We start from the raw sequence: 525721 nt of genomic DNA, 5'->3' as shown, positions 1-525721 counted from the left end.
ACCAGAATTACTAAACAAAGCATAGATAAGGCTGGCTCCCCTCAGATCCAACGTAAGTCTCTTACACAAATTAAAGAAGGATTGGAACTGACTAGCCAACACAAATCATACTAGGGCCCATAGTCAACATGGTTTCTGTAAAGGGAAATCGTGTCTTACTAATCTATTAGAGTGCTTTGAAGGGATCAACAAACATGTGGACAAGGGGAATCCAGTGGACATAGTGTACTTAGATTTCCAGAAAGCCTTGGACACGGTCCCTCACCAAAGGCTCTTACGTAAATTAAGCTGTCATGGGATAAAAGGGAAGGTCCTTTCATGGATTAAGAACTGGTTAAAAGACAGGGAACAAAGGATAGGAATTAATGGTAAATTCTCAGAATGGAGAGGGGTAACTAGTGGTGTTCCCCAAGGGTCAGTCCTCGGACCAATCCTATTCAACTTATTCATAAATGATCTGGAGAAAGGGGTAAACAGCGAGGTGGCAAAGTTTGCAGATGATACGAAACTGCTCAAGATAGTTAAGACCAAAGCAGACTGAGATGAACTTCAAAAAGATCTCACAAAACTAAGTGATTGGGCAACAAAATGGCAAATGAAATTTAATGTGGATAAATGTAAAGTAATGCACATTGGAAAAAATAACCCCAACTATACATACAATATGATGGGGGCTAATTTAGCTACAAGTCAGGAAAAAGACCTTGGAGTCATCGTGGATAGTTCTCTGAAGATGTCCACGCAGTGTGCAGAGGCGGTCAAAAAAGCAAACAGGATGTTAGGAATCATTAAAAAGGGAACAGAGAATAAGACTGAGAATATATTATTGCCCTTATATAAATCGATGGTACGCCCACATCTCGAATACTGCGTACAGATGTGGTCTCATCTCAAAAAAGATATACTGGCACTAGAAAAGGTTCAGAAAAGGGCAACTAAAATGATTAGGGGTTTGGAATGGGTCCCATATGAGGAGAGATTAAAGAGGCTAGGACTCTTCAGCTTGGAAAAGAGGAGACTAAGGGGGGATATGATAGAGGTATATAAAATCATGAGTGATGTGGAAAAAGTGGATAAGGAAAAGTTATTTACTTATTCCCATAATACAAGAACTAGGGTCACCAAATGAAATTAACAGGCAGCAGGTTTAAAACAAATACAAGGAAGAAGTTCTTCATGCAGCGCACAGTCAACTTGTGGAACTCCTTGCCTGAGGAGGTTGTGAAGGCTAGGACTATAACAGCATTTAAAAGAGAACTGGATAAATTCATGGTGGTTAAGTCCATTAATGGCTATTAGCCAGGATGGGTAAGGAATGGTGTCCCTAGCCTCTGTTTGTCAGAGGATGGAGAGAGAGAGAGATCACTTGATCATTGCCTGTTAGGTCCACTCCCTCTGGGGCACCTGGCATTGGGGGGGGGGGGGAGAAGGGGTGTGTGTGTGTGTGTACACGTACACGCATATGCTAATTGTTGTATCTCCAATAAACGCAGTGTATTGCCTTTTCCCCTGAAAAAGATCCCGGGTGCTTCTTATAAGCATAACATTTGGAACAAGTGACTGATTACAGAAGCAACATCAAAACTTGTAAATTGTTAATAAATATTAAAATATTTGGTTTAATAACAGTGGGTAGCATTATTCCTTTCATGTAAATGAACACTATGCTATGGAATATGCCAACATAGCAGTGGTGGTAGAGCTGCCAGGGTACGATTATAAGAGCCCCTCTTAGACCTGAATTATACAGCACCGTCTCCCTCTGACTGCTACAATTACTACACTTTCCCCTAACATTCAGTATATTTTACATTGTAGAAGACCTAGAAAATTTAAGGCAATCAATCAGTGAAATGTATTACAGAACTTGCCAAGTAAAAACTAGAGACTAATAGCTAGAATTTTTGGCCCATAGGAGGAGGTTGCAAGCCCAAGGTAGTTGATGTTTGGTACATGGAAGCACTGCATCTTTTTTTTTGGGGGGGGGGGGCAGGTTTGGAGTGGGGCATGTTGATTCCAAAGTAGCTGCTTCACTCAGTATCTGCCACTGCCTCCAATAATAGTACAGTTAGCTTGATGATTCTACTCTAGAGACTAGCAAATAAAAGTTAGTGGTGCCAACTATGTTCAGTAGACTCTAGCATGAATAGGAGCAATTCACACATTTTAGAGCTATTGTCTAAAGCTATACATAGAAATAATTACATTGGGTAACATTTTGAAGGTTATCTTTTAAACTATAAGATAGTGTTTTCAAATTGCAGCATGAAGGCCACAATCAGGTGGGACATCACTTGGTTTAAAGTAGCTGTGTCCAGTCCATTGTCCACTGAGGGTGACAGTTTAAGAAGAAAATACGTATTTAAGGATGAATTTAAAGAGTGTTCCTTGAGCAGTACACTATTATTTTTAAACTCTTGTATTTAAATCAGGTGTGTTACTAGGGGGAGGAACAGCGGACATCTCTCCTCACTTCCATTGCTTACCAGCCTATAGCAGCCTCAAGGAGAACAGCTTGACTGGCTCTGCCCGAGCTTAAGGGAGCTTCTAGCAAAGGATGGCTTCCTTCTGTATGGAACTGCCCAGGAAAGGGGAGAGGTTGAGAACCAACAACCAGTTATAGATGACTCCCACATTATCCACCCCTGCCTTTCCTCTCCTTTGATCTTTCAATTTGTCTCCTTTGTTTAGGCCTTAGGGGTGATTAGCACTAATTTCAGCAATATAGGAACATAGTATAACAATATAGTTGTCAGACTAGCGGTCCACCTCATCCAGTCACTTTAAAGGCTAGTCCCAGATGCTTCAGAGACACCCTGCAGCAGGCAGCTATAGGATAACCAGCTTCCTGGAAAACTCATTCTCCCCCTGAGAAGCCTAAAGCGTGAGGGTTTAATATCCTTGATAAAACAGTTGCATTTACTGTAACTACTCTGCATATTCCTGTGAGCCACATAAATCCTGATCCTGTGTCCAACAAGCCGTGTTGCATCAATGCAAAACCCTATTGTGGATAAAGGCCAAGATTAAAAAATAATGGGAGCCTAAACATAGGCTTCTAAACAACACACATGATTTTCCTCCCCTGCCCATCAATTAAAAGCCAACAACATACCTGGCCAAGGAAAGCTTGAAATGTGGGGTATACTCTGCCAGTGAAGATCATGGGTTTGTTCTGAGCTGAGGGGTGAAAACAAGAAGTAGCAGCAGCACAGCTACACCAGTTATTGAAATTAGGCTAGATAAGACCTTACTTCTGTTTAGTGAACTGAATCTTTAGTGAATACTTTTTGTTTGTAGGCAAACACCAAGAATTCACCAGTTTGAAACTCTACTCTTGCCTCCCTGCCTTTCATTAAGTCTGGTTTGAGCAGGCTAGGCTGGGAACATGAACATTTCCCTTGGAGTAAGGAGGGCCACAGATCCATGATGTTGGGGGGTCTCTGCTTTATGCAGCTTTGGAGGAATATCTGACCGTTCAGTCAGTGGCAGGGCAAAACCTGCCAGCTGAGATGTTTCCACAGCCTAGACAATATCTAACCACTCTATATTGGGTCATGTCTGCACTACAAACTTTGGTTGATACAAGTTACAGTGGTGTACAGCTGCCAAAGTTAGTCTAGAGCTTGTTGGCGTGCATGCTTGGCTGGTTGCATCGCCACAAGCACTCCTGGTAAGTACATGCCGTGCTGAGCCAAAGTGTGATGCACCATGGGTAGGTAGCCTAGTGTGTGTCATGCCACCATTTGGCACAATGCATGGCAATTGCACTCTGGAAGCTTTGAATGCTGGCTTGCTTTACTGAGATATAGTCCAAAATGACTAAAGCTTTGCTTTGCTTCATTAACTAGACCTACTGAAAATACAAAGAGGGCAAGTTTAATGCTGTTAATTCCAGCGAAGTAAATGGAGTTGGTGAATTCAGCTAACATGTCCAAAACCTTCAAGTTACAGATAATAGTGATATGACAATGTAAGAGACATTTTAGTGTTGCTACAAATTGACCTAGATTACTTAATATGCTAGCATTTGAGTATATGCAACTTGTTTGTAAATTAAACAAATATTTGAAGCATTTAAGTCAACTCCTACAAAAAGTAAACTTGAGGTAGAAGTTTGAAGTAGTCACATACACTTTGAAAGTAGCAGAAAATGAGCCTCAATATTGCTTAAACCAGATTATAAACATCTTCAATATAAAATCAGTAGCGACATTTCCAGTGGACTTCCTGGGAGACAAGCCCTACTCCCTTTGAGGTATGGTGTTTTTTTGTTTTTAAATGAGTTGATGTTTCAGGTGGGTGTGTTTTTGGGGTAGAAGTGTGGGTAAATATGTGAATTTCATACTTATGGGGGAAGACTGTTTTGAAAATGAAAGTTTTAGTGTTTCCTGAAGACAACCAATCAGGGAGCCAGACATGGCTCAGATGTAACTGAGAATGTTTTGTCACCACTTTGACTGTGGGCTGAACATTTTCAGTGAAAGCCCTTGTCTACTTCAAAGTGTTTCCCTTTTTCGACCAACATTGCTTTAAGGTTGATACTATTACAATACTAAAATACTATTCATCATTTTTATACCAATACTGTTTGATTTTGATTGAGATAGGACACTATCTGGAGTGGTTTTTGTATGCATTGTTTTATCCACCTTCATTTAAACAAAACACCCCCCCCCCCCCCCATTTCACACTTCTCTTTATAATTGCATAGGATGAAAAATTAACTCAGCTTGGGGGCAATTCACTTTTAATTATACTTTTGGAGCCTCCCTCTGCTTCTGGGGTGGGCAAACTTTTTGGCCCGAGGGCCACATTGGCGTTGCAAAACTGTATGGAGGGCCGGGTAAGGAAGGCTGTGCCTCCTCAAGCAGCCTGGCCCCCCAACCCCTCCCACTTTTTGGCCCTACTCCTGCATCGCTCACCTCTCCAAACAAACATGGCTTTAGTCACATTACTGGAAGAGATTCTGCCACATGCATGCTTGAAGTAATCACTAGTAACAATTATTCTCTAGAAAAATCTTGTAATGGCATTCTAGGATCACCGTTCAGACTGTGACCATGTGAAGTACCAGTGTCAAAGACCATTTACACAAATAAAGGCAAAAAAAATCAAGTATTAAAACACCAAACTTAACATGTTCTTTTACAAAGACTAAAGTATATTGACACCGTTGTACAAATAAAAGCAATTTCAGTGCTATATTTTAACAAATTCTAATACAAAAAATTGCCTACTCAATAGAATGATTCTTAATCACAAGCCTCTACAGAAACATATAGCTTTACTGTTAAGATGTCAGTCCACTGAGTAATGCTTGCTCAAAAACATTATAAAGTTAAATATGCCCATATTATAAATTTTACAGTTTATCCTCAAACTATACATTTGGAGCAAAATGAACATTAGAAATAAACAAAATCTACTTAATTTATTACAAGAACTAACTGTACAACCCAAAAATGGAAAGCATGCCACCAGCGAAGTTCACTGTAGGCTAACATTTTCTTTGATCAAAACAATTTATAAGTTGTACTTTTGTGAAATTGTACATCTAATTTCTGCATATTGCTCTATTTCACACAGGTATGATGCTGAGTTTTAAATATGAAATGATCTGAAACTAGTTGAAATAAAGGAATACAAAAAATGGATAGCTATCAAACATTCACTTCATATATGAACATTTCTGAAGCTAGATTGACAGAATAGCAATTTATATAGTTTAGGCAATTTAGTTACAAAGCCATTTTTCTCTTAAATTTGCAAGCAGTTAATGGGTCTTCCATGATGTTTTTTTTGGTCAAATGGCTCCTTAGACTCCTTTTAAAATGTTCAGTGTTCACTCCGCTCTATTTTCTTTACTTAAACAGCCATTATTACATTCAACATTTCTCTGCACGTTTTTAGCTTCCTCTTATCTAGAAATATATGCAGTACTCCAGCTAATCAAATGCTGTAAGACTGGTTTTAACTTTTGAGAAAAGCCCGTCAATTCCAACCAGTGTCAAAATATAGTATATCTACAATTTCTTCCAGAATGCTTCAGCTTTGAGCTATAATTAATATTTTAAAACCACTTTAGAAATGGCTCTGAAGACCCTAGAAATGTCAAGTTTACAGTAGAAAAATGAATAGAGAAAAAAAGCTTTTGGTAACCCTCATCTATAAAATACACTGTGTGCAAATTACTAATCAGAAATTAAACAAGTAGCTAATTTAATATTTTTAAAGTGTCTAAACAATACTTCTGTTGTCTTGCCTCTTAATTTACTACTATGTAATGTATGAGTTTCATAGCCTACTAAATGCTCCATGTAATCTTAAAATTCTGTAGTTCAGGCAGTTCATGTCATTTAAACACTAGGTAACTGCTATAGTCTGCAGTAAAAGCATTCAATCTTACCTCCCTTTGTAAGTCAATACAAATCAGTCTGTTCACTATTAATATCTATATCAAAGTAACAGAGATAAAATATTGTAATTCGGAGCTAATATTTTGCAACCACAACTTTTAAATGTCAAGGTTTTCAAATTTTATTATTTACATAAATTTAGGGTCATTGTCAATGGCAAAGTGAGAAAACCTAAAACAGACTAATTTTATTAGAATGAAAGTGGTTTCTGGAATATCCAGATTTAAGCATAGAAAATGTGGATTTCAGAAATTAGTGCTAAACATGGCATCAATTTTCTAATCAAAGCAGTGACATTACAATAAAAATTATAATATTAAATAAGCTTGTGATAAGTTGCAATATGGTATTCTCAAATGTAAGGTGCTATTTCACATGCCCTGAAGTCTTTAAGGACTTTACCATGTGGGCATCATGTCTGGGAACCAGACTCTACCAAGATGCTTTGACACTTCCCAATGAATCTGCTCCAAGCTGTACTTCTGATCAGGAATCAAGACTTCTTCCATTATAGACAGCTGAGAGAGGCGGCCACCACACATCTTCACAAACTCAACAAAGGCACTGCACGAGACTTCACACTCCCCTAGGCCAATAGCTGACAGATTCTTACAGCGTTCTGCAATACGAATAAGTTCTTCATCTAGTGGCCGTAATCCATTGGCGCACACAACCAGTTCAACTAATCGAGGACATGACATTCCAACACGACCAAGTACATCTTTGCTTACTGACCTCCCAAAGTAAAGGTGGGTGACAGGGGTTTCATAACGGAAGAATGGGTCAAACTCCTCTTCGTATAAGAAAAAGTACATGACTAAGTTTACTTTGGGAGAATGCTTGATGAAAGCATCCCAGCTGCTCTTCTGAATTGTGTGGAAGTGAGTCTGTCCAGGATTCTCACTGACTACATCAATGCGCAAATGTTCTAATCTGACATGTTTCTCAGAAGACAAAGCAAGCAGAAGCTCATCACTCAAGAGATGGTAGTTCAGTGCCAACTCACGTAAACCATGACAATGGTCAGCCACACAAAGGATACCTTGAAAAGAACATCAAAGTGTTAATTTGTATTCATGGAAAATGTCTTATAAATCAAAGCGAGTTTTCTTGAATTTAACCTCAAACAAAAATTAGCTTTTGCATGTCTAACAGAAGCAGGAGTTCTGAAGTGCAAAATCCAGAGTAACCTAGAATATCTATATTGTGAGTTACAGACACTGAAATAAAATTATCTTAGATAGGATGCTGATAAGCATCCTTGTGTGTAATTCATTAATCTCAAACTCCAGCCATAAAACCTTTTCATGATTGTACTATAATGTATTCTCTGTACATATACAGTAAGGCATATATGCACTAATGACTGAACATTTGTTTTTACACTTGCAAATCATTCTTTACTACACCAAATTGTATGTTTTGTTGTAGCATGCAATTTCAGTGTGTCTAATGCATTCATATTATGCACTGATGTTTGCTCTATGCAGTGTCAAAAGTTCAAGAAAAAAGGTACAGTAAGTCTGAACAGATGGATTATCAAGAATAAAATGATGTCCACAGCTGCATAACATGTGCTCTGAAATGACTACTGCACTTCTCCCTGGCCTCTGACATCTCAAGTAGTAATACATTTCTACATGGAATTTGACTTTGTCCTGCCAAATTGCTGTATGTTGTGGGAAGGAGGGTGGAGGAAGCACTGAGGTCAATGTACTCACCCCTAACGCCCTCAGTGGAGGTGGGGGGAAAAAGAAAGTTCTTAAGTAAAATAAATTAAGTCATAGTTAATTTCCTGTACAAATAATGCAAATGTGAACATTGTCTTTTTTCTCAAAATCAATTTTAAGATTAAACTTGAGTGCAATTCTTCAGCTTCCTAAAGACTGGAGTACAAAGTAAAGAAACCCAAAAGCTTAATTACTGAATTCCAGAATATTATGCAATTTACACACTGAAATAGAGGTGTCAGATGTCCTCTTCCCCAGTAACCCTGTGGAAAAACTGAAGTGATACTTACAGAGATACTGCAAGACTTGGGAGTAAGAATTGTTCATGGTAACATTACAAGTGTTCATATTTTTGTTAAAAAGGAAAATGTTTCCTAAAACAGCACTCAGTGAAATGTAATCCTTTCTGAAGTATTATTTTTGAAAGGAAAATATGAAAATCATAATAAAAACTCTAGGTGACTGGTAACTATGATGGTCAGGTGACTCTCTGTAATTCAAACAATATAAACTGCAGAACTCAACCGAACAGCTGTGACTGGTGCCTCCATAATAAATCAGAGAGGAAGGAATGTCCAAGGGCTAGAGCACTAGCCTGCAACGTAGGAGATCCCTACTCCGCCACAAACATCCTGTGTGACTCTAGGCAAGTCACTTAGGATTGAATGCTCAAAAGGAATTAGGCACTGTGAATTCAAGTTTTTTCAAGTTTATAGCAATCTGGTAAATGGAACACTTCCATGCAAAAACAAAACAAATAATAAGCCTGAGTACTCAAAGTTTTCTTATTTTCTTCCACATATTCTTGCTTCTATTGTAGTTTCCCTGCTTTGGAGCTCAAACATAACATGAAGCCAACTGTCTACATGCTAGCTCATTTCCAGTCTGTTCCACTCTTTGTTTTCTCTAGCCAGCCACACCAGACCTCAGCTATGGCTCTCAGCTGAGTTCTTTTCCCACTTGCTTAGCACAGTCCATTGTTTTGTCACTATTTCATTTTGCTCCATTCTACCAGCTCACAAAAAGGGCAACAGTAGTTTTCTCTATTTCTTAAAAAGGAAATGCCATTTTCCACCTAAAATCTTTAAATTTAAACCAGGCCATTATAATATAAATTGACACAAGATGATTTTCTATGTTCATGAAAGCAAAGTATTGTCAAATACCAACTATTACAAACTTAAGCAGTGCTTAACCAGTAAACCAGGGGGAGGGAAGGGAAGAAAAACTGAGTTATTTTAGTTCTATGATAGTGTACAAGTCAATGTCTTGTTGAAAGTAATTGTGATTAAATGTTTTTAAAGATACCAGCACTCCTCTTAGCATTCCACAGATTTCTCCATGTTAAAACAATATATACCCTTATCTGTGAAAAGCTACACATCCAAATACCACCAAGTAAATTTATTAGAGTGTGAGTTCTCATCATTCTTACATCTTTATTCAGCATTGTGCTGCTAAATTTTATATGTAATTATTAAAATTACTGTTTCATTCAGGTTTTTACATTATATGCATCACCCTGGTGTTCAACTATCTTCCAAAGATAAATTAAAGAAAATGAATAGCATCTCATGTTTGGTTCCTGCGATTTTCTTTTCCTCTGGGAAAATGTATGCGTCATTTTTAAGCTGATGTGCTGTTATTTGTGAAAGCAAGCTCAAATCATGCATTGCTTTTGGAACAGAAAATAGTGAAATGTAAGGTAGTTCTTAAGTTCTACGGTCTTGAACCAGCTTGAGAATGCTCTGTCTACTGCACAAACTAGCTTCACCCTTGCCACAGACCCTTTCATTGTGTTAGAGAAGTAGAACTGTCAGTGACAGAAGATGTGTTGTACAGCTCAGGTCCTTCACCCCTTTGATGTTGTGTTGTCTATTTTCTTGTTTTCAATTCAAGTAAAGGATAAAATTGCTCTTTCAGAACAAGGAAAATCAGCCACTCCATTATCCATGGCACTCCATAATTCAAGTCATAGTCATAATGAACTGCTCTGGAGAAACTTACATTCTGAAATACCTGAGAATGTATTCTACTTCCAGTGAAGCACAAGAGAGTTGTCAACCCATTTTAAAAGTCATCAAATTGGATTCAGCCTTTTAAAAGGATTCCTCCACCCCCACCCCACCCATCCTCCTCCAGGGTGGACTGATTTAAATCAACAAGTAGAAAACTGATTTAAAAATCACTGGGTGTTAATTTTGTTGTGTATTTATACTTGTTATTTTCCTAAAGAAAAGTTTATTCTCATTAGTTGGTAGCCATTAAAACATGTTGATTTGCAACTATATAAAACTTTACAATGAATTTGGTTCTTTTGATTATCAGGAGGATCACTATAGCTATGCACATTTATTTCAGCAATTATATAGCATATATAGATTCTTAATTTTTACTTTATGTTAGAAAATGGTGAATGATGCTCTTATTTACTAGATGATTAACTTTTTATTTGTATCATGCTCTATTTGGATGGAAATTGGAATTTATTTAAAAAATACTTTAGAACAGCATTTTAAATTTGTATTGGTTAAATGAAACTGCCTTTATGTGATGGAAACACAAATAAAGTTAAATGCAAAATATTTTTGATAAAAACTGATTTATTAAACAAAGGATGCATCATCTGTAGTTAATGAACTAAACTGATTGTTTCTGGTCACCATGTCTTTTAAGATTTTAGAATTAGTCAATCTCATTCGCTCACACCTTGTTTTTATTCTTAGACTGGAAAAGGAAAACAATTCTGGTTTTTTCAACTCCGAATAGGGTTTTTAAACTTTGAATGAACTAATCATTGAACGGAACAAACAAAATATTTATTCTGCACTTGCAGAAGAGGATACCGCTGTCAAAAGCTGGTTTAGCACTTCAACACACTCTGGTTTTAGGTGCTTAGCCAGTTTAACTTTCTTTAAAGCTGTAGCAGCAAACAGATACTGCTTATGTTTAAAAAAATTTAAAATAAATTTTCATCTGTCCTCCCCCCCAAAAAAATTTTTTTGTCCATGATGGTCAAATACTATGTTTCAGTACTAGTCAAAATAATTCTAGGCATACAGTTTTAATATTCTTATGAAACAAAAAGACAGTGGAACAAGTATTAAAATGTCAGAGACTGTAAATACTAGCCAAACCCCCCAATTTTTCAGAAGCTTGCTGGAAAGTTCACACTGTGTAACCAAAAAAATCCCAAAACAAACCCACAACAAACACACCCACCACACATTTTTAAACACACACAGGGTAGCTCACCTGCAGGAGAAACATGAGGACAACTGCTCATTTTTAACAGCTTGAGTGTATCACTGTTGTTAGCCACTAGTACTTTGAGGGATGGATCATCTACTGGCGTATCATCTATTTTAAGTGAAGAGAGGGATTTGGAGTTTACAAACACCACTGTCAGTGCAGAGATAAAATGCGACTGCAGAAAGGAGAAAAACAGTAACAGTGAAACAGGGATGTGAAATATTCCAAATAGATTTTCAAAACCAATGTTTCCTTACATCTTCACATATAGATAGTCTACACCAGGGATCGGCAACCTTTGGCATGTGGCTCGCCAGGGTAAGTCCCCTGGCAGGCCGGGCTGGTTTGTTTACCTGCTGCGTCCGCAGGTTCGGCCGATCGCGGCTCCCACTGGCCGCGGTTCGCCGCTCCAGGCCAATGGGGGCGGCGGGAAGCGGCGGCCAGCACATTCCTCAGCCCGCGCCGCTTCCCGCAGCCCCCATTGGCTTGGAGCGGCGAACCACGGCCAGTGGGAGCCGCGATCGGCCGAACCTGCGGACGCAGCAGGTAAACAAACTGGCCCGGACCGCCAAGGTGCTTACCCTGGCGAGCCGCATGCTGGAAGGTCTACACCTTCCTTTAGTCTAACACCTACTGCAATAGTTAACATTACTGCATCCATTTTATCTCAACTAGACAGTAAAACATTTGACCAATTGTGCTTTATTTATTTATTTTAAAAAGATCAAGTATTTAGTTTTTGTTATAAATCCTTGTCTATGAATGGTCATTGATAATATTCAGCATTAACAGAAACTCAGGAACTGGGACAAAAAATGCAGTGCTCTAAAATTCAAAATATCCTATACAAGTGCACAAATTGACTAGTGAACCTAAAAGTAAGCGCTGAAGATTACTTGCAAAGTGCACTTCCAAGGCAACATCCTCCAGACTCAGACATGAGGGTAAACTGCAATATATAAAATCTGTTCTATCCACTTTATCTACATACAAAGACTAAGTTTAGCAAAAATGCAAGTCTGAAATTTAATCAAAATTATTAAAATAAGAAGATACCTAAGAGGAGGAGGCCTTCCAGCTTTTAAAGATCAGTGGTCATCTAATTTCTTATAGGCACCAGTGAATGGGAACTGTGTCTCCCTCTCAGAAATTCTTCTAGGAGAAGAGATGGCATGGTCTGCAGGAGCACTCATAGATGGGGTTGATCCACCCAGTGAGTGTATCAATGGCTGGGCTCAGAGGGAGGATGCAAGACAGCCTCCATTATGATGCGGTGAAGGCTTACCTCTGTCCTTTTTAGTATGGGGCTTGAAATCTCTACAAACTTGGCACCGGTCAGAAAGGGGCCCTCACTCAGACACTTCAGGCACAGAGAATAAGTATCACTAACCAACTTTGGACTTCCTGCTTTCAGCACAGGGCTTAAAACCTGGGGACTGAGGCATACCCCACAGTACCAAGTGTTTGCGCCTTATTTCATAAGAAGAGATCTGACACCAAGTCTAAAGACAGGAAACAAAAACTATACAACGAAACTACGAGTACCACTATGCGAACAAATATAAATTAGCTGTTCACAAAGGAGAAACTTGTGCACAGGCAGTCCAATTAATGATCAAGGGCAGTTAAAAGGAACAGAGAGGTTGGGGTGGCCACACCCCATTATACTGCAGCTGGTAGCACAACAGGTACAGCTATGTGAAAAACATCTCCAGCTCCGGTGTACTATATGCACACAGACCTGAAGTGTAATGGACATGTGCAATCACTTGAAGAACCAGGTATAATCCAAAGAGTGCTGTATTCCTAAATCTGCAGACAGCTCCAGTACCTTTGCTTATCAAGCAACAGAATGAAAACTGACTAGTCTTCTCAGTTTTCACTGCTGTTATTGAGAACCCTGTGAGCAGCCATCGAAATAAAACAAGATTCAGATTACTTTTAGTATGCTGCTGCAACACCACAACCAGATAGTAATGCTGTTCACTGAAGAGGAAGACCTACCTGACACTGAGGAAGGATAGATTAGCTAACACCCCATACAAAGAAACTGCCAGGAAAAAAAAAAAATTAACTTTAGCAAAACTATGTATTTTTCCTTAACCTTCTCAGGACAGTTTTTTGTTGACTCTTTCAAAAAGAGATTCAGTTGAAGAGCAAGCATGGGTATTTTCAGCCCAAACAATTAGTTTGGCAAAAGTTATAAGTAAATAAACATAGGTTTCAGAGTAGCAGCCGTGTTAGTCTGTATCCACAAAAAGAACAGGAGTACTTGTGGCACCTTAGAGACTAACAAATTTATTAGAGCATAAGATTTCGTGGGCTACAGCCCACTTCTTCAGGTGCATATGGAATGGAACATATATTGAGAAGACATATATACACACATACATTTTGAAGTGATAATCAAGATAGCCCAGTACAGACAGTTTGATGAGAAGTGTGAGAATACTTACAAGGGGAGATAGATTCAATGTTTGTAATGGCTCAGCCATTCCCAGTCCTTATTCAATCCACCTGTTCATGCTCTCTGTATGTATGTGTGTATATATCTCCTCAATACATGTTCCATTCTATATGCATCCGAAGAAGTGGGCTGCAGCCCACGAAAGCTTATGCTCTAATAAATTTGTTAGTCTCTAAGGTGCCACAAGTACTCCTGTTCTTTTTAAATAAACATAGTAGATCAAAATAGAAGTGTTAGGCAACTTTATCTGTAGGAATCATTACCAGCTCCATTTAGCTACTGAACACCTCTGCCTTTTATGCATATACATACGCATATATATATTTGTTCTTTTTTTGGGGGGGGGGGGTAGGAGGAGAAGGATGATGTAGACACATCTACCAGTCAGAAAGTAGTAAGTAAGTAGGAAGGAACTACCAAAGTTAAACATTTAACATCTAAGAACAGATAACTTTGACACAAGAGTTTTAAAAGATTTGGCTGAGGAGCTCCAACTCATTGATGCCGATATTTAACAAATCTTGAAACACTTGCAAAATTCCAGAGGAACTGAGACAAGCTAGTCTAGTGCCAGTATTTTATAAAATGTGCACAGGATGGATGGCTCAGGTAAAAAAAATAGGCCAGTTAGTCCTGGGCAAAGTCAGAGAATGCCTGATGAAGTACATAATCAGAGAATTAAAGGATGGTTGCATAATAAATGCCAAAAAAAAATTTTTAATAAAAAAGTTACTGTGACGTTGCAGTCTATATGGTTTTATAAAAATATGATAAGTGAATATAATGTAACTGGGATATGCTTCATGCAAAAGGTCTCTTGTAAGGTATCATTATAAAGATTATAATCTACTGAGTGTGATCATCCTATTTGTATAAATGTACCACTCTTGTATCTAAAACTAGAAATATAAAATATAACTCTGAGGGCCTATTGTAATTATGCAAAGTGTGGGCCATTAATGGTGGTTTGGAATCTTGATGACTCCCATTAAGCAGGACCATTGTCTGCAGATGGCTGTTTTACACCTGTGAGTCCTCCTGTATGTGTGTGTGCTGGCAAGTGGGTAATGAAGTCTTGCAGTGACATGTGATCATGTCACCTGAACTGGAATCCATCTTTAATCTGGTGCTTTTCCAGTGAGGGGGGTGGAAACCCAGAGGGACAAAGGGTTCCCACCTTATGCAAAAGATATATAAAGGGTGGAACAGAACAAAGGGAGAGAGGAGCCATCATGAAGAATCCCCTAGCTACCACCTGAGCTGGAACAAGAACTGTACCAGGAGAAAGAATTGTGCCCAGGCCTGGAAGGTGTCCAGTCTGAGGGGAAAAAAAGAAAAAGAAAAAAAAAAAAAACCATACTGAAGCATCTCTAAGGGTGAGATTATCTGTATTCAGTTTGATTAGACATAGATTTGCGCATTTTATTTTATTTTGCTTGGTGACTTACTTTGTTCTGTCTGTTACTACTTGGAACCACTTAAATCCTACTTTCTGTATTTAATAAAATCACTTTTTACTTATTAATTAACTCAAAGTATGTATTACTACCTGGGGGAGCAAACAACTGTGCATCTCTCTCTATCAGTGTTATAGAGGGCGAACAATTTATGAGTTTACCCTGCATAAGCTTTATACAGGGTAAAACTGACTTATCTGGGTTTAGACCCCACTGGGAGTTGGGCATCTGAGTGCTAAAGACAAGCACACTTCTGTGAGCTGTTTTCAGGTAAACCTGCAGCTTTGGGGCAAGTAATTCAGACCCTGGGTCTGTGTTGGAGCAGACGGGAGTGTCTGGCTCAGCAAGACAGGGTGCTGGAGTCCTGAGCTGGCAGGGAAAACAGGGATAGAAGTAGTCTTGGCACATCGGGTGGCAGCTCCCAAGGGGGTTTCTGTGATCCAACCCGTCACAGTTACTTTTGTTAAACTTAATACCACTTGATATTAGAAATTTGGTTGATAAAGTTGGCACAACATATTTAGACTTCTGTAAAGTCACACACAACATTCTAATAAAAAAAGTTAGTACTACTACAACAACCCATATATATTGGATTAAAAAATGGCTGATAGATCAAGTAGTAACTGTATACGGAGAATCATCCGCCAATGGGGCGGTTTCTCGTGATGTCCCACAAGGATCTGTAGTTGGCCCATGCTATTCAATAGCAATCAACAGTTTGGAAAATTTATAAAACCATTGCTGGTGAAGTTTGCAAGCAACAAAAATTAGGGTGGGAGGGTAAATAACGATAAGGACAGTTTGGTTCTATATAACTATCTGGACTGAGTGGTAAACTGGGCTCATCTGAATAACACACGTTTTAATACAGCCAAATGTAAGGTCATATATCTAGGAATAAAGATTGTAGGTCCCAAAGATGGGGGACTGTATCTAGGTAATGAATGAGACTGAATGGTGCCAACACAAGCTCCCGGTAAAAATAGGTGATCTGTGAATGTATAAGCAGGAGAATACAGAGTAGATGAAAGGACAAATTATTATCACTATATATGGCATTAATAAGGCTGTGAGTCTGCGATGGAGGTCACGGATGCCGTGACTTCCATGGCTGCAGCAGCCGGTACAGCTGACCCCAGGACCAGTCCAGCACCAGCTACTGTTCAGGCCCCACAGGGGCAGCGGCACCTTAGTCGGGGTATTTATAGTGAAAGTCATGGACAGGTCATGGGCCGTGAATTTTCATTTATTGCCTGTAACCTGTCCATAAGTTTTACTAAAAATACCCATGCCTAAATCTTAGCCTTAAGCATTAGTGACACGGTTACTGCAGTACAATGTCCACTTCTTCTGGTGTTCACCCTTCAAAAAGGGTGCTGAAAATCTGGAAAGAGGTCAGAAAAGAGCCATAAAAATGATTCAAGGTCTGGAAAATCCACTTTATAGTGACATACTAAAGAGTTTGATCTAAGAAAAGGCCAAGATGTGACTCTGATCACTGTCTATAACAGGAGTGGGCAAAGTTTGTGGCCCAAGGGCCACATCTGGGTGGGGAAATTGTATGCAGGGCCATGAATGTAGGGCTGGGGCAGGGGGTTGGGGTGCAGGAGGGACTGCAGGGTGTGGGAGGGGGTGCGGTGTGCAGGAAGAGGCTCAGCGCAAGGGGTTGGGGTGCAGGAGGGGTGTGGGTGGGCAGGGGCTCAGGGTTCCCTATTCCCAGCCAATGGGAGCTGCGGGGGGTGGTGCCTGCAGGCGAGGGCAGTGCACAGAGCCCTCTGCCCACCCCTACCCCGGGCCACAGGGATATGGTGCTGGCTGCTTCCGGGAGCGGCGCAGGGCCAGGGAGCTTGCCTTAGCCCCGCTGCACCATTAGGCTGACAATACTGCGGGCTGGATCGAAAGCCCTGATGGGCCGTATCCGGCCCACGGGCTGTAGTTTGCCCTCCCTGGTCTATAAGCATCCCTAAGGATGGGGAGATTTCCGGTAATGGAAGCTCTTTAATCTAGCAGAGACACAACAAAATCTAATAGCTGGAAACTGAAGCTAGACCAAGTCACACTAGAAATAAGGTGCAAAGTTTTAACAGTGATGGCCATTAATCATTGGAACAACTTACTTAGGGACGCAATGGACTCTCCATTGCTTCAAGTTATGACATCAAAATCAGATATATTTCTACAAAATATGTTCTAGCTCAACGAGAAGTTATTGGCTTGATGCAGGAATTACTGGGTGAAATTCTATGTCCTGTATTATGCAGGTGGTCAAACTAGATGATCAGAATGCTCCTTGCTGGTCTTAGATCTATTTTATATACAGACTGCGCACGTGCGCACACACACCACACATACAAATATTTCACAGATTTTTACACTGAAGCCAATGTATGTTGGGAAAAGATTTGGGAAGTTAAGCAAGTACTGTAACACCCACAAGTTCTAGTCAAATTTAAGTACTGAGTCTCAGTGTCTGCATGTTAAGAGCTCCCAGGAGCAGATGAAGCCACAGAGAACCTACTGCTTTAAATCTATATACTTTCTAAATTATATCAGTATCATGCTTACCACTACAATCATTCAATAAATAAATTAAAACATGCACAAGCTACCTTAGGTAAATCCATGAAGCTTGGTCGAGCGGTTGAAATCAGTCCAAGAGTTTTTAAAGAGCAATTCACAAGTTGTGATAAAATATCACAAGCTGCTTCTGCTGATTCCTTGCTGCTGTCCACCTTAAATGGAAACAAACCATTTATTAGTCCAGGAAAATACCACATCAAGCCAACAAACTTTGCAATAAAGGGGTCATACAGAACAGCTTTCCTTTAATTGCAGTTCTACTCTGAAAAGTGTAAAAATCTGTGTAGGGTCCCATGTGTGTCTTACTAATTCTACACTGAACATTCTCAATGTCTTATCAAAAGTTCAGTCATAGAATCGTAAGACTGGAAGGGACCTTGAGAGGTCATCTAGTCCAGTCCCCTGCACTCATGGCAGGGCTAAGTATTACCTAGACCAGTGGTCCCCAACCTTTTTCATCTGGTGGGCGCCAGACGACGAGCCACAAAGGACCGTGGCGGCGGACAAGCATCCGCCGAAATGCCGCCGACAAGCAGCGCCATCCAGAGGCGTCGCTGCCGAAAATCGGCAGCATTTTGGTGGCAACACCTCTGGATGACGCTGCTTGTCAGCGGCATTTCGGCGGATGCTCGTCCGCCGGCCAGTACGCGGGCACTGCGTTGGGGACCCCGGATCTAGACCATCCCTGACAGGTGTTTGTCTAACCTACTCTTAAAAATTTCCAATGATGGAGATTTCACAACCTCCCTAGGCAATTTATCCCAGTGCTTAACCACCCTGACAGTTAGGAAGTTTTTCCGAATGCCCAACCTAAACCTCCCTTGCTGCAAGTTAAGCCCATTGTTTCTTGTCCTATCCTCAGAGATTAAGAGGAATAATTTTTCTACCTTTTATGTACTTGAAAACTATTATGTCCCCTCTCAGCCTTCTCTTTTCCAGACTCAACAAGCCCAATTTTTTCAGTCTTCCCTCATAGATCGTGTTTTCTAGAGCTTTAAATCATTTTTGTTGCTCTTCTCTGGACTTTCTCCAATTTGTCCACATCTTTCCTGAAATGTGGCGCCCAGAACTGGACACAATATTCCAGTTGAGACTTAATCAGCGTGGAGTATAGCAGAAGAATTACTTCTCGTGTCTTGATTACAACACTCCTGCTAATACATCCCAGAATGATGTTCGCTTTTTTTGGAACAGCGTTACACTGTTGACTCCTATTTAGCTTGTGGTCCACTATGACTCCCAGACCCCTTTCCACAGTAGTACTTCCTAGGTAGTCATTTCCCATTTTGTATGTGTGCAACTGATTGTTCCACCGTAACTGGAGTACTTTGCATTTGTCCTTATTGAATTTCATCCTATTTACTTCAGATAATTTGTCCATATCATTTTGAATTATTATCCTACGCTCCAAAGCACTTGCAACCCCTCCCAGCTTGGTATCATCTGCAAACTTTATAAAAGTGTACTCTCTATGCCATTATCTAAATCATTGATGAAGATATTGAACAGAACAGGACCCAGAACTGATCCCTGTGGGACCCCACTCGTTATGCCCTTCCAGCATGACTGTGAACCACTGATCATCACTTGCCATTACATGCAAAGTTAGTCAATACAATAAAGCACCCCAGCCAGTCTACTCTCTTACAAAATCCAACTTGCATCAAGTAATAAACAAGCCAATTCCCATACAGTCTCAAATCCTATCCCATTTCCTTTATATTCTCCTCCTCATGGAAATTCCTAGAAAACATACGCACCTGACAGCATGCCACAAAGTCCAACAGATGTGGGCTATTTCAGATCCAGGGATTAGCGCCACAAGAAAGGGAAAAGAATTCCAAATCTGAAGGTGTGCCTCATTGTGAATGTCCTACTGGTAGATCTCTCCCATGATTACAAAAGGAGTCAGTCAGTCTGAGCACCTCTGCTGATCTCATCTGTGGGAGCACTGCTTTGGGAAAAGGCTTCATTTCAATTGGGCAGATATCAGGGTCAGTTAGGACCTTGCAGGATGAAATCCAACACCTAAATTGTACTTGAAAGTCAGCTAGCAAGTAGTGTGGATAATACTGGGGTCAAATCCTCCTGCCAACACCACCATTCAGTAAGTGGGTAGTTGTATTCTGTGACAGTTTCATCTTCCAAAAGAGACTTATATTGCAGTGGTTTTCAAACTTTTTTTCCTGGAGAAAACTATTGATACCCGTGACCCAACAGAGCTGGGGATGAGGGGTTTGGGGTGTGGGAGGGGGCTCTGGGCTGAGGCAGGGGGTTGGGGTGCAGGAGGGGGTGAGGGCTGCGGGGTGAGGGTGCAGGCTCTAGGATGGGGGTGGGGATGAGGAGTTTGGGGTGCAGGACGGGCTCTGGGTTGGGGGGGGGAACTCAGGGCTGGGGCAGGGGATTGAGGTACAGACTTACCTCCGGCAGCTCCCGGTCAGTGGCGCAGAGGCAGGCTTCCTGCCTGTCCTGACAGCTCAGACCGTGCTGCGCCTGAAGCAGCCAGCAGCAGGTCTGGCGCCTAGGCGGAGGCGCACAAGCGGCTCCGCGCGTCTCTCGCTTGCAGGCACTGCCCCCCAGCTCCCATGGGCTGGGAACTGGTCAATGGGAGTGTGGAGCTGGTGTTCGGGGTGGGGGCAGCGTGTGGAACCCCGTGGCCCCCCCTGCCTAGAAAGAAGCTGGACCTGCTGCTGGCTGCTTCCGGGGCACAGCATGGTGTCGGAACAGGTAGGCACTAGCCTGGCTTAGCTGGGCAGCACCACCAACGGGACTTTTAACGTCCTGGTCGGCAATGCTGACCAGAGTGACCCAGTGCCTTACATGCCACGACCCAATACTGGGTCGTGACCCAAACTTTGAAAAATGCTGTTATATCGTAAGACCAATCTAGAGAACACTACAGTAATCTTACTTCCAAGTGACAGACATAATATCAAGAACTGCATGTGAAAGAAGAGTGGATCCTCTGGTCAAGTGTAGATAGGAAAAAGAACAGGAGTACTTGTGGAACCTTAGAGACTAACAAATTTATTAGAGCATAAGCTTTCGTGGGCATTCATATGCATCCGAAGAAGTGGGTTGTAGCCCACGAAAGCTTATGCTCTAATAAATTTGTTAGTCTCTAAGGTGCCACAAGTACTCCTGTTCTTTTTGCGGATACAGACTAACACGGCTGCTACTCTGAAACCTGTAGATAGGAAAAAGCTTTCCTGGCCACAACTGCTATTTGATCATCTAAATGCAGCTGCTGTTCTCAAATTCTTAAATTAAGAATTTGAAAAACAATGGGCGCACATCCTCAAATTAACCAAGTTGATAAGACTATAGCTATAGCTTTCATCCCCCCTCCCCCAACCTATCCACATCAGTATCTTATCTGAATTAGTCACATTTTGTTCTTATGCATGCCATCAGACACTGGGTAAGAGACTCAGTCCCCTTTGTCTGAGATCAAGTAAGATGGAGACAAAGTGGAGTATAAACACTAACCCATACCTCAGCCTCTCAACAGCCCTATACACACACACACCACTCTTTTTAGTATGTGTGTGTAACAAGATAAAAAACTGTGGCACCTCTGGTGAGAGGACCCTCATACATTTACCCAATACAACCACCTGAAGGAACCAAGCCAAACAAGTGCTGACCTATCCATCCCTGCATGTTGCCTGAGCTAAGGCAGCTCCACCCATCAAGCAATAGTATCAAAGAAGTAATTACATCAGACACATGTTCATTATCCATAGCTAGGAGAATATAGAATCAGGGAAATGTACAGCTGGAAAGGACAATTCATTTAGTCTACCCGCCTCAGCTAAGGCAGGATCAAGTATACCTAGATCGTTCCAGACAGATGTTTGTCTAAACTGTTCTTAAAAACCTCCAAAGACAGAGATTTCACCCCATGTAACCTGTTGCAATGCTTAACTATTCTTATAGTTGGAAAGCTTTTCCTAACATCCAGCCTAAATCTCCCTTACTGCACCCTAGACCCGGGGTGGGCAAACTTTTTGGCCCGAGGGCCACATCGGGGTTGCGCAACTGTATGTAGGGCCAGGTAGGGAAGGCTGTGCCTCCCCAAACAGCCTGGCCCCCTCCCACTTCTCGCCCCTGACTGCCTCCCTCAGAACCTCCAACCCATCCAACCCCCCCTGCTCCTTGTCCCCTGGCCACCCCCTCCCGGGACTCCTGCCCCCTATCCAACCCCTGTCCCCTGACTGCCCCGACCCCTATCCACACCCCTGCCTTAAAATGCCTAGTGCTCTCTCAACTTTTCCTCAGATGTTTTCTTAACTTCTTATTTTTGGACTTTCAGTTTGTTAACTTTTCTTACAGTGTGGTGTCGAAAACTGGACATAGTACTCCATCTGAATCCTCACTAGTGCCAAGCAGAGTGGCAACAATTGCCTCCTGTGTCTTACATACAACACTCCTGTTAATACATCTCAGAATTAAACTAGGTTTTTTGGAATTATTTGTTCTTGACAAATCCATGTTGGCTATTCCCTATCACTTTATTATGCTCTAGTTTTGAACAGAGATGGTCAACAAATGTAACAAGTAGGTATGTATATCTTTATTTGCATACCAGGCCATCAACCTACATGGCAGTTTACAAAGCACATTAAACAAGTTAAAAGACACAGTCCTTACCCCAAAGACCTTGCAATTTAAACTGACTAGAAAAACATACAGAAACACAGAAAGAAGAGGAGCGTTCCCACTCATTAAGCCTCTCCCCCAGTACAAAGAGAAGAGATGCATAACCATTAATCCTCTCCCTTAATAAACAAAGATTTCAGATACAGGTTATGTCTACAGTTCAGTCGACTTAATTAACTCGACGATCATCCACCACTGTAATTAAACTGCTTTTGTATGTCCACACAATGCTCCTTGTGATGGCAGAGCACATCCACCGTTGGTGCTCTTGCATCGAGAGAGCAGCGCACCATTGGTAGCTATCCCATTGTGCAATTCACCACCATCTGCTGCTGGATGCTCTGGGAAGGGATCACAGTGCCTCATGGGGGCAGGCTTACCATCCCATGATGCAGTTTTCGCCATCCCATCATTCTATGGGCTTCTGTCTATGTTTTGCGCTGTTCAACAGCCCCAGTAAATTGTGTGCCCGTTATCTGTCTGAAAGCATGGATCCCGCACAGCTCTCCTATCTTGTGATGAGCGTCAACACAACGCAGCTGATCCTGCATTATTTCATGAGCTGCAAATCTGATGATGACGACACAGTGGTGTCTGCCTTGCTGCATGCAATGGAAAGAAACAATTCAAGATTGCTGTTGGCATTCAAGAAGCAGATGCACATGGTGGACCATTGGTACGGGGCTTGGGAAATAAGCTCCAAGTGGTGGGATTGCATCGTAATGCAGGTATGGGATGATCAGCAGTGGCTGCAGAACTTTCAGATGTGCAAAACTACCTTCCGGGAACTGTATACTGAGCTCACTCCTGCCCTCTGGCCCAAGGACACCAAAATGAGAGCTGCCCTCACTGTGGAGAAGCGAGTGGTGATCACTGTGTGGAAGCTGGCAACTCCTGACTGTTACTGATCACTCGCGAAGTCCATCATGAGGGTTCCAGTGATGCAAGTGTGCAGCACCATTAATCGCCTCCTGCTATGAAGGACTGTGACTCTGAGCAATGTACGGGAAATAGTGCATGGCTTTGTGGCAATGGGATTCCCTAACTGCAGCAGTGCAATAGATGGCACACAGATCCCCATTTTGGCCCCAGACCGGCTTGCTACACAAAAAGGGCTACTTTTCTATGATATTGCAAGAGCTGGTGGATGACCATGGTTGTTTTGCCGACATCAATGCGGGATGGTCAGGGAAGATGCACGACACACACATCTTCAGGAACACTGGCCCGTATAGAAAGCTGCAAGCAGGAACTTTCCAGACCAGAAGATTCCAATTGTGATGCTGGGAGACCCAGTCTACCTCTTGCTGCCATGGCTCATGAAGCCTTACATCAGAAACCTTGACTGCAACAAGCAGCGCTTCAACAACAGGCTCAGCAGGTACAGAATGACCGTTGAATAGGCCTTCGGCAGATTAAAGGGTCACTGGTGCTGCCTTTTTGACAGGTTAGACCTCAATGAGGAATATATTCCCATGGTCACAGCAGCCTGTTACATAAATTACATAACATTTGTGAAGCTAAGGGGGGGAAAAGTTTCACGGGGTGGAGTGTCAATGTGGATTGGTTAGCGGCTGCTTTTGAGCAGATAGATACCATGACTATTAGTGGGCCTCAACAGAGGGCTATTCGAATCAGGGAGGCTTTGAAGGAGCATTCTGACAATGTGTCTTTCTGTAATGCTTTAATCCAGGCATTGCTTTCTTGCACTGTAGTATGACCCTTGTAATGACTGCTGTATGTGTGTTAATTTTACTCTGCAAATGCACCGATTGCTACTGAAATTCATATACAGTAGCAACCACCATGTGTAAGAGACAAAGATTCATTTTCTTTTTATAAGTTAATAAAAATGTAACAGCTATACAAATATTTCTATTTTCTACAAGGGACATGAAAATGAAGAGCACTTTTTGAAATGAGGGTCTCACAGCTGGGTATATGTCCAGTTGTAATTCTGAAACGTGTCCCTAAGGGTGGAGTGCATGGGGTACTGCAACAGCCCTGAAACATGTAAGGAATGTGTGTGGGGATTTGGGAAGGGCATGGAAAGCAGTTCCGCATGGGCTGCAGGGGGAGGTGCGAGCAAAGAGGTGTTCCACCTGCAGCACAATCAGGGAACACTCGTCCAGGTGGTGGTTTTTTTTTGTTTTGTTTTTTTTAAAATGTCGGCATAGCAGGAGAGTTAAATGGGCAGGAGAAGCATTGCAGTACACCTTCACTGTTTTGTTGACAAAACTGTGTAGTGTACACACTGCCATAGACCATTCTATAGCTGATCTCTCAGTCCTCATTCTCAAAGGAAAGACAAGCCTGGGAGCTTAAATTCATAACTTTGTCTCTATTCAGTCCATGATTTTTAGTGTCTAGCATTGTTGTAGTAAGCCATAAATCCCATCTATAAACTCCTACTAACCCCCAACCTGTCTTCTCTCCCCTCCCTATGACTGGAGGAGTGTTACCTTTATTTTTGCCGATTGTTAACTGCACTTCCTGCCAGGATGCTAATACATACTCTCAAAAGAACTCCTGTATATGGTCTGGGAAAGACCATATAAGAAGTGTTTACCAGTAACTGTAAAACTGATATTTAACAGATAGCACAGCAGCATGTAAACAGAGGGAAGGGGGAAGAAGAGGGAGGCCTGAATATTTTTTGGTAGTGTTATTCAGTTCAATACAATAACCTTGTAAAAAAAATAGCTAGGGAAGCAAAAAAAAAAGCTAGCAAGAGCTTTTTATAAGAATATTTTAATAAAATGAGCATGTACTATTTAAAGGTTGTCTATCACATACAGTACTTTTTAAAAATTGGCTCAAATTTTTTGAAATTGACTAATGTCCCTTTAACTCAGCATGACTGCTTAGCAACCTCTAAATCGGAGAAGCCTAGCATAGATATAGCCAGGGGTTGCCAGACAAGATTGATACACAACGGAAAACTAAGCAAGAATTGCCTACTCCCCCCCCCCTCCCCCCCCCTTTTTTTTTTAAATTAACAGTGTTGAAAATGCAACTATTCTAATCACCAGTTGTCTAGTTTTCCCAACTAATCTCACATTTTTGTTTTTTGGAATATAATAAATAATAATAATTAATGGAGATATCCCATCTCGTAGAACTGGAAGGGACCTTGAAAGGTCATCGAGTCCAGCCCCCTGCCTTCACTAGCAGGACCAAGTACTGATTTTGCCCCAGATCCCCAAGTGGCCCCCTCAAGGATTGAACTCACAACCCTGGGTTTAGCAGGCCAATGCTCAAACCACTGAGCTATCCCTCCCCCCCCTAATATCACTTAGATGACCCTTCTGCATTCACTATTTGACTATTAGTGGTCTTTACCTAAGCTACACCCACAGCTTCAAACACAGTCCAACAGGTACAGTGCATGTGGCTAACTAGTCTTCCTTAATTCTCCTTAGCCTTATTTAGAAGGAATGCAGGCAGGCAAGAAAAACAGCATCTCCCATGGATTCAGAGCTTAGGCTCTCAAAAGGTAAAATCATCATCATCTGGGAATACATTAGTGGCACAAATTAAAACACTGGCCTTTGCTTTTGCCCATTTACATTAAACTCAAATAAGAGTGGCTGTTAATTGTCATTTTGGTGACCAACTACAGAGCAAATATGCAGTGATAAATGTATTATACAGGCTAGAGCAGGGATACATAGCCAAAGTTTGAGCAAGTTTCCTCCTGGTACTCTGCCAATACATCACAATTTTGACTTGGAACCGTGCTATGTTCCAATTCATATACACCTCTACCCCCGATATAACGCGACCCGATATAAACACGAATTCGGATATAATGCGGTAAAGCAGTGCTCCGGGGAGGGCGGGGGGGCTGCGCACTCCGGCGGATCAAAGCAAGTTCGATATAACACGGTTTCACCTATAACGCGGTAAGATTTTTTGGCTCCCGTGGACAGCATTATATCGGGGTAGAGGTGTACCACAGCAGAAACTGCAAATACTGAACTGAGCCGAGTTGGGTGTTTTGGTTACTACCCCAATCTAGGTCAAAATTTACTCAGTGCCAAGTTTTTAAATTTTATTTGTATGGAAAAGAAGGAGAGGCAAACTACACACAAACACATCCACATGCCATTTTGAATGGGATTGGGGAAGAGAAATATGCCAAAATTTTAGGCAAAAGATTTGAGTTTCTTGTGGCTACCAATCCAGTTAGTCTTCTGTAGATAGTCTTAGGATGGAGATACTATGGTTACTAAAGGAAAACTAAGGCTGCACTCTTAGACTATATCTACACTAGCAAGCTTACAGCGGCACAGCTGTACTGCTGCAGCTGTGCCGCTGTAAGATTTCTTGTTTAGCTGCTCTATGCCGACAGGAGAGAGCTCTCCCATCGACATAATAAAAATACCTCCCTGAGCAGCGGTAGCTATGTTGGCAGGAGAAGCTCTCCCGTCGACACAGCCCTGTCCACACCAGCACTTCTGTTAGTGTAACTTATGGTGCTCAGCAGAGTGTTTTTTCACACCCTGGGCAACATAAGTTACACCAACAAAAGTCGTAGTGTAGACATGACCTACAGTGGCATTGCTGTAATGCTGCTGTGTAGACACTCACTACAGCAACAGTAGGGGGTTCTCCCATAGCTGTAGTTAATCCACCTCCCAGAGAGCGGTAGCTAGGTTGATGGAAGAATTCTTCCATTGACCTAGTGCGGTCTACAGTGGGGGTTTGGTCAGCATTGCTATGTTTCAGGGAGGTGGATTTTGCACACCTCTCACACCTAGCCATGATAATATAAGGTTTCAGTGTCGACTAGCCCTAAGTAATTCCTCTGTTTTTGATACACCTCTCCAATTTCTAGGTCTTCCCCTTTCTTTTATATTTCATTCCTGACACCTTTTCTGCCAGTCTCTCACTCATTTTTGCATTTTACTGCCACATCCCCTATTTCACTCTGTTCCTTTTTCCATTCTCATTTTCCCGTCTGTATGCATTTTTCTGTTTCAGCCACCCTCCTTTTCACGCTCTGTCATATGCTTCTTCCTTTCCCTGTTCATCTATTCATCCACCTCAATAGGTCAATATCTCTGCTACTGTCCAAGCACTTCCTGCTTGGGCTAGGTCCCAGAAGAAACATTATATGCAGGAACCCAAGTGTGATTTTCTGTGGCCGCAGGCCAGAAAATAAGGGGGGGGGGGAAAGGGGATAAATACATATTCTGATAAATCCACCAATCACTCCTTGCCAATTCTCCACACCAAATAATCTCCTCCCTGTAATACCACTACAGAAACTACACCTTTCATTTGACAAGTCAGTATATACTTTATGTTATTAATCCTTTTCCACTCATTATGTTCTTTTCTTCAAAATGTTTTCCGTGTAGAACAGACACATAAAAATCACAACTACTCATATCACTTTATACTGACAATATTCTGATTAGGATGGTCTTTTAACTTTGCACTTACAGGCATTTAAAATAGAAGTTGCTCTTTTAAGTGAATTAGGAAACGTCATTATGCTAAAATGCTTTGTTCACAACTATGGATAGTCATTGTTCACTTAATCAATAATGCTAAGTTTTTTCAATTATTGCTCCTTGGATAAATGAAATCTCTTACAACTCATACTATAAAAATTTACCTGGATAACTATGAAAGCTATCAAGAATGTGAAAGCTATCTTGGAGTATTAAAGAAATACTATTTTGTTATCTTCAGCCATGTCATAAAAATAAAAAGGAGTTTTAAGAATTCTTTAAATTAAATAGAACTGCAGTAAACTTGTTCAATTTCAAACCTTATGTGAAATGCAAATCATTTTTTTTTTAAATTACTCATTTTCAAAGATAAGAATGTAAAAGATGTTACCTTGAAGCTAACATACTGTAGATGATTGGAATGCCTTTTAATAATCTGATTGATAAGCTCAGGATGCGTAGCCCTCAAATAAGATGTAGCTGGTTGATTCAGTTCAAACTCAAAACATCTCCAGAGATCAGGCATATGAAACACCTGATTCCATCTTCGGCAGACTTGTGATGCATGAGCACGATCAAGAAGAGGCAAGTACTGAAACACCTGCAGGATAATGTCTGGAAGGAGGTTACCCCAATCAGGACTCAGAGAGATTTCAGTGGATTCTTCATCTGCAGTCTTCTGTTTCTTAGATTCTCCTCCAATCTCTTCCTCTGATGAACTATTGTTAGCCTCACTATTTTTTCTTCCTCGTTTCATTCTATCAAAATAAGAAAAATGTATTACTCTACATACATCCACAGAATATAAAGACATTAAGTACTTACAGCACATTGGGGTCCTGGTCCCAGGCACCATGAAAATACAAATCACGGGATATAATTTTCACCAGATAATAGTTTCCTCCTACATCAATGCAAAGACAAAACTAAAAAATGTGGAAAATGCTAAGGTGAAACTGAATTTTTTTTCAAAATAGGAGCTATCAATCCTGTGACAGCTTATTTCTATGCTACCTAATGGGGTTTCTTTTCTTTTGTAAGTCTGAAAGAGAAGTCATCTTGGATATTATCTTACCATATGAAAGCATTGTACCTTCTACTGTTATAAGTAACATTTAAGAGTAACAAAAAGGTTAGAGAAAAAACTCTTTTCAAAGTGTTTAATTCTGGGTTTGATAGCCAATTTCCCCATTTTGTGAAAGGTCAGTTGCGCTTTATGTCTCACTACTAGCATGAAGACATTATGTGTGTACTCTTCCTCAGACCCTACAAGAGACACTTTATCAGCAAGAGCTGTTGCTCTTGCAGATCCCCTCCCACATCAACGAGTCTCAATCCTGACTTCACCACCACATTTTAGGGTGAAAAAAAATTGTTCTGGTTCCAGGTCCATTCAATTGGCACCTTCTTTACTGAGACTAAGAAGGGTGATAATTAGTGCTAACTTCTAAACTGCTAAATAGCTACATTTCATGAATACTAGTGAAGTTTAATTCTTGGGCTAAACATCTGGATAAGCATCACAGTTTATATTCCAATTAGTTCTTCAAAATGTTATTCTATTAAGTTGAATAAATGTGATATGGCAAACAGGTACCCAATTCTCAACTGTATGCATTTCTTCTAAAACATGGTGTTATGCAAGTTCTACCTTGCTTTGCCTATTATAGGGGAAAATAATAAATTAAGAAAATAAAGTTGTTATGGACAGGGATAAAATTTAGGGTCAGATTTTGTAAACCCATTTAAAAATAACAACATTTAGGATGTTTTTATGAGTTAGAAATGTCAAGTTCAAAACCAAAATTAAAACCGTTTGTGCCCATAAATCCTTTACTTTTACTTTAGTGCTTTGATGTATTAAGGTAGCATAATGAAGTTAAAAGAAAAAACAAAAAAACACAACAAGCATTTGTCACAAACATCAAGTCCTGACTTCAGCAGTCTGTCAAAGACTTGGAACATGAGATCACAGTAAACTTACACAGCCTTGTATAATATCCCATTCCCAGTCCTCCATATACAGGGGCAGTCCTACAGGAAGAACTTGGTATTTATAACCTAAAAACCCCCAACCCCAAAACGTTCTGTGGTTTGAGCATTGGCCTGCTAAACCAAGGGTTGTGAGCTCAATCCTTGAGGGGGCCACTTAGGGATCTGGGGCAAAATCTGTAAAAAGACAGACAACTTCATTCAGAAAATGAATATTCAGGTAGTATGGCTAAGGTCAATAATATATTGTCAGTTTGAAGCTTGGAAAGTTACTTGTGCAGTTCCCAACACACTTTCATTTGCTAAATGTTTCACCAAACTGCATTATAGAAGAGCATTATAGCTGACAAAAAAAGTGAAACATTTATCACAGTTGCTAGATGCCATATTTTACTTTATTAATCCTTTTGTGCTAAGGAATATTCATCGCTCCCTTAACTACATTTCCTAGCTAATCTCCTCTTCCCATCACAACCCTATTATTCATATAGTTATTTTTGAGCATAAGTCAAAGTAACAGAGAGAAAGTATGGTCAGACACTCTGTTTGTAATATGAAATAATCAAATTTGAACACATACTGACAAGTAGCATTTCCATGTCCTTATCCTTTCAATGTCCCTGTTCTATCCCAGATCTGGCAGCATTCACAGCACAAGCTTATTTTGATAAAGCATCACTGCATGAGAATGTGTGTGTACTTATTTAATTTATCCCTAATGATCCATAAACTCATGAACATAAGCGTGCAGAAAGTCATTACTATTATGCTGCAATAGGCTATTCACCTGAAATTTCTGACCAAGCTGCAGATGGCTTTTTATTTGTACAGAAGGAAGCAAAGGGATCAGCATAGTAATGAATAATGTATTGGCATCCAATCCATAGGGGAGCAAAAACTTGCATTCTGCAACTGTATAGGCAGGTTAATTAAAATTCAGGTCCAATCAAGGTTAGATTAACTGCCACAGAAGCATCACATAGTCAACAGGGCACTTCTACTAGATTGCCTGAAGTGTCTCTATATAGAGAATGTGGTTGAGTGCCAATCTACTCACTGGAGGGGCTGATGGTGCTCTGATTCTCTATTTTCCAGCCACAAGTGTACCCTTGAATCTATATGCCACAGACAGGAGTGGCAGAAGGAAACAAAATTAAATTCTGAAAACTCTCAATTACTGAAATCTATGGTGCACACAGAACTGAACATAGACAGTAATCATGATTTTGCACTTGAGCACACAGTTCATTAAAAGAATATTTTTTGAAACAACAGAACGTAGGAACAGATATAATTTTCATTTTATACATGATTAAGGTATCAGGACTTTTTTAAGTAAGTGTAGGCTGCAATATGGAGACCAGTTCCAACAATAAATTAATTAAAAAAAAAAAAAAAAAAAAGTAATTTGTCCACAAAAAAGATCCAAAGCCAAAGAGGATGCCATTAAGAAACACAAGGCCATTCTTCCTGCAGACTAAATTTAAGAAAAAAAAATTAAATAGTCAGGTAATTAACCGAACTTGGCCTTGTGTTTCTGAAATACCAAGTACTCCACCATATTGAATACCGAAACAATTACAGACAACAGCAAACAGTGAAAGGCAACAGTGGACACAGCGGACAACATTTTCACGATTAAAAAAAAAAAAGTCGCAACATGGGTGTCACCATTTGAGTAAACATTAATAGATGAACATTTTCCATATGCTTAAAGTACCAAACCTTACTAATAATACTCTCCAGCTTGCCTAGGACACAATATGTCACTGACAAGTTCTTTCCAAATCACAGCCTGTAATGAACTTGGCTGAAAAAGATACACCTCTACCCCCATATAATGCTGTCCTCGGGAGCCAAAAAATCTTACTGCGTTATAGGTTAAACCGCGTTCTATCGAACTTGCTTTGATCCACCGGAGTGCGCAGCCCCGCCTCCCCGGAGCGCTGCTTTACCGCGTTATATCCGAATTCATGTTATATCGGGTTGCTTTAAATTGGGGTAGAGGTGTATATAGTATAAAACCAGCCATAACAAAGTGCAGCTATAGAATAAATTTAGCTTCATTTAATACTTTTCTGCTTATCTGATTCATCAAGAGATTTTCTCAAGAGATTTCTCAATACAGACTAGCTTATTTGGCACCCGCGATTTTCCCAAACGTCAAGTTTGGGCATATCCTTGCTTGCAATGCAATCATACTCCAAAACAATTATGCAGTTCAGTCATTAATTCAGATGAGAAATAAGTAGATGTTTAACTTTCACGTTTTGAATGTTGGGAAAGGTACAGACACAGTACAAGCCTACCAATGATAGTTAACGTTTTAATGCAAGACTACTTCTTTCATATGAACAAACCGAACAGATTTGTTCATATGAAACAAACAAAAAGCTGGCTGTTTTGCCTGCATTTGGGATGAAGCATTAAGAGTGCGTGGAAGAGAAACAGAACAAGGGCTGGTGTGCTAACGTCTGGGTCCGCGACAGTCAGGGCTTCATCTCTTGGAACACCTACAACTACAGCTAGGAAAGTTTATTGTTGTTCTTCAATAGGAAGCAACATCAGTGTACGGGATGCTTTGCAAATAAACAGAAAAGGGGCCCTGCCTCAGCTCGCTTATAACAGCTTCTAGCCGGGCTGGCGGCCCACAGGTGTCCGTGTGCATCACCGGGATGCGCATGTTAGGTACGGCCAAGCGCCCCCCGGAGTCCCTCTGGCTGAAGGCAGGACGGACGGACTGACAGCGAGCCCGGGGGGGCGGGCAGACCAAGCTACGCCGCGCCAAGCACTGCATCTCCGCTATGTGCGGACTCACACTCCGCGGGGCCGGGCAGAAGAGGGACCTGCCAGCACCGAGGTCTGGCTCGCTCTACCCCCTTCACTGCCCTGGGCAGCTGGGAGAAAAAGACAGCTCCATCACCCCACCCCCCATCGCCTGCCTGCCAGCCAGCCCCTCCCCTCAGGGCCCCAGCCCCTCACCTGGCGGCGGCTCCCTGCTGCGTTTCACGCTAACCCGGACCCGGGCCACACTGGCGCCTCCGCTCCCACCACATCAGCGGCTCTGGCAAGCAGCGTCCCCCCGCCGAACAGGCTTCCCGCGGCGGCTCCGACTCTGTCCTTTCGCTCCCTCCGCCCCCTTGTTTATTTCACGGCAGCGGAAGCTGCTCCGCACGGAACCCAAAATGGCGGCGACTTGCCCTAGTTGCCTTGCGCGGCCTCGCGAGCGCGCCTGGCAACAAGCCCCGCCCCCTGGGGGGCTGTGGCGGAGCGAGCAAGAGAGAAACCCCGCGGCTGTCGGTCGGTGGGCGCGTCACTCCCTCCCAACGGCCGCCGACGAGCCGTTGCCCGGGTAGCGGTCTGACTTCGCTATCGCTGCCAGTCCCTTGGCCGAGGAGGGCGGCTTGGCCAGGGGCTGAGCTGTGGCCTCCCCTATAATGACCCCTTGGGGTTTATAACCAAACGCCCCTGCAGGCCGCCAGAAGCCATGAGCTTGGCCTGGAAGCCGGGGGGGATTGGATTGTGCTACAGTTTTGCTCTCGCCCTTATCATCTGAACCACTTCTCCTGGGTGTTGACAACGGCGTCACCCACAGAATGTACGGGACGTGACCAGACAGTGCCAGAGCGGCAAGGGTGCACCACCGCTGGGGTGGTGCGTGCGAGGCTATTTAGGGCGCCATTTTGAAGAGTGCGCTGCCCTGCACCTGCCAGAGTGGTGGTGGTGGTGGTCTCTGCGTGTGATCGCAGACACATTTCGTCTCACTGCGGGGCAGGAGACAAACCATAAAAAGACAGGATGGTCCAGCTTAAAACTAAACCAATGGTCTGCTGCCAGTGCCTGCACCTGTGGAGTGAGGTGGTTTTGACTCTTGCTGCAGGAGTTTTCCTACCTGTCCCACACAGCTTACGGCCCAGCAATTGATTCTGCCTTAAAACCCCAAATTAAGCACTATTATCAGTATTCTAGTAGTGCCGCTGAGGAGGCCCAGTCATAGATGAAGTCCCCATTGTGCTAGGTGCTGTACAAACAGAACAAAGTCACAAGCCCTGCCTCAAAGAGCTTCCAGTCCAAGATGAGAAAACAGATGCATGCAGGCAGATAGGTGAGCATAAGAAAACAGTAAAATAATGGTGAGAGGGCATGGTTACAGCAGCCAATCCTTCCCCCACCATTCCCCTCTTGGGGCTTTCACCCTACCTGTACCAGGCTGGGGGGAAGGGTTTAAGAGCCATCCTGTTGATTGTGAGTGGGGGAGAAGGGAACAGAGTTACCCTGAGCTGCTGGGCTCTTCCTGCTTGATTTAGAAAACGGGTAAACTGAGAAGGCAAAGTTTGCTGATGATACAAAATTAAGATAGTTAAGTCTAAAGCACACTATGAAGAGTTACAAAGGGATCTCACAAACTGGATGAGTGGGCAAAAAATGGCAGATGAAGTTCAATGTTGATAAATGCAAAATAATACACATTGGAAAATATAATCCCAACTATATATAAAAAATGATGGGGTCTAAATTAGCTGTTACCACTCAAGAAAGTGATCTTGGAGGCATTGTGGATAGTTCTCTGAAAACATCCGCTCACTGTGCAGCAGCAGTCAAAAAGCTAACAATATTCGGAACCATTGGGAAAGGGATAGATAAACATAATGCCACTACATAAATCCATGGTATGGCCACACTTGAATACTGCATGCAGTTCTGGTCACCCCATCTAAAAAAAAATGGAAATGGAAAAGGTACAGAGAATGGTAACAAAAATTATTAAGGGTATAGAATAGCTTGTATAAGAGGAGAGATTAAAAAGATTGGGACTATTCAGATTGGAAAAGAGACAGCAAAGGGGGGATATGATAGCAGTCTATAAACTCATGAATGGTGTGGAGAAAGTGAATAAAGAAGTGTTATTTACCCCTTCACATAGTACAAGAAACAAGGGTCACCCAAAATTGAAATTAATAGGCAGCAGGTTTAAAGCAGACAAAAGGAAGTACTTCTTCACACAATGCACAGTCAATCTGCGGAACTTGTTGCCAGCAGATGTTGTGAAGGCCAAAATTATAACTCGATTAAAAAAAGAATTAGATAAGTTCATGGTGGATAGGTTCATTAGTGGCTATTAGCCAAGATGGTCAGTGATGCAACTCCATGCTCTAGGTGTCTTTTCTTTTTATTCAGCGATTAGCATGCACTTGCCACTGTTGCACTGCACAAATATGGAGGTCTGCAGTGGGTGGCAGACTGCAAGAGGAAAGGGGCACGTATGGGGATGGAAGTATTCAGGAGGGAAAGGGATTACCACAGGGGTGGAAGTAAACTGGGAGTAGATTTGCCCTGTCCAGCTGCTGCTAAGTTGCAGTTGCATGAGCCACCCAACTATGGAATTGTCCAACGTGTTCCTGTTATGCGGTGCATGTTACTGTGGAGGGGAATCAGGCTATGTTGCAGACGCAGCAGAAGCCTGCACTAATGGCCATTAGCAAAAGCAACCATTCAAACAAGTCTTTCTGCTGTGCTCTGTCCTCTTCTGTATACTGATGTTCCTGTTCCAAGAACTACAATGTAAGTGTCTGATATAATGCTGCAATTCTGTCCTGGAGCTCTGCAGCCTGCTTGTGCCTTTCTGCTTGTCTCTCCACTTGCTGTGAATCCTCTCGATATTGTATGCACTTGTTGGCTTTGTCCAGTGTTTCAACCATAAGTTCATGGACCAGTCAGTTATGATACTGAGACCCAACCTTCAGCTGGAACGTGTGCAAACTGCCAAGGTACAATAGCCTGTGGAGTTGCCTGCAAGCTGACATGAAACAGAACATTATTGTCTCAGTACTTCTCAAATGATTCAGTGCATGAGCACAAAAAAAAAAAATCTTTGTGGAATTTCAAGGACAAAAAAATTATACTTTGTAAAATTGAACTTCGGTATATTGTGAGACGAACGCTTCAGCTCCTAGAAGCTCTAGGGACACAGTTGGATTAATTGCAGTGAAAAGAATATATGGAGAATGGTAAATTAAAAAGACAATTTTGTTTAAAAGTTACAGACTGCTTTCGGGAAAGGGGGGTGACTACAGCATACTACATAAGCCTTCTCTATCCTTTCAGACGTTCCACTTTTTAGAGAACATAATAATTCTTGTGGTTCTTGCATGGCAAAGAGATTTTATTCCAAGCGTCCAGGGGCAAGTCAGCTGTGCATGCCACTGAAGTATTCAAATTTATGATGACTGAACAGCTCATGTATGAGTGGAGTGGGCTGGTCAGTTACTGAGGTGGCACTGGAAAATATGCTGTTCCCTGAAATATGTTCAGGGCCGGCTCTAGCGTTTTTGCCGCCCCAAGCCATGGAAGGAAAAAAAAAAAAAAAAAGCAATCGGCGGCACTTCGGCAGCAGGTCCTTCACTCCGAGAGGGACTGAGGGACCCCCCGCTGAATTGCCGCCGAAGAGCCAGACGTGCTGCCCCTTTCCGTTGGCTGCCCCAAGCACCTGCTTGCTGCGCTGGTGCCTGGAGCCGGCCCTGAATATGATACCTATCTGGGAAAAGTTTATGGCTATCAACATCCAGGATTGGGTTTTAATTCATGGGGAAATCAACAGGATGCTCTGTTAACATCTGCGTGGATTACTGCCTTCCCATGGCTTGTGATACAGCCTTTTATTGACTGCATGCAAACACACATGCTAATATGGACTTGCAAAGAACTGCACAGCCAGCCTCCACCCCAGCACATTTCTGGACTGCATACAACCCCCCAGCCATATTTCAGGGAAATGATTTTGTCACCCATGTATTACCCGGACTACATTTAGCTTAAATAGACCACACTTTTAAATGGACTACATGTCAACTTTCCCCCCAGACAGGTCACTGTTTATAGAGCAGCGTGCTAACAGGAAAGGCAATATAAGGTTCTTATTTTTAACACCCTGGCACATCTTAGGAAGAATATGGGAGTTTCTAGTAAAACTTAATTTTTAAATGCTTGTTTCACTGTTTGCACTTCCTGGTCTCCATTTTGAATTCCATGTGATTGGGTGGGGGGAGGGCAGGGGAGAGTGTCACCAAGGTGCTGCCATGCAATCCACCATTAGCGGATACCTTCTGCTGCCTGTGACTAGTAATAACTTTTGCACTGGTTCATAATCTGGAAATCCTTCCGTTCCTACATTAATAAAAACAAACATGGAGCCAGAATCTTACCAGGCTCCGGGGGGAGTTCTGTCACTTCCATTTCCGCTCCTGGTTCTGTGGCAGGCTGCTCCTCAGGGAGTAAAGGGGAGCATCAAAAAGTTCCTCTAAGTAGGGATCCAGGCTGTCCTGGAGCTGTTTCAGTGGCAAAACCTCCTTGGGACTGGGACCAGTCCCAGTACCAGAGTCACTTCACTACCCTGATCCAGCATTTTCTGGCTCCCCTCTGGTCCTATACTGGATTCAGGGGTCAGAAGGCTGCCATCCCAGTTGATCAGGCCATTGTAAAGTATGTGGCTCCATGCTCAGTACAGTACCCAGCAACTGGTCAAATTCCTCATAAAAGGAGAAGTGTGACTGCGAGATCCTAGGGGCGTGGTTCTCATCCCTGGCTTTTTGGTTGTTGATCATGAGCCACTTAGTCTTCTCTCTGCACTGGTCATGGGTCCAGAGAATCCCCAGTGCTGCCAGCTTCTTCAGTATTTCCTGGTACACTTAGTCATTCCTGGTACTCTTACTAAAAATCAAACTTTTTGCTCGTCTCACCCCAGAGATTCACCAAAATTTGGCTGTGATGCTGTGACCAGGAAGCAGCGCATTTGGCAAAGGATTTCTTCTGGTCATTAGCATTGCAAACGCAGGAGAAGATTCACTGTGTTTGCAGCTCAGCGGTCAGAATAAAATGGAAGGGTTAAATGCTAATCTGCTGTACTTGAACAAGGGGAGCTGTTTCTATTTCCTGGGAGTCGATGGACTACTCTTGGGATAGAGTGGACAGAGAACACCAGGCCATGAGATTGTGGGATAGCATTGGTAGATTGTCAGAGCCCAAGTCCAGGGGCCCAGGCCTGAGCTGTGTCCCCAGTGCAAAATGAAGGAGTTTGGGCCAAGTTCCAATGGGACCTGGGGTCAAATTCACCCACTCTGTTGGCTCCTGGGGCCAAGGCCAAGTCAGACAGAATTGTGTGTAGATGGAAGGGGAGTTTGGGCTAAAGCCTGAATCTGAGCCCGGGTTTACACTGCAGTGTAGCTATAACGTGACAGATCAGATAATGTCAATTGACTGCCTATTTGCCTACAGTCAAATATTGTCAAATATTCCAGCACAAATGCCCTGATGTAGGTGGTGGCCTACCTTTTTGATCGCATTGTGGTGCCATCTGTTAGGAATCCTGCTTAAATGTCTTCATCACTCACTTTATTATTTTGTGATCCTAAGAACACCCCAGTACAAGACGACAAGGGGCTCCTGGTATGTAACCATGAGCCTCAGTTGCCCTGATCAACACAAGTACCCCAATTCACTGTTGTCATCATCTGTATCTTCAAAGGTACCACATGTGAACTGGCAACATGCTGGTCATTAATATTAATGCATGATGTATGTATAGGTGACATGAAAAAATGTGCTGAAAACATGTTCTTAAAAGGTGTTTGGCAGGCAGGGTTTAAGTCGTCCCATCCTAGACAAAGGAATGTGATTCTGCCTGCTTGAACGTGTCTCCAATATAAATTAAGCAAGAAGAGACAATGAAATTACATTTACATGCAAGGTAGACAACGCCATCTGGCAAATCTGTGTGGGGGAGGGCCACTTAACACTCTCTACATGGGATGGAAGCAGCAGCTTCAGGAAACCTTCCTATCTCCTGAAGCAAGGTTATTGAACTTTGGTAGATATAAGCAGAGAGAGAGAGAGAGAGACATTTTGACATTCTTCAAGTGAGGAGACAGAAACCAACTGTTTTGGGTTCTGCGTGTTGGATCCTGGCTAAGGACTGGCCAGCCATGCTGGAAGAAGGACCGTGGTGAGAAGACTACTTTGAACAAAAGACTCTACTTTGCTAAGTGAGGTTTTACTATTAGAAACACATTTTTACTTTTGTTTATTTGTAACCATTAGTATCCCAATTACTTCTACAGTAGAACTTCAGAGTTATGGACACCTTGGGAATGGAGGTTGTTTGTAACTCTGAAATGTTCCATAATTCTGAACAAGACGTTACGGACTTCAGCCGGGGAGGGTGTGGGGGAGTGTTGGGGCTGCTGCCCTGGGGGGTCAAGGCTCTGGGCAGGGGGCAGGGTTTCTGCCCACAGGAGCACCAGGGCTCAGGGCTTTAGATCTGGAGGCAGGGCTGGGCTTCTGACCTTCGGGAGCACCAGGGTTCAGGACTTTAGACCTGGGGGTGCGTAGGCAGTGAAAAAGACAACCAATAAGAGGGGGCTTTACCCTCAGGCTGGATGGAAATTTGGAAATGGGCTGGATCTTCTGGTGCCATTGCAGACTGGCTACAGCTCCAGCTGAAAGCTGGTGATCCAAGAAAAAATCACTAGAGTTGGTAATAGTGATTCCCCCTTGCAGTAGATCCTATAGGCAGTGGATACAGAGTCAGCCCTCAGAGGCCTTTATCAGCCATTATGTTGATAACTGCATAGCAATTTACATACATGCAATTATCAGGCTGCAGAATCAACAATCATTGACCTGAATTACAGCAATTCATTCCTCAACTCTCGTGGCCATTGTAGATGTCATTGTATCACTTTTCAGCTGAGTCCCACTTTACATACACTGAAGAACACAGGAACACCTTGTTGCCCCCCCCCCCTTTTTTTTTAATGAAAGTTCCAATTCTTGAGCACAAGATGCAGTGGGGTCAGGGGAAGGACCGACCAGCTCTCAGAGCACCGCGTGCCTGCCCAATTTGAAGCCAGCACATTCACCCACCACCGTCTCCTCATTCACGTCCCTGGGGGGGAAAAAATCACTTCTTCCACAGTGACCATAAGAAAAGAGTTTATTAGAATTAGGGGTGAGGGGAGGGAATAAGGGAAAATAGCCTGTTTTCCGCTAATGAGTTTCCTTGGGCAATCCTCTTATTTACACAATAAGCTGTTTTAGACAGGAAGGTATTTTTGTGTCTATATTGTACAGAGCACTCTTAGTACTAATAAAATATACTATATTTTAATACTAGGAACTAGACTTCAGTTAAAGCCACAAAAGCAAGAAAAAGCTAAAAACTAAAACGTACACATTTAAAAAGAAAAATAAAAGCCTGAGATATTTTTAAAGGCTCATGAATTGTCTAGATGGTATTTCTTTTCTTTGGGTACAATAATTGTTGCCATATTAATAGCTAAGATGATGAAGATAAAGTCTTTATATGAAAGGAACCATATAAAACTAAGTACCATATTATTATTCAGCTTATGTTTTGTGAGACTGTAGTAGCTCATAGGAATAATTGCCATTTACTGTAGCATCCCAGTTTTTAAAATGAAGGTTACTTATTTGTAACTAAGATTCTTCGAGTGTCCTCTGCGTATTCCCACTCCTGGGATATGTCCAAATGGTGGCACTGAATGGTGGAACTTTCTGTAAGCAGTGCCTCTTAGAATGTTAGCACCGGTGCATGCACGCACCCCCTCCTACCCTCTCCCATAGTGCTGGAACGTGTTCTGAAAGCATGAAAGGAGGTGTAGCAGCGTCTGCTGCCTCAGTTCCTTCCATCACTAATGCAGAGTATTGAATAATTAGGTCTCCACAGAAGAGGGGAAGGGGGGCAGGGTATATGAATATGCAGAGTCTCTCGCAAAGAACCCTCATTACGCTCATGAAGTAACCTTCATTTCTTTTTGAGTGTCCTCTGCATATTCCCACTGTTGGGGTAGTTTGGTCAGCAGTACCTTGTAAATGGATAGTGAGACAAGGTGCCCTAATTAAAAAGGGATTGAAGAACAGCACTGCCAAATTGCACATCAGACCTACCAGCTACATGCATAATGTTTAGTAAAAGTATGAATTGAGCTCCATGTGGTTGCATTACATATTTCAATTGATGGAACACGTCTGAAGCATGCTGCTGAAGTAGCAATTGCACTGGTAGAATGTGCTTTAATAGTACTAGTAGGAGAATGTGAAACATTCTTGTAACTCACTTCTGTGCATTGTCTGACCCCCATCTAGATAAAGTTTGAGCAGGAACAGCTTTTCCTTTACAGTTATCTGCCTAGGAAATGAATCATTTATGAGGCCGTGAACTCTTCAGTTGTATCTAAGCTCTTTTAGCATCCAAACAATGTAACTTTGATTCATTCTTATGAGTGTGAGGTTTTGGAATGAATGCTGGCAGGTTAATACACTGAAAAATCAGAAATTATTTTAGGTAAACATTTTGGTACAGCCACACTACTTTAGCTTTATAAAAAACTGTAAATGGAGGTTCTTCAATCAAGGCATAAAATACAATAATTCTTATAGGTGATGTAACTGCTATAATACAGGCTGTTGTAATGGAAATATGAAATAAAGAACAAGCTGATAAATGTTCAAATGGTGGACACATGAGTTACATAACACAAAACCTAAGTCCCATGGAGAAATAGGGGCTCTTAGTGGACTTCTTACTCTTAATAGACCTTTAAAAAACTTTTTGACAATATAATGAGAAAATATTGATTTTCCATCCACAGGATTGTGAAAAGCTGCTATTGCAGCTAAATGCAGTCTAAAGGTATATCTACACTTACAGCAGTGTGTAGAGTACAGACACTGCATGCCCTGTAGCAAGGGTATAAATAGCAGTGTAGATGCTGGTGAGGCACAGGTTAGGTGAGTAGAGTGCCCTACATGTCTGAAGCCCCCAAGGGTATAAACCCTACATGGGCTCTCTACATATCTACATTGCTATTTTTAGAAGTGTACTGTTCCAGTGCCTCCCTGCTGCAGAGGGAACTGCTGGGGGCCTTCACTTGTGCCTCCCTGCTGCCGGAGCCTTTCGCTCTCAGACGTAACCTGGGGGATGGAATGGATATTCCCTTATTCTTTAGGAAAAGCAAATACTCTAAAATACACTGAATAGGTGCCAATACTGGAACAAAATCCTTATCTGGTACCCATAGTAGAAATCCCCACTGAAACCGGGAGTGGAGCCATGGGGAGCCCCAAGCCCTGGTGCCCCCCACGGGGCAGAAGTTATCGCCACCAGGAATGACACCTTCCTGGAGAACAGAAGAAGGGAGCAAGATGCCAAGGGTTCGAAGGGGGCTTTCATGAGTTGTGCAAGCACCAGATTTGGGTCCCATAAAGGGACTGGGTCTCGTATTTGGGGGTAAAGCCACTCCAGTCCTTTTAAGAACTGGACCGTCATGTTAGGAGTGAAGACCGACCTGCCCTGGAATGGAGGATGGAAGGCTGATATAGTGGCCAAATGGACTCTAATTGATGAAAGGGGCAAACGCTGGAGCTTGAGATGCATAAGGTAGTCGAGGATCAACTGCAGCAAGGCCTGCTCAGGCCTAACCCCTTGGGCCGAGGCCCAGCATATGAATAGTTTTCATTTGGCCAGGTAGGTCGCTCTAGTGGAGGGCTTTCTACTATCCAGTAGGACCTGCTGGACTTGGTCCGAGCACTCCTGCTCTTTGGCAGTTAACCTCAAGCTGTGAGGTGCTGCGCTGCCAGATTTGGGTGTAGGAGTCTGCTGTGATTCTGTGACAGGAGATCCGGCCAGAGGGGCCACTGCAGTGGGGTTGTCACCGACAGGTCCATCAGTGTGCCAAACCAGTATTGGTGAGGCCAAGCCGGGACTATCAGGATAACCTGGCATTGTCCTGCTTGATCTTTCATGAGGACTCTGTGAATCAACAGCACTGGTGGGAAAGCGTACGGTGCCCAACAAGGAGCCCCTGTCAATCCCCCCACCCACAAGATGATCAGAACCGGTGACACTTCCTTTTTCTGACAAGTCGTGAATAAGTCCATCTAGGGAGACCCCCCGCTTTTGGAAAATCTGGTCAACCACATCAAGGTGGAGGGACCACTCATGGCAAGACGAGAAGGTTCTGCTGAGGCAATCTGCCAACACATTCCTAGTTCCAGGCAGGTGCGCTGCCACGATATGAATGGTATGCTGCACACAAAAGTCCCAGAGTTGGAGGACTTCCTGGCTGAGGGCTGATGACCTGGCTCTGCCTTGCTTGTTGATATAAAATATTGTGGCGGTGTTGTCCGTCAGGACTTGAACCACTTTGCCTTGTAACTGGGACCGAAAAGCCTGGCAGGCCAGGTGAACCACCCTGAGTTCCCTGACATTTATGTGGAGGGAGTGGTCGCCTCCCGACCAGCGGTCCTGTGTACTGAGCTCACCCAGGTGGGCTCCCCAGCCCAGGTCCGATGCGTTGGACACCAGAGTTAGTGACAGGGCTGGGGCCGCGAAGGGAACTCCCTGCAACACTGATGCGGAATCCAACCACCACGCCAGCAATGACCGGATGTAGTCCGGCACCTTGATTACCAGGTCCAGGTCATGCCTGTTGGGGATGTAGACCGATGCCAACCACACCTACAGTGGCCAGAAGTGAAGCTGGGCATGACAGACCATGTAAGTACAGGCAGCTATGTGGCCTAGCAGTCTTAGGCAAGTGCAGGCGGCGGTGGTGAGCGAGTGGCCCCTCACGGGAGATTACGTCCCAACATGGCTCAGAAACAGGTCTCTGGAAGGAATGCCTTGGCCCGTGTGGAATTGAGGAAAGCCCTGATGAACTCTATCCCTCTTTCCACTGCACTGGTATGAGGGTTTTTTTTTACGTTCATTAACAGGTCCAGGTTGCAGCATGTGCACCAGATCGAAGCTGCTCTGCACTTGATCCCGTGATCTGTCCTTGATGAGCCAATGGTCGAGATAAGGATAGACCTGGACCCCACAACACCTGAGGTAAGTGGCTACTGGGGCCAGACATTTTGTAAAGACCCACGGGGCCAAGGAGAGGCCAAAGGGAAGCACCGTGAACTAGAAATGGCACTGGCCCACCATAAAACAGAGGAACTGTCTGTGTCATTGGAAGATAGAGATATGGAAATAAGCGTCTTTCAAGTCGAGAGTGGCGTACCTTTCTCCCGGATCCAGGGAGGGGATAATGGAGGCCAGGGATACCATGCAAAACTTTAACTTCTTGAGGTACTTATTGAGCCAGAATGGATTGTAGGCGCTCTTTTGCTTTTGGAATCAGGAAATAGCAGAAGTAGAAACCTTTCCCCCTCATTTCCTGAGGGACCTACTCCACCCCCTCCAGTTGTAGGAGGTCATCCACCTCCTGAATGAGGAGTTGCCCCTGAGAAGGGTCCCTGAAGAGGGACAGGGAAGGGGGGCGGTGAGAGGGTGGAATGGCTGAAAACTGAAGGGTGTAGCCCAGTGACACAATCTCTAGCATCCAACGGTCTGAGGTGACTCTTGATCAGGCTGAAGGGGTAGAGATGGAGACAGTTGAGGAAAAGATGGGGTAGATCCGGGGAGGTGACTGGGACATCGCTTTCGAGCACACCCTCAAAACACCCCCTTCTGACTCCCGGGGTGTTTTGCTGGGACAGGTTGCACAGGTGAATGGGAGGAGGAAGGGTAGGGGCAATTGACTGTGCAGCCTCACGTCCGTCTGTTCAGGGCCAGCCTTTGGAGTGGGCTGTAGGGGCCCCCGCTGAGGGGGGCCTGCCCAAGGGCGCTGTGCACAGGGTTTGGATTGCCACCTGACCTGCTGCTGAGAGGCCAGCTGGGCTGATGGAGGCAGCACAGCAGGCAGGTGAGCAGCAGCATGGGGGAGGAGGAGAGAGCTGAGCTGCAGGGGGCAGTTGGACAACCAGCCATTGGAGCCAGGTGACTCCTCCGTAGCAGGGGTTCCCCTCCTCCGCCCTGCTCCATCTGTGCAGCCGCTGCTGTTCCTGTCCCCCCCTTCCTCCCTGGAGTCGCCCCTGGCCACTTCAGACTGGGAGCGTCCTCCTGTCTGCTCTGCGGGGGGACGGGGGAGGAAGGGGCTGATGGTAGGGTGTCCCTCCCCACCCATGTACCCGATTTCCACTAAGCAAGGTTTAGGGGCAAAGGGGGCACAGTGCAGAGATTAGGGGTTCAGGAGGGAGGTGCAAGGAGGTAGGAGTGAAGGGGGCAGAGTGTAGGGATTGGGGCAAAGGGGGTATGCACAATGCAGGGATTGGGGCGCAGGAGGGGAGTGCAGGGATTGAGGTGAAGGGGACATGCACAGTTCAGGGGTTAGAGGCTCAGGAGGGTCAGGGATTGGGATGAAGGGGACATAGTGCAGGGGTTAGGGTGAAGGGGTCACAGTGCAGGGGTTAGGGGCACAGGAGGGGGCAGGTGTTGGGGTGAGGAGGCATGCACAGTTCATGGGTTAGGGACTCAGGAGGGAGGTGCAGGGGGTAGGAGAGAAGGGGTGCAGGGATTGTGGCACAGGAGGGGGAGTGCAGGGATTGGGGTGAAGGCACAGTGCAGGGGTTAGGATCACAGAAGGGGCAGGTGTTGGGGTACAGAAGGGAGGCAGAAGTTGGGAGTGAAGGGGGTGTAGAGATTGGGGTGCAGGAGGGGGAGCAGGCATTAGGAGTAAAGGGGGAACAGTGCAGGTGTTGGGGGGAAGGGAGGGTGGGGAGCTTATGGGAGCAGGGGCAATGGGGGTGCCACTCCCACAGGGGCCATGGGGGTGCCACTCCCACAGGGGCCAGGGGCACCAAAATGCAATTTCGTCCAGGGTGCCAGTTTCCCTAAGACCGAAAACAGCCCGACTCCATCAAACGGGAGACCTTGTATGGAGGACTGAATCTCCTGGGATAGGCCGGTGGTCTGAAGCCAGGAGCTGTGCCTCATTACCACCGCTGAGGGACTACCTTGGCCGCCGAATTGGCCTCATCCCAGGCCATCTGGAGGGAGCACTGAGCCACTGCGGTACCCTCCTCCATAACGGTCCCGAACTCTTGGGCCATCTCCTGGGGCATGGAGTCCTTGACGTTCCCCTCTGGTGTTATCTGGACTGGTGGTCTGCTAGGTCACTCCAATCCTTGACTCTGGGAGCCAGCCTTACTCTGCTCTGTGGTGAGAACCCTCACTCCTGGGCTGTTCATGCACAGCCTCTGGCATGTAAGCTGCTCCTTGGATTGTGCAACCGAATGACACTAGCCAACATCTCTGGTCCCAGACACAATCCTAGGAACCTCTGACTTGCGGTGTCCAGTTATGCTCGCTGGATGCTGCAAGCTTATAAGAGTTCATCAATTTAACAAAGAAATTTATATGTACCAGGCTTGTTATCCCAAGGTGAGTCTCTGACACACTTCAAACCAAATACACTGCGTCAGGTAGAATAAACAAACACATTTATTAACTACAAAAATAAATGTTAAGTGATTATAAGTCAAAGCAAAACAAGTCAGATTTGGTCAAATGAAATAAAAGCAAAATGCATTCTAAGCTGATCTTAACACTTTCAATGCCCTTACAAACTTAGATGCTTCTCACCAGAGGCTGGCTGGTTGCCCTTCAGCCAGGCTCTCCCCTTTGATCAGCGCTTCAGTCGCTTGGTGTGGTGTCTGTAGATGTAGGTGGAAGAGAGGGAGGAAGAGCATGGCAAACGTCTCTCCCTTTTATCACGTCCTTTCTTCCCTCTTGGCTTTGCCTCCCCGCTCCATGGTCAGGTGAGCATTACCTCATCGGAGTCCCAAACTGACCAAAGGAAGTGGGGTGATTCACTCGAGAGTCCAACAGATCCTTTGTTGTTGCCTAGGCCAGTGTCCTTTGTTTCTGTGAGGCTGGGCTGGGTTTGTCCCATACATGTCCTGATGAGGTGCGAACTGCCTCTCTGCTCTTGGAGAGTTTTTTCCTGGGCTTGCTTTAAGCCACGAGGACACATTTTCAGCCTCATAACTATATACATGAAATTACAACCTATAACATTACTATAGCATTACTGTAACAACGATTACTATAACATTACTATAACAATAATGCTCAGTGCATCATGAGCCTTCCGAAGATCCTCGACATGACAAAATTTGCATTGGATACCACACAATCATTTTACAAGGATGAACATGGGGTGCTGGATGTTCCCCCGCGGTACATAATGTTACAGAGTCCCACAGGTTAAAATTATAATGCCCCAAAAGAGCCTGGTGGTTCATGACCTGGAATTGGAGACTGGCCGTGGAATACATTTTCCTCCCCAAAAGGTCCAGTCTCTTGGCCTCCTTATTTTTGGGGGTGGCACTAGCATGCCCCTGCTTGTCCTTTTCGTTGGCCACCAATACAACCAATGACCCTGGAGGAAGGTGGGTGTATAAGTATTCAAATCCCTTGTTCGGGACAAAATACTTTATCGACCCTCTTGGAAGTGGACGGGATGGAGGACAGGGTTTGCCAGAGGACTTTTGCAATGTTCAGGATCTCTTAGTGCACCGGGAGCACGACACGTGCAAGGGTGGACGCAGAGAGCACATTGAACAAAGTATCTGATTTCTCTGCCATATCTTCTGCCTCTAGGCCTAAATTAGTGGACACCCATTGGAGTAGGACTTAGAGCTCCTTTAAGTCGTCCAGTGGGCTAGCACGGGAGGGCCCCGCCACCGCCTCGCCTGGAGGGGACGACGACTGAACCACTGGGGAGAGCCAGGGGCATATATCCCCTGCAGGGGAAATGGGTCTTGGGGTGGGCACCTGTCACTCCACCTCAGCGCCCGCCAGCGCTTCATGCACTGAGCCTGGTGCCGCTGGTGCCATCGGTGCTGACTGGAGTTTGTCCGACGCAGCAACTGACGACTGCTGAGACAGAGGCATCAGCATAATAGACATGCCCCAGGCATTCCAGTAAGACCATTGCGCAGGCCACTGGCCCTGCTGCCAGGTCAGCATCACTGGGGCGGATGCAACCTCCGGAGCCCAGTCACGAGGGTGCTGTCTCAGCGAGGGGCTGAACTCCCTCTCTGTGCTGGAGAAATCCTCCTCCAGTGATCAGTGAGGCCGTCAATGCCTGAGTCTGGCAGCTAACCATCGCCGTGGGTGACTGGTGCCTCAAATAGTCCGACCAGTGCCAGGAACAGGGGGGAGCGGCACCATGTTGGGGAGCATCCAGGTCTCGGTGACGGTGACCATCAGCACGAAGATGACCATTGCTGGCTGTACGGCAATTGGCGCTTCCCTCTGGATGAGGCCCGGTGTGAGGGCGGAGACTGGGAGGGCGGTGTTGGCGATCTGTAGCAGCGAACCAGTGACCTGGACTGATGCAGAAACCAAGGTCGCAGCGACAAAGGGCTTTGTCTTGGCTCTGGAGATTGGCAGTGCTCACTCACCTTCTGGGAGGCCTTCACGGCTGGCTTGCCCTCATAGGGAGTCCTTTGCTCTCTGGGTGCTGGGAGCTGAGAAGGCGTTGAAAGCGCCATTAGTCTGGGTCCCCTACTGCTTCCCAGAGTCGGTGGTGGATCCCTTAGGGGGCTAGGAGGTCCCCTCTGGGACTTGCCCCCTTGTGGCTCCGGTGTGGGCGGGCAGACCAAGCAGGGTCCTTTGCCCAATGTCCCTTGGTCTGACTTGCTTGGTGCCTGGTCCCTCTTTTTGGTCGTCTTCTTGGGCACCGGTGCTGGGAGTGCGCTATGCACTGAGGCCGAAATGCTGGGTGTTGCGTCCATTTGGGCCGGCTTCGAGGCTGGGCGAAGAGTGGCCTCCATGAGTTTTTTCTGTGTCCTGGGATGAAAGTTCTTACAGATGTGACACTTTTCTTTAATGTGGGATTCCCCCAGGCACTTCAGACAGCTACTATGCTGATCGATAACAGGCATAGGCCTGTTGCAGTTAGAGCAGGGCTTAAAACCTGGAGACTGGTGTATGCCCCGCCTGGGGCAAAGTCCCTGCCAGGACCCTAACTGACTACAGTACTCAACAGCTACTTACTAACTAATCTACAGTAAAAACAAACTATTTACAGATGGAACACAAGGTTGGAAGAGTAGGAAAACTGCTGAACACTTGTGAAGCAAGGGAGAGAGGCACTCTGACCAACCACCACAGGCAGTAAGGAGAAATTGAGAGGGTGTAGGGCCAGAGGCGCCTGATATACCGACGCATGAGCGCAGCACTCAAGGGGGCAACACAGCTGACCCTATGAATACTGCTAAGGCAAATGTCTTCAACAACCGTGCATGTAGGCGTGCACGCACCTAGAATGGAATCGACATGAGCAAGCAGTCGAAGAAGAATCCGGCTTTTCCCCCATAGTCTGCACTGCTAACAGGAGTTAAGATTATAAGAATTTATTTTAGTAAAGCATTGTTTAGAGTTGTAGCTGTGTTGGTCCCAAGCAAAGAGAGAGACAAGGTGGGTGAGGTAATATCTTGTATTGGACCAACTTCTGTTGGTGAGAGAGACAAGCATTTGAGCTACACAGACCTGAAGAAGAGCTCTGTATGGATCTAAAGCTCATTTCTTTCACCAACAGAAGTTTGGCCAATACAAGATATTACCTCACCCACCTTCTCTCTTTAGTAAAACAAGCATATATCACATGATAATGAATACACAGATTGAGCAGATCTGTTGATTACTAGGTATGTAAAACTTTCTCCAGTGGAAAGAACTTTGTATATTTTTTCCATGGTCTATTTTGATCATTATAAAACAAATAAAAGTTGATAAATATGGAGCTGTGGTTTATAAACACTCACACTACATCACATTACCTCAAGAAGCTCACAGCACCATGGTACTATTTGATGAGTGCTGGTAATCTTGCTGAGGGATAGAACACACTACAACCCATTCAGTGTTTCCTAACCTGTGCCCACTTGGAGGGCATCAGGCTAGTCTTAGCGGGTGGGGGGAATATATGGCAGGAGAGAGCAGCAATGAGGATGGGGAAAGACTGTTAGGAGAGGAAGATGGCTGGATTGGTTGGGGGAGGCGGGGAGGCAGGAAGGGCAGGAGGAGGAAGAAAGAGAAAATAGGAGGCGGCAACAACATAGCCATAGGATGGATTTTTGAGTCCTGTGTGAAAGGCCTCATTACTGATGGATATGGAGAACTTCTTCCACTTATAGTAGATGGGTCAGGGAGTATATCAGTGTGGGGCAGGGTTTAGCAGCTTGATATTTGTTGCCATGAGTCCACATCCATCCATTTTACTGAGTGGCATGCCATAGGCCGCAAAATACTGTAGAGTGTGTATTTTGTATCAAATATACACAGGCCTATTTTGTCCTGTGCTCTTGTGCATATAATTAAATCCTGATCTATGGCAGACCATATCATGGAGTCTTCTGGACTTCTGTGAGCTGCCTAGGTTCCCTGGCCTCGGAAAGGTCTATTATTTATATAAGAAAGTTTTGTTCTCCACACGGAGAAGATCCTGTCTGAAGTTAACTTACATAAATCCTAAATCAACATTAGGAAATGAGACATTTTGGTGTGTGCGCGTGTGTGTGTATTGGATTGACTTAAGAAGAAAAGATGTATCGAAGAAAAACTAATATGGATTTTCATAGTACTCTAATGAATGGACACCTTGTGATTATGATACTGACGTATCAAAAACTAAAGGAACTATAAACTGATCTGGTTTCTAGGTATACCTTGCAGTCTTAGAAGAGATCTCGCTCCCAGAGACAACCTTGACAGATAACAAAGAAAACCAGTTTTGGCTGTTAGAAGGACAAGAGTTCGCTACCATGTGAGGCGCAAGGTACATTATACAATTCTGTAACTTAAGTGTAGATTTACCTTGAATAAACCTGTCATATCAGTTTTAGCCAACTGACATAACATTTTATTTCTGTTTTTCATTATTTACAGTTGTCAATAAATGCTTGGTTTATTTTATATGTATTTTATATCCCTGTTATATGTAGGGAAATTACTCATACCTGCTTTCTGAGGAGAGTCTGAGAAAGGGGATGTAGTCAGCCACAGAAGTGTGTGGTCTTTGCCTTAGGCCAGGTCTACACTAACCCCCCAATTCGAACTAAGGTACGCAACTTCAGCTACGTGAATAACGTAGCTGAAGTTCGAAGTACCTTAGTTCGAACTTACCTCGGTCCACACGCGGCAGGCAGGCAGGCTCCCCCGTCGACTCCGCGGTACTCCTCTCGCCAAGCAGGAGTACCGCAGTCGACGGCGAGCACTTCCGGGTTCGACTTATCGCGTCCAGACAAGACGCGATAAGTCGAACCCAGAAGTTCGATCGCCAGCCGCCGAACTACCGGGTAAGTGTAGACCTACCCTAAGAGTAGTGCTACATAGGGAGTAACTTTGAGACCTTCCTGGCCTGGTAATGGCCACTAAAATGAGACCTTCAGCAAGATGTGTATAGAATAAGGTTCCCATTGACTCAAAGGCCCTACCACGCATTTGATTAACATCAAAGCTTCTGATGTGTACCGTATATACAGTACCATTTTTAGTCTAAGTAGGGGTGTTAAGGCCATCATCCTGGCCCCATTTTAATGCAGGTAATTATAGTCCTACTTAAATTCCCCTGAGGTTTCATTTGGATATGGCCTATCTCACTTCAATTTCTAATTTAATGTTGCTCTGAGCTGTTAAACAGCTGCTGTGTTCACTCAGAAATAGTGACATTTCTGTGGTGTGTGTGTGTGTGTGTGTGTGTGTGTGTGTGTGTGAAATTTACATACTTCACTGGGGTGTGAGAAGCCTCTGTTGATTTTGTAAGGTGCTTTAAGGTACTTTGGTGAAGTGTATTCTAGAAGTGCAAAGTGTTACTGGTATTGTAATCAAATGGCTAGTGTGCACGTGTAGCACTGTCCAAGACTATGGAATGAACTTCTCCAAGGAATAAAAACCGTCACAATACTCAGCATCTTCTGCTCCAAGTGGAAGATGCATTTCTTTTTCTTCACCTTCTCTAGCATACATAGCAACATGACTATTTAAAAAAAACCCAAACCCTACAAAACAAGACACTCCACTGCATGTGCTTCTCTTCCTGGGGAGATGAGAACACACACGTGACAGCTGTGTGGTCACATTGCTTAATGCACTACCTGAAGGTCTTAAATATGATGGTGATGAGCATGGTAGAAGAACCTATACAGAATAGAATACAGCTTTGCTGCTGCCCCAATCTATGACCTGCTCCTTGAAGAAATATAGGAATCCGTTGCTATCTTTTGAACGTATTTACAGAAGTAGGGGATAAGGAGCTTGTGCAGAGGGAGGCGGGGGCAGGAGAGGGAAGAGCATTGTTGGCCATGAGCATTCATGCTTGAAGCCCTTGCTCTGTGAGCTTTAAAGCCTTGCTGAAGTGGTTGTAGGATGTAATGATGCAGTGAATTTTTCTCCCTTAATTTTGACATTTTAGTGCAGGATCACAACCTTTCAGCTTGTCCACTGAAATATGCATGCTGATGGTGTCAGCAGCTAGATACTCTAAACCAGTGGTCTCCAAACTTTTTTGATCGCACACCCCATCAGTAAAAAATTTTTGAGCACACACTCCCGGCCGAACTGTCCAAGCAAAAAAAAAAAAAAAAAAAGCCGCTCGGACTCCCGGCCGAACTGCCAAGGGGGGGGGGGGGGGGGGAAGCGGCGCTGCTCCGGTGGCGCTCCGCCTGCAGTGCACCCCGAAGGATCCTCTTGCGCACCCCACTTTGGAGACCACTGCTCTAAACAATGTCACTTGGATGAAAGCTGCCAGGTTCCATAAAATGTCCTGTGAGGTTGATCTGCCAAGAGACACTGGAAGGAGAAAAGCTTAATTGCTGCAGATTCCAGCTATTTTGATGGCACATGAAGGCTGGCAGTATGGACAAAGTAGGTTGCTTTGCTACACTGAAAAGAAAAGCAACCAGCAGGTTGACAAATGTAGACCACAATGACCTAGGGTAGGCTAAAAAGAAAACAGGACTACTGGCACCAGGGACTAGATTCCTCTGTTGTATCCTACAATAAAGTAAAAACACAGAAAGCAGTGGTATAATGAAGGACTGGATTAGGCCACACTTAAGGGAGCCAAGAGAACAGAAGGGTTAATTGGCATCAGCAGGTTGGTAGTATAGGCCAGACCACTGTGTTGATTCACTGAGAGAAAGCTAGTAGAAGGAACGAGAAAAGGGTGGGAAAGTGTGGGCAGCCAGGCCCATGGTAGCCTGGGGAATGGAACAACCTACCAGGCCAGCAGAGAGAGAGGCCAGCAGCCTAAGAAGCAGGATAACTCAGCAGCCACCTGCAGAGAGGGAGGCAGGTAGCCCAGGGAGCATATTTGATTCTGGAACCAGCAAAGGGTTCCTACTGCCTAGGCTACCCAGGCACCAGGAACATTTTGGTATTTCCAAAATGAAATATTACAGATGTTCATTTCCACAATAATTTTTGAGTTTTTGATTTTTGTCTTGCTACAGCATGGGCCAAATTTTGAAAACTCAGTTTTTCATGGGACAGAATTTCCATTTCCTGGCCAGCTTTATTAATAACACTTGTTACTAGATGACAAATTAGAGGATTGGGCCAAAAGAAATCTGATGAGGTTCAACAAGGACAAGTGCAGAGTCCTGCACTTAGGACGGAAGAATCCCATGCACTGCTACAGACTAGGGACTGAATGGCTAGGCAGCAGTTCTGCAGAAAAGGACCTAGGGGTTACAGTGGACGAGAAGCTGGATATGAGCCGACAGTGTGCCCTTGTTGCTTATATGAAGGCTAACGGTATTTTGGGCTGTATAAGTAGGGGCATTGCCAGCAGATCGAGGGACATGATCATTCCCCTATATTTGACATTGGTGAGGCCTCATCTGGAGTAGTGTGGGCAGTTTTGGGCCTCACACTACAAGAAGGATGTGGAAAAATTGGAAAGAGTCCAGCGGAGGGCAACAAAAATGATTAGGGGGCTGGAGCACATGACTTATGAGGAGAGGCTGTGGGAACTGGGATTGTTTAGTCTGCAGAAGAGAAGAATGAGGGGGGATTTGATAGCTGCTTTCAGCTATCTGAAAGGGGGGAAGGGGGTTCCAAAGAGGATGGATCTAGACTGTTCTCAGTGGTAGCAGATGATAGAACAAGGAGTAATGGTCTCAAGTTGCAGTGGGAGAGGTTTAGGTTGGATATTAGGAAAAACTTTTTCACTAGGAGGGTGGTGAAGCACTGGAATGGTTTACCTAGGGAGGTGATGGAATCTCCTTCCTTAGAGGTTTTTAAGGTCAGGCTTGACAAAGCCCTGGCTGGGATGATTTAGTTGGGGATTGGTCCTGCTTTGAGCAAGGGGTTGGACTAGATGACCTCCTGAGGTCCCTTCCAACCCTGATATTCTATACCACAGTTAACTGTGTTTTACCCTTGCTAGCAGACTAGGATGACATTTCTTCCTTTAGCCAGTTTGGCAGGTTGTTTTTTTGCAGCGTAAGCAGCCTCCCCACCATACCCCACTAACAATGACTGTTATCAGTTTGTTCCATTGGGCCATGTCACAGATCTGTGTGTGGAGTGCATCACTTTACATGCTGCTGCTGTACCTCTGTTCATACCCTGGCAAGCACTCTATATTCACTGCTGTTACACTTGTTTTATAAGTAGGATTGAGAGGAAAAAAATCCTCCCACAACAGATTTTCAATCACTTACATTGGCGGGAGCAAGGCTGTAGTGTGTACACTGACATAATTATGTCAACGTAATCTGCCTTACGTTGACTTAACTCTGTAGTGTAGACCAAGCCTTAGTTGCAAAGACTCTGCACTGTTTATTGGCCTTATATTTTGTTGCCACTTTTGCTAGCAAATCCCCTGCAGAAGAGGAGGATTCTAGTGGAGCTTTCTAAATACATAAATGATCATGATGAAATGAAGTAGCGGTTCAGCGAAAAAAGCACATAAAATACTATACACTGTATTTTGTATGTCTCTACTCATTTTAGGCTGGGCACCACACATTATGCCAAGCAGCAAGCATAAATAGCAGGGTCAAAAAAGTAAACAACAATGATTAGAGTGCACATAACTCGCCTGCTTTATTGTCTGGCAGTTTGATGGGATCCAATGATAACTGAAGTAGTTACATGCTTTTTGACAGTGAATTCTTATCCATTGATCTATTGACCATTCTCTTCCGTCAGCAAACAGAACTAAACCTACGTCTATTTCTAATGCTCATTATTGGAAGAAACATACACCAGTCTAATCTTGCTTAATACTGTATGTTGAAGTAAAGAAATTTGTAGAGGGCTTTGCAGAATGTTGCTGCTTATTTTTTCGTCTTAGTGCATCCATGATTTTTTATCTAAGATTGAATGTTAAAAGTTATATACAAATAAATTGCTGTTCATTGCCAGTCATCCATTCCTTCTTCTCTTCCTTTTCTCAGTTCTCCCATGTTGTCTAATTTCTTCAAGGATCTCTGCCTTCTCTCCCATTTCCTTTTGCACTGGGTCTGTGCTGCTTGATTCTTGATGCTGTGATCACAGTTTCAACACCAGGGCCATTGCTCAACTTCCTCCAAACTGTTGTTTCTACTGTATCTGTGCCTTAAGAGTGATGCTCTCTGTTGATCTGCTCAAGGGCTTCAGGCACATCAGGGAGCGGTGTCTCCCTACTTTATGTTGCATCTTTTCAGTCTTCCCCCAGATTTCAGAACTGGAATACTGCTTGTTTTTGATTCAGCCACAAGACCAATTGCTCTCAGCCTTCCCACTTCAGATTGTGATTTTGTCAGAACTCAAACTAAACAAGGTAGTTTGATAAGAACCAGGATGTGCGATCTCTAGGGTACTGTTGTTTAGAGCACAATGGGGTCTTTTTGCACATGGTAAAGAACAGGACTGAGAGTCAGAAGACCTAGGTTCTCTTCCTATCTCTGTCACAGACTTCGGGCAACTCACTTAGGCTTTTTGGCACTCAGTTTCCTCATCTATGAGGAAAAGTAAAACTCGTGTACCTCAGGATAGAAGTAGTGTGAAATTTAATTCATTAATATTTGTAAAGTGTTTTGGAGATCCTCAGGTGGAAAGCACTTGACAAATACAAGTGCATCATTTAGTAAGTGACACTCTTACCTGAGTCATTACTGAACCAATACTTTCGCATAGTGTTTTCTAGATGGGACTAGCAAATGAGCATTGAAGTGACTCCATCTGTTATTTGTCCATCAGTTTGTCTAGTACCTGAAGAGTGTTGGATTTAAGGGGCTTTTATGATCTGAATGCATTTAGCAAGCAATGCTAAAAAGACATTTAAAATGCGTAGTATCACCCTACAAAATGATTAATAATTTCTAGATTTTTAGCTTTACCTGCAATTATTTTGCTTTCTGTGTTCAGTAAAATCTACATTATGTACTAGAAAATGCAACATGTAGCAAGTATTCATCCATGTAGATTAGGTGACAGTTAGAAACAGCCATAATAAAGCGACCTCAATTTACAGATGAAATTTCCTCTTTTTATTGGGAGTGATATTAAAACAATCTATTTCCAAAGGACTTACTTGTTTCTCTCATTAATTATGCCTGTGCTTTGCCAGTCAAGATCTACAATAAAGCTGTGCTGCTTCTTTAAAATGTTGATAACCACCATATTGTGGGCCTAAATCTATCATTACACGTTGTTTCTCCCACACGTGTGGTCTTTCACATCGCTGTTCACTCTCATCACAGACAGTAGTGTGTTTTAACAAGTATGTCAGTAAAACAGGTGTGTGAGATTTGCAGTCTAAATTTTGAAAAGATCCAATTATTTTTTAAAACAATTTTTCTATTTATTGTTTGTAATACATTTCTGAAAGCTTGAGAGCATGAGGAGGTCAAAAAGGGGTGCAGACTTCCCTGGCACCTAGGGGACTTTAGCCAATGCTAGCAATGTGGGATAGTCTGATGTGGCGGGGCATCATGCTGAGAAAGGTGGATCAGCAGTTGACTCTTGGTGCTGTTCCCAACTTTGGTGCTTGAAACACCTGGGAAGGCGGTCCCAACTGCTTTTCCTCATCTCCCTGTGTTGAAGTTGAAACCAAACAGATTTCACTGGCCCATTAGAGCAGAGGCCAACTGCACTGAGATGGTAGGCACTTCTGCAGTATAGGTCAGTACTCCGCATTTGGACCAGGTTCTGGATCACAAGGGAGGGTCCTCTTGCTCAAAGCCTGAAGCCAAATTCATGCATTGTTCAGCAGGTGAAAATAGTCAGGTGGCTGTCTGTATCACATCAAGTCTGGCTGAAGAAGGATCAGCAGGTTGGGAACATGCTGGAGATATGGCCTTTCCCAAGGCAGAAAAGATTACTTTGTGTGACCCTCCACACTGCGCCTCAGTCTGTCACATGGGCAGAGTTTTAACCCTAAAGATTTTACCTCAGCCATTCGGTGGGGAAGTGGTCTTTGTGTTGATCAGTCGACTGACAGGTCAAAATCTATCTAAAAGCTGCCAAAAGGACAACAACCCCCCGGCCCCCAAACCCTAACTACTATGAGAATTATTAATTTTCTGAGATCTAACATTTTTAAAATAAGTCGCTGTGGACACTGCTGAATTGTGACCCACTTCCACAGGCACTAAGGAAGAACAGGCGCAGTTGGTGCTGCATTCCCTTATCTGCCCACAGGTAGGGAAGGTGTGAGGACACTGAGGATGCATGTACAGCCCCAATGGACAGCACTGACCAAACTTTTTTGGACACATGGCATGAGTCCATACATACTAGAAGAGGGTATCTGCAAAGCTTTAATTAAAAGTAAATACAAACCAATTAAAAATTAGTCTTCCAGGATATTACTGTGAAGCCTTCAGGAACTGCTTATCAACCTGTACATCAATTCAAATATACCGTATATACTCAATCATAAGCCAGTTCATTTGTAAGCTGACCCCTCCAAGATGGATAAGTAAAAATGGAAAAATTTTATGACCCGTTCATAAGCCGACCCTATAATTCAGGGGTCAGGAAACTTTGGCTCCCGGGCCATCAGGATAAGCCGCTGGTGGGCCGAGATGGTTTGTTTACCTCGAGCATCCGCAGGCACGGAGGTAAACCTAAGTAAACAAAGTGTTCCGGGGGCAAGCCAGCTACTTACCCTGACGGGCTGGGACAGTAACTGGTGGGGAAATTTTTTTGGGGAGGAGAAGCTGGAAGTCAGGGGAGTAACCCCTGTGACCACCCCCCACATGACCCTACCCCTAGCCCGGGACCCCCACACTCTCCCCATCCCATCCCTTCCCACCTTATCTGGGGAGGGCCAGGGGAGGATGTCTGTGGCCTGGCTGGAGCTGCTCCGGCAGACCAGGCAGTGTAGCCGCAGCCTGCTCCAGCGGGCCAGACCGGGCAGCACGGTCACAGCACGTTCCAGTGGGCTGGGCCGGGTGGCACGGCCGCAGCATGCTCCAGCGGGCCGGGCGGCGCGGCCGCAGCCTCCTCTGGGGGGTGGGGCTGAGTGGCATGGCTGCAGCCTGCCAGCCCCGGAGTTGCAGCTGCTTTGGAGGCTGGGGGGAGAGCAGCGTGGCCAGAAGTGGAGAGACTCTGGCCCCGCCTCTTCCCTTCTGGCTGTGCTGCCTCTCCTTGCTTCCTCTGTTGGGGAGAGGGGCTGTGTCCCACCTCTCCCTCTCCATACCCATTCATAAGCCGACCCCCTTCTCTGGTGCTTCCCTTTTTTACTAAAAAATTCAGCTTATGAACGAGTATATACAGTAATACTTTATGTGAAGTCTAGTAAGATTACCCAACTTTTCTTAAAGGATGTTCAAGCAAACTTTTTCTATCTAATGAATAGTACCATAAGCAACTTTACCATACCAAATAGTACCATAAAGCAGTTTACCAGCTGGTTTTGAATTTGGTTCTTTAAAAACGAATACATTTTATTTGTGAAATGAAATGATTTGGTTTTGAGCCATTCTAAAGTAAAGTCTTACACATTCATTAGACTTTCACTGTATAAAAATGTACAGTGGTTTTATTGACATATACATTCCATTATGTTTACAGCTGCAAGATATGAGGCACACTCAGTATTGCACTTCATTAAAATTTCAGACTCAAACATAACCCAGAAGTTTAAATGAAACTGCTGTTGTAATTTAGTAATTCTTATACAGGACAAACATTGATATTCTTTATATACAGCGTGATACTTGTTACATTTATGTCTTCCTAACACAATTTTTTTGTAACAGTCTAGGAAATAAACGAGAATACTCCTCTTTCCCACCCCCACCCATGATGCAGTTACAATTGTACAGGATTACAAAAAGTCAGTATACAATAATCCGTTTTTTCTTTCTTCGTCTGAAAACCAGCATCATTCATAGTCCACAGACACAGAGATCCTTTAATAGCAATTATTTATTTGTAAATGTCCAATGCTTCATAGCCGATGACTGTAATGGCCACATGCAAACATCTCACAATTTTTGATGTCTTAGTTCAAAAAATGTCAATTTCTCACAGCATGGTACATGGTATTTGGCATCCTTCTTGCACTGTAAATTGTTCCTTTTACCTGGGTTATGAAATGGTCCCATCCTCATCCTGACTGGACTTTATATTCTGTTTAGGACACTTGTGGGATGAGGACAACTGTTTTGCTCTGGTAAAAAAATTACTAGTCTAAAAAGTGTGTGCATTTCTGCAAACCCCACATCCCAGAGCAAATTCCTCACCAGTGGGTGGATGGACAACATGAAGTGGACACTCTGTTCCTTCAAGTTGTTTGCCTTTCGGACCTGCAATCAGTGTAAAGGGAAAAAGACATTTTCAAAACTTCCAAATCTTATGTAAATAAAACTGTACAAGTATTGAAAAACACAGTATTAAATAGAGAAATCTGTCAGAATTTATAGGACACTGATAAAAAAAGATTTGGGAAAAATGCAGTTAGTATAGGAAAAAGTAGTTACGGGCCACTTTCACATGACCAGCTTCTATCAGGCATTTAAAAATTAGAACTTTTACAGGATGAAAAGTGAATAATTGTGAGCAGTTTGACTAAGCCTAACAAAAAGGGCCAGGACTGTTGGCTTCTACAAGATTTACAACTTCAGGTCAAGGATTAAACACAAATTTGAAGAAAAACCCCAGACTATTCGACTGCTATCTAGTCATAGTAAATCAAATTCATTATGGAAAATTTACAGTCAAAATTTTATTGAAAGAAAATTAAAATGTCTTTAAATGGATCTTCAATACAGTGAAAAAAGTTTCAGCCCAATGTGAAACAAGAACCTTTACATCTGAATAACATATACTTGTTAAATGAAATTTCACCTGAAGAACAATTTAGGAGTTAGGCCAACAATTACTTCCCTGGTGTATAAGTGAAACATTAAGCAATGTAGTAGAAGTATGTATTGCCCTTTCCCTTCAAATTATCTAACACTATGTGAAAAGCTATAGGTAGCACATGAAACATAGTATTAAAATTCACTATTCTGGTGAGACCATCAGATGCAGTGGCACACGATGATGCCAGGAACTAGGGGATCAGCACAGTTCAAAGTGCTTTCCTTTATAATTTCAGGATAAGTACTCAGCTCTGGCTACACCATTTCATGTTAGGAAGTTTGTTTATTATCTCTCTTTGGTCCATGTGGTAGCATGCAACTCCAGTAGTGCGTGGAGGCAATTTGCTGAAGAAAGGAAGTTTCAAAGTATCTAATGATGTGTTGATTTTACTGTGATAATAGCATTGCTCATTTTGGAAACCAATATTTCCAGAAAGAAATGAATCACAGAACAAAATAATCCATACTATGAAGATTATCTAAAATGCTGAATTTAAGACATCACATGATTAATTTTGCTATATTTCTAAAAATTAGCAAGATCAATTGTAATAGAATAACTGGCTGACTAAATAATTTTCTGGTCATTTAGACTGTTAAAACTGTTCTGTAAAAAACATTACCTGCAGGACAATGTGGAAGTTCTTCTTTAGTGATGCTTGTCATTCTTTGGAAATCATCATGGCAAGCATTGCAGAAATGTGTTGTCCCAAAGCAGAAAAACACAGCTACTGAGCAGCAGTACCGACATTTGTACTCCAAGAAATCTGTACCATGTTTGGGACACATCTGCATAGAAAGAAAACAAAAAAGTGCTGTTAACATTAGAAACCGAACTGTAACATGTAAGCAACATATTTACATATTTGAAACATCTGTCAAAAATTAAACAAATATGTATATTTTACTACAAATAAACCTAATTGCTGTACAGCTCAGATAACTATTTAAAAATCTTTAAAAGAAAACAAAACTAGTCTGCTTACCTGTGCCCTTGAAACATCAGAGCATGCACCACAAATAAGCTCTCTTGGATCATAATCATCTCCTTGTCCAGCCTCAGCATCACAACGAGCTTCACCACCAAAATATGCCTAAATGTGACACACAAATAATGACTGAAGATTAAAACTGAAGCGATTGGGGACAAACAGTTTATATTCCTGTTACCAAATTCATATGCATGGAGAAGATGATAAAGGCTCTTAGTACAATCTCTTTATTAGGTTCTATAAGGTTAAACCTTTTAAAAAAAATAATCCTTTTTCCGCCATAACCCTCAAAATGGCCAAAAATTATCCAGCAATCCAACATATCCCACATACATGTCTTTAGTATGTGCAAAAGATTGCAGGGTTTGGATCACGGGATGATTTTTGGGCCATTCTATGAGTGCATATCAAGAAGGTGGGGGCAGGGTGGTGCTGCTGAGGTGATGCTAGAGTTGAAGGGAAGCTTCTCCCTCCCTTCTACTTTCCCACCTGCCAGCACAGTACTCAGATCCAGGGGAGGGGAAAATCCTGCCCCAACGGGCTATGAAGCTAGCTTGAAGTGCCACTCCCTCTGCCTTGGCCCTTAGAACCAAGTCCTAAATGGGCAAGGTAGCAGAGAAACTGCTCTACAATTGGGTGGAGAGCAACAGGGTGGGCAAAGACAGCAGAAGTGAGGAGTAGGAAATGAGCTGCACCTTCCTTCCCATGCTCAGGCTCCTGCTGGCCAAGGCATTTTGCTGCTCTCTGTTTTTGGTTTTATGGCACAAAGGCACACCAGGCAGCCATAAAACACACACTAAGCAGGGCTGCCTACTCTGTGGAATTTCCTTATATACTTAAGTGTTTTCAGACACTGCTATTGATTGGTGGGTGGGAACCCCCATCTTATTAGCTGCCCTTTCCCAACCTCCAGGGGAAAGACAGCTAATCAGAGCTACTGGATATACTAAATTATAGGACTCTTAAGTAAAACGGCAGCTGCTTTCTGCTATCTCTGCACTGCCTGAAAAGCACCCTCTTTCTGCCTAGGGGTGTGTGGGTGGACTGTCAGTGATATTTTCTCCTCCTCCCCCTGAAAAAAAAGTCTGGAAAGGAGTCTCCAGGCCACTATCCAGGAAGGAAAACCCTTTTGGAACCCCAACCCTGCAGACCAGAGAGAGGAGACTTCTAAACTGTGTGCTCAGGTGTTAAACATTAGGCGTGAGTGAGGGTTCAGGAATTAAATAAAATCACAGGGGTCAGTAGCCTGAGGATAACTAAATGACAGATTGGGGGTGAATACTAACATACTGGAGTGGAGTCAATACAGAGGGGATGCATGTGTGGGAGAGAGTACAGAATGAAATACGAGGGTGTACAGCATGCTGGAAAGAAAACATGATATGTAATGAGAGCAGAAGGTGTGACAGAGGGAGAGGCAGAAGAAGAAAATACCTTTATTGGGAGGGGAGCCAAAAACTCAATTGGTTGAGAGTTGCAATAGGGGAGTGAGCATTGATTAATTGTGGGAGGTGGGAACAGAACTGAACAGGGTGGATGGCAAGGGGAGTTTTCTAACAAAATAGGATGCCCTCATTCTTTTGAGATGGCACCATCCTCTGTTCAGCTAAGGTATCTGATTTCTGAACCATTCTCTCTCTCTACTGTAGGTTTCACAGGGCTAGGGCTGTGTCTTTTTCTATGTTCTTTTTTAGTGCTTTTTGGATTTTACAATGCAGCTTTTCTAGTTTTCATACTCTATAAACAAATAAGTGATGTTTTGGCAACATTACATCAATTTAATCTGAGAAAGTGCTAGCAGTCATACCTTTTTGCATTTGTAGCAAACATAATAAGCATATCTGTTCATGGCATAGCTAGCTGGGTCATTATAAAATCTAACGCCAGGTGTTGTGATGGCCTCACTCTTGTGCAATCCTTCATACTCCAACCTCATTAGAGCTTTCCTCCTCACGTCTTCATAGAGTTCTTTAATTGGATCAAGCAAGTCCTTTAATACCGTATGATTAATTTTGTTCTAAAATAAAGAACAACTGATAAGAAACTTGGAATATTGTAATACTTTCATTATAACAATATTAGTATTTATTTGCATCATGGTAGTGCCAAAAGGCTCCATTGTGCTGGATGCTGAACAATCATAGAAAAGAATACAGAATATGTATTTCAAGGAGGGGTAGCTACACTATATGCTTATTCTTTTCAGCTACTGGACTCATGGCAAACAGGAATACCCTTTTACCTCAAATTTTTGAAACTCAGATCCATAAGCTTGAGGGCTGGTCTAGCTTACATTGGGCTGTAGCAGCCACGAGGGGGCTAAAAAACACAGCAGAGGATCAGTGTAGCATAGGAGTACCCCAGTCACACCATTTCTCTGTCCATGCTCCCTTTTCCCTTCTTCATCAGCAACAAGGAGGGTATGTGACATAAGAGCCCCTATATTGGATCCATGCCACTGGAAGATCGCCCCCTACACAAGCTCCTATCATGACTGCAAATATAGAAGTCCAGCGCAGTGGAGTTGCTAAAGGCCAATAAATTCAATGTACTTATATTCTAATATGCCCTCTTTTCTGGCAGCTTCATAGAGGTGACTGAGTCTTATGCACACGTGCTATTCATTACCACCCTTCTGTGGTATTGAAAGACAGGTTAAAAAGGCATCTTGCTAATGTTGGAGCTACCCCAGTCCTGCTGCTTGAGATAATTTAGGCTAAACTGAGGGAAGCGTGGAGTGTAGAGACTTAAAGTCTTCACTTATTTTGTAATGGCTACATTGCATCCAACTCTTGGATTATTACAAATTGATAGATCTAAGTATATAAAAATAATTAAAAAAGGACTTCTGCATTATTTTCATTTTTTATGAGAAACCATGTTTCTAGGCACAGTGGGCAAGAAAGTTTAAAAAAAAAAAAAAAAAAAAAAAAAAGGACCCTCCCATACCCACAATTTACGGTTCTTTCCTTTCAGCTATGTTGGAAAGGATGGGTTATTCATCTTGTAGTAACTTGAGTTCCTTGAGATGTGTAGCGCAGGGGATCTCCAGTTGTGCACGTGCTCCAGGCAGAGCAGAGATTTTTCCCTAGCAATGTTTGTCTGGTCTACGCATGTACCCCTGCTCTCCTCGTTCTCATACTCTGCAGAGTAGATAAAGGGACTGCTGGACCACCACCATTTTAGTTTCTTCTCTACTGCCAATTCCCAGTAGGGGGAAATCAGGCAGAGGGTAAGGAGGGTGAATAGTGCACTACACACAGGGACAACGCACCGCGAAGAACTCAAGTTACTAGAAAGTGACAATTCGAGTCATTGTCCCTATGTGTAATGCACTTCAGATGATTCAGAAGCAATATCTCTATTGAGGAGGTGGGTGTCTGGAGTCCTACGACTCAATGATTGCAGAAATGCTCTGCCCAAAGAGGCATCGGAGGCAGCTGCTTGCACCCGTTCCGTGTCTAGCCAAAGTGTGTACAGAGCTCCAAGTTGCTGCTTTGCAGATGTCAGAAGCGGGACATCTGTAAGGAAAGCTACCGATGCTGTCAGAGTTCTCGTCATGTGTGATCTTACACTTCCTTCAAGAGGAATAATGTTCAGTTCATAGCAGAGTAGGATGCAACCAGAGATCCATTTGGACAGCCTCGGGGGGAGGGATGGGGGGAGAGAAGAGGAGGGGGGAGAGAGAATGGCCTCTTGTTTCATTTGTTCTGCAAATGATATAAAGAGTCTTGGAGACTTTTTAAACGATTTTGTCCTCTGTAGGTAAAAAGCAAGAACCCTACATACATCCATTGAGTGCCACATTTCTTCCATGCTAGAGTGAGGATTAGGGTAGAACACAGATAAGGGGATACTTTGGTTGATAAGAAAGTCAGACACCAACTTCAGGACAAGTTTTGGATGTAGTCTCATGCATCCCTTTTTCTTGTGGAAAACCATATAAGGATGATCAGCCATGAGTGTCCCTAGCTCTCTAACTCTTTTGGCCAACATGACAGCAGTCAAGAACACTAGTTTCATAGACACGTAGGAGAGAGCAGCCTGCCATAGGCTCAAACAGTGAGTTTATCAGCATTGATAAAACCAGGTTCAAGTCTCAGGCTCATACAGGTTTTGCCACTGGAGGGAACACTGTAATCAGACCCTTTAGGAAACAGGATGTGACTGGGTAAGAAAATACAGAGTAGGTATCTGGCAGATGAAATATGTTGGTGACAGTCAGGCGAATCCTGAGAGAAATAAGAGACAGTTGTGTGGATTTTAAGGATAAGAGCTACGTCCAGCACACCTGGAATCTTTGCCTATAAAGGGGAAATTCCTTGTTCTTTGCATCAAAACATAAACCTGTTCCACTTAGCCTCATACCATTTCCCAGTAGAATCCTTTCTACAGCTGTTCAGGATGGCCTGGACATCAGCTGAGCAGACCTATTCTAATTCTGACATCCATCTAAACAGCAAGCCCTATTGTAAAGTATGGCTGGGCTGGAGTGTTAAGTCCTTCCCTCAGCCAGCATTAAGAGGTGTCACATCAGAGTGATAGATACAGACAATTGCAATAGAATGGGGTACCAGACCTGGCAGGCTCAACCTGGTGCTATAAGAATGGTTTGTGCCATGTCCTGTCTGATTTTCCTTAATACCCATGGTAATAAGCAAACGGGGGGTGGGGGGTGGGGGGAGGTAAAACTCAGGACTCCTGGCCACTGTATGAGAGGAGGACACCCCTCACAGCATAGTGTGGAGGTCATCATCCTCAGGAATTGGTGCCATTCCTACTCACGTTGTGTGGAGAAATGTCTGCTTAGAGAGTGCACCAGGGTGTTTTGGATTCTTGGCAAATGGACTGCAGTCAGGGTAATTTGCATGGAAATGCACCAGTTCCGGAGGGTGACGGCCTCCACGCAAAGCTGTGAGGAGTGTGCTCCTGCCTGCTTGCTGATGGAACAGACCACCATCATGTTGTCTGATAACACCTGGATCGACTGGAATTGCTCAAAGGACAGCCTGCCTGCTCTCAGTTCAAACACACTGATGAGAGCATAGATTCCTGAGGAAACTGTCCTTTGAGCAACCTATCAAGCCATGTGTGCTCCCCAACCTAAAATGGGTGTGTCTGTGGTTATAGTAATTGTTGGAAGTGAGGAATTGAGTAGTGCCCCCACACATACCTTTCTCCATCCTCCCAACAAAGAAAGGAAGCTAAAACCCTTCAACGAACCACAACTAAAAAGTCTAGACTGCTTTACTGGGGCACACAGTCTGTAAACAGGCATGCTGACATCTGAGATGAAGCCTTTCAACCAGGTTCACACAGGTACTTGCAGCCATATAACCCAATAGTGCCATAAGGCAGGAACATAAGGAGGTCCTGGGGCTCATCTGGATGCACTGTACTAGTCTGATGATGGAGAGAGGAAGTGATTGTCTGGTAAGTATGCCCTGGACATCACAGTGCCCAGCCTTGCCCTGATAAACTCTGTTGACTGAGTGGTTTCCAGGGTGAACTTCTCCAGGTTCACACTGAGATCTAGCCTCTCAAACAGGTCTAGATGGATGACAGTTGCTTCTTGTGACTGTCCCTTTAAGAGCAAATTGTCTAAGTATGGGTATACCATCACCCTTGACAGTGAAAGTGAGCATGTGCTGACTGGACATGAACCTCAAATCTCCTTTGTGCCAAATACATATCCATATGAAATAGTTGTCTTTGAGATTGAGGGCCAGGAACCCATTTCCTGGATTGAGAGAGGGAATAATTGGATCAACATTCTGAACTTTAGGCAGTGGATGAACTTGTTTCCTAAAATCCAGAATGGGTCTCCATATGAGAGTCGCTCCTCAAACTACAGGTGATAGAATTAGTACCTCTAACAGCAAGGGGAAAAGGGGTTCAACTCGAGGTACTTCCTCATCCTGCAGAAGAATGCTCTCATGATAGGGGTCCCTGAATGAGGACTGGAGGGGCAATTGGGGAAGAAAACTGGATGATGTACCCCGAAGAGATGACCTCTAGTACTCATCTATTGGTCATAATTTCTGCCCAGGTAAACAGGCAGTGGGAAAGTCGGTCTCCAAAGGGAGGGGAAAGACCAGAGATCTGGTCTAGATCCAGTTAGTGGGTGTGCGGCTCTCAAAGGTCCCATCAAAACATTGGTTTTAAAGATGGCAATGGTTGGGAGGTGGACGGTTGTCCCTGGGCACCCTTTCTATGAGTCCTTTGATACTTGCATGGTGATCCTTGTTAATGGTGATCGAAAGCAGGTGGGGCTGGTCTCTGTCTAAATGGGCGTAGTGGATTTTCTTTTAATTTGTAAGTGTAAATATCCAGTGACGATGTATGGTTTGGGAGTCTTTCAATGAGTGGAGAGACAACTGTTTTTGTGCTAAATCGTTTGTTGCACTTGAATGGCAGGTCTTCCACAGTTTATACCTCCTTGGGAATCCCTGAGGAGGAGAGTCACGATGAATGCCTCATTATCACTGCTGTCACCACAGACCTTGCCACAGTATGAAACACGTCTAAGGCTGTCTGGAGTCCAGTCTAGTCACCAGCTTTCCCCGTCAATCAGGGCCTGGAACTGGGCTCTGTTGTCATGAGGTATCTTATTGGTGAAGTCTGCTAATTTGTTATACATGGAGAAATCATATGTTTGGCTATCAACGCTTGGCAGTGTGAGACTCAAAACTTTGTCTATTATACTCAGTGGCCACTGATACTACCAACAAGTGGGTGAGAGAATAGATAATCTGTCCCTTTTGCAGGTATGAAAAACCTCTTTTTTTAGCCTGTTTCAATGCTGGTGGAACTTGTGGCAGGCATCTGCCAAAGTGTCCTGGTGGGTTTGAGGATGGCTTTGTTAATTAGAAGCCCAACTCTACTCAGTTCTGAACTGTGTGGGATGTCTAGCACTCTGTGCAGGGCTTCCTGGACCTCTTCCGGGGGATCTGTAGTGACTCTTTCACACTCTTAAGTAAATCCTGGAAGGCTTCAGGATTATCAGAGTGTGATGGGGAAACTGGAACCACTGCCTCATCTGGAGAAGAGGACAAGGTCACTGATGTGGTACCCTCCTGTTCCCCATGCTGCTGCTGTTGCACATCTTGATGAGGCAGAATATGATCTTTGTCTTCTCCAAGAACCCTAGATCTCCTTGAGTCTCCTATCTGACAACATTGGTATGTTGGGTGGTAGTCTTCTGGACCATCTGGGCCTCAATACTGCCACTCATACCCCTTCAGTGTAGAGCTCTATGGTGCTGGGTAAGTACAGGGAGGATATTCTCTCAAATGGGAGTAGTGTGATACCCTGGAGACTCCTGACATTCTATCTGGGCTCAACCTCTCAAGGAATCCCTTGGGGCATAGTCCAGGGTTGGGTGTCTCCCACAGTCCTCTTCCAACTCTGAGGATTTGGATCCCAGATCCATAGGGGGTGCCCTCAATACAGGAGATGATGGTGACCTGCCTCTACTTGTTGCTGGTACTGCCAACAGTCTGGCTTAACCCCTACTTGAAGACTGGGATGGAGGAGTACCAGTGGGAGATCGGTACAACCTGATGAAGTCCTGGTACTGGATCTGGAAAGTAATGGTGACTCCAGTTCTGGGAGCACCATACGAGCATTCGGTGCCAAGAATCAAGACAGAGCAGACAGTGTCATTTCTGTAACTCAAGCCATTAAAGCAGAGGGTGCCAGATCTGGCAATACAAATGTGGTAGATTTTGGTGCCGAGGGACCAGTCTTGGTACCAAATGGTGGTGCAGTCTTGCCCTTTGAAGAAGTCCCAGTCCAGTCCTTCCTGATACCGGATGGTCCCACTACAGAACACAAAGCCTTTGATGGTTGGTATAGGATGGGGGAACTTCTGCCTCTTTTTAAAGGACTTGGACAGGGATCCTTCCCACTTGTCCTTAGGAGATGACTTAAGTCTCCCTTCCCCCGTCTGCTCTGGCTCTGCTCTACTGAGTCTCTTATAGCTGAAGGGTTGCCAGAGGTCTTGGAACTGGCTGGGACAGAAGAAGAGGGGCTAGCTAGTTTTATCTTCTTCAGGCTGATGTACAGCAGAGTCTCGCCAGTCTCAGGTTGTTCCAGCCTTTATGGACTCCTCCATGAGGGAATTTTGGGGTTGGAACTCCCTCAACTGCTTGATCCTATTTGGGAACAATCTGCAAATACTGCACCTGGAAGGATGCAAGTTTCCCCCAGGCAGTACAGACAGAGGTTGTGGTACTCTTTGCCCTAGAAGGGTTTGTGGCACTTGATGCAACTTTTAAAGGCTAGGGATCCTTGGCACACTCCCCAAACTGTTGGAGAACTGGGATTGGGAGGGGGAAAGAGGGGAGAGTTGAGAAATCTCTGCCCATCCCAGATGGAGGGTTCCAAGAATTAAGGAATCAACCCCCTAAAAACTATACTATATTTCAACTTTTTACAGAGAGAAGCCGAAGAAGTTAGAATACTGAAACTCTGTCCCAGACCATGAACAGTAAGAGTGAACTAAACTGGTGGTGATCCAATATGCCCTATTTATTCCTTTGATGTGGAGCATAAGGAGATGTGGGGTGCATACCTGAGGGACACTGCTCGGGAAAAAATCTCTGCTCCTGGGTGCATGTGCAACCTGAAGGGCAGTATATAGAGGGACAAGCACTCGAAGAAGAACGGAGGGCTTGTCTACACAGGCGCTTAGTGCATGGCTAGCTAGGATGTGAGCATACAACTCCCTAGCCTGCTGTGCACTAAAACCGGCCATGTGGACCCTGCTGCTGCGAACTAAAAATTCCATAATGTGTTTTGACATACAGCTGTTTGAAATGGAAGTATGTCAAAGCACAGTACAGAACTTCTAGTGTACAGCTGTAGGATCTACACAGTCACTTAGCGTGTGACAAGCTAGTGCATTGTAGATTTACAGCCTGGCTTGCTGCATACTAGGTCTCTGCATAGACAAGCTCTGGGAATGAAAATGAGCAATATCTAATGTCCATCATAAGTAACATTAAAGTAAGCACTTGTAGATACTCTGTGCTACATATAGTAAACACATCATCCTTACCTTGCAAATAGGACAAGACATAAACCCAAAAGTTATCCTGGGCCCAAGCCATCTGTTTTCTAGTACTCGACGACAGCACTGCAAGTGGAATACATGACTGCAGTCCAACTTTAAGAAAAAAGGAAGATGTATGAGTAACTACTGTACTGTAAATTCACAAGTTGCAATAGCTACTGTAATGAGACACCATTATATTTGAGTTTTTGATTTTAACTAACACTAGGTGTCAAATTGCAAATTCACTTAAAATCTTATCAGAAAAGCCTTTCCAACCATGAAAAGAAAGAATATTAATGGCCTTTAAAATCAGTTACAAAACTGAAACTTTTGCATAACACTAATCACTGGACATATGAAATCATCAAAAGTGACCAAGTTAGCATACTAACTACAGTAAAATCTTCAGACATACAACCTACACCCCCCCTCTACAAGGTCTATGCATATGCCCTTTTTTGGAATATGTAACAAATTGCTTGTATAAGAAATGGGCACAATTTTAATATGATCTGTCCCTTGCATACAAAGAGTGGTACATAAGGAAGAAAAGGGTGGTGATTTAAAACACTTAAAAAAAATACTTCTAAGTGAGGTGGATTTTCAGTTACAAACACAATGTTCAAAATAGAGGAAATGTACACACCAAAATGATCCTATTTGCATTCTCAACCAATTGAGAGAGCAGTAGTGTTAGACACACAATGTGATTCTCTGCACACTGACATTACGTACTCTTTGAAGCTTTTAAAAATGCATCCCTTCAAAGGAAATTGTAAACTCTTAAAAATTTAACAATGTTGTATAGAGTTCATTTATTAAATAACAAAGGCAAACCTGGATAGCTGGTGCTGCTGAAAGTGCTTCAGTAAAACAAATCATGCACATGTCATCAGCATCTTGTTTAAGAGCTGTTGCGTTCTTATCACAACCATGCAGGCACGGCAAACAGTGCTCTTCATTCTTAACACCTCCACATGGGTGACCACAAGGATGAGTCTTGCTACAAGCTATCTTAGCATACTCCTATTAAAAAGGAATTCTTAAATTAACATTTTTTCTAATCAAAGAATCATTTTGTACACTGCAATATATTTATTCTGTTGCTTCTTGAAGTAGTCTTTCTACCTGCAATGAAAACTCAGGTTAGGGAGCAGTGACAATAATTGTCTAAGTATAATACAGACATCAGTATAGTTAGGAATACATTGAGTTCTAGGACTTTGAAGCAAAACAGATGTTTTAATTTGCTTTTGCTATGTGACACCTGAACAGCAGAACCCTAATGAAACTTTATTTAAAGAAAAATTACTTTTGATCACACACTTTACAGAACCTTAAACTATTTTTCTCTGTTCTTCCTGTGTACATATTTTGTGCATTTGTTAGCAGTTTTTATATGGTTAGATTCACGGCTTACCCTGTGTAATCAGTCACTTTCCAGTTCACAGTAACAGAGGTGAGAAGAAACATTTAAAAAATAAGAAAAATGAGAACAGAAGGCCATACAAATTGGCAGGGAGAGTAAGTAAGTATTATTCACAATTCAAAATTATTTGGATGACAGGGCCTTTAGCTTTTATCTTGTACTGCTGGTTGTAGACTCAACTATATACTAATATTTCATCTTCATGAGATAAAGTGAGGTTTGTATACATACCTGGCAATCTGCATCAGAACAGACACTGCCTACTGCTGATAACTCTGTTCCACTCCTACAACCACAGAAACGACATGCTTCAGAGCTGCTGGTGGTTGGTTTGCCTAAGCCCACAAAACAAACAAACCAAAAATCAGAATTTACCAAAATGAAGTGATTATCAACCAACATACTAATAGTAGCCTTAACTATCCCATGAAATGAGCAGGAAAAATGTAATTACTAAGGAAATTCAATGAATCTAGACTAAACTGCCTCATGCATGAGCTAGAAGAACTCTGTGCTCATGGGATTTTCGCAAGTAACCATAGAATCGCACATCTCTAAAGACCACTAAACACAACACAAGGATATGAAAAATACTGCAAATTTTTGGCAGAAATACATTATTATTAATGTGATAACACCTAAAAAAAGTGTGCCAGCCACCTTATGTACATGTAAAAAAGATGGTTTCTTGTCTTGAAGACCTTACAATTTAAGACAAATTACAGCCAAAGTGGAGAGAGAAAGGCTTTGTTTTTTTTTTTTTTAATTACCTCACGCTGAACACTTTATTTACTTGATCTCATACCTAGCTAGAACTGCCTTGATTACAAAAATTATTAATCCTAGCTTGATTCACCCTTATTTGGAATTTCAACTCATTTATTTTCTCTCTTACATTACTAGGTGTTTTGTATTCTTACGAAATGATATTTCCCCTTCAAAAGGGGAGTTTGTCAAGTATTTGTCATGTCAGTTACATGAGAAAGAAAGCAGGAAATCTTCCAAGTCCTGCTTAATTTATAAATGTTTGCATTCCCAAAGCTTAAACTAGCGTATGGGGAACTACATTTTACAAGCAATATCAGTTTCATCTTTAAAGACCACTAAACACAATGAAAGGAACAACATCCCTTGAGGAGGGAAGGGAGAAATGGAACAGCATGAATATATATTTTTCTTTGTTTTACTAAATCTAATGAAAGATAAAGTACTTCTGATTCTTGGGACCCCCCCTCCAACCCCATGCTATCAAAGTTAAAATTCAGCTGTTCAGCGCATCACTCAAGGGTAAGATAATGGAGCATCTTTCCTATTAATTTGTGACCATAAAAGGAGTATATGGAAGCAGGCAGGTACACAGCTGGCTTTTCTTATTATTATAGATGCTGCACAGAGGCCAACGTATCTGAACATTCTGATCACTGTGAAAAGGGTTGTAATTAAGGGCTATGGGATGGCTGTATTTTTACCACCCAAATGCGCTGTAAATGTAACACAATACTTGGAATGTAATGACTATCCAAATGCCAAGCTGGACACTGACCACAGCTCAGCATTGTTGTGGTCTTTTCTTTCTAGTAGTAGTCATCACAATACTAAGTCTATGGGTAATTTAGAAGTGTTTATATTTTAGGGCAGTGGAAAAAGTTTGTTTTTGGAGAAATTAGCATTAACATTGTTCAAGGGTACTGAAACTATTATTTATATATTTTTCTAATTACCCAACTCAATTTTGTTAATGATAGATTAGGTTCTTTTCTATATGGTGTGCCCACCTTCCTCAAAAGAAAATAAAAGCATTTTATAAATCATTCAAATGTAAGTACAAGTGACAATTATTTATGGGGTACTACTCTCAATTTGTAGTACTCCCTTTGATGAAAGTGGGAGTTGCATGAGTGGATAAAGAGTGGTAATATCAACTCAAGAATCCCCCATTTAAAAAATTCTAGCATTTCAAAGAGCTAAATATCCAATTATTATTGTTGTTGTTTACTTTACTGTAGCACCTAGGAGTCCTAATCTTGATCCCATTGTGTCAGGCTCTGTACATAAACAGAGTACCTGCCCCAGAGCTTACAATGTTTCTAAACTCAAGCATCCACTTGGTGTTGCAAAGCACCACCAACATGCTACCACCAAGGCAATATATAATTTGCCAGGATTCAGTCCTTTGTTTTAAATAATAGAACTAATAAAGCATTAATGTAAAGATTCAGAGAGTAACATTTCCAGAAACTGATCTTTTGGAGAAGCTTAAGAAAAAGTAATCAGGATGAGTAAGGAACAAGAAATATCTGATTTTTACCTGTTTGTTCTCTAAACTCCACCATAGCCTTCATAGTTTTAGAGTCTGCTAGTGCCATGAGCCAGAAAAGTTTGGTCCTACCACAGCCTTCATGAAGATCAACTTTGATAGCTTCTTCCTCTTCTTTAAATACCTATCAGTTTAACCATATGGGTATTAAATAGTACTCTTACAAAAAGCTGAGTCAGTAAGCAATAATAAAAAACTTTAGTTTTGGTATCACCTGTAAGTTTACATTTTTTGTCGCAATTCTCATGGGTGTTATGGAGTCTGTATTGCAAGTTTTAAAAATATGACTTTTATACATTCTGTAATTTGTGTGCATGCAAGGAGTGGGATGATATGATGATTTGGAACACACTCTGAAGGGTAAAAGCTACAAATTAAAACCTGGATTGGCCAAAGAGTCAACAAAGAAAACAAGAACACTGAAAAGCAACACAGCTATGCTAAGAACCAGAATGATGTGAAGACTCCCAGTGAAAGCTTTACACTTCAGGAGGCCTTAAATTACCCTACAACCTCTTGTGTAAAGTAAAATTGTTTACATCTAAAAAATCAGCGTAGGTTTATAAAAGGTAGGCTCTGGTATGGCAACAAATATGTTGAAAACTGTTCTGTCTTAAGGTTTCTTATAATGCCCATCACTGTAGTAACTAAACACTTCCCAGGTACATTACAATTAGATAGCGAGACCCCAAAAGGACTTCATGCAGTTTTCTGGTTTTCTGCCTTTCTTGGTTAGGAAGGCTCTGCTTGAATTGATTTTACATATACTATCGTAATGAAAGTGAGAGAACCTTCCTGTGTGTATATATAAGATCTCTCACTATCACAGAATACATACTGTTCTTGTTTGCAACAGAAGTAGAAAAATGTTATTTTTGAGTACAGATATTTTTTTAACTTTTGCCTTTTTGTTAAATAAAAGTATTCCCATGATGTTTGCCCTGTTCACCATGATCATCTGTGACCTGCTAAAAATTGGCCATGACAAATTATTTGTTAAAACCGACTATGACAGTGATGTAAAGTAAATATTTCAAAATAATTCCTGCCTTAAGAGTCTCCAGTCTAGAACAAAAGTAAACCGTAGGCAATGATTTAAAAATATTTTGTTTTCCAGTTGTGGGGGCTCATGGAAGAAAAAGCTAAATTTCCAAATCCAGGTGGTCCAAAGTTAGGTTCTTAAATCCATAGTTATGTAAATAAATTAAAGTGAGAAACTCTACTTCCATTTGACTTCAGTGGGACTCTAAAGATCAGGACACTTTTACTGGTGCCAAAACAAGAGTTTAGGAACCAAATTCTAGGTCTGAAAATGCTGGAATATGTCTTGGAGAGGGATATTCAGGAGGAGAGGGTGATGATGACTGGGAGGTTGTTCCTTTCATGGTAGAAGGCACAAAAGACAGGAGTGGGTGAATGAAAAATGAGGTGTTGAGGCTGCCATCATAAGTAGAGAGAAGGGGGAGAGGTGGAACATGAAAGATCTTATATCCACAATATAGAGGCCAGAGTGTAGTTCTGCAGGGTTTGAAGATGAGAATTAGAAATTTAAACATGAATGTAGATGTAACATGGTCTGATTGGCAGGCATTTTGGACAAATTGGAAGAGAAGCAATATGGCACCAAGGAGGCCAGAGAGGTGGTGATTACAATCGCCATGGAAGGAGCTGACATGGGTATATTGGTATAGAAAGTAGGATTAATTTTTGAAATGAAGAAAGATATGGCATGATTTATTGACATCATAGGCATCATAGGTGTATGGAGAGAAGGAAAAGGAATCAAAGGTGACACCAAGATTGCAAACATGAAAAACAGGAAGAAGGTGATGTCAACAGCAGTGGAGAAAGGAGAACAAAGGGAGGGCACAGAAAGAAAAAGAAGGAGCTATATTTTGGCTAAGTGAAATGTGAACTGGCTAGGCAAGATAAGTCAGACAGATATACAAAAGATCAGGGGATACAATGAGAACAATTTATTTTTTTAAGGTTGTCGGTGGTGCAGTATGAATATTACAGCACACTTGTATCTGAAGAAAAGGCGCTTGAAAGAAGGGGATGAGGGCAGGGGAAATGGTGCTCACAAATCAGGATGGGATGGAGAGATTTGTGGTGAAGAATAGGTGAGTAGCCTTTCAGTGAGTGATTGGCGTAAAGGAAAAAAAAGGAAATAGGGCAAGGGGCATGGAAGTGAGGAATGGGGGGAGGTGGGGCGAAGGGAGCTATAACAAAGTCATGAAAAGTATGCAAGGCCCTAAACTGAGAGGGAACGGACTGAGGAGCAGAAAGGGTGTCAAAGAGGGCAAACAATTAATTTTGTTCATAGGCATGGACTCCATGCAAAAGGCAGGGCCGGCTCTAGCTTTTTTGCCGCCCCAAGCGGTGAAGAAAAAAAAAAAAAAAACAACCCCGATTGAGCTGCCGCCGAAAAGGACGAGAGGGAGCGAAGGTCCCGCTGCCGAATTGCCGCCCCAACAACAGACGGAGTGCCGCCCCTTTCTATTGGCCACCCCAGGCACCTGCTTTGCTAGTGCCTGGAGCTAGCCCTGGTGAAAGGAGAAGTAAACATAACATTTCTGAGGGAGTAATGGATGGATTTTTAGTTAAGGAAGTCTGAATGATTCTTGGATTTTTCCAGAGAAATTCAATGAAGTTAGAATAGGAAAGAAGGAAACAGATGGGGATTATGAGCCAGGGTTGTGGGATTAGGAGCTGACCATAATAAGCCCATAATAACATTCTTTAAGGACAAGAAAATCAAGTAGAATCAAATGCAAAATTAAATGCAAAGTTATCCATCCCTTTTAGAAAGCACAGAGAACAGTTTGTAGATCTATTACTCACTACCACTAACTCTTTTCTAATCTGATTTATCAATAGAACAGCAACAAAAAAAAGCTATTGAAATGCACACTACTTGGTGTCAGAGTAGCAGCCGTGTTAGTCTGTATCCGCAAAAAGAACAGGAGTACTACTTGGTGTGTTTGTTTACTCTACCTGTCTCTGATGAGTTTTCGTTCGTCGATGGAGATGAAGGAATCTGTCGCAGTCTGTACACAAATTCCCACAGGCATTACATAAAATGATTGCAGCGGTTTCACCATCATCATGGTTATCGCACATTGGCTGAATAAAGAAGAAAAATAGTGGAATAATTCCCTATACATTAAACCTGCTTCCCTCAACTCCCCTCTCCCTGTGGGCGTCCCATAAAGGAAAGTAGGAAATTAAAACAGGACAATTTGAACTTGTTTTAGACTATAAATTGTCAACTTTGAAATGATCAATATCTAAACACAGTTATGCCTGTCAGAAATGTAAGAAACAAAAGTGCAGTAATGCATCCAATCCCAGATTTGCTTTGTTTAATGAAAATTAGCTCATATTCATCACTAAAATGTCTAGGAATCTATTTTCAAAAAGAGTGAGACAAAGGTCTTGCTGTGCTAACTGACGTGTTACTCAAATTTTGGGAGCATGCTACACTTGATAGAAAAAAATTATGGAAACTGATGATGGGGAACCCTCAAAGGTGCATCAAAATGGCACAATATCTACCTTTAACTCCCCTGATAGGTTGCCTTTTCGGTCAAGATAAATAATCAAGGCGTAGGTTATTCCACAGTACAATGTGAACAAATTCCATGGTAACAAACCCTAAATTCCACTGTAACATTAATTTATTCTACTGCTATAAAACACTCTCCATTTCCATCTCTACTGCAACACAAACACATCCTCCTTCCAGCTAGGTATGCAAGGGAGTGGGGAACTGGAAGCAGACTTCAGCAGCTCTTCTCCCTGACTGCTGGATTAGTTCTTCATCTGCCTAGCTCACAAGCCTACTCTTCTGACTTCCCCTACTTCCTAGCTGCAAGATAGATTCCAGCTCTGACTCCCCACGCCCTGTTGTCTGTCTCCATTGAACAGTGCAAAGAGCCTGCACTGTAATCCAATTAACTTTCCCGTGGGGAAAAACAGGGGAGAAGAGACAACTGCTGTCAGGTTCTGGAAAGGCAGAAAGCAATCCTTTTTTGTGTCCTTTAACAAATGTTTGTGCGGTGTCCACATTAACAAATATGTAACCGCCTTGCATTAAGTGACGACCAGTTAATCTCTCCTGCTGAAGCTGTTCCATTTTATATAATATACTTAGGCTAGGTCTACACTACAGCGGGGGTCCGACCTAAGATACGCAACTTCAGCTACGTGAATACCGTAGCTGAAGTTGCGTATTTTAGGTCGGCTTACCTAGCGGTGAGGACGCGGGAAAGTCGACCGCTGCCGCGCTGCCGCCGACTCCGCTGCCGCCTCCTGCCGAGGTGGATTTCCGGAGTCGACGGCAGAGCGATCAGGGATCGATTTTACCGCGTCTTCACTAGACGCGGTAAGCCGATCCCCGATAAACCGATTGCTACCCGCCGGATCGGCGGGTAGTGAAGACAAAGCCTTTGTCATTAGAACAAGGACTTGAACTTGGGTCTCCCACCTCCCGTGTGAGTGCCCTAATTACCAGGCAATAGGGTCATTCTCACACTCACTCTGACTCCCAATGACTATTCAGGTATTTTATACAAAGTGGAACAGCTTTAACAGGATAGAAAGAAACCCACCTTAGATTACCCTATAGCCCAGTGGTTAGGGCACTAATTTGGGAGTGGGGAGAGCCAAATTCAATTCCTGCTCCATTATCTATTTAATTATTTATACAAAGTGGAACAGCTTCAACAGAAGATACTAAGAGAGACCCCACAGAATACACTGGGCTAAAAGTTATAAGGGGGAACACCAGCACTTCTTCCTCCTTCTCTTTTGTGACTCTGGCCCTTTAAAATGCACAGAAATAAAAACATTTCAGGTTGAACAAAACATTCTGTTCAACCTGAAATGGACTTTTTGCCCACTTTTTTGATTGGCCAAACATTCTGAAAAAGTTCAGATGTGGCTCAAACCAGCAAACTGAAATATCATTCACTCAGCTCTAACAATACCTCATTATTACTACCAGAAAAGAGTAGGTCCAGGGTAGGTGTCTCCACCAACATCTTCTCCAGTGAAGACTGGTGCAAAAAAAAATCATTTAAAGTCTTCGCAATGTCCTTATCCTCCTTAATTGCTCCCTTTAATCATTGGTGGGCCAATCGAACCACCAGTTCTCTTGAAGGCTTTTCTATTTCTGATGTATTTAAAGAATGTATTTGTTTTTCACCTTTTGCTATTTGATCTTACATATTGGCTGTCATATTATATGTTCCTTTTTCCTGGATATTCCCTTGGGTTCCACTTTCTGAACATCGTCTGGCTAGTATAACCTCGTGAGGAAATCTGAGAATGTTTATTCTACATATCATGTGCTATTGTAATCTTTGTCATTGTTACTGCTTGTTTGAAAAGTAAATCCAATACAATCCAAGTTTAAAAGAGAAAAAAATATCTTGAATTTGAAGTCTTACCATCTGTTTTTGCTGTCCATCCTTTCCCATCCATCTTCCAGAAGACAGTCTATCTACATGGTCCTGATCAAGCACACACAGGGATGCTAGGGCTAACCAGAGCTGTTGAAAGAGAGGGTTGAATTATAGAAATATTCCAAGTAGACACAAAAGACTAAAATAAAGGTAATTCTCATGGTTAGGAATAAACACAATTTTCAACTGCCTTCTTTTCAGGTCAATCCACTTAGTATGGATTCTTCTACCACATCACATAGAGAGAGTCAGGCACATGAATAAAAGTTACTGACTTTTGGGTGCAAATCTTGGGACTAACCCATCTCTCCCACCTTAAAATTATATTAACATATTAGTTAACTATACAACAGAGAGGCAGAGAAGGCAAATCAATCATAGTACGCTGTAGAGAAACATGGTAGATAAAGCACAACCACTGCCAAACTGAACAAGCTTTGTCAATACACTTACGGAATAATACAGAAATAAATAGAGAATGTCAGTATACACTGCTGATAAAGAATACCAATAGAAAAAACAAGCTAAAGTTACAGCAGGAATTCACAGAACAGCTGGGTGGTATAAAATACTTTTGCCACATGAATTACAATGATGAAGTTACCTCAGCCTTGAAAGGTTGGGCTGGAAGTTTTAAAAGATGTCACTTAGCGGTACTTACTGCTTAATCTAACTTTTTTATTTTTAAGTTAGAGGAGCAATCCTGGAAGCCACATCATGGGGCCAGGTTTCAACAAAAGATTTTAATTTTATTTATTTATTTTTAAAATGAAAGAGGACTATGGGAAGAAGAAAAGGCTCAGAAACATAGTATGTCCCTGGGTGAAGTTAAACACAAAGTTTGGTTTAGCTCTTCCAGAGGCTTTTTGCTGCTGAGTAGTGCTCTTCACAGCCTAAAAATATGGAGATTCGTGGTCTATGAATATTAGGAACCTGAGACGAGCATAAAATAATAGTTTGGAGTGTTGAAAGCCCAAGGGACAGAGTAAATGAATTTCCTCTATCCATGGATGATTTAGTTGGGGATTGGTCCTGCTCTGAGCAGGGGGTTGGACTAGATGACCTCCTGAGGTCCTTTCCAACCCTGATATTCTATGATTCTAAGAGTAGCATTTTTTCTGCTGAAAGTCTCTCAAACCAAGCTTCAGAGATTAGTTTAACTGAAGGCAAACATTTCCAGAAAGGAAAAATGAAAGGAAGAAGGTAACTCTTGTTCATTCTGTGGAGGATGCTTAGAGTTGCTCCAAAAAAATTCTTCAATTTGACTAATGTGTTATATTTCTTTCATACAGAAGAAAATTGAAATATGTGGACTATCTTGAATCAGAATAAACAAGGATTACCTAAGAAGATATATGGAAAATCCTTTGAGGACTAAAATGTTGAATATTTTTACTACCAACAGTTTCACAAAATATTATTTTATGTAAATTATTTTAACATATCTGGTGTTGATAATAAAAGAAAATTATCTTTTTATTCTATATAAATATTTGGCATGCATTAAACACTTTCTAAGAAGTGTATTAAATACACCTATGTTCATTTACAGTTTTCAAAACAACAAAAAATAGTAACACTAAATTGAAAATGTCAGCATATGAGACCACCACCATCCTTTAGCCCTCCCTCCTCCGAAAAAAGACATACTTTCCTCTTACAGATAAAAAGCCTGAATTAACAGAGGCCTTGCAATGTGCCTTGAAATAAACAAATGTAGGTGCTCTCAGACCAGTGAGTTTGTTAGGGCTCTCTGAATCCAGTTCCAGACATACAGTTCTAGATACTGTCAAATGAGAGGGCCTTGACTAGATATCACAGTATGGCTTTGAAGATTTAGCTTGTAAAAAATTCCTTCCTTCCCTCTGTGAAGTCTCTTGGTGCCTTCCTGGTTCAGCAATATCTCAGTGTGCATCATTCTGTGACATCAAATATCATGGATTACCATGAGACTCAGGTATCTATAATGTTGCAATGTTCAGTGAACCGGAATATTTCAGAATTGGAAAAAAAAAAGATTTAAAAAGGGTTTTGCACATCTGTTTAACTTTACTACATATCTAACTTCTTGGGCTTACAAATCTCAGTGGCAAATGCATTCCTATTAAATAAGTTTTAAATATTAGGCATTTTCAACATCATCTAAAATTTACAAAGTTCTCTTCCAACCAATACACATCGATGCTAATTTTTAGTAGAGTTCAGTGTGACAGGAATTTTCAAATTATTATTTGCCCTGAACAATGGGAAATATTTCTAATTAGCAAATACACCTTTGTGTGTTTATTTTTCACTGCATGAATGCCAAGTGGAATAGTATTATTCCTCCACACCATAGGAACACACACACAACTTAAAAATTAAATGCTCTGTGATTTCATACAATGATAAGGCTTTTGCTCTGCTATTATCGGGTTTTTGAGGTATTCTATCCATGTTGCAGAGAAAATACAGAATCTTCAACTTTGTTCATGGCAGATAAATAAATGAAGGAGAAACTCATTTAAAACTGTATTTAAAATTTAAGTTTAAATGTTCATTATATTACTGATCTTTTAAAAAAGTTTTGCTGTTTACCTTTATTAAAAACTGTACATACATTAGTGTTACATAAACCATATTGCTTGTACATAATTAGTTATAAATTAGAGCTTCAGAATGGAGGTACACAGTACCCTGAAACTGTTACATACAAAATAATACATATTTATTGGCTCTGCCAACCACCACCCTGCACAGAGTACGCAGGATACACCTCACATACAGAGCAGGACTTAGCAATTGTAATTTCTGTTCCCTGTATACAAAGTTTACTACTGTGAGGACATATGGAACCAAACATTATGCTAACCAGTGGGAGTGCCATTAGTAGGATGTTGCTGTTATCAAATGTGTGCAACAAACTGATGTAAATCTGACAAAGTCCTTACCCTGGTTGTTGCAATGCATCGCACTGGTGATCTGTATTCATCTTCCATTTTGGTCAGAGCAATGATGGTTTCAGCAATAGCATTTTTTGTCACACGGGACCAAGCTTCAGACAGGTGACCCTGTTAAAGAGGGAATTGTAGATAATTTTTCTAAAACTCATTAACATATTACCACTTTCCTCATTAAAATATCAAGTAGAAATGAAACTGCAATTAAAGGAACTCAACGGGAAGCTAGAAATAAGGGAATTTAAAGTACAGTGGTCACAGTTAAAAAGTCAGCATTCTCCAGCAAATGCTATTCAGTTACCAGTTATTTCTTTTTCTAAGCATACAGAAAAATGGTTAGTCTCAGATATCGATGTGGTAATTATTGGCAACTTTGGCCTTGTCTACACTTGTGACGGCACGTAGGGTACATGTAGCTCCATGCTGCAGTGAAAGGCATCCAAACTCACATGGCAGTGAAAGGTTCCAGCAGGGGGCGGCAGAGGGAAAAGGCTTCAGCAGTGGCAAGGCTGCTGGAGCCTTTCCCTGCTGCCGAAGTGTTTCATTATGGTGGGGAAAGGCCCCGGCAGTCGGAGACTACGTGGCCAAGAACAGCAGTGTAGACATGGGAAGTACTGCTTGGGCTTGTAGAAAGCTGTGTATATGTACCCTAGGGTTCAGAATGTAAGGTACTCTACCCACCTAAAGAGTGGCTCACTGTCTACACCAATATTTATACCTGAGCTAGCTGGGCGTGCAGTGTCTGTATTCTACACATTGCCACAAGTGTAGACCTACTCTTTGTGTAGTGCCTCAGCAGATTAAGTTCCCAAGGGTATCAGTGACATGAACTAAGAATCATCTAAAAAGCATGACAACTGGGGGAAGGGTGGATAACCCTCACTGATCTAAGAACTTGCTTTGGGAGCATAGAAGGAACTGCGATAACATTCCATCTTAGCAATAAGAGAAAGGGAAAATATAACAGGAATACTTACTAGAGGGAAGGGAGGAAAATGTAGAATGCAGCAGCCAGTGTCAAATAATCACCTTAGGGTTGACTGCTGCATTACTTGTCACTCATCCCTAACATTAACAAGGGCTACTAGGATGATCCGAGGAATGGAAAACCTGTCATATGAAAGGAGACTCAAAGAGCTTGGCTTATTTAGCCTAACCAAAAGAAGGCTGAGGGGAGATATGATTGCTCTCTATAAACACATCAGAGGGATAAATACCAGGGAGGGAGAGGAATTATTTAAGCTTAGTACCAATGTGGACACAAGAACAAATGGATATAAACTGGCCATCAGGAAAATTAGACGAAGGTTTCTAACCATTAGAGGAGTGAAGTTCTGGAACAGCCTTCCAAGGGGAGTAGTGGGGGCAAAAGAAATATCTGGCTTCAAGACTAAGCTTAATAAGTTTATGGAGGGGATGGTATTATGTGATAGCCTAATTTTGGCAATTAATTGATCTTCGATTATTAGCAGGTAAATATACCCAATGGTCTGTGATGGGATGTTAGATGGGGTGGGATCTGAGTTACTACAGATAATTCTTTCCTGGGTGCTGGCTGGTGAGTTTTGCCCACATGCTCAGGGTTTAACTGATTGCCATATTTGGGGTCGGGAAGGAATTTTCCTCCAGGGCAGATTGGCAGAGGCCCTGGAGGTTTTTCGCCTTCCTCTGCAGCGTGGCGCATGGGTCACTTGCTGGAGGATTCTCTGCACCTTGAGGTCTTTAAACCACGATTTGAGTACTTCAATAACTCAGGCATAGGAGTGGATGGGTGAGATTCTGTGGCCTGCGTTGTGCAGGAAGTCAGACTAGATGATCATAACGGTCCCTTCTGACCTTAAAGTCTATGAGTCTATTTTCACTGACCGATTCCTCCTCTCGATCAAGAAAAGTGCTGCCACCTCCCAGACAGAAACATATAATGCCACAAAACATTCCTGTAACTCACACTGTACTGCACTCTTTTAACTCTGATCTCATACTTTCATTAGAAATGGAACAACATGAATTTAAAGAGTAAACCATGTGAATAGCACAAACACACATGCATTTTGCAGAGATTGGAGTTCAATGTTTGCATTACAGTGCAAGTTCAGTTTTAGGAACAACCCTCCAAGCCTGACCCTTGAGGGCTGGGCAAAGGGCAATTTGTTTCAAGAGTCCAGGAAAGAGCAGGCCCCTCACACACAGCTCCCTCTCTGTCCAGCACAGCTGAAGGTCACAGACAGAGGAAGTGTATATATGAAACTAATACATAAAACCACAATTATAAATACTCTTCAAAACTGTCTGTGTCCCATGTACAGGTGAAAGTAAAACAGTGGTGTTCTGTTATTAACATTTTAAAAATTGAAAATAATACTGATGTATAAAATTATTTCATCAATGTTGTCATATGTAATGTAGACATTTACAAGCCAGTGGCTTAAAACTGATGTACTTACTTTTCATTAACAGGGAAATCATGAATTTTTGTAAAAATATAGTAACTGACACACATTCTTCCCATCCTTAGGTACCCATTAACTAATAAAACAAATCCCATGCATTTCTATATTATAATTTATGTGCTGGAGGGGTCTGAAAAAAGGTGAAAATCTGACTTGAAAGAAATAAATAGATTTTTGAGCTATCCTTAGGAAATAAAAAAGTAATTCCACTAACCTCCTAAACTCCATTCTCAATACACCAGAAATGTGAATACACCAAACTTCCCCATCTGTAATTTAAATTTCTTATCTCTCTCTAAACACCACAGACCGACCAGGTAATTTTAACTATTTGTACTGTCAAAATGAAATCTGTAATGCTGAGGGTTTGTTTGAAACAATGGGTTTCCCTCCACATGGCAGAAGCTATAAAAGGCACTGGAAACACCTCCATTTTGCCTCTTTCTTGCTCAAACCTCTGGACCATGGACTTATACTAATTGGAGCATTCTAACCAAGGGGACTGAGGTCCTTCCAATGATTTGGAAGCAACCAGAGACTTGACTTAAGCCAGCGGTTTATTCCATCATTGATACAAGCCTGAACCAACAACTTTGCAATTATTGTATGTATTTGATTCCTTTAACCAATTTTTAACTCTCACGTTTCTTTCTTTTTATAAATAAACCTTTAGATTTTAGATACTAAAGGGATTAGCAACAGCGTGATTTCTGGGTAAGATCTGAGTTGTGTGGCTGGTCCTTTGGGATCAGAAGAATCTTTATTTGATTAAATTGGTTTTAAAAAACCACTCATCTCTAAGTCTAGTGTTTTTGGTGATGATACAAGGACTGGAATGCCTAAGGAAACTGCTGTTCTGACATCTTGTTAGCAAGTGTGGTGAAACAGACGTTTACTTTTGTTGCTGGTTTGGTATATCTCATGGGAGAATTACCTCCTGTTTTGGGGTGTATCTGCCCTATTTCTCAGCAGTTTGTCCTGAATTTGGTATTCTCAGTTGTGACCCATGGAGGCACGGTTACACTACTATATCCAAAAGACTCCCAACAATAACTTCATTTATAGACAAGATGATACCTGAATATCAACACAAAGTTGACCAAGCTCTCACAAGAGCCAAAGACACTTTTGGTATTCCATTATAAGTCACTGAAAACAGTTATTGGCAGGCAGCATTTAAACTATTAGGACCACCGTACCAGTCACCCAGCAGACGTTCTTTGAGCAAGACTCTTCTATGGTCAGAAGTATACATGTAATACATAGTTTGCCAAAGTAATAAGGAACTGGAAATAGGGTCTTACAGTGGGAAGTGTTTGGCAACCTTAGCAATAGGTGGCTCTACTACCTTTGCCTAAAATAATTACATACAAATATATAAAAATAACATTATATTTGCAAAGTCAAACATTCAAAAATTAAAAATTCAATAATTAAACTTGCCAGTGACAGTTCAGAAGTGCTGTGCAACTAACAACTTCCTTTGAGTTCAAATGGAGTTTTGAATGCTCAGCCCTCCTGAAAAATCAGATTCTAGGTGTCTCACATTGGCCATCTAACAAATGAGGAACAAAGTGAGCCGCTACTTCCGAAATGACTTATTCAACAATATACAGAAAATGTGGGCAAAGCCAGAGATAGAACCCAATTCTTACTGGCCCCAGTTCAATGCCTTAACCTAAAGACTGTCCTTTCTCTTCCTGAGATCTCTACCTCATTCACAGTGCACTGAATGAAGCAGGGTTCCTCAGGAAAAACACAGTACATGAACTGTTCAGTGATCGGAAGTGTTTCAACATCAAAGTAACACTCAGAGCATGTAAACTTACTGCTGCCATGTCCTTAATCAGCTTAATAATGATTTCTGAAATTTGTGTAGGAGTTGAGCCCTTCATCCACCAATGGCTTTCACCTCGGCGAATATAGCTGCAAAAGATAATAAATAAGATAAATTAAATTAATAAAGGTAATGCCTTAGTATATTTCACAAGTAATTAAAGGAACATTACACTTATTCAGTATCCTGCTTTTTACATCAACATAGTAACACTTTATGTCAAATTAAATAGTTCTAATAGTAAGGCACAAATATTTATTTTCAGATTATAAAAGGGAGAGATAAAGAGTGTATTTTACTTTAAAATCTCTGGCTTTTGTTTGTCTTTAGCTTGACAAAATATAGCTTTTACTAACCTGGAATTGAAAATCATTGGAAGTGTAACTGTAGTAACTCCTTTGCCTGCAGCAGTGCCAGCAGTTCCAGTTATAGTGGTTCCTTTGGCTTTTAGCTGTACAGTGAGTGCTTTGGCAATGCACCCCAGGAACATGTCCAAGATACCCAGTTTATTCCAATCTCCTTTTTCCGTTGAGTGAATAATATCACTTATGTCTGCTGGTGGCAGAGACTTTACCCCTATGATACTAGCCAAGCGACTAGGGGTCACCTCTGGCAAAACACGTCTTAATAATGATGTGACCTAAGCAGAAGAACCAAAGCAACACAAATTTAAAGGAGATAGCTGAATTTTCAAAGCTATATTCAAAAGCACTTTTCACTTATTTATAAGCTATTTTGGTATGTCATTTTCATAAGAAGAGTTAATCTACTTTTTAACTTCTAAATCATCTTTCTCAGGAATTTTGTAATGTTTGTATCATACTTTGTAAATTGTAATGTGCTATATAAATTTCAAGCATAATTATTATTAATGCAGTTACTTATAGGAAAACTGCAATAAAAAGAAGTATCCAAGCACCTTATGCAAATACAACTAAAAGCTGCTATACTGAAAATCTGATTACTTACACTGGAATACAGAATGCAACATAGCATATAAATTCATAATTAAGGCTTGAGACTTTCAAAAGCACTATGTGGTATACTAAGAATACTTACTAACAAGAAGGTAGGGAAATGTAAGAAGCAATAGCCAGGCACTAAATGGTCATCTTAGGGCTGACTGATGCTTGTCTGTGCAAAATGTGAAAAGCTAGCTATCAGAAATGTTTGCTGAGAAATACTCTTATTAGAGTTGGTCTAAATTTTCTCCATTTAAGTATTGAGCAGACACAAAACTGCTATTACAGGAACTCAAAGGAAAGAAACCTAATCAGCAATTTTTGGTTCCAATTAAAGTCAACATTTTCCAGTAGAGGTCATTCAGTCGCCACAATTAGCTATTATACTAAACGAGATTTCCCCCCCCCCCCAATATCTTACCTTTCATTAATTTTGTAAGTCTCTTGCCTTTGGAAAACATTCAAACCTAGACAAACTTTTACTATAAATAGTACAATAAATTTCCCTATTCTAATACAATACAGGTTTGCCTGGTTAAAATAAAAACCACAATGAAATTAAAAAAACAAAACAAAACACCAGGTTAAAACTGTAATGTTAACTTGGTCACACTGCATACAGGAAATATTTCTCTGTTTCTATTTTAATATACTTCTTTTATGTTGTTAAATGTAAAAAACCCCAAAGGTAATAACAAAATGTTTTTTAAGTACATCAGAAGCAGGAAGCCTGCTAAACAACCAGTGGGGCCCCTTGACGATGAAAATACAAAAGGAGCGCTTAAAGATGATAAAGTCATTGCGGAGAAACTAAATGGATTCTTTGCTTCAGTCTTCACGGCTGAGGATGTTAGGGAGATTCCCAAACCTGAGCTGGCTTTTGTAGGTGACAAATCTGAGGAACTGTCACAGATTGAAGTATCACTAGAGGAGGTTTTGGAATTAATTGATAAACTCAACATTAACAAGTCACCGGGACCAGATGGCATTCACCCAAGAGTTCTGAAAGAACTCAAATGTGAAGTTGCGGAACTATTAACTAAGGTTTGTAACCTGTCCTTTAAATCGGCTTCGGTACCCAATGACTGGAAGTTAGCTAATGTAACGCCAATATTTAAAAAGGGCTCTAGGGGTGATCCCGGCAATTACAGACCGGTAAGTCTAACGTCGGTACCGGGCAAATTAGTTGAAACAATAGTAAAGAATAAAATTGTCAGACACATAGAAAAACATAAACTCTTGAGCAATAGTCAACATGGTTTCTGTAAAGGGAAATAGTGTCTTACTAATCTATTAGAGTTCTTTGAAGGGGTCAACAAACATGTGGACAAGGGGGATCCGGTGGACATAGTGTACTTAGATTTCCAGAAAGCCTTTGACAAGGTCCCTCACCAAAGGCTCTTACGTAAATTAAGCTGTCATGGGATAAAAGGGAAGGTCCTTTCATGGATTGAGAACTGGTTAAAGGACAGGGAACAAAGGGTAGGAATTAATGGTAAATTCTCAGAATGGAGAGGGGTAACTAGTGGTGTTCCCCAAGGGTCAGTCCTAGGACCAATCCTATTCAATTTATTCATAAATGATCTGGAGAAAGGGGTAAACAGTGAGGTGGCAAAGTTTGCAGATGATACTAAACTACTCAAGATAGTTAAGACCAAAGCAGATAAAGATCTCACAAAACTAAGTGATTGGGCAGCAAAATGGCAAATGAAATTTAATGTGGATAAATGTAAAGTAATGCACATTGGAAAAAATAACCCCAACTATACATACAACATGATGGGGGCTAATTTAGCTACAACGAGTCAGGAAAAAGATCTTGGCGTCATCATGGATAGTTCTCTAAAGATGTCCACGCAGTGTGCAGAGGCAGTCAAAAAAGCAAACAGGATGTTAGGAATCATTAAAAAGGGGATAGAGAATAAGACTGAGAATATATTATTGCCCTTATATAAATCCATGGTACGCCCACATCTCGAATACTGTGTACAGATGTGGTCTCCTCACCTCAAAAAAGATATTCTAGCACTAGAAAAGGTTCAGAAAAGAGCAACTAAAATGATTAAGGGTTTAGAGAGGGTCCCATATGAGGAAAGATTAAAGAGGCTAGGACTCTTCAGTTTGGAAAAGAGAAGACTAAGGGGGGACATGATAGAGGTATATAAAATCATGAGTGATGTTGAGAAAGTGGATAAGGAAAAGTTATTTACTTATTCCCATAATACAAGAACTAGGGGTCACCAAATGAAATTAATAGGCAGCAGGTTTAAAACAAATAAAAGGAAGTTCTTCTTCACGCAGCGCACAGTCAACTTGTGGAACTCCTTACCTGAGGAGGTTGTGAAGGCTAGGACTATAACAATGTTTAAAAGGGGACTGGATAAATTTATAGTGGCTAAGTCCATAAATGGCTATTAGCCAGGATGGGTAAGGAATGCTGTCCCTAGCCTCTGTTCGTCAGAGGATGGAGATGGATGGCAGGAGAGAGATCACTTGATCATTGCCTGTTAGGTTCACTCCCTCTGGGGCACCTGGCATTGGCCACTGTCGGTAGACAGATACTGGGCTAGATGGACCTTTGGTCTGACCCAGTACGGCCTTTCTTATGTTCTTATGTAAAGATAAAGTACAAAGGATTTGCAATGTGACCAGGTTAAAATCGCTTCTGGAAACTTAACTCCTCCAATTCCTGATTTTTAAATTTTAAGCTAAAAACTATACAGCCTTAACATTGCACTGACCTAGTTTTCTGTTTTTAATTTATTTTTAAACAGAAAAATTAAAATATTGTGTTAATATTAGATGCTAAATTGTGCTTAATATTAGATGCCAATTAATTTTTAAATCTCAGAAGTCAATGGAAGTACTATTTCTGGCTGAAGATAGTTTCTGAAAGGGTGGGTTAAGTGGGCAACACACATTTGTTTACACATGAGGGTATCATCTTCGCAGAAACAGATGATTTTATTTTAAATAAAAGCTTGTAATATGCAGTATGATGTATTACAGAGTGTAGCAAAAACAGAGAAAAGACTCCAAAAATACCAGTATCCACGTTTTCTCCTATTGCTTATAACCAGGTAACTTTTTTTTGCTTGTATTTCAGTGACACAATAAAATAAAATTAACATTAAATCACAAATTGTTCCAGCAGAAGCCACATTACTTGTGGATTTTGGCAGAAAGAAAGGGTAGTGATGATGTAAAGGGAGCAGCAATTCAGTAGGCTTTCCTAAAATTGTACAAATACTCAGAAGCAACCAGCCAATCTCTTATTCCCCTCCAAACCTAGCAAAGACTATGAAGGGGTGTACCAACCCTGCACTGGAAAGGTGAGGGTTAACAAATTGCTCTGGACCCAAGAGGCCATGCCCACTCACCCCTGCTGGGCACGCTCCCACTGGAGGGAGCATTCAAAAGGGAGCAGCGCAACTCAGTTTGGGCTGACTAAGGCCTGGTCTACACTACCCGCCGGAATCGGCGGGTAGAAATCGACCTCTCGGGGATCGATTTATCGCGTCCCGTCAGGACGCGACAATCGATCCCTGAATCGACGCTCTTACTCCACCAGTGAAGGTGGGAGTAAGAGCCGTCGACGGGAAGCCGTGGAGGTCGATTTTGCCGCCGTCCTCACAGTGGGGTAAGTCGGCTGCGATACGTCGAATTCAGCTACGCTATTCGCGTAGCTGAATTTGCGTATCTTAAATCGACCCCCCCCTGTAGTGTAGATGTAGCCCAAGGAGGAGAGCGGTTGCAGCAACCTCCTGCCGGGAAGCTGCCAGGGCTCCAAGCTGCCAGGGTCGAGCCTCTTAGCTGTGCCATGGGAAGCCAGTTGTCCATGGGAACTGAAGGGGACGACTTGCTGTTGTCAGTGGAGGAAACTCTAGAGACGAATCAGAGGGAAGACAAGAACCACCGTCCAACCCGAAGACGACATTAGAGGGACTGGAATAAGGGTAGGAAGGGACCCAGAGAACACGCTTGGGGGTATCAGGACTTGAACCCTGTATCAAGGTACACTGTTTCAAAGGGCCCTGGGTCGGAACCTGGTAGAGTAGGGTGGGCCCAGGTTCCCCTACCCCACCCCATGCTTGCTAGTGGGCCCTGTGATATTGCCACCAGGCAGAGCGGCCTTTGGACTCTTTCCAGTGGGTGACATTACTGTGCAATATTGCCACTAGTACAAGTGGCCCTGGGACTCTCTCCAGTAAGCGATTCTACCCTGAAATAATGCCACTAGGGAAAGCAACCTTTGGACTCTGGTATATCCTGGAGTGTCTCCATTAGGCAGTGCTGTTGGCCTGGAGCACTCAACCAGTCCCCAACTATGATACTGTTCTTCATTAAGAGCTGCTTGCATAGAGGATTTCAGTTTTCAAACTACAATAATTTTTGCTGTAGCTATGTCTAAAGTAGTATGGCTAGATTTTAAAATATGAAAAGTAATGGCTCTCAGATTTTAAAGAAAAATTTTTGCTTCCTGTATTTGAATAATTTTGTAATAGTGCCATGTGATAGCATTCTTTGTAAGTAACAACAAGCAACTGAAACAGCTATTTTTTAAATGGATTTCACTTGTTTTATGTTCACTAACAGGATCAGATAAAGGTATAAGCACTAAGAAACTACCATCTTGTAATAATTTCAGAATCAAAGCTTTCATGTTTTCTTTTTAATTAACCTTCTAGCACTCATGATTTTGGAGAAAAGCTTGAAAAAGTGACAAGTGCAACTTACGTCTGCCTGAATCTGCAAACAATCTGAAAGAATTGGCTCAGAGTGGTATGAATTCCTCTATGAATATCATGGGGTGTTAATTCCAACACTCACTGCTTCTTGCCAACACCATCCAAACAGAGTTGTGTGTGTGGCAGGAAAAGTGCCACTATCTCAGCCAGCCCTCCACCCACCTGAGCAGGTACACTCAGACACCTGGGGGGTTCCCCTGCTGCACCTCTGCCAATCTAGGAGAAAGAGGTGAAGTCTGCTGCCACTCATGTTATCCATGAGGGGAAGAGGGACCCCATTATAACTTCTGTAGCAGAAAAAAGGAGCCCCATTCTGCTGCCTCAGCCTCTCTAGAAGAGGGCAGCGTGCTGTCTGTCAATAGCACTCCAAGTTGGGGGAGGAGGTTGATGCCACAGGATCACTTCATGAGGGCAGAGCAAAGGGGCGGCTGAGGGCGCTCCCTCTAATGGCAGGTGTAGGGCCCCAGATTGTCTTAATCCAATCTTGCTCCCAGTTTAAAGGTTGTGTTGAACTGATGATTGTTAGAACTGCCTATTAGTTTGGGGACTTTCTTTACATAACACTGCACTTTTCTTCATGTTATTTGCACATATTTCCTGTGTGTTAGAAATATCTATGTAATATATCTGGAAAAAAAATGACAAACGGAGAAAATAATTCTCTTCATATTAAGAGGGCTATTGCGCTGTATTAATCTGTAGTGCACACATTTTTGTATTTAAAACAAGTGATTCTCCCCCTCCTCTATGGGCCTGTCACATAACAATGCAAAAAGACTATTAGATCCCTGTGCTAATCCGGGGAGAATTTCCATTGGTGTAGATTTTGTATAAGGCAGTTCACATTGCCAAAAAAGGCTCGCATCGCAAACCTTTTGGGATGAGATGGGTGGGGATGCAGAGTGAGAACCTGAGCTATTAAGGCTAACTGTCTTCCATATATAGTCACACTACAAAAGTCTGCTTTTATTTTATTTGAGAATATTTCATATCTCATATTTGAGGACATTTTGAATTTGACAGTGAAAATTATACACACATTTTGTTTAATGAAAATCAGAAATGAGGCAAACTACTAAATTGAATCAAAAATCAGTTCACATACATTCTGTACTGTGAAGCACATTATGATCTAATTTTTAGCACTGGATTATTTTGCTGGAAGCACTGCAAGAGATAAGGAGTAGTTAGCACACTCACCTGTCTCTGTACCCTGGGAGAGGCAGTATGCAGTAGTGAGAAGAGATCCTGGAGTAGAGTCAGCTGCTGAGCCAGGTACTGACGACCTACATTGGAACCACTCAGTGCCAGAACCATGGACAGCAGCTCAAAGCAATAAGCATCAGAAGAGGCATCTTCATCATTAGGCTGCGAGTTGGCATTCTCCTTGCTAGAGATTGCATGCTCCCATTCCTCACGTACGCGGGTTGCTTCCATTCGGATGGCCTGGACTATATGAGCACATACCTAACCAAACAAATGCCACACACACAGTAGCTTAGTAAGAACTAAAAAAAAAAAAAATTGCAAAAACACCTTCAAGACTGCAATGTAAACCAAAAAAGCCCATAAAATTTTGATTTTTTCTATTACTCCCCCTTATAAATGCAATTAAGGATAAAGATGTACCTATAATACTGAATTTGCTGGACTCAGTTTGTGACAATATCACATAACTGTGTTTTTATTTAAAATCCAGGAAAACACACTAGAAGTCAAAAGATACATATACCATCCCAAAAGAGAGTACCTCCTTAAAACCACTTTATAATCTCTTTTCTAACCACATATTTAAGAAATCTTAGAGACAATAAAAAACCCTTATTGTTATGTATACATACACATTATTAAATGCATATAATTTACCCAATAACGTGTTAAAAAAAAGTAAACATATTTAAAAGATTTTAAAGCTTGTAAGGCTTGGCTTTTCAATGGTGGAAAAGGGAAACAGGCACCTAAATCTTGTTGAAATTAAATGGGAGATGGGCACTTAGTTCCTCTCAGGCTCCTTTGAAAATCTCTGCTATAATGTTTATCCCACAGAAAATGGCTAATCTTACTATGTGAAAGGAGAATTTAGTTAAATAAAAAATCTTAAGAAATTTCTTAAAGTTACCTCAGATGCACAATAGCCACTTTTCTATGTTTGAGTAAAAAAATAAATTAAAAACAGATGAAGCTAAACAAAACCACAGATCCAAACATCGGAAGACATTGTGGGTGGGGTAGTTTCAGAATCCAAATCCTGATCTCCTTGCTGGTCCCTGTCCATAATCTAAGAAATCTAAACTTATTTTTTGGTGCGAGAAGGGGAAAAAGCATTTTAAATAAGTACCTAAAATTGGCAGCTGAGACTCATCTGAAATATTGAACGAGGTATGCCAACATTACCTATTAGTAGTAAACATTAGGACAACTTGTATTCCACTTAACTATAATTTTAAAAGAAGGTTCATAGGATAAGATTTTATTTTTAGTTACAGTTCACTGCTAAATTTTAAAGCCAAATTATAAATCTTTAAATATGTAATTTATAATGGAAACAGAGCCTTAAGTATGGAAAATACTATTAAGGATGAAAAATACTCAAGTAAAAAAATGTTAAACAACAAAAGATTTATAATTATGCTCTTTTCCGGTAGTTACAATTGAAGGTAAACATTTAACACCTCAAGAACTGTATTACACAAACCTGTTTTTGTAAATTTGTCAGTTTGCTCCTGCTGAATATGATTCCAACCATGTGCTCTTTCAGATCTGCATCTGAAGTTGCCTTTATAAAAAGCAGAAATAACTGTTAGGATATAGATATTCAAGCCTGTATGTAAAGGCCTATACTTTAAGAATTTAGGTATATGTTTATCATTTAGCTAGTTATAGAGGTATAGAAGAAAGAATCTGTGTAAGGGCCTTCTCTCCCTGTGACAGTCTGAGGCCCTGTTCTTAGGCCAAAGCCTTTGGTTAAGAGGCAGCCATAAGCTGAGAAGCGTGCGGTCACATCCTCACATTCCAAACTAGCCATATTGAAATAAGGCAATCTGGGGCTGTTAGGAAGGTGATCCAATCTATCACCTCCAGAGAAAGGGAAGAGCCTGGAAGATGTAAAAGGAAATTTAGTTTGATAGTTTTCTGTCTGCTAAGAACTCACTTATCAATAGACACAGTTGGGAAACCCTTATGTCTGTATAGATGTAGTTGTGAAATCCTCACTTCTGTATTGTTTTGTATGTTTATTTGCATGGTCTCTGTCTGGTTCTGTGATTGTTTCTGTCTGCTGTATAATTAATTTTGCTGGGTGTAAACTAATTAAGGTGGTGGGATATAATTGGTTAGCTAATCATATTACAATATGTTAGGATTGGTTAGGTAAATTTTAGTAGAATGATTGGTTAAGGTATAGCTAAGAATATTACTATATAAATTAGGGGCAAACAGGAAGTAAGTTGGGATTCGAAAATAAGGAAAAAGGAACTTGGATTAAAGCTTGCTGGAAGTTCACCCCTATAAACATCGAATTGTTTGCACCTTTGGACTTCGGGTATTGTTGCTCCCTGTTCATGCGAGAAGGACCGGGGAAGTGGGAGAGTGAAGGAATAAGCTCTCTAACAATAACATTAGATTAAGACTTTCTAAAGTATTTCTGAACTGTCGCACCAATGAATGTGGAATGCCAATCTATTGTATGCTAAAAGTGAGCAGATTTTTGTAACATACAGATGTGTAGCAAAATGTTATGTAGCCAAGATAAAGCAATTAGGAAAACTGACACAGGTCGGCTGTGCTTATTTCCTTCCTGTTATGTATGTAAAATATAAAAGGTCAGAGTACAGATACCTCTCCAGCAAGCTCAGACAAATGAAATTCAGTGTTCTAAGACCCACCCTTATGAATTCAACTTAATACTGATCACCAATGATCAAGTCTTTAGAAACTAATGTAACATGGGCCAATTTTACAGTCTTTAATGTATTTTAAATTAAATGTCTCCAGAAGGAGAAACTCAACAATAAAAATAAAAAAAAATTCCATGATTTATAACACGCATCGGCAACCTTTGGCATGCGGCCCGCCAGGGTAAACACCCTGGCAGTCCGGGCCGGTTTGTTTACCTACTGCGTCCGCAGGTTCAGCTGATTGCGGCTCCCACTGGCCGCGGTTCGCCATCCCAGGCCAATGGGGGCTGCGGGAAGTGGCGTGGGCCGAGGGATGTGCTGGCTGTCGCTTCCCACAGCCCCCATTGGCCTGGAGCGGCAAACCGCGGCCAGTGGGAGCCGCAATCGGCCGAACCTGTGGACGCAGCAGTTAAACAAACCGGCCCGGCCCACCAGGGTGCTTACCCAGGCGTGCCGCGTGCCAAAGGTTGCCGATCTCTGATTTATAATATGTAACTTGTTATGACAAAGGGAACAAAAATCAGGCAATGTACTTTTCAGGATCTACCATAAATCATCTGCAGTTAATTTAGCACTTGTAAAATGTGATGAACTGACAACACTGGAAACAGAAGTCCTGCCTTGTCACTGGGCCTTAACTGCATTGCCACTGGGTCTTAACCCCGTTCTGGGTGAACTACTTTAAGCAGTCATAAAAAATAACTTGCTCACTGGACTAAGAGAAAATCTTTTCAAGTGGGCCTGGGCCACTTAAGAAGCATCCAATGAAAACTATACTTGTAAGTTACTAGGACCTGGGACAGCTTTGAACCAGCAATATGGTAATGAAAGATTCCAAATGCTATTATTACCAGTCACATGAGCCCATCATTTTCTATTAGTTTTAAATTCTAATAGGATTTAAGTTTGCCATGATCAATAATACATAATTCCACAATTTTCATGATTTTTAAAATCATTTCCATTTTAAACAGATTTTATTGTGACAATGGAAGGATGGATGAGTGAGCAGGGGTCTTGTAGAATAAATAACAAGTGATCATGCAATTAAAGACTATGTAATAATGCATATGCACAAGGGGACAAAATTATGGTTGTACAGGTGACCTTAACTCTGGCATTTTTCTCTTTGGAATTTCCTAGACTTTTTCAAAAAGAAATAAAGACAGAACCAAATTCTCTCATATGCAACTGTAATATACCTCCTGTCATTTATCTTCAGCAGTGTTTGAACCCTGGACCTTCTACACTTCATCACAAAACTCTACCACTTCAGCAAAAGGACTAACTATAACATCTGGCAGCATGAATAAGCCGTTACCATCTGCACACCAACCATTAGGAAGAGGATGCATAGTACCCTGCAACAGATGGTTACACGTGCATGGAGTAGTCTTTTTTAAAAAGCAACAGAGAGTCCTGTGGCACCTTTAAGACTAACAGATGTATTGGAGCATAAGCTTTCGTGGGTGAATGCCCACTTCGTTGGATGCATGCATCCAACGAAGTGGGCATTCACCCACGAAAGCTTATGCTCCAATACATCTGTTAGTCTTAAAGGTGCCACAGGACTCTCTGTTGCTTTTTACAGATCCAGACTAACACAGCTACCCCTCTGAGTCTTTTTTAAGAAAGCACAGAATTTGGCAGAATCTTAACAGATTTTTCTTAATCATTCTGAGAGACTGTGTGGCACAGTGGATGAGACTTGGTGTGATGGAGTGTCTACCCCACCCAAGGCCTAAGTAGGGGGAAAAGAGCCAATTAACCCTTTGATAGGCTGCACCTAAAGTAGAGCCAGGGCTGATAAGGCCTTATTACTGATGAAGCCCAGCTGCGTGAGGAGCTGGGACAGGCACAGAAAGAGGAAGTTGGTGATAAGAGGGGGCTGTAGGAAAGACCTTGCAGGCACTCCCTAGAGAGGAGGGGGGATGGCAACAAGGGGGGAGTTCTGCAGGAAGTAAGCTCTGAGATCCTTGGAATACAGACTCTTGCAAGAACCTGAGAGGGGTGAAACAGCCATAGTGAACAGAGGAAGCTCCACTGATAACCCAGAGTGGGGGCAGAGCTACAGAAGCAAGGTAGGACGGAGCCTAGGGAAACAGCAACAGTGTCTGGGATTGTGAAGACCATGTGTGCTAAACATAGGGTCCAGATTCCCCTACCAGCCCTGGGGAAAGTGGCACAGTGAGGACAGTAGACAAGATGACTGCCTGAGACAGTTTGTCCATTAGGACTTTGATACCCCAGAAAGGAAGAGCTATAATGACCTAGACAGAGGGTCAAACCATGAAGGGGGATCACCATGAGTCATGAAGAGGAAGAGAGAGAGATCACACGGTGAGCAAGTGAAGGAGGGGGCATTAGACTGATTGAGAACTAATCCCCAAATGACCCACAAGGAGGTGCCGCAGCAGTGAGCAGGGAATCCAGTGACTCTTGGGTATGCCATATTGGAGAGCAGGGGAGAAATTCTTACCCTGTAGCCAATGAAATTTTTGTGTTGAATTCAGTAAGGTGAGAATTTCATTCCTCTGTTCTATTCCCAGCGTGTATAGACTCTCAATGGAGCATGAGACCTCGTTCAATAATTAGGGCACAAAATTATTAACACCAGTTCATAGAAGGGAATGGATCTAAAACTCTTACTTCTCCAAATTCCCAGCCCAGTACACCTGCTCATAAACGTAAGGCTATTTTGTTTGAGGAGAAGGGGGAGGCAGCAGTCATGTGGTGGGTCCTATCAGGAGATTCAGCTTTGTATAGCATTCTCAAGTGAGACACTGGGAAAGGTAGTATGGATTGACTGTTGAGCAATTTTATAAGCAAGACTCAAGACAGCTCTATTGTACACAATGCAGACAGCAAATTGTGATTTTTGACAGCTGATCTTAGCCAAATTATTTTCATGGGGCAACAAATACTTCCTCAACTCCAGAATGATCCCCATTCCAAATTCCTGTTGCAAACCAATGTGATTTAGTGTTTAAATAAAACCAGAAAAAAATGTATAACAGCAACCCTTTTAGGGGGAGCGCCAGCAACTCCTACAATAAATAAGTAAATAGCTTTGAGTAGTTACAGTAAAAATTCAGAGACTTGATTCTTCTGCTTACTGTGATATGTGTCTGACTTCCATAATTGTTAGTATGATTTGTACCAGTGATACTCAGACCGCACTGGTTCAGGAGCCAAATTAGCAATCAACATTACCCAAAAGAACCACAGTAGCGTGAATTCATTTCATTTACACACTCTCTCTCTATATATAGTATATTATATTATTCTCACAGCAAAATGACTGACAGAGTATTCTACAACTGGTTAATAACATAGTAAAAGCATCCTGATTGATTAATAATTAAATCACACCGTTTTTATCCGTAATATCATATGCTGCAAAGAGCCATAGGAGACACATTAAAGAGCCACTTGCGGCTCCTGAGCCTGTCTGAGTATCACCGATCTGTACCATTATTACTATGACTCTTTAATGAAACCTATAGCCCCAATTATGATATATTCATCAAAAATATTAATTACACAAAAATCCATCTAATTATGGTTTTTTTAAAATAGGCAATGGCAGCAGTATAATATTGCTGGGATGTGAAGAATACCTGGAGTAAGAGGATCAAAATAGACTGAAAAACATCTGGGACAACTTATTTCAGTAAAATAATAATTGTAGAACATAAATAATACATTGTGTACTTTTTCTTCTCCTTCCGGGGAAGACAGCAGTGTTTTTTCTTCTTGTTCTGGGGTTGGCTCAGCATCTCCGGAGATGAGTTTTCCAAATACCTATGAGAAGTTACAACAAAGGTTAAACAAAAGTTCAAAACTAGGCTCATATGGACATAAAACTTCTCGAGCTGACAAAATAAGGAGGGTTATACCGTCATTCTTTGTAGTTTAAAACAGATTAACATTGCTTAGTTTTGTGTGCCATGTATCAGATTTTCTGATTGCTGGCAACAATATAGTAAAGAGAGGAGTCTGCACTGGCAGTCAGCATCAGAGAAATTTCAGCCGCTAACAACATTTGATTAAAATATGTCACTGTTTTAAAAAGCCTGTCATTCTACATTTAAAATGTCTAGCTTGCTCTCCAATTTCTGTGATATCTATCACCAACACACACGATAGTGATTCAAAATGTCTGAATTTATATTATTTATATTCCATTAGCACCAAAAGGCCCTGATCAGGATCTTTATGCTATGTACTGTACAAACACAAATAAAGACAATCTCTCCCCTGAAAAGTTTACAGTCTAAAATGACAAGACAAACAAGAAAGAGATACAGCATACTTTTTAAATGGAGGGTACTAATGACGTAGCAGGTGTGGACAAAAGGAAGGAATGGGGAAAAACACGGGATATAAAGTAGTATGCTGTTGGTAGTGTAAAGAAATGAGGTTCTGCAGGACAGTGGACTGGTTAAATCAAAGAAAGGCAAAAGAAACAAATCAACTGTAAATCAGTACAATGGAAAAGCTCCAGAAGGAAATTTACTTCATCAACATGTTTAATCACTGTATGAAGTAGTAATTCTTCAAGTTCTTTTCTATCATAGCTAACTACCACTCTATCACCACCCACACACACAGAAAAAAGACAATAGCCTTCTTTTTAAAAGGAGTAAGTAATTAAATCTCAGCAGCTTTCATGTTCTCCAGTGTTTCACCATATGAGATAGTTGCAATGTCCTACCTGGGATGTAATAAGGCGGAATACTCGCAGTGTCTCAGCTTCACAGTTTCTTTGCTGAGCTACACTTGCTGAGATCTGGCCTGCAATTTTAATGCTTTCACCATCTTTCCATCCCAATACTTTCACTTGGCGAACTCTTAGCGTGTTCTCTGGGCCCTTCAATTCAATTTTGATGATGTGATTATCTCCACCAGGAAGTTCACTTGTTACCCAGCCAATGTGTCTTGAATCCAAATCAACCTGATGAACAGGAATATGAAGATGTGAATTTGAAACACAGTATCAGGCTAACTGAGTCACCTACTCCTGGTGAGTTATTGGTACAAATTATCCAGCACACACTGTAGAAACCAATTATAGCTTACGTGACACACAAATGTCTGTTCTGAATAACAAGATTACAAATCTTTTTTATTATAAAACTATCAATCTTCACAGGTTAAGATTTCAAAGTCTCAAATTATAAATAAAAAAAGACATGTAACTATTCATTTTCTTCTCACTTTTAAAGCCCAGTTTAAAAAAATCAGTAAAAAGTCATTTTTGTTGGTTATCCAATTGCACCACAGAGTCTATTTCATGCTCTCAGCAGCAATTTATAAATGTGTAAATCACTTTGATGTAAATAAAGTTCTTTCACCTCCTGTAAGAAAAGTAGTTGTCTAAAATATAAAACATGGTTAAAAGCACTTCATTTTTCAAATTCTGTGTCAGACCAAAAAAAATATAGAAACACAGGTTGAAATCCTGACCCTATTGAAGTCAGTGGCTAATCTCCCATTTACTTTAATGGAGCCAAGATTTCATCTCAAGTGTTTTGTTTTGTTTTTTAAAATCATAGAAAACAGTATTTAGATTCAATTTAAAACAAGATTCAATGTTTTCTAGAGAAAAAAGTTAATGAAAAACAATAATTATTATACTGTTCGGATAAGTCATCCCACAAAAAGAAACTAACCTGACAGTAATTATAGTTCTTTGAGATGCATACAGTGAATAACTGTTTCTTCTTCTGAGTGCTTATCCATATATGTATTCACTATGTCTATCAAGCAGTGATCTACATTGTAGGAGGTAAGTGCTAGGAGTCTATCTACATAGTGATTGTTGCACGTCCCTGTAAAAATTAGCATCTGATTTGGATGTCTCCACAATAGAGTAGTGCTGGGAAAGTGTATGTACAGTATTGAGGACCAGGTAACTGCCCAACACATGTTCTAAATGGGGGCACGTCTCAAGAAAGCAACTTTTTTTGCCTGTGCTCCAGTCGAGTGCGCTGTTGCCTGGGCTCTAGTCGAGTGAGCTGTGACCACTATAGGTGAGGTAACTGTCCCACTTTACTCAGCACTGATGAGACCTCAGCTGGAATACAGTGTCCAACTCTGGGTGCCACACTTTAGGAAAGATGTGGACAAACTGGAGAGAGTCCAGAGAGCAACAAAAATAATAAAAGGGTTAGAAAATCTAACCTGTGATGAAATGCTAAAAAACTGGGCATGTTTAGTTTTGAGAAAAAGACTGAGAGGGGACCCCAAAGAAAGGACAAGAAGTAATGGGCTTAATCTGCAGCAACGGAGATTTAGGTTAGATATAAGGAAAACCTAACTACAAGGGTAGTTAAGCTCTGGAATAGACTTCCAGGGAGGCTGTGGAATCCCCATCAATATAGGTTTTTAAGTACAAGTTGTACAAATACCTGTCAGGGATGGTCTAGGTTTACTGGGTCTTCCCTCAAATACAGGGAAGCTGGACTTGATTACTTCTCAAGGTTCCTTTCAGCCCTACATTTCTGTGGTTCTATGATTCATTATGGCCAATAACGGTCATACTAAAAACACATTTAGCAAGAAAGGGTTTTAGATGTTGTTTACAAATGGGAGGGATGAACTAACAGTGATGCCAATAAAGAGTGAGTACCACATCCTGGCACACAGCACATCAAGGACACTATTGCCCATTAGCTAAAAAAACAAAAAGTAGGAGCCTTAAAAAGATAGGTGTCTGATCTTCCACTTAGTTCAAGACTCAAAAAGAAGTTGCTTACCCATGTAGCCAGTGCTTAAACAACTAGTAATATTAAAGTAACAATGCCAATTTACCTTTTTTTCTTGGAAGCTACAGTAAAGAATATAAGGCAGACATAATATGATCATGACTGCTCAAAAACAGTGTGGAAACACATTGTGGTATTCTGAAGAAACTACAAGCGACAGAGAATTCCTGCTAGGAGTTTGTTTCCATAGGAGGGAATTGCAGTAATCAAGATTCATGGTCCTGACAGCTGTTGCAAAATCACCATAGATTAATAGAGGAGCAGATTGTGCAAATTTAAAAAAACCCACGTCTGCACAATGTCTAAACACAAGGCTTTCTATGGAAAGGGCATTGGTCAAAAGTGATGACAATATCTTAACAAGAAAGGATGGTCTTATGGTATGAAGTTTAAAACACGCTGGCTCGCAACAGACTTCCTATGTGACTCTGACAAGCCATGAAATCTCACTATGGTTCAATTTCCCCGTATGTAAAACAGTAATAGTATTAACTTCCCAGGGTGTTATGAGGCTTAATTTGTTAAATATTGTAAAGCATTTTGAGATTTATGGTAACACGTGTAAACTACTTCCTCAGGTGGGCTGTGTGGTATACATACAAAGGATTATTATTTTTATCATTAACAAGACGTTATTTTTACATGCAGCAATATTTGTAATTAGTTACCTGCTTTATTCTGCAAAGATCTTCTACTGCCTTACCAGTCAAGAAAGTAATTGAAGTCACTTTATTCTGCGAAAGACAAGCAAAATCAAAAAGACAAATAAAAACCTCCACAATTAATTCTGAAAGTGAGTACCATTATGGTAATTTCTTCCATATTAACATTACCGAGTGCCTTTTTAGAGACACAGGGTACGTCTATACTTACCCGCTGGTTCGGCGGCAAGCAATCGATCCCGGAAGTGCTCGCCGTCGACGCCGGTAATCCTGCTCCGCGAGAGGAGTAGGCGGAGTCGACGGGGGAGCCTGCCTGCCGCGTGTGGACCCGCGGTAAGTACCTTTAAGTTCGAACTGAAGTTGCGTATCTTAGTTCGAACTGGGGGCTTAGTGTGGACCAGCCCACAGAATTAATGGAGTTGCACATTTAATTTCTTAAAACACAAGATATCTGTATGTCTACGGCAATCTAAAGTTTTCATTACATACAAAAGTAGAAACAAGAAAGTGTATAAATAAAAAACATGAAAGTGATTTTATATTGAAAACTTAGGACAATGAAAAATTACGGAAACGTTCCAATTAAATCTGCAAACTGTTCTGTTTGCATCACTATGTGCACTTGAAATGAGGACATATACGAAACACTGCAGACTTACAGATCTAGCACTATGTTACATACTACATGCAAACACCCTGTGTACTCCAGGGCAATGCTGCTGGATTCTGGGGTACTCCATACACCATACCAGAGCTACCGTAGCAGCTTCAGATATATACCTCTACCCCGATATAACGCGACCCGATATAACATGAATTTGGATATAACGCGGTAAAGCAGCGCTCCGGGGAGGTGGGGTTGCGCACTCCGGCGGATCAAAGCAAGTTCCATATAACGTGGTTTCACCTTTAACGCAGTAAGATTTTTTGGCTCCTGAGGACAGCATTATATCGGGGTAGAGATGTATTAAAAAGTTGAGATTTTAAATTAATTAAATCAGAGTAGTATTCCTTGTGTCATTTAATTTTATATTAAGTTCAATGTATTTTACACAGCCCCTACATTTAAACATTCTGTGTGTTACAAATAATGTGTCAGTTTTCAGGAGAAAAAGTAGAAATTGTGGCAATAGGCCAGGAGACCGTCATGATCTTCTGGTATTTGGGGAGGCAAAGGATGCCATTTGGGATTGTCGGAACAAACTCTCCAAGTGGATGTTTTTGCAAAAAACGATCAGCAGGAAAACAGTTAATAATGTGGATAGTTAAATTCTAATAATTAGGTTTCAAAGTTAACAACCCACTGAGAATGAGGCTTACTGAATCACTTTATATTCCGTTTATGTTTGGAAGCTTTTCTTCATAAACAAAAGAGTTAGAAACTTAATTTCTCAAAATGAGATTTAGATTCTGGAGTAAAATTCTGAACCAAACAGGATGGCAAAAGTGGTGGGAAGGAGGAGACTCTGTAATAAAATCTGTGACTGAATAATACACAAGGCCCTGGCTATGCACTTTTAATAAAGACAGACAATTTTTCTCTCACCCCAAGATCTCGGGAGTTGTCTACATGAACAGACACATAGCGAGCATTGATTCCTTTTACACAATTAATTGTGATGTTCTTAGTTTTATTTTTATCTTCATCTCCTGACTCCCAGAAGGTTTCTGTGGATCCATCTGTCAAACTGCCAATCATGGCAGGTCGGCTTGAAGTTTTGATGTCAACAATGCTGGTTAGGTCTTTTAGGCAAATTACTATACACAATTCCTGTAACAAAAAGATGATTTAAAACCTCAGAAATGAAGCCCAAGTAAAAAAATGTCTAACACACTTTTTAAAGGAATACTTATTAAGATGAATACACTCTCTAAATTAAAAGAAGAAACCTGTGCACAACGAGTAAGTTACATGATCAAAGCTCCTGGTTTATTGAGCTCCAGCCACCAGAGGAAATATGATGGAAAACAGTTTCAGTTGCTAAAAAGTGTATTAAGAATTGGAAACAATGCTCAGCTTATTTTCTCCTACTCAATTCCCATATCCTCTCTTTACTGTACTTTTCTTTGTAGATGCTTATTAAAAAGCAGCAATGTGTGCCTTCAAAAGAACAAAAGGAGAAAGAAGAAATGTGAGGAAGAAGTGGAGATAGAAAAAGAACATGAGATTTAAAAGGAATTTTTGAATTAATTTAAATTCAAACATAAAAGGCCCTCCCACTCCTGACCCTAGCAACCAGTAACAGAAAGTAGGGATGGTCACTACTCAAAAATACCGATTTGAATAAGGTTCAGGTTGAGGGGTAATATTTGAATCTTTAAATCTAAATATAACAATCTGAATACCATCTACAAAGGCCCTGATCGTGATAGATATTCGTTACTGACATAAAATATTTAAATAAACTACAAATTTATTAATAAAAATTGCATGTAATAAAGTATGATTGCTAAAAACTAGAAAACTGAAATAGCTTGATTATAGTGCTGGAGGTTATCTACTAATTCATTTTGATCTACAACTTGTGATATTTACTGATATAAAACTTGCCTGACTCATGGCTTCAAAGCCAGACTGTATACTGATACTAAAGCTCTCCTCACTATCTCCATCATCAGATTTGGACAAAATGTTGTTAATATGGTGAAAGACATTGCTCTGATGCAGGAACTGGTGGTCAGACTGTTTGAATTTGAGGCTCCAACATCTGAAAACACATTAAAAATAAGTTCATTAAAAGGTTTTTTCAATATCAGTGCACTTTTGCAAGCACCATTAGTATTTACATTATTTTAATTACTGCATAATTTTTAAAATTTAAGCTTATATAAACATTTTGAAAGGAAACATCTGGATCAGAAACATTGTGCATCATTTTGAAGAAGGCAAGAAGAAATATTCGTTAGCGCTGCAAAAAGTCTAAAGCAGGAATATTTGTTATAGTCACACGCAGGGCCACCCAGAGGATTCAGGGGGCCTGGGGACTTCAGCAGCGGGTCCCGGGGGCGGAAGGACCCCCCACCGCGGGTCTTCGGGGCACTTGGGCGGCGGGTCCCAGACCGGAAGGACCCCCTGCCGCCGAATTGCTGCCGAAGACCCGGAGCGGAAGAAGCTCCGGGGGCCCGGGCCCCGCAAGAGTTTTCCGGGGCCCCCGGAGCGAGTGAAGGACCCCGCTCCAAGGGCCCCGAAAAACTCTCGTGGGGGACCCTGTGGGGCCCGGGGCAAATTGCCCCACTTGCCCCCCCCTCTGGGCGGCCCTGGTCACACGAGAGTTGAGTTCAATAATAATTATTCCATATATTCCTTTATAGTAGCTATAATAGCAAAATGAAGGATACAGAAAATTTTGTGGAATAGCTAAATGACAGATTTTTCAAACAAAACGTATTTAAGCTATATGTGGCTTATGCATGTACATTAAAGTACACAGTAATGTAATTATTTTTACAATAAAAGTAATGGATATGGTACAAAATTTAATATCAAATACATTTTTCTCTACAAACCCTTTGTTTATGCAAGGGTTAAAGAAATATCTTTTTTCTCCATTTTAAAATAGCATATCCAGGCACTTCAGACTTCTAAAATACATTGCAAAATCTTCTAAGGAGTTAGTTTACAATGCTTGGATGTCTTGGGCCTGTCATAGTTTTCCCCTATTTTGTACCTACCTTAGGGCCATTTGTTGCAATGAACTACCACTGGGGAGAGACATCATAAGATCAGAGATGGTCTGAAGCAAACGATGGAAAGTGTGGGGCAATGGATGAGCTGCTTCACCAGCAATCACTATATCTGACAGTGGATGTTCACATACTCTTGTATCTTTCTCCTAAGATTCAAAGGAAATATGTTACACCGGTTCTGTTAATAAGAGGCTTTCATAAAATAAATATATATATTTAGACAAACAATGTTAAAACTGAGTTCAGGTTAAGAGTTCATATAAATAATTTAGAATAAAATATATCCCAGGGATGTTGGAATTATCCCCAAATGAACTGTTATAAACTGCCGGAAAGACAGAGGTAAAGTTAACATTAAAAGAAATCTAAAGAGGTTAAAATACAGAAATGCACAATTAGGATTGACACCATGCAATAATCATATGATTAAGCACTTTAGAGTTTGTGGTCCCCCATTAGTTTAAACTGATATTTTAAAGTCCCATTAGATTTTTTCTTTCCATCCCCCCAGTGTCCCTACCAAGCAGAGTTAAGGTTGTTTGGGTGCCCTAAATCTGCAATGCTATACCTTCATTTCTTTTTTAAAACTTAACTCTGAATTTCCTAGGTTTATTAAAAAAAACCCTTGATTTTGAGATAATTACAACATTCTTAAAATGTATTTTATCCTAAAATTACTGAAACATTCTTAACCTTCATACCAATTTAATGTAGTTTTTGTCTGGAAATTTCTAGGCTTTTTTTAAATCAAAAATTTCATACATGAACACTGAACAAGAAACTGAAAAGAGAATGTTACCACGTGATATCTCTAATTATTTTAAAATATGAAATATTAACCTTAATTTTTTTTTTGAAAAATTAAACAGGTTATGGCCCAATTCATCAGTATGTACCAGCTGTTCTATGCCACTCTGGAGCAGTAAAAAAGCAGCAGCCCACTGGCCTATTAAGCTGTGTTTACAGCTGCTTTTTTTTTTTTTTCCTTCTTCTTCTTCTTCTCATCAGTGTAGCACAAACCAGCTGGAGTCTACACCCGTGTTTCTTCCATCCCTGTCTTCCAAACTACCCCTGCCTCTTGTACCTCTTTACAATCCCTTCAACACATTATCCTTTCGGCCTTCATAACATCCCCCAGCAATGAGTTCCACAGGTTGACTGTGCATTTGGTGAAGAGTACTTCCTTATGTTTGTTTTAAACCTGCAACTTATTAATTTCATTGAGTGACTTCTGGTTCTTATGTTATGTTCTTATGTTTTTGTTACACAACTGCACTCAAAAACGAAACAATGTAAAACTTTAGAGCCTACAAGTCCACTCAGTCCTACTTCTTGTTAAGCCAACCGCTAAGACAAACAAATTTGTTTACATTTACGGGAGATAATGCTGCCGCCCGCTTCTTATTTACAATGTCACCTGAAAGTGAGAACAGGCGTTTGCATGGCACTTTTGTAGTCAGCATTGCAAGATATTTATGTGCCAGATATGCTAAACATTCGAATGCCCCTTCATGCTTTGGCCACCATTCCAGAGGACATGCTTTCATGCTGATAACTCTCATTAAAAAAATAATGTGTTAATTAAATTTGTGACTGAACTCCTTGGGGGGAGAACTGTATGTCCCCTGCTCTGTTTTACCCACATTCTGTCATGTATTTCATGTATATGATGATGTGCCAGCATATGTTGTTCATTTTCAAAACACTTTTCACTGCAGATTTGACAAAATGCAAAGAAAGTACCAATGTAAGATTTCTAAGGATAGATACAGCACTTGCCCCAAGGTTTATGAATTGGAAGTGCCTTCCAAAATCTGAGAGGGACGAGGTGTGGAGCATACTTTCAGAAGTCTTAAAAGAGCAAAACTCTGATGCAGAAATACAGACCGAACCACCAAAAAAGAAAATCAATCTTCTGCTGGTGGCATCTGACTCAGATAATGAAAATGAACATGTGTTGGTCCACACTGCTTTGGATCGTTATCAAGCAGAATCCATCATCAGCACGGACGCATGTCCTCTGGAATGGTGGTTGAAGCATGAAGGGACATTGAATCTTTAGCACATCTGGCACATAAATATCTTGTGACGCCGGCTACGACAGTGCCATGTAAACACCTGTTCTCACTTTCAGGTGACACTGTAAACAAGAAGCAGGCAGCATTATCGCCTGCAAATATACACAAACTTGTCTGTCTGAGTGATTGGCTGAACAATAAGTAGGACTGAGTGGATTTATAGGGCTCTAAAGTTTTACATTGTTTTATTTTTGAATGCAGTTATTTTTTGTACATAACTCTTCATCTGTAAGTTCAACTTTCATGATAAAGAGATTGTATTACAGTACTTGTAATGGGAGAATTGAAAAATACTATTTCTTTTGCTTTTTTACAGTGCAAATATTTGTAATAAAAATAAATATAAAGTGAGCACTGTACATTTTGTATTGTGTGTTGTAACTGAAATTAATGTATTTGAAAATGTAGAAAAGATCCAAAAATATTTAAATAAATGTTATTCTATTATTGTTTAACAGTGCAGTTAAATCAGTTAATTTTTTAATTGCGCAATCACAATAAATATTTTTAATCGCTTGACAGCCCTAAACAATATACAAGACCACAACAAACACTAAGATAAAGATACAGTACCATCTACTGTATTAATCATTACAATTCTCCCCTAGATAAATAAGAACTTAAAACAATAACTTCTAGGAAGCCAGGTAGTCTGACAATCATGCAGGTTTCTGTGTTGGTCTGCCCACTGGAGTCCTATATTCAGTCATGGAGACAACACTCATATTTTAATCTAGATTATCAGCGACTGCAGGCTTCATGTGCTCTAAATTAGGCCTATCCTTTGTGGACTGTCTGTTGAAGACTGCAGTATGGCGAGGTCCCAACAACAACCTGGCAATTCCTCCTCCATTATTAGACACCCGTCCCTCCAAATCCTCCTCTGCCTCTCTACGGGATGGTTGCTGAGCATCCTCAGTGCTTGTATCAGCAAGGATAAGGATGGGTTACTCCCCTTTTGGCAACTTGAGTTCTTCAAGATGTGTTGTCCCTACGTATAGCGTACTTTAGGGTGTACATGCACTCAGGACAGGAGATTTATCCTATCAGCATCCTTCTGGTTTGAGCGTATGCCCCCACTCTCCTCATGCTCCAAACCAAGGGATACAGGGGGCTGCCAAACTGCTGCCTTCTTAGTTCCTTCACTATGGCCAATTCCCAGTAGGGGGAAACCAGGCAGTGGGCAAGGAGGGTGGGTAGTGCACTACACATAGGGACAACATCTCAAAGAACTCAAGTAACTACAAGGTGGGTGACCATTCATCTTCGAGTGATCGTCCCTATATGTAGTGCACTTCAGGTGATTCACAAGCAGGGTCTCTACTGAGGTGGTGGTGCCTGAAGTCCTAAGACACAACAGATTACAGAACTGGCCTGCCTAGAGAAGCATCAGAAGCAGCTGTTTGCACCAGTGCACAGTGTGTAGTAAAGGTGTATATAGAACTCCAAGTTGCTCCTTTGCAGATGTCAGCAACGTCTCTAACGTAGATAATCAGTACTGCCTGAGCTCTAGTCAAGTATGCTCTCAGACTGTCCTCAAGCAAGACATTGTTCATCTCATAGCAGAGTAGGGTGTACCTGAAAACCATTTAGACAGTCTCTGGGAGAAAATGACCTCTCCTTTCATACGTTCTGCCAAATGAATGATGATGAAAAAAATCTAGGTGACTTTCTAAATGATTTTGTCCTATGCAGGTAAAAGGCAAGAGTCCTACACATGTTCAGTGAATGCCACATCACTTCCTCTCTGCTAGAGTGAGGTTTAGGTTAGAGCACAGGTAAACAGATATCCTGATTGATGTGGAAAGTCTGATACCACATTAGGGACAAAACATCAGATATAGTTTTATGGACACCTTTTCCTTGTGAAAAACCGTAGTGGGTTTGTCAGCCATGGAGACAAGGAAGTACCTCAAGTAGAATCTCTTTCCCCTTGCTGCTAGAGATACTAGTTATATCACTCCTAGTTTGTGTTCTGAGGCCTTCCAGGACTTGCTTAAGAGGGTGGCAGAGTCACTTCAAACCCCCCTGGAAGAGGACCAGGAAACCATAGGGTCACCATTCTGAACTTTAGGTGGCAGATGAAACTTTTCACCTCTGTGAGGTCCAGAATTTGGATGGAGTTAGAAAAAGCCTGTCCGGCTGTTGTCCAGGCCCTCCTGAGCAGTAATAGAAAGGACTCTACCAGGAAATGTTACAAAGCAAAGTGGAAAAGATGTTAATTTGAGTGTAACCAACAAGGAATTTTTCCCTTATAGGGAAAGATTTCGGATATGCTGAACTCCCACTTATCCTTACAATCCTCAGAGCGGTCTGTTAACTTCCTCAGGATACACCTGGCAGCCATCAGCATGTTTCACTACTCTGTATTTTCCTACCCAGTCTCTGCCCACTTACTGAAGGGTCTGACTAGAATCTTCCCTTCTGGCAAAACCTGTACCAGTCTGATAAAACTGTGAACCTTGTTTTAGCAACACTTACGAAGTCACTGTTTGAGCCCTTGGCATCGTGCCAGCTACTACATCTCTCTGTGAAGGTAGCATTTTTGTCACTATCACATCAGCCATAGGATTTGGGGAGCCAGTTTGGGATTTTTTCCAGGTTGCTTTTTCCAGTTGCATAGCCACACCTTTTCCCCTTCCTGGTTGAGCACATAATTCCCCTATTTCCTGGCGTTTGAGCCTGGCATGCTCGCTTCCGGCTCATCTGTTTCTCCATCTTCTGGAATGCCGTCCCTAGGTCACTCATATACAACTCTGCCATGTCACCCACCTATGTAGATGCAGGGGGACCTTGCTAGTTGATTCTTGCTGCCTGAACATCAAGTCACAGGGAAGGATGAGTTTGCAGAGTCCAAAAATAATCTTATCAGGAGAGTAATGGATAGTTGAGTGCTGGCCAGCATTATATGTAAAGATCTTTTTGTATTCCAGCCTTGTTGGTCTTCACTGACAGATGCTAAGCATGGAACCAGTGGTGTGGTTTACTGTCTCCATTTCTACAGCACCCACAGAGTAGGTGATATTGGGCCTCACATTGGTTTTCTGGAGTTGTCAGCAAACCTTATGCGACAACCAGGGTTCAAACTTCTTCCTCGATCACTACAGATACAGCGTGGTGGTCTGATCTGCAATACTACATGTTTCATCAATGGAGGTCAACCCTTTATGCTTCAGTAGTTGTGCCACCACATACTTTGAGAGGTTGTCAGACACTACCAGCAAATACTGGTGTTTCTGGTAGTGAGCCTTTCAAGTCAATACATGTGAACTGAAAACATGGGAGGAGCATCTGGTAGAAGAGGAAAGGATTCTAAAACTCTTCCACTGCTATCTAATATACCAGGGGAATCGGATATGGGAGTGCCTCACAGGAACGCTCCCTCACTTAAGAACAATCTGAGGCAGTACCTGATCACATCTCTCAAGATCTTCATTATTCTTGGAGAACACACTAGCATACCATAAGAGCAGCTGTTCTAATCACTTTTTTGTCACCTTCTCTGGCAGCATCTCTCAAGTCAACACTTAGCTCTTTTACATCTTTTAATCTGTGCCCCATGAAAGGTTTTTAGATATCGGCTACATTGTATACTGTCTCCATGGTCTGATTTTTCACTAGCTGCACTTCCTGGTCAGTGACATTAACTGCTCTTACTCAGAACTCACCCTTTGCTCCAGCTCAAAACAGGGATCTGCTAAACAGCAATCCTGACTGGATATTTGTAGCTTCACACCCTCCTTCAGGTTCACTGCAGAAGTCCTTTATCTTTATGGGCATTAATGCATGATGACCTGGCTTCACCACAACTTTATTCCAAGCCATCACAGGGAGCAGTTTTTCTCTGTCACTCTGTAGGCCTGGTAGAGGCATCTCTAAGCCTCTAAGAGTTGCCCCCCAGGGTCCACACTTCCTCTTACTCCCAGATTAGATACAAAAACATAATATACAAGACTACAACTTAACAGTAAGATAGAGATACAGTACCATTTATCGGTAGAGGCTATCTGCACTGATCATTACACTACCTGAAATCTGTTACTTTAAGAGTATATATTACAATAGGGTTTTTCATCACATGATCACACCATTAAAGAGAAGAAATATAATTCAAAAACAAGTCAAGGCCACATACATTAGCTTAATTTAAAATAATTTCATCATCAAGCTTTGCAAAAAGCCCTGGAACACACTTAGCTACAAAGTTGAAAAACGGTTGCCAATTACTCGCCTGCCAGAAAATTACTCATCCCAGTCAAGTGGGTGAGGAGAGTTTTGCAAGACTACTTCATTATAACAAAAAGAATAGTTGCCTCTATAGGAGAAAAACATAACTGTTCAACATAAATTATGCCAGCATAACCTGTGATTTACACAAGCCCTAAGAATAATAGCGTTTCTTAGAGAAAACTTCCCTCAGTTTTCGGGTATGCAATCTAAGCATAGTTTTCAGTTACTGTACTTGTCAAAAAAACAGCATTTTCTATTATAGAGAATGTTTTAAACAGTTTAAGAGCAAAAATAATGTACTAAAACAAATTGCAATGGATCAGCAGAACATCATTAATTCAGCAGTCATGAAATGTGAATTAAATGTAAGGGTGATCAACAAAAACAAATACTGTATAGATATGTTCTTGAAAAAAGTGAACTAAAATTTCCCATTCCATAGTTAAGATTTTGTTTTTCACTAAAAGCTACACAAATACAAGATTAACGTTTGTTTTCACTTTTAAAAATATTTTCTGAATGTGTAAACTAGCTGTACAGTCATACCCACAATTTCTGTAAGATACTTTATGAGTAGCATGCTAAAATCTCACATACTTGCTCTGCATTTTCTTTATTCGCTTTGTTCTCCTCATCCTCATCTTCCTCCGGTTCCATAGGGGCAGGAGTCAGTGAAGCCACAAAATGCCATAAAATATCATGAAGAGAAGTTGTTTGAATGACATTACAGAGAAGCCAATTAAAAGCCTAAAACAAATGTAGATACAAAGTTATAGTTTAGGTTAGGAAAGTTGGAGGTATGCATGTAGAGTTCAACAAAAAGATTCATTTTAAACATTTCACAGAAGGAGAGGCACCAGTATTTTGAAAAGTTATCAAAAACACTGCTGCACAAGCCCTTTTATTAAACTATAAACTATTTCTTACAATTATGTAAATATATTATAGGGAATACACCACACTGACGGCTTGTACACAAGACAATGTGCAGCAAGCTGGGGGGTAACTCTACAGTGCTCTAGCCTGTCACCCCCTAACTGATCATGTGGACTCTGTTACAGCACAGTACTTTAAAACAAAGCTTGAAAAAACTAAGTCCCTTAGATACATTTAAAGATTAGAGACACACTGCTGACCATCCAAACTAGCACATTTACAGTTAACATTTCTATTTTTATATTTCTGATTTTGCAGACATTGTTATGGCTACTTAGACTTGTTTAAAAACTTGCTGGAAGTCTCAATTTGGGATTAGTAAAAGACTTTTATCTTTAGTAAAAGACTATTAGTAAAAGACATTATCTTTTTTGTATTAGTATTTAATTTAATATAAAAATTTGTTTCAAAACTTCTCTGGAATTAGGACAAGTAACTGATGTGTCATTTTTATTACAGTTAGATCCATTAATGCATTAATACCTCCATAGCAAAGACTCGGCAAGCAGATTTCCGTAAGGCTTGTTTCATTGCTATTTCAAGTCCTTCCAGATCATGGTGCTGGATTACAAATGCCAGAACTGGCCACTGGAAATTTCTCTCTCCTTTAGAAAGAGAGCTGTGGGCGGAGATTAACCGAGAAAGTTCAGGAGATGGATGTCTCAGGAGAGATGATCCCACTTCTATTTAAAGTATAAAAATATATACATATTAGATTCGTTGTGTAATTGTTTTTACTGCAGCTAGTTTGCTAGTATTTATAAAATAGCAACTTTAGTAAGGATGTTCTATTTTTTCCTTGTAGAACAATACACTGCTACCTCAATATAACGCCACCCGATATAACACGGTAAAGCAGTGCTCCGGGGGGGCGGGGCTGCGCACTCCGGTGGATCAAAGCAAGTTCAATATAACACAGTTTCACCTATAACGCGGTAAGATTTTTTTGGCTCCCAAGGACAGCGTTATATCGAGGTAGAGGTGTATAATACAATCCTTGAAGTGAAAAAAATTGTGCTTCACTTCAGGGTAAGCAGACACTAAAAATCTGCAAGAATTCTTCCTGAATTTTAAAACCGAGCAGAGAACTCCCAGGAATTCATTTCAGACCTGAATTAATTCCTGAGCCACTCTTAACGCTCTGCATATTTCTCATAACTTACATGTGGTTAATATTTGACAAGCTATTAGTATTTGGAACTGGGTGAATAATGGAATTTTTGGTTCACGGTCAATTCCAAAATATCAAAAATTGTTTAATTTCAGATTGAAACGAAAACAACATTTTGAAAGCTTTTCAGTGAATCGAAAAAGTTTTGAACTGGGTCAAACCAAAACGTTTCATTTTGGGGCATTTGACAAAAGCAAAGGAGGACTAGATTCACAAAGTGACCAGAGACTGAGAAGGAGGAGGTTTCTTTAGCCCAGCAGTTAGGGTACTCACCAGGGAAGTGGGAGACCCAGGTTCAATCCCCCCCTTTGCCTGATGTGGAAAAGGGACTTGAATAAACTATTCACTGAAAAAAGTCTGCCCAGCTCTATTAATTACATATATTTATATCAAATGGTACTTTTTTTCCTACAGTCTTTCACTAAGAAACTGTAATCCTATGATCTATCCTTAAACTCCATTTACTTTTTCTAAAACTAAAAATAGACATTTTAGAAAAGTGTAAATACTTTTTCTGCTTTAAGAGGTCTATTTTTACCTGCGTCGCCACTGTTGACTCTTCTTCTGGGAATGGCCTTAACCCGTGCAGGTAAAATCGAGTGCTGTTTGTCATATTCTGATGCAACAACTGAGTATGATCTTTGAAAAACTGTGCGCTTTGCCAGGTCTGAATCTGTTATTGGACTGGTCTCCAAACTGCAAAGAAAAGAGATCAGTGAGGTCATAAAAACACTTTTTAAAGTTTCAGTGATGACATAACTCAGACAAAATTCAGAACTACAGTATTACCATTAAAAACCTAAGCTTTAAAGACTGGAAATGAAGCAGACGAGAAAGCAGCATACATTTGGATAATGGCAATACTACCAATGAAAATTTACCTTATGCAACATAATAGTAATAACTATATGAACTCATATAGTTGTTCATATAGTATGGACCAAGAAATTCTTGCAAATTCTTTCAACATAAACATTGCTAATATGTGTATCTTGTATTTCTTAAAATATATAATTGTGATGTAGCAAGGTAAACCCTGACAATCCAAATATCTCATGGGGGGAGGGGGAAGAAGAGGCATCCAAAGTATTCAGATGACTGAGTTTCAGATAAACAAACGTATGATGTAGACAGATTTATAAACTCCATGGGCCTCCTACATGAAATTTAGAAGTTTGTTTAGTGGGGGAAATAACGTTTCCCAACCAGTTCTGATCTGCTGTTGCCAATCCACTGGAATGTTTCACTCCCTCCTACTTTGTGTGAACTTCTTATGGTCTACAGAAGAGATCCCACTTCCCACTCTTCCTAAAGGGTGTGGGAGAGCCCCATTGCCCCAAGTCTTAAAAGGGGCAAGGTGGCTACACCAAGGTGATCCTGAGGATCCCTGTTAGAGCAGAGATTTGAGATCAGTTGACCAGACACCTCGTTCTCTTTCCAGAAGGTGGTCATGGTTAAATGTTGGCATTCAAATTTGTTTTTATATGTCAAGCTCCATGACAGAGAAATAAATATATAAAAATGTTGTGGCTGATTATGTCCTCCTGATATATGAAATATCCCAGATTTTGTTTCCATTTTGTTTGCTTCAGTATCAAAGTTCAGACTTGTGGCAATTCTGTGTTAAATCAAATAATATAAATTAGTTTAAAGTTTTGAACAGAATTGGAGCTCGTGTTTGAAAATATATGAGAGACTGTTGTCTTTCTGTAAACAAATACAATTTCAGGTAGCCTATAAGCCAAACATATATACAAGTTATGGCTAGAATTCAAGGGCTGAGCTGACTTGGTATTTTGGCTACCTATTGCAGCAACAATTCCCATTACCCTTGTGTTCACTTCAGTGCTGTGCTAGTATGTTAGCTAACAGTTATCAAGAAGTACACTGGCATACCTTGGTGGCATAGATTTCATGTTACTCTCTGGTTCCTCAAAGACATTAGGACATGCATCAGGAGTGACTGATATGTATGGTGCAGGTACTGAAGTTGAACGCAGATATCTCATCTCATCTTGGAAGAGGTTGTCATCCTGATAGCTAACAAAGTTTTCATGATGATGCCTGCATTAAAGCAGATATTTAAACTGATGATGATGATGATTTGTATTATCATAGTGCTCAAGAATCCTATTGGACCGGAACCCCATTGTGCTGGGCATTGTACAAACCCAGAACCAAAAGACAGTTTTCAAAACCAACCAACCGACCCTTTCCAGTCCAATTAGCTAGCAATTACTGTCACTTGTACACCTACTGCATTTGAGCCTAACCTGGTTGTGGCCTTTAGGAACTGAAGCAATGTAAATGCTAATATGATGCTGAAGTAGTGAGCTAAAGAATAGCCTATCTGGATGTGTTTATCATTTGCTAATGTTTCGCAAACAGCAGGGCTTCTCAAGATGATGTTACTTATTGTAGAACCAAATTTCCCCCTTCATCCTGAATCATTTTAGGACTCATGAATATTATATACCAAATTGAAATATACTGGGAAATACAAAGGGGCACATGCTTAAATGCTCTGAATTGAGAGGAGATTGTAGGAGGGGACTATGTATACTAGGCTCAGGAGTTCTGCTACCAAGTTCTTAAATCACTGAAATTTAAGTTTTAAGAATTATTCATCAAGCATCCAAAAGCGTGTTAGGGCACCTCCCAAATTCAGTAGCTCTGATCCCTGGAGCAACTGCAATCTAAACAGACGTGACAAAACCATGGAAGATGGAGAGAAAGTCAGGGGGCAAGATAATAAAGAAGCATGAGAATGCTTCCAGAGAGCAGCACGCTTTTATATATACATTTTAGTTTAGTACATAAAATACACATTTTATTTTTATTCAAACATTATGCATAAATGGATTTATGAACTCATGAGTAGCTTTCATTACCTTGCTAAAGTTTGCAGATAGAGGCATGGCATTTTAATGGGAAAGTCCTCAGAAATTCCTTCTTTAACACTGGGAAGCTGAGACTGGAATGGTTTTGCAGGATGATAGCACAAAATACTGGGCTCAGCAGCACTGCTCAGGGACAGCAAGAACAGAGCATTGGCTTTAATCACTTGATGAGCTTCCATAGTTGGCAAGGCACGAGGAGTCTTAACTTGCATTGGCTTTCTCCTGTATTGTTTAACCTAGAATACAAAAATGTTACATGTTTACATATTATTTTATTATAAGTAAGGTTAAGACTTAGTCATGGGTATTTTTAGTAAAAGTCATGAATAGGTCACGGGCAATAAACAAAAATTCACGGCCCATGACCTGTCCATGACTTTTACTATAAATACCCATGATGACTAAATCTCTGCTCCTAGGGCCCCGGTGCTCTGGGGGGTAGGGGGGGGCCCTGCTCAAGTGGTGGGGGCTGACTGCCCACAGTAGCATGCTGCTCTAAGGCCCCCAGGGACCGCTCTCCCCAAGGACTGCTGTTAGGTGTTGATTATTCAGTAGCTGGGGACAGAGCTGTCTTGCTGGATCCTCTCTTCATTTGGGTCAGTTTCAATCAGTTCATTAATGACAGTCATTCCACCCAGACTGCCATGTGACACACATGCACACACTTCTTGTCTCCCGCATTGTTTTGGGAGCAGCATTAACCATTTTGCACCCACTTAGTAGCAATGCAACACATAGAGGGAAACTGACACATGCTTAGGATTCATAAAGATGTTACAGAAAATTCCCACTTTGACACACATGTTCACATACAATTTTTTCCCACAGGGCTCCTGCCTTGTTCAGTGGATAGCATAGACCATGCTTTGGGAATGAATAAGGGTTGTGTAGTGAAGGACAAGGTTGTGACTGTAAGACCCCTTGCCTCATTCGTTCAAGAAATTGGAAGGTGTGTAATGAATAAAGCAGGGGATGCAGGAAGAAAAAAGGTCTCATGGTTAAGGCAGTTAAATGCCCTGGAGAACTGAATTCTATCCCTGCCTCTGTAACAGAGTTCCTGTGTGATGCTAGGCAAGTCACTTAAACCAAACTTTTCACAGGTGGCCACTTAGCATGCTCATTTTCTGGGTTCCCAATGTGAGGCCTGTGGTCTGATTTGCAGAGTGCACTCTCAGCTGCAACTGAAGTCAATGTGAGCTATGCTTTGAAGATATTAAGACTATATAATTTGAAGTAGTCTGAAAAATTAGACTTTATGCATACCAAACTGGGCATCCCAAATTAGTGATAACTTTTGATTATAAAATCTCTGTGCCTCAATTCCAAACCACTCACATCAGTAAACTTAATTCTGGCATTTCCTAACTTGTGAGTGCTTGACTTTGAAACCTTAACATTCTTTTAATGTAATTTTTTGTTTGCAATTTTATTCACATAGCACAAATGACAAAACACAGAGGAGGATTACAAAGGAAACAAAAATGATACATCAGACAAGGCTAGGGAAAAAGTTTCCTTACCTATTAATATTCTTTCTTCAAGATTTTCTATATCAGGCCATATACTTGGATTATAGTCCCTCCCAAACACCAGATGGAGAACAAGAATTTAGGTAATGCCATATCTTCCCTTATAAGGGTCTAGCTATCTCAGCTTTCAGTTGAATATTTCAGAAGCAGTACCAAGTAACAACTTAACCAATTCATAAATAACCATTAAAAAATGTTAAACAATTTCAGTTTGTCAGTGACTCTATCAAAGTTCTTAATGAGTTAGGCACTCAAATCTTACAAGGTGGTGGATGGGACTGGTATAAAAAGGCTTTAATGAAGGAAAATTAACAGATAAAGATAATTTCCCCCCTCTCTTAGATCTTCTATAACAGAGAAAAAAGGGACACTATTAAGGGCCCAAAAGCAAGCTATTCCGCTGGTTAGGAAAGATAGAAAATGTGGCAAAAGACCACCTTGGCTTAACCACGAGATCTTGCATGATCTAAAAAATAAAAAGGAGTCATACAAAAAATGGAAACTAGGACAGATTACAAAGGATGAATATAGGCAAACAACACAGGAATGCAGGGGCAAGATTAGAAAGGCAAAGGCACAAAATGAGCTCAAACTAGCTACGGGAATAAAGGGGAACAAGAAGACTTTTTATCAATACATTAGAAGCAAGAGGAAGACCAAAGACAGGGTAGGCCCACTGCTTAGTGAAGAGGGAGAAACAGTAACAGGAAACTTGGAAATGGCAGAGATGCTTAATGACTTCTTTGTTTCGGTCTTCACCGAGAAGTCTGAAGGAATGCCTAACATAGTGAATGCTAATGGGAAGGGGGTAGGTTTAGCAGATAAAATAAAAAAAGAACAAGTTAAAAATCACTTAGAAAAGTTAGATGCCTGCAAGTCACCAGGGCCTGATGAAATGCATCCTAGAATACTCAAGGAGCTAATAGAGGAGGTATCTGAGCCTCTAGCTATTATCTTTGGAAAATCATGGGAGACGGGAGAGATTCCAGAAGACTGGAAAAGGACAAATATAGTGCCCATCTATAAAAAGGGAAATAAAAACAACCCAGGAAACTACAGACCAGTTAGTTTAACTTCTGTGCCAGGGAAGATAATGGAGCAAGTAATTAAGGAAATCATCTGCAAACACTTGGAAGGTGGTAAGGTGATAGGGAACAGCCAGCATGGATTTGTAAAGAACAAATCATGTCAAACCAATCTGATAGCTTTCTTCGATAGGATAACGAGTCTTGTGGATAAGGGAGAAGCTGTCGATGTGGTATACCTAGACTTTAGTAAGGCATTTGATACGGTCTTGCATGATATTCTTATCGACAAACTAGGCAAATACAATTTAGATGGGGCTACTATAAGGTGGGTGCATAACTGGCTGGATAACCGTACTCAGAGAGTTGTTATTAATGGTTCCCAATCCTGCTGGAAAGGCATAACGAGTGGGGTTCCGCAGGGGTCTGTTTTGGGACCGGCTCTGTTCAATATCTTCATTAACGACTTAGATATTGGCATAGAAAGTACGCTTATTAAGTTTGCGGATGATACCAAACTGGGAGGGATTGCAACTGCTTTGGAGGACAGGGTCATAATTCAAAATGATCTGGACAAATTGGAGAAATGGTCTGAGTTAAACAGGATGAAGTTTAACAAAGACAAATGCAAAGTGCTCCACTTAGGAAGAAAAAATCAGTTTCACACATACAGAATGGGAAGAGACTGTCTAGGAAGGAGTACGGCAGAAAGGGATCTAGGGGTTATAGTGGACCACAAGCTAAATATGAGTCAACAGTGTGATGCTGTTGCAAAAAAAGCAAACATGATTCTGGGATGTATTAACAGGTGTGTTGTGAGCAAGACACGAGAAGTCATTCTTCCGCTCTACTCTGCTCTGGTTAGGCCTCAGCTGGAGTATTGTGTCCAGTTCTGGGCACCGCATTTCAAGAAAGATGTGGAGAAATTGGAAAGGGTCCAGAGAAGAGCAACAAGAATGATTAAAGGTCTTGAGAACATGACCTATGAAGGAAGGCTGAAAGAATTGGGTTTGTTTAGTTTGGAAAAGAGAAGACTGAGAGGGGACATGATAGCAGTTTTCAGGTATCTAAAAGGGTGTCATAAGGAGGAGGGAGAAAACTTGTTCACCTTAGCCTCTGAGGATAGAACAAGAAGCAATGGGCTTAAACTGCAGCAAGGGAGGTCTAGGTTGGACATTAGGAAAAAGTTCCTAACTGTCAGGGTGGTTAAACACTGGAATAAATTGCCTAGGGAGGTTGTGGAATCTCCATCTCTGGAGATATTTAAGAGTAGGTTAGATAAATGTCTGTCAGGGATGGTCTAGACAGTATTTGGTCCTGCCCTGCGGGCAGGGGACTGGACTCGATGACCTCTCGAGGTCCCTTCCAGTCCTAGAATCTATGAATCTATGAAAGATGATATGCATGCGATCTTCCAAAGCATCAGATAAGCCAGTCGTCTTTGGTCTTGTACACTCAATAGCAAAGTCATGACTACCAACTGTACTGGGTGTCCACATGAATTAAGGACCTTGCATACACAGGTTCAGACTAAACAGGAGCCTGAATGGGGATGGACATGGACATGTTCACCAGTTCCAGGGTACCATGGTCTTCTCAGTCAGCCTGGAGTTATAAGAAAAAAAGCTCCTCTTGATTTGGCAAACCTTCTACATGATCTATGCTGATCATGGGCTGGGGTAGGAGGGGAACGTACATTTGGCTGAGGTCTATTGACATTCAAGGTAATTTGTTCTGCTTGCTTCTGCTTTCTTGAATCTGAAGTATTTTTTTCCTGGGTATAATGAGATTTCATTCTCCTGATTCAGCTGCATTCTACTCATCCAGTCAGGTGTGCCAGTTCTCATCCTCAGACTCTGATGGCCAACTGACTGGTAGGGTTCTTTTTGGCTTAAGCCATCAACAGGTCTGTTTCCCTGAACATATCTTGACTTCTTGTGCCTCTCTGGTGACAGATGTATATTACAGATCGTGGCAATGTCCAACTGAATTTTTATGGATGAATATATTAGCTTTCCCTGGAAGTGTAACACAGTGATCCTCACAACCTTGGACTCTAACTTGTTTATGGAAGACTTCCTTTGAACCAGTGATGAACATTGCAGCAATGTTGGGGAAAAAATTTCCACCCCAGTGGATGGTTTATTGAAATTGTCCTCAGTTAGCTATTAACTTCATGAGTCTTGAAGATATTTGCAGGATCTTTGAGGTTATCTCTTTACTCCACTTCCAACAGGAAGACACACTAAAGAGAGTGCATATTCAGGGCATACACTTACGCTCACAGCCATTGACCCTAGCACCTGCTGACAGTTCTATACTGTGCTCTTTGAGTAGTGAATTAAAAGTTTTGACTTGGATCTGCAGCTTATTCATAGAGTCCTACACAATAAATGCCCATTTAGTATCGTGAATTCTTCAGATACATAAGGTTTCATGTGGGACTGAAGGAGCTCTTCTTGTTTATCACCAACCCCTGCCTTCCCAAATAAGCCCTACTGTCTTCCACTGATGAACTGGCTGAAGCTTCTGAACCAGCTCAGAGCAGCCAGTTGTCCAGATATAGGCTATACAGTACAGTTTGGTCCAGGATAGCAAATCACAGTTATTTCCAGTGAGACTGCAACACTGGCATATGCAGGGACATATCCTAGAGATCCAATGAGCATAAGAATTTACCTTAGTCTCCTCCTTGAATAATTGTTTTAAGTGATTCCATCTGCTTAAATTAGCATTGACCCAACTGTGCAATGACAGCATGTTATTTGCCAAATAATGACTTATTCAAAGAGATTTACCTACATTGCTTGCAAGATATTAGCTTCTATATTAAAATATGTTAGCATAAAACTAAAAACTAATTTACAAATTTGAATCTGAAAATAAGTAAATACACTGTAAAATAATTTGGATTAACAACAACTAATCAGTTATGACTTCTCCCCCTTCCCCCAAAAGGAATAAATTGGATCTTAAGTACAAAACCAGAAGTGTTCAAATTTTTTTTATCACAGTATATTAAAACTACTTTTAATATAAATGAACATTTCATGACATTGAAATATCTTGAAATTCTAAAATTACCAAGATAACCTGAACTATTAATACTAACACTGGAGAAACAAATAAATATACCTTCTCTCTTGCTGCTGCTTGCTTTTCACGGAGGTATTTTTCTCTGCATCGATCACAAACCAGATACCAAGTGCTTCCTCCTATACCACCATCACCACAATTACCAGCCCATCCTCCGCAGAAGTGTCCAATGCTATTATAACCTTGACCACCTGCATACCGGCCACAACCTTGAAATAATGAAGACAAGATCCATAAACAATAACTTTACTTTTAGGAATAACAATTAATGCTTCTTTTCCTATCTGTAAAATAGGAAGGAGGAGACTCATTTTCTTTCCCTTAGCCTGGTTTTATTCTCTCTAAATTCCTTGAAAGCTATATTCTGAAAGCAAATGGTGGTGTCCAATACTTGGAAAGTTTTTGCTTTTTAAAATCTGTTGATCAGAACAGCTTTTTAAAAGCTTGAGAATTACATTCATTACTTATTAATATCACAGTAGTGCCCCAGAGTCAAGAGACTGTGCAGACACACTGGAAGACAGTCCCTGATCCAAAAGGCTCATAAATCTGAAAATGGGAAATGTCGTGCAACCTTCATGATAGGTGGTGCTACCACCCTGCCGATAATTTTATCCCTCTTCATTTGCCAAATACATTTTTAAGCTTATTTTTGATGAAGGTGGAAACTAAGTAGCTTTGTTTCTTTTTGTGTTCAAAGGGTATCAGTCAAATGCCTGGAATGTATGCTAATTGCTCCACAGCTAAAAGAGGGAGCACAAATTTCAACTGGATTCTATATTTTTGCTTCCCGCAGCTCCCATTGGCTGGGAACGGCGAACCACGGCCACTGGGAGCTGCGGGGGGCCATGCCTGCGGACGATTAACATAAACAAAATGTCTCACGGCCCACCAGTGGATTACCCTGACGGGCCGCGTGCCGAAGGTTGCCGACCCCTGCTTTAAAATAAAAATCTAAGGAATTCTAAAAAATAAAAATCCAACCCTAGATGTAATAAAACTTTAAGGTTGAAAAATTAAGCTCTTAAAAGTTAGGAAATTTCAGAAAATAAAGGGACATTTTCAACTTTAAAAAAATTACTTTTCTGTGCGAAAATTATGTACATACTATAGCGACTAGAGAACCTAAGATTACTGTAACTGAAGTAAGTTAGCAAACCAGTATTTTCAGTTTGACGACTTTGTGTAGTTGATGTTTCTTTGTGTATGGCCAGTTTCTCCCTTGGTGAGAAGGCCCTTATAAAAACATCAACAATGAAGCAAAAATGTTTATTTTCAAGAAGAGGATTTCTTTTAAAGTTCAGAATGTATTATTTAAAGGGTGTTCTATCAGAAACTAATTTTTTTTTTAAATGCCCACGCTGCTTTTTGTAGAGTCCTAGTCTGAAATAGCATGCACATGTAAAGATGTGTAGGTGATAACATGCACTGAATGCTTCAGGATTCCCTTGGTGATCTTAGTGAATGAAACAGGACTTCTATGGAGCCCTGTCTCCTTCATACACGTCTTAGGATAGAAGCATGTTTACTATGAAGTAAAGTAAGCCAGGCATGCATGTATGATATAGCCTTCCTTCACTTAGAAAATTATTTAAAAAGTGCTAAAAATTAGACAAGAAGTATTATGAATGCACAATGTGCAGTTTTCAAACCCCTGTAACCTGTTCCAATGAAAAGTTTCATCGGAGCACTCCAGGATACTTCACACAGAGGACTATTTCTCTGTCAAATTTCAACTTTCTACCCGGCCCCTTCCCCCAACCCCATATTAGAACAAGTGCTGCTTGACAAACAACAACAAAAATAGTGGCAAAAGTAAACATTTCTCCCCCACTCTTCTCCCATTTGCAAGAGGCTGAACAGTTTTTGCTCAAAGTTGTCAAAAATCTTCACTCTTGTCCAGAGAACAGGTCTGGAAAATTTTAGTCTAAAGTTTCAGAAAGTTATCAATGACTGAAAATATGGGGTTATAATGGAAATGTTTGGCAACCTAGAGCTCCTACTAAAGTTAGGCTTTTATTTTTTAATTTTGATCTCCTCTTATTTTCCCCACAGAGTCAGAAACTAAGATTTTAGATTAAAATTGCGTTGCCAAATAGGTACTGTAAATTCAGTTTTTTAACTGCTTTTAGGTCCTGATTCAGCAAGGCACTTAAATAGGCCTGTAACTTTAAACATGAGTGCTTAAAACTACTCACATGCTTAATCCCTTGCTGAATCAAGGTCTTCCATTTCTTTATTGTTTTAATGAACACAATTCCCAATATGGGTAAGGAGGCCTAATTTATTTTCATAACAATAATGACTGTCAAAATACAAACTATGTAAAAATAAACTTTGAGTGAGGACTGGGTTATGGAAAAAAAATAGCCTTACCCGGATGAGCTTGTCTCATGTGGTAAGTCACTGGATATGGATGGGATTCTCCACATAGCTCACAGATGGTATCTTTCTCAGGTCCTCCCACTGCAAGTTGGGCCATCTCACCAAAAAGATTTCCCCTTGGCCTAGCCTCAGCCTTTTCTTTTTTCTTTTTTTCCTTTTTGGTTTTCTTGTTATCTTTGTCGCTTTCTTTCTTCTTTAATACTGCACAGGAACCAGGGCTTGGGAAAATCATATTCTGGGACGCTGCTTTGATAGTTGCTAAAGAAATATCTTCCCAGAAAGCTACCAAATGCTGCAGTGTTAAGGGAAGAGGAGATTTAGATTTCATAGTATAATGACTGGTTGTTTCAAAAGAGGTAATTTCAGTTTTTCCATCCTCGCATTTCTCATGCAGAGGTGGTTCTTTAAGCATAGACAGGACCTTGTTTTTGTTGATGCTGCCCATTTTAGATATGTCTGGACCATGAGGTGCAATGTTAAACATATTAAGAGCAGATGATATTTCCAATGAGTGTCTATTTTTCAACTTGATTTCTTTTTCCTCTGTAGGTTGATGATTAAGACTGTTTCTTATTGGTGCATGCTCTTTGGTAAGCTCTGGATTAAACTTCAAAAAAGATGAACAAGCCATAGCATCATGGACTATTCCTTCATGCCACAGGAAAGAAGCAAAGACAGCTCTGGCACATTCTGCAACAGATGGTGACATTGCTTGCTTGGCTGGCTCTACAGATTTGGATCCATCTCCTTTGAAAAGTAAGCCAGATTTTTCCTTTTTGGGTCTTGTGTGCCTACTGGCACACTTACGGCTCACTTTTGGAGAAGCTCTCATATCTTGCTCATCTTTCAGTGGTGCTTTTCCTATGCTAAAATGAATTTTATTAGAACTATCATCCACAATTTTGAATTCTGTGTTATCGTCACATGTGCTATCTGTAATGCTATTAGTCTTTAAAGTACTTGAAGTGCAAACTTCAACAACTTCACTGTGAAGGTTTTCTTGTACAACGTGAGGGGAAGGAGCTCTATTTTCAGTTTCAGTCACAGGTTTTGCATCTTTTGATAGAATTTTTGGTTTGGGTGAAGTGGACCGTCCCCTTAATGGCTCTGTTAGCGGTACTTTCTTTTTGCGAAGTGTGTCTGGATCTAGTGTGTAAGAATCTGATTTGGATCGTTCCCGAGGAGGATCAAGCTTTGTTTTTACAGGGATTGAGGCTTTTTGAGGTAGAGTCTTATCATGCGGAGATGATGATCGTGGTGAACTAGCACCAGAAGTGCTGGATCTTCCTGCTGTGAGTGGCTTTGGCTTTGGTGAGGAAGACCGTGTTCCTGGTCCCGGAGATTCAGCTCTTAGACCAGAAGTTGTCCTCCCATCAGATTTTAGTGTCTGCAAAGTGTTATGGTTTGGAGATAATGATCTGCTATGAGAATCTGACCTCAACTTTGCAGCATCTGATTTCAACATAAGAGACTCACTGGCAGATAAGCCTTCTGTGTTCCTTGGTTTTTTCTGGTCAGCAACAGTTCTGATCACACGTCCATCAGGTTTGGGTGACTTGCTCTCAGCCCTGTGTTTTGATATGTCTGATTTTCCTGCTGGAGAAACTGGTCTAGCAGCTGCTGAGAAATTCACTCTGTCACCTGTATGGTACATTTTATAGTGAAATTATTACTACATTTTGTAACTGATACCCATTACAATACAAATTAAAAGACACAGAATTGAACACAAAGATAGAATTCAACCAGGTGCTTCTGTTAACATCCCAAAGTGCCAACAGAGCTGGAAAAAAGGATTTTTTTAAAACAATTATAATGCAACCACCGATTACTTAAAACTACTTTGCAAAGGGTGCAAAAATATATACATGAGTATGCATTTAAAACATGTACAAGAAAATATTTACTAGAAAATGCACTACTTGTGAAATTACCTAGAGATCAAAAGCACTACTATACCAAATGGAGAATTTGAGTTCACAACCTCCACTGACCACCAATAAGGGAAAGTAATTTGTTTACTTGGAAGCTAGAATACAAAGCATTATTAGTTAAGTTTACCATAGCTAAGCTTACCAAAGTCACAACAGAATTATTATTTATTAGCTTTACATATGTTAGACTGACTACAACTATGGAACTTGCTGGATGGTCTCTTGGCTACTTGTTTATTTTTCTTCCATGCTTAAAAGACAAAAAGTACATATAGAAAGTAATTGAAACTACACAAATAAATTAGGATAAGAGGCATGTTCCTCACATGTTGCAAAAAAGTCAGGCTCAAGTTGGAGGTTGCCATATTATTAAGGTGAGTTGAGAATAAATACATGTGACAACTCTTGTCTACTAATTCATCTTTTTTGTTTTGGTGCAGACACAATAATTGGTTGTATTTACACCAATTCATTACCAATCCATTATCTGATAGAACTATGTAATTGCTTTTTATAAATGTATGTAAAATACACGTGTACAAGGCTGAATAGTGTAGCTCACAAGAAGAAAGTAATTTGTGTCCATATTGTTTTCTATGAATGGATGCAGTTAGTCTATTCTGCAGGATGGCATTTATAAACAGTGCTGGCAAGCTACTGAGTAATCATGAATAAATAAATCTAGAATACCGCCTCTTTCCTTGGCCTTATACAGCAATTTCCTTGCTCATGTGATTAATCCCATTGATTTCAATGATTGTAACACTTGTGATATACAGCATAATACAATCAGCCCCATAAATAATGTCTCAGCATTTTGAACTCAACCAGCACAAAAATTGACTATTTAATACTGTATTAAATATTAATTTTTCATTAGTTTATTTATAGACTAAGTAACATGAAAATGAATCTCTACCCGTTCTCCCAAATTTCACTAGTTTGTTGTCTAAATATTCACACATGTATGACAGTAGTCTGGTTTATAGTATCTTAACTGGTTGTAAACTAACATTCCATCTTCAACATACAAGTCATGAAACCATTACAGTTAAATAAGCAACACTGAGTTGTTATATTATATGAACACTCACGCATATCAAACTTTAACATTAATTTTGTTTTATCAAGTGAATGGAATGAAAATGAACGGAAGAAGAAAAACCATTTTTCCAATGTAAAATTTGAATAACCTGTCTGTGTTTGCATGCATACCCACCCTTTAGTTTGTGAGAGAGAGATGAAATAGCAGAGGCAGGCCCAGCTACATCACTACTTTTGTAAATGCGCTCACGAGAAGCAAGGCAGCGGGATGGAGTTTCTATAGTGGAAAACAGTGGCACAGAAGCAGCATAGATTCAATGGAAAAGATTAGCAAAGATAAAAACAAGCAAAACAAGCATTTCAAATGATGTGTATCTACTCTGCTAAATATATTGTATTTCATTGCTAAAATACATTATCCTAAACATGTTTTATATGAGAATGTTATTTAATTTTGAAACATTTTTTTTCTAAAGGTTTACATTAATTTTTTAGAGAGTAAAAATGAAGTGTTTTATGTTTTAAATATGTATTATGAAAAACTGATAACCAAGTATTTGTGGGACAGACAGCAGGGCTTATAGTTTATTATAACAAAGAATGATATAATAATGACTATCTTAATTATGTTTCAATTTGAGATCTTTTTATAATCTATAAATTTACATGCATGCATGATTTAGAATTGTAATATGGCATTTTTGTGTAGCAATAATCAAACTGTTCTTAAATGAAACTAAAAAGAATATGTGGGAAATTCACCTTTGAAAATCCCAATTACAAAAATAAAATAAGTTACATTTTTAAAGGCAGTTTTAGTGCTTTTATTGGAATTATTTTCCCTTTTATCTACGCAAAAAAAAAAATTATAACTCAATTCAGTAATGGTGTTTATTTTGTATAACCTAACATGCATAGTATGAACGTAACTGATCAGTATTACAGAATGACATGACTAGGATTACAGAAGTTTCTAATAAACAATTAATTATGGATTGAAAATTGTATCCATATATAGTCTTTATTTATAAAAACAGAAGAGGAGTTTGGCATGTCAACTCTCACACTTCTATAAGAAAAGTCCTTTATTAATAACGCTGTCAAAATTGTGAAGGGCAAGAATTATGCCTTTAAAAACACTGGGCCAGACGCATTCATGGTATAACTCCATGCTTAACTTCACTGAAGTTGCATCAAGGATGAATTTGCTCCACTGAGTCAAAGTAGCCTGAACTATCTAACATAAATCCACAAAACCAAGGAAATATTTCCATACACACTAAGTGTGCCATAATTTAAAAAAGTATCATAACAAAGCTCTAGACTTGTGAAATGTAAGTAACATGGAAACGTTAGCATGGAATTTTAGCCTTAACTCTACTACTGTCTTGTAGTAAAATTCAATTTTTAACCTTAACTCTTAGCTCGTTCCTTCAGTAAAATTAAATCAAATAGTTATTGTAATAATAGTCTTTAGAGATTTAATTTGCATATGCAGCAGAAAATAGCATGTTTTAGAAAAGCTTTTTCGCAGAAGCTCAAGAGGCAAGTGCATCCGAGGAACTGTGGTTCCAACCCATGTATTTCATAAAAGATTTGTTGCCTGTGTCTCTGGTGTTCTAGTTACTAAAGCATACAAAAAGGTTAAGTATAAGTATCTCCCAACCTAAGTTTTAAGGGTAGTTGTTGTAGTGAGTAAGAATGATTGAGTTTACATATACTTTGAACACTTGAAATAACAATCCCATTCTTCAAGACAGAAAAAAAAACTAGAAATGATTACATTCACCTTCCCAATCAAACATTAGCATAAACTTGAGATCAGTGAATGGAAGCCCCCATGATAAAGCTTATTATTTCTTATTTGAAAACTATTTTTCCAGGCTATAACAGAGATGCCAGACCTTGGGTACACAGATAAAATAAACACTAATTAAAAAAAAACCAAACTAGGAAAAAAACATACGTGTATGCTTAGAAACAAACTTTTTACAGTAATGGATATCAAAATAAAGAAGGATTAACAAAGATTAGAGGAACAGTATGGTCAATAAAAATTAAAAAATTTAATTTGATATGTAAGCATTATGCTTTTCTTACTATAACATGATTTGTTGTTCCTAATATTTGTGTCTGTACTGGTAACTTTCCCAAGATCGTTTCATCCTATATATTTGCAAGTACTGTATTCACTTTTCATAGATTGTCAGTTTGTGATTATGCTGTGCTGCCCCTGGATCAGTGCAGGAAGGAAATTACAGCTCGAATAGTCAATCTCCATCCCAGTCTCCCTGTTGCCTTCGGGAAGGGAAATAAAGTGCAACTGATCTATACCTGTCATAGCATATACTCCAAGACACACTGGCATAACTACACATCCAGGTATATTGGGGGGCAAAGTCAAGCATGATGGTGGGAGGTAGTGGCTCTGAACAAGCAGCCTAGGTATGGTTCTCCTGCACATGGGTGTCTTATGCCCCTTTTACTCCCTTACACCAGCGTGGAGAACAGGCCACAATATGACTGCATATTCTGAAATATTATAATATATTTATATTTATATAGATCCCAAAAGAACAGAATGCAGTGGTAGTAGAACAATGAGCCTCTTTCTTCACTAATTTATGATTAAGAAGAATATACTGAATTTTACAAATACCTGAATATTCAAATATTAAAAAAGGAGAGAATTAGTTTCCGACAGTCGTCGTAATGGGATTAATCTCAACACAGGAAAGTTGAGGTGTAGTACCAGTGGGAAATATATCTTATTACCCAAAGGTAATAGTGGGAGCTATATCACTCAAGCTATTTAAATCTGGACAAAGAACTTGAATATATTCAAGAAGGCTGCACAAAATTACCTAACAGTTCTTAGCCAATTGTAACATTTTAGTAAATTATTGTTCAAACTGTTAAGATATATCCAAAATCAAGCTTAATGCAATTTATGCCCTTCTTCCAAACTTTATACCACGGTTCATGTTTTGGAATTTACAAAATTTGCCACAGAGAAAATAAGCTTCACATCCAGATATTCTAGAATAAAGCTGTAAAAGCCCAATGCCACATTTACTGTTCCCCACAAAAATATTTGATGCGTCAAAAATATTTGATGGCTAATACACGCCACAGTTCCAGATCTTGGAAAATAGTTTGTGAATTTCCCTCACTGGGGCATACTCAACCCTCTTAAAATATTTTAAGTTTTCTAGGAAAGGGACCATTTCTTATTTGTACTGTGAGCTACCTAGCACTAAGGGTGTATGTGAAAAATATTAATAATGCAGCTGCCTCTGATGCAGAAAAGAGTCAAAGTTTCTGATTTGTAGTCACCCCATATCTATTTCTAGTATACCCACTTCTAATTCCTCTTCAAATTTCCTTTATGAAGTAGTATTTTTGATAAAAAAATACTCCAGCATAGATGTTAATTTTTTTCTGTGATGAGAGAATATGCTTGGATATTCCAGTTTACAAAATATCCTTTTCCCCCCCTTTAAATACCTAAATCTAGCTGGGTCCATTACATTAGTGAGCTCATTTCTTCCAACCAAAGACTCTATGGTCTCGTCTGACTGGCTGCTTCCTCCAAACCCCATCACCCATCTCTTCATTTCGGTGTCATTCTGCCTGTCCTCTCCATATGTCACACTCTCTTAATATCTTCTCTGCACTCTTCCTTCCATATCCCATCTCCATTCATTAATCCCCTTATGCCTTCCTTCTTTCACCACCTATTTAGTTTGGGATTTTCAAAGGAGCCTAAGTTTTATTATTAAATACTTATTATTATACTAGCACGCAAAGGTCCCAATTGGGATTAGGACTGGGATTACAGTGTGCTGTACAGTCAAAGAAAAGATGATCCCTGTGCTGAAGGGCTTACAGCCTATAGATACAAACAGACAAAAGATGAGGATACAATATACAAGCAAATGAAACTGGTGAAGAATTAACACAGCTTTCTTAGTTACATGTACTGTATTTTTTTAACAGGGTGTACAGGTAAGATGGAATGGAGAAGAAAAGGAAAAGAAGAGTAGTCACAGCTTGTCACCTGTCTAGCCATGATCACCAGGCTGGGTTTTGTAGGCATTATGACAGAGGTGAGTCTTAAGGAGGGATTTGAAGGAGGATAGGGTAGTGTTTGTTTGGATTTTATAAGGGAGTTTTTCCTATGCTTAGGAGCAGCATGGGGGGAAAGCATGGAGTGTGTTTATGGGAGAAGTTGACTGATGGGCAGTAAAGGTTGGAAATACTGGTGAAGCAAAGGTGGGGATCAATGTTATGGTACGGTACTAGATCAGGTAGCAGAGGCTTTGACTAAGTAATGAAAAGATAATGACAAGAAGTTTGCCTTTGATGTAGAGCTGAAGAGGAAGCCAGTGGAGGCACTCAAAAAGAGCATCCACATAATCAGAACAATGAGCCAAGATGATTTTAGCAGTAACAATCTGAAAAGTCTAGAAGGGACTAAGGCTGCAGTAGTAAAGGCCAAAAATGAAGAGGCTGTTGTAGTAAAGATGTGAATGACGAATACTTGGATAAGAATTTTGGCTATGTAACCAAAGAGGAATGGCTGAATTGTAGCAACTCCAGCTGGTAGGTGCAGAAGCATCCAAAGCAGGGACTGCTGCACTGGGAAGGGAGAAGGTAAAAGGGGGCACAGCCATGGCCACCCCTTCCCCGCCAGCAACTCTTTAGACCCAAAACCGTGCAGGGGAGATCACCCCCCACTCTGGGGACACTAGGACTTGGGCTGTGCCTCCCTCCCCCTTTGTGGGCTTGGGAGATAACTGCAAGGAAGAGCCATCCAGTAGCAACAGGAGCAGCCAAACCAGGAACCTTTGGTCCTTTAAACAGTCAGACAACTGTCTACAGTTTTGACTGGACTTTCTCTGCCCTGTGCTGATTGGCTGTTTGCTCCAACCCACGCAGCTTCTGTTCCCCCTAACAGTCTCGTCACCTCAGCTGCACCCCACACCTGCCCCTCATCTTCATCAGGGCTGACAAATGTTCTGCTACAAAAAAGTCCACTGAGAACTGCACTCTTTCAAATTGGCTATCATCTCCCATGTTCTTAGGCCACAGGCAGCTATTATAAATGACTGCTGGCTTCACTCACAATGGAAACGATGGGAGGTAGTGGCCATTTTGAAAAAAAAAAAGGCACATTAACTGAAAGCTGCTATGGCCTCAGTTCCCTTGGGAACAACAGAAGATGGCGACCATTTGGAAAAAGAGCAATTCTCCATGAATTTCTCTGAAGGAGGCCATTTTAATGTACCAGCCTCTATTGAGAGGAACTTTTGGCTATGAAAATTAATAGCAAAAATGGCCATTAATCCTAAATGATTATTTTCAAAAGCTACCCATCTGACCCTACCGAAAGGTGTGTATGTGAAGGAGGTGGAGTGCAAAAGGGAGGAAAAATTTGAGGACTGATAGGGAAATTCAAATATACACTCCAGCTTCTTCATGCTCCTCTGGCAATGCAAAGGAACTGCCAAAAAAAAAAAAAAAAAAAAAAAAAAAAAAAAAAAAAAAAAAAAGCTTAACTGGACAGTATGCTCTGGTTTCTTTGTGCTACTCCAAAGTAATACCATGCAATAATCATATGATTAAGGCACTTCATCATTTGTGGTCCCAGATTAGGTTGGAATGATTTCTGAAGGCATTACATTTCCCCCTGTTCATTGTATCCCTATAGGACAGAGTTATGGTTGTTTGGGTGTCATAACCATGAACTGTCCACAGCAATTAGTCCTTCGTGTCCCTCTCCACAGTTTAAAGAAATGTTGATTAAGTCTATGGTGGTAAAGCATGTGGACTCCAACACACTGTAATTCAATACTCTTATTTGTTTATGGTAGTGCTTACAATGTTCTAGATTTAAGGCAGAGGTGGGCAAACTTTTTGGGCCGAGAGCCAGATCTGGGGGGAAATTGTATGCAGGGCCGGGGCAGGGGGTTGGGGTGCAGGAGGGGGTGCGGTGTGCAGGAAGGGGCTCAAGGCAAGGGATTGGGGCAGAGGAGGGGTGCGGGGTATATGAGGGGGCTCAGGGAAGGGGGTTGGGGTGCAGGAGGGGTGTGGAGTGCAGGAGGGAGCTGAGGGCAGGGGTGCGGACTGCAGGAGGGGTGTGGGGTGTGGCAGGAGTGCACAGTGCAGCAGGGAGCTGGGGAGAAGGAGGAGTGCGGGGTGTATGAGGGGGCTCAGGGCATGCCTGCCCTGGCCCCGGCCCCGTGCCACTCCAGGAAGCGCTGTGGCCCCTGGGGCAGAGGGCTGTGCATGCTCAGCCCTTGCCACGCCTCCAGGTACCTCCCCCGAAGCTCCCATTGGCCAGGGTTTCCCATTCCCGGCCAATGGGAGCTGCGGGGGGTGGTGCCCGGAGGCAAGGGCAACGCACATGGAGCCTTCCGCCCCCCCGCCCGAGGGTCGCTTCTGAGGGGCCAGATCCGGCCCACGGTCTGTAGTTTGCCCACCCCTGATTTAAGGTGTACCTGATTTAAGGTTCTAGATTTAAGGTGAGCTTAAAAGTGCCTCGGGAGTGAGTACACTGATGCAGGTTGTGTGCTGGTGTGATTGCTGGGTTGCTGTTTGTGTGGTTAGGAGACAAGTGTTGTGTGAGGTGTGGCAGGGAAAATGTTTGCCATGATTCCAAGTTCAGCTATTTCTAAACTCCATCAGGGACCATGTAGAGTTTATATTATCCATTAGACTGTTTCTAGAGTTCAAGCTACATAAGAGTCCCTGTACAAACTAAAACATTATCAAGAGAGTGTGCCTTAACTCATAGTGTGTGCAGGTGTGACAGAAAAGACTGTTCTTGTGCAAGGGAGAAGAAAGAATGTTGGAGTGCATGGAAGGAAATCAGTTTGGGAACACCGACAGTCCCCTAGTAGTGCCAGAACACTGAGCTCTTAGTAAATCAGTAATGAATAACATGAAAAATAAACATATACAGAATTAAAAATTGAGGAAGAAGAGCAAGTATAAGTAGATGTGTGGAAGCCCCAAAACACTTATACATAATATTAAATTAAAAAACCATCCAAGATTAATGCAATGTTTAGGGCCATGAAAATCTAAAAGTTTAACATGGTAGCAACTTTACCTGTCACACCACAAGTTTTTATAGCATCTGTTAACATATATAAAGCTTTACAGTTTAATAGGGAAAAGACTACAAAGTACTACATAACATGCAGTGTTACCAATGAGAACAAAACAACCTTGGCATTTGGAATGTACTGATTTTTCTATGCTTGACTTCTCAACATCAACACTGTCAACTATAGTTTGGGGCAGAATTTATGCATGAACATTTATCAAGAGGAAAAACCACACCACCACAAAAACACATCTTTTCAACCTGTACCTATACTAGAGTACAGTTCTGGGTTAATTCTAATGGTTCTTTCTCCTCACCCCCCCAAAGACTGGATCTCATAAATTGCATAGGCTATCATATACCTACCCGTAACTCAGCATGCAAGTACTCTGAATCTAAGATATTCTGCACGTGGAATTTACAAGCTTTGCCACTGCAGTAAAGCACCCTTAAAAAGAGTGAATGAACACATTCTAATCCATATGGACAAAACTCAAGATTTTAAACTAAGTTTAAAACCATGGAAGCTTGCATTTAAATGTCACTGATATCTACAGAAATATAATTCAGAAGATTCTAGCAGCTTCAGCTGTTTTTAAATGATCAAGCCACTGATTCCTTTTGATGCCTAACTCTCCCTGAATATAATTATTGATTTCAATTTTGCGATGCATTGCTGAAGGAAGTGCTTACTGGCTAGAGCACAAGACTTAGAAGCAGAACTCCTGGATTCACTGTTCCTAGATCTGCAAATGGCATGGCTGTGAAAGTCTAGGAAGCATCTCTTAACCAATCTTATCTGTAAAATGGGTTTGATACTTAACTACATCACAGAGGAGTTGTGAGGCTTAATTATCTGTAAGGACTTTTGGATCCTTGGATGAAAACACACACACCCCGTTATTACTCATTCTGAATACATGGATTTTGGAGGTTTCAAATAGAAAGAGGTGGAAGGAGAGAGATAGTTTCCATGAGAATAATGAAAGGCATAGAGCTGGTGAATACCATGTTTCATAATGAAATTAGATGATGAAATATTTATTGCATTGTATACTACAATATCTTGATGAGAGTGAGAGTCATTTTAGCCTTTACATATGTTGGCTAGAAAATATCCTATATTGGAGTTGTAGACTGGGATTTTTTAAAGACTAAGCAAGTTAGATTTAGACAAAGAAATCCTTTTAAAATCTGTCAGGATTCTAAAAATCTCAACTGTGTTATTTAATTCTGGGTATTAAAACTGAAAACCCAGCTCTCTGAAAAACATGACAATTTGATATTTTAATGGACACAGTTGCTCTAACAAAAATAAGTTAATTAAATAATTGTTGACAGAAGTAATGCTTAATTTCAAAAGCTTTGCATTTCTTGTAAAATAAATGAGATATTTTCCTTCACTCTTGAATGAATGACAATACGAATGTAGCTTTAAAAGCCTCCAGACAGTATACAGAGACAGACCTTTAGGTGAACTGAGTGCTAACAAATCAACACACACTTCCAAAACCTGAGAAAGTTCTCAAGTGAGAGAAAATTACTTGCATACAATTCTTAATTTCTGAAAGTAACTTTTATAATATATCAAGTCTTTTCTGTTTCACTCACCACTGCTGCATCTTGTCTTAAATTAGACTGTACACTCCTCTTTGGGGGAGGGGCCATGTTTTCCTACATATCTGTACAGTATCTTGCAGAATAGGGCTCCAAACCCAACTGTGGACTCCACTGGATTAAATAATATAAAATCAGGGCAACTGAGCAAAATGGTTTGAAGGGTTGCACTAAACTGGGACTCCAGATCAGGCACTAAAACTTTAGGGAAATTTTATCTTCGCTGCTGCTTTGGGAAATTGTGGTACATGTGGGTGGTCTACCAGTGGCCACTCCACCTGACAGGAATGGATTAATCGTAGAATCAAAGTGTAAACCCATAAGGTGCTAAAGGAACTGAAAGATCAACTGTATAGATTACCATTTAGTCCACTCCACTTATTTATATCAGTTGGTTATGTAGATCTTTTAAAAAGGATCCAGTTGGGCAGCAAGTAAGGAACTGATGACTTTTTTTTGGAATAGTCACCTCTCTTCTTACTCTGTTCAACAATCACAGTGCTAGATTCAAGTTTCATTTGATTTCTGTGGTTAACTGTTCCTTGAGGAAGTGGGTCTAGTCATGTTAAAGGACAAGTCATTTGCAGGATGAGATGGAAGGACCAATGTGTCTGATGCAGATAGAACCAGATAGGCCCCGGCTCTCCCACCTTGATCTTCAGAATGACTCTTTGGAAGTGTTATGGAAGATAAGATGTACAGCAGATCCTCTGATCTGTCCAATTATAGAGCATCTGATGTCCCTATTCTCCCGCCTTTTCTCCTAGAACACTTCTGCCTTGTGGTTGTCAGCCATTCCAGGCATGACGAAGGGAGAATGTTATTCAGCAGATGATTACAAGGACACTTCAACTGCATAAAGAAAGTGTCTTCTGATTTAACTAGTTGTCATTTAGCAAGCTCTTTAAGTGCATCACCTCAATGGATATCACATGTTCCTCTGCCCATTACAACAGAAGTACTGCCACCTCATTAAATCCTTGGATGTCTTTTAGGCACATTGCCTGCTGCTGTAAGCCACTGGGGTGATGACGACATCACAAGGATATGCTGATCCTCCAGCAAGGACTGCAGTTGTAGAAGGTCAACTAGATAACTTGAAATTCAAGTAAGTTTAAAGAGCATTATAAAAAAAGAATACACTACAGATAATCTGAAACTGGTTATGGTGCAGATAGGCAACAAGTATTATTGTGTACATCCTGGCAAGTTTTTGAAATATTTTTGCTATTTATGACTGAACTATGTGATTTCCCAGGAATTTCTCCAGCTCAACTGAATTCCCTCTTGATGAGCACACAAAGGATTATTTGTCTATATAGAAAGATCTGCTAAATTATGCTGAAATGAGAAGACTCCACCAATAAGAAGGGATTCTCAATCTCTCCCAAGTAGCCAGGGTAATGGCTTGGAGCTGAAGGAAGGGTAAGCAGGGTCGTGGTGAGACTTTCAACCCCTGAAACTCCTGTTTCCACACCGCTCCCTATTGATTTCCTAGTCTCTACTGATTTTGGAGTATCTTCAGGAAAGAAAGGAACTTTGATACATACTGAACTATCTTAACTCTCCTCTACTGCTAAAGGGGGAAGGCGCGAGTGACTGCTTTTACTTTTCAAAATTGTGTGTCACACCACTTTGTGCAGGCCAGTGCTACCAGATGCTCGTCTTGTTGGTCTGCTTTACAGATAGAGACAGATATTTCCTAGTGACGGTATTGGATGCAATCTATAAGGATTATCTTATTTAATCAATTCTAGTTCCTGTTATGAAGGATAATGCAATTGTAATTTTGTTAACAATCCTTAGATTCATTTGGCCTTAAGTGGAAGCAGCATTTTGTTTCCCTGTATAATACTAAGGAGGTCTGAACAAACTAATAGGCTTCACTGTAGTTTCAAAGTACTGATAGACGCCTGCCCTGCATGGGTGCCTCTGAGTTTTCAGATCAAATCCTATTCCTCAGGTGAGAAGCAATCTGAAATGTTTGGTTTAACTTATTAAGGTTTTTTCCTACTTACACTCTTTATAGTATTTTGATATACAAGATTTCCTGTATGTCATGGGGACTGAGAAGGGAGACATTCTTTTTGATTTCTTGAGGATAGTTTTAGTGTTCTTTAATGCAGTTGCTGATCCAAAGAGCCACTGGCAAATCCTCACTACACTTTATAGGGATTTGTGGGGGCCAGTGTAGTAAAGGTGAAGGCAGCCCAATTTCCCATTATGATCAGTCAAAATTTTCATATTGGGAAGAACCACTATGAGAACAAGGTGGTTCAGAGATAAGTGCACTATAAATATTTAAGTAGATTAAAGAAAATACTGACTCCTATATCCACTAAAGAAGAGGATTCCTTGGTAGACATACTTTTTATGAGGTATTTTACTTCATAAGTCTTCTGTCTTCTTGCAGTCTGCCATCTTGAAGCTATTGTCCTGTGCTCTCAGAGAAAGGGACAATACTTTACTGGTTGTGAATAATGGTGGACAGAAGGGGAAAGAGGTAGAAGACAGTTTATTAGAAAAGTGGACAGTTGAAGTAGTAAAGAAAATTTGAAGAGAGGGGAAATAGGACAATCCCCAATAGATATTAAGAAGTTTGTCTGACATGGAAATGGGATCCCTTTTCTGGCATGTAGTGGCAAGCACATACAGCAGAAAGATGGTGAGAGGCATCAAGTTCATAGAAATGCACAGCTCTAGCTGCTTCCTGTCTAATCAATAGAGGAGTCTTGACATAACAAGGTGAATCAGAAGACATGGCCCATTCAAAGAAGAAAAGAGTATGACAGCTGAAGTATCATCCCAGAACTATGGGGGATGATATAATTTGAAAAGGCAACAGTAGATACTCCACCCACCCATATTTAGAGATACCTGGAATATTAAATTACTTCATCTTTGACAGGAAAGGGTCAATGGGTCATTTTTAAATGCAATTTGACAAATGCGTTAAAAAAGCAAAACACCACCCTAGAAGTTTTTTTTTTTTTTTTTTTTAAAGAAAAGTTTAAATTTCTTTCCACTGTTTGGAGAGAAAAAAAAAAAAAAAAAAAAAGAGAGGGATGGTAGAAATGAAGAGTGACAAAAATGAAAAGAGATGATTGTGGTCTAGCTCCCCATGATGAAAGATGTGAAAAAAAAAAAAAAAAAAAAAAAGCAACTTACTCAGGAAAGTGAAGTCCAAAAGAAAATTCAACCTTTCTAACAAGTGTTTTTAGGTAACAGTTTGTATAGACAGTTTTAGAATGATGCCCCAAGTCCTCCAATTCACTGTGCCACTGTGGCAGTCCAGTGACTTCAACAGGGCTCTATGCTGATGCAGCAGTGCACCTGTTTGCAGAGACTTGCAGGATCCAGGCAATAGAAATTACCCATATTTTAAAATAATGTGATTTAATTTACCATACACAAGGACAGACCAACTAAAGGAAGGTATGTATCAATAAAGATAGAAGGGAGGCTCATTTCCATTAAAAAAAAATATTTTCAAAATGATAAAGAAAAGTTTTATTCAATTACAAAATTGCCAATTTTATAGTTAAATTCCTCCCTGATATTGGATGGCTCAGAGGATGTCTAAATGGCTTAGTATTTCACTTTCAGGTCATTCTTTTGACTCTGGTATAATCAAAAAGTTATTGTTCTTGAAGGCCTTTTGGTGAAGGGTTTGTGAAATGAACTGGAGATTTCAGTCTAGTTCTCACTGTATAAGTATACACATTACAGACCACTATCACAATTCACATTCTTGATTTATTCTCAGTGAGGACACCAACAAATGAAAAGGAAGAGACTGAACTACTGGTTTCTACAAGAAAGTAATAATAAGGCACCTCTGAAGGACAGTGTGTGTGGGAGGCTTGTATTACTGCTACCCGTACTATACTTGTTCTGTAGATAGAGAGAAATACCTCTCCAGGGTGATCAAATCTGCCATCCATAATGACCTCTAAATTGAGTAAAAGCTTAACAGTTTCTTCTCCATCCCATCAGCAGTTAATGTTTAACAACTTTTTGGTGCCAATGGTCATGAGCATGCCAGTGGCTATCTATGCTAGACAGAAATGCTTTTCTTATTAATGTTTCTAATTAATGAATTAAGTTGTCCCAATTCCAAGTTTCAAGTATGTTAACGAAAAATTATGACAAGGTAAGGAATGTAGGAGGCAACAAACATTTTAAAATAGAAAATTGAAATGTTTATCTACTGTAATCAAAATTTCTTCAAATGTTACAGGAATTACAATATTTTGCATTGTATGCAATATTTACCTTAATTATTATCCTACTGCAATACACTATATTAGAAACACACTTTCATAAATACACTATCTACACTGCAGAATATATATACAAATCAATACAGTAATTTTAATACTGAAATAAAAAATAGCACAAGTATGCTTCTCTGGGAGCATTAACTCATGTTTCTGAATTAAAAAAAAATTAATTCAAAAGAACAAAACCAGACAGATGCACTGATGGATGATTAGTAGTTGGTAAGCAACTAAGATGGTTATAGCAATGACAAAGCTTCAGAAATGGACTGATGAGGCAGGTAAGGCTGACAGACTTACTCTGAAGCTGAGGCTGCTGGAAGGAAAGGGGCTGTCCGAACACAAATGGACTGTGGACTAGGGAAGAGGGAGGTTTTGCAGCTTGATCAAAGATGGAAGAAGCTGGGAGATTAGGCCGTGACTGAATGGAATTCAGTATGGCACTCAGTTGGTCACCTGCAGTGAGCAAAACAGTCAAAACTACAACCTGTTATTTTTCATCCTCCACAAAGGCAGAGTAAATGGTGCTGAATGAAGTTTAGATGAAGATAATTGATAAAGACCGCACTAATCTCTGACACCATAGTTAGTTTTGATTCCAAAACTCAAGATACGGCACAAACTTTTACACAATTGAAAAAAAAAATCCCTTAGAACCATAAAACAAACATGGCTAAATGTAGAGACCTCACCCCATGAATGGTGATGCAAATACTGAAGAATATGAACAAGGTTTGTAAGAATCATGACTTCTTTAACCTTGTTATTTAAAACATTCCAAAGTGCATCTCAAATCACCCATATCTTGCTAAAAACAAACAAAAGCAGCCAAACACAAAAAAATCAGCTACCATTCACAGAAATACACACAAGTGCAAACAAAACTCTGAGATGAGTATAGCCAGATGAGAGGGTTAAGATAATAAAATATAATTAAGCTTTGGCAGGTATATATCTATATCTATATGTATGTATGTGTGTGTGTGTCAAGTTTAGGAAAATACTTGCTTGCTTTTGCATATATCTTAAAAGAACACTGTCAAGGTATTTTTCAGTTAAAAAAAGCTCCCCACTATTTACAACCATGTTTTGATTTTAAACTGAAACGTGTTTCCTTAAGAGAACTGTGTCTGCATATTGGATTGGCCGTTGGAGGGTATCTCAGGAGAGTTGTGATATTTTTGTTTTGTTTTGAAGAAAGCATTTGTTTGGAAAAAGGAAAAGAAAGAATTACATGTATGTTGCAAACATAAGGTGCATACAATAAAAAAGATAGGTTAAATCATTTAAGGTCAAATCTTGAGATGTTCGCAGCAATAATTTTGGCCCCTATCATCTATCACACCCTAACAGTGTTCCTTTATTTAAATACAGATTCTGACATCCCATATCACTTTTGACAGTACTATAGAAGCACTAGCGGAAAAATAATTTTAACAAACAGGAAACAGATAAACAACTCACTTTAAAACTGAAGTTTTTTAGATTTTTAAAATAAATTCTCTAGTTTTATAAAAGGAGAAAAAGACTAGAGGATCTAATGATTCCTGCAAGATCCAAAACCACCAAAATTAAGTATTTTCCTTATTGTCTCTCTCTAATACTATATTTTTGTTTTAAAAATTAGAAACCAAAATTACTATGAAAGAAGAGCTGGAACTGAAGCACCTATATCCAAACGATCACCTGTGGGTAATAGTAACCATTTTTATTTCAGTGTTACACTCAAAAACCTTAAGAATCACTACTTCTGCAACTACTGCCCCATCCCACACTACACTAAAGACAACTGACATGTTTAGTGCAGAATTCACAAATTCAAAATGCCCATCTTCAGAACAATGAATTCTAGGTCAAGAGTTGTATTATACTTTTTCTGTATATAAAAATATAAATGAAAGAAAGTTAGGTCAACTAGTAATTTTTTTTTTTTTAAAATAAAACTACTACCTCCATGTTCGCTTTGGGGGGGGGGGGAACAATTTAAGAATGTGTACATTTTTAGAATTCCAAAATAACTCTAGAGATAAGATCCATTATCTTTGTTTGGCACATATTCTCAGCAGATGAGACAGTTACTCACCTTGTGCAGTAACTGAGGTTCTTCAAGATGGTTGTCCCTGTGGGTGGTCCACTTTAGGTAATTGGCGCCCTGTGCTTGTAATCGGAGATTTGGAGTAGCAGTGCCTGGTTGGGCTGCACACGTGCCATAGCCGTCTTGTGCTGCTCCGAGCAGTTATATAGCTGTGTGCAGCCAACCGTCCTCCAGTTCCTTCTCCACCTCAAAGAATTGGCATGAAACTCCGAAGTAGAGGGGAGGAGGGAGGGTAGTGGAGCACCCACAGGGACAACCATCAGTTACTGCAAAAGGTTAGTAACAACAACTTCTTCTTCTTCTTCAAGGAGTGTCCCTGTGGGTGCTACACTTTAGGTGACTATTGAGCAGGGTCTGTCAGTGGAGAGGAGGGGCTTTGGAGTTGGTCTACTGATGGTGAACAACACTAAGTCCAAACTGAGCATTTGCTGTTGATTTTTGTTCTAAAGCATAGTGTTTAGTGAAAGTATGGGCTGATGCCCAGGTAGCTGCTTTTCAAATGTCAATGATAGGTACATTACTGAGAAAGGCTACATATGCTACTAACGATCTGGTGGAGTGTGCGAACTCCCGGTGGGGGTTGCAGATTGTTGTTTTGGTAGCACAAATGTATACATCCAAATATCCATTTGAATAGCCTCTGTTTTGAGATGGTTTGGCTCCTAAAGCATTCTGTTATGGAAACGAATAGTCTAGGTGATTTTCCGAATGTTTTTGTTCTTTCTATGTAGAAAGCTAATGCTCTGTGAATGTCTAGCGTGGAGTGAGGCTTTCCTCCCATCAGCATGTGGCTTCGGGAAAAATATAGTTAAGTAAATGGGATGATTTAACTGAAAAGGGGAGGCAACCTTGGGTATGAACTTAGGGTGCGGTCATAGGATTATTTTATCCTTAAAGAATGTTGTATAAAGTGGGTGTGCCATTAGGACACCTAATTCTCCCATCCGTCTTGCAGACGTGAGGGCAATGAGGTAGCCACCTTCATTGATAAGTGCAACAAGGAGCAAGTTGCAAGGGGTTCAAACAGTTTTCCCATGAGACTACATAGAATAAGGCTGAAGTCCCACATGGATGTAGGGTTTCTTAGTGTGGGATAAGTGTTTTCTATGCCTTTAGTGAAGCATTTAATCATCGGGTGAGCAAATATGGTGACTCCGTCCATCTTGTCGTGGAAGGAGATGATGGCAGCTGAGTGTACCCTGATGGAGCATGTGGATAGCCCCAATTTTTAAAGCCCCAGTATATAGTTGAGGATTCTCGGTATTAGGGCTGACTGTGGACAGATCTGTTTGTCCTGGCACCAAGTGCAGAATCGTTTCCATTTATGGATATATGTCTTTCTTGTGCTTAGTCTCCGACTGTTCAGTAGTATATCTTTCACTTTCTCAGAACAGTCCTTCTCAACCCCTGTCAGCCATGGAGTAACCAGGCCTCGAGGTGCAGTACTGCAAGGTTGGGGTGACAGAGGTGTCCCACACCTTGTGGTAGAAGGTGAGGCACTAAGGGAAGGGCTCGAGGCGGTTTCACTGCTATCCGATGCAGGTATGGGAACGACGTTTGTCTGGGCCATGTGGGTGCAATGAGAATGACCCTGGATTTGTCATGCCTGATCTTGTGAAAGACTCTGCTTAGGAGTGGAGTCGGGGGAAATGCATTCATCAGTGGTGCCTCCCATTTTAGGAGGAGAGCATCGCCTAGGGAGTGGTGTCCCAATCTGGCCTGGGAGCAATACTGAGAGCACTTGGCGTTCTGAGCTGTTGCAAATAGATCTATGGTGGGGAACCCTTATAGTTTGAATATGGCTTTGAGAATTCTGGGATCCATCTCTCACTCATGGGTTTGTGAAAAATCCCTGCTTAGTTGATCTGCTGTTGTATTCTGACATCTCGGCAGATAGGATGCTGATATCTCTATGTTCTTGACGATGCACTATAGTTTTGTCCGGTGACAAAGATCAGATGTGAGTGGGCGGCGGAGTGTCACCTTCAGCTGTGTCCTCAGGCTCCTTGGTCTCTTCCTCTTGTGTCTCTGAGGGTGCTGGGACAATTGGTGAAGGAGACCGTGTTGCTCTGAACCTAGGCAAGTTAGGGGCCCTGAGGTATTTGACCCTATACATTGCCCAAGGATCCCAGTATGGTTGGGAATGATATAGGGGGCCTTGACCATACCAGCTCTGCATGTCTGTAGAGGTTTGTGATGATAAGGTCCATGTTTAGGTGAGGAGTGGAAAGGAGTGTATATTACTGCCTCATCCTCTTCTTCCTCATCACTGGAGATAGGAAGTGGTTACCAGGCTTGGTCCCAATCTAGATGGGGTACTGTTGGTATCGAGTAGAGGAGAGTCCTACTGGAAAGTTTGACTTTGCTGCGTGCAACTCCATTAGAGCTTGCCCACATAGGTTCTTTAGCTCCTCGGAAAGTCTTGGTACCGGATGTCCCTGGTGCCTCGTGGGCTGGTGCTCTGGGTGCCATCGGTACTGGGGCAGATTTTTCATTTGGACATCGCATTATTTTAGGCGATTCTCGGTGTGGGAGTGAGTGGGGCTGCTTTTTGGTAGCCTTTCTAGGAGCAGGCTCCTTAGCAGCTGTTGTTGAAGCCGATCCCGTCAGACGTTGCTGCTGGCGATCATTGGCCAGGAGGCATCCTGGACTTGAGGTCGGAGGCGGGTCTGAGGGATTTCTCCATCATAAGGAGCTTCAATTGGAGATCCCTGGCATTCTTTGTCCAGGCTGTCAGTTTTCTACAGTGCGGACAGTTTTGGGTAATGTGTGTCTCGCCCAGGCAACGGACACAATGTGCGTTGCCGTCAAAGACCTGTACGGAGAGTTTGCAAGTCAGGCAGCGTTTAAAGCCAGGTGAGCTGGACATGCCCCAGAGAGAAAGTCTTCTGGAGAAAGAACAGGGATAAATCCTGTTTTTCTTTCTTTCTTTTTTTAAGGTAATAGCTGAGTAGCTGCCGAGGAGGCAGGGGTAAAAGAGAGAAGGAACATATATATATATTAGAAGAAAAAATAAAGTAAAATATAAAATATAAAGAGCAAGGGGATAGGGTAGCTAACACTATTGGGAACAACTATGAACTATTAAGTTTATCTGAGGTAAGAGAGGGCGCTGCTGTCGCTCTGACTCAAGCCAAAGGCGGTAGAGAAGGAACAGGGGGACGGTTGGCTGTGCACCCCTATGTAACCGCACACAGTGACGCGAGATGGCTACAGCGTATGCGCAGCCCAAGCGGGCACTGCTACTAAAAATCTCCGATTACAAGTGCAGGGTGCGAAGACACCTAAAGTGGAGCACCCACAGGGACACTCCTTGAAGAAGGATTTGTTATGCTCTTAGCTGACATTGGGGATATTAGACAAGCTATTCTTTCTGGGTCATTATTGTTTTTCTGATAGCTGATATATCAAGTACTTTGCTATAACAAATCTTGCAAACAAGCCTCATTCTCTCCTATATGTAAACAACTTTGTGGAAGCCAATCAGTCTTTTTTCTCAGCCCATTTTCATAAGTATGTTTTATCTCTTATGTCTAGAGTAAAATGTTTTAGATGTTACATTCAGTATGACATATAAATTGGGTACATTAAAAAAAATCTATTAGTGCATTCATCTTTTCGTCCTGGAATATCTAAACTGGCCAGGTCTGTACCATATATTTTGCTGAAGGGCAAAAAAAACAAAGCAAATGTGTCTCTTTTGACAATCGGTGGATTGGAGGACGCAATGAGATTTTTGTCACCTGTAAATTTATTTTTTCCAATTAATAGATAACTCTAATCTGTCACTGATTGTTTCTTCTGGGTGAAGAACATAAGCTTTTCAAGTGTGTGATACAATACTTGGGATGTAAGGCTCATCCATTCCATTTATTTTCATAAGAGTACTTTTAAAATTGTAGGAAAGAAAGGTTACTCATCTATAATTGGAGTTTTGAATAGCTTACCAGTATAGAACTAAACTCTGGGTACATCTTCACACTAACCCTGAAGCCCTTTGGAAAGTGGACAATTGTGGGTCCACACAGACTCATCAAGACATGATAGGGTTCAGGTTGAGATTATATAAAAACACATAGCTCTCACACACTTATTTTTTTGATCCCTTGGAATTCAAAACAAACTCTATAGAACTGGGGATGTATGGTAGAAGATGTGGTCTGTTCTAACAAGTTACTTGGACCTGAGTTAATGGAAGTAACCTTTCTGCTCCTTCAAGTATAGTTATTATAGATTCTTCACTCTTGGGAAATGCACAAACAGTACAAGATAGATAAGAAGGTAAATGAAGATAACTATTTAAACAATGATTACAGAACTGCTCACTCAAACTGTGCATTAGATTTTGAAGCTAAATAAAAAGACTAATGTGGCATAAAAGGTTTGGGAGCTAGTAACAGAACGAAGATCTAACTTTTCCACAGCTGGAATATTCCAGTGGTATGCCATAGAAACCACCATGGAGCTAGTCAAATGAATCACACCACCTTCACGTATACCAGTGAGCTTAGCAAGTTTCTCTTCAGGATTTTATTCATTCTGACAGACCTTGAGAGGAAACTTCCTTTCCCTTAATCTTATCACAGAAAATTACAGTTAATGTTTTATTCTTATTACACATTTCCTGTGCTCAGTGGCAATCTGTAATACTGCCCCACAAACTGAGCATCTCTTGCATTTTGTGTGATTCAGGACTGAGTCGCCATTTTGAAATGAGGATGGCTAGGCTGGGGAAAAAGAGTACTTCACAGAGTGATCTCAGAAGGGAAATTACTCCACCATGGGCTAAATAATACAGAAAACATCAGAAAAAGACTTAGTAGTAGAGGCAAAGAAAATAATGACTTCTTACAATGTAAACCGTAAAAACTATTAAAAACAAAAAAGAGGGAAAAACTATTGCTCCCAGTGAAGGTAGAACCTCTAATGGGAAGCGGAGTGGGCAAAGCTTAATTTTCTAACTATGAAAATGCATGAATTTTCTCTAATCTTCATCCAGAAAAAGGGATCCCATTAGGGATGGATTGAGTTATGATAAAGAATAGACAAACATCATTCACATATTAAATTTTCAGTAAAATTATGTAAATCCTGTATTTCAATGTAAACAGTTTTACACAAGATTATAAGAACAGTGAAAAATAGTTAATTAAGAAAGTTTAGGTAAAGCCCTCTGCTGTTCTCCCTTTAAAAAAAAGAAAATATTCTAATTACTAAAAGCCTCTTGAAGACCAAAACCAAGTTGCCCTACTCTTGAAGTGTGCCCACGGCTCTAGTTAGTGTTAAAGGGAAGTTTCACTCCCTACCCCAAAAGCACGCGTCACCAAGACCAGTGGTTCTCAACCTTTTGGGGCTCAGGCCTTATTTGTAAACATTTATGGCCTGTTGCAACCCAGTAAATAGTCTGGAGGCTCTGGAGCAGAGACGTAAGTAGGCATTTTAGCGCCTGGGATGAGCAAGCGTATTTGTGCTTCCTACCAGAGGCGACACGGGGGGCGGGGGGTGCTGGGTCACCCCCCAATTTTTTGATTGTGCCTCCCCCAACCAAGCCAGACTGGATGACCAGCTGAGGTGAGTCCACGGGTGGAGGTGGCGCTCCCTCCCCGAGCTCTGCCCCATGGGGCTGGCCCGAGCCATTCCCCACCGCCTGGGTCTGGCCTGAGCCATGTGGCATCACCAGCCCGAGCCACCCCTGCGGCTTTGTGTCCAGGGCAGCTGCCCCGCTTGCCCCGCCCTGGTTATGGCCCTGCCCTGGGGTGGTTTTGGTTGGATCCTGCCCCCTGGAGGGGTTGGGTCCTGCCCGCACAGCCCCCCCACCCCACAGGTGCATCTCCTGCTCCTCCTGTGCTGTGGGGCTAGCTGGGTTTGGCTCTCCGCTCTGGGCGCTGCAACCTCTGGAGCTGCAGTGCCACTCAGATTTGGCCCAGCCCCCGATTGGACCAAATTTGTGAGAGTGGAGTTGTGACCTGGCTCATGGGACTGCAGTGCCACTCATGACGGCTGGGCCAAACCTGAGTGGCACTGGGACCCTAGAGGTTGCAGTGCCTGGAGCAGAGATGCAAGCCCAGTCAGCCCTGTGGGACAGGAGCCACAGGAATTGCCATGTGACCCTTTTAAACGCTCTGGTGACCCAATTTTAGATCCCAAGCCATGAATTGAGAAACCCTGACCTAGACCACAGAAATAGAAGATTAGAACAGCAAAGCTCCATGTTTCACTGATATTCCTCAAGAACACATGACTACGCAAAAGAACTTCCAGTTCAATTAGCCTTCTGTATATAAGTAATGAGTGAACAAGAGTTTGCTGCAGATACCAGGTGATTTGCCCTATGTTGTTATTGTCCAAAATTGAAGCTGCAGTTTTTGTTTTGTTTTGTATGTTGCTGTGATTTACTGTACAATATCATCTAGATTAAGCTATTTGGTTCATATATTTATCGACCTAAACTCTAAAAGTCTACATATACAAAGCAATACTCCAATTTAACAACTACTAGCATTATACTCCATATTAATATTCTACTTTAATGTGAGATATCCAAGCATAAACTAGACAGAGCACTTTCATGCTATTATGAAAAATGCTTAGTGTGATGCTTCGTATTATAACTATCTATAATCAAAACATCAAACCTAATCTTCCACCTAGTCATCAAATGTAAAAGCACTTTTTTAAAGTTAAGCTTATTTAAAGCAGATGGTCAGAATCCTCATGGTTTTCTTGAAAGAATTTTCCAAACTAATGGTTTTGAAGCCTAATTTGAACAATATTGGATATTATCACTCTTTCTGGTTCAATGAGTAAGAATTTGTAATTCTTGTATTATAATTCTGTGGATAACATGACAGGAATTTACAGGACATTAACTTTTCAATGAAGCTATTCAATAGTGCAATTAAAGGGACCAACATAAAACTCCAGTAAGTCTAAAAGTCTTCCCTTTACATCTATGTATAGCAGAAATTTACACGAGTTACAATATTACTAACTGCATAAAATACAGTAGAAAATGCCATTGCAATTCTCAGCAACTTGTTTCACCATAATGATGGATGGTTTTGTGGGGTCACATCTGTGGGTGTCTCAAATGGCACTGATGTCTACTCAAGTCCTGGAAAACGAGTAGCAAAAAATACATAGGCAAAAGTTTGAAAACATACTATTTTGTAAAACGTTTGTAGCTATAAACTTACCTTTGTTATTTGCAAGGCCATAATCAAATCCTTGTCCATTGCTACAAGCAGACCCCTTATTGAAAGCTTGTATTGAAAAAGGGCTTGGAGGAGGAGTCTGAGCATTTTGATCTAGCAGAACTTGCTCTGTAAAACAAACCATCACTTCAGTGTTAGTATTTCTTTTATCACTGATTTGCAGTGGAAAGATGAGTCACAAGACAAAAGAATGATAGCTTTTAATGTTATTTTTCTGTTAGGCCCCCAAACACACAGCATAAGTGTAAAATCTTTGTCGCTCATGTCACAAGCTAGCTTATGCACTACTGAAAATGGACACCACACTAATGCTGTGTGTTCAGGAATGTAATGAAATCCAGTTGTTCATTATGCTTTACTTAACATTCTTAACAGACTGATGGAGCTGTGAGGCAATTATTGTAAAGGAGAAAATACTCAGCTGGTTTATCATCTCTTTCAACAACCAGTTCTCTTATCCCCATGCTGGAGAGTCAGTAATGACTAAAACTATTATTTTTGTTAAAACATACTAAATTCAAATTTATTGGTTTGCAAATATGTCTACACTCTTTGGGGCAGGGACTGTCCATGCTCAAACATCTGTAAGCTATCTGACGCATTGTACAAACTAGCATAAACAAATAACTAATATTACTACAAATAATCATTGAAAGTATGTGCATAGTGTTGATACACTAATATGCATAACAGCACATATCAGCCATTCTTTTGCACAACCAGGTAAGACATCTACTGTCTGCAATAGCTGTATTTTGGAAAACCTGACTTATTGAGGAAGGGAGGAGGATCAAATTATTTTCCATTAGCTAGATAGAAAATTCCCCTCATTCATTTGCATGTCTCACCATCATTTAATGGATCTCATTCATTTTAAATTGTAGGTGTCAGGAATTAAAAATATTTTAAATGTTATAATGTTAATATAGCAGTTTCTGATTACCAAATTATTAAAATAGATGGGAAATGAGTTTTCAGTTGCTTTAATTGGTATCTTCTGGCTGCTAACACATCTAACAGTGCTACATTTTAGTAAAATGGCTAAAAAGTCAATTTTAATTAAAAATGTTAACTATAATTGGTGCTTATGTAAATTTCCAGAATACTGAACTGAGCAAAATGAATATAACAAAAACTCAAAACTGTGTGAACATGTATGACAACCATACACAAAGCAAGACATAACACTAAATAAAAATGTAGTAGCAAAATCAAAAGCAGCCATATAATTTTAGCTCAGTTGAAAAAGAAAAGAAAAATATCGGCCAAATGAAAATTATGCAGTTGTTAGGAGAAAATGTACTGCTCTTTTAAAAACATACAGAGATGAAATGTTAAAACATGAAAAAGTGTCTTTTGAAGACAAAGAAACTTGAAAGAAAAACATTTTTCCTACCTGTCAATTGACCTTTGAATTCTTCTGAATCAGTCTGGTACTGTAGGATTTACCTCCTCCCGTCCTTACTCCCCCAAAAACCAAAACAAAAACCAAGAAAACCCAACCCTGACAATTCCCATGGGCAATTCTTGAGTCATATTTAGATTAATAGATTTTAGATTTTAAGGTTCGAAGGGACCATCATGATCATCTAATCCAACATCCTGCATATTGCAGGCCATAGAACCTTACCCACTCACTCCTGTAATAGATCCCTAACTTCTCTTTGAGTTACTGAAGTCCTCAAATCATGGTTTAAAGACTTCAAGTTACAGAGAATCCATCATTTACACTAATTTAAACCTGTAAGTGACCCATGCCTCATGCTGCAAAGGAAGGGGGAAAACCCCAGGGTCTCTGCCAATCTGACTCCGGGGAAAAATCCTTCCTGACCCAAAATATAACCATCAGTTAGACCCTGAGCATATGGGCAAGAAAGCAGCAGTAAGTTTCTGGTGGATAACATCTGAACAGGAAGCAAAGCATCATCCCACACCCTTAAATTCACGTGTTCTAGATCCAACATCACAGACTATAGGTGAGTATCGGACTGATAGAGAAGTAATTAAAGAAACTAAATTTACAGGAAGAAAAGTTTTCCTAAAGGCTTCACTCCCTCTGCATAAATTCAGGACTGACAAAGAGCAAAACAAAACAAAACACAAAAACAAAAAACCCACGAGGGAATTATTGTTGATATAATCATCTAGTGCTGAGACTTAAAGAGCTCAATATATTTAGTTTAACAAAGAGAAAATTAAAGGGTGACTTGATCACAGTTTAGAAGTACCTACATGGGGAACAAGTATTTGATAATCAGCTCTTCAATCTAACAGACAAAGGTAGAATAAGATCCAGCAGCTGAAAATTGAAGCTAGACAAATTCAGACTGGGGAAAAAAACAGTGTACATTTTTAACAATGAGGTAATTAACCATAGGAAAAAATTACTTGGGGTTCTGGTGGATTCTTAATCTTTGGCAATTTTTAAATCAAGATTAGATGTTTTTCTAACAGTTATGCTCAAATTAAAACAAATTATTTTGGGAAGTTCAGTGGTCTGTATTATGCAGGAGGTCAGACTAAATGATCACTTCTGGCTTTAGAATCTATGATATAGTAGTGTTCGTGTGTGTGTGTGGGGGGGGAATGCATGGCACGGCATGGGCCCACCCCTGAGGGGAAGGAGCATGCTGGCAGTACAGGGCTGGGCAGGCCACTGTGCATCTGGCAACTGCCAGTTTGTAAATAGTGCCCTGTATTGGGCTGGGCGGAGCAGGGAGGCCCCTGCCTGTACCAAAAGGAACCATAAATTTAGAATTAATGTATTGTTTTTTATTTTCCAATAAATATACAAATTGTTTGTTAAATCATTTAAATAATTTGAAATAGATATAGGAAATTGTGACAGTCTGTATCCCTAAGGTCATTCATTTTATAAAACTATGATCAATCTTGTACAAAGTATGCCTTGGGAAGTATCATTTGAAAACTCAATCTGCTGATCATTATTATCCAATGTGTGGAAACATTGTATGTAAAGTTGTAAGATTCTACTGTATGACTTTACTGAGACATGCTCCAAATTTAGAAAAGCAGGCACAAACCAATGAGGAGTCCTTGTGGCACCTTAGAGATTAACAAATTTATTTGGGCATAAGCTTTCGTGGGCTAAAACCACTTCATCAGATGCACAAACCAGTTCCTCAGAGATAAAAGGCAAACTGTCGCCTCAGCTAGGTGTCAGCATAATCAAGTGGACTATCACTTGGTTAAATGGCCATTCTTTGGCAGAAAGAAGGGAGTGAGTGAGAAATTTACATCTTGGCAAACAGACTTGCTGTTGCCTGAACCCCAGGTGGAGACGAGAAATGCTATGGAGAACAGAGGACACAAATCACCTCTCCCCTCATCTTTACTCCCAGCATCAACAATGGTTGAAAGACAAAAGCAGCATCACTGGATTAGAAGAGGAGTCCTGGCTGAGAAATCCAGCCAGACTGCTGTAAGCATAGGGGAGAGAGAAACCTTTTTGCTTCAAATTTGCTTAGCTTGTTAAGTTAGGTATTAGACCTAAAATAGGCCTATGACCCTGTTTTGCCTTCAGGATCAGGAAGTATCAGGAGTAAAAGCCCTTTCCCCGAATGAAGGAGGGACCTCTTCTATATCTCCTACAAGGAGGAGCGATAGTATATCTTGCAGTAGCACAGCCTCGGGAGGGAGGTCCCTGAAGACGGATGGGGAAGGGGCAGAAATAAACTGCATATATATCCCACTTCCACCACGCTTAGAAACCAGCTGTTATGATGTGGGCCGAAGTGGGAGAGGCAGTTTGCAAAACTGGGGGGGGGGGGGGGGAATTATGCCACTCTTAGAACTCTTAGACTGCTCTCGACCATCAAAGTGAGCTCTTGAAAGATGCGACCTGCCTTGAACAAGCAGCTACCCAAGCAGAGGGTGGTGGTGGACGTCTTTTCTGCTCCTTCCCCTTGGCAGGTCTTAGGCTTGTGTGGCAACCCCATGAAAATGCTGGGACTGATGAGAATGGAATGCCTTCAGCTTCACTGCTGGGGTTAAATGCCCAGGGATTTTAGGGGTGCTCTCGAGTCTTTGAAACGATGCAGAATCTCATTTATGTTTTCTGAGAAGAATGATGGCCCTTCAAAAGGTAAGTCCAGAACTGTCTGTTGCACCTCTGAAGGAAGGCCAGAAGAGTGCGACCAGGACAAGTACTTCATTGTGATAGTAGAGGCCATGCTGCAAACTATAGAATCTGATGCATCCAGACCTGCCTTCAGAGCTGTTCTGGCATACAACTTACCCATCTCCATTAAAGGCTGGAATTCTTGTTTCACCTCATCTGGGAGCTTCTCTTTGAACTTGAAACTGTAACCATAGGATGAAATCATAGTGCTGCAGCAAAGTTTGCTGGTCTGCAATGCGAAACTGTAATCCACCTTTGGAATAAAGCTACTTCCCAAGTAAGTCCAGCTTCTTGTCCTCTATTTTTTGGGGTTGATACCTGGTGCCCTTGTCTTTCTTTCTCAGTCTGCCACCACTACAAGGGAGCCTGGAGGGGCATGATTATATAGGTGCTTGAACCTCTGAGAGGAGACATCCACTCTTTCTGCAGTTGGAGGCAGGGAAGCTGGAGTCCGCCAGAGGACCTTGATAGGTCTAAGATTAGCTCTCACTATAAATGAGGCTTTTCTAGCTGGATCTACGGATACCAAAATGTCCATCAGCTTGTAGGTGGATGTCTAGGATAACAGCCATCCTCCTCAACAATTCCTGATGAGTCTTAAATCATCAGAAGGTAGACAAATAGACTCCATCACAATTGCTTCATTGGGGGATGAGGAAGAGGATGTCAAACAGTACTGGGGGATGGTTCAGTTCCTGCTCCTTTTGTGGCTGCTTGTGAGAGGGATCCTGAATCTGTTCGGTGATGTGCTCAATAAGGCTGATAGGGTGTCTGTGGCGTTAATACTCCTGAAGGCCAGTAGATGGAGTCGGCTAAGGTGACTATAGGGACGCTCTTGATTGAAGGGGGAAGCCCCACTGGTTCCAAAAGGGCCACTCATACAGTCCTGGTCCCCATCTGTGTGTAGCCCAAGGATCCCTTCTATAAACCCCTTGTGGTACTGAGGCTGATACCAGGGCTGGCAGGTGCCATATTCCAGATGATACAACTGGTTAGGTTGGGACACACAAGATCCCACTTCAGAGTCTGATGAAGAAGCTGCCTCTTCTTGTGACCATGGTGGTGTCAGCCATCAGTACTGGTGAAGAAGGTTCAGACTTTGAAGAAAGGGGAGCTAGGGAGACAGAGCCGGTGCTGGGCATAAGCAGACTAAGCAACTGCTTAGGGCCCCAAGCAGCTTAAAGGACCCCCTATTCATTATTAATATGTGTTGTGTGTGAGGGAATCCCCAAAATATTCCTGCTTAAGGCTCTCAATGGGCTAGCACAGGGGTGGGCAAACTATGGCCCGGGAGCCGAATTCGGCCCTTCAGATGTTTTAATCTGGCCCTCAAGCTCCTGCCGGGGAGTGGGGTCCAGGACTTGCCCTGCTCCATCTGTGCTGTGGCTCTGTGTGCCTCCCGGAAGCAGCAGCATGTCCCCCCCCTCCGACTCCTACACATGGGGCAACCAGGGGACTCCGCATGCTGCCCCGCAGCTCCCATTGGCCAGCAACTGTGGCTAATGGGAGCTGCAGGGGCGCCACCTGGCCACGCCTCCACGTAGGAGCCGGAGGGGGGACATGCTGCTGCTTCCGGGAGTTGCTTGAGGTAAGCGCTGCCCGGAGCCTGCACCCGATCCCGTCCAGCGCCCCAACCACCTACCCCAGCCCTGATTCCCCTCCCGCCCTCTGAACCCCTCGGTCCCACCCTCCTGCATCCCAGAGCCCGCACCCTCAGCCGGAGCCCTCACCCCCCACCCGCACCCCAACCCCCTGCCCCAGCCCCCCTCCCACACCCTGAATTCCTCATTTCTGTCCACACCCAAGAGCCCTTGTGCCAAAAAGTTTGCCCACTCCTGGGCTCCCACAACATCTGTGGCAAAATCATCTGCGGCTTTCCCCTAGACAATATTACCTTAATTGGTACTCTGATGGCTGAATTTGATGGAATTGCCCAGTATGGAGGTGAAGGAGCGGGGTGCCAGTGCTGGGCGAGTCTCTTGAACTGTTGGTGATGGTGGCACCGAGAAGTTTAACAACTCCCTTGCAGCCTCAAACACCTCAGAAGTAGAAATGACCAAGAAGACACTATGGTACCAGGGTATGCAGCCAGCAAAGGTGCTTCGGGAACTGGTCTCAACAGGCCCATGCCGTGCTCTGAAGGCAACGAACTCCCCTGTTTAGAGGTGTGCTTTGGGATATGTTTCTTCTTTGAATGTCCTTCCAAGTCAATTTCAGCAGCATGTATTTTAATCTGGCTGCCTCTCCCGCTCCTTTGTTTTTAATTGGGGCTTTAAGCCCTTACAAATGCCACATTTGTCACTCATTTGAGCCTCCCGCAAGCACTTAAGACAACAGGGGTGAGGGTAACTATTAGGTGTTGCCTTACCACAAGAATGGCAGGGCTTGAAAGCTGGAGCATGCTGCATATCTGTGGTACTGGGGTGGGTACTCAGACGAGGCGCCAGAACCACACAAAAGAACAAACACATTTATTTTAAACTAACCAACCAAACACTAAACTACACATAACAGGTACTATTTATAGATTTTGACTAAAGACTTGCAGAGAGCTGGGACACCTACAACAACCGTCATGGGTGGCAGAAAGGAATGGGGAGAGGGGGCGTCAAGGCAGCTTGATCCTTTATGCTTGCATGTGGTGCACAAGGCAGCAGGGGCACTTGTGCTGCCCTGACTAGTGCCACTAAGGGAAAAACTCAATTGTGCACTGAGCACACAAACACCTGCAGTGGAATGCACATGTGCAATCAGTCAAAGAAGAACAGCTGTTAAATATTTTCTATCTTTACTGTTCCTTTATTTGCTCACTACACATTATCCAACTCTTCACAGAATTAGGCAGGCCTGCTATACAGCAGTACAAGTTTGTTTTCTGCACATCATAATGAAATAAGACACGGTTACTTTGGAATGCCCACAGACGAGAAAGGACAACACTACAGGATAGCAGAATAAATGGAAAAAGGATTACAGAAGTTAGTAGACCTAGAAGATCAAGGCTACTTTCATGCAAATGTGAGATAAAATTCCCTAACGGAGCTTGTAGCAAATATTACAATTCTATCACATTTAAATCTAAGTGCAACGGTCAGAAGCAGTCCAGTTGACTCCTTAGAGCCAAAGAAAGCCCCAGTACTACTACTTTAAGTATAGTGTCCTCAAAATGGAGGGAAAAACTGTGATTTTAAGCAGATATAGCAGTAGTGTGCTTAGATACTAAATTAGGTTAAATAAATGGCATATTAAAGATCTATTTTGGATGGGGTACATACAAAAACACATCATCCTGAGAAAATATCCCACTCTACTCTAATTGATCATGGAGGTAATTAAGCTAGTATTTTCACAGGAATTGACATTGATAAGGAAAAATATTGTTCTAGCCAAGAACACAAGCTCAGAGACCTCTCTCAAAATCTACAGAACTTGCTCAAAATATGCTGGTTGTAATGACCTAAAACATGATTGTATTTACTGCATTTTCTGGAAGCCATCTTGCCAGTCCTAAATTAACATACACCACTCCTTTATTTTAATATGAAAAACAGGAAACACTGAGCAAAAGAACATCAGGTTACCAACTACAGATTTTTCTTCATTTCATATATGGAGTTCAAAATTTGTTGGCAGTTTTTAGCAGGGTACTTTTGTGTCCCCAATCCAATGGTTGGGATTATATGTTAAACTCAAAATAAAAAATTCTAAAATGCTGTACAAATTCATTCAGTCCTTTTTTTTTTTCCTTTCAGGTGGAGACAAAAGTAGATTGAAGAAAGTTGCCTCAGGAAGTTCAGGATTGGTTGTCTGAAAACTGAATCCCCATAAACAGAAGAAAGGACAACACTCTAGTTCATAATTGGTACAGAAGAATGACTCAGAAAACACTTACAAAAATGTCATGTTTGCAAAATCTAAATGTCTGAAGACTGTACTATAAAATTTAATTTAAAAAAAAAGTTTGACTTCATATTTTCTCCAATTGGGTTATTTTATAAGTTACTGTTTTACATCTTTCAAACTCAGTTCTTTCTTAAAACTTCCCCTCCCCCGACTTTATTTTGGCAAACTCTTTAAGTAGTTAATTAAAAAAAAAAAAAAAAGACAACTTGCCATCTTCGTGCCGCAGATACTGGTTTCCACCTCTGTCTCTAGCTAAGGACCATGCCTCGCCTTCATCACTCTCACAGAACTCTACCATGCTGTTCTTATCCATTTGCACCCATGTACCTTCAGAATTAGTCACCTGGTGCACACACATAAAAAAGCAGTTTATTCACTTTTCAAATAATCCAGTGCTCAGATCCAGCAACATGCTTCAGTATATGAAACAATATGCTCATTTCCATCATGATATTACAAAAAACATGTTTCTGAAATTAAGGCCACAGCCTGAGGTAGAACAAAAACCAATTCCATGTATGGCAAGTTTAAAATTATAAATACTTTCACAATATTAGGCCAGTTTATGTTTAGGAAAAAAAAAAAAGTTCAATAGTTGACCAACCACACAAACCCAAATAAGCTCTTAGAAGGTGTTATCCAACAACCTCCATGCTTTTTTGGCACCTGAAACACCAAAATAAATTATATTGTCTAGTTATACATGAAATATTTGTAAATTTGCTAATTATGCTCCTGATGTTGTTTGAGAAAAATAGCATGACACACTACATCCTCAAGCGCATCTCAATAGGAAAATCCCAAAGCATGATGACAAGTACAATAACAATTGAATAAATACAGTGAAATAGGATCATTTTTGAACTGATCACAGCCCTGGAAATGATTCCTCCAACAAGGTAAATTCACTTTGATACCCATAATCAGTAAGTGAAACAGATAATCTTATTTAGCAATGAATCAACCATACTGTAACAGAAATATATAAATAAGCATAGGTAACTGCGGTATTAGAAAATTCAAGTTTAATGTAACTCCAATTAATGAACACTTTTCTACAAAGCAAAACACATAACTGAATTAGTATTTATAATATAAACCAAGTTCAAATGTTAACATTTAATCACCAGGGTTGGAAAAGCAAACCTTGTGTAGGGGAAGATGCTTTTGTTGCGTTTACTACTGATATAAACTGGTATCTATGAAGACATGAACTGAAGCTACAAGGATCCATACCTCGCCTACTGCCTTGACTTTGTTTCCCAGAACTAACATTCCAATTGGGATACCTCTAAGGTTAGGGCAGCTTCTGATGTTGTGACCTGAAGGGCCAGTCTTCACTACCTTGTACACTCCAGGTCCACCTCGAAGGAATGGCATATCTTGCTCTTGCATCACTGCCTCCTGTGTGCAGCGTGAATTTATGTCTTTGAAAAAGTCATCAGTATTAGACCTAGGTTCCTGAAAAATTTAAAAAAGCAAAAGAAAAACAGAACAGAACCTGTTAATAATGCCTTTGCACTTTTTAGATTAGAAACACCTCTTCCCTAAGTCTGGAACAGTTAACTTCTTAACCTAGAAAGAGAAAAAAAACTGGTCATAATGCCAGTTGAATTGTAAGTTTCCTTTCCAACTGATCGTTTTAGCTTGCAGAGGTACACACATCTCAACTACTGCTGCACTTGAAATGAACAGGCACTTCAGTGGAATATAAATTGTTTAAATTTGGGCCACTAAATATATAGTTATTTTCATATGTGCAGTTTGACAAAAAATTATTTTCACCATCATTTTCATGAAGTACGCTGTGTTTAGTACTGTCATTTATCAGCACAGAGAATCCAAACATGCGATTGAATATCTTGCAAATATAACAGGTAAAAGTTACCAGTGATTAATCTGGGCATGTGTAACGGAGACGTATATGCTATCTGGTTTCCAATTCAAATGTGCTCCTTTCTCTGAACTCAATTTCAGGAATATATTGTAAACACTGAATAAAGGTAAAATTATTATTACTAAGGCCAAGTGGAGCAGTAACCCCATGTTTCTTGTATGCACATAATAAAATACTAGTGTGTATTTATTATTACATTTTTACTGTGATAATCAGAGTAGCATTGCAGACTTATTTTGCTTAGAACCAAGCAAGGATGAAGGACAAATCCAGGCCTGATCTGATGTTATACTTCTGAGGTATGACGATTCCATATGTTTAGAGTTCCTAGAAAACCCTCCAACCTTCACTGTAAATGAGGAATACTGGCATGGAGCTTCCACTGGCTGTAATTTAATAATATTTCCAGTATACATGAAGATAATGGGAAGGAACACTAATACACACTTTATATCACAAAGAAACCAATATGTAGCAGTAGCAATGACCGATGTACTTTAAAAACAAGACGTGTGACCTGCATACAAAGACCATTTGCAAGTGTGGTTAATTTCTTTATTAAAATCACAATTTTTGCACTGTTCAGTTTTCAGCTCTATTTGGTGTTGATTCCTGTGTTTTGTGCCCAGAATGTTATAACACCCCTCATAAAATGTTATAATAGCTTTCCCAAGAAAACTACGGCAACTGACCCATTACACAGTATAAAGTTGTTCTGCCAAGAAGGGAATTTTCAATTCAAGTTGTGGCATTTTCTAAAGTAAATTGTTTCAAGGGGGAAAAGAGCCTAATGTTCTACAACTAGAAGCTAAGCATTTTTGTCAATTAAAGTTTCTATATATCTACAGAGCAGCAAAGCAGTTCAGTGTTGTTGCGGGAAAAAAACAGTGAAAATGTACATTTTTAAGTCACTAAACCAATATGCGAAATTATTTGAAAATAATTTCCATTAAAAAGATTCTATGGAAACTGCTGCCTAAAAAGCAACAATAGCCTTCCAAATATTTTACAAAAGCATCTGAGAGATATTTAAAACACTTAGTCATGTATAATGCAACTGGATATTTTTCTACGAATTATGACACTTTTGAAATAGATTAGTAAAGAAGTTAGTGTAGTGTTCATCAGCATGGGTATTTTTAGTAAAAGTCATGGACCGGTCACGGGCAGTAAACAAAAATTCAGCACCTGTGACCGGTCCATGAATTTTACTATATACCTTAACTAAAACTTGGGCTGGGGGTGCTCTGGGGAGGGCGGTCCGGGGCGCTGCGGGTGCTGGGCGGGGTGGCCCGGGACCCCCTCTGGTGCCGTGTGTGTGTGTGGATGCCAGGCAGTGGCGCGTGGCCCAGGACCCCACTGATACTGGGGGGAGGTGAGGGGCGGGCGGGGAGGGTTGGTGGAGCAGGCTCTGGGCAGCCCCTGAGCCAGCTGCACTGGCCGCTGCAGAAGTCACGGAGGTCACAGAATCGGTCTCTTCCGTGACCTCTGTGACAGACACGCAGCCTTATTCATCATCTGTGTTTATTAATATTTTTGAGCTGGCCCAGTTCATGGGGAGGCCTATTATGTTCAATTTACTGATTTTTGCAATGGACTGGGGGTGTATAGCACTGAAAACAGGGAAAGAAAAGTTTAGCAGTAGACCATGTCTATAAACATAAGCGATTGGAAGGTTCTCTTTTTAATGTTAAATGGCCAACAATGCTTGTGAATACAGTATTGTAATTAGGATGTACTATATTTAAAAGAAAATGGTTATTTTTGTGTTGCTGGAGGTTCACAGTAACCATCATTAGCATTTTGAACTAATAATTTTTCAATCTAGAGAACAGTGAGATTAAAGGAGTAGATACACAATTCTACAGTATGGTATTTACATATCTAGCATTTCCTGCAAAAATACATCAGAATACAGCAGACTTTAAAAGGTTATTTAATATAAATGTATTTATTAATGTAAAACATCAGGATATAATGTGACTGTTCTTGACAGTTAACTCACCTGGGGGGGGAAAGCTTTAGAAGTCCTTGAAAAAAAGTCCAAATCCCTGACTCCTTGGCTAGCATTAAAGACATTCTGAGCAACAAAGTTTAAAAAAAGACAAATATCAACAAGGAAATGGGAACAAGAGAACATTGGAAGAAGATGCTAGAGACATTGTAATTCAAATTGTCTGCATTCTAACATCAATATTAAAATAAATTGACTTTTTAAAATGAAGTCACTTGAGTCCATTGCTCACCATTGCAAATAATCTGTTAAACAAAAACAGATTCGTATGTCAAAAGCTCTAAACGGATGTAGTGTGTCATGCCATTTACTGAAATAAGAGCCAGACATCTGTTAAAGCTTGAGACTTGTGCAAGACAAACCCCACACTCCTGTCACAGTGAAACAATATATGTTCCAGTGCAAGCCAGATGTGTTTTATGACAAGAGAGTCTGCTGCTTTCTAAAGATTATTTGAGTGAATTAATGTGACATGGTTGAATGTGGACTTTCAGCCACCCAATTCATAACAGGAAAGATATATAAAGTATTAAGCTGTCTTCAAAAAAAGTTGGAAAAAAAATTATTGCCATACAGTACAACCTCACTAGTATGCACACCTAAAATTTGCATACAAAAATAGTATCCTCTCCCCGTTATACCAGAAGAAAAACTAAACTAGAATGCAATAGGAGGGATTATCACTAAGAATTTATTAGTAGTACAAAATATACATTTACTAGTACATTATAAAATACAATAAAATAAATGCATTCTAAAATAAATGAATGAGTTTTAGCAAGCTGCAATTGCTGTCCCATTCAGTAGGTATTAGTGAGGTTCTACTGTACATTTTAAATAACTTTCACAATGCAGCTAGGAAAATATTCATTAATCTTCGGGGGGAAAAATAAAACAACCTATTCTCACTTTAAAATACAAACTTTATTTCTTTCCACTTCAAAGAAACTCTCCCTGCTCCTGTCATATGCAAGCAAAATTTCATCTCTATTTAATGCAGAGTGTTAATTAACTATCATCAAAATGAATCTAACAAAACATGCTTATTATTAAAATCATGTTTCCTAGGCCTATTTTGACAAGGAAATTTAATGAAATCCTTGAACAGCAGTCATATTACAGTTTAACAATGGTATATAGGAGAAGTAATGAACTGTCTTAGATTAAAAAAAAAAAAAGTCATACAGAAAGCTTCTGACAAGTTTTTCCATACATTGCTTTTCCAAGGTTGTACATATGTTAAAAACAATGTAAGCAAAAAAAAAAAAAAAAAAAAACCCTAAAATAAACCATCTCAAACACAGATCAAGTTTTACTAATATGAAAAATTAAAAAACTAGAACAGAACAATACTAATTCTGACACCTTTTCAGAATACATTATATTCATGTAGTGCTGGAACAGGCACATTTATACACAAACAAGGTGGCTGATGTCCTTCCTGTTAAGGTAGAAAGATGAAATATAGACCCAGACTTTTGGCATAAATCTAAGAGAACTATTAAAGCCTATATTTGTCTGATCAGTTTATTTTTTAATTCAATTTATTCAATTTATATTAACAGATTGAATGTCTAATTTTGCCATTTATTCTCAATGTCTATTCTTAACAGAGAAATGCAGACTTTCCGTACATAAAACAACATCAAAAATGATTTTTCTGGTGCTCTCTTTCGAAGTTGCGTATTATTATTTTTGTGTTATAAAGCTGTATGTGAATGCAATAAACACGAAATTATCAGCAGGAAAAAAAGCAATATAATGGCTGTGCAACAATGAATATGCTAAATTTATGGCTTATAATATGCTGAATGCCAGTTTAAAGGAATGTACATGCATGTGTATGTTGGTTTAAAAACGCCAAATAAAATTTTGCCAGATTGAAAACAATGTTTCCATTTTGAAGAAAAAAAAAAATTAGATTGACAGACCAGCAAATTTTAGCCCTTCGGCTGCCATTTGTAGACTCTCAATTCCTATTTTTTCCTTTGCAAACCAATTTTTCAACAAAAAATCTCATTCTTTACACACAATTTTTTCATTAAGATTTGAAAATATTTTAAATGCAAATTACTTAAACAACAACATTTTAGTAGAGAATTTGGGGAGAGTTTAACAATTTTAATTAATTTGAATTTTCTGAAGCACAGTGTTGCAATCATTTTTCTATCTTAGAGTGTGCTTTTACTGTGAAAACAACTCTAAAATGACATACTGGGAATCAATTTTTATTGTGTTTCAATGATTTCATATCAAATTCCCTCAGATTACAAGATACTTCCCCCCCCACACTAAACTCTGCCAATTAAACCTGTGATCTGGAAGTTATACTGGATTCTTTTCTTCTTATGCCCTGCCACTACAGTAAAGGTTCAGGAGGCCAAATTCTTCCTGCAGGGACACCTATACGAACCTATTGGCTTACAACGGGCACAAGTGTAACAGAGCAATGTCTGGCTTGCAGAAGATAGTTTTTCTCGTTAACAAATGAAATTTGAAATTAAGTAATTGAGAGATACACAAACACAGTATCACTCTTTAGAGCAGAACCACACTTGAAAATTATATTAATCTAGTTTCTCACAAGAGAAACCTAAATTTCTCCCCATTACATATTGTTCAATGGTTCATATATCTTTTTGTTATTAGTAATACTTTGTATTTATGTAGCATCTTCTATAAGAGGGCCTCCAAATCCTTTCTGAACATCCATATGAATGAGATATTATAACCATTTTACAATGAGAAAACCAACGTACAGGGAGATTAAGTAATTTGTCCAAGACCACAATCCACTTGGGCCAGAGCCTGGAATAGAACCATGGCCTCATGAATTCCAGATTCTCTGCTTTAACTACTTCTGCCCCTAAACTGAATCTTTTAATTGAAATGTGCAACATAATAGTGTCACCAATTACAATACTGTTCTTCAACCAAATGTGTTGCTGTTTCTAGTCCAAATCCCATTTTCTATGTTTTGAAGATGTATGAAAATTCTCTCCAAACTGAAATTTGGCATAAATAAATCTTAGCCCAGAATGACTTATCTCCCCATCGTCAAAACATGTTAATTACATTTTTTAAACGTAATACCTGTACAGATTTTAAAAACTTTACAGAATTTTTTTCTCTCTATAATTTTAAAATGACATTTTAAAAAATGAAATTTCACAAGTCAATATCCCACAGCATGCAGTAGTTCGATATTATTGTATGGCATGAGTAGCCCTGAGCAAGAAATGCTAAAATCAGTCAAATCATGGGAGTTAAAGTCTAATCCAAGTCTTCTATTTGCTTAACAGAGTCAAACCCTAGGGTGGGGATGAATTTTCACTCTAAGTAGTGAATGAGGACTTCGTTTTAGAGCACACAGGAAAGCAATCTTTTCACATATACAGTTACATCATCTATAAATTCAATTAAAAATATCCAATATTAGGATAAAGAATTTAAACATAAAAGGAAGAATTTCAGAAGTAAAGGTTCACCCAGCATCAACTTGGCTATACTGCACTTACAACATGCAGTACAGAATTAACTCTCCACTAAATAGGTAGTATGTAACAATTCATTCTTAAATTTAGTCATGTTCACAAAGAAGCTGAAAATGGTATATCATGGGCCAACCAAGCAGGAAAAGGCTAAGAGAAAATTATCCCAGTGCTCTGCAAATTCCTTTGCTCTGCATTCAGTAGTACATAAGGATGTACATAGTGATCTAGAATTTGGTCTTCTGATACTATAAAGTTTAAATGTGTCTCCAAAACTGCGAGCCTTTCCAAAGTCTGCCATGACTGCTATGATAATCCAGTTCACTCTCATTTAACAAAAACCACACACAAACTCAAAGGAATGGGAGGATAGAACCTTCTTAAAATAGTCCCTTGTCTCTGGAACAATCCCCTAAAGGAAATCAAGAAGAGTCCTACACTATCAAGTGATGATGCATGATTCAACTTTTCACCAAAACACTCTCCAAATAACCAACTAGAGGAAAATATTAGCTTCATGTTTAAAATTATTTAAAAAATTAAAAATCATTAATTCCCTTATCACCAGAGCTCAAATGGCATCAAAATGAGTCCACAGTCCTCTATCATAGAAAGTTTACCAAATATATTTCATCTCAACTTTCAATTGCATGAATGTTTCTATTTGCCATGAATTTTATGAGTAAGTAACCTTAAACATAATTTGATGGTCCTTAATTTTTCATGTTCCATTGTTTTTGACATGTTCATTCAACTCTGAATATTTTATTGTGATAGCAGTGACATTAATCCTCTTTGGTGAATCACTTCTTTTGAGAGTTAACACAGTGTACATTCTACCAAGGAAGGAAAGCAACTTTGCTGTAATAGAAAACGGTCTTGAACTATCTGACAAATACTGACAAGCCGGAACTTGCTGATATAAATGCCTACTTTTCCAGTGATGCAAAATAACTTATAAACTGAAGACTGTTTTACAGAGAAATTATAAACACTATTAATTAATAATAAATAAGACCCTATTTGAATCACGTGATGATTGTCCAAAATTTGTGGTTGTGGACAAGCCATGGAAAGTCGCAGAAAAGTAATAACGTACCTTATTATTTGCGGTAATAAGGTCCATTATTACTTTTCCGTGATTTTCTGCTGTGGGCCGCCAGGGGCTGAGAGTGGAAGCTCCTGCTGTTGGCAGCCCATTGTCAGCCACCTGGGGGCTGAGAGGGGAGCTCCCGCTGTTTGCCGCCTGGGGCTGACAGCAGCTGCCCGAGGCTGACATTCGGGGCTCCCACTGTTGGGGCAGCCAGGGCTCCGTCAGCACTGGGCACAGCGGGGTTCCCGCTGTCGAAATTGCAGTGGAAGCCTAATATTGCAGGGTCTGCAATATTGTGAATTAAGTAGGGCCTTAATAATAAATTATAAATAATATCATCAACTCCCTCACTATGGGTGATTAACACGAAATCCTGTGGAGATAGTTGTATTTCATAGTATTAAGTACTGAACTAATTGAGTAGAAGTATAGAACCACTTTTTAAGGTTAAAAGTAATGTGGGTTAGCTTTTGAATAAGTCTTAAAATGATAGTTTCCAAATATTTTACTTCTATGGATTCTGAATCAATGTAATTCACTATGCCTGTTACCATAGTGTCAGGCAGTGGACTGTTGGGAGAGAACAAGTTACTTACCTGCACAGTAACTTGCGTTTTGAGATGTTTTGTCCCTATGGGTATGCAGCTGTAGGATGTGTGCGTGCCTGTGTGCTCTCAGCTGGAAATTTAAATTAGCAGCATCTATGGGTCCCCACCTGTGTACTATTCAACCCTGTGCTCTAGAGCAAGGGTGTACAGAGAGGAGTGGACCCACTACTGCTCCAGTTTCTTAACTATAGAGCCTAGAATACTCTGCAGCAGAGGAAAAGGAATGATGGAGATGGAACACCCAACATCTCGAAAAACTCAAGTTACTGTGCAGGTAAGTAATCTCTCATCCTTCTTCAATTATATGTACCTATGGGTTGCTCCACTGTAGGAGACTCCCAAGCAATAATGCAAATGGAGTTGGGTGTTGAGGAGGCAGATCCAACATGGTTCGGACGACAGCATCACCAAAAGTTGCTTCTGTCTTTGATGCAGGTAGGATAGCATAAAGTTTGGAGAATGTGTGAACTGAGGACCAGGTTGCGGCCCTGTAAATTTCCAGTATGGGATTGTCCTTAAGAATGACTATAGATGTGGACTGAGCTCTGGTAGAGTGGGCTGTCACTCTAGGAGAGGGGACCACATCCCAGTAGCTTCATAGTAGGCCAGGTTGCAATCCGAAACCCACGCTGTGTGGAAACTGACTGTCCCTTCATTCTTTCAGCAAAGGATACAAATAGTCTGGGCAAAGCCCTAAAGGTTCTTTGCCTGTCCAGATCAAAGGCAAGTGATTTTGTAATATCTAAGTGTGGACACTAGCCTGTTCTCTTGAGACACTGGACTTAGGGTAAAATAACAGCAAATGGCTATCCTGATTGATAGGAATATCTGATGAGAACTTCAGCAGAAACTGAGGATGGTGGCACAGCAGAAGATAGTATATGGTGGCTTGGCCACCAACTCCCTGAGTTCTCCTATCCTTCTGACTGAGGTGATAGCTACCAGGAATAAAGTCTTCAGAGAGAGATGAAGGAATAAACAGGTACTAATAGGCTTGACTAGGGGGTTTCTTAACACGTTGAGGATTAGACTGAGGTCCCATGGAGGTATGGGGTTCCAGACACAAGAAAATAAATTAGATAAGTCCTTAATACATCTTGCTGTGGTAGGGTGGGCAAAGCCAAAAGGCCCTCAATAGGGAAATGGAAGGCATACAGCTACCAGGTATACCTTACCAAAGCTCACTGACAGTCTGTGTGTTTTTAATTTCAGCAGGTAATCAAGGATCTTCCAGAAACTTCAGAAACAGATACATCATGGCAGGAGCACCAGAAAAGGAAGCGTTTCCACTTCTACCATAAATTTTATATGTGGGAGTCATCCGAGTGCTCAAAAGTACAGCCTGGATTTCTGCCAAGCAGCCTAACTCTAAACGAGAAAACTATCAAGGAGCCAGGCCTTAAGGCTCAGTGACATGAGGCTGGGATGACTCAGGGTGTCGGAGTTCTGTGTCAGGACATCTGATCTCACAGGGAGGCGTCGAGGCATCGTCACAGACAAATGAAGTAGATCCGAATACCACACGTGTCTTGGCCATGAAGGTGCTATTAACATGGCCCTTGCCTGCTCCTGCCTCAATTTGATTAAGGTCTTGACAATTAGTGGGTATTGGATGGTAAGTGTAGAGAAGGAGGAGGAGCCAGGGAAGTAGGAGAAGGTCCCCTAAAGAACTGCAGCTGCCTACCCCAATGGTGCAGAAGATTTGGTATTTCACATTTGTTGGATTTGCAAAGAGATCCACTCTAAGGTGGCCCCATGTTTGGCAGATGCTATGAAAAAACAATTTGTTGAGCTCCCTCAAGTGGTTCTGATGGAAGTTCCTGCTCAAGGAATCTGCCACAGTGTTTTGGAGGTCTGGTAGGTTAACTGGAGATCTCTATGTGGTGGGCAATCTACGATTTCCATAGTTCTAGTGACAATGCATAAGGACCGGGATCTGTTGTATTAATTTAGATGGAATATATGGGCTAAAGATGTTAATATAACCCAGTCACACTGTCCAACATTAAACAGTGTTAAATAAGGTTCGGGGTTTGTTATACAGAGACCTCAGCCTTAACACCATGGCAAATGAATAATTAAACATCCTGTTAACCTTTTATTAAAGATAAAGAAGGAAAAACAGTTACCACATTTGAAATGTACAGTATAAAATAAGATTTCATTTTAACATCCCTTGTTCCCTTTCCCTTTAGTGGAGAGAATTCTTAGAAGGATAACCCCCTTATCTGACAGTCTCTTAGACAGAATTAAAGATGGTAATAAATATCCTTTTGGGGAAAAGAGAAGAAATTAGCTGAGATGAGCTGGAGCTGTTGTTGTTAAGGTTAAATTCTCTTTTATCCCAGATGGTGTTGGGAATTCAGCTGGAGGTAGCAGAGGTGGTGATGATATTTGGTTACCTCTCTCTGGCCTGATCAGACATCTCTCAAAATTAGAATGACGAAGGCTGGAGTCCCAGGAGACAGTGGGGGTGGCAGACATGATGGTGAAGCTTGCTTGCTTCAGGAGCCTCTGCCTGTATTTCCTATTTCCTTCCTGAACTCTCTTTAAGGACCCCAAAAGGGACTGCTGAGTGGAATTCATTCCATCATTATTTTGTCAAACAATTGGGCTAATATAAGAACCTAAGAATGGCCATACTGCGTCAGACCAATGGTCCCTCCTGCCCAGTTTCCTGTCTTCCAACAGTAACCAATGCCAGATACTTGAAAGGGAATGAACAGAACAGATAAATAGTCAAGTAAACCATCCCCTATCAACAACTGACAGTCAGAGGCTTAGAGGAACCTGGAGCATGGGGTTGCATCCCTGACCATCTCGGCTAATAGCCATTGATGGATCCATCCTCCATGAACTTACTTAGTTCTTTTTGGAACTCAGTTATACTTTTGGCCTTCACAACATTCCCCAGCAATAAGTTCCACAGTTTGACTATGCATTGTGTGAAGAAATATTCCCTTACATTTGTGTTAAACCTGCAGCCTATTAATTTCATTGATGATCCCCGATTCTTATGTTACATGAAGGAGTAAACAACACGTCATTCACTTTCTCCATACCATTCATGATTTTATAAACTTCTGTCATCTCTTAGTCGCCTTAGTCATCTCTTTTCCAAGCTGAACAGTCCCAGTCTTTTCAATTTCTCCTCAAATGGAAGTTGTTTCATACCCCTACTCATTTTTGTGGCCCTTCTTTGTACCTTTTTCATTTCTAATATATCTTTTTTCAGATGGGGCAACCAAAACTGCATGGAGTATTCAAGGTGTGGGTGTACCACAGATTTATATAGTGGCATTATGACATTTACTGTCTTATCTATCCCTTTCTTAGTGGTTCCTAACTTTCTATTAGCTTTTTTGACTGCTGCTGCACATTGAACGGATAGCTATCCTCCAAGTCATTTGGCACCGAAGCTGATTTAAATGATAAGTTACAGACTACAGTTAATAGTTATGCAATTTCACATTTGAGTTTCTTCAGAACTCTTGGGTGAATATCATCTCGACCTGGTGACTTATTACTGTTTAATTTATCAATTTGTTCCAAAACCTATAATAATAATAAATAATAATTAATGGAGATATCCCATCTCCTAGAACTGGAAGGGACCTTGAAAGGTCATCGAGTCCAGCCCCCTGCCTTCACTAGCAGGACCAAGTACTGATTTTGCCCCAGATCCCCAAGTGGCCCCCTCAAGGATTGAACTCACAACCCTGGGTTTAGCAGGCCAATGCTCAAACCACTGAGCTATCCCTCCCCCCCTCTTCTAATGTCACCTCAATCTGGGACCGTTCCTCAGATTTGTCACCTAAAAAGAATGGCTCAGGTTTGGGAATCTCCCTCTCATCCTCAGTCGTGAAGACCGATGCAAAGAATTCATTTAGTTTCTCCACAATGGCCTTATCATCCTTCAGTGCTCCTTTAGCATCTTGATCATCCAGTGACCCTACTGGTTGTTTAGCAGGCTTCCTGCTTCTGTCGTACTTAAAAACATTTTTTGCTATTACTTTTTGAGTCTTTGGCTAGCTGTTCTTCAAATTTTTGGCCTTCTTAATTATATTTTTACAGTTCGTTTTCCAGAGTTTATGCTCCTTTTATTTATTTACCTCACTAGGATTTAACTTCCACTTTTTATATAGGCATCAAAGATATTTTGTGGACTGCCCTGTTACTTTTTGTCTTGCCTTTTTAATGTAGTTGTGTTTTCTAATGCCTTCTCCAAAAATTAGCCTCTTCCCCTTGTCTTCATTACTTGAGCCTAGATGCGTATTGGCTGGATTTTTGTCACCATCCCCAATAGGCCCTTTTTAAAGTTTAAAGCTCTCCTTGTCAGGTTAGCCAGACGATGTCCAAAGATGCTCTTCCTAGTATTTGATAGATGGAGCCCATCCCAGCACAGGAGCCCTCTTTCCTGGAACATGAGCTTGTTGTCGAAGAAGCCAAAGCCCTCTCACCAACACCACCTGCGTAGTCATGCATTTACTTCCATGATTCGACAGTCCTACCCCAGGCCTTTTCCTTCAATAGGGAGGATGGACAAGACCACCACTTGCACCCCAAACTCTCTTATCCTTCTTCCCAGAGCCACAAAGCCTGCAGTGAACCACTCTAGGTCATTCTTGGTAGTATGGTTGCTGCCCACGTGAATAAGTAGGAAGGGGTAGCGGTCTGAGGGCTTGATGAGTCTCGGCAGACTCTGTCACATGTTCAGTGCAGACATGGTGGAGAACTTGTCCTGGGGTAGACCGGCTCTAGTAGTTAGAGAGTCTAGAGTATCTCCAATGAAATCTATTCGCTGAAGGTGTGGATTTTCCAAGGTTGGTGCATAGGCCCATGGACTGAAACAGGGCTAGGACCTTCTTGGCTGTCAACTGTTGTGGGGTGGCCCTTGAGGAGCCAATCGTTCAGACAGAGAAAGATTGCTATATCCCTCCGATGCAGGTGAGCCATGACAAACAAGAGGATCTTTGTAAAGACCCATGGTGCCACAGAGAGGTTGAAGGGAAGGAACCAATACTGATAATGTTCTCTGCCTATGCCAAAGCACAGAAAGTATTTACGGGAGGGGTGCATAGCAACATGAAAATACGCGTCCTGAAGATCAAGGGCAACAAATGAATTGCTCTAATTTTGGGGTGGGATTACTGTAGTCAGAGTCACCATTCTGAAATGCTGTGAAAGAATGTAGGTGTTCAGGTTTCTGTGGTCCAAGATTGGCCTCCAGTCACTGTTTCTTTTGGGGACCTTCTTCTGACAAATGTTGGGAGAACCAGCTCTGTTGTATCCAGACACAGGAGGGAATGGACTCCTGCTTTAAGAGACCCTCTGAGAGGGGTCCCTGCAGAGGGAAGGGGAGGAGAGTTGCAGAAAGAATGGAGACCTCCCTACCTATGACTTCCTTTTGACAACCTAGACAAGTGTCACAAACACCCCCCTCCTGTGGATCTGCTGATCAAACCCACCATCCCCATCTTCCTTCGGGCACCACTATCCACTTTATTTCTTGGGAACTTATCACAGACATGCGAATCCTAAAGATGGTGTCTACAAGACTAAAATCGACTGCATAGGAAAGTGGTGGCATGGTATTAACACCTCATCTTGGGAGAAGGAGGACTTGCGTGATGGAAATGTCTCTTCCATTGGTAGCTGTTGTTCCTCCTATACTACTTCTTGTGTTAGGGAGACATGATACCAGTGACTGCACTTGTGGTGCCAGTTGTGGTTATGGCACCGACAGGTATTGCAAAAATGGCCTCTTCCGGGCCCCATAAGGGGCTAAGAAATTCCAATAGCCTCATAGTGCTGCCAGGTAAGGGAAGGGACCCCGGGGTATTCATGTTTTGAATGCCTGGGGCATCTTATGGGTTCTAATGAGTCCTCCTTGCAGTACACTTCAAGAGGCATAGGGTGGTAAGGTAGTGAGTTAAAGCTTTGCAACAAAATTTCTGAGTCCAAAGGCAAGACCCCTAGGTATTGGTGCTGGGGCCAGTAACGGAGGCCAAGAAGGTGATAGACAAACTGAAGGATGGATCGGTACTGGAAGGTTGGCTCCTGCTGTCAGGTGTAAGGGGTTGATGACTGAGAGCGTAGCAGTACTGGAGGGAAGAGTCTCTTGGTGGCCCTTAAGGGAGGACTCTGGGTCCTCGGAGATTAACTGATTCTCATGAGAGAGGAATCTCATGAGGGTGTTAGAGGGCTATGGTAGTGGATAGTCAGAACTGGGAGTGGTACCGGACCCTAGGCAGGGACAGTAACCAAGCTGGCATCGAAGACGGCACCAAAGTGGCGATTAAAATCATATCTCTATGCTCTGAATGCATACAACCCAAAGAGGATAGTATTGGAGAGGGAGCAGAGGTTCAATAAGAGCTCCAAGAGAATGTCAATACGAGTGCCTTAGGCTTTTTGAAGCCTTTCATTTTAGCACAGTCTCAATGCCTGGAAGATGCCACAAACAATACTGGGGATGGTACCTCATGGTGCTTCTTACTGGCAGACTTACTGGGGTGGAACATCATCTTAGGTGGTATTGATGCCTTGGCATTGGGGTTTGTTGAAATATTAATGGTATCTATTATTGGACAGGACGTCTCCCTGCAGTCAATTCTAAGGGGTGACTTATTCCTTCTTCTGGACTTGCTTTCAGGGGAATGAGGATCTCTTTTCTTATAGTGCTGTCTGAGGCAGCCTTGGTCACCTGTACAGCCTGAGAGGATGAGGCCAAAGTAGGGGGGAATTGGGACCCTGTGGTCAGGGCCGGCTCTAGACACCAGCAAAGCAAGCAGTTGCTTGGGGCGGCAGATTTGCAAGGGGCGCAAGAATCCAGCATGGGAGCTTAGAACCAACAGGGGGCCCTGGGAGCTGTAGTTCCTTGGTTAGCTCCCTGCCTATAGAGCCAGCCCTGGAGCAGGGAAAGAACTACATTTCCCAGCATTCCCTTGGCCACTAGCAACAGGAAAGGGTGTGGGAAAGGAGTATGGAACTCAAATCTGCAGCTTGCTGTGAGTGGTAGGAACAGAGCCAGCTCTAGGTTTTTTGCCGCCCCCCCCCCACCCACACCCCCTGCTGCCCCAGCTCTGGCCCCCACCTGCACTCCCCTGCTGCCCCAGCCCTGGGCTCTCCCCCCACCCGCAACTCTTGCCGCCCCAGCCCTGGGCTCTTCCCCCCCCCCGCACCCACTGCCACTCCAGCTCTGGCCCCCACCTGCCGCCCCCGCCCATGCCCCCTGCCGCCCCAGCCCTGGGCTCTTCCCCCCCCCCCCCCCGCATCCCCGGCCGCCCCAGCTCTGGCCCCCATCCGCACCTCCTGCCACCCCATCCCTGGGCTCTCCCCCGCCCACACCCCCTGCAGCCCCAGCTTTGGCCCCCACCTGCACTCCCCTGCTCCCCCAGCCCTGGGCTCTCCTCCCACCCGCACCTCCTGCTGCCCCAGTCCTGGGCTCTTCCCCCCCACCCGCACCTCCTGCCGCCCCAGCCCTGGGCTCTCCCCCAAAGAAGGAATTGGGGGGACTAAATGGACGGTGCACCTCTCTATCTGAAGCCTAGCAAGGGAGGTATGTGGATCCCACTAGAATTTAAAATGAAAAGTAAGGGAGGGGAGGCTCTGGACCTGGGCAGCTTTAGATACAGTACCAGGCACTTAGGAGGATTTCCACTTCTGAGCCATGGAAGCAGAAATTGACTTTTCCTCTCCAGATATAGCTAATATTCAGAAAGGGAATCTAGCACCTGCCTTCCAGATTTGAACACCCTCAAAATTCAGGAGTGCTCAAGCTCAATTTGGGCAGCTGTTACTTCATTTCCCCCAAATCAAACATACTGATCCACTGTAACTTGCTGTAGAAAAAGTAGAATAAATTGAGCAAGAAATGCTTCCCAGTGGTTATTAGGACTGGAATTGCTATTTTCAACAGCCATTGCTTTTTTTTTTTTTTTTTTTTAAGTTTTAGTTTTATTTGTTTAAAAGGAAGACCGTGATAGTGCATTCCCCATAGAAACAAAGAATGGAACAAAAGAATAATAAAGGCACCTCAACTTTTCCTCATTTATGACAGTCTTATAATATGCATCCAGATATCCTCCAGTCACACAAGCTGAAAATTGTTCCACTTTACTGCAGTTCTGTAACCATATGGGAACCAATCCTGTCTGTGTTCTGTGCACATCCAAAATTCCTGCTGAATGACCCGCCCTGGGAGCGAGTTACCAGTGACCCAGGGCTGGGGCAGCAGGAGGGTGCAGTTGGGGGGGGAGGGGGGGAACCCGGGGCTGGGGTGGGGGGCAGCCAAAAATTTTTTTGCTTGGGGCAGCAAAAAACCTAGAGCCGGCCCTGCCTGTGGTCCTTAGGGAACATTCCAACATCACTCTTCTTTCTTTGAGAAACCTGCTTTTAAACCTCATGCCAACCTTGCACATGGATGGGATGTTTGAATGTCTGAGACACCAGTGATAGCTGGAGTGTCTGTTGCTCCAGGGGAAACATCTAAAGCAAGACTGGAAAGGTTTGAATCCTGGGGCCTTCGGCATACCCCCGAAGTTAGGCCACTGAGCAAAGTGACTGAGGAATCTGTCCTAGCTGGACATTAGGGGAAGGAGTGGCAACACACCCCACACCCCAAGCCAAAACTATATTAAAGTAAAAACTAAATACTAAAGTAAAATAAAGGCAAGAGAAGAAGCTTCTAGGAAGCAGTGGACACCACAGTTGCTTCGTCTCAAGCTGCAGGCATCTGAGAAGGTACAGAAGTGGCAGCAGGGCCTCTCCTCCCTATAAACTCTCGCTCTGGAGCTCAAGGTTGTATGCACAGGAACGGATACTACTAATTTAAATCTCAGACTGAGAGCACCCAGGTGAGTGCACATTCTACAGTGGCACCCATAGGGACATATACTCGAAGAAGACGGTGTGTTTACAGATACTTCCATTGATATGATTTCTATTGGAAAAGATCCCAAAATAAAGGTGATGTTCTGTCAACCTATGATTTTATTGGCAAGAAGGAAAAATCTAAAGGTTTTGGTTTCCTGATGTAACGGATGTATACATTTAGATACTATGAAGCAAGAGAAGGAACTGTCTACTTTCAAGTTCTAGTGCTTGTGTTTTTCTTCTTAAAGCTACACATCTACATTTTGCTTATTGCTATTATAAATTCATTAACATGATTTTTTTCCTCAAACTTTGGGAAAATCTTTTGATGGCGAAACATTGCTGGCTAATGTGAAGACAACTGTGAAATCCACAGAGACTGATCAATGAAAAAGTAGTAGAACCTAAAGAGCATTCCAACAGTGTAAAATTTTTACTCCCAGTAACACCACTATTTCACCTGAGATGGCTTATCAACTGTACTGCATTGCCATAAAATGGGTGTAATAATATTCTGAAAAAGACTAAAAGGACCCAAACATGAAATGAAAAACTCCTCCCCATCTATAAAACAAATAAATATTAAGCTAATGTGTGCAAATCACAGCCTCAATGGGCAGTGTTATGAATAATTAAGTTTAAGACTTGTATAAAAAACAATTGGTGCAGACCACATACTCTCTAATATGATTGATCCTCTGTGCAAAATTATAGTCATGGCCCCTGCTTTGTTGTTTGTTTCTTTTTTTGGGGGGGGGGGGGGGAGAGAATGTTTAGCATAAAGGGCCTTAACCTTTCTACACTCCACCCTCATTACACAGTAGCCCTGAAGAATTCAAACAAATATAAGGCAATATGTAGTACAGTGTGGTTTACCTCAGGACTGAACAGTTGCAGCCTTAATTAAAGAAAACCTTGTAATGAGGACAGAGTGTACTGCTAGTATTCTTCAAAGGCACCTTTTACTTACATCAACAGGGACCAGAAGGCTCTTGCCAAGATGCTGGTTAAAAGAGAGGCACCAGGCTTCAGTGTAACCATTCATGTTAGGAACATACTTCTTTATTGTTTCATCATTCAGTCTCAGCCATACACCATCATCATTGTGGATCTATGGGAAACAAGCAACAAAAACGAGCCATGCCTTCCTGCAACTAATACATAGCTAGCAAGGACTAAAAGATTTCAGACCAGGCAGCAATGGTAACATTAGAGATAAGCTCTTTGCTATTATGGTAGGAGACATGGAAAGATAGGGAAGAGTGTTGAGGAATTTAAAGCAGCAAAGAATGCCAAAGCAGTATGAAGAATACGTTTTAAAAAGCTAAGTTGTGAAAGTCACTTGTACTAGGCGGCGAAAGTAAAAAGAACCACTAGAAAAATTCATTAAGGATTAAAGTCAGGCCTTTCCTCATAAAAATTACTTCTCCCCACCTTTCACTTTTATGTTGCATCAGCACCACCTTGGCTTTTATAACTTCAGTTAAATATGAAGTTACATTATAAGGACAGTACATGCACAATTACTCACAATGTTATGATCTTTCAGAAATGTAAATGAAAGATTCATGAAAATACTTTCTACAACTTCAAAATTTTAATGTAGTGTTTAATATATAGATTAAATGTTAGAACAGCCAATCCCTAGAGATACCATAGCAAACGTTTAACATAATGAGCTTTTACTATTACTACTCCACTTCTTCAGACTGCAGTCTCAAGGTTTGTTGTAGGAGTCTTAAAAAAAGTAAATAATAAAAATAAGTAAAATAACATCTTGAAAAACTGGACTGATGTAAAATACAAAAATCTAAATATTTGATGCACATTTGTTTAAATTACAGATAAGGCAATGTCTATACATGAAAATTAGATCATTTATTTACATAGATTATTTACATCTTCACCCCTTTTTTTTCCAACAGCAGTTTCTTATGAATTACCTCGTCAATAAAAGTGATGGATCCATTGACTTTCACTATGCCTATTTGCTCACTCTGAAGGGAAGGGTGGCTACGGATACGAAGCCCTGCACTGTCCTTGGCCACAAATTTGCGAACCTAAGAAAGGCAAAGGCAGACAGTAAGGAAGAAAAAAATTGGAAGAGAATTCTCAAGAGTATACAGAAATAGGTTCAACAGATTCTGAAATGTTACAGTGATAAGATGGCAGTCTCAAGAGTTTGTTGCTAGTTTCCCATGGCTGCTGTATAAAGCTTCCGTTTTTATTTATAACGGATAAAAAAAATCTTATAGCAAAACTATGCTCAACTAAAACAACATCTATTATATGAACATAAGAACATCAGAAATTTCTATGAATTATCTTCACATTTTATTTCTTTAAAGTTTCAATGTTAGGTTTTTTTTTTTTACAGGTCCATAAACCGCAATAACTGTACAGCCCAAGATCACTATAGTTTCTATTTGGTGGAGCATCTCAACATTACAGCTTTGGTGAAATATTGTTTCTAATTGATATCTGTCAAAATTTGGCTAAATAATGTTTCAAACACCAATCTGAAGCCAGTAGCTATCCCTCATTGTATCTGTGCCGTAACCATCCAGTTGCTTATCCCTTCCTCATAGCAAGTTTACATCAGGCCCTCCTTATTGCTGTTTTGATTTGCAATAGTCCCTATTGCACCCAAATCTTCTTACTGCCATTCTTCTCCCAACCTACCCCACTATCAGATTTCTGCCCTATGCTGGGTGAATTTAAACTCTTGAAGCTTAGTGGTTTAAGATATACATACAGTCTAAGGAGTATGTGTTCTTCCTCACTCTTGCAATCTATATTTTAAAACTAAGTTTTCCAGCATCAACAAACTTTTCATGTAAAAACTGACAATACTGTAACACAAAATCTTTACTAACCCTTTGAATCATGTTGATAAGAAAAAAAGTATTCAAGATATTTAAGCCTTCTGAAGTGCATTAATCTTCTTTTTAAAAGAAACTATATTAAGTTCCTAAAAGTATTTGTAATGCTTTTTACAAACATTTTCATTTGAAAAAATCCTTATAGAAAATAGTAATAAATTAAAGCAAAATATGATCCTTACATCTTTTCTGTACATCTATTTACTTCAAGATACTACATTTAGCATTTTGTTCATATTAGCAATCCTCTCCCTCAAGGGATCTAAAGAAAGATCTCTCTTCCAGCAGGCAGCACAAAGGCCATGTCTACACTACCAGCTAAATCGGCACTGCTGCAATCAATGCAGCAGTGTCAATTTGGCGAGTCTAGTGAAGACATGCTAAGTCAATGGGAGTGCGCTCTCCTGATGATGTCTGTACTCCACCTCCCCAAGGAACCGAAGCGATGTCTACGGGAGACGCTCGGTGTAGACACTGCTGTAAGTTGACCTAAGTTGTAATTCTCATAACACCATTGATCTTCTTAAAATGCAGTGTTAATTCACTACTGACAGCGTCCCCAACTTGTTGCCAAAGCTATGGGAACTAGGATTGCTGTATTAGCACCCAAAAAGTGAAGGAGTGCAACGATTCAAATGGTGGATGGGTAAAATCTTGGAATTACAGATTTTAGTTCCAGGGAGACACAATCTATGATGGATTTAACACTATGGCTCAGAGATATGCAGATGACTGAGGAGAGGTTGTTTTCCCTGCAGCAGCCAATTTCAGGGTTTCTAACTGTAGTTAGAAGTAAATGAGGTTTAGAACTGTTGACAGACTGAAGGAACTACAATATACTACAGATTAGAAGGCTCCACTGATTCAGCAATGACCTCCTCTTTGCCCATGATGCCAGCCACAATGCTCTGTTAGTCTCCTTTTCCCCCCACTCTGCCCCCTATGTACTGAATGTCCTCTACATCAACCAGTGCTCAAGCCACAGCTCTTCTCTTAATTTAAAAGTTATTTCTGACCAGTCACTTCTTCCATGGAGCCCACAAGAAGTGAACCAAATAAAATATTCCAATAACCCCTTCTTCCCTCCGTCCAAAAAATCCTCAAATTATTTCTTCCTCTGAGGCCTCGTATACACTATGGGGGCAAGTCAACCTAAGTTACGCAACTCCAGCGATGTAGCTTAGGTCGACTTACTGTGGTGTCTACTCTCCCGTCAACTTACCTTATGCTTCTCGTTCCAGTGGAGTACCGGAGTCGATGGGAGAGCGATCTGCGATCGATTTAGTGGGTCTTCAATAGACCCACTAAATCAACCCCCGCAGCATCGATACCTGGTAAGTGTGGACATGCCCTGGGCTTCCAAGTGGAGCCCACCATCTGTCTGTTTCCATTAGATCGTCTCCATTTTGTGTCTAGTACAGTGTCAGGCACATTGTCAATTCATTGAGTTTTGTTCCATATTGATTCCAAGCCATATCCTCAAGTATGAAAGTTTTTGCTTGTTTTGTAAAAAGGTGCTATAAATATTTTGATGTTTTGTCCAAAACTGCTCTAGGTTTCCTAAGCCAAAGAAGCTTATGTGCTCATGAAAAACAGGTCTGGACTGTGAATCAATCCCTATCTACAAGTATGTTCTGATCATCAAGTTTAACGGTCCTCAAACTAATATCTGGTCTATTTTTGGAGAACCATGGCCTCCAACTCAAGTGTGTGGCAAGGAATATCAATATTTTTTTATAAGACCTTTGGAAATAAACTAGTTCGGGGGGGGGGGGGGGGGGGAGAACAGCAGTTGAGGCGTCCACACCTGTCATAGTGTACCATCCACTGCCAGAGCCCTGCTGTTACTCATTCTAGACAAGTATTTCCCTGACTTCCTGTTTGGGGCGGATACAAACAGGTCTACCTGAGGTTCCTGCAGCATGGAGGATATCCAGTAGAAGGTCTTATTGTTCAGGCTACAATTCCCCTTAACTCATGGGCTCCCTCTAGATGTGACACAGTTAGCATAAGAAGTTTTTCTGCTGATGAGAATTTCCTTGCTTCCAATATTAGAAACTGATTTCTTATTCCTCTTTTCTGGTATCCTACATGAGTGCACAATCATCAAAATATGTTACTGTACCAGTTTGGCTGCCCTCAGATCCAGTTAGTTACTGATACTGTTCTTCTCATGGTTGCACCAAACATACTGAAGCAGGATCCACAGGTTGCATCTGTCCTTACGGATTCCCTTGATGGAATGTAGTGTGGAATTTCTTGCCTATTCAATTACTCTGATCACCACCACAATCATAGAAAAGAGGTACTTGTTTTGAGTATCCATATGGTCAAGGACTGGATGAAACTGACACAACCTTCACTAACAAAGATTTAGAATAGAAATCTGGACCTTCCATTTTAAATACTAGAAAAGGAAAAATGAATTCAGAATCATGTTCTGTCACCCATGTTTCAACCGCTTTGGGTTCAGGTACATTTAGGATTAGTCATGTTGGTTAAGAAATTGGAAGATTCCATAGCTTTTCTGCAAAATATTTTATTTTAATCTTTTCTGGTTCCAGTTCTTTACTGTTAATTAGACCAAGCAAGATTTCCACTGAGAATGGACTGCTTTGTCCAAAATAAATCTCTAGATTTCCTCAGCCAAAAAGGGTGATCTGCTCACGAAAAACAAGTCAGGACTGCAAATCAATCCCTATACAGAAGGGATGCATCCCTATATAGATTAGTATGCTTTACTACTGTCAGCACCCTGTAATCTGTCCTTTTCTTCTGAAACCTCTTGCAGTCATTTTTGTAAATTTTATTCTTTTCTAAAGAAACCCTTGACTCAGTCTAAATGAGACACAAGTGTCTCTCTTCAGCTGAAATGAAGTAATTAAATTCTCCCAGTGGCAGGGTCATGAAGATTGATAAAAGGGTCTGCATTTGCAACTAATTACATTTCATGCACTTGTTGAATGCTTGGCAAACCATTCAGATTGCCTAATATCTTTAGAACCATGAAAAAGATGGAGGACACCTCAAAACAAAATGCTAAAATGAAGATGTATAAAGGCTTCTCTCTGTGGCACATAAAATGTGAGAAGGAGCACATCTGTAAATTTCTGGGGCTGTCTTGGTGGCTTTCAATTCTGCAGAATCTGCCTCATTGGATCCAAGATGAAGTCCAGAGCAAGTTCTTTGGATATTAGTTTGAGCAACCATTTGTCAAAAATGATCCATGACAACAGCAAGGGTCATTCCCTACCCCACTGGGTATCTAGAACAGTTGCTTTTTCCCGCTCACTCATCTCCCTCTGAATTGCTTATCTCCAGTGCACTTCACAACATGGCAGATGCTGGAATTTCTTCAGCTAGATTGGTAGCCACATTTGCAGCCACAAGTATAACATTACACCAGAAATAATGGAATACTTAAGAGTTCATGGATGTGATGGGGAGGAAGATAAGGGGGATAGGGGAAAAAAGGAGGAAAGAAGGAGAGGAGCATGGTAGGCAGGTGAAATGACAGAGAAGACACTGAGGGAAGAAGGACAGAGAAGTAGCAAACAACCAATCGGCATAGGAGAAAGAACATTTGTGTAAAAGCTGTAGAGCAGTCTGATGACATCAGTGGATATAGGTTCCTGCTGAAACTGCTTCTGCACTGGCTGGCTCACATCTCTGGCCAGTTCCAACTTGAAGTTCTCTTTTTCCCGAGCTCACAAGGCTGAGGGAGGGAGGGTGTGTGGGTGACATTTCAAAATCTTATGTGAGCACGTGTAGAGGGTTGGCCAATGAGGGAAAGTTATACATTACAGATAGGGTACGTTTAAAAAAGGGACTTGGGGAAGAAATAATTTAGAGGAGAAAGAATAGAGAAAATGTGAGAGGAGGTAGAGAACACAATTCAGGGAGAGGGAAACAGACAAATATAAGATTTTATTTCCAGTGACAGAGAAGAGAGGATTACTAAAACATAAATGTGGAAGTCTCTCTAAATTCTTTTGTGTCTCATATAAATCATAGTGCTGAATAAAAACATTACCATTCCTTTTGTAAACCGTCTCAGTGCTGTGTAATGACAGGCGTGGAGTCACCAATGATCTGCATGCTTGGGTGTCAAACCACATGGAAGCCAGTTACTGCGTGAGTTTGCAATTTGAGGAAAAGAGGTTAACTAGAAACATGTTGAAATTCCCCTCCTTTTTTGTGTGTGGGCATTCAGTACATAAAGGTGACTTGCAATTAGTCTAGTTTAGAACTACCATTTTAACCCACCAAAATATACAAAGAATCCAAGTTATTTGGATTCTTAGTTCTCCAAACCTTGTTTGGTTGAGGTTCTGCTTTTGGTTTGACAAGCTGCGTTCCAGGTGGTATCATCCCTTTTGGAGGGTCTTTTACTTTCACTTCTAATCCAGCATCTGTAAATAAACAAGAATTAAAAATGAAAAAGTTAAACAAAGAAAAAAAGACCATTTTAAGGGGATAGATTTCCACAAGAGATTAATTATCCATCATTATTGGCATGGTTAGGTACTATACTATTAAATGTTATGTTGCTCAGTCAACATAAAATTACTACTGAAGGTCCAATGCAGCATAAATTGCCTCAGGATACGAATACTTAGTGTGCTCAATTGGCTAAAATAAACCAGCTGAATTTTTTTTTTTTATTCCTTGGCTGAGGGGGAAAAAAAAGGATGGGGGGGGGGGGGGGGAGAGAAATGTTTCTCAGAACTAAAGTTAATAGACACAGTATATCTGGCAGTCCCACCCTGTAGAATGGTCTTCCCCATGTAGTTCTGAGATTAATTCAGCAGGGCCCACCTCCTTTCATAACTACCAGACCAGTGAAAGCCTGCCAAAATTGGCTATCCTGAAGCTGTACTAATATTAAAAACAAGTGTACTAAGACACTACAAATATAATTATCTACAAGCAAGGAAAGAGAATTTGCAATCTGTCACAGGGTGACTAGCTCCTTTAAGAAGTAATAGGTCCAGGCTCACCTATGATTCCCTCTGTTCTCCTCCCAGGTGGGGAAAATCATCAGATACAGGACAGGCACGTCATGTGGCTAAATCAAGGTGGAGATAAGAGAGAAGCCTCTAGAAACTGAGAGCCAGAGGGGGAGGAGAGAGGGCAGACAGCTTGGAAAGGAGAATATCTATCAGCACAGCCCCCGTAGGAAGGCTGTGGGCTGCTGAACCAAGAGGAGATCTGTTAAACAGAGCTAGAACCTGGCTACTGATGGGCTGGGGGAAGCTGGCCTTAAATCACAGTATAGGCCCCAAGAAGGATGTGGGACTCCTGAACCAAGGAGAAGAGACTTTGCCCAAGTCATAGCACAGGCTCCCAAAAAGAAGAAGAATTTGGAACTGGGGGGGACAAAGTCTGTATTCTGAAAAAGACAAAATAAATAAGAATATTTGAGTACTTAAGTATTCTGGCCTGTGAACAAGTTATTTCAAGAACCTCGGAAGCTGAGGGTGAGGTGCCTGCAGGACCACACCATGGCACCAGGTGTGTGCCATGGAATGGCACCAGGCCAGACAATCTGAATGAGATTCCAGCTGCAGATTGGTAATTGAATTGGAGTAAGCCTGAAGGCCATGCCTTTAAGAATTAATTAATATAAGGATCTTCTGAGAGCAATTATCTGGGTGGCAACCCAACAGAGAGGTCTCACAGACACCTTGTGCAGAGGCCAGCCCCTAGACTACACTGCAGAAACTGGAGCAATTGGTAAATATCAGATTTCTGATGGTTAATCTCTTTATATTAGGTACTTATCTGGCTCACATTATGTCAGTACCCAGCCCAGGCAAGCTAATGATCCAACCAGCGAATTTCGTGATACATTCTGGTCACGTGCCACCTGAGGCATGTCGCGCATACACTAAGAAAGATAAGACTGCGCTCAAGAATCTGAATGCATCACAATTTAGAACAGGGGTTGGCAACCTCTGGCACACGGCTCGCCAGGGTAAGCACCCTGGTGGGCCGGGCCAGTTTGTTTACCTGCCGCGTCCGCAGGTTCGGTCGATCGCGACTCCCACTGGCCGCGGTTCGCCGCTCCAGGCCAATGGGGGCTGTGGGAAGTGGCGCAGGCCGAGGGATGTGCTGGCCGCCCTTCCCGCCGTCCCCATTGGCCTGGAGCGGCGAACCGCGGCCAGTGGGAGTCGCGATTGGCCAAACCTGCGGACATGGCAGGTAAACAAACTGGCGCGGCCCGCCAGGGTGCTTACCCTGGCGAGCCGCGTGCCAGAGGTTGCCGACCCCTGATTTAGAATGTATTTGTCCTCATCACCCCTGAGAGTTAGAGAAGTATTATCGTACCCATTATATAGATGGGCAGCTGAGGCACAGAGAGACTAAGGGCTTGTCTTCACTACCCGCCCGGATCAGCGGGTAGAAATAGATCTCTCGGGGATCGATTTATCGCGTCTCATCAGGTCGCGATAATCGATCCCCGAATCGACGCACATACTCCACCAGCCCAGGTAGGAGTAAGCGCCATCGACGGGGGAGCCGTGGCAGTCGATTTGCCGCCGTCCTCACAGCGGGGTAAGTCGGATCAGATACGTTGAATTCAGCTACACTATTCCCGTAGCTGAATTTGCGTATCTGAAATGGATCCCCCCCCCCAAAATAGTGTAGACGTAGCCTAAGTAAACTGCCCAAAATCACACAGGAAAACCTACTGATTCCCAGGTACTTACTACCTTCTCCATATATCCTGTACATCTTAGTACTGACCTTTCTCATCAACAATCTGCCAAATTCAGTTTTGGATGGATTTGGATGCATTATAGGTCCTTGATTTATGAGAGTGGTTCTCAACCAGGGGTACGTGTACCCCTGGGGATATGCAGAAGTCTTCTAGGGGGTACATCAACTCAGCTAGATATTTGCTTACCTTTACAACAGGCTACATAAAAAGCACTGGCGAAGTCAGTGAAAACTAAAATTTCATACGAGTTGTTTTATACTGCTTTATATATGCTGAAATAGAAGTACAATATTTATATTCAAATTTATTTATTTTATAATTATATGGTAAAAATGAGAAAGTAAGCAATTTTTCAGTAATAGTGTGTTGTAACACTTTTGTATTTTTATGTCTGATTTTGTAAGCCAGCAGTTTTTACGTGAAATGAAACTTGGGGGTACACAAGACAAATCATACGCCTGAAAGGGATACAGTAGTCTGGAAAGATTGGTAGCCACTGGTGTGACTCTGTACCCCATAATGGTTTATGGGAATATGACATAACTGGAATATGTTTTGTGCTGCCTGTGCCATGTAACATATCTCTGTAAAAGTTATGGTCTACTAGATCTATTCATCCTATTTGTACACATATATCATTTTCTACTTGAGGTTAAGAATATTGGCTGCATACTTGCTTGACTCCTAAGTAAGCTTTGTGAGGCATTTGGTCAGCTTCTTTAGGAAGGAATACGCAAGGTTAAGTACCCGATCAGGAAGCACTTGGGGAACAATGCATTTTGGAATGCTCCAATCCACATAAGAAGTCTTCCTGGAGACATACAAGATACCATGTGGACAATGGCTTCTGCCTGTAAAGACTGAGTCATGCCCGGACATGCGACTTGCCCAGGTGACTCCAGAACTCCATCTTGGAGCTGGACTTTGCATAGGAGTGAGGAGGGGGGTCTCCATCCACAAGAGAAAGTCCATTTAAACCCCTGGGAGACCCCTCCATTTTGTCTTCAGCTGTCTAAAGAGAGCCTCCCCACCCCCCAGCATACTTGAACAAAGGGGCGTGAGTGATTGCTGGACCCAGGCTAAAAGGAGATGAGTCTGTAAAAGGGAGCATTCTGGAACTGGTGAGGATCTCATCTGTATTCAGTTTGATTAGACATAGATTTGCACATTTTATTTTATTTTGCTTGGTGACTTACTTTGTTCTGTCTGTTACTACTTGGGACCACTTAAATCCTACTTTCTGTATTTAATAAAATCACTTTTTACTTATTAACACAGAGTATGTATTAATACCTGGGGGAGCAAACAACTGTGCATATCTCTCTACCAGTGTTATAGAGGGCGAACAATTTATGAGTTTACCCTGCATAAGCTTTATACAGGGTAAAACGGATTTATTTGGGTTTAGACCCCATTGGGAGTTGGGCATCTGAGTGCTAAAGACAAGCACACTTCTGTGAGCTGCTTTCAGGTAAACCTGCAGCTTTGGGGCAAGTAATTCAGACCTTGGGTCTGTGTTGGAGCAGACGGGAGTGTCTGGCTCAGCAAGACAGGGTGCTGGAGTCCTGAGCTGGCAGGGAAATAAAAACGGAAGCTTTATACAGCAGCCATGGGAAACTAGCAACAAACTCTTGAGACTTCCACAGTGTTTATGGTTGCTTTACATGATAATATTTCACCTGTCCTGTTTATGTAACACTTTAAAAATCAGCAAAAGGGTTATATAAATAAAATTTATTATGAAACAAAAGGCAAAAAACTATTCTGTACATAGTTTAGTCCTATTCAGTGTCTACTCGGCGCTTCTTGGCTTGTCTCTTGTATTCATTAAATGGAGCATCTCTTGTCACTGTCCAGCAATAGTCTGCAAGCATTGATGGGCTCCATTTGCCCTGATAGCGTTTCTCCATTGTTGCAATGTCCTGGTGAAATCGCTCGCCGTGCTCGTCGCTCACTGCTCCGCAGTTCGGTGGAAAAAAATCTAGATGAGAGTGCAAAAAATGTATCTTTAGTGACATGTTGCAACCAAGGCTTTTGTATGCCTTGAGGAGGTTTTCCACCAACAACCTGTAGTTGTCTGCCTTGTTGTTTCCGAGAAAATTTATTGCCACTAACTGGAAGGCTTTCCATGCCGTCTTTTCCTTGCCACGCAGTGCATGGTCAAATGCATCATCTCGAAGAAGTTCACGAATCTGAGGACCAACAAAGACACCTTCCTTTATCTTAGCTTCACTTAACCTTGGAAATTTTCCACGGAAGCACTTGAAAGCTGCTTGTGTTTTGTCAATGGCCTTGACAAAGTTCTTCATCAGACCCAGCTTGATGTGTAAGGGTGGTAACAAAATCTTGCTTGATTCAACAAGTGGTGGATGCTGAACACTTTTCCTCCCAGGCTCCAATGACTGTCGGAGTGGCCAATCTTCCTTGATGTAGTGGGAATCTCTTGCACGACTATCCCAGTCACAGAGAAAACAGCAGTACTTTGTGTATCCAGTCTGCAGACCAAGCAAGAGAGCAACAGCCTTCAAATCGCCACAAAGCTGCCACTGATGTTGGTCATAGTTTATGCACCTCAAAAGTTGTTTCATGTTGTCATAGGTTTCCTTCATATGGACTGCATGACCAACTGGAATTGATGGCAAATCATTGCCATTATGCAGTAAAACACCTTTAAGACTCGTCTTCGATGAATCAATGAACAGTCTCCACTCATCTGGATCGTGAACGACGTTGAGGGCTGCCATCACACCATCGATGTTGTTGCAGGCTACAAGATCACCTTCCATGAAGAAGAATGGGACAAGATCCTTTTGACGGTCACGGAACATGGAAACCCTAACATCACCTGCCAGGAGATTCCACTGCTGTAGTCTGGAGCCCAACAGCTCTGCTTTACTCTTGGGTAGTTCCAAATCCCTGACAAGGTCATTCAGTTCACCTTGTGTTATGAGGTGTGGTTCAGAGGAGGAGGATGGGAGAAAATGTGGGTCCTGTGACATTGATGGTTCAGGACCAGAAGTTTCATCCTCTTCCTCTTCCTCGTCTGACTCAAGTGAGAATGATTCTGGTGCATCAGGAACCGGCAGTCCTTCTCCGTGGGGTACTGGGCGTATAGCTGATGGAATGTTTGGATAATGCACAGTCCACTTTTTCTTCTTTGACACACCTTTCCCAACTGGAGGCACCATGCAGAAGTAACAATTGCTGGTATGATCTGTTGGCTCTCTCCAAATCATTGGCACTGCAAAAGGCATAGATTTCCTTTTCCTGTTCAACCACTGGCGAAGATTTGTTGCACAAGTGTTGCAGCATATGTGTGGGGCCCACCTCTTGTCCTGATCTCCAATTTTGCAGCCAAAATAAAGGTGATAGGCTTTCTTAACCATAGTGCTTATACTGCGCTTTTGTGATGCAGAAGTCACTTCACCACAAACAGAGCAGAAGTTATCTGCACTGTTCACACAAGTACGAGGCATCTCTGCTCACTTTGGCTAAACAGAAATGTGTCCCTTTGCAAAATCAAACACTGACAAATAAGAGAGCACGACACTGTATGATTTCTAGAGCTGATGTAGGGCAATTAGTTCAGCAGAGTGATGTAAGCTTCGTTATGATTGCATCATCCATGACTTCTAGGAATAACATGATGCAATTCATATCATGTATGACGCAATACCAGCTTCAGATTGCATCATTCATTGTTTTGCCTAAAAAGCAAGTACTGTCCAAACCCAGTCATAGATTTATTCATAGATCCAGTCAAAGATGTATTTTAGTCATTTCTGGTTTAAATTGAGATCCCTTCCCTTTATAACTCACTTATCCTCCGCCATTCCCAAGTCAAGGGTCGTATATACTGACCCAATAGCATATCTTGAAAACTAGAGCCAATCAACAATTTTAAGCATCATTTTCGTTCTCAGTGACCCAGAATTAGTAAAGTTTGACTACATTTATTTCAGAAGCATTTTGGCTGTAGAGCAGTGTAATTTGTCTAGTTCTGCATGGCCTTGCCTGAGCTGGGATAGACACAGAAGAACCTACGAAAGGTCACTTCTGCCCCTACCATATCCCTGTCTCCTTTTCTGCTTCAGGGAAGGAAAAGGAAAATATGAATAGCTTAGGAGGCCACTCTCCAGTTCAGCTGGTAGTGCTTTAGTCAGGTTAGGAAGAAGGAAGAACAGAAGTAGTGAGGGAAAAAAAAGAAAAAACTTAGTGGGGTAGAAAGGCTTGTGATCCCAAGATAAGCTAAAAATGGGCAAAAAGCTCAGGGAAGCACTCTAAGGGGTTGTTTCTAATATGGAGGCACAACATTTTGGTGGGCTATCAGTGATCCTGCAAGGTTCAACTGTGAATTCCTGTCTCTCCAAAGGCCCATACACTGTGAGGAATTGGCCATGCATGCTTTGGCTTAAGAAAATAGTTGCTGACTGTACGAACTATTGCTAAGGTCTTCATTAGTGGGAGAAACACTGTTCTCAGAATTCACATAACCTGCATTTCTTTTAAAGTGTAATTGAGAATTTTTTAAAGAAGAGACCAGTTTGGAATCTCAAATCAGCAAAAGAATCTCTTTAAAACAGACTTAAAAAATACCAATTACATTTTAAAAAGAGTTCATGTACATACTAAGGCCTGGTCTACACTAGGCTTTTATGTCGAATTTAGCGCCGTTACATCGAATTAACCCTGCACCCGTCCACACCACGAAGCTATTTAGTTCGACATAGAGCTCTCTTAAATTCGACTTCTGTACTCCTCCAAAACGAGAGGAGTAGCGCTAAATTCGAAATGGCCATATCGAATTAGGCTAGGTGTGGATGGAAATCGACGGTAATAGCTCCGGGAGCTATCCCACAGTGCACCACTCTGTTGATGCTCTGGACAGCAGTCCGAGCTCGGATGCTCTGATCAGCCACACAGGAAAAGCCCCGGGAAAATTTGAATTCCTTTTCCTGTCTGGGCAGTTTGAATCTCATTCCCTGTTTGGACAGCGTGGCGAGCTCAGCAGCACTGGCAACGATGCAGAGCTCTCCAGCAGAGATGGCCGTGCAATCTAATAGAAGGAGGGCCCCAGCATGGACTGATCGGGAAGTCTTGGATCTCATCGCTGTGTGGGGCGATGAGTCCGTGCTTTCAGAGCTGCGCTCCAAAAGACGGAATGCAAAGATCTACGAGAAGATCTCTAAAGCCATGGCAGAGAGAGGATACAGCCGGGATGCAACGCAGTGCCGCGTGAAAATCAAGGAGCTGAGACAAGGCTACCAAAAAACCAAAGAGGCAAACGGACGCTCCGGATCCCATCCCCACACATCCCGTTTCTACAAGGCACTGCATTCCATCCTAGGTGCGTCCGCCACCACTACCCCACCACTGACCGTGGACTCTGAGGATGGGATATTGTCCGCGGCAGGTTCCTCGTCGGACATGTTAGCGGACGGGGAAGATGAAGAAGGAGATGAGGAGGACGAGGCAGTCGACAGCGCTGGCACCGCTGATTTCCCCGACAGCCAGGATCTCTTCATCACCCTTACCGAGATCCCCTACCAACCGTCCCCATCCCTTACCCCGGAGACAGAATCAGGGGAAGGATCAAGCAGTAAGTGCTTTAAATATCTAAACATTTATTTTTACAAGAACTGAAATATTTATAATATTAACAATGGCTGTTTATTAAAGTGCTTAAACATGTAAACAATTATCTGCAAAAAAACTGGAATATTTACAATAGTAACAAAGGGTTTTTCATGATTTGTCTGCCTTAGGCTCTTCACAATTTAGTCCCAAGTATTTAAAAATTTTTTTACAATGTCCGGTAAGTCATGATTATGCTGCCCAAGACGCTCCACTCTTTAGTCCCAGTGCACCTACGCGAAAATCCGGTCAATATGGCCGGGGATGGAGGCGAAATCCTCATAGGAGAACTCCTCGTAGGTCTCATGAAGGTACATTTCCAGCCTGTTCATCAGGTTCCTGGGTAGGGCGATCTTAGTGGGCCCTCCGTGGTACGACACGTTACCGCGCCACGACACCATCAGATACTCTGGTATCATTGCCCTGCAGAGCATAGCGGCAAACGGCCCTGGTTTCTGAAGGCTTTCTCGAAACATCCTTTCCCTCTGGGACTCCGAGATCCTCAGCAGGGTGATGTCGCTCATTACGCCCTGCTTTGAATTAGGGAGGGGAATGTTAGTATTGGGACTGCTTTACAGCCACGCGGTGGAGGGAGAGGGGCAGCATACAGGGATCTTTCCCTGGAACAGCCGCGAGGGGGTGGGACAGGGGCATAGTTCATGCTGTCCTGATTGCTGGCAGCAGAGACTGGCATTGCTTTCAATGTGAAAGGAGGCCAGTGCTACTAGTACAGTTTTAAACAGCCAGAAGTCTACGGCTTACCATGATTGCACGCTACAGAAGTTCAGGTGTCCTGCCACGCTTCTCAGATAACTGCAAGACCACTGCAGGACCCCAGGCACTGAAGGCGATGGCCGAAAATTCGACCTTGTCCTGAGTGCGCATGTGAGAGGTGCAGTGCATGGTCTTGTTCACAGAGAAAGACTAGGTTCTTTGTACACAACTTCATTTATCTGTCTCAGGAATTCACTCCATTTTTCCCATTCACACAGACACATCTGCGACTGTCTCCCAACCCAGCCTGTCAGCACACTCCCAGAGGCTAGCGCAGATTAGGAGGAGGAAGAAGAAGACGCGGGAGGACATGTTCTCAGAACTAATGAGCTGCTCCCGAGCCCAGGCAGCCCAGCAGACACAGTGGAGGGAGAACTTGTCCCAAATGCACCGAGCAGTCATGGAACGGGAGGAGAGGTGGCGTCAGGAGGACCAGCAGGCTACTGAAAAGCTGCTTGGACTTCTGAGGGAGCAAACGGACACGCTCCGGCGCCTTGTGGATGTTCTGCAAGACCGGAGGCAGGAGGACAGAGCCCCGCTGCAGTCTATCTCTAACCGCCCTCCCCCGCCACCAAGTCCCACACCCCCCTCACCCAAAGTACAAAGAAGGAGGGGCGGCAAGGGCCGTTAAAACTTTCAGTCAACCCCTGCAGACTGCTCTAGCACTAGAAGGCTCTCATTCCCCAAAATTTTAAAAGTCCTTTCCTACACACCTCACAGAAGCCCCCGTGCAAGTTTCAACCCCCACGTTTCATGTCTGGTTCATAATAAAATATTCGTTTCTGTTAATTACTGTTTCCATGATTTTATTTTGGAGGAGAGTCTGTCTGAACGAGGGGAAGGGGCATGGTAATTGGACAGGACAGTCACCTTTACCAGGGTACAGAGGCGGGGTCAGGTCCAGGATCAGGACACATACCCAGTGCAGTGACTAGTGACCCTGTTCAATCTGGGAGGTGGTTTTCATGTTCTGTGGGGGGGGGGGTTGCTCTGTGACTTTGTGGCGGGGGAGGGCAGTTACAGATCTAATGCATCACAGAGCCCCGCAGCAGGGGAGCTGTAACCCTCCTCCCCCTGCCAGACAGTCACATAGCCGACACATACACGCTGTCCCGCCCAGGAGGGCTGGCAGGCTCTGTTGAAACAACCAGTCCACCACTGCGGAACCCGTCATTCCTGGAGTTTAGAAGCATCATTTGCATCACAACACTAAACCCGCACCCCGCCACAGTCTGCGTCCCAGGTTTAAAACATTCCCGCGAAAACAGTAATAAAGACAACCGTGTTCATTAACAAAACAGAACAGATTTTATTTTTTGGGAAGGGGGTGAAGGGGGTATGTAACTGGAGAGGATAGTCAACGGTAACTGGGTAAAGAAACGGTGGCAAGTTCAGGTTCTGAGTCCACAAACTTAAAATTCACTGGTGACCCTGCTCAGTCTGGAAACTGTCTTTCAAAGCCTCCCGGATGCACAGTGCGTCCCGCTGGGCTCTTCTAATCTCCCGGCTGTCTGGCTGGGAGTAATCAGCAGCCAGGCGATTTGCCTCAACCTCCCACCCCACCATAAAGGTCTCCCCCTTGCTCTCACAGAGATTGTGGAGCACACAGCAAGCTGCAATAACAATGGGGATATTGGTTTCGCTGAGATCACAGCGAGTCAGTAAGCTTCTCCATCTCCCCTTGAGACGGCCAAAAGCACACTCCACCACCATTCTGCACTTTCTGAGCCGGTAGTTGAACAGTTCTTTTTCTGTATCCAGGGCGCCAGTATAGGGCTTCATGAGCCAGGGCATTAGCGGGTATGCTGGGTCCCCGAGGATCACTGTAGGCATCTCCACATCCCCAAGAGTTATTTTGTGGTCCGGGAAGTAAATACCTTCCTGCAGCCTTCTAAACAGACCAGAGTTCCTGAACACGCGAGCGTCATGAACCTTGCCCGGCCATCCAACGTTGATGTTAGTGAAACGTCCCTTATGGTCCACCAGTGCTTGCAGCACCATTGAAAAGTAGCCCTTTCGGTTGATGTACTGGCTGGCCTGGTGGTCCGGTCCCAGGATAGGGATGTGAGTCCCATCTATAGCCCCACCGCAGTTTGGGAATCCCATCGCGGCGAAGCCATCTATGATGGCCTGCGCGTTTCCCAGGGTCACTACCTTTGACAGCAGTACCTTCACGATTGCCTTGGCTACTTGCATGACAACAACCCCCACGGTAGACTTGCCCACGCCAAACTGGTTCGCGACTGACCGGTAGCTGTCCGGCGTTGCAAGCTTCCAGAGGGCTATGGCCACTCGCTTCTGGACAGTCAGGGCTGCTCGCATCCGGGTGTCCTTGCGCTTCAGGGCAGGGGACAGCAACTCACAAAGTTCGAGGAAAGTCCCCTTCCGCATGCGAAAGTTTCGCAGCCACTGGGATTCATCCCAGACCTGAAGCACTATGCGGTCCCACCAGTCCGTGCTTGTTTCACGGGCCCAGAATCGCCGTTCCACAGTATCCACAAGACCCATTGCCACCGTGATGTCCTCGGCACTGGGTGTCGTGGTTTCAGACAGGCGTGTGCTACTCTCGGAGTTCAGGTCCTCACCCCGGTGCCGTAGCCTCCTCGCCTGATTTCTCTCTATCTGCCTCAGTGAAAGGTCGATGATGAGCTGCGATGCGTTGACAACGGCCACAACTGCAGCGATGGTCACAGCGGGATCCATGCTCGCAGTGCTGTGGCGTCCGCGCTGTCACTGACCAGAAAAGTGCGCGAACTGATTTCCCGCCGGCGCTTTCAGGGAGGGAGGGCGGGAGTGATGGTTGGATGACGACAGTTACCCAAAACCACCCTCGACACATTTTTTTACCCAGAAGGCAATGGCGGCTCTACCCAGAATTCCAATGGGCAGCGGGGACTGCGGGAACTGTGGGATAGCTGCCCACAGTGCACCGCTTCCAATGTCGACGCTTGCCCCGTTAGTGTGGACTGACAAAGTCGAATTACTGTCCTTAGTGTGGACACACACGTTCGACTTTGTAATATCGATTCCACATATTCGATTTAACTAAAATCGAACTACTCTCGTAGTGTAGACATACCCTGAGTCTCCATGACTGTGCACATCTTCAATGAATCAATTTGCTGATTCCCACTCTTATCAAATTCAAGCCTCTCCTCATTTTCATGGTTCTCCATAATGTCATCCATGTTTACATTGCTACACTTATCTTCTCCTACAATGCCCTCTCTCTTTTCTGCCTGTTTCCTTCCCCCAATCCCATTTCCACACCTCTTTTTTGCTGTACTTTTGAGCCTGAAATAACATATTCACGATTATACACGAACCAACTACTCTCCCCCTAAACAGACTACTAAATTCACCTATTATGAGAAGTATTCAGGTTCTAGTGGCTAAGGCTCTTTATTTTTTCCTTGAAAATGTGCCACTTCCAAAAAAACCTGAACAAAACATCAAGTTTAATAGGGCAGCGTGAAATTTTAGACACATTTTAATGAGCAGGATCAACCTAACTGTGCTTTATCAAGTTCTAGCAGTGCTTCAGTTCATACTTGTAGAAACAGGGCATTTCTATTCTCATTTTAGTTTGTTGGGTCACTTTTTAAATCTCCAAGCATTAAAACACAACCAATTTTAATAAAAAAAACTTCTTCGAAGTTCTACAATAGATATTTCATTCAATTGTAGTAGGCTGTATAGATCTGATTCTCTAAATACTAATGTAGGAAGTATTGGAAGGTTATTTTAAAGAGTTTTGCAATTGGCTGGCTGATAAAAACAACCATTCTGCTCCATGCAGTCAGGGAACTCCTAGGGACAACTCACTTTGGTGTTTTTCAAGCTCCATGCTTCTAGTACAGTGGCAAAAACCAGTCAAATGCAAGATGAGCATTCACTTGGTCTATCTCAGGTAAGCATTTACAATGATGCTTAATGGGTGCACAATACATTTCCTTCTTAATGTTGTAAATTTGTCACAAAATATCAAGTACATGGTCACATGCAGATCTCTTAAAAAAATGTTGTGGTTGAAATACTCTGCATGATCGAAAACAGCAAAAAAACGAAGTTCAACCTGTGATTATACCAAGAGAAGAAATTCTGAAGACTGGCCCTGAGCCTGCCAGATGTTGCATCATAAATACTTACCAAATTAATTTACATAATTACTTAATAAATACCCCCTCCGCCCCCCAAAGGCTCTTATACCAGTAGAAACATGACAATTTGCCATTTTTAGCAGATACATTCCATACGCAATCCTAGACATATGAATATGAACCCAGCAGAGTTCACACTGGTGGTAATGAAAAACTTGCAAATTTTATCTAATATAGACATATTCCCTTCAAATTCTGTAGTATTCCCATGTAGACTTCCCTATACTTTAGCTACAAGACATAACTAAACAAAAATTATAGTAGTATTCAAGGTATCTAAGACAATTGGCAAGTACTTTTTAAGTACTACCAACAGGTATGTGTCCAGGTACATTAGAAATCAAAAGTTTTGAGTGGCATATTACCATATGTAAATGTTTCCACCAAATAAAGAAAAAACTTTTTTTAATCTTGTTGCATACTATTTTACAAACCATAAAGCAGGTTGCAGCAGACTCAAGACATTTCTTCTCACACACTACTAGTGACTACATGTAGCTTTTACAAACATCTGGAATACTACAGGTAATGCAGCACATATATCTAGAGACAAATATTTCATTTTTATACTTCAGATATGGAAATATACTAAATTCCCAGATACAGCCACTTTTTTTGGTCTTCCTCAACATTTATGCTCCATGTACCATAACTCACACTGTTATTCTAGAGCCAGTAAAGTAGCCTAGGGTTTGCAGGTCATGAAGGAAACTAAGCCATTCAGAAGTGGAGGCAAAATTAAAAACGGCAACTATTTGAAAGGATTGAGACTTGCCCCCCCAACTTTCCACAGAAGAAACAAGAGTATTTGTAAGTATTTGAGACCCCTGGTTTCTTAAGATTTTTTCCTCTCCTACACTTCTGTTAGGTACCCCGCAAGTAGCTTAAACAATAAATCTTCCTTGCACGCAAGACCACTAAGAGCAACATGAAAAAGAGGAAAAAAGAAAGCAAGAAAACCAGGCCTTCTCTCTAAGAAAACAGTATTACTCTTAGTATTCAGATCTGTGGAATCAACCTCAAAGAACTCAGGAGCATAGCAGCTGACCACCCCCTGCACATTCACAACTACCCTCACATTTCTCAAGCGAGTGTCTGAGGGTTTTCATTGCACATGTGCAGCAAGTGAAACTGGTAAAAGGGAATTTCCTTTTTCCAGGTTTTTTGTTTTTCATGGCAGTCAGTGTCATGTTTTCCATAAAATCAGGAATTTCAGTGAAAATATTAGTTTAACACAGGGTTACACGTCTCTTTTCTTTCTTGATTGTCCAATGCATCTTCACTTGAGCTTCAGACTGTAAGCCCTTTGGGTCAGTGATCTGGATTGGTACTGACCTATTACTATCTATTGTCCTGTACATTTACAATACTATATAAATGATTAAATTACCTACTAGGATCCAAATTCTGATTCTCTTCTCTTTTCCCCTGCAACAGTTAATCTCAAACACCTATAAGGCGTGTAGGAAAATCATCTGCTTTAAAAAGATTTGTGAGGTCATTAACTTTTGCAGTGAAAAGAATCCCGAGCACTAGTTGTCTTCAGTAAAATCTACACAGATATTCTACTACTGAAATGAAAGCTTAAGAAAAACTATTTAAAGGCGAATTAAAATAGTATTTTAAAAGAGTTCCAAACAGTTGCTTTAAGCTCCTTCTGAAGGTACACTTTTATCAGTCATGTCTTTACTTTTAGCTTTTTGATAACAGTATGCGAGGGGAGGGGAGAGGTAGGGAAGAGAGAAGAAAACTGGATAGAATGCTCTTGGATCCCCCAAAGCAGTGTGCTAATTTTCATGGACATGCTACTTACACAAATCTTCGCACACCATTGTGGATACATACATGTTAAGCGCTTGTGGTTACTATACAAGCTTAATGAAAATTAGATACCTATTTCAATGCCATCTATAGTAACATGAATGGTGTAAAGACCAACAGCTCCCGGGGTCCAATTTGCACAGTAAGTACCATCGTTATTGACTCGGATCAACATGTTTTCACTGGGTCTAGACAAAAACAAAATAGACATTGAAATAATTAACCAAATGTTAACTTATTTAGAAGGCATTCCGCTGATTTATTTTCTGCTTTTTTCCCCTCCATATGCTCCCAAACTACACTGCCTTTTGTGGTCTACCAGGGACATTTCTATGGAAACAGGATCTTTGATCCACAGGAATTCATCTAATCAAGCCAGTTGTGCTCTTCAAGTTGTTTATTATGAAATCATAACCTTCTACAGTAATTGAATGTGATATCATATTCAGAAAGTGAATTTAGGTGAGGAATAAGCAATTGGAGCAAATAAACTAAGTATAAAAGATTTATTTTATGGAAACGTCCCAGTAATTTTAAGAAAAACGTGCTAGATTTTCACTGTTTTCTCCTACACAGAATATTTTTCAGAGTGTTGAAGTCTTAACAGTTCTTTAAACAGAAATTACAATAACTCTGCTGGAATAATAAGCCTATTCACATAAAGCTCTGATATTAACATGATTTTTAAAAAGTTGGTATAATATTTACTTTTAATTACAGTCAATTTGTAATTCTCTGCAAGACTGTTTTTTACCTTTTAGGTGTTGGTGAGGCAAAGCGTAATTCTTCAAATGAATAATTTTCATATACCTACAAAGCAGAGGATTAAAAAAATGTTCAGCTAAAACAAAATCAAAACTCAGTCAATGCTATTATACTACTACTGTAAACATTTTAAAATAAAAACAAAATAATTTCTCAAAACATGTTACTCTAATTGCTCACATAATATAAGTGTGGAATAGGGAACCAGAAATAGATACAAAGTGTACACAAAGATACACATTTTTAAAGTGACCTTTTTATGTGAGAAAGGTAATTATTGCTCATGAAAGGTGCTGATTAATAGTGCTTTGGGCAGGGAGGCAAGAGTAAAAGTGTGCCCAGTTTCCACGTTGCTAATGCACCTGACCCCAATTCTGAAGGGACCACTCTCAAGTGGTAAGAAGGTAGCTAATCCTCTATCCATTCTTGATTCTCCTGCTAAATCTGCCAGCAAGGGTTTGAATGAGTGGCATTTATATGAGGTGGACACCTGTCAACTATGATCTGGAATGTGTATGAAGGCTCATTTCTTCTCTGGAAGAGTGAGGGCTAGGATGAAACACAAGTAGGTGAATCTCTTGGTTGACATCAAATTCTGAGGAAACCTTAGGAAGAAAGCAAGACTGTGGATATAGTGTCACTTTGTCGTGCTAGAATACTAGGTACAGAGGGTCAGCCATCAAGGCTTCAAGCTCCCCCACTCAGTCCTACATCTTGTTCAGCCAATCGCAGAGACAAACAAGTTTGTTTACATTTACGGGAGATAACGCTGCCCACTTCTTATTTACAATGTCACCTGAAAATGAGAACAGGCGTTTGCTTGGCACTTTTGTAGCCGGTGTTGCAAGGTATTTACATGCAAGATATGCTAAACATTCGTAAACCACTTCGTGCTTCGGCCATCTTTCCAGAGGACATACTTCCATGCTGATGATGGGTTCTGCTCGATAACAATCCAAAGCAGTGTGGACTGATGCATGTTCATTTTCATCATCATGAGTCAGATGCCACCAACGGAAGGTTGATTTTCCTCTTTGTTGGTTTGGGTTCTTAAGTTTCTGCATTGGAGTGTTGCTCTTTTAAGATTTCTGACAGCATGTTCCATACCTTGTCCCTTTCAGATTTTGGAGGGCCCTTCAGATGCTTAAACCTTGGGTCGAGTGCTGTAGCTATCTTTAGAAATCTCACATTGGTACCTTCTTTGCGTTTTGTTAAATCTGCAATGAAAGTGTTCTTAAATCGAATAACATGCTGGCTCATCATCGGAGACTGCCATAACATGAAATATATGGCAGAATGCGGGTAAAACCACAGAGCAGGAGACATACAATTCTCCCCCATGGAGTTCAGTCTCAAATTTAATTAACACATTTTTGTAATGAGCATCATCAGTATGGAAGCATGTCCTCTGGAATGGTGGCCAAAGTCTGAAGGGGAATATAAATGTTTAACATAGCTGCGATGTAAATATCTTGCAACGCCAGCTACAAAAGTGTCTTTTGAATGCCTGTTTTCACTTTCAGGGGACATTGTAAATAGGAAGCAGGCAGCATTATCTCCCATAAATGTAAACAAATTTGTTTGTCTTAGTGATTGGCTGAACAAGAAGTAGGACTGAGTGGATTTGTAGGCTCTAAAGTTTTACACTATTTTGTTTTTGAGTGCAGTTATATAACAATAAAAAAAATCTACATTTGTAAGTTGAACTTTCACAATAGAGATTGAACTATAGTACTTGTATGAGGTGAACAGAAAAATACTATTTCTTTTGTTTATCTTTTTTACAGTGCAAATATTTGTAATAAAAATGATAATATAAAATGAGCACCTGTTCACTTTGTATTCGGTGTTGTAATTGAAATATATATGAAAATTTAGAAAAAAATCTAAAAATATTTATAATAAATTTCATTTGGTATTCTATTATTGTTTAACGGTGCAATTAAAACTGCGATTAATTGCAAATATTTTTTTTAAATCAAGTTAATTTGTTTTGAGTTAATCGCTTGAGTTAGCTGCAATTAATTGACAGCCCCACTTAAAACCCAAGCATAAGACATGAGACAACAAGGTGAATACAAGCAGGCAGGCGGGGGAGCATAAGGAAACAGAGAGAATACTGGTCAGCATGACAGGCAATGGTGTCAGCTCACCAGCTGTCTAACCACTGTCAATTTTTTTGTAGGTATCATGGCAAAGAAGAGTTTTATGGAGGGATTTGACGGAGAACAGACAGTTAGCTTTGCATATGTTTATGGGAAGCTACTCCCAAGTGTGAGGGGCTGTATGGGAAAAAACACAAAGGTACTTATTTGAAAATTTAACAAGTGGATGATGAAGACTGGCATCATAAGCCATTTGGAGACAGGAGTTGACATTTCGATAGCATATGAGAGATGATAGGTAGGGTGGGAGACAGGCCATGAAAGGGATGGAAAGTGAAGATAAGTAGCTATGCTGGAAGTTTCCATGAAAAAAACCCTAGAATCTGAGACTTCCTGATCTCTTTATGCCTGAGGAATTTGATGAGGAATTATATAAATTATGTGAAGTAGCAGGATGACAGCTCCTCTAGCCAGTGCCAAGAATACTGTCCAGTGCCATGCTTCCTCCTCCTTTTCAGGAAAGCCAAAAGAGGGTCCTGACGTCTAAGTGTGATGCTGGTAAACGAGGTGCCAGCTCTGGCCAAGTCTGTAGGCATCGACTGAGCACTGACAAATTCATAGCTGGAAAGCACACCAGCTCACTTATATGTCAATATCGTTCAAGACAGGTGTTAGACTTATAAGGAGGTGTTTAGACCAGTGGTTCTCAACCTATAACCATTGTGGGCCACATATGCAGCTCTCTGTGTGTTGTGTGGGCAGCAGCCACACTATATATATATATACACACATACATACACAACCACCTGTATGGCCCTGAGGATATCACATGGGCCACAGCTGTGTGCTGACTGGGCCACAACCAGTACACGGGCCACAAGTTGACAACCACTGGTTCAGACTATAAAATGCTCGTAAGTTGCTGTATGTATTAAGCTTACTTGTAACGTCTGTATTCCATGCTACAAAGTAAAATATAAGTTTGTTTTATAATTGTAAAAATGCCTGTTCTGAATTTGTGAACTCAGATGGGACGCGTCTCCCCCTGTCCATCCAGGAGGACTATCGAAATTAAGTGGGCCATTGTAGGACAAAAGCTTTGTTGATTGCCCTATCCACCCATTGAAAGTACATGCAGAAGGCCTTGTCCCATTGGTTTGAATGCTGGAAGAGGGAAATAAAGATAGTTGACATTAAAGTTTTTCATCTCTTTGCTGTTGGACTCTTATAAGGGCTAGATCTAAGAAACAAAAAGTAGAGATCTTCAAGGTCAACCAGGGTTAGCCCTGAAAAGACATTCAATGCTGACTGATTACTACATCTCTGTCACCTTTTGGAACCATATGAACTCATTTGTGTATATATGTTGCCTGCTTTAACCTGTAAATAACTCTCTCATTTCTTCTTTCTAGTTAATAATCCTTAATTAGTTTACTATAAGATTGGCTACAAGAGTTGTCTTTGGCGTCAGATCTAAGCTATCAATTGATCTGGGGTGACTGGCCTCTTGGGACTGAGAGCAACCTGAATATTTTGTGATTTTGGGGGTGACCATTTATCTCTATGACCAGCTTGCCTGCGTGGCAAAATAGACTGGAGTGCCCAAGGGGACTGCCTGTGACTCCATGGTAAAGTCTGTTATAGTGATCCAGGAGTTCATATTTGTTACTGGCTTGGTGAAATTTAATTAAAGAATATACTACCAATTCGGGGTGCCTGCCCTGTTTTTGACAGTCTGGAATAGGCACACTCAGTCATAAACCACTCCAGACAGCATGACACTAAAAATAAGATGTCCCTGATTGAACTGAAAGACTGAAGCAAAGGAACCTCTAAACTGATGACATTCTTCTAAAAATATTGCTCTTTAAATTTCACCATTGACAAGAAAATCTTGGCATGCATGGGAGGGTGTTTTTGTTTGTTTGTCTGAAAGAATGTCCTGAAAACTAAAGCTGGCTTCTGCTCCATAGGATTCAGACACTTAGCAGACAAGACACATCACACGATCCATTGTCTACAGCCAAGCCCTAAGATACAACCGAATTTGCTCCAACCCCTCAGACAGAGACAAACACCTACAAGATCTTTATCAAGCATTCGTAAAACTACAATACCCACCTGAGGAAGTGAGGGAACAGATTGACAGAGCAAGACGGGTACCCAGAAATCACCTACTACAGGACAGGCCCAACAAGGACAATAACAGAACACCACTGGCCATCACATGCAGCCCCCAGCTAAAACCTCTCCAGCGCATTATCCATGATCTACAACCTATCCTGGAAAATGATCCCTCACTCTCACAGACCTTGGGAGGCAGGCCAGTCCTCGCTTACAGACAACCCCCCAACCTGAAGCAAATACTCACTAGCAACTACACACCACACCACAGAAACACCAACCCAGGAACCAATCCCTGTAGCAAACCTCGTTGCCTACTCTGTCCCCATATCTACTCTGGCGACACCATCAGAGGACCCAACCACATCAGCCACACCATCAAGGGCTCATTCATCTGCACATCCACTAATGTTATATATGCCATCATGTGCCAGCAATGCCCCTCTGCCATGTACATTGGCCAAACCGGATAGTCCCTCCGCAAAAGAATAAATGGACACAAATCGGACATCAGGAATGGTAACGTACATAAGCCAGTAAGTGAACACTTCAATCTCCCTGGTCATTCTATTACAGATTTAAAAGTCACTAGCATCGAACAAAAAAACTTCAGAAACAGACTTCAAAGAGAAACAGCAGAACTAAAATTCATTTGCAAATTTAACACCATTAATCTGGGCTTGAATAGGGACTGGGAGTGGCTGGCTCATTACAGAAGCAGCTTTTCCTCTCCTGGAATTGACACCTCCTCATCTATTATTGGGAGTGGACTACATCCACCCTGCTTGAATTGGCCCTGTCAACACTGGTTCTCCACTTGCGAAGTAACTCCCTGCTCTCCATGTGTCAGTATATAATGCCTGCATCTGTAACTTTCACTCTATGCATCTGAAGAAGTGAGGTTTTTACCCACGAAAGCTTATGCCCAAATAAATCTGTTAGTCTTTAAGGTGCCACCAGACTCCTTGTTGTTTTTGTAGACACTTAGCAGGTAAGCCCAATTTCCTTGGAATGTAGGTAGGACTAGAAATATACATGTTCCGTTTTTAAGATGATGAATCTGAAAGACGAGGTGGCTTCAAGGCTTCTTACAAAAGGAAAACCTTCATACAAATCTCTGACCTTATGAGCTTTAGACATAAAGGCCACAAATACAGTCCACTTTACTGAGGAGTGTCCTCCTTCAAGAATGCAGCAGCATTGAGCACTTTAGACTAGAAAGGGGTGGGAAACTGTTTTCTGTCTCATCAATATCTTCAATAAGTTGAAATTTTTTCCTATTTTAACATCAAAATCTTGTAAAATATTTACAAACTGAAAAACTGATTTTTTGGGGGGTCAAGTTAAAAGGTTTTTTTGGACTTTTACCTTTTCTTCCTTTCTTCCCCAGTCTAATTAGCTCAAATTTCTAAATGGAAAGTTTGTTGGTTTTTTTTGTTTTTGTTTGAAAGAAAAGAGCATTTTCCATTTAGAAAATGTCAAAACAAAAAACTTTTTTCTTGACTTTTTTGAGCCAGGAAATTGGTCAAATCCAACCCCGTTTCTTGAATCCTTTTGGTTTAAACAAATTCACATTTTTTGATGACAAGTGATTTGTCAAAATATTCCTGACCAGCTCTACTTTGGTTCACAGCAGACAACTTAATGTCACTCCACAACATTTTTAAAATCATTTTGATTTTTGTAAAAAAGCAAAAATCTCTAGAAAGAGCAATTATATGTGAATCCATGAATCCAAATACCCCAAAATAGAAAGAGAGGTATAATGAATAAAATGAGATTTGCAGATCTTTGTATTCACTCGTATATAGTCCCTTTCTTTTCCACATGGAGAACAGAATAACTGTCATTGCTGATATGACAATAATTTACCTTCATCATTGTAATAGCAATGTAGCGAGCTTCTTTCACTATCATAGGTTCATATGAAGCATCAAGTTTTGGTGAAGGGTGTCCTCCAAAAGTCATATCAGTGCCAGAGGAAGTAGGTGGTGCAGGACTGCCTGGTATCCGTTGGAGTTTTTTCAGTTGTTCTTGTTGCAAAGATGTTTTTTTCTGTGAAACAGGAATAGCCTTGACCTCCACCTGCCAAAATGCAATAAGAGGTGTAAAGATGATTAAAATTTTTTTTGTCCCTCATTTCCATTTTTATATTATTTTTAAACTACTTACAATCTCACCCCAACTTTTCCACTACCACTTTCCCGAAATGCCTTTATTTCCTCCTCCACAAACTCTCCATCTCTTATTGAATAACTCTTCCACTCTGCGTATTAATGGTTGGAGCAACTTCTTCAGCAACCCCATTTGGGTCTAAAAAGCCTCTCACCCCAACAGGACCTCAGCCCCACCTCACCCCACTCCACGTACCTGAATTTCTGACAAGTACTATTTGCTATGCAACTTTCAGATGAAGAGTAAACAAATAATCTGGAAAATGAGTTGATTTTTTAGTATTTAAGCTCTAAAATGATTGAGTCCATCCCAGCACTGATTATAGTGCAATTAATCTGAACATGAATCTGATAAATGGGAGTTTGGCTTGAATGGGGAGTGCTGAATAAATGGATACCCATGGACACCTGCAGTCAAGTTAATTTAAAACGTCACTGATATTAATACACTCAGTAAGGAAATCACAATGAAATTAAAAATCCAGAAATTACTTTTGCAGCAGGGATCAACATTTCCTTTTCCTTATCACTGGTCTAGGACCACTGCTTTCAGACAAGTTTCCTAAAGTGTTTTTAAGACTCATTTCCAGGAGTCTACAACCACAAACTATAGATTGATTCGACAGATATAAACTTTCAACTGTGCCATCAAGTTATGCACATGGCTAATCTGAATCTCATGTGGTCTTACTGTTATGGCCTTACCTTCCCATCATCCATCTCTCTTTATTTTATGATACCCTCACTTATTATATCACATATAAGTTTATATTGTAAACTCTTCAGTAAAGACCCACGTATTTCTGTTCCTTTCTGAGCCACGTTGTTTCTTTTCTGTACCTAGAACACTTTGGGGTTCAGTAAATAAAAGTCCTGAAAACATTTGTACTAGTCCAAAGTGATACTGGGACATTAAAATGTAGATGAAACCTGACTTCAATTATTTTTATTTTTTTGTTAATTTTGAATTTCTCTGAATAATTCTATTACACTTAAGTAAAAGTTAATATTTGAACAATTTCTCTAGCTCCCTTTCACAGGAATTCTGGGAAGAAATTGGGTTCCAACTGCTGCTGTCACAAGCAGTTTTGTACGCCAGGATTTATAGGTGCTGCAAAGGCCAATTATTAATTGGATGGTGGGAAAAATAAAAAAAACTAACAGTGCCAGCCAGTTACTTTCTCCACCTAATTTAACTGAGCGACTATAGGTTCTCTGAATATGGGATCCTCTATTTAAAGTATGGGTCTACTCTCAAAAGCAACTCTAAAAATGGCATGCTCATATCTTGATGATTTTTATATCACATGTATTCACTTTACATGTAAAATACTGTTTTAAGAACATAAATACATAAGAATAGCAATCATCAAGTGATCAATCCCATCTTCCAGTCTCAGCATCTAGTAGTCAGAGGCTTAAGGATACCTAGAACATAGGACTGCATCCCTGACCATCTTGGCTAATAGCTATTGATGGACCTATCCTCCATGAATTTATCTAATTCTTTTTTTAATCCAGTTATAGTTTTGGCCTTCACAAAATCCCTGGCAATGAGTCTCACAGGTTGAATGTGCATTATGTTAAGAAGTATTTCTTTTGTTTGTTTTAAACCTGCTGCCTATTAATTTCATTTGGTGACCCCTAGTTCTTGTGTTATGTAGAGGAGTAAATAACACTTCCATAGTCACTTTCTCCACATCAGTCATGATTTTACGTCTCTTTTCCAAGCTGAACAGTCAGTCTTTTTAATCTCTCCTCAGACGTAAACTGGTCCATACCCTTAATCATTTTTTTTTTGTTCTTCTCTGTACATTTTCCATTTCTAACATATCTTCTTTGAGATGGGGAGACCAGAGCTGCACACCAGTATTCAAGATATGGGCATACCATGATTTATATACTGGCATTATATTTAGTGTTGTCTTATCTATCCCTTTCTTAATGGTTTCTAGCATTTTGCCAGCTTTTTAGACTGTCACTGCACACTGAGTGGATATTTTCAGAAAACTACCCACAGTGACTCCAAGATCTTTTTCTTGAATGGTAACAGCTAATTTAGACACAACCATTTTGTGTGTATAGTTGGGATTATGTTTTCCAATGTGTGTTACACTTTGCATTTATCAACATTGAATTTCATCTGCCATTTTGCTGCCCAGTTTTGAGAGATCCCTTTGCAACACTTTGCAGGCAGCTTTGGACTTACCTATTTTGAGTAATTTTGTCTCATCTGAAGATTTTGCCACCTCACTGTTTATCCCCTTTTCCAAATCATGTATGAGTATGTTGATCAGCCCTGGTCCCAGCACAGATCCTTTGGAACACTGCTATCTACCTCCCATTCTGAAAACTGATCATTTATTCTTACCTGTTATTTCCGGTCTTTTGAAGGAACTTCCCTCTTATTCCATGATTGCTTATTTTGCTTAAGAGCCTTTGGTGAGGGACCTTGTCAAAGGCTAACTTCCTAACTTTCCTAACTTGCATGCTGAAAGTTGGTTCTTTTCTTCTCACACATCACCACCAATAATAAAGATCATGCAGGCCAAATTAGGTCCTTAGCCATACCTGCATAAATCCATTATAGACTAAAATGATTTAATCTGGAGAAAATGGGGTTGAGCAAGTGCAATTAACAGCATAATCTAGACACAGTGGTGTTGCACAGATGTAAGAAAGTCTCACAGAGTGTACCCAAATTTCAGAATGCCACTTTCTGCACTAATCAAGTATTTTCTGTGTGATATCAACCAGAAATGCTGACAAATTTACTGCAGGATGAAAACAGCGAAGAGTATTCTAGTTCATACACAATTACCTTCATACTGGGAACGTGAACAATATCTCCATACTGGTCTTTTGTTTGCACAGTAATAATAGTTGGCCAACCACATCGTATATCATCCTTGTTTAGAATTAAAGATGTCTTCTGAGGATCAGCATATGAATCTGGCTGAAGCCATCTAGAACACAGTAAAGTTAAAAAACATTTAACATAACATTAGAATGTTTTGTACTACCTTATAATCATAATAAAGAAACACAGAGACATAACAAAAAGCCCTATAGTCAGACTTGTTATTAAGGAGCAAAAATAGAGTCAAGTCTGAAGTAATTAAATATTTTTTCATAATGACCATATTAATAAAAACCCAAGGCCCAAGTTAACAAGGCCTTTTTAATATACAGATACTAATAAAAGGCATAATTATAAAAATGTATCACTACAGGATTAACAAGAGGGCTAAAACATGTAGTTTTCAAATTCCAGTACATAATTAAAACCATGATCCTAAGCAAAACAATGCCTAGAAATGGTTTAAGTTCTATATTTTGCTACAGTGGTTAAAAATGAAAATAATGCAATAGGTTTGTTCATATAGTACACAAATCACCTTGCAAGCCGTCCACCACTAGACCCTGGTACACAGACTATGAAATCATCCAAAAATGACTGTTCGTTGCTTTGCATCTGAAGTGGAAGGTTTCCTTCAAGAGCTTCTAAGATGGTTGGTGAGTGAGACAGTGCCAAACCTTTTCCAAGAATGCCTGAATGAGATTTACACACCTGTTTAAAAAAAAAAAAAAAAGTATTTCCAGCTACACAAATCACTTACATGTTGATGTTTTCCATTATGTGACAACACTGGTAAAAAACAGATTTTTGGGGTAGGATTCCACTTCACCTGGAAAGCAGGACACCATCTCCATACTCTCAATGACAATAGAGTGATCATGGAAAACCTCTTCTCCTTTGCATAAAAGGAGGAAGGCCTTCTAACAGAAAAGAGGGGCTGCAGCAGTGCCAGTGTGGACCCAGGGCTTGCAGCAGAGTCAGTCAGCAGGCAACCTAACTAGTACAGCTGGCCTGCAGTAGGGCTGTCTAACTGGTTACACCGCCTGACTGGCTGGTTGAGTCAGAAGAAACCCAGAAATAGCAGCAGTTCAGTGATTGCTCACAGCATTTACCCACGGCTGTGACAGTTCCTGTGCCTACTTATTCCCATCCTGGGACCCAGCCCTGCTCCTGCCTTGCCTCACTGCAAGTAACCCGGTTCTGACCCTGGGCTCTGGTTCCTGGCTCCTGACTCCAGCTCCAACCCTTGGCTCTAGAACCTGGCCACTGACTCTAGATCTGTTCCTGGGCTCCAATTCCTGGCTACCGTTTGCTGCTCTAGCCACTGGAACTTATTCCTGCTCTAAGCACCAGGCACAACTGCCCATGGGCTTGTCACTGACACCTCCTCTGATATCTTCTGTTCTATAAGGGAAATCTTGATGCTTTGTGTCATCTCACAAAAGATAAAGCCACTTCAGGGTCTGGGGGAGGAGTGCCGAGAGGGAAAAAAAGGTAGATTTGACCCTCCTGGTAGAAGAGTTCTCTTCACTTCCAGGAGAATATTGCAAGTAGCTCTTCCTCTACTTGCGTCAGTGAAAATGTCCCAAAACAAATTAAGTAAGGGGCTGGAGATACAGCCAATGGAGAAGAATCCATCTTAAGGAACTTATTTTTAGATTCATAGATTCATAGATTCCAGGACTGTAAGTGACCTCGAGAGGTCATCGAGTCCAGTCCCCTGCCCGCATGGCAGGACCAAATACTGTCTAGACCATCCCTGATAGACATTTATCTAACCTGCTCTTAAATATCTCCAGAGATGGAGATTCCACAACCTCCCTAGGCAATCTATTCCAGTGTTTAACCACCCTGACAGTTAGGAACTTTTTCCTAATGTCCAACCTAGACCTCCCTTGCTGCAGTTTAAACCCATTGCTTCTTGTTCTATCCTTAGAGGCTAAGGTGAACAAGTTTTCTCCCTCCTCCTTTTAAATACCTGAAAACTGCTATCATGTCCCCTCTCAGTCTTCTCTTTTCCCCTGGGAGGGAAGACCCAGCATGTGGGGGTACTGCAATGGGCAGAACCCCGAGATAAAGGGGCACCGAGGTCCAGGAGAGACATGGGGGCCGAAGGCAGGCAAGACACCGGCTTGCAGAGGGCGTTCGGTGTGGATAAGAGCTAATTCCCAAGACAACCAGCAGGAGGCGCTGCACCGGTGAGTCTCGCTCCGCAACACCCACTTATAGGTCAAATTCCTTCACCCCATCCCTGTCTTTCAGTGAGACTGTATTTCATTTCAGCTTACCTCCCCTCTTAATACAGAGAACTAACAATCAGAAATAAGATAATACAAAAGAATCTCTATGCTAAGTCAATAAGTTATTAAGAACTACCAAAGGATGACTTTAGTAAAGCTTTTGATACCGTCTCGCTCAACATTCCCATAAACAAACTAGGGAAAAGCAACCTAGATGGAGCTACTATAAGGAGGGTGCATAACTGGTTGGAAAACCGTTCCCAGAGAGTAGTTATCAGTGGTTCACAGTCACGCTGGAAGGGCATAACAAGCAGGGTCCTGCAAGGATCAGTTCTGGATCCGGTTCTGTTCAATATCTTCATCAGTGATTTAGATAATGGCATAGAGAGTACACTTCTAAAGTTTGTGGACAATACCACGCTAGGAGGGGTTGCAAGTGCTTTGGAGGATAGGATTAGAATTCAAAATGATCTGGACAAACTGGAGAAATGGTCTGAAGTAAATAGGATGACACTGAATAAGTACAAATGCAAAGTATTCCACTTAGGAAGGAACAATCAGTTGCACATATACAAAATGGGAAGAGACTACCTAGGAAGGAGTACTGCAGAAAGGGATCTGGGGGGTCACAGTGGACCACAAGATAAATATGAGTCAACAGTGTAACACCGTTGCAAAAAAAGCGAACATCATTCTGGGATGTATTAGCAGAAGTGTTGTAATCAAGACACAAGAAGTAATTCTTCCACTTTACTCCACGCTGATTAGGCCTCAACTGGAGTACTGTGTCCAGTTCTGGGCACCACATTTCAGGAAAGATGCGGACAAATTGGAGAAAGTCTAGAGAAGAGCAACAAAAACTAAAGGTCTAGAAAACATGATCTATGAGGGAAGATTGAAAAAAATTGGGTTTGTTTAGTCTGGAAAAGAGAAGACGGAGATGGGACAGGATAACAGTTTTCAAATACATAAAAGATTGTTAAAAGGAGGGAGAAAAATTGTTGTTGTTAAACTCTGAGGATTAGGACAAGAAGCAGTGGGCTTAAATTGCAGCAAGGGAGGTTTAGGTTGTATATTAGGAAAAACTTCCTGTCAGAGTGGTTAAGCACTGGAATAAATTGCCCAGGGAGGTTGTGGAATCTCCATCATTAGAGACTTTTAAGAGCAGGTTAGACAAACACTTGTCAGGGACGGTCTAGACAATACTTAGTCCTGCCATGAGTGCAGGGGACTGGACTAGATGACCTCTTGAGGTCCCTTCCAGTCCTATCATTCCATGATGATAAGACGTATGCCTTCCTACTCTTCCTCCACCAAGAGGCAATGTCTCCAAAATATCAGTCTTGGGAGAAGTCACTTTCAAAAATGACTAGTGCTTTTGGGTGCTCAATAAGACAACTTGCAGGGGCATATTTTTCAGAGGTTGGGTGCTTAGCATATTTTTTGAAAAATTAGACCCCTCTCAGGTGTCAAGTTGGGCACATAACAATTGAGATATACAAAATTACTATTCACTTTTGAAAATCTTAGCCAGAGCTCTCCACTCAATCATGTTTATACCAGTAAATAATGAAATACTATGAACCACTAGCTTGATTTAAGAGCCTTTTCTCTGAAGGTTTCAAAAGCAGTTTTACTGTATTTACTAATAATGGGTTAGCTTCCTTCATACTGCCAACATCTTCCAAACAGGTTTCTTCTCTGGCAATCAATAAAAAGAAAGTGACAATGGAAGTTAGCACCAAAATGCCTTGCCATGTTAAAAGCAATGCTATACCTGCAATGCAGCCTCTTCAAGAATCTCAAGATCTTCTTCAAATTCATTAGCTGTTGTACAAATACATAGAAATGCATATACGGTTAATATAAACATCAAGATAAATCTACATACTTTCAGTATTTAAAATTTGGTTCTAATTCCATTTAGCAATGCATTTTATATGAGAACCTTGTTATGAACTTAAAAAAACTTTACTTATTTTGCTCAGCCCAGCAGTGTGAAAATGTTCTAAGGTTACGCAGCACTTCTTAATGAACAGATAAAATAATATTTTCCATGCAACACTGTAAACATGCAGTATGGTATAATTCAGTATACAAACAAATATGACACTAATTCATATAAAGAAAAAATTATTCTTATATCTTTAAATGTATTTTCTCCAAAACAGTATGTCTGGCAATTCTGTGCATATGGATAGGTGGTCTACCTTCCAGGGATTTTGGAGGCAGTTAGATCTGACTTCCAGATGGCAGTAGTTGGGACCCATCCACCAAATGCTCCTCAGAGGAGCTTATACAACTAACTATTTAAAAAAACAAATAATGATAATTCTAGCCAATTATTAATTCTTTTGTAAAATTAAATCCAAATGTGTTCAATGTAACCGTATTCCATACTTCTTTCTCAGAAACGTAATTCTAAACTTTGATTCCAGGGTGGTCAGAATTCACAAACATGCTTTTTTAGAGAAAAGAAATTTACAGGTAAGGACAACATTTTTCTGCCCTTTCAAAAACATGTCAGGCAATTCTGCACACACAGGATGTAATCACTAGTGAGATAAGAGAGGAACAGAAAAAGAAGGACTCAAGTTCTAATGCATTAAAAATGTCCACAGATGTAGACATCTGTATCAGAAGCTAAATCCACTCAGTATAATCAAATAATGAAGAACGTTCATTAAATATATTGATCCAGGCAATTGTAGCTGTTTGTTATGCTACTTTGCTTTTTTATTTTCTTTAATTAGTACAGGTGCTGTGTCTGTAGAGGATGATATCATCAACCTTGTGGAGTGCACCATCTTGATACCTGCTGCAAGATCCTAATAGAGTGGTGGGCAACCTGCGGCCCGTCAGGGTAATCCGCTGGCGGGTCACGAGACAGTTTGTTTACACTGACCGCCCCCAGGCATGGCCGTCTGCAGCTCCCATTGGCCAGGAACGGCAAACCGTGGCCACTGGGAGCTGTGGGCAGCCATGCTTGCGGATGGTCAATGTAAACAAACTGTCTCGCAGCCTGCCAGCAGATTACCCTGGCGGGCTGCGTGCGGCCCATGGGCCGCAGGTTGCCCACCACTGTCTTAATAGTGTTTCTTGTATGCTTCAGATAGGCAAATGAAAAGTGACCTGCAAAAAGGGTCATTAGTCACTTTCTCCTTGTCTCTTGCTTTTTTTCACACAAATGTGGATTTTTTACATATTTAAGAATTGATGTATGTTTTAATTAACTGCCCTTCACACTTCCATGCAGTGCCATTATTTTGACTTCAGCTAGATGGTATTGGACAAAAGGGAGTGCTATCTTCAGGACCCTGTTGAATGTAGATGTCACCTTAATCAGGAAGCATTCTGAAATCTTCTAAACTATCCCGTCCGCGTAAAATGTACCGTATTGGTCCACTACTGATAGCCAAAACTCAGACATCCTAATTCCTCAAATTCTGCCATCTTTCTACGTATATATCTTTCATCACCATAGTCTTACAGTCATAAATGGATTTTATTCTCACAGCCCTCCTGATGCAGTAGGGAAGTATTATGAAAATGTTTACATATGGGAAATTGAGGCATAAAGTAGATGAAATTACTTGCTCAAAGGTCACATAGGACACCTGTGACTGGCCAGGAATTTTACCTAAGGTCTATTGAGTCCCATTCCAGTGCCTTATACACTAGACTTTCCCTTCCACCCCAGCTTGGACACTAGGGTTGTTATCTTAATAGTTAAAAAAGCAGAAGGATGGGGAGTGCAATGGTTTAAAGAGAGGACTACTGAGATCCTGCAATTCCAGATTTTTCTTCTGGTGTAGATACTTATCTCAGTGGATTAAACATTATTGTTGCATGTTTTAAAAATGCAGATATTGCTAAGGAAATGTGTTGGTACTCCTGTCACGTGTGACTGAATAAAGGAAAACCTAGAGATGGGGGATTTAAAAAAAAATACCAACAGCAACAATTTTCACAAATGGTTGCCTAAAATAAGCATCCTAAATCCATACTTAGACATCTAAACAAGTGGCCCAATTTAAAAAGCAACAAAAAGAAAAAACAACAGAGACTTTGCTCTCTGTCCTATTCCCCTAAAAAGGGAAACACTCTAATTGCTTAACATTTGCAGGGAAGAGGAAGACCTGACCCATCCTTCTCTCACTTTCATATTTATATATGGCAAATTAGGAAAAAAACAAACCACCCCACAACTCAAGGCAGTTTCCTGTCATCAGGGATAAAGGGAATAAAATTATTGTGGTCATTTTTACTTGTAGGAGGCACTCAGAATAGAGCAATGGGAGCCACATAAGAAATTAGATAAAGATAGTTCAGATATCAAGGCCCTAACAGCGGGAAAACAAAACAATTTGGCAACAAGTTTTTTCCCCAGTGACAACTTGCTCAGGGCTTGTCTTCAATACTGGGGTAAGTTGACCTAAATTACGCTACTCCAGCTATGTGAATAATGTAGCTGGATTCGACATAGTTTGGGTTGACTTACCCTGGTATCTTCACTGTGCTGTGTCGATGGGAGACGCTCTCCAGTTGACTTAATTTAATCTTCTCGGGGAGATGGAGTACTGGGGTTGACCAGAGAGTGCTCTGCCGTCGATTTATCAGGAATTCGATTGCAGCAGCATCAATCTCCCCGGTAGCGAAGACAAGCCCTCAGCCACATGTCAGTTTCCTGGATAGAGGATTTTTTTATGTAGCGGGGGCTCAGACCTACTGATAAATTGTCCTGCAGGAACTGTAACAATTATCTTCTGTGAACTTGGCTGAAGCTAAAAGTTTATGAAGGGTATCAGTTATCCAGATTTGCAGATATAGGTACCTTCACATCACTTTGTTAGCTATGGAACTAGAGGAATATTTGAACAAGTCCATGGTCATGTCTGCGATGAATGCTACAGCTAGTTGAGAGACCGAAATCTGTATTTGTGGGAAGTAACTTCCCTGAACTCCATAAACCAAGTAACAACCACCCTGACAAATCATACTCATGTTGAGGTGACATGAAGAGATGCAAAATCAGAATGAAGACTTCACGACTTAGGCAGCATTCTCAGTCGTTGACTGTGTGTCTGCTGAATCAGTCTGCCTTTTGTTTCAGCTCTTCTTTTATGTGTATTGTTCTTATGGAAGGGAGAGTCTTCTCTGCCCATTTCATTATCTCCATTCACTTCTTATGTAGAGTAATGCTCCTTGATGCCCCTTGGTGGTTGATGTAAGCCACAGTGGTCACGTAGTCCAACTGGACCAGAACACGCTTGCCCTGTAGGTAGTTCTGGAACTTCCGCGGAGAGCTTCAACAGGCTGATGTTCTGGTTCCTTTCCCCAGAGTTCCAGGTGCCTTGCACTGTCATTTGTAGCACAGGTGTCTCCATCCCATCAGGTTGGCATCAGTTGTGAGTTCTTATGGATCTGGAAGGCATATGGGAAGACCCCCTGAGGATGATCTGAGAGAGTTCAGCACGTGGTTCAGAACCAATACCTGATCCTCTAATAGTTCCATACTTCCAAGAGAAAGGACTGGAGGCACCTGATATGGGACCCTGCCCGTGAGAGGATTCCTGTTCATGAAACCAGAAGGACTAGTAGCTGTAGACACTGAACTATGGTCAGAATTGCACACTTTACTAACATGGATATCAGATTCTGGATCCTGTGGAATCTGTCCAGTGATAGCTAGATTCTTTGCCACGGAAGGGTATTTCCACTCCCAGGTGAACTACTTTTGTGGAGGGCCTCTTCTTAGTGTTTAACATAAATCCATGTGCTTGAAGCAAATCCAGTGTTTGGATTGTGGCACTCCTTGCTGCTGTTTTGGTCAAAGCTCTGACCAAGAAGTCATCTAGGAATGGATAAAGGTGAGTGCACTGAGATCTGAGTCTATTATTACCACCAGCATCTTGGTAAAGAGCCTTGGGCCCAATAAAAGGACAAAAGGAAATGCATGATACTAGTGGTGGGCCATGCCATAAGTAAGTCTCGGCAATCTGTGGTCGAATGGTCATATGGGAATATGGAGATATGCATCTGCTAGCTCCACATAAGCAAGGAAGCCCCCTTGAGACAGGAATGCTCCCATTGAAGCTACAGTCTCCATCGGGAACCTTATTTTCTTCATCCATTTGTTGACCCAGAATGGGTCCAACTTCCCCCCCTCCCCTCCCACCCATGCATGCTTCTGGACAAGAAAGAAAATGGAGTATGGTCTTAAGAATCTTTCTTCTGTGGGAACTCTTTTTATTACTCTTATATCTAGGAGATGTGAAATTTCATTTAACACCAGCTCATATTTGATGGGGTCACGTCAAGATAGGGGACTGAGGATTGGATGTAGTGGGGCCCTTAGTTTGAGGGAGTATCTGTGACTCTCTACCTCTTTCACCCCCTTGTCTGTCGTTGATCAAGACCATTCTTCTGAGAAATGGGAAATTCTGCTTCTTAGGTTCAGGTCTCAGTAGAGGCACATTTGTTTGTTGTCACAGTGGACTCTTAGAGGTGGCGGCTCCATCTCTGGATTTTCCACCCAGACCTCATTTCCAGGGTTTTCTCCTCATATAACTGTTGTCTTTCCTCTGGTACTTTTGTGAGAAGGATGGATGAAAGCAGTGTTTTTATCTGTCCTTAGAGCATGGTGGAGAGGATCCATTTCAGTTTGGTAGTGCTTTCTGCCATTATTTCGTCTAGGTTCGTTCCCCGCAGAGGAGAGAGACTGTGAATTTAGATGAGCAGATAATGTATTTGGACTGAGCATCAACCTTCTAGGGGTGAAGCCAGATGTGACATCCAGCTGCTGAGCTTTCACCTTTCTGTCAGTTGAATCTTTGTGAAAGATATCCCCTTCCAGCAGGTTTATCATATCTTTTGCTAGAGATGCTATTGCAGCACTGATCTTTGGTATATCTGTAACGGCACTTTTTGGCTCTTGCAGCTTGTAATATCTGAATGAATGTCTGCTTATGCACCTACCCTTATAGGGATTTCCTATTCCTCTCTGATCAAGGATGGATGAAGCAGGATTGCTGTCCTAGGAGGGGATTTAAAAGGCTTATCCTCTAGCATCTTCTCAAGTTGGACATGGATTATGAATGCAACCTTTTTGCACATGATTTCAAACATAGCAGGAGGGGGGGAAAAAAACCCTTTGTTGCATTTTCTTCACATCCTGATCAGAGCCTGAATGACTGCTCCCTTTCCTCAGGAGAGAAGGAGATGTCTGAGTAAGAGGATGAATACCTCTGAGGTCATTTATATCTTTTCTTTTGTCCCCCTCCCCCCACCTTTTTTATTCTATTTTTTAAAGACTTTAGCCTTTGCAAGCATTGCCACCCAAACACAATTTACTCTCTTAAAGAGCCTGTAAAGCTGCTTCACAGACAGAGCACCACTTGAATTTAGTTTGGTGTTTGTGCAACAGCTCCGCTATGCATGAATGGGGGCAGAGAATCATGGCTGGGAGGCACAAGAGTGCTAGCTGAGACTACTTCACTGCTCAATACCCAATCCAGGAGAAGGAGAACTAAAGGCTGCTCACTACTGCTACCCAAAATGAATAAAATTAAAGGCTGCTCCTCGGTCTTGAACAAGCTGCTACCCAGTAGCGAACAGGGAAGGTCACAGAACTGTGGTAGTAACACCAATTTTAAAAAAAGACTATACAAAGTCTAACAACTATCCCCTTTAGCAAGAAGGGAATTGCATTTTAGTCAAAAACTGTCTTTGGAGATAATTCACTGTTAGAAAAGCCAGGAAATTAAAGTTGGGAGCATTCTAGTTTCTGTATTTTTCTCTTGCATGGAAGAATGAAGGGAGCAGTTGGTAAGCAGGTGTCATCAATGGAAGTAAGTTTTAACTACCTCTAATCCGAGGGAAGAGGGATTCTAATCAATGTTACAGAATTGCCTAACATAGAATCATAGAATATCAGGGTTGGAAGGGACCTCAGGAGGTCATCTAGTCAAACCCCCTGCTCAAAGCAGGACCAATTCCCAACTAAATCATCCCAGCCAGGGCTTTGTCAAGCCGGGCCTTAAAAACCTCCAAGGAAGGAGATTCCACCACCTCCCTAGGTAAAGCATTCCAGTGCTTCACCACCCTCCTAGTGAAATAGTGTTTCCTAATATCCAACCTAGACCTCCCCCACTGCAACTTGAGACCATTGCTCCTTGTTCTGTCATCTGCCACCACTGAGAACAGCCAAGCTCCATCCTCTTTGGAACCCCCACTCAGGTAGTTGAAAGCAGCTATCAAATCCCCCCTCATTCTTCTCTTCTGGAGACTAAACAATCCCAGTTCCCTCAGCCTCTCCTCATAAGTCATGTGCTCCAGACCCCTAATCATTTTTGTTGCCTTCCGCTGGACTCTTTCCAATATTTCCACATCCTTCTTGTAGTGTGGGGCCCAAAACTGGACACAGTACTCCAGATGAGGCCTCACCAATGTCGCATAAAGGGGAACGATCACGTCCCTCGATCTGCTGGCAATGCCCCTACTTATACAGCCCAAAATGCCATTAGCCTTCTTGGCAACAAGAGCACACTGTTGACTCATATCCAGCTTCTCGTCCACTGTGACCCCTAGGTCCTTTTCTGCAGAACTGCTACCTAGCCATTCGGTCCCTAGTCTGTAGCAGTGCATAGGATTCTTCCGTCCTAAGTGCAGGACTCTGCACTTGTCCTTGTTGAACCTCATCAGGTTTCTTTTGGCCCAATCCTCCAATTTGTCTAGGTCCCTCTGTATCTGATCCCTACCCTCCAGCGTGTCTACCACGCCTCCCAGTTTAGTGTCATCTGCAAACTTGCTGAGAGTGCAGTCCACACCATCCTCCAGATCATTAATAAAGATATTAAACAAAACCGGCCCCAGGACCGACCCTTGGGGCACTCTGCTTGAAACCGGCTGCCAACTAGACATGGAGCCATTGATCACTACCCGTTGAGCCCGACGATCTAGCCAGCTTTCTATCCACCTTACAGTCCATTCATCCAGCCCATACTTCTTTAACTTGGCAGCAAGAATACTGTGGGAGACCGTGTCAAAAGCTTTGTTAAAGTCAAGGAATAACACATCCACTGCTTTCCCCTCATCCGCAGAGCCAGTTATCTCATCATAGAAGGCAATTAGGTTAGTCAGGCACGACTTCCCCTTGGTGAACATACTCGAGAGCTAAATAAATATTTACGAGAAGTGCCTATTGCGACTGAAAGTAAGAGATCTGCATGTGCAAGTGCACAAGAAAATATCCGATTTTTAAAAAATTCTATTTGATCAGTGTGCAGTTACAAGCACAAAAACATATGTCCCCTCTCATTAACATGCCCTTTCTATTAAGCACTCTCATTTGCAATATGTGAACACTTAGTGGCTTTGCTTACATTTAACCTAACAAGCTAATCACTAATCTGAGCCTAGCAATGAATTTAAATAGTCATACAGACACCTTATAAGAAACTGTGAGCCTTCTGTAAACAAGAATAACTCCATTAAAGACAATGGTGCTGCACCAGAATAAAACTAGTGAGAGGTCAGAATTAGGATCTCTACTAGTTCTAGTTCAGTTACAATATTCTGCTCCAGTCACTTTTGCTGAATCTCATTTTTGTCACTTGTGGTACTTTTAAAATTGTGTTTGTATTATTGAAAATGTGTGTGTACTGTGTCTGCTTATGAAGTAATGTAATACTTATGATAATTTTAAAATTTGGAGAAGAATTATTTTAGGCTCCAAGATCTACAGATATTCATGACCACTTAATTTTAAACAAATAATTGCACATTTTACAAGTCAGCACCACAGTTGCTGTTCCTTAATGATTGATGTGGAGTGTGCTGAGAAAGAACAGTGATAAGAAAAACAAATAGTAAGATACCTGAACATTTGTGAAGTACCATTAAGAAACTGGAGAACATAGCTCATACCCTGCTACTCTACCTGTAGATGGGGTGAGTTGGTCAGATTTAAATACTAGATTTCCCTACTCCCTATACATAAGGGAGTAGAGTGGGCAGCAAAACACCACTATTTATCTGTGTTGATTAATTTTTAGTCTTAAAGTGAAAACAAATTTTATCTCCAATTGGAAGCAATCTTAAATCTCATAGAATATTAGTAATTCACAAAATATAATATAAATCAATTATCAAGGAAAAAATTATGTTCTTTAAGAGAGACTTACCAATGGGAAGTGCCAGATCTTTTTTCATCAAAGCAGCTGCACATGCTCCTCCTAGATTGGCCAACTCTTTCTCAAGCTGTATAATACCCTTCAAAAATAAGAAGAATTTAAAGCCAAAGGTAGTTTCAGAAAAGAAAAGCTGAGTAGTTGTATTAATAGAATGCCCACAAACTACTAAAGATTGAGAGAGAGAAAAATATTGTGCTCTAGTTCAGGGGTGCTCATCCTTAGGGTCATAAACAGGTTTCACGGAGTTACAATCACATTCCTTGCTTTACCGCTATAAGGGAGGAGAGTCCTGACCCTTTTTTTCCTTGTAACATGGGATCACAGTAGAAAAAAGGTTGAAAACAATTTCTCTGATTAATAGGATTTATTAAATGTAGGCGGTTGCTAGGCTTTTACACTCAGCAGAATCACTCTTACCAGAAGATAACTGTTTTCTTTAGCCTGTAGCATTCACTTAAAAGAGTGGGAACTTGGAAACATACTACTAGATAAACCAACTGTATATACATGCATTAATACCTTAAAGCTATGTTCCCTCTAAGGGCAGGTCTACACTTACTTCCTGGTCCGGCCGTAAGCAATCGATCTTCTGGGATCGATCCCGGAAGTGCTCACCGTCGACGCCGGTACTCCAGCTTGGCGAGAGGAGTACGCGGCATCGACGGGGGAGCCTGCCTGCCGCGTCTGGACCCGCGGTAAGTTCGAACTAAGGTACTTCGAATTCAGCTATGTTATTAACGTAGCTGAATTTGCATACCTTAGTTTGAAGTGGGGGGTTAGTGTAGACCAGGCCTAAGATGTGCTCATGTATGCAGCATGCATGAACTCACTCACATATGCAACTTAGAGGTACCATTACTCAAAGGGCTTCCCCCTTTCTTACCCTACTGCCTCTGGCTGAGGGGACTCCAGATTCTCCTTCCACCCAGCTGCTGGTCCTCAGGAGAAGTCCCTTACAGCCTCTTCCCTGTATATTGGCCCTCAGGGAGGGTAAAAAGCTCTGGGTTCTTCTCCCCATTGATGTTGCTGCTCTGCGGGTGGGTTGGAAATGAGAACCCCTCTTCCCCCTTGCTGGTCCTTATATATGGAATGATCCCCCTTCTTCTGGGAAGAGGAAGGGAGTGTGGCCTCTCAACCTCCTTCTGCTCCGCTCCTGAGGGAGTCCCCAATTTCTTCCCCACACTAGTTTCCCCAGATGCTAGGCTCCCTTTCCCCCCAGCTGCTCCTCTTCTAAGGTGGGAAGGGGAGTGTTGTTCCTCCCCAGTCAGAGGAAAGGGGACTATTGTGCTACATTCCAGTTTCTCCATTTTTCTGTCTGTGGAACATAAAAGTGTCTGAGCTCATGTTTTAAACCTAAGAGTGCAGTCTCTTCCATTGTGTTCAAAGGGTCTGATTTTTGTAAGTGCTGAGTGCAATGCCAATTTAAGTTAGAGAGCGCTGTGGGTTGGCTCAGCACTTCTGAAAATTGGGTGCATGGGTTCTAAACTTGCACTCAGGAAGTTATTCATTCCACATACAGGAAAAGGAAACAAATTAGTGGGAACAGTTAACTAGAGGAGCTTCCAGGGTAGTGATTTCCTTCAGAGATAGACAATATACAAAGAAAGACCAAAATCTCTTGGCCCAAAGAGCCCTCCAATCTAGAATCTTGATTATGCCTCACCTTCCATAGATGCAGGCTAACTAATCTGTAACTAGAGGGTGTGTCTTGGACTCAAGTCCTTATGCAACTGAGCCCAAGTGGACTCCGATTACAGATTCTGAAATGTTGAGCATACATGTGGATTGACACCCAACTGCTGCTTGCTACATCACCTTCACAGAATCATATTCTCTTTCTGCCCATGTACTGGTCTTGACACTAAAATAATTTGTGTTTATGTCTAGATGGCAAGGATACCCTTCTGCTTTGTACATTTTTTTTTAATTAGGTTATACAGCCATTCTGTTCTGCCCAAACAGGAGGTCTGTCTTTTGCATCATGAACAGCACAAAACTGAGTTTGATTTTCAAAAATCTTTGAGTTTTATGAAAATAGAACATAATGGTTCAAATTATATCTAAGGAATTCTGTAGTGACTACTTGTTGATACCCTTGTTTGCACTGAATAGCAGCATACTCTCGGAGTATTCCCATGAACTTCAATGGGATTGCTTGTTGAGTAAATTTCTATTCAATGTGATCAAGGATATCAGAATCTTGCCCTATGAGAGAAAAGAGTAAAAAACAAGAGGAGAAGAATACATTGACCCCTTTGAAAAACACAGCCAGATCCACCTTTGTGCCCTGGCCAGCTTGACTAAGTCCCCAGGTGGTAGACAATCAGCTCCGCAGATCTGTGCAACACTCCAGAATCCCTGGCATAGGGAATTCCTGGGGGGGAAAGGTCTGGAGCTATGGATAGCTGGGTGAGTTAAGAGCAGCATGAAAGATGCTCTAATTTACATTCAGGACAGCGAAGAAGGTGGCTAATAACTAAGGTTAAGATTTTGTCATGGTTATTTTTAGTAAAAGTCACGGACAGGTTATGGACAATAAACCAAAATTCATGGAAGCCCTTGACCTGCCCCCTGATTTTTACTAAGAACAACTGACAAAATGGGGAGGAAGGGATCCAGCACCCACTGCTGATGAGGCTCTGGGGTCCCCCAGGTGCTTGCGGCGGCTTGGAGATCCGGAGTCCTCCCACTGCCCGTAGTGGCTGAAAGTGCCAGGGTCCCTCCTGTTGCAAGCGGCAGCTCAGAGCTGTGGGGTCCCCCCCATCACACATGGTGGCTGGGAGCTCAAAGGGGTGCCCCTCCCCGCAGCTCAGAGTTCTGCAGGGCCACCCCACGCGGCTGGGAGCTGCAACTGGCGAATTAAAATTGAGTAATTATCTGATGGTGGATGGCACACACTGATTGCTGCCAGGTGGTCTTGTATAGAACTGCGGGAGAGCCCAGTCATTTTGACAGAACGCAGACAGTCCAATATAAGGGGAATATTTGCTGACGTGGGATTTGTGTTCCAGCTGCATGCAGATGGAAAAACTCTTCCACTCAGCTGAATAATGTTTCCTAGTGAACTCCTTTCTGCTGTTATTAGGGATGGTTTGTACGGCTTCAGAGCAGGAATGTTCTAAGTCTGACACCCATCCAAAAACCAAGCAATGAGATGAAGTGCTCCAGGGATGGGGTGATTGATACTGCATTTCTCCTGGGTCAAGAGATCAGGAAAGGACAGGATACTGATTGAATGATGAGATGACACTAAATGGAGATTTGGGAACCAAATTTATTTGAGCCAATTGGGGGCGAGGAGTATGACTCCTGCTGTGCCCTGTCCTGTTGAAGTTTCCATAGGACTTGAGGTAGGAATGCTAGAGAGGAAAGGCATAGTTCAGGTTTCCTGACCAGGTTAGAAGGATAGCATCGCCCTGAGAGTGTAGACCTAGAGCTCCCCTAGAACAGTAGATGTTGCATTTCCTATTCATTTGGGAGGCAAACAGATTCTAGGTGGGGTTCCCCATTGAGTGAAAATACTGTTCACTACCGAATCATGCAGCTCCCACTCATTATCAATAGCAAAATACCTAATGGAGGTGTCTGCCAACACATTCTGAGTTCCCAGAAGGTAAGATGAGGACAGGGTGATTCAATTCCTAATACACAAATTCCATAGGGCAACTACTTCTATACACAAGAGAATGGATCTTACCCCTCCTTGCTTGTTGATGTAAAAGTTGGTTATGCTGTTTAACGTTATGAAGACATGATGGAACTGGATAAACTGAAGAAAGGCATTGCAAGCCTATCAGACTGCACTAAATTCCAAAAGACTGATGTGCATCCTGGTTTCTCGGGGTGTCCAAGTGCATTGTGCTGTATGTCTGTGTGGCCCCCCCAGCTCAAAAGGGAGGCATGTGTAATTACTGTATTGTCCGGTAAGGGGGATAGTAAGGGAACACCCATACATAGTTGATGGGATGACATTACATCACAGATTGTTACATTAGCGATTACGTTACTTTCGAAGGAAGCGTCACTGTGGTATTCATGCTGTGTTTGGTCAGCGAATGCACTGTTTGGAGCCACGGCTCTAGGCAATTTAAGAAGAGTCTGGCGAATGGGGTAACAAGTGCATGAAGCCACATGTCTCAGAAGGAAAACAAGTTCTGACTGGTACTTGAGGGTTGCAAATAACCTGGTCTATCAGGTTGTTCATGGCATGAAACCTGTCCCTTGGTAGATAAGCTCTTGCTGTGATTGAGTCCAAAGTCACTTCATGCAGTCTGTGGTCTGTATCAGAGTGAGGATATACTTTTCAAAGTTTACACTGGCTTCAAGAGAGAAAAGGAGCTGAAGTATTAATGAGGTCGATATGCAGGCCTCTTGAAATGTCCTGGCAACAAGAAGCCAGTTGGTGAAATAAGGGATGACCGTCAGACTTTTCTACCTGAAATGAGTTGCTATTACCAGGATGACTTAGATAAAGAGCTTGGGATCAGTGGCAAAACCAAATGGAAGCATCGTGTACTGGAAGTGGTCTGGGCCCACCATGAAATTGAGAAACTGCTTGGGGGGGGAGGGGGGGGGATGAATGTCCACGTGAATGTACGTGTCCGTCATAGAGAGAGCTGTAAATGGAAATGTCTTTTTACAGGGGTGGGATTATGGAAGCAAATGTGATTATATGAAATTTCAGCTTGCAAATAACACGATTGAGATTGCAGAGTTGGAGAATGGGTCTCTAACCACTCTTCTTTTTGGGTACTAGGAAGTACATCAAGTAAAAACCTTTTCCCTGGTGTTGGAGAGGTTTCCACTCTATTGCTCCTCATTGGAGGAGGGACTCTACTTCCTGCCTAAGAATCCCCTCATGAGAATGGTCCCTGAAGAGGAATGGAATGGGGGTTTTGGAGGAGGTAGGGAAGTAAACTATCGCATAGCCAGATTGAATGATATCTAATACCCACCCACCCATTGTTATAGCACTCCAGTTGTAGAAATAGAGTGCTAAATGACTGTTGAAGGATATGCGGGTATAGGGTAGTGGCAGCATAATTGATGGTGTGCAGTTCTTGAACTTCCATTATAGATGTAACAGGAAAAGTTTAATAAGCGCACAAGAGAGACTTGAGCAAAACGCTCGTAAGTAGGACCTAGCGGCTTTGTTAGGACAAAATTAAAGTTCTATGACAGCAGAGGCTCCCTAATGGGAGGAACCTAGAGAATGTAGGGGAGAGAAGTCCTTGTTCTTAACAGAATTGTGTTGAGCAGATATTACAATCATATGTCAGAGTGGCACCTTCCCTGGATTACAAAAGGACGATTTGAACCCTTCAAAAACAGAAACAGTCCACATTACTCAGTAGGCTATCCTCCACATTGTAAGGTGAGTATTTCTAGGTTGGAACGCAGAATCCTCCCTTGTGGTTAAGACAGGATCTCTGGACAGATAGGCAGTGATTATGGTGGCTCTCTGGCCATCTGAAGATACCAGTGCTAACAAGGTCACATTGAGGCTATTAATATGTTTGCTCTATCCAAACTGCTAATCCTTATGACCTTGGGTATCAGGGAAATGGGAGATAAGGCATATAGAATAGAGTTGGATTGAGTTCTGCTGCATCACATCTTAGAGGGAGCTTTTGTTCCTATATACTCTTCTGTGATAAACTTGGCATCTGGTAGTTTTGTTGGGCACAAAGACGTCTATTACTGCATGGCCCTAGACATCAAATAGTGCTACAGTCACCACTGGTTTCAAGGACCACTTCTGTTGATCATTAGATGGCCTGCTGAGCAAATCTACCTCCATCTAATCCACCCCTGCAAGGTGAAATGCAATGAGGTTTAGCTTTAGATGAAGCACAGCCATAGTTTTATTGCCTCCACAGATAAGAGCTGGGAATGCACTCCTCCATGTTTATTGATACAGCACACAGCTATAGTGTTGTCTGTAAGCAACTGTATTATATAATTCTGCAGGGATCCGCAATAGGCTTTAAGGGCCCACTGCACTGTTCTGAGCTCTAGCATGCTGATATACAATCTGGACTAAGGTGTTTCAACGATCATGTACCTAGAGGTCTTGGTACTGTGGACCCCAGGCCAAATCGGAGGTAACAGTGGTGACTGTGATGGCAAGTGATGGGCAATGAAGATTTCTCCTCCTCCCCAGATGATGTTTTCCCTGTTCTCCCATCAATGAAGCTATTGGAGTACTTGAGATTGGATGGCCAGTTTCCTTTGAAGGCTGTGTACATTCAGTGTATAGTGAATCACTGAGATGGAATGTACCCCTGTATTCACACTACTGTAATCACCTTTGTATAAAATATGCCTTGTAATGTATCATTTGAAAAAGAATAACTCACTGGTCAATAATATCATGATGAAATGTGTGTAGCATCACTATATGTAAAGTTACAAACAAACTGAAATTGGGTCTCAAATGTGTTTACCAGACAAGTCTGGGGAGTGGGTAAACCAGTTTCTCAAAGACAAAGGACAAGCTCACACCTCTAGCGAGGTGTCATCAAAGCTGATGGGCAATCACCTGTCAAGTGGCGGTTCTTTTGCAAGGAAAGGGGGCAGAAACAAATAGATCTGCATCTTAGCAAACAACAGAATGGAACCTCTTTCACCACCATACTCCTCCATCCTCACAATGGGAGTGAACTTTATTTAGGGTAACCCTCAAGAAAATATATTTCAAAGAGTAACTAACTATAAAAGTGGTGGTGGTGGTGGGGGGGGGGGGGGGAAACATGCCAAGTTGTATCTCCCTATCCATCTCTTGCTCTTTCACCTAAGACAACAATTGAAACCCCGCATTTGATTTTGGGAGAAATCCTGACCTGAAATTTGGTCAGCCATGTTGCTGGGAGCATGTGGTAAGAATGTTATCTTGAACCAAGTCTAGCTGGTTAAGTTTTAGTCCTAGGAAGCATTTTACTTTTATTTCTCTAGTCATTTCTGAGTGTAATGCCTTATACTTGTACTCACTTAAACCCTATCTCTTTGTAGTTAAATAAACTTGTTTTATTCTTAATCAAAACTAATCCAGTGTTGTGAACTGCATGGGTATTCCTTTTCAAGTACCAGACTGTTGCATACTGATCCCCTTAGCGAGGCAATGGACCTAATATATTTGGACTGTCCAGGAGAGGGCTGGATAGTGCAGAACACACATTTTTGGGGGGAAATTTGGGAGTGGGATTGTGTTGGAGTCACCCTGCAACTAGCAACCAAAGGCTGCTGGAAGCCAAAGTGTGTCTGGTTTTCAGTCACAGGCTGCTGGGGTCAGAGTTGCTGGGCACACAGACACTCAGGGTGTGACCTGCATGCTGGATGACTGTTTGTGAGTGGCCTTGGTGGAGGCTACAGCAGCAAAGCACTGTGACGCACCCAAGTTTGCAGGGCAGCATTGAGACAGCCCCTCACTGGTCTGGATTGCACCCAGAATATCATACCCACCATCCAGTGCTGCAAGGTTTTCATATTCAGATAAGCAAAAGGTGTAATGATGTAGGTCCAATGAAGTTATCAAGCCTACTAGTCTTCAGAAAAATTGTGAGGTCTGAACTAGTTGTTCCCTGAATTGTGAGGGAGTCTCAAGTTTTGAAAAATCTTTTCTCCGGAAGGAAGGCTCTGGGCTCAGTGGAGTCCATGAATATGACAACAAAGGTGATGCGTTCTACAGGAGGTAGTGTGATTGTCAAACAAGAGGCGCACTTCTTAAAGCCGTTATAGGGTGCATGGTCCAAAGGCTCCTAAAACAAGGGAAGGGATATTTACTTTAAACTATCCTATGCTACTCTCGCCTAAATATTTACAATAAGGTCTTAAACTAGGCTGAGGGGAAAAAGTCCTGAAGTCAGGAAGGATTTCTGTTCATTCTCTGTGGCAGCAAACAAACTGAGGTGACTGGAGGGTGGGGTGGGGGCTCCCTTAAGTGTGTGGTGATGTCAACATTACACAAGAAAAATTGAAATGGGCCATCCTGATTACCACTACAAAAGTGATTTTTCCTCAGGCTGATAATAGCCCACTTTAATTGATTTGTCTCGTTAGAGTTGGTTAGGCAACTCCCACCTTTTCATGTTCTGTGTGTATATATATCTTCCTACTGTATTTTCCACTCCATGCATCTGATGCATCCCACGAAAGCTTATGCCCAAATAAATTTGTTAGTCTCTAAGGTGCTACAAGTACTCCTTGTTCTTTTCACTTCTATAGGTATTACTGAGGCAACATATTCAGGAGCATTTGAGAGAATATTAGATGTTCAGAGGTTTAAAGTATCTGTAATTACACTAAGATAAAAATGTATAAGGAATATTAATCTTCATTCTTCATAACATCAAACAATACCTAGTGTTTGAAAGAAACTTCTCTCAATAAGCAACTTACTGCATTATTTTCTATTTTAGGGGTTTGTATACCACCTTCTGAAGAGTCTGGTATTGGCCAATGATGGGGAAAAAGAATAGAAGACACTGTTCCTACAATGACCTAAGCCAGAGGTGGGCAAACTATGGCCCGCGGGCGACATCCGGCCCGGCCCCTGAGCTCCTGGCCCGGGAGGCTAGCCCCTGGCCCCTCCCCCACTGTTCCCGCTTCCTTGCAGGTTCAGCTCACTGCGCCGCTGGCGCAATGCTCTGGGCAGCGGGCTGCGAGCTCCTGGGGCAGCGCAGCTGCAGAGCCGGTGCTGCGTGCTGCACTGTGGCGATGGCGTGGCTGGCTCCACCGGTGCTCCAGGCAGCACGGTAAGGGGGCAGGGAGCAGGGGGGTTGGATAGAGGGCAGGGGAGTTTGGGGTGGTGGTCAGGGGGTGGGGATAGGGGTCGGGGCGGTCAGAGGGCGGGGAAGAGGGGGGTTGAATGGGGGCAGAGGTCCAGGGGAGCAGTCAGGAATGAGAGGAAGGGTTGGATGGGGCGGTGGGGGCAGTCAGGGGACAGGGGGAAGGCGTGGTTGGATGGGGCAGGGGTCCCGGGGGAGCCATCAGGAATGAGAGGAGAGGTTGGATGGGGTGGGGGGGGCAGTCAGGGGTGGGGATTCCGGGGGCAGTCAGGGGACAGGGAGCGGGTGGGGTGGATGGGGCAGGGGTCCCGGGGGGCCCGTCAGGGAACGGGGGGGGGGGGAGGGTTGGATGGGACAGGAGTCTGGGGGGAGAAACCAGGTCATGACCCCCTCCCCTAACCAGCCCTCCATACAATTTCCAAAACCCAATGCGACCCTCAGGTCAAAAAGTTGCCCGCCCCTGACCTAAGCTAATAAAATGTACTTATGGATTAATAATTATTACAGAGCATTCCTAGATTTTTGATATCTCAGCATAATGGAATCGGGGCAGATGTCTTGAACAGAATTACAGGAGATATAGAGTAGTTTTGATGCAATGAATAGATTTTTTTTTAAATCAATTATAGAACTTTATAGTCCCTTACATGTCCATAGACTGTTCCAACTGTTAAAGTTTGAGAACCCTTGTACAGTAGGATAATGCACATGCAGCTGGACAAAAAGGCATGAAACAACGAATCTCCATACAACTACAGTTCAAAAGATATGTTGACTAGGGAAGGGCGGTATAAAATAATTTGCCTTTTGAAAAGCAAATTTATTTGGTGTAATTTTAGTAGCTTCACTTATTCTCACCTCATCAGATCCTGGACTAAATTCATATCCAATTGCAAAACACTTGAAGCCATAGAAACAGGCCTTTTCATCTTTCACGTAGTCTGATGCAGTCTCCAGTGAAAAGAGTGCTTCATTTCCTAACAGGATACAATGAAATTAACATAAAATAAATAAATCTATGTGAATTCCTCCTTTTTCATCCACTTTTATATCACAAAAATAAATATGAAAATTAGCCTTTAAACATAACTGGTAGAAGAAACACTTGAGCAATCTGCATATCTATACCACATAAAAGAAAGCAAATAATTACTCCATGATATCCAACCAATTGCTATAATTGGCCCACCTTTCTAATCTGAGTCCTGGCTTCTCCTCAGCTTTATATTCTAAAAACTAAACTGAATAATTCAGTCTCATTATTTAAGATAGTCATCAAAAGTCTAATTTTGACTAAGTAAAGTTTACTTCTCTGGAAATTACTATAATTTAAGTTCACTTTTGTTAATTATACTCCAAAACCCTCCATTTTATTTAAACAGGCAATTTATAAACTCTTTTTACCTGGCAACACTAAAACCATGGTAGGCCATCCAGATGTGCCTGAAAATTTCTTTAGTTCAATCCATGAATTAAGATTTTCATGAACAGGAGTTTGCTTTTGTCCAAATCCTGAGTTCAGGACAATTCTGACAGGAATTAGCAAGCGAAGGACATCCTCTGATTGAGCTGTGCCACACTGAGCATCAAACTCTATTGTCATCCACCTGACGCATTCTGGGAAAGTCACCTAAAACAAATAACAGTTGGAAAATAAACACAAAAATCATTGTGCACTTCTAATTAATTTTGGTTTAAGTATCTTACTTTAAACTTAATATTTAAAAATGGTCAAGTATTGAAAGATAAAGGAAAGTTACTTATCTCTACTGTAATTGGAGTTCTTCAAGATGTGTTGCCTATGAGTGTTCCATTTCTGGTATGCATAGACCATAAATCAGAACATGTTAGCCAGCAGTGTCAGTTAGGTCAGGCCTATGCCCATCATAGCCTAGAGCCCCCAAGCTGCTCTCCCATAAGGGCATACAAGGGAGGAGCAACCAACTGACCCTCAGTTCCTTCGCCAATGCAAAGTCAAGATGTAATTAGACTCCGTGGGAGGGGAAAAAGGAGGGTGAGTCATGAAACGCATATATACACCACATTTTGAAGGTACTGTCGGGATAAGTAATTTTCCTTTCTTCGAGTGCTTGTCTGTGTGTTCCACTTATGGTGACTCACAAGCAGGTAACAATTAATGGAGGAGAGTAGAAGGATTCTAATTAAATAATGACTTAGGCATGGCTCTGCCAAATCAAGCATCAGATGTACATTTCTCTATGATGGAAAAGTGCCTGGAATAGCTGCTCTATGTACAACAGCTATGGAAATACCCCTAAAAGAAGCTGCAGATGCTCTAGTCAAGTGCACTCTAATTTACCTTGGAGGCTCTAATTTAGAACATATTAATATAGTCTGACACCACCTACATGTGGTTCAGATTGCTTGCACTTTAGATCTTTCAGCAAAAGCAATAAACAACCTAGGGGATACTCTAGATGACTTTGTTCAGTGTAAATAAAATACTAGGACCTGGACAACATCTAAAGGGTGCAGGTTGGCTTCCCCTTTTGATGAATATGTTTTTTTGTTTGTTTTGGGGTTTGGGGGGGGGGTGCAGACTGGCAAATGAATGTATTGGATCAAATGAAAAGGAGAGTTTCAGAGAAACTTAGACCACACCTTAATTATCTCTGAGAAAGATCAGATAAGGAGGACCAGCTATAAGGTCTTGAAGTTGACCCACTCATGACAAGGTAATTGTCACAAGGAAAGCCATCTTCAGGGAAAGATGAGCTAACAAATGTGTGGTCATAGGTTCCAATGCAGAGCCTACTGAACAATTAAGGATGATATTAATATCCTAGGACAGGGGTGGTCCTCGGATTGTAGGAAATACCTGAAGGAGTCCTCAAAAGAAATATGATCACAGGATGATGAGAAAAAAACATGACAATCAGCTGATGATGAGCAAAAATGGATGCCAAAGAAACACAGAGACTATATAGATAATCCAGATATTTTCAAAAAGATAGTCAATATTCAAGGATATGAGGGATCTCTGTCTTTGATGGGGAGAGGCTAGGCTAGGCTAACCACATAGAAAAGCACTTTCATTTTAAATAAACCTACTAGGATCTTTTCTACTCTGAATCAAGATATTCTGCACATCCATACAGCAAGTTTTCTCCATATCTTTTAACTACAGAGCTTCCAGGCCATGAGATAAAGAGAGGCAAGATCTGGATGAAGTTAGTCTGACTGACCAAGTCTGGCAAGAGAGGAAATGATATTTGGATAAAGTCTGAAGATCTGGAAATGAATACTGCCTTTGCCAGGATGGAGTTAGGAGAATGACTAATGCAGAATCCTGGTTGATTTTCCTCAAATCGCAAGGGGTTAATGGGATTACAGGATAGGCATAATAGAGACTGTCATTCCATGGAATCAGAAAAGCATCTGCCTTCAAACCAGGGCTCTAACATCTTCCAGAGCAGAAACTTGCATTTCTTCTTTCCTCTGATTGTAAACAAATCTGCATGGGGAATGCCCCAATGCCTGAACATTGACTTGATGACCGAGTCTTTGATCAACCACCTGAGGTCCTGTATGAAGTGGTTCTTTGTGCAAGTGTCTGCTCAGATTATCTGCCAATATGTCATGATGACCTATCAGATGAATTACTGATTATCCAGTGGTGGATACACCAATTCCACAGCACAATAGTTTCTCTGCATAAGGGAGTAGATCTGGCACCTCCTTGTTTCTTGATATAGAACACTGAAGTGGTATTGATCATCACTATTTGGATGTTTTGGGCCTTGATGTGAGTCAGACATACTGCTCTGAGCTCTAGGATGTTGCTATGCAGACAAACCTCCTCTTTGGACTACCAACCTTGTACTGTGAGGGCATCCAAATGCTCTCCCCATCTGAACATTAAGGCATGGGGCACTATACACTTTACAGGAAATGTAAAAGAGGGAGAAAGGAACACCTTGACATATTTGCTGAGTGTCCTTCTGCCAGTTTGGATCTGAATGTCTAAGCTGTGCAAACTGGAATGATAGAAAGACTTCAGCTATCCTCGGACGACAACTTAGATGAAGCTGGGACAGAGAATCACAAACGTCCATGAGGCTATACGGCCTAGCAAATGCAGATGCGTCCTCATGATCATCTCAGGAGTCTGCCGGGGCTGGATGATCAGTAGACACTTGTTGAATCTGGTTTGAGGCAGATACACCTCCACCATAAAGGAGTCTATGAGGACTGCAATAGATTCTATTTTCTGTGTAGAAATTAGATGTTATTTGTTTTGCTTATTTTTAGTCCCAACCTCAACAACAGGTACAGTATATTGTGATCTGCTGAGGAGATTTTCCATGAGCTAGCCAATTCAGAGGTGGGCTGCTGCTACCACTATACACTTTGAAAAATTTCTTGGAGATGTTGATAATCCAAAATGGAGCACTTTGTATTGTTAATGTGAGTTACCAACTACAAAACACAGATATTTCCTGTGTGCTTGCTGAATGGGCATATATATCATGTAGACTGAAAGCTAAATTTCAAGGTATGAAAGCAAGACATATTACTATACCCATATCTCAACAATCTTGTTTGCTGAGGAGGTAATTCACCAATGGCCTGAAACATCTGTACAAAATGTATGGGCAGACTGTTATTGCTGTTGATGGCCTGTAGGTGGCTGCCACAGGGATGGAGATCTGACTTGTGATACTTCAGGTAGATTACTGTCTTCTAATGTGCTGAATAGACCACAGTGCCCAATAAGGCCAGGAGGAAGATATATAGGAATAAAGAGTGGGAGGAGGATATAGCAGGCAGGGGGTCTGAAATATATTGGTCATAAAAAAGGGACCCTTGGAGGGTGGAACCACCCCCACTTATGTCCACAGCAGAACAGATAAAGGAGTGATCTCCCTCAAATTGAGCAGCAGCTCTGATTGGGGTCTGAAAATTATGTTGTGCTGGGAGCTTTTTAGATGGTGCTGGAGATAAACCCAATATGGACAAAGAAAGCAAAAGGACAGACAGAGGCAAAACTCTGATATAAAAAACATCAGTACCAATTGCATTAGTGCCAAAACAAAAATTGAAAGGGTCAGTACCAAATTCAAAGGTGCCGATATAGTCGGTACCAAAACTACTGGTGATGAAGTGTAAGTGCTGCCTACAAGTACGAGAAGGCCTTATTAGCAGAAACAAAGAGATTTGTCCCTTTTTTGGTCCTCCCAAAAAACTTTTAGTGGGAGACCCACTCTTATGCTCCTTACAGAAGTTGATCAGGGGTTTCTCTCTCTCAACATGTGAGGAACGAGCAGCCACAGAAGCCGCAAGAAAATGCCTCACAGGGACAGAGATAGTCCTGGAAGATGAGGACATAACAGAAGAATTCTAACTGAAGATTACTCCAAATCAGATGTATCCTGCCTCTCTGGACCAGAGGCAGGTCTCATGGATTTATCCAGGAGATAAGTTTTTAACCTTGCCTCCTTGGATTCAGCAGTTTGTTACTAGTACATTACAAAGTACATTGGTCTTTAATGTGCTCCTCCCCAGGGCAAAATAAGCACGCAGAATGTCTATGGTTGGGGGTAGAGCTGCCTCATACAATGAACAATATTTAAAGCCAAGAGATTTTTGACCATCTCTAAGGCTGACTCCTGGTACTGGCTGAATGAAACAAAGAAAACTTGCCTGAACTAAAGCCTACACTAAGACACAATAAGATTCCTATCAACTGTCTTAAACTATATTAAAACTATCCTATCCTAAGAACAGGTATTTACAATAAATTGGAAAAAGTGGGAGCAGAAGTACAAGAGGCCAGAAACTGCTAAGTCAGTGCTGTGTCTCAGCCACAGGCAGTGTAAAGGAAATGAGGGTGGTTGGTTGTGCCAGCCCCTTTATGTTCTTCTGTGGAGAGAGGGTGCTAAAAGGCATGAAAGGTACAGGCATGGCCCAACGGACACCACTGGCTAAAACATTCCGATCTCTGGCACATGCGCACCAGAAATGACACACACGTAGATAAGTACGCAAAGAAAAACAGGTTATTTTTATCTAAAATCAAACAATTGAATCAAATGACTGACTTCTGGGGACTGTAGGAAACTAGTCTGTAATCTCAGTTATCCTTATTAGATTCCAATCATCCTTGAAAAGAAATCCAAAAGAAGAAGGCATGAGAATAATCTTTTGTACACAGATTCATCTTATTTGCCCATTTTCCAGACCATTTCCCCCTTCTTTTTGCATTGCTCTAATAGCTTCACCATTCTCTACCAAATTAAGCATAAGCTTCTTGTCATCATTTTAAGTCGCTCTGCCACTTATTCTTGCTTTACCATGCAATATTCCATGCAATAGCAACACAATTATGATTAATGGATTTAATGTTTTTTGTCTCAAAGTAATCTCTTTAAAAATCAGGCTAATCTTTACTTTGTGAGACGGCCTTACCTAGACTTTACTTCATGTGAGTGCCTTACCTATGCAATTCCATGCCTTGTTCTTTGGACTTCTTTTCATCTTAACCTTGAAGTCCGAATTTCCCGGGTTTGTAATGTTTGTTTTGGGATAATTACAACAGACACAGAATGATTTTTTCCCCTTAAATTACAGATTGGTACTGTCAATATTAATACCAGTTTAAATGGGTTTTGTCCAGGATTTATTTTTCAATTATCTATTTCATATATAAACACTAAACAAGAGAGCCAAAGAGAATGCCACCAGAGTTGAACATATATAGCATCAATCTTAGATAACTTTTTGAGGACAGATTCAGTGGTATGCTTTGGCTGTTTTGTGCTCTCCTAAAACAGTACAAAGTAGCTGAACCATACTGGTGAATCTGACGCTTAGTATGTCAGCATGTAGCTACAGAACTTCGAGACAAGCGAGAGCTGGGGACCTAGTATTCTACCAAGGAACTCTTTACACAAATGTACAGTCTTCCTCATCACTGAGTCATTTCAATCAACAGAAATAAGGATGCAAATTAACTAGAGAGGAAAGATGATGATTGGCTGAGTTGCCTCTAATGTTACAGCAGCCCCATTTAAGATCAACCTAACCTACTGACCTGGAACTGTACAGTTATGACAATTACTAATAAGTTAGTTTAATTTCAATATCATTTCCTGAAATGCAACCTATGCATAAGTCATCTATTGGCAACATTTGAAGGAGTATGCTAAAATGTTATTGAGATCATCAGAGACAAAAAAGATCTGACATAGTGTGCTAAGTTTCTTAAATGAACCCTTTTATATTAATTGTAACTCAAACTAATTAAGAGTTTTATTTGTATGTTGTCTGGAGCTTCGGGGGTTCCATGTATGGAGAAAATATTACAGGGTCAGAAACTCAACTCCTGTAGGAAGCCCAGACAGTTTAAAGCTCAGGTGATTATTTCTATTTTCTGCATCAGCTGTCCTGCTCCCTAAACAGAACATCTTATTTTCAAGAGCAGCAGATATGGATTGCAGCTTGTGTTGCTTCAGTACTTGCAACCTTCTGCTTCATAGTTTTGACTTCATTATGAAACGCATCAACTCTAGAAATGAAAATGATTTATTGAAAACTACAGACAGGGCTTAACCTCTGAGAGCTCTGCATCCTAAATGGTGGTCAGATTTGAGGCAACTTCATGAATAATTTTAATTGCCACATCTTCCGGCCAACAAAACAAACTGGTGGTGCTACAGCATCGGGGGTCTCCCCTTGCTCAGAGCTAACATTACTTACACTCAAAGCTCTGATATCAGATTTCATAAGAGTACATTTTTGCACTCAATAAGAATGTTGGGGATATGCATTTGGACTACCTTTACCTATGAGAACAAACTTGTGGGGTATTATCCATTAGGTTCATGAATAGGCAGGAGTTTGCGAGGAGCTCACAAGGAAGGTGTTTCAGTCAAAGCAAAGCATTACACGACTCCCTAGCTTTGTTCCTTTAAACTTTGAAAATGTGACGCATATTAAACTATCCTTTGTCTACTTTGATTCATAACAAGAAATAAAACTTTACATTGTTACAGAAACCATCTAAACAGACCCTCACTGCTGAATAGAAAATAAATCAGACAGTATGTTACAACAGTGAAAACATCAGGAAACTGAGTTATAGCAACTGTTAAAAATGTGTATACAAAATGAGAATTTAACTAAAAGACTTAGGTTATGTACAGCTTTGCATCGGCTACCTCGGAACAAGTACATGACTCATAGCATGAGATTCATATATATAAAATCAAATAACAGTGCAAACACTGTATGCTCACAGCATAGAGACAAACTAGGTAACAACTTTAGAGATGTTTTAAAAATCTATGCATACTTTCAGTTTATGATATGTACTAAAAATCGCATACAGACATAGAAATGGTCCTTACCTTATAGTGGGTAACACAAGCTGGTTTATAAGGGTGTTCACTTTCTATGACAGCATAGTGATTAGAGGTAGTACCAGCTGAGAGCCCTTGTTCAGGTTGGTTTCCTGTGGTGCTGTCTGTAGACTGATTGGGGTTAAAGGAAGGAGGGGCATACTTCTGATTCAAAACTGCTACAGAGGGAAGTAACTGCTGTACTAGGCCAAAGACTTCAACAGCAACCTGTAGTATGACACAGTAGAATATAAAATATTGTAAGATATTGGGAGGAAAAAGTCAAAAAGCCTATAGTTCTCTACAGTAATTTTGAGACTATTCAAAAAAAGTAACATTATCATAGTTCAGTCATGTCATTTTGTTTACTTTAAAAAAAAACCAAAACACCCTCCTCCTCTCCTTCGTGCTTCGGCCACCATTCCAGAGTACATGCTTCCATGGTGATGATGGGTTCTGCTTGATAATGATCCCAAAGCATGCAGACAGATGCACATTTATTTTCATCATCTGAGTTAGATGCCACCAACAGAAGGTTGATTTTCTTTTTTTGTGGTTGAGGTTCTGTAGTTTCTGCATCAGTGTTGTTCTTTTACGATTTCTGACAGCATGTTCCACACCTCATTCCTCTCAGATTTTAGAAGGGACTTCAGATTCTTAAACCTTGGGTCAAGTGTTGTAACTATCTTTAGAAATCGCACATTGGTACCTTCTTTGTGTTTTGTCAAATCTGCAGTGAAAGTGTTCTTAAATCGATCAACATGTACTGGGTCATCATCCGAGACTGCCATAACATGAAATACATGGTAGAATGCAGGTAAAACCACCGAGCATGAGACATACAATTCTCTCCCAAGCAGTTCAGTCACAAATTTAATTAATGCATTTTTTTTTTAAGTGAGCATCAGCAGCATCGAAACATTTCCTCTGGAATGGTAGCCGAAGCATGAAGGGGCACATGAACGTTTAGCATATCTGGCACATAAATACCTTGCAACACGAGCTACAAAAGTGTCATGCGAACGCCTGTTGTCACTTTCAGATGACATTGTAAATCAGAAGCGGGCATTATTACATTATCTCCCATAAATGTAAACAAATTTGTTTGTCTTAGGGATTGGCTGAACAAGAAGTAGGACTGAGTGGACTTGTAGGCTCTAAAGTTTTACATTGCTTTGTTTTTGAGTGCAGTTACATAAAAAAAAAAATCCACATTTCTAAGTTAAACTTTCACTATAAAGAAATTGCACAACAGTACTTGTATGAGGTGAATTGAAAAATACGTTTTCTTTTGTTTCGTCTTTTTTACAGTGCAAATATTTGTAAACAAAAATAATATAAAGTGAGCACTGTACACTTTCTATTCTGTGTTGTAACTGAAATCAATATATTTGAAAATGTAGAAAAACATCCAAAAATATTTATAATAAATGTCAATTGGTATTCTATTATTGTTTAACAGTGCGATTAACCGTAAATAATTTTTTTATCAAGTTAATTTGTTTTGAGTTAATCATTTACGTTAACTGCGATTAACTGACAGCCCTAGAAAATAAGATACTGAATAAATAGTAAATAAAAGTTTAGTTACTACATAAATGCGGTATTTTCCCCTTGATCCCTATGCAAACCTCCTACAGACATTAACTATTGTGAATTTAGGGGCATATAAAGTCTTGAATTTAATTATGCTCAGTGGCGGGGATACAAACATGAAGTATGTCCCTCTCCTCCAACTGGGTTTAACATCTCTATAAAACAATGTAAAATTTACTTCACACCTACGTTTCTAGATTTTAAGCCCACTTCAGAGAAGGGCCATATACATTTGTCATTGACCTTCCGAAGTATAGTGCCATGTACATTCACAGCAATATGCAGATGATTAATCATCATCATAGGCCATAAAAGTTACCAAATGGGGGGGAACCCCCCACAAATGGATGAATAATCACCCTCACATATGAATTTGCTAAAGAGGGGCACAGATTTCACCAAGCCAAAAGCAAAGTTATTTTCACGTGAAAAAAGCAGGAAAGTCTCTCTTTAAAACAAAGAAATCCCATTTCAAGATCCAGAATCACAGCAATGTTAAAATCTTAAAGCAAACAATGAAATCCCATGAGGTTATTGCTTAATTTGTGAATGGTGAAATAATATCAAATTGTATCAATAAGCCTCATATTTTTGTTACTTTGGAGTGACCAATGCACTGCAGAAGATGGAAAGCGTCCATCTTAAAGAATCTTTTGTTATTTTTTGGTAAAATTAGTTTTGAGGCTACAAGTTACAGCCATGTGGACTGAAGATGTTATAACAGCAGAAATTAAATAGAGTATTCAAGTAGTCAGGGCCTGATGAAATTTATCATAGGGTACTTAAAGAACTAGCTGAGGCAATCTTGGAACCATTAGCAATTATCTTTGAGAACTCATGGAGGACAGTTGAGGTCCCAGAGGACTGGAGAAAGGCAAACATAGTACCTATTTTTAAAAAGGGGGAACAAAGACGACCTGGAGAATTATAGACCAGTCAGCCTATCTTCAATACCTGGAAAGATTATTTATTAATTATTAAACAATCAATTTGTAAGCACCTAGAGCAGGGGTTCTCAAACTTCATTGCACTGTGACCTCCTTCAGACAATAAAAATTACTACACGACCACAGGAGTGGGGGACTGAAGCCTGAGCCCAAGGGCTTCAGCCCCAGGCAGGGGGCCTGTAACCTGAGTCCCAATGCCGAGGGCTGAAGCCCTTGGGCTTTGGTCCTGGGACAAAGCAAGTCTAAGCCAGCCCTGGTGACCCCATTAAAATGGGGATGCAACCCACAGTTTGAGAACCGCTGACCTACAGCATAATAGGGCTATAAGGAATAGCGAACAGGGATTTGTCACGAACAAATCATGCCAAACCAATCATAATTTCTTTCTTTGACAGGGTTACTGGCCTAGTAGACTGGGAGAAGCAATAGATCTGGAGAAAGGGGTAAACAGTGAGGTGACAAAGTTTGCAGACGATACTAAACTGCTCAAGATAGTTCAGACCAACGCATACTGTGAAGAACTTCAAAAAGATCTCACAAAACTAAGTGATTGGGCAACAAAATGGCAAATGAAATTTAATGTGGATAAATGTAAACTAATGCACATTGGAAAAAATAACCCCAACTATACATACAATATAATGGGGGCTAATTTAGCTACAACTAATCAGGAAAGAGATCTTGGAGTCATCGTGGATAGTTCTCTGAAGACGTCCACGCAGTGTGCAGCGGCAGTCAAAAAAGCAAACAGGATGTTAGTAATCATTAAAAAAGGGATAGAGAATAAGACGGAGAGTATCTTATTGCCCTTATATAAATCCATGGTACGCCCACATCTTGAATACTGTGTATAGATATGGTCTCCTCATCTCAAAAAAGATATACTGGCATTAGAAAAGGTACAGAGAAGGGCAACTAAAATGATTAGGGGTTTGGAACGGGTCCCATATGAGGAGAGATTAAAGAGGCTAGGACTTTTCAGCTTGGAAAAGAGGAGTCTAAGGGGGGATATGATAGAGGTATATAAAATCATGAGTGGTGTGGAGAAAGTGAATAAGGAAAAGTTATTTACTTGTTCCCATAATATAAGAACTAGGGGCCACCAAATGAAATTAATGGGCAGCAGGTTTAAAACAAATAAAAGGAAGTTGTTCTTCACACAGCGCACAGTCAACCTGTGGAACTCCTGGCCTGAGGAGGTTGTGAAGGCTAGGACTATAACAGCATTTAAAAGAGAACTAGATAAATTCATGGAGGTTAAGTCCATTAATGGCTATTAGCCAGGATGGGTAAGGAATGGTGTCCCTAGCCTCTGTTTGTCAGAGGGTGGAGATGGATGGCAGAAGAGAGATCACTTGATCATTACCTGTTAGGTTCACTCCCTCTGGGACACATGGCATTGGTCAGTGTTGGTAGACAGGATACTGGGCTGGATGGACCTTTGGTCTGACCCACTATGGCCATTCTTATGCTCTTATGAAATGCGGTCTAGATGAAATTACTATAAGGTGCGTGCAGAACTGGGTGAACGATTGTAGTGAGAGAGTAGTTATCAATGGTTCACTGTGTAGTAACTATGGCCAGAGCACTAGCACCTGCTGCAGGTTTGAGTTATTGACATGCTATAAGGGCCTGCAGCTGTGATGCAGCAGCATGGAATGCTGACCTGGGAAGGGAACAGCTCACTGGAGAGTAGCTCAAACTGGGGAAGGGGCTTGGATGACTTCAGAAGGGGAGGCAGTTGGAAAAAGCTGTTAGAGAAGGAGGAGGGAAGAAGCATCTAGATGCTGAGTTAGTGGATGAACTGGGGCTGGGGTACAAAGTGAGGTTAAAAAAACTGGACATGTTTAGTTTTGAGACTGAGGGGGAACCTGAAAGTAGGACAAGAAGTAATGGGCTTAATCTGCAACAAGGGAGATTTAGGTTAGATATGAGTAAAACCTTTCTAACTTTAAGGGTAGTTAAGCTCTGGAATAAGCCTCCAAGGGAGGCCGTGGAATCCCCATCAATGGAGGTTTTTAAGAACACGATGAACAAACACTTGTCAGGGATGGTCTAGGTTTATTTAGTTGGTCCTGTCTCAGCACAGAGGGCTGGATTTACTGACTTCTCGAGGTCCCTTCCAGCACTACATTTCTATAAATCTATGAAAAAGCAGCTAAGGAAACATTGCTATAAATTGGTCTTTTAGATCATAAGTAATATTCTGAGACAACAGTAGAAAAAGGTAAGGGTAGAGAAAGCGCCTATAGGAAATTCTTGTTACCATGGCTGAAAAATCCTAACACTTTTGAGGCAGCTTTTAATGTGTCAAGTGTTCTAAGGTTAATCAGGAATTCACAAAAATACACAAACACAAAAGTGCCTTTCAGACCACAGCCATCTCTTATACAGCATTTTAAAAATACATCTGTACAGGCTACTAAAGAACATACCTTGGGAATAGCTGCAGCTACTGGTCCTATGTAGGCTATTATAAGGGGAAGCAGCATTGAAAACAGACTGGAAGAGCTGAGCAATTCTGGAATGTCTTCAGCTAAACAAAGATTATTACAATAATTAGATATTCTTTATAATGAACGTACTATAGCTCTGACAAAATTATTTTTTTCTGTTTTGCCTACTGTATAGTAATGGTTTATAAAGTAAAAACTTATGTTTACAGTGATGCATTTTCAGTATAAATTATTTTCATCATAAAGTTTAAGAGTCAATTTAAGAGCCTGCAAAATTCATTTTAAGCTAAAATCCTCATTTAAAACATTCACTGTATAAAAACCTTCATTTGTTAGAGCAGAAATAAATTATTCTGTCAAATGATTACTAAAGGTATAAAAACTGTTTAAGTTCAAAAATAAAATCTGCAACAAATTTCTAAAATATGGTCTAATATTTTAGAGTCAATTAATCCTTATTCTGAAGTAGTAGCCCAAACACCACTATAATTATTTAAGACCAAATGATAACCTCCTAAAAATGGGGATTTATTGCAAAAATGCTCAAACACATTATCTTCAACAGTTTTGCTGATAAACACAGTAATGAAAAACATGCTGTAATTTATACAGTAGACAGTGGCACCGGATCGGGGGGGAGGGTGGAAGGGGCCCAGGGCCCTCTCACTTTTTGAAAATGGGGGTTGTGGTCCGTCCATTTTTCACTGGGGCAGACCTTGCCCTCTTCCCCTCCTCTTCCCTGTGAGGTCCCAACCTCCTGCCAGGCCAGTGTGGAGCCCGACCAGGAAGCCCGGGCAGCTGTCGGGAACCGCGGCAGAACCTCAACCTGCCCTAGGTGGGGGACCCAGGGAGCAGGGACACGAGCCAGGGGCTGCGCAGCCCTAGTTGAGGGTCCACCACAGTTCCCCACAGCTGCCTGCCTGGCTCTTATCATGGCCGGGCTTCGGCTCTGCGGCTCCCCACAGGCAGAGTCGGGTCGGGGATAGCAGCGCTGGCAGCTGCGGGAAGCGGGTCCCTTCACCAGTCCTGGGCAGGAGCTCCAGGGGGAGGGCAGGGGGCTGCTTTCGGCCCCCCACTCCCTGGGTGGGAGGTGGTTGGGCTCCCCAACCCTGTTCTGGCTTGGCCAGGGAAAGGGTCTTGGGGGGGAGATCCCCCCACTTTTGGGAAGGCTCTGGCACCCTTGACAGTAGATGAATTTTCCTGAGGGGCAGGAGGGGAAAGAATTATATGTTAATACTATCTATACTGTAGAGACACTGATCTCACTACCATTAATTCGTGTTGCCAAAGAATAAAACTAAGTTTCAATTAGAAAAAAAGTCTTACCATCTACAGCAAGAGCCCTGTGTAACAGGTCTTTGGCAGCTCGTACCACAGCACTCACAACAGAAATAGCTCTGCTACAGTTTTTATCTTCTTCATTAGCTTTACTTAAAAGCTGTGACTGTAGATCTCCATCATACTCACTCCTGGATAGCAGATTAAGTTAAAGTGAGTTCATAATACACACATTTTACCTTTAAAAGATATTACATACACTTGACTTTTAAAGCAAATCTTGACAGAGGCTTATTTTAAATTGCACAAAGAAAATCAATTAATTTATAAAGGAAGAGCAAAAAAAAATGAATAAAATAAATAATACCGCATGTAGTGAGAGACCATGGAAGAAATATTGGGAGTGACAGCTACATAAAAATCTTTCCAAATCAATTTACTTTGATTTGAAGAGAAAACGTATATCAAGTTGAAATATATTACTCTATTTAGATGCTTTCTTCAAATCTTCATATCACAGAAACATCCTAATTGCTATACTGGACTAGGTCAATTGTCCATCTACTCCAACAAAAAATTCTATCAGATTCACCACAGGAATGTATAAAACTTCTAATGGAAATTTTAGTGATAGAACTTCCTCAAGAAATGTTTTTCCCTCCTAACTGAAGGAATAATTTAAAAGATTATGCTAGGACATAGTGCCTCCCTATGAATTAATGGAGCAGTATACAAAACCTTTCCAGTCATGCACATAAGGTGCTAGACAGCTCAGTAGACACTTTGAAAGCAGCCATATGATTTTTTTAAACACACATTTTATTTTAAACCCAAACTGAAACTATATCCAGACTCTGAACAGGGGGAGGGTCTCGACTGTCAAACTGAAGAGAAGTCATCAGGTAAGGAAAATGTCCCATTCTCTCCTAGATTCTCTATGCTAGCCCAAAACACTTGAGACTTTCCAAAGTAACAGTCTAGACCATTAAGTGAAACAAGCATCCCACAATGCCCCACATGATGCTCCTTCTGAATACTGCATTGGAAGAGGCCTGGGCATCCACTCAATAGTGTTTGAAAAAGGCATGGAGTGATGCCCAAGTGACTTCTTTACACCAGCAAAGATGTTTATGCCAATAATTCTGACAAGGAGTTCTTGAGTGATTCTGGGACTTCCTTTCTGCTACTGATGTAACCCTCACTGGGGAGTTATTTTATCCAATAAGACAGGGTAGATTTGGCTGTTGCTTTTTCCCTTCTTAAATTCTTCTTTCATGAAGGAAAGCCTCCTTGACTCCCTGAACTTCTGAGTTCTCTGGGACATTCTTAATGTTCTGATCAATCACAAACTAACAGTACTAACAGTTCCTTACTGTTCCTTGGATTAGGACACAAAGGAGGAATACTTATAATTGGGGTTAAAATAAAGAGAGACACTTCAGCCAAATTTCTGGCACTTCCTCCTCCTGATGAAACACAATGAAAGAGGCTGAATTTTTGTCAACCAATGACAGGAATTTAAGTGAGAGAGGCCACAGAAAATTCTTCGTAATGGCTCAAATGGTAGTTTGGCAAGAGTGTTCAGGACCAAGTCTAGTTATGGCAGGGGTTCTCAAACTGGGGGTCGGGACCCCTGAGGGGGTCGCGAGGTTATTACATGGGGGGTTACGAGCTGTCAGCCTCCAGTGCAAACCGCGCTTTGCCTCCAGCATTTATAATGGTGTTAAATATAGAAAAATGTTTTTAATTTATAAGGGGGGGTCGCACTCAGAGGCTTGCTGTGTGAAAGGGTTCACCAATACAAAAGTTTGAGAACCACTGAGTTATGGTGACCTGAAAAGCAGCCTCAGATTCTTCACAGTCTTATGGAAACATATGACCAGAATATGCCCCTAATGGCATTTTATCTAAAGGACCCTGTAAGGTTACAATTACTGCTAAGTGGATTTTCAGTGAACTGGAACTTATTCCTAAATCCAGACCACCCCCCAAAAATATCCAGAACACTGGGGACTATAGCATTGGAGTAAATCCTTCAATTGTCACACCAAGTAGAGAATACTTGCCAAACCAACACATGATGCACTGTGGTACATTGTTACAGAGAGATCATTAAAACTGAAATTACCATATATTTTTTCTGTGGTCATTGACAATGGGCCATGTATTAGGATATGTGCTGTCAATGCATCCCAGAATTGAGGCTCTGCTGCCAGATTTACCATGTCTGCATACTGAGATGTTACAGCCATCTATGCTATTTTTCAGTTTTCTACATACAGTGCCAACTGATCGATCTTTCTATTATTTTTCTGCCCATGTCAGAAGCAAGTTCAACACCTCATTAGCTGTGTCCTTGCTTCTTGGACTTCTTGACAATTTTATGTATCAAACAATGATCATGTTGCATGTCTGTACCTAACTGGTACCTAACCATTTATCCTGAGCTACCACATTTCAAAGCTAGGCTCCCCTTCCTGACAGGCTACCGCTTTTTCTTAGGTTAGTCTCACTTCAACTTGTAGCCTTTGAAGTTAGAGCTTAAATCTGAAGTCAGAGTCTGAGTTGAACACCTTGCCACTGTTAGCAAGGTGCAGCTGCTGGGCTGTCTCCATTTTAGGCAGGCTGAAACCTTTCTTGTGAGGGGTGGGTTGACCAAGTTAAAAATGCTGCTGGGACAGAGGAGTGTGCGCAGTCTACCCCTGAGAGACAAGGGCTACTGCTATAACTCAGCTGGAAGTATCAGGAGCATGGGTGCCATCAGCCAGAGAGCAATGCCTAGAGCTTTTCTGTGCCTTTGAAGAAAGGCAGAGAAAGGTAGTCTGATTCTTGGAAGGGGAATTCACCTATCCCTAGTCCCTGGACCCAGGGTGAGATATGCCAGAATGGCATGGTCCCCACACTCCCACTGTGTTCACTGACTAGCTCAGTAGAGCACTACCTGTGGATTTTGTGAGGGGGATGCTCCCCTGTCCTGTGCCCTGCTTGGACTTTCTAGCTGTTAAGGGGTCTCTGGTAGACAACATCTTGTCCTCTATTTTGCCTATTCTTTCCTAGGCCTGATCATCCAAGAGCCAGAAATCTTCAACAAACAGAGCACAAGGTGAGAAAGGCAAAACAAATGTTTTCAATAACTCCCTGAGTATAGCCTGGGATAGCCACACAGTCCCATCATGATTTTTGAGGTCCCCGAACCTTATTTTCTCCTCAATCCTTTGTTATAGTCAGTGAAGTACCGAACTCATCACTTGCTATAGACAGGAACAACTGAGCTTATGAGCCAGAAAGACTTCTATATGCAAAAGATGACATCACCAACAAAGTTTTGTGCACTGTCTCCATCTGCTTGAAAGGAGGAACCAAACACAAGCATCTGATCTGGCACAGAACATCAAAGAGAAAACACGTTTTCATTAAGTTATCCACAGTGTCTGGATCCTTTATCTTAAGTGGTACAGTTAATTTAAAACTCATCAGTGTCTAAGGAATAGATTAAATTATTCCGTTTGTTTGCAGAAGCTGTGTTGTTTTGTCACTATATCATATCGTATTCAGTTAGGTATTAAATAATTTTATTGTTTCGACCAGTTTATTTAGTTCTGAAATGCTTTTTACATTACAAATATGAGTCAACACGGCTTGTATAAAGGGAAATCAAGCCAATATATTAGAATTGCCAATTAGAATTTTTTGAGGAGGTCAACAAATATGTGGACAAGGGTGAACCAGTGGATATAATGTACTTGGACTTTGAGAAAGCCTTTAACAAGGTCCTTCACCAAAGACTCTTAAGCAAAGTAAGCAGTCATGGGATAAGAGGTAAGGTCCCCTCATGGTTCAGTAACTGGTTAAAAGACAGGAATAAATGGGCAGTTTTCAGAATGGAGAGAGGTAAATAGCGGTGTCCCACATGGATCTGTACTGAGACCAGTGCTGTTCGACATATTCATAAATATTCTGGAAAAAGGGGTAAACAATGAGGTGGGAAAAACTGCAGATGATATAAAACTACTCAAAATAGTTAAGTCCAAAGAAGACTGCAAAGAGTTACTAAGGGATCTCACAAAACTGAGAGACTGGGCAACAAAATGGAAGATAAAATTCAACATTGATAAATGCGAAATAATGCACATTGGAAAATATAATGCTCTGGGTGTCCCTAGCCTCTGATTGCCAGAAGCTGGAAGCGGACGACTGGGGATGGATCACTTGAAAATTGACTGTTCTGTTCATCCCCTCTGAAGCACCTGGAATGGCCATTGTCAGAAGACAGGATACTGGGCTAGATGGACCACTGGGCTGAGCCAGTATGGTAGGGTTACCATACGTCCGTTTTTTTGGTAATCAAACCCCCGTCCGGGGGGAATTGCCAAAAAGCCGAACATGTCCGGGAAAATACCGGCCGGGCACTTCCCCTCCCGCGGCTGCTCTGCTCCTCCCCTGACTCTTCGGCTCTGTTTAAGAGCCGAGCTGCCCGAGCGCTACCGGCTTCGGGCAGCCCCCTTGCCTCCGGACCCCAGCCGCCAGCCGGGCACTTCCCCTCCCGGGCTCCAGCTGCTCTGCTCCTCCCCTGACTCTTCGGCTCTGTTTAAGAGCCGAGCTGCCCGAGCGCTACCGGCTTCGAGCAGCCCCCTTGCCTCCGGACCCCAGTCGCCGGCCGGGCACTTCCCCTCCCGGGCTCCAGCTGCTCTGCTCCGGCGGCACAAATCCTCCAAGATTTGACGGCAGAGAGGAACAACCCAAATGTCCTGGATGAGAGGGACAGATTATGATCCAGAAAGCCAGCTGTTTTCAATAAAACAAAGCTAAAAACAACATAATTGAGTTGGAAGAGCGAGATATTGTTCTAATCAAAGCTGCTATCTCTACAAAATTAACTTAGATTTGTTAGTTCCTGTGAATTCTCATAAATGGATTTATGTTAAGTTTTTATGAAAAAAAAAGTTTTAATCAAGCATGAGAGCTCACAGACCTGTAATAAAGAATCTGTGGAATCTGTCCTCGTGTCTGGTTTGTGCCATTACTGCTCAGGCTACATGTACTGAACGTAAATGTCACACCATCTGGACACTGGACTGTGGTCATTCCCCCATCTCCATTGGCAGTGCGGCTTCCATAGTTCCTCAGACGGACTGCATATTTCACATTTTCCTTCAAAACAAAAGCCAGAAACAGCATACAATATTAGACTGGTACACAAAATTTGTTTCATAATAGTTTGTAGTATTCATGTTGAAAGCACATTTTCTACTTAATATAATTTTATTCAATTATATAAAAGCAGTACACGGTCGAAAAGTATTTTATACACACTAACTTTCAACTTAAGGGAATACTCTAAAAATAAAATTAAGTGGAAAAAAGTGTGGCATCTAGTAAAAGTCAGAACTTGTCTGCCCTCAAAGTTTTGTTCACAGTGACGTAAACTGTATTATTTTTGGTTTCTTTAAAAATAACTAAAAGATAACATACCCCATTGACTAGAAACTCCAGAAAATTAGCTGCCAGTATATATCTAAAACTATTTTAATTAGTGCACAAGTTACATTCTATTGAACACTGACACTCAAAAATAAGATTTCATTCATTTTAGAATTTGAACTTGACACTTATTGGGTAGCTAATGAAATGACAGTTTTTTCTAGATATGTTGTGTTTTTTTATTTCTCAACAAAACAATATAAATTTAAATGAAGCATGTACTTTTCACATCTATATAAGAAACAGAACCACAGCTATTTTTCAACACCAATTTAACTCTAATATTTAATTTTTTAGAATAAAAATCCAGCATTTACTGACAATAAATGGGGAATTACACAGCTTTTCCTTTTATTTACCTTCAGAGGCACAACTTTGTCAAGTCTAATTTCAGATATGTCGCTGGGGGAATCATCTGTGGTGTATGTTCCTTTTACTAATTCTAAGGATGTCCATCTATGGGAATGAGTTGAATCTCCAGCATGATCACTCTAGTTTGAGGAAATATAAAATCAATTTTTAATTTGTATAAAATGTAACAATCTATTCAGATTATGAACTTATTCTAATAATTATACTTTCAGAGTTCTGACATAGTAACTTTGTGTACCACAAATACCACTGTTTTTAAAGAGCTAAAAACCCTTCAGCAAATAAATAAGAGCTCATTTACGCTAAAAACTTAGGGCAACCTAGCTACGTCACTTAGGGCTATGAAAAATGTCACACCCTCTGCGACAGAAAAACCCCTTCTGTCACTGTAGCAAGTGTATACACCACAGTGCTGCTGCAGCTCCACAGTTGTACCGCTGCAGTTTGTAAAGTAGATGTAACCTATGGCTCTCCTCATAAAAAGTGACTTCTAAAACAGAGAATTTATTTTCCCACAACTGCATGCTCCTACCATTCAGAACCCAAACTCTGTGCCCAAAAGTGAACAATTAGGACTACAGGTGCACCAAATCACACCTTCTGTCTTCACTAGAATGAAGGTATTGCCACGATACTTCTGCACAATATGTTGTCTTGGGAGCAAAGGACTTAATTCCAGTTGCAAACAGATTTCTGCATAGCAGCATTTTGAATTACCTCTGGCTGTAGTCTATGGATTTTCTTTTTGGTATGAGCATTTTCTATGATAGATTGGTAGGTGAGCCCTCCATAGCATGTTGCACCCCAGACCAAACTCTCATATATTGTTTGCCTTTTTTTGGTCAATTTTCTGTCTATGCAATTTTATCTCCTCCTTCGTTTTTTCTTTTCTGTATATGTTGCTTTCAAAAAGATTTCCTCCTCTATCCCCAGCCCCCATTATTTTGTTTCCCTTCTTCTGGGGGTTCCCTCTGGTTTCTCCTGTCCTACAGAACCCCAAACTCTCCTAGGTGTTTTCCTCCCTTTTCTCATCACCAGAAGGCTACATGCCATATGGAGTAGGAACTGATTATCTATGGACAGATTCAGAGGCCAGAATACATGTGCTTTTGCATCTGAGATGAGTGCCACAAAAGCAAAGAACAAAAATTTGGGGTGATTTACTGATTAATTTGTTGTAGTACAGTAAGGCCTCGAGGCCATAACGTATCAGGGACCCATTCTGCAAGGAGCTAGTACAAACACATGGTAAGAGGCAAGCCCTGTCCTGAACATCTAAGAATCTAAACCAAAGGATGAAAGGAAATATTACCCCTCATTATATAGATGGCGATCTGAGTCACAGAGAGATTAAGGGCCTGATCCAAAGCCTATTGAAATATAAAGTAGGACTTCCATTTATTTCAGTGGGCTTTGGATAAAGCTGTAAGTGACTTCCAAAGGTCACAAAGGAAGTCTATGTCACAGATGGGAATTAACGCAAAACTCCTGAGTTTTACAAGTGCATCATTGTAATTAAAAAAAAAACATCCTCTCACATTCAGGGAATATCTGACCCACAATTGTGCACATGTGAGTGTCTTCCAAGTATGGCTCTATTAGGGTTAATTGAGAAAGCAGGGGAAGATGGAGGACAGCTTTCAGAAGCCAACTGCTGCTTTACTCATAGTTAAAGGAGCACATTTGCAAGGAGGAAGGGAAACAACTTTACTCTCACTACGATTCTGTTTCAGATTTCCCTCCGCCACACTTCCCCCTCCCCGAATAGGCTGCCATTCCCACCCCTCAGGGTGGGAAACAATATATATATATATATATATATATATATATATATATATATATATATATATATATATATATATATATATATATATACTGATAAAACTCAGCTGAAAGGATATGACCTCCCTTTACCACAGCTTCTCTCTTTCCATGCTTTAGTGCTATAATTGTATTTATTAAATCCAAAGAATTTTAAGATTTTATTTGGAATAATGCTACTAATATTCATACTAATATTAAGTTGTAACATACTGTATTGGTTCACTGATATCTTGGAGAGTAAAAATATACATGTCTTACTTTACCATATATTATTTTTGTTTGGATTTTTTTTTTTTTTTTGAAGTGCAATACTTACATCATCAACTAACACCTCCAGCTCATATTCATGAATTCCTCCTCCTCCATAAACAGAAAACCCTACAACAACTACACCAGGTTTGTCCACAGAGAAACAGATTGCATCAGGGGACCCATTACCAGTATTCCAACTTCTTCCCTGACTTGTTTTAGTGAATCGGTTTGTGCTGGATTTGACAGAATGAAGGGAGTTAAGTCCATCAACCTGTAAAGAAATAAATATAAGCAACAACTAGAATATACTTTGTTTTAATGGAAGAAAGCAAAATTATCTCAATTATATAAATATTTTAACTTAGTAAATGTAGGAAGCAGGTGTTAGAACATCAGAGACTCACAAAAGAGGACTTTATTGCAACTTTAGTTAAAAATAAAAAGATTTATAGTAACCATCTTTTTCTCAATTTGTCTAAAATATATGACTAAATATTTTTAACAAAACTAAGCAGGAAATATTTTAGAAACGTTAAAATGGCAAATTTCGCTTGAAATTTCTTTTGAAGGAAAGATATACAATATATTAATGCCATGTATCACTTCTGTCACTCTTAGCAGATCAAATGAATCACTTTATTCATTCTTAAGGGGTCAAAAAGTTCAGCTGATTTTTGCAGCTTTTGTTTTAAGAATAGATATGGCAAAATTCTGGAAGTACTGTTGTACTACTAAATGGAAAATTACTTACCTGTAACTGGAGTTTCTTTGAGTGTGTGATCCCTATCTGTACTCCACACACTGTATTCATGCTCTCTATGTGCACGAGAAGGGAGAATTTGCAAGTAGCGTCTGTTGGTCTGCATCCTTGCCCCTGGCGTTCCTCATGCTCAGTACTGAGGTTACAAGGGAAGGTGCAGATCAACCGCCTCCCCAGTTCCTTCTCTATCATGAACCCAGACATAATCCCAAGCAGAGGGGAAGGAGGATGAGTAGTGGAATATAGATATGGACTACACATCTCAAAGACCCTCCAGTTACAAATAAGTAACCTCCATTTCTTCTTGAGTGCTGGTCCCTATGAGTATTGCACATGTGGGTGACTGCTAAGCAGTATTCAACTAGGAGGGGGTACAAGGATGCAGCAGTATAGATGTATAATACTACTGTCCCAATGACTGGGTCTGCAGAAGAGTCTGGGACTAAAGCGTAATACTTCATGAAGTTGTGGCTGGAACACAAAGGCTGCCCTACAAATGTCCAATATAAGTACGTCCTGAAGAGATGCTAATGAAGTTGCCTGTGCTCTAGTGGAATGGGACCTGACTGTGTCTGGAGAAGGAAGATGTGCTAACTGATAGCAAAGAATGATACAGCCAGAGATCCACTTAGAGAGTCTTTGAGCACACAATGCTTGCCCCGATCACTCGCTATAGCGACAAATAGTCTAGACAACTTCCTAATTGATTTCATTCTTTGCAAATAAAACGTTAAAAGCTCCTCGGAGGTCAAGGGAATGAAATTTTTTCACCTCACTGGAAGCATGAGGTTTTGGAAAGAATACTGGTAGGCGAATTCATGTGAAACTTGGTGATTACCTTAGGGATGAATTTCAGGTGGAGGAAAAAGGAAACCTTTTCCTTATGAAACATGGTGTATTGCAGATCAGCCATGAGAGTTCCCAGTTCACTCACCCTCCTGCCTGACATGATGGCAACGAGAACGGTGATCTTCATAGATAGGTGGAACACTGAGCATGCAGCTAACAGTCCAAATGACAGTATGGTAAGTACTGAGAATACAAGATTGAGGTCCCATTGGTGTGTGGGCTTCATTAGTGCTTGGAAGGTCCTCATGAGGCCTTTTAGGAATCTGGTTGTAAGCAGGTGAATAAAAACACAATAGTCCTCCTCCAGAGGGTGGAAGGCATTGATTGCTGTTAAGTGGATCTGCTGCAAGCCAGTAGAAAGGCCTGATTGTCTTGAGAGTGAGGAGGCAGTCAATACCAGGGATCCCTGCACAGTCTTTGGAGAGAAGAGAATTTGTTGTGCCCAGCCAGAGAAATGCCTTGATTAAGCTAGGTAACATTTTCTGGTGGAGTCTTTTCTGCTGTGGTTGAGAACAGTCCAACTGGACTCCGAAAATGAACACTGTAGGTCTGATGCCGATCCAAATACCAGCCTGTGATGTGGAGATAGTCTGGGTTGTCATATCTGATCCCACCATTCTCCTGATTCAGCAGATCTGGAAAGGGCTAGATGCTGATAGGAAGATTGGTGAAGATTTGCAGGAGGTACAGAAACCAGAATTGCCTGGGCCACTTGAGTGCTATCATGATTGAACAACTTCAGCTGAGCGCAAGGACTAGCCAGGCCAGCCTCCAGGCTGATTAATGAGCTCAACTGAGTTGTGATAGGATTGCCTGATTGACAGGTCCATTTGATTGGCTGAAGAGAGCCAGCAGGCCTCCTGTTAAGCTCAGCAGCATCTGGGCACCAACTACTCAATGCTTTTTGCCCACAGCTGTGACCACTCTTGCCTCTGCCTGCTATTGTCTTTCTCTAGCCCTGATCCTATCCTGCTCCAGCCCTGCATTCCCTTCCCTGCTCCTGGCTCTGACCCTTGGTCCCCAGATCCAGTCCCTGATGCCCTCAACCCAGTTCTAACTATTCAGTAAGACTGCCGACACCTGCCCCTCACAGGTACAATGAAAATGAATTGTGAATCACCAACTCGTGGTCTATGGAGATGTGTCTGCTGAAATTGTCTGCCAGAGAGTTTTGTGCATGAAGGAGGTACATCACTAAAAGAGTGGAGTAATTCCAGATACACCAGTTCCATAAGTGGACGACCTCTATACAGAAAGAGATTTTACTCCTTGTTTGTTTGTTTATAGAGAAGACAGTCATCATATTGTCCAACATTATTCAGACAGGGCAGAACCATGGAAGTGGGAGGAAAGCACTGCAGGCCCTTCGTACTGCCCATAGTTCTAGGAGATTGATATGTGATCAAAAAATGTAGGCAGATCCAAGTCTTTAGGGCCCAAGCATGAGATCTGATCCTGCATTTGTGACAGTGCCCCTCACTCTCATGAAAAGCCTGAGAGCTCATGCTTGGAGGGGCGCTGCTTGCAGACAGAGGCCTGTGTACGGGTGGGGGGAGGGGGGTACTCCTGGTCTAGATCTGATTGGGGTCTCATGGCTTTTTCCATGAGGTGCTTCCTCTGTTGAAGCTCTCGTCCTTCTCAAGTTTGGGGTCGGAAAGAGTGGCAGATGCTGCACGTGGCAGAAACATGAGCCTCTCTAAGGCAGTAAAGGCAGCGTTAGTAGTCACTGCTGACCAAGAAGGAGCAGGGGCAGGGGAGACAGTTCTTAAGCCTTGGAACTCTGTGCACAGTCCTTCTTCCAAGGGGAGAAAATAGGGAGAGTCCCCAAGGCAGGTAAAAAGTTCTCTATACAACTTAAAAAGTCTACTAGAAAGGCACTAAAAACTATAAAAACACTATTATTTACAGAATTATTTACAATATATGTCAACAGATAAGAAGACTGAAGCAGCTTTGGACACAGAAGATTCTTCTGACTCAGGCCATACAGTGGAAAGAAGGAATTGGAGGGGAGGTTAATCCACATCTTCCCTTACACCCTTAGTGTAGGCTATACTGCCATTCGAGACATGGCTGGGAGGAGAGTAGGTTGGTGAGAGTTTAAAGATGTCAGTCAAGCTGCCCACTGGATGAACTTTGTGGGCTGGAGCATGTGCAAAAGGGACTCCTCAGATGAGGAGCTGTAACAATGTTGCACTCATGAAAGGCTACACTGGATAATGATTGAAATGCCATATGTAGTCATGAGGTATTCAAAAGGTACTTGTTAACCCATATCAATGGTTATCTGTCTGATAGTTCATGTAAATGTTATCTGAACCTTGCTTGATTAATAAGGTTCTACTATTAGTGGATATAATCTGTAAGCTCCTGACCATGAGTTGGAGTTATCTGCTGGCCAGGTTGCTCCACTGTGAGGTCCAAGGGGCTCTGGATGGGTAGGTCCATCAAAATGGAGGCCCTTTGGGTTTCCTCAACACTCCTTATCAGATTGCGGTGAAATTGAACAGTTCCTTATGAATACTGTGTAGGATAGGAAGCAAAAGAAGGTTAGGAGAGTCCTTCTGCAAGGCTTGATATAGGTAGTTAGAAACTTAGTTTGAGAAAATAATGCCCTTGTGGCAGAGGTGACTAAATTAAAAGACCAATTGGTGGAGGCCGTTGAAGGGAAGGAGGATGCAAGCCTTAATAGCCAATAACAGCTATTTGGCTTGTGTTCAGGAACAGGAAGAAACAGTGGCCAAACCATCTTTTAAATGAGATGATATTTAATTTTAACTCTACCTGAATAGTATTATTTGTAAATTCTCAAAAATTTATTCTGTACACAGAGTAATTGCTGTAATTTTGGGAAAGGTACACTGTATTCTTCAGCCATAACAAAATGGCTAATCGTGAACAGCACTTCAATAATAGAGAGTGATTACACAATTTAAAAAGAAGTATTTTAGTGGTTTGAGAGAGACTTCCTACACATATGAGGAACAGCAGTAAAATCAGTAAAAATTTTCACACAGGTAGAAACATTAAGTGCGATCACAGTAAATATTACATTCATAATGTACAAATACTGTAAAACACTTATATCAAAGATAATTTTACAGAATCATTATTACCTCAGATCCCAGTGCAGAAGCTGTAAGTTCACTCACAATACTAGCAAGAAGTCCACAGGTATTGGAAACCAGGTGTGAAGAGAAGAGCTCATTTTCTCGTCTAAGACTGTTTCTGACTGGTAACACAACAATAACCAGCATTTTTTCTAGCACTTCCCGAAAGCTTGTCATCCCTGAGATATTTTCCTCATTCTGTGGTATGAAAAAAATATTAGAAATGACAAACAGTATCTCTATATACAAATCAGCTTGTAATAAAATAAATTATCTGTAATAATAATTGAGGCATCGGTACCTTTCTAAATTAGAACTTCAGATCACTTTAAAATCAAACCATAAGAAAAAAATTTGTGATGCTAAATTCACATTCCTACATTTTGCATGAGCTGTGAATAAGATGATTAGCAGATTTATCTGGTAAAACTTCACATACATCAACGTATAAACTATCCTTTATACATCATTGCATTTTTTGCATTGACTCTGACATTTCTCAGAACTACAATGGTGATGCACGTTTTAAATTTTGATTCCTTAAAAAAAAGATATTAAAAAACTGTTCACAGTCTCAGCAATGCTCATACGTAGTAGGATGTACAAACCAGTTACAAAAAGAATCCCAATCTAAAAATTGCACTGATACTCCGCAATCCAAGGAAAACACCCACCCCCTACTCAAAAATTTGAAACATGGGTCTACTTTAACAGAAAAAAACCCTCAATTTTTCTGAGAATAAGGTTTTACCAGTTCAACCCCCAGTACCTCTACATAAAAGTCAACTTGTAATGAAAGAATTTAATTATCTTGCAGTAATTGAGGTATCAGTGCCTTTTTAAATTAGATCATCATAACTTTTAAAAATCAGGACTTAAGGAAAATGTTGATGCTAATTCATGTTTAGTGTACAATCGTAGCAATTCAACAATTCATTCAGCCAGACATAGATTTATGTTTTTGTTTTCTCAAATACAATAAAAACTAGGTTTCATTAAGAATATTATGCTATAACCGGAAAGAGAATTCCTAGATAGGCTTGTGCATAGTCACAACGGTCATAACAGACCCTTATAGTCCATTACCTCATCAATAGCTATATCCCAGCAATGAAAGCTCTCTCTACTGGAGGAGAATGTCTCAGCTTTTTTCATATAGCATTCGTCATGAATCATACAATGAAAGTCAATGCAGAGATTAACCAGATATGTATCAAACAGTCTGCATGTCTTCTCTGTCCCAGAAGCTTCTGCTTTTTGTAAAGGTATGTCTACATTGCATAGTCAACCCAGTTTCTGAGTCAGCTTTACACCCAACCCCCCTGTACCATTCACACACACAGCCTTCTGAGAGGTGCCAGAAGCCTCTCAAGACGCAGGCCTGCTGACTAGCCCAGGGGCATGAGTCTGAGTCCATATCCTACTGTGGCACAGGTCTAAGCCTGCTAGCTTTGCAGTGTGGATGTAGGCAAAGCCCAGGTCACCAGGCTTGTGTTTGGAAAGACCATCAATGCTATCCCACAATCCCATAGGCCTGTGTGTTCTGAACCTTTAATCCCCAAACTTTCCCACCTGACTTCCAGGAACTGGAAGCAACCTCCTGGTTAAAATACAACTGCCTGGCATTTAATCCTTCCTTCACGTGAGCTCCTCAGCTAACCCTATCGTACATTAGCTATTCCCACAACTAAGAAGCAGACTAACACTCAGCATACTGCTAGCTGGACAGAGGAACACAGAAAGATTATAATGAATCTGTGGTGTGAGGAGAACAAGAGCCATGGTTTCAGCAAGAACACAAGAAATGAACATGTGTACATAAGCATCTTGGAGAGGCTGGCAGCACCTGTGCTCCACCAGCCCAGAGCTCAATGCTGGGAGCGGGTTAAGTCCTTCAAGAATGCCTATCACAAACCCAGGGACAGGAACCACACCTCAGGGAACTCCCTGTCTACCTGCCCCTTCTACAAGGAATTTGATCAGGTGCTGGGGACCACACCAAGAGGCCTGAGCAGGGATGTTTATAACCACAGAGGCAAAACCAGAAGAGTGCCTGCAGTTGCTAGATCAACCCCTCAAAAGTAACCCTGTTGTTGATGCCAGTCCCAGATCAGGCTATGCTGCCAGAGCAGCTGCAGCACATCCTAGGCCCATATTCAGAGGATCTGTTTTGGGATGGCCCTGGAGAGCACCCATTTCTGGCTGGTGATGCATGTGAACTTCTCACACAGTATGTATACACAGCTCCTGGCAGCAAGCCTCCCAGCTCAGGTCAACAGACTCAGGCTTGCACTACCTCTCAACATATCTGTTGGTATTGGGGGTTGGGCTGGAGCTCAGGCTCTGAAGCCTAGGGATGTGGGTTGACTTCAGAGTCCAACCTTTAGCCCAAGCCAAAACTTCAAAGCCCTGCCTACACAGCTAGTTTTAGAGTACTAGCCCGAGTCCAGCAACCCAGGCTGGGAGGCTCACTGCCATGGGCTATGTAGACATACCCACAGAGTAGGAACTCTAGATGGTTGGTTAAATTCCAGAGCCGGGCATACTTATTATGGCTCCTTTGTAGTTCAGAAGCCCACTCCATTCACAGATGTTATCAGACACCAGATGCCAAAAAATCTCCTTAGAATAGACAGATGGCGCTCCTCTGCTGCTCTGTTTCTATCCAAGCACTTCTAGAACCACAATGTCCTCCAGACCTTGTCTTGCCTTAAAGGACTGTAAAATCATAGTAACAGGATCCTCTTCATAGGAAACCTCTGCATCAATGGGAAAAATATGGAGACTTGTTTATTATTTTAATTGATTTTGGTATGTCAATTTATCATGTCTCTTGGCTTAAAGCATGGCTTGCAGGAGCTTCTAAACTGGCCAGTGAATGAAAGATGAATAAAATAAATCCAATTCATATAAAATATCATATCCTGTGACCTTGAAGTACTGCAGCCCTGGAAAAAGGGCAATAGTGTCTTCCCCAACCCACACTTGGGTCAGACAATGTGCTCTTATTTTCCTTAGCAGATCCTTTCACCTCTGCTGGGCAGAGGCAAGGAACCAGGAGCCTGGGGAAGCAGATTCTCAACTAACATGCAAGAAGAGTCAGGAATTCTGGCCAGGGCTGATCAACAGCTTGATTACAAGAGAAAAGAGAAGGCTATAGACAGAGGGAGGCAACCTAGCAGGAGAAGAGACTGGTGGTGTAGTTGTGCAACATGGCCAGAGATTGAGGAAGGAGGACAGGGTGTAGCACCAGGAACTTAAGAACATAAGAACATAAGAACATAAGAAAGGCCGTACTGGGTCAGACCAAAGGTCCATCTAGCCCAGTATCTGTCTACCGACAGTGGCCAATGCCAGGTGCCCCAGAGGGAGTGAACTTAACAGGCAATGATCAAGTGATCTCTCTCCTGCCATCCATCTCCATCCTCTGACGAACAGAGGCTAGGGACACCATTCTTACCCATCCTGGCTAATAGCCATTTATGGACTTAGCCACCATGAATTTATCCAGTCCCCTTTTAAACATTGTTATAGTCCTAGCCTTCACAACCTCCTCAGGTAAGGAGTTCCACAAGTTGACTGTGCGCTGCGTGAAGAAGAACTTCCTTTTATTTGTTTTAAACCTGCTGCCTATTAATTTCTTTTGGTGACCCCTAGTTCTTGTATTATGGGAATAAGTAAATAACTTTTCCTTATCCACTTTCTCAACATCACTCATGATTTTATACACCTCTATCATGTCCCCCCTTAGTCTTCTCTTTTCCAAACTGAAGAGTCCTAGCCTCTTTAATCTTTCCTCATATGGGACCCTCTCTAAACCCTTAATCATTTTAGTTGCTCTTTTCTGAACCTTTTCTAGTGCTAGAATATCTTTTTTGAGGTGAGGAGACCACATCTGTACACAGTATTCGAGATGTGGGCGAACCATGGATTTATATAAGGGCAATAATATATTCTCAGTCTTATTCTCTATCCCCTTTTTAATGATTCCTAACATCCTGTTTGCTTTTTTGACCGCCTCTGCACACTGCGTGGACATCTTTAGAGAACTATCCACGATGACGCCAAGATCTTTTTCCTGACTCGTTGTAGCTAAATTAGCCCCCATCATGTTGTATGTATAGTTGGGGTTATTTTTTCCAATGTGCATTACTTTACATTTATCCACATTAAATTTCATTTGCCATTTTGTTGCCCAATCACTTAGTTTTGTGAGATCTTTTTGAAGTTCTTCGCAATCTGCTTTGGTCTTAACTATCTTGAGTAGTTTAGTATCATCTGCAAACTTTGCCACCTCACTGTTTACCCCTTTCTCCAGATCATTTATGAATAAATTGAATAGGATAGGTCCTAGGACTGACCCTTGGGGAACACCACTAGTTACCCCTCTCCATTCTGAGAATTTACCATTAATTCCTACCCTTTGTTCCCTGTCCTTTAACCAGTTCTCAATCCATGAAAGGACCTTCCCTTTTATCCCATGACAGCTTAATTTACGTAAGAGCCTTTGGTGAGGGACCTTGTCAAAGGCTTTCTGGAAATCTAAGTACACTATGTCCACCGGATCCCCCTTGTCCACATGTTTGTTGACCCCTTCAAAGAACTCTAATAGATTAGTAAGACACGATTTCCCTTTACAGAAACCATGTTGACTATTGCTCAAGAGTTTATGTTTTTCTATGTGTCTGACAATTTTGTTCTTTACTATTGTTTCAACTAATTTGCCCGGTACCGACGTTAGACTTACCGGTCTGTAATTGCCGGGATCACCCCTAGAGCCCTTTTTAAATATTGGCGTTACATTAGCTAACTTCCAGTCATTGGGTACCGAAGCCGATTTAAAGGACAGGTTACAAACCTTAGTTAATAGTTCCGCAACTTCACATTTGAGTTCTTTCAGAACTCTTGGGTGAATGCCATCTGGTCCCGGTGACTTGTTAATGTTGAGTTTATCAATTAATTCCAAAACCTCCTCTAGTGATACTTCAATCTGTGACAGTTCCTCAGATTTGTCACCTACAAAAGCCAGCTCAGGTTTGGGAATCTCCCTAACATCCTCAGCCGTGAAGACTGAAGCAAAGAATCCATTTAGTTTCTCCGCAATGACTTTATCATCTTTAAGCGCTCCTTTTGTATTTTCATCGTCAAGGGGCCCCACTGGTTGTTTAGCAGGCTTCCTGCTTCTGATGTACTTAAAAAACATTTTGTTATTACCTTTGGAGTTTTTGGCTAGCCGTTCTTCAAACTCCTCTTTGGCTTTTCTTATTACACTCTTGCACTTAAGTTGGCAGTGTTTGTGCTCCTTTCTATTTGCCTCACTAGGATTTGACTTCCACTTTTTAAAGGAAGTCTTTTTATCTCTCACTGCTTCTTTTACATGGTTGTTAAGCCACGGTGGCTCTTTTTTAGTTCTTTTACTGTTTTTCTTAATTTGGGGTATACATTGAAGTTGAGCCTCTATTATGGTGTCTTTAAAAAGGGCCCACGCAACTTGCAGGGATTTCACTTTAGTCACTGAACCTTTTAACTTTTGTCTAACTAACCCCCTCATTTTTGTATAGTTCCCCCTTTTGAAATTAAAGGCCACAGTGTTGGGCAGTTGAGGTGTTCTTCCCACCACAGGCATGTTGAATGCTATTGTATTATGGTCACTATTTCCAAGCGGTCCCGCTATAGTTACCTCTTGGACCAGCTCCTGCGCTCCACTCAGGATTAAATCTAGAGTCACCTCTCCCCTTGTGGGTTCCCGTACCAGCTGCTCCATGAAGCAGTCATTTAAAGTATCGAGAAATTTTATCTCTGCATTTCGTCCTGAAGTGAAATGTTCCCAGTCAATATGGGGATAATTGAAATCCCCCACTATTATTGGGTTCTTAATTTTGATAGCCTCTCTAATTTCCCTTAGCATTTCATCATCACTATTACTGTCCTGGTCAGGTGGTCGATAATAGATCCCTAATGTTATATTTTTACTAGAGCATGAAATTTCTATCCATAGAGACTCTATGGAACCTGTGGATTCGCTTAAGATTTTTACTTCATTTGAATCTACACTTTCTTTAACATATAGTGCCACTCCTCCCAACTTTTTGAGAGGTTGCTCACTGTCATGCCACCAGGCTATAAGCTCTAGCTCCACATGCTGAGTCCCCCTCCACGCTACCACATCCTGCAGCCTCTGCAGACGATGGACAATTCTGGGGTTGTCTGGTTCATGTTCCAAGCAATAAACAGTGCATGGAACAATAAAATGTACTCTGTACATCAGTCTGCACCTGTTCATCCACAGCTTATGCATGCAAAGCACACCAGAATGGGCAAGAAGAAAAGGGGAACATGGGAGAACTGCTGTGGTGCCACTGTACATAGCTTGGCCATTTTGCACTTTTTTCACTTTTTTTCTGACTGTTCTCGTTTACTGTCTTTTTCACCTTGATGGCACCTGGTATGCCTGTAAGGTTTTAAAATTATTTACATGCTTGTTTTAAATAAAGTATTCTATTTGCAAATAAGAACATGTTCCAAGGTTCTATGACAAGGTTCCTTTTAATGAATTTATTAAAAACAACACAATAGTCCATAATCAGTGTGTGGAGATACACGAACAGTTGTATTAAATTCATAAAAATAAACTCCACTGCAGCAGTCCATAAACTGTATGTGGAGGCACATGAAAGGGGGGTTACTTACCTGTATTGTAACTGGAGTTCTTCAAAACGTGTGATCCCTATCTGTATTCCACTATGGGGGTACACATGTGCCTGAGACCGGAAGATTTTTGCTAGCAGTGTTCGTTGGTCTGTGCCTGCATCGTTCACCCCCTTGAGCTCCGGATTGAGACCTTAAGGGGAAGTGCAGACCAACCACCTTCTCCAGTTCCTTCTCTAGCATGAATCAATAATTAAGTCTGCAGCAGAGGGAGGAGGATGGATAGTGGAATACAGATAAGGACCACATATCTCAAAGAACTCCAGCCACAGCACAGGTAAGTAACCTCCCCATTTCTTCTTTGTGTATTCCATTGTGGGTGATCGATGAGCAGTGTGTATTGTGGTGGTGGGTGTGAGGAAGACTGGAACACCGCAGACGGGAGCACAGGAAGTGTCAGCTTTCAAGGCTGGTACTAAGGCCTAATATCTGGAGAAGTATGGGCTGACTTACAGGTTACATTAATAGGAACATCTCAAAAGCTATTGAAGCTGTCTCAACTCTGGTAAAGTGGACTTTCAAATCTTGTAGTGGAGCAGTGTTAGTTCATAACACAGTAGGATGCACCCTCAGATCCATTTGGGAAGTCTTTTCAGACAATATGGCTTCCCTGCCATCCATTCTGCAAGTGATATGAACATAGGCCATTTAAATGGTTTTTATTCTTTGCTGATAGAATACCACTGCACTATGAACATCCAGGAAATGCTGACATCTGTATTTGCTAGAGGTGTGAAATTTCAGGAAAAGTTAGGTGATGGGCTGATGGAGATGAAAGTCTGAAATCACTTTAGGAATAAACTTCGGATGCAGTCTCAGCATAATCTTAACTTTGTGAAAGACTGTGTATTGTAGGTTTGCCATAAAGTCTCCCAGTTCATCCATCCATCCAATCGAGTTGACAGCTCCCAAGCAGATGACTTTTATAGAGAAATGATATAGGAAGCCAGACACCAATGGTTCAAAAGGAGGCCTTGTTAGTGCTGAGAGGACCAGACTGAAGTCCCAAGATGGAAGAGATTTGCTTACAGTTGAGAAAGTTCTAACTTAAGTCTTTCAAAAAATGAATTGTTACAAAAATGGACAAAATAGACAAAAATGGACAAAAATAGAGCAACCATTGATCAGAGGATGGCAGGCACTGATAGCTCCCAAGTGGACACCTATTGAGCTAAGGGAAAGACCTGAGATCTTCAGGGAGAAGTAGTAGTCCAGGATAATAGGGATGTTGATTTCTTCTGGAATTATATGACAATTATTGGCCCAGATGGAAAACCGTTGACACTTGGATGTGTAGTATTTTCTCATGGACTTTTTCCAACTGTTGAGAATAGCATGAACTGCCTCTGAACAAGCTTTTCTAGGCTAAATGCCCAGCCAAAAAACAAGCTCCTATTCTCTTCACAGGGCTAGAAAGGCTACTGGAGGGAATCACCTCCTCTTGTGTGGGAGGGAGACTAACTTGCTTATACTGTTTCTGTTTGGTGAGTAAACTGTGTGAAGCTAGTCATGCAGTCAACCATGTCTCACAAATGCAGGATGCCCCATGACACAGGAGGATGAAACAGGAGCAAACCTGCATCTGTGGGCTTAGTCTGAGTTGTACAGCAAGCTCTTCTGTGGCCTGGAACCTGTACTACTGAAGACACACTTTTGGCTGTGATCAAGTCTAGACTCGCTTCTACAAACACTATGGACTGGGTTGTGTGTTATTAGGGTGATTAACCACGGGAACAGAAAACCAAGGCAGGTAATGGATTCTCCATTTCTTGAGGTCTTCAAAACAAGACTGGATGCCTTTATGGAAGATGTACATTAGACAAACAGAACACAAGTTACTAGGCTTAATGCACAGGTAACTGGGTGAAATTGAAAGGTCTGTGAATCTATGAAAATCTGTCAGTATAAGAGAGTATGAGGACACCATGCAGTTTTGCAACTTTAACTATCACAACTACATGAAGTTATTTGTATTAAGGAAAACTGGAGTCACATTGTATTATATAAATACATATCTATAGGTATCTATATTATGCATGTACTATCTAGCCAGCCTTGCTGCTTTTCAGTACTATGGACAGCAAAATTACTTAAATGTAAAAATTCTTTACTGAAGATATTTCTTGATATATTCATCGTCTCGAGTTTGTGCTTCTACTATAAAACTGGTGGGTATTTTTAGCTAAAAACTATTAGTTTACACTAGGAATGTTGCACACTACCTTTTTTCTTCAAATGCGGTTAACTTTATAAAATATCCTTGATCTCAGGGACTCCAACCTCTACAGAGTCTTTACTGTAGGTAATGAAAGCTTTTACGAACATTTTAAAAAGCGAAAACAGGGCGCTATGAAAACAATCAAGATGAGGAAGTGTCTCACTTGACAGCAATATATACACATTGCATATACAAAGGCACAAACGATAACTTACTGGAGAAATCGCTACCAATAACATAATATCATTCTATAAAACATAATCCATCTTGCACCAAATGACCTTGATTTCCCCCCCCCCCAAGTTTAACACCTTGTTTTATTGTCAACAGGAAATCGAGAAATTGCACAATTGCACTTTTTCAATTTTGAGCAGTATATGGATTTTGCAGGAGAGTTTCATTTATAACTGCTTTTCTTTCAAGAATATAAACCTTTAGTTTGAGAACTATTCTCCTCCTGATGAGAACACTCAAAATGCGAACAAACACGAATAGCAATTACACCCACTCATCTAGAAACTATCTCCCAAATCATCTCTTTTTACATGCAAGTCATTAACACCCTTTTTGAAAAATCACTGAGTTAACATGGGTTTAACCTTCCTTTTCCACTCATAGCAGATTTTACTAAATATGGAGCTCACAACAAGCATGATAATTTAAGCCCCTTAACATTTCTTCTTTTCAATCACTATTTTTGTGACGCAGACACATTTCCAAATAAATGCACCACAAAAGACAACAGTGGTAAATTAGATTAATCTGATATCTCCAGTGTGGTGTCATGGGTGAACTAATCATCCATTTAGGGGAACATGTGAATTCCCAAACTGTGCAAGAAAGCCACAACCATTACCCAGCATTTTGTGAAAACAACTGGGACTGATGCCAGCCTCAAAGCCCTGAACGTACTCATGATGTTCCGCCTACAATTAATCTAAGATACTGTGGTGATAGGGAAGTTTCCCTATAGGTAAGAATCAATAGCATCCAGGGCAAGAAAGAGAAAAGATGTGACCATCTTGAATTTTTTCTTGACCAAATATTGATACAAGTCCATAGCACCAGAATGGGTTGGAGTCTGCCTGTCTTTCATTATCAGGAAGAAACTGGAATAAATGGCTCTCTTTGCCAGAAAGAATTTACTTCCTGCTGTGTCCCTTCTTGATAAGGCCACACCCAAGAGAGTACCCAGAGGCCAGGGGCAATCAGCAGAGGTTGGGCTTTTTTAAAAATTTCATCTTGCAGGTAAACCATAATACTCAAGATCCATGTGTTCTAGATAGCTACAGACCTCTAACTGGCATGGTAAAAGGCCCCAATCTCCCCCCAATCAGGTGGTTTGGCAAGCTATAGCAAGTAGCTGACTGTCTAGATGTTCTGGACCCCTTAAAAAGCCCTTGTTAGGTGCTTGTGGACAGGGGGCCTAGAATCCTTTCATTTCTGTTGCTAGTGAGCTGATATGTCTGCGTAAGGAGGTACTTGACACCTTGAAAGCCAATCATTAATGTAGAAAAACATATCACCACCCCACAAATAGTGGTGAGGAAAGTGAAATACACCAGACCCAATTCAGGTAAACATCTACTCTGCCTTCCATAGAGAGATTTCTGCCGTTTCCCAAAGCAGTTCTCCCCAGTGTAGGGTAGTTCTTCAGGTTTCTTCTTGAACTTCTTCTGGAACCCAGACTACTGCAGCGAAGCAGATCTTCAGGTTTCCAACTGAGAGCTGAGGCAGCAGCTCTCTTAATCCTATCACCCATATGAAAGGCTTCTTATACAAGATTCTGAACCCGGGCCAAGTCCGTATCTTCGTGAGCAATCCTTCAAAACATCTAGGATCTGTCATGTTGATTCATTAAAGTACAGTACTGTTTTTGAACATATAATATTATTGCTTCAGGACAATGCTTCATTCATTGTGGAGGATGGGTGGCTTGTGGGGGTTTTTTGTTTTTGTTTTTTAAATCCTTGCTTATGTGTGGTCCTCTGACTCTTTCATTGCAGACCTTCCAATCTCTGAACGAAGCTGGGATCTCCCAGGTACCAGCCTCAATCACTTCTCACTCCTGCTTTATTTATGATCCAAAAGTAGTGTGAGATCATTCATTAAAGCCTATCAGTCTCACCGATCATGGGGACACATTAAAAAAAGCCTTACTCAGCTTATGTGGTCATATGTGCAAAGTCAATAAAAAACTGAGATTATTAATGAAAAATATGTAGTAAAATTAATAGCAACAAAAGAGTATTTTTCCCCAATGTACTCAAATGACTAAGCTACTTTTGATTCAACTTTCCAAAATTTAATTTTCTCTCCAGTTGAGAACAAATGTGGGAAGTTTCAGCCTAAAAGATGAATGTTTGACAAAGTTGTAAGCATCTGAAATAAGCCACTTAGAATGGAAACACGTAGGCAACCTCTGCTACAATCCTATAAAGCAGACCCAAATTCCCTTTCCATTCTATTGGTTTGCTGTTACAAAAAAATTAAATAGATAGATAGATTTCAGAAAATTTCCTAACCTGACTAAGTTTTTCCATATGGGCTACCAAGAGAGGGAAACGGTGGGCCAGTGCAGAGTCATTCTCGGTGCTGACTTGTTTGACCATGGATCGCAGCAACACCTCTCCATCATAAGTGATAGGAAAGATAGAGGTCAGCTTTACGCAAGTATGACACAGGGCTGACATTACAGCTGCAAGAAGCCGGCTACTTGACGTTTTGAAGTTTGCTTCCTGGATGTCCTTTAAAAAAAAAAAAAAAAAAAAAAAAAGAGAAAATATTAAACAAATAGTAAGTGAAGTATAGGTTTTCAAATTCATACTATTATTTTGTGCACATTCTACCGTACATACTTATATGGCCCCATCACAATAGTATCTGAGAACCTCACAATGCCTCTGTGAAGTAGGGGAGTACTATTATCCCCATTTTACAGATGGGAACTGAGGAGCAGAGAGACTAAGTAACTTGTCCAAGGTGTGTCAGGATATATTTCAGGCAGAACTGGGAACTGAACACAGATCTCTTGAGTTATAGTCTAGTTCTTTAAACAAAGGACCATCCTTCTATTCTCACAGTAGTTTCCTCTCTCCTAGTAACATTCAGGTTACTGCACCGCTATAACGAATATTAATTTTTGTGAAAGAAGCTTCTAAATCACAGTGAAAGGCTTTTTCCAGTGGCACTTTAGTTATTAAATCTATTTTTAAAATGTTTGCTGTAAGTAGCAAAGCATAAAAATGTCAATTCTCTTGTATATTTTATATTACCTTCACTCTTTGGATCTCAAATAGTTTTTTAACTTAAGTTTATTAACACACTATTTCTCTCAAATGTTATTTTACTTCCCAAATTTATGACATTATCAAATTACAATTTTTAAACTTGAAAATTATGTACTCAGCTGAGCAATAAACTTAAGCATATGAATGATTTTAACCATAAAAGTTGGCCTTAGTACGCTTAACAAAATCAGTTTCATTTACAGCTATTCACATTAGGTCATAGCTTCAATAGGGACTATTGGGACTGTGACACTCCCATTTATTTCAATGAGAGTTAGTTGCCTAATGAACTCCCATTGAAATAAATGGGAGTTGGGCAACTAACCTGCATAGACGCTTCAGAAAATCCTACTGGGTGACTATCTGCATCTTTAGGAATCTAAATACCTCTGAAAATCCAGCCTGTGGTGGCCAGAAACAATCTGCCAATTCACTAACTACAGTTAATACTTACTTTGTTTATTAAAGTTTTAAAAGCAAAGCCGATGCTTATTTTTTTCTTATGTATAATTTAAGATATTTTAATTTAATTAATAAAAATGTTTTGTGCATTTTCAACTAAATATTTCCATCCAAAGACAAATCCCACAAACACAAATACCAAATAAAAAATTATCTAGTAAATAAATGCATCCTACACCATTTTCCAAAATATTGTGTCCAAAATGTTATCTATAAAAGCCTTAAGAATTTGTTTGTCTTCCTCTTTTTCTATTACACCTTCTATCTGAGACTATATTTACAAATGTCAGTGTCAATTCATAAGATAAGCCCCACCCAGAATACTGTACCTTAGATCATAAGACATCGGTTATAGGATTTATACTATATGTATAGAAGTGAATAGCAACTCAAATTGTAAAAGCAGGATAAAAATTAATCTAACTAAAAAAAGTGAAAAAGAAAGTAGAATAGGAATCTTATTTTTGTGTCTCTTTAGAGCACAGCACAGCATTGCAAGAACTACTGTTCAGTGATGTTATTTAATGTATACCTGATCTAAACAATTCAGCAAGTCACAGAGGCAAGCCCATTGTAGAGCTGGTGTTGGACAGAAAGAGTGAAAGCAGGCTGTGAAAGTGTTATGACATTCTTGAAGAACAGCTTCTAGAAGACTCAGGGGCTGACTGAGATATCCTTGGGGGTCATTGTCCAGCTTCACCATACAGTGATCAACTCCTTCAGATAGAATTTTTCTCAGCAAGGTTCTTGTTTTCCCAATGCAGTCTGCTAACTTGCTAGTTTCCTCTACAACAGCCTTAGCAGTAGCTAGAAGGTGATAACAAGCAGTACATTAAATTTACAATTAACAAAATATCTGTGTATATTCTTGTCTATTACAATGTAAATTATATACGGTAGCTAAACACAAAAGTTACACAGAAAGTTAAAAATAGTATACGCATATTTTTAACAAGAGAAAATTTAAAAAAACAGTTCAGTAATTGTATATATCGACACAAAGCAAGACAAATCAAAATTAAGCAACGTTAAATATACGTGAGAACTTGAAACTTTTCAGACCTAGATCCTAATGAAATAAAACAAGGATATACAGATGCTACTAAATTTTAATAAAGATGCACTTAGCTTGCAAGTGTGAAAACAGCAAACACATTTGCTTTCAAATTTTAATTGATTATGCTTACTAGCAAAGCAAATACTATGCACAGAAACTGGATAACAAACCACAGGGTAGTCCTGAAGGCATAGCTGTCTACTTAAGCATGAAAATATATTTTGACATAATTAGGAGGTTAATCAAACATGTGCAGTTGTATGTTCCATTAGGCATATAATTGATAGTGCAAAAGTTTCCTATTTCTGAATGCATCAATCCCTACTCTCTTAAATTGCTCCACTAAAAATATTTCAAACTGTGATACAGCTGCTAAAAATCAATTAACTGAAAATTCTGCTTATTACTCAAGTTATTTCCATATTTTATGTTACCTGTCTACTGATAAATATTAATAACATGCATAAGACAAAAAATATTACCTGACATGGGGTATATCTCACACGTGTAGACCCTCAGCAACCTGAGACAACAAGTGCCCACAAAACGCAACCGCTCTAGATCGAGAAGAGTAGCTGTATACTGGAATCCTTTCAATCCCCGAAGCTCCTCAACTCCTAGGACTAAGGTTGTCCAACTCCAATGAAGAATGCTTAGCAATGACTCAAAGCATTCCTATTTCAGGAAAGGAAAAAAAGTCAAGTTCAAATTTCTAAGGAAGATTACAAACTAATGGCACCTATCTACATCGGTAATATAAAAAAAAAAACCTCTTACATCAATACACACACACACACACACACAAAACCTTACTAACCACATTAAAGAGTGCTTTTAATTTGAGGATGAGAAAAGAAAGAAATGCCGGAGGTAATTCACTATTATAACACAAATACACCCCCAGCAGCCTGCATTGTATATAACAATGTCTTGTGAGTGGAAACTGAAAACTGAAGATAAGCCTCTCTATCATACATAAAATATTCAGGTGATCAACATAGCTGATAGCCCTAATTAATTTATAATGAATTAAAATAAACTTTCAAAAATTGTTTTTAGTTGTTGAATAAGTACCATGGACAATTTTCAAAAAATACTTATTTTCAACTGAGCGCATCTTTGCCTTAATGTAAAAGAATCTATAACTACATGCCTGGTGCTGTCAATGCCAGAGCTTACAAGCTAATCAGGTTTGAAACTATGTCAGTACTTGCATGGGACACCGCCTAGGAACACCTAAGACCTCTGGGGAAAAAAGTGTTGGTTATTTATAAAGTGCCCTAACCAGAAAGGATGTTCCCATCCCAAATAGTTTACAATTCAGGTTAAGACATGTTATGGGATGACAAACCGGCAAAATAAGGAAGGAGGACACCCAATAAAAATCATGTGACTGCTTGGCTTAGTAAAGCAGATATCTTGAAATATACATAGATTTGGTGGAGAGTAATTGTTAGTTTGTTTTAATGCTATTATTAAAAGAAGGCAACAAGGGTTTTCTGGCCACACGGATAGTTTTAAGAAGAAACTTAAAGGAGGACAGCAGATAACCGACTGGGTAATTAAAGGAGTTCCAAACACAGATGGCCACATAAAAGAGGACATAAAAAAGAGCTGGTGAATGTAACAGGGTGGGCTGCCTCCCTGGTGCCCCTTGTGGCCAGTGGCGCCCTGCCTCATTTTCCTCTTCACTCAGGCTCCTCAATAATTCAATAAAGGCTTCTGCTCAATAAAAATTCCTCTTCTTGAGGTCTGGCTTATTAGCATAAAATAAACTCAAAATAAAGTATCTTCAGCCTCAGTCTCACACTGGGCACAGCCACTCCTCCTTGAGGTCTGTCTGTCCTCCCTTCCAGCATTCAAACACTCTTCTGCTCCAGTTTCAACCTGGGCACAGCCCCTTCTTTGACGGTCCGGCTTACTGCTCTCCCAGTACTTCTTGCCTGGAGTTCGACCTTCTCCAATGCCTTCTTCCCCATTAGTGCCTTCCCTCTGCTGAATCAGGGCCCTGCAGGAGCCTTCTTACTCTCTGCAGTGCTTGCAGGCATCAGCCAACACCAAGCAGAAGTCTCTTGTCTCTTTAGGCCCCCTCCTTATCTACCCCAAGACTGATCTGGGTCACCTGACCTCATTCTCCCCACCTAGGCAGGAGAGTTGGGTCATGGCACAGATGGGGCTGGGCTCATCTCCCCTTAAAGGGGCCAGACACCCTGTAACAGTGAAGAAAATTAAGATGTATACTCCTAGAGGCAGAACCTTTCAGACGATTATTAGTTGCCAAGTGTGGACCGTACGCTCGGTGCTGTACAAGACAAGACGTAAAGTCATATGATGAAATTCAAAACTAAACTAATCACCATTTACAACCAATAGAGATCCCATGGCACTTTTTTTTTTTTTTTTTTTTTTAAATGGAGATATCCCATCTCCTAGAACTGGAAGGGACCTTGAAAAGTCATCAAGTCCAGCCCCCTGCCTTCACTAGCAGGACCAAGTACTGATTTTGCCCCAGATCCCTAAGTGGCCTCCTCAAGGATTGAACTCACAACCCTGGGTTTAGCAGGCCAATGCTCAAACCACTGAGCTATCCCTCCCCCCCTTTTTGTAAGAGGAGGAGTGAAATGGCCACATTCCAACTCACAAATATTTTGTTTATGTAAGGGTCTTCTTGGAATTTCAACTGTTCTTTATTTTGTCTTAAACTGTTCTGCTGTGCTGATATGCAGTGTTCAACAGATGGGGTCTTCCACTCCAGAGGTGGCTGCATTTCAGTGCCCCTATGTATATTCCTCACCTCACAGAGTGTAATGAGGCTTAAGTAAGTGCTTTGAGATCCACAAACAGTATGTGCTCTGGAAGTGCAAAGTAATGTAATTTATTCAGGAGAAAAACTAATCTCACCAGTAACTACTTAGGAATCAGTTATATTCTGAAGGCAGCACAAGACAATAACTAGTACTAGGTGCCTCAGAACGGTGTGGAATCATTAACAACTTATTAGTTAGTGAAGACAATGATTTGTGATACTATCAATACATATGAATATTTTAACATCAAAAGTGAAGGCAATTTTCCAAACTAGCTTACTCATTAAAAGGTAAAAACATACTGCAATAAATATGCTATTATACAATCTGGACAACCACAATGATAATCAAAGTTTACTCGGACATGAGTTTGCATTGGAATGTTGAGGTAGAAGTGAAAAAATCGCATTTAATACACTAATACATCTAGCTTCCTCTCAACGTATGCGAATTTTTATTAAGTTATAGCTGAAAATACAGTAAAATTACAATTTTTTCCTTGAAATCTTTAGATTTTGCAATGAGAAATGAAAACATAGAAACTGAAGACTAACTAGTACTCACCACTGAGACAGTTCTTGCAAATGACCTCTTTAAAATATGCACAGGCTCGCTGGTTTGCTGTTTTCCTTTTGATGCAGTGCCATCACTTGTTGGCAGCCTGCAAGCAGAAGTTGAGAAATGAGATAAGAAACCCTGATTGTGTTTTTAAGCATGTTTTGTTTTAATATACTGGTTAGCGATGATGCAGCAGAGGGATAGCCTAATGGGATTACCTAGAAATGTTTACTTCACTTCATTTCTAAAGTAACAATTCTTCTCATAGTAATACATCTGCCAATTTGGATTCTGCACTACTAGGAAGGAGGGCTGTCCTTCAAGCAAACACTGATGAGTAAGGCTACCTTTTAGTCACGGGTATTTTTAGTAAAAGTCATGGACAGGTCACGGGCAGTAAATAAAAATTCATGGCATGTGACCTGTCCATGACTTGTACTATACCCCTGACTTAATCTTGGGAGTGCTGTGGGTGCTGGGGGCAGTGGCCCGAGGAGGGCCGCGGGTGCTCGTGGGGGGGGCGCGCAGCAAGTGCTCAAGGGTCTGGGGGGGATCGAGTCGGAAGCGAAGACGTCCCTCTCTAAGCTCCTAGCTCCATGAGCTGCCAGCTCTGCAGCTCCCATTGGCTGGGAATCACTTCCAGGGAGAACCCCCCAAGATAAGCACCACCCAGAGCCCTCACCCTCTCCCGCGCCTCAACCCCCAGCCCCACCCAACCTCCTGCTGCTGGGGGTGTGTGGCACCTGAGACTGCCCCAGCAGCGGCCAGTGAGACTGGCCTGGGGGCTGCCTGAACTGCTCAGGCAGCCCCAGAGACAGCCACACTGGCCGCTGCAGAAGTCACGGAATCCGTGACTTCCGTGACAAAGTCGCAGCCTTACTGATGAGTAAGGCTACAATTATGTCATGGAACTTACAGAATCCGTGACTTCCAGAGACCTCTGTGACATTTTCTGCTCTGTGGCTGGAGCTGTCAGCAAGCAACCCCACAGCTCTCAGCCGCTTCTGGCGGTGGGCCCCCAGCAGCTCCTAGCCACCAGGCAGCAGGGGAACCCAAAGCTGTCCATTTGCTGTGTGTGCTGGACCCTCCTCATTTGTCAGGGATATTTTTAGGAAAAATCACAGACCGGTCATGGGCTTCCGTGAATTTTTGTTTATTGCTCATGACTAGTCTGTGATTTTTCCTAAAAATATCCATGACAAAATCTGAGCCTTACTAATGAATTTTTCTGTTTTTATTATTGAAAAGTTTTTCTGCTGGCCTTGAGAACACAGAAAAATACAGGACAAGGCACATGACCTCAGGAGCAATAGCCAAAGATTTGCTTAATTCAGGATCTTTTTGTGGTGAAACAGAATTAAGATGAAGAAACAGAGGGAACTATGGATTGGCAGATACGTTCCTATGAGACCCAAATTACAGGTAGAATAATGTTGTCCGGTTCTCCAGCAGAGTGCATTTGATAATCCAGATTCAAGACTACCGAGACATAGGCCCAAAGTAGTGTCACACAAAAGAAGGAAGGAGATGAACACACAGAGAGAGAAATTATGACTAAGGAAAGTACCACCATCTGCAGGCCTTTGCGTCTCAAGGCTGCAGACTTGGATATCTAGATGGTAATCCTTCATAAAGGTGAAATAGTGAGGATTAGGTGGCAGGTTTGCAGAACTTTGATTCTGACCTGCTTACATATTAATTATACAACAAGATGAATCAATTCAAACAAACATTTAAACTGTCAACACAAAGGCCCTATATGCTCTCTCTTCTAGCATCTGAACAGGTCATCCAAATTATTGCATTTATGGAAGGGAGCCCTGCTAGACAGAAAATTCTCAGAGTCTGTGGAATAAAGAACGTAGAGCTTTTTTGGATTGCGGCACAGTCATGTTAAGGCTACATCTTTGCTGAAGTGAAAAGGGAAACTCATCCTGGAGAAAATTAGGAGAAGATTGTCAAGGCTATTACACTTAAGTGAGATCCAAGTTGGAAGGTAAACCTTGACATGGGATTTAAGATTAGAAATGGTCTTTAAGAAATGGAAAATATGAGGGTGCATCACAAGAGGATCCTGTCTCCCAGCAAATCCCAAAGTGAAGACTTGTCCATTAACTCTCATCCCTCACTCTCACAGATCTTGGGAGACAGACCTGTCCTCGCTTACAGACAACCCCCCAACCTGATGCAAATACTCACCAGCAACTACACACCACTGAACAAAAACACTGACCCAGGAACCTATCCTTGCAACAAAGCCCGATGCCAACGCTGTCCACATATCTATTCAAGGGACATCATCATAGGACCTAATCACATCAGCCATGCCATCAGGGGCTCGTTCACCTGCACATCTACCAATGTGATATATGCCATCATGTGCCAGCAATGCCCCTCTGCCATGTACATTGGCCAAACCGGACAGTCTCTACGCAAAAGAATTAATGGACACAAATCTGACATCAGGAATCATAACATTCAAAAACCAGTAGGAGAACACTTTAACCTGTCTGGTCACTCAATGACAGACCTGCGAGTGGCAATTTTGCAACAGAAAAGCTTCAAAAACAGACTCCAAAGAGACTGCTGAGCTTGAATTGATATGCAAACTAGATACAATCAACTTAGGCTTGAATAGAGACTGGGAATGGCTGAGCCATTACAAACATTGAATCTATCTCCCCATGTAAGTATTCTCACACTTCTTATCAAACTGTCTGTACTGGGCTATCTTGATTATCACTTCAAAAGTTTTTTTTCCTCTTACTTAATTGGCCTCTCAGAGTTGGTAAGACAACTCCCACCTTTTCATGCTCTCTGTATGTGTATATATATCTCCTCAATATATGTTCCATTCTATGCATCCGAAGAAGTGGGCTGTAGCCCACGAAAGCTTATGCTCAAATAAATTTGTTAGTCTCTAAGGTGCCACAAATACTCCTGTTCCATTAACTCAGTGACCTAAAGATAATAATTTTAGTGTTTAATGACCTAAAGACCCTTCCCTTAAGCTGCCAAGCACCGTTTTCCAGGATATTTGGAGAAGATTAAATTATTTGCATAAATGGGGAAAAATGCACCTTACTAGTGCTTCCTATATAGTTTCAGGTTTGTACCAGAAAGCCCAGTGAAGCATGTCCAAGGAGAGTGATATTTTCACTTGTGGGATGGAGAAGTAACTATCTAAAGAGGCCTCAGGAAAATGGCTTCTTGATCAAGATGCGCAAAATTAGAACCAGTATGGGGTAGTCCTTCACGGACTTCCTGGAAACACAGGGAGTCATAGAAGGAAGAGGTGTATATATAAGAAAGCAATTTCCCATGCTTGATTGGAAAACAGGATAAGAACTTCTGAAGTTTTGACAGGAGGGAAAGTCAAAGAAATGCTGTTGAGAAGTGGTATTTGATGACTCACCCAGTCTACAAAAGTGTTTTAGTCCCTATTATTTAGCTGAATCAAAGTTATGGGATTCTACATGGAAAATTATTTACAATGGCCTTGGCTTCCCCTCCTTCCCTGACCATGCTGGCAATGTACAGTCATCCTGTTTAACCCCAATCACGATGGACTTGCTAAAAAGGCAAGGAAAAAGAAAATGGCAAATTTAAAGTTCAACGGCTTTAGGCTCTTAAAGGCTGATACAGAAAAAAAAAATTCTTAAGGCCACTTGTTCTCATAGGAAGTGTTCTGCATCTGGTATCCCACACAGGAAAGCAATTTTTGAGTTACTAGAGTTCTTGGTTTTATGTTACCCCACAACCTGCACTTTGGACGCATGCCCTTCCCACTGCTGAAGAGTGGGGTCCATTGTTGGTTGAGCTTGTCAATTCCTCCTGTGCAGAGGGCAGGTTGCCAGCTTCCCTTTAGGAAGCTACCGTACAATCTTTACTCAAGAAACCAAACACTGGACACTGACAACCAACCAACTACTGGCAAGCATCAAACCTATTTCTAGCTAAAATTATTATAGTGAAATAACTGAGTATTTAGCTGCCTTCGAACTCCATGATCTTTGTCAATCTGGATACCTATTTGGATAAGGTACAGAGACAAAGTTGGTTGTATTGCTAGATCTCCTAGTCACACAAAAATCAGGTGTCCAGGAAAAAGTTATTAAATTTATCAAAAACAACGAGGAGTCCTTGTGGCACCTTAGAGACTAACAAATTTCTTTGGGCATAAGCTTTCGTGGGTTAGAACCCACTTCATCAGATGCATGGAGTGGAAAATACAGGAGCAGGTATAAATACATGAAAAGATGTGAGTTGCCTTACCAAGTGTGAGGTCAGTCTAACGAGACAATTCAATTGACAGCAGGATACCAAGGGAGGGAAAATAACTTTTGAAGTGGTAATGAGAGTGGCCCATTTCAGACAGTTGACAAGAAGGTGTGAGTAACAGTAGGGAGAAATCAGCATTGGGGAAATTAGGTTTAGGTTTTGTAATGACCCAACCACTCCCAGTCTTTATTCAAACTAATCTGATGGTATCCAATTTGCAAATTAATTCCAGTTGTGCAGTTTCACGTTGGAGTCTGTTTTTGAAGGGTTTTTTGTTGAAGAATTGCCACTTTTAGGTCTGTTATTGAGTGACCTGGGAGACTGAAGTGTTCTCCTACTGGTTTTTGAATGTTATGATTCCTAATGTCAGATGTGTCCATTTATTCTTTTGCGTAGAGACTGTCCGGTTTGGCCAATGTACATGGCAGAGGGGTGTTGCTGGCACATGATGGCATACACCACATTGGTAGATGTGCAGGTGAATGAGCCCCTGATGGTGTGGCTGATGTGGTTAGGTCCTATGATGGTGTCTCTTGAATAGATATGTGGACAGAGTTGGCACCAGGGTTTGTTGCAGGGTTTGGTTCCTGGATTGGAGTTTTTGTTGTGTGGTGTGTAGTTGCTGGTGAGTATTTGCTTCAGGTTGGGGGGCTGTTGCAACTCACATCTTTTCATGTATTTATACCTGCTCCTGTATTTTCCACTCCATGCATCTGATGAAGTGGGTTCTAGCCCACGAAAGCTTATGCCCAAATAAATTTGCTAGTCTCTAAGGTGCCACAAGGACTCCTGTTTGTTTTTGCTGATATAGACTAACACAGCTACCATTCTGAAACCATTAAATTTATCGTCTGTCTTTGTTACGATGATCATGAGGTACTGCAGCAAGAATGGACAGGGCTGCTTTCTTTGTGAGCAATCCTACCGGTTAGTCCATTTCTCTTCTGCCCTGAGGACTCATGTGGGGTTCCACATAATTCCATCTTGTCTCCTCACTTGCTCAAGGTGTTTATGGAGTCATTGGGAGAGTTAGTGAGGAAGCATGGTGAAACCATACACAATATCTCCATCACTTCTGATCTGGTTAATGAAGTTTAATGTCTTACAGTGAGACAGGGCATGGGTTAAGGCTAGTTATCTGAGGCTCAATCACTAAAGATGGATGTGATATTAGAGGGAAGAAACCAGAAAATATAGCAACAATTGTATTTGTACTGCTGTCCACCTGCTACCCTGGTTGCAATTTGGGGTCCAATTACACACCCACTATCTATCTGATAATCATGTACCGGCAGTACCTTTATATGAAAAGGAGGTTGCCGCCTTTTTTTGGATGCAGAAATTGGTATAATCAACTATGCCTTGGTCAACGTGAAATTTGGCTGCTGCAATATATTTTACATGGGGCTATATGTTAAATTCATTTAGTGATTCCTGTTAGCGCAGAATGTGGTGGTTCACTTGTCAAATGGTGTTTATCAGTGGGAGCAAATTACACCAGTGTTCCAAAGCTTGAGCTGGCTATCTGAATTTCCAGATGATATTTAAGATGTTGTTTTTGACATGTAAGGCCTTAAATGGCTTAGGATCTATCTGAGAGACCACCTCTTTCCCAAAGGCATATTGCCACAGTTGCAACCAGTAGAGGCATCGGAATTGGACCTCTACTGGTTTATGAGAGGAGGGCTGCCAGCACTGTATTATCTGTGAAAGCCCCTCTCTCCACTCTGGATTTACTCCCCTTTACTCCCACCACTCAGTCCAAAATAAATCCAATCTGTTGACCTACACAATGTACTGCAAAGCCCACGTTACTAAGCAGAGCAGGGCAAAAAAAAAAAAAGAAGCTGGTATTTATAGACAGGGTGAACTAATCTGACTCCATTTGGTTATTTTCCACTTATCTCCTGACCCAGAACAAATGGGCACTGCTGGTGTTATTAAGAATGAATTCCTAATGTAATGCTTCTTCATTTGTAAGCTTTTGTACATCCAGTCTGCCTGGTAGAAGGTTTTAATTTGTAATTGCCCGTGCATGCAAATGCTGGCCTTTGAAATATTTCAGAAACCAGCTTTTTAATTCAGTGGCATTTATGCATAGGGTAGCATTAGTGTTAGAGCAGAGGTGGGCAAACTGAGGCCCGCGGGACCGTCCTGCCCGGCCCTGGAGCTCCCGGCAGGGGAGGCTATCCCCCAGCCCCTCCCTTCCTATCCCCCCTCCCCCGCAGCCTCAGCTTACCGTGCCGCCAGCGCTCTGGGAGGCGGGGCTGCGAGCTCCTGCCGGGCAGCACAGCTGCAAGAGCCGCCGGCCTGCCCCGGTGCTCTAGACTGCGCGGCAGCATGGCTGGCTCCAGCCGGGCAGCGCGGCTGCCAGTCCTGGTGCTCTGAGCGGCAAGGTAAGGGGGGGAGGTAGTTGGATAAGGGGCAGGGGGTCCTGGGAGGCAGTCAGGGGACAGGGAGCAGGGGGCGGTTGGATAGGGGGTGGGGTCCTGGGAGGGAAGTTAGGGTCAGGGGACAAGGAGCAGGGGGGGTTGGATGGGTCAGGGGTTCTGAGGGAGGCAGTCAGGGGGTGGGAAGTGGGAGGGGGAAGAGGCCAGGCTGTTTGGGGAGGCACAGCCTTCCCTACCCGGCCCTCTATACAGTTTCGGAGCCCCGATGTGGCCCTCAGGCCAAAAAGTTTGCCCACCCCTGTGTTAGAGATTACAATACACAGCTTCATATTGCGCTTCCATCAAAGTGTTCACTAAATAAAAATGGCAATTTTGAGACAAACATATAGATCTAATTTATATCTCATTTAGCACATCTGTAAAAATGAACAATGGTGGTAGTGGTGGCGGTAATTCTAACAATATATTTTGGGAATTTTATCTCTTCAGTGAAGTTACAGTATATGATGACATGGAAAATACATGCCCCTGAAAGATTACATCAGAGAGAAAAAGATTCTCCATAAACTTTGAAAAATGTGTAATTTGTCAAAATCAAAAGAATACAAAATTGTCAAAAGCCACCAGTGCTGGACAGAATTCTGTGATGCAGGGAGCAGAAGCCCGGAAAGATTAAGTGTACTGGTGGCTACCAAATAAGTTTTCTAGTTTAGATGATGTGCCATCAATACTATCACAGGGGCTGCTTTCAGAAATACACAAGCAAGTCGAATTTAGTGCATATTACTCCTGGGGGAATTCTGCATAGCTGCGCACGCACAGAATTCATGCCGCGGCAGACCTCTTTACTTCCCTGCAGAAAAATGACTGTCTGTCAGGGAAGCAAAGTGAAGCCACAAAAGCAGTCACATGCCCCTCCCCAGCAGTGTGGGCATGGCGTTTCAGGTGCCTGGAGCAACCACCAGAGAGGTAAATCACTGGGGAGGCTGGGGACATCTTGGCCGGTGCTGGGTCAGATCCACCCCTCATCCGCCCATGATGCTCTTTGATCTGATTCAATCTATTTTCTTTGTTTGGTTCAGTACAACTGTGACACGTTACTCCTGAGGGAATTCTGCGCCAAAAATATAAAATGCCAGGTGTTTCAGAGGGAATTAATAGAACAGGCAATCATCAAGTGATCCCCGTCGTCCACTCCCAGATTCTTGCAATCAGAGGCGAGGGACATCCAGAGCATGGGGCTGCATCTTTACCCATACCTAATAACCATTGATGAACCTTTCTTCCAGGAACTTATCTAGTTATTTTTTGAACCCAGTTATAGTTTTGGCCTTCACAACATCCCCTGACAAGGAGTTCCACAGGATGACCGTGCATTGTGTGAAGGACTTTGTTTTGTTTTAAGCCTGCTGCCTATTAATTTCACTGGGTGACCCCTGATTCTTGTGTCATCATAGAATCATAGAATATCAGGGTTGGAAGGGACCTCAGGAGGTCATCTAGTCCAACCCCTGCTCAAACCAGGACCAAACACCAACTAAATCATCCCAGCCAGGGCTTTGTCAAGCCTGACCTTAAAAACCTTTAAGGAAAGAGATTCCACCACCTCCCTAGGTAACCCATTCCAGTGCTTCACCGCCCCCCCCCCCCCGTGAAAAAGTTTTTCCTAATATCCAACCTAAACCTCCCCCACTGCAGCCTGAGACCATTACTCCTTGTTCTCTCATCTGCTACCACTGAGAACAGTTCCATCCTCTTTGGAACCCCCCCTTCAGGTAGTTGAAAGCAGCTATCAAATCCCCCCTCATTCTTCTCTTCTGAAGACTACATAAACCCAGTTCCCTCAGCTGCAACTCATACGTCATGTGCTCCAGCCCCCTAATCATTTTTGTTGCCCTCCGCTGGACTCTTTCCAATTTTTCCATATTCTTCTTGTAGTGTGGGGCCCAAAACTGGACACACTACTCCAGATGAGGCCTCACCAATGCCGAATAGTGGGCAATGATCACATCCCTCAATCTTCTGTCAATGCTCCTACTTATACAGCCCAAAATGTGGTTAGCCTTCTTGGCAACAAGGGCACACTGTTGACTCATATCCAGCTTCTCGTCCACTGTAACCCCTAGGTCCTTTTCTGCAGAACTACTGCCCAGTCACTCGGTCCCTAGTCTGTAGCAGTGCATGGGATTCTTCCGTCCTAAGTGCAGGACTCTGCTCTTGTCCTTGTTGAACCTCATCAGTTTTCTTTTGGCCCAATCCTCTAATTTGTCTAGGTCCCTCTGTATCCTATCCCCACCCTCCAGTGTATCTACCACTCCTCCCAGTTTAGTGTCATCTGCAAACTTGCTGAGGGTGCAATCCATGCCATCCTCCAGATCATTAATGAAGATATTGAACAAAACCGGCCCCAAGACTCACCCTTGGGGCACTCCACTTGATACCGGCTGCCAACTAGACATGGAGCCAATGATCATTACCCGTTGAGCCCCATGATCTAGCCAGCTTTCTATCCACCTTATAGTCCATTCATCCAGCCCATACTACTTTAACTTGCTGGCAAGAATACTGTGGGAGACCGTATCAAAAGCTTTGCTAAAGTCAAATGTGAAGGAATAAACAACATTTCTTTTTTCACTTTCTCCACAGCAGTCAAGATTTTATAGACCTCTGTCATAGGAGTTTGTCCTGTGGTTGACAGCTAAAGAAACATAATTCAGCCAGCAATGAATATCATCCTTCAGAAGACGTTCAAAGGTGGTGTCACTCAGTTGCAGAGTTAATAGCATTTAACAGATCCAAAATTATCACACCACTTGCTACCATGGGTTTTGGTCTTGCAATTTTATTGACATACTACACCTTCATGGATTCTACATCAATTATGAGCATGTGAGTGCTGCAAAAACTGGGGCAGAAAAACTCCAGGGAGGTGTGTTCATTCCAAATGGAATTGTACCACTTCATGCTTGTAGAAATCTAATCCATGAAGGAAACAACAGACATCAACATAGAGACTACTGATGGAAAGAATACCTTCCATTCAATGGCTAGATTAATATTTCAAGAACAGTTTTCATACAGTCCTGCATCACAGGAAATATCACTGAAACATGGGGAAGAAAAGTCACTTACTCTCCCAAGGCAATCAGAGCATTTTATGCAGGATGCAGCATTTAAAAAACCTAGAGCATGCCCAGAACCAACTCACCATGAAAAAGCATGAGAAAAAAACTGTCGTCGCCTACCGATGAACACTGTCCAAGATCTCTCCTGGTGTCTTTTAAGAACTACCACCTTGGGATGTCCTACCAATACCAAATGACATTGATATGGTTCACACTCGGGTGATTCCATTTTAAACTGGTTTCAACCACAAGCTCGCAACAAAGAAGAGCACCTAAACAGCACTTGCATATGCACCTACTGTGGATGCCAAAACAGCTCACATGGCCACTGTCTATATTACAATGCTGAAATGTCAGGAAATGTCAGCAATTCTAGGACAGTACCATGCTGTTCAGACCACGGAGCAGCAGCTGTATGCTGTTGCTTAGCAATTGAAAAAAATTTGGTACCAATATGATTCACCTGGGTGGTTTTCACACCCTGTGCTGCTTTATTGTATATATTGGGAAATTTGGGGGAGATGCAGGATTGCTATATTTTCTTGTTGAGTCTGATGTGTATGCAGCCTGTACTGCAGATCAAACACTTACTGGGAAGCAATTCAACCCATGCTCTGTATGGCTGGACTCTAGCATTTGAGGCCCCAAGTGCTCTGCAACTTTGTTACATGGTACGATCTGGGAGGGGATACTCGTATAGTTCCAGCATTTGTCTGGCAAATATTGGCTGACACAAAAAATGTACTTGAGTCTGAAGACATTGAGTCCTTACAACAACACGACATTAAAGAGCTTGATGATGCTGTATCTCAGCATATACTAACACAACTAGAGGAACTTTATACATGGTGGTATGCCCAGTCTCCAACGTTCAAGTTCTGGGATCAATTTGTCCAGGTTATGCATATACTACTTCTAAATGTCTGTGCAGAGCAAGAGGGTGTTTGGAAACTTCACCTACACACAGCATGACATGTTGCCATACTTCTTTACAGCAAGCAGGCCCAACTATGACAGGTAGATACCAACCTACATTCCTGATCTGTTAACTCTCCCTGAAGTAGTGCATTCAAAGGCATTGTGTCTTTGAATCCTGGGGAATTTAATGTGCATGAGACTCCTGGTTCTTTCAGTGGAATTAGGAGTGACATGGGAAAAGAGAAAACTGTCAGACTCTAAAAGGTCAGCAGTGGGATTGTAGGACTGACAAGAAAAAGGTCAGCCCTGGTTAGATGGACCCTCACAGACATGTCCTGAGTGAATATGCAAAAACTATGAGAGAAAGAACTGTCCTAACAAGAATTCGTGAAGACAAAATCCACAAACAACTCCTTGCCTCTGTATTCAAGAGGGACGAAGAGCATATTACAAACAATGTCATCAACAATATGACAAACCCATTTGACCCTGTATCACACCCAGAGGTGGTAATCAACATATCTAATGGACAGGATGTAACATCAGATGTACAAGAGGGTCTAGTGAAAATAAATGTTGGTGAAGAACAAATGGAGAGTTTTGTGAGAAATGCACTTGCTTCTGATGAGACACATGGCTTCTTCAGTCCAGTCAAGAAATCTGGCATCAAAACATTTGCTGACATGGTCACGACAATGAAATTTAAGTCCAACAGGGAGGCACAATCACAGCAGCTATCAATCCAAAAATGGTTTCCCATAGAGCGCTGTCTTCAGCAAGATGCAGAGATGATGTTTCAAAGGCAACTGTTCTTAGTCATCCAATAGGATCCATGCTTCCATGCTGATGGAACAATGATAAGAACAGACAGAGCTGAATTTTGACATCAGCTAGAAGCTTTCAAGCTGAAAGAATCCAGGAGCTAAGAGCATGCAACAAAGAAACCAGTGTACATCAGAGATGCTATGGCTGTCATACAAACAATGGCTGGGAGACAAATTCCACACATTTGATGAATTGGCTCCTAAGTATTTAATGTAGGTCCTAAAAGGATTTGACAAAGCTAATTCTGTAATTGAAGTCTGACTGATATGACAACAATAACTCTGTGAAAAGTGCAGAAAGACAGCACCAGACAAGATCTAAAGTTGGATGGAAGAAATACCAGGTGATTGGTGGATTTCCTATGTCTTCACTGAAAAAGTTTCTAAACGTGGCACCCAACAAGCAGTCACTTGTAAAATTCCGCTGTGAATATATAGTTCACAATGCACCTGAGATTGCAGAACCACACCCAGCACAAACACTCCTCCTAGCTCGAGGCTTTTTCAATGGTGAAGTAGCAAAGTCCATCATCAGTAAAGATGCTGAAGAAGCCCAAGACTTGTACAGCATTCAAGAGGTAGTGAACACAAGGATGTTTCTGCATGCTGTACGTGCCAATATGGCTCTTGGGTCTCTTGGTGTCAAATGTACAGTAATTAGGTCAGATGGTACAGATGTCAGATGTTTTGATCCTTGCTCTTCACTACTTTCCACCAATAACCTGGATTGAAATAGGCACCACTACCAGCACAACTGAAAAGCGTCACTTCATAACCTGCACATGCAATGTATAATACACTCACTCCTGACTTCTGCAACATACCTCTTGCTATATACACAACAACAGGATGTGACTCTGTCATCCCTATTTGTTATTGGGAAAAATCTGTGTTTAATGTTGTCAAAATAAAAGGAGCTTACCTCTTCACAGATCCTGTCAAATTGGGGGAGAGAGATGGATAAGCTGCAATTTCTGAGGCAAAGAAGTTGGTAGCAGTGCTGTATGACCAGAGCAATTAAGAAAAGGAGACCCATAGAGACCTGACTTGATTGCACCTCAATCTAGCCATCAAAAAGAACAAGTCACTATCCAAACTCCCCCCATGCGAAGACAGTTTTGAAGAGCATATCAGCAAACAAAGATTTGGATGTCTTTGAGCTGAGGTAAACCAGATATTGGATCACCCTTGCAACATGGATGGAAAAATGTGGATGATGAACTACATCCTGTATTCTTCAAGGGCCTAATGGTACCTTAGCTTCAAAATCTCCTTTTTGCCTGGACCCCTAAGGACAATCGACTGTGCCTGTAGTCACAACAATCCTCCCTGCACAGAACTGTGTACATGCTAAGACAATGAAGACTGTGGTAACCCATGCACTCTTGACAGAGTATCTAAAAATGATGAACAAGATGATAATGATATTGACTAGAAAGGTCACCTTCATTTCAATGATACCTGTACCTGTACAAATTCATTATTAGATTTTGTTTTACCCTTTAGATTGTTGTGATGCTTTGAGGTCACAAAGAAATCCAATTTTATGTCTTGAAATAATACAGTCATTAAACTAACAGAAACGAATGCAAATATTTCAAAGTGGTTATTTTAACATTATGCTGTTGTTTATGTCCGTTTCTATGGTAATAGCACCACTTGACATTTCCACATCACATCTCACCCTCACTGAAAACATAGTAAGTTTTCAAATGATATGCATGTGTGCAGAGAGGGTACATTATGTCAACCAAATCAGTGGTGTGCCACTCACCCATATTACTGTACTTTTAAAAGTTGCTTCAAAAGTGCCTAGCACCTGGATAGGTGGATTTTTATTTCTGTAATATAAAGTAAAATATAGAATTAATTGACATTGGAAATACAACTGTCAATTTTACTCTCTTGAAATATTACTCTCTCTATATATAGGTATCCATCTGAAACTTGAAACTTTGCTGGAAATTTCTCTTTCCTGTAAGGATAGAGAGTGAGCTTCTTCAATCTTGGCTTTCAGCCTTGATATTTTGTTGTTTTAAGCTTCCTAGGCTTTTTTTTTGTATTCTTTAAAGGTAGATCAATGTGTCTGAGCTTTGCCTTACACACTCTCTCTCTTCTGAGGCAAAAAGTGGATCTGAAATGGGGGGGAGGGGAGGTTTACTGAATGAATAATGAAATGGAAAAAGACTCGGAAAGAGATGCAAGGCCTTCTGAAAGAGGAGATAACCAGGAAAATTACAGGCTAACAAAAGCTCTCCTGGCTAGCAAGTTCACTGAATGGAGCATTTCATGTAACTTTTCAAAAAGAAAGCATTGGAGTAAGAAAATGTGGAGAGGAGTAGACTGAGGACTCCGAGGAGACTCAAAACAAGAGGGAAAGGAGATCTGGAGTCCTTTGAGTTTGCGAAAGGGGGCTTGGAAACCTCCAAGGCTAGGAGAAGGGCTGGGCCTCAAAACAGAAAGCCCAAAATGATGTGATTAGGAAGAGGAGAAAATATAACACAGGGAACACTTAAGAGAATATCAACCAAAGAAAATTATTCAGTGCTGCCTCAATATCTTTTTAAAGTTTGACAGCTCTTCCCAGCACTGTGAATCTAGAGTAGCAGCTGAGCCGAGGGAATATATTACATCCTAAGAAAGTTACACAAATGGAAAATTCTCTTTTGCAGAGGACAGTGCAGTGCATAGCTGATGAGGCTAATTTAAAAAAAACAAACCTGTCTTTACTTCAGCGATATCTTTGTGAATTGCAAACTTTTCATTCGTTTGCTAGTTTTAAATGAACTAACTGAACATGTATGTAAACTGAATTGGTCACATTCATTTGACCTTTCAGAGAACAAGAGAGATTGGAATCAAAGTAAAATAGTAGGCAAGATTCACACAACCACAAGAACCCTAAAGCTACTTCTACAGTACAGCTTATGTCAGCATGACTTATGTCGTTCAGAGGTGTGAACAAACCTCCCCACAAGAAACGTAAGTTATGCCGACATAAGTGATCATGTGCACAGTGCTATGATGGCAGGAGAAGCTCTCCTGCCAACATAGCTTCTGCCATTTGCAGAGGTGGTTTTATTATGCTGAGGGAAGACCTCTCCCATCAGCATAGAGCGTCTTCACTAGATGCACTGCAGCAGTGCAGCTGCGTCAGTGCAGCTTCACTGCTGTACATGCAGACATGCCCTAAGCAAGATTTTTGTCGCCCATATTTCATTTTTTATCCCTACCACACTTTAAGGTGTCAATTCACTCACACCAAGGAAATCCCCAAATAACACTCTGATCTTAGCTAACATTGTTGTATGCACAAAGTGAAAAGCAACAGTCAATAAAACTCCCAATTAAGCAATATTTTCCTGTCATGCATATTTACTGTTTGTTTTGTGGTAGCACTTAGAGGTACCAATTAGGATCAGGGCACAAGTCTGAAAGACACTGAAAAAAATCCAGAGTGGCTTACTGTTTGTGAGAGCAGCTTAGGCTTTACTGACAACTCTTGTTGTCTACTGGCCATTTAATGTGTGCCAAGAAATCCAAAACTCTCAGAATCAAATGCAAAGTCTTATGATTGAGGCCTAAAATACTTACTGCTGAAGCTCTGTGAACCTCAGAACAAAATGGTGATAAATTGCAGTATCTGCTGTTTGCCCAGAAGCTTTAAACCCAAGTACATGCCAATTACGTACAAAAATACATAGTCAAGGCCTGTGTAAGCACCATTTGAGTATTTTCTCTAAGAAGCACTGCAGTATGAAATTATGTATGGTAGTTTTTGAGAAACAGCCTACAGCAATAAGCCTGCCAAATCATTTAAGACCTCCAATCGGTCACAAAAATACACTGTTTTAGGAGAAAAGACCAATATTCACAAAACTAGCAGCTAAACTAAGGATAAAATATTGCGAACATTTTAATCCAAAATCTCAATACTTAACACACCACCACAACCTTTTAAAACCAGATGGAAATTACTTTTGGTATGACACATACTTTTCTGTATGTCTTTTCAGCTATAACTTAATTTTCCCACAAGTTTTCAAACATCAGTTTCCTAACCCAGTAAAATGGCCCTAACATGCACTGTAGGCTTATCTTTACAGTACTTCCATAAAAAAAAGAGATTCCACAACCTGACCCAAAAATGGATGAAAATATTACCTGTATAATAACTGAGGGATCTGTCCTGCATTAACATCTGTACCATTATTTGATTTCTTGGAACTCTTAAACTGGAAAACAACGCTGAAAGAAAAAAGCAACTTTCATTCAAGTAATATTAGATGCTTTCTTTCATACAAATATATAAGAGAGACAAAAATAAATTACCCATCATCTGTTGTAATAGAGGCCTGTCCGTGAGATCCACAATCACTGCTAGGGCCTGACACTCGTGCCCAGGCTACATACCACCAGCCAGCTTGCAAGAGAACTGGTTCATCAAACATCATTGCGTATTTTTCTCTGAGAGAAGCAAAGTTTGAAAAAAAAAAGTCTGCATTAATTTACAAATTAAATTATATGAAATTCAACAATCAACTTGAAAAAAGACAATCCAAAGTAAATATCCTAAACCCAAATGAACCAGAAGGATGATGATAATATGAAATATCTACCTATTTCCACTCTCAACTTTACACTACTATGCATTGTGCTGGCGGTGTGTGGAGTGTGGTTGTTTTGTTTCGTTTGTTTTTTTCAGAAAGCCAGGACATCCAGTGATCCACTAAACTAAACTAAACTTGGAATTGTTCTTAAAACATAGCCGATGTCCTGAAAATCAACTACAGATTTAAAATGCTGGATAGGCTAAATGAATGCAGTTAGTTTAAAAAAAACACAGACTATTAACATTATTTGCAATAATGCATAGTAAAGAACATGGCCAATGCACATTTTTACTACAGCTTTACAGCATTTCAGGGAAACGGGTCTTTTTATAAAGAATTTCAGGATATCACACAAATTCTAAGGAATATGTTAATATAAATATACTCACATGAAAGGAAATAAGACCATTACATGAAAGGATGTCAAGATACACAAATACGGAATACACAGAAAATATGTACAAGTTAAAATCCTGGTCCCATTTAATTCTGATGATTGGATTAATAGTGAATACAGTGGACTTCAATGGGACTAGAATTTCATAGAATCATAGAATCTCAGGGTTGGAAGGGACCTCAGGAGATCATCTAGTCCAACCCCCTGCTCAAAGCAGGACCAATCCCCAGACAGATTTTTGCCCCAGATCCCTAAATGGCCCCCTCAAGGATTGAACTCACAACCCTGAGTTTAGCAGGCCAATGCTAAAACCACTAAGCTATCTCTCCCCCCATGAATAACTAATTAACCTTTTTAAAGGCATCTTCTAACCTTAGAAAACAACCTTAGAAATGTGAACTGAATGTAGCCCTGCTGCTGTGACAGGTGGTAAGAGAGAAGTTGTTACAAATTTGGGCCTGTAAGAGGACCTTTTCTCACTCTACCTCAGTTCAGCAGATGAGTGAGTGAAGAAGCCCCTGCAATGACACCTGTTGAATACTCTGAGCTCCTGACTCCTCCTTGATTCCCCCTACCTTATGCATATAGGGACTAAGGAATGATGATCAGCAGTTCCTCCAGGCTTCCCACTCTCCTGGACCAAAACATGGTTCTTCTTCATCTCCTGGCTGGCTGAGGCCAGGCCCAGAGTATTTTGACAATGTGCAGCTTGACAATGGTACTGCTCTAAAGCTGCCAACTGCACTCACCCAGTTCTGGAAGTCCACTCTCCGGGCACAGAGAGAACAGAAGATATCTGGCTCCTTACCTGGACCCTTCCTAGACAAAGGAGAGGGACAGAATCCCCAGTCCCTCCACAATCTAGGGGATGGATGCAATGTTGCAAATGAAGCAGAGGTGAAACACCTGCTATGAGAGGAAGAACTGAGACCTGACTAGGGAAAGACACGAAGAGGCAACCATGTACTATGAGGTGGCCCAACAATGGGCAAAGAGTTGAGACAGCTACACAACTTTAAAGAGACACGACAGTATGGGAACAGATTTAGTGGAGCTGTGAAGAGAACTGATGAATTGGGTGAGGGGAAAGAGAAGGAAAAGCGAACTGATAAATCTGATGATGGGGTTAATAGTGCATGAATGAAGTTATGACTGAGTTGGGAATGTTTTTGGAATCAGTTCATGAACTGGTGATTGAGCAGGGATTGACTAAAGACAGGGGGTTGAAAAAGAATGGGGATGAGCCAGAGTACTTATGACTTAGTCATGAGGGTATGAAGTAACGAATGAATGGCAGGTTGGTGTAGTTGTTTGATGTGCATGAGAAACAGGTGTGAAGTATGCTGTGGCAGAGCTCCGACCTTGTCCCCGTGGGTCCCGCGCTTCCAGGAGGTTTATGCTAGCCTCAGAGGCTCACTGCGACCCTCCACATAGCCCTTCTCTCTCTAGGGCCAGGGTACAGTCTACTGAGCTCTTTTCATCATAAGCCAGCAAGGAAGTTGGTGAGAGAACTCCCACAGTCTCTGTTGTCCCTACGGACTTATTCAAGAACAGTTGAGTCTCCTGTCCTGACAGGGGCCTATTTTCCCTTCCCAGGAGGTGTTTCTGTAGTGGCGGGTTGGGGGGGAACCCAGGCCCGCCCTCTACTCCAGGTTCTGGCCCAGAGACCCTAATGGTAGCAGCTGTTGGCAGCCAACCTTTCACTGCCAGAGTTGCTACATTTCCCTGGGCCACTTCCTCACAGCTCCCCTGCTTCTCTCTCTCAACGCCTTCTTCACCCTTACCTTAGGGCTCCCTTTCCAGTGGTTTCAGGGTGTCTTCATTACCCAGCCCCTCAGCCGCACTTCCTCTCCTCTGGCTCCCTGGCTCTCTTTGGCTTGACTGGAGTGAGCCCTTTTATAGTATCAGAGGGGCCTTAAATTAGAGTCAGGTGCTTAACAGCCTCACCTGACTCTGCAGGTTAATTGGAGTCAGGTGTTCTCATTAGCCTAACGCCTTCAACTGTCTCTTCGCAGGCTAATTGGAGTCATGTGTCCACCCTACAATGGAGCAGCCCCTGCCCTGGTCAGTCAGGGAACAGAAAACTTATCCAGTGGCCAGAATATCTGCCTTTTACTACTCTGCTGTACCCAACTGGCCTGGGTCTATCACAATGCACATCTCCAAGAGGTATGGTCCCTATCTATATACCATACATGGGTACACATGAGCGCCATGCGCCCAAGTCTGGAAATTCTAACAAGCAATGTACTTTGGCCTGCACATGCACAGTCGTTCTCCTAGTGCTCCAGACTGAGGGCTGAAGAGGCAGTGTGGGTCGATGCCTCTCCAGTTCCCCTTCTTACTGCAAATCCAATAGGCTCTGAAGTAGAGGGGAAGAAGTACGGGTAGTGGAATACAGGTAGAGGCCACACATCTTGACTAGTTACTGTAAGGTAAGCAACCTCCATTTCTTCAAGTGCAGGTCCCGCTGTGTATGCAATGCATCAGACTGAAGGTGGGTGGAAGGATGTTGTCAGCAAAGATGCTGGAAGTACTGCAGTTCCCACTGCAGCATTTGCAGCAGAGGTCTGAACTAGTACGTGTAGTAGAGAGAACCTCAAGCATGGGCCTGGTGCAAGGCCTGATGCCTGAACCTAAGTCAGCATAAGTTATGCTGTGAGCAACAGTCAGGCCCTGTCAAAAGCAGGTGCTTGCCTGCAAGCCAGTGTCTAGTACATGAACTCAGCACCAATATTGCTAGGATTGCTAAAACACACTGAATAGGTAAACACATTCCAGCAGGGCAGCACTAGAACAGACCAACCTAGCATACAATAAAATAATTTGACAAAAGTAATTAATAGGGATATTTTATCTGAAACATCAAGAGAAAAGTACAAGAGGAGGTAACAAACATGTCATGGAACATGTAAGATGATCCGTAAATCGCTTATCCCAGATCGTTTGTTTCAGTCTATAAAAGTTAGGATATCTCGCTTTAACCCTTCATCTGGCCTAGGGGGCAGTGGAAAGTCCCGCCACTGACTGAGCTGGTCCATTGTCACCACCATGTGTTAGTGTACCTGTAACCATTGAGATAAACTAAAACAACTGGGATACCAGCAAAGTCTGAGGAAGACTGTGCCCAGGTAGAGAAACGTTTCAATTTAGCTCCATAGCAACTCCTGGTTGAATCTTTCCTATTTTGATTAAGAATGACTTGGACAGCTGTTGAGCAAGAGTATTCTAGATCTGGTGTCCATTCAAACACCAAACCACGAAGTGAACTGGATTTCGATTGGGATGTCAGATTTTGCTGCCTTCCTGAGTAAGGATATTTGGGAAGGGGACGGATCCTGATACGAGGACTGACTGACATTCTCAGAAGGTCTGGGAATGAAAATAGTCTGGACAGGTTGGGTACTAGGAGAAAGGTCCTTCAAGACAAGGTCAGAGTCATTCTCAAGACCTATGGTAGCAGGGAAGTGGGCAGAAATGCATATCTGAATTGGTCTGTTGTCTATTACAGCAGGAAAACATTGCCCTGAGAGTCATGGCTCATAGCTGCTCTGGAACAATAGAGAGACAGCCCTGCAGACTGCTCTTAGTTCCAGCAAGTTGATGTACTGTCTGGCCTCCTGTGGAGTCTGGTACCTTGTACAGTGTAGTTATTCAGGTAAGCCCCCCAACCCTGGAGGGATGTGTCCATTACTATGGTAGCACTGTGGGTGGGAGCGCTGAAGAGGATGCGTACTCTCACTTGATCCGGGTTCGATTACCAAGCAAGAGAGGCAATGACCCTGGTGGGAACCGGCACTCTGGTGCTCATGTGGTCCTTGTCTGATGAGCAGACAGACAGAAGCCAGGCCTGTAGGGATTGTAGATGAAGCCTGGCAAATAGTGTCACAAGTACATGAGATCATGTGACTCAAGAGAGAAAGGCACACTGACCATAAGTCTTTGGCGAGTAATCCGTGTTATTAGATTGCTCATTAAAACTGAAATCTTTCTGTGGGGAGGAAAGCTCTTGCTGAAAGGGAATAGCAGTGTGGCTCTGGAGGTTAAAACGGACTTTTATTTATTCACACAGACACCCAAGGCTGCTAGAAGATGGAATGGGAACAAAGTCACTGATCTGTCCTCAGGGCTGGAACAACCTACTGGGACCCAATTGTTCAATTAGAAGAAAACTGTGCAACTTTGACGTCTCATCTGGGCTGCCACCACAGAGAAAACTTTAGCAAATACTCTGGGTGCTTTTGCCAATCCAAAAAAGAAGGGCTCTGAACTGGAAGTGTTCCTGACCTTTCATGAACCAAAGGAACTTTCTATGGGACAGATGACTATCTACATGAAAACAGGTGTCCTTCAGGTTGAGAGCCACAAACCATATTCCCTCCTGTGGGATTATTGATATTAGTGTAACCATCCTGAATTTCAACTTTTGAATAAAGATGTTGCATTTATGAAGGTCCCAAATGGGTCTCTATCCTGTGTCTTTTGGGGGGATTAAGAAATGAGGGGAATAAAAGCCTCTCCACATGATACTGAGGTGGCACTCACTCTATTGCCCTTCGTTGGAAAAGAGAGTCTGCCTCTTGTTGAAGAATCTCTTCATGAGAATCATCCCTGAAGAGGGGCCGGGAAGAAAGTTTGTAGGGAAGGGCAGGAGAAAAATTCAGTGGAGTAACCTTGATAGATAATTTCTAAAACCCAACTGTCTGTGGTGACAGAGTCCCAATTGTGGGAGGAAAAAGTGAGATATGGCCCCCAAAGATAAGCGGGGAAGAAGTGGGTGTCATCAGTAATGGCTGGCAGTTCTCAACAGAAGCATCAAAGAGAGTCCTGGGCAGGTGGCTGGGAATGGGCAAACATCATGGCAGCAGAGGGAACTGAAAAGTGAGGCCTCTGACTTCTCTGTCATTTATGAGGAGTCTCAACTGGACACTGATGACAGAATGTTTGTGGAGGAGGCAGCCTGGTTCATACACCTGCCTGTGTTTTTTTCTCTTCAGGGTCGGAGTACAAATTCCCAGGGAGTAGAGCGTAGGGTCTCATCCGTCTTCTTGTTAAACAAATCTGACTCCTCAAAAGGTAGGTCACCGTATGGTTCTGGACCTCCGCGGGGAACCCTGAAGAGTGAAGCCAAGACTTACGCTTCATAACTACGCCAGTGGCTATGCTTCTAGATGCTGTGTCCGCTGCATACATAGTAGCTTATAAGGATATTTTTTCCCACTGGTTTGGCTTCCTCAATGAAGGATTGAAACTGAACTCTATCCTCAGGGGAAGCTTGTCTTTAAAGTCCAGCAGCCTGGAGTAACTGTTAAAATCGTATTTTGCTAATGAGGCCTGAAAGTTAGCAATATAGAATTGTAGGCTTGCAGAGGGAAAAAAACCCCTCTCTTCCCAAAAGGTCCAACCTCTTTGAGCCCTCGTCAGCTGGGGTGGTCTTCTGATGTTGTGACCTTGGTCTCTTCATGACTGCTTATACCATCAAGGAGTTGGGCACTGGATGGGAGAAAAGAAATTTGGCTCACTTATCAGGACAAAAATATTGTCTCTCAGCACCTCTGGGTGTGGGTGTACAAAGAAACTAGGGTATGCCAGACCACTATGGCTGGCTCCCGGATGGCCTCAGTAACAGGGAGTACATAGGCTGCAAAGTTGGAGTTAGAGGTCCTGGACCTCCTCCCATGGGATCTCAAGTTCACTGGCTATCCTCCACAGCAGCTCCTAGTACTGTCTATGGAGCAGTGGTGGAGACAGTGAGGATAGAATAACTGCTTCATCCAGAAACAAGGATGAGATTCCAGTCAGTACCTGCAGATATGGATCAATATCCTCCACCTCATACTCTGACAGATGCCAAGCAGGTGAGCTGTGGCGTGACTCAAAGATGGATCCAGGGCAACTGCCATACAGGTCCCATGGGTGCCAGTAGGCTAAAGGAGGGGTTAATTGGCTCAGGGGGACCCTGTGGAAAGCATAATTGCAAGGAGGGAGTCTGGATCTCCTTGATTGTTTCAGGACTGTGACTAGCTGGAACATATGATTTGTCAGTCTGAAAATTGCTCTCTCCCTATTGGAGGGGCAGTCAGTACTAGAGGGCAGACATCTGCCCAAGGGCTGGAGAAGAGATGTCTTCTGTGTCATCAAATAGTTTCATCCTTTGCTGTGGAAATGGCCCTAGGGAGGATGGGCCAAGAAGAGAGGGGACTGAGAGTAAGGAAGGAAGATATCCTCCGGTGAAGTATAGATGTCCAGATGTCTCCGTGTTTGGGGCATTCTGATGAATGGGACCAATGGTTCCAATGTGTCCCAAGAGTTCACAGTTGGGTGATTCTTCAAAGGAAGTGCCTGGTTCTGCACAGAAGTCAGGTCCTGGACTGATATGGTATGTCTACACAGCAACTAGATATCTGCAGCTGGTTTTGCCAGCTAATTCGGGCTCGTGAGGCTTGGGCTCGTGAAGCTCCCAGAACCTGGGCTCCAGCAGTTTACATAGCAATGAAACAGCCCCATAGCCCAAGACTGAGTCAGCTGGCATGGGCCAGCCACAGGTTTTTCTTTGCTATGTAGACATATCCTTAAAGCCAGTGGATGTCGATGCCTGAGGGTTTTCAGAGGTCCCAAGCTCTTACGATCCATAAGCAAAGGCTCACCCAACCTGGATGGGATCAGGAAGGGATGTCATCTTTTATGACGAGACTTGGACAGGGATCTGTCCTTGTGATCATGAGAGTGCAGCCTGCTCTCCAGGGAAGCCATTAAATGAGGAGTCCTTGGGCTTAGCAGCAGTAGCCTCCACTCCCAAGCTTGTGCTTGGAGCGGTGCTGCTTAACTGATTAGGGGTATGGAACTTCCATATGAGGAGAGATTAATAAGACTGGGACTCTTCAGCTTGGAAAAGACATGACTAAGGGGGGGGGGATATGATAGAGGTCTATAAAATCATGACTGGTATGGAGAAAGTAAATAAGGAAGTGTTATTTACTCCTTCTCATAACACAAGAACTAGGGGTCACCAAACGAAATTAATAGGCAGCAGGTTTAAAACCAACAAGAAGTATTTTCCCACACAATGCACAGTCAATCTGTGGGACTCTCTGCCAGGGGATGTTGTGAAGGCCAAGACTATAACAGGGTTCAAAAAAGAACTAGATAAATTCATGGAGGATAGGTTCATCAATGGCTATTAGCCAGGATGGGCAGCGATGGTGTCCCTAGCCTCTGTTTGACAGAAGCTGGGAATGGGCAACAAGGAATGGATCACTTGATGATTACCTGTTCTGTTCATTCCCTTTGAAGCACCTGGCATTGGCCACTGTTGGAAGACAGGATACTGGGCTAGATGGACCATTGGTCTGACCCAGTATGGCCGTTCTTATGTTCTCAGGACTCTGGGCATTGTCCCCTGTATGGGGAAAGAACTATACCATAAAAGCTAACAAGACTCAGTAAAACTATTTACAACATCTATTTAACACATTATAGACAGAAATCTGGGGAAATCTGTGAACACAGGGATTCTGACTCAGGCCATGCAGCGTAAGAAGAAACTGGAGAGGCATAAGTCCCCCACTCCTCTTCTGCCCTTGGTCTGGAGCACAAGAAGAACTACTGCATAAGTGTGGGCCAAGGGACCCACACTTGTTAGAATTTCCAGACTTGGACCCATCATGTGCATGCAAACCCACATCTGTAATACACATAGGTGCCAGCACTTGAAAAAGAACCCGAACCTCAATCAATTCATCAGTTGCACAAGTGCATCTGACAGGAAACTGGGGACCTAGGACTCAGACTAGTAGGGGAGACATTATTGTGTGAACTGGTGCTTATGTTAAGTGTGACAGAAAATTTTGCTTGGAGAGCTAAATCTGAATTAAACAGTAGGGCTGTAGGGGTTTCCTTTTTTATTATTATTCTACATCTTTAAGGAAAGTTCCTAGACTATAAAGAAGGGGGAGTTACTTACAATAGATTTTCTTAGAAAATATACATTTTAATGGATTAACAAGCCTTGGAGGAACTCCCATAGGTGTACATTTAAGCAGCTGCACTCAACAAGGAGCAACTAATAGTGTCTCCATGAGATATTCATGTTGTCACACATTCCTTTCAAATGGGAAGTGAAAATACTCCCAAAGTAGCCAATTTGTTGAATAACGTTTAGAAAAACCTCAAGGCCGTTGAGAGGGTGGGACAGGTGAGTGGTAAGCAAGAACGTGCTTCTCTAAAGAATATTTAGAAATGGGAATTTATAAACCTACTCTTAAAATACTAATCATAATGCATGCCCCTCTCACAAATCTAAAAAACTAAGATATTATTAAAATGAAAATTTAAGAGTTTGCAAAAGATAGTAAGAAACAAACAGGATGAATATTACTTAAACTGTATGATTTGGATACTTTCAAATATATGGAGAAATAAGATACCTCTGAAAAATGCTGAGAGAGCAAGAGAGATACACCCAGAAATAAAATTTTAGGAGGCAGGACAGGTTTGAGCAACTCTAACACAGAAAAATATTCTGTAACTCTGTTGAGCCAAATTTGGTTTCTTGTCTGAAGGATGAATCAAAGCAACAATATCTTGGTAAAAGTGTGCAAAGACCATGTGAAAGTTTAGCAAATCTCATTAACGGACATTGGTTAGAAAGCTAGCTACTCCAACTGACTTGGAATGACATTCAAGGTCTAGGTAAATACATTAAACTGTGAGAAAGGTAGTCAGCCAGTTATTTAGACACGATTCCCCATGAAGAAAGCGAAACCCGAGTCAATATCAAATGAAACAGAAAACTGTGTGTACTTTCGAATAGCTTCAACAGACCCCAGAGAAAAGCCTAGGAACCTTTTCAAATTACATTTATGGAAAAAAACTTCACAACGGGCAAGAGGGTTAAGTGAAAAATATTGGCAGGATAACCGATTGTTCATAGTAGGACAGTCCCTACATTTGGAAAGTATTTAGGAATTAGTAGCTCCCCTCTTATTTGAAGAATATAATGTAAGATTAATTATCTTTTAGACAACCTCATTATCTTGATTTGATGCTATTACTACCCAGTGACTGTTTTTTTTGTTTTTTTTTAAATGGGAAGTGGACTGTTTTAAATCCAGTAAGTATTTCAATAACCCAAGGACAAGTTATAGGAAAGAATCTTGCCTATATTCAGAAAGTTCATGAAATTGAACTTTAAGAAAAGTTGTTTTTCATTCACACGGACAATAAGTAAGGCAGTCAAAGCAGTTTTTTGTAGATCACTTTCTATTTGCAATTATATGTCCTCCTGGTTACACCCCTTTTTAGGGTGACCAGACGTCCCGATTTTATCGGGACTGTCCCGATATTTACTTGTTTGTCCCATGTCCTGACCGATGTTCGGTCGGGATGCAAATTGTCCCAATATTTTGCCCTCCAGCGCACAGGCGGAGGGGGCTCGTGCCCACCCCGCCCCGACTCCGCTCCCTCCCTCCCCCATTGGATCCCTCCCCAAATTCCCGCCCTTGCCCCGCCCCCAGCCCCTCCCCAAATCCCCGCCCTGGACCCGCCTCTTCCCCAAGCACACCGCATTCCTCCTCCTCACCCCTCCCTCCCAGGCTTGCACTAATCAGCTGTATGGCGGCGCAAGCACTGGAGGGAGGGGAGAGAAGCAGGACGCGGCCCCCAGCTCAGGGGAGGTGGAGGCGGAGCGAAGGCGAGCTGGTTCAGCTCTCTAAAACATATTCTTTATCCTTTAATCAAATAGACACAAAATGTAATGTCTACATTCCCACCGAAAAATAAAAGTAAATGCGTTGGTCTGGGAGGGGGAAGGCTTTCACTTTTCCATTTGATATCTCAGTCTCCCTACAAAATCTGAACTGGGGGTGGTTGTTTTTTTTTGGTTGCTCTTTTCACTCTGTTACCTTTCTTTTTGTTGAAGATAATAAACGCAGCACTACATGTTAGAGAGTCTAACAACACAGATTATTTGGCATACTTTCAAAATATGTTTAAAATGCATACCAAAACAAAACTAACAAGACAGTAAGCCTCTTTACAGAAAGTAAATAAAATGATTTACCTAGCAGCACAATCATACGCCAAGACATCAGTTTCAGCAAGAAGGTCCCCATCAGTCTCATGATCTCCCCCATCTGGACCCAATTCAAACAACTGCAAAAATAAAGTAAAATATTTCTCCATCTTTACAAATTTCATTCTACCATTCTCATTTGCTTGTCATTCTTTCTTGCCTCTCTCTATAGGAACACTATTGAACAGTGTACTACTATTAGTAAATATAAAAAAGAACAGGTATTTATTTTACAGTAACTGTAGTTCTTGGAGTATGCATCTGTGTGGATCCCACTCTAGGTGACTGGCAATCATTTTATCATCTAGAAAGTGGTATTGAGGAGTCTTATCTGCTAATAACTAATGACTGTAACACTGCCTTTCCAAACCTGGCTTCTAAGCTTGCTGTCAAAAAAAGATGGGAGGCCATGTAAAGGACTTTGTCCTATTTAGTGAATATAACAAGGGCCTAGAAACATCTAAAGTATGGCCTTTTTTCTCTCCTGGACAAAAATGGGATTTTGGAAAGAAATTTTTAGACTAATTGCTTGATTTAAATTGAAATGTGAAACAACTTTGGGAATAAACTTAGAATGAGGTCTCAACTCCACCTTTTTGATGAAACAATACGATTAGCCATGAAGGCTTGGAGTTCACTGACACATCTGGCTGTTGTGATACCCACCAAAAAGGCCATTTGGAGAGTAAACTGGTTAAGAGAACATTCGGAGAGGGGGTTCAAATTCAGCTGCCTGAGACCTGCAAGGACAATGTTGAGATCCCAAGAGGGAGGGGGCTCCCTAACTGGTGGGTTAAGTGTGATTCAACCCTTCTAAAAATCTAGAAACAGAAAGGTGGGAGAATACAAAGCATGACTGAACCAGAATGTGGCATACTGAGATTGCTGCAAGGTGAACTTTGATTGAACTAATGGAGAGGCCAGAGAGTTTCAGTTGCAGAAGGTAGTCAAGGATCTTGAGGAAAGGGGCCTTCAAAAGGTCACGGTCATCCTGGGTTGTCCAGATAGCAAATCTCTTTTCACTTTGAGGAGAACTAAGAGGATTTCTTATGCCTGGAATGAATAGTCTCTTTAGTAGTCCTTAGCCAGCCAACATCCAGGCTATTACGTGCAGTGATTGTACATCCAGACCCAATCTGTCCCCAGCTCTGTGATGTTGTTTGGACAGTCCTGAAGTGATACAAGGCCAGAGAGCTGACATATGGAGAAAATCTGTTAGCTTCTCATTGACAGAGACAATTCTGGCTATCAGGATCAATGTAGCTGCATCCTGTCTGATTTTCCCCATAACCCAGGGTGCCAAGGGCATCGACAGAAACGTATATAAGACCTCAACAGCATGGTATGAGAAATTCATCTTGAATGGATCTTAGGCTCAGGCACCCACAGAACCACAGGCAAAACTTTGCATTCTCTCTGATGGCAAATAATTCTGTGAGGATATTCTCCACTGCTGAAACATCAGTGAGAGGACGTAGCTCTTCAGAGATCATTTATGATTGGTGACACATTGACTGATGAGAAAGACTGCTAACTTGTTGGTCCCTGGAAGACCACCAATTGGGGTTATCCCATTAAAGTGACACCATGTTCATTTTCTGGTTGCCTCTTAGTGATGAATGGGCAGCCCTCTGCCTGTTTACATAATACATTGCAGATGTGTTGTATATAAGGATCTGTGTGACAGAATTCTTTAAAGCTAGAGGAATGCTTTGCAGGCCAACCTAATTGCCTTAAGTTCCAGGACGTTTATATGGAGTCTCACGTCCTTTTTGGACCATATTTCATGCATTTAAAAGTGGTGTAGGGTGACTCCCCAACTTGTTCCTGGAGCAACTGTGACAGGTGTCTTTATAGATGGATGTGTAGAGAACATCCTTGGCATACATCCACCAGTTTAGTAATAAAAAGCTATAAGCTGGGACTACAACATGTGCATGCACTTGATGTTTTTTAAGTTGATACACAAAGCTCAGACAGTCCCACAACGGATGTAAGTGATGTCTGAATAGCAGTGTCACATAAGTGAAAATCTACACATTGGCTAAAAGTTTGAGACAGGTTTGTACTGGGGTTGATTGGACAGAATGGAATTTCTCTTACGGAAGATGTGTATTTGCCAATTTGGAGGTGATTAAAGCTCCTATGAATTCTACTGTCTGTGATGGTTGGAGTGACAATTTGTTGTAGTTTATCAGGCCCAGCTCTTTGAACAGATTGAGGATGGTGTTCAAGGCTGCGGTGATATCTTGCTGCTTCTGATCAGCCAATCATCTAGATATAACTAGACACAAATGCTTTGTTTTCTTAGGATATCAGCTACTGCAGCTAGACATTTAATACTCTCTGTGCTCTGGCTAGATCAAGTGGCTGTACTTTGTATTGATAATGATTGGGCCCTACTGTGAATCACATATACTTCCTATGGGTCAGATAGATTGAAATGTGGAAATATGCTTCTTGGAGGTTCAAAGCTATGAACCAGTATTGTGCCAGTAGAGAAGGGATGATGAAAGGTAGCACTGCCATCCTGAATCTGAGATAGAATATACATTTGTTCAGTCTTCTGAGGTTGAAGATACGATGAAGACCCCCTTTCTTCCTCACAATAAGGAAATAAGGGTACCTGAATTCCATAGTTACCTCCTCAATGGCTCTTGGGCAAAGCAAGGAGGCCACTTCTTTCAGCTGACTCTTGTGGGAAGAGTTCCTGAAGAGGATGGGGTTGAGATAGGGTCTGGAACTGCATCACGTACCCACATAAGAGGACTTCTAGTACCCATTTGTTGGCTCAGGTGTTACTCTTGACCTTCAGGTCAAACCCGCTGTCCCAAAGATGTTGTGGGGTGGATGGTGACTGTGGCAGAAGGTGATTTTCTTCCAGACTCTGGGTTTATTCCTCAGAGAACCATCACCTCCCATAATATGCTCTTGCTGAGAGTGGGAGGGTGCTGGTCTGAAGTTGGTACCTGGAGGGCACCCATCTTGAGGTCAGGGTAAAAAAGCCTAGTGATCCAAAAGTAGCCCTAGAATCTTCTAATAATTGTATTACCTCAAAAGTCAGGTTACTAAACAAGTCAGTTCCCTCAAAGGGTAAATCTTCTATGGTATGTGTACCTCTTCTGGGATACCTGAAGCCTTCCTCACTCTACCAGCTATGGCCACGGACCAATCTGGAGTATCAGAACCATCCATAGCTGCTCATATGGAGGTCTTTATCACTTGCCACCCTTCAGAGATTATAGTCTTTAATTCCTCTCTGGGCTCTGGAGGAAGCTTGTTCACGAAGGGAGATACGTTGTCCTCTGTCAAAAAATTATATTTCATGTACTACACTTAGTAATTCACTGTGTATAACACTCAATTTGCTGAGCCTAGTTGGAGTAAAGTGGAGAAGCAAGCTTTCCTCCCAAAGATATCCAACTTTTGGGGGGTCTTTAGTTCTGGAAGTAGTCTCTGATGAGCCAAACTGTCTAGCTTTCTCCTGAACTGCAGAGACCGCCAAAGATCTAAGGACTGGATGTGTGCAGAACTGTAAAGCCTTTCTGTAACACTTACTATCTCTTTCCCACTTGGTTGCTAGTTGGGGAAAAGGTAGCAAGAGTCCTCCAGCGAGCTTTAGCTGGCTCTAAAATGCCTTCATTTTTAAGCTTCGCTTCCACCAAGAACAGAGGATACCAAATAATTTAGGGGCTGTCTCCTTGATCATTGAGGTCTCAATCTCAATAGCATACGCAATTTTTGAGAAAGCAACTCCTGAAAGACTCTGAAATCATCCAGGGCTGGTAAAGGGGCAGAAAAAACTATATAATTAGGAATGATAATGATCTTTGGGACAAGTTGAAGGTTACTGGTCTGGAGGCTGGGAACCTGACTCCTCTTCATCCATCTGTTCATCACTAGCCAAAAAGTTTCTGAAGGAGGTCTTGAAACTGAGGCCACAGGAGAATAAAACCACCTACATTTTCATGATGATCAGGAAGGAGACCCACTTCTGGAGGGTGGGCCCCAGAAAGCCCATTATGGCCCAACTGGGAAGTTGCATGGTTCACTTTGACCAGATTGGGCCACTGCCATCCACATGATGGATAAGATGGGGCCCTGAAATGAGTGTTCTAGTCTGGAACCATCTCCTGATCTTAGTGAGTGGGGAAGTGAAGATTGCTGTTGGGATAGGGGAGGGGGTGTTGATGTGGTGCAATTAGGAGAGTGACCAGAGTAGAAGATCTCCTCTATTGGTGGTGCTGATCTCTGAGGTGATGTCAGTATGGGGAGCTGAGATCTTTAAGTTAGTGCCAGATGAAGTGCCCTTGGTAGAGAGGGTGATACTGGAGAGAAAGTAGCTTCCATCAGTAATAAATCATCAGGGAATATTAGTGCCTTAATTGCCAATGCCAGCTCTGATGTCAGTACTGAGATTTTCAGCACTGAGGCATCTATCCCAGTCCCAGTTACTGGTGTAGCCTTGAGACCCTTTGATGCAGAGTCAGAGATTGAACAGTGTCACTTGCCCCTATAGTATGAAAGGGCATTGTGCTCAGTAGAGCTAGGAGAAATATTTTTGAAAATTCGTTTATTTGCTGGAAAATACAGTTTTTGTGGACTCTAAACTATTCAAGAATTTGACCCAAAATTGACCCAAATAGTTTTGGCCCAAACTTTTTTGGGGTGGTGGAAGGGGTAGATTCACAAGGGCACTATTCACAAAATGGCTGGAGGAATCATAGAATATCAGGGTTAGAAGGGACCTCAGGAGGTCATCTAGTCCAACCCCCTGCTCAAAGCAGGACCAATCCCCAGACAGATTTTTACCCCAGTTCCCTTAATGGCCCCCCCTCAAGGATTGAACTCACAACCCTGGGTTTAGCAGGCCAATGCTCAAACCACTGAGCTATCCCTCCCCCCAGGAGCCTCCTTTATAACCTTTACCCCAATGATTAGGGAAGTCACCTAGCTTGGAGGTTCAAGTCCCTGAATCATGAAAGGGAAGGGGGGAGGGGACTTGAACCTGGGTCTCCCACATCCCAGGTGAGTGCTCTAACCCTGGGGCTAAAGGTTATAAGGAAGGCAAGCAGCAACATCACCACTACCACTACCTTCTCCTCCAGCCATTTTAAGAATCTAGCCCTTAATTTTCCTTTGCCTTTATTTTAAAAATGCCCAGAAACTAAACGTTTCATTTCAGGACAAATCAAATTTAGTTTTTTGTTGGCTTAAATTTGCTGAAATTTTTCAGAATTTTTGGTTTCAGTTCAACCTGAACTACAATCCCCCCCAGAATTGCCTGTAAACCAAAATAAATAAATAAATAAAATCAGTTAGTCACACAGCTCTAGTGCTCTTTCCATGGGAAGAGAGCAAAGAGAGAGAGGCTCTTAGGCCTCAACTTTTCCTTTCTTTGGGGAAGGCCACTGCTGGGAACCCTGGTTAGTCTGGTGCTCTGATACCTTTCGACAGTATGGTTCCAGTCTTCAATGGCAGAGCAGCCATTAGTACTGAGGTGGTCCTTGGCTGACGTTACTTATAGCTTGTGGGTGCTGGGACAGATTTTTTTTTACCAGTACCAGTCTTGGGAGTCACACCCAAGCTGACAGACTGGGACACAGAGGTTGATGCCAGTTCTTTTGGATGTGAACTTCCTCCCAAACAGCTCCAGAAGATGTAATTTCAGCCAAGTATCCCTGAATTTTCATGTGCTTGAGGAGAATGATGGGCAGATGGAGCATCAGTCGGGCACATGGCTCTTACTGACAAAACAAACAATGGCTATGATCGTCTGTAAAGGGGTGAATCAGTCGTAAGACAAGCACAGGGTTTAAAGCACAAAGCGTTTGAATCCACCACTGAAGAGGTTTTGGCACAAAGCGAAAAATTAATTTGTTTTCCTTCTTCTTAAGGGGATTGAATTTAAGGAAAGCTTTTAAAAGAAAAAGAAATAAAGGGGGAATCTACAGGAAAATAAAGCTATAGAAAATGTGCTAGGAAGTAGCAGGCAGACAGAGTTTGGGCCTGCCTCACTGCCATGCACAGTAAGAGGGAACTGAGAGCTGCTGGCAGGTGCTCTGCCCATTATGCCATCAGGTGAGGAGGCTCAGAGGCATGCAGGGCACAGGTGCGACCCAAAAAACACTGCTGTTCAAAGATTCTGATCTCACATGTATGAGGCATATGCACACCTAGAGAGTGATCCACAGAGACAAATGAAGAATCTTAGCTCTTACTGATCACTTGTAGTTCTGATTCTCTGCACCAATCCTAGTCATATGGCAATCCAATCTGTTTATATGGGCACAGTTTCAGTTTTCCCCTCTAGAAATGTTATTAATGATCAGAGCCTGTAAATTTCCTTAAATAGAGCCTCTTAATAATCCCACTTGTTTGAAAGATGAAGAAGAGATCTCAGGCAGCATAACTAAGTAACTGATGGCATCTGAATGACATACTGTGAACCAGAAAAAACAGGTTTTAAGTAAATTAGATAATCTAATTTGTTCCTTTCCTTTCAACATCCTCTGAGGCATTTCTGAAATCCCTATGAACAACAGGAATTAATAATTCACCAGTATAAAAAAAATCAGTGAATGACAACAACAAAAAATCGTATTTATGGTAAGATTCATTAACTCAGAAAAGTATGACCATCTTGAAACCTGGATTGTATGAAGTTACATTTGAGTAAACCCATAATAGAGAGTAATATTTTGAGTAACTCAATGAAGACCTAGAAAGTGGATAAAAATGGTTTGTGCCTTTTTGCTTCTGTATAATGAGTAAGTTCTTTTAAACAGTTTTTTTTCCTGTTTTTTTCCCCTTAAAAATATCAAGTCTTTTCTTCATGATACATTAATTGAAATCAGCAATTTCAATACTGACATCAATGGGGCTACTCAGTGCATAAAGGTAGTCACAAGCATGTTTCTAGGATCGGGGCTTAAGATCGTAATCTCTTTCCGGCACAGATGGTATCGTCTGTGTGTGTTTGCATAGGGCCAGATCAACATGTAGGTCAATGAAAACATTTTGACGACACTGAGTTCTTCTGTCATGACTAGGAAAGAAGATGGGACTTTTTGGACGTTATCACATTATCTTTCTGGAAGCTTACTACTGCAGCTTTGATAAGGGATGGATGGGTTCCAGAAAATTCTGGAAAGCTTTTTGAAGAACCTATGTCGTCTCATTTTCACATAATCAAAAAAATCAGGAAGAATTATCATTAGAAAAATCACTTGATTTTACTGCACAATTTAGCAAATGAATGGCAATTATTAAATGCATTATTTTAACCGAGCGTTGCCCTCAATTGCCTTCTTTTGGAATAGCCTAGTACTCAACAGAATTTTGTTTATAGTTTTTAGCATGTTTTAGTTAGATGGCAACCTGTATAACCAAGCCTATTATTTAGGTTTTAAGGTTTGAGGAGCCTGATGGCAGTATTTTCAATAACACTGCACTGAGTTTTGGGGGGGAGGAGGGAAGAGAACAATATAAGGGTCACTCATCCCCAGCTACAAGTATGACAGCATGCTCTTATTCAACATTAAAGTTTCTAGTAGCCTAAGCTGTAATGTCTAAGAAAAGAGTATCACCAAAATATCACCTCTTCAAAAATACTATCTGAATTCTTCTTTCATACTGAATAATACAAAAATCACTTCAATGAACAAAGTTTCTAATCACTTCACCCACCATAAATGAAGAGCTCCAAAAGTTAACAGAAATGCTACTTAGAAATTTAGGACAAGTGGTAAAGCATTTAATTTAAATTTGGCCAGGACCTTAGTGCCAATACCCCTGTTCTTGAAAAAGTTGCATAGGATTTTAAAGATGAGTGGCGAACTCTCAGTTTTATATCTCCCCCATACTACATATCTCCCCCATCACGGGGCACTGAATCAATATTGCCTCAGTGAGGAGCCTGATTCATATTCTTCTGCGGGTTTTTTTGTTTACTTTTTATGGACAGCTTTTACAATTGTACAGCATGGCTCCATCCACCCCATTAGTATAATCATTAAAAAACCTTATCAATTCTAAATTACATTTCTAAACCTGTGATCTTAAAACAGTATGTTTTGAAAGAGATCATCTCTTACCTTTATTTTAGCAGTGTATTCACCCCTACCTCCAAAAAGGCCAAGACCACCAAGTAAAATGTCAGTATCGGCATAGAAGCGGATAGCTTCCACTGAATGGGCTGAATAACCCCAACCTCCTCCATGACCTACAAGGAACAAATAATTACAGATCTATATAGAACCAGATTTGTGTAATGAAAGTCTGTTTGTGCAGCAAGATTATACTGAGTACATACTTTCAAATCTGTTAACCACACTATAATCTTCCTTGGAATAAACTTTCATTACTGCTTGAGTCTCCTCCTCTGTATTTGCTACGCCCATTTTTAAGTCCTGCATAGCGGCCAATGTATCAAGACAACCTGAAAGAAAATAAAAAGAAATATTCAATTTCTGTAACTGGAAACCACAATTGGTGGAACTCTGATGAAAAGCTGAATGCTCCTAAAGAAAAAATGTATCAGCAGCACTACCATCTTTCCCCTCACCTACATAAACATACTGTAGCAGAAGAATAGTACTTTGCCTCCAATTACGCTCAAAGAAGTCACTGTGGTAAAATATATAGCCTTACCACTAAAGACAAATCTTTTTACTAAGAATTTGCTCTCAATAAACTAAGAAATATTTGACTAAACGTGTAATGTGGACAATGGCATACAACCTCTCAACAACAGCCTTACATAAACATTCCTCCTTTGGTGTCAGGTATGCTTTACATACATAAGTGAAATGAAAAGCTAAAGCAGAAGTTTCTCACCTGACTATCAGTCTCTACATATTCTTATCAAATGGGTCAAGACTCAACAGTAAGATCAGGATGGAGAAACTACATGTAGAAAACCGAGATTAGCGGTAGGAACAGGCATCCTAGCTGAAGTTAAAGTATAGCTCTATGCACTTTTTAATCCATTTGAGAGAGTCTTTGCTTAGAAATAGAGCTGGTCAGAATTTTTCTGGCAAAATTAGGTTCTGTAGGAACATGCTGATGTGCTAAAGTGAAATATTACAGGGTCAACAGCTCCATGGCTGGAGTCTTGTCTCTGGGGGCTGTCAAGTTCCTTGCTCCATGGCAGACAGCCTCCCACCTCTCCACACAGGTCTCTCAGGTGTAAAATGTCCATTTTTGTCTATAACGCTTCAAGGTAGATGCCTTCATTGAGTGAAGGAGAATTATCAGCACTCTGTACGAATGAAAGTCTATACAGATTAGGAAATTATCCTCCAAATGGTTAGATTTAGATTCTGCAACTGACCTCCATTTTATTGGGAAAGAGGAAGCAGGTAAGGGGTTTATCCTTGGACAACTCTAGGAGTTCTAAATAGTGTTGTTGATGTGGCCATGTGGCAAACTGTGAAAATATTTTCCCCTCTCAATCTGGTGCAATATAAAGGAGTCAGTTATTCTCTTGCCACAAAGAGGTCTATCTTTGCATGGCCAAACAGTGAAAGCTGCCACTACATATCTAGTTTTAGAAACCACTTCTACTGGTCTTGTATTCTTCTACTTCACAAAGAAACAAAATGTATGTAGAAGTATAAATCCTTCAAATTTAGAGCTGCAAACCAGTCATCTTACAGCAATGAAGGAATGGAGATCCCCTAAAGTGGTCATCCTGAACTTCAAGTTCTTGATTATCTTATTTGTTCCTCAGGTATAGACTGGGTCTCAGACTTTCTGAAAAAACATCAGGTGTAAAATCCCTGTTCTTGGTGTTCTAGTAGGACTTATTCTATTGTACCTTTGACAGGAGCAAGTCAAATTCTTCCAGGAGGACCTTCTCATAAGAAGCGTTTCTGAAGAGGGATGAGAGGAGAGTTGTAAATAGGCCTGGTGCCAAACTGGATGGAATGTGTGTCAAGGACAGTCTCCCAGATCCAGCAACTGGAAATAATCACACATCAGGAGGTATAAAAGAAGGATAAATGAGGATTGAAAGGAGGGAACAGAATGGAATTAGATGGGGAAAATAAATGAATGTGTCTATTGGGTGCAGCATCAAATCCACTTCTTACAAACAGATGAAGTGGTCTGGGTTGAGGATTGTTGAGGATGCTTGCTCCTTTATTGCTGCTAAGGCCTCTTCGGATAGGTGGGTCTTGAAAGGGATTGGAATCTTCTCTGTGAAGAGAATCACTGCCAAATTAAGACTGTCCCATGTGTGGAACATGAAATTGGGTAAGGATAGTAGGGGTCCCTGAAAAAGGTCAAGGACTAAGAAAGACAACAAGATCTAGCAGTAACGCTAGTGGACTTCATTTTCTCTAGAACCTTGTTAGCTGCACCACTGAAGAGGTCCTGGTCTACAGATAAGGCCTCAATTCTCCCTTAGACTTCTAAAGTACACCCTGAGGAACAGAGCCACTAGTGCCTCTTCAAAGCACTTCTGTAGCCACAGAACTGATGTTTATGTTAGACACATCACAGGCCACTTTAAGGGCATGCTTGGCTATAATGCAATCCTCACTCACAAAGGAATTAGCTGCCTGTTTTCTCAAGTCTGAGGCTGAATCCAGGATGGGGTTTCCAGGCGTTTCCCAGACCACATTAGGAATACCTTGCCATTATAGCCTGGCAACTTTCCACCCTCATGTCCAGGGAGCCTGAAAAATAAAACCTGCATCGAAAGTCATCCAAGTCTTCTGCCTTCCCTATCTTCGGGTGCTGAATAAAAAGATCTGGGCCCTTTTAATCCATCCTGGGCTGCAGATACCACAAGGGAATTGGGGACAGGGGGTTACCCCAAAAAAGAAATTCCTCAAAGAGAATGGGGATACATACAGTGTGTTCTACTACAGACCTGTGAGGTTTATGGCTAATGGGGATCGTGTTTTTTTTCCCTTCTGCCTGGGTCTGTAAGATGCCAATAAGAGAGCTGTTGACTCCACTGTAAAAGTACCTTTCCCCCCCCCAGATTTAGGCTCTTCATGTGAAGATGGCAAACTGTCTGAAAATATCAGGTGATGACATCACAGTAAATCCTATGTTTTCATCATGTGAGGGGATATCTACATTATATCCATCAGCAGATTTGTCAGTGTCCTAAGGGACATCCTCTTCCAAAACATCCCATATCCTAGTCTTCCACTGTGGACATGTCAGGTCCCTGAAAGGGATAGCAAGCTGAACTGGTATAATCTGTAGGTATCAGAACAGTCAGTACTAGTGCCAACAGTTGTGGTGTCTTCACCAGTGCCACAGAAGCAGAGACATCTCTTCTAGAGTGCGAGTCAGATGGTGCCCAGGGTTTTAGCTTAGCTGCTTCAATAAGGGCCTAAATTGACTCTTGTATGAAAGGCCATGTAAGCAGCTGTACAGGATCTTGAAGCATCTCCTTCCAGGAGGCAGGCATCTGGGAGAGGGTGAAAAATGGGCTGAAATGTACTGAGACACAGCGCATGGCATTGGGGACCCGTGAGCCTGCCTTAAAATGCACCAAGGCTGTTCCCTACTACTTCCATAAACAGGGAGACTCTGGCCAGAGGGCTGGGAAATGGGTTGCGACTGCAAGAGAAGGATACCAGGATACGTGCCAGAAGTACCAAGACATGGAGACACAGTGTCCTGGATACTGGAAGAAGAGAGAGCTCCTCTGACATCAGTGCCAACTCTTCCTGCACAGACTGATTTGGCAGCACTGGCTCCCAAATTGGGATGCTTGGTGTAGAAAAGTGGGTAGGTGCTTTATTTTTTTATTATTTTTTTATTATACACACACACACACACACACACACACGTTCTCTCATGCCAAAATGTTTCCTCTTCTCCTTATTTTTGGAAGAAATTTTGTGGAGGTAGAAGTCAGCGCTAAGAAGTAGGGTTGGCACTGGCACAAAAGCAGAGAGTGTACCTTTTCTGGGTGGTTCTGATACCAAGGCAGGAGCTGGTGCCAGAATAGCTGGAGCCATCAACGTTGCCACTGGTGCCAGCATCAGGTTATGGGGGCTTCTCTTGGGTATGGTACTGCTGAAGCGTGCTGACATGAGATAGTGCTTCTGGCAGCAGGCAATGAAACTAAACCCAGATCCTGCAGCCAACTCTGATACCATCAAGTGCCTCATAGGCACAGAAGGCAAGGACCTCAGCAAAAAAATAGGAATGCCCTGGGTATGCACAAGACTCTGTTCTGAGGGCAGATATCTTGGCTTCAGGGTCTCAGAGGACTTATAAGCCTGTAGCCTCAAGTCCCTGCAGGTAATTGGCTTGGCAGCCGCACTGCTGAGAAGGATCTGGGAAATGTGATGGATCGCAACCTCAGCATGAGTCAACAATGCGATGCTGTTGCAAAAAAAGCAAATGCAATTTTGGGTTGCATTAACAGAGGCATGGCATGCAAGTCACAGGAAGTGATAGTACAGCTCTACTCAGTGCTGATTAGGCTCAGCTGGAGTAGTGTGTCCAATTTTGGTCACAGCTGTATAGAAAAGATGTAGAGAAATTGGAAAGGATCTAGAGGTGAGCAACAAAGATGATCAAAGGGATGGAATGCAAGCCATATGAGCAAAGGCTGAAGGAACCAGGTATGGTTAGTTTGGAAAAGAGGAGATTAAAGAGGGACAGTATGCCCCGAGCCCTGCCAGAGGGCAGAAGCCATGAGCTCCCCTCCCCGCCAGTCTGTTACACGGAGAAAGGGGCGGGGACAGTGAGCCCCGGGAGCTGCACTTTAACTGTAAAAGATCTGTATGTGGCTTGCGAGCTGCAGTTTGGCCACCCCGTCATACAGTCTGACCTGCGTAACACAAATCACAGAATTTCACCCAGTAATTCCAGCATCATGCTCATATCTTGTGGTTGAGGTGAAGAATATTTTTAGAAAGACATCTGATCTTCATATGAAAGTTTCAAGTGATAGAGAACAAAAAGATCTCTTGTTAAGTTGTTCAAATTATCCTCATGGTTTAAAATGGTTACCCTCACTTTATTGTGTGTGTGTGTGTGTGTGTGTGTGTGTGTGTGTGTGTGTGTGTGTGTGAGTGAGTGAGAGAGAGAGAGCGCGCGCGCTCATTCTTCCTCTGGAATCTGCTATACCATCCTACAGAGGGTAACTTACCCTGGGATCTTAAAGGTATTTCTGAAGAGCAATTTGGGGGAGGGGGGAATTCCTGTCTTTGGGAGGTTGCAACAAACAACATTTATTCTGTATTTTGTAGATTGTTCAAAAAACATTTCAAAGGCCATTTTGCATTTGCTACTCTAACCATTTAAGTAGTTCACCCACAGCCTAAACCCTAATAACATCGGCAGTAAGACTGAAAAGGGGGACAAACCCATTTGATTTGATTACCATTAATAAATATGTTTGGCAAAAGGCCACAAATGTTGGGAAAAAAGGAATCAAATTCAAAAACTTGGAAAGCCACCAGACTAAGTAACAGTTTCTTAAATTGAGTTCTTCTATCCATAATTCTGTCTTCATAATAGTACTAAGGCATGAAAGATAAATAAATAAGAGTGTTTTCCAACAGCCTGAAGGCTATAACTGAAGGGAAGGTTACTTGCCCTGTGCAGTAAATGCAGTTCGAGATGTGTGTGCCCATGGGTGCTCAACTTCAGATGTGCTTACACCCCAAGTACCTTTGATCGAAATTTTTTGGTAGCAGTCCCCAGTTGACCTGCACATGCACTCTACACTTCCTTGCGCCCTGCACCGACGCTACATAGGCCTGTGCGGTCAAACTGCCCTCAGTTCCTTCTCCACCGCAAAGTCCCCAAAGGAAACTGTGAAGCAGAGGGGAAGGAAGGACTGTAATAGAGCATTCATGGGAACACACATCACAAAGAATCCCAGTTTACTCACCCTGTGCAGTAACCTCTCCTTATTTGAGTAGTGTCCCCATAGGTGCTTCACTTCAGGTGACTACCATGCAGCATTCACAGCAGGAGGAGGGGGCTTTGGAGTCACATCCAAGACTAACAACAAGGCTGCATTTCAAAGGCAGCATCTGATCTTGAAGACTAGACTATCGCACAATTTCTAAAAAAGGTATGTAGTGACATACAAGTTACAGCCTTGCAAATGTCCAGAACCGAAACCTGTTTGAGCAGCACCACAGAAATAGAGAAAGACCTCTTGGAATGGGCCAACATTCTAAGAGGAGGCTGAATGTCAGCAGATTTGTAGCACTATATAATACAATCAGGAATCCACCTGGAGAACCTTTGGGTGGCAACTGCTGAACCTTTAGACCTATCCACAATGGATACACAGTCTGGGTGAGCTTCTAAATTACCTTGTTCTGTCCACATAAAAGGCTAATGCCTTCCTACCATCCAAGGTGGGAAATGGACTAATGAGGTTTTGGGGAAAATATCAGAAGATGGATGACTGTGTTAATATGAAACTCAGACAACAACTCAGGTTAAAGTTCTGGATGTGGACAAAGAAACTGTGTTCTTGAAAAATACTGGAAATGGGGGTCCACCATTAGATCTCTTATTTCTTCAACCCTTTGAGCAGAGGTAACAGACACAAAAAGGCAGCCTTCATAGATAAATTAATGAGGGAAGAGGGAACAATTGGCTCAAAGGGAGGATTCATAAGGCATTTAAATACTTGATTTAAATCCCAAATTGGCAGTGAGTTCCTTAATCTTGAGGGGGAAAGTTACCCAATCTTCTGAGAAACCTCATTGTGGGATGAGAAAAAACTGAATCCCTCAATCGAGGAACAAAAAGCTGTTATGGCTGTCAGGCATACCCTGATGGAACTCAAATAATCCTGTCTTTAACTCTAGAAAGTAGTTCAAAACAGTCGAGAGGACGAGTGAGCAGATGGAGAACATCTCTGATCGCACCTAATGCTGTATCTTTTCCAGTCATGAAGGTAAGTGAATCTTGTGGACTCCTTTCTACTGTTCATTAATCCTGTTTTGAGGCAGTACAACAGGTAAGTCTCTAGGCCTGTAATCCATCGAGGAGCCAAGCTGTGAGATGAAGAATCCTCAGGTTGGGGTGAGAAACATTCAACCAGCATCTTGAGAAAGGAGATGAGGAATGGATGGAAGAGTGACTGCGTAACAAACACCTGGGTGAATTAGGTAAGGTTACCAGATCTGTCTGGGCCATGTGTGAACTATTAATATGATTTTAACCTGGTCATACCTGATTTTATCACCCTCAGAATCAGGGGTGGTGGAGGAAATGCATATAGAAGGCGCCACGTTCATGGAACAAAAAAGATGCCTCCCAATGAGTGAGGGCCTAATCACCCTCTCCCGCCCCGCAACAAAATTATTTGCATTTCTTGTAACAGTGGCAAAGAGGTCTATTTTCAGAACTCCCCAACTCAGAAATATTTGATTGAGCATTCAAGAGTCCCACTCCCATTGAGTCCTGGGAGAGGTGTCTGCTGAGGTAATAGGCCATCGTATTTCGAACCTGGGAAATAAGTAGAAGAAGTTACTCACCTTATGCAGTAACAATGGTTCTTTGAGATGTGTCCTCCTATGGGTGCTCCACTGTAGGTGTGTTTGCATCCCTGCGCTGATTGAAGAACTTCAGTAGCAGTGTCCGTTAGGCCTACACATTCACTGTCTCTCCTTGTGCCCCACCACTAGGGTAGTTACTGTTTATGGACTAACTCCACTCACTTCCTTCTCTACCACAGAGTCATTGCCAAGAACTCCGAAATAGAGGGGAGGAGGGTGGGTTGTGGAGCAGCCAGTGTGACACACATCTTGAAGAACCATCGTTACTGCACAAGGTGAGTAATTTCTTCAAGTAGTGTCCCTACAGGTGCTCCACTGTAGGTGACTCCCAAGCAGTATCCCCTCTGGAGGGCAGGGACTTCAGAGTCAAGTCAGTTACAGATGACAGCACTGTGGAGCCAAAGATGGCAGGGGAAGCAGAGAGTTTCCAGCGATCACATAATGTTCTGTGAAGGTGTGGATTCACACTGCCGCTCTACAGATCTCTGAGATAGGGACATTCTTGAAGAAGGCAATGGATGAGGAAATTGACCTTGTGGAGCATGTATGAATGGTATCTGGAGGGGTCATATTGCAAACTTGGTAACATTGTCTAATATAGTTTGAAAAGCCTTTTGGCTGATATTGCCCAGCCCATAATGGAGAGGAAAAGTCTGGGGGGACTTCCTGAAAGCATTCATCCTGTCCAGGTAGAAGGCTAGGACACTTCTGACATTTAGAGTATGGTAAAATAGCTTCTCTGTCTCGGTGAGGCTTGAGTTAGAAGGTTTGAAGATGAATCAATTGGTTCAATTTAAGGCCATCATCCAAGAAAGGCAGCTAGCAGCAAAGACAATGCTATGGTCTTCCCTTGACACAGCCGATATTGCAGCCAGATACATATCAACGGCGGTAGTGATGCGACATGCCTATGAACTCCACCTGTCGGGTTTCCTGAAGGAGGTGCAGGCAATCGTCGAAGATCTTCCCTTTGAGGGCACTGAACTCTTTGCAGAGAAATTGTTCACGATGCAGCTTGGCCAGCTGCTCAGTGAAATTGTTCAGTTTCAAGTAATTCTCGTAATCATATTTTGCCATAAGCGCTTGGTAACTGGTGATTTGAAACTGAAGCATGGCTGAGGAGTACATCATCTCCCAAATAAGTCCAAATGCTTCTAATCCCTATAGTAGGGAGTGGACCTCATGTGGTGTTGACAGCCATGAGAATTGACAGCGTCCACTACGATAGAATTGGATGGAGGGTGGGAGAAGAGGAACTCTGCTTCTCTCGCAAGGACATAGTATTTTTTGTCTTCTCGCTTGCAAGTCTGTGCAACCGACGCTGGAGTCTGACATATGGTTCTCACAGGGTCGAGAAGGGCTTCATTGATAGGGAGGGATACTTTTGAAGAGGAAGATGAGTGAAGGATGTCCAGGAGCTTGTAGTGCATATCCTTGACTAGCTCCAAAGTCCTGGACACCGTGGCTAAGAAAGTGCGTCTTGGGGGCTCACGGGAGGGACTAGAAGCCCAAGAGGCCTGGGGGGTGGTATGCAGCCCAAGGGTCCCAGTACGGACACTTGGGTGATGGTGCCTATTGATGGCTGTAAGAGGACGGCAGTGGTGGACCATCTGAAGATATGCCATGGGGCCTTGTTGTTATCAGGCCCCATAGAGGGTTTGGGGGGAGTACAGAGATATCCCCTCCTCTGAGTCCGCACTGGAGAGCAGGGGAGCATGGCAAGGCAGTAGGGGAGACTACTGTGCCGGGCAAAGACTTGGTGCAGAAGTCCCAGTGCCGAGGAGAGGAGACTCGGCATGTCAATTATACAGAGGTCCCTGAGGTGCTGGAATTCCAGCGGTGCCGACTGGCTCAGTGCCACAGTGGTGCCGAGGGGGACGGAGATCTTGTTCACATCGGCCATTCAAGTACAGGATGAGGCGTCAGTACCAATGGGACATCGTATACCAGTGGTGCCTTCGAGTATTTGGTCCTGTCCTTCTCTTTAGGTGCTGTTGACTCTGTGCCCATACCCACTGGGTCTGTGGGCACATCAACAGTGCCTGCCATGGATTCCGGGTTTGGCCTGTCTCGGTGCTGATGGTACCAAGGCTACCAAGCATGTTGGGGATCATTTTCGGCTAGCTTGCAGCTCGCTGTGGGGACTTCCCGCCCTCTTTTTTGACTTATGAGAGGCCGGCGGCAGATTTTTTTTACCCCAAGGCCCTTGGATGTTGAGGGATGTGGGGAAGACTCATGTCTGTGTGGAAACTCTTGGCACAGGTCCAGAGAAGGTCTGAGAGCTGCCTTCATGGATATACTCCTCTCTCTCAGTTCTCTGTCCTTCGGAGACCAAGGCCTAAGCAACCGACAGAAAGTGCACTTTTGAGGAATGTGTCCTTCCCCAAGACAACGAATGCACTGTGAATGCGTGTCTGTGATGGGGATACCCTTGTTGCAGAAGAGGCACTTATTGATGCCCAGAAAACTGAGCACAGGCCATTGGGGAAGGAATGGCCCCCCAAAAGAAGGATGGAAATAAATAAATAAATAAATAAAATCCCCGCATGCTGACTAGCCTTGTGGCGGGACACAAGGCGAGACAGCGCATGTGCGGGCCTAATGGACAGTGCTACCGAAGTTCTCTGATCTGCAGCGCAGGGACGCAAACATAACTACAGTGGAGTACCTATAGGAACACCACTCAAAGAAGAGGCAGAGTTTAGGATGCAGTTGCCTAAGCACAGTTCCAGAGTTTTATTGCTTCAGCACAAAGAGAAGGCAATCTGGCCCCTCCCTATCAATTGATATAAAACATGCAGGCTATGTTGTCTGTCAAGATCCTTATGGACTTGTTTCTGATTAAAGTTAGGAAACAGACAGAGGCATTCCTGACTGCCTCAACTTGTGGAGGTTGACGTGCAAGAGTGCCTCTTGGGTTGAACATTTGTCCTGAGTGGTACTGGCACCAGATGTGCTTCACAATCTATCAGTGATGCATCTGTCATTATGGCGATGGAAGGAGGAGTTTGAACGAAAGGAACTCCTGCACAGACCCTGACTGGGACTTTCCACAAATTGAGTTGTGGAAACAATTCTGACACATCAAAGTGTAGCCTACCACAAAGCATCAAAAAGGTACATGCTACCACGTATCCAAGCAATTGCAGACAATTGTGGGTTGTGATGTGTGTGGGTTGGTTTGAATCTTTGAGATTAGACCTATTAACACCAGGAATCGGACTGCAGAAAGGTACGGCCTGGCTGATATTGTGTCTAAGGAGGCCCCTATTTGTTGTACTGCAGTCCAAGTAAATTTCTCAATGCTGAGCTGCAACCCTAGCTTGTGAAACAGAGACCACTCTTTGCGATAAGAATGGCAAACCTTGTTGTAAGATTGGCCCTTGTATAGCCAGTCATCAAGATAAGGAAATAGCTTATCTCCAATCCCTGGGTATAATTCTGTGACCACTGCTAACACCTTCAAAAACATCCTTGGGGCAGAAAAGAGGCTGAATGGGAGCACTCAATACTAGCAGTGATCCTGACCTATCAGAAACCAAAGGAACTGCTTGCAAATTGGAGGAATCACATATGAAAATAGCAGGAGTACTTGTGGCACCTTAGAGACTAACAAATTTATTAGAGCATAAGCTTTCGTGGGCTACAACCCACTTCTTCGGATGCATCCGAAGAAGTGGGTTGTAGCCCACGAAAGCTTATGCTCTAATAAATTTGTTAGTCTCTAAGGTGCCACAAGTACTCCTGTTATTTTTGCGGATACAGACTAACACGGCTGCTACTCTGAAATATGAAAATAGGTATTCTGAAGGTCAAGAGCCGAAAACCAACCCCCCGGTTCCAAGGATGGAATTATTGCTGCAACAGTCAACATCCTGAATTTTGGGGATTGTTTAGGAGTCTTAGATCTAAAATTGATCTCCATCCTCCATTCTTTTTCAAGGCCAGGAAATAGTTGGAGTAGAAGCCCTTCCCACTGTGCTGAGCTGGAACATTTTTACAGCTCCTATATGCACAGAAGGGAAATCGACTTTTTGCCTTAAGAAAGGCTCATGAGAGGGGTCCCTGAAGAGGCGTGGGTAAGAGGAAAAGGAGGTAAAAACAGATGGAATACCCCAATCTTGTAACCTTCTACACCTATTTGTCTGATGTAATCTACTCCCATGCAAACTGAAAACGAGAAACGTGGTCTCCAAAAAAGGAGGAAGGAGGCAGAATGGTGCACGTGCAGCTCAGTTCTATGGGATTGTTTAAGGACCACGACCAACTTGTCATAACTGCCGTTTAGATGTTGATGGGACCTAAGTGGTAGACACTGAAGAAACAGTCTCTTCCTCGGATATCGTAGTTTCTTTTTGAGTGCTTCATAAGGTCTCTGAAAAGTTGAAAATTATGTGAGGCAGGATCTCTGTGCCGTCTGGGATTTACTAAACCTTATTTTGTACGCAAGTGTGTAAATCCCAAGAGATCTCAAGGTGGCTCTAGAATGCTTTAGGGCAGGGGTTGGCAACCTTCGGCACGCGGCCCATCAGGGTAATCTACTGGTGGGCCACAGGGATGTGCTGACCGCCGCTTCCCGCAGCTCCCATTGGCCTGGAACAGTGAACCGCGGCCAACCGCGTGCCTGCGAACGGTCAACGTAAACAAAATGTCTCGTGGCCTGCCAGTGGATTACCCCGGTGGGCTGCGTCGAAGGTACCTGACACCTGCTTTAGGGTATGCAAGTATTTGTCTTTGGATTCCGCAAAAAGTTTGAAACCATCAAAGGGAAAGTCCTCTACGATGTTTTGGACCTCCCTTGGAAATTCCAAAATCTGAAGCCAGGATGCTGTGCATATGACCACTGCTGCAGCAACAGACTGAGCAGCAGTGTCTGCAGAATCCCAATGAGACCTGAAAAGACGTTCTGGCTAACCGTTGCCCCTAATTGTAGCCTAAAACGGCTCACTCTGTTCAGTTGGTAAATGTTCAATAAAGGTGGAAAAATTGGTGTAATTTGAGTGGTTGTGTATAGCCATGACAGCCTGACAGTTTGCTAATCTAAATTGAAGTGTTGTGGATGAATAGATCTTACAGCCAAATCAATTAAGACATTGTTGACCTTTATCATACAGAAAGCAACAGAGGGTCCTGTGGCACCTTTAAGACTAACAGAAGTATTGGGAGCATAAGCTTTAGTGGGTAAGAACCTCACTTCTTCAGATGCAAGAAGTGAGTGGCTTTAGCAGGACGAACAGTCTTAGTTGGAGGAGACAGACTTCAGAGTAGGCTCCTTCTGAGGAGAATGGGCTCTCTTTTTTTAGGTCTTCTCTGAGGATTTACTTCCAACAGATCCAAGTGAATGTGCTGAAGTCAAAGGGGCACTATGTTCGCTCCCAGGCCGATGTCTGAGGTGAGCAGACGGCATCCTGGCCTGGATCTGAAGCTGGATAGGGAGAATGCTCCATTGTTAAGAGTCTAAATCTTTTCTCATGATTCTTCCTACCCCTGCCCTTAAACCCAGACCAGAACTTTTGAGACCAATTCCTCTGAAACAAAGTAAATAGAAATGAGAGACAGAGAGGCTAATAGACTATTTTTGAATAGAAAGGCACACTAATACTCTGTCTCAGGCTGAGGCGGATGAGAAGGAACTGAGAGCAGTTCTACCGTGCAGCCCTATATAGCCTTTGTGGAGGGCATGAGGATGTGTAGGGCATATATGCAAGTCGAACGAGCACTGTTACAAAAAAATCTCTGATCTCAGGTGTATGGGGTGTAAACACACCTTAAATGGAGCACCCATGGGGACACTACTCAAAGACAACACAAACACACACACAGCAGAGTGTATTTACTATTACTTTTCAGCTTTTTGATTAATCAACCATAAATTTATACCTAGAATGTGCAAAGCTGCATGAGACCTGGTGGTTAGAGCTTTGGATCCTGTCGGAAGAGCAAGTTCCGGGCTTAGAATACTACATCGGGATTGCATGTCTGGAGCTGAGGGAAGCCTGGAATCAGCAACAACAGCATTGTAACTCCACAGTTCTCTAGTATTTGGTCGAAACCTGACCCAAAAACACAAAGTAAAAAAAAAAGATTTCAATGTAGCGAAAAAATTAAATTTAACAATAAAAAAATTAACTGAACCTATTTTAATATCTAAACTTTCTAAACTATTTTAATATCTACTGAAAACTACTTAATGATAGTTCTGACTAGTAGGGAATGTTAGGATTGCAATCCACTGTACCAATGAAATATATGTTATGCGAGATAACCACTATTTATTACAAAAATGTAACAGTAGCCCCAAACATTCTTAATAACCTTAAATTCAAACTAATATATTAGATTATTTAAATTTCAGAACATCCAGAAAATGTTCTAAGCATGTCTCAGAGCTAACAAGAGACATTAAAATGGTTGCTGATTTCAGGAGCTTAAAATCTAATTATAGATGTAATACAACAAGTGACAGTACCAAACAGTAGGGGATGAGGCAAAAAATAACAAGGCTTTAAATTGAAAGTCATAAGGTTACTCAGTTTTGACGCATATAAATCTTGGGGTTGAGGGGTCCAACATATTTTCGCTTGGTTTTTTCAACAGACAGTACCTTCTTGTGGATGACCCATATGAAGAGGTTTTTTTAAGGGAGAATGATACGAACACAGTAACTTAGCAATGGATTGGAAGAACCTTCTATGTGCAGGGGCAGCATGGAATAAGATGGAGAAAGGGAATGAAATGAGTAAAAAGTATTTGTTATCAATGGTGTACCAATGATGACAGTTAAAACTGACACTGAAATTATTTCACTGCTCATCAAAGCATGTTAGTAAGGAAAGAACAATAATATTTTGAAGACCTACAGCATCTTTCCTCTCCATCTGATTCATGAAGATAGAAGGGTAGGTGGAAACAAACAAAGCCCTGAGAGCATATAAAAGCCACATGAAGGGGAAGCAGATCCCAGCAGGTCATCTAAACAGATCCCATAGATTTGAGCAGGGCATCTAAGCCCCTGTGAAAAGGATCCAATCCTGCAGAACCCAGACGGTCATTCAAGCCCTGCCCCCTAATCAGACTGCATCCCTTCTAAACAAACATGGGCTAACTGGCTTCCTCTCTAGCTCTATAGCTGCTACTGCTTGTCCTTCCTATAGACTTTTTGACTCAGGTAGAAATTTATGCAACACTTCTACTTGACTCATTTTCAAGATTTTCTTCACAATCACGATGGCTAGAAACTTCTCTCTAAATGAAAGCTGAGATTCTGATGTCATCACAGAGCCTTAAGCATATAACTATTGCCTTAACTCATCTCTGCTCATAGGTGTATCTGAACTCTGATGAAGGGAACTCAATCCTGAAGAGCCCATCAGAGCACACACGATCATATTTTGAATATATGAACGTTAGTTACCTGTAACCGAGGTTCTTCAATATGGACTGCATATTCACACTCATGGGATGCTCTGAACCTCTGACTGATGCAGCCCAAATGGTAAAATTCTACCAGCAATAGCTGTTGAAGCATCCATGCAGCTCCCTTGCACTCTCCTCCCTACCCCTACTGAATTCTCAAGTTCTAGGGCAAGAGTTTAAAAGGAGTGTGATGATCCACCACCTCAGTTCATTTAACTGCAACCCCCAGCCCTCTGGTAAGTAGGACTCTGAGGTGGTGGGGAAAGGTGGGTGGGGAGTGTGAATATCCAGAGTTCATCTTGAAGAATCTCAGTTACAGGTAAGTAAACTTCATTTCTTCCTTTGAATGTCCTCTGCATATTCCTACTCATGGGATGGATTAACAAGTACTCTGACCCAAGAGGGTGGGACCTGGCATTCTAGTTAAACAAGGAGTGCATGACTGCCTTGCCAAACTTTGCACCAGATCTAGATTCCAAGTCTAAAGAACAATGATTAGTAAAAGTGTGAACACAACTCTGGGTTACTACTGTACATATCTTCACCAGAGAACTGTATCTAGAGAAAGCCATGCAAGCTGCCTTTGATTTAGCTGAATGAGTTCTGCTGCCTTGAGGAATGGATAATCCCTTCAATTTATATGCTTCATAAATACCAAATCTAACCCATCTAGAGAGATTCTGTATATAAACAGCTTTTCCCTTGTTTTTTGGTCCACAAGCTCTGAACATCTTGGAAGACTGTCTAAATATTGTAGTCCTGTCTAAATAAGAAGACAACAGTCTTCACATACAACACATGTAATTTAGCATCGCCATCATGAGTACGGGGTTTGTGAAAGATGACTGGTAAAATTAGAGATTGATTTATGTGAAAAAATCAGAATTTTTTTGGTAAAAACTTAGAATGAGCACAAAGAACCACTTTATCCTCATGAAAAATAGTGAATGGTAGATCAGTCATTAATGCATGTAATTCACTTATGCATGTTGCAGAAGTGATTGCTATCAAAAACACTATTTTTTACAGACAAATGAAATAAAGAACAGGTTCAAAGGGAGGTCCCATTAATTGTGTTGTAATACATTCAGATTCCAAGAGAACACAGGAGTTCGTATTGAAGGATACAAATTATAAAGGCTTTTTAAAAACCTCTTAACTGTATCTCATTAGCGAAAACTAATTTTCCCTCTACAGGTACATGCTATGCTGATATGGCTGAGATATGAACCTTAACTGAAGATAAAAAAAAGTTTTATGTTTTAAATACAATAAATATTCTAATACATAATTAATTGTTGCCATATGAGGATCCATGTTATACATGGAAATCCACAATAAAAACCTCTTCCATTTAAGACTATAGCACTTTTGTGTGGATTCTTTTCTAGACTAAAACAGTACATTCTGTACTTCTAATGAAAGCCTTTCTTCTAGCTCATCTAAAGATCTATTCCCCACGCAGTCAAGTGAAGGGACCAAAGATTCAGATGCATAATTTCACAGATATAATGCTGTCATAGAGTCTATTACTAACAGAATTGCTTTGTTTTTGAGTTGATGTAGAAAATACGTTAGAGCTATTCTGACTATTATCAGTTCTAAAATATTGATGTGTAAGTTCCTTTGATGAACAATGATCTCTGATCAACAATTCACTGTTCTGATGGGCTCCACATCCTAGGGTAGATGTATCCATGATCAGTATTACTGATGATGTAAGGGATTGAAAAAGTACATCTTTCATTGCATTTTGATTGTCTGTCCACCACGTTAAATGATAACATGAGATATGGAATTAATATTTTTTCAATGAATATTGTCTAAAACTGGTTTGTAATTCTTTGCTAATTAGTGTTGAAGACCTCATCTGAAGACTAGCATAAGGAGTCACTGCTGTGGTTGACGCCAACAGACCCAACAACTGAAGGACGAAAAGAATCAATTGTCTCGGTAACCGGCAGAGGAAATACATACATCTTTTTATGTTGATCTCTCTCCCCTCTGGGAGAACAGCACTCTTCACAGTTGAATCCACTATGGCTCCTATACAAAGAACCCTTTAAATAGGGTTTAGACATGACTTTTCCCAGTTTATTGGTAATCACAGACTGACAAATAGTGAATATATTTAATTTACAAGATCTCTTCCCTGAATGACACTTATTAAATCATCTAGGTACAAGTATACATACATCCCCTGCCTTCTTAGGTATACTGCCACAACAGACAGCCATTTTGTAAATACACTGGGTGCTGCAGATAACTCAAAAGGGAGGGCCTTGTATTGAAAAATGGTCCTCTCCAACAATGAAACACAGGAAAATTTCAATGACATGGTTTATAGAAATGTGGAAGTATGGGTCTTTTAAGATCAGAGCTGCAAAACAATCCTGGAGGGAAAGAGGTGGTGTTAGAGACAACATGCAAAAGTGAAGTTCCTTTATATAAAAGTGTTTAATCTCCATAAATCCAGACCTCTTCCCTCTGTGATCTCATGGAACTACCTCTACTACATCTAACTATAGTAGAGACTGGAAATCCTTTTTTTAGCAAATCAAGATGACTGATCTCTGCCCAACTATGAAGTGGGTGGCTTGTTGGTGGGAGAGGTTTTGAACTGAACTGTATAACCGTATAAAAGAGCTTCTAATATCAATCTGTCCAATGTTATTAACTCCCACTGCTAAAAAAAAAATGGGACAACTAGTCCCCAAACTGTGGATTAAACAATGCCCATACGGGCTGGCTTGAAGCTTCGTGTCATTATGTCAAATCCGATGCATCAGAGGCAACGCAGAAGATGAAGAGGACAAAACTTTCCCTTTATTATTGCAAGGTTTAACTTTCTTCCTCCATTGATGTTGATGTTGTGAAGTATGATGTTTCGGACGAAAATGATATGCCCTTCTCTGGTAACTGTAATGATGTGAAGGAGACAAAGAAGGTGGATATTGCCTTTGATACTTGTTTAATGAAGTAGAATATGACTTCTTCCCTATTTAAAGAAACCTAAAGATCTAGCAGATCTTACATTTTTCATGCTCTCCGGTACCTCTTTAGTCTGAACACTCAACAGACTTTCTCCTTCAAATGGAAGGTCCATGAGCCTCATTTCTGTCTCATAAGGGAGTCCGACCAATCTTAACCAGGTGTGTCTCCTTAGTGAGACAGCCAAAGCTACTGATCTTGCTGAAATATCTGAGGATTCAAATCCACTGTCAACTGTTGCTTAGCAACATTCAGTCCTGCAGGCAAAATAGCATTTGATAACCTTTGGTGGTCCTCTAGAAGCACATTAAGAAAAGGACGTTTTGCTCCAGAAATGGTATTGGTACATAGCCATGACAGCTTCATAGTTGGATATGCACATGCTGATTTTCTCTGAAGAAAACATATTTCTTCCGAATACAGTCAGCCTCTTCCCTTCTTTATCCGACGGAGCAGAGTGAGCTTGGGCACTTTTTGATCTGTGAAATACCACTTTGACCACCAATGAATTAGGAGGCAGGTAAGTATGAAACATAGCAAGTCCTTCTTCGGGGAACTGATATATCAACTTTAGAGAGAAGCTGAGTGGTTGATATATTTCATAACAAGGGAAATATGATTAGTTACTTAACCACTGACCCCAAAATATCAGAGAGGATGTGATGATTCCTCCACAAAAACAGAAGGAATATCTAGCATCTTTGACATTCAAGATACTAACTCTTGAAAGGCTATAGCATCTTCTGATGGTGATGATACTGAGATGTCCTCCACATTTCCATTTGGAGAAGACACATCCCTTAATTCTGAATCAGAATCTACCAGCTCCAGCTCGTCCTCATATTTTACCAATTTCCTTAGGTGACTTCTTCTGAGGAAGCTGTATTGGCTGGTCCTTATCCATTGGATTCAACAACTGAATGTCCTCCTGATACAGTCTTGCTGAAAGTCTGTCCTCACACCTTCCTAATAAGGTGCCCAAAATGGCCAGTGAGACCATCTTACTAAGGGAGGTATCTGCCACTCAGGCCAAAACCCCACTGGATAGATCGAGCTGGAAATATCTCTGTGTCTGCGGATCCAGCAGACCTGCACTGAACTGATTATAATATTTTTTTCCTGGTTCTAATCTGTGATCTGTATTTCTCTTCTAGTTCCAAATCACACGAGGCTCAGATAGGACTTGAAACAATAACCTCCTTGAAATGGAGAGCACAGAAAAATTTTTCTCCAGGGATCATGAAGGGGTCTTAATAGAATGCAGCAGCACAGTGCTGCTGATTCTCAGAAAAGCAGTCAGTCTGATTGCTTGCAGCAACCCAAGTGATGTGTCCTAAGAAGCAGTACCAGGCTCAACTGTCAATGGAGCCACAGATGGATCCGTATGATGAACTATCGCTTTAACAGTATTATGCCAGTTAATGAACACTCATCAGTTCTCTTAACTGGGTCCTTAGAATTCACCATAAGGACAGGGTCCTCCAGATGTGATATGGTCAGATCTGTACAAGGACAACTCCCAACTCTGAGCTGAGATCTTAAGTCAGATCCTGGCTCTATAAATAGATTCTGTCCTTATAAATCTTTCTCTCAGATTGGTTCTTTGTATTGAGGCTGACACCAAGGAAATCTGCACATTTTTTCTTGGTACTGCAACGGATACTTTCTGAAATGGGACAGTTATGGAAACAGAGTTTATCACTGATCCAAAACTTTTCTTTTTTGGATCCTTAACTATGTCAGATCCTGCACCTGACACAGAAGCTGAATCTGTTTTTTTCCCCAGCTGAAATTGACTGGAACTACAACCACTCTCTGAGAATCTGCTGCCACTGTCAGTGATTCCTGCAATAAAACTGACTGGAGCCTATTTCATCTCTCGCACTCTTAGCCCTTGTGATAAACATTAAGCAGATTGTCAAGTATCACGGGGTAGCCGTGTAAGTCTGAAGAAGCGCATCTGAAGAAGTGGGTTTTTTACCCACAAAAGCTTATGCCCAAATAAATCTGTAAGTCTTTAAAGTGCCACCGGACTCCTCGTTCTTTTTATTAAGCAGATTGGATATCCAGAGGGAGAATGATCTTCCCCCAAACATGCCAAGCATCCGATATGTGCATCTGATGCTGGGAATACTGCCCGTCACGAGAAACATCTTTTGAATCCAGGCTTCTTAACCTTCTGATCCAACGTGTTATCCTTTAGCTACCTACCTCTAAGTAACAATATATAACTATATGCACTTCGGTAACAACTAACCAATACAAACTATCTAGCTACTACTCCATAAGGATCACACAGCAACAGTGTAACCCTCCAGCTGATCACGGTTGAAGGAACTGAGGTGGTGGAATTCCATGCAACTTTTAAACCCTAAAACATCCAGAGTGGTGGTGGTGGGGAGGAGGGCGGAGAAGAAGCACGCAGAGGGACCAAGGGAGGCACATAGACACTCCAATGGCTACTGCTAGTAGAGTCTTACGATTCAGGCTGCACTGGCTGGAGCATTCTATGAGTGGGAATATACAGAGGACACGAAGGAAGAACTATAATCTATTGTGAATGTCCTCTTATTTTTATGTCTCAAGTAGGCAGAGCTTAGAAGAGTACCACTTCTTCCCCCTTCTGATCAGCTCTGATCAGTGAGACTGCTGAGGAAGATCCTGCAGTAACTGAATTGAGAGATTAAGACATGAACAAGTGGTTTACCTGTTGGGCAAGGCAAGAAGATTCAGATACACAATACGCTGTGGAAAAAGAAACAGTAAAATCTGAATATGGCTTGGACAGAATGCAAGGAAAACAGAAGGAGGAATTTAAGATTACCAAATATTTTGAGCCTGGAGGAGTTGTTGAAAATAACAGAGACCAAATGATGTGAAGAGAATTCAGGAGGAAAAAGAAGGAGCTCTGTTTAGGCCATGTTGCGCTCAAGTGGACAGCAAGCCATCCAAGAAGAAAAACAGAGATACAGTTTGTCACAGGATAGCTGGTTGCTGTGATAGACTGAGCCCAGTTCCCCTGAAGTGGAACAGGTAAGTCCAATTCAGTTAATTAAAGAGGGCTAGCCTACACCTGGGCTGAAAAAGGGCTGCTAGTAGGCAGCTGGAGGGAGGAAAGACTGAGATAGGTTGAGCCCTGGAGAGGAATGGACAGAGCAAGCTAAGCCCTGCGGAGGAAAAGCCACACTGGAGTGCAGTTAGCTCCTATTGTGGGTCCCTAGAGCAAGGGGCCAAGAGGCTCAGGGAAGCAGCTCTGTGGCTGCTGTTCCAGGATGGGAGCAGAGCTGACTAAGGCTGGGAAGCTGCCAGGAGCAGGTATGCTAGAGACCTCTGGGAGGGCTGACCCTAAAGCCTGGGGCCAAGGACTGAGTTGAGACTGTTTTCTGTTTGTTTGATAACCTCTGTTTAAAGAAATAAACCTCCTTGGAAAGACTGGGCGTGACAACATATGCTTTGGAGCCAGGGAGAAGCGACAGCCCTGGCAACAGATATAAAGGAGACTGAACAGATGCCTTTTTACGATAGGTAAGAGAAATGATAGTTGAACCTATGTGAGCAGATGATGCTACCCAAAATTGTTCTAATAAATTCAGTCTTATTTCTATACTGATGCCCCCTTTCTGTGACTACAAACCACACTTGCCTCCAAATAACATCATAAACAGGATCCAGACATACTCCAAACCCTTGAAGATCCTCCTGTTCAGAATCATTAAATGTCTTGCAACTCCCATCTACTTTATTTATCAGAAGACATTTAAACGGAGGTGGTTCTGACATAGAAGCAGGGACCAAACCTGGAAAAAAATAGACAAATAGTCCATCTGTCACATGCTAGCCTCCATCTCTGAAGTAATAATAATACTGTAAGGAAGAGTACACTCATAGTACAATATCTTATAGATATGATGAGATGTTTTTAACTGCGCTGGAACATTAAAAATTTAAGAGTAGCTCGGAGGATTTTTATTTGTATTAATAAAATTACATTTGTAAATCAATTAAGAGTACCATATACAATATAAATACCCTAAAAGTAAAATGGAGTGTCATAAGATAAGAGTTTACGATATTTCCAGCTTTTACTTACTACCTCCACTGCTTGCATTGTAATGTTTCAAGTTCCTTCACTAAATGTATGTTAAATGAACTAATTTACAATACTGTTGAAGAGCTCTTACCTATTATATGCCTGCTTGCAAAGATTTCAGACGTGGCTAGAACATGAGAGTTAATGAGAGCTTCATCAATCCGAAGAAAAGTCTGATCTCCACTTGCTCCAATCCAAGTAGCTTTGCGTCCATATTTAGATCCAATATTAGGCATGGGTGCTGGCTTTGCATTCCAGTAAGGCATATCCAAAATTGGTCTGCCAAGCTGTCCCTTCTAAAGCAAGAATTCAGTAATTAGTAAATACGAGCAACAATAGTTTCAGATGGATAAAATAGCACAGTTTCAATATACAAAATGGAAAATTGGAAAAAGATGACCCATTTAAAGTTTACTTCATAATGCTATCACACTATGGCACGTGGCCTCGGGGGAAGGGGCGGCGCAGGGGGTGGGGCCACTGTTCAGGCACCACTGCCCCCCCCCACACACACACACACTTTTAGGGAGCTTCCAGCACTCCTGGGGTGAGGTATTATCTTTTATTGGACCAATTTCAGTTAGTGAGAGAGACAAATTTTTTGAGTTTACAGAGAGCTCTTCTTCAGGTCTGGGAAACTAACTCAAAATATGGCTGCTAAATGCAAGGTTTGAACAGATTGTTTAGCATAAGTAGTTAAATATTTCAAGGGACCATTCAAAGTGATGTGGCTTATTAACACCTCTCTAGTCATAGGGAGAGAAGGAAGAGGGGAGGAAGCAGCTGGGGAGAGGGGAGGTTGTTAGTGGGTTGCAGATTGTTGTAATAAGCCCTAAATCCAGTGCCTCTATTCAGTCGATGATTTTTAGTGTCTAGCAAAGTTATGAATTTAAGCTACATCTTACAATTTATAACCTTACGTTAACCTTACATGTTTGAATCAGCCCTACCACTGCTGTGAGGAAAAAGGAGGTACTGCCTCCCTAGCTTCCTCCCACAACTTCCCTTACAGCCCAAGCAGAAGCTCTGATGTGAGCCAGGAGTGCTCTGAACAGTAACCATCTTCTCCATGCATTATCTTCTCATGTAGAAATATTCTACAGGTGCCATGAAATCCCACCACGTTAGTTTGCAGATAGCTTACAAGGGGAAGTGGGGTTTTTTTCTAATTGGCATTAATGTCAAAACTATGTAAATTTGATATGGGAGACAGTAAGGAACAGCGGGAGATTTTCACAGTCATGCTTTTCTAACCAGATTTAAAATAAAGACACACAAACACTTAATATGCACAGGCATAAGTTAGGTATATGCAAATGTGTGCAATTGTGAAAAATCTTTCTAAAAACTATTTACTGTAACTCTAAGTGTACAATATATAGATAAAAAACTATTTCCAAAAGTAAAAAGAAATGTTTCCTTACAGAGAAACTTCCAAATGTGAACACCTGTCCATCCATTAAGAGAATGGCTGTATGGTTGCTTCCCGCAGTAACTTGCGTGCTAGGACCTGGTAATGCCTGTACCAGAGTTGGACATCCCCTATGTCAAAATAAAACCACACCAGTATCAGTGCATCTTTATGAAACATTTAACAAATGCAATATTAATGTTAGTAACTGTGCAGCTGATCACAAAGTAATATTGTTATTGTCATTTGTCAGATACTATCTGGAATACTATTTGTATTATCATGCAACTGAACATCTGTCTAGTATTCCGGTCCCAAGCATGGCTGGCAAGACTACTGGATGACTCTCTGCCCCAGCTGTCTAGGGAGGGGCAGAGGGGGAGAGAAGATCCTGGTTCTGCATCTCTCAAATGGAGGGAAAGGCATTAGACCATCCGTCTTTCCCGCAAAGTCCATTGATACTAGAAAGAATAATCTCACCAGAAGACCTGAAAAGTCTTCTGTGTTCCTCCCAAATACAGATGTGTTTAAGGAAAACACCACAAAGTCCCTCTACCTGTCTCTCCTCAACTGGAAGTAGTGAGTGTATCTGAGGGAGAGGACAGTAGTGGTGAGTGGGGGGAACCCTGAAGTGATAGATTAGAAAAGAAGCAGTGAGATTGAGAGGTGAGAAAAAAATAACATTGAGGTGAGCAAATTAAAGGCCGGACAAGTCAAAACTGACTTCAGTGGGCTTTGGATCATGGCCTAAGTGCTTGCCTACACTTGCAAATTGTTTCAGATTAAGGTAGGGTCTAAATTTAAAGTGGAATAGCTATTTCTGAATAACCCCATATGTAGAGAATCCCTGATGACAAGAGGGAAGGACAATGGAAAGATTAGGCATGAGAAAAATGAGAGAAGAAGAGATAAAGAGAATACAAGGTAAGGAAGGACACTGAATATGACAGGAAAAATAAAGATACACAAAGATAATGTACAAGTGAAATGTACATTAGCAAGTTACATTATTTAAGATGCTGTAGACAACTCAGTTCTTATTGGTCAGCAATATGCTCATTTGGACAGACATGGTTCCCTCTGCACAAAGGTTATCATTCTAAAATGGTTAAAGTAGCAAAACACCAGATATTCTGATGATAATCCAAAACAAAAATGAGAGAAATGTAGTTTTATTATATTATATAAATATAAAGCATTAAGTGAGTTAATGTGATGTTAAGGCTAGAATTTGAAACACTGAAAACAAGGGAAAATAAAGTTAGGCACTTATAGGAACATTATCTCTGCAACTGCACAATCCTGTATATTTTATGGTATACATACAACAAAATAAACAGTAAATATATTAAATTACACATTTAGGGCTCGATCCTGAGGTGCTCTGCACCTTTCAGGACCAGGCTCTTAAATATTAAAACAGGAATAAAATATTATATACTTACACACTGGCAATATAAATATAAAAAAGACAGTCTTTTGTCTGACGAAAAAAATTTCTCTGGAACCTAATCACCCTATTTACATTAATTCTTATGGGGAAATTAGATTCGCTTAACATTGTTTCGCTTAAAGTAGCATTTTTCAGGAACATAACTACAATGTTAACCGAGAGTTACTGTACACTGCCAAAGCACTCCTAGGATGAAGATGTGGCCTAAATTATCTCCTGACTTTAATATGTGCTTCCACAATCCATACATACTCTTCTTACACTCTTCCTCTCCTGCCCTGTCCCCCTCACCTAGCTTCCCTTCAAATTTTGTTTCCATTTAGCTTATCGTCTCATAAGCCCATCCAAAAAAACCCAAACCATGAAACATGACGTTTGCTGCTATCACACTGTTCACTTTGCTTGTGTGTTATATCTCTTCCCCCACACTGTGTCTGTCTTGCCTATTTCGATAGTATGCACTTCAGGGCAAGGACCATCTACTACTCTGTTTGTACAGTGCCTAGCACAATGGGACCTCATTCTTGGTTGGTCTTTAGTCACTATTGTAAGAGACATAATAATATGTAGAAGTTTCTTTACTGAAGTTCTTAGGGGCATAAGGATTTCAGCACATATATTTTTACCTTGTGGAACTCACAAACTTGGCAGATTTTTTGGCACTGAAATCTTTATCCACTGCAGTCTTAATATGTCTGGAAAACTACAATGCATGAAGGGAATCTGCAATAACTTTCAAAAACACTTCATCTTTGGGCCCAGACAATGTATAGAAATGTTCAGACCAAAGAAAAAGCTACACACTTTGAATTGTATGATAGTTTTCATAAACTAAAGTTTTTGAAATACTTTGGGGACTGAAATTTTCCCTGGTTGCTATCTGCTAGAAGGCAGGCACTGTTTGTTCTTAAAAAGTCTGAGTAAAGTCCCTTCCTACTATTTTTTTTTGAGTAACTGGTTATAGAGGGAAGCACTTTTCCCCAGAGTAAAATTCCTGTAACCATTTTTTTTTTAAAAAGACACAGCAACACAACATTTAGACCTTCATGTGAACAGTTCTTTGAAGACTAAATGCTTTTAGCTTATTCTAGATGTAAATAAAGTTGAAACAGCTGACACTGATTCTGAGTATGCGCAGGAGACATTTTCTAAAATTTTTAGCAGAGCTTAAGGAAGTCCTGCCCTATTTATGTCACTCCTGAATATTCTCCCTGCCTCATCTAAGCAGGGAGAATATATCCATTATATGTAATCCAATTCATAGATACGGAATGAAATTCAATAGTACAAATATGTCCTTTAACCTATTTACAACATACCTGCAATTAACGTCTCCATGTCCCAGCTGCCCATGCTGCCCATATCCAAATGTGTAAACATCACCATTCTCCATCAAAACCACTAAAAATAAAATGTTTTGTTTTCAGAATATTTTTTTCCTGACAATTTGAAGGACCTCACACATCCATGGTTTGATGTGTACTTTATATTACTAAAAATATTTGTAGATGGTAATAATTTTACCCTCCTTGGGTTTAACTTATTAAGTTCTTGATCCTGCAAAGACTTGTATACAATTAACTTTAAGCCTGAGAGTAGTCCCACTGAAGCCATTCCCTGGTAAGAGAAAAGCTATTGAAATGTTTAACACTAAATACATTTTTCATCTGTTAATTTAAACAAACTGATTCCAGAGCTAACCGTGTCAAACATGTTTTTGTTCAACAGTTTAATTACAAAAATCATCAAATTTTCATTGGAACAAACAAAAAGTAGCAATCAGAGCAAAATTAGAAAAAGTAACTGCTGGATTAAATTACCAGTTAACTGACTGCCATAAGCATTTATTACATTTGTTTGCCTACTAAGAACCTGAGCAGACGGATTCTCATCTTTCTGGGGAAAAATATTGTCCCACCATTAAAATCCACTTTATCAAAGCCGCTAATTTCCCATTCACCTCTGTATTTCCTAATATGTCTTGTTTCTGTGTGTTTAAGTTTCTTCACAGCGAGTTCTTTAGTACTGTACAAAACACAATACAGTACCTGCCCAATAATATTGTCAGCATGAAACAATTTTCTTGAATGCACGGTCGCTTTTGTGATCATAACTGTACTTTAACACAATTTTTTTCCATGCTAGAGATAATTTGGGAGCCTCCAATCAATGCTGATTATAATGCTGGATTATAATTTGTTCCAATGGCACTCCAAATTAACCAAAAAACTCACTAAAATTATTATAACAATAAATATTGCCTTGTGGTCAAATTCTGAACCTACTCTTTTTGGAATTGAGGGCCCTTGGAAGCATAGCAGATGCAGTTCCACCACATAGGGGTTAATAATTTATGCGGTCCCATGGGATACCCATCCCCTGCACAGTTCAGAATTAAGAGTGGCAACTGGCAGGAAGAGTGGAGTGGAGTAGCACTAGAGGAGGGTTTCTTAATCACTGTATGGTTTCTTAACCCTCCTTCAGTGGTGAAGAGAACCGAAGTTGGCTGCAGATGTTAATCCAACCTAATCACTCCTTTGCACCCCCACAGAGATGGCTAATCAAGATATCCAATAGAATGCTGAAGCCTGGAATTATAGTAGAACCTCAGAGTTATGAATACCAGAGATACGAACTGACCAGTCAACCATTCACCTCATTTGGAACGAAGTACACAATCAGGCAGCAGCAGACAAAAAAAAAAATACAGTACAGTACTGTACTAAATATAAACTATTAAAAAAATAAAGGGAAAGCAGCATTTTTCTTCTGCATAGTAAAGTTCCAAATCTGTATTAAGTCAATGTTCAGTTGTAAACTTTTGAAAGAACCACCATAACATTTTGTTCAGTTACAAACATTTAAGAGTTACGAACAACCTCCGTTCCTGAGGTATTCATAATTCTGAGGTTCTACTGTACCCCCAAAATATCAATGATTTGAAACTTACTTGGGTAAGGATTAACAACACCTTTCCTTAGAGAAGGCAGTTCATGGTAGTTATACGAGTGGAAGGGCATATGATCACATAAATTTTTTCAACAAGTGCACGCATTAGATAAAAGCTGTAGCTTTGTACCTGAATGGTGAAACCCACAACTGACTTGTACTGCCCGGAGTTCACAGTCAAAATGGACAGCCCCTGGAGGATAGGTTGTGATTTTGCTGGCATCCTTCTCACCCCTTTCTCCACTTCCGTCTACAAACATAATTCATAGTTATATTCCTATTCTTTTTAAGAAGCAATTTTAAGAAAAAAGAACAATGAGCAAGGGTGGGAAAAGAAAACACTGAACAAGGTAACAGCAAGAACAACCTGCAGTACAGCAGATTAAAGAGGTCAAAATGCATATACTGGTAATAAAGCATATTTTGAGATATGATACACTGAAATTCTATTTGCAAACAATCTGCTAATGCACACGGTTCTGGACTGGGGAAAAAAAATATTAACCTAGTTAATAACTTCTGCAGAATGAACAAGTTAATTTAACTCAGCAAAACAGGAACTAATATAATATATACGTGTTAAATACACACACTTGTTGCATGAAAATTGTATTGCACCTCCACTTCTTTAAGAAAACTACCATAGTCGCACATATAGTTCTGTCAATTTACAAACAAATTAGCCATTCCCCTATCTGCTCCTTTTTATACAAACACAATGGTGTATATGAGAGATTTTTTACATAAGTTTGAGTTGGCCATGTTACCTCTGTTTTACAAAACCATAAATGCAGTTCATCCCAAACAAGTGCTAGTAAACCCTTTGTCACAAAACCCATTGAAATTTGTTTAAGATACATTTTTCAGAATCTATTTAGTGGGTTTTTAACAAAAAATTAGCACTACTGCTTTCCATGTAAAGACAGGTTGCATTAGGTACCATGTACAGACTTAGAAGTGACAAAATAAATAGAGTATCTTTGTAAACTTCTGGAAATTAATTAAAATACCTTTTCTATAAATTAGGGTGTCATTTTAGGATACTATAAAACAGATTGGCAATGAAGTTGTATTTGCACATGGAAATGAGGGAAGGAGCTTGCATAATACATGCAGGAAGCTAGCAAAACAGAAGAACAGGCAGCAAGCGCCTTGTCATTAGACCAGCTGGTAAAGTGAAGAAAGCTGGTTAGAAAAGCTCCATGGAAAGAGTGAGAGTATAATTACTATCCTTTAATTTGCTAGTCTTGCCACTGTTGCTGGCCACAATGGCACCAGGGAATCCTGCTGCTGCTACTACTACAAAAGGTCAGTAAACACCTGTAGCTACTGTTTTGCCATGAAGACCTTAAAAAGCCACAGAACTTTGTTTGACAGGAACTAGTATTGAAAAGCAAGAGAAAATTCACAAAGTGAGCTAGAAAATTGTCCCATCCATTTTATGATTACAATGACCACTGCTTTATTACCAAAAGTTGATGGAAACCAAACTACTTGCAGCAAGCTTTGAAAGCATACTATGTGTCGCTACTTTTGACATAGGTCTTCTGTTACTTAAATGTAATTTTTTACTGAGTAATTAACATTTGTAAAGTATCAAAAAAGGCTTACTTATAGATGGTAAACCTACAGAAAATCAAACAGAAGCCTTGAATTAATGAATCTGTAATATAAACAATATTTTAGCAACTGCAACAGATACACAGTGTGCAAGATCATAAAATTAAGACAAGAAAATGAAATGACAATGCATATGCCAGACTTGAATTACCTGGCCCAATGAAAAAATTAGAAAATTGTGTAAATTTCTTTAATTTTATTTAAACAAATGAGAAAAGACAGAAAAATAAAATGACATACTTTATCAAAGAAAAAAACAAAAATGATGTAGGGTATCAAACATTCATACTTTTAAAGTAAACAAACATATAAAATGTGTTTTCTTTCTCCTCAGGTTACAGAGACTAACAAGAAAAGAGCAGAATAATTTTTGTGCATTTCTCTGAAAACAAAGATTCAGTGGATGGAAGAAATGACTCGGAGGATGGGCATATGTCCCTCCTAGTCAATAAGGAAGACCAAATACCTTTGTGCTTGTCCCGCTTATGCTTTAGCTGTGCTGGATGGGGTCTGATTCTGGCTAGAGCCTGCTCTCGATGATTCATAAAAATAGGACCAGGAAATACAAGGGGGCCTGAGGAGAAACATTTTGCACATGCATAGGAAAGCTCACAAAATGGAAACTGTGTTCAAACAAAAAATAATTCAAATTAAAAGCGTGAAAAAATGATTCTAATTCTACATTGCTCTTGCACTTTACAAGGTCAAAAATAAGTTAGATAATTCTTGAAGACACGACCAACATATTAGTCAAAGATGCAGTAATTTTCTCAAATAAGATACAGATTTTTCCCTTGATTTATAAATATGGAACCTTACTAAAGACCATGGGACTACACGAGTTGTAAGCTGGAGAAGAATTTGGCCCTAAATAGTTAACATTCTGTCTTACAGCTAAAGAAATTTTATATACCATACATTTCCGGCTATTCTATTATACTGCAAAATATTCATTTGGAACAAAATATTCAAATATCACCATATCAACGTTAAAACGGAGAAAATTATATGGTTGGTCACATTTCCTAAATTTGAAATTCAGAAATAATGTCCATAAAATTATCAACTACCTAGAGACATTCTTTGTGGGGAAGTGGTTATATAAAACTATGCACTTTGGTGGTTTTATTATATTGACATATTTACAAAGGAATGCTTCAAATCTAACAAATTATTTTGTTTCTTTTAAAGGACACAATTTGGAGAACATACTTACACTTGAATGTATTACTTGCATTATTTATTTTAAAGATCCCAGGACTACAATTTTTGTCTAGATACTCTCTCCAAAAATGTGATAAGATATATTAAAATATCTTGTAGCTGCATTACGTAAAACTTTAAAAATAATTCTGTATGAAACTTTTTTGCTTGTATATCACGTGTTTTATTTTTCACCATGTATACTTTGTAACTAGAGACATTCAAATGTAGGGACTCATCCTTCTCCCACTGAAGTCAATGAGTTTTCTCTTTTGAGGTCAATGATAAGTCAGAATCTGCGTTTACAGTCCACTGCCCATATCCTTTCCTTCCTTTGAGCTTCTTGAACGGAGCATAATCTCATTGACCTGAATACTATTTCATTCGCTCTTTCATGTGTGCAAATATTCGTAAGTTCCATTCTTTATATCTGAATTCTCTTTCCTCCATTCAACTAAACCAGCCCTCATCAAGAATACCAATCAACTCTTCCTGACAATCTCCAGGCTTCTCTTACAGACTATTCCCCCCCCCCCCCCAATCTGTCTTATCTTTATCAAGGTCATTTGCACTTTTTTGAATCAGTTCTCTCCTCAGATTTCAGAAACCTGAAGGCTTGACTCTCCTGCTATTTCTCCCAACCTCTTCCTTTTGTCACTCTTTGGTAGTTTTTCATGATCATCATAATCCATTCATCTCACTATGTTGGTGTAGCAGAGAGGTTTGCCTCTTCTTCTATCACAAGTATACTCATTGTCATAGCTTTAACTAACATCTCTATCCCCCTGACTAAGGCCTGGTCTACACTAACCCCCAAATTCGAACTAAGGTACGCAACTTCAGCTACGTGAATAACGTAGCTGAAGTCGACATACCTTAGTTCGAACTTACCGCGGTTCAGACGCGGTCCACACGCGGCAGGCAGGCTCCCCGTCGACTCCGCGGTACTCCTCTCGCCGAGCTGGAGTACCGCAGTCGACGGCGAGCGCTTCCGGGATCGATTTATCGCGTCCAGACCAGACGTGATAAATCGAACACGGAAGTTCGATTGCCAGCTGTCGAACTACCGCGGTAGTGTAGACCTGGCCTTAGATATTATTCTGTACTGGACCACTTCCTTTCTGTTCAGTTTCCTATTTCCCATATCCTGGATGTCTTGCCATATGCTCAAATGCAACATATCTAACACTTAACACTTCTTTATCCCCAAATCTCTTTTGCATCTAAAATTCTCCCTGTCCTGACTCTCACGTCTGGTAATATTTTTCACTCTTCTCCCTTTCTTCTCATACAGCTTCTATCATTACATCAAGTTTTATCTTCACAAATCTAACAGTCCAGGGGGAGTAGGAGCCAGGGAAGAGGGAACTGGGGAAAGGAACATGGGGGGAGGAGGGAGGGCAAATTGGGTCTAGCAGGGCAAAGAGACTAGAAGAGGGGGAGGGAGGATGGAGAGAGAGAAGGATTGGCTGGAGAGCCAGGAGGGGAGAACTGGGACTTGCAAGACAAGGGGATGGAGGAGAAGGCAAGAACTGGGACATGGAGTCCAAGAGCTAAGTGACAGATTAGCTGGGCAGTAAGCTTGGGAGTGTGAAGAGAAACCTGAGAAATGGAGACTGGGACTTGTTTGGTGAGGAAAATGTGATTGGGACAAGGAGTTGGGGAGCAAAGAGACAGGCCTGGGACAGACGGGAATGGGCAGAAAGGTCTGTGAACACTAGAGCACACTTCCACCCACAGCCTAGAATGGAACCAAGATTACAGAGTCTTATCATTCCTCCGCTGTCAGCAAATGTGTGAAATTCACTCACAAAATGTGTCTCTCATCCCCCTCTAGTCCTGGTGCACGCAAGGATGACAACCTACTACTGCTATCAGTTGCTCCCTTAGCTCAAGTGGCAGAGACCTGTATGGGACATTTTAAGGTTCAACCCTGCTGATGAATCATGTCAATATGATGGAATTTCTGGGTTTTCTTTTCCAGTTTCCTTTTTCAAAAACCTATGAAATTACACACACTAAAATTATTAGAAGAACATTAGGATTGAAAAATCAAAAACTCAAAAGTTAGGAAATGCCAGAATTAAGGTTGCCTGGGCAACTTTAATTTGGATCCTTTAATTTGTGCATATGCATTATGGTATAGTCTTTAATTACATGGTTATCAGTTCCTCCACAGGACTGCTGCCTTATTCTCTGCACAAGTTGGACCTGCTCTAAGATGAATCACAGTTGTGTAGAAGGACATTTATCTGGAGGGCCCTTGCCTCATCTTTTGCAAAACTATGTAGTAGATGAGCCAGTATGTTGCAGGAAAAGAAACGAGGATTTTGTGATTAAGGGCTCATATATAACACATATGGAGATCTGGATTCCACCCCTGCCTCTTCCAAAGCATTACTACATAATATTAGGCAAGTTATTTAAAACAAACACTTTTCACAGGTTATCACTAATTGTGTGTTCCTCGTTTTATGGATGCCCAACTTGAGACCCTTGGGTCTGTTTCGCAAAAGTGCTAAGAATTCACAGCTACAAAATTACGTCAATGGGAGCTGTGCTTTGAACATATTAAGTGCTATATAAGTACTCTAAAAAAATCAGATACAGTTTGTCTCAAACTGGGCAGCCAAAATTAGTGGATACCTTTCACCTTAGTCTCTATGCTTTAGTTCCTCATCTATAAATGGGGATAACAATAGTCCTTCACCGCACAGGATTGTTGTGAAATTAAATAAATTAATGTTTGAGTAGCAATCAAATAATGTAGTGATGAGAAAAAAATCCCCAAAAGGTTAGTAGCAATTGGACATCTAACATAGTGAATGCCCGTGAAAATGAGGTAGGATCAGATGCTAGAATATGGAAAGAACAAGTTAAAAATTACTTAGACAAATTAGACGTCTTTAAGTCACCTGGTGAAATACATCCTAGAATACTCAGGGAGCTGACTGAGGAGGCATCTGAGCCATTAGTGATTACCTTCGAAAAGTCATGGAAGACGTGAGAGATTCCAGAGGACTGGAAAAGGGCAAATATAGTGCTCATCTATAAAAAGGGAAATAAGGACAACCCAGGGAATTACAGACCAGTCAGCTTAACTTCAATACCCAGAAAGATAATGGGGCAAATAATTAAGCGATGAATTTGCGAACATCTAGAAGATAATAAGGTGATAATTAACAGTCAGCATGGATTTGTCAAGAAAATATGTCAAAGCAACCGAATACCTTTCTTCTACAGGGTAACAAGCCTTGTGGATAGGGGGAAAGTGATAAATGTGGTATATATTGATTTTAGTAAGGCGTTTGATACTGTCTCACATGACCTTCTCATAAACAAACTAGGGAAATGCAACCTAGATGGAGCTACTATAAGGTGGGTGCAGAACTCGTTGAAAAACCATTCCCAGAAAATAGTTATCACTGGTTCACAGTCAAGCTGGACAGGCATATCGAGTGGGGTCCTGCAGGGATCAGTTCTGGGTTCCGTTCTGGTCAATATCTTCATCAGTGATTTAGATAATGGCATAGAGAGTACACTCAAAGTTTATGGATGATACCAACTTGACAGGGGTTGCAAGTGCTTTGGAGGAGAGGATCACAGGCTAAATATGAGTCAACAGCGTAACACTGTTGGGGAGGGAACCCCATCATTCTGGGATGTATTAGCAGGAGTGTTGCAAGCAAGACAAAAAGTAATTCTTCCACTCTTCTCTGCACTGATCAGGCCTCAACTGAAGTATTATGTCCAGTTCTGGGCACCACATTTCAGGAAAGAAGTGGAGAAATTGGAGAAAATCCAGAGAAGAGCAACAAAAATGATTAAAGGTCTAGAATACATGACCTATGAGGGAAGACTGGAAAAACTGGTTTGTTTAGTCTGGAGAAGAGAAGACAGAGGGGACATGATAATAGTTTTCAAGTACATAAAAGGTTGTTACAAGGAGAAGGGAGAAAAATTGTTCTTGTTAACCTCTGAGGTCAGAACAAGAAGCAATGGGCTTAAATTGCAGGAAGCATGGGTTAGGTTGGACATTAGAAAAAGCTTCCTGTCAAGGTGGTTAATCACTGGAATAAATTACCCAGGGAGGTTGTGGAATCTCCATCATTGAAGGTTTTTAAGAGCAGGTTAGACAAACACCTCTCAGGGATGGTCTAGATAATACTTAGTCATGCCATGAGTGCAGGGGGTTGGATTAGATGACCTCTCGAGGTCCCTTCCAGTCCTACAAATCTATGATTGTATAATCATTATGTATTCCTAGCATGGTTTGAATAGTGTGGAGTAATAAGGCTTGTGGCCACACACTGAACAATGAGGATAAAATAAAATATCAAATAGCTGCTCACTGAGTGAGCACTGGTCATTCTATTCACTGTATGAAGAGGTCCTGTAGAAAGAAAGTAATATGTGATCACATAACTGAAGACTACACCATAGTGCACACAAGGGGTCCAAATTAAGGTTGTCCAAGCAACCTTAATTCTGGCATTTCCTAATTTAATCATGCCTTCAAGACATTCTTTTAATATAATTTTGTATATGTAATATACAATGGCATGCATGTGCAATTTCAAAAGATAAACTTCTTGTAAAGTTGAAGCATCTACACGCAGGAGCATGCAATAAAGTTCCTCCAAAACCACAAGAGTATCTATACTGCTGTGATATATATTAAAGAGTGGATTCCAGTATTTCAGAGTTTTTCATAAGATATCACTATATATTAACATTTGTTTGTTTTATACTGGTTAGTATGCGAGAGGTAAAGGGAATGAAATGTCAAGGAAATAAATTTGCTTTAAGTAGGGTTACCAGATAGCAACTGTGAAAAAACGGGACGGGGGTGGGGGGTAATAGGCGCTTATATAAGAAAAAGTCCCCAAAAATGGGACTGTCCCTTTAAAAATGGGACATCTGGTCACCCTAGCTTTAAGTAAACATCAGAGTGAAGAGCCAAAGAACTCAGCTTTTTCTTGATCTATCAAAAGTAAATTACGTAACAGTTAGGTGGGTTTGGTTTGGTTTGTAAATACAAGATCCTTCACATACTATGAAAAAAGTCTAATACTAGATACTGAAAACACATAATATACTATGAAAAAAGTACAATAGTAGATTCTGGAAGCACCAAGATAATGCATTTAATTTATAGAACTATAAAGTTAACTTCATCAAATGTTTAATGAAAAAGTAACACTTCGAATAACTTATTCTGCTGGAAATTAAGAAGGTTATTCAGTGACATGTAATAAGCAGTACTATTGGTAACTTTATTTCAAGGAAAGGTCAACAAAGTGACATCTTGCATAAATGCTAAATAGATTTAAATATTTAACCTGTTATAATACAACTGCAATTACCATGTGATTTTTTTCTTCAAAAAAGTCATTTTAATTGTCATATTGCTACCATTTAAAAAGCTGTGAAGTATTAGCCATACTAAAAATAGTTTTTAAATGTTCAGCAGTAAGTAGTTAAGTACATTACTTGATTGCATATTAGAAAACCATTAGCCATCCATTCTTATATGGAGTGTTGTTGTAACTGTGCTGGTCTCAGGATATTAAAGAGACAAGTTAGGTGAGGTAATGTCTTTTCTTGTACCAACTTCTGATGGTGTAAGAGACAAGCTTTCAAGCTTACACAGAGCTCTTCTTCTGGACCTGGAGAAGAACTCTATATAATCTTGAAAGCTTTTCTCTTACCCCAGCAGAAGCTAGTCCTATGAAAGATATTACTTCATCCACCCTGTCTCTCTAATTAGCCACCCACTAATTAGACAGTGCTAGATTGTGCTGTCTCAGTGTCCAGCAGCTTTGGCTAAAAGTGTGATGCAACCAATTTCCAGATTTTTTTTCTCACGTTAGGACAGTTACCACTAAGCTTACAGACTTCCTTTAATATGGGAAGAAAACAAGCACACCAAAGTCTAAATCTAAATGAAACTAAGCACCAATTTTATACCACAGTGAGGGTAATCTAAGGGTTCCTGCATCAAACTGAGAATGCTAAGAACTAAACTAAAAAGTAAACAAGGAGCATTTACTCTTACCATATCTTATAACACACTGATTTCTAAATATTTTAATTCCTTTTTAGGAATGGTAAGTTTAAATAAGCCTCTTCTCTTACGCTTCTGAGCAATAATAGAAGACTCTTTGAGCTGAAAATAGACTGGCTGAAAATCCTAGGCTTCTTTTAAGTAATAAATATTACTACAACACCAAAAATATCAGTGGAACAACTGTAAAAGTAAGCTAATCTAAGGCACCCCAATCTCAACGGTGTCCTGCTGCAGTATATCTGACTGCTTCATTGCCTGCTTTCCTGACAGAATGTGTCAGCCCCAAGAAGAGCAGGATAAGAACTTAAGACTGGCTCTGCCTGAGTCTACAGAGTATCTAGAGAAGGATGACTCTCATCCCCAACATGGCCAACCAAGGCAACCCAGGAGAAGTGAAGCTGAGAAATTAACCACCACTCATAGCTCCTTAATTCTCTGCGCTAGCCTTGAAGTAGTAGGTTAATGCAATCTAGAGATTGCACTAATTTGCTCCAGCCAGCTGCAGTCACCAAAAGCCCATACGCCACTTGGGGACAGTCCAAACTCAACACGCTCTATCCAATTCTCCCTCCCTGCTCCTGAGACAGCCTTTGAACCATGAACAAGCAGGAGAAAACTATTTCTGCCAAGCCAGAGTGGTCACCAAGAGACTTGTGAGTGTTTTATTTATTTACTTATTTAATAAACTGCTACATGAGCTGAATAGCTCAAATATCTACCCCCAAATTATGGATGGTGACCACCTGAGTTATTTTGAAACAACACATTTGAACCTCAGGCTGAAAGCTTGAACACGACAAATCTACCAGGACTGATAGACACTAACACATCATCATAAGAAACCAACAGACCATCATGACAAACTGATATTTTAATCATATAGCTGAAATGGAGACATACAGCCACACCCCAATATATACACATATAGTCCAGTAAAATTCCAATTTACTGGACCTCCCCAATTAGATAACTAGCAGTATATTGCAGCTAGTCCCTGAGTCTTCAAGCTTCAGTTTTGGTAAGCTGTAAAGCTCTTTAATGCTGAAACTGAACTCCTGCGAAGCTTATAAACTATGTGGGAACTCTGAGGCCTTGTCTACGCTACAGGGAAAAGTCGATCTAAGTTACGCAATTTGAGTTACATGAATAGCGTAACTCAAGTCGATGTAGCTTAGATCTACTTACTGCAGGGTCCACACTACACGATGTTGACGGGAGAGCATCTCTTCTTGATCCAGTGGAGTACAGGAGGTGACGGGAGAGCGATCTGCGGTCGATTTAGCGGGTCTTCACTAGACCCGCTAAATCGACCGCAGATGCATCGATTGCCATGCAGCGATAGCCAAATAAGTATAGACAAGCCCTGAGTTTCAGTCACGCAGAGCTCAACAGGACTGAAGTCTAAGGATGCCAGATGATCCAAACTAAATTATCTTGATTGCTTGATTGAAAGCAATCAAAATATACAAACACAGAGAACACCCTCCAGTAAACATATACGAATTTATAAATGTATATATAAGCATATTTGTACATACAATTATATAGATTTACACGTTTCATATATCTAGAGAGAGAGAGAGAGAGAGACAGACAGACAGACAGACAGACAGACACACACCGATATATATACACACACACACACACCATACCCTTTTTTAAAATATATAAAATGTGTCCATTCCCAAGGTACCTGGGATGGATGTACTAATTGCTCTATGACAAAACGTTTTAAAATTACAAGAGTTGAAGAAAATCAAAACAAAACTAAAAAGACTCCACCTATATTTCTACCCATTTACACCAACTTCCCAACCCTCCGACAGCAGCATGTTCAAACGGTGGGCCGTGTCCCATGCCCTTAAGGTCTAACATGGGCTCTGTCACACCTACAAGAGAAGTGAGTTCCCCAGAACTGTTGACTCATGCAGTTAAATTGGCCTCAATCAAGGAAAGAGGCAGTTAAGACCGAAACCATTCAGAGGCCTGTAGATCAAAGTAAACACCTTGAACTACATACAGAAGTAAAAAAAAAAAAATCTAGTACAACTTACTAACCAGTATAATGTTCCCTGAAGCGAATATCTGCAAGCCAGCAGAAAGCTGTATTCCAAGATAGATTCAGCTTCCAAGAGACCTTTAAGAGTAGCTCTCATCCAATCCGAGCTAGCATGAATATGTCTACTTGTGCCGGGCATCCCACCCCTAGCACCAACTACAGATGCAGATTCAGATTAGAACCCTGTGGTACCCCACAAGAGAAATCCCTCTAAGGTGGACTAAGGATTACATAAGCAATCCTGTGGGACCTCCCACTGAAACGTGTAATTCTATCTACTCCAGCTATCATCCACAGAGGTGTCAACAATATTTCATGGTCAAAATATATGAAAGGTAGCTGACAGATCTAGGGAAATTAGCATGGACACTTGGACCACTGTCCATCACTAAGGAGATGCAACCTGGACTGTGGGACTGATGAGCCCTCCAAACCCACCAACCTGTGCTGCTGATGTCAAGCAACAAACCTCTGACAGGCACTGCACTTACACAGCCATCCACAGGCAGGAACACACCCAACCGAGTTACATGAATAATCACCCAGCCACTCATGAACCATCAATGGAGAGGCTTCAGCCAATTCCCCCCAGCTCCCCAGTCTTGCACCCCAGAACTGTACCAACTTGCACTGATCAGAAGCCTTCCCAGTATAAGCTCATTACCTAGTTCGCCACTTCTTCAGAGGAAAATGGACATACACCAGCCTTTGTAACCTGAGCTGAGAGTCTCTTAGCACTTCAACCAAAAACACACTGTTTTAGGTAAAGTATAAAAGATTTATTAACTACAGAAAGGTAGATTTTAAGTGATTACAAGTAGCAGGCACAGAGATCAAAGTTGATTACCTAAGAAAAAAATAAAAACAGAGCCTAAATTCTAACTTAAACCGACTAAGCAAGATTTGAACCAAGCAATATCTCTCCCTAACAGATGGTACAAGCAGGTTACATTCCTCAATACACAGACTGGACCACTTTCGAGCCTGGGACCAAACTTTCCCAGTTCAAAAGTTTTTTTCTTGCAGACTTTCTTCCAGCTGTTAGAAAGATCATTGCTGTGACCTGGGCTAGCCCATCCCCAGGGCGTACATCCCTTCTCCGAGAAGCCTCTGGGATAGTATATTGTGCGTGGATAAGCCGTTAACGACCGTCTGGCCGGTGATGGCTACTCCTTTGTTGTAACTGAAAGGCTGGCCATGGGCATTCCCAACCTTTACAACATATTTCATTAACTCATAATACTACTTCATAATTTCACATACAATGATAGTACATACAATCTAACAGGATATTAATGTTTAATAGCTCAACATTTTTAAAATGATACCTCACAAGACATACTTTGTATAAATCATATCAATTATACAAGAGTGGTGAACATGGGGGTTCCAGGGTGCTACTTTGAGGTACAGAGTGTCACAAGATGATAAAACAGTTAGTGCTAACAGAGCATCCACTGAGTCCTGTATGATTAAATAATGCTCGGTGAATGTGTGGGAAGACACCCAGATCACTGCTTTACAAATGTCCGTGATTGGTACATTGGTCAGGAAAGCTACTGAGGTGGAAAGTGATCTCATGGAGTGCGTTCTAGTCCCTGTCGGCGTTTGCAAATCATGCTGATGATAGCGAAGGTTAGTACAACTGGAGATCCATTTTGAAAGCTTTTGTTTAGATATGGCTGATCCTTTTGATCTCTCAGCAATAGAAATAAATGATCTTGGTATCTTTCTGAAAGGTTTGGTTCGTTCAAGATATAAGGCTTAGCACCCTTCTAACATCTAGCATGTGGAACATCGCCTCCCGTTTATTTCCATGTGATTTAAGGAAGAACGATGGAAGATGAATAGGCTGATTTAGGTGGAATGAGGAAGGTATTTTAGGTAGGAACTTTGGATGTGGTCTTAATGTAACTATCTGGGAAGATTGTACAGGGAGGTACACCACGAGAGCCCCTATTTCCCCCACTCTGAGTGGATGTGATGGTCACAAAAAAGACCGTTTTCATAGACAGAGTTATGAACAAGCAGATTGCCATAGCCTCAAATGGGAGACCATTGAGGCATCGTAGCACTATGCTGAGGTTCCAAGGTTGAATGGTATCTCATACTTCAGCAGTCCTAGGTGGCGATGGGAAATGGGTAGGTACCGCATGCACATCCGGGGGTGAGATGTGTACTGCAGCAACATTGGTACGCAGCAGTGGAGACTTCGGTGCATTAGACACTAGTGTATTGGGAATCTGAATTCATTGGTATCATGGAAGTAATTTGCCTCGGTATCATGGGGCACATTTGCATCAGTTCTGTTGTTGACAATGTCGTCAGTGCTGGCGCTGTAGATGTTGTCAGTGCCGATGTACTTGGTGCCGCATGTCTATTTGGTGCTGTCGGTACCATCTTTGAGACTCCAGTATTTTTCTTACCCCTATTACCTGATGATGCCATCTTGTCCAGTCCTGCCTTCTTGGGGTCCTTGAACTTATTGGTGACAACATTACTAGAGGCCCACGAGGCGTCACAGGTATTCAGTCTCATATCTGTCAGTGCAGAAGTTACTGATCTCTCGGGGACCTCTTTCTTTTTGGTGGCTCCTTTTTAGGCGAACTTGAACCTTGCTTTTTAGTGTCTTTTCACAAAGGACTCTGTTAGTTTCTCTTCGTAACTAGCAGGGAGGGTGGCACGGCTGATGTCGACGCCAACAGCAACTGTTGTCCAGGCAGGGTTCCAGGACCAGGGTCTAAAGCTGAGCTCTCCGTCGGTTTTAACTTCAGCTCATGGTTTTTCTGAGTCTGTTCCTTACATTTAAGGCAATACATACATTTTTGGTGAACCCGTGCCTCTTTCAGGCAACAAATGCAAAGGGAGTGACCATCACTGACTGGAATGGCCTCCCAGCAGTAGAGGCACCGTTTGATTTTGGAGGATCTGAGCATAACACCCTTTATAGGGATCACTTCTCTGAAGGAAAGATATGTAGAAACTACTACTCTAATCAAGGGGATAACGATAAATAACAAAAACAAATTTTTTTTGGAATGAAGAAAAAAAGCACGGGAACTCCTCTAAATGACTAAAATCCTAACTGAAACACTATCACTATGAAAAATGAGAACACAGACACTAAGAACTCGCTAGAAAGGGCTCTTCTTGGGACTCCATCTCAGGATAAGGGCAGTTGAGAAGGAATCGAGGCCAATTTGGCCGAACAGCACTATATAACCGCCAAATGTGGCGCGCAAAGGGGGAAGTGCATGTGCGGCACAAGCAGGCACTACTACTGATAATCTCAAATCCTAGGTACACGGACGCAGTTACACCTAAAGTGGAGCACTCATAGGGACATTACTCAGAGAAGAACCACTAGTTCCCCCAATCTTATTCCCATTTTAGCACTTACACGAAGTGAACACATTCCAATGAGTAAGATTTTGGGAAGGAAATACTCATACATCCCCTCACAATACCTTCATGGCTCTCTTAGGTATTTGATACAGCATTAGCTATCTGAAAACATATGGACTGACAATGGGTCAGCAGTCTTATCCAACGGTTATCAGTAATACATGCACAACAGAGGACCCCATTCTTTCTTAAATCAAAGACTACAAATACTTTAGTAGCCACCAATGTCACATTCAACAGCACAGCATCGGAATGCTGACTCTGACCCTGTGCATCTCAGGTGAAATCTCTAATGGTGTTAAACTTTTAATTGTCTAATCAAAGGCCTAGATCTAAATTCTCAGCTGTTTTGTCTCCCATACTCACCATTATAGGCTTAATGGAAGCCAAATTCTCAAGCCACTACACAGCAGTATTACTGAATCCTTGCAGGCCTTTTCTGTATTATAAAATTGAAGTGGTATATTGATTTTTTTTTTTTTATCTATTGAGTTCAATTAGTGCAAACCTCTACTGAAGATACACTTAAACCTGATTTTTGTTTCACGTTTGACAATTTTTAAATAGAAAAAAGGCCTGTTTCGTAAGGCCTAATCAGTTTTTAGAAACGGTGTGCATTTATCCTTATTTTAGCCTCGACTCAGTAACAAATAATCTCTTACCTCTCCCTTCCTCCAATCTATGCCTCCTGTTTACACGCTGCCGCTTTTCCTCTTGCCGTAGCTGAAGGTGCTCTTCAATATTAACCCCAGGAACAGGGACAGCTACATCAATTAATAAATAAAAAATACAAAATCTATGTTTAAATAATATGATGAATGTGACAAAACCTAGTAACAGCCAAGAAAATCAAAGCTAAGGCTCGATATTTTGTCCTTTATAAGCTCTGCTGAGATGTTTAGGAATAAGGGAAGGCGGCAACATAATGATTTCAGAATGGACTGTCAGCCTCAATTTTGGATTTCTTTACTTTCATAAGTCTGTCACAATTTCAACATTTAATAGTTTTCTGTACTTCCTATCTATTAGCTAAACACAGTTTTAGAGTTTGTTAAAAGAGTTTGGTTGTTTTTACTTTTGCCCCAAATTTCCAGTAAACATAACACAAGAGAACTTATATGTTGACAAATTCTATTTAAAACAATACTGATCTATTTAAACTTTTCTTTAGGTACCGCACATATGACAGCAACATGAAAATGAATACCACAACATTTCAATTAGCAGCTCAGTTTAGAAATAGTTGCATGATTTTTATTAATTCAATTAATATAGATCAAGATTGTATATCAACCTTGTTATTTTTGGCATGTTGATCAATTTAATACCAAATTATAACACCTTGAAAATAGGGGTTTGTAATGGAAAGATTAATACAAACTTAATTGCAGGCACAGGGCGACAGAGAGACACTAATATTAAAATACCCATAAGCTTATTTAAAATATGATTCTACTCTGAAAAGTGACCGTGAAAATGGCATCTTTTATCCAACAGATCTCGATTGTATTCAGCGTTACATCTGCTTATTTAAGTGACAGAAAGAGGAAGTTACTTACCTGTAACTGGAGGTTCTTTGAGACATGTGTTCCCAATTTGGATTCCAAATGTGGGTGTGTATGCACGTCACACACCAGAGCCAGAAGGTTTTCCTTGAAGTGTCCGTTAACCTGCACATGCATCGTACATCCCCATGTGCTCACAGTCAAAGGTATAATAGGCTGTGCGGGTTGACACCTCTCCAGTATCCCTCTTACCGCTGAATAGTCCAATCCGCAGCAGAGGGTATGGAGGGCAGGTATTAGAATCCAAATAGGAACCACACATCTCAAAAACAGTTACCTTTTCCATAACAGGTGTTCTTTGAGAGGTGTTACTCATGTCCATTCCATATTAGGTGTGTACACTCGCCACATGCACCGGTGCCGGAAGTTTTTCCCTCAGCAGTATCCATAGGGGACCAGCTCTGGTGCCCTCTACAGTGGCGCCTGCATGGCGTGGGATAAGGGGCACTGCTGGCTCCCCACAACCTCAGTTCCTTCTTGCCAGAAACTCCGAAAGTGGGGAAGGAGAGCGGGTCATGGAATAGACATGAGCAACACATCTCAAAGAACACCAGTTACAGAAAAGGTAACTTGCTTGTCTTCAAGTGCTTGCTCATGTCCATTCCATAATAGGTGACTCCCAAGCAATACCCCTGGAGGTGGGTAGGAGTTCACGGACGTGCACATTGCAACACATCTCTGACGAACCCAGCGTCGTCCCTGGCCTGCTGAGTGATGGCATAATGAACGGTGAACGTGTGAACAGAGGACCATGTTGTGGCTCTACATATGTGTACCCGGAAGGCCACCAAAGACGCCCGCACTCTCGTCGAGTGGACCCATGACAATCGGCAGCGGCAGAACCCCGCCAGGTCGTAACAGGTCCTTATGCATGAGGTAATCCAATTGGAAATCCTCTGCGAGGACACTGGGTGACCCTTCATCCTATCTGCTGTAGCGATGAAGAGTTGAGTCGATTTATGGAAAGGCTTGGTACGTTCTAAGTAGAAAGCCAAGACCCTGCAGACGTCCAGGGCATGAAGATGCCTCTCTTCACTGGTCTTGTGCGGCTTGGGACAGAATACCATGAGGAAGATGTTCTGGTTCATATGGAAGGTGGAGACCACCTTTGGCAGGAAGACGACCTTCCGTGACAGGTGGGAAAAGGAGCAGGAACTCGTGGCTCAAAGGGTGGGCCAGTGAGCCTAGAAAGGACCAAGTTAAGATCCTACTGCGGGACAGGAGCCTGTACCTGCGGGAAGTGTCTCGCCTGTCATGATCCCCTCAGGAATCTGACTGTCATGTCATGGGAAAACACTGTCTGTCCTTGGATCGGCGGGTGAAAAGCAGAGATAGCCGTGTGACGCACTGTAATGGAAGACTGTGCTAAGCCCCAGTTCCTCAAATGAAGCAGGTAGTCCAGGACAGCCTGTATGGAGGAACGCGAGGGAGAGATGCCCCCTTCAGACGCCCAGCAGGAAAGCCTCATCCTCTTGGCCAGGTAAGTCAGTCTAGTTAAGGGCTTCCTACTTTCCAGGAGGACCTGTTGGATTCCTTTCGAACAGGTCCACTTCTCCTGGTCCAGCCACTCAGCATCCACGTCGAGAGGTGGAGGGACCCGAGGTTGGGGTGTAGGAGTTGACCGTGGTCCTGTGACAGTAGGTCCGGTCGGTTGGGCAGGGGCCAGGGAGGGGCCACTGAAAGGCTCATGAGCGTGCTGAACCAGTGCTGGTGAGGCCATATCGGGGCGATCAGGACTACCTGCGCCTTGTCTCTCGATCTTTGCCAGGGCCCTGCTGATGAGCAGAATTGGAGGGAACGCGTACATCAGGCTTCGTGACCACAACAGGAGGAAGGCATCGGAGAGGGAGTCCTTGCTCAGACCTCGCAGAGAAAAAAAACTGGTGGCATTTTCTGTTCTGTCTGGTAGCGAACAGGTCCACTCGGGGAGTTCTCCACCTTTGAAAGATCATGGAGGCTACCTCTGGATGTAACGACCACTCATGGTGAGAGGAGAAGTCCCTGCTGAGCTGGTCCACCAGCGTATTCCTGACGCTGGAAAGGGGACAAGCTTCCAGGTGGATCTCGTGGCTCATGCAGAAGTCCCATAGATGGAGCTTCTGCTGACAGAGAGCCGACGAGCATGCTCCCCCTTGCTTGTTGATGTAGAACATCGAGGCTGTGTTGTCCGTCAGGACTCATACCACCTTGTCCAACAGGTGGGGCAATAAGACTCCGCACGCTAGCCGGACTGCTCGGAGCTCTTTGATGTTTATGTACAACCGCGCTTCCTCTGGGGACCACATCCCCTGAGTCTGTAGGACGCCGATATGCGCCCCCCACCCAAGGTCTGAGGTGTCCAACACCAACTCGATGGAGTGGGGAGGGTTGTCGAACAGAACCCCTTCCAGGGCTGTTCTGTGGTCGGCCCACCACCACAGCAAGGTAAGTATCACCTGGGGAATGGTAATGATCTTTTCCAGGGGGGTCTCGGGACTGGGAATAGACCGTCACCAGCCATTGTTGCAGGGGTCGCATCCTGAGCCTGGCATGACGGACTACGTAAGCACATGCTGCCATGTGGCCCAGCAGGAGCAGACAGACCCTGGCTACAGTCAGAGGGAACGCACAGACTTTTGCGATGAGGTTCGTCAACATGTGGTATTATTGGTGGTCATCTGGTGGAAATAGCAAGGAAAGAATAAATGCTTCATCTGGAGATGAAGATGCAGCAGTGGAGACTGGCAGTACTGGTTCCATATCTTCTTCCTCCTCGTACACCGATGGTGCTGCAGGACGAATGGGAGATGGTTGATATGAGGCGACCAATGGTGCTTGGCATCCCTGGTAGGGATTCAAGTGTGGCCACTGCCAGGCTTCATGGGTAGCAATACCAGGCCTCTGAAGCACAGTCAAACTGGTGGATAGTGCAATCTGGGACGTGATTCCAGATTCTGATATGGAACGGAAGAAAATGAGGACTCTGTCTCTGAGAAGCCCTCAGACTTGGAAGATGGGGGAGTAGGGGGGGAGAAGACCGCAAGTACTGGAGGGCTGCATGTGGCAACAGAGCGAGTCTTTCTGGTAGCAGGAGCAAAGGTTCATCCAAGGGGAGGATGGTGGTGAGTGAAGGTCCAGAGAGGAGCAGAAAACGCAGATGGGGAGAAGCAGTTCCTCCGTGGACAGAAGCGGTTCCAGTCATCTGGGAGTGCGAGGCAAAGCTCCGGAGAGGCCAGAAGGTCCACATGGAATCAACACAGGGCAGTTTGAATGTCTGTGCAGATGGATCCTTGTGCAACCACTCACCTGACCTGGTGGAGCTCATGGAAGAAACTAGGAGCTTATGAGCAGACCCAAACCAGGATCTGCTCTTATGGCCATGGCCAAGTTTTTTTCCCCTCATAGTGGGGCTTGTCTTTTGCCTTCGGTACCAACGGATCCAGTGCCTGGGAGGTGCTGGGAAGGGCACTCAATGCCAGTGACGGATGCTTCACCGTCAGTTCCGCTTGTCCCGGATCTGAAGGCACCTGGGGGAGCATAGCCTCCTCCATCAAGAACTTCCAGAGGTGAAGTTCTTGAGCCTCCCATGTTCAGGGCATTAAGGATTTGCAGATAGCACAGCTGACCGCAATGTGGGCCCTGCCGAGGCAATATAGACAATGCTGGTGCTCGTCACTCATGGAGAATGAGTGCGGGCAAGAGGCACAGTTCTTAAAGCCGGGAATGAACGGCACAGTCCCCAGCGGGGAGGGAGTCCCCAAACAGGGGAACAACTACACTAACTATATCTAAGGATAAAACAAGTATAGAACACAAACAGCTTAGCTAGAACTATGTACAAGAATGGATGAAAAGGCCACTCTCTTAGCTAGGCTAAGAGTGCAAAGGAACGGGGGTTCAGACTCAGGGAAGTGGAGAGGCATCGACCCACGCAACCTATTATACCCTCAGCTGCGAGCATGAGGGGACGTACGACGCAGGTGCAGGTCAATGGACACTGCTAGGAAAACCTTCCGGATCTGGCATATGGCGCACATGCGCGCCCATGTTTGGAATCCATATAGGGGGACCATCACTTGAAGAAGCACAAGTGTTTACTGATTTTACTCCTATTAGGATCACAAAGACAACACAGCTAAGTGGTGGAATCTAGTCTTCCTTGTGTATCAACAGAAGTGTTCACAGTATTCCAACAGCTTATTTATGCTCTGCAAAACCATCTTCAGAACTACGTACAATAAGAAAACAATCCATCTTCAGATTCAGACCACATGTAAATTTGCAGGACTGCCAGTTAGAAAAATATATTCTTAATTGTAAACTAAGCAGAATCAATTAAAAAAAACACAAAAGTGGAACTCTACAGTGCCATTTCCACAGATTCAAATTTCAGAATAAAGGATCCTAATGTGCCCCATCTTTTTAAAACTGACAGTAGTCCAGACTACAAATTATGCTCTTCAGCAAGTAACAGGACAATCTCTCCTTCAGAAACAGGCAGCAAATAATTACAATGCCACAACACTAGCACCCGCCAATGCTATTAGGGCATCACAAGTACACCTGATAACAGGTATCATGGGGCCTGCCTTTCCTGCTCAACTAATGCAGTAAAAGAAACACCTGCAACATTTCATATCTTTAAAAATCCCACTGTTATGCTATATATTTTAACACTGATTTCTGATTCTGAAGAAGCTAGTACTTGGTGAGATGAACACTGAGGAAAGAAAAGTAAAATTTCAAATATCTGAAGATGTTAGTTGTCACACATTAGAACCCCAAAAATTGGTCCTGGACTAAATCACCCAATTATTAACTCCATGTTGTATTAAGTTCTGAATGGGTACCTGAATAAACCACAGTAAGAGGAAGAAGTTGAGACTAGGAAAATCAGCCATGCAATGACCTCTTCCAACTAGAGGTTTACTCCCTATTGCAGAGGGATGCTGTGGAACTAATCCCAGACCCCTTTCACGGAACAGGGTTCTACTCAAGCTACTTTCTAGTCCCCTCAAAAAATGGAGGATGGGGGCTGATATTGGATCTTCAACGCCTCAATTGTTCCATTTCCAAACCAAGATTCCGTATGGTCACACTTGCAATAATCATTCCCTCCCTTGGAAAATCAGGGAATACAATATTAAAAACATTTTCTATCATAATAAATCTAATCAGAAGTCATGGCCCCAAACTTTGTATTTAGGTAAGTCATTTTGTTTGTTTTTTTATTTATTCTTTCTGACTTCAGCTCTTAAATATTAGTCTGGTTATACATAATCTCACTTTTATTCCACAGAGTTAATTATTTTTACATTTCTGCCATCTCCCACTTTCTCCAAAAATTTTGGGAGGAAAAGTTATTCAGTGCTGAGGGGACTGAACACCCCATGTTTTTATGTAAAATCCTGTTGTACCAATTTCTGACAACAGACCTCTGGCAATCCTCCCTTCTAGAGCTAATATGGAGGGAGAGGAACAGCCTCATGACACCAGCAGTGTCATCACAAGGGGAAGCGAAAGTTCAATGTATGTATCAAAACAGTGCCATCATGCAAGTCGAGAGATAAAGTTCAAATGTTAGGTCCAGTCACTACCTTTACTACAATACCAAGCAAAAAAGTCTAAGCAATAATTTACTTGTGAAAAAAAATTACTGCACTAAAACTGTCATGAAAGACCATAGCTCAGCAGTGTTACTGCAAAGGAAGAAAGAAATTCCATGAAATTAAGATACAAAATTTTACAACCAGAAAATCAAAATGCATACAAAAGTGATAGGATTGTACCCATTTCTTGACTAACTGCTATTTTTCCCTAGTTACAGTAGTATGTATGGGGACTGATTACAAACAAAGCCCACAATTAATTTTAAAAGGGAAGCTGGGGGTATTGTATGACTAAAAGTTATACCACTGGCAAATGTCTGTTTATCAGTTTCATCCCACTTACCCAGTAGGAGATCTAAAGGTATCATCTCTTTCACAGCATCAAGAATTCCTCTTTGCCTTGCCTCTTGACCATCCAGCTCTCTAGCACAGGCCTTGCAACAACCACATGCAGCACAGCCAGACTCACCAGAGCCACAGCCACATATTCTACAGAACACAAAGAGGTTTTATCCATAATCTACCAAGACAAGCAATATTACATAAAAATGTATTTGAAATACAGATGTAATAGAACAGATTAGACCAACATCTGTCAGGGATGATCTAGGTTTATTTGGTTCTGCCTCTGTGCAAAGGGCTGGACTTGATGACCGCTCGAGGGCCTTTCCAGCCCCACATTTCTATGGTTTTACAATAACCATTCATCTTCCATTTTATTAAAAAAAAAAAAAAAATTATATCCAAAGCCAGGAATCCCGTACCTTAGATAGCAGCATTCAATGTCATTAGGCATACCAAATTACAGTTTGTTTATACTCTTTATACACTTTCCTCCTTTCTGCTTTTGTGAGAATTATTTTGAACATAAGAAATATTTTAAGTCACCTGTTACCTTTACTAAAATGTTTATAAAAACATCACAAAAGTTAAATATATTCTTGGTTTTAAAAATGGATAAGCAATATTTTCTTTAGATACAGTGCTATTTAAGACTGAAGTCTGAAGTGAAGTAAAGTAAACCTCTATTTTGATTACATTCTGTAATCTACAATACTGTATGAAAGATATTTGTATGAATATATTTACTTACCCTCCAGGTACCCTGTCTGGACGCCCACTACTAACACAGCTGGCTCCATAGCCTGTACAGTCCCCACACACAGTGCATACCATGCACTGTTCCAGCTTCCATTTATGCATGCCTGGAGGACACATCATGGACTTCTCGTCTTTTTCATCCAGTTCTTCTTCTAAGTCTTCATCCATTGCTGTTGCCATGTTCTCAACTACAAAACCTATTGAAGAAGATATTGAAACACTTCAAGAATTCACATCAGTTATGTTAAGATACGTAGTGCTATAAGGAAAATGTTAAAACAATGGCAGGTCAGATGAAAATTGGACCTTTTGATACATACAATTATATCAGTTGTTACATATATATCAAAGTTACAAAGTTAGGGACAGACTTTCAAAGGCTCAAATTTTACATATATAATTTTGGCAAGATGAGTGTATAAGTCAGGTACATGCAAAATTCCTTGGAAAATTTGACCTAGAACTGTTTTAACGTTTCCCTAATAGCACAGCCATATGTAGAAAAACATGGAAAACAAGCACAAATCTAGTCTATCGTTTTGTTCTTTCTTGTTTTCTTTTTGTACTCATTTGTATTTTGATATATTTGTAATATACTGTGTAGTATATATTATATTTTACTTAAATATATATATCATCAAATATGTTAAAAGAATGTCAAGGTTTCAAAGTCACAGTCAAAAGTTAAGAAATGTCAGAATTAAAGATGCCAATGCAACCTTAATTTGGTCATTTTGTGCACATAAATTATGACAGTCTTTAAAAACGTGAGAAACATACTATTTTTTCCCACAGATGTCCTGCCTCATTCAGTAAGAGGATTCCCCACCTTCTCATCCCAGTCTCTCCATCTAGTTACCCCAGACTTCATCCTGTCGGACTCATCATCCCTATCAGTCTCCTTTCCCAGCCAGTCCCACGGTTGTCCCCGTCCAACTCCGTCTTCCCAGCTCCCAATACCACTCTCCCTCACCTGGCTCCTTGCCCAACCAGCTCTAACATCACAGACCCCTTCTCACGCGGTTACTTATCTGATTTGTCTTCACCCTTCCCCATGTCACAGTCTCTGCTTCTCACCCTAAGGTTCCTTTTTCCATTCTACTCCTCCATTCTGGCCCAGCACCTCACCCCTTTGCATTTCAGTCATGCACTTCCTCCTCTTCATCTATGCTGCCTGAAAGCCAGCAGCAGGAGCACTGAAAGCACAGAAGAGACTGTCTCTCCCTGCTCTCAGTTCCCGTGCCTGGAGCCACAGTACCCGGGAGCAACAATTGCAGGGAACATCCTGCTCAGCCCCAGGATGAGGTGCAGCATGCCCAGTACAGATGAAATTTTTGACAAACTTAACTGCCATACTAACAAATAGAGCTCATTGGAAAATAGATTCCCCCACCCCAAACAAATCATAGCGTCCTGTGATATATTTCCTTAAAATAACCTCTTCAAATATAGGAACTACTTAAGAGCTTTGCTTCCCCAACCTCTCGATCATATGATAATGCCACTGAAACCCTATGTCTCTGCTGGCATAGAGATATTTTTTAAATTAATTATAAGAGTTGCCATGATAATCTGAAATACAATAGTGATCACTAAATATGTTAATTACAGACAGAAATGCCATACCAAAGGCACCTGATAATTGGAAGTGGCACAAAGTGAAATATATCAAAATGGTATGTTCTGAAGTGTTTATATTGAAAATGTTCAAAAATGCAAGAGTTCTGAAGAGAGAAAAGGGAAGTGGAAGAAAAATATTTTATCTTTTTCAAGGCTAAAGAAAAAGTATAGAAGGGGAAGAAGTTTAGGAATAAGAGGCTTAAGGATCAAATGGTGTTGGAAGAGAAGAAAAAAATTAAATAGGTATGGCAGGAACAGCAGATAATAAAAATAGTCAAAAAGAAAGGTAAAAAGTGAAATGTGGTTGTAATACAGGGATGATACATGAAGAACTACCAACATGAGGAGAGAAATGGGGTCTATTATGAAACAGGTCATTCTATGCATTTTTTTTTTCATTCTTAATATTTGTAGTAGATCACTTCTAAAAAAGTCCTCTGGGTTAACTAATCCTTTCAGCTATATTTGTAAAATGTACTGTAAAATGTAAATACCCTCTTCGTAAATGTAAGTGGAAGGAAGGAAGGAAACTAAGAACCAATAAATGCCTTGGTGCCACTGTTAAAAGAAAAGCATCTGATATATTTTATATTATGGCAATACACAGTTATCAAAAGGCAAAATGAAAACATCTAATGAATTAGTTTAACAGAAGAATATTAACAACATCTGAAAGTCAACTATGTAGCAATACTAAGAGAGAAAGAGACAGACAACATTAAAGTGCTATGCCTCCTTGGCTTTTCATACTATAATATGCTCCAAATGTAAACTCTACAATAGGAATAACAAAGTTACTTACCTGTAACTGGAGGTTCTTCGAGATGTGTGTGGTCTCTATCTGTATTCCACTGAGGATTATGCGCATACGCCCAGAGCTGGAGCTCTTGAAAGTAGGACTGTTCGGCAGTCTGCGCACGTGCTCTGTGCTGCCTCATGGTTTCACCCAAGGAGATAAAGGGCGCAGCGGCCGCCAGTGTCTCCAGTTCCTTCTCTACCGCAGATTTGTTGGATCCGCAGCAGAGAGGAAGGAGGGTGGGTTCGGAATACAGATATGGACCGCGCATCTCAAAGAGCCTCCAGTTACAGCTAAATAACTTAGTTTTCTTCCTCGAGTGACAAAGAAGTGACTATTGTATTCTACTGAGGGTATGTGGGAGGATGCTGCAAGGAGACTGTGGAATGGAGGACTGTTGCTCCGAATGACGCATCTGTCGCGGAATCATACACTAGAGCATAGTGTGTGGAGAAGGTGTGTACCTAACTCCACATGGCCGCCATGCATGTGTCTGCGAGGGGCACATTGTGGAGTGCAGCTGTAGTTTCTGCTTGTGCTCTCATAGAATGGGCCCAAATCCCTTCAGGTGGGGATCATCCCGATAACTGATAGCAGCATGTAATGCACCCAGAAAGCCACTTGGAGATTCTCTGGAAATGGCTTGCCCTTTGACCCTCTCCGATATGGCTACAAAAAGCCTAGAAGATTTCTGAAATGGCTTTGTCTGCTCAAGATAAAAGGCCAAGGACTGTGAACATCTTACGGGTGAAGCCTTCTTTCCCTATTAGAGGCGTGAGGCTTGGGGGAAAAGGTAGATAAAGGTATGGGTAGGAATTTGGGGTGAAGACGTAAAGAGATCTTGTTTTTATGGAAAGTGGTGAAGGGGGGTGTGTGTCAGCCATCATGGCTCCCAGTTCACCAACCCTCTGATTGATGAAATGGCGACGAGGTAGGCGACTTTCATGGAAAGGACTGCTAGCAGGCAGGAGTCCATAGGTTTGACAGGGTAGTCACCAACGAGGTGAGGACTAGGTTACAGTCACAGTGGGGGTCAATAGGCTGAATGGGAGGGTATTTTCATAAAAGGCCTTTCCAGACTCATACAGTTATGGGGTGGGTAAAAACTGAATTGCCGTCCACTGGCAGGTGAAAAGCACTAATGGTAGCTGCATGTATTTAATGGAGCTGAGGGCAAGTCCCGAGTCCTTCAGATACAGGAAATATTCCCAGATTAGTGAGATGCCCACCACTTCAGGGACAAAACCCTGTTGTGTAGCCCAGGAGGTGAACTGCATCCATTTGGCTCGACACAAGCATCTTGTGGAGTCTTTCCTGCTGCTTGAAAGGATCGCTCACACTGCCAAAGAACACTCCTGAGCTAGTGGAGGTGTCCATCCAAAAAGCAAGCCATCAGTTGAAGGGTATGCGGGTTAGGGTGTCTTAGCCTGCCATTGTGTTGAGTCTCTAGCTCCGGGAATGTCCAAAGCATGAGTGGAGGTTGCTTCTACATGCAAAGGAGAATTGGCGAAGTCAGAAGGGGGCTATCAGGATGGTTGTTGCTTTCTCTGGTCTGATCTTGTGGATTACTCATGGTAGGAAGGGTAAGGGGGAGGAGGCATAGTTTGTGCAGTCCAACCAGTCGCCTGACTAGGGCGTCCCCCTGTGATTGGGCTCCAATTCCTCATCTTGAACAATACTGGGTGCATTTGGTGGTGTTGTGGGATACAAAAAGATCCCTCATGGGGGTTCCAGTCAAAGATGTCCATGACTACAGAGTCATGCAATTCCCATTCATGGTCAGTTGCAAAGTTTCTGCTGAAAGCATTGACAATCACTTTCTGGGTGCCCGGTAGGTAGGCTACTATCAGAAGAATGTGGTGTTCGATGAACCATTCCTATAGGCGTATGGCTTCTGTACATAGCATTTGGATCTCATTTCCCCTTGCTTATTTATGTAGAAGAGCGTGGTGATGTTGTCTGACATGAGAAAAACGTGCCAGTCCTGGATGGCTGGTAGGAACGCCAGGCATGCTTTAAGTATTGCCCGGAGTTCCAATATATTTATGTGCATCCTGGCTTCCCATGTTGGCCATGTGCTTTGTGTCATGCAGTCATCCATGTGGGATGCATCTGTTATGATTGTAACGGCGGACGAGGACAGGAGGGAGGTAATTCCCGGGCAGACTCATAGTGGGTTCATCCACCATTGAAGTGAGGAGAGAACTTCGGGTGGCATGTGGAGCAGAGCGTTCATCGGCTGGTGCATGGGGGAATTAGACCCTCTGCAGCCAGAGTTTAAGGCCGTGCAGGTGTAAGCATGTAAATAGCATGACATATGTGCAGGCCACCATGTGTCCCAAGAGAGAAAAGTAGATTTTGGCCGAAATCCAAAGGTTGGAGATCACCAAAAAAATTAGTTCCCTTATTGTCTAGAATCTTTCCTGTGGAAGGTACACTCGGGCAGAAGTCACATCTATGCGAGCTCCTATAAGCTCCAGGAATTGGAGGTTGATTTCTCAATGTTGACACTGACCTCAAGGGAGAAAAGGAGTAGAAGCAATTGGGATGCTGATTCCTTGGACCATGCTGCTATTAGTGAGTTGTCCAGATAGGGGAAAATGAGGATCCTCTGACATCTGAGATGAGCTGCCACCACTGAGAAAACTTTTGTGAACTCGGGGGCAGTGGTAAGTCCAAACAATAAGACCCTGTATTGAAGGTGTTGAGGTACCACCTTGAACCTCAGGAACCTTTTGTTTGTCAGGTGTATATCGATATGGAAGTAAGCGTCCTGCATATCTAAAGTCACAAACCACGGGCCTTTTTCAAGGGAGGGAACGATTATTGCAAGTGTGACCACACGGAATCTTCGTTTGGAAATGGAACAGTTGAGGCGTTGAAGATCCAATATCAGCCCCCATCCTCCATTTTTTTTTGGGGGGGGGACTAGAAAGTAGCTTGAGTAGAACCCTGTTCCGTGAAAGGGGTCTGGGGTTAGTTCCACAGCTCCCCTCTGCAATAGGGAGTAAACCTCTAGTTGGAAGAGGTCATCGCATGGGTGTTCCATGCACGTGGACCGCGGAGGAGGGTAAGATGAAGGCATCACAGTAAACTCTATGACCTAATCACCCTGGATACTATCTAGGACCCATTTGTCCATTGCTATTGCTTTCCATGATGGCAGAAAGAGTTTGAGATGGACCCTGAAGGTGGTAGACAGGATGGATATTGGTGTATGAAGTGGCTGACGTCTCTCTAAAAACACTCAAATACTGCTTATTTGACGATTGGGTGAATTGAGTAGATGACTGGCAGTCGACAGGCAGATGTGGTCTGTGAACCTTACAGCACTTTTGAGAAGACTCATAGGTGTGTTAATGGTATAGTTGTGAGACCCTGTAACAATGTGATTGGGGCAGGAGGTAGAATTTCCTCTTGGTGCTGGTGTATGAATACCCAGAGATCTTAGAGTGGCTCTACAGTCCTTTAGGGAGTGGAGGAATTCATCCATCTTCTGACTGAAGAGGTGCAATCTGTCAAATGGGAGGTCTATAGTTTTCTGCACCTCCCTGGGGAAGCCAAAGGTGTGTAACCAGGATTCCCTCCTCATGTCAATCCCCACTGCCAAGACACAGGAAGTTATGTCTGAGGAGTCCACTGTAGCATGGACCTGGTGAGTAACTTGCCCTCCTGCAGAACTGCTGGAACTATCCAATCTTGCGAAGGTAGATTGTCTGCGAACTCAGCCAATTGCCCATAGTTAATAAAATCATACTTTGCCATCAGGGCTAAGTAATTTGAAATATTAAATTGGAGTCCCACCAAGGAGAAGACCTTTCTGCCCATGATATCTAGTCTCTTACCCTCTCTATCGGATGGGGTGAAGCAGGGCTGTTGTTGCTTGGAATGCTCAAAAGCCACCTGGATGACCAATGAGTTCAGGGGAGGATGAGAGAACAGGAACTCTGACCCTTTGGTGGGGATAGAATACCTTTTTTCAGCCCCTTTCGGGGAAGATGCACACGTGGCTGGGGTTGGAGGATGGCCTCACTGATTTGTACCAGCGAGGGTGGCCCTATCAAAGTGTGTAAGATGTCAAGCAGCTGGTGTTGACTGTCTTGTATTTCCTCTAATAGGATCACCAGGGCATTGGCTATTCTCCGCAGAAATTCTTGGAACTTATGACAGTCGTCTGGTGGAGAGGAGGGGATTGAAGAGGTGGCTGCATCTGGAGAAGATAAGGGATACCTCTCCAGATCCATTGGTACCATTGGAGTCGGGCTAACTGGTGCATCATCCGGTGCCATGTTGGAACGCCTACCTTATGAGGGTTGTGGTGATGGAGGGAGTCCCGGATACCAATTCTGTGGGTCAGGCAAGGTGGGGAACTGCCACAGCGCTGTCGTAACCTTCCGGTAGTTGTGCTTCCGGAACAGGAGTGGTAGACCGTGTCAGACATCTGTATCGTCCGAATCAGAGGCGTCAGAAATCCTGCCAAATGCCGGTGCCGTAGGAAACAAAGGCGGCAGGAACATATTGGGGGAAGGGTCCCTTCAACTTGGTGATCGGATCTGGGCCAGTGGAGACCGTAGTCCTTCCAGCACAAACAACACATGGGGATCTGGAGTGCTTCCATGTCCCCTGGGGGGAAGGGGGGAGGGAGTCAATGGTACCCGTTCTGCTGAAGAAGCCGGTAACAGGAACTGCATCTGTCTGGAGACCAACTGTTCCCAGGATGCTGGCGGGCCACAAGTGGTGGAGTCACAGGATCTATGATCAGCAAAGGTGGATCCAAAAATTGGTGTGGTTGTTACTTGGTCTTGTGAGACTTGGAACACGTGGCTCCTTCGTGGACAGAATCTGTGGACAGTGCCGAATCCTTCTTAGACTTGGAGGAAGACTTACTGTCATGCTTATGCACATGCTTCCTTGGTTTATGGTTAGGGCCAGCGCGGGGTCCTTAGCACTGATACAAGCGGATCCCGATGGCAGGGGAAGCACTCTTCACCTGTTCAGGACAACGTACGGGGCGGTTCCCCAGCCAAGATCCGATGACAGTTCCATGGCAGTCTCCATAAGGTGTTTCCTGAGGTGGAGAGTCCAATTCTCTTGAGAACAGGCAGGAAAGGAGAGGCAGATACTGCACCTTGAGGTGATATGGGTTTCTCCCAAACTGATGGAAAATGAGTGAGGGCAGGAAGCACAGATTTTGAACTCCAGAGGCTTCAGCATAATCCAGTACCCAGGCCCGGGGAGAGGGGAGCGTTTGCCGAGAAACACCGCCAAAGTGGCTTCCCAAGTCCTAAATCTGGTACAAAAGGAAAAATTCAAACAAAAACAAAAAAGGGAATACAGAACAAAATAATACATCTAAACTACAAACAGTATTAAGGATATTTAGAAAAGTTTTGGAAAGTGCATCACAAAGACGACAGGAGAGTATAAGCTCCAACTCGAACCATGCACCCTTTATCGCCTCAGGTGAAACTACAAGGCAGCTCAGGGCGTATGTGCGGACCATCAAACAGTACTACTTTCAAAAGTTCTGGCACCAGGCTCATGCACATAACCCTCAGTAGAATACAATAGGGACCATCACTTGATGAAGAATATACTGTTTCTAACACAATTTGAAAACGAAATTTAGCTAAGTTTTTATTCTGTTATTTTCTAAAAACAAGCAGCTCACCTTTTCCTCCCTGGCTCATGGAGCCTGTGTCTCGTCCACACTGTCCTTTATTATTCACACCAAATGTCCAAACCTCTCCATTCTTCATTAACACGCATGTATGAGCTTTGCCCATAGCTACCTGAGTCACAAAATGGCCTTTCAAATCTGTTACTAAACCTGTGAGATATAAAACATTTGGGTGATGAACAGCATTTTCTCTCTCTGGATCAGACATTCACTATATCACAAGTACTGCTGAAAAAACATTTAATTTTTTTATCGGGAGTAGAAGTAAGGTGAGAATGATGGAATATTGGAGTTAGTAAAACACATGCCTGGTCTACACCTAAAGCTTAGGTTGACCTAGTTATATCAAGCAGTGGTGTGAAAAATTCAGACTCGAGAAATGTCGTTGAATTGACATAAAGCCCCAGTATAGACACCCATTAGGTCGCTGGAAGAATTCTTCTGTCGACCTAGCTACCGCCTCTCAAGAGGATGGTCTAACTACAGCTATGGAAAAAAACCAACCTTCCATCACTGTAACAAGTGTCTATACTACAGCCCTACAGCTGTAGTGCTGTAGCTGTGCTGCTGTAGCGTCTGTAGTGTAGACAAGGCCACAGGTAGTGAAGAAAAAGGAAGGAGGGAAGAACAGTCATAACTAATCTGCCCAGTCAATACAATAAATGTACAAGTTTTTTATAAAGTGATTTCATACAGAACCATAATCCAATTGGAACAAAAATTTCTCTAGCATTTCATTTAAACTGGCATGTTTCAATGCCGAATAAATGCAACCAAACAATATTTTAAAAGACATGTCTCTCTTACATCTGTACTTAACTGGCATTATTTGGCTTCAAATAATATCTCTCAGATATCAACTTACTTGTGCTGTCAGAGTAAATGGCATCTTTTCCAAACATATAGAGTTCTCCATCTTTTGAAATGACAGAACTGCTCCCATTATTGCATGCTGTATATACGACAATCTTTCCTTCCATTTTAATGATCTTTTTAGGCTTATAGGGTTTTGACTGCCGTCTGCTTTTAGCTTTAAAAGAAAAGGCATTTTACAAATAATATGTTTCACCAAAAAATGAGGACAAGAAGAAAATAAGATTTTCACCAGCTAAACTATGAACATTTGTTTCATAATACAATGTTTCCTTAGACTAACCCTACAAAAATCTGCTTGCTGATTCTCCCACTGAAAGTAATTTTTAGGTTAGTTTTGTAAAATACCATCAACTTTTTCATCATTAATGGAATGGTAGGCAAGCAAAATTTGTGTCTAGGCTGACATATTTCCATGACGACTCTGCAAGGCTTCTTTAGTTGGTTCGTTTATACTCAATATATATAACCATAAGTGATCCTAAAAAGCAATACTTGCTCACAAAAGTTTTTTGTCTGAAACCGAAAAGATGCATAAGCAAAATCTGAAGTCATTTGTGTCACAGTAAGTCTGCAGACCAAATTTTTATTATTTAAAGATCTTGGTTTAAAAGTTTTTAAATCCTCCAGTAATCTATCCAATCAAGACGTGATCATGTTCCCATTTAAGTCTCATTAAGCTTCATTAGAAGCCACAATATTAACTTCCCTAATAGTTGTGCTAATTCTATCAATATTTTAGCTAAAACTGTAACATGATTAAGCCCCAAAGAAAACCAACTGACGATATTACTGTTAAGATTTCCTGTAATTGTTCAGAAACCGTAGAAATTACAAGTAAATTTTAAACAGTCCGTCCCATTTTACATCATAAATATATATCTACTAATTTTAAAAGCTTCCTCTGGACACATACAGCAAAATCAAGGTTGCAACTGCAGTTTAGTTTTAAACCTCTCAACTGTCTCCTAACTTTGCCACCAAAGTTTTGGGGCCCCTTTTTGTTGCCACCTGAACCACAAGGGAAAATGTTTGGCACTCTTAATCCCATCAAATCCACTGGACCCCCCACTCGGAAACCCTGCAAGGGGGACAGGTCTCAGAGCCTGGCTCCAACCCATGCTCAACATCTACACTACAATTTTTAGCCATGCAGCCTAAGCCCTGAAAGCCTGAATCAACTGACCCGGGCTCTTAGACTTGGTGCCACAGCTTTTTTTCACTGCAGTATAGAGGTACCACAAACACACAACTTAACAATGCCATTTTTAGAGAGTCACCACTCAGACTAGAACTAGACTAAGGCCATGTCCACACTGCCCTTCCATGGTTAAAACTTTTGTTGTTCAGGGGTGTGAAAAACCACACCCCTGAACGACAAAAGTTTTAATAACGGAAAGCACCGGTGTGGACAGCGCTTCGTCAATGGGACCCGCTCTCCCGTCAAAGCTACCACCCCTCATTGGGGGTGGTTTTATTTGGTCACCTGGAGACCTCTCTCCCAGCGACAAAGAGCAGCTACTCTGCTTCCCTTACAATGGTGCGGCTGCAGCGGCACAGCTGCACCGTTGTAAAGTGCGCAGTGTAGACAGCCTAAGTTTGCATAGTCAGAACAGATGATCTTAGCAGCTGCTCTTTGAATGCACCTTAGACAGTCAGATGGGTGGCAGAAGGCCGAAAGGTATTCTGTATTCAGTCATCTAGCACACTTCTTGGATCTGAAAATTGAAACGGTTTACACTGTTCCTTTATTAATCAATAGCCTAGCAACCTCTGTTTAGAAATGTAATTTCACTATCACTTTATTATGGAAGTGCAGTAGTGACTTCACAGTTAAGGTGAGCAAAACTTTGCTTTAAAAGGAATACAAATAGACAGATATATTTGAAAATAGCTAAGCCACATCAGAGTACGGGTCAGACTTTGTGGTGCAAATTTGAGGTCATAAGGTCACCGAGTTCCTTCTCCAAATTCCTTGGTTTTAAATTTTCAAGTAATGAGGAATCAGACAAGTACAGAAACTAGGGTGGGTAGTTGAGAGTTGGCATGTTCGGGGCCTGCCACAGGCAGTTACCACTGAAAATAGAATGGGGAGCTAAAAATGTACATGCTTAGTGCCTATCACACAAAACTGAGACTGAGAAGAAGAGCTGAGAATAAGGAAACTCGGGGGATACCACATGCACATCGGGCAGAGACCAGGAAGAGCTGAGCCTTAGGAAACTGCTCGGGCTCCACTCCAGTCAGATTCAACACCAGCTCCTCAAGGAAAACCTCAGTTACTGAGAGGCTGAGTGAATGACCTGCCCACAGACACAACCTGGTGATTTAAAGAGATTTAAATCCTCTATTTGCTTGACTTCTGTGATGAGTTTTATGTGAATCAGTTCTAGGGACATGAGGGGGAAAGGAGTCCAGGAGAGCTGGCTGTATTTTAAAGAATACTTATTGAGGTTGCAGGAGCAAACCATCCCAATGTGTAGAAAGAATAGTAAATATGGCAGGCGACCAGCTTGGCTTAACAGTGAAATCCTTGCTGATCTTAAACACAAAAAAGAAGCTTACAAGAAGTGGAAGCTTGGACAAATGACCAGGGAGGAGTATAAAAATATTGCTCAGGCATGCCGAAGTGAAATCAGGAAGGCCAAATCATAATTGGAGTTTCAGCTAGCAAGGGATGTTAAGAGTAACAAGAAGGGTTTCAACAGGTATGTTAGAAACAAAAAGGTGGTCAGGGAAAGTGTGGACCCCTTACTGAATGGGGGAGGCAACCTAGTGACAGAGGATGTGGAAAACGCTAATGTACTCAATGCTTTTTTTGCCTCTGTCTTCACGAACAAGGTCAGCTCCCAGACTACTGCACTGGGCAGCACAGTTTGGGGAGGATATTACCAGCCCTCTGTGGAGAAAGAAGTGGTTCGGGACTATTTAGAAAAGCTGGACGAGCACAAGTCCTGGGGCCGGATGCACTGCATCTGAGGGTGCTAAAGGAGTTTGCTGATGTGATTGCAAAGCCATTGACCATTATCTCTGAAAACTCACGGTGATCGGGGAAGGTCCCGGATGACTGGGAAAAGGCTAATGTAATGCCCATCTTTTAAAAAGGGAAGGAGGAGGATCCGGGGAATTTCAGGCCAGTGAGCCTCACTTCAGTCCCTGGAAAAATCATGGAGCAGGTCCTTAAGGAATCAATTCTGAAGCACTTAAGAGGAGAGGAAAGTGATCAGGAACAGTCAGCATGGATTCACCAAGGGCAAGTCATGCCTGACTAACCTAATTGCCTTCTATGATGAGATAACTGACTCTGTAGATGAGGGGAAAGCAGTGGACGTGTTATTCCTTGACTTTAGCAAAGCTTTTTATACGGTCTCCCACAGTATTCTTGCCAGCAAGTTTAAGAAGCATGGGCTGGATGAATGGACTATAAGGTGGAAAGAAAGCTGGCTAGATCATCGGGCTCAACGGGTAGTGATCAATGGCTCCATGTCTAGTTGGCAGCCGGTATCAAGCGGAGTGCCCCAAGTGTCAGTCCTGGGGCCGGTTTTGTTCAATATCTTCATTTATGATCTGGAGGATGGCATGGATTGCACCCTCAGCAAGTTTGCAGATGACACTAAACTGGGAGGAATGGTAAATACTCTGGAGTGTAGGGATAGGATACAGAGGGACCTAGACAAATTAGAGGATTGTGCCAAAAGAAATCTGATGAGGTTCAACAAGGACAAGTGCAGAGTCCTGCACTTAGGACGGAAGAATCCCATGCACTGCTACAGACTAGGGACCGAGTGACTAGGTAGCAGTTCTGCAGAAAAGGACCTAGGCGTTACAGTGGACGAGAAGGAGGATATGAGTCAACAGTGTGCCCTTGTTGCCAAGAAGGCTAACGCCATTTTGGGCTGTATAAGTAGGAGCACTGCGCCAGCAGATCGAGGGACGAGATCATTCCCCTCTATTCGGCATTGCTGAGGCCTCATCTGGAGTACTGTGTCCAGTTTTGGGCCCCACACTACAAGAAGATGTGGAAAAATTGGAAAGAGTCCAGCTGAGGGCAACAAAAATGATTAGGGGGCTGGAGCACGACTTATGAGTTGCAGCTGAGGGAACTGGGATTATGTAGTCTGCAGAAGAGAAGAATGAGGGCAGATTTGATAGCTGCTTTCAAGTACCTGAAAGGGGGTTCCAAAGAGGATGGATCTAGACTGTTCTCTGTGGTAGCAGATGACAGAACAAGGAGTAATGGTCTCAAGTTGCAGTGGGGGAGGTTTACGTTGGATATTAGGAAAAACTTTTTCACTAGGAGGGTGGTGAAGCACTGGAATGGGTTACCTAGGGAGGTGGTGGAATCTCCTTCCTTAGAGGTTTTTAAGGTCAGGCTCGACAAATTCCTGGGTGGGATGATTTAGTTGGGGATTGGTCCTGCTTTGAGCCGGGGGTTGGACTAGATGACCTCCTGAGATCCTTTCCAACCCTGATATTCTATGATTATTAGATCTCAAAGAATTTTACAACATTATCCCCATTTTACATATGGGAAACTAAGGCACAGAGAGGTGAAGTGACTTGCCCAAGGTCATGAAGCAGACCAGTGGCAGAGGTGGGAATAGTCTCAGTTCAACTGTCTTCCACTAGGCCACACGATTACTATGTGATTCCTCAGTGCTCCTCCCTACTCCTGTACATTCTGTTATAGCGGAATGGTGAAAATGGTTGTGTTTTTTAAACATTTGCAATATATAGTTGCTAAGAAGGATGATGAGAGAAATCTTATCCATTGTCTATGCCCCAAAACTTGACAATTTTAATACATGATAGTTTCCCTCCCACTGAGCATTTGAATGTGTAATTTATCTTTTCAAAAATATTTTCAGTACCTTCTGATTATTCTGCTGTACTCATATTACATTTCTTAACACACACACACACCCTGTGACAGAGGCAGATTTTTCCCAAGTGTTTATAGTTTATTCTCAGATTTCTGCACAAGATGCGTTTCAAAACTTCAAAGTTGCTAGGATTGGAACTTAAATGATTTTTTTCTGGGGGCTGTATCAAATGACCCCAAATTTAGATCACTAACCCTAGCTTGAACTCCCATGAGGCATAGGAAATGTGAAGACAATTTGTACGCATGCAAATTTTAGATTTTGAAGATTTATTGTTTAAACAGGAAGGGCTTCCCAATGTTACCTAGAACAGAGCTGGTACTCCATTATATTACTATACGATTCCTGGAGCTCTACACATGGATCAGCAGCATAAAAGGCTCAGGGAAGTGTTAAGTGACCCATTCATGTCAATGAGAAGTTCTCTGCTGAAAGAATATCCCATGGAGAGGAGTACAGCCTGAAACCATAGTTCTGAGACATGTGAACTATTCCAGTCATGTCAGTGAGTATTCCCTTTCCCGCTCAGGAGTGCTGAAGAGTTTTGATAAGATATCAAGCTTACCTGTTTTTTCAGCTCCTCATCTCAGTCTCAGTGTATTCTTGGTGCATGTTCCAAGCATGTCTGTTTAAAATCCTCACCCAGAGGGACAGGGCTTCTGCCCTTCACAATGCATTAACTTTAAGAAAACCTGTTTTTTCCCCAGGGGCTGTATCTTGTGAATCACTTAGTCAAATGGCCCCAACTTTGGACCACTGACCGTAACCCAAAGCCCCATGAGGCACAGCAAATTTCAAGACAACATGATTAATTATGCAAATTCTAGAGCACTTAGAACAGCCAATCTTTAAAACAGAAAAGCAGGTCTTAAGGTTAACTATAGCAGAACTGTTACTCTGCTGGAACATAGAGGTAAGGTATCTTACTACACCCCTTACAACAATAGCATAATAAGAAAATATAAATGTTGTAAAACCAAGAAATGCAGAGTTAAGATAATTCTTCCCACCCAAAATGGTCAAACAATCTTAACTACTCAAGTGGGAATATCAATCAAAAGCAAGAATCTAAAAGCATCCTAATCCCTCCCCTAATCAAACCTGCCATCTTTTCTGTTCCAATACAATTCCAAATCAACATTCCAACTCCTAGTCCAGAGGACCTTCACTGCACTCTGTCCAGCATCAATGATCCCAGGATGACTTGCTGATGGTTTGCAGAAGTTAATGGAGGGTTAAGCTTCTGGGATCTCTCAGAGAGTATATCTACACTTGGAGCTGCAGGTGTGATTCTCAGTTCAAGTAGACATACTCACACTAGCCCTCATTGAGATAGCACGCAAAAAATAGTGTAGCCTGGGTAGCACAGGAAGTGTTAAGAGGCAGCGCAGCCACAAACCCACATGAGCACAGTGGATATGCATTCAGCACAGCTAGCCCATGCCACCACTCACTGTTGCCCATGCTACTCTAGCTACACTACAGTTTTTAGTGTGCTAGCTCAATGAGAACTAGCACAAGCATGTCTACGTGAGCTGTGAATCACACCCAAAGCTCCAAGTATAGACATACCCTGAGGGTCTCTTAGGGGCTGGGATCAAAGAGGCCAGTGTTAAGGTTGTGTAGGAAGTGTCTCTTAATTCTGCATTTCCTTGTTTTCCAACATTTGTGCATGAGGTAACAATATTCTTGCTTGTTAACAATAAGGAGTCCAGTGGCACCTTTAAATTTAAATTAATGGAGATATCCTATCTCCTAGAACTGGAAGGGACCTTGAAAGGTCATCGAGTCCAGCCCCCTGCCTTCACTAGTAGGACCAAGTACTGATTTTGCCCCAGATCCCTAAGTGGCCCCCTCAAGGATTGAACTCACAACCCTGGGTTTAGCAGGCCAATGCTCAAACCACTGAGCTATCCCTCCCCCTGACCTTAATGACTAACATGCTTGTGAACATCGTTTTTTATGTTCGCTGCTGGGTTCAAACACAAACTTGTGTTTACTTGCAGATAATGTGCACAAGCATGTTGATGATATGCTCGTGCATTGCTCTAGTAGCCTACTCATTTTTCCTTTCACACCTTAAGGACTGGTTAATATTGATTTTACTGGTATAATTTACAAGTACCAATTCTATATTAAGCCATTGATAATACAATAGTAAAACCTACTTGATTCACCATCTTCTCCTTTACTAGCAGAGCCTGTAAAGAATATACTTCCATCCTCTGCAACAAGTAAGGCATGCGAACCATCATGTCCGACTGAGAACTGGATAATCTTTGGAGATTTTGTGATTGGCAGCTCAACCCATTTTCCTGCTGAAGGACCACCTTGTTTGATTCCCAGGCTCTGATATTTGCCAGTGTAATAAATCTGAAAGAAAAAAAGTTATATTGTTCTCCTATCATGTCATAATACTTAAAATGAAACAATTGTATCTAATAAAAGCAAGGTTCAAAATAAAGGGGTTTAAGGATTTTTCCCATTTGATGATTTAATGATAAATAAGTTAAAAATTAGTCTTAATAATGACCTTAGAAAAGTTTACTATAAATGACAACCAAAACAGGCCTTATTTCGAGACACGACCTCAGCAAGATGAAATAGAACGTAACAGAAACATGCATTTTTTCCCGCAAGATACTCTATGCCATAGCTCTCTTCCTTTGTCTGCTCAAAAAACTTTTGATAGTTAATTATGCATTAATGCACCCAAAACTACATGAGGATTCATTTGATTACAGGAGCAGATTAACAGAAAGCATGGTTTCAAAGCAAAAAGGACCAAGGAAAACCAAAATAAAAAACATTTTAATAAATAAATAAATAAATAAACCACATTCTTTAACTCATCCAGTTACTCAATAGGTCAGTATAGTGTTTCTCAAACTTGGGATGCTGCTTGTGTAGGGAAAGCCCCTGGAGGGCCGGGCCGGTTTGTTTACCTGCCGCGTCCGCAGGTCCGGCCGATCACAGCTCCCACTGGCTGCGGTTCGCTGCTCCAGGCCAATGGGAGCTGCTGGACAGGCCAAGGGACCTACTGGCCACCGCTTCCAGCAGCTCCCATTGGCCTGGAGCAGTGAACCGCGGCCAGCGGGAGCCGCGATGGGCCGGACCTGCAGATGTGGCAAGTAAACAAACCGGCCCAGCCAGCCAGGGGCTTTCCCTACACAAGAGGGGGCCTAAGTTTGGGAAACACTGTGTCTGTATATAATGTACTTTTGGTACTTAGTGTCATGATCTGGTACAAGGCACATGCTAAAACACTGGTAAAATGAGTTAAATTAAGAAGTGTCAGTCTGAACATTGCTTTTAAAAAAATATGAATTTAATCATCATCCAATACCAGAAACTCTCCTTTTTTATTTACAAGATTGCCCTAAAAAGAAACATAGGACAGAACAAGAAGCAATGGTCTCAAGTTGCAGTGGGGGAGGTCTAGGTTGGATATTGGGAAAAACTATTTCACTAGTAGGGTGGTGAAGCACTGGAATGGGTTTCCTAGGGAGGTGGTGGAATCTCCATCCTTAGAGGTTTTTAAGGCCCAGCTTGACAAAGCCCTGGCTGGGATGATTTAGTTGGTGTTGGTCCTGCTTTGAGCAGGGGGTTGGACTTGATGACCTCCTGAGGTCTCTTCCAACTCTAATCTCCTATGATAAGAATTGCAATACCAAATCAGACCACTGTTGCATCTGGTCCCAGTAGCCTGTCTGCAGCAATAACTAGTACCAAGTTACAAGAGACCTTACAGTGCACAATTATTAAATAACCTGCCCACAGAGGATGTTTCTTCTTAAACCCCATCAACTTAGTTATTGGCTTATGCTACAATACATAGAAGTACATTAAAAAATATATCCTATGAAATGTACTCTTATCCGTATCTGAATCTCTGAGTAGTTCCCACGCAATTAGCGGTCACTTAAGCTGTCTATCCTGGGCCACCCTTCACATATCCTCTGCTGTTGTTAAGTCCCATAGGTTTTCCCTCTGAGTAGCACTCAGTGGAGGGATTCTTTCAATCCACCTGTTTTGCATGTTCCTCTAGCTGCTCAATAGCACACCCATCATGGCAGATAATCTGGCTTTATTCTTTACACATGTCCCATACATTTCCATCTTCTTTTCTGGATAACTTTGGCCTAAAGGGTTGTTTAACTCTGACAAATCTTGGCATTTGTTATAAACTCACTGGAGATATACCTATCTCAGAGCTGGAAGGGACCCTGAAAGGTCATTGAGTCTAGCCCCCTGCCTTCACTAGCAGGGCCAAGTACTGATTTTGCCCCAGATCCCTAAGTGGCCCCCTCAAGGACTGAACTCACAACCCTGGGTTTAGCAGGCCAATGCTCAAACCACTGAGCTATCCCTCCCTCCATTTATTAAACTAGTATTTTTGAGGCATTTTGCTTTGGAAGGCATTTAAATGTCTGTCTGTAGCTTTAGTGGATTTCCAGCTTTTATATGCATATGTTAGGACTGAAATATCCATATGTCTATTCCATTTATGAATTCCACCAAGCTTTGGTCTTCAATATCTTATGAGAATTAATTCCAAAGGTTAAATCCATTCTACCTAAGTATTTACTTTCTTCATTTCAGACTCTCATACTACCTCTTGAGGCAGCAGGTTCTGAAGCGGTCTTGCAGTACTTTTGGCCACTTCTTTGAGACAGCGTTGCAGGCATCACACCCTTTAGCTAAGTGCCATTCTTAGTGGCATAGACATTTCTTTTACAGACTCACCTGAATCACGGAACATCAAAAGGCAAGAGGAAGTAACAGTTATTTACTGTAACTGTGGTTTTTTGAGATGTGATGCAAACATGTATTCAACTTAGGTATGCACATACCTAGCACACTGGAGCCGGACAGTACCTGTAGACGGGCAGCACTCCCACGTAATTGCTGTGGCTCCTCCCCTGGCTATATGAGGTGACACTGCCCCAACACCCGCCTCAGTTCCTTTGCACCAAAAGCTCAAGAGCAGACTATGATGCAGAGGGGATGGAGAGTGGGTCATGGAATACACATCTGCATCACATCTCCAAGAACTACAGCTACAGTAAGTAACCGTTCCTTCTTCTTGGAGTTGATGCAGACGTATACTCCACTTAGGGCTTGTCTACACTTACAGGGGGATCGATGCGCAGCGATAGATGCATCGGCCATAGGTTTAGAAGACCAGTTAAATAGACCGCAGATAGCTCTCTTGTCGACTCCTGTACTCCTTCAGATCGAGAAGAGTAAGGGGAGTCAACGGAAGAGCATCTCCCATCGACATCGCGTAGCGTGGACTCCACGGTAAGTAGATCTAAGCTACGTCAACTTGAGTTACGCTATTCACATAACTCAAATTGCATAGCTTAGATCGACTTTTCCCTGTAGTGTAGACAAGGCCTCAGTTCACTCACAAGCAATATGGAAACGTCACTGAGGAACGCTATCGGCGTTGCTTGTGCTCTCGTCGAATGAGTTTGTATCTGCTGAGAAGGCATAGCTGAAGCTCTCATACAGAGTCTTGGTACAAGATGTTATCCATCTTGAGATGGTCTGTGCAAAGACTCCTTGCCCTTTCGTGAGGTCCACATATGAAATGAACAGGTGATGCAAAGTATGAAACAGTTCAGTCCTGTTCAGATGAAAGGTTAGATACTGTTTGACATCCAACATATGGAGGCGCTGTTCCTCTGGAAAGGAATGTGTCTTAGGGAAAAAACACAGATAAATATACCGCCTGATTCAGATGAAACTCAGATCACCCTGGAAAAAACTTTGGCTGTGGCCAAAGCATTATTTGCCCTTGAAGAAATGCATGTAAGAAGGGCCCACCATCGGGGCCTGCAACTGACCCACCTTCCTTGCAGATGTAATGGTTATCAAGAATGCAGTTTTCGGAGACAGGAGGGGCAGTGGACAGGATGCAAGCAGCTCAAATGGAGGGCCAATTAGAGCCACCAGAACTGCATTTGGGTCCCACAACAGGACTGGCTCTCGGGCCTGATGATGTAAGTGGATAAGCCCTGTGACAAAGTTCCTCCTCTATCTTGGTGGGTCCTGCGCTTATTGGCGGATTTTCTTGCCTCAGAGATTCACCATGTGGGTTGGGGAACAGCCCAGAGACCTTCCCCTCTGGGAGAACCCACAGTCCAGGTCAATTGGGAGGTTTGGGGGGAACCCGGGCCCGCCCTCTACTCCGGGTTCCAGCCCAGGGCCCTGTGGACTGCAGCTGTCTAGAGTGCCTCCTGTAACAGCTGCATGATAGCTACAACTCCCTGGGCTACTTCCCCATGGCCTCCTCCAAACACCTTCCTTATTCTCACCACAGGACCTTCCTCCTGGTGTCTGATAATGCTTATGCTCCTCAGTCCTCCAGCAGCACACCCTCTCACTCTCAGCTCCTTGCGCCTCTTGCTCCCAGCTCCTCACACTCCCACCACAAACTGAAGTGAGCTCCTTTTTAAAACCCAGGTGCACTGATTAGCCTGCCTTAATTGATTCTAGAAGCTTCTTCTTAATTGGCTCCAGGTGTCCTAATTAGCCTGCCTGCCTTAACTGGTTCTAGCAGGTTCCTGATTACTCTAGTGCAGCCCCTGCTCTGGTCACTCAGGGAACAGAAAACTACTCATCCAGTGACCAGTATATTTGCCCTCTACCAGACTCCTGTATCCCACTGGTCTGGGTCTGTCACAGCCCTTTCAGAAATCTTATCACCGTGGCATCGGAAAGAACTGATTTCTCCTAAATAAGGGAATGAAACACTGATATTGCTGCCAAATGCACTCTCACTGAACTGAGGGTAAGGCCTGATTTCTAAAGATGTAGTAGATACTCCAAGATGTCCTAGATGGAAGTCCCTGTTGGTTGGGTCCCGCAGGCAAAGAACAGCACCAAGAACCTCTTCCACTTCACTAAGTAGGCTTTCCTAGTGGAGGACTTCCTACTGTTGAGTCGGACTTGCTGGACAGCCACCAAGCACTACTCCACCTCTTCATTCAGCTATGCAGCAGCCATGCCATAAGGTGCATGGAGCTGATCACATGATGGAGGGTGTGGCCGTGGTTCTGAGTGAGCAGGTCAGGAAGGAGAGGAAGAGGTATGGGAGCCTGAACAAGGAGGTATGTGAACCAGCGCTGTTTCAGCCACACCAGAGCAATTAGGATGAGCTTGTCCCGATCCACCTTGAGCCTGAGGATGACCAGAGGAATGATCAGAATAGGGAGAAAGGTGTACAACAGAGTTGACTATGTGCTGCAGTGGAAAGCATCAGAGGGAGCCCATTCTGAGCTCCCCACCCCCACCCCAGAACAGAATAGGCAACACTTTCTGTTTTTCCTCATCACAAACAGGTCAATCGTGGGGATGTCCCACATCGCAAAGATGACCTGGAGGACACTCGCCGTCAGGGACCACTCATGGCTCACAGAGAAAAACCTGCTGAAATGGTTCACAAGACAATTCTGCATCTCCAGCAAGTGGACTGCTACCGTAGTGATGTCTTCTTCGATGCAGAATTGCCCCAGGTTGATGGCCTCGGGGCAGAGTAACCTGGAAAGTGCTCCTCCTTGTTTGTTCACATAGTACATCGCAGTAGTATTATCGGGGAGTATGTGAACCACTGAGTGTCTGATACGGTCCCGGAAGGCACAATATGCATGGTGGATGGCCCAAATGTTGATATGGAGTGAGGTTTCCTGTTCCAACCCCAGGCTCTGCACACAGTGAGTCCAGATGCATTCCCTCCCCCTCCCCCCAACCCAAAAGGGAGGCATCAGTAACCAATAACTTGGTTGGAGAGGGCTGAGTGAAGGGGACTCCTCAGTACACATTGCGCGGGGACGCCGAACAGCTCAAGGAGTCTAGGACTAGTGGAGGAACACAAACCAATCTATCCAGAGAATGTAAGGCAGGGCAGTAGACCATCCTGAGACCACATATGAAGAGGGTGAAGGGACAACTTGGCTAACTAGACCACCTATGTCCCAACGGGCTCAGAGACATCCTGACTGTTGTGGAGGGCTGAGTTTACGGACCGAGGAAGAGCTGTTGAATTGCCTGGAAGCAGCTGGTTGGAGGAACACTCTCGACCTCATGGAATCTAACAGGGTGCCAGCGAACTCAATTTTCTGAGTGGGAGCCAACTATGACTTTCTGGTGTTTAAAATGAGCCCCAGTTGGTAGAGCACAGACAACGTGATCGTGACACTGGGGAGAACCTCCTCTCTAGAGCCGCCCCTCAGTAACCAATTGTCGAGGTACAGGAAAATATGGATTCCTTTCCTCCTGAGATATGCCATGATCACAGCAATGCATTTGGTGAAAAGTCATGGGGGCAGAAAAGAGGCTAAACGAAGAAAATTTCCTGTGGCTCGTTAGAATCGCCATATGAAAGTAAGCATCCTGTGTTCCAGAGCAGCTAACCAGTCGTTCTGAGACAGCACGGGGAAGAAAGCCAATAGAGTGACTATGCTGAACCTCATGTATTTGATGAATATGTTGAGGCCGCGAAAGTCAACAATAGGTCTTATCCCACCCTTGGGTTTTGGTATCAGGAAGTACCAGGAGTAGAAGCCATGGCCCCGGTGTTCTAGCAGAACTTCCTCCACCGCTCCCAACGTCAGCAGAGGGCTGACTTGCTTAATGAGCAGTGTTTCGTGAGACGGGTCCCTGAAGAGGAATAGGGGGATATGGAGGGCACATGGAGAGGAACTGGATGGCATAGCCCATCTGACAGTGTCTAGAACATAGCTGTCAGATGTAATCAAGTCCCACGCATTGTAAAAATGGGACAGTTTGTCCCCAAAGGGACATGGGGATGATGAGAGTAGAGCAATAATTAGAACAGTGCTCTGGACCAAGCACTCAAAATGGCTGCTTAGCAAGTGCCAGGTGAAGGCATGGACTGACTGAACCCCACACCTGAGTGATTCCTTTTGTGAGACCTACCCCTCTTTCTGGAGTAGTCGCCCTGCTTCAGGGAGAAGGGCTGCGGGTGATACTGTTGCTGAACCCCATAGTGGTGTCTCTGCATGGGCTGTATATACACCCCAAAGGACCTCCAGGGTAGCCTTGGAATCCTTAAAGGAGTGCAAAAAGTGTCAACTATCTTGTCCAAGAACTAGGTCTGGATGTCAAAAGGCAAATCCCCAATGGCTTGCTGGACATCCAGAGTGATCCCAGAGTTTTATGGCCAGTAAGCTCTCCTCAGAGTAACCACAGAGGCCATAACCCTGGCTGAAGCACCTACAATGTCAAGGGCGGACTGCAGTGATGTCTTGGCCACCAACCAGCCTTCTGTGACAAACACCCTAAATTCCTCATGCAAGCCCTTGAGCAAGTGGTCCACAAACTTGGACACTGCTGACCAGTTGAGAAAATCAAATTTGTACAGCAAAGCTTGTTGATCTGTTGGGACAATAAAGGTAGAGTTTCTATCCTCAAGGATGGACTTGAACTTACCCTGCCGGGCCCTATCATTCATTGCCATTATAACCAGAGAATTCAGGGACAGATGGGAACAGAACCCTTAAAATCCTGGCACAGGAACAAAGTAGCGCTTCTCCATGCGCTTAGCCACCAGTGGTACTGAGGCCAGTGTACTCCACAGGGCTCTCAACAGCTCGAGGCGCGCATTATTACTCCAGAGGGCCACTCTCTCAGGGACAGAGGGCTGTAGAACGTCCAATGTGTGTGTATTTTCCTGGAGAAACACTGCCTAGATGCAGCTAAAAGGTCCTGGTATGCCATAAAGTCCTCCAGAATAGAAGGGGAGGACAAACCAGGCAGCACTGCATCATCTGGAGATGAAGACAAAGCTCTTGGCTGAGCCAAACCAGCTCTTGCTCCTGGAATGACATACCCAGACAGAAGGACTCCAGCAGCTCTGCAGTGAGGAAAACCACTGATGTCTGAACTTGCAGCTGATCTGCAGCCACCATTGTCAATCTTGCCTTTGAACGGGACCAGGAGCGAGATCTCCACTAACGAGGAGCATCCCACTGTCTCCAAGGTGGCCACTGATATGGATAGGGCATTGGTGGCCAGTAGGTGTCAGGCCAGGGACTTCCATCCTGGTCCCAGGGCATATGTCAACCCCGGCTGTCATACTGGTCCACTGGCAGGCTTCAGATCTTGTCAGGTGAAGCAGAGCAGGAGAAGGATGACCCCAACTCAGAAGCAGAAGAGTCCTGTGATCTCAGAGACATGGGTGGAGCAATTCCCAAGGGAGCCAAAAGGCAATCCGATTCATCCATCACCCAAAACGAGGCAGGAATCGGTGCCCCCGATGAAGGCGGCACTATCAGTACCAACCGTGCTGGTAACGCAGGCAGCATCAGTCCCTGCGCACCCAAGTGCATCAATGTTGAGGGTGGTGACAGTTGCCACGGAAGCATCTGCGGCATCAACTGTAGCGGCGCCACAGAGGGTCCCAGTACCAAGGTACTGATTCCGGTAGCATACCCATCCCAGCCACCAGGAGAGAAGCATCTTGGGTACAGTGCCAAGGGGCCCAATGATTGGTGGCAAACTCCTTTGGAGGGGCTATCGAAGGTACTTGACTTGTAAAATCTTGGACCAGCAACAAGGATGGGCCCGAAAGGCAGGGCAATTCCGCCACAGTCTGGTACTTTGATGCAGTACATACTGTTGGTACGGCCTCGCCCTTGTTGGTACCGGACTCAAAGGACATCCCGAGGCCAAAACCGAAACAATGGTATTGGGGTTATGACCTCCCTACTCGGTACTGGGAAGGGTCAGAGGTACCTGCGCCATCATGCACACAAGAGCCAGCCCTTCATCAGTCTGTGCTCTTTCTGGGGGAGGCAGAGGAGTTGCCCCACAACCTGGAGCCATCATAACTGGTCTTATGAGTCCTCTTCTTTGGCAAGAAGACAGAGAAAGGCTCCTGAGCCTCTTCAGAGAGGCACCTGCCCCAGAACAAGAGACAGCAGCACTCTCCAAGCCCAAGGGTGCTCTCCGGCCCAAGGAGAGCCTCAGTACCAGATCATGCATGTCACATGGCCAGTTCAAGCAGGTGCTGCTTGAGGCAAAGCTCCCGTGCCACCTGAGTCCTCTCCTTGAATGATCTATGCTTTTTAAGGTGTGCCTTGCCAAGACAAAGCAAGCACCACATGTGGGACTGCTGTTCGAGATCATTCCTCCACATGAAGGGCAATGCTTAAACCCAGATGAGGGCATCACCGGGAACACTATATAGCAACTAATACTAACTACAATCACTAACACACACTAACCATGCATAATAAAGTAGGCTAAGATTAAGTGCAAAGTGGTGAGACTACAACCACACAGAGGTCCGACTCCAGCCACAAGCAGTAAGAAGGAACTAAGGGGTGTTGGGGAAGTGCCACTTAATGTAGCCAGAGAAGGGGCCACAGCCACAAGGTGCGAGTGCCACCCCTCTACGGGTACTGCTAGGCAAAGGTCTCCGGTTCCAATGCACTGGATGCACACCTCAAATTTCACTTCAGCCTCCAGATGTAGTTAAAGTTATGAAAAGTTGTCGAAAACTTTAAAAATCACCCCTAAAGACAGTGTCAATGGTTATGGGCTAGACAAATTTCACATTGGTGGCAATGTGCTGTACTGTATGCAGCAAGGCTGTAGATTACATTCGAAGGCAGACAATTGTAGAACACATGGAAAGCACTAAACAAACTGAATGAAAAGAAATGAAAACAAGAGGCTGAAACAACAGGGCCATCGACAACAGTAAAGAAACAACGCACTGTGACTAGCTCATTCCATTAATTTTATTTTATTATGACTGATGGCATTTGTAGTTTCAAACTTGCTTAAAAATCGTAAATATATCAATAAAACATTCTGTTCAACTAATACCTGTATATATTGTGGCTAAGGAAACTAAAGTTCAGCGTTTCATTTTAACAGCGGAAAAAGGCAATTTTTTTTTAATTGGACCATTTGGGTTGTTTTTTTTTAAATCACAGAAAACTAGGACCCCTGGTTCTAATACAACTTCAGCTGCATTATAAAGAGCAATTTACAGGTAGTTCAGTGAGATTTGGTGGGGGAGGCATATTATTTATTTTGGCAATACATGGACTGTATATTTTTGGACATTTTGTATATTTGAAAGAGAACCACTTCAAATTCATTTGCAATCTCCTTCATTTGAAAAGATTCCAGATTGAGCAACTTCTATTTTTACATGGTCAAACCTTTGTGACTCAAACACAATTTGGATTTGTAAGTTTTATGCCCATTTTCATAGGTTCAAAGTACCTTGCCAAAACCAGAACTCTGATCTTAGGGAAATAAAATATCTCCCTAAACTGTTCAATATGAACAGGAGTGAAAAAAACTAAACAGTTGTCCAAACTGGGGAAATCAAAATAGGTAATACACAAGGTCAGACAAACAGTAACCAAGATAAAATGTTTTCCCAAGCTGACTTTTCCAGTTAGACCACAGACATCAGCTAATATGCAGTGTATCTCTGAGAAAAGTGAAAATAGTTTCCACTGAGCTGAGCTAACCTTCCTAACCACGAGGAATAGGCTTAAGCCAACTGTGGGTACAAGAGAAAGCATCAGGTTTAAACTCTAAATATACAGCAACAAGCAACCTGTTAAGAACTTGTGGAGAACCACACAGCATAAAGAAGGTTTGTAGAAGTATCTAGCATTTGTAGGTAAACAAATTAAATAAATAACTGCTTATTTGCACAAGACTTAAACCTCACAATAAAGGTTGATTTTAGACATACAATTTGAACTAAACCGTTCTCATGGAGTTCCTCAGGATTCCCATTTAAAAATACCAGCCTCTTTAAAAGTTAGTATTCCAACCAAAAATCTGCATTGATATTACTTCCTTAAAAGGGCACTGACAAGGTACAAAAAATTGAACTATTCACATTGAAATCCATTTTCAGTTACTAAATTTTACAAATTATTAAGTAAACAAAAAAGATTTTTAAAACTGAAGAGAATTTTTCAAGTTTAATTCACTTTTCACCATCTGTGGTATTTCTTTTCTTCACTTCATCCAATTTGGATTGAAAATAAACTGATCATTGTGATACCTCACAAGAACTAAAAAGTAAAAGTAGTGTATGGAATTCCACCATTACAAAACTGTTTAAAATTCCTATCTATAAAAAACCTGCTTTCATTCACATGTAAAAAAGATTCATGAAAACATGTCTAGGCTTATTGAGTGAGACTCACCAGTCCAGAAAGCATTTGGACAAAGCTCTACTAACCAGTTTAGTGGTGAAAAGGACGTTGCACAGACCTTCCGCACTGGGAAGCATTTGATCCACTGTATGCTTTGTAATCTCTCCTCCACCCCTACCCAACCCTTTTTTTGTAAACACAAAACCTAAATTATGACATAAAAATAAAATTATTTGATTGTACTTTCTTAGCCGTACTTTTAGGGTCTAAAGACTGTTTCTTAGCTACTCATTAGGAAAAATATCTCAAACATATATGCAAGAATTTTTAAAAATCCGTTTACAATTACTATGCAACATTATAACTCAGTGGTTCTCAAACCGCGGCTCAATTAGCAGACAGCTGTGGCTCAGTGGTGTGCTAAAAAGCCTCAAAATTTGCGGCTCTGATCTGAAAGGGGGTGGGGTTGGCTAAGGGAGGGAACAGCATCAGGCAGCCTGCTGGAGCGCTCCTGCCAGCAGGGGGCTAGTGAGTGCCAAGGGGGGCACGGTGTGGGATAGTGGGTGTCTGGGCAGGTTGCGGGGGGGGGGGGTAGGGGGGCATTCTGGGCAGTGAGGCGGTGGAGGGCACTGGGAAATAGGGATTTGTGGGAGTGCTACAGCAGCCCCAGGTTTTAGGCATGCAGCAGGGGCGGAGTCCAGCTGCCTGGCCCCACACCCAGGGCTCCGCTCCTGGGCCCACTCTGTGGAGGAGTCTCTGGGCAGGGGGCGCTGGGCATAGGGGACTGTGGGGAGCTTGTGGGGGGAGGGATGATGTGGTTCTCAACCTGCGGCCCATGTAACACACTGTGGGCCGCATATGCAACTCACAATGATAAATACGTTGAGAACCACTGCTGTAACTAAAAGTGCTACCTCCGTTAAAGCAACTACATCATTTTATGGCCCTTCCCTCTGTAATCCAGCAATAACTCTAGACATTCCTTTGGATTCCAGCTGAGGAGCACTTTTCATTTAGAAAAGCCAGAAGCTGCTTTAACAACACTGAGATTAAGTAGATGACAAAGTTATAGAGTAAATTTTAAGGCAAGTTTTGTATACATTCAACTACACAGACATACTGAGTAAGAACATATAGGCTTTACTTGTAATTTAGTACTAATTTTGATAGGACTGAAAAAATGTGGACATATGACATTTGGTTAATAAAAGAATAATCCAGTAATTATTGTTGCTATAATTTTGTTTAGGAGAACGTCATAAAAAATTAAATTGCTATATGAACACTACTTAATCTTATTGGTTTGTCTTTTCTACATCACAGTGAAAGCAAATATATAAAAACTATAGCCAACTGCCAATGTACAATAGCATAATATATTTTTAGAAGCAGAAATGAATCTTTTTCCAAAACCAATATATCAAATCTAATTTCCATAACAAGATCCGGTAGCATATTATTTATGCAATTTAATATATCAATAATGAAATATTTCTAATACCTTTCCACTAGCAGTTTTCATTAGTGCAAATTCTCTTCCTGCACCAAGAACAGCTGACTCCTCATCGAACCCTGTACCTGAGAACACAACAAGATGTAAATTAGGTATGCAATTTATATGTAGTTGGTTTTAAAGATAAATTTTTCCTTATGTGCCTCATCCTGCATGGTTGAAGTAGAAGCAGATTTTGTCATTGACGTCAATTGACAATATGATGAGAACCTCACAAAAAAATTAGTTCAGGAAAGCTTTCTTTCAACGTGAACTAATCCAAGTGAAATGAAATTTCAAGTTTACAATTATACCTCTAATTATAGAAAAAAAATCAGAGCTAAAATGGAAATTATATTTTCCATGAACATTTTCACAAAGTATACCTTCAATTACTTTCACTACAATGGGAAAGTTCTAAACCAATTCCAAGAGGACAGCTATGTTTCACTTAAAATCCAAATGGACTGCAAGTGTAGAGGCATGGATAGTGTTATTTTAAACAACAATCCTTTTTTACATAGGATAAAGTTGATTGCTGCAAACCAAGATTGGTATGGGTTTAAGAACTATGAAGGTCCGTGTTAGTAGTCATCAGTATACTTGTAATGGAGCCAGGGACACTGGAACGGGGTGGGAGTACAGGGGAGAGGGAGCATGGCACCAGGGTGGGATTGGAGAGGAGCAAGTGGGGGGGGTGGGGTCTTGGAGCAAAGAGGCAGCGCAGGAGCATGGCCTCGGGGAGAAGAAACGGGGCGGGATCTTGGAGAAGGGGCAGCACGAGGGGCAGTTCAGGTGCCGGTGGTCCCCCCACTTTTAGGGAGCTTCCACCACTCCTGAATGGAGCTGTCAGTCTGAAAAGACCACTGCTGCTCCCCTTACTTGTTCTTGTTCACTTTTAAATTAAAATAAATAAATAAATTAATGGATATCCTATCTCCTAGAACTGGAAGGGACCTTGAAAGGTCATCGAGTCCAGTCCCCTGCCTTCACTAGCAGGACCAAGTACTGTCCCTGACAGTTTCTTTTTTGTTTTGTTTTTCCCCCCAGATCCCTAAATGGCCCCTCAAGGATTGAACTCACAACCCTGGGTTTAGCAGGCCAATGCTCAAACCACTGACCTACCCCTCCTCTCCTCTCCCCTTTTATTTATTTGTTTGAATTATAGTACCAAGTTTGTACTATAAACCACTAATAATGTTGAATGAAGACGACATAACAAAATGAAGCCTTACTGATAATGTGCAAGTCTTTCTCCAGATCAAATAATGAGATACCACAGGCATGTAAGCACTTTCTAGCAAGTTTAAGCTGCAGTTCTTGTTGCAATACTGGTTCCGTACTTGTTGCAAATATTCGAACTACAAAGCCATCCTGTAACAAATAAAATACCGATTTAAACCATTAAACAATTATTTTAGTTAGTTTCTGTGGCACAAGTCTGGTTTAATCTCACCCTGCAAAGAGTATACTGTGCATCTCCAGTCATCCTTCAAAACAAATCAGTAGGTAACACACTGACAAAATTACGGGGGTTTTTTAGGGTAGAAAAATGACTAATAATTGGTGAAAGAGTGTAAAAAGAATAAAAGACAAGTAAAATGTTTTAGAGACAGACAGACCTGAAGAGAGAGACTTAAAAAACGTACTTTTTCACACACGATGGCTTCTGCTTCAAATGTATTAAAAACCAAATCAAGAGAGAGAAATTATTGAAACTCATAAAACCGTGGCACACGTTGTCTTTTAATGTTTATTCACTCAGCGGTATGTTTATTGGTTATCTTAGAATAGGGTATGGATGTTTTGTTTCTTCCATGGGGCAAAAGTCATGCTGACCAATTTTTAGTCTTGGCAGCTTCACAGTGTATGATTACTAAAAGGCTTTAAGTAAACATTTTCTGGTTCATTTCGTAACAGCTAAGTAGTAAGTGTGCTTAAAGAAAAGCAACAAAATGGTCAGAGTCTGATACTTCTCTTGCTACAAATACCTTAACACGGTCAGATAACACAAAACGCATACTTTTACGCTAACATGAAAACTGTAACATGACTTTTTGGGGTACTTTTGTAACTGTTGTCCATAGGCATTTCAGGATACATATTACAGATCTGTTTGCACCCCTCAAATAGAAATGAATCAAGGTTAGAATCAAAACTGATCTATTTGTGTCACAACCTATGCAATTGGGTTTTTCCCCTCATACCAACTTCATTTTTTTTCTTAACAGCAAAATAGCATACAAGGAAAGAGAAATGTTAGATAAGAATCAAGAGGACTGACTACACTGACATCAGAGATTAAAAGAATGTAGGTGTTAAAGACAACAAGTATTCAACAAGCTATCCTACTCCAATTTTCAGCTGCTAAAAAAATTCAGCGGTGTATTCAAAAAAGTCAAGTCAATCTGTGCAGTTCAATCCATTCTTCCATTTTTACTGCTGAAAATGGGGGGGGGGGGGGAGGATTAAAAGCATTACTTTTTTTAAAAATTTGAAAATTAGAAGGTGTTTTAAAATATGATAAAGTAGAATATTAGATGAGTTTCCTCAGTTGCCATTTGGAAAAGATCACACACAAAATTTAAATATGGTACAAACTATTCCAAATGAACACTACCATCAAGAACTTGGCATAGCAAAAAACAAAAAGACACGCTATCACGTAAATACACAAAACAGATCTGAAATAGAATCCCATAGACAAACCTCCCCAAACTTTGAGGAAGTTCAGCTTTGTATCTAGGTCCAGACTTTACATCTCCAGATTCTTTATAATGGACTGAAACAAGGCCACTTAATCACATACAAACAGCTTTTCACTTTAGGGAAGTTTGGATTGAATGTTAATTACAGATTAGAGTTTTACACCTACAAAATGTGTTTCTATTTCATGCACATTTCATAAAGGAAGTTTGATACTTGTGTACTGAAGTCAATTTTCAGTTACATGAATGAAAGGAGGATCTGGAACCAACACCTTTCCCCACATTCTGTTCCTACAGTATAAAAAACCACCAAAAATGAAATTCACATTTGAGGATGAAGTATCTGTAGGTATGCCCAACTCAAATGTAGTTTGCCAAGTGTGTGGAGAAGAATGGTTTTACTAATAGTTTTACGAAGTATAGCAATGCAAAAGGCCTTTTTTTAAATGAATAAACTGTATAGAAAATCCATAAGGGTAGGTAACTATTTTTAAAGGTTTATCCATGAAGGTAGATATTCCTAATAGTAATATAATACTTTGTACTTAATGCCTTGCAGCCAACCACTTTACAAACAAACATCAGTAGGTTATACCTTAAGATCTCTTCAAAGAAAGGAAGTATAAGGACCACGTTTTACAGATGGGAACCTGAAGCAAAGGTTAAATGAACTGCAACAGTTACACAGGAAATCCATGGCAGAGTCAGGAATAGAACACCTTGATCACTTAACTCATTGCTTAACTCATTTTTCACAAGATAAACCCTTTCCATATTAATAGCAGTCCCTGCTGAAAGGTCTCACCCAGAGGACTGAATCAATGAATTTGTGTAGGGGGGGCTTTAAAAACCAAATGTTTGTTTACAGTGTTTAATTTTACTATAGGATGAGCAGCCAATCATGGTTTTGCTATTAGATTGTTTCCCCTTCTCCTGCCAAGCAAGACAATGCTGCCTCTAATGAAATTAACAATTATCCATCATTTCTTCAACAACAGAACATGAAACCTGATACCATTCCCAAATGTCACACTGGAATTCAATCCATCACATTAAGCGTACCATTTTTTACTACCTTATCTGAAGGAAACCTGTTTTTGAAAGAAATACGCGGAAATCATCATAAAGTGAAGAAACTCCAAAAGGGACAATAGTTAAAGTATGCCCCTTTTAGCCTCAGTGTTCTTTTGAAACAGAACATGCTTTACTGAAAAGCATCACTCAAATTACTTGAAAATATACTCATATACAGCATGACCTAATGGCAAGGAAGTCCAGCCAGCCACATTAAAATAAACAAAACCAAAACTATTCAGCCCACAAAATCTCATGTACAGAAGCAGAGCTACCAAACCGATTGTAAAATATACGTCTGAAAAGGATGTTTTGCCACTATTGAAGATGAAGTAGTATGAAAGCTAAGCTCTTGACAGATGCCTGGCAATTTTTCATTTTCTCTAGCTATGTGTTTTTGCCTTTATCTACACTAGTCAAAAGGAGTCCCTCTTTTTATCTGGAAGACAACCACTTAGTTCAGTGACATTTTTGTTGGCTAAAAAAAAAAAAAAAGTATGTCTACTCTATACATTGAATACTTACATCTCTAGAAGCTGCTATCTGATTAATGTACTCTCCATCGGTGAAAAGGATGTTCTGCCCTTCAGTGTGGCAATCTGTGTAGGAAGGAAAAAATTAAGTATTCTGCATTAATTCACCTCAATTAAAGACATTCTATTCTGTACCTTTGCCAAAGCACTATCATTGGTGTTAAAGGAGACTGCCCAAAAAGCAATCATATTTAAGAGCCCATTTTTGCAGAATACAAACTAGAGTTTTTACAGGTTGTTCTTTACTAGGATTTTTCTTTCCAACATTTTTTCTTTTCATGTTTTAATAATGAATGTGCACAAAAACTTCCCAAAAAATGCAATGTTTACTACTATCTTCTTCTATAATTATTAAACCATACAGTATCTGGAGCAAAGGGGGTTTCCACAATACTAAATGCTTAGCACAAGAGCAGTCTATATGTGATGGGTTTAAACAAGTTTAAAATCTAACATGTTGTCTATTAAGGATATAATCTTGCAATTTTAAGTAAAAACATTTTATTGGAGCCAATAGCTTTAAGGAGAAGGCCACCCAACTAGATTTTTTTTTTTTTTAATCAGTATTGGTAGCACAATTATTATTAAGGTTGCCTGACACTTCCCATTGTAATAGCCTGTTTTTAGTTGTTTATATCTTGGCCAATCTTTACCCATTTGAGCTAAAAAAATTTATGCCAAGTGTTTGCCTCAGGCTGTGGTCGTAAAGGCACCTTGTCCTTTGAGAACTGTGTGTAAGGAGGCTCTGCCATCAGAGCCTGCAACTCACACATACTCCTTGTGGATGTTAACACAATCAAGGATGCAGTTTTCTGACACAAAACAAGGAAGGGACAAGATTCCAGGGGATCGAACGGAGGTCCCATTAAAGCTCCTAGGACCATGGTAATGTCCCACAAAGGAACCGGCTCTCAGACCGGAGGATGGAGATGAAGAAGCCCTTTTAAGAATCTTGTTACCATGGTATTGGAGAAGACTAATCTTCCCTGAATGGGAGCTGAAACACGCATATTGCTGTGAGATGCACTGTCAGTGAGCCAAATGCAAGTCCCAATGACTAATTGCAGCAAGTACTCCAAGATGTTCTGGATAGACGCCAGCGTCAGTTGAACTCCAAAGGCGAATGACCACACTGAAAATCACTTCCATTTCGCTGAATAGGCCATTCTGGTAGAGTTTTCTCTATTGTTGGGTAGGACCTGCTGAACAGCCACCAAACACCGCTCTTCCTCCTCATTTAGCCATGAAGCAGCCACACCGTTAGTTGCTGGGAGCCGAGGATGGGATCCAAGGTATGGCCATAATACTTAGTAATTAGGTCAGGATGGAGGAGAAGCAGGATGGGAGGCAAGAAGGTCGGGGAACCAGCACTCCTCAGCCACACCAATGAGAACTTGGCTCGACCCACCTTCAGCTTGAGGATGACCTGTGGGACGATCAGGATCGGGTCAAAAGCTTAGAGGAGAGCTGACTGCCAGCTGAGATGGGAAGCACGGGACAGGGAGCCTGGACAGAGGACCCTTCAAGAGCAGAACAGATGACATTTCCTGTTGTCCCTCATAGCAAACAGATCAATTGTTGGGATGCCCAAAGCTGCAAAGATGAGCCAGAAAACACTAGTCTTCAGAGATCACTTGTGACGCAGGGAAAAATTCCTGCTGAGGTGGTCAGAGATGATTCTGGACCCTGGGGAAATGATTGGCTAATGGAGTAATGCTCTCCTCAATGTAGTACTGCCACAACATGACTGCCTCTTGGCAGAGCATCCAGGAGTATGCGCCCCGTTCCTTGTTCACATAATACACTGCGGTGAAATTGTTGGTAAGTATGTGCACCACTGAGACCCTGATACAGTCCAATAAAGTGTGACATGCATCGTAGATGGCCTGAATGTTGATATACAGAGAGGAGTCTTGCTCCAACCAGAGACTTTGAACTTTCAGTGACCCCAGGGGGACCCCAATCCCTCAGGGGGGCGTCGGTGACAACAGACCTGGTTGATAAGGGCCAGTCAAAGGGAACACCCTGGCAAATGTTCTCTGGAAGCGTCCACCACTGCAAGGAGTCCAGGACCAGTTGAGGAAGGCAGGCCAACCTGTCCAGGGGGTGAAGAGTCAGATGGTAAACCGTCCTGAGCCACATTTGGATGGGATGAAGACAATCTTGCAAAATAGACCACCAGCGTGCAAGCAGATATGTGGCCCAGGAGCACAGCTGAACTGTATGGGAAGGCTGAGACTGCAGACTGATTCAAAGGTGGTGAATCACCAGAAAATGGTCAGTCAGTTGGCAGAAATGCTCTCTAACTCAGAGCCTATTCCAGCCCCAATGAACTTGATTATCTGAGTGGGAACCAAAGTTGATTTCTTAATGTTTAGGATGAGACCCAGATGATCGAGCAAGCACAGTGTAGTGGCGACATGAGAAAATTTCCTTTCTCGACTCTTCCCACAGTAACCAATCATACAGATATGGAAAGATATGGATTCCTTTCTTCCTAAGATATGCTGTCATGACAACCATGCCTTTGGTAGAAACCCAAGGGGCAGAAGATAGGCCAAATGGAAGCACCATATACTGAAAATGGAGCTCTGCTACAATAAAATCAAAGGAATTTTCTATGGCCTGAAAAAATAGCCACATGGAAGTAGGTATCCTGAAGTTCCTGGGCAGTCAACCAGTCGTTCGGAGACAACGTGGGGAGGACAGTCAATAAAATGAGCATTCAGAATCTCATAGATGTATTTGTTGAGGTGGCAAAGATCGAGAATGGATCCTCCCTTGCACTGGGAACCACAAAGTACTGGGAATAGAAGCCATGACTCCGGTGTCCCAACAGAACCTCCTCCACCGCTCCCAAAGCCAGCAGAGAGCAAACCTGCTTAACAAGCAGTATCTTGTGAGAGGGTCCATGAAAGATGGGTGGAGAGGGATGGACAGGAACTAGATGGCATAGCAGTCTGCTGGTGCTTAGGATACTGCTGTCAGTGGTGACAGAGCCCCAAGCATTGTGAAAGCACAACAGCCGACTGGAACACTTCTCTGAACCAAGCAGTCAATATGGGTACTTGGGAGATGCAAGGGGAGGGTGTGTAGACTGAATGAACACCAGACCAGACTGCCTTCTCCTATGGGATCTATACCATTATCTGGGGTAGTCCCACTGTCTCTGGGGCAGGAAAGGCTGCCCAAATATGTCCTGTGGACAATACTGCTGCTGATCACAGTAGTGGCACCATTACACTGCCAGCTTACACACACCCAAGGAATGTAGGGTAGCCATAGAATCCTTGAAGGAGTGCAGAGTGTCGTCTACCTTGTCTGAAAACATCGCTTGGCCATTGAAGGGCAAATCCTCTATGGCCTGCTGCACGTCATAAGCAATGCCCAAATTCTGCAGCCAGGAAGCCCTTCCCACTGACATTGCACTGTCCACATAGGCAGTCAGGTCAGTGTAACTTACATCACTCAGGGGGGTGGCTTATTCACACCTCTGAGCAACAATACTTATACCAAAGTAAGCTGTAGTGTGTACACAGCCTTAGAGTTATGCTCTAGTTTCACCAAGCTGGTGGAATAGACGTAGGAATGTCTGGGTGAAATAATATGGCCAAAATTATTTAGAGGTCAGACTTGGTGACAACTATCCTTTCTGACCTTAAAATCCATGAATTACTTCTCTGTCAGAGCCCTTTTCTGTTGATCTTCAGGGTATTGTGTGAAAGCTCTCTTAAAAAGTATTCCCACCACTCTTGGTAATGTCTAGAATTTCGTACCTGGCAAAGTGACTGTACCATCTTGTTCCAAGGTTTCAGGGTTTATTCTTATGGCTGTCATACTGTGATTGTTCACATCTCTATACAACAAATAACTCTGGTAAATTAAAAAAAAACCGTATTAGAATGAAAGTATAACCTTCATAAACACTTTTAAAGGAATATTATCAAACTGAAAATCATTATTTACTTTTTTTCTCTTTAGCTATGTGTTTTCAAAATCAAATTTTTCTCATCTTCAGGTTCACACCTTATTCTCTATGCTAATGCTGATACAAACTGAAAGTTGAATACACTCTGGAATTCCTACTTCCTTGTGCACCAGCACGGTGACATTGTGCTCTGGAAGCCACGTGCTCCCTCTCCAGTATTCTCTTCATAGGAATAAGATGCAATTACAATAGCAATTACAATATTAACTGTTCAAATCTGTGTATTAGAGACATGAATGTAGATGTATTAAAAGGTTAATGGAATTTTTGAGTGTTGTTTATGGTTATGTATTCCTATTTATACCACAGTGTCACCTACTAGATAAAAATCACTTTTACAAAAAAAAAAAAAAAAAAAAAAATAGATTCAATGTATTTCTTTTCTCCCCAAGCACTACAGTGAAGATATCTCCAAAAGAGACAGTAATCCTGATGACAGCAACCCCAACACACATGGTTACAGCCAATAATTTGTGGTTACATTCCTCCTCTCAACCTTTGCAGGTTGTGTGAGGGAGATGCTTCACAACTATAGATTTCATCCTCCATGGTTTCCCTAAGAACAGCATCTCTTCACCTCCTGGAGAAGCCCCGTACATAGCAGTAGCCCAAGTACTTCTGCGGAGTGCCCATGGACCATCCTGTACACATATGTACTCTCCCAGGCTGGATCACAAGTTTCCTCAGATGCCAACCTGGGAGGTTTGAGTAGTACAAATATGAAATATAGACAACACTGTCTATTGAAAAGAAATTTAGAAATAGTGAAGATTGTGCTGACCACATTCCTCTGCAATAGACAGAAAAATCCTACAGACGGAAAACATCTTCCTGCGTTGATATTTTGGGTTAATACATATTTTGATAATATATTTGTTAAGATGTTAAACAAAAGACAATGTACTGTACAAATGGAATAAATTTAATATATTTTTAATAGAAGTATTTAATTTAAAAGATGTAAGACTGAGTAAATCAGCAGTTTCACAAAGCGGTAAGGAAATCACTGGATTATTTGAGCTCAAAATGATGAAGATGTAATAAATCTTGCTAAGAATATAGTTCAAAAAGAAAGAAGTAAAACAGTACTGAAAGAAAACCTACTGGTAACTAAACATGCCATTTTTGGTTATATTAGAAATAGTAATTGAGCTTTCCAATAAAATAGTCTAAAACAGTGTTGTACTGCTTTATAACTGCAAAGCCATGCTTTTAATATTTTTCCGCATTGCCTAAAAGGGAAATACAAAACGTATTAAGTTTTATTACAGAATTCAGAAACAAAACAGTGCGAGATCTTCAAATTTTAGAGATAATATTGCAATAGAGTCTGGCTACAGTGGACACTGCCATTATCCCTTTTCTATCTGCCACCATAAAAAGAAAAGAAAAAAAGAAAAAAGAAAAAAGGTCTCTCCCCTATCCACAACAGAATTTTTAACTACACTGGACTGGCTTTATTACTTTACAGCCAGATAGAAAGGAACGATGTAATCCTTGTATAAAGCTGGCCTAAACTGTGCTACATTTGAATTAAATATTAAGTTATTTCTTATATGTTTTTTGTTTTATGTATTCTCCTACCTGAGCATACCCTAACCAAGACTTTTTTTCTTTTCTGTTTTTGATGCGGGATGTAGAATTGTATATATGACCCTGTAAGGTAACAAAAAAGTTAGTTTGACAATTGTTAGAATGACAGTTTTATAGTTAATCTTTTATCATCTAGAAACATTATCTTCTACAGTGATGAGAAATGAAAAGAACAAGAAATGGGTAGCTGGTGAACAAACACTACAAGAATTTTAAAATCAATATATTTAAAAAAGAATTATCAGTATTACTAAGTTACAAGACAATCTAAAAGTCAAGCAAGACACCATAAAATGTCATTTAGATTAAATTTTCAACTGCTATCATGAGTTTTCAGGAGTCACATTACCCTCACTGTCCCACTGTAGCCAGAGCCGATTTTGTAAAGTCCATCTTTGCATAAAAGGTACAGGAAGAAACCATCATTCTGAAGTAAACAATGGTCATCTTCATCTACAGAAATTTCTTTCAGTGGCCATTTGTGCATCAGGGCTGCTTTCTTTATCCCATTACTGAACCAGTCCTGGATTTGGATTTTGCCCACCAGAACTGCCTGTACACTCCGCTGAAGAGAGTTTAAGATAGTTGGCACCTAAATGGTAAAGAAAACCCTATGAGATGGTACAAAACATTACAGTTTAAGCAACATATAGAGGTGAAAATAAAGCTTTAGTCACTAATCCTGGCTCTGTAAAAGTTAGAGACACGATGTGGGTGAGGTAATATATTTTATTATAACAACTTCAGTTGGTGAGAGACACAAGTTGGTCCAATAAGAGACATGACCTCACCCACCTTCTCTCTCGAATATCCTTGGACCGAGACAGCTACAACTACACTGCATATCTGAAAAAGCTGTTTTGCTAAAATTTAAGACTTAATTTATGCTTTCATTCTTACTAATGAGAAATACATGAAAAGAGGTAAGATTTACTTCCTACAAACTCCAACTGATTTACTCCATAATATGCATGGCAATCCAAAATGGATCGCTTCTTCTCTATCTCAAAACTGATTTCAAGAGTGAATGAAGCCAGTAAATTTCAATGTATTTCTGTTTGGGCTATCAATTAATCGCAGTTAACTCACGCGATTAACTCAAAAAAATCCATCAAGATTAAAAAAATTAATCAAGATTAATCGCAGTTTTAATCACGTTGAACAATAGAAAGCCAATTGAAATTTATTAAATATTTTGGATGGTTTTCTACATTTTCATATATCTTGTAATCTGTGTTGTAATTGAAATCAGTGTATATTTTTTATTACAAATATTTGCACTGTAAAAATGATAAAAGAAAAGTTTTTTTCAATTCACCTCATACAAGTACTGTAGTGCAATCTCTGCCGTGAAAATGCAACTTACAAATGTAGTTTTTTATTGGTTATACAACTGCACTCAAAAACAAAACGTAAAACGTAAAACTTCAGAGCCTACAACGCCCCTCATTCGTACTTCTTGTTCAGCCAATCGCTAAGACAAACAAGTTTGTTTACATTTACAGGAGATAATTCTGCCCTCTTCTTATTTACGTCACCAGAAACTGAGAACAGGCATTCGCATGGCACTGTTGTAGCCGGCATTGCAAGGTGTTTACGTGCCAGATATGTTAAACATTCGTATGCCCCTTCATGCTTCGGCCACCATTCCAGAGGACATGCTTCCATGCTGATGACGCTCGTTCAAAAAATATGTGTTAATTAAATTTGTGACTGAACTCCTTGGGGGAGAATTGCTCTGTTTTACCCGCATTCTGTCATATATTTCATATTATAGCAGTCTCGGATGATGACCCAGTACATGTTCATTTTAAGAACAGTTTCACTGCAGATTTCACAAAACGCAAAGAAGGTACCAATGTGACGTTTCTAAAAAGATAGCTACAGCACTTGACCCAAGGTTTAAGAATCTGAAGTGCCTTCCAAAATCTGAGAGGGATGAGGTGTGAAGCATTCTTTCAGAAGCCTTAAAAGAGCAACACTCCGATGCAGAAACAACAGAACCTGAACCACCAAAAAAGAAAATCAACCTTCTGCTGGTTGCATCTGACTCAGATAATAGATATAAACATGCGTTGGTCCACACTGCTTTGGATTTTCATAGAGCAGAACCCGTCATCAGCATGGACGCATGTCCTCTGGAATGGTGGTTGAAGCATGAAGGGACATATGAATCTTTAGCGCATCTGGTATGTAAATATCTTGCAATGCCAGCTACAACAGTGTCTTGCGAACATCTGTTCTCACTTTCAGTTGACACTGTAAACAAGAAGCGGGCAATTATCTCCTGCAAATGTAAACAAACTTGTTTGTCTGAGCGATTGGCTGGACAAGAAGTAGGACTGAATGGACTTGCCAGCTCTAAAATTTTACATTGTTTTATTTTTGAAAGCAGTTTTATTTTTACGTAATTCTACATTTGTAAGGTCAACTTTCTGGATAAAAAGACTGCACTACAGTACTTGTATTAGGTGAATTGAAAAGTACTATTTTCTTTTCTTTTTTTTTTTACAGTGCAAATACTTGTAATCAAAAATAAATATAAAGTGAGCACTGTACACTTTGTATTCTGTGTTGTAATTGATATCAATATATTTGAAAATGTAGAAAACATCCAAAAATATTTATAATAAATTTTAATTGGTGTTCTATTATTGTTTAACAGTGCGACTAAAACTCCAATTAACCATGAATAATTTTTTTAATCACACGATTAATTGCAATTAATATTTTTAATCGCTTGACAGCCCTAATTTCTGTATTAGAATGCTTCCAGGACTCACGCATATGACCAACCAAAATTCTTGATGTAGAATAGGTTTAGTACAACACCTGAATAGTCTGACAAGCATGACTGCCATTATTGGTGAGAATAGCAGAGACCGCCTGCAGTGTTCTTCCTGTTTCTCCCCAGGCAGCTACCAAACTGAACAGGCAAGCGCAGGAAAGTGCTGTCAAGGATTGTCCAGTACTGTCATTCACTCCAGTGCTACGAACAGTTATTTCCAGAAGAAGCTGGAAGAGAGACTCTGTGAATAAAATATAACAATTACATAGGCATAACAAATCACCAAATCATACTAAGCAGTTTTCCAATTATGTAAAATGAGTTAAATTAAAATTTAAAAAGATACAGGATATGCATCACTCCCCTGCAAATTTTGAGTTATTTTTATCCTACATTAAGTTATTAAACTGAAAATTATGTTTGGTCATCTGCATTTCATATCAACATAATTATTAAAAATTAAGTAAATTACCTGATTAAACCAACACACATCCATACAAGATTCATCTCACATGCCTTGTCACCCAAATTTAATACCAAAACATGCTTAGACTCCTCTGTCATGTTCAAATCCTTTTCAGTTACAACATATACACGTTACGTACACATTAATTCCTCACAGTCACACTTCAGTGCACAGACTTAACTCTGACTTCAACTAGCTTAATCTAATTACATACATATGTCTGTCACTAAGTAACGTATAAACTTCTTTGCTATCTCTGCCTCCAACAACCCAACAAATAATTCTCCCCTGCAAAGGATTGTGGAAAAAACAGTTACCTACCTTTCGTAACTGTTGTTCTTCAAAATATGTTGCTCATGTTCATTCCATTCTAGGTCTGTGCACGCGCCAACATGTACTGTCAGAGATTATTGCCTTAGCAGTACCCGTAGGGTCGGCTATGGCGCCCTCTGCAGTGTCACGCTCATGCAGCAGTATATCAGGTGCCACCGACCCTATGCCCACTCAGTTCCTTCTTGCCAGCAACTCCGACAGACGAGTAGGAGGGTGGGTAATGGAATGGACATTAGAAACACATCTCGAAGAACTACAGTTATGAAAGGTAGGTAGGTAACAGTTTTTTCTTCTTCGAGTGCTTGCTCATGTCGATTCTATTCTAGGTGACTCACAAGCAGTAACCTCGGAGATGGCTCACAGATCACAGTCTTGCAGCACAGTTCTGTCACAGGCCACGTCATCTCAAGCTTGCTGGGTAAGTACATAATACAATGCAAACGTGTGGACAGACGACCAGGTAGCAGCTAGACAGATTTCTTGAATCAGCACTTATGCCAGGAAGGTTGCTGATGACGCTTGCGCTCTAGTCGAGTGAGCCGTCACGATACTCAGCGGAGGCACCTTTCGCCAGCTCCTAACAGTAGCAGATGCAGGCCGTGATCTAAGACGAGATTCTCTGGGAAGACAGTGGGCGACCCTTCATTCTGTCTGCAACAGTAACTAACAACTGCGTCGACTTACGGAACGGTCTTGTGCTACCCATGTAGAAGGCCAATGCCCGTCTGACATCCAGGGTATGGAGCCTGCATTCCTTGTCCGTGTCATGAGGCTTAGGACAGAAAACCGGTAAGTAAATATCTTGACCAGTGTGAAACTGGGAGACAACCTTGGGCAGAAAGGCCAGGTGCAGATGCAGCTGGACCTTGTCCTTATAAAAGTCCGTATAAGGCAGCTCTAACATGAGTGCCCCGATCTTGGACATCCTAAAGGCCAAAGTTATAGCGACCAACGAAACCGTCCAAGAAAGAAGCAGGAAGCCATGGGTTCACTGGGGGGAGGGGGTGGGGCCACATGAGCCTTGACAGTCCCAGATTCAGGTCCTAGAGGGCAACCGGATCCCAGACATGCGGGTAGAGGCACTCCAGACCTTTCAAGAACTGCTCCATCATGGGATGGGCGAAGACCATCCTGCCTTGAAACGGAGGATGGAGCACCGAAATTTCTGCCAGGTGTACCCTGACCAAAGAAAGCGACAGGCCCTGGAGCTTAAGGTGCAGCAAATAATCTAGGATGGCCTGTAGCGGGGCCTCTGCAGCACGAAGGTGTCGATCCGAGGCCCAGCACATGAACTGCTTCCACTCTGCCACGTAGGTAGCCCTGGTGGAGGGTTTTCTGCTGTCCAGTAGGATCTGTTGGACAGCAGCAGAGCACTCCCACTCGTCCACACTCAGCCATACAGTAGCCAAGCAGTCAGGTGCAGTGACACCAGGGTCGGATGCAGCAAATTGCTGTGGTTCTGGGACAGCAGATCCGTCCAAAGAGGCAGCTGCAGCAGGGCGGCTGCTGAAAGACTCAGCAGCATGCTGAACCAGAGTTGACAAGGCCACGCTGTCTTGTTTCACCTTGAGCAGGACCCTGTGGACCAACAGCACCGGTGGGAAGGTGTACATCAGCACTCCTGACCACGGAATCAAGGGGATATCGGACAGGGAGCCTTTGCCCCTGCCCTGAAGAGAACAGAACACGTGGCACTGGACATGAACAGGTCCACTTGGGGAGTCCCCCACCTGTGGAAGATTAGGGTGACCACCTCTGGGTGGAGTGACCGTTAGTGGTGAGATGAGAAGGTCCTGCTGAGGTGATCTGCCAGGACATTCTTGGTTTCAGGCAGATAGACAGCTACCAGATGAATGGCACGGCGCCCACATAACTCCCAGAGGCTGAGCACCCCCCCCCAACAAAGGGCCGAAGACCTGGTGCCACTCTGCCTGTTGATGCAATACATTGCAGCAGTATTGTCCATCAGAACCTGCACCACCTTGCTTCTCAAGTGGGGCAAGGAAACCTGGCAGGCTGGGCAAACCTCTCGGAGCTCCCTGATGTGAAGGGCTAGATCCTTTAGTAGCCAGCAGCCCTCGGTGTTGAGCTTGCCCAGATGGGCTCCCAAGCCCAGATCTGAAGCGTCCAAGACCAGGGTGAGGGACGGGGTCACAAAGGGAATGCCTTGCAGCACCAACTTGGGATCCAGCCACCAGTCCAGGGACAAGAGGATGTGGCTCAGCACTGTGACCACTTGGTCCAGGGCGTGCCTGCTGCGGATTTAGACCAAGGCAAACCACACCTGCACAGGCCTCAGATGAAGTCGGGCATGGCTGACCCATCAGTCGCAGGCACGTGTGGGCCGTGGTGAGCAGGTGGCTCTTTACGTGGTAGACCAGGTCCAACATGGCCTGAAAACGCACTTCCGGAAGGAAGGCCCTGGCCTGTGTGGAGTCGAGAACTGCTCCAATGAACTTTATGCATTGGACTGCTTTAACGTGGACTTTTGTGCGTTTATTAACAGGTCCAGGTTGCTGGAGGTGGACCGCACCAGATCGAGGTTTCTTTGCACCTGCTCCGGAGAGCTGCCCTTGATGAGCCAGTCGTCAAGATACGGGAAGATCTGAACCCCTTGACATCTCAGGTAAGCCGCCATCGGCGCCACGCATTTCGTGAACACCCTGGGAGCCAAGGACAGGCCAAAGGTTAGCACCGTGAACTGGAAGTGGCGCCCGGCCACTATGAAACGCAGGAAACGCCTGTGACCCGGAAATATGGAGACATGAAAGAAAGCATCCTTTAAGTCGAGAGCAGCATACCTGTCCCCCCCAGATCCAGGGAAGGGATAATGGAGGCCAAGGAGATCATGCGGAACTTCAACTTCATGAGAGACTTGTTGAGGCCCCGCAGGTCCAGGATGGGTCTGAGGCCTCCTTTGTCCTTCAAGATTAGGAAGCAGCAGGAGCAGAATCCTCTTCCTACCATGTCCCAAGGAACCTCCCACACAGGCCCCAAGCCCAGGGGCTTCTCAATCGCCTGAATGAGGAGTTGCTCATGAGAGGGACGGGGAAGGGGGGTGGGAGAGGAAGGGGCAGCCAAAAACTGCAGGGTGTAGCCCCGAGCTACTATGTCCAGGACCCAGCAGTCCAACTTACCCCGCGACCAGGCCGAGCGGTAGGGAGAGAGGCGGTTGAGGAAAACGAGGGCAGGAGCTGGTTGGCTAACTGAAGCGCCGCTCTCAGGCACACCCTCAAAATGACCGCTTCTGCCCCCTAGATGTTTGGCGGGCCCAGGCTGGGTGGGTGAACGGGAGGAGGAAGGGCGCCGGTGCTTAAACTGGCATCCCTTCTTATAGAGCCCTGATGGGGTTGCCAGGGTCTTGGCAGTGGAGGCGGTTGGAAGGGCTTCCTGGCTGATTGTGGCGTGTGCATGCCCAAGGAGCCCAAGGGAGCTCTAGTATCCTTAAACCTGTGCAGCCTGGCATCCGTTTGTTCGGCGAAAAGACCAACCCCATCAAAGGGAAAGTCCTGAATCAAGGTCTGCCTCTCCTGGGAGAGGCCCACCGTTTGCAGCCAGTAGCTGCGTCGCATAACCACCGCCGATGCGACCACCCTATCCATTGAGTCCGCTGTGTCCCACGCCAACTGCAGGGAGCATCTGGCTGCCACAGTACCCTCCTCTACCACGGTGCCAAACTCCTGGGCCAGACCTTGAGGAAGGGATTCCTGGAACTTTTTGAGACGGTCCCAGAGATTAAAGTTATATCTGCCCAACAGGGCTTGATGGTTTGCCACTGGGAATTGCAGGCTGTCTGTTAAATAAATTTTTCTCCCGAATAGATCGAGCTTCTTGGCTTCCTCATTCTAGGGAGTGGAGGAGGAGGGACCTTGTTTGTCCTTGTTGGCCGCAGACACAACCAACGAGCTGGGGGAGGGTGGGTGGGTATAAAGGTATTCGAAACCTTTGGCCGGAATGAAATACTTTTTCTTGGCTCGTTTCGAGGTGGGACAAATGATGGAAGGGGTCTGCCACAGGGCCTTGGCTATCTTGAGAACCCCTTCATGCACAGGCAGGGTGACCCGGGTGGGGGTAGAGGCCAAGAGGACATTGAAGATGGTGTCCTCCTGCTCTGCCATTTCCTGCACCTTGAGCCCCAAGTTCTCGACCGCGAGCCAGAGAAGGGATTGATGCTCCCTGACATCATCCGGTGGGCTAGCTCTTGAAGGTCCCACGACCGCCTTGTCCAAGGATGACGAGGAAGATTAGACTGCTGGGGGAGGTCCTGAGGTATCGACCACCATCGGAGAAAAAAGCTTAGGGGTGGGCACACGTTCCTCTGCCCCAACCTCTGAATGGGCTTCCGGTACCGGGCCCGGTGCCAACTGTGCTCTGCCGCAGCTACCAAGGAATGTTGCGAAGGGGGCATCGTCATGACCGGTACACCCCACGCACTCCAATAAGACCACTGCGTTGGCCACTGGCTGTGTTGCCACTGTGGTGCCCCCAAAGGAGCAGGTTCCGGTGCCCAATCTCGTGAATGGGACCTGGGCAATGGGCTGAACTGGCCCTCCGTACTGGAATAATCACCTTCTGGCAACCAGAGAGGGGCCGCTGATACCTGTGTTTGCTTACTGGTCATGGCCACAGTCGACTGTTGACCAGGTGTAGTAGACTGTTGGGTTTTACCCTGAACAAGCCGCGAACCAAATTTGGGAACCCCTGCGCTAAGGCAAAAATCTCCAACGACTACGCAAGTGGGTGCATGCAGACCTACAATGGAATCGACATGAGCAAGCACTCGAAAAAGAAGGAAGCAGTAGCAGGGAGCGAAGCTGAACTGTACGAAGCAGACTAGGCAGTAGAAAAAACAGTGTGTACAGGGGGACACAGGAATGGAAGGAGAGCTATTGCGGGGCCGGACGGCAGAAGGTGCTCAGCTGCAACCTATAAAGGCATTGGCCTTTGAACAGCTTGACACCCAGCAGCCGCTACCTGGTGCAATACATTGCTTTGGTGCTCTGAAACTGGACTCCACACTCACCCAAGACCCTCGGCTCTGTCCTTTACTCCCCTTTCAATTTTTTTGCTCAACCTCCATGCACCTTGCTGCCCAGGTTGAACCCCTGGTTCCCCAGAATATATTTGAGGATTGAAAGGCTGAGTATCAGAGAACAGGAATAGCTAATGAATCTTAATTCCATCAGCTTGTTTTCGTGAAGTTAAACTGAATTGACCAATAAGGATTAACAACATTGTTGAGGTTCGTATTTTAGGACTGTCAGGGATGGTCTAGGTATACTTAATCCTGCCTCAACATAGATGACCTTTTGTGGTCCCTTCCAGTCCTACATTTCTATGATTGACCTATCTCTGAGATCTTATAACCTGTATCTGTGTAGTTGTGGTGAGACTTTTTAAGATACATGGGTCCAAAAAACAACTCGAGAGAAAAGATTATTAAAGAAGCTAAATTTTAATGTTTGCTGTGCCAAAGTTACAGTACCTTTGACCAAATTTTATTGATAATTCAGCTGTCCCTGGAGAGTTGAGTGTTAAGTTTAGAGACGAAATTCAAATATTAGTGAAGGATTTTATGCCTATTTTAAATGTAACCTGTAGTACAGCCGTCACTATGGAGAAACAAAGGGTGCCTTTATAAAATGCCATTTGGTATTCTCTTTTTGCCCAGAAATGAATATTATCTTTAAGTACTTATTAATATTATTCCTAATTTTTTTGAAAGACTGATATGTTTAAAAAGTGAAGACTCCATGTAAAACTCTACAGATCCTGCATGAGCTTTTCCATTTATTTGTTGGCTTGTTGGAAGCAGAGATACCAAAGAGATTAAAAAAACAAAACATATTATACTATACATGGCATCTTTCATTGCAGAGGATCCCAAAAATATTTTGCAAGCTATTGTGTATACAGAAATCACTTTACTCACCACTGAAATCAACCACCCATTCTCACGTGTAACACAGCAGAAACCTAAGAAATTTAACTTATGTTCTCTTTTAAAACTCACTGTTATGCTTCAGTAGTAACTAACTCTGAATTATATTACAGTTGCCAAGCAAAAGCCATTTTTACACTTCAAGTGTCCAATATTGACCCATATTTAATAGATACGGATACCAAAAACCAAGAAAAGAAGTTAAAACAAAAGTCTAATGAGCCAACTTAAAAGGCACCCACCTACATCTTAACCCCTGAAGCTCACATTCATACACTCAGGCCTGTAATCTGGTGTCATCTTTGACTCAATCCTCTTACCGGTTTCACATATTCAGGTCTTTTCTATATTTTGCCTTCTTTTCTTAAACAGCATCTCTAAAATCCAGTCATTCCTCTCTGTCCATACTGGTGAAACTCTTGTCCAAGTCCTCATCATTTTATGTCTTGGCTATGGAAACCTTCTTCCCCTTAAGTCTATTAAGAATAGGGCTGCTAAAATCTTCTTGGGTCATCATCCCTACCACATCAACCCTTTTTTCAAGTGCCTGACCTGGCTCCACATTAAATACAAACTCATTGTCTTTACTTTTAGGACCCTTCATAACTTACCCCATCCTACTTAACTGGTTTAGTAACTTCCCATTATATTGACTTTGGCATATGCTCTAGCCAGGGCCGCCCAGAGGATTCAGGGGGCCTGGGGCAAAGCGGGGGAGCTTGTACTCACTGGGCGGCACTCTGTGGCGGCGGCAGCATTTCGGCGGTGGGGGGCCCTTCAGTCGCTCCGTGTCTTCAGCAGCACTGAAGGACCCACCGCCGAAATGCTGCCGAAGACCCGGAGCGACTGAAGGGCCCCCCGCCGCCGAAATGCCGCCGAAGACCCGGACCGCTGCCAGGTGAGGAAAGGGATTCTCGGCCAGGGCCCGCGGGGCCCAGGGCAAATTGCCCCACTTGCGCCCCTCCCCCCCCCCCCCCCCGGGCGGCCCTGGCTCTAGCACCTCAGCACCTCTGCCATAATACCTACTAAAAACCCAGCCTGAAGATCATGGAGGCAAGCTGACACTCTTCCTCCTCTTTCCTTTTCTTCTTCCCTTCCTCCCCACCTGTAACCCCAATTTTAAAAAAATATATGCATAAAAAAGCTGTGCCAATTCTTCACAATAATCATTTGCTTGTATGTTATATCCACATCCTCTACCCTTCATCTGTTTATGTCTTTAGATTGTAATCCCTTCAGAGCAGGAAATGTCTCTTTTCTGTGTTTGCTCAGCACCTGCACAATAGGTCCTAAGCCTTTGGCACTATCATAATAGAAATATTTACTAATAATAACCTTATCTAGACTGAGTTACAGCCAAGACAGTCAGAAGCAATGAGATTACAGAAACAGGGTTTGAAGTAAAGGAGCCAGAAATCAAGATCAGCCTTACTGAAGCCAAAAACATCTTGAAATTCACTGCAGGGCACTCTTCACACTTTCAAAAGAGTAAAAATATCTTGTAATCAAAGGCACAAAAAGTTGATGAAAAACAGAATCCGCCTAAACACATTGCCATTCATGCACAGGTGGATAACCACCACCTTTATCAGTCTTTTCCGTACACAGGTCTAAATTCATTCAAGTTCTTATACCACGCTCTTCACAACAGTACCTGAGTGCCTTCCAAAGATTAAATAAAGTGACAAATATTTACCATGTATAGCTCCCTCTCTATTCTACTCTCCACACTAATAATGATCAAAGTAACCCATGGAATCCAAATATAACTAGATTTGCCTCATCTCAACTTTCTTGACAAACATTGGGTAAAGCTGTTAATGAAGGTCTCCCAAGTAAAGATCTAACTATGGCTTAGATAAGTACGACTTGTTCTTAATCAGTCATAGGCCCAAGATCTCTCTACTTGCTTTAACCAAGCATGAAATACATTGGTTCATCTCACAAATGGTTTGCCACAACTATTCAAGCGCATATGAATCCCAGGCAAAATTAAATAAAACCACCAGTATAAGCTTTGTGTTCCTCCCTTCTAACTCTGACCCTATTTCTCAAAGTAATCATCAAAGCAGCCTAAATAAGATCAATTTTATCTGTAAAATAATTTTAGATGGCGACATTTTTGGGAGAAGAACATGTGATTATAGACATGTTTGCACACCATATAGAACCATCAACAATGACCATTCCCAATAGCAACATACAATCTATTGCATACCAGAAGCACTCCAGGTTACTCAAGACTAGAGCTGAGCAAAAAAAAAAAAAAAAAAAAAATTAGCAAAGAGTAAATTCTCCAAAAAGAGGAGGGGGGGGGGGGAAGTATTTTTCAGGGCACTTATGACTATTTGCAAATTTGGAACAAATTCTATGAATAGTTTTGCATCCCCCCCCCCCCCCCCAAAGTGTTTTGAATCAACATTTTGTTTCAAAAATGCTGTTTCAAGTATACATTCAAAGCATTTAATTTGACCCAAATTAAATTTTTCCGTTTTTGTTTCTGTGAGGGGAAAAAGAAGTCAGTTTTGATTCAAAACAACACACTTTTTTTTCAAGGTTTTACTGTTCAGCCACTGAAACAAATATATATATATATTTTCAGTCGTCTCTAATCAAAACTGCCCAGTAGTTCCATTGATCTATGACAGGAAGGATGGTTCAATGGCAAGGGTTTCAGCAAGACTTAAGACCCAGGTTCAATTCCCAGCTCTGCCACACAATTTCTGTGTAACCTTGGGTCACACAGACCTTAGTCTCTCTGTGCCTCAGTTCTTCATCTGTAAAATGGAGATAAAGCTTCTCTACCACACAAGGAATCATCAAGATAAATGCATTAAAAGATTATGGTGTTCAGATATGTCACTGATGGAGAATGACAGATTTAGAGGTGCTCTGTAATAATTTATTAATACTCTATGTTGACCTGCTAATTGGGTTGCTTTCTGTAAGACTTTATTGGTTTAACTCAATAAGTGTCTGTCTGAAGAAAAAAAAGTCCGGAAAGAAAAATATGGCTCAAGATAAGCCACCCCTCAGCAAATACTGGAGAGAGTGTTAATGGACAGTGCTAGAACCATTGTCTCTGAGGCCTCCAGCTCAATCTCCAGCTAAGCCTCTGGAACGGACTTTGATCAGGAGGATCAGTGATAACTCAGGGCCTCTACCTGTCCAACAATGAACTCTGGTTGATATTATGAAGTTATTCTGAATTTTTCATGATACTGTTGTATCATGGAAAGACCATGTATGTGTATCCACCACTGTGGGCAAGACCAGCACCAGATACACACCAGACTGAGGACATGAAAAGTACTTAGCTCTTAATGGCTGGTCAGCAGATTTAAGGGAGTTTGCTGGGGGAAGACACATCCTCTTGTCTGATTAAAGGGGGAAGTTTTAAAACAGTGGAAATTTACCAAAAGGCAGAACAAAGAAAGCCACATGTTGGGAAGGGGGCATATAAACACGGAAAGCTTGGAGCAAGACACAGAAACCACTGGGCAAGAGAAAGGAAGGGCACACACCAGCCAAGAATAGAGAAGGCAAGCCAAGCTGAAAGACTGAGGGAGAAGCAATCCAATATGCAACAGTCCGATGAGGCAGGGTCACCTGCCTACCTTCCTGAATCCAGATGGTCCGCCCAGACTCTGAAGGAGAGCTAGTGAGGGCATTGCATTTAGGATGTTCATTATTTTCTAAATGATCTGTACTCTTGTGTTTTATCTGTTAAGTAAAAGAGCATTTCACATTTTTAGACTCCACTCAAAGTGTCTCTGTGTTATATGCTTCACTACTACATGCCTCCTGAGAAAGTTAAATGACTACCAAAGGTGTGCGCTTCCAGGCTGAGTTCTAAGAGGGCTGTATTTAGGCTACTGAGGTATCTTGAGGGTCAGCACTGGTTCTGGGTGCCTAATGCAGGTGTGCCGAAAGGCTCCATTTCAGTGAAGGGGTGGCAGACAGAGCTGGTGCCCAGGTAATGTTCCAAAGAGGCCAGGGGAGGAAGTAGTGCTGTGATTCAACCAGTTTGAGAAGTGTCTTTCCAAGACACAAGGTTCCAGTATATGGATATACCAGGGGCCTTTAAAACCTTTGAAATGTTGTCTCTGTAAAGACATGATGAGCTTCTCAAAGATTAGCTTTTTTTAGGGCTGTAGATTAATTGCAGTTAACTCACGTAATTAACTCAAAAAAATGAATCACGATTTTAAAAATTAATGGCGATTAATTGCAATTTTAATAGCACTGTTAAACAATAGAATACCAATTGACATTTATTAAATATTTTGGATGTTTTTCTACATTTTCATATATATTGTATTCTGTGTTTTAATTGAAATCAAAGTGTATATTATTTTTTATTACAAATACTTGCACTGTAAAAATGGTAAACAAGTTTTTTTCAATTCACCTCATACAAGTACTGTAGTGTAATCTTTGTGAAGAAAATGCAACTGAAAAAAAAAATCTATATTTGTGTTACATAACTGCACTTGAAAACAAAACAATGTAAAAAACTTCAGAGCCTACAAGTCCACTCACTCCTACTTCTTGTTCAGCCAATCGCTAAGACAAACAAATTTGTTTACATTTACAGGAGATAATGCTGCCCTCTCCTTATTTACAATGTCACCAGGAAGTGAGAGCAGGCATTTGCATGGAACTTTTGTAGCCAGCACTGCAAGGTATTTATGTGCCAGATATGTTAAACATTCGTATGCCCCTTCATGCTTTGTCCATCATTCCAGAGAACATGCTTCCATGCTGATGAAGCTAGTTAAAAAAATAATGCGTTAATTAAATTTATGACTGAACTCCTTGAGGGAGAATTGTAGGTTCCCTCCTCTGTTTTACCCACATTCTGCCATATACACCTCTACCCCGATATAACGTGACCTGATATAACACAAATTCGGATATAACGCAGTAAAGCAGTGCTCTGGGGGGGGGGGGGCGCACTCCGGTGGATCAAAGCAAGTTCGATATAACGCGGTTTCACCTATAACGCGGTAAGATTTTTTGGCTCCCGAGGACAGCATTATATCGAGGAAGAGGTGTATTTCATGTTATAGCAGTCTCGGATGATGACACAGCACGTTTGTTTAAAGAACACTTTCACTGCAGATTTCACAAAAAACGCAAAGAAGGTACCAATGTGACATTTCTAAAGATACAGCTCTTGATCCAAGGTTTAAGAATTTGAAGAGCCTTCCAAAATCTGAGAGGGATGAGGTGTGGAACATCGCTTTCTGAAGTCTTAAAAGAGCAACGCTCCGATGCAGAAACTACAGAACCTGAACCACAAAAAAAAAAAAAAAAAAAAAAACCAACAACAACAACAACAACAAAAAAACCCAACCTTCTGGTGGTGGCATCTGACTCAGATAATGAAAATGAACATGCGTTGGTACGCACTGCTTTGGATTGTTATTGAGCAGAACCCATCATCATGATGGACGCATGTCCCCTGGAATGGTGGTTGAAGCATGAAGGGACATATGAATCTTTAGCGCATCTGACACAAATATCTTGCGACGCCGGCTACAACAGTGCCATGCCAACGCCTATTCTAACTTTCAGGTGACATTGTAAACAAGCAGCAGGCAGTATTATATCCTGCAAATGTAAACAAACTTGTTTGTCTGAGGGATTGGCTGAACAAGTAGGACTGAGTGGACTTGCAGGCTCTAAAATTTTACATAGTTTTATTTTTGAATGCAGTTTTTTTTGGTACATAATTCTACATTTATAAGTTCAATTCTCATGATAAAGAGATTGCACTACAGTACTTGTATTAGGTGTACTGAAAAACTATTCTTTTGGGTTTTTTATAGTGCCAATACTTGTAATCAAAAATAAATATAGTGAGCACTGCACACTTTGTATTCTGTCTTGTAATTGAAATCAATATATTTGAAAATGTAGCAAGCATCCAAAAATATTTAAATAAATGGTATTCCATTATTGTTTAACAGTGCGATTAATCACAATTTTTTTTTTAACTGCTTGACAGCCCTATTTTTTTTTGTAAACTATGTCTTGAAAATAAACACACTTGTGATCACGTGCGTTTCTTCTTCCTGTTCAGTTGTTGAACACGGATGAAATCTTCCTCTTTATTTAGTGTTTACTTCTTTTTTATGTCAGCTGCAGTATTACAAAGCACTAACGTGTAGCTTGATATACAACTGTATATCAAATCCAACTTCTAGCAATTTTTCCTGCAGTACATCTCACCATAATTAGAAGTTTCATGCAAACATACCTATCAGTTATATTGGTTACCTCTGCAAATGAATACCTAATGTACAGTGGTATCAATAGCCAAGGAGTCTGAACAGGTTTTAGAACAATACATGTTCAAGTACAAGCATGGACAGCCTGAGTTTCTAACTATTACTATGGTTAAGACTTTTTCTGTGATCATTTCTACAATGTAATTAAATCCACTGCATGCACTTCTTTTGCTACTCTTCATATGCAGAGCTGTTAAGAGGTAGATCAACATGTTTTCAGTACCACCAAAAACCAAAGAATCAAAATACCGATATTACATTTATTAGTGAATACGCAACGATACCATTGTTCAAGAGTGACAAACAAAACGTGACATTTTCTCTGTGTATTATTCAACTTTTATACAATAGATAAATATACAAATTTTTAGCATGCAGTAGTAGTATAGGATAGTGGCCTTCCACAGTATTGCCTTTTCTCTGAGACCAATGTCTTATAGGATTAGTAAAACCAAAAAGAACCTCAACAAGCTGGACTTTCTGGTTTCTGTATCACTACCGTGTACCAATAACCAGTGAAGTGAATGTCATAAAAGCACAAAATGATATCCCCTCTATATACAGAGATCTCTCTTTTACAAAGATAACGGGTCAGAGTGTCCAATTCCCTTGAGGGAGTCATGGCCCCAGAACAAAAATTAAATGTATCCGCTTATAACAGAGAACTGAATACAAATCCCTTGTATAAAAAATAGATGAAAACACATCATCCTCTTCTCATTGCCTGCTAATGACCTTTTTTTTTTTTTTTTGCGCCAAACATAAGCTCAAGCAAAAGTATGAAATATTACCTAGAACTTCAGGAGGCTCTGACTGGAGGCCTTCTGGCTGCTGGCCCTGGAGCACATTAAGCAGAGCTTGCAGACTCCTGAGACACAGTGATGGATGAGAAAATCTTGTCTCCTTGATCAATTCAAAAACTTCACATAGTCCAACTTCAATGATCTAAAAAAGTACAACACACATTTTAACAGAAAACCCATTATCAGGATGCTTTGATCAGTTCAGCCATAAAAATGTTTACATAATGGTATGAATTTCTCTTTAGCTTAACACACAAACTCTACCATGTAAATATAGAAGAGCACAGCAGTCCACAGACAGAAATAATCAAACCAAATTCTCAAACGAGTGTAATTTTGAATATGAAACAGAGATACGGTTATTCTAATATGAATGTGTGTCTACATAATTAGATATTTAATATTTAAAAACCCCTGAACAAAGCTGATTGTTTTCAATTTTTAGATCGTGTCATGGCTACACGACAAACTGTACCTTGGACCTCTTTATTTCCTCTCAAATACATCCATCCCTTGTGTGACTGGACTCGCTTCCTGCACCTCACTCTGCGCAGAGTCATGCAGTCCAACCATACTTAGACTGGATCTCTGGGCTGCAGAACCCCTGGTTACCAACCACATGAATGGCACAGGCCCAATTTGGTTTTAGCACCTGTAATAGCTTCTATTGGGGAGCCTGTGACAGAACGAGTTTACAGTGACACAGAAAATGAAGGTTACTTATAACTGGAGTTCTTTCAGATGGACTCTGCACAGTCACACTCATAGATTAAGGCTGCTGTCGCAGCTCAAAGGGTGTAATCACCTCATTGCAGTGCTGATCACACTGCTCACATGGTTCCTAACATTGTTAGCTTTTTTGACTACCACCACACCCTGAGCAGATGTTTTCAGAGAACTACTCACGATGACTACAAGAGCTCTTTCTTGACCCGTGGTAGCTAATTAAGATAGACGCCCATCATTTTGTATGTATTATTGGGATTATGTTTTCCAATATGCATTACTTTGCACCAATCAACACTGAATTTCATCTGCCATTTTGTTACCCAGTCGCCCAGTTTTGTGAGATCCCTTAGGTATCTCTTCACATCTGCTTTGGACTTAACTGTTTTGAGTAATTTTGTATCACCTGCAAACTTTGCCACCTCACTATTTACCCCTTTTTCCAGATCATTTATGAATATGTTGAATAGGACTGGTTCCAGTACAGATCGTCTCTCCATTGTGAAAACTGATCATTTATTCCTACCTTTGTTTCCTATCTTTTAACCAATTACTGATCTGTGAAAGGACCTTTCCTCTTACCTCATGACTGCTTGCTTTGCTAAGAACCTTTGAGAGGGGACCTTGCCAAGGGCTTTCTGAAAGTCCAAGTACGCTATATCCATGAGATCACGTTTGTCCACATGCTTGTTGACACCCTCAAAGAATTCAAATAGATTGGTCAGATAGCCATTACAAAAGCTGTGCTGGCTCTTCCCCAACATACTGTATTTCTGTGTCTGATCATTACATTCTTCATTATAGTTTCAACCAATTTGCCTGGTATTGAACTTAGGTTTACCAACCTGTAATTGCCAGGATTGCCTCTGGAGACTTTTTTAAAAATTGGCGTTACACTAGCTACCCTTCAGTCATCTGGTACAGAGGCAGATTTAAGCAATAACTTGCATATCCCAGTTAATAGTTCTGCAATTTCATATCTGAGTTCCTTCAGAACTCTTGTGTGAATACCATCTGGGCCTGCTGACTGATTACTGTTTAATTAATCAATATGTTCCAAAATTCTTCTACTGACACCTCAACCTGGGACAGTTCCTCAGATTTGTCACCTAAAAAGAATGGCTCAGGTGCGGGAATCTCCCTCACATCCTCTGCAGTGAAGACTGATGCAAAGTATTCACATAGCTTCTCCACAACAGCCTCGTCTTCCTTGAGTGCTCCTTTAGCACCTCGATCATTCAGTGGCCTCACTGATAGCTTGTCAGGCTTCCTGCTTGTGACATACTTAAAAATTGCTATTAGTTTTTGTGTCTTTTGCTAGTTGCTCTTCAAATTTGTTTTTGGCCTGCATAATTATACTTTTACACTTGACTTGCCAGAGTTAATGCGCCTTTCTATGATCCTCAATAGGATTTGACTTCCAATTTTTAAGGGATGTCTTTTTGCCTCTAACTGCCCTCTCTTACATTGTTGTTCAGCCATGGTGGCATTTGTTGGTCCTCCTACTTGTTTTGTTTGTTTTTATAATTTGGGGTATACATTTAGTTTGAGCCTCAAATATGGTGTTTTAAAATAGTTTCTATGCAGCTTGCAGGAATTTCACTTTCGTAACTGTTCCTTTTAATTTACATTTAACTAGCTCTCTCATTTTTGTGTAGTTCCCCTTTTTGAAATTAAATGCTACTGTGGTGGATATCTTTGGCAATTTTCACCATACAAGGATGTTAAATTTAATTACATTATGCTTGTTATTACTGAGCAGTACAGCTATATTCACTTCTTGGATCAGATCCCATGCTTTAGGACTAAATAAAAAATTCTCTCTCCTCTTGCGTGTTCCAGGACTGCTTCCTGGAATAGCTAGTCACTAAGGGTATGTCTACACTGCCCACGTTACAGCACGGCCACGGGAGCACTGTGACATGGGCAGTGTAGACAAGCTTTATCACCAGGGAAGAGCTCTCCCGGCGATAAAAAAATAAAAATAAAACCACCCCGAATTAGTTCCCGGCAATAACGCACTGTCTATACTGGTGCTTTTCAGCACTAAAACTTTTGTCGCTCAGGGGTTTTTTTTTCACACCCCTGAACGACAAAAGTTTTAGCGCTGAAAATGGCAGTGTAGACACAGCCTTCGTCTAGAAGTTTTATTTCTGCATCCCATCCGGAGTTAACATCTATCCAGTATACAAGGATATAGTAGAACCTCAGAGTTACAAACACCTCAGGAATGGAGGTTGTTCATAACTTTGAAATGTTCTTAACTCTGAACAAAACATTATGGTTGTGCTTTCAAAAGTTTACAACTGAACTGACTTAAAACAGCTTTGAAACTTTACTACGAAGAAAAAAAATGCTGCTTTTAACCATTTTAATTTAAATTAAACAAGCATAAAAATAGTTTCCTTGCCTTGTCAAATCTTTTTTTTTTTTTTTTTTTTTACTTTTTTTTTTAGTAGTTTATGTTTAACAGTACTGTACTTGCATGCGTGTGTGCTTGTGCTGCTGTCTGATTGTGTACTTCCGGTTCAAAATGAAATATGTGGTTGACCAGTCACTTCGTAACTGTGGCTTTCATAACTCTGAGATTCTACTGTAGTTGAAATCCCCCATTATTATTGGGTTTGCTGCTATGTTTGTAGCCTCTCCAATCTTCCTGAACATCTCACCATCCTAGTCAGGTAGTCAGTAGTACGCTCCTACTGCTATACTCTTATTATTCAAGCACGGAATTTCTATCCATAGAGATTCTAGGATACAGTTTGGTTAATTTAAGATTTTTTATTAGATTTGATTCTATGTTTTGTTTCACATATAATGCTACTCCCCCACCAGCACGACCTACTTCGTCATTCCTATATATTTTGTTCCCTGGTATTACCCGTGTTCATAGATTATCATTGTTCCACCAAGTTTCTGTGATGCCTATTATATCAACAGCCTCATTTAATACTCAAGTTTGTTCATCTTGGTATTTAGACTTCTTGCATTTGTATACAAGCACACATAAAATTTGTAAATATTTAGTAGTCTGCCTTCAGGTGATGCAACTGATGGGGCTCTTTCGTTTGATTGCTTCTCTGTTCAGTTCCTACCTGTACTTCTATCCTCTCCTCTTTGCTAGAATATAGAGTATCCCTGTTAATAAATCATCCCCTAAGGGAGTACCTGTCAGCTTTCCACCAGCCCTTGGTTTAAAAACTCCTCTATGATCTTTTCAATTTTACATGCCAGAACTTTTGTTTAGGTGGAGCCTATCCTTCCTGTATACGCTCTTCCTTTCCCGAAAGGTTCCCCAGTTCCTAATAAACTTAAATCCTTACTCCTAACACCATGGTCTCATCCACACATTGACACCCTGCAGTTCTGCCTGGCTGCCTGCACCTGAATATGGAACAGAAAGCATTTCAGATTCTGGTACTATGGAAGTTCCAATCACTCACTTAGCCTACATTTGGCCTTCAAGACCTCTCTCCTGCCCCTCCCTATCTATATGTACCATGACCTAGGTTCCCTGTAAGCTGCGCAGCTGTTAAGGGCTGGCAGGTCCCCCAGCCCGGCCCGGCCCAGGCCCACCGGAACTGCCGCGGCTGGGGAGAGGAGCCCCTCCCCCGGGGCCTGGTCCGGCCCAGCCCTGCCAGAACTGGTGTGTCACAGATCACCTCCTTATTGGGGCACATAACAAAATTCATTCCACACATAGGTGGGAAAAATTAGAGGGAACACTGACCATGACCACCAGCTCCTCCACAACAGTGCACTCCAAGAATAAGACTACCAGCATGGTGGATTGAACTCCCTACAGTATCTTAAAAGAGGACACAGAGGTCCTTCTTCCAACAGGCTGAAAGACAAAGAGTACTGTAGACCTTGAATTTTTCACCTTCTCTAACATTTCAGTTTTCTTGATGCATAATCCATCTCCTTCACAAGGAAGGTCTTCTACCTACAACTTGCTTTCTGGAGGGGCAGTACAACATCTCTTAGACTCATGGACTTTAAGGCCACAAAGGACCATCATGATGATCTAGTCTGACCCCCTGCACACTACAGGCCACAGTCTCTCACTCACCCTGTAATAGACCCGCAACCTCTGAGTTAGTGAAGTGCTCAAATCTTGATTTAAAAGACTTCAAGTTACAAAGAATCCACCATTTACTCTAATTTAACATGCAGCAGAGGAAGGCCAAAAATAACCAGGGTCTCTGCCAATCTGACCTGGAGGGAAATTCCTTCCTGGCCCCAAATGCAGAAATCAGTTAGACCCAGAGCATATCAGCGAGACACACAAGTGGAAAAGAACTCAGTGTAGTAACTCAGAGCCCTTGTGATCTAATGTCCCATCTTTGGCCGTAGGAGATATTTGCTACTAGCAGTGACAGATGGACCACATGCTCTTGTACGCACTCTCCTGATACCAACCCCCTCAATAAACTTATCAAGCTCAGTCTTGAAACCAGTTAGGAAATTTGCCCCCAATGGCCCCCTTGGGAGGCTGTTCCAGAACTTCACTCCTCTGATGGTTAGAATTACATGCCTAAACGTATTGATGGACTATTTATATCCATTTGTTCTTGTGCCAACATTTACACTCAACTTAAATAACTCCTCTCTCTCCCTGGTATTTATCCCTCAGATGCCTTTACATAGAGCAATCACATCTACCTTCAGTCTTCATTTGGTTATGCTGAACTAGACAAAATCATTATGTTTCCTCCTCCATGTTATGTGCCACGGTCATTAATAAAAATGTTAAATAAAATTGGTCCCAAGACTGATCCCTGGGGAACTCCACTAGTAACCTCCCTCCAGCCTAACATTTCACTTTTCAGTATGACCCATTATAGTGTCCCCTTTTACCAGTTCCTTATCCATCTTCCCAGTCCCATATTAATCCCTATTTTCTCCAATTTAACTAATAATTTTCCATGTGGAATGCCTTACTGAAAACCACGTAGGTTAGATCTACTGCATTTCCTTTGTCTAAAAAAAACTAGTTAATTTCTCAAAGAAAGAGATCAGATTGATCTGGCACAGTCTACCTCTTTTAAAACCATGTTGTATTTTATCCCAATTACTGTTTACCTTTATGTACTTAACTACTTTCTCTTTCAAAATTTGTTCCAAGACTTTGCATACACCGAGGTCAAACTAATAGAATCACTTCTTTTCCTTTCCTAAAAACAGGCATAATATAAGCAATTTTCCAGTCACAGGGTACAACTCCTAAGTTTACAGATTCATTAAAAATCCTTGCTATTGGACTTGCACTTTTATCTGCCAGTTCCTTTAATATTCTTGGATTGAAATTAGCCTCCATTTCTTTAAGCATCTTTCCGAGCCTCGTCTAGTCTTCCTTGAAGCGCCCCCATGAAAATCCAGAAGTATCATTTGTTCCCATATGAAGGACAATCAGTGGACTATTCTCTGCCTGTATGAGGCAGAAAACCTTTCCCATACTGCCTGGTAATTAGCCACTGTTTCTTCAAGGCAAACAATGGCGAACACTTTTTTTAACCAGTTACCTCCATCTATTTTCCCCTCTTGCTGGAGGATGTGAAATTCAAATCTCCTCCTCTAGATCTAATGACTGCTGCAACTAAGGCTTAGGGCGTGAACAAAGGAGAATCTTTTATATAGCAAATAATATAACTTAGGGGGGGGGTTGTTTTTGTTTTTTGAAGAGGTACACTGCATTGCTTTTGCAGGCTGCAACAGTTCATCTACAACTGGAAGGAAGACTTCATTCCTTGACAGAGCACCCAAAACGTAAATACAGAATGGGGGTGTTCTTCCAATATTACAGATGGAAGTTTCAAAGTCATGGCCATCTTACCTACAAACTTGTGGAATTGTAAACTGTCCTCAGAATGAGAAGTAGTGGTAGCTACCCCAACAATTCATTTGGTGATGAGTCAGTTTCCACTATTGGCTCCAGTTGCTGGTACTCTGAGCTGCAAGCTCTCCTTCTGCTGACAGAATTTCAGGGATCATAGAGTGACAATGCTCTTTGAAGACAGGAGAAGTAGTCAGATCTGGGAAGCTCGGATACAATGGGCAAGCTTTTCCAACAGTGGCTGTGCAATCTCTCTGTGCTGCTGAAACGACACTAATAGGGCCATGCATCCTTTGGTGGAACTTGCCAGTAGTAACAGTACCCAAATTCTAGGAACATCTCATACCCTAGAGGATAAGACAGCACAAGCCCAATGTCCAGAAGTACTCTTTCCTGAACGTGAAATCTCGACAAGACCTCTGAAAACCTAACTCAATCCAGTTCCTCTGTAGATCGGACAAGCACAGACTGCAGATTCAAAAGACAACTGGAGAAACTAGAGGACCTGGCATGTTTAGCAAAAAAGGCGACATCATTTCACCGCGTGAGCCCAAAGGTATTCTTGGGGGCAGCAGGAAAGTCTCTGGGAAAAATGGGATCGCTTATCCCATCTTTTTTGTTTCATAGGAGTCAAAATATGAGAAGGATAATTGGTTGGAGCTTTCATCTTCTCCACTTTAGCTAACTGGTCTCGTGGCTCTGCAGATTTTTGTGGTGAACTTCAGCTACCACAGTAACCAGTGAAGCTGTGTGAATCGGTGATGATAAAACTACTGCTAGTTCCAGAGCTCTCTTTGGATCAGATGCTGTCCTTAGAACCCATAACTGAGATTTACGCAGGGATTTACATCTAATTTTCAGGTTAGGATCAGATGTCAAAAAATGCAGATCTGATTAATCTCCTGGATGCAACTTGGCCCTGATAAGAGAAGCCTTCTTATCTCTTGCCATCATTTTTTTAATCAAAAGACGACTGATACAAACGCTTTTCTTGGGGCTCGGCTCTTATCTCAGAAGCCAATGCCAGTGGTGCCTTAGAGGCTTTCACTATCAGATCAGATGAATTAAGAACTGCCTGTGCAACAATCATGGAATTCAATTCCAGGACCAAGGCCAGTGTCTTCATCATTGGGCTTTTTAAGCCAACTGTGCCCAAAGCAGACACACGTTTGTCTCTCAGAATCATAGGACTGGAAGGGACCTCGAGAGGTCATCTAGTCCAATCCCCTGCACTCATGGCAGGACTAAGTATTATCTAGATCATTCCTGACAAGTGTTTTTCTAACCTGCTCTTAAAAATCTCCAATGATGGAGATTCAACAACCTCCCTAGGCAATTTATTCCAGTGCTTAACCACTCTGACAGGATGTTTTTCCTAATGTCCAACCTAAACCTCCCTTGCTGCAAGTTAAGCCCATTGCTTTTCTCCTATCCTCAGAGGTTAAGAACAACAATTTTTCTCCCTCCTCCCTTCAACAACCTTTTATGTATTTGAAAACTGTTATGTCCCCTCGCAGTCTTCTCTTTTCCACACTAAACAAACCCCATTTTTTCAATCTTCTCTCATAGGTCATGTTTTCTAGACCTTTAGTCCACAGAAGAGCAACAAAAATGATTTTCTCCAATTTGTCCACATCTTTCCTGAAATGTGGCACCCAGAACTGGACACAATACTCCAGTTGAAGCCTAATCAGCGCGGAGTAGAGCGGAAGAATTACTTCTCGTGTCTTGATTACAACACTCCTAATATATTCCAGAACGATGTTCGCTTTTTTTGCAACCATGTTATACTGTTCATTCATATTTAGCTTGTGGTCCACTATAACCGCCAGATCCCTTTCTGCAGTATTCCTTCCTTGGCAATCATTTCCCATTTTGTATGTGTGCAAATGATTGTTCCATCCTAAATGGAGTACTTTGCATTTGTCCTTATTGAATTTCATCCTATTTACCTCAGACCATTTCTCCAGATCATTTTGAATTTTAATCCTATCCTCCAAAGCACTTGCAACCCTCCCAGCTTGGTATCATCTGCAAACTTTATAAGTGTACTCTATGCCATTATCTAAATCATTGATGAAGATATTGAACAGAACTGGACCCAGAACTGATCCCTGCGGACCCCACTCGTTATGTCCTTCCAGCATGACTGTGAACCCCTGATAACTACACTTTCATCATAGAAAGAATACAAAATCCTTGCATCAAGACTAACAAAGGCACACAGCAGTTTAGGAAAACAGCAAATTTTGCTCCAACATCTATTTACAGGAACCTCCAAAGATTTTTCATTCAGATCTATATTTCAAATAAAAGCCTATATAAAACGATTTGGTTTGTTTGTTGGCCTATCAGATTTCAGAAAACAAAACCAGAGATTTCACTGAGGTTTATTAATGCATCTTGTTCAAAAAGTACAATAAATTATTTCAGCTTGTTTTCAACTACCAGCTTTACTGTCAATTGGAAAAGCATTTTGTATTTGAATTAAAAACAAGCATTCTAGAGGCTTGTCTATACGTAAAATGCTACAGTGGCACAGCTCTTCAGTACAGACATTATCTACACCAACAGGGAGGATTCTCCCACCAGTGCAGGTAATCCGCCTCCCTGAGAGGCAGCAACTAGGTCAACAGAAGAATTCTTCCACTGACCTAGTGCTGTCTACACTGGGACTTCGGTAGGCTTAACTACACCACTCAAGAGTGTGGATTTTTCACACCTGTGAGCAACATAGTTATGTCGACCAAGTTTTCTAGTATAAACCAGGCCTCAATCTCAGTCTTAAAAAGCTTAGCACCGGAGGAGCTGTGAAAGTGGAAAAAGTTAGGTGTACGTTTTTCTTCCAACTTCCATCCCTCTGACACTTTGACAAACATAAAAGATCTTTATCAATATTCTCTATTTAGCCCAGTACCTTATTCAAAGGAAATAAGTCTAGAAATTATTAAAATGAGTCTTCAAATCATCTGCAACAACTCTCCTCATTTATATCAAATTAACAAAAATGAGCTCAGTAGCCTATGCCAATCCAATAAATTTTATTATGTGTATATACACATATTCACCTATTAATGAAGATAACATTCGCAAAAGCACTTAAGTGACTTAGGAGTCTAGGTCCCATCTTCAAAAGTGATTTAGGCACTTTGGCTCCTAAATCCTATGGATTTTCGACAAAACATGGGGCTTGTCTACACATGGATATTGTGCAGCAAGCTATAGTGTGAATCAGCTTGCTTGCATAGTAACTCGCCATGTGGACACTGCTATAGAGCAGTGAAAGTCCACTAAACTGCATCCTTGGACTTTCATTGCACCGTAACACAGTCCACACTGCAAGTAATGCACAGCAATTGGTACACTGTAGGCAAGCTGTTAGGTTCCAAAAGGTCCATATTTTCAAAGGCACTTTGGTGCCTAATGATGCAGATATGCAGCTAAGCAACTTAGATGCCCAATTCCATATTATTACAATGGAAATTTGGCGTTTACCCTGTGTAGGTGTTTTTTAAAGCCCCACTAGATTCATAGATTCATAGATTCTAGGACTGGAAGGGACCTCGAGAGGTCATCGAGTCCAGTCCCCTGCCCGCATGGCAGGACCAAATACTGTCTAGACCATCCCTGACAGACATTTATCTAACCTACTCTTAAATATCTCCAGAGATGGAGATTCCACAACCTCCCTAGGCAATTTATTCCAGTGTTTAACCACCCTGACAGTTAGGAACTTTTTCCTAATGTCCAACCTAGACCTCCCTTGCTGCAGTTTAAGCCCATTGCTTCTTGTTCTATCCTTAGAGGCTAAGGTGAACAAGTTTTCTCCCTCCTCCTTATGACACCCTTTTAGATACCTGAAAACTGCTATCATGTCCCCTCTCAGTCTTCTCTTTTCCAAACTAAACAAACCCAATTCTTTCAGCCTTCCTTCATAGGTCATGTTCTCAAGACCTTTAATCATTCTTGTTGCTCTTCTCTGGACCCTTTCCAATTTCTCCACATCTTTCTTGAAATGCGGTGCCCAGAACTGGACACAATACTCCAGCTGAGGCCTAACCAGAGCAGAGTAGAGCGGAAGAATGACTTCTCGTGTCTTGCTCACAACACACCTGTTAATACATCCCAAAATCATGTTTGCTTTTTTTGCAACAGCATCACACTGTTGACTCATATTTAGCTTGTGGTCCACTAGAACCCCTAGATCCCTTTCTGCCGTACTCCTTCCTAGACAGTCTCTTCCCATTCTGTATGTGTGAAACTGATTTTTTCTTCCTAAGTGGAGCACTTTGCATTTGTCTTTGTTAAACTTCATCCTGTTTAACTCAGACCATTTCTCCAATTTGTCCAGATCATTTTGAATTATGACCCTGTCCTCCAAAGCAGTTGCAATCCCTCCCAGTTTGGTATCATCCGCAAACTTAATAAGCGTACTTTCTATGCCAATATCTAAGTCGTTAATGAAGATATTGAACAGAGCCGGTCCCAAAACAGACCCCTGCGGAACCCCACTCGTTATGCCTTTCCAGCAGGATTGGGAACCATTAATATCAACTCTCTGAGTACGGTTATCCAGCCAGTTATGCACCCACATTATAGTAGCCCCATCTAAATTGTATTTGCCTAGTTTATCGATAAGAATATCATGCGAGACCGTATCAAATGCCTTACTAAAGTCTAGGTATACCACATCCACAGCTTCTCCCTTATCCACAAGACTCGTTATCCTATCGAAGAAAGCTATCAGATTGGTTTGACATGATTTGTTCTTTACAAATCCATGCTGGCTGTTCCCTATCACCTTACCACCTTCCAAGTGTTTGCAGATGATTTCCTTAATTACTTGCTCCATTATCTTCCCTGGCACAGAAGTTAAACTAACTGGTCTGTAGTTTCCTGGGTTGTTTTTATTTCCCTTTTTATAGATGGGCACTATATTTGCCCTTTTCCCGTCTCCCATGATTTTCCAAAGATAATAGCTAGAGGCTCAGATACCTCCTCTATTAGCTCCTTGAGTATTCTAGGATGCATTTCATCAGGCCCTGGTGACTTGCAGGCATCTAACTTTTCTAAGTGATTTTTAACTTGTTCTTTTTTTATTTTATCTGCTAAACCTACCCCCTTCCCATTAGCATTCACTATGTTAGGCATTCCTTCAGACTTCTCGGTGAAGACCGAAACAAAGAAGTCATTAAGCATCTCTGCCATTTCCAAGTTTCCTGTTACTGTTTCTCCCTCTTCACTAAGCAGTGGGCCTACCCTGTCTTTGGTCTTCCTCTTGCTTCTAATGTATTGATAAAAAGTCTTCTTGTTTCCCTTTATTCCTGTAGCTAGTTTGAGCTCATTTTGTGCCTTTGCCTTTCTAATCTTGCCCCTGCATTCCTGTGTTGTTTGCCTATATTCATCCTTTGTAATCTGTCCTAGTTTCTATTTTTTGTATGACTCCTTTTTATTTTTTAGATCATGCAAGATCTCGTGGTTAAGCCAAGGTGGTCTTTTGCCACATTTTCTATCTTTCCTAACCAGCGGAATAGCTTGCTTTTGGGCCCTTAATAGTGTCCCTTTGAGAAACTGCCAACTCTCCTCAGTTGTTTTTCCCCTCAGTCTTGATTCCCATGGGACCTTACCTATCAGCTCTCTGAGCTTACCAAAATCCGCCTTCCTGAAATCCATTGTCTCTATTTTGCTGTTCTTCCTTCTACCCTTCCTTAAAATTGCAAACTCTATGATTTCATGATCACTTTCACCCAAGCTGCCTTCTACTTTCAAATTCTCAATGAGTTCCTCCCTATTTGTTAATAGGTACCTATTTGGTACCTAACTGCATCTTTAGGTACCAAAGTAACTGAAAATCTGGTGCCTAGGTTACTTCTGAAAATTTTATCCACACTGTTCTAACACTGCCTCACTATGAAAGTATTTCTAGAAACTGCAAATAGTATTTAAGATGTTAAAACAGCTTGTTTTTTCACATTCACACAAGTAAGCTGTCATTCATTCCATTTTGATCAGGTGACAAAGTCAATAAATGTGGAATATTCACTACAAAAAACAAAACAAAACAAAACAAAAACAAAAAAATCACAAATCCCTTCCCTCCCAAGTAAACAAATCAAGGTAGGCAGCATTTACAACTCCACCTTCAGAAGCTATCAACCAAATTTACAAAGAAAACAGGCCCTATGCCCTTATATGGGAATTGCCATACTGGATCAGATTCACGATTAATCTAGCTGGGTATCCTGTCTCCAGAAGTGGCCAGCACCACATACTTCAAAGGAATGTGTACACACACAAAAAACCCACACTAGGTATATGTGGGGTCATCCCGCCCCTCAAAGGTCTTATCTTAATACTTGTAGTTAAGAGATTGATTTATGTCCTGAACAGAGCTTATTGTCTCCTTCTGTCCTTCATTAGCAGTGACTATTACGAAGTATCCACATAAACATCCAATCCCTCTGAGCCTTACTAAGTTATTAGGCTCAAAAATCATCCTGTTCCAATTTTTCCACAATTTAAGTACTGTGTGAAAAAGTATTCATTTTATCAGTTTTAAATTTACCACCTTTACATTGTGCTGAATGTCCATCCCCTTGGTGCTTGTGTTTTGAGACAGGAAGAACAGAAATTACCTTACTGTTGTCTCCTTACTGACAAACAACAGGAATCTTTCTACTCTCTTCATAAATGTTTTTCCACGTCCCTAGTCATTTTTGTCCCATCTAATTCTCAAATATCCTTTTGGATACAGGGTCAGCAGTACTAAAGCCATACTACTCATTTACATAATGGCATTCTGTTTTTCATATTACTCTTCATCCCACTCCTTATGCATCGTAATATTTTGTTTACTTTTTTGACTGAAGCTACACATTGAGCAAGCCTTCAATGAGCTGAGATTATATAGTTAATTTAGAACCCTGTAAAACCCTGCATTACTACCACCAATCCTTCCCTCCAACATGCATTACTTGGCATTTATCAACACTGAATTTGTCTGCCATGTTGCCCAATTATCTACTTTGGTTAAGTCCCTCTGAAGTTCACCAAAATCCTCTCTGGACTTGCAAGCTAACCTTTCATGACAAAACATCTGTAAGATACCTGTTTTCCAGGCAACAATAAGACCAACATAAAAAAGGCAATTTTAGTAGTATTTAATTCAACCTTATCATAATAAGTCACATAAAAAAGAACTATGTGAAGCTGCTCTGCCCAACTCCCTTTGAGCTCACATCAGGGAAGGATGACCGGAAACAATATTAATAGATTACACATATTAAACAAACACTAATTGGTGGGCAAAACAGAATTCACAAAAGGCATACTCAATAGCTAAATGGAACTGGTAATCGGACATATGAGCAAATAAAATATGCAGGTAAGAAAAACGATGCAGTTTAACCATTCTCACCAGCTTTTCTTTCTAATATTCCACTATTGAACAGCATCCTATTATACACTCATAGCAAAATCATTAAAGTCATTAAATTCTAAAAGCTATTATTACTGAAGTATTCTATCCACAATCTTAATATACAGACCGACAATCAATCAATGCCACAAAACATTGCAGCCAAGAGCGAAGCAAGATTTCAAAAAAAGAACAAAATATTTATATGGAGGATAAAAATATCCAGTTACATTAGATGGGATTGAAAAAATAAATGTTTGGAAGTAATATAAACCCTCATAAATCAGAGAATAAGCCAACTTCTAATTGAGGGAGTTAAAAATAAACTTCTATGGGTAGCTTATTTCCAAGTGACCACCTCAGAGTTTCTTTCAGTCCTCTGAAGCATCCAGTACCCACCACTGTCAGAGAAGATACTTGGTCTGACCTGGTATAACAATTACTATGTTCCTAATAACTTGTCATAAAGTAAAACGATCCAACTGAGAAAGGGTTAAATTAATGTTGATGAATAAAACTGTCAAAGATGTGCCATGTAGACCTTGTAATTACACATGAAAAATTATCCAGGGTCACTTGCCTTTGGAAGCTTGAGGGGTGGCTCTTTGGACTCCTCCTCTTCATCACTATCTGAATCCCCACTCTGCACAGTGTTCTTTGAAGCCAAAGTTAAGGATGTTTCTTTTTTTTGCCACTCCAAAACACAATGGCGGACATTGCAGTAAACATTAAAAGCTGAAGGGTTGCTGTGTAATTTGATATCCGGTATGGTTATTGTATTCTCCAAGTTTTCTGTCTGAAAAACAATAAGATTTTATTTTTGGTTGAAAGTTAAATTCTTCATTTATAAAGTTTATTACTTTTCAAATTTCACTAAAGAGAAATATCAGTCTCACTATCCCTTTAGCCAGACAATGGTAAAAAGTGGGTTAATATTTTATTTTTTCAAGTATGGATGACCAAAACTCCATATGGCAGAGAAAAGCAGCACGTCATTCATAATACACAGTGATAAGCAAGTTTTACCAGCACGTGTATCTTTATCATAACCCTAAATAACACACAAGTCTTCAAATTAGGAAATTTTACAGTACACCATATGCTGCATAATCTAGCAATAACAGGAAAACCACATGACAGGATTTCAGAATCAACTGAGAAAGGCATGTTTTTGACTTTTTATATTTAAATGTAATTCATACAACACTGACATACACTTGGGAATCTACCTCATGAAAACAAGCAGGAAACCCTGGAGAAGTGTTAACCTAAATAGTGGCACAGAAGAACAAATTTAACACTAAAACGCGATTACGGTCAGAAAGTTGACTGCAGAAAAGGCACATTCATGCTAAGCAGATGAGATCCCTATGTGTGTATTCAAAGAATTTTTTTCTGACAACAGTTCATTTTTACTACTGTGACAAAGTTCCTCCTCTGCCTCGGTGGTTCCTGCACTTTCTGACAGATGTGCTCGCCTCAGAGGTTCACGGCAGCTCTTAGTAAGGATAAAGAAGGTGCTGGGGGGAGGCCATGGGGAAGTAGCCCAGGGAGTTGTAGCTGTCATGCAGCTGATACAGGAGACGTAGGCAGCTGCTATCCACAGGCCCTGGGCTGGAAGCTGGTGTAGAGTGTGGGCCTGGGTTCCCCCCATCCTCCCAACTCCCTATCTGGCACAGGAGGAGTTGACCTGGTGTGTGAGACACACCAGAGGGGAAGGTCTGATTTGGAAAGGGATCTGGCCTGTCCCCGACCCACTAGGTGGGACAACAGAGACTGCGAAGACTGTTCTCCATTTCCCCCATGCTGGCCAGTGATGAGGTTAGCTGAGTGAAAGGCAGGTTTGAGCCCCTAGCAAAAGCAGCCAAACAGGGCTGCCATGAACCTCTGAGGCGAGCAAATCCACCAGAAAGCGTGGGACCCTCCAAGGCAGAGGAGGAACTTTGTCACACTGGTGTCAGGGTTGGGATGGGGGAAACCCAAGCCTGCCCTCTACACTGGGTTCCAGTCCAGGGTCCTGTGGATAGCAGCTGTCTACAACGTCTCCTATATAGCTGCGTGACAGCTACAACTCCCTGGGCTACTTCCCCGTGGCCTCCCCCCAGCACCTTCTTTAGCCTCACTGCAGGAACTTCCTCCTGAAGTCTGATAATGCTTGTTCTCCTCAGTCCTCCAGCAGCATGCCTTCTTACTCCCTGCTCCTTGCGCGCCCCTCACTAACTATTGGAAGGTCCTTTTCAAACCAGGTGTCCTGATTAGCCTGCCTGCCATAACTGATTCTAGTAAGTTCTTAATTGGCTCCAGGTGTCTTAATTAGCTTGCGTGTCTTAATTGGTTCTAGCAGGTTCCTGATTGCTCTAGGGTAGCCCCTGTTCTGGTCACTCAGGGAACAGAAAACTATTCATCCAGTGGCCAGTATATTTGCCTTCTACCAGACTCCTGCACTCAACTGGTCTGGGTCTGTCACACTACCTCTTACTCATTAGAGTTGCAAAGCAAATATAAACAGGGAAAAGCCAATTTTTTTTCCTGAGTCACACACTAAACAGAATGTTAACTACGTTCCAACAAATCCTAGAGAACAGAGACTGATTTTGAGATCCCACTTTGCAACTGCCAAGCCAGAAGTTAAAGCCATCATCATTTTACCAACTAGCTTTGCAAATTTGATATGGAACTCGCTGAGACGTGAACGTGAAAACACACAATGCCAGTTAACTGCTTTTTTAATAAAAATACTTGAAAAAATAGTTCTGCCCAGATTGTCATGTCTCATTCAAAATAAAACAAGCTCCAGATTCAAAACAAAAATGTAATTTCTACGGAATCAGGACGTTAAATAGCATAAAAATTTAATAAAATATACTTCTGCTGTATATATGTATCTATACATATACTTTCAGAGTTTGTTTGCAATGATTTATAAACCAAATATACATTCACCTCAGTTTTCAGCCCTAAAGCTGAATAAACTGGCCTTAATTATACAAATTAAGAGCAATTTACTTCATAAGCAATGCTTCCCCTCCTACTGCAAAACAATTGTAGGGCACATATCAAGCTCTTTGGAGAGTCTTCCACATAAAGCCTTGTTTACTTCATTAATGTCAAATGTTACTGCAATGACAGCTATTGTACAGTAAATTTGAACATCTCCATATTTAAACTCATTCTCATTAGAATTGCATGAGGCCTTGATCTATATATGTTGCAGTACTCAACCCTCTTTATAACTAGGCGGCCAAGTCATCTTACCTGCATTCAGGTAACTTCAGAAGTCAATCCTTTTAGCACTAGACTAAGTATTACAGGCTGTTTTCCTACATCTTTACAATGAGCTGACCAACTTTCAGAAATGGTCTCTTGTCCTACTTTCAGTATTAAGCATTATGTTATTTAATTGATAGTTTAGGTTTCAAACCTCAAGTATTCCAACCCATCTGTCCTTCTGCATTGAGCTAACACTGCCTCATTCTGCAGAGATACTCAAACTAGAACCCCATCGATACAGCAGAGAGCTGATGGCAGAGTATTTTCCATGAGAGACCATTCAATTTGGAGAGGCAGTGTGGTCCAATGGGCTGGGACTTGGAGACTTGAGTTCTAGTCCTGATTCTGCCACTGACCTCCTGTTTTACCATGGGTAGATCCCTTCACCTTGTTGTGCCTCTATTTCCCCTCCCACATTCCATCTTGTCTATTTGGACTGTAAGCTCTTCGGGACAAGGAGTGTTTTGTATTGTGTTTGTAGAGTACATAACAAAATGGAGTCCCGACACTTTACTGTGATAAATAATTTTAGGAATAATCCACTATTCACGTTGGTCCTAAATTTATTAATCTTGAGGACGTACTATAAAAGTCTATCTTTTAGAGCAGGAATTCAATGAGGGCTGGAGGGCTAGGAGTGGAGCTCTGTTGAGAAATTGAAAGGAGATGTTGATTTGGTTGCCATTATGTTTTTATGTCTGGTAGCTATATACATAAAGGTGCTCATATTCATAATCACTGTATAATCAGCAGCAAAGATGCCAGAAAACGGATATAGGTGAAAAATGCCACCACAGAATTCATTAAAGACCTGATATCATAATGTCTGAGGTATGCTAAAAATCACCTATCAAAAATGTTAATAGCCAGTCTAGCTCAACAAGGTCTGAAAATGAAGTTACTTACTTGTAGCCAGAGTTCTTCGAGAGGGCTCTGCATATTCATAGTTATGGGTATTGCACCACCTAATGGCACCCAAAAATAAAACCTTCTCCAAGCAGTAACTATTCGAGCGCTCCTGTGCCCTCTCCTATACCTCCTCTCGGTGTCTCTGAAAGTTCCAAGGCTATATAAGAGGGTGCAGTGCCCTTTACCACCTCAGATTCCTCCACTGCCAACCCAGAGATTAAAAAAAGAGCACTCAGACAAAGCGAAAGACAGGTGGAAGTGTGACTATGCAGAGTCATCTTGAAGAACTCTGGTTACAAGTAAGTAAACTTCATTTCTTCAAGTGGCTCTACATCCCACTCATGGGATTGTTCAGCAGTGCAGAAAATAACCCAGAGGAGGGAACAGAGTCCCAGTTGAATAGAGACTGAAGCACCGCTTTACCAAATCTAGCATTAGCCCCTATGGCCAAGTTAAGAGCATAATGCTTAGAAGAGTGTGTACAGAGGACCAGGTCGTAGCCCCGCACATTTCAGTAACTGGAACTTGCTTAAGGTAAGCAAGAGAAGCTGCCACAGCTGTACTAGAATGTGATCATGCGGTCATAGGTACAGGAATTTGTTAATGTGTAACAGTCAACAATACATTTTTAATCCTTCTAGTGTCTAGAAAGATATGCTAAAACTCATGTTGGTTACAGGGTAAAACAGAAATAATCTAGATGATTTTCAAAAACTAAAATATCTAAATCTAAGTAACTAAATATGTAAGAGCATTCTTGCATCCAAAATACATAAAACAGATTCCCCTTTATTAATATGCAGCTCTGGGGAAAAAATACCAGCAAATTAATTGTCTCATATGAAAATCAGACACCACTTTTGGCAAAACCCTGGGATCAGGCCTAAGAACCACCTTATCTTTTTGAAAAGGCATAAATGGTGGCTCAGCCATTAAGACATTTAATTTGCTCACTCTTCTGGCTGAGGTTATGGCAATAATGAAAGCTGTTTTAAGAGATAAACAATACAATGAACTATCAGACAAGGATTCAAAAAGTGAGTTCCTAAGTGAAGCTAAAACCAAATTAAGATCCTAAGTAGGGACAGGATTTCTTAAAGGGGGACACAGATCAGATAACCATATTATGCGCAAACAGCAATCTACCATCAACTAAAAATGTCAAAGATGAGTTAGAAAACCCTTCAATTTTAAGTGCATTAACTACTCTAAAATACAAAGTATAGAAGCGGAGTACTAATAAGATTTTTGCCTCACCCAAGGCACCAATCTGGTTCATTTCAAATAGTAGTTAACACTTGCTCGTAGACAGCTTTCTAGAGTTATGCAGTATATCCTACACCAACAAGGAACATGATCGCTCAAGAGTAGGTACGGTCAAAATCCAATTGCCCAAGCAGTCAGGTAAGGGACTGTGAATCTGACGGAAAAACCTGCCCTCTTGCTGTTGCAGCTCCCAAACCTGGGCTGCTCACAAACAGCATGCAGGTCCCACCGTGAGTGTCCGTGTCACAATATAGCCCTGATCCAGCAACTCTGACCCAAGCAGCCTGTCTGCAACACACCAGCTACACTCTGGCTTCCAGCTATTGCAGCATTTGAGGCTGGGAATCTGACAAAAAGTCAATCCAAGGTGGTGTCTGAAACACTTCTGCAAGACTAAGCAAAGCTCTTGTCTTCTCTTTAAGGAAATGTATTGTCATTGGAAATCCAAAGCTCCTCTTTAGATCTTGAACAGGAATACTTTCTACAGGTAACTTTTTCTCCCTTTTTAGTGCCATTTCTCTTAATTTTCGTATTTTCTTTTCTTTTACTTTGCTCATTCTGAATGTCAAACTGACATTGACAATTTTATTTCTCTTTTTAAACATGTTTTCAGAACATTCAGGTAGAATAACCCTTCGCTCTCACATTCAAAAACTTCTCCTTAAAAGGCAAAGATGAGGAGCTCCTCTAGGAAGATAGGACAAATTAATTTTCTATGCTTTGATTTTTTTTGTTAAATCATTTCTTCCCTGTACAATGGAACCTTATGATTCAGGTGGGAGACAAACAGATTGGAGACTAAGTCCTTTACAAACAGATAGAACACATCTGGGTATAGTTCCCATTCTGAATTATCTATTTGTTCCCAACTATGCCAGTCAGCTCTAACATTCATTTTTCCCTTAGATGTGAAGGGAGCAGAGAAGAATCTGCCAAAGTCATTAGCAAGTAACCTTCTCTTTATAGGAGTGTTGACCTTGCTCCCCTTCACCTACTGATGCAGGACGTTACACCAAGGTATTTGTCTGTCATGACCAGTATCCAAATATGGGAGCACTAAGCAGTTTGTACTGTGTTTGTTCCCTTTTTGGAGCAGATCCCCAGGAAGTCCTTGACCTGGTGTGAGCATCCCATCCTTCCAGACTGGCATCTGTGGCAATAACTTCCTGACTGGTTTGCCTATCGGGAAGCCTGAATCAAATTTGCTTGAAACCCACTATCTGAGGGACTTGAGTATCACTTGGGTATATACCTTCACTGATGGGTGGAAAAGAGATTGGTGAGGGAGGACAAGGGGAAGCTCTGTAGCATCCTCACATGAGCACGGGTTCACTAAAGATTATCCACACAAGAAACTACTGATCTCAGAATAGACAGTGTGTGAGAGTGGGTACTACCCAAGAGGGGCTGACCAGTTTTGATAAGATTCCTCAGTTTCTCCTGTGATATGAAAACTTTATAGAGAACGGCATCTATTCTCCTCTGAGGTAGGAAATCTATTGCAAAGGTGTTAAACTGATTATTCTCCCAATTTAATCACAGAGCCATGGTTCTGCAGCATCCTGACTGGTGCTGGCTATAGCTCCGACTCTGGATAAGGCTAGAAAAAGGAGGTCATCCAGGAAAGGATAGGCAAGAATCCCATTCCTAGTATTAACACTACTGGCATTTTCATAAATATTTGCATGGCTGTTGATAAACCAGAAGATAAGAGACCTGTACTGGTAGTGCTGTTCTCTAAGAGCAAAGCACAAGAAGCATCTGTTAGACAGCCAAATTGGGATATGGAAGTTGACATGAATAGATCTGAAGGATGCCCTAGAGTACCCTTGTTGATAGCAGTTAGTGTGGATTTAAGGTTTACATCTTGACTTTGTTTTTTTCATGAACCTGTTGAGATACCTTCAGACTGAGAACTGCCTTGTAGCCTTTTGACTTTTGGGGGGGAGGGGGGAGAGGGGAGGGACTAGGAACAACAAGATGGAGTGAATGCACTGGTTCCTCTCTGGAGAATGAACAGATTCTATTCCTCCCATTCAGAGGAGATGAAGGATGGCCATTTGTATGTCTCACCTTTTCTACATATCCTTTAGCAAGGCAAATGGGATAAATTTGCCTCAATTTGAAAAAAAATCCAAAAGACTATCCCCGTTGCACTGTTTCCAAAATCCATTTGTCAAGGGTCACCACTTGTCAGAACACTGCAAACTGAAGCAGCCGCCAACTACTAATTTGGGGCTCCTCTCTACACTGGGGTGTCTGCTAGACATGCAGTTTGTTTTGAGGAATCTGAGGTTGAACCAAAGAACTCACCTCTGCCACCACATGCTCCCCTGCATCTGTTTCATTTTCCTCTTAAGTGTTTCCAGTGGGATTTTCTATATTGATCAGTGTAAAAGGACTACCCTGATATGGGGTAAGATCTGTAGTCACTCCTATCCTGCTTGTTAGGAACTAAGGTCTTTCTTGATCTTTCCAACAAATCCACTACCAGCTTATCCATAGGTTTGCCAAACAGCTTCCCCTTACAGTATTTTGAAGTGGTTGAGAGCAGTTAATCTATGGATCTCTCTTTCACTCCCAGGGCCACATGGGTCAGCATACTATCACATTGTAGCTCTTGGCTCTAACTGAGTACCAGAGGGCAATGAGGGAGACATCAAATATGAAGTCTGCTTCTAAAGACATCTTTTTCAGAGATGCAACTAGTTTAAAGGCCTTTCTATGCTTCAGAGGTATTTCAGATTGTCAATCCATGCCAGAATTCCTTTGCAAAACAAACTGATGCAGCTGACAAGGCCTCAAAATTTTTCTTTCCTGCTGATTCTATTCTCCTAATCTATGAGGTCCTTTGGCAATAGATCCCCATCTGAAAGACTGGCTGTGTCAAACTAGAAGGAAAAGAGCATCAACATAAGGAAATGAGACCATATTTGATTTTGGATTGGGGCACATTGTAGCACTATTTGGCCATGCTACTCTGCCTTTTGGTCTTGTCTGTAAGCTCCGTTCCCTCTTTCATAATTTTTTCTAAGGAGAGGATTTACATAGCTATATTATTCTAGCCTGGAACCAGAACTATATTGCTTAGTGGTCTCACTTTCTCTATTAGACTGGCTTTCCTCCTTCTCTCTTATAGGGATTTCCTGTGGCAGCAAACCCAATATAGATACTGTCTTTAAGCACAGTGATAAAATAATCTGTAGGAAGAAGTTTGTCATGAACCTCCTCCTCTTTATGATATAGAACAGAATCTGACCAGGTGGGAGAGGTAATATCTTGAACATATGGATCCACATCATTTACCTTGTTTCGTGTTTTCACTTTCAATTTAGTCTTCTGTTTCCTTTTCAGTTTTTTCTTGTTTAAGATTTTCTTACTCCTGAAAAAGTGAAACATTCATGAGAATAAAAATTAAATTTTAACTGGAAAAATATTTTAGTAGATACTTGGCCCTGTGGCCTCTACTACCACACCCCCACAGGAAACAGCAGCAGCACCTGGAAGGAGTTTGCTAGGGTCAAACTATGAATGTTCCAAGAGCCTTATAGGTAAGGCTGCAAGTTTGTCACAGAAGTCACGGATTCCATGCCTTTCCGTGATCTCCGTGACTTCAGCAGTGGCCAGTGCGGCTGGCTCCAGGGTTGCCCGAGCAGCTCAGGCAGCCCCTGGGCCAGTCGCGGGCCACCGCCCCCCCCTCCCAACAGCAGCAGGAGGAGTTTGGGTATGGGAAGGGGCTCAGGGCTGGGAGTTGGGGCACGGGACGGGATGAGGAGTTTGGGTAGCGCTTACCTTGGGAGGGGCTCCCCGGAAGCAGCAACATGTCCCTCACTCAGCTCTTAGCCCCGCACACTGCCTCCACCCGCAGGCATCGCCCCCACAGCTCCCATTGGCCATGGTTCCCAGACAATGAGAGCTGCGGAGCTAGGAACTTAGGGAGGGACATGTCGCTGCCAGCCTCTCCAACTCTCCCCAGCACCAGCTGCCCGTCCCCGGACTGCTCCCCCAGCACTCGTGGCGCCCCTCCGGATCACCCCTCCCAGCACCTGCGCTCCCCCCCGGCCAGCATCCCCCCCAGCACCTGCCCCCCCAGAACCTGTGCGCCCTCCCCCCCCCCCCCCCCGAGAACCCACAGCACTCCCAAGATTTAGTCAGGGATATAGTACAAGTCATGGACAGGTCACGGGCCATGAATTTTTGTTTATTGCCCGTGACCTGTCCATGACTTTTACTAAAAATACACGTGACTAAAACGCAGCCTTACTTATGGGTATGTGATTCCCAAAGCAATCAGCACCTGCTACAGCTAACGGTGCAAAGAATGTGTCAATGATATTTAAATTATGCTTCACTATTCCACTGAATCCAGTGGGACTCCCACAGAGCTTCCAGAACAATGGCTTCTCCTCTCCCCTTTCTAAGCATGTTTAGATGTCACATCAAGAAAAATATCTGTTCCCTGTCTACACTAGCATTTTCACCATTGCTAGCCCTGATGGTGATGAACTGTGCTGGACAAATGGTGGAAAGAATTGCAAAAAATTCTGAGTGCAGACACAGCCTTTCTGTACTTCTGTCAGGATACAGTGTGTACATTTTTAGTAAAATATTTAACGTAAGTCAGATCCAAATCCTCCATACAGGAAAGATGGCTTTGAAAATGCATGACCAGCCAGAGACTCCAGCTGGAAGGAGAAACTACAGAAGTAGCTAAAGCAGGGACTGCTGCACTCAGGAGAGGACAAAATGGGGTCCCATGCAGAACCACATCTCCCCCCACCGTTCCTTGGTCCCAGAACTCTGTAGGGGAGACATCCCTATTCTGGGGATATTAGAGCTAAAATATTGGTCTGGTGCCACACCCCACCCTCACCATGTGGCCTTGGGGGGGGGGGGGGGGAGGAGAAAGACTGCAGGGAGGAACCAGCCAGAGACTCCAGCTAGTAGGAACAGCTACGGAAACTGTGAAAATAAGGACTTTAAGACAAGCAGAACATTTTCTACAGTTTTGACTGTACTTTCTCAGGCCTGTGCTGACTCACAGTTTGTTCCAACCCTCTCCGTCCCTCAATCTATTTTACACATCCCCCTCTGCCAGGTCTCATTCACCATTCCTTTTCAACATCGCCACTCCCCAGGAAAAAAGAAGTCATGAAACTAACATGAAATTTGCTGCCATCACATAGTTCACTGTATGTGTGTCTTGTCTATTTAGACTGTAAACTCCTTGGGGCAGGTGCCATCTCTTTCGATGTCTGTACAGTGCCTAGCACAATAGGTCCTTAGGCACTACAATAATAAACGTAACATTCTTTCATGCTGCTCTTTATTAACAAAGAGTCCTCCAATTTAGAGTCCAGGATTGTTGAATAATTAAGCTAAGGGATCCTGAACTCTCATATAAATAAAAAATTCCCCTATGGGCAACAAAACAAAGATGAGATCATTTATCAGGATGCACTAAATACCTTATTCAGAACAAGGCTGTGAAACACACTTTCTTGAAGACTACCCTTTGCATGCTACGCTCTACACTCGCAGTAGCCAAACTAGAAAGAGAGAGGAGAATGTTCTCTCTTCCAACAACTAGAAGTTGTTGCCATCTAAAATTTGTTGCACACCCTCTAGCCAGAACAAATACCAAATATGGAGCCCCAAGGAGGGTCCAGTGAAACCACCCTGCTCAAAATTCCACCACTTTCAGATTCCCAGCTGTTGGCTTGATGCTAGGATGAGACGAGACCCCCCTTATCAAGGAACTTCAATGTCCCTTGCTGGCAGTGACCCCAGGTAAGCTCAGGCTACTAAATATCTGGTGAATTTGTTTAAACCTTGATTATAATGATAGTTACTGCTACTGAATCTATTTGCTAATTCCATATACAATCATAATTGTCTGTTCCATCAGATTTTCTTCCAAACTCAATACACAAATTCAATTCTCATTAAAACTGGCTCCAGTGTTGCATCCAGCTCTTTAGGTAATAAGGACACGACTGCTCACATTGATGCGGACAGTAGTTTTTCCATTGGTTTTGATAGCAACAAGATTGTACCATAAATGTGCAAAGCTAGTCAAATAAATTATTGTCTCTTTAAAATGGGCACATAGGGCTTAGAAACACTGTTCACACAAGTAAAGAAAGAAAATTAGAATATCACCTAAAATGGATGCAATTAAAGAAAAAAGTGAAAAGCCTGCTGAACATCCCTACTCCATCTTATTTCAGTTCATGGCACAATTATTATTAAAATTAGATGAGGCTCACTCACCTCATTCAAATGTCTATTTAAATCATGCACGTAATGCTATTTTAAATTATTATCAAACCAACAACGGTCCCAATCATCTCCCTCTTGATTTGTGCATGGAAGAATCCTGCACATATGGAGCTCCTGTTGTCAACATAGAACAGGAACTTCGGAATCTTCAAAGGACCATCCTTCTCCAGAACCTGCAGAGTCTTCTCCAGGAGGAATGAGGGGTGGAGTTATGACAAGCTGGAGAAAATGCACATTATGGAAAAGTTACAGTTCCAGGCTACATATATCACCCTATTCTGAGTGGATCAGGGCAAGCATAGCTCCACAGGAGCTAAAACACCTATCCTTGTGCCCCATACTGGGGGTACATAGGGCTGTAATGGACAAACAGTTCTCGGTTACTTCTCTACTTCAGAAGTTCCATGGAGACCAAACTCCAAAGCAGAAGGGATGAAGGACAGGTAGTAGAGCACTCATATGGACAAACATCTATAAGAACTCCAGTCACTGTATAAGTTAAATAAACTTTCCTTCTTCAAGTAATGTCCCTGTGGATGCTCCTCTTCAGGTGACTCCCAAGTAGTACTCATTAGAGGTGGTGAGTGCTTTGGAGAAGGATCTAAAACTGATTGGAAGACGGCAGTCCCAAGCAAAGCATCTATGCAAGATGCATGCACTAGAGCAGAGTGCTTTGAGAAATGTGGATGGAGGCCCATCTGGAAGCTTTGCAGATTTCTGAAATAGGAATGTCCTTTAGTAGAGCAACAGAAGTGGCCTGCAACCTGATGGAATGGACTATATATAGCCTTAGAAAGGAATGGAATATTAGCAGCTTTGTACCAGGAGAGAAAGTCTCTGGGGGCACAAGTGTTCCTGTAGCTCTATCTGTGACAGAAACAAATAACGGAAGAGAGGCCTGAAAGGGTCTAGTCCTATCTAACTAAATAGGAGGACAACAGCCTTCTAACATGCAAGGTGTGAAGGATGTCATCCTCCCTAGTCTAATGAGGTTTATGGTGAAAAACAGGGAGATGACTAGTCTGATTGATATGAAAATCCAAGATGATCTCAGTTAAGAGCCACTGATATGGCCGAAGGGATACCTTGTCTTTAAAGAAAACAGTGTAGCCATCAAAGCCCCTAACTTATCAACTCTCCAAGCAGAAGTGACTATCAATAAGAAAGTGGTCTTCATGGATAGGGCGCAAGAGTGAACACATGACCAGCAGTTGAAAGGGAGGTTGCATCAGAGTTAAGTCCAAATCCCAGGATGGGGGCTCCCTGACGTGTGGAAACCTGTTAAATAACCCTTTGATGAACCCAGAGGTTGCAGGATGAGCAAACGCCAAAAATCGCTCCACTGGATCATGGAACACCATGACGGCCACTAGATGAACTTCAACAGAGCTCAGAGAAAGGCCTATATTCTTCAAACCAAAAAGATACTCTAGGATTTCTGAGAGGTGAGAGTCAATAGGAGACAAGTGTTATAGGGTACACCAATGGTAAAATCTCTTCCATTCCTGCCCATAAGTTTTTTCTTGATGATTCTTTTCTACTATTCAACAGAATCTCTTGAATCTCTGTAAAACAGGAGAGTTCTATCCCCAACAGACAATCAGGCACCATGTCTTGAGTCACAGAGCATTCAGGTTGGGGTAAAGAATATTTTCTGAGTCCTGTGTGAGCAGGTTGGGTGTTAGTGGAAGGTTGATAGCAGGAAGAGAGGGGATGCAAATTAGATATGGAATTGATACCCATCTCAGCTAAGCTGGTGCAATTAAGACAACCTTGGCTCCATCCTACTTGATCTTGTTTAAGACTGAGGATGAGAAGTGTTGGAGGATAGGCATATGACAGATTCTTCAACCAAGAGATGAGAAGGTACCTCCCAGGGAATGGCTACCTAGACCTCCTCTTCAGGAAAACTTTGCACACTTCATGTTGGTGACCATGGCAAAAAAACAACCTACTTCTGGAAAACCCCAACTGAAAAATATGTTTGAGTAGGGAGTTGGCAAGTTCCCACTTGTGATCCTGAGACAAGCAGCTGCTGAAACCATCACCTATGGTGTTGAGGAGGGCAGATAGGTAAACAGCTGAAATAAGCATGTGGTGGGCTACACACCAGTTCCATAACTTTACAGAAAGGGAAAAGGCTCTCACTCCCCTCTTATGTTTTATGTTGTACGTATTGGCCTTGTTGTCTGTCTTTACTCTGCCGGACCGTCCCTTGATCATAGGCAGGAAGTCAGATGGCAGGCATATCTGATGGCCCTCAACTCCAGAGGGTATATGGAGAGTAGATTCCTGGAATGTTCACCTGTACTGAATAGTATGCTCCTGAAGATGAGCTCTCCATCCTAGAGAGGATGCATCTGAAACTATAATGGTGGTGGGGGAGGAGAGTGGATGGGTGAAAAGGACCCACAGTAGGGACTGATTGGGGGAGAAGCCATGGGACAGGAGAGTGCTGTCTCTGACATTCAACAAAAGAGCTAGGTGCCTTGGAAAACTGTTGATGTTAGGCTGCCCAAGAATCCCAATATGGCTACCGGGAAGGACCGAAAGGAAAAGGGGGAGGCACCCCAGATGTGTCATACCAGTGGGGATGTGGAACTGCTCAATGCTATGTCTTGAAGTGTCCCTTAAAAGAAAAGGCTCCAGGCATATCAGACCTGGGTTTATAATTGAAGTAATTTTGAACAGAAATTAGGGAGTGAGAAGAACTGTTGTCTCCTGTGGCACTCTGTACCTCAAAGCAGCACCCTGGAATTGCATATGCACTCCTATCATATAATTATGATATATTTCATACAAAGCATGTCATGTAAGATATCATATGAAAGGCCATGATCTGCTGAAACCCATTGTTCTGTCAAAATATGTCTATCATTGGTGTGTATCTAGTTATGGGATTTTACTATATGGTTGTTGCTGAAACATGCTGTAAGTTTGCTAGTGATATACAAAGGAGGTGATCCCCCGCCCAGGAGAGTGTTCAACAACCATTAATCAGCAGGAGTTGTAATTAAGGGATTTACAATTCAATGACAGTTGCACAAGACCCCACCAGGGGGATCGCTCAACCCTATGACTCAGCAAAGCCCACCAGGACATATCTGGCCTAGTATTTTCCAGGCACACGGACTGAGGGTACAAAATAAGGGACGGTGGCATCATGCATTGGCCTTTCTCCTCTCCCACCTACGCTGGAAAGACAAAGACTTCACCTGAGGAGACTGGTCCCAGGCTTGAGAGAAGCCTGTATATTAAGGACTGCAACATCCAATGGGGTGAGAAATCTGCTTGATCTAATTACTGCCTAGTCTGATAATGTTTAAGATTTAGACTGTGCACTTACTTTTATTTTCTTTGGTAACTAGCTTTGACCTTTTATGCCTACCACTTAAAATCTCTCTTTCTGTAGTTAAATCTGTTTTATATTTTACCTAAAACAGTGCTTTGGTTGAAGTGCTTGGGAAATCTCAGCTCAGATTACAAAGGCTTGTGCATGTTCTCTCCACACTGAGGGAGGGGCAGACTGGGTAATAAACTTACACTGGTCAGGCTTCTGACTAGGGCAAGACAGTACAATTCTGGGGTGCGATGTTGAGGAGTTGGAGGGAATTGGCTGGTGCCTTTCTCCATGTGATTCATGAGTGACTTAGGGAGCATTCATGCAATCTATAGTCCTGGGGGAATTCTGTGCCACTGCGCATGCGCAGAAACATGCCCCCGACCCCATCCCGCAGTTTCTCTGCTTTCCCCCAGAAAAATAGTTTGTGTGGAAGTAAAGAGAAGCTGCACCAGTACTCATTCACCCCTCCCCAGCAACGCGGGTGCGTCTGTTCGGGTCAGATCCACCCCCAGAAAAAATTCACCCAGCTGCAGGAAGCTTTGCACCTCGGGGGGAGGGCTTGCAGGGGGGTCTGGGTGCAGGGGGTGAGGCTCGGTGGGGGGTCCAGGTGCGGTGGGGGATAAGGCTCGGGGGAGGTCCAGATGGACGGGAAGACGGACAGCAGCTCCCCATACAGTGACCCCTCCCCCCCAGTTCTTGGCCCCATTGCTCCTCAGCCACAGGGGGAGGGGTCACTGTAAGGGGAGCTGCTCCCCCTGTGCATCTGGACCTCCCTGCGCCCAACCCCACCCTCCACCAAGCCTCACACACAACCCTGCAACCACAACCCCCCCACACCCAGACCTCCCCACAGTCAGAACCCCGCCCAAGCCCCTTGCACCCAAACCCCAAACCCCTGAAACTCATCCTCTGCGTCAGAAGCCCCCCACACCTAGACCCCCACCCAACTGAGCCTCAACCTGCTGCATCCTGACCCCCATGCCACCAAGCCCCACTCCCCCAGCACCCAGATCTCCTCACTGAGTCCTAACCACCGTCACCTGGACTTCCCTGAAAGTACCGTTACCCTGAACCCAGAACCCCGCAACAAGCCCCTCTGCATCCAGATCCCCCCTGCACCTGGACCCTTCACCAAGCTGCCAGTCACACAGAACCCAGATACTGTTGATGGAATTCTACCCCAGAAAGTTTAAAATGTTAAAATTCTGCAAACTTCTGCATTATTTTGCTAATTTATTTCAAAATACTTTTCATCAAAAAAAATGAAAATGGTGTGATTATATTGTATTATTTTGACAAATAAAACATGCAGAATTTTAAAATATGGTGTGCAAAATTTTTAATATTTTGGTGCAGAATTTTTAATTGTTTGGCACAGAATTCCCTCATGAGTAAATCTAGCCGGGTGTGGGGCCCCACATGCTGCTATGCTGAGTGATAACAGCGCCTGGAGGGGCTTGCTGGTTGTCACTAGCAAAGCACTGTGAGAGAGAGCCCAGGCTGGCAAGTTCATAGAATCATAGAATATCAGGGTTGGAAGGGACCTCAGGAGGTCATCTAGTCCAACTCCCTGCTCAAAGCAGGACCAATTCCCAACTAAATCATCCCAGCCAGGGCTTTGTCAAGCCGGGCCTTAAAAACCTCCAAGGAAGGAGACTCCACCACCACCCTAGGTAATGCATTCCAGTGCTTCACCACCCTCCTAGTGAAATAGTGTTTCCTAATATCCAACCTAGACCTCCCCCACTGCAACTTGAGACCATTGCTCCTTGTTCTGTCATCTGCCACCATTGAGAACAGCCGAGTTCCATCCTCTTTGGAACCCCCCTTCAGGTAGTTGAAGGCTGCTATCAAATCCCCCCTCATTCTTCTCTTCTGGAGACTAAACAATCCCAGTTCCCTCAGCCTCTCCTCATAAGTCATGCACTCCAGACCCCTAATCATTTTTGTTGCCCTCCGCTGGACTCTTTCCAATTTTTCCACATCCTTCTTGTAGTGTGGGGCCCAAAACTGGACACAGTACTCCAGATGAGGCCTCACCAATGTCGAATAAAGGGGAATGATCACGTCCCTCGATCTGCTGGCAATGCCCCTACTTATACAGCCCAAAATGCCGTTAGCCTTCTTGGCAACAAGAGCACACTGTTGACTCATATCCAGCTTCTCGTCCACTGTGACCCCTAGGTCCTTTTCTGCAGAACTGCTACCTAGCCATTCGGTCCCTAGTCTGTAGCTGTGCATGGGATTCTTCCGTCTTAAGTGCAGGACTCTGCATTTGTCCTTGTTGAACCTCATCAGGTTTCTTTTGGCCCAGTCCTCTAATTTGTCTAGGTCCCTCTGTATCCGATCCCTACCCTCTAGTGTATCTACCACGCCTCCTAGTTTAGTGTCATCGGCAAACTTGCTGAGAGTGCAGTCCACTCCATCCTCCAGATCATTAATAAAGATATTAAACAAAACCGGCCCCAGGACAGACCCTTGGGGCACTCTGCTTGAAACTGGCTGCCAACTAGACATGGAGCCATTGATCACTACCAGTTGAGCCCGACGATCAAGCCAGCTTTCTATCCACCTTACAGTCCATTCATCCAGCCCATACTTCTTTAACTTGGCAGCAAGAATACTGTGGGAGACCGTATCAAAAGCTTTGCTAAAGTCAAGGAATAACACATGTACTGCTTTCCCCTCATCCACAGAGCCAGTTATCTCATCATAGAAAGCTATCAGATTGGTTTGACATGATTTGTTCTTTACAAATCCATGCTGGCTGTTCCCTATCACCTTACCACCTTCCAAGTGTTTGCAGATGATTTCCTTAATTACTTGCTCCATTATCTTCCCTGGCACAGAAGTTAAACTAACTGGTCTGTAGTTTCCTGGGTTGTTTTTATTTCCCTTTTTATAGATGGGCACTATATTTGCCCTTTTCCAGTCTTCTGGAATCTCTCCCGTCTCCCATGATTTTCCAAAGATAATAGCTAGAGGCTCAGATATCTCCTCTATTAGCTCCTTGAGTATTCTAGGATGCATTTCATCAGGCCCTGGTGACTTGCAGGCATCTAACTTTTCTAAGTGATTTTTAACTTGTTCTTTTTTTATTTTATCTGCTAAACCTACCCCCTTCCCATTAGCATTCACTATGTTAGGCATTCCTTCAGACTTCTCGGTGAAGACCGAAACAAAGAAGTCATTAAGCATCTCTGCCATTTCCAAGTTTCCTGTTACTGTTTCTCCCTCTTCACTAAGCAGTGGGCCTACCCTGTCTTTGGTCTTCCTCTTGCTTCTAATGTATTGATAAAAAGTCTTCTTGTTTCCCTTTATTCCTGTAGCTAGTTTGAGCTCATTTTGTGCCTTTGCCTTTCTAATCTTGCCCCTGCATTCCTGTGTTGTTTGCCTATATTCATCCTTTGTAATCTGTCCTAGTTTCCATTTTTTATATGACTCCTTTTTATTTTTTAGATCATGCAAGATCTCGTGGTTAAGCCAAGGTGGTCTTTTGCCACATTTTCTATCTTTCCTAACCAGCGGAATAGCTTGCTTTTGGGCCCTTAATAGTGTCCCTTTGAGAAACTGCCAACTCTCCTCAGTTGTTTTTCCCCTCAGTCTTGATTCCCATGGGACCTTACCTATCAGCTCTCTGAGCTTACCAAAATCCGCCTTCCTGAAATCCATTGTCTCTATTTTGCTGTTCTCCCTTCTACCCTTCCTTAGAATTGCAAACTCTATGATTTCATGATCACTTTCACCCAAGCTGCCTTCTACTTTCAAATTCTCAACGAGTTCCTCCCTATTTGTTAAAATCAAGTCTAGAACAGCTTCCCCCCTAGTAGCTTTTTCAACCTTCTGAAATAAAAAGTTGTCTGCAATGCAGTCCAAGAATTTGTTGGATAGTCTGTGTCCCGCTGTGTTATTTTCCCAACATATATCTGGATAGTTGAAGTCCCCCATCACCACCAAATCTTGGGCTTTGGATGATTTTGTTAGTTGTTTAAAAAAAGCCTCATCCACCTCTTCCACCTGGTTAGGTGGCCTGTAGTAGACTCCTAGCATGACATCTCCCTTGTTTTTTACCCCTTTTAGCCTAACCCTTAGTTTGGAAAAGAGGAGATAAGGGGCGACATGATAGTGGTCTTCAAATACTTGAAAGGCTGACATAAAAATGATGGAGAAACGTTGTTCTCTCTTGCCACAAAGGGCAGGACAGGAGGCAGTGGCCTCAAACTACAGCATAGCAGATTTAAATTAAATCTCAGGAAAAACTTCCTAACTGTAAGAACCATAGGACAATGGAACAGACTACCTCAGGATGTCATGGAAGTTCCTTCACTGGAGGTTTTCCAATAGAGGCTGGATAGCCATTGCTTTTGGATGGTTTAGACCAGGGGTGGGCAAACTTATTGGCCTGAGGGCCACATCTGGGAATAGAAATTGTATGGTAGGCCATGAATGCTCACCACATCGGGGTTGGAGTGCAGGGGGGGGAGGTGAGGGCTCCGGGTGGGGGTGCGGGCTCTGGGGTGGGGCTGAGGGGTTTGGGGTGCAGGATGGTGCTTCGGGCTGGGATCAAGGGGTTCGGAGGGCAGAAGAGGGATCAGGGCTGGGGTAGGGGGTTGGGGCATGGGGAGAGGCTCAGGGGTGCAGGCTCCGGGCGGCGCTTACTTCAAGCAGCTCCCAGAAGCAGCGGCATGTCCCTCCTCCGGCTCCTATGCGGGGGCGCGGACAGGCAGCTCTGCCTGCTGCTGTGTCCGCAGGCACCACCCCTGCAGCTCCCATTGGAGTGCCAGAGGGGGCCATTAGAGCGGGGCCATTGGAGCGCATTAGGAGCCGGAGGGGAACCATGCCGCGGTTTCTGGAAGCCGCGTGGAGTGGCCTCCGACAATGTGCCCTGGCTGGAGTGGGGCAAGCCCCAAACCCCGCTCCCCAGCAGGAGCTTGAGGGCTGGCTTAAAACGGTTGGCGGGCCAGATCCAGCCCGCAGGCCATAGTTTGCCACCCCTGGTTTAGACACAACAAATCCTGCATCTTGGCAAAGGGTTAGACTAGATTACTCTTGTGGTCCCTTCTAACCCTATGGTTCTATGTTTCTACATGGGGAACAAATATTTGATGATGCCGTCTTCAATCTAGTAGAGTAGGATATAACACGATCCAAAGGCTGGAAGTTGAAGCTAAACAAATTCAGACTGGAAATAAGGTACAGTAGAAGTTTTTAACTGTGAGGGTAATTAACCATTGGAACAATTTACCAAGGTGTTATGGTACATTGTCCTTCATTGGCAAATTTGAAATCAGGCTTGGATGTTTTTCTAAAAGATCTGCTCTAGTTCAAACAGGAGTTAATTCAGGGAAGTCCTCTGGCCTGTGCTATGCTGGAAGTGTAGGATAATAGATAATCACAGTGGTCCCTTCTGGCCTTGAAATCCATAAATCTATGTATCTATGACCATTTTAAAAGCAGCTAATTTTTGAGGGGAGCAGTATTTCATGAATCTCTTGACTAAATGACCCTAAGTTTGCACCACAGTATACCCCAGCTCCTGTGGTGGTACATGTCACTATTCAAGACAATTTCCCTATGCAGGTGGATTTTTAAAGCACTTTCAAACATTGGCTCTGGTGTGTCTCCACTTTGCCTGCACTTTGGGCAAACCTTCCCTGATGCCAGGCAGAAGCAATAATGTGCATGCCACACATTCTCAGAAAATCCACGTTGTGCAGGAGTGGAAATCACAGTCTTTGGGTCCTGCTTGGATTCAAAGATTACTGCATGGTCCCCAGCTGCAACATGAATTGAGTTCCTCCTCAGGTAGTCACCACGCAGCACTGCTCCCAGGCACACCAATCTTGTGGCACATAGACTCATAGACTTCAAGGTCAGAAGGGACCATTATGGTCATCTAGTCTGACCTCCTGCATGATGCAGGCCACAAAAGCTGACCCACCCACTTTCCCTTAACTCAGCTGTTGAAGTCTCCAGATCGTGATTTAAAGACTTCAAGTCGCAGAGAATCCTCCAGCTTGCGACCCCTGCCCCATGCTGCGGAGGAAGGCGAAAAACCTCCAGGGCCTCTGCCAATCTACCCTGGAGGAAAATTCCTTCCCGACCCCAAATATGGCGATCATTAGAACCCCGAGCATACAGGCAAGATTCTCCAGCCGGACCCTCATTTTACCAGCGATGACATGTTATTGCCTAATTGACTAAAATCATGTTATCCCATCAAACCATTCCCTCCATAAACTTATCTAGCCTAATCTTGAAGCCAGAGAGGTCTTTTGCCCCCACCGTTTCCCTCGGAAGGCTGTTCCAAAATTTCACCCCTCTGACGGTTAGAAACCTTCGTCTGATTTCAAGCCTAAACTTCCCCACGGCCAGTTTATATCCATTTGTTCTCGTGTCCACATTGGTACTGAGCTGAAATAATTCCTCTCCCTCCCTGGTATTTATCCCTCTGATATATTTAAAGAGAGCAATCATATCTCCCCTCAGCCTTCTTTTGGTTAGGCTAAACTAAGGGAGTTAAGGGAGCACAGCGGTTCCCCAGTTCCAGGTTGCATCCCACAGTCAAAAAGGGGGGACAGACAATGATAGTGTAGGAGGTTGTCCATTCGCAAGGAACCAGTCAGTACTGGTGAGTGATGTGGCACAAGGAGTAAAGCAGGTCCTGGGACTGGCAGTGTTCCATCACTGAAGGAAGACTCAGATTAATCAGAGATTAATAGGTCTCTGGAGAATATGAATTCCTGAAGTACTGGGTGGCTCTATGAAGAACTCTGACAAGTCTTAGCAGCAGCAACCTGTGATACCGAGAGTGATGCAGAATGCACCAATACCAGCTGACTAATGGATCTGGGTACCGTATGCAGCGATGAGGAAGTGGAGGTCACAGTTGGTACCATCTGGAGTCTCCTAGCACCTTGATCCTGCTTATATGGTACCTAATGCTAGGTTTAGATATAGAGGGACTCTCAGTACAGAGAATCCTTGAGACCTCAGCAATGCCTTTTGTGGCACTTCCAGTATGGCAGGTCTCTTAGGGCCCAACTTCATTCTGATGAGATTTAGGGCTTCTCTTGACAGAGAACTTCATGCTATCACTTGCAGATCTCTCTCTTTTTTCTAGAAGGCAATCAAGCTGCAGAGGTAATGGGACACTATGATCACTTGGAGATCACTGTTTGGGGGGATGGGAGGGAAGGGGCACAGTTCTGGGTCTGATGCCTGTCAGAGGGAGTGTTCCATCATGAGGAGTCTAAGCTTATCTCCCTCTCTTTCCTGAAATGACTCTTGAATCCTAAGCAGATCATGCCCTTGGACAGCACTTGAGTATCCCTTAAGCAGCAGATACAGTGCAAATGGCCATCTCTAACTGGTAAGGACTCCCAGCAGTAAAGCAATGCTTGATTCCTGGAGATTTAGGTATGATCCCCCCCCCCCCCCCCCGGCCCCAAAAAGGCTCCTACAGGAAGGAAAGTTCCCACAAGAAGGAAGGATGGTTTTGGGGAGCAGGACGGAATGTTTGCCTCTTGGGGGAAAAAATAATAAACTATTGAAACTAATTTATTAGTACAAGTTAAACTGAAGGTTAAGTACACTATCAAGTACAAATGGCATGGTGTTCTTCGAGATGTGTTATTTATGTCTATTCCACAATAGGTGTGCGTGCTCACCACGTGCACCGGTGCCGGAAGTTATTCCCCTAGCAGTACCCATAGGGGAGCGCCCCTACCGACCCCTGGAGTGGCGCCTCCATGGAGCGGTATAAGGGGTGCTGCCCGCTCTCCCCACCTTCAGGTCCTTCTTGCCAGATAACTCCGACAAAGGGGAAGGAGGGCGGGATGTGAATAGACATGAGCAACATCTCGAAGAACACCAGTTACGGAGAAGGTAACTGTCTTTTCTTCGAGTGATTGCTCATGTGTATTCCACAATAGGTGATTCCAATCTATCTGTTGGAGATGGATAGGAATTCACAAATTCTCGGGACGGAGCACAGCCCTGCCGAACCCAGCATCTTCCCTGGTCTGGGAAATGATCGCATAATGCGAGGTGAATGTCTGAACTGAAGATCACGTGGCAGCCCTACAAAGGTCATGAATAGGGACATGGGCTACAAAGGCAGCCGACGAGGCTTGCGCCCTAGTCGAGTGTGCCCTCACAATTGACGGTGGAGGGATTCCTGCCAGGTCATAACAGGTACGGATGCACGAGGTGATCCAGTTGAATAGCCACTGAATGGAGATCGGCCAACCCCCCATGAGTTCGGCCGAGGCAATGAACAGCTGTGAGGACTTCCTGAACAGCTTGGTCTGTTCCAGGTAAAAGGCCAGAGCCCGTCTCACATCCAGCATGTGGAGGCGGCGCTCTTCGTTGGACACATGTGGCTTGGGGCACAGGACGGGCAGGAAAATGTCCTGACCCATGTGGTAAGCAGAGACCACCTTCGGGAGGAACAAAGGATGTGGGCGGAGCAGGACCTTATCTTTATGGAACACCGTGTACAGGGGCTTGGAAGTCAGGGCCCTGAGTTCCAAGACCCGTCTAGCTGACATGATCGCCACCAGGAAGGCCACCTTCCACGAGAGGTGTGACCAGGAGCAAGTAGCTAGCGGCTAAAAAGGGGGGACCCATCAACCAGGCCAGCACCAAGTTCAGGTCCCACTGTGGGACTGGGGCCCTAACGTATGGGAAGAGACGATCCAACCCTTTAAGGAATCGGCCAGTCATAGCATGGGAGAATACCGTGTGCCCCTGCACCGGCGGATGGAAGGCCGATACGGCCACCAAGTGCACTTTGACGGACAAGAGCACCAGGCCTGGAGCGCTAAGGTGAAGGAGATATTTTAAAATGAGCTGGATCTGGGCAGCCACGGGGGAGACGCCTTGCTCAGCTGTCCATCGGGAAAATCAAAACCACTTCGCCAAGTAGGCTCAGTGCGTGGAGGGTCGCCTACTTTCCAAGAGGACGCGCTGAAACCCTTCCGAGCACGTCCTTTCCTCCCGGCCTAACCATTGAGCAGCCACGCTGTGAGGTGGAGTACCGCTAGGTTGGGGTGGAGGAGGCGACCCTGGTCCTGGGAGAGCAGGACCGGGAGGGGTGGCAACGGCCACAGCGGAGCTACCGCCAGGCTCATGAGGGTCCTGTACCAATGTTGCCCGGGGCACACCGGTGCCTTTTCCAGGACCTTGCCAATCAGCAGTCCCCCCAGAGCAGAACTGGGGACACAGATGGTTCTGCCAAGTCGCCAACAGGTCCATGTAGGGAGTTCCCCACTCTTGGAAAAGTCTGTGCACACCTCTGGGTGAAGAGACCACTCGTGCTGAGAGGAGAAGTTCCGGCTCAGGCGATCCGCCACGAGTTCCAGGCAGAGGATCAGGCCCCTCCTTGCCTGTTGATGTAAAACGTCGAGGCCGCGTTATCTGTGAGAACCCAGACCCCCTGCCCACCAGGTGCGAGCAGAAGGCCACACACGCCAGTCGGACGGCCCTGAATTCCTTGACGTTTATGTGGAGGGCAAGGTCCTGTGCAGACCACAGACCTTGGATCTGAACATCCCCCACATGGGCTCCCCACCCCAGGTCTGATGTGTTGGACACCAGCTCTATCGACGGAGGCCTGCCTCTGAACGGGACCCCACGGAGCATGTTCCCCAGGGAGGACCACCATTGTAGGGAGGCGATCACTGGCTCGGACACTGTGAGAACCTTGTCCATCCTGTCTCTGGCCTGGGAGAACACCGAGGCCAACCAGAGATGGAGGGGCCTCATCCATGGTCTGGCATGGAAAACCACATATGTGCACGCCAACATGGGACCCAGGAGCTGGAGACACGCTCTGGCCATTGTCACTGGAAACCTTCTGACTGCGTCAATGAACGCTTTTAGGGTCTCGAACCTGTCTGGTGGGAGGGAGGCCCTGGCCGATGTGGCGTCCAGGACTGCCCCGATAAACTCTATACGCTGTACCAGGACTAATGTGGACTTGGTGTCGTTCACAAACAGGCCCAGAGTGGTGCACATGGACAGGAGGAGCACCACGTGATCCCACACCTGCGACTGGGAGCTGCCCTTGACCAGTCAGTCATCCAGATAGGGGAAGATCTGGACCCCACTATGTCTGAGGTAGGCCGCCACCACAGACATACACTTTGTGAATACCCTGGGGGCAGTGGACAGGCCAAACGGGAGGACCATAAATTGGTAGCGTTCCTGCCCAACCATGAAACGGAGGAAGCGCTTGTGCCCCTCAAATATATGGATGTGGCAGTACGCATCCTGCAGATCGAGGGCGGCATAACAGTCCCCGGAATCCAGGGAGACCATGCGGAACTTGAGCTTTACCATGTACTGGTTCAGGCCTTGCAGGTCGAGGATAGGCCTGAAGCCCCCTTTGGCCTTCAGGATAAGGAAATAGCAGGAGTAGTATCCCTTGTGTTTGAACTCCACTGGCACCACTTCCACCGCTCCTAAGCCAAGAAGCCACCTTACCTCCTGCTCGAGCAGAGCCTTGTGAGAGGGGTCCCCCAGGAGGGACGGGGCGGAGGGTGGTTGGGCAGGGTAGAGGAAAACTGGAGGGTGTAGCCCCGGGAGATGGTGTTGAGGACCCATCAGTCCAAGGTCAGTCGCGACCACTCCAGGAGAAAAGCACACAACCGATTGGAGAAGGGAAGTTTTACTGTGGGTGGATCCCTGATGTGAACTGGTAGGTCGCCCCCGGGCGTCCCGTCAAAACTGTCATTTCCCCGCCTGTTTGCCCTTGGAGGACCCAGGCTGGGGGGCAGACCGGGACTGCCTCTGAAGGTGTTTCTTATAGTTCCACGACTTTTTATAAGGGGGCTCGTATTTAGAGTGAGTGGCCTGGGCAGCAGCCTGCTGCAGCTTAAACTTAGGTCTAGCCAGAGCGGGAACATAGAGGCCGAGAGTCTTAAGCGTAGTGCGGGAGTCTTTCAGGCCGTGTAGTTTTATGTCCGTCTCTTCCGCAAACAGAGCCTTGCCATCAAACAGGAGGTCCTGCAGGGAGGTCTGCGCCTCACTGGACAGCCCAGACAGCAGAAGCCACAACGCCCTTCTCATGGACACCGCGGAGGCCATGGACCGTGCAGCCGTGTCTGCCGCATCTGACGCTGCCTGCAGGGTTGCCCTGGCAGCCGCTGTACCCTCCTCCACCAGAGCTTTGAACTCCTTCCTGTCACGCTCCTGAAGGGAGTCCTCGAATTTGGGCAGAGAGCCCCACAGATTGAACTCATACCACCGACCCAGGAGAGTCTGATGGTTTGCCATTCGTAACTGGAAACTCGAGGACTAATAAATTTTCTTTCCAATTAAATCCAGCCTCCTCGAGTCTTTATTTTTCGGAGTAGGGGCTGGTTGGCCCTGCCGCTCCCTGTGGTTGACTGACTCGACCACCAGGGAGTGAGGAGCAGGGTGGCTGTATAGATATTCATGCCCCTTGGCAGGCACAAAGTACTTGAGTTCCACTTTCTTTGAGATGGGGGGCAAGGAGGCTGAGGTTTGCCACAAGGCATTTGAAATTTTTGCCACCCCTTTGTGGAGTGGAAGGGCCACCCTGTCTGGTACCGAGGCAGATAGAATGTTGAAGAGGGAGTCCGAGGGCTCCTCCACCTCCTCTGCCTGAAGGTTGAGGTTAGATGCCACCCTTTTCAATAGTTCCTGATGGGCTTTAGAGTCCTCCTGCGGGACAGAGGGACAAGGAGACGTAATCACCTCATCGGGGAAGGTGAGGAGGCAGGTGCGGTACTTTGCGTGTCCACCGGCACCGGAGGATGCACCACATGGTCGCCCTCTGGGCACGGCACCGAAGATGCACGTCCCATCGACTCCTTCCTTGGAGGTTGGGAGAGGGAGGCCGACAGCCGTTCCGAGGCTCCAAGCGAGCCCTCACCAGGGGCTGTGTCGGGGGCCACTGGTACCGCCAGGAGCAATGCCGACCACGAGACCGTGATCCTGATGTGGAGGAACAGTACTGCCAGTAGCAGCTGCTCTGCGATCGGCTCCGGCGGGCAGCGACAGCGAGGCGACGGTGATAGACGCCCAGGGCTGCGGAAGCGGTGCCGTGGCGGGGTCCTGGAGCGAGATAACAAACGGGAAAGGCGTCGACGTTCGTATTGCAACTGGCTACGATAGCCCCTCAGAGACGAGGACCTTCGGCATCATCTGCCTCGGTCTCGATGGTGTCCGCTCCTCGAAGTGGAGCGGTGCCTGGAGTCTCTGTCAGTTGGACCCCAGCCAGACAACCTGGTGGGGGGTCGATGGTGACCTGCATGGACTACAAACAGGACGGTCACTGAGCAGCTAACGGGGTTGGGAACATTCCCTCGACCGGGACTGGTACTGAGCCAGGGGCGACTGCGGAGATCCCAGCGCAGCTTGCCTCTGGACCGTGGAGCCAGCATTGGCAGTGCCCCTGGTACCGGCATGGTCGTAACGTCCTGGGCCGCTTGCAGGGCCTCCGGCATGGAGGGCACCCGGACATCCAGGGAAGCCTGCTCCGAATGGGCCGGGATACTCCGCTCAACCTGAGTCAGAGGCCTAGAGGCCAATGGGGACCGAGGACTGCCCAACATGCATCTAGCCTCTCCCCCAGTTTTGCTCCGGTGCCACAGTAGAGAAGGCCTCTTAGCCTTCTTGGCGTGCCCCGCAGACGGGGAGCGGTGCTGACTGGTAGATGGCACCAGGGGGTCGCCGCGCACCGACACCGCAGTACCCGGTGCCGACTCGGAGCAGCGCACCGGAGTCGGGGTCAACGGCGACTGCATCAGGATGGCCCCAAGCCGAATGTCTCTCTCTCTCTTGGGCCGAGGCTTGAACGACTTGCAAATCTTGCAGCGATCACTGAGATGGGTTTCACCCAAACAGCGTAAAAAGTCCACGTGCAGATCAGTCACTGGCATCAGTTGCCTACAAGTGTTGCACGACTTAAAACCCAGGGCATGCCCCGGCCCGGGCGCACTAAACTAAACTAAAACTAATCAAACTACTTTAACTACAGGTACTAGTACACTGAACGAACAAGAGTTCTGGAGGAGAGCTGCAGACAAGCTGGAGCAGAGCAGTTCCGAAGCACCTTCATTGGCGGCAAGAAAGAACTGAGGGTGGGGGGAGCACGCAGCGCCCCTTATACCGTGCCATGGAGGCGCCACTCTAGGGGTCACTAAGGGCGCTCTCCTATGGGTAGTGCTAGGGGAAAAACTTCCAGCACCGGTGCACGTGGCGAGCACACACACCTATTGTGGAATACACATGAGCAATCACTTGAAGAAGAAATTAAGGGGAAGTTTAAAAAAGCAATTTGTCAAGGTAAGGAAACTATTTCTGTGCTTGTTTCACATAAATTAAGATTGTTAAAAGCAGCATTTTTCTTCTGCATAGTAGAGTTTCAAAGCTGTATTAAGTCAATGTTCAGATGTAAACATTTGAAAGAACCAAAACATTTTGGTCAGAGTTACGAACATCCTCTGGTCCCAAGGAACTCATAACTTGGAGGTTTTAATAGTCTTCCCAAAGTGTTTGGTAAGAGTAAAAAAACCTTGGGACACGCCCAATAAAAATCAGAGATGTTACCTAAATTTCTAAAAATCCATAACTTCATTTTTGTCCAACATAAAGCAAAACTGAGCATGTACGTATCACAAACCATTAATAGGTGTCAAGATAGAGGTGTGATCGATATGTAATTTAATCATAGGGCAATACACAATAACCGTACCTCACTGAACTACCTATAAAACATCCCTCTGTGACACCCACCAATCCCCCCAAAAGGCTATATTTGCAGTACAAACACAAAGCTGTCAGGAGAACAACTATTTAAGTCAAGTGAGTTCAACATTTATTCAGAGTCCAGTAACTCTGTAGCAATACGTAGTCAAACAACAATGCTGACTCCCAATATTTTAAAATGTTGTAGATTACACCACTGTTGGAGCCTGGCTCTGTATTTTTCAGTATCTGCCAGAAGAACAAATGCTGTATCCCACAAAGGATAAATAGGGCCTGTTAAAAATTAAGGGGGGAAACCAATACCATCCCCAGAATACTGAAGAGAATAAGCAGATGGACCAACAGAGGAAAAGGGCATTTACCCAAGAAGCAGCCTGTATTAAGCCAGAGTTTTTAATTCCATGGCTGAGAAATCTTTTCGAATTCTCCCTATTCCCTCCTCTCATCATGGTTTGAACCTGACCTCCACACCACCTGGAAGATGCTTTAGGATCCGGGGTCATACCAAGGAATCTGACCTGACTCTGCATATCTCTGGTGCACTACTTGAAAGTCTCCTCTCTCTTAAAGAAGACGAGATTCCTCTCTGTGGTTAGCTGCCTGGAGAATGCTTAGGCAGGAGATACTTTCTAGAGCTTCAATTGGTGGTCTTTGGCTTCAGAATTTTTAAATGTCCAATTGGTTGTCAGTGCCAAGTAGCTTCATTACAATGCCTTTGATTTAACTGCAGTTAGCAAACTGAAAGAGACTTGGAGCCAAGACTCGATCATAATGGTCCCTTACAACCTTTCTACCTATATATTTGTTCCTAGTTTTGATATTAGAAAAATCTTTTGACCTAAACATCATTCTCTCTCTTTTTGCTCTGAAAAATGGTCTGTACTGCTCTGTTACCTGATGCTGCACTAGCTGGGGTTTGGTTCTCATTCTATGACTCACCAGTCATCTGGGTCTTGCTCCAAAAAGTGAAAAGGGATCTGGACAGAGAAAAAAATCTTTAGGACTGAGCAATGGTATATGCCCTTTTATGATTCTCTCTCTAATTATTGTGTTCACAAACACTCTGTTTTACCCACAATAAGCCACTTAATTAAAAAAATTCCAAATTATTCCCTCATTTAAGTTTTCCAGTGTATTCCATCTGTCTACATTGGTCTTAAAAATGTATATTGTTTGAAACAGACTGTAATAAGAGTCCTGTATACTGCAGTTGTATGTTTAGTAATAAAAAACAAACATGAGGCAGGTAGAACGTGACTTTTCAAGGGCCAAGAATACATTAATTTCTAGAAGTACCTAACATACTACCCACTCATTGGAGTTTTATGTATTTGAAAAAAGAATTTAATGAGAAGGGAGCTTGTTACTTGTCTCCTTTATTTTGCTAAAAATGAAGGTTCAAAATTAGTGACAGAATGGGAGAAGCTACTACAATCAGGAAAAGAATCTGACGTACATTTTTAAGATCAATATGTCAAATACAAAATTTTCTCCTGGCCCTCACATGCAGCAAGCCCCTTCAAATACAGAAGTTGTTCTAGTTGCCTGAAGGTCTTTACGTTTCAATTGGATTTATATTTACCTTTAGGTGGGGGGCAGGGGGATTTCTTGGTATTATATACAATTTCCAAATATAGGATCCCTCACTAATTTTGGTACGTTTCTTTAGCTCAATGTCTGTTAAATGATTCCGATACACCTTTTTTATGCATGGATCTTAATGCATAATTGCAACAAGCATAAAAGAAATACTAATTCAGTGGTTCTCAACATTTTCCATACCAGGACTTCCCTTAGACCCCTCCCTCCAAGACCTTCCCTCCCATTTAGCAATATAGGAAGGGCAGAGTGGTCATGATCCCATTACACCTGTTTGTGAGCCTCAAGTTACGAACCCATGTCATGCTTTGCTCATGGAAAGAAGCATTCAGAAAAAGGTAATGATGGTCACCAAAGTTCAATGGAAATTCTTGACTCTTCTCTGATCTCAGACACGATCCAAAACTTTGCCACAAGAAAACCAACAAATCTGGTTTAGAAAAGGAGCTTCTGGTGCTGAGTGCCCATTGCTTCACATCAAGTAGTGAAACAGTGCACATGAGGTTTACTTTTAATAAAATTTGCATCTCCTACAGCTTCACCAAGTATCTTTTTCAGTTTCACTTTCATCCTCTTTGCTGCCAAAACTTCCCAACGAGTTGAATAATGTGTCTAAACATATTGGGGTCCAACAGACTGGATTCTAGTCACAAGGTCAGTGTTTTCCTGTCACTAGTCAGGCACCAACAGTGCAAATACCAATAAAAAAAATACCAATTCAACCCAGCTACAAAAATCAATTGATGAAAGTTTCAAAGATTTTTGTCCCCTACAGAAGATCCTCTCTGAAGACCGCAAAACAGGCAATAATCCTCATGTATGGATCCTTCCCATTCATGGACAAATGTTAAAAATTGGCCAGAAGACTACTTATGTAGTTTTACTGAGAAGTACTGGATATTCTAAACAGCTGTTCCCAAACATCTGCAGCCATGTCATAAATTTGTCAGCTAAAGAGAGAAATACTTTGACTTGTCTTGCAGCAGCAAATCCCAAAACAATGACGACATCGGAGAAAGCATACTCAATGTCCCCCTCTCCCCCGTTATAATGAGGCATGGCAGCTTTTGATTCACAGCAACACCAAGTGTGATGCTCAGAGGGCTTTCATGTTTACAGCATTTCCATTAATAAAAAAACGTTATTTGGTAAGCCCATAAGCTTCCCCCAGAAGAATTCAACTGGTTTCTTCTGCAAAGATAGATAGTTGGTCTCCAAATGATCTCTAGTCTTTTCTTTCTTATGGTCATATGCATGCCCCAGAATCTTTTACCAGCTACTGCAACAGCTTTTTTGAAGTCACATAATAGCTGACAAGCATTCTGGTGCATCCTTTGGCCAGAATCCGCCAGAAAGGAAAGTCAGTCTCAAAGCAACAGATCCACAGAAGAAGAAAAGGTGAGTAGTCAGAGCAACCCTGCTATCTTCCTTCATGGAACTGTGCAGGGAGCATGAATTCCAATCCAATTAACTTCTCCTTGAGGGGAAAGTTGGAAATCAAGGCTATGTCTACACTACACACCAGTGTTGGTGGTGTTATCTACATGCTGCAGTGAAAAGCAAGCTGTGTCCACACTGCAGCATGTAGCTACACGTGTCAATGAAAGACTTTGGAGGAGGCAGCTGGGAAAAAGCTTCAGCTGCTCCCTGCTGCCATAGCCTTTTCCAGTGGCAAGGAAAAGGCTCTGAAAGCGGGGAGGCAGCAGGGAAACCCTCTGGCCAGAGCCTTTTATACCCATGCTGGGACAAGGGCTACATGGGTATGTACACTACTCACCGCTAAAAGAAGTGTGAAGTGTAGACACACCCCAAGAGGGCTACAGGTAGGGTAACTAAGCTGATTTTGTGAGAGTGTCCAGAGGGAGGAATATGGGGGCTGTTGTGATAATTGGACCTAAAATTTACCCTAATTGTGATTTCGCATATAAAAAGTTTAAGATCAGAAGATATCACAATAACCTATAACAAAGTGTTGATGGGAAAAGGTGCAAAGGGAGACAAAAACTAAATTAGTCCAAACAAAAAGGCCTACGGATATAACTCAAGGAGATTGTAAAGACCAAGTTTGGTCAACAAGAAATTGTGGGTCCAGAAATTTGTGAATCAAAATTAGTGTGTCATACATTGGGCCTAACTGGTGGACAAAATAGATGGGCTATTCTACCCACCATTCTCTTTGTGAGTTCTTAAAGAAAGATACTGGGGGCGGGGGGGGAAGGGGGGGAGAGGAAGAACAGGAAGAGGCTAGTGGATCTTGGGGCTTCAGCCCTGCAGGGAGGCGCCTGCCCAGGCTTGGGGCTTCAGCACCGCACCTGCTGAAGCCCCGAGCCCCAGCAGGTGCGCCCCACAGAGCTGAAGCTCTGAGACCCTCCTCCCCACTGGGCGGAAGCCAAAGGCAACATGTGGAGGGGCACATGACTATGCCCCCTCAGATTTCTGCCAGGTTTGCTGGCCCCACTCGGTCACATGGTGCCACCATGCCCCCTCTCTGCACAGCAACTGCTGGAGCCAGCAAGCTGGGAGCTGCAGCCATGGGAAGCAGCAGTGGCAAACAGCTGGGAGCTGCAGGGAGAGCCACTGCTTTTGCTGCTGCCTTCCCAAGAAGCTAAAACAGCAGCCCTGCCCTGCAGATTCCAGCTGTTTGCCGCAGCCTCTCCACACAGAGCTAACACCTGGAAGTTGCAGGGAGTGGCGGCTGAGGGTAAGAAGGCAGGCGTGCCTGGGGAGCCATGACTCAAACTGTTGGGAGGGGCAAAACTTTAAATTTCCCCCCCCCCCATAAGCATCAGTCATCTCTGGCAGAAGCCCCTAGCCCCACCCCCTGCCACAGGGCAGAAGCCCCAATCTCCCCACCACCACAGTCCGGTAGGTGGAGAATGAAGGGGGCATGGGGGGGGCTCCACGAGCCGCTCTTTAACTATAAAAGAGACATGTGGCTCGAGAGCCACCGTTTGGCCACCCTTGGCTTATGCAATGGCCAAACTGGGTGGAATTTTCACAGGGATGGCAAAAGGCCCTTACACAAAAAGCCACCCTCTGACAAATTTCAAGTCCCTGCTCCAAAGTGTGGGGGTACTACAGCTTTCCAGAAAAGAGTTCACCAGATTCTTTTTTACATTGAAAAACAAAGCATTTTGCTCTAGCCTTGTTCTCAGAAACAGCTAAACTATTTTGGCTGACGTGTGTCAGGTGGGATTGTACTAAGGTAGCTAGCCAGAGCCGCAGCCTGTGGAACCACAGCCATACAGCTATTCTTAGCGTGCTAGTTCAAGTGGAGTTAGCATGTCTGTCTACCTGCACTGGGAAGCGCCCAAATGCCATATACAGAACCAATATCATCTCCCTACTCTTACTCGATATCCCCTTGCTTATATATCCAAGGATTGCACGAGCCCTCTCAGCTACAGCATTACACTGGGAGCTCATGATTAAGGCTCAGTGTTTCCGTGACCTCCGTGACTTCTGCAGCAGTGTGGCTGGTCTGGGAGCCACCTGAGCTGCTCGGGCAGCTCCTGGGCCAGTCGCACGGGCAGCAGGAGTTTGGGCGAGGGAGGGCTCAGGGCTGGAGATTGGGGTGCAGGGCGGTGGGGTTCCCCATAAGGGCGACAGGAACTCCCCTCCCTCAGCTCCTATCAACACATGCTGCCTCCACCCACAGGCACTGTCCCCGCAGCTCCGACTGGCCGCAGTTCCCAGCCAGAGCTGCAGAACCGGGGCTTGGGGTGGAGCAGAGGCAGCATGTGCAGCTAGGAACTGGAAGTCGCTGCTTCCCAGAAACCAGGTAGGGAATCTGCCCCAGCCCTCCCCCTTAGTGAGGGGTATATAGTCAAAAGTCATGGACAGGTCACAGCTGTGAATTTTTGTTTAGTGCCCATGACCTGTCTGTGACTTTTACTAAAAATACCCATGACTAAAATATTGCCTTACTCATGATCAATTAGTTATCTACAAAGACCCTTAAATCCTTTTCATTGTCACTATATCCCAGGATACTGTCACCCATTCTGTAAGTGCTTTGCATGTGGATATATTAAGAATGTATATATGTTTCAGAGCTGTTGATAACGAAGATCCACAGGCAGGGCCGGCTCTAGGTTTTTTGCTGCCCCAAGCAAAAAATTTTTTGGCTGCCCCATACCCCAGCCCTGGGCTCTCCCCCTCCCTCCTGCAACTGCACCCTCCTGCCGCCCCAGCCCTGGGTCACTGGTAACTCGCTCCCAGGGCGGGTCATTCAGCAGGAATTTTGGATGTGCACAGAACACAGACAGGATTGGTTCCCATATGGTTACAGAACTGCAGTAAAGTGGAACAATTTTCAGCTTGTGTGACTGGAGGATATCTGGATGCATATTATAAGACTGTCCTACATAAATGAGGAAAAGTTGAGGTGCCTTTATTATTCTTTTGTTCCATTCTGTGTTTCTATGGGGAATGCACTATCACGGTCTTCCTTTTAAACAAATAAAACTAAAACTTTAAAAAAAAAAAAAAAAAAAAAAAAAAAGCAATGGCTGTTGAAAATAGCAATTCCAGTCCTAATAACCACTGGGAAGCATTTCTTGCTCAATTTATTCTACTTTTTCTACAGCAAGTTACAGTGGATCAGTATATTTGGTTTGGGGGAAATGAAATAACAGCTGCACAAATTGAGCTTGAGCACTCCTGAATTTTGAGGGTGTTCAAATCTGGAAGGCAGGTGCTAGATTCCCTTTCTGAATATTAGCTATATCTGGAAAGGAAAAGTCAATTTCTGCTTCCATGGCTCAGAAGTGGAAATCCTCCTAAGTGCCTGGTACTGTATCTAAAGCTGCCCAGGTCCAGAGCCTCCCCTCCCTTACTTTTCATTTTAAATTCTAGTGGGATCCACATACCTCCCTTGCTAGGCTTCAGATAGAGAGGTGCACCGTCCATTTAGTCCACCCAATTCCTTTTTTGGGAGAGAGCCCAGGGCTGGGGCGGCAGGAGGTGCGGGTGGGGGGGAAGAGCCCAGGGCTGGGGCGGCATGGGGTGCGGGTGGGGGCCAGAGCTGGGGCGGCAGGAGGTGCGTGCGGGTGGGGGGGGGGGGGAGAGCCCAGGGCTGGGGGAGCAGGGGAGTGCAGGTGGGGGCCAGAGCTGGGGCTGCAGGGGGTGTGCGCAGGGGAGAGCCCAGGGCTGGGGTGGCAGGAGGTGCGGATGGGGGCCAGAGCTGGGGCGGCCGGGGGGGGGAAGGGGGAGAAGAGCCCAGGGCTGGGGCGGCAGGAGGTGCAGGTGGGGGGAGAGCCTAGGGCTGGGGGGGGGGGGGGGGAGAGCGGCAAAAAACCTAGAGCTGGCTCTGTTCCTACCATTCACAGCAAGCTGCAGATTTCAGTTCCATACTCCTTCCCCCACCCTTTCCTGTTGCTAGTGGCCAAGGGAATGCTGGGAAATGTAGTTCTTTCCCTGCTCCAGGGCTGGCTCTATAGGCAGGGAGCTAACCAAGGAACTACAGCTCCCAGGGCCCCCTGTTGGTTCTCAACTCCCATGCTGGATTCTTGCGCCCCTTGCAAATCTGCCGCCCCAAGCAACTGCTTGCTTTGCTGGTGCCTAGAGCAGGCCCTGTCCACAGGATCTTGAATGCATATGGCTCAATGTGCTAATTAACAAAGCCAATAAAGGGGAACTAGTGGGGGGGGGGGGGAGAGATCTGCAACAGACCACCAAATCAAGCTTGTGAACAGAATGAGTTACATGCTAAGTACCTATCTAATATGTGAAAGACATGGGGGACTTCAATTTAGGAGATATATGCTGGAAGTCTCATATAGCTAGTAATAAGTCATTAAGTTTCTATAAATTATACATGATAATTTTCTAAACACAAATAGGTGTTACACCCAACACAAATTAACTATTTAGGACCTCATTATGATGGATAAAGATGAATTAATCACTGGACTGGAAACTGCTGGTTGCTGAGAAACCGGTGACCATGACCCGTACACATTCAATATGGGCAAACAGAACAGTCCCAACCAGTTATTTACACTTGGTGTTTCACAAGAGCTAATTTCCCAGACCTAAGGAAAAGTTTATATACAAACAGGTGAATGAGAATTTGGAGTTCTTTAAGAACTGCCACAATTCCACAATCAAGGAAAGAGGACAACTTTGTCTAAAAGTTCCTCCCGGTTCAGTGGCAAATTGAAGGAAGCAATTAGGAATAAAAAAGGAACATAGCAAAAAGAAAAAAAGGCAAAATATACAGTAATAAATATAATTAGAATTATGAACTGTAGAAAACAGATAAGGAAAGCTGAACACGTCAGGGGAAACATCAGATAGGGCTAAGAAAAAGAAGTAGGCGAACTTAAGTATATTAGGAATGAAAGAAAACCCAACAATGGTACAAGCCCATTAATAGATGAACATGACAAAACTGTTAAAAAAGAAAAGGCAGAAATGTTCAATAAATATTTCTGTTCTGTATTTGGAAAGATGCTGGATGGTGTAATTTGTATGGCATGAAGATGATGTAATTTCCAGTACATTAGTAACAAAGGAGCACATTACATCTATTAGGGATAAATGCTTTTTAAAAATCAGCAGGCTCAGATAACTTGCACCCCAGAGTTCTAAGGAGTTGGCTGAGGAGATCGCTGGACAGTTGGTGATAATTTAAAAAAAAAAAAAAAAAAAAAAAAAATCTTGAAATACCAGGGAAATTCCAGAAGCAGGGTGACCTGGGTAACTATAAACTCATTAGCCTGACATCAATGCTAGGCAAAATAATGTAAAGTCTGCTGCAGGGCTTAATTAGTAGAGAACAGGAATAAAATTAATGCCAGACAACATGGTTTTATGAAAATAGGTCTTGTCAAATATATCTGTTTACATTATTTGAAGAGATTATAAGTTTGGTATGATTACAAAATTATAACGGTAACTGCGCACATGTAATACACAAACTTTGTAAAGAGTTTGACTTAGTATCACATGACATTCTAATTTTTAAAAAAAGATCACGTTAAATGGATTAAGAACCAGCAAACTAACAGATCTCAAAAAGTAGTGGTCAAAGGGGATGTTTCTAATGGTGTTCCTCAGGGCTCTGCACTAGGCCTGATGCTATTCAAAATTTTCATCAATGATCTGGAAGCCAATATAAAAATCACTGTTGATAAAATTTGCAGATGACAAGATTAGCACAATGCTAAATAATGAAGACAGGACAGTCAAACAGAGCTATCTGGATTGTTTGATAAGACAGGCCCATTCAAATAAAATGCATTTAAATACAGCCAAATGCAAAGATATAAATATAGGAAAAAGGCGCGGAAGCCGCACTTACAGAATGGGGGACTTTATCCTGGAAAGCAGCGATTCCAAAAGAATTCAGAGCTCATAGAAGACCAGCAACATAACACCCACCCAGTACAAGGCTGCAACAAATGGGCTAATATGATCCTTAGTGGTGTAAACAGGGGAGTAGCAATTAGGAGTAAAGGTCTGTATGTGTCATCAGTGAAAATGACAAAGGAACACTGCATCCAGTTCTGGTGTCCATATGGAGAACGAGCAGAAAGCAGCCACAAATATGAGTCAAGGACTCATGAAAATGCCTTACAGTGAACGATTTAAAGAGCCTAATCTGTTTAGTTTATTGAAAAGAAAATCAAGAGGTGAATTCACTAGTGTGTAAGTACCTTTGTGGGAGAAAATACCAGAAACTAAAAGGTTGTTTAATCTAGCAGAGAACCAACCACAGGAAGCTGAAGCCAGACAAATTAACAAGTTAGGCACACACTTTTAAAAGTGAGAGTGATTAACCACTGGAACAAACTATCAAGGGAAATGGAGGCTTCTCCATCTTTTGATGTCTTCAAATCAAGGCTGGATGCCTTTCCTGAAGATAGGTTTTAGCCAAACAAATTATGCTACAGTCAAATATAAGTTAGTGGACTCAATACAGAGATAGCTAGGTGAGATTTAATGGCCTGTGAGATACCAGCAGATAAGTCTAGACCAGACTTCTCAAACTGTGGTCTGTGGACGAGCTCCATTCAGGTAGTCCATGGATAGTTCCCTCTAAGGTGCACACCTGGGTGGCCACACACAAGAGAATGAAGGGCCACCCACCTAATTAGTGGAGCAGGCACAGCTCCACTAATTAGGTGTCTGGACCCTGGAGAATACGCACATGTAAGGTGAGGTGGTGGCCTTGGGGGGGAAGTGGTGGCAGGGGGAAGTGGGGTGAGAAGCGGGGGTGGGGGGAATTTGGGATATGCAGGGCTGCAGCAGGCAAAGAAAGAGGCGACTTTCCCCAGCTCCAGGGTTGCGGCTGCCAGGAAGATTTGGCCCTCCTTCCCAGCCTCAGCTCGGGGACTGCCGCAGCAGGGGAGAGAGGACACATCCATCGCATTAGGAAGGTAAGACTACTGATATTAAAATATGAGTTGTGTATTTTATTTGTAGGACAAAAAAAAAAATGATAATTATTAAGGTTTTTTTATATAGCGCTTTTATCCAAAGCGCTTTACAATAGTTAGCTAACGGTACAAACAACATTTGGAAAGATCATTAAGTGGTCCCCAAGACCCTCAGCAATTTTCAAGCGATCCATGAAAAAAAATAAGTGAGAACCAGTGGTGTAGACCATCTAATGATCCCTTCTGGCCTTAAATTCTATGAATTGTGAAGACCTGAAAAATTGGTTCTAAGATGTGATCGCTAAGTGTGTGGTTCTCATTTTCTGGTGCTCATCTTAACACTCACAGGTGGCCTGACTCAAAAGTGCTAAGCTCTCAACTTCAACAGAAGTCAAGTAGATCAGCAGGTACTCGCTGTACCTGATTTTTCAGAGGTATTGTCTCAAAATAAGCACCCAATCACGAAGATAAAAATCAGAGGATTCTTTTGCACATTTTGGACAATCTATAAATGGAAAACTACTACTTCCTATTTCAAAGTTGCTGTGATATAAATTCATTAAATACTCCAAGGTACTAAGATAGTATGGTTAATAAGTGCAATGGAAAAGCCCCTAAGAGTTTAAAAAAATCTTATTCGGTGCATATTTGGATGGAGTGCAGGTAATGAACCATGGTCCTAAAAACTGAATGACGAAAATGAAGAGAAATATTGAACAGTTGTCTCATTCAATAAGTACCAAACATCCAGTGTTACAAAGAAGGCAGGGTCCTATGGAAAAAAGAATAAGCGATCATGTCACTAAAGATTGCATCATAACTCCGTATGTACATGGAGGTAGAACTGAAGTTCCATGGGCAAATTTAATTCTGGCATTTCCTAACTTTTGAAAAAACTAACATTAAAAGAATGTATTTTTTGGTATACAATGTCTATAGGACCACATATGTACATAACACTATGAAAACAGATTAAGACTGGATTCTCTGTACTAAGAGATTATGATGTCAACTAAGATGGGGACAGAAGGAGATGAAAACACGGGGAGAGAGCAGAAGAGAAAGGAGAGAACTATGGGGTAAGACAGCAACTTGGAAGACACATGTATGGCGCCTCCAAAGTTTTCTGATATATTTTTTAATGAAACTCCAATGAAGAAGGGAGGGGTTTAAGAAGGAATTAAAGGAAGGAAGTATGGCAGATGGAATTAACTGGAGCATTCCAGGGATAGAAGACATAAAAATAAGGTATTTTTCATACCTAGATATCAAAAGTATTCCTCAGATAACATAGTTCTGAAAAACAGAAAAATTGATTCAAGAGCTTTTATATCACTGATTTGAGATTATAGGTAAAAATACTCTACCCAGCTCACAAAAGACTTGCCTCCATTTCAGATTCTGCCTATACCAACCAACCACGTGGAGATGAGAAGCCAGAGATTCTCCAACAAAATCACCCGCATAGTGAAGGTGCAGAGCATCATGCAGAAGAACCTTGAACTACAAATGCTCACCCTAAAAGAAAAAAAGAATCTGATTGGACAAGAGAACTGGACAAGTAGGCATTCTATGGGTTACTAGTACATAAAGTATTCAGAGTCTGACCACCTGAATCATGAAATACAAAGTCCTCTTCTGGGCTGATGTTATATGGGTAGATACCAGGGCAAAACCTTAAGTGTGATCCCTTATTAGAAGAGATGATTATTTTATAACTGTCTTGGCCCCATCTCTTATCAAGTCTTGATATATTTCCTCTATTCTTAACTATGAAAAGAAAAATGAAATCCCCTTGTGGGAGTCTGCAGGAGCTGGTCTTAACCATCACATTCCATTAGTTACAAAATTAATATCTCCCTAAGTCTAACTGGACTAGGAAAATAGATCAATTTTCATTGCAGGTTACTTGACAAAAGATGACAGTCGAGCTCAGTAGGACTGACATCACTAGAATTTCAGATGGTATTACCACAAACACAATACCTCAAGACTACAGAGGTCTGCAGGACATGGTTTCCCAAAAAGGGCAGGGTCATTTACAGTGCTTTTGAAAAACAATGTAAGTGCAATTGAAGATTTTAACACACATTAGAAGGCATACATGTTTCAGATTTTTTCCCCCGTAGCTAAATAAATCTGTTTTTAATAAAATGGACAAATTAGTTAATGTTAACCAAGACATTTCTTAAATTGTCATGCTCTTGCTTTTCACAGCTTTTTGGTAACTGAAAAGTACATACAGCAGGCACTATAAATGCATTTTTTTGTGTAAGAGAATGATAGAAGGGGTGTTGAGCTTCTCATAGCATCTATACATAAAATTGTAAGCTGTTTAAATGTCACTATTAGAGCATGCAGAAATTAATATTACAAGTCTTCAAAAAGCAAAAAAATAATTTGAAACTGATTACTGTAACTCCCAACCACACTGCAAGGCAGGAAGAAGGGAGACAATCCACTAAAAGAATGTGAAAATGGCTGGATAGCAAAAAGCAGTGTATCCCGCAAACAGCTACACTGAGGCTTTCCACCTCTTCATACATTTAAGCTTGTCTTCTTTATTTCCCCTCCATACAGAAATTTTTTTAAAAGAAAGATGTTGATACAAAAAAGTAACTCTTATTTAAAAGATTAGATAACAATCAGAGTTTAGGGCCAAAAGGGACAACCAGATCACCTAGTGTGACTTCCTGCATATAACAGGCCACCAGCACCCCACAGCACTCATACACTGACCCAATCATCAGTATCTTCTAATGAAAACAAGCATGCAATATTAAGGAAAAAACTGATGTATCACAATGTGCTGCTCACAATACTTATCACTCTTCAAAACAAGATATTACACTCGACAATCTTTTCAATTTGTATTATAATTTACAACACACATTGGGAGGGGAAAAAATCAATTTTAATACTTAAAAAATACATTGTTGACAAAACATACTTCCTCAAAGCAGGTACAGAAAAAGAAAAAAGAAAAAAAAAGACTGCTGCACAAACTTCCCTATCCTGCCTCACTTGCATGTCTCAGCAGTAACTACAGAGAACCACCGTGAGAAATGAGAAGGCAGTTTGCTCTCTCTGTCCACTCCTTTACCTCACAGACAGCAAACAAAGGCAAAATGTCACCACTTAGCAACATGAACAGGTAACTATGAGGGCTTGTCCTGAAACCACAGACTCATTTTAAAATTGCCACGAAACAGCAGTCAAAGTGAAACTACTTTTGGTCACTTCCAAAATAAACTAGATTTGAACTAGAGTTTAAACACAAATGGCTTTACATATCCCTTTATTATTAATCTAACCCAGCAGTTCTCAAATTACGGGTTGGGACCCCCAGTGGGTCACAACCCTATTTTAATGGGGTTGCCAGGGCTGGCGTTAGACTTGCTTTGGGCCAAAGCCCGAGCCCCAGTCCCACCACCCAGGGTTGAAGTCCAAGCCTGAGGGCTTCAGCCCTAGGCGGCAGGGCTCAGGTTTTGGCTTCAGCCCTGGGCGGCGGGGCTCAGGTTACAGGCCCCTCACCCAGGACTGAAGCCCTTGGGCTTCAGCTTTGGGCCCCCCAGCCAGGGCAGTGGGGCTCGGGCTTTGGCCATCCCTCCTGGGGTCACAGTTATTTTTGTTGTCAGAAGAGGGTCATGGTGCAATGAAGTTTGAGAACCGCCGAAAATCCCTACACAATGCAGTTTCAACAAATCAGCTGATCCCCTCCAAAATAAATGCTTCCTGTCTAAAATTTAAAATATTTTAAAGAAAGTGTTAGGAATCAAGACCACAAAAGCAGACAAAAATGCCCTTTAGCATTTCTAGATTTCTAGTCAGGATTGTTCCACCTCTTCATTTGCCAAAACTATCTTCTTCTAATTTCCAAAGCCCCACGTATAACCTCTATGTTCCCACTGTCAACCCAACACTTCAAGTCATATCATTTTTAAAATTACTCAATACCTCATTTCATTTTGAATCACTCATTGCACAGTTTATCACTTTAAACTGCTTTGACTTCAGAAGTAGTTATTCAAATTATGATTTTCTACATCTCTTTCCCTCAAAGCCCCTTTCCAACATTTACTAAATTTTACAATGAATCAGTTTACTTGATTCCTCCACTACTTCAGTCATTAATGTACTTTTAAATAGCAGGGTGTATCAACTTTTAAACTCTTAAGCCTTGTCAAAATTTCTACCACCCACCTTTAAAAAGTACACATCCTCTTGTAGTACACCTTGTGTACTAGTGTAAGACAAGAAACAGGCCTAAAAAAAATAAATGCATTCAGCTACTGAAGAGGATTAACTAACATCACAATAAATTGAAAAGATTAAAACATGATGTATAAAAGTTACAATTAAAGAGTCTGCTAGAATATCACTGATTCTCAAATATTCAGAAGTTACATAACTTGTTGAAAGCCTCATCTCTCTCACCAGAAGTTGGTCCAATAAGAGATATCATCTCACCCACCTTGTCTCTCTAATATCCTGGGATCAACACGGCTACAACAACTCTGAATTCAACAACTTTTGTCAGTTTTCCAATAAAATACAATTATCAATGTATAATGTAATGTAAATTAGTCTAATAGTGTTAAGCCAGAAAAATAAACTCTGAACAGGCTAGCCTAGGGGTCGGCAACCTCTGGCACGCGGCCCTGGCGGGCCGGGCCAGTTTGTTTACCTGCCGCATCCTGGCTGCAGCTTCCCACCGCCCCCATTGGCCTGGAGTGGCAAACCACGGCCAGTGGGAGCCGCGATCGGCCAAACCTGCAGACACGGCAGGTAAACAAACCGGCCCGCCAGCGTGCTTACTCTGGTGAGCCACGTGCCAGAGGTTGCCAACCCCTGGGATCGCATATCTTATTTTACAAAAGGAATGGAAAATGTGGTCATACAATGCATGTACTTTTCACAAGAAACACCAGTGTCTAACTATGTTATAATTGTTGTATAATCTATAATTCAGTCCATTATTTCTGGCTAAATATGACTCATGTATTTTCAAGCTGCATTATAGCATTGTAAGCAGTTCTGAAGCAATGAAACTAAAAAACTTCTGAATCTCAAGGTAAAAAGCAGCCTGATGTTTTAAAAAATGACAGGTGGTGTTTGGCTTTTAGTGTGAAAAACAAGCAGAAGTTTTCAAAGTCTGAAGGTAGTAAGCATCTTTGTAGACATTCTTCATCAAACTGCACGGAAGTGGGGGAGAGGGACAAAAAAAAAAAACTTGTAATAGCTGACAACTTGCTACAGGGAATGTACAGATATACATTAAGAGGGTTGGATGTGCTAGTCTAACAGTATCCTTTGGCAACCAACCCAAAGAACTGATACTCAAAACCAAAAACCAAAATCAGCTTCTTTTCATTAAGCAGTGTAATATCGAGGTACAAACATAAGGAGCAGGAAAGTCCTAAATTGAGGGAAAGACAGCTATAGATTAATGTTAAATTAATATATTTTATAGCTAAGGCTGCGAGACTCTCACAGAAGTCACGGATTCTGTGACTTTCCATGACTTCCGCAGCGGTTGGTGCTGGCTCAGGGGCTGCCCGAAACAGGCAGCCCTTGGGCCAGCAACAGCGGTTTGGGTGTGTGGAAGGGGGCTCAGGACTAGGGGCAGGGGGTTGGAGGGTACATGGGGACACTTACCTCAGGGTGGGGGACTCCCAGACTCCAACTGGCATAGCCCCCCTGCAGCTCCTACGCAGCGGAGGGGTCAGTCCACGCTTCATGCTGCCCCACCCCCGCAGGCCTCACCCCTGCAGCTCCCATTGGCTGCGGTTCCTGGCCAATGGGAGCTGCGGCAGCTGTCACTTGTGGCAGGAACAGCAGAGCCCCTGCCCTGGCCCCTGCCTCCGCCACCTAGGAGCTGCAGGGACGCGGACCCGGGTAGGAAGCCCCTGCCAGGCCCGCCAAACCCTTCCAACCCCCCAGCACCAGCAGAGGTCCCAGGCCACGCACCGCAGGCCTTCCCTCCCCCGCATCAGCAGGGGTTCCGGGGCCGTGCACCACGCCACCACTTGGCCCCACCTCCTCCAGCCACAGCAGGGGTCCCAGGCCGCATGCCGCACCGCTGCCCAGCCCCTCCTCCGCCAGCACCAGCAGGGGTCGGGCCATGGCCCGACCCCCCCCCCCAGCAGGGTCCTGGGCACCCCCACCCCCAGCGGGGTCCCTAGACTGCCCCCCCAGAGCACCCATGGCCCCCCCACCCAAGTCTTAGTCACGACAAGTATTTTTAGTAAAAGTCATGGACAGGTCACGGGCCTGTGAATTTTTGTTTACGGTCTGTGACCTGTCCATGACTTTACTAAAAATACCTGTGACTAAAACGTAGCCTTATTTATAGCAAATGAGTCAAAACTTACCTGAGCTTTTAAAAAACTAGATTCACTTTTCAATAATATGTCTAGATCATGGGTTCTCAAACTGTGGGTCGGGACCCCAAAGTGGGTCGCGACCCTGTTTTAATGGGGTCGCCAGGGCTGGCTTAGACTTGCTGAGGCCCATTGGCAGTGCTTGGTCAATCTAATATTGCTTTGATTTCTAATTTTTCAAAACAAAGTAAAAAGCAAGCTTTTATCATAAATCTGACTATAACAGAGGCATTACTTAAACTCAGTTGTAACAATGAAGCTGTAACTGTGCACTTAAAAAAAGATTCAGTATCTCCATTATGCAAGAAAATTAGCGTATCGTGCCCCAAATTACAGTATTCTCTGAATACAGAATGAAATTTCTGAGAATTTACAAATCAACTCCTAAATTTGGTCATAATTTAAACTATTTGATTTTAATAATGGAACAGCAGGCTTCAGTTAAAAATTCACATATAGTCTATGTTAGCTTAATTACAACCTAATGCAGTCAAAGTTATTAACTACTGCATCTAGTTAAGACTAGAGTTGGATGAAAAATGAATACTTTTTAGCAAATATTTTAGAGAAAAATTTTACCCTGTTTTTAATCAAAAACATTCAAAACTCAATTTTTCAGCCAGCTCTACTTATAACTACAGGCAGCGTGAGGTTAATAACTTAGAACACACTTAACTATTCTGACAGTGGTAACTCAGACTATCACCACTTTTCTTCTACAGAGAAATTGCATGCCACAATTATTTTGGTTGTAATGAGTTCGTGGTGAGAGAAAGACTGGGTTTTTTGGGTCAAGAGTTCTGATGGGGAGATTGCTTAGCTGTTGTCACTGCACTGGAAACAATTGTGCCTGCTCTTAAAAAGTTCCATGGATGACACTAGCAAATAAGGGCTAAATTCAGCAGTACAGTACTCTGTAGTTGCTTACAGTGCTCCAATGACAAAGCAGCTGTAAATCTTATTGACCTGACTAATATATTCTGGCTTCTTTGTGCTGCTCCAAAGTGATTCAAAGCAGTCAAAACATACCAGTGAATCTGGCCTTAATTTACAATTTAAAAATAGTTTAAGATTGATACAATACACATTTTTAACTCTGAGAAACCACAAGCTATCGTCTTTAAATTTGTTTCTTCTTTAAGGTTCATGCAAGACATTTTTAATTTTAAAACAATAAAACTATGTTAAACCAGAGTTCAAAGAGAGAGGACATATCTGGAATTTAAGAGTAAAAGTCATGGCAATCACTGTAATAATTCCAAAACCAACCATTATAAATCTGAATTAATGTTAAGCTTAAAGGAAATCGAAATGTGTTAAGGTGTGGAAACATAGAGTTGAGACACCCGAAAAACTTTAATTCTACTCTCTCACGACACCTTGCATTAACCATATAATTAAGGCTGAACCTGAATTTCCTATGAATGTTTGTAGTCCCAGAACAGGTTAAACTGATTTTTAAGGCTCATGATGAGAAGAAAATATTAAAACAGAGAAACATGGAATCACAGAATTCCAGGCATAACAAGAGCAGCAAGATTTTCACAGGTGCAGTCTGAAATATGACAGTTTCTTGGTTATACAGATGGGACAGAATGAGGTGGTGCACAAAAACACACACTAAAGGTCAGGGCCCAGAGACGCCTACTGGCCAACAGATAAATCAGAAGGTTGCATTATTCTTGTAGTTTGCAAAATTACTTCTCTCATAGACACACTGGCTACAATTAATTATTGGATCCCCTGTGCTTTCGAAGGGGGGACATAATTTGAGTAAGTAAAGTCAAACTGTAAAAACACACTTAATTTTAATGTTTCACCAGCATTTACTAGTCAAGGAGTTGGTTCACAGAGCTAATATTTCTCTTGTGACTGGCTCTGCTCACCCTATGTCACAACTTAATTCAACTCGAGAATGTGAATAAATACAGCACCCTTCCACCTCCTGTGCTTAGGAGGGTCTCCAAATGGAGACAGGTGAACATGTCACTGAAATCCTCAGCAATCTCCGAGGGTAAGAGTGAAAGATGAGCACAGACCCTGCTCACCCGGAAGGTGAAACCAAAGGGATTCATCGCAACAACATTCTCCCTTGTTGTGCACGAAGAAGCAGCCACCAGCGGGTCCCCCGCTGTGACCCAGCCTGGGAAGAGGTGAGCACCCTACTCACTCCTGCCCCTTAGGTCATTTTCAGGTGGCAAACCCAACACCCAGCACCCCAGGAACTCACTGCTGACTCTGAGCACAGACTCCACAGCTGTCACGGAAGCAGCAGGGCCTAAGCTGTCAGTGTACACATTAACGCCTATCCCCTTCAGAGCTGAATGGGAGAATCAGGCACTGCAGCCTCCCTGTGCAAGTTGCAACATTCGCACATCCCTAAACTGCAGCCCATGGCAAGAAACAGCCACGTGGACGGTCAAGGCTGCCCTAATCCCAAATGGGGCTGTAAGTATTTTGGTTGGGGTGAGCCCCATTCTGCCCCACCCCCGGTTCTGGGCAATACCCCGCTGCATACTGTCTCAGCAGCATCTCAGCAGCCGCTGCCACCATGCACTGACTCCCACTTCCAGCAGTGGGAGAATGGAGGGTTAGAACCCAGCTTGCACCAGCCACCGTTTCCCCCCAACAGCCCCACAGGGTTCTGCCTAACCGACCCCGGAGCCCACATGGGACCCACATCTGGCCTCCCCTCTCCCCACCACTGCTGCAGATTGCCCCACGCAACCTCACACAGCTGCTGCTAGGCAGGATGGAGTATGTAGTGTGCCTGTACCCCCATCCCATCTCTCTAGCACATCACATGCTCCAGGTGCTGCTGCTGCTGGGAAAGAAGGCCATCTGGTGTGATAGCCCCCACCCTTAATCCTGCATCCTCTCCACCTCTCCCCACCCAGCGCATTACAGACCATGGGGGAGAGCACCTGTCTAGGATGAAGAGAACAGGTTGGAGGATGAGCCTCAAAGTGGGGACAGGGGCTTGGGGGAGGGGGAGAGCATGATACCTGGTGTAAAGACAGAGTTCCTGGCCCAGGGTTGCGGAGGAAGCAGGCTTAGGTGCATAGGTCCCCAAAGAGGCGCCATCTTGCCTTAAATCAAAATACCTGGGCACGGAAACTGCCCTGGGAAGAGAACAGTGACTGGGGAATGGGCACAGTACATGCCTGTCCATGGCAGACTAAAACTTAGATGGAGGGCCTCACACCTGCCCAGGAGCCGAAGGTACCAGCTGTTTTAGCTGTCTGGGGGTTAGAGAGTAGGTGCAACACATGCCAAGGTGGATCCGGTTGAGGAGAGTACCTTACCTGCCCCAGAGAACTGGGTAGAGCAGGATGAACATTAAGCACCAAGTGAGCTGGCTGGCAAGGATTACATGTGCTAGCTGGGTAGCAGAGGCAGGGTAGATAGAGGGGGTAGCAGCTCAGAGACACAGGTATGGGCAGAAGAAATGGGCACCTTACCTAACTGGGAGGTCCAAGTGGTGGTACATTAGCTGAGTGCACTGCCTTAGGGTGAGGGTGTAATATCCACATGGATGATCTCAGCTGCAGGGTGAGTGCATTACCCACCCAGGTGGGGAAACAGCAAATTAGACATACTACCTATCAGAATCACCCTGCCACAAGTAGTCACTAGGCCGGGTGATTTGTTTGGGGGACTCCAGCAAGAGAGGAATAAGGGAGTGAGCTCTGTTACCAGGTACCCCCCTTGGAGGAATGGTATTTGCATGGAGGCTCTAGTGAGGGAGGTATTACGTACCTCAGACCCTCGGGATTTTGGGGTTACTACCTCCCTAGCTGGCTCGTTATCTAACTCTGGGTCCTTGGGGGCCGGGCGCTACCTGCCCGTTGACTCCGGGTGGGCCCATGGTGAGTGGGTGCGTTACCTGCCCAGGTGGGAGGCCGGGGGTTCCCTCTGCGGACACCCTAGGTAGCAATGGGGGTACATTACCACCCTGAACGGTCGCATTAGTCCTCTATCATAGGACCGCCCTGGCAGCTAAGAAGAAGACGGCATGACATGCCAGGTAGCTGCCTACTGGCTGAGGGGAGGGCGTCCCGCTTGGCCCGGGAGAGGGAGACCTGGGGTGCGTTACCTGCTCGTGTGGCTCCCCGGATCCCTGTCGCTCAGCGCCGCCGTGTAAATCTTCCGGTATGTGTCTGCCAGGGCCCGGCCCGAGAGCAGCAACTGGTAGCGGTCCCTGCAGCCCGGAGGTGGCGGCCCCGCCGCCCCTGGCAGCGCCCCGAGCCCCATGGCTGAGCCCTCCTCGGACCCCACGGCCCCCGCCGGGCAGGACCCGCGGGAAGAGGAGAAGAAGAAGCCGCCCTCGGCCCCAGTCTCGGCGGCGGCGGCTCCTGCGGCGGAGGCGGCCGCGCACATCCCTCTCCCCGCCCCCTGGCGGCTGAGCTGCCTCCCCGGCGAGACACGGACACAGGCGGCTCTCGCTGCCTTCAACGCCGGGGCCCGGCCATGGGGAGGCCGCAAACGCCAACACCGGCCCCGGCGCTACTCATCCAATCGGGCCGGGGCAGGGGGCGCAGTGACACCTCTTCCCCCAGCGGCCCCCCGCTGCCCTGCCGCCGCCTCCTCCGGCTGGAGACCCGCCCGCAGCGACCGCGCAGCCCCCTCCTGCCGGGGGAGGCCGGTCCCGGAAGGGCCGCGCTGGGGACCGGAGCGAGCTTGTGTATCCGCTGGGGTCCCGGGGGCCCCGCGCCGCTCGCTCGCTCCCGACTCCCGCTGCAGGGGGCGAGGCCGGCGCTGCTTCCCTTCGCGGAGTTTCTCTCACAGCCGCCGCCGCCCTCCGCGCAGCCACCTCGGCCCCACCCCCTCCGGGTGTCAGACACACACGGAGCGACTGCGCAGGCGCGACAAAGCCCTCAACGCCCCCTCCCCGGGAAATCCGGGAGCGAGCCCTTCAGTTCTCACCAGTCTCCCGCGCGCTCGCACCTGCTGCACTGGGCACCCGGCTCCAGCCCCCAGCTGCCGCCACCCTGCAGCGGCGGACATAGGGGAGGCTGCTGCTCACTCAGTCTTCCCCAGCCCTGTGCGTACACGTATGCAAGTGCACTCGTCTACATACACAAAGCACGCATCACACTAATGTCTGAGTGCCCTAGCAGATCAGGGCTCAATTGTGGTCAGCACTTTATAAACATGCAGGCACGGTATGGCAAATTCTAGCAGTTGGGACTTCAAGAAAAACATCAAATATTACAAGAATTGGCAACACAGTCGTCAAAGCTTTACAGCTTCAGTGATTCCAGTCACAGCATTTAGTCCTTGATACAGAGTCTCAGCTTTCATTTTACAACTACCTTTCTAGTCCTTATAGTTGCAGAAATAACCTAAAAGTGAGCATAATCCAATGAAGTAGTAGATTCCTGAGTCTGAAACAATGCATTTAAGAAGTGTGAACTGTCCTATTCACATGTGAATTCCACAATTTTCTAACCCCAGAATTCATCATTTTTGCCATGGAATTCCCATTTTTGCTGCAGCCAGGGGCCTGGCATTTTGTTTGATCTCTCTCTGTTACCAGAACCTGCCTGCTGCTGCCTTTTTGTTTTCCAGCTTTCCCCACAAATGGCAATTAACTGGATAGGGGAGCAAAACAAACAATTAGTCAGATTTGGCGCATGACTTCCACTACTGTCACTCCAGCCATCTTCCTTCATGCTTCCGTTTTTACAGATTACTGCTAAACCATGATGGCCTATAAAGATAAGGCAAAAGGAGAGGATGCCTAGGTTCCACTTCACTGATACTTAGGGCCCTACAAAATTCGTGTCACGGACAGTGAAATCTGGTCTTTTGTGTGCTATTACCCTATACTATACAGATATCACGGGGGAGACCAGCATTTCTCATAGTGGGGGTCCTGACCCAAAAAGGAGTTGCTGGTGGGTCGCAAGGTTATTTTTAAGGGGGTAGCGGTATTGCCATACTTCCGTCTGTGCTGCCTTCAGAGCTGGGTGGCCAGAGAGTGGCTGCTTGTAGCCGCAGAGCAATGGCTGGTGGCCGGGGGCCCAGCTCTGAAGGCAGTGCCTCGCCAGCAGCAGCACAGAAGTAAGGGTGGCAATACAATATCATGCCATCCTTACTTCTGCGCTGCTGTGGTGGTGGCGCTGCCTTCAGAGCTGGGCTCCTGGCCAGCAGCCACCGTTCTCCAGCTGCCCAGCTCTGAAGTCAGCGACACCGCCAGCAGCAGTGCAGAAGTAAGGGTAGCAGTACCGCAACCCCTCCTACAATAATCTTGTGACCCCCCACACACACTCCTTTTTGGGTCAGGACCCGTACAATTACAACATAGTGAAATTTCTGATTTAAATAGCTGAAATCATGAAATTTACAATTTTTTTAATCCTATGACAGTGATATTGACCAAAGTGGACAGTGAATTTGGTAGGGCCCTACTGATACTGAAGTAAAAATGTCAGTATATAGTTCTGCCAACCCATAGATAGAGTGGGCTGTTACAGAAAGACTATATTTTTTGGAATAGAATTTAATGTTTTCTATTCAGTTCCTCCAAAACACTCCTAATTATATGTATTTCAGTACAGTTAAAAATTGTGTTTCTGTTTTACTCTCAAATATACATATCTATACATTTCAAATTTTGACAGGTATGGTTTCAATGAGATGTTATAAATCATTCTCCATATTTAAGTCTTTCTTCGTTCAAATTGTAACAAAATTTACTGTATAGCCCCTTTGGGCTACATTAGTCCTTTTGGCTTCTTCATTTATAAGAGTTCTAAATCACATCATTTCTTCTCCATTCCCACCACTAGAATCCTTGTTTGTGCCCATCTGATCATTATTCAATTCAACTACTGTAAGCTCCTCTCTGCTTACCCAAATCCCATTTTGCCCTGCTCATTTTCCCAATACAAAATGCAGTTTCTTATATAACAATCTTCTCTTTCTACTTCAATCATGTCTCCTTTCTTAGGGCTTGTCTACATTGGCAAGTTTTGTTGCCAAAAACTGCCTTTTGGAGACAAAACAGCGATAGCGTACACACTGCAAGGTCCCTTTTTTCAAAAAAACCACCTAGATTTGGCAACAAAAATCTTCCATCCCTGCGAGACTTTTGTCTTTTCCCCTCCCTTTATTGTCGACAAACAGCCAGTGTAGACACCACAGGGTTTTTTTCCGATTTTATTGGCCTCCAGAAAGTATCCCACAATTCCCATGCTACCGCTCTGGTCAGTGGTTTGAACTCCGCTGCCCTGCAGCCAACCCGCCCCTCCCCCTTGCAAGCCCCAGGATTTTTAAATCTCATTTCCTGTTTGCTGGCTTCCCAGAGGAGCTTCCCAGGTGACTTCCCAGGTGAGCATGGCTGGCTATCGCACCAAACGCGCTCCTGCTTGGACCACCGCTGAGTTGTTGGATCTGATCAGTAAATGGGGAAAGGAGTCTGTTCAGTCGCAGCTGCAAGTGACCCATAGGAATTGGGATACATATGGGCAAATTTCTCAGGGCTTGTGCAAAAAGGGCTATGATCGGGACACGCAGCAGTGCAGAGCAAAGATAAAGGAGCTGAGGCAGGCATACCATAAGGCGCAGGAGGCGAACCATTGCTACAGTGGTGCACCTAAGACCTGCTGCTTCTATAAGGAGCTGAATGCTATCCTCAGTGGTGACCCAATTGCCCCGTGTATACTTCGCAGGCAGCAGAAAGAGTGGGTAACCCGGAGGCTGAAATTGTGGATGAAAAAGTCAAGCTAGAAGAGGATGTGATGCTCCCAGTGGGGTCACCCGGTGCAGCAGGCAGACAGAAACTTTTCTCCACTCCAGAAGTGCTCAACGGGGAGCAGGAAGCAGATGAGACACCGGGTAAATTGCTGTGGCTTATGGAGGGAATCGAAAAGTGGGAGGCAGGTAGTGTTTTCTGTGAGCTGGACATTGCCCTGTGTAGCTAATCTGCATGGCCAAGCTGGGTGTCGATGGACATTGAGACCTGCAGGGAATCCTCCAGAGAGAGGCTCTGGAAAGTTTCCAAGAGGTACTTGTTAATCCTCTGCTGCAGATTCCAAGGGATTGCAGCCTTATTAGTTCCCCCATTGTAGGAAACTGTACCATGCCATTTAGCAATCACTGGAGCTGGGACCAAAGCGTCACATAGCTGAGCTGCATATAGACCGGGGTGAAAGCTGCAAGCATTCAGCAGTTGGGCCCTGGTTTCCCTGGTAACCCATAGCAGCGAGATGTCAGCCAGCAGGTTGGCCACCTGTGGAAAAGTATGTGATAATTTTAGAATGAGTTCCCTGCAAAGCTGCCTTCAATCTGTGACCATTTTGTCCGTACGCACAACCGCCTTCCCCCCACTCCTGACACTTACCATGATTGGGGTGCTTGCGGAGCTGTGTGCCTGCCTAGAGTTCAAAGAGAAAATGATTTCTACTAGCAAAAGGCCCTTGTTACTAAAATGTTTCAATCATTTGCTGGAATGTAACAATCCCTCTTCTGTTCAGCACAGACCTTGAGGAACACACCACACACCACTGTGGACCAGCTGCAGCAGATAAAAAAAAAACCTAGGCGCAGCAAAGAAGACATGTTCCACAAGGTTATACAGCGTGATGAGAGCCGGACCAGGAAACAGAAAGAGTGCTGGGAAGCCGAAAGGCAGGACAGAAAAGAGAATGCTGCTTTTGCTAGGGAAGCGACAGAGCGGATGATAAAAGTTATGGAGGATCAGACAGAGATGCTCAAGTCTCTGATACAACTGCGGACTGAGCAGATCCGAGTTCGAGCACCACTGCAGTAGATGCACAATTCTTTGCCAAGCCCACCCCCATCTATGCCCACACATTCCTTTTCACTTTACAGCACTCCTGAGTTTCTCCATCACTCCACCCCCTCTCACAGCTGGCACAATGATAGCTGGAGCTACACACAGTTGTGAGGTTTTACCCTTTTTAACAATAAATAAAGGCTAAGGTATTTAATGGTACAGCGTTTTTATTCTGTGTTCTACAAAAGCATATAGCACTCTTTTCACTCTCGGGAACAGGTTCCTAAAGCATTGTGTTGCACGTAGCTTGGGCCCCAAAATTGTACATGGATGCAACAGGGAAGCAACTCCAAAGCAGACGTGTTATTGCCCCTCATTGTCAAAGTGGTTCCTCAAACCCTCTGGGCTCCTCTGACATCCGTAGCATCTGTCGACACAGCCTTGTTGCTAAAAGTCAGCATGTGTGAATGCTCTCTGTTGGTATTTTGTCGGCACTTTTGCCGACAAAATACTTCCAGCCCCTGAGCGGCAGTAGCTTTGTCGGCAGGAGAGTGCTCCTGCCGACAAAGCAGCGTTCACACTGCCACTTGCATCGGCAAAATGTTTGTCTTTCACGGGGGGCTTTTTTAAGTACCCTTGAAAGACAAAAGTTTTGTCAACAACGTTGCAGTGTAGACAAGCCCTCAGTTCCTTAACTCCACCAGTCTTTCAGCCACTAAAGCACTCTCCTCTGGGCTATCCCTATCTTTGATTTGCAGGTTAACAAGAGATGCATCCCAGACTCTAAATTCCCTTGAAGTGTTCCCCTGTGATATCCAGCCAGTGACACTGACTGCTCACAGAATCCCAGATCCTCTGCCCCCAAAGAAGCAGTGTACCTAGTTTTACCTTAAATCACCATTCCCCTGTGCAACACACAGCACTTGTGAGGACGTAAAACAAAAGTAGATTTATTTAAAAAAGAATAGAGATTCAACTAGAAACAAGAGTGATGAAAACAAACTATCACAATACAAAACAAAATTATAAAACATGACCTAGGGCCTACACGTATTAATAGTTACCTTTCCTATCTAATAAAGTAGGTTTTCCTCGCAAAGTTTAATCTGTTGCAGAGCTGGCTGGCTGCACAGGAAGCAAGATCCAAACTTTAATGAAAACATCCCTGCTCCACAAGTTTTCACCTCAGTGAATGGTTACAGAACACCTCTTCTTACCCTGTTATACTGAAACAGTCCTTTTTTCTTTGTTCGTAGATAAGCCCATTGATCCCCTGTGTGTTATAATGTTCCTTTTCTACCGCCAAGTGGTTTTGATTGTTTGCAGTTGAATTTGATGGTTTTCCATTAACTGTTCTGTGGTGGGGCAATAGTAGACAATTGAGCTTTGCATTACTTCACCAGATAAGGAGAGAGGGGTGGCACCTCCATCCTGCATAAATAAGCCATCACTGAATAATATCATATCACTGCCTGGTGACTCCTTTTAACAACTTCAGTATAGTTACATTATTCCTTAAATACTACCCATGCACATATCACACCATGATTATGAACATTATACATTGCAAGCTTTCAATATAGACCTTACATGTTACACTTCATGGATAAATACCTGGTAAGAAATGTATTTGATGTAGCAAGTTTATCAGTCTGAGTTGAGAGTTGTTTGCAAAGAACAGGGAACCCTTTGCCAGGGGGCCTTTGTGTCTCCTAATCCAACCACTTTAAAATCCTCTTTCAAATTCCATTTTTAAAACTTGCTTATATGAAACCTGTCAACAGTAATGCACGTACTGAATAGACATAAAATTGCTGCTCTTGAAGTTAGGACCTTCAGCAAGTATATCATTTAATATTGTGTACTCCGTTTTATTTAGATTCTAATTCTTGAGGCGGGAATCATGATTTCCTTTATGTACAATAGTGATTTCAATAAAACAAATAGTATTACAATGGCAATCAGCACAGTATCAGAACCTACCTCAAAAAGATATACATTTTATTTAAACTTATTAATTATCTAATTTTAAATCCACAGAAGATTTATGAACTCATCTTGGAAGATTTTACTGTAGTTTTCATTCTTTACGTTGGGGAAAATATTTCCATTTATTTATGGAATTGTCACAATGTACAGTGTAACCCACACACCTCCTGGGTGTGGTGCTTTGTCTCCTCTAATGGCATTGAGATCACTTAGAGAGTAATTAATTACTCTGCTACAGCCTTAGCTAAGGGCCATGTGGCTTTTAGCTCATGCATTAGAGGCTGATGCATTAAGCTTCAGAGGTCTCAGGTTCAATCCCGCCCGCTGACAACCATGTTGGTGTTACAACAGTGCACACACAAAGGATCATCCTATCGTGATTGGGTGGTAAACATATATGACACTATCATGTTAAATGAGTGCATTTAAATTTACAACTTGTAGGTATAGGCCAAGAATGGTGTAATTTTGTTGTACAAACTTTTACATTATAGGCACAGAAATGATTCATTAGACAATCATATAACAAGGATTATGAAAGGAAGAATGTTATTGGCTGAAGATTTATTTGGAATTAGTACTGCCTTGTGCAATTATTTGCTTTTATTACAATTTGAAAAAAGCTTTCTGTGAAAACAACAGGATGGCCTGGTGAGCTAGCTGCAAGCACTGCAATGAGAGCACACTTGGTTCTGATAGAGGAGAATGCCTAGTATCCCACTGAATTGGCCACTGGAGTCACTGCACCATCTACAAGACCTTAAGTTCTTAGCCAGAAAAGCAGCAACAATGTTTGGGTTAGGAAAGCCGGGGGGTAGATGTGGAAGGGGAAAAAAAATCAAAGGAACGCCAAGGCTCACTTTCCATGGGAAGAAAGCAATAGCATTTCAAGAAGCATAACTCCACTTTTTGGGTTGTTAGCTTTTATTTTCATGCCACACAATGCACCCAAGTCCTGTAGTTATCCAATATAAAAAAAGACCTTCTTATATTATTTCTTACTTATCTGTTCATTCCATGAGCAATTTTAGTAACAGTTTGTATACAATCACATATGTATTTATGATGTCATATAAGCATGTATTGGATGAACTTTGAGTCAGTTAAGTTGAAGGCTGAGTAGCTCAGTGGTTTAAACATTGGCCTGCTAAACCTAGGATTGTGAGCTCAATCCTTAAGAAAGCCATTTAGAGATCTGGGGTTAAAAAAAAAACTGTCTGGGGATTGGTCCTGCTCTGAGGAGGGGGTTAGACTAGATGATCTCCTGAGGTCCCTTCCAACCCTGATATTCTATGATTCTACATATTAATCTGTAACTACACACTCTGGAGAGTATTTAGGAAATGCTTATTTTATTGAAAAGTGTAAAAAGTTCTGCTCCATTATAGTCTCGGTCCGCAGAATCCTTGACATCTAATTATATTGCTTCCCCAAATAAAGACATTTGTGTGTGTGTGTGTGTGTGTGTGTGTGTGTGTGTGTGTGTATGTATAAAGAAAGGGAAACAATAATGTAATACAAAGATACATTTCCATCAGGAGACTCAGGTCATGCCATAAATCATAATAAATACAGCTCGAATTTTTGCCAACAAAACTTGTTTACTGAGATCTGCATAACTCACAGCCTCATCATTCATGAATAATGCTTGCCTTTCAAGCTTATGTCAATAAAATATTCCTACCACCCCACACAAACTAGTGTGGTCATCAACAAAGGGAAGACAAAATATATGGCTATCAGTGTCCCCAAAGTAACCTTTAGATGTACAAAGAAACACTAGAACAAGCCATTTTATCCACTAGGGAGTGAGATGTGCAATGATGATGACACCATGCTAGATGTTAAGCAAAAATATCATAAGCAGCAAACAACTTTCATAAGCTTGAAGCAATTTGGAAAAGTAGCATGATTGGTACTGAAAAAAAAATACAAATTTTTAACAGCAGCATCATGTCTGTCTTCCTTTTTGGAGCAAAGTCAAGCAAATCTACAACAGAAATAGAAAAAAAGTTCAGCTTATTCCGAAGTAAATGCCTGCGGAAGATCTTCAGAGTCCATTGGAAAGAGTTTCTTGCAGCATCAGAAATTCTAAGTAAACCAAACCAATCTAAAACATCTCAAATATAGTAAGAAGATGATGATTGGCATATTGGGGGGCATGCTTTGAGGCTACCATCAACATGACTTTGGGTGCAAGTGATAATATGGACACCACATGGAAAGAGAAAAAGCGGGCAACCTAGAAAAACTTTACACAGAACAATAGAGAAAGAAGCCAAATAAATCAGCATGGCACTCAGAAGCCTGAACCTACCAGCACAAGACCAAAATAAATGGTAGAAGCTAATGGATGCCCCACACACTGAGGGTGCAGAAAGATAAAAAGAATGACCACTCCTCATCATCATGTTTATTCTTATATAGACACACACATCATGTATATAGCAAAAATACATTCAGTAATAGTTTACACTGAAAATGTAGGTTTCAGAGTAGCAGCCATGTTAGTCTGTATCCGCAAAAAGAACAGGAGTACTTGTGGCACCTTAGAGACTAACAAACTAGCACGTCATAGCCCTATATAGTACTTTTCATTTTATTTATTTAGTTATTTAGTTAGTTAGTTCTAGAGGAGAGAGGAAAAATCCAAAACAAACATAACATTTTAACAAATAGGACTGCAGTATGTGAATAAATTAAAAGCAGTTGTTTTTCTTGATGTTAAGTCTTTAAAAAACAAAATACAGAAGATACATTAAGCATTTATACAATACTAAATGTTCAAAGTACTTAAAACATAAAACACATGATCCCTTCCTTATACCCTAATTCAAAGTCTATTGAAAATAATAGGTTTTGAAACAGGACCTTAGAGAACTTGCAGTTTACACAGAGAAGACAAAGCATGGACAACTGTTCAGATAAGACTGAAATTCCTGTGCAGAAGGCCTACAGAAAGCTGGGGAACTATTGAGGTCCTAAATTACAGCAAAGATGTAGACTGGAGTGAGATCATGTCCCCAAAATGTCTTGATTTTCATACAAGACTTCCAACTGAAGTCAATAAGACTACTCAAGTGAATAAAACCAGTAGGATTTAATCCTATATAGGGTCTGGACTAAAGATCTTGAATTCGATAAGATTAAAGACAGGAATCCAGTGAATGAATTTAGGACCCAGTACTGTTCCCATTTAAGTCAGTGGGAGTTTAAGGAGGAGGATGTTGTGGTCAAAGTGACAGGAGAGAAATATTTCTTCAGCAACAGCACTTTAGACTTTTAAATATATTTAAAATTATATACAATTGCATTTTAATATATTTAAAACATTTTAAAATCACATTTTGCTTATTAAACCATTGTAAAATACAACATACAAAAGTAATCCATTTTTTGTGTATGTACTCATATATAATATACACCTCTACCCCGATATAACACGACCCGATATAACACGAATTCGGATATAACGTGGCAAAGCAGCGCTCTGGGGGGGCGGGGCTGTGCACTCTGGCAGATCAAAGCAAGTTCGATATACTGCGGTTTCACCTATAATGCAGTAAGATTTTTTGGCTCCCGAGGACAGCGTTATATCGGGGTAGAGGTGTATCTCAGGATTTTGATGACATAACAACCTAGTCAACTTTTGCTCCTTAGGACCAGATCACACCAACTCTTATGTTCATGAAAAGTGCCATTGAACACAATAGGATTAGTTACATGCATAAAATTATGCGTGTACAGTAATGTTTGCAGATTGGGACCTCATTTATTATTGGAAACCTTGTTGAAGGGAGTGTGTATACTCTTTCATCTCATTATTACATATGTTTCATTCTTTCATGTCTGGGGTGTTTTTACTTTTTAAATTGTTGAGTTATATATTTGAACAATAATGCAAAAGTTTGTCAAATAATTTATTTGCAATATCTGACAAGTGATCAGACCAGCTTTATAGGTGGGGAAATTTTTGAAATGTGTTTAATATATATTTTAAATATCATGAAATTCATCGAGTACATTATTCAACACATTATTTGGTTCTATTTTTTACTTTCCTTGAAATATTGACTTTACTGTCAAATTTGTATAGATTCTATTGTCCACTCGTAGCAAAGTGAAATGAATACCGAAACAAAGTGAAACAAGCTGCAAATGCAGGAGGCAAAGCTAAACAGGCATTTTTCATTAATATTTTTTCTTTATTGTCTCACCACGGAATACTGTTAGTTGTTGAATAAGTTACTTTTTCTGTTGTAAAGATGATCTCATTTAAGTGCTGACATATCTGCTGTGAAAATAACCTGGTGAGGCTATTTGTTCAGTAAAAGTTTTCATGGTCATGACATTCTCTATGAGAATTATATAAGACTAATTAATACAATTTATTTGTAAATTCAGTCAAGCCATGTAATGCCTGATTATATAGTAGTATTTTTGTTTGTTTATTTTTAAGTGTTTTAACATCTACTGAGCCTCTTCAGGTCTATGAGCTGTCACTCCTTCTGTCTCAGCCTCTCTTATTGCTTGGGTATTTTTTAGCTGCTGAGTTGGATAACTTTATACCCACTCCATCCTGTAAAATGTATAAGTAATTTTGGATGCTCTTTAAGAACCTGATGCTATAATGAATGCCACATGAGGGAACCCATATGCCTACACAGAGCACCACTGAAAGCAGGAATCTGCCTGGCTGGGTTTGGGGCCCATTTGATCAACTGTAAGGAATTCTGCCATAATATTACATGGCTATGATACTTTGTATGTTTGGGGTTTATTATGGCTTCTTCTGAAGCAGTAGGTATTGACTACTGCCCAATGCAGAATTTCATTCTCTCTCTTTGTATAACACACCTATACCTATGATCCAAAAAAAAAAAAAAAGTTTACTAAATAATAATTTCACCTATCACATTATTTACAAAAAATATTCTTAACTCTGACCCATGGAATATTCATGTTTTTACTGTATTATTTTTAACTTGATTTCATTAATTAAATATTATCTTAAGGCAGTGTTGGGCAACCTGCAGCCCATGGGCCGCACGCAGCCCGTCAAGGTAATACGCTGGTGGGTTGTGGGACAGTTTGCTTCCCGCAGCTCCCATTGGCTGGGAATGGTGAACTTCCACCATTGGGAGCTGCGAGTAGCCGTGCAAATGTAAACAAACTGTCTCACAGACCACCAGCGGATTACCCTGATGGGCTGCGTGTGGTCCGCGGGCCACAGGTTGCCCACCACTATCTTAAGGGAGTCTGTTAAAAGGGAAATATCTCTTAATATATTGTTTCTCCTTCTTCCAACACCAGTATTCCATTCTTACACCATTATTGCCCCTCTGTCGAATGGTAGCAGACTTCCAGAGCTTAGCAGGCTGGCTTCCCAGTGGAGGACAAGTTAGTGATGCTGAATTTTGGTATATTCTAAGTGTAACTTGTTTTACTCACATATATACTCCAGTCCTGGAATGGAGGTGCTCATATTTGTGTGAGGAAGGCAATACAGGAACCTGAATAGAATAGACTACAAAGAAGCATGCATGAAATCCCTTCTTTCAGGTATCGCAGCTTAACACCAAACACCCAGTTGCTCAGGGAGCAACTCTACCTCGAAAATCCATCTACTCAGTGACCAAGATGTGATGCTGTATAGAAAGTAGGGTTACCCCCATCTGGGTTTTACCCAGAAAGTCCGGTTTTGGGCTTCTGTGTTCAGGTGCCATTTAGGGTGCCAGGTGCCCAGTTTTTGACCAGAAAGTCTGATCAGAGCAGGGGCAATGCCTTGGGGGGAATAGGCAGAGAAAGGGGCGGGGCCTCCAGGGAAGAGGTGGAGAAGGGAGCAGGGCCTTGAGGGAAGAGGTGGAGCAGAGGCGTGGCCTTGGGTGGAAGAGGCGGGGCATGGGCAGGGTCTTGGGGGAAGAGGCAGGGAAGGGGGCAGGGCCTTGGGAGTCTGGCTACCAGCAATTAGAAAGATGGCAGACCTAATAGACAGGAAGAATACTAGTTACACTAATACAACCACCACTGTTACAAAATTGCACTAAATCTGATACAAAGTATGTCACGTAAGGTATCAATGGAAAAGTTGTAATCTGATAAATATGATTATCCTGTTTATATGCTATGTATTTGTATCTCAAACGTGTGTTGTGTCCTTGGGTGACACCCCCCAAGAGAGATTTGCATCAAGGCTAGCCAGCCTGCTTGATGGCCCATTAAGGACAATCTGCTCATCCAATGAGCCCCTCCTGGAGATGTTTCAGAGAGCTCTGAGGCAATGGCTGCCCCATGATTCAGCAAGGCATGTAAGGACATATGACAAGGACGTGTGATCTAAGACTCCATCTTTTGCCTGTAACTTTCCATACACTTAGGTTTTGTCTACACTGGACTTTCATCAGTAAAACTTTTGTTGTTCAGGGGTGTGAAGCAAAAAACAACAACCCCTGAATGACAACAGTTTTACTGATGAAAAGTGGGGAAGACCAGTGTTTCTCAAATTGGGGTCCTGACCCAAAAGGGAGTTGCAGGGGGGGTCACAAGGTTATTTTAGGGGGGTTGCAGTATTGCCACCCTTACTTCTGTGCTGCCTTCAGAGCTGGGTGGCCGGAGAGCGGCAGCTGCTGGCCAAGCGCCCAGCACTGAAAGCAGCACCCTGCCAGCAGCAGCACAGAATTAAGTGTGTCAATACCATACCATGCCACACTTACTTCTGTGTTGCTGGATGGCCAGAGAGTGGTGTCTGCAATGTAGAAGTAAGGGTGGCAATACCATATCATGCCATCCTTACTTCTGCGCTGCTGCAGGTGGTAGCGCTGCCTTCAGAGCTGGGCTCCCGGCCAGCAGCAGCCATTCTTCAGCTGCCCAGCTCTGAAGTCAGCAACAACGCCAGCAGCAGTACAGAAGTAAGGGTAGCAGTACTGCACCCCTCTGCAATAATCTTGTGACAGCCCCCGCCCAACACATTTTTGGGTCAGGGCCCATACAATTACAACACAGTGAAATTTCAGATTTAAATAGCTGAAATCATGAAATTTACTATTTTTAAAATCCTATTGCCGTGAACTTGACCAAAATGGACTGTGAATTTGGTAGGGCCCTACTTATGTGTGATGAATCTGGTTTTCAGTAACTTCTCATCATAAAGACCAGAAGTCTGGGTGGTGATAGGGGCTGGATTGCCTAAGGAGACTATGCTTTGGCTTCTTGTTAATCAGTGTGGTGTTACAGGAGCTCACTTTTGTTACTGGTTTGGTGAACTCTAATGTTAGAATAACCACCAGTTTTGGGATGTGTCTGCTCTGGTTTTTTTCAGTCTGTCCTGAATTTGGCATAATCAGCTGTGACCTGCACCAGGCACAAGCAAACTTTCATAGACCTATAAGGTCAGAAGGGTCTATCATAATCATCTAGGCTGACCTCCTGCACATTGCAGGCCACAGAACCTCACACATCATCTCCTGAAATAGACCCCTAATTTCTGGCTGAATTACTGAAGTTCTTAAATCATGGTTTAAGGACTTCCAAGTTATAGAGAATTCACCATTTACACTAGTTTAAACCTGCAAATGACCCATGTCCCATGCTGCAGGGGAAGGCAACCCCTCCCCCCCCCCCCAATCCCCAGGGTCTCTGCCAGTCTGATCCAGGGAAAATTCCTTCCTTACTCCAAATACTGTGATCAGTTAGTCCCTGAGCATGTGGATGAGACCCACCAGGCAGGTACCAGGGAAATAATTCTCTGTAATAACTCAAAGTTGTTTCCATCTAGTGTCCCATCTCCAGCTGTTGGGGATTTTTGCTTCTGGCAATTGCTGATGGGCCACATGCCATTGTAGGCAGTCCTATCAGACCATCCCCTCCATAAACTTATCAAGCTCAGTCTTGAAGCCAGTTAGGTTTTTTGCCCCCACAACACCCCTTGGAAAGCTGATGGTTAGAAACTCCTCCGATTGTTAGAAACCTTCACCTAAATTTGAGCTTAAACTTGCCAGTTTATATCCATTTGTTCTTGTGTCCACATTGGCGCTTAAATAAACTCTCCTTCCCTAGTATTTATCCCTCTGGTGTATTTGTAGAGAGCAATCATATCCCCCCATAGCCTTCTTTTGGGTAGGCTAAATAAGCCAAACTGTTTGAGTCTCCTCTCATAAGGTAGGTTCTCCAATCCTTGGATCATCCTAGTAGTCCTTCTCTGCACCTATTCCAGTTAGAATTAATCTTTCTTAAACATGGGAGACCAGAATTGCACACAGTATTCCAGATGAGGTTTCACCAGTGCCTTGTATAATGGTACTAACACTTCTCTGTCTCTACTGGAAATACCTCATCTGACGCATCCTAGGACTGCATTAGACTTTTTTACGGCCGCATCACACTGACAGCTCATAGTCATCCTGTGAGCAACTAATACACCCAGCTCTTTCTCCTCCTCTATCACTTCCAGGGCCGACTCCAGGCACCAGCAAAGGAAGCAGGTGCTTGGGGCGGCTAATGGAAAGGGGCAGCATGTCCGGGTCTTCGGCGGCAATTTGGCAGCGGGTCCCTCAGTCCCTCTTGGAGCGAAGGACCCGCCGCCGAATTGCTGCCGAAGAATGAAGCGGCGCGGTAGAGCTGCCGCCGAAGTGCTGCTGATCGCGGCTTTATCTTTTTTTTTTTTTTTCCCTCCGCTTCGCCGCTTGGGGCGGCAAAAAAGCTGGAGCCGGCCCTGATCACTTCCAACTGATAAGTCCCCAGCTTATAGCAAAAATTCTTGTTGTTAGTCTCTAAGTGCATGACCTTCCACTTTACACTATTCAATTTCATTCCATTTCTATTACTCCAGTTTACAAGGTCATCCAGATCTTCTTGTATGATATTCCAGTCCTCCTCCATATTGGCTATATCTCACAACTTTGTGTCATCTGCAAATTTTATTAGCACACTTTCACTTTTTGTGCCAAGGTCAGTAACAAAAATGTTAAATAAGATTGGTCCCAAGACCAATCCCTGAGGAACTCCACTAATAGTAAACTCTCTCCAGCCTAACAGTTAACCTTTCAGTATGACCCGTTGTAGTCTCCCCTTTAACCAGTTCCTTATTCACCTTTCAATTCTCATATTAATCCCCATTTTCTCCAATTTAACTAATAATTTCCCATGTGGAACTGTATCAAGTGCCCTACTAAAATCTGGGTAGATTAGATTTACTGCATTTCCTTTGTCTAAAAAAAATCAGTTATCTTCTCAAAGAATGAAATCAGGTTGGTCTGGCATGAGGTACCTTTTGAAAAAACAGTTTGTATTTTATCCTGATTACTGTTCACTTCTATGTCATTAACTACTTTCTCTTTCAAAATTCCAAGACCTTGCATACAACTGAGGTCAAGCTAACAGGCCTGTAGTTTCTTGGATCACTTTTTTTCCCTTCGTAAAAATAGGAACTATATTAGCAATTCTCCAGGCCTGGTCTACACTAGGCGTTTATGTCGAATTTAGCGCCGTTACATCGAATTAACCCTGCACCCGTCCACACCACGAAGCTATTTAGTTTGACATAGAGGTCTCTTAAATTCGACTTCTGTACTCCTCCCCAACGAGGGGAGTAGCGGTAAATTCGACATGGCCATGTCGAATTAGGCTAGGTGTGGATGGAAATCGACGGTAATAGCTCCGGGAGCTATCCCACAGTGCACCACTCTGTTGACGCTCTGGACAGCAGTCCGAGCTCGGATGCTCTGACCAGCCACACAGGAAAAGCCCCGGGAAAATTTGAATTCCTTTTCCTGTCTGGGCAGTTTGAATCTCATTTCCTGTTTGGACATCGTGGCGAGCTCAGCAGCACTGGCAACGATGCAGAGCTCTCCAGCAGAGATGGCCGTGCAATCTCAGAATAGAAAGAGGGCCCCAGCATGGACTGATCGGGAAGTCTTGGATCTCATCGCTGTGTGGGGCGATGAGTCTGTGCTTTCCGAGCTGCGCTCCAAAAGACGGAATGCAAAGATCTACGAGAAGATCTCTAAAGCCATGGCAGAGAGAGGATACAGCCGGGATGCAATGCAGTGCCGCGTGAAAATCAAGGAGCTGAGACAAGGCTACCAGAAGACCAAAGTGGCAAACGGACGCTCCAGATCCCATCCCCACACATCCCGTTTCTACGAGGCACTGCATTCCATCCTAGGTGCGGCCGCCACCACTACCCCACCACTGACCGTGGACTCTGAGGATAGGATATTGTCAACGGCCGGTTCCTCGGACATGTTAGTGGACGGGGAAGATGAGGAAGGAGATGAGGAGGACGAGGCAGTCGACAGCGCTTACAACGCTGATTTCCCCGACAGCCAGGATCTCTTCATCACCCTTACAGAGATCCCCTACCAACCGTCCCCAGCCGTTAACCCGGACACAGAATCAGGGGAAGGATCCTCCAGTAAGTGTTTTAAACATCTAAACATTTATTTTTAACAGAACAGGAATATTAACAATAACAACAATGGGTTTCTCATGATTAGTGTGCCCTAGGCGCTTAACGTTTCAGTCCTGGGCAGTGCAACTATTGAAAAAAAATCTAACAATGTCCAGTTTTGCATGATTGTTCTGCCCAAGCCGCTCTACTGTTTAGTCCCTGCCAGTGCAGCTACAGTAAAATGCGGTCTATATGTCCGGGGATAGAGCTGAAATCCTCAATGGACATCTCCATGAAGCTCTCCTGGAGGTAATTGGAAAGCCTTTGCATCAGGTTCCTGGGGAGAGCGGCCTTATTGGGTCCTCCGTAATAGCAGACATTTCCGCGCCAGGAGACAAGCAAGTACTCCGGGATCATTGCCCTGCAGAGCATGGCCCTGGTCTTTGCATGCTTTCCCGAAGCATTCTTTGTTTTTCCGTGTCTGAGATCCTCATCAGGGTGATGTCGCTCACGGTGACCTGCTTTGAATTAGGTAGGGGAATGTTAGTATTGGGACTGCTTGCCCGTTCCTTTACAGAACTGTAACCGGCGGTTTACAGCCACGCGGTGGAGGCGGGAGAGGGGCAGCATACAGGGATCTTTCCCTGGGACAGCCGCGAGGGGGTGGGACAGGGGCAGAGCTCATGCTTGCCGGATTGCTGGCAGCAGGGACTGGCATTGCTTTCAATGTGAAAGGAGGCCAGTGCAACTATTAAAGTTTTAAGCAGCCACAAGTCTACGGCTTACCATGTCGGCCTGCTACACAAATTCCGGTGTCCTGCCCCGCTTCTCTGATCTGCACTGCAAGACCCCAGGCACTGAATGCGAAGGCCGAAAATTCGACCTTGTCCTGAGTGCGCATGTGATAGGTGCTGTGCATGGTCTTCTTTACAGAGAAAGACTATGTTCTTTGTTCACAACTAAATTTATCTTTCTGAGGAATTCACTCCCCTTTTCCCATTCCCACAGCTGCGACTGTCTCCCAACCCAGCCTGGCATCACACTCCCAGAGGCTAGCGCAGATTAGGCGTAGGAAGAAGAGGACACGGGAGGACATGTTCTCGGAACTTATGGGCTGCTCCCGAGCCCAGGCAGCCCAGCAGACCCAGTGGAGGGAGAACTTGTCCCAAATGCACCGTTCACACATGGAACGGGAGGAGAGGTGGCGGCAGGAAGACCAGCAGGCGACTCAAACGCTGCTTGGACTACTGAGGGAGCAAACGGACACGCTCCGGCGCCTTGTGGATGTTCTGCAGGACCGGAGGCAGGAGGACAGAGCCCCGCTGCAGTGTATCTCTAACCGCCCTCCCCCGCCACCAAGTCCCATACCACCCTCACCCAAAGTCCAAAGAAGGAGGGGCGGCAGAGTCCGTGAAAACTCTCACTCCACCTCTGCAGACTGCTCTACTACTAGAAGGCTCTCATTCCCCAAAATTTGACAAGTCCTTTCCTTCCCGCCTCACCCAAGCCCCCGTCCCAGTTTCACCCCCCAGTTTCATGTGTAGTTGATAATAAAAAATACGTTTCTGTTAATTACTGTTTCCATCATGTTCTTTAGAGGAGAGTCTGTCTGAAGGGGGGGAAGGGGGTTGGTAATTGGACAGGACAGTCACCTTTAGCAGGGTACAGAGGCGGGGGCAGGTTCAGCAGCAGGGCACACACACATTGCAGTCACTAGTTACCCTGGTCAGTCTGGGAGGTGGTTTTAGTGTTCTGTGGGGGGTGGGGGGTGCTCTGTGACTTTGTGGCGGGGGAGGGCAGTTACAGATCTTATGCGGCGGTCCTTATCCTGGATCACAGAGCCACGCAGCAGGGGATCTGTAACCGTCCTCCCCCTGCCACAAAGTCACATAGCCCCCCCACACACAGAGTCCCAAACAGGAGAAGTGGCAGGCTCCGTTGAAACCACCAGTCCACCACCGCGGAGCCTGTCATTCCTGGAGTTTGGAAGTGTCATTTGCATCACTACACTACACCCGCTCCCCACCACAGTCTGCGTCCCAGGTTCAACACTTTCCCACGAAAACAGTAATAAAGAAAACGGTGTTCATTAACAAAATTCAAGTGATTTTATTTTTAAACGTGTGTTGGAAGGGGGGGAACGGGGTATGTAACTGGAGAGGATACTGAACATTTAGTGGGTAAAGAAACGGGGGCAGGTTCAGCTTCTCTGTACACAAACTGAAAAGTCACTGGTTACCCTGCTCACTCAGGAACCTAGCTTTCAAAGCCTCCCGGATGCACAGCGCGTCCCGCTGGGCTCTTCTAATCGCCCGGCTGTCTGGCTGGGCGTAATCAGAAGCCAGGCTACTTGCCTCAACCTCCCACCCCGCCATAAAGGTCTCCCTCTTGCTCTCACAGAGATTGTGGAGCACACAGCAAGCTGCAATAACAATGGGGATATTGGTTTCGCTGAGATCACAGCGAGTCAGTAAGCTTCTCCATCTCCCCTTGAGACGTCCAAAAGCACACTCCACCACCATTCTGCACTTGCTCAGCCGGTAGTTGAAGAGTTCTTTTTCAGTGTCCAGGGCGCCAGTATAGGGCTTCATGAGCCAGGGCATTAGCGGGTAGGCTGGGTCCCCGAGGATCACTGTAGGCATCTCCACATCCCCAAGAGTTATTTTGTGGTCCGGGAAGTAAATACCTTCCTGCAACCGTCTAAACAGACCTGAGTTCCTGAAAACACGAGCGTCATGAACCTTGCCCGGCCATCCGACGTTGATGTTTGTAAAACGTCCCCTATGGTCCACCAGTGCTTGCAGCACCATTGAAAAGTAGCCCTTTCGGTTGATGTACTGGCTGGCCTGGTGGTCCGGTCCCAGGATAGGGATGTGAGTTCCATCTATAGCCCCACCGCAGTTTGGGAATCCCATCGCGGCGAAGCCATCTATGATGGCCTGCATGTTTCCCAGGGTCACTACCTTTGAGAGCAGTACCTCAACGATTGCGTTGGCCACTTGCATCACAACAACCCCCACGGTAGATTTGCCCACGCCAAAGTGGTTCGCGACTGACCGGTAGCTGTCTGGCGTTGCAAGCTTCCAGAGGGCTATGGCCACTCGCTTCTGGACAGTCAGGGCTGCTCGCATCCGGGTGTCCTTGCGCTTCAGGGCAGGGGACAGCAACTCACAAAGTTCAAGGAAAGTCCCCTTCCGCATGCGAAAGTTTCGCAGCCACTGGGATTCATCCCAGACCTGCAGCACTATGCGGTCCCACCAGTCCGTGCTTGTTTCCCGGGCCCAGAATCGCCGTTCCACAGCATCAACATGACCCATTGCCACCATGATATCCACGGCGCGGGGTCCCGTGCTTTGCGAGAGGTCTGTGCCACTCTCAGACTTAATGTCCTCACCGCGCTGCCGTAGCCTCCTCACCCGATTTCTCAGCATCTGCCTCTGAAAAAGGTGGATGATAAGGTGCGAGGTGTTGACAACGGCCATAACTGCAGCAATGGTCGCAGCGGGCTCCATGCTCGCAGTGCTGTGGCGTCCGCGCTGTCACTCACCAGAAAAGTGCGCGAACTGATTGCCCGCCGGCGCTTTCAGGGAGGGAGGGCGGGAGTGACGGTTGAATGACGACAGTTACCCAAAACCACCCTCGACACATTTTTTCCCCCAGAAGGCATTGGGGGCTCGACCCAGAATTCCAATGGGCAGCGGGGACTGCGGGAACTGTGGGATAGCTGCCCACAGTGCACCGCTTCCAATGTCGACGCTTGCCCCGTTAGTGTGGACTCACAAAGTCGAATTACTGTCCTTAGTGTGGACACACATGTTCGACTTTGCAATATCGATTCCACATATTCGATTTAAGTAAAATCGAACTACTCTCGTAGTGTAGACATACCCTTAGGGAGAAGACCCCCAACTTTACAGATTAATTAAAAATCCTTGCTATTGGGCTTGCAATTTCATGTGCCAGTCTCCTGCTGCTCAAACAGCTCTCTCTCCACAGAATCTTGCATAACCCAAACTAACAACAACAGCATTAGAGAGACAAGGTGGATGAGGTAATATCTTTTATTTGACCAACTTCTGTTGGTGAGAGAGACAAGCTTTCAAGCTTACACAGAGCTCTTCTTCAGGGCTGGGAAATGTACGCAGTGTCACAGCTAAATACAAGGTGGAACAGATTATTTAGAATAAGTAGTTAACACATATTATGATGTATTATTTAGCTGTGACATTCTGAGTACATTTCCCAGACCTGAAGAAGAGCTCTGTGTATTTGTCTCTCTCACCAGCAGAAGTTGGTCCAATAAAAGATATTACCTCACCCACCTTGTCTCTCTAGTATCCTGGGACCAACGTGGCTACAACAACACTGCATAAAGAGCATAGGTACATAGAGAACATGTCTTCCTAAAACTGAACATCTGCTTGCAACCCAAGAAAAAAAGTAGAAGACTACATGTAACAGCAACACCTGGTAACGCTACTATAACAATTTATTAACTGACAGAAACAGTCTTTTTAAGAAGTAATTATAATTGATGTTTGAGTATGATGTTGTAGAAAAAATGTAAATAATCAATTTGTGGTCGTTATGAGTGTAAGTTGACATGCATTGGAGGCTCTTGTCATTAGCAGGTACATATCTAGTTCTGGATCATAAAAAGATTTACACCCAACTTGACTTATGTGAATGCTCCCATTAATATCAATTAGACAACTCACATGATTCAGATCATATGTGTAAGTACTGGCACAATCAGACAAAAATATTTTTCTTTTCCAAAACAGGTTTGTGTTGTTACTGTTCTGTCTCTCATCAATATTATTTAGTTGGGGTCAGACTTTGTTGCAATGAAATCTGCATTTCTTTATACTTAAGAGTAATATGTTTTTATTGTAGTGTAAGATATATTATATCCTTAACAACTCATTTCCTTTTTAGTGGGTTTTGTAAATTGTGATAGGTAGCTATATTGTTTTAATTTACAAACCTTTACATGTTTTTGAAACAAAGAGATTTTTTGGTTTTGGACTTTCCTAGGTTTAACATCTTTACAATTTTCTTTTATGTATTTAACCCCTGCCAGCTCGGTGTGGCATTGTGTCTTTTTGAATTTTGAAAGATATAAACCAGAGTATAACTTTGGATCATTAAAAGAAATTGCTTTAAAAGGATAAAATTCCAATTAATAGTGTCAGCTAATATTGAAATACAGTTATTGAAATAAACCAAACATAAGAAGCCTCCGATTAGAAAATGATTGAATAAATTTGTTATACACCATTGCCGTCTACTGGATACCAATGGAAGCAGCAGAGAAACAGACAACTGAAATCTGACTATTCTGTTGGCACATTTCCAAAAGAAATCAGCAGGCGGCCCCTCCAGTGAGCCCTGAAATCAGGAGATAAATATAAAACTGAGGTCACCATGTGAGACCTCAGCATTGACTGAATCCATGAAGAAGCTGCAGAATCACCATTGTGACAAACATCCAGATCAGCCATAGCCATGTGGAAAGGGCTCTCCTAACATCCCAGGGTTAAGAGGGTAAGAAGTGGTCAGATTTCATTTAGAAGATTGTATTTCTCCTTCGATTCTTTAATATAAATAACTGAAGACTATCTTGCTAAGTCTGCTCTCTCTGGGGAGGCCTCAGGAAACAATGCTTTAGATATTAACTAAGGTTATATGAATACCCTCCTTTATAAATCCAAGCAAATTGGCCTGAGGGAGATTTGAACAATAACTTTAAGCAACTGCTGTTCATATTTTTAACTTGTCCCTTTTGGATCAAATCTGTTCCAATAGCAGGGACCACACTCTAAAGAGTGTATTAAAGACAAGCATATCCTTACTCCTTGGAGAAATACTGGAAGGGTGACAAATGTGTTAGGTACTAAAGGATTGATGATCTTAAATGCTGAGCCTTAACCCTAGTCTTTGACAATTGCTTACAAGACTGTATGGCTTGTGCAGTACATACCTAGAACATTGGTTGTGTCTACACATGATTAGTGAACTGTTGATTGTATACTGATGTGGTTCTGGGTGAATAAATAAATTGTTGATTTGGATAACCAATTTCCTGATTTGAGAAATACTGTTCAAGTTAAAAGATGACCTGAAAAGAACCCAACACAACCGTTAATTAGTAAGCTAAAGCTCCCTGGACTCAAAAATAAGGAGTTATCCCGTTAGAGTCCATTCTAATATTGGCTATAACACTCAAATTGGCAAATCTAGTTTCTTACATTTCAGGTTTTAAAACTAACTGGCACCTCAGCAAATTCATAAAATTGACCCCCTTCAGGATTATAAAATCTAGTACTAAAGATTTCATTATTTGATACAGACATATCCCATTCTGTCACAATGCCGCCTACTGATGTGCTCATAACAAACTCTGGCATATACTAGTTGTGTCTAACACAATTAGAATATACATTAATCATTTATTAATCCTTTATGAATGGAACTTTAAAATAAAATGTGACCCAAATTAGTATTTATGAAACATTTGATGACCCACTGGCTATTTGTAGGCTTTAACAAGAATACATTTAAAATAAGCAAACAAAAAGGAACTGACAGGTAAGACCCAGTAGCACCTACGTACTAGCAGCAGTATTCATTTTACAGTATGTGCAAGTGAATAGTATACATTAGTACATCAATAATTAGCTATGATGAAGCTACAGAGTCCTGTAGGACTTCAAGCAGACCACAGGCCCTTCAGTTTCATTGCTCTTGGGCAAGTATCTGTTTTATGCTGGAGATTTGAAAATGTTTAGGGATATGAATGCGTAATGAATCGTATTTGATTTATATATTTATACTGCTTTTAGCAACAAAGGTTTATAACACAGCAGAGATAAATTTAACTTTCCTATACTGGACTGAACAGCATGAAGCTTAAAAATAAAGCTTTAGTATTTTCACATCTCTTCTCTTGTGTTAACTTTGTTAACAAGCACAATAGAAAACAAACTGATGATCAGGGCCAGCCCTAGACCAAATGGCACCCCAGACAAGGAACATCTTTGGCGCCCCCACTCCATGTTAAACTTTTGAATACCTTATTTTTTATTGCATTTGTAGCCCATTTCACTACTTTGATGCACAATTTGCATGCATGATTTATCCCTGTCATATAAGACAATAAATTTGCACTCTAGGATCTGTAAATCTGTATTTATTCATGCCATATATAAGCAAATAAAAAATGTGTTTCCTCTCAGCTTATAGAAACTTTTTAATTTGAAGAATAACTGAAATGTACTAACATCAAGCAGCTGAACTGCGCACCAACACTGGGTGGACCAGTATTAAATAGTGTTACAGTAGGTGACAGTCTTAGGCCTGGTCTACACTAGGAGGTTATGTCGAATTTAGCAGCATTAAATCGAATTAACCCTGCACCCGTCCACACAACGAAGCTATTTAGTTCGACATAGAGGTCTCTTTAAATCGATTTCTGTACTCCTCCCCGACGAGGGGAGTAGCGCTAAATTCGACATGGCCATGTCGAATTTGGGTAGGTGTGGATGGAATTCGACGCTAATAGCTCCGGGAGCTATCCCACAGTGCACCACTCTGTTGACGCTCTGGACAGCAGTCCGAGCTCGGATGCTCTGACCAGCCACACAGGAAATGCCCTGGGAAAATTTGAATTCCTTTTCCTGTCTGGCCAGTTTGAATCTCACTTCCTGTTTGGACATTGTGGCGAACTCAGCAGCACTGGCAACGATGCAGAGCTCTCCAGCAGAGGTGACCATGCAATCTCAGAATAGAAAGAGGGCCCCAGCATGGACTGATCGGGAAGTCTTGGATCTGATCGCTGTGTGGGGTGATAAGTCCGTGCTTTCGGAGCTGCGATCGAAAAAACGGAATGCGAAGATCTACGAGAAGATCTCCAAAGCCATGACGGAGAGAGGATACAGCCGGGATGCAACGCAGTGCCACGTGAATATCAAGGACCTGAGACAAGGCTACCAGAAGACCAAAGTGGCAAACGGACGCTCTGGATCCCAGCCCCAGACATGCCATTTCTATGAGGCACTGCATTGCATTCTAGGTGCGGCCGCCACCACTACCCCACCACTGACCGTGGACTCTGACAATGGGGTATTGTCGACAGCCGCTTCCTCGGAGATGTTAGCGGACGGGGAAGATGAGGAAGGAGATGAGGAGGACGAGGCAGTCGACAGCGCTTACAACGCTGATTTCCCCGACAGCCAGGATCTCTTCATCACCCTCACGGAGATCCCCTACCAACCCTCCCAAGGCGTTAACCGTGACCCTGAATCAGGGGAAGGATCAGTCGGTAAGTGTTTTAAACATGTAAACATTTATTTGGAACAGAACAGGAATGGAAATTTAACAATGGGTTTTTCATGATTACTTTGCCCTAGGCGCTTATCTTTTTAGTCCTTGCCAGTGCAACTACTGCAAAAGTATCTCAAAATGTCCGGTTTTTCATGATTAGTTTGCCCTAGGCGCTCTACTTTTTAGTCCTTGCCAGTGCAGCTACTGGAAAATTAGGTCAATATGTCCAGGGATAGAGCTGAAATCCTCCTGGGACATCTCCACGAAGCTCTCCTGGAGGTAATTTGAAAGCCTTTGCATCAGGTTCCTGGGGAGAGCGGCCTTATTGCGTCCTCCATGGTAGGAAACTTTTCCGCGCCAGGCTATCAGCAAGTACTCTGGGATCAGTGCCTCGCACAGCATGGCCGCATACGGCCCTGGTTTTTGCTGGCATTCACGCAGCATGCGGTCTTTCTCAGTGTCTGAAATCCTCAACAGAGTGATATCACTCATGGTGACCTGCTTTAAATTAGGGGAATGTTAGTATTGGGACTGATTGCCTGTTCCTTTACATAACTGTAACCGGCGGTTTACAGCCACGCGGTGGAGGCGTGACAGGGGCAGCATGCAGGGATCTTTCCCGGGGACAGCCGCGAGGGGGGTGGGACAGGGGCAGAGTTCATGCTGGCCGGATTGCCGGCAGCAGGAACTGGCCAACGCTAGGGGCATTGCTTTCAACGTGAAAGGAGGGCACTGCTATAAATTAAGCTTTCAGCAGCCAAAAGTCTACGGCTTACCATGTCCACCTGCTACCCGAATTCCGCTGTCCTGCCCCGCTTGTGTGATCTGTACTCCAAGACCCCAGGCACTGAATGGGAAGGCCGAAAATTCGACCTTGTCCTGAGTGCGCATGTGATAGGTGCTGTGCATGGTCTTCTTCACAGAGAAAGACTATGTTCATTGTTCACAAAAATGTATCTTTGTGAGGAATTCACTCCCTTTTTCCCATCCCACAGCTGCGAGTGTCTCCCGACCTACCCCGGCATCCCCCTCCCAGAGGCTGGCGCAGATTAGGCGCCGAAAGAGAAGGACACGGGACGAGATGTTCTCCGAAACTTATGGGCTGCTCCCGAGCCGAGGCGGCACAGCAGACCCAGTGGAGGGAGAACATGTCGCAATACCAGCGATCACACAGTGAACGGGAGGACAAGTGGCGGCAGGAAGACCAGCAGGTGACTCAAACGCTGCTTGGACTAATGAGGGAGCAAACGGACATGCTCCGGCGCCTTGTAGATGTTCTGCAGGACCGGAGGCAGGAGGACAGAGCCCCGCTGCAGTCTATCTCTAACCGCCCTCCCCCGCCACAAAGTCCCATCCCCCCCCCCAAAGTCCCAAGAAGGCGGGGCGGCAGGGGCCGTGAAAACAGTCACTCCACCCCTGCAGACTGCTCAAGTACCAGACGGCTCTCATTCCCAAAGTTTTGATAAGTCCTTTCCTTCACTCCAAAAGCACCTCACCCAGGCCCCCGTCCCAGTGTCATCCCCTACCTGTGCAGTTGTTAATAAAAAATACGTTTCTTTTAATTACTGTTTCCGTCAGGTTCTTTTAGAGGAGAGTGTGTCTGAAGGGGGGAAAGGAGGTTGGGAATTGGAGAGGACAGTCACCTTTACCAGGGTACAGACACAGGTGTAGGTTCAGCAGCAGGTCACACACACATTGCAGTCACTAGGCACCCTGGTCAGTCTGGGAGGTGGTTGTCATGTTCTGTGTGGGGGGGCTATGTGAGTTTGTGGTGGGGGAGGGCGGTTACAGATCTTATGCAGCGGTCCTTAGCCTGGATGACAGAGCCACGCAGCAGGGGATCTGTAACCGTCCTCCCCCGCCACAAAGTCACATAGCCCCCACACACAGAGTCCTGAAAAGGAGGGGTGGCAGGCTCCGTTGAAACAACCAGTCCACTACTGCGGACCGCTCTAGGAGCAGAAGCCTGTCATTCCTCGAGTTTAGAAGCGTCCTTTCCATCACTACACCCGCTCCCCACCACAGTCAGCGTCCCAGTTTCAACCCTTTACCACGAAACCCTTAATAAAGAAAACGGTGTTAATGAACAAAGTTCCATTTATTTTATTTTTAAAGGTGTGTTGGAAGGGGGGAAATGGGGTGAAGGGGGTATGTAACTGGAGAGGATAGTCAACATTAACTGGGTAAAGAAACAGGGGCAGGTTCAGCTTCTCTTTAAACAAACTTAATAGTCACAGGTTACCCTGCTCACTGTGGAACCTAGCTTTCAAAGCCTCCCGGATGCACAGCGCGTCCCGCTGGGCTCTTCTAATCGCCCGGCTGTCTGGCTGGGCGTAATCAGCAGCCAGGTGATGTGCCTCAACCTCCCAACCCGCTGTAAACGTCTCCCCCTTGCTCTCACAGAGATTGTGGAGCACACAGCAAGCTGCAATAACAATGGGGATATTGGTTTCGCTGAGATCACAGCGAGTCAGTAAGCTTCTCCATCTCCCCTTGAGACGTCCAAAAGCACACTCCACCACCATTCTGCACTTGCTCAGCCAGTAGTTGAAGAGTTCTTTTTCACTGTCCAGGGCGCCTGTATAGGGCTTCATGAGCCAGGGCATTAGCGGGTAGGCTGGGTCCCCGAGGATCACTATAGGCATCTCCACATCCCCAAGAGTTATTTTGTGGTCCGGGAAGTAAATACCTTCCTGCAGCCGTCTAAACAGACCAGAGTTCCTGAAAACACGAGCGTCATGAACCTTGCCCGGCCATCCGACGTTGATGTTGGTAAAACGTCCCCTATGGTCCACCAGTGCTTGCAGCACCATTGAAAAGTAGCCCTTTCGGTTAATGTACTGGCTGGCCTGGTGGTCCGGTCCCAGGATAGGGATGTGAGTTCCATCTATAGCCCCACCGCAGTTTGGGAATCCCATCGCGGCGAAGCCATCTATGATGGCCTGCGCGTTTCCCAGGGTCACTACCTTTGAGAGCAGTAGCTCAACGACTGCGTTGGCTACTTGCATCACAGCAACCCCCACGGTAGATTTGCCCACGCCAAAGTGGTTCGCGACTGACCGGTAGCTGTCTGGCGTTGCAAGCTTCCAGAGGGCTATGGCTACTCGCTTCTGGACAGTCAGGGCTGCTCGCATCCGGGTGTCCTTGCGCTTCAGGGCAGGGGACAGCAACTCACAAAGTTCAAGGAAAGTTCCCTTACGCATGCGAAAGTTTCGCAGCCACTGGGATTCATCCCAGACCTGCAGCACTATGCGGTCCCACCAGTCCATGCTTGTTTCCCGGGCCCAGAATCGCCGTTCCACAGCATCAACATGACCCATTGCCACCATGATATCCACGGCGTGGGGTCCCGTGCTTTGCGAGAGGTCTGTGCCACTCTCAGACTTAATGTCCTCACTGCGCTGCCGAAGCCTCCTCGCCCGATTTCTCAGCATCTGCCTCTGAAAAAGGTGGATGATAAGGTGCGAGGTGTTGACAACGGCCATAACTGCAGCGATGGTCGCAGCGGGCTCCATGCTCGCAGTGCTGTGGCGTCCGCGCTGTCACTCACCAGAAAAGTGCGCGAACTGATTGCCCGCCGGCGCTTTCAGGGAGGGAGGGCGGGAGTGACGGTTGAATGACGACAGTTACCCAAAACCACCCTCGACACATTTTTTTCCCCAGCAGGCATTGGGGGCTCTACCCAGAATTCCAATGGGCAGCGGGGACTGCGGGAACTGTGGGATAGCTGCCCACAGTGCACCGCTTCCAATGTCGACGCTTGCCCCGTTAGTGTGGACTCACAAAGTCGAATTATTGTTCTTAGTGTGGATACACACGTTCGACTTTGTAATATCGGTTCCACTAATTTGATTTAAGTAAAATCGAACTACTCTCGTAGTGTAGACATACCCTTAGAATGTTAACCCTAGTCCTTTAATTCAAAAGGTCCCTTTTCTTGCTTTTTTCCCTTGCAAACTGAAGCACAGCATCAGAGAGAGCCAAAGACTGGCCAATGGCATTTTCAGGTGATAAAATAGCAAGCGATGTCAGTCTCTTGTCAGCCTTTGTCAATAGAAGATATGTTTTAATGAGCCTAAGCTTCGAAAAGCTGCGCTCACCCCTCGCAACTGTGACTGGCAGCACAAGCAGAATCCTCAAAGCTATCCACACATTAGGAAAAGTGTCCTTCAGCTCTGCATTGTGAATAAACTGGAGAACTTGGAGTGGAGAGTGCTTCCCGTGTTGCAAAATGTGATGGTTGTTGTCCAATTTGACATAGAGGTCTTTATCATTGACATCCAAATATTCCTCATGGGTCAGTGTCCAGTGAAGGTCCGTACAATTGTTCAAGAGTATTTTCCTGTCTGCCGGCAGCTTACTAAAGTCATACAATACCCCCCTCCGAAGTCTTTTTGCGGTGCTTCATTTTCCAAACCTTTCTTCAATGGACACTCGAGCAGTGTCAATGAGCGAGCAAAAAAACCCTCCTTCTTGAATTTTTCTGCTGAGCTTCCCATCACCTCATCTCTGCCCTCATAACCAAACTGTCTCTTCTTCTGATGAATACAAGTTTTCTTGAAGACAGGCTCAACTCCTAAGTTTTCCACCATTTCTTTGGCAGCAGTGATGGCATCTTCAAATCCATTGTCTCTGTAAGCCACAACAAAATCAAGGCAGCTTCTCATCAAAGAAATAGTAGTTGTAATTTCCATCGACTGAGTTTGTAATGTTTGCTTATAACATTTACTTGCAACAGGATATCATGCCAAACCACAATTGAGACCAGAAATTTGAAGTCAGTGATCTGGTTTGCCAGGCTTTGCACCTTGTGTCGCATTCTGGCCTATCAGGAAGTCATAAATGTCAGTCACATGGTACCTCCCTGGCCTTATGCTGTCAATGTGGCTCTCCCAGCAAGTGTCACTTAGTGTCTTCACAGTCAGATTTGTAACACTGTCCATGAGGCTCTTCCACCTTATAGTTGATACTGAAATTAGAACGTATATCATTTGAAGTACTTTGAAGAGAGATATTGAATCTAAAGAAGATGATGCTGCATCTGACACAACCAGGTTGAGGGAATGGCAGCCACAAGGTAAGAAGAAAGCTCTTGGATTCAGTGCAAGGATCCTTGCCTGGATTCCACTGTGTCTTCCCTTCATGATTGTGCCATTGTCGTAGCCTTGGCCGGGACAGTCCTGAAGTTTTATTTTATTCTCATTCAAAATGTTCAACAGTGGAGTCACCCACAGACCGGAAACAGGTAAAGTGTTCCTTTACTTGGATATAGCGATCGTCATTGTCAACAAATCTTACATAAATGACATCTTTTCACTGTAACTAATGTCAGGAGTGCAGTTCACTATTACAGAGTAGTACTTTGCTCTGCAGAGCCACATCAATATGTTATCAAGCACTTTCCTTGTCATAAGGTCAATCAATTCTTTTTGAATTATTTTGTTGCAGTAATGGTCCGTAGCTTCTTTACGAGCTACTCAAGTAGGTGCTCACACATGACATTGTTGTATTTCCCAAGGAGCTCTACCAAAGCCAGGAAATTATGGTTCCTGTGAACAACTTATCCAACGAGCCAAATTATTCTTTGCAAGGAAGAGGGTAATTGAGATCAGATGCTTGAGCACATTCCTCCAATGCTGGGTTTCTACATTAATAATGTGCTGGTTTTCTGCATATATACATTTATTCAGCTTGAGCCTCAACTTGACCTCCATCCATTTGGAATAGGCCGTAAAATAGCTGGTTGACTTTTCATGTTGTTTCAGGGCATCAACAAAGTTATTGCCAGTAATTGTACTCAAAAAATGCAAGCAACAATTTGGCATTCTTGTCAAATATTTTGCAACAAAGCCAGAACACTTTGTCAGTTGATTTCAAGTAAACTAGCCGATGCCAATTCAGTTTCTCACCATTCTCGAACACTCTTTTGCAATGTGACTTTGAGAAGTGTCGCTTCTGTTCATTTACTGGAAATGTTATATCCTTGATCAGGGCCGGCTCCAGGGTTTTTGCCGCCCCAAGCGGCAAAAAAAAAAAAAAAAAGCCGCGATCGCGATCTGTGGTGGCAATGCGGCGGAAGGTCCTTTGCTCTAAGTTGGAGTGAGGGACCGTCCGCCGAATTGCCGCCGAATAGCTGGACGTGCCGCCCCTCTCCAGAGTGGCCGCCCCAAGCACCTGCTTGGCAAGCTGGTGCCTGGAGCCGGCCCTGTCCTTGATTTTGCCCAGCCCATTCAAAATTGGGGAATCAATATAGGCAGAGTTTAGTGCAGAAGAAATTGAGGAGCGAAGTGTAAATGATGGAAATCCTATTACTAAGAAATTAGCAGATTTACCTGAAGATAAGGAATGGAAATGTGAGGAAAGTGATGGAGAATCTTCCAGTTTTCCTGGTGGCATAAAGGAGAGTGATGATAAAGAAGAATGTGGCTCACATGAAAAGGAGAGTAATGACAAAGAAAAATCTGGTTTCCATGAAAAGGAGAGAAATGATAAAGAAGAATCAGCCTCACATGATGACAGAAACAGCAGTGAGAAAAATTGCACACCACAAATCGATACAACAGTGTTAGAGAGAGAGAAAAAGTATGTTTTCCACAGTCTTAGGAAGTCATCAAACAATATGTGTTAAGCATGGCAAAAGAAGTAACAGTATTTCTTTTATATTGTTGTGTAGATAGGGATTTGATAGATATCTCTGACGTCTCATTAAATATGTTCTTTATTAGTCATTACTTACAGTCTTCAAGTCTTAAAATACAAGCACACTTCACAATTACAGAATAAAACAAGGTTCACAATATCCAGAAAGCTGTAAATAGGGATATTTTTTCCTGACCGGTGAATTACCATTGGTGATATTGAAATGCCAATAGTGAGCCTGGGGGACCCAACCTGCTCCTTTTTCCCCGGCTCATGAAGCCATACACTGGTCATTGTGACAGCACCATGGAATGATTCAACTATCATCTTAGCGGATGCAGAATGACAGCTGAATATTCTTTTGGTAGACTGAAAGGACGCTGATGGTGTGTACGCACAAGATTGGATCTCAGTGAGAAAATAAGTGAGTGAGATCTCAGTGGTTATAGCTGCCTTTTGTGTACTTCATAATATCTCTGAGGCAAAGGGGGAAAAGTTGGCACCAGGGTGGAGGTGGACCAGCTGTCTGATGACACATGGACTATTAGAAGATCTCAAGATGGAGTTATGTGGCTGAGGAGGGCCTTGAAAGAGCACTTAGTGGCTGGCCATGCTAATGTGGTATGGTGGACTGTGGTCTGGCTGGCCCTTAAGTTTTGGGGGCTGTTTGGAGTGGTGTAGTGGTGTAGTGCTCGGTGTACATTTATGACACTCTCTCTTTTCCTAAATCTATGAATTATGCAGTGTGTTTATAAATTATTACACTGTTTCACTTAACATATTAGTTCTGTGGTCCTATGCAATTACAAACAGTGGGTGCTTTGAGTAGCAGTCAACATTCTGCAGCATATACTGTAAAGTAATAAATACATTTATTTTCAAAAATAGAAATATCTTGTGTACCAAAATTGTGCAAAAAATGCAAAGGGCAATTAAGTGGCAAGCCCTTGATTGTTGGAACTGTAAATCAACAAGAGTCTGCAGCATTTGTGTTTGCTGTCTGAGAAGTCCCATTATATTCTGGTCCATCTCCCTCTCCTTTTTCTGGGCTTCTCTCCTGTCCATTCTTTCTTTCTCCATGCTATCTGCAAAATTAACCCTCTAGGCCCTCTGTTCACGGTCCGATGCAGCACTGGCTTGCAGGATCTCACTGAATATGTCCTCACTTGTCCTCTTTTCTTTATTGTCACAGTCAGGCATTCTGTAGGAGTGGAGGGGGTACTCCTCAAAGCTGCAATGGCAACAGCTACAGATAGACAGATGTATCATTGAATTTACAGTCACAATGGAAAGGGAAAGATAAGTTTCTAATTTTCCTTCCTTTATTCACATAAGTTTTTAAATAGATGTGCTTATCGACACTTCAGCTTTGGAGCACCTCTTCACAACACCTCTGTCCAGCCACAGCCATGGTGAATATAGCCACCAGGGGTGAGGGGAGACAGGGGGAAAGTGAGAAGGGAATTTTTCAGTCACATGAAACAGACTTTCAGACCCTATTTCCAAGGGTACGAGCCTAGGGCAATGGTAGTGAGTAATGGCACCATTTCCCACAGATGGTGGTGGTTTTAGCTGATGTCTCACTCCTGAGGGTAACAAAGGCACAGTGAGCACAGCTGTTCCTGGCATCCCAAAGCTGCCCAGGCCTGTATGCTGCTATCCTGTTGACTGCAATGGTGCGGAAAAGTGTCCTAGCATGAAGGAAGAAATAAGGCTGCCATTCCTAGGTTCTTTTGGGAGAGGATTGCAGAGTACCTCGTCATAAATATAAAGGAAAGGGTAACAACCTTTATGTATGCAGTAACATTAAATCCCTCCTGGCCAGAGGTACAGAATCACTTACCTGTAACAAGTTAATCAGTTCCATTAACCTAGTTGGCACCTGACCAGAAGGACCAATGGGGAAAGAAGATACTTTCAAATCTGGGGTGGGGAGGAGGTTTTGTTTGTGCTCTTTTGTGTGTTCCCTCTTGAGACAAAGAGAGAGACCAAGCAGGTAATCCAGCTCCTACTAAAATGATACATCTAAAATTCCAGAAATTGTAAATAATAGCAAGGAAATGCATTAGATTACACTGCTCTACAGCCAAAATGCTTCTGAAATAAATGTAGTCAAACTTTACTAATTCTGGGTCACTGAGAACGAAAATGATGCTTAAAATTGTTGATTGGCTCTAGTTTTCAAGATATGCTATTGGGTCAGTATATATGACCCTTGACTTGGGAATGGCGGAGGATAAGTGAGTTATAAAGGGAAGGGATCTCAATTTAAACCAGAAATGACTAAAATACATCTTTGACTGGATCTATGAATAAATCTATGACTGGGTTTGGACAGTACTTGCTTTTTAGACAAAACAATGAATGATGCAATCTGAAGCTGGTATTGCGTCATACATGATATGAATTGCATCATGTTATTCCTAGAAGTCATGGATGATGCAATCATAACGAAGCTTCCATCACTCTGCTGAACAAATTGCCCTATATCAGCTCTAGAAATCATACAGTGTCGTGCTCTCTTATTTGTCAGTGTTTGATTTTGCAAAGGGACACATTTCTGTTTAGCCAAAGTGAGCAGAGATGCCTCGTACTTGTGTGAACAGTGCAGATAACTTCTGCTATGTTTGTGGTGAAGTGACTTTTGCATCACAAAAGCGCAGTATAACCACTATGGTTAAGAAAGCCTATCACCTTTATTTTGGCTGCAAAATTGGAGATCAGGACAAGAGGTGGGCCCCACACATATGCTGCAACACTTGTGCAACAAATCTTCGCCAGTGGTTGAACAGGAAAAGGAAATCTATGCCTTTTGCAGTGCCAATGATTTGGAGAGAGCCAACAGATCATACCAGCAATTGTTACTTCTGCATGGTGCCTCCAGTTGGGAAAGGTGTGTCAAAGAAGAAAAAGTGGACTGTGCATTATCCAAACATTCCATCAGCTATATGCCCAGTACCCCACGGAGAAGGACTGCCGGTTCCTGATGCACCAGAATCATTCTCACTTGAGTCAGACGAGGAAGAGGAAGAGGATGAAACTGCTGGTCCTGAACCATCAATGTCACAGGACCCACATTTTCTCCCATCCTCCTCCTCTGAACCACACCTCATAACACAAGGTGAACTGAATGACCTTGTCAGGGATTTGGAACTACCCAAGAGTAAGGCAGAGCTGTTGGGCTCCAGACTACAGCAGTGGAATCTCCTGGCAGGTGATGTTAGGGTTTCCATGTTCCGTGACCGTCAAAAGGATCTTGTCCCATTCTTCTTCATGGAAGGTGATCTTGTAGCCTGCAACAACATCGATGGTGTGATGGCAGGCCTCAACATCGTTCACGATCCAGATGAGTGGAGACTGTTCATTGATTCATCGAAGACAAGTCTTAAAGCTGTTTTACTGCATAATGGCAATGTTTTGCCATCAATTCCAGTTGGTCATGCAGTCCATATGAAGGAAACCTATGACAACATGAAACAACTTTTGAGGTGCATAAACTATGACCAACATCAGTGGCAGCTTTGTGGCGATTTGAAGGTTGTTGCTCTCTTGCTTGGTCTGCAGACTGGATACACAAAGTACTGCTGTTTTCTCTGCGAATGGGATAGTCGTGCAAGAGATTCCCACTCCATCAAGAAAGATTGGCCACTCCGACAGTCATTGGAGCCTGGGAGGAAAAGTGTTCAGCATCCACCACTTGTTGAATCAAGGAAGATTTTGTTACCACCCTTACACATCAAGCTGGGTCTGATGAAGAACTTTGTCAAGGCCATTGACAAAACACAAGCAGCTTTCAAGTACCTCCGTGGAAAATTTCCAAGGTTAAGTGAAGCTAAGATAAAGGAAGGTGTCTTTGTTGGTCCTCAGATTCGTGAACTTCTTCGAGATGATGCATTTGACCATGCACTGCGTGGCAAGGAAAAGACGGCATGGAAAGCCTTCCAGTTAGTGGCAATAAATTTTCTCGGAAACAACAAGGCAGACAACTACAGGTTGTTGGTGGAAAACCTCCTCAAGGCATACAAAAGCCTTGGTTGCAACATGTCACTAAAGACACATGTTTTGCACTCTCATCTAGATTTTTTCCCACCGAACTGCGGAGCAGTGAGCGACGAGCACGGCGAGCGATTTCACCAGGACATTGCAACAATGGAGAAACGCTATCAGGGCAAATGGAGCTCATCAATGCTTGCAGACTATTGCTGGACAGTGACAAGAGATGCTCCATTTAATGAATACAAGAGACAAGCCAAGAAGCGCCGAGTAGACACTGAATAGGACTAAACTATGTACATAATAGTTTTTGGCCTTTTGTTTCATAATAAATTTTATTTATATAACGCTTTTGCTGATTTTTAAAGTGTTACATAAACAGGACAGGTGAAATATTATCATGTAAAGCAACCATAAACACATGAAAAGACCTAGGTTTACAATTTATGATTAAAACTCTACTATCTACACAATATACATAGACATAAAATGTAAAAACTTAAATATCTTAGAAACAGTAGCCAATCAATTGTTTTAATTGTCATATTTGAATTCAGCACATCAAAATACATAATAAATAGCACATTTTATCTCTGAAGCAGACGACTTCTCAAAAATTGTAGACCGGTGTTATCTTTTGTTTTAGCTTGTGAATTTTTCCTATGCTAAGAGGGAGGTTTATTCCTGTTTTGTAACTTTAAAGTTAAGCCTAGAGGGGAATCCTTTGTGTTTTAAGTCTTTTTATTACCCTGTAAAATTACCTTCCATCCTGATTTTACAGAGGTGCTTCTTTTACTTTTTTTTTTTATAATAAAGTTCTTTTAAGAACCTGATTGGTTTTTAGTGTCCTAAAAACCCAAGGGTCTGGTCTGTGCTCACCTTGTTACCCTATTTGGTTGGTATATTAGTCTCAAGCCTCCCCAGCAAAGGGAGTGAAGGGGTTTGGGGGATATTTGGGGGGGGGATAGGGCTCCAAGTGGCCCCTCCCTGAATATTTGTTTAAATCACTTGGTGGTGGCAGCAATACCGTCCAAGAACAAGGAAAGGAATTTGTGCCTTGGGGAAGTTTTTAACCTAAGCTGGTGGAATATATGTTTAGGGGGTCTTTCATGCGGGTCCCCACATCTGTACCCCAGAGTTCAGAGTGGGGCGGGAACCCTGACAACCTCTATGGAAGTTTCATTGAGACCTCTCAGGAGGATACAAATACATCTCTTTATTCATAAACAAACTGCTCTATATCCCTCCCCCAGCACCTAATGCTCCAGGGGACTGAAAAGCAGAAGAGGTAGTGATGCACCAGATCGATTGTTAGCCTCCCTGACCTTCACTTTCATGCAGCATGGCTGCTGATCCCTCTCATATCCCTTTGCCTGCATTCCCTGTGCAATTTTTTGTAAAGGTCCATGTTTCTATGGCTCATCTGTAGCTTTGCCTACACAGTCTTTTCTCTCCACAGGCCCAGGAGATCTAATACCTCCTCTCCACTCCAAGCAGAAGCACTGTGACAGACTGTACCCCTATCTTCACCCTGTTTAAAAGACCATGATAATTTCTGTACTAAGTATGCCTTTTGAGGTATCATTTGAAAACTAAATCTTCTGAACATTATTGTCTTGGTTAAATGTGTGGCAACATTGTATGTAAAGTATCAGAGGTGTAGCTGTGTTAGTCTGGATCTGTAAAAGCAGGAAAGAGTCCTGTGGCACCTTATAGACTAACAGACGTATTGGAGCATGAGCTTTCGTGGGTGAATACCCACTTCGTCGGATGCAAAGAGTCCTGATTGTATGTAAAGTTATAAGATTCTACTGTATAACATTGCTGTAACATGTTCCAGAGTTAGAAAAGGAGGCACAAACTAGTTCTTCAGAGACAAAAGAAAAACTGATGGCCCAGCCAGGTGTCAGTGTAATTATATGTACTATCAGGGACTATCACCTAGTTAAGCGGCCGTTCTTTGACAGGAAGAAGGGTGTGAGAGAAAACTTTACATATTGGCAATGGAACAGCTATGGGTGTCCGTGTAAACAGTCTGGCTGTCACCTGAACCCCAGCTGGAGATAATCCTCAAAAAGGGGAGGAGGGTATAAGAATGAGAAACAGAGACCCCCAAATCACTTCTCTCCCCTCATTTCCATTCATGGCAGCTACAATGTTTGAAAGACAAAGGAAGCATCATTGAACTGCCAGGGGGAAGGGAGGTCCTGGCTGAAGCAATCCCACCAGACTGCTGTAAGCTTATAATGAGAAAAAACATTTTGCTTTTAAATTCACCTAGCTTGTTAAGTTAGGCATCTGTTTGCATTTTATCTTTTTATTTCTCTTGTAACCTATTCTGACTTTTATGCCTCGTTACTTGTCATCGCTTAAAATCTATCTTTCTGTAGTTAAGAAACTTGTATGGTTTTATCTAAACCAGTGTGTGTTTGGATTGAAGTGTTTGGGAATCTCCACTTGAGATAACAGGGTTTGTGCATATCATTTTCCATTGATGAAATGATGGACTTTCTATGAGCTTGTATAGTCCAAGAGGGTGCTAGGCAGTACAAGACATACATTTCTGGGGGACAAGGCTGAGACTGGGAATTTGCTGGTGTCACTCTGCAATATAATTCATGAGAGGCTGGCCAGGCCATTAATGTAATTCAGCTGGCAGTGATTTTGCATGCTAGAGGCTGTGTGTGAGCAGGACCAAGAGTGGTTGCTCTCACAGCAAAGCAGTGTAAAAGGCAACCCAGGCTGGAGAACTGAGGGGACAAAGTTGTTCAGCAGTCCAGACTGTACCCTGGGTAATGTCACAAGCACCTCTAGTGCATGGAGGAGGCATCATTAGTTGGACAGTCGCACACAACAAGGGAGAGCTGCTAGGTGTGCTCGCCAAGGTGAGAAATTAGAAAAAGGCATTTCAAAAATATGTGGGGATTTTAAGACCAGAGTGATCACTTTTGGGCACTGTGGGACAGCTGCTGGAGGACTGTTAAGGTGGACATGAAGATAATGAAGTATACTTTCCAACCTATTAGTAACTAAGAAGGCTGTTAACATTTACTAAGGATAAGTGTTTTTAAATCAGCAGGCCTGGATAACGCACTCAAGAGTCCTAGAAGAGTTGGTTGAAGAGGTCTCTTGCCCACTGGTTAATTTTTTAAAATAAATCTTGGAATACTGGGGAAGTTCCAGAAGACAGGTAGTGTGCTATGTAGTGCCAGTATTCAAAATATGCAAGCGGTATGACCTGCATAACTATAGACTAGGGGTTCTCAAACTTCATTGCATCACGACCCCCTTCTCACAACAAAAATTACTACACAACCGCAGGATGGGGGACCGAAGCCTGAGCCAGCCTGAGACCCGCTGCCCCAGCTGGAGGTCCAAAGCTGAATCCTGAGTCCTGCCGCCCTGGACAGGGGGGCCAAAGTTGAATCCCAAGGTTGGTGGGGCTTGGGCTTTGGCTTCAGCCCGGGGCCCCAGCAAGTCTAACACCAGCCCTGGCGACCCTATTAAAACGAGGTCGCAACCCACTTTGGGGTCCTGACCCACAGTTTGAGAACTGCTGCTATAGACATCACCCTTCCATCAGTCCTGAGCAAAGTAACTGAAAATCTCATATAGAATTCAACTGATAAAGAATAAGAGGATAGGAGTACAATTAGTGCCAGTCAACATGATTTTATGAAAAATAGGTCATGTCAAACAAGTCTGATTTCATTCTTTGAAATGACAAGCTTGGTTGACAAGGGTAACTGCATAAATGTAATATGTATAGACTTTTGTAAGGAGTTTGACTTAATACCACATAACATTCTGATTTTCAAAAATTAGCACCATACAAAATCAATAATGCATATGTTAAATGGACTAAAAACTGGCTAACTGACAGATCTCAAAAAGTAGTTGTCCCTGAGGGAACAATAATCAAGTAGCGGTATTTCTAATGGGGTTCTACAGGGCTTGGTACTAGGCATGATGTTATTTGACATTTCCATCAATGATCTGGAAGTAAATATAAAAATCACTGCTGATAAAATTGCAGATGACACAAAGATTGGTGGAGTGGTAAATGAGGACAGGGCTGTCATACAGGGTGATCTGGATCACAAGGTAAGCTGGACCGATTCAGACAAATGGGTTTTAATTCAGCCAGATACAAAGTTATACATCTAGGAATAAAGAATGCATACTATGCTGACAGAATGGGGGACTCCTGAAAAGCAGCAACCCTGAAAAGGATTTAGGGGTCATAATGGAAAAATAGCTGAATATTGTTGCCTCTTTTCGACCCAAGCAGCTAATCAAAGTTTGGGGCTCTCTGAGTGTTTCAGTTGGGAGTGGAAATTAGTGATAGTCAGTTATGTCTTTGATGCAGTTTATTTATTTACAAAGAATGTATAAAGTCTCACGTGTCTGGATGCAGAGGGAATCAAATAGCAAGAAACAGCTTCTTTTGCTCACAGCAACAAAAGCAGTCTATTCAGCCTGCTCCTTGCACCAAAATAACTCTCCTTAGGTTTCTTCCAGGGTCAGCCACGTGCTTTCACCAGCTCCTTCAGATTCTCTCTCTTTCTTTCACTCGGTCTGTTTTCAGTTTCTGTGAGCCCCCCTCCCCTCCCTTCCTGGTCACAATACCCAGTCGAACCCTCTGCCCACCTTATGGTAGTTTCTGGATAGCCTCTATTAGGCTTTGTTTTAGGTGTGGCCCCTTAACTATCTCTTACAACTGATTTAAATGGGTGACTCATTCATACAGCAGTTTAAATATGTTTTAACTTGACCCATAACAAGATTTCACCCAGCTTATAACAATATGAGAGTTCATATTGTGGCAAAAAAGGGCTCATGTGATCCTTGGATATATAAACAAGGGAGTAGTCATTAGGAGCTGGAAGGTGATTTTATTTTTTTCTATACATGGCATTTTTTCTGTACATGACATTGGTGAAACTGACACTGGAATATTGCATCAGTTCTAGTATTCATCCCCCATCCAAATTGGAAATTTGGAGAGGGTGAAGAAGACATCCACAAAAATGATTTGAGGGCTAGAGAAAATGCCTTACCACGACAGACTTAAAGAGCTCAATCTGCTTGTCTTACAAAAAAAAGTTGAGATCTGACTTGATTAGTGTATAAGTATCTTCACACAGAGAAAATAACAGGTACTAAAGGGCTCTTTAAAGGCATAATAAGAACTATCAGCAAGAAACTGATTCAAATTAGAAGTTAAGCACACATTTTTACCAGTGAGGGTTACTAACCACTGTAAAAAACTACTAAGGGAAGTGGTGGATTCTTTGTCTCTTGGAGTCTTCATATTAACACTGGATCCCATTCTTGAAGATATGGTATAGTCAAATACAAATTAATGAGCTCAATACAATGGTAAATGGATGAAAGCCTATAGTTCAAGAAGGTCAGATTAGATGATCTAATGGCCCCTTCTGGCCTTAAAATATATGTATCTATAAAACCCTTTTACCAGCCCTCCTGCACAACTGTGTTCTCCACGCAGGACTGCTGCTAATTGAGTTGGCTTTCCCTAACAGGCCTAGATGTGGCAAGGTGGGGATGCTTGAGCCCATAGTAGTTCATTAAACCTTTCCTTGCCAGTGCAGACTTTACACCCATCAGACCCAAGAAAATTGGCCTCTCTGTAGCTTTTTTCCAAGTAACTTCAATGTAGCATTAACAGGTAAAGTAATCAAGTATCAGAGGGGTAGCCGTGTTAGTCTGAATCTGTAAAAAGCAACAGAGGGTCCTGTGGCACCTTTAAGACTAACAGAAGTATTGCAGCATAAGCTTTTGTGGGTGAATGCCCACTTCATCAGTCGCAAGTCTGATGAAGTGGGCATTCACCCACAAAAGCTTAGGTAAAGTAATGTTTCAAATATTGATTAGTTCCATAGAGGACATCAAAGTTATTTTCATAAACATTAGTTTATTAAAGCAAAGATGCTATCATTATAGGCACTGTGGAATTGGGATAACATACAATACTGGGAACCATTTTGCATGCTTCCAAAAACTTGGTCAAACCAAGTGCTGGCATTTCTATGTTGGAATTTTGCAATTAATAGGAAAGGAAGTGGAGATATTCCAGTCACAGATGTAGTAGTCTCAAAATACCTTAAAGGGAAAGTGCACGAAGCTACATTTCTTTTTACAGCAATTCCAAAGACAGTAGCTGTCTCAACTAATTGTAGTGTAAAGGAACCGAATGTAGGAGTGGGCTGATAAAGTTTGCGGATGACACAAAGTTGGGAGGTATTGCCAATTCGGAGAAGGATCGGGATATCCTGCAGGGAGATTTGGATGACCTTGTAAACTGGAGTAATAGTAATAGGATGAAATTTAATAGTGAGAAGTGTAAGGTTATGCATTTAGGGATGACTAACAAGAATTTTAGTTATAAGCTGGGGACGCATCGGTTGGAAGTAACGGAAGAGGAGAAGGACCTCGGAGTCCTGATTGATCACAGGATGACTATGAGTCGGCAATGTGACGTGGCCGTGAAAAAAGCTAATGCGGTCTTGGGATGCATTAGGCGAGGTATTTCTAGTAGGGATAAGGAGGTGCTGCTTCCGTTATACAAGGCACTGGTGAGACCTCATTTGGAGTACTGTGTGCAGTTCTGGTCTCCCATGTTTAAAAAGGATGAACTCAAACTGGAACGGGTACAGAGAAGGGCCACTAGGATGATCCGAGGAATGGAAAACCTGTCGTATGAAAGGAGACTCGAGGAGCTCGGTTTGTTTACCCTAACCAAAAGAAGGCTGAGGGGGGATATGATTGCTCTCTTTAAATATATCAGAGGGATAAATACCAGGGAGGGAGAGGAATTATTTCAGCTCAGTACTAACGTGGACACAAGAACAAATGGATATAAACTGGCCGTCGGGAAGTTTAGGCTTGAAATTAGACGAAGGTTTCTAACCATCAGAGGGGTGAAGTTCTGGAACAGCCTTCTGAGGGAAACAGTGGGGGCGAAAGACCTCTCTGGCTTTAAGATTAAGCTTGATAAGTTTATGGAGGGGATGGTTTGATGGGATAACGTGATTTTTGTCAATAGGTCAATAACGTGCCATCGATGGTAATTAGTAACAATGGCCAATGAGGGTCTGGCTGGAGAATCTTGCCCGCATGCTCGGGGTTCTGCTGATCGCCATATTTGGGGTCGGGAAGAAATTTTCCTCCAGGGTAGATTGGCAGAGGCCCTGGAGGTTTTTCGCCTTCCTCCGCAGCATGGGGCAGGGGTCGCTGGCTGGAGGATTCTCTGCAACTTGAAGTCTTTAAATCATGATTTGGGGACTTCAACAGCTGAGTCAAGGGAGAGAATTATTCCAGGAGTGGGTGGGTCAGCTTTTGTGGCCTGCATCATGCGGGAGGTCAGACTGGATGATCATAATGGTCCCTTCTGACCTTAAAGTCTATGAGTCTATGAGTCTAATAGAGTAGTATACTTTTAAGTGGTCTGTGAGTCCTCCAGTAGTGCTCCGTGTGCTCTATATTATAGAAGCCATCAGAAACCAGTCAGAGCAGCAGAATGCATTAACTTAGGCTCAGTATGTTTGTGTTTGGTTAATAAACATGGTTATTTGGGAGCCAACTGTGCCTGTGTAATTTCTTCATATTACTTTTGTTGTATAAAGAGTAAATGACGTCACTAATCATAATAAATATTCTATATTAAATACAATTATCAAAATGTGTTTGTGTTTCAAATTTGTCTAAAAACAAAATCAGGGTCCTTATAGACTTCTTTATTTCTAGCTGTCCACGTAATTTCTGTAAAAACATTACAGCTGGATTTGCAACAAATTTGTTAAATGTTGTTTTGGGTTGATATTTACATGAATATTGTATGCTTACCAATAAAGAAGATACAAAATAGAATACAAGTAGAATATTTGGTTGAGTTTTACTCAGAAATAAAGCCTTGGCCCTGGGAGTAGCATATACTCATCTCAGCATAACAGTTACAGGGACTTGTGACTTGGGATGGCCCCCTGAAGCATTTTGTCACTCAATGCCAGATAAATCCAGTTCCTTATTCAAGTGCCATTTGCAAAATGGAAGTGGGAGACGTATGTAACGTGTCAGAATATTGCACAGTAATAAAGCTTCAGGTCAGGGAGTGGAATATCCCAGCTACTTCAGAAGAGTCTAACGGTCACAGGAAGATGCCAGTTGGGGTGACCTGAGAAGCATTTTGTCACTCATAGACAGTCAAAACCAGTTCCTTATTTAAATAATTAATTACTAATATACATCGTAAAACATAGTCATTTATTTTGGTGAAATTTCCAAATATTGAATTTTACATTGATTTTTTTTTAATGTTCGCCTTTGAATAAGGAGCTGGGTACCACAAATAAGGAATTGGTAATAAAGAATCCACTTCAGCCTCATACACTGAAACTGAATTATTGACTTTCTGAAGTTTTAAAATAAGAAGTAAATATTTCTCAGGACTTTCTTGGTAAGATAAATTTTTTTAGCCCTCAGCACATGTAAATTGGCCATGTGGAGTAGGAATAGGTGCTAACTTCCCCTCTACCCAGAGGGTGCTTGACCCTCCCCTCTGCCCCAGGCCCCGCCCCCACTCCAACCCTTTCCCCAAGCACCACCCTTGCCCCACTCTTCCTGCCCCTGCCCCACCTTCACTCTACCCCCTTCCCCCAAGCCTGCACCCCACCCCGCCTCTTTCTGCCCCACCCCTGAGCGCACCCTGTCCATGCTCCTCCCCTTCCCTCCTGGAGACGACATGTATGCCGCAAAACAGCTGTTTGCGGCGGGCAGGAGGTGCTGGGAGGGAGGGGGAGGAATGATCAGCAGGGCTGCCGGCAGGGGAGAGGCGCTGGGGGATGGGAGGGAGAGGCGGGAGCTTGGCTGCCGGTGGGTGCTGAGCACTGCTAATTTTTCTCTGTGGGTGCTCCAGGAGTCAGCGCCTATGGGAGTAGGTACTCACATTTGATTAGGTCTTAAATGATTGAAAGCAGTTCATGGATGTAAGGATTGCAGAATCAAGTCCTTACTATTATTTTCTTTCAGTGACCCACAGCATCTTTGCTTCGCCGTCAGGATGTATCAATGTTTCTGCTTTTCAGCTTACTGAAAAATCTCCACACAGCCTGAAGACCACAGCCAACTTTATTTTTTTTAAACTAAACAATTTTCTTCCAATTGTTAAGCCACAATCGGAATAGGTTGGAAACTGGTTTACACTTGCTGACGTAAGCAAGGTCTGAAGGAGAGCTCTCCGCTTACAGCTAGTGATGAGGAGGGCTTCAATACCAGACTGTATTTACATGAACACACCCACTCTGCCTAGGTATCCAGCAGACAGAGCTGTTGTCAAAGTTACCAACTTTTGCTGGTGTTGGGTTACAAATCACTTTACTATTGAATGCAGGGGTAATGAAATGTTGTTATCCTTATTGTATGAGTAAAGGGCAGCAGTATGGTGCTTAGCCTGTCCTGATTGAGGGGGGTCACCCTCAACTGAACTGAACTCGCTAAGCAGGGGGTTTGGATGCCAGACCCTAGTGAAAAGCAAGAGAGAGTGGGGATAGATGATCTGCTTAAGAGTTCTAGGCATGGTCTAACTTGCCCCTCCCCACTGTTCAAAAGTAGAGCTAATTAAGCTTCCATTAGAAGTCATTTTGTTACGTGATCACTAATGCTGAAATCATCAGTTATAGGCTAGCCTTCTGCCCAATCTGCTTCAGCAGTGAGGTTCCCTCACTAAGAACTGAAAATTAATGAGAGCTGGTTGGAACCTCAAGAGACTGACTTGCCAAGGTCACAGTAGAGAAGCAAGTAGCAGTAGAAGGTGGCAGCGGGTGGAGTGAAGCAGCAGGAGGGCAGTCGGTGGAGTGGAACAGCTGCAGAGTGAGCAAGGTGCCTCTCTCTTCTTCCCGTCCCCATTAGGGTGGGAGGTGAACTCGTGCAGATGCATCTTTGAACTCTGGGTCTTCACTGACCAAGGACAACACTGTGAGTGGGGTGTGGTGGAGGGAGAAGAGAGGGGCATGTTAATGGAACTTTTGGTTGTTGGACTTAAGAACCTGAGGCAAAAGACACTGCCCAATGTACTCTGGGGTGGGTGTTTGTCTCATGGCTTTATGTTTATGAAACCTGTTTGTGGCGGTTTCCCAAATTAATGCCGGGTTACTTCCCTCCTTTTATTAAAAGTTTCTTTTCTAAACTCAGACTCTGTGCTTGCGAGAAGAGAACTATTGCCTCTTAGAGGCACCCAGGGGTGGTGTATAATTTCCCCAGGTTACTGGGTGGGGGCTTGAGCCGTTTCTGTATTGTATTGTTGAAAATGAACCTCTAGATATTAAACCTGGCCCTGGTTCTTGCCGACTTCACCTGGCAGAAGGGTTACATTACTATAGGGCAACCTCCTCATTCATTGTCACAAAATGTCAACATTAGCCTCCAGTTGCAGGCTCAGAAATACCACCCACTATAATTAAATGTTTGGGCCAGATTCATCAGTACATAGAACAGCTGTACACCTGGTTTAATCAGCCAGTTAAGCTGAATTTACAGTTACTTTGCTTCACCAGAATGATGCAAAGCAGCCAATATAATGTGGCCCAGAGCTACATAGAAGTTTTTGAGGGTCCAGGACAAAATCTGAAACTAAGGCCCCCT

At 42.4% G+C, this 525721-nt stretch overlaps 2 protein-coding genes across 2 annotated transcripts; both read right to left on the bottom strand.

Annotated features, from left to right (window-relative positions):
- Positions 1-5012: 5012 nt before the first annotated feature.
- FBXL3 (F-box and leucine rich repeat protein 3) lies at positions 5013-33136 on the bottom strand. The gene is made up of 5 exons (XM_065405621.1): positions 33007-33136; positions 28424-28790; positions 17938-18060; positions 11405-11576; positions 5013-7461 (listed from the first exon to the last, which is right to left on the bottom strand). The coding sequence occupies exons 2-5, from the start codon at positions 28787-28789 to the stop codon at positions 6818-6820; spliced, it is 1305 nt and encodes a 434-aa protein (XP_065261693.1). The 5' UTR covers position 28790; positions 33007-33136; the 3' UTR covers positions 5013-6817.
- Positions 33137-59563: 26427 nt separating this feature from the next.
- On the bottom strand, positions 59564-479363 carry MYCBP2 (MYC binding protein 2). The gene is made up of 86 exons (XM_065413662.1): positions 479080-479363; positions 438559-438634; positions 430388-430603; positions 415817-415970; positions 402034-402230; positions 399551-399793; positions 399193-399264; positions 397397-397493; positions 393613-393686; positions 390541-390679; positions 389315-389391; positions 376819-377023; positions 369760-369924; positions 368886-369044; positions 360791-360995; positions 360041-360186; positions 353207-353308; positions 340274-340381; positions 338318-338437; positions 336558-336639; positions 333799-333916; positions 332466-332670; positions 331928-332081; positions 323758-323930; positions 310686-310811; positions 310468-310595; positions 302360-302451; positions 291622-291756; positions 291454-291537; positions 275758-275854; positions 272869-273061; positions 271862-272136; positions 270103-270324; positions 258658-258849; positions 253997-254203; positions 251844-251975; positions 250976-251154; positions 246052-246194; positions 244705-244805; positions 239736-239954; positions 232771-232996; positions 232225-232343; positions 222572-222659; positions 214165-214214; positions 210686-210858; positions 210109-210253; positions 206986-207198; positions 200874-200929; positions 200192-200307; positions 185321-185418; positions 180068-180184; positions 179095-179235; positions 164047-164121; positions 161381-161605; positions 160355-160487; positions 152083-152208; positions 143092-143247; positions 129956-130057; positions 126794-128443; positions 124457-124626; positions 118759-119003; positions 117764-117931; positions 116406-116563; positions 115180-115379; positions 114358-114507; positions 107438-107598; positions 106317-106473; positions 105312-105536; positions 103772-103837; positions 101051-101290; positions 100039-100137; positions 95133-95213; positions 93638-93904; positions 87084-87367; positions 86720-86816; positions 82432-82551; positions 79487-79588; positions 77031-77159; positions 74025-74157; positions 71948-72051; positions 71125-71313; positions 70291-70398; positions 63037-63246; positions 61224-61331; positions 60861-61026; positions 59564-59679 (listed from the first exon to the last, which is right to left on the bottom strand). The coding sequence occupies exons 1-86, from the start codon at positions 479361-479363 to the stop codon at positions 59564-59566; spliced, it is 14358 nt and encodes a 4785-aa protein (XP_065269734.1).
- Positions 479364-525721: the final 46358 nt, after the last annotated feature.

The sequence above is a fragment of the Emys orbicularis genome, chromosome 1, assembly GCF_028017835.1.
Source record: "Emys orbicularis isolate rEmyOrb1 chromosome 1, rEmyOrb1.hap1, whole genome shotgun sequence".
Classification (NCBI taxonomy): Eukaryota; Metazoa; Chordata; order Testudines; family Emydidae; genus Emys; species Emys orbicularis.
This window is presented reverse-complemented; position numbering and strand designations above follow the sequence as displayed.

Bases quoted from the DNA above. Each gene is read 5' to 3' on its own strand.
- MYCBP2 (XM_065413662.1), bottom strand. From the start codon at position 479,363: ATGTGCGCGGCCGCCTCCGCCGCAGGAGCCGCCGCCGCCGAGACTGGG. The intron at 105,537-106,316 runs GCAAGTTTTATA...TTTTTGTTACAG, and splicing joins GCTTTGAAGCCATGAGTCAG to GAATTGTGTATAGTAATTTG. The intron at 63,247-70,290 runs GTAAGGATGATG...TCTTTATTTTAG, and splicing joins TGTCTTGTCCTATTTGCAAG to AACAAAATTAATCATACGGT.
- FBXL3 (XM_065405621.1), bottom strand. From the start codon at position 28,789: ATGAAACGAGGAAGAAAAAATAGTGAGGCTAACAATAGTTCATCAGAG. The intron at 18,061-28,423 runs GTAACATCTTTT...TTTCCATTTAAG, and splicing joins TACAGTATGTTAGCTTCAAG to GTGGACAGCAGCAAGGAATC. The intron at 11,577-17,937 runs GTAGCTTGTGCA...TCCTTTCTGCAG, and splicing joins GCTTCATGGATTTACCTAAG to TCGCATTTTATCTCTGCACT.